The sequence below is a fragment of the Lepidochelys kempii genome, chromosome 22 (assembly GCF_965140265.1).
Source record: "Lepidochelys kempii isolate rLepKem1 chromosome 22, rLepKem1.hap2, whole genome shotgun sequence".
In the NCBI taxonomy this organism is placed as follows: Eukaryota; Metazoa; Chordata; order Testudines; family Cheloniidae; genus Lepidochelys; species Lepidochelys kempii.
Genome location: NC_133277.1, coordinates 10,738,884 through 11,235,435, shown reverse-complemented (window position 1 = coordinate 11,235,435; position 496,552 = coordinate 10,738,884). Strand labels below are relative to the sequence as shown.

At 44.2% G+C, this 496,552-nt stretch overlaps 4 protein-coding genes, 1 long non-coding RNA gene and 3 other non-coding genes across 24 annotated transcripts; 2 read left to right on the top strand and 6 right to left on the bottom strand.

Annotated features, from left to right (window-relative positions):
* Positions 1-41,307: 41,307 nt before the first annotated feature.
* HSPA8 (heat shock protein family A (Hsp70) member 8) lies at positions 41,308-48,311 on the bottom strand. Its single transcript, XM_073321033.1, has 9 exons — positions 48,208-48,311; positions 46,800-47,009; positions 45,804-46,009; positions 45,504-45,656; positions 44,839-45,394; positions 44,238-44,440; positions 43,533-43,731; positions 42,710-42,942; positions 41,308-41,745 (listed from the first exon to the last, which is right to left on the bottom strand). The coding sequence occupies exons 2-9, from the start codon at positions 47,002-47,004 to the stop codon at positions 41,560-41,562; spliced, it is 1,941 nt and encodes a 646-aa protein (XP_073177134.1). The 5' UTR covers positions 47,005-47,009; positions 48,208-48,311; the 3' UTR covers positions 41,308-41,559.
* On the bottom strand, positions 42,332-42,429 carry LOC140901782 (small nucleolar RNA SNORD14). The gene has a single exon (XR_012155973.1). It is a non-coding gene; the product is annotated as a small nucleolar RNA SNORD14 (small nucleolar RNA).
* Positions 43,874-43,970, bottom strand: LOC140901783 (small nucleolar RNA SNORD14). Its single transcript, XR_012155975.1, has one exon. It is a non-coding gene; the product is annotated as a small nucleolar RNA SNORD14 (small nucleolar RNA).
* LOC140901784 (small nucleolar RNA SNORD14) lies at positions 44,510-44,600 on the bottom strand. The gene has a single exon (XR_012155976.1). It is a non-coding gene; the product is annotated as a small nucleolar RNA SNORD14 (small nucleolar RNA).
* On the top strand, positions 47,977-87,975 carry LOC140901712 (uncharacterized). The gene is made up of 4 exons (XR_012155940.1): positions 47,977-48,617; positions 79,939-80,204; positions 80,581-80,655; positions 84,958-87,975. It is a non-coding gene; the product is annotated as an uncharacterized lncRNA (long non-coding RNA).
* On the bottom strand, positions 54,085-126,467 carry CLMP (CXADR like membrane protein). The gene is made up of 7 exons (XM_073321034.1): positions 126,344-126,467; positions 66,984-67,141; positions 64,598-64,799; positions 62,973-63,140; positions 62,075-62,197; positions 59,366-59,507; positions 54,085-57,853 (listed from the first exon to the last, which is right to left on the bottom strand). The coding sequence occupies exons 1-7, from the start codon at positions 126,369-126,371 to the stop codon at positions 57,559-57,561; spliced, it is 1,116 nt and encodes a 371-aa protein (XP_073177135.1). The 5' UTR covers positions 126,372-126,467; the 3' UTR covers positions 54,085-57,558.
* Positions 126,468-135,135: 8,668 nt separating this feature from the next.
* On the top strand, positions 135,136-468,142 carry GRAMD1B (GRAM domain containing 1B). 17 transcript variants are annotated; one of them, XR_012155938.1, is made up of 25 exons: positions 135,136-135,203; positions 213,164-213,605; positions 285,852-286,662; positions 304,921-304,998; positions 384,170-384,380; positions 393,579-393,599; positions 397,071-397,094; positions 407,623-407,707; positions 409,146-409,249; positions 409,421-409,516; positions 410,144-410,224; positions 412,900-413,015; positions 413,590-413,746; positions 416,564-416,750; positions 417,153-417,296; positions 418,257-418,375; positions 420,673-420,815; positions 421,645-421,748; positions 422,190-422,393; positions 422,638-422,728; positions 425,906-426,013; positions 427,672-427,789; positions 428,614-434,101; positions 445,500-445,716; positions 467,785-468,142. XR_012155938.1 is itself a non-coding variant. In XM_073321018.1 (23 exons), exons 3-23 carry the CDS (start codon positions 286,301-286,303, stop codon positions 428,701-428,703), a joined length of 2,643 nt encoding a protein of 880 aa, XP_073177119.1. In that variant the 5' UTR covers positions 135,136-135,203; positions 213,164-213,605; positions 285,852-286,300; the 3' UTR covers positions 428,704-436,697. The 17 variants fall into 17 exon arrangements, 14 of the variants coding, with proteins under 14 accessions (XP_073177119.1, XP_073177120.1, XP_073177121.1 ...); XR_012155937.1 differs by lacking the exon at positions 467,785-468,142 and having other exon boundaries at positions 445,500-446,184; XR_012155939.1 differs by lacking the exons at positions 445,500-445,716; positions 467,785-468,142 and adding an exon at positions 434,501-436,697.
* On the bottom strand, positions 436,710-451,681 carry SCN3B (sodium voltage-gated channel beta subunit 3). The gene is made up of 6 exons (XM_073321035.1): positions 451,318-451,681; positions 445,421-445,584; positions 442,872-443,097; positions 441,402-441,540; positions 440,514-440,609; positions 436,710-439,279 (listed from the first exon to the last, which is right to left on the bottom strand). The coding sequence occupies exons 1-5, from the start codon at positions 451,370-451,372 to the stop codon at positions 440,546-440,548; spliced, it is 648 nt and encodes a 215-aa protein (XP_073177136.1). The 5' UTR covers positions 451,373-451,681; the 3' UTR covers positions 436,710-439,279; positions 440,514-440,545.
* Positions 468,143-496,552: the final 28,410 nt, after the last annotated feature.

Here is a 496,552-nt window from a genome sequence, read left to right as displayed (position 1 = left end):
CCAAGGTACAAACTATTTTACCCTTTGCCCTTGGACTTCCACTGCCACCGCCAAACGTTTATCTGGGTTTATTTATTAGGAAAGCCTTCTTTGGAAACCTCTTTATACACACAAAGTAGTCTAACTAGATATGGAAGATATGTGCATAGAACATATACACACAAATATTATAAGAAGGTGTGCACATAACATGCGCCAACATCTCTATACTGTTTACACAATGTGTGTATGTACATACATACATTTATAGACAGAATAAAAAGCTGTCCAAGCAAGGGTTCTTGTATTTAAAAGCATAAATAAATAATAAACTCTGTCCGGGTATGTGCGTGTTTGCCTAGTTTGTGGCGATATTTGTTTAGCTGTTGGGATATACCTATCCCTGATTACAAAGAGGTCCGGGTTACTTTAGCGTACACTTTTTCTATTCCGGTCACCAGAAATTGACTCTGGTAAGTTTCTCTTAGCCCTTTCTGAGCAGGATTCTTCTCTTCCCCAGAAAGAATCTGCTCTGGGATCCTCCCATGAAAGGCCAATTTCTGCATCAACTCAGGATTTTGGACGGCGCTTTAAAAACACAACAAGCTAACAACTTTCTCTTAGGAGCAAATGGGAAAGCAAATGAATTAATAGTGATGAAACGGGTCTAATGCCCAACTTGTTAATGGAGGCAGCGCAGCCAGGGAGACGTAAGCTGCTTGACTAGCCATTTCATCAAATGAAATTACTTCTTGGGCAGTGCTTGCGCGCCTGCTTTAGCCATCAGCGATATTTCTTTTTAAAGAAGATTCAAAGATTAAAGAAATGTTACTTCTGCCAGCCGGGGCTGCAGCCCCAGGACTAAATCAACAGCTTAATAGTAATGTCAGATAGCTGGTTCCATTCAGAGCATGAAACATTCGCTCCCCCCTTATTTAAAAGACAAAATGGGGGTAGAGTCGTGGGGGGGGAGTAGTGATGCAATTTATTAATTTAGCCTCTGGAAGATTGCAAAGAAAAACTCTTATTACCCAGAGCAGCCAAGGAGCGGAATAAACTGCAGTAATTCAATGGCTATGCAAAGGTTGGAAAATAAAGTTAAGGGAAGGCGAAGACCCCCCCCCCGTAGCATTTTTCAAGAGCGTATAAGGAAGTTGCTTTCTTAAATTAAGCATTTTGCCTTGCTTTTTTTGGCGTCAAAAGTGGGGCACTGGACGCTTTCCCGCTACAAATTGAGATTTGGGGGCAGCTAGAAGTGTTTTCCATTTGAACCCAGCACTACTGTCCGGAGGGAAAGATGGGCTCTAAATGGGGTCTCTGCTTCTTGCTGTCCAAGATGCAGTGCATATGCTTCCGATTTGTTTTACCCTGTAGTCCACAGGTCTGGACTCCCCTCCACTCTAGAGGTTATTCCCTAGAATCTGACTGCCACCGCTGGGTGAAATTTTTTTTCCCCCATCTCTCTTCTCCCTCGGTCCTTTCCTCCGTTCGACCCATCTTTAAAGCTCATCTCTTTTCCCTTTCCTCTCTAAGCTCTGCACGGCGGAACGTTCCTCTATGTAGAAACTAACAAATTCTAAGCCACAAAATAATTATATGGTCCTGCAGGTTTTCTGACCCTGGAAAAGTACGTACAGGGGAGGCAGCTTGATTGCAAGTTAAACATCCACCGCTAAGAGTCAGACGGCACCTGAAGATGCGAATCAACACACATTCATAACTTCTGTCTGGTCCCTCTTTCCCTTATGTCCTAGCTTGTCCTAGAGCCAGAGGAACTAAGGACCTCTCACTGCCTGCTCTCGCTGTTCATCCAAGGAGCGCTGGGTGTGACCAGCGGTCTTCTTACACGCAAGAGGCAGTTTGGGTCTATAAAGAGATGTCTCCTGCCACCCACTGTGCCCAATCCCGCCTTGGGGTGAGGTTTCCCGCATCGCATTTCATGTGATGTTTTGCAACAAACTACGCAAAGCCTTGGGAGAGCCGAGGCTTTGCGTTACTGCTTGGTACCTATGTTTCACTGGAATGCGGCTATACAAAAAGAGAGGGAAGATGATGGCATATGACAGAGAACCAGCCCTTCCACCATGCTTCCAAAGGAAACCGATTTCCTCTGCAGTTTTGAAAAACATCTTCTTGAGGAGACCTCAGATGCGAACTGACAAATAAACCCGCCATGGCATCTAATAGGGCCTGCGGTTCATAACCCTTCCTGTTCTGTGCTCACGGTCTGTGAAGGACTTGAATTAAATCTGAATGAGGGAAAGGTATGCACGCTTGCCAGAAAAAGCAGATTAAAGATTGCTATGAGGACCGGATCTTTTCTGTAGGCAAAAAATATACTGCCGGATCAGGCCCATAAAAGCAGAGTTGTCTTATTTTATGCCTCCTCTGGGTTTGATTTTTTAGAGGCCCTGAAAGCCTGTTGGAGTTGTGACAGGGCTCAGCACTTCTGAGGACTCAGATTATATGGGGTGATCGATATTTTCTCTTGGAGCTACCCTGCCCCTCTCTTCCACATTGGAGAAGGCTGAAAATCCCTTTCCAAATGAACAGATCATCTCAGCCTGCCACTTTCAATGTCTGTATGTCTTCAAAATATGATTATCACAGGACTTGAGACACCTTTCAGACTACTGCAGAGCTGAGTTTTGGCCTTTTTCAGCCAATAAAATGAAGCAATTTCTGCAGCACTAAAGGGTTTAAACCCAGAGACTTTTGTTATAATTATATATGTTTATATATGGAGCCAATTGGAAGCTGCAGCCATTTCTCGCACAGATTTAATAGCAGAAAACATTCCCTCTGTCAGTGATTGGTGTAGGCCTTGCAATGAGAAGAAGTGTAATTCATATTTGGAAATGCAAGTGGTTCTGTGCACCACAAGGCAGCTGCATTTCTGCTCTTAAAGATAAGGGACTCTTCCTTTCCAGAGATTAGAAATATAATTGTGATTTAAAATATTGGGCCAGGTTCATCGCTGGTATAAGTACATTGATTGTACTGGGTTGATTTTAGTAGGATTACATCAGGGATGTATTTGGCTGATTTCTGTATAATTCCACATATAGACACTTATCTACCTCTGTATTGTGCAGGAAGGGGGAAGGTAGCCTCAGATGCAAGTCCCTCCTTGCCTTTAAGTAATTAATACACTCAAAAATGAAGGGTAAAATGAATAGCAAACTTCACTTTCCGAGGTGTACCTTAACTCAATATTACAAAGACCCAGACACAACCCTAATTGCAGAAGATGTCTAAAGGGCACCAACCCTCGTTCAGCTGAGGTAGCAACGTATGTAACAAGCAGAGACTTTTTACACAAATCATGGTTTAAATAGTGGATGTTCCTCTGTTGTGCTCCTATCAGAATAGTTTTGTTTTTTTTATTTCAGTCTCAGAAGACACAGGCAACAGCAGTGAGGAACCCCTTGCATTTCTTTCGAGCAGTTAAGAATTTGAAGTTTAATTTGTACCCTTTAACTTTGCGTTCAAACTTCCACTGGCTTTGAAGCCTTTTCCAGCTGTTAACACCCTCGATCCCCCCCTCCTAAGAAGCCTCATCCTGTGTTCCTTTCCCACCCCAAATCCCTATCCGCTTCAATGGGAGTTTGGGGTACACAAGGGAAGTAGGATTGGGTCCCGGAGCTGAGTCTGAAAGAAACATGGATGGGGTTTAGCTTCCCAGAGCTGATGGGGCTCTGCTCCCTGTTGGGTTCTTCAGCACTAAGATAGTCCAAATACTAATGACCCTAAGCTATGGAGAGGGTCAGTTCTCAGCTGGGGTACATCAGTGTTGTTCCAATCAAGCCACTCTACTTCAGGTCAATGGAGACTAATTAGCCCAATTATTTTTAGGACTATATTTGGGGGTTACAGTGAGGTTTTCATGCCCATGCTAGGACAAATTAAGCCAGTCTGGGGTCCTAGGTACACCTCGCATTGTCCCTCCAAATGCCACACATTGCAGGTTCAGGCATGCATCAACAACATGTTTTGGGGCTTTTTGCACCTGTGAGGGCTAGATATTTTTTTTAAATGAAGGCAGAGTTTCTGATTTCATCATGCATCTTCAGGAGCTGAGGTCTTAGGCATGTGTTTATATTATCTGTGCATTCATCCAACCCTGTGCCCATATTCAGACCTTTGCTTCTACACTGAAATTTTGCCCCATACTCCGGCTTTGGTTGAGTATCCTGGATGCTTCCTGTTTATGTGGTTTGGTTTGGTTTTGAAATGAAAATGTTAATAATCGGGGAAAGGGGGTGGGGGGTAAAGCTCAGCTCTTCCCAAGAAAATGCAAACCTTGGCAATTAGCTAAAATCCGGTCTCCAAGGTTTGGTTTTTCAGCTGGGTCCCTTGGCCACATTCCCCATTCCAGCACCCAACAGGATCATTTGATTTTTGAAAGTGTCTGAAATTGGGCAGCTTAGATGGTTCCTTGGAACCTGTTTTTCAATTAGTTTCCTTCTTCATCTGGTTACATACTAATTCTTCTTCTAAAGCATGGCCTGCACATGGGCATTACTCACACCCTTGAGACCTAGGTCACCATCTGTACTTTGGGCTCCTGGTTAATCCCTTACTCTTATATAAATGTATGCTCACTGCTGTGGTCATTGCTTTGCTGTTGTCTAAGCACCTTAACATTTATTCATTTTCTTTTATTCCAGTAGTGGAACAGTCATCTGTAACTCTCAACATTTTTATCCATTTTTTTTGGTTTATTAATCAGGCCTTCCCTCATTTCTCTACGTTGACAATGTATGCACCTTTTAGAGCCTTGCTTTTAGCCTTCATGGCTGGATAAACCTCCTTCTCCCTTTCTTTTTCATTCCACTTTTGTTTGACTTATATAGGATTCCAATGTTCTTTTGTGCTTTTTCTCTGCTTTGTCATATACCTTCTGCAGCTCCAGGGCCCTCCTGGAAACCTCCTGTGGCAATTTTGCTTAGCGAATGCTTTGAATACAAAGACCGTGCTCCTGATCTCACTTACCCCAGTGTAAATCAGCTAAAAATCATTGGGATGCATCAGGTTTTAAATGAGGGACACATTCTAATTCTCCTTAAAAAAATTTTCTGACTTTCTTTCTACTGCTTAAAATCTGTCATTATGAAAACTTTAAAAAAATAAAAACCACATCATTCATAAATGTGAAGATCACCGAGTCTGACTTCCTGAATAACCCAAGCCAGAGAATTCCACCTATTCCTGTACCAAATACATACACAAAGATTTTAAAAAATGAATACTCTGAGTTTACATATAACTTTTTATCTAAAGATATGAAACTGCTTTACCAATAAGAGTGAATATTATCATCCTCCATTTTATAGAGGAGAAAACTAAGCTACTGAAGGTTGAAATGAATTGCCTGAGTTACCTAGAAGTCATTGGAAGAGCTGGGAATAGAGCACCGGTTTTCCTGACTCCTAATTCTATGCTATAACCATTGGACAACACTGCGTTAATAATACGGAACAGTGGCTCTCAACCTTTCCAGACTACTGTACCCCTTTCAGGAGTCTGCTTTGTCTTGCATAACCTCTAGTTTCATCTCACTTAAAAACTACTTGCTTACAAAATCAGACATCAAAATACAAAAGCGTCACAGCATGCTGTTACTGAACATTTGCTTACTTTCTAATTTTTACTATATAGTTATCAAATAAATCAATGGGAATACAAATATTGGACTTACATTTCAGTGTATAGTATATAGAGCAGTATAAGCAAGTCATTTACTGTAGGAAATTTTAGTTTGTCCTGACTCTGCCAGTGCTTTTTCTGTAGCCTGTTGTAAAACTAGGTCAATATCTCGATGAGTTGATGTACCCCCTGGAAGACTTCTGAGTACCCCCAGGGGTAGGTGTACCCCTGGTTGAGAACCACTGATACAGAAAGCATGCATGTGTGTAGGGGTGGAAGATAAAGCAGCTTCCCTTTGGAGTATTTCCAGCATGCCACCACATTAAATATCCCCAAGGTTTCCAGCAAACACTATTGTACTGTGAGTAGTCCCATTGAAATGAATGTAACTATTTATGGCAGGAAGCGGACACAACCTAGCATGTGTTTGTAGGCTTGAACCCTAATTTAGTCTCACTGTTTCCTTGTACTCTGCTGTTGGTCGGTCTGCATCCATCTGTTGCCTCTTGTCTTTAACTGTGAGCTCTTTGTGGCGGGGAGAGTCTTTTGGTTCTGTGTTTGTACAGCATCTAGCACAGTAGGGTCCTGGTCCATGGCTAAGGCTCATAGGTGCAACAATAATACAAACAATAACAACCTTTAGTTAAACAGGCAGGGAGGCAACCAGTCTCAGTGTGCAAGCTCAGTTTTTCTGCTCTACAGTTTAAATGTACCATCTCTTATATCATCTTCATGATTATATCATTACCTTACACCTTAGTCCATCCCGTGCTTCGCTGCACATTGGGCTACCCACATTTGGCATTCTTGCCTGTCAACTGCCCTTCACTCCAATCTTCCCATTTCATGTGGAGGTGCTTGATGTCATTCTGAACTGCTTGCTTCCATGTTATTTGCAATCTTCCTCTCTGCTTGCATTTTTTGGTTTCCATTCAGGGACCGTATTTGGTTACATGTTCTTTTTCCATCCTCAGCACGTGTCCCAGCCACTTATGTCTTCTTTTATAGATTATTTGTGAGAGGGTACCTTGTTGAGTAATTTTTCTGACTTCTTCATTCGTCTTCCTATCTCTCTATGTTATTCCCTATATTCTTCTCAGACATTTGTGATGAAGAGCATCCAGCGTTTGCGTCTCTTTCTCAGTAAGTTGCCCTGTCTCGCTGCTATATGTTGCGATGGCGATAACAATTGCTTTGTACACGTTCAGTTTTGTCTTGAGGGAGATGTTTTTGAGTTGCCAGATGTTTTTAAGTCTTCCAAATGCAGCGATGGCCTTCCTGATTTTTCTTCTTATTTCCTCTGAACTCGTATCATATTGGCTGATGGTACTTCCAAGATACATAAAACTGTCCACCTTCTCCAGTTTCTCTTCTTCAATTTTGATTTCTGTCCCTATAGTCCCCATTAACATGACTTTACATTTCTTTGCATTGTATATAATACATACGTTCAAATACCACCTATTAGATACCATTCTGTAAATGTGTATGCTCATTGAGTGTAGGACTCAAACTGATACGGTCTTAGATATAAATTTGTATGGCAAATCATTTTTGGCAAATCATTAAACTTTTTTCTTTCATGTCTGCTTCAACCAGACTGTAAAACTAGTTGGACCTAGTTTACCAAAAAGATAACCTTTTTGATGATCAAAGGGAGAGCTTGGTTCCATTACTTGCATTAGTCCGAGTTGTCAGTACCATGGCCTTCAGAATAAAAGGGAGAAATGTATTTTAGCAAGATCTGAGCAACACACTTTACTCATAACTTTTTTGTATTATATTGCTTCTTGACTGTTTCAGCTTACTCTGTATCTGGGCACTTTATTTTAAGCACTCCAGAAGTGGACGACAAGCCGAGGGGAAATGTAGAATGTATCTGACATCAAGAAATGCCTCTTCAGATAAGGCTTTTCTACTGGAAATTATGTTTAGAAATGGCATTTTGAATATTGCCAAAGATGAGGTATTCAAATGGGGAAGTGATGTAAGATAATGTCCTCTAACATTAAAGAACAGTCTGTGATCTTGGCAGATATCCTTATATTAAAAACTATGACTATTTTAGTATTCTAGGAATTCTAAACAAATAATGATGTTATCATAAACCAATAGGGTAAAATTTACGTGATTTCCCCACACATTAAAAATCAAACAACCCCAAATTATTGATCATAGAAATATTGGTTCATTCTGGCTGTTTTTCATAGTGCCAATTCCCTTTTTAATTTACTGTGGGACACCCAAAAAGGACATAATTTGCCCTTATAATTTTAGGGCTTGATCCAAAGTGAATAGAAAGACTGCCACTCACTTTGGATTAAGCCCTATATATGAAGGAACGTGGTCTAAAGTTTGAAGCAAGGGATAGGAATCAAGTTCTTTGTTGATGTTGCATATGAGGGTCAGTATCTGTTAGCTAGAACAGCAGACGGAAAGAACTCCTTGGTTCTATTCCCAATTCTACCACTCACATGTTGTATGGTCTTGGGGGCAGCCATCCAGCGCAACACTTTTCGGAAGTGGCCTCTGATTTTGGGTTAAGATCTGTGCACTTTCTTCATGTAAAACTTCCTTTGACTTCAGTGAGTAAATTAGGGAGCAAGACTATTAAGGTTTAATCCACAAGAAGGTGGTGGTGGTTATATTTTCTCTCAGCAGTAAGTGAACCCTGAGCTAAACCCAATTGTCTTAAGAAGTGGATGCACCTCATAACATGGAAATGAATCTGGTGCTTCCATCCAGCCATATATCATATGTAGCAAGAACTGTAGAGCATGCAGCGGTGATGTCGTACCTTAAGCTGTGTAAATGGGAAGGTGTGGAAACAGCCAGAAAATGTTAATTACCCATTTACCTCTACCTTATTAAAATTTCCCCCCTTCCTCCCACAGCAGTGTTTGGCTACTATGTTGATCTATATACCAAAAAGAGAACAATAAAAAATCATTTTCAAAGATTTTTATAAAGGGACAACAATTTATTATTTAATTATGGTAGCATCCAGAGGTCCCAGATCAGAGCCCAAGTATGCTAGGCACTGTATATGCATATAATCAACAAGAGTAAAGCTTCGACACTAATTAAAGACACTTCAGATATCTATAGCATGCAACAGAAATGGCGATGGGGTAAGTGGGAAGTAAAGGTTACCAGAACTCCTTCTTATATCGACTTTTATTTTGTCCATTTGAGTTGAATACACATTTCTTTTCTCCAGCTCAAGACTTTGCTTGGAAAGTTCACCTATCCAGCTCACAAAGAACTTGTACATATGGAAGAAAATCATGATGCCTAATTATGGTGAAAGAGACCCTATAAACAAATTAGATACATGGCAAAGTCCTATAGAATTAATAAGAATGACAGAGTAGGGTTCTATAAAAATTAGTTTTATTTTATAAAAAAAAAATCACTCAAACACCTACAAAATGTAATGAAAGAATTATATATTTTCTGCAAGTTTTTTTTTTTAACTTCTAGGTAAATTTTACTATTTAGTACTTACCTCCCTGCTATAGAATTCTATACATTGGCTTAACAAATTCTATAAGAAGGAAATTCCTCTCTATAAAATTCTATAGGTTTTTCCCATTCAGGAGAACTCTTGTAAAAGACACGTGCATAATATACTGAACTAATAGGTTTTGGGGGGGTTTTTTAGAGAAAGGAAATACTACAGGAAACCTGCCTATAATAAAAGCATATAAGGGCTCCCAAAACATCAGACATCTGGATGAATTTGATTGTGGGTTTGTTTTTTTTTAAACTTTCTACTTACTTGGTATGTGTTAAGCATTAATTATATATTTTCCTATTCTATAAATAGATTATCCATGCAGTTTACAGTGTTAAATGTTATAATTATCCTACTGTTACAGTAGGATGCTAAATTACAATGCACACACCTATGATCTCCCAAATCCTGCTCCCATTTGCTCTTGACTTCATTGGGGACCAGGTTTGCCTCTGTATCCATCTTTGCAAATGAGTTTGCTCTGGTTTTTTACATGAAAATTACCTATAAAAATCACATAGGTCTGGAGCCATAAGTATCCATGCAGGAAAACCGCAGGAAAATAATAAGAAACATATCAGAACCAATGGCCTGAAAGAGCTTTAGATATTTTAGAATTTTCATAGCCATGTACATTTTGAACTGGGTCTTTATTTTAAAAAAGGATATTTTCTTTGTGTCCAATTGAGATCAGCCTGTGTTCCATAATAAATAAGCTGAGAATGGAGGATTTTCCCGTTTATGTCCGCTTGTAAATGTAATTTCCCTCCCCCCCACACACACATTTAATTCATTTAGCCTAGTGCATTTTTAATAGACATTATTCATCTATTACCTTAATGAGCTTGTGTTGAAAGCATATTGTCTACCAATTTTAACAAAAGCATCCTAATGTTGTTGTAGCTTTTTTTTCTTTCCCCTTCCAAGGCAACTGTCTGGACGAGGAAAGAAAAAACTATAGAGACAGATAAGGTTTTTATTCTGTGTCACAACACTACATTAAGAATAAAACCTTCCACTTAAACACTTAAATGAAAACATCGAGAAACTAATTTACCATTTGTAACTACATGATTTAAGTAGAAGCAGCTTTAATTTTCTTCCCATTTTCCACATATTCAATGTGAGCCCACATTAGATTTCACTGGCTCAAATCACAACACTTAAAGCCACTTTCATTTTCTTTTTGATTAAATAATTGAAATTCCTGTCACTCCCTGCACTTTACTAGCGCACAAATTTTATATATAAAGATAAATTCTCCTTCTTTCTACCCTCCCTGTCTGTGTCTGTTTTTGACTTAATCTTAAAAGCCAGCAAGGTTTAGTTTATTGATGGTTCCATAAAATGGATCAGTACTCCATTCACCTATTTCGTGGAATTATACTGCACCCATTAAGTGATTGTTTGGAGGAATTATGGAAACCCATCTTCTCTAATTTAGCTGTCATCATTCTAGGGTTATTGCTATCTAATAATACTAAAAGGACAGGAAGCCTTGTGAGCCATTTCCTCTCTCCCACATATACATCCATTAAGGCCCAAAACCTTGATTTTTATTTAAGTATTTGTTTCAATTAGGGTAACAAGTTTTATTAATGTTCCCTAATAAGTTACTCTGGCAAATTTCTAGACACTTTACATTAGAGTCAGTGAATGGCATGGTCAATAAGAAACATCAATTTGCACTTCCTGTAACGAACAGTTGAACTCTAATGCTACTTGTAGCTTAAAGGAGAAATACCTGAAAGAATCATCCATTATGTTTGTTTCTAAAACAGCTTGCAGGTAAGATGGTTGCAAAAACATTTCATTCTATTGTGCATATCACACTAAAGAGCAGGAAATTTAGGACGCTTTAAAATGTGCCCGAAAGCCCACTAGCTGATGAGCAGATTGAACAGGTTGCTTGTATTTCTCTGGCCTGCCGATTGTTTTCAAATCTCAACTAAAAGATTAATTTTTTTCCTCTCGTCTCAACCTCATTATGGAACCTGATGCTAGAGAGGAGCTGATTACTAACCAGATGGGAAGGATGGTCTTGTGGTTAAGATGCTCGACTAAGGCTCAGGAGCTCTGAGATCACTTCCCAGCTCTACCATTGACTCCTTTGAGGATCGGGGCCTAAATGATGTAGGAGCATCACAGGACTCATCCCTAAGAACTGAAGTGACTTGAAAAGATGCTACACCTAGTTCAGTGGCAGATGAGCAAAACGTAAGAGGCTCCTCCATAGGATCAACATGGTTCATTTCAGAAGCCAAAGGCTCACTTAGCGGGCGTAACTCCAGTGACCCCAACAGTGTCGTGTCCTCTGAACTGGCGGTGAATTTGCCCCAGTGCAAGCCTTCTGTCCCGCCAATGGCCATGATCAAGAGTTGGATCTTGGAAGCTGTTAGGATAAAGATATTCAGGCCTGTCTGCAAAGGCCTGTACTTTAAGAATTTAGGTGTATTCTTATCACTTGGCTAGTTCCAGAGGTATAAAAGAAAGAATCAAAATCACTGTCTGCTGGTGTAAGGGCCTTCTCTCACTGTGACAGTCTGAGGCCCTGTGCTTAGGCTAAGGCCTTTGGCTAAGCAGCAGAGGCAGCCATAAGCTGGGAAGCGACCGGTCACCTCCTCACATTCCAAACCAGTCACATTGAAATAAGGTGCTATTGGGCTGTTAGGCACTATCAGGACAGGATTGTATTCCTATCACCTCCAGAGAAAGGGAAGTACCTAGAAAATGTAAAAGGAAACTTAGTTTGATAGCATCCTGTCTGGCAAGAACTCACTTATCAATAGCTGGGATGTGAAATCCTCACTTCTGTATTGTTTTGTCATTATAGTTCCCACTTTGCTATTGTTTGTCTGTATAATTTCTGTCTGGTTCTGTGATTGTTCCTGTCTGCTGTATAATTAATTTTGCTGGGTGTAAACTAATTGAGGTGGTGGGATATAACTGGTTACATAATCATGTTACAATATGTTAGGATTGGTTAGTTAAATTTCAGGAAAATGATTGGTTAAGGTATAGCTAAGCGGAACTCAAGTTTTACTATATAATCTGTAGTCAATGAGGAAGTGAGTGGGTATGGGTGGGTGGGTGGGAGAGATGGGAACAGGGAATGGGGGTGCAGAAATTGGAATCATGTTTTGCTAAAGGGGGAAATGGGAACAGGGAATGGGAGTAAGGAAGTTGGAATCATGTTTGGTTAAGGGCAGGAATGGGAACAGGGACACAGGTGTAAGGCTCTGTGGTGTCAGAGCTGGGAAGGAGGATACTAAAGAAGGAAACTGGAATCATGCTTGCTGGAAGTTCACCCCAATAAACATCGAATTGTTTGCACCGTTGGACTTCGGGTATTGTTGCTCTCTGTTCATGCGAGAAGGACCAGGGAAGTAAGTGGGTGAAGGAATAAGCCCCCTAACAGAAGCCACCAGCATTGCATAAGAACAGCTTTATTGAACCTACACACATATGAAAACTATGACTACACATTCTTATGGTTATATTAACTATTTACATATACACATATGTACAGATCTCTTTTACACAACACTCTCATAACAGGCACAACCAACCAAGCTTTGCATGCACCAGAGTTTATTTCACAACAGGAGACATCATACTTCTATTAGTGATCACGGATACAACAAATTGTGTGGCATAGGCAGGGTTCCAACAAAATAACACCTTGCACATCTGTAAACACCTTCCCATTAAATAACATCACAAAGGTGAACAAGGCCTGTTTCACAACCATTCTGTGAGGTAGGTATTGGACACTTATAGATGGTGAACAGAGGCACAGAGAGGTTACATTACTTGCCCGAAGTCACACAGTCAGCCATAAAACCAGTGTCCAAATCCCCAGTTCATTGCTGTAACCACAAGCAAACATTCCCTACAGACTATGTTGGTCACCTCTGTTTCACCCATTTGAAGACCCACGGAAGTAATTATAGAGGAGATAGAAACTTGCAGGATCCAGAGTTTGGGCCCATGTATTTTCCCTAACCAACAAACAAGCATACACTGTGTTTGCCTTCCATAGCCACCTTGTCACAGGGCTGCTGCCAGCTCTCCCGGGCCATGGGAGTGCAGTGCACAAACCTTTAAGACATCATCCATGTCAACAGCTACCATGTGGGAGAGTATGATGAGCAAAAGTAGCTTTTCGTGTTCTGCAGCAATCCCCAAGCACATAGCAAGAACCAGAAGGGCAATCTGAGTTTTCCTTACAAAACCTTTTTATTGGTACTAAAAGAATATAAAGTTTAGACATTCCTGGTCTGAATTGGGATTAGGGCATGTGGGTGTCACTGCTGAGATGGTGTTGATTAAATTATGTGCTTGCAAAAAAAGAGACGAGTCACAAAGAATACCAACTCTAATTAGAAATGTAGAGTGTGATGCTAAATATGGCGAGATTATAAAATGGCTTAATACCTGGAGTGCAATGATTGGCCAATAGACATTCCAGCCATGCAAATATTTTGTAACTGCGTAGTTGAGAATTCATTTGTCTAATTGCAGGACTGATATTTCTCCCAGTTACATATATAAATGCTAAGTCACACTTGCTCTCACTTCTTAAATATCAGCATTTCTAATACTACTGGAAGACACAACTTATAAACAGGCTTGGAAGGTTTCAATTTTTATTGGTAAATGTCGTGAACACACAAACTGACAAAAAAATATTTCCATCAATAATAATTGAAATCTACGGATGAGCAAAGTAAGAAAAATGCTGCTTTAGAACTTCTTAGAGTTTGAGTTTAAAAGATATTTACTTTGTATATTTTGACATGTGGTGGACAATTAATGTTTTAATGGTTATAAAGCTTTAACTTTTTGAATCTCAGCATCGACTGTCATTAAATAATTATCCTGGGACATACACACACTAATTTCCCACAATGGTGAAAATGCAAATGGACACAAATCTTTAAAAATGCTTAAAATAAACATTTATATTATCCATCAAAAATTATTTAAAAAATAAAAATCAAATTCTGCCAAGTGTACTTATAAACAGAGCTTATTTGCCCTTTGGCATAAAAACTGGCAGGAGTTGTGAAGTTCATCTCCCTTAGGAAAAACAAAGGACAGACAGGTCCTAGCATAGTGGGGCTCTGGTCCATGAAGAAGACTCTAGATGCTATTGCAGTACAAATATATAATAAACAATGGATATTTAAATATGTTAAGATCATTAAGTCAATTATTCATCTTAACTGAGATTTAATTAAATAAGAAATCCCAAAGAAAGGGCTGGAAGGTCCTGGGGTGAAATCCTGGCCCTGTTGAACTCAATGTAATACCTCCCATTGACTTAAATGGGGCAAGGATTTCATCCATTTGTTGCTGTTTACAGAAGGACGGATGCAAGTGCAATATATATATATATATATATACATACACACACACACACCTCCACACTGTGAGATAGATCCTCAGCTGTTGTAGAGCAGCATAATTCTACCAAAGTTGATGGTGTTACACTGATTTGCACTAGTTGAGGAGCATTCAACTCACAATTGTTAGCTGAATTTGTGTGTGTGAAAACTTTTCTTTGAGAATGTCATTTTTTAATGAATGGGAAAATTATAAATAGAAATTTTTGCCTCCGTTTGAAAAATTGTTTCTTTTCACATTATCACCTGCCCTACAACTTATTCCCACATTTGTGTTAATTACTTATCTTTATCCCCCTCAACTTTTCTCCCATGGGAAAAAGTAAAAAAAAGTGAGAAAAAGTGGGTTTTTCTCTCATGTTCTCTCAGTTTTTTCCAGTGGGGAAAAAAAAGACAAAGCAAGAGGAGTGAGTGGGATTCCACCCCCTTCCAGCCATTTTAAACAAATAGAACATTTACAAATAATTTTGAGGTTTTTTCATTAAAATTTTCATGAAAAACAATAATTTTTATGTAAAGTTTCATTGTTATCAACCTGCCCCCCCAGTTTTTTGGGGGGGAATTTTTTTTTTAATGGAATGGAATGGAAATTTTTTTAAAACTAATTCACTGACCATATTTTTCTGCATTATCTTAGCCACAAGTCTTCACAAAATGTTTAGCATTAGTCTGCCAGTATTAAGAGCTGACATCCTCTACTTGGGTACAGAAGAGTCACATCTCCCATTTTACCACATCCTTTTGTGATCTTCAAAAATACCCTCTTCACATTACTTTTAACTAGAACTGGGCAAAACTCAGCATTTCCATTCCATGGGAAATTCTCACATTTTGAGGTCCACTTTCATCTCAGATCAGAATGAAAAGTTGAAATTTAAGTTTACTGCAAAATGAAAATTCTGAAGGATCAAAACAAAAAACTTACAGAAAGGAAATATTTAATTTGGACCTTATTTTTTAAACTTGTGTGGTATTATATTATAGGTAAATATATTATAATGTAACATAAGTCAACAAGTTAAAATGAAATGTTGAGACTTTATTGAAATGAAATAGTTTGATAGTTTCTCAACAAAAAAATTTGACACAGTGAATACATTTCCTTCAAACGTTCTGATTTTATCAAATTGGCATTTTCCAAGGGAAAACTATTTCCGTCGGGGGGAAAAAAATGACCACCTCCATTTTTAACCTTTCCAGAAGTCATGGCTGGTTTTCCCATGATCAAGTTAATACAATCTGCTAGCTGCAGCCTTTATTTCTGAAAGGGAGACCAAAAAACAAAAGAGAAACATCTTTGAGATTAGCCCTTTCTTCCCCCCTTAACTATTCACCCTAGAGGACATTGTTCATGTATAATAACTGCACATGTTGGAATCAATTAGGCAACTCATAATAAAGCAGATGCTGCTATTGTGAAAACGATGTTGTGAAAGTATGGACTTAGGAAGGCCCTCAGTTCAGACTGGGCTAAGCAGATATGATGCTAATTGAGTTCTTGGTGGTAATTTTTCACCCCTAAATGAACAAGAAAGAGGGGAATCTTAGAGTCTCATCTGTTTAGCTTGTGAACAGGCAAATGTTTTCAAGCTCAATAAATGAGCAATCTAATCCACAGGGATGTTAGCCAGGGACTTTTCTTTTTTTTAAAAAAAAAAGCATATTGTCAAAAATGTGAATGGTCCCCTGTTCACGCAGCAGGGGGGATAATCAGATGGGTTATTTTATCTATGCTCAGATCAAGCGAGCTGTGAAAATTCGGAGGTTTCTGAAGAGTGCAGTTTTCCCTCTTTGGAAATCAGAAAACTCACAGTGCAGTGATCCCAATGATATTGTTATCTTAGTACAAAGCAATTGAGCTGGAATTAAGGGGCTTGATTTGCCTCTTACCTACACTGATGTAGCCCCATTGATTTCAGTGGAGTTACTTCTGATTTACATCAAGGACCAGGGGCCGAGATCCTCAAAGAGAATTTAGGCACCTAATTCCCATTGGAATCAATAGGGGCTAGATGCCAAAATGCCTTTGAGGTGCTGGACCAAGGTGTTTCAAATGAGGATGGGAGAATGACTTTGTAGAACGGGCACTCACATATCAGGATCTGGGGGTTATTGTGGATCACAGGTTGAAAATGAGTCAACAATGTGAAGCAGTTGTGAAAAAGGCGAATACACTGGCATGTGTTAACTGGGGTGTCGTACGTAAGACATGGGAGGTAATTGTTAAGCTCTGCTCAGCACTGGTGAGATCTCAGCTGGAGAACTCTGTCCAGTTCTGGGCACCACACTTCAGGAAAGATGCGGACAAATTGGGGACAGTCCAGAGGAGGCTAATTAGGCTCTGGAATAGGCTTCCAAAGAAGGTTGTGGAATCCCCATCATTGGAGGTTTTTAAGAACAGGTTGCATAAACACCTGTCAGGGATGGTCGAGATTTACTTGGTCCAGCCTCAGCATAGGGGACTGGGCCTTAATGACTTCTCAAGGTCCCTTCTAGTCCTACATTTCTATGACTCTATAACTGTGATGAGGAATGTGGAATAAATGCCTATTTAGACACATAAGATAGCACCATTCATTATAACATAATAATGGTGCCACTACTGAACATGGCCATGGCCATTGGAAATCTTAGGTCACCATCAAAAATATCTCACCCAGTAGGTAAGTTTCAAACCTGCTTTATGTATTCCTTTTGATAATTTTCAACAAATACATGGAAGAGGTTCCATAAAGATTTTAGTGGCCCCAGAATTAGCCAGAGTAGGGGTCTGAACAACAGGCTTACAAGCACATCCCCTTGGTGCAAGAAATGAGCAAATGTTGAGCAATGAAGCAGCAGCAGCAAGGAAAGCATTAGTTGGCTGAAGGACAATCAGAGGGGAGTCTGGAACCGGTGCAGTACCTGGAAGACTAACGAGGTGCATGCAGAGAAAAGAGGCATTAGATGAAGGAATTCATGGGAAGAAAGTAGGGATATCCAGTCAATTGCAGAGCGGAGGGAATCAACCCACATGGTCTAATCTAGCCTGATTGTCTTTGATTCTATAACGATGAGAATGAAGAAAAGACCAGGGAGGAGTGGGTCTGGAGCAAAGTGAGCAGAATGAAGACCAGGAAGTGGAGGAGAAAGAAGAGAGGGGTTTAGATTGCAAGGCCATAGGTGCCTTAGATAGGCCAGAGTTTAAATAGGAAACTGAGAAAGGGGGCATCTGAGAACAAGACATGCCTTCAGGGACAAATTCAAGATGTCTCAGTTACGCAGGTGTAACTCCATAACTGAGTGGGATTACCAGATTACAGCATCATAACTGAGATCAGAATTAGGTTTGTAGACATTACAGTTAATCAATAAATGTTAATAAACCATTGAAATGTATCGACCATGCCAAAGCCATCTTCCTAAGAAGAAGTAAAATGCCAGCGCGTAAATGTTTATTTATTCTGGCCTAATAGAGATTATTTCCATCCTCCCTATTAGTCAGCTGCCTCTGGTCCCTTATCTGCCTCTGGTCCTCCTTATCTTCAACCCTGGATCAAGCCCCCTACTCAGCAAAATGGCCAGTCATTTGACATTGTGTTCACTGAAAGAATCTCCTTCCCTGACCTGTCAGTTTCCAATATCCCTTTCTCCAATCAATTCCTTCCAAAATTTCCCACCTGCCCCCTAAGAAAAGTGAGGAACTGAGACATTTGTAAGTAGAAAGTTTGCAGTGTGAAGGACCATATTCTTTTCTTGCATACGCAGCGTGCCATTCAGATCTCCAAAACCCAGATTCTCAAAGGTGCCTAAATCCCATTGAAATCAGTCAAAGTTAGGTGCCTGACTCCCTTTGTGGATTAGGTCCTGGGTGCCCTAGAGCCCCAGGGGCCCTAGATCTCAGCATCACAGAGTGGAATAAGGATAGAGAGTTCAGAGCATGAACTCGGTGCTGTTCATATCCCCATTTAAATCTGTAGGATAACTCATGTCCTTGGACAGCGTCCTTCCCTTTCATTGTTGCCCACACATCACAAATGATTTCTCCGCCTTGTATTTATCAATGAGCAATTAAGTCTCCTCAAGTAACCCTATGCCAAAGAGGCCTTTTAAAATTAAAATATTTTCCATTTTATTTTGCTAGCTGCTAAATAACCGTGGGGGAAAATTAGGCTAATTATGTCTATCCTAATTAGAGTCTTACAATAACCCATAATTACAGCCATATTTATTACCTTTGTGTTAGACACTTTAACCTGTTGTGGTTTGTAATTAGCATGTGTATATTTGGTGAGCCTATCCTAATGTCTCCTAGCTCTTGGTGCTACTAGTCTTTGATTGTAAGTATGGCAACAAACCCTCAGTACTTTGTGATAATTGGTGTAATTTATGAAACAGCCTAACGAATGGTAACAAAACTATTACAGAAGCTGGATTTCGTTTTAACCCACTTGTTGACTCTAGCTATATTTTCTTACAGATAAACAGCAGCAAACAGTTAAATGGCAGCATTTTAATAAGAATGGTCATTTTGGAGATTTAGGGCTTAACCTGGGGTCTGTTCCTGGCTCTGCTTCTGGCCTGCTGCGGGGACTTAGGGCAAGTCACTTCATGGCTCTGTGCCTCGGTTTCCCCATGTGTAAAATGGGACTAATGATACTGACCTCCTTTGTAAAGTGGCTTCATATCTATGCATGAAAAGTGCTAGAGAGGAGCTGTATATTTTTATTCATTCAAAGAAGTGGTGAACATGCACAACTCCCACCGAACCCAATGAGCCTGCTCCTGCTCCCATTGAAGTCAACAAAAACCACTGGCCCTTTTCCTCAGCTCAGGAATGTTCCACACAGCTCAGGAAGGGTGTGCACAAAGAGATGGACTTGTTACCATCCATTTGGACTTTCCCATTATAAATAGGCTCTAAGGCCTCTAAGTAAAGGAAACAAAATAAAATAATAGACCCAGAAAAAACTAGAGAGGTGCTTTAACTGAACCCCTGGATCCAAATACCCTGAAACTTGGGGAGGTTTATGAAATCCAAACCTAGATGTTTACAATGAATTGAACTAAACCTCAGCATCCTAACTCCCCAGACTTTAAGGACACTCAAATCCGGACCTTTAACCTCAGGTGGGCATGTGGGGTAGGAATACAGCGGACATATGAGACATGGGGATGATATTGCCAATGTAAAGTGAACTGCTTTTGACTGAAATGTCTATGGGGATATACAGACAACACAGATACATTAAAGGCAAAAAGTTTAGCATGGTCTCACAGCTACATTTAACTACAAGACTGAGGGCTGACAAAAAGACGCAGGTGTCTATGTGGGGCCCCCTGGTGGTTAGAGGGGGAAACCACGCAAAATTTGGTATTTTATGCTAAGTCTTGCTTTGAGATCTTGGACCTGGAATTTTAGAGTGTACCTCAGGGGCTGCAAACTGGAGACAGAGAAAGGTTATGGGAACCAGAATGGATGTGGGGCTTTGTTCATCTCTGTATAATTCATGCAGCAGATGCTGCACACACTTTGCCTGGACTTTAAACTTGGGAACACTTCTGACAAGGTCTTGTGGCATTTTTAAACCATTGCTTGATTTCAGTGGGGGTTGAGGGTATTTGGCACCTTCCAGAATTGAGCCCAGCATTTAGCAAATATAAAACATATGCTGGGTATGAGTAAGAGGAATATCGTATTCTCTGATGCTTTGTCAGACAATCATCTTGCCAAAGAAAAGTAACTGAAAACTAAACGTTGACTTTGAACAATCAAACCAAATTCTCATGAAGTGAAGCTCACACCTGTACAGAGACCTATGTACCACTTAAATGCATACTACTGGCAATACCTACTGGCCTCCTTGAAACAAGGCCCCAGTGATATATCACACCGGCCCTCTGCACAAGAGTGAATTTTACCTTTGGACTTCACCCGAGCAGGTAAAGAAGCTACCACTGAGTAGGAGTAAAGATTTTTTTGATTAATGCTCAAAGTCTGAAAGGATAAATTAAGTTTCTAACACACACGAGACAGCCCTAAACCAAAATCCCAGAACTGAACGCTGGATCCAGAACCATTTCCCCATCTCCCTCTCTCTCTCACACACAGGATGAATAAAATAAAATAACCATCAATCAACATCTTCATCCAAGCCCTGGGAAAGCTCAGATCCAAAGTGGAGCCTACAAACTTTGGGATATTCCGATCTGGAGTCTTCAGTTGGCCTAATTAGATCCAAAAGTTCTAATTCAGATTTTGAATCCAAGGTTCTGGTTGTGACACATCTCTGCACCTTATAGCAACTAAACAGAGAGGTGAGTCACAAAGTCTTTCATATTGGGCACTCAGAGTTTATTATGGTAGTAGTGCCTAGCTGCTATCCGGTTTCCATTGTGCTAGGTGCTGTACATACACCACATAGTCAGAGATAACCCTGCCCCTAAGAATTTACAAGACAGACATAGAGTGGGAGTGGGAAATGGAGGCACAGAGAAATGCAGTGACTTGCTCAGGGCACACAGCAGCTCAATGACAAAGCTGGGAATAGATTTCCTGACTCCCATCCCAGTACCCTACCCACTGAGAACTGATAGCTCCAGAGGTTGGTTTGGTACTGGGAGAGCGCCTTCCATCTCAAGGCCTCCTGGGGGAGAATAGTGACCTACATTGCTACCATCTGGCAGCTACTCAGCAAATCAGTGTTGCCAATCCCTAGCATTCAAAATCACGCATTTTTGAAAGTCAAATTCTTTGTATTTGCATTTTGGTTTCTAAGCCATCAGTGTTCATTGGGTCACATTTCTAGGCTTCTCTCCACAAACCTGAAGTCTAGAGACTTTTTTTTTAAAACAAACAAAAGCTGAGTTTCACACTCAATCACAAGACTCTAGGTGCTTAGGCTTTAAGAAAAACACCAAACACAGAGAGACACACAATAGTTGACAACAACAACTGCTGGCCAACGTGAAATGAATTTAGTGACCTCAGCCTAGCTCTCACAGGAGCCTCCACATCATCCCTCCACCACAGTAAGCGCCCTTGAGGTCTGTCTTGGTGAGGAAGCCAAGGACTCAGTGGGCCCTAGTGACTAAAATTCTCTTATGTCTAGGAGGCAGCCTCTCCAGCTCAAGAATGAGGCATATGGCATGGGGAAGGGCATGGAAACAAGCATTACTGTGGCCTGTACTGAACCAGTTCTGTGGCTAATGAGAGGGCTTCAGCCTCCACGGCTCTCAATGTACTTCAGTTCCCCATCCGTGAAACAGGTTCCTCCCTACCTCATGGGGCTGTAAGGATGAAAAAATATTAAAACATCCACTGACTCCTTGAAGTGATGAAGTGGATGAAGTGAGCTGTAGCTCATGAAAGCTTATGCTCAAATAAATTGGTTAGTCTCTAAGGTGCCACAAGTACTCCTTTTCTTTTTACTGTCTCCTTGGGCTCCCGAGGGCAGAGCGCGCTGCTGTCCCCCTCTGGATCCTTGCTTCGCCCCTTTGCCCCACACCTCCCATCCCTGTTTTTCATTCTCTCTCCCCCACAATCAGTTGGGTTCTGGTGCCCCTCCCTCAGGTAAGGGGGTGGCCCTTTTGTTCTTCTAGTGGGCTCTACGCACCATCCCAGTGTTTAAAGAGTCTGACACCTTACAAAAGCATCAAGTTCACTCACACTAAGACTTTGTCGTCACTGACACAAAGTGATTTTTGTTTAACACCAAGATAACGATCATGACACTGTAAGATCCTAAGTGGAGACATGGCATTTGTAGCGTACACCATGTGGTAGATAGGCGGGGTCAGCATTATACCCTCACTCATGGTTGCTCTTGCCTAGTTTACTCCACAGTAAAACTTCAATGCTTTGTCTCCACTATGTTTTTACAGTGGGATAGCTAATGCACATTAGTTATCCCATGGTAAAAAACACACCTCTTTTTTTTTGGTCAGTGAAGATATAGCCTATGAGTTAAAGAATAAGCCTTTTAATTTTAATCCTTTGAAGGCACAGTTCTAGAGGTGTCTAATCATCTCGGTCCACAGCCATTCAGTGGAAACAAATCAGTATGACATTGTTAGTTAGTTTTGGATGAGATTATTGTAGGAAAAATGCAAACAAGTTTGACCCCATCATTGAAACAAGGCTGCAAGGCTTCATGAAAACAGGTAGATGAAGGAGAAAGTAAGCAAAGAAAGTTGATAAATCGCATAATTTTAGTCCTATGAATTAAGGAGTACCCAACAGTCCACACGTGAGGCCATTCAAAGCCGATTTATCACTTGTGATCACAGAAACAAAATGAAGCCATTACAACCTTTTAAAAGCTTTCTTGAAACAAACTAAAAATATCCATGGCTGACAGATGCAAGCTATCAATAAGGAATTTAAGAACTCAGTATGAAGAGTGGAAAGAGTGCAAAGTCTTGATAAACATCTCAAATTGGGTCTTACTCAGCAGGCAACAACTAGTTTATAGTGGTAATTGTAAAGGGCATTTTACATTGAATCAATTAAATGAAAATCTTTTAAACCCTTTTTAAAAAGGGACCTTTTTAAGTTAACAGGTGATTTTAATTGGAACCAGGGGAGTTGCATCATGTGTTGATTTTTTCTTTTAAGCATTCAATATGGGTGGAAAAATCAATACATTTCCATCAGCATTTGAACTCCTGGAGTCTTGCAAGTTGAATGTTGAAACTAAACAAAAACTACAGTTTGTTCTAGTTTTGTGGTACCTTCACAAGTAATTATATATATTCCGTCATGACTGTTTGCCATCAAGAGAGACACATTCCCAACAGAAATATTTTTAAAAGATTCATATGGGGTAGAATTTATGAAGACAAAACCATATTTTTACCAATAAACTCCATAGAGGGTTTATGTTTTAGTCAGAACCAAGAACCTTGGCTGAAACCTACTAATATAAACAGGAATACTGTATGAGCGATAATTTACATTAGAGTAAGATACTAGAGAGTTCAAATTGATACTACCATCAACAAGTACACAAGAATAGCAGCTTTCATCTCTAAGCTACTGGCAGAAGAATAACACATGCAGTGCACCCTTCTCTGGGGGCAGAAGGACAACTGCATCCAGCTGGACAATTGGTCCATAGCACAACCAGCTAAGGACTCCATGGCATATCCCTATCTTAAAAACAAACAAAACAAAACTATCTGCAGGATCTTCAGCACCTGACTTTCAAGGGTTGCTAAACACCTGTACTTCCCACTGACTTCGGTTGGAATGGAGGGTGCTCAACACTTCTGAAAATCAGACCCTATCTCCATGCAAAGCAACAGGATACGGCATAGAGTCATCAGGTATCTAACGGGAAGTAAGCAAGACAGAGATAGAGACAGAGAATAGAAGTTCTATGAGACACTGGGTCCGGTCTCCTCCACCAAGTTGTCAGTGCAACAGTTAAATAAAAAAGTCCTCTACTGAAACCCGGGACTCTCTACTTTCTTGCAATACTACACGGAGCCTCTGTTTTTAAGTCTCACCACCCCAGGTCCCCAATGAAATGCATAAATTATCTACTTCAAAATAAGGCCAAGACAATGATTGCAAACCTGGTGCTTAGCCCTCCGAGCGATCCTTTCGCATTATTGGTGTGATGAGTACCGCAGAGAAGGTCCTAAATGTTACTGATGACCTCCCTTTGGATTTATCAAAATGGTTAAACTAAAAACCTCAGCTATTTGACCAAAAAACCCCTACAGCTGGAATAGTGCTCTGTTTTGCTTGTTCTGAACAACAACAACCACCCATGAATTTAAACATGTCCATTAGAGCAGCACACCCAGTGTCAGAGCCAGGCTACTGCTGCAGAGCAGACAGCGGATGTGCTACAGAGCCAGCAAGTTCCATCCATAGCTTGGGGAGGAGTGGGGAGTACAGGTCCACCTTGCTCCCCTGTAGCCAAAAGAAGGAGCATCACGGGCACCAGAGGATATCACATGCAGCTGCTGCTTATTGGAAAGGCACCCAATGAGCATGGGAGAAAAGGGTCAGAGGAAAACGACAAATGCTCAGGGGAACATAGGGGAGGGCGGAAAGACGTTCTGACTACAGTCCACCTCGGTCTTCGTGTAGATCCAATGAGCAGCATCTGCATTCTCCAGAAAAGCTTATAGTGATGGTAGGGATTGTAGTTCAGACTTGAAATCCTCTGTTGCTGTGTAAAGTGTATTGGCTTGTGAGTGGGCAAGCAGCACTGCCCTCTATTGGTGGAATCAGAACTGCGCCAAAGTTTGCAGTGACATCCGCCCATCAGTGGCTGGAGAATAAAGGCCCTAATACTGTGTGACTGCTATGGGGGATTCTCCTTCAGCTAGAGTGGTAGAGACCAGTGTTTTTGAAACCAAAAGCCCCAAGCAGAGCTGGCTGCATTATTCACTGCAATAATTTATTAGGCAAGTTTCAGAATATTTTTCTTCAAATAGTTCATTCATGCCTAATTTTTGCCTATTTTGACAGATAAACTCATAGGAGAGTGAATATTAGATGGTGTGGATAATTTATGTGGTGAGTTCTTTCTGTCAATCATCAGATCATAATATTTTTCCATTACTCAGACAGCTCTAGCTTTCAATTCCATCCCCTACATGTCGCAAATTTGCTGTTCATCTAGCAACTATGCTATCTGTGCACATGCAGCCAATGAATTATAGCCAAACCCGGATTATGGCACAAGTTACCACAGGATCAGTTAAAAGTCTGTGGGTCCCAGTGCAATCATAAGCATTCAGTAATTCCAGTGCTGTCAGCTGTGAACAGACCTCCATGCTGGTCTGCTCTATAAAACTCTGTGACTTGGCCAGTTCCTCCTTGATCAATAGTGACAGCACTTGCAGGTTTAGGGTTCTTACTAGTATTGTGTGTCCCATGACTCCAGTGCTTGCTTAAGGGAATCGATCCTGGGTATGTGTTTTGTTACTACACTAGTATTCAAGCACCACAATCAAAGGAAATAGTGAACAAATGTTCATATTGTATGAAAACAATTTGGAGCAATCGGGAAAGTAATCTGGCTGTTCAAAGACCTGCTTTGCACTATTGCATTGCCAGCTCTTGTGATGTTATTGAGTGTCTCACAAGAGATGGTGCTTTTTTAAAGCTTCAGCTCCTGGAGCCATGTATTTAGGTGAAAATCTCAACTTTCATAGGAGAGGAAGTTTCTACCCTCCTGGTTTGTGGATAAAAGCTTGAAAACATGACCTGAATGAACCTAAAGTCTCAAATAAAGGCAATGAAAAAAGAACCTAAAATGTATTGTTTTTTAAAATCTCATGATTTGGGGGGGCCTGATATGCTGTTGTCAATACCGGAACTATGAAAGGTATATCCCCAGGATATTGCAATGACGTTGTCTATCTTGCAGTTTTCCAGCCGTTCCACTTTTTCCTCCACCTTTTGAACTTTCATGTAAGCATCAGGGGTGGGGGAAAAGAAAAATAAATCTTGCCTTGAATTTATCTGATCCTTAATTTGCTCACTGCCCACTTTCTTGAAAGTGCTTTGCCACCAGCAAAAGTTAATGCTTCTGTGAATGTGAAATCAACTCATCTTTTCTGCCTTCTCGTCTCGATTAAGCAATGACATATTTTAAAATGCCTAGCAGCTGTTTTGTGAGTAGCACTTTGCATTTATCTAATATAGCCCTGATTAACTGAAAGCCAGCTCACAAAAGTTCAGTTCTGCCCTCTGGGAGCTGAGCCATGACTCCCCAGTCAGTGCCTCCTTGTTTTGCTCTACTCCAGATCCCTTGTATTCATTGTACAGCTGTTGCTGTACAATGGGGCTGACTGGGCCTTAAGAAACCAGCCAGAAGTCTCTACAATCAAGGTAACTTGCCTAACAGGTACTAAAGTCTCCACTCCGCTGCCATGCAACCCTGTTCACCCGTCTAAGGTGCTTACACAGCTCCCATTACCTTTGTAGCTGAGTATTTATCCTCACAACACCCCAGGTAGGTAGGTCAGTGCTATTTACAGATGGGGAACAGAGGCACAGAGACACTGAGTGAGATGTCCAATGCCACACTGGATATCTGTAGCAGAGCAATTAGCCCAGGTACCCTAACCACTGGATCATCCTTCCCTCCCTAAATCACAGATGGTTATTAATTTTTTCGGGTGTCCCCACTGTAGTTCCCTTCATCAAATGATCTCTAGGCATTTTACAAACTAATGGTTAATTATCCCTTCCCACAAAATAGGTAAATACATTTATCACATCCCCACTGTACAAACGGGGAAACGGAGGCACAGGCAGGCTCAGCATCTTGTCAAAGACAGAACTCCAGGAGTCCAGAGACTAGTCTCCCACGGCCCACCCTCCCTGCATAGAACTGATGTGCTTTTGTTGTGCACAAAGTGATTAGACTGGGGCTTTGCTGAGTGTGAAGTTATGGAGGGGGAGAGCCAATCAAAGTCAAAACTCCACTTCTGCTACAGCCCTATTTGAAGAATAAGTGTTCTGCATTTTTTTCCATGCCTGAGACAATCTAGACAAATAGGCTTTTAAATTAAGCAGTGATTTGGAATATAAGTGAGTGCATTTAAGCTGATAAGAGATGGAAAGATCCTAATGGCTGAAATATTTGTCATATCACAAATAAGCTAACTGTATCAGGAGCCACTAATATAACTAATTTTTACCAAGTCCTTTGCTGCTCTGTGATGGAAAATGAGGTCAGCGCAGGTTGAGGCAACACAAAATGAGCAGCTGTCTGAAGGCAGTAGAGAATACTGATAAAGGACTCTGCAGAACTCTATTACCTTCCCGCAGAAAACAGGAATCAGGTTGTTAAAATTAAGATATAGTCTGTTCAAAGCGTCCTGGATTTTTAATGTAAAAGCGCAAATGAATACTTTTGTTTTCAACAAAACTTGAATACAAATGCACTCTGAGATGGTTTATCCTGTCTGCCACCTGATATTACCGTGGACCAGATTTTGCTCTGTTCCTTCCATGTAAATCCACCAAGTGCAATGGAATTCCTTTGGAGTTACAGAGGTGGAACTGACTGCAGAATTTGCCCCTGAATGTAGCTTATCATAATACTTTTCAGAGTGGTAGCCGTGTTAGTCTGTATCAGCAAAAAAACCGAGGAGTCCTTGTCCACTGTTCCCTTCCCACGCACGCAGATCCTAAACCCCGCGCACACGGCAAAACACTGCACGCACAAAAATTTGCACAGAAGCACAACAATTTGCACAGAAGCAATTTTTTGCGCACACGGCTTGTCAAAAATTAGAGGGAACATTGCTTGTGGCACCTTAGAGACTAACAAATTTATTTGAGCATAAGCTTTCGTGGACTAAAACTCACTTCATCTAATGCATGTAGAGATGCATCTAATGCATCTAATGCATGTAGGAAGATATATATACACAGAGAACATGAAAAAATGGGCGTTGCCATACCAACTGTAACGAGACCAATCAATTAAAGTGGGCTATTATCAGCAGGAGAAAAAAAAACTTTTGTAGTGATAATCAGGATGGCCCATTTCAAACAGTTGACAAGAAGGTGTGAGTAACAGTAGGGGGAAAAATTAGCATGAGGAAATAGCTTTTCCTTGGTGTAATGACTCATCCACTCCCAGTCTTTATTCAAGCCTAATTTAATGGTGCAAATTAATTCCAGTTTCGCAGTTTCATGCTGGAGTCTGTTTTTGAAGGTTTTTGTTGGAGAATTGCGACTTTTAGGTCTGAAATTGAGTGACCAGGGAGGTTGAAGTGTTCTCCGACTGGTTTTTGAATGTCATAATTCTTCTTCTGATTTGTGTCCATTTATTCTTTTGCGTAGAGACTGTCTGGTTTGGCCAATGTACATGGCAGAGGGGCATTGCTGGCACATGATGGCAGATATAACATTAGTAGATGGGCAGGTGAACGAGCCTCTTATGATGTGGCTGATGTGATTAGGTCCTATGATGGTGTCCCTTGAATAGATATGTGAACAGAGTTGGCAACGGGCTTTGTTGCAAAGGTAGGTTCCAGGTTAGTGTTTTTATTGTGTGGTGTGTGGTTGCTGGGGAGTATTTGCTTCAGGTTGGGAGTCTGTCTGCAAGCGAGGACTGGCATGCCTCCCAAGGTCTGTGAGAGTGAGGGATCATCCTTCAGGATAGGTTGTAGATCCTTGATGATGCGTTGGAGAGGTTTTAATTGGGGGCTGAAGGTGATGGCTATGGCATTCTGTTACTTTCTTTGTTGGACCTGTCTAGGAGTAGGTGACTTCTGGGTATTCTTCCGGCTCTGTCAATCTGTTTCTTCACTTCAGCAGGTATTTTCCACTGCATGCATCCGATGAAGTGGGTTTTAGCCGATGAAAGCCTGTTCCCAAATAAATGTGTTAGTCTCTAAGATGCCACAAGGACTCCTTGTTTTTTATAGCACCTTCCATTTCTCTGGTTGCCTTCCATCTGGGGATCTCAAATGTTCAAGAATTAAGCCTCGGTCAGCAAAGGATCCTTATCCCCATTTTACAGATGGGGAAACCGAGGCACAGGAATTAGGGAGGGCCTAAGCCTAGTCAATGGGAAAAAAATGCCCAGAGTCACAGATGTCTTTCATGGCAAAGAACTCGGGTCTCATAACTCTGATGCCTTCACCAAGAGACCCTCTTTCCTCTGTTGTTCTCTGGCTTGATTCCCTGTTGTCCTGAACCATGTGCAGACATTTATACCTGTGCACAATGGTTGTACAATACTACCATTCTAATTCAGTAGCATTGACACCCACTTTGCCCTGGGGCAAAGGTAGATACAAAGTACAGGGCAGGAGAGAGTCAAGTCCTGTGTGTCTAAAGTACAGTAATATGCCACATATCTTATATCTCTGCAGTTATTTCAGGCATCTAGATCCCAGGATGGGTTATAAACGTTTATAAAATTAACCAGTCAGAGAGTGTTATATTGATAAAGGTAGGTTTATAATTATAAGCACTTTGCATCTGTAAATCTTTATGAACTTTACAAAGGTGAGCCAGGAACAGTATCTCCATTGCCCAGATAGGGAAACTGAGTCACAGAGAAGAGAAGTGAAGTATCTCACCCAAGGGCATGCAGAATCAGAATCAAGGCTGGGAATAGAACCGCGGCCTCCTGGCTTCCAGCCCAGGTCCATATCCACTGCGCAAAGCTGCCTCCCCTCTAGAAAGCCACAAGTTTAAATTAAATACTTAACAGGTGAGGGACTGGATGAATCCCTTTACCTATAGATGACCTCCAACCTAAGGCTCCCATCAGGCAATCCAATCCCTGGATCAAGAATCTTATGGAGTGAAGCCAGTGGGTCTCCACACAAACATAAGTGTCTGCCCAGATCAAACTGGAGGGTCTAGGTGGGAAGTGGTTGAGACATGGAACATTTAGAGGCTTTTTGGTAAGGGAGTTAGTGGTCTCTCCCAAGTTGTCTTGTCACAGGCTAGGTTTGCCCTGCAAACCTTTGCAAACATAGGTGCATCGATCAGGGGTGTGAACCTTGACTGGCATAGCTGGACCAGCAAGAGCCCCTAGGATAGACATAGTTATCCTGGCAAGGCTCTCTTTTTACTAGTATAGCTTATTTTGCTCAGGAGCTTGAGAAGGAGAGGGGCAGGAATAAGCTCTAATGGCAAAAGCTCAGTTTTGCTCATATAAACTGAGTCCCTGCTGGGAGCACTTTGCTGGTATAATACGCTAGGGTTTAGCTGTACTGGCCAAATGCTCCTAGCAAAGACCTGGCCATGGAGTACGATTCCTTCGTATGTGAGTAAGCGGGTAGACTCTAGTGTGCAGGCAAAGCAGAACTGTGAACTCTCTGGGGCAGGGACCATCTGTTTGTTCTGTTTTTGCACAGCACCTAGCACTGAGGGGCCTAGGCCTCACAGCAACACAAATAATCATCACAGTTGCATTTAAAGGGACCAATTCTGCTCTCATTCGGCCCTGCGAAAACAGAGAATAACTCCACTGAAAGCAACGATGGCCCAAGAGAGGTGCACTTTGTAATACTTCAGGGTAATTTCCTAGAGCAGGAGCTTGCCTTGCCACATGTCAGCATCAATTGAACCATGTTATCTATTGTTCCCATCCCATGCAATAATCAAATATCATTCTGTGCATTTCTCCCATAATAAACTGACCGAGAACCTTGGCAGGGGAAGGTCGATTGTTCAGAAGCATCAGACAATTTAAGAAAGCAAAATCGACATGGATTAATAATAAACCTCAAACTCACTACATTTCCTAACTGGAGCAATAGATGGGTTCATATTTGATAACCATTAAACGGTTTAATGAAATAATTATAACTCAACTCCGAGCTCCAGAACAATCAATAACTATAATTCTAAGCAACAGCATGTTCCGAGTTCTGCCATTTTCACAGTGTTCCCCAGCAGGCAGAGTGTGTGACTGTAAATGTGATTGACACTAAAATTGCATTAAAACATTCCCATCAAGGGCAATAATAGATTAAAGGCTACTGAGGCACTGCAGTTGGCCAGTCAATATTCTTTATTTTCTGCATCACCCCCAATTTTACCACCCTCCCGGACGCTATTAGCACGAGTCAATTTGCTGTCAATGACCAGCTCAGGCAAAGAAACATTAATGCATGCTCACAAAGGCGGTACGCGTGGCATTATCACTTCACTCGCTTTCAAATTACACCCTAATGCCGTCGCCAGGCAGCTTGTGACATGTTAACGCTATATGCGATTTGTTGGTATTGGGCTAAATATTTCATGTCTAAAGATTTCATCAGAGATTTGATGACAGAAATAAACTACCGCCCGGTGGGAAATCACTCCGAATAATAGAATTAGGCATTGTTGGGAAATCAATGAAGAAGGGATGGTGACGGGGGAGAAAGGAGAATAGGAAAAAGCTTGGAGGGAGGTTGCTGATTCCCCCCCTCCCCTTAGCAGTAAAGAGCTGCTGAGTACCCATTTGTCTGCCAATTAAATGCCTTATTAATAAATCACATTGAAGGAGCAGAAATTAGAATTCAGAGACTTGTTTGTTTATGCTCCAGGTGCAGGGGTTAGTTGCTCAGTGGTTGTTTCTAAGAACTGCCCCCCCCCCAGCCCCCCAGTGCCAACAGTCCACCATGCGGTGTGAAATGCAGTGGGTTAGTAAGGGTTTTATCCTTTGCTGAGTCTAAGAAAAATAGTCTTTAAAAATATAGATGCATTTTTTAAAAAAATCTGCAGCAATTCTGCTTTTCCTTTTAAAGGATTTTTGTGCTGGCAAAAGACCCTTGGAAACGGAACTCCCCTATTGACCCAAAAGAGGAGGACAATGCGAGCAACAGCAGCAAAAAACCACAGCCCCACCGCGTGCCTCAGTCCTGATCAGCAGGAACCGCTGCCAGGATGAGAGGGTAGTAAATCCACAAGCTGCAGACGAAAGCGCTGTGCAGACACTCCTATGCATTAAATGAATGTGCAGCAGATGACACAGTTACTGTCTAGGTTACACAGACATACCTGGAGAGGCAGGGCTAGTACAACTCTGGTCCTTCAGCTCCCAAAAAACAGGATGCTCCCATGGGAGCTAAAACAAAGCCCCACTGTGGTACAATCCCTAGAGGGCACTACTAGTCGTCCGGATACATCCAGGCCTTGAAACTGCAACTAGGATAGACACAGGTGGACCCGTGCCCTCATGCAGAGCTAAAATGATTTCAGTAGGGCTCCTGCTCCACATGGGAACAGGGGACTGTCAGGGCAGATCCAGCTGCTGAATCAAGACTAAAGCCGGTATATAGGAGAGAAATTCAGTCTCTTTGCTCTCTGCACAGAGACCCTCATAGTGACTGTTTTCATTTGCCAACTAGGAACTTAACAGAAACTGCGAACTCATTTTCACACAGGCCACCAAGAAGTCATTGACCTGGGCCAGGTATACAGGTATAGAAGGCAAAGGTTCTATCATTAATCCTAGCTTCCTGAACCATCCAATGCCTCCGCACTGCAGCCAGGTTGCAACACACACCATAAACAAACACTCCCAACTGATTTAGCTGGAGCAAAATGATCACCCAGGCAATTGTTCTATTGGAATAATACCTGCTCAGCCAGGGAGAGGTGGCAAACGCTCCCCTTCCTGTTGAGGCCTGGCAATAAACTGGTTGCTTGTGTCTCCTAATCTGGCTACATTTCTTCTGTTAAAACAACACAGAGTAACGTTGATTTCAACTCAGAGCTGTGGCTCAAGTCCTATAAACTATAGTCAGATTATGCCACCACTTACTTCATATGCCAAGCAGAAACCTCTTGCTCTTCCTTTCTTTTTTCATACTTTCCTTCTCCAGGATTTCTTCCTCTTCTTCAGTTTAAAATCTCCATAGAGACTTTTGCATGAACCTCACTTTCCTTACAGCAGAACCTGGGCAGTGGGTTGGAAAAGGTCAGCAGCTTTTTCTCCAATGCAGGGAATTCTGGGACAGCTGGGTCAACTAGTTATGGGCACAGGAGCACACAAGGTTGGGTTCTGTAAGGGGGTGGGTTAGTGTAAGACAAACCTCTAAGAATGGGTGGTTCAGTTCCATAGACAAACCCATGAGAGTGAAATCTGAAGCGTGCTTGGCACCCTGACCAAGGCTCTGTATGTGCACGTAATTTAAGCTGGTTCTACATAGAAAAGGGTTTGATTCAAAATATCAGATGCCAGAATCGTGGGGAAGGTCAAATCCAGAGCTGAACTTCACAGCTAACTCCTGCTGCTCTAATGACTTCCTCACAATCAAACATCAAGCTGAGGGCAGAGCACAGAATAGGACCCAGGTGCTCAGGTTCCCAATCCCATGCTCTAAACACTAAAGAACTCCCCCTCCTTCTGTCCCTTTGCCCTGCTTTCAGCAGAAAGACACCATCTCATCAAAATGCATGTCCCACTGCCATTCCTTTTCTTCTAGGGGCCACCAACCACTACGATGTGGAGTCCAATAGCACATACAAAGGTTTCTCTCTCTCTGTCTCTGGTATTGACTGGCAGGAGATGCTCAATGAGTTTGAGTGCAGTGTTCAAAGAGCTTAAAGCTATTAGAGAGCAAAGAGGGACTGTGGTGAAGGCAAGAGGCTCAGGAGTCAAAGTTCAATTCCTGGCTCTGTCAGACTCTCTGTGTAGCCCTGGGCAAGTCAGTTAGGCTGGAGTTTCCAAAGGTGCTAAGGGAGTTAGGTATCCAAATTGGGTGTCTAACTCCCTTAGGCTAATTTGAAAATCCCAGGCTTAATCTCTCTGTGCTTCCTTTCCCCATGCGTAAAGAGAGGACATAAATACTTCCTTTGGCTGTCTTATTTATTTAGATTGTAAGCTCCTTGGGACTAAGACTTACTATGTGTATTTACAGCCCCTAGCACAATGGGCCTCATCTCAGTGATACAGATAATAAATACATGCAAAGTACACACTATGTATGATACCACTCAAGAACTGTTATGGCAAATAGCTAGATACTATGAGGCAGTAATGTAAGTCCTCGCTGGTCTATAGGCAATGACACCCCATGCCCTACAAAACAGACCAGCACTTTTCCTCCATCAGTCTCAAAACACTTTGCAAAGGAAAGTAAGTTTCATTATCCCCTGATTCAGCAGCTGGATCTGCTTAGGCAAATCCATGTGCTCACAGAAGTAATGTGCCCAAGGCCTCATAGCAAATCCATGGGCTTGTACCTTAATCACCATGCTACCTTATAGTAAGTATATCCATGCAAGGGGGAAGAGAAGGTTTTTTCAGATAAGACCAGGATTTCAGATGGCCAAGCCAGCTTCTAACTATGGGGGGGTCGGGAGTAAACTTTCCCCACAGGCAGATTATCCCATAAATGTGCAGTTTCTTGCATCTTCCTCTGAAGCAGTTGGTACTGGCTACTTTCACAGACAGGCTACTGAACTGGATGACCCATGGCTCTGATCCAGTCTGGCAATTTCTAAGAGATTTGAGAATACATGGAAAGTCAATGAAATGAAGATATACCTAAGGGAAAGCTGGTCCAGTTGCCAAAAAGCAGCAGTAGGACATGACCCACACTTTCCTTTGCTAGACTGGTACTCTTGCTGGTTTTTGTCTTTCACGAGGCCGCGGTGCAAATCTACTAGACATAACTGTACATGAGAATTCTTCCCTCAGCAGTCAACCCACAAAGCCAAGATACTTTAGCAGTAGCCTTTTGCTCTGTGCTGAATGTTCCAGTAGGATGTTATCATACCTTTAATCTAAAATTAATGGCCATAATCCTTAAAACGCACACACATCAGCAGACGTGCATTGTGGGGGAAATCTAGCAGCTGCTCCAATGTGGTTGTAGCATCTAAGAGAGACAGAGTCACCATAGATTTGTACGTTGTTCAGAGTTTGATGACTATTATTATATAACTAATTGCAGCCTAATGACTTCAGGAGATACAAACCCTACAAGGCTTTTCAAAGAGATGAAATCCAGATAGCTTCTCCTAACTCTTAAATAAACAAGGAATTAACTTCCTGCCCTTTCTAAGCAGGCAGTAATTGAAGCCTGTGATTTATGTGGCATGCTCTTCTTGCAAGGCAGTGAGAGATGGGGGATAATTGGCCAGTTCTTGCAGGGAAAATAGTTATTTCACAAGTCCTAGAAGATGGACAGCCAGTGATCAAACAATTGTGATAACCACCTGGCCATAAATTTGTCAGTTAGGAGGGGAAAGCACTTGAGTGTGCTATTTATCTTGTGGGGCCTCTTGCCTTTTTCATCAATTGGTCTCACTCTCAAACAGAACAACAAAATAGTGCTGTTTTCTGCGCTCTTTTTATTTATTGGTTTTGTTTGTACCATCCCATCTCCCAACAAAAACAGGACCCTTCCAGATGCGCAGAGTTTTATCTCATCAGCTGCTCTCTGCATTTCCTCCCCAGCTGACTGCACCATTAGGCCATGAGAGATCTACCTGGCCAACAGCTCTGGTTTCCAATTGACAACATAGAAGTTGATATCAAGGAACAGACCAATGGCCCTTCAAGTCAGGTAGGCTGTCTGTGACAATGGTCTATGCCAGATACTTCAAAGAAGGGTATCACCCCACCGTACAGGTTGTATCTAACTGTGCAACACTCTATCATGGAAATAGAACAGTGATTCTTCCTAAGCATCTCCCGTTTCTCTGACTTCTCCTCTGCTGTCTTCTCTAGTCACCCACACATCCTCCTATAAATAGTCTATTCCATTTAGGACAAAGGCTCCAGGCCTGGTTGTAAGTATGTCCTTTTGTCCTTGCAAGAAAAACACAGGATTGAAATTCTTAAACTGTTCCTTTAGTCCTTGAGAGCTGTATAAACTCTAGTTTGAGTGCTCACGTGACCCCTAACCCAGCCAATAGCCCATCTCTCTTAAAATGCACCTCTCTCATTCCTATTGGTTTTATATTTATAGCCTGTAAACTCATTGGGCCCAGGACAGTATCATGGGGCAAGGACATTCTGTGTTTGTACAGTGCCTGGTGCAATGGAACCTTGATCCTGACTGGGATCTCAGGGAGCTACCTTCACAGAGATATTTAATAATGATCATAGTTAAATCACACGCTGTGATAGTATCCTGGCCTTGTTAATCTTCAGCTGTGCCCTGCTCTCTAAAACAGTGTTAGCCCTAACTGAGAATCTGAAAAACTGTCCCCCATTAAGAGAAGCACTGCTTCTCTTAATCTGCACCCAAGCAGTTAAATATCTGCTTTGCTGTGAGATGCACCCTGCACAGGATGACTAGACCGCAAGTGTGAAAAATTGAGATGGTAGTGAAGGGCAATAGGTGCCTATGTAAGACAAAGCCCCGAATATCAGGACTGTCCATATAAAATCAGGACATCTGGTTACCCTAACCCTGCAATGCCACAACCCTTGTGCTGAGATCTCTCTGAATAAAATATTTCCGCTGGACTTAATCTACACTCCTAAAAATGAGAAAACAGCCAGTGATTTTCTGAGTCAATTTAATAGATTAACAACTGCTGACACCTGGTGGACAACACAAGTACTGTGTCTGTCCTGAGCCAGAGACACATTTACTGCTCGCATCCCTATGGCTAACCGCTTCACTAATTCCTATCTAAATGCTAAAAGTTAATGTTATTTGCAGGGTTTACTGCTTAGCCTTATTTCATAGCCAAGCATAATTCATTTCACTTCTCTTTAGGCAGAAAATATATTATTTGTATTATGATAATGTTTAGGGTCTCCTTTGAGGTAGGCACTGTCCTAAAAGCCAGTCTTACCCCCAAGAACTTATATTTTTAAGCAGACAAAGGGTGGAAAAGGAAACCGAAGCACAGAGACACAAAGTGACTTGCTCAAGGTCATAGCCTGTCAATAATAGCAGCTCACCTAACTCTTACATAGCACTTTTCATCAGCTCTCCAAGTGCTTTACCAAAGAGGTCACTATCATTATCTCTGTTTTACAGATGGGGAAACTGAGGCATGAGGATGGGAAGTGATTTGCCTAAGGTCATCCAGCAGGCCAGTAGCAGAGCTAGGAATAGAGCCCAAGTCTTCTGACTCACCATCCAGCACCCTAGTCACTGAGCATGCTGTCTCCCCTCAGGTATAATAATTAGTACTTTGTGTTCAAAGCACAGAACAAACATTATGTAGTATTTTAACCCTCTCCAAAGGGTAGATGTTATTGCCCCATTTTATAGATGGAGAAATTTAGGAACAAAGAGGTAAAGTGATTTTTCCAAGTATTCAGTAGCAGAACTGGAATTAGCACTCAGGAAATCTGCCCACGTACTCAGGATACTACTCCACACTCTTTAATTTATACCATCCCTGGATCTACCTTTATGCCTAATACTAACGCTTGCCTAGCACCCAAAAAACTGACCCTTTACTAGTAAGTGACCCCAATGAAAAGTCAACTACACCTATGCAATAGAAACTCTTCAGTCATCAATATGACTGACATCCGCTATTAGGGATGGAAACTCAAACCAACCACTAATAATCCCAAAACCAACCCTGGCATGATTTAACTTTATTCCCAATCTGAGTTTAAGACGACAGAAGTCAAATAATCCAGTGTAGTTAAGAAAAGATTTTCAGGGCTAAAAGGTAAGGTGTTTTTTATTTCTGAGAATTGCCTTGTAGGAATGAGGCAAGCAAAGGTGAATTCTGATTAACTGCTGTGGCTAATACAAAGGGAGTGGCTGCACTCCCTCATATGTTCTTGGGTGAGGAGTGTATGTTGTGAGGACACAGATGACACATGCGTGCCCCCAAAAGACACTGCTAGACCAAAAGTTTCCAGACCTGTGCAGACGTGGCATACCTTGAATGTGGATTCACCCGAACAGTACCTGAAGAACCTGTATTTTCCACAAGTGAGCTGCCCGCACTAGCGGGCCACTGGACTCAATGACCCAGGAGAGTCCCTTGTCTAGGGTTGGAAACATTACTGAGCTACTGCCGTTCAAAGGCTAGAGTATAAAACAAAGCAACCTCAAAGAGGACCCGATCGTCATAGCCTCAAAGCCCACACTGTTGTCAATTTAAAATAAAAGCTGGAAAGCATAGGCCAGATGGAGACCAGACTTCAGCTAGGAAGTTACACTGTTGCAACAGGCCCAGGAAGCTATACATCTTCAAACTATGCCGTGGTTTACGGCAAAGATAAAGGGTCAATCCTTTTGAGAAACTCAGCCTTCTCTTCACCTCAAACCCCACAGAGAACTCATGGTTTCTCAGTTGCTTGAAATGCAGGGAGACTGTTCATCCTCAGTATGGATTACACCACCAGTAGTAGGTGCTTTCCCTGCTGCCCTGCCCACATCCCTCAACCTAAGCCAAAGGATCCATATCTGGCTCCGTGCTGACAAGACACCCAGATCCCCCATAAAAAGACTCATCTACTTTCCTTCTAGTATTACTCATACCAGCTCACTAGATGGTAATATGAATCCCTTTGACTAGATGACAAGCAAGCTTTTCCTCCTTCAACTAACAGCCTGTTCACAATGGCAGCAGGGTGGGGGACACCTGAAAGAGAAACTGAAATTGTAGAGGAAAGGTATAATTTTGATTTGATCCCTGGGGGTCTAGCAAAACTCAGAACAGGAAAAATTATAAATATGGCCAATTCAGAGGCTCCTAGGCATTTCTGGTTCATTCTTAGTAACCCTGTGCAAAACTTTTCATTTTCTAAACACTTCACAAACAAAAGCCCCACACCCTGGAGATGACAAGAGCTAACCCATTAGGTCTGAAGTGACTTGGCCAAGGCCCCAGAGGGTCAGTATCAAAACTGGGATTAGAATTTCAGAAGCTCCTAGCTCCAAATCTTTTGTTTAAGAGCACTGCATGCTCTCTGTAAGACTGTTAAGGAATCCTTACCTTGTTTAACTGACCTTCCAGAAAACTGATTCCTGCTCCCAAATCAGCAACTAAGTCGTAAAATCTACTCTACCCTGGGATGAGAATCTGCTCAATGATTCAGACTTCAAATGCCAGTTGGCACCATGTATTATTAAACTAGCCAGCCTACAAAGCCAACCTTCAGCCACTTATTTTTCTGTTCTGCTATATGGAACACTTCCCTCCTTGCTGTGCTCTCACTTACTCCTTTATGAAGGAGACAGCTGGGTTCTTTAGACAGTTATTTTAAATAAAATTTGTGCCTAATGGCCTAGCAACTCAATCCTTAGCAACAGAACATCTCCTGGGCAGAAGCAACAACAGAAAACCAGTAACAAACAAGGACTTGTAAATCCCAAGAGCACCCATGAAGCAGGACTTGCAGAGATTAAGTTAGAATGGGGAGAAAGAAGGTCCAGTCCCATTTGAACTTTAGCAAGATCTTTTGTTCAATTCCCCATCTGCTGACACTGAGAACGGACATTACTACCCCTTAGTACCATGTGCTGTTAACTGGTTGGAAGAACTACTGAGACCAGGTCTGCACTAAAAGATGTAAGTCAATCCAGCTGTACAACCCTGTGGGGGGGCAGGAGGGGAACCATACAGCTAAGCCAATCTCAATCTTGTCATAGACAATGACAGAGTAAAGGAAGAATTTTATCACCTTAAACTACTGACCTACGTCCCCAAGACATGGACAGTAACTACAGTGACACCTTCTGTAGCTGTAGTGTGGCTACAAGTAGAGATGGAGCCTTAGACTGATATCCTTCAGTGTGCTGTCTCCACCCCATTATTTCACCTGTAGGGGCTGCACCCCTGTAGCACAACTAAGCTAATTTGATTCTATAGTGGGGGAAGCTAGTCATATGCATTTACTCTAGCTGTGGAAGAAGTTTGACTGAAACCATGCATAGGTACTCTCATTCAGGCTACTTTGTAGCTGTTAAAATTTCAGCAAGCTCAGGCCACTTTGGTTCCATTAACACCTACACAGTGCTTTAATGCAATTATGCATGTTAACTTTAGACAAGCCCTGCTGGAGTGAAATTCCAGAGCCATATAAATGGATTTGCTCTTCCAGGTGCTCATCCATCTCAGCACCTACATAAAATGAGGGATGCTTTTACAAGTAAGGTAAGTGTAGCCTTACTTGGTGAGCACAACTGCAAATTCCCTTTTAGAGTTCATATGGGGCTTCTGCCACAGTGTAGGACATGTTCACTAAATGCTTTAGTTTCCTACTTATTGGGTAAATTAAGGGAAGTTCCTTTAATAGAAAATTAGGAATCCTTAATTTATAAAAAGGTAGTTTTTGCTTTGCCTTCGGCCTAGTAATGGCTTTAAGGGAAGCTATCAGCTTTAATAAATATGCAGTGTCACAAAGCTGATATTCTGTAATTGAAACAATTAGACACCTTTGGCTAAGTGTGTGTTTAATTGCTTAGCTTTCTGAAGAGGCTTCTTTAAAGCCAAGAGCTTGGTATGACTGCTTTATAGCCTCTGATGGAAAAGGCAACACTCCCAACCCAAGCAGTTTGGCAAATTACTAGTTTTACAGTAATACTAGACACTTCAAAGTGAGCAATCTTACCTGACACTTTCTGCCCACATTTGCATGCCTTTGAGGTGTGGTAAAAAGTCCAACGCCTTGTGTGTAATTTTGGTGCCTGTTAAGGAGATGTCTGACCTATAACTGCATTCAACTGCAAACAAGTTTTATATGTTGTCTAATGAAAATAGTGCTTGCTTTAGCTTTTTGGCAGAGGAAGAGTCTCTAGCCAGCTGCTATGCCTAGTCAGTTTGCTTTCCAGAACTTTGTTGTGTTGGAGTAAATATCAGCCTACATATCTGAAGTCATTCAGGTCTGCCAACCATAAGTGGCGTGAAGTCCCAGCCTCACTCCTTTCTTCCAAGGAAGAGAGCCCTAAGAGCTGAAACCCATGCTCAAAGCAGTCAGTCAAACAGACCAAAATGCTATGGGGCCAGAACACTGATAATTTAGGAGTACTTGTGGCACCTCAGACTAACCAATTTATTTGAGCATAAATCCGATGAAGTGAGCTAGAGCTAGAGCTCACTTTAACCAATTTGAGCATAAATCCGATGAAGTGAGCTCTAGCTCACTTCATCGGATTTATGCTCAAATAAATTGGTTAGTCTAAGGTGCCACAAGTACTTCTTCTCTTTTTGTGAATATAGATTAACACGGCTGTTACTCTGAAACTGATAATTTAATAACTTTAGGTCAAGCAGCAAAAATTCTTTTAATGCTTCTATCTGAGAACTAGACCTGAAGCAAAGCCAGTCTCACTAAAATACTCAATTCCTGATAAGCTACAAGTTACTTTTCTTTAACCAAGTAGGATGAATCAAGAACAAAAGCCTTTTGATGCCAATTAAATAAGTTTTATTCCTTAGGACATGAATTGCATTTGCACTTGTTTACAGTACTGATAAAGTGCAATGGTGTTCACCTTCCCTGTGCACATGTTCAAGTATTTAGAATGCCTAAAATGCCCGGACACAATTTATACAGCAGCTCAAATATGGAATTTTTTTTAGCCTGCCACTGCACCCAGCCTTGAGTCCTTCAATTCTAAGAAATAGCCAGCTGTGGAATGCTGCTTCCAGTGCATTTAATCCACCTCCTCAATGGTTGGTCCAGATGAGGCCCCTCCAGATGGGGCAGCTCCACCACCAGGGAATCCACCAGGCATGCCTCCAGGCATGCCTCCTGCACTCTGGTACAGCTTGGTGATGATGGGGTTGCAAACCTTCTCCAACTCCTTCTGTTGATGTTCAAACTCTTCTTTCTCAGCAGTCTGGAATATAGAGAGCAATTTGCACACTTGCTGCAAGTGTGCCCCTGGAAGGCCAGCTCAAGAGCCAGCCTACTGTTTATACCCCCCCCCCCCCCCATTTACCTTGGGTCAGGGTAAAGATGGCACCTTGAGAAAGTGTACTTAAAGCAAACCCCATGCAGGGGCAGGCTTGCACTACTCTAGTCAGTTTTCCTGGGTAAAAAGGATGGGTGTGGCAGAGTAGTATGCTAAGCTAGGTGTTTGACAAGCTACAAAGCAATTCAGACTCTATAACTAGATGTAAATAGAGACAAAAAAGTTAAGCAGAAGGAAAGCTATAGGTTAACAGAAACCACTGCTAAAGAGCTTGAGACTTCTGTAATCTGCATTAATATCCTACAGGAGAGTTAGAGACACTGTCAGAACAGTTATGGCAAGGAATTGCTGGTTATTCACTAGTGCAAGAAGTGCACTCAGGAAGCCCATTTCTTTTAGTGTAGTTGGTAACTAGAGTCTGATCTGACATGGTCTCTTTAAAAGGGAGGGAGACATCTTGTAGCGCCAGGAGAAACATTAAGGTAGTCTTTTAGAAAGGAAGATTTTATGGTCGCTCAGACATCCAAGGAAGGTACTTTAAGCCAACATAAGTCTTTCGACTTCTGGTGGAAACTACGAATGGCTTTGGAATCATTTTCATCATAGCGACCATTAGCTACCTCCTGCCACCCAAATCTAAACCAATAGCTACAGCCCCCCCCATAGAAACTACGAACCCACCTTGGATTTTGAAGCTGCCTTCTGTGTAGGCCATTACAATACAAAAAGATACTAGTTAAGATTACAATGGCAGAAAACTTGCCTGGTTGTTGCAGCACTGATTAAATGTGCTCATTTTCAGGTTAAAACAAGTCCTGGAGCTTTGTTGGAACTTTTAATTCTGATTTTTGGATTAAAATTATCTCCATGAGAGAAATTTTAAACATACCTGATTCTTGTCCAGCCAGTTGATAATTTCATTGCATTTGTCCAGGATTTTCTGTTTGTCCTCATCACTGATCTTGCCCTGGAGCTTCTCATCTTCAACAGTGGCCTTCATATTGAAGGCATAGGATTCTAGAGAATTCTTGGAAGACACCTTATCACGCTGTTTCTCATCTTCTGCTTTGTATTTCTCTGCTTCCTGGACCATGCGTTCAATGTCTTCCTTGCTTAAGCGACCTGGAAGATATGGTAAGTTAGTTGCACTAATGACAGGTTTCAGAGTAACAGCTGTGTTAATCTGTATTTGCAAAAAGAAAGAGTACTTGTGGCACCTTAGAGACTAACCAATTTATTTGAGCATGAGCTTTCGTGAGCTACAGCTCACTTCATCGGATGCCTCTAAGGTGCCACAAGTACTCCTTTTCCGGTTGCACTAAGTTTGTGGGCCACATTACTGTAAGAAATTGTTCTCATGGAGTGAGAGTTTTAGGCTTTAAACTATCAACCCATGGTTCCTTTTTGGAGTATGCAGAACAAGACAGTCCAGTGTTAAGAATTTACTGCCTGTGTAATTTGCAACATGGTTTAACATTCCCTATCAGCACAAATTGGTGACCAGGCAGCTGCTTTAGCTTGGGGCATACCCCAGCAAGCTGGAAGTTATGGGAAAGGAGCTGGAATTGGTGGTTCCAGTACCACTGCAGCAGTAAGATTGGCCTTTCATTCTATCACTGGATTATTTACACTCACCCACTTCAGGGGAACATGATGCAGTCTTACAACTACTGCAGCCACTTTACACCCCCAAAGGGCTATGCACTGCCTACCTTTGTCATTGGTAATTGTGATCTTGTTCTCCTTGCCAGTGCTCTTGTCCACAGCAGACACGTTAAGGATGCCATTGGCATCAATATCAAATGTTACTTCAATCTGAGGTACGCCCCTTGGAGCTGGAGGGATGCCAGTCAGCTCAAACTTGCCCAGCAAGTTGTTGTCTTTTGTCATGGCTCTCTCCCCTTCATAGACCTGAAGTGGGGGGAAAAAAAACCAGGACCAACAAGAGGAGCGTAAGCATTTTGCTATATGAAGTTTTATCTGTTACTTGCAACTAGTATTTTCACCTTTATTTTCATAAGGATCAGGAAGTCAAGTGAAGTATGTGTTATGGTCGCTCAGACATCCAAGGAAGGTACTTGGAGCCAACATGGGTCTTTCAACCTCTGGTGGAAACTACGAATGATTTTGGAACGTTCTCATCATAGCGGCCATAAGTTACTCCTTCACAAATCAACTCTCAAAACAAGAGTTCTTCAAACCCACCATGTCTTGATAGTCTACTCAAGAAGACTGAACTCATCTGCAGATAAAACTTAATTATAATTATAGTACTTCCTTACAAGTTAGAAGTTTAAACTGGGGGTTTTCAGTACCTAAAACTGCTTGAGGTTATGCTGCAGTACAGGGGCAGTGAATGTGATGAGTAGCAGTCCCTTAACCATTTGAAGAATAGTTACCCCAAACCAGATACATACCTGAATAAGTACACCAGGCTGGTTGTCAGAGTAAGTGGTGAATGTCTGAGTCTGCTTGGTGGGGATAGTAGTGTTTCGCTTGATCAGGACTGTCATGACACCTCCAGCTGTCTCAATACCAAGAGATAGAGGAGTGACATCCAACAGCAGCAGGTCTTGTACATTCTCAGACTTGTCCCCAGACAAGATGGCAGCCTGAACAGCTGAAAAGAAAGTAGTGTCAAGACACTGCAAAAAAATACTGTCACTGGGAAATGGAGGTTTCTTTTAACTCGCTCAGACATCCAAGGAAGGTTTTAGCCATCATCAGTCAACTTCTGGTGGAAACTACGAATGGCTTTGGAACCAAATTCATCAATGCAAGTAAACTGGAAAGATGCTATCCCATAGGATTTAAGCAATACACTTCGTTGAATACATGCGTAAGTGATTTGTCACGGATGCTATAGCAATCCATAGGTCACCAACATTTAATCACTTACTAGCCATAGCTGCCATGGCTTGAGTATTGCGTTAGTTTTTCCACACTTTACATATACCCATCCCTATGGTCAAAAGGCCCAGCATTAGACACCACAAAAGTTATGGGGGAATTAGTTACCTGCACCATAAGCCACAGCTTCATCAGGATTGATGCTCTTGTTCAGCTCTTTGCCATTGAAGAAATCCTGCAGCAGTTTCTGAATCTTGGGGATTCGGGTGGACCCGCCAACCAGTACAATATCATGGATCTGTGATTTGTCTAGTTTGGCATCCCGCAGGGCCTTCTCCACAGGATCCAGAGTGCCACGGAACAGATCAGCATTTAACTCTTCAAAACGAGCTCTGGTAATTGAGGTGTAAAAATCAATGCCCTCATAGAGAGAGTCAATCTCAATACTGGCCTGAGTGCTAGAGGAGAGTGTACGCTTTGCACGTTCACAAGCTGTACGGAGACGGCGAACTGCTCTCTTGTTCTCAGTAATATCCTTCTTGTGCTTCCGCTTGAATTCAGCGATGAAATGGTTGACCATACGGTTATCAAAGTCCTCCCCACCCAAGTGGGTATCACCTGCAGTTGACTTTACTTCAAAGATGCCATCCTCAATAGTGAGGATTGAAACATCAAAAGTGCCACCACCAAGGTCAAAGATAAGGACATTCCTTTCAGCTCCAACCTGGAAGAATAGAGTGTTTTCTGTTACGGATGTGTTAGAACTCACCACTATTGAGCTAACTAGGAACAATCTACTATGCTGTTTAGCTGTGCTATTACAACTTGCTCACCTTCTTGTCCAAACCATAAGCAATAGCAGCAGCTGTCGGTTCATTGATGATCCGGAGCACATTGAGACCTGCAATGGTTCCAGCATCTTTTGTGGCCTGGCGCTGGGAGTCATTGAAGTAGGCTGGTACTGTGACCACAGCATTAGTAACAGTCTATGGACAGAAAAAGAGTCACAATCAGCTGAGACCTTCGTCTACAGGGTATATGACTATATGAAACCAAGATCAAGCTACGTTTGAGACCATTAACCCCTTAAATTCTAGGAGAGTTACCGGAGGAGCTCAGCTCTTAAGTCTCACCTTCCCAAGGTATGCTTCCGCAATCTCCTTCATCTTGGTCAATACCATGGAAGATATTTCCTCTGGGTAGAAACTTTTGGTCTCCCCTTTGTACTCAACCTGGACTTTTGGCCTGCCAGCATCATTCACCACAGTGAAAGGCCAATGTTTCATATCGGACTGGACAACAGTATCATCAAATCTACGACCAATCAGCCGCTTTGCATCTAAAAAAGTTAACTATTGTCAGTAATAATTCCAATTCACCATTCTACAAAAGCATGCTGACAACACTTCAGTTATGTCCTCTGTTTTAAATTCAAATGAGGCAACTCCCAAAGTAACTCCCCTCCCCAAACACCTAGCCATCTTGTTCAGTGGCACTATGGAGACTGACTCCTGCCACAGTAGGAGCAGACTTAAACCATCCTATCTACTGGTATGAGGACAACGGCAAAAAAGTCCCCACTTTATACAGTAAATGGAGGTTGCATGATTTAGAACAGTAATTTTCAGCCTTGGGATGTGCAGACCCCTCTGCCCAATGTTTTGAGTCTGCAGATTACAGGTTGAAAACCCACTGATTTAGAGCCTTAATCTGTATACTTAAACTGAACTCAATGAAAGCTGAAAACACAATAAGCTTAAAGATGAACTGGGATCATTCAGGACTATGAATGGAACTGGAGTCTAAACTTATGCCTCATGCCAATTTGAGCACCAACCTGCACCACAGGATGTACTTTAAAACAGATGGCATTTGTTCCTTCATTCCCAGAATTTGTTCATTGAAAACAAAGGCATTGCTGCCTAAACTGATGCCAACATGGAAACAATGGAGATGCAAGGCCTCTAGTTCCTTCCATCTACATCCAACTTAGAGAGCCCAATTCTGCATGAGGATATACCACCTAACAAGCAGAAGAGCTATAGTTTATGCTAGCTAAGCAACAATACAGCAACTTTATTCAGTTTAATATTCTAGTCCCAATTTAAAAGGCTCATGTCTTTTCTTACCAAAGACTGTGTTAGTAGGATTCATTGCAACTTGGTTCTTTGCAGCATCACCAATCAGCCTCTCTGTATCCGTGAAGGCAACGTAACTTGGCGTGGTCCTGTTACCCTGATCATTGGCAATGATTTCCACCTTGCCATGTTGGAAGACACCAACACATGAATATGTGGTGCCAAGATCAATTCCAACCGCTGGTCCCTTAGACATTTTGCCTGTAAATGAGAAGCTTGTTTACCACATATGCAAACACTTCAGTTTGTTAGCCCATGTTTAATAAACTCCTAAATCAGATATAAGACAAAAGTTAACAAAATCAATGTTTTCCTTTTAAAACTCTGAAAGGATTAATAATGCAAAGTTTAAACTTCATGAGTTTAGTAGCAGATGTTTCTATTTGCTTCTGTGCAAAGTATCAATAATTAATGTGGCGCTGAGTCACCAATTAGCTACTAGAATAAAGGCACAGGATGCCATGTGGCCTCAAAGTGACGCAAAACAAAAAGAAACTTACCTAAAGAGACAGAGTCCCTTACAATTTAGTAGCTAAAGGAACCACATTTACAGCTAAGCCTTAAGGCCACACAGCCTTTTGGTCAGGCAGGCAAAGACTCAGCCCAGGCCAGGGGCACAGAACCTCCAGGCATGGGAGGGGGGGGGGGCCGCCGGCGGGGCGCGCCTCATTCCGGCCACGTGGGTGGGTGGGCGCCCGTTGCATGCTGGGAAGCGAAGTCCCCCCACGGCCCCACAGCCGCCTTCCTCGAGCCACGCGGCCAGGCCCCGTGGAAACGCAGCCGGGAAGCGAGACGGGCGGAGGAAGGTTGGCGGGGGGGGGCTGAAAGACCCCAGCACGCCTCCCCGCGCGCGGGCCGCACGCCCCGCCGCACCACGCGCTCTCGCGCCTGCGCTCTGGCCAGCCCCTGCGGAACCAGCCGCTGAGGCGGTGTCACGTGGACAGTTGTCCCCCTCTCCCCCCCCCGCCCGGAACCGGCGCGGCGCAGGGCAGGCGGGACGGGGGAAACAGCTTACGCCGGCCGGAAACCGCAAGCAGCATCTCCCCGCCTCCCCCACCCGCGAGCCAAGAAAGGGGGGGGCGCCTCCCTTCTTCGCGCCCCGCCGCAAGCCGGCCGCAGGGAGCCGGGGACCCCGCCCCGCGGCAATGCGGGCCACCCACCCCGGGGGAGTCCTGGGCAGCGAGCGCGGCAGCCGGCTGAGGGGAAGCTTCGGGGCCCAGGGCCCTTCCTCCAACCTTTGGGGGGCACCGAGCCAGGTGGAAACGAGGCCGCGATCCCCCTTCCCCAGAAAGCCCGGCCGCGCTGCGGGTCCCGCGCCAAGAGCGGCGAGCCCGGCCTGGCGCTCGTCCCCGCCCCATAGTCCGGGCTCGCCCCAGTCGAGACAAGGCCCCAGTCATACCTGTTGAGCGCGAGGTAGCTCAGGGCCGGGAGAAAACGATGATGCGGGAGCTGCAGTGCTGAATGAGACCGGCTGCTTGCCCCCCACACGCTTTATATACCCCCTCAGAACCTTCCAGAACTGACGCCCCCCTTCGCCTCCAGCCGGCCAATCCTGCCGTGCTTCCCCCCGGCAGGAGCCAATCGCGCTCAGCGGAGCACGCCCCCTCAGTGACGCACACAGGAAGGAGGCGGGCCTGCCGGCCGGCGTTCTCGAACCTTCACACCCGTGCCCGGCGAGGGAAGGGGCAAGTCGCCGGACGGGGTGGAGCGGAGGGAAGGACGGGATCCAATCAGAGCTCCAGGCTGCCGCTTTATTTGCATAAAGAGAACTTCACGTCGGCCAGTGGGGAGAAGGCGGAAGGAAGGCCGGTAATGTAACCAATCGTGTCACAGCGTGGCGGCATTTGCATATTTCGAAAGTGGGAAGGAAGCGAGAGACCAATCCGCTCGCGGAACTACCCGAGCTGGTTGCAGATGCGGGCGGGGAGGGAGAGCGGGGAAGGGAAACAAAATGGCGGCTTAGCTGTCGCGATGCGGGGAGGGGGCAGGGAGCCCAAAGGGGGCGCAATCAGGGGCGCGCCGCCCAGGCTGGGGGCCACAGGGGAAGCCTTGTACCCGCAGTCCCTCCCCCCCCCCCCCCACTCGCACAACAGCCATGCCCAGGAGCCCCGGGGGGGGGGGGGTGTGCCTCTCCCCGTCCCATGATGCACCTCTCCTTGCTCCCCCCTGTGTATGGCGGGAGATGCCAAGGGCCCCCCCCCTCCCCTTTCCCCGGCTCATGCCCTGCAACATGCCGCTGGCGGCCTGTGGTGTAGAGGCTGCAGCTGCCGGAGGGGTCCTTCAGTCGCTGTAGAAATCCGTCCCCACCCATAGGTGCTGGAACTGGGGGGGGGGGGTGGAGGTGTGTGTGAGGGGGGTGTGCTACTGCACCCCCTGATTTGAAGTGGTTCCCATTATACACAGGATTTACAGTTTGGTTCAATGGCTCTCAGCACCCCCACTATAAACATTGTTCCAGTACCCCTTGACCCTACCAGAGGCAGGCAGCTCGGAAGAATTCTTCTGTCACGGAGCCCTGTCTACACCAGGGCATAGGTTGGCATAGCCACGTCTTGAGGGAGAGGGGGGGCCAAGCGTTTCACATCCATGAGTGATGTAGCTCGGTTGGCCTGAGTTTTAGGCATCCCCCAGTACAATCCAAAGCAGCGCCACATACCGGGTGGGGTAATGTGGCCTAGTGAATAAGGCACTGGGCTGGAATTGGGGAGCCCTAGGTGCTAGTTCTGGTGTTGGCCAAATCACATCACCGCTCAGTGCTGCAGTTTCCCCATCCCTAAAATAGGGGTGATGTTGCTCCTTGGTAAAGCGTATTGAGCTCTGCTGACGAAAACTAGTATATAAGAGCTATGTATTATTAAAGGCAAAAAAAAAAAATAAACCCCTCTCCCACTGCCTGCTTATCCATACACTTCAAGGACAAGTGTTCCCTGTCAACCTTTGAAAACAAGTACAGGCTCAGGTTAGATATATTACCATTGGTTTGTTTTTGTTTTGTTTATTTTACTTTTCAATAGTAAATGTTTAGGGAATAGTCACAAAACAATTTCACGTTGAGAAATTGAGTAACACTGCTTCACAGAAAGTGTAATCACCATACCTCTCCATCACATACTTCACCCACCATGCCAGACTAGAAGTATTGACAGGGCAGATCAGCCATTGGCTCATCTAACCTAATATCCTGTCTTCACCAGTGGCCAGGACCCAGCTGTTTAATTCCTATGTATCCCACTCTGCAATATTATACCACAGGCTTCTCCATAAAGGGATAAATCAGTTGACTAAGTAGCATGGGTTCATTTCCAACAATGGCTAATGTATGATATTTGAATGGAGAGCATGCACTGTTTGCATCTCACCATATAATACCAGACCATATGGGACGCAGTGTTGTCCAGTGGTTAGAGCACTAGACTGGGACTCAGGAGACCTGGTTTCTCTTTCTGGCTCTGCCACGGGCCTACCAGGTGACCTCGGGCAAGTCACTGCATCTCATGCCTCAGTTTCCTTTTCTGTAAAAGAGGGGAAATGATACTGACCTCTTTTGTAAAACACTCTGCAATTTAATGAAAAGCAGTGTAGATAATCTAGCTATCATTATTACTGCTTCCATGTGTTGGAATAGGTGAATAGTCCATTTTGTCTGCTATGCTGTCTCCAATAGTGTCCAATGCTGAATGCTTCAGAGGGAGGCAAAACAAATGTGTCTAGTTATTCAATCTTCTATTATGGAACATTAGAGTATGCCACACCAGAACTTTTTGAGGTCCATTTTGTCTGATATTCGGCCTCAGACAGTGGCCAATTCTGGATGTTTTGTTGAAAGGTGGAATCCTGTTCCCCTACATAATGTACTTTGCTATCTAATATACAATAGGATTTTTCATAGGAAAATAGGTCAGTGGGCTTATCAGGTATTCTATCACCAACAGTGGCCAGTGCTACATGATTCAGAGGAAGGCATAAAAACCTCCACAACGTAGTGCAATACAGTACCACCGGGGAGAATGGTAGTTGTTTCCTAAACCAGCTGGTGATCATTTTATGTCCTGAAACAATTGACAGTACTTGTAATTTTTATCCTAGCAACTGCAAATGCTGTTGTTATTTATAATACATCGGCTAATGCCTTTTAAAAATGTACTTAGCTGTTTACTTCAAGGAATATCTCGCAATATAATAAAACTCTTCTAGCAACGAGGGTCAAACTGCAGCCTTCCTTTTTATCCTTTGGCAGGGGAGCAGGTGAAGATCCTCCAATTTCCCCCCACACCTTAATTCCCTGCATCAGATCAAATGAACTGTCAGAGGAAAACTGGCCCTATATTTGTCAGAAGGGGTTGCTTTAGGGTGATGCAGAGTTTTCTCCATGGAGGAAAATCTGGCCTCAATGGGATCTTTTCAATCCCACATTTTAATTCTTTGTAAGCTTCTCTTGCCCATAATCAGTGCTAATGTACTAAAATAAACCAAGGGATAACAATGCAACAATCTCCACATTATTTATCTGAGTAGAAATATATATAGTAATCCACAGCCACATGCCACTCATAGTTCATGCTGTCAAAATGCGTTGTTGCAGCAGAAGTGTCCCAGCAGAGAGGGTGCATTTAAAATAGCAGCTAGGAAGGACGTTTGTGGAGAACTGTATTTGTTCACCTATAATATGCTTCTTTAGGAACCTTTGATACAAAACAAGCATATGGCCCATCACAAACCCTAAACAGTCATACCCTCTGAGGCGAAACGATGGTCAGATATCTGATATTCGAATGCACCCCTATATTCACCCTTTACACACCATTGTAATAATCTTTGTACAAAATATGCCTTGTGAGGTATCATTTGAAAACTAGTGACTCACTGGTCAATAATATCATGATGGACTGTGTATAGCAACATTATATATGTGGAAGGTTATAAACATAAGCTGAAATTAGATCTGAAATATGTTTACCAGACAAGTGTGGGTAAACAAGTTCTCAAAGACAGAGGAGACAGGAACAAACCGATCTGCATCATAGCAAACAGCATGAAACCCCTTTCACCACAAGATTCCTTATCTCTGTCCTCACAGCGGGAATAAATGGGTAATCCTCTAGAAACTGCATTTCAAAGGGGACTGGACTATAAAAGTGAGGGGCAAAAATACGTCACAGTATCTTTCACTATTCAGCTCTCTCTTTCACCTAAGAAGACAAAAGAAACAGCCTTTGGACGCCGATCCTGGCCTGAGAATTTGGTCATATGGTGAGGGACTTCACCCTGGACCAAATTTACTTTGTTACGTTTTAGTACTAGGAAGCATTTTATCTTTATTTCTCCATGTCTGGCTTTAATGCTCATATGTGCATTCCCATAAAACCTATCTCTTTGTAGTTAATAAACTTGCTTCATTCTTTAATCAAAACTAATCCAGTGGTGTGGTTAAGCTGGGCTGTGGGGTAACTCTATTTAAAGTATCAGACTGTTGGATATTGATCCCTTTAGCAGGGGCAATGGACCTAAAATATCTGAACTGTCCAGGAGAGGGTCGGACAGTGCAGAGTATACATTTTGGGGGGGATATCTGATACTGGGAATTTGTTGGGGTCACCCTGCAAATAGTAACCAAGGCTGCTGGAAGCCAGAGTGTGGCTGGTGTTTGCTGACAGGCTTCTGGGGTCAGAGGTGCTGGACTAGGGTTGTGGCTATACACAGACACTCAGGGTGTGACCTGCATGCTGGCAGGCTGTTTGAGTTGCACAAGAGGGTGCTACAGCAGGAAAGCACTGTGAGACACCCCAGGTTGCAGGGCAAGGGTGACACAGCCCCTCTCTGGTCTGGATTGTACCCCAGAATGTCATAATATCATAAACAAGGTCAGGCCTGCTCAGTGTTACTGTGAATTGTTTAGATTCTTTAAATGAAGTAAAAATCTCCATAATAAAGTCAATGGGAGTCTGCCTGAGTAGGAACTAGAGAGCCAGATTCTCTCCAGTCCCTGCATTGATATGCAGTGGGAGAGGGTTCAAATTGCTTTCCCTCCCCTGTGCACAAGGACAGCTTCAGAGTTCTGTTTAATAACATTTTTTCTGCTCCACACTAGCTCCGCCACCCTCCCCTCACTCAGCTGTCTGAAAAGGTGAGGACAGGGAAAGTGAGCCTTCACCTCAACAGAGCTGGTTGGGTGTGGAGCAGAGAGCATACTGCACCCCCTCTGGGGTACACACTCTAGGAGCCTGGCATTCCTCCTGAGGCCTCCAGCCACATTGCAACCCCTGCAGGACACAGTGCAGAATTTTGCCTTGAATAAGGACCTCACGATTTGGTCAAATCTAATTATTTTGTTAGCGTCTAGGGTTTTGTGAGGCTTCACTGATGGCAATGGATTGTCGTTGTTGCATTTAATTTTATCATTTGCAGTTCTGTAGGATCTGAGGCCTGGTCCACATCTAAAAGTTAGATTATCCTAGCTACATCAATCAGGGTTGTGAAAATGTCACACCCTGTGCAATGTGGTTAAGAGAATGCCAACTGCATACCTTTGCATAAAACTTCCAAGCAAGCAGGAAAAACCAGAATCTTTGCAATGGAAATCAGTTAGTTTTTAAGGGTTTTATTGTCATCCTGCACACAGTTTAGTAGATCCCAGTGAAATGTGAAATGTTCGGGTGTAAGGGTGAATTTCTGTGGTTGTCTTTATTGTGAACAGTATTTGTCCCTACTCACAATATCTACCGTACCTTATTAGTTTGAAATTTGCACCCTCAACCTAAATACCATCAGTGAAATCCTACCTCCATTCAAATCAATGGCAAAATTCGTATTGATTTCAATGGGGCCAGGATTTCATTTCCTGTTTATATGTAATGGCAGGTTTCAGACTAGCAGCCGTGTTAGTCTGTATCCGCAAAAAGAAAAGGAGTACTTGTGGCACCTTAGAGACTAACAAATTTATTTGAGCATAAGCTTTCATGAGCTACAGCTCACTTAGCTCATGAAAGCTTATGCTCAAATAAATTTGTTAGTCTCTAAGGTGCCACAAGTACTCCTTTTCTGTTTATGTAATGTGTTTAGTTTAGACTGTAAGGTCAGGGGCAGGAACTGTGATTTCCTCAGGATTTCTAAAGCACCAAACGCTGTAAGTACAGAATAATTATTAGTTTCAAGACACTCTTTTACCAATGCAGGGCTTTTGCTTGATGTCTTGCTTGATTGTGTATAGTGTAATAAAGCTCAGAAAGTAGAGCATTTTTACTAGTTTAATTCAACTGCAGACTTTTTAAGTGCAGCATCTTTATTAAAACAAAAACAAAAAACCCCAAATAGTTTTATTAAATTGTTGATTCAAAGGAATCTATAATAAATATTTGTTTTCCTCTGTGTTGCTCAGACACAGGACAAGTACACCAATTATAACAGTTACTAGAAGAGAGAAGTAAACTCAGTTTAGCCACTGAGAAACCAAAGAAAACTACGTAAGAATGCAAGCAATCACATTATAGCAATAATTGGTATACATCATAACAGTAAATGCCTTAAATACAATATTTTACAAAAAGTTTGGTTTATGGTTAACTGAATTGTTTCCCTTTGAAAACTCCTGATTGTACCATGATGAACTCAGAAAATGTCCCTTTGAAAATGAAATGCTTATGATCCTTTTAAATAATCTTTTCCTCACATTCCCTTTGTTTAGTTAGCTTTTTTCTTTTTGGTTTCATATTTAGCAATGAAGTTCACTGTTGATTTCATTTTAACCTGTAAGATCATTGGTATCTGGTCTGAACAGCAGTATCATGGCTTGTACTTTGCTAGTTTCAATAAAAGAATGGCAAGTTTAGCTGGGAATCTAGAAGAACAAGTAAAGGCTCAAAAAGAATATACAGTATCTTGTATCTAGATTGGCTCAGCCAACTCGGCTTTTCGAATCCTTAACCTCCATTCTCTGGTAATAAGCCTTTGGGTGCTCAGTTATAGATGTCTGTAATGAGGAAGTTAGTACAATACTTACTTATATGAAATACATGTTCCCAGCAATGACTTAGAATTTAGTGAGGGTATGCTGGGTGAAATTGTAGCCTTTTGTCATCATTTAAACAACAACTGGTGAGATTCATCTCTGTGCAGAGGGCCAACACAAAAGCTATGCACTACTTAAAAAGTCCTGCTTATCCCACTACATACACAGGTTGCACTGGTCTAACTTAAATCTTTTTTTTTTAACCAACTTCGGCCTGGTCTACACGAGACAATTAGGTCGGCATAACTTTGTCGCTCAGGGGTGTGAAAAATCCACACCCCCTGAGCGGTGTAATTAAGCCAACCTAAATCTCCGTGTAGACTGCACTAGGTCGATGGAAGAATTTAAGTGTAGACAACCCATTAGCTAAACTGGTGCAGACCCGTGGATAAACACTCATTTTGGTTTAAGACTGGCGTATTTCAGTTTAGCTTCAACCTGCTCCTAATCAACTTGAGCTAAATCAATACAAACTAGGTATAATGTTGATTTAAGTCTTTTGCACTGGTTTAACTGCACTAATTTTAAAGCACAGGCTTAGTTAAATGGGTGCAACTGCACCTAACCACCTGCTTTATGAAGGGGTAGGTCAATGAGAAACATCTTTGCATTTTGGCTAGTAATGAAAAGATTGTAAGTGAAACAATATCGTGGCCAGCAACCTGCACTGCAGTATGAAAGCAGAAGATCTAACCAAAAGATAATATAATTTAGGCTTTTGCAATGGGCTTTCAAGATTAGATGTGTGACTCCAGACTGTTTCCCTTGCACAACGACGCTGATATGTTGCACCTCTGAGAGTGGTAATATTGTATTTTGAGTAAGGGAGGGAAGTGAATATTTTTGCATGTGAAGATTAAGGGGGTTGGTTACTGTTATTAGAAAGTGAAGTTCTCCAAGAATATAGGCCATCCAAAATTCCTCATGGATTCCCCCAAATGGCTATGGAACTCTATCCCCTGATAGAAGAAACATTCAGAAGTTTGTGTTTGATCAGGTTTTGGTGCCTCTGGGGACATCACAAGCAATTATTTTCTAAAGTCTTCATCAAAGAGTCTAAAATACTTGGCCTCTGTCAGAAAAGGAGGTTAACTTTTAACCCTCCAATGAAAGACTTACAGATTCATACTTGCTCAGTTCTCTGTACAGTACCAGTATGTTTCCAATGGACTTCTTCCATGGGATGGAGAAAACCCTCTCCCATTGGTAAGTGTAAAACTCAGTTACCATAATTATTAAGTCCTGAATTTAGGAACACAGGAACATATGATTTGCTGGATCAGACCAACGGTCCATCCGATCTAGTTTCCTGTGCCTGACAGTGGCCAGTACCAAGTGCTTCAGAAGAAGATGCAGTAAATACCATGCTGGGCAATTATGGAATAATCTGCCTGCAGGGGAAGTTTAGCCCTAAAATTTACAAGTCGAAGAATGAGGGTTTTTATCCCCTATTACTGTTTATCCTATCTAATATAATTTGTCTGTTTCTTGTAAATGTTGAATACTTTTTGGAGTCATGCTATTTTCTTACCTCAGTAATATCATGTGACATTGAGTTCCACAGGTGAATTAAGGATTGTATAACAAAAGTATTTGATTTCAAATTAGTTTTAAATTGGTTGTCTATTCCCTGTGTGCTTGCCTCACAGCATGCTCCACCAATGCACCTCAGCCCTTACTTGGAAGTATGCGAGACAATTCCACCGCATTGTTCATTCAGCTGTGGGACTGTTTACAAGGCTTCTGCAATACTGCTCACCCCAGACATGTGCATCATCATCTCTGGTACCAAGAAGGGCACTCTCCAAGTTCATCCTCCAAGGCTTTCTATGCTATTCAATCACTAGCCCTCACCTCACAAGAGACCGCCTTTATTTGGGATTCGGGGCCTGATTATGATCTCACATAGACTGATTTTACCTTTTTTAGTACCTTTTGGTGATTAATATTGGTGTTAATAAGAGCAGTATCGGGCTCCTTTACAGTGGGGCCATGTCGATATTCACTCAGTCTTCAGTTTCCTCTTGCAATTACTGTACCTGCATCCCCTAACAATGAAGGTCCTTTCTTCAGCACAAAGGTTATTTCTATCTGTTATATTACTGCTGCTTCTCAATACTGATTTGAGTTATTATTTGCTGTTTGGGTTGACTTTTTGCTCCTACAGTTATTTTGCTAAAAGGCGTAATGCAAAAATATGAAGCAGCTGACAATTCCCTTTGAAGGTGATCAGAGGACTATCCTCACCTAAGATACTGCCTCGGAGGACAAGAGAATGGCTCATTTACCAATTTCTCAAAAACCTGTACAAAAGATTTTTTTCAAAACCCCTCTGGAATATTTTATGTCTTGTGCCTCTCTTGATCCCTTTTTAAAAAAATCCTGAGATTTGTTTCCAGGCCCCAGAACATTACACTTAATTTTCACAGTGCTCAGCTGTCCAAATTTTCAGCTATATTTTCAGAGTACCCAACACTCCCTTTTTTAATATTAACTACAAAATAAAGCCCCCTTTTTTCTCCAACTTCAGGACTCTTTAAAAAAAATAAAAAGTCAATGTCTGAACCACACTATAGGAATATGCAGAAAGAGATGAAGTTGAGGGCTTCTTGTGGAGTGAATAATCAGAAGTGGTTAAAAAAAAAAAACTACCCAGGAAAATAAGCTAATCTAATAATTCTTATATGGCTGGTGGCGTGTACAGTAGTTCTGGATGGCTGGAGTCTCAGAATAGCAGGTGAGCAGTCAAACGGTCTGGAAGGCCCTGCTCTGAGCAGGCAGCATGACTGGGGTGGCTCCCATTTTCACCAGGGTGGCATGGTTAACTTTCTTTGGACCAATTTCCCTTCCCTCTGTCTCCACCCGGCTGTACTGAGGAGGAGTTATATGGGGGGTGGCTTCCGTGGACAAAGTCCGTTGGCTGCGAGAGGCACTGTTGGCTGTTGATCTGGTTGAGGAGGAGCCTGAACGTGAGCTTCTGGAGCCAGAGGAAGAGGAGCCAGGTTTGACTAGATGGGCTTTTGGAGCCTCTGCATCTTCTCTGCAACCAAACACGAGAGATGGCAGAATTAAAATACCATGAGAACAGGAATAGTCACACCCACAGATTATACCATGTTGAGTTGCCACTAAGATCAGGAGATACTTCTTAAGATTCTGTATCATTTGTAAAAGAGATAAATAGCCTAGTGGTTTGATCAGGGTGCAGGGACTCCTGAATTCTATTCCATTTGACATCTGACTTGCTGTGTGACACTGTGGCAGGTACCTTAAATTCTCCGTTTATCAGCTGACCTAGCTGTAAAATGCATTTAACAACTCATACCTCACAAGGTTTTATCACTTATTTGTATCTGTAAAGGGCTTTGAGATCTCTGGAATTAGTGCAGAGGTTATGTGCAAAGAGTTCAGGTACTGATGGCCTCATTCTGCAATCCCCACTCAGCATGAATAAGTACTTACTTATGTGAGCAGAAACCAATGGGGCCAGTCATGCAGTACTAATAAATGCTACTGGTGTAAAGAGGTCCACAGTCAGGCATGTAAAAAAGGAAGAAGATGAAGCAGAGTGGGGAGAGATGGGTAAAAAGATGATTTAGCAAGAGCCAGAAGCTGGGACTGAAACAAAAGGTGGAAGGCAAATGGAAAGCGAAGGGTTGAAGCAGAGAAAACAGGCCAGGAATCAGTCTGTAGGCTGGGGCTTAGTAAAGTAAGCAGCTTAATTCCATCATACAGGCATTTTAATAGCTGTCCTGACCTGTCAAAGGGCAGAGAGATCCACTGCTGAATGGATTATACAGACCCCTGCCTACCGTTAAATGGATGTCAAGTGAGGGCAAGGACTCCTTAATAATCAGAATTAAGGGTGAAAGAAAGTGAGGTGTTCTCCAAGGGCACATCTTGCTGAAATACATTTCCTTTTCCAGGAATTTCTCTACTGAGAACTTCGGGCAAGTTCTGGTAGGGACTAACTTCTGTTGGCCTCATTATGTACCCATTATGAGTACATCAACCCTGTATCAGCAGTGGTGTTACATCAGCACTGGATAGAACTTCAGTCTCCACTCTCATGCTGGGAGAATTCTTTCACTCAGTGCTAAAGCCAGAAGCAAGGAAGGGTGTTCATCACAGCCAGAGAGACTGCAGGAACATCCCTGTCCTACAGACAGGAATTGGAGTTGAAAATAAACCCTTCAAACAGTTAAGAAGTTAAAGGAAGTTCCATCTGAATTCAGTTTAGGAAAGAGATAAATAAAGGCTTAGGGAGGGGTGGAAACTGTGTGTGAGTGAATGAGTCAGAGAGTGAGTGGGTTGTATTTTATCTTAGATCTGCCCTTGGAACACAGCGTTTTATATCTCTGTATTTTATTTTCACTGCAAGATCTCCACAAAATGGTCTCGAAGCATCTTAATGACTGTTTACATGCTGGTGGGTGTAAAGTCAAGCTTCTTAACACAAGGTTCGTAGAGATTTTAGCTTGTTACTTGACAGACAACGGAAACTATCTGTTAACCGAGATCATGCTGGGTATGTGGGGGCCTAAAGACTTACCTGATTTCATTTGCAGCCTCTTCTTCTTCATACCTCTTCTTTTCTTTCCTCCTTTTTGTCAGCCACACACTCAAGAAGACCAGGGAGATTCCCACCACCACCCCACACACTGCTCCGGCGACCATGCCAACACTTCGGGCATCTGTTATCCCAGAAAACAAATGTGCGTGTTAGTAGATTCTCCACAGAGTCACAAAGCCAGACTCCGCCCCACGCCCCATTCTCCTGCATCACTCAGATTTCACGGAATCACAGAAATAGAAATGTAGGGCTGGAAAGGGTCTTGAGATGTCATCTAGTCCAGCCTCCCTGTGCTGAGACAGGACAAAGTAAACCTAGACCATCTCTGACAGGTGTTTGTCCAACCTGTTCTTAAAATCCTCCAGTGATGGGAGTTGCACAACCTCCTTGAAAGCCTGTTCCAGTACTTAACTATCCTAGTTAGAAAGTTTTTCCTAATATCTAATTACATTGAACAATCAATATGTAAGCATTATGGGGTGTGAGTCAGGACAGAATTTATTTAATTAATCCAATTATTTAGGCCTTGCCTACATGCCGGAGTTGCACCAAGTTAACTTACAGTGGTTTTTAAACCAATTGAGTTGAGTCAGTGCAAACCCCGGTGTGGTAATTCTTATTTAAGAGTGGCTTAGTTTAGTTTAGCTTAAACCTGTTCCTTTACTCTTGCCTACACACAGAGTTTGCTGGTTTAACTTAAAGTGAGATTTTAAACCGCTTTAGTTAAATTGATGTAAAAGGCTGTGTGGACACTCTTTTTTCAGTTAAACCAGGTTTATTTTTGGATTATTTTAAATGAATTAGGTATAGGTTTAAGCTAAACCGAAATATGCCATTCTTAAACTGCAGTGTGTCCACACGGGTTTTTACTGATATAACTAGATTGGTTTAAAAAGAAATCACACCTTCAGTTAAGCAATTGAAAATTTCTTGTATAGAAAAGGCGTTAGATTTATAGAAATGCTAAAAATGGCACCTATCCCCATGCCCTGGGCATCCTTGACTTGTCTTAAAAAACACCCTAGGTCAAGGGTGGGCAAACTTTTTGGCCCAAGGGCCACATCAGGGTTGTATAGAGGGCTGGGTAGGGAAGGCTGTGCCTCCCCAAACAGCCTGACCCCCACCCCCTATCTGCCTCCTTCCACTTCCTGACCCCCTCAGAACCCTCCACCCATCCAGCCCCCCCGCTTCTTGTCCCCGGACTGCCCCTTCCCGCCCCAACCGCCTCCCCGGGACCCCACCCCCTATGCAACCCCCCCTGCTCCCTGTCCCCTGACTGACCCACCCCCTATCCACACCACCGCCCGCTGACAGGCCCCCCAGGACTCCCACGCCTATCCAACTCCCTCTGTTCCCCACCACCCCCCAAGAACCTCCACCCCATCCAACTGCTCCCTGTCCCTGACTGCCTCCCCGGGACTCCCTGCCCCTTATCCAACTTCCCCACTCCCCGCCCCCTTACCATGCTGTTCAGAGCAGCAGGGCTGGCAGCCCAGCTGGAGCCAGCCGTGCTGCCCGCACGGCGGGGCGTGGCAGCGGGGGGCAGCAGGGGAGGGGCCAGGCGCAAGCCTTCCTGGCTGGGAGCTCAAGGGCCAGGCAGGATGGTCCCACGGGCCAGATGTGGCCCACAGGCCGTAGTTTACCCACCTCTGCCCTAGGTGCAGTGGTACAATTTATGATAACACCAGTAAGCCAGACAACTGGAAAACTCAAATCCCCCTCTCCTTTGAACAATCCATCACCTTACAAGTCGCCTCTCTTTCCCTTGGTGCCCCAACACCACCACCACCACATACACACAATTTTCAAATGTGTGGGGGAAAAGATGATCTTTGCATCATCATCAGATTTAGGCAATTTCTGACTGGGATGGGGATAAATTGCAAAATGCAGAGAACGCTCACACCAGGCCCCTTTTGTATATCCCAGTGGTGTTCCAGCTCCACCCTCGCTGTTGAGCTCACCTGTGAATTGGACACCCTGAGTTTTGAAAACCCAGGAAAAATGTGTTCTATGGATTGATTAATTTCTAAACGTAGATCTTGGGACACACAATGCAGTGTACTAGCCATAGCCTTGTATCCCGCCCCTTTTCCAGGCGTGCACACAACTCCAGCTGAGGTGGTTAACCAGGTGTGACATCCTAATCTCTGGTCTTTATGCAGAAGTTGTCAAACATGGATTAGAAATGAAATGCGGCAAATGTCATTTTTAATCAGCATGTTATTTCGTTTCACAGTAAGTCTTTTCAGGCTGTTTTTAAGAGAGCTTCCTCTCTTAATTGGGACAGATGCTTAATTCTGGATTGGGGTGTTATAGTTAATAGTCCTCTATTATACAGCCAGTAAATTTGTAAGTACATGTACCACCTGAATGCTCTGGAAGCTCAGCAATTCAGCATTATTCCCAGTGCTCTGCCAGTCTTTCCTTCTCAGAGGCAAAGGAAGCCAGGTTTCTGCACCTAAAGTATTTTTGTACAACCCTAGGTTATACCAGTAAATGTTATGTAAACCCATAAAGTCAATAATGAGTAAGGAAGAGCTACTTCAGATTATGCAAGTATTCAGGTTAAACCAAAGGTGTGGCATTACTCCTGCACAGAAACAGCTTTTATCAGCACAGGAGACTCTTTGGAGGTACTGTTAATTGTTAAAGCACGCTGGATACTCGCTACCCTCTGATACTCACACTGCACTGTCACCTGCACTACACAGTTCTCTTGTCCAGCCTCATTGTAGGCAGTGCATTGGTATAACCCTGTAACCATCTGTGTGAGATTCTTCATTAGAACTTGCCCAGGGTTAGAAATGTCTGAAATGGAAACAAAAAGAAGCAAAACAAATAAAGAAGTCATAAAAATTAGGGGAAATGTTGTCCAGTGGTTAGAGCACTGAACTTGGACAGAGAAGAACTGTATTGTATTTCCAGCCCTGCCACTGACTTTCTGGGTAACCTTGGGCAAGTTGCTTGACCTCTCTGTCTCTCTCTCTCTCTTTCCCCTCCAACATTTTTGTCTTACCTATTTAAGTTGCAGGCTCGTTGCAGCAGAGACTGTTTCTCACTATGTTTGTACAATGAGGCTCCAATCTTGGGGTGGGGTTTCTGTGTGTTATTTTAATACAAATAAATAATGCTAAGAATAAACAGTTTGCATTTCTATAGGACCTATCATACAAAGATGTCAACCCACATTAAAAGCAATTAATTAGGCCTCAGAACACCCTGAGAAGTACTATCATCATTGATCATATTGTTGACATTCAACAAATAAAGTTGAATACTTAGATTGTAAGCTCCTCGGGACAGGGACTGTCCTTTTTGTTATGGGGCCCTGGCACAATGGGGCCCTGACTTATGATTGGAGCTCTTTCTCCATACTGCACTACTTCTACTCAATAGCCTCTATTGTAATGACAGGGCAATAGGCTGAGAGCAATTCAGTATTTGCCCAGCGTTACAAGATCATCCAGTGACAGAGCTGGGAGTAGGGAGGAAGAGAGGGTAGGCCTCTTTCTTTTTCCTTAGGGGTGGCTCTTTTGTTTGTTGGAACACCATGAGAACTGGGACGGGGCCTGGGGTGACTTACTGACTCGTGCCGTGGGTGGCAAGTGTCCGACTTTTCCTTCCTTGTCACTTACGCGCTGCCACTGGTACAAGATGGGTGCTGTGCCGGAGGCAGAATTGCACTGTAAGGAGAGTTCCTTTCCTTCAAAAAGCTCGCCTTCCACCCAGCATTTGGGCTTGGAAGGTTTCTCTGGAAGAAACAGGTTGGGGGTTTGGATCATTAGTTAACTAAGAATCTGGTGTGAAATCCTGCCCTTTCTGAACTCAATGGGAGCTTTGCCACTGACTTCAGTGGGTCCAGGATTTCATCCCTGGAAGCAAGCTAGAAACCTCACCTCCAACAACAATAACAACAACTGAGTTTAATAAGAGCTGAGCATTCCCCAGGGAAATAGGGCAGAACCTGCCAGCTGGATATCAAGTGGCAATATTTTCTATGGCTGCTCATAGCCAGAGGGCAAGAGGACACTGTTTCTAGCAGCTTCTGAAAGCTGCCTTTCCAAATTAGCCATTCTGGGTGGGTGTCACACAATATCGCTGCTGCTTGTTTATTGGCGTTACTTCTGACCCCTTTACAGCAATGACTCTCACCACAGCCTGAGGACAGGGACTCAATAGGTCTCCTGTGGGCACAGAAGCAACATGACATGCCATCAGTGCCAGTTCCCTCCTTGGGATTTGCACTAGAGTAAAGGAGGCCAAAGCACCATCCTTGTCCCCTCTGGGAATTAGATACTGTCTACCACCCATATGAATGCCTAGCAGAGCCCAGAAAGTGAGGTGCCTTGGCTTAATCCCCATAATCTCATCATGGAGGAGCTCAGTACACTGCAAACCTCTGTATCACATTCTGCTTTAAGAAAAGGAGTATTGTGGCACCTTAGAGACTAACCAATTTATTTGAGCATAAGCTTTCGTGAGCTACAGCTCACTTCATCGGATGCATCCGATGAAGTGAGCTGTAGCTCACGAAAGCTTATGCTCAAATAAATTGGTTAGTCTCTAAGGTGCCACAATACTCCTTTTCTTTTTGCAAATACAGACTAACACGGCTGTTACTCTGGATTCTGCTTTAAGTGCTCTTCATTCCCTGAATGCCCTGTGATCCACCCTCTTCTCCTTCACTGCTTCCTTCCGTCTGTCTGTTCATCCTCCTTTTCCCCACTGTCTGTTGGGGGCCCTGCATCCTTATTATTTATTTGTTTTATTAACTGTATACTAAGTGAAAACCCAAACTGAAAGCCTTCAGTCAGGGAGGAAACAATGGCAGCTCCAGCATCTTGTTCCCATCAGACATGTGGCCAGTTCCTGGTACTGGGATCTGAACCCAGAGTTCTCTGCTCGAACGCTGTACGGGGTCATCGCCAACTCAGCCACAATGGCATGTTAGCTTTTGTGATCAAATCAGAAAGAATGTTTTATGCTATCCTTCAGTTGGCTGTGATGACTTCCAAACAGTATTTTCGGCCTCTTCTAGTCTCTGTCCTTCACTGGAGAATGCAAAGGCAAATGTGAAACTTGAATGTGAAACCTGATCGTGAGATACTGGGAGCAATTCAGGTGCGTAGGTACTGTGCTGAAGCAAAATCTGCTTCAAGGAATTGAGTCTAGTGTGTTTTCTTTTGAAAAACAACAAAATGACCTTACCTAGAACAATCAGGGTGATGCGATACCACTCGTACTGCCCGGCATTTTTAACTTTACACGTGTACTGCCCCGCATCACTTGGCTGCAGAGACACAATGTGTAAGGAGGCGTCTCCAGCTAGGAAATTGGAGGTGAAGGAAACACGACCTTTTTGCCCCTCATTCAGGTCATTATACACGTTGCCTCCAGAGTAGGTAATAACCTAAAAGGGGGAGTTAGCCACCAATCAGTCGGTCGAACCAGTCACTGTACTGTACAGCTCAACCAAACAAACGAATCACAAGAGACTCATATTTGAAACCAGGTCAGCTTGCAAAATAGGATTTCTATCTGGCAATTACTTTGGTTATTAGTAATTATGGAGATGTTGGTACTTATTCAGTTACGGTTGCACTGAGCTTTCTTCCTGTACCCAGAGTTTAATCCCTCTAAAAACTCTGTCATGGTTCAGTTTAGAAAACCCTTGTCTATGCTGGGATTTCAATCACCAGTCTAGCTGCACTGGTACAGACCCCTAGTGTAGACACAGTTTATACTGGTGTAGTGTGATTTACATTGGTGCTGCTTACCCTTTTCACTGGTAGAAACAGCACTACACTTCCATCCATTTACTGTAGGTACTTATACGCTCTCCGCCCCCATTACAGGAATATATGAGTGCATTACACTTTTAACGGATTTATCCTCTGTGAAATAGGGAAATTTTAACATCCCCATTTTAATTTATTTTTAAATTATTTTTTATTTGGGAAATTTTAATAAATTTACAAATACTTGCCATGTCAATATCAGAAACAAGACAACCATTATAGCTGTTAGCTTTTGTTTACAGAAACATTATACAGGAATGGAGTCGTTGTTGGATCATATTAAAGAAGTTCTATATTAAAATCACAAATGAGTTTGATTCCCCATAATTTAATTTCCAGGGTATTACTAATTAAGAGGTCTCTTGGTTTTTGGTACTGTTTCTCTCCCTCTTTGTGTGAAACTTGCAAGCTGCTAATTGTGTTAGTACATTCTAAGACAGAGTCTGTTCTCAAAGCAATTCTTTGTAACAACAACTACTCACACAGAGAGAGACTCAAAGCAATACTCTGTAACAACAGAAAAAGCACCCAGAGACTCCCCGCCCTTCTGTTGTATTCATCTCGCTTTGTTAACAATTGTGATTAAAATAGAGATAGAGGATGTATGTGGATGGCTGCTTGGTGTGGATAATAACTGAATGATCAGGGAGGTGCCAGCCTCAGAATCCAGTGTCCATCGGCTGAAGAAGGTGTCAAGTGGAAATAACCAGAGGACCCCTGGAGGGCAGACTGGAATCCACCCAACAGCCTCAAGAATGGGAGAACCAAAGAACAAGATAACATCTGGCAGCACGGAGCCGTCAGGAATGTGCTATCTGCTGATTGATTCAGCAACGGCATGATGAAGCAATTCCCACAGACTGGCATAGGAAGAAATTCCTATAAAAATGGACTCTAGAAAGTGAGAACTTTGGGGTCTGATTCTGCAAACCAACTTCCAGGAGCATCAGATGTGCATCTGACAAGGCCCTGCTCCCTCCTCATGTCCAGGCCACCTGGCCAGTGGCTTGGCATGAGCAACTCTAAGGCTGGTAACTATGATAACAACCTTGCAGAACGTGTGTGTGTGTGCGTGTGTGTGAATGAATGTGTGAATAAATATGAAATTGAATGGAATGTTATAGCTATAACTAACTGCTTACTATGATTCTTTCTGTATTCACAATAAATGTGGCATTTTGCCTTTTCCCCTTTAATAAGATCCTGCTGGTTTTTATTTTATTGGTATAACATCGTCAGATCTTTCATTTTAACATGATGTTACCCTATCCTAGAGTGAGCTTCATTACAACACCAATGTCATTTCTAGTGATTTTGTTAAGCTGAGTGAAATCTCAATATACACATATTTAACAGATCAGGCATGTCTATGTTAGTATTTAAAACAATTGGATAGGTGTGCTGGCTTTATCTGCAGGTGAATGTACTTTTTCTGAGAATTGAATAAAAGGTAACCACTTTTCTATGTTTCTATCTGTCCTTTGTCCATTTTGATGGATATGTAATTGGTGTGTTAATTTTTCCATAAGCAGAGCTTCCTATATGTTTTTGAACCATTGCTCTGTGTTGGACTGTTTTTTTCTTTTTCCAAAGAGAGGCTACGAGTAGCCGAGCAGCTACTGGCAGATGAGAGATTCATTCTCATTTCCTCCTGTGTGCCCGTTTCCACTAGGAGGATTGCCAGTTCATAGGCTAGTGTTGATACCAACCTACGTGAATAAGTTCTTCCCCTCAGTACAACAAGGAAACAGGGCTTCTTCTTGGTGGATGCTAATTGTGGCTGAACAGAGACCTACCGCTTTTTGGTCAGCTTTGGAATCATGCAGCAGCCACTCAATATCCAGGCTTCTTGGCTCCAGGAGGCCCAGACGGTGGTGACAGGGCAGAGTGACGTTTTCCTCAGCCACCCTCTTAAACTCCGTTTGAGCCCCAGACATCCAAACTAAACAGGAAGCTGAAAGACAGAAACCGGTGTTCAGTGACCAAGAGGAAGGAAACATCTATGAACTCACTGATTCAGCTGGGCCTGATTTTGGGGGACTCATTGCTTCATAGTAACAAAGAAAATGCAGTACTTTTGCTTACTGGACACTTTGTATCTGATTAAAAGTGGCACATGTTAATTGACATCAGGTTAGATTCGCCCCAGTGTTTGAGCTCAAAGAACAGGTTACTTTGGTCTCCACTGAGCTGTCAAGACTAAATTCACAAGAGGCTTTATTTCCAAAGTATACATAGTCTAAGCGCCATGAATGTTCCCCACATGTGCACACCACAGTCCTCTGTGCACCCCCTGGGGCTTGAGAGTGCTTCCTTCTTTACTTCCTTCTTCTTTTACACTTCCATGACCCAATAGCTTGCATTTCAGCCTGTAGCCTTCCAGCCTTTACATTAATGCCACTCCTGGCAGCCAGACTGGTCCCTGATGAGTGATGTAATGGGAGACTCTCCCGAACCCCAAAGGATGAGTTCAGTGTGATTGCAGTACTGAAAGTAAGAAGTCAAGCTCGGGAAATAAAAGCATGATATTCCGTAAAGCAGGCATGGCACAATTAGGTTAGTGAACTGGTTTTGAACCTTGATTGTCTTGAACCGTTTACCATTACAAAAAAAATCCTAACTTGGACCGCTAGAGGGAATCAAGATCCTTACGTGCATCTGACATCAAGAAAAAGGAAGACTGGGTAATGCCAGACAAAGCATTACATTTACATGCACTGTGTTAATATTAGGGCACTGTGAGTCATTATGAAACTCACCTGTTTTGGGGGTTCCTTACAAACTCAAAATTAAGCCCAGTTTCATGGAACTGTTATTAAATGAGGCTCTGTTCCAAATAGATCTTGGCTAAAGTATAGCTTTATAGCTTTTGCACTGTACCATGCCCATCTCACGGCTTTGATTAGAAATTAGCCCCAAGATGCTAATTTGGATCTTGATCCAAATGGCTCTGGGGTTCTGGGACACTGGGAAAGTTCTGAGCATTTGCCTCAGGGTCATCTCTGGTTCAGACATTAAATCAAGTGAAAAATGGCAGTTGTAACTGAGTTTTCACAGGGAGTTTTGGGATTTGTTTGAACATGTTTTTCAAAGTAAAATTCAGGTATGGCAAAAGATGTGCTGTTACATGTGGGATCACCACCTATCTGAAGGCAAACAGTCGAGCTTCATGGTGTCTTAGTCTTTCATCTTGTTCCAAGGGACAGACATCATTGCTGCTGTGAGGTAGCCACACGTTTAAAGGCATTTTAAGCAGACAGACGTTAACACAGTATTGCCAAACTCAACATTCAAAAATGATGGGTCAGGTTCCTAAAATAGGGTGACCAGTTTGCAAGTGTGAAAAATCAGGATGGGGGGGTAATAGGCACCTATATAAGACAAAGCCCCACAGTATCAGGACTGTCCCTGTAACATCGGGACATCTGGTCACCCTACCCTAAAATTGTGAGATTGCCTTAAAAATTATTAGATTTGTAACAAATAAAATAAATGTGGGCTTCTTTTTGGGTATGGAGACTTTAGAGCGCAATCAGATCATGTTTTCAAACTTACGTCTGCAAACATTAGGACTGGTATGTTTTTTATTATTCATTATTATTATTATTATTATTAAAGGAAAGTTCCTGTCATTTCTTGATTCCATGAACTGGGGCTTTAAGAAAAAAACAAGTGTTGTGAGACTGTGAAGAAAATCACAAGAGTTGGCAACACTGCGGGACCTAGGGTGACCAGATGTCCCGATTTTACAGGGACAGTCCCTATTTTTTTTTTTTTTCTTATATAGGCTCCTATTACCCCCCACCCCCGTCCCAATTTTTCATTCTTGCTGTCAGGTCACCCTAGTGGCACCACACTATGACTGTGCCTCAGAATTTACATTCAGAAAGGCTGAGAGGTTTTCTCCACCTCTAAGCTCTCCTTTACGTTTGTGTAAAGACAAGAGAGTCACAACAAGAATGATGCTTCCCTGGACTTCTCTTGCTTGCTCTCTCCCTCCCTTTATGACAAACTTTATCCTCAGAAGCTCGTATGCTGGAGCCAGGATTCCTGGGTCCTGTTCCCAGCTCTGCTCCTGAATTACTGTTTGACCTTCACTCCCTGTGCGTCAGTTTATCTATCTGTGTTGCTTAACTGATATTTGCCACATGCTTGGATAAAAGACACTGCTCAGGATATCTGTGCAATGTAATAGTGATACAATAATAACATGGGAAGAAAGGGGCTGAATGGTTGAATGTGTGTTCTGAATTAAACGCATGCATAGCCTATAAAATCTCTGCTCCCTGGGTAAGAATCACGATTTGTATGCCCAGTTGCATGCACACACCCCTTATATGCATTTTGCAGATTTCCCCCCTATCTTCCTTACAGATACATTTTTCTTACATGGCCAAAAGCATCTGTGACAAATTATCACATCAGCCAGACTGAAGGCGGTGCCCAGCCGGTGCCTACTCCGCCCTCCTTTATACCCTGGCACTCCTTCAACATTTACTGCCACGTAGTTTAAAATGGGTGGATTCCTGCTGCAAATTAATCTCCCCCACCCTGCTCTTTACAGGAATCAACAGGCCCGGAGGAGGCCCCACTCAGCCACGTTGGCTGGTTTCTCTAAAGGGAAAGCTAATTCAATTTATAGCTGGATTCACTGATGCCAAAACTTCTTGTGACCACAATTGGGATCAGTTTTTTCATATCCCAAGTGCAATTATTTATTCTTTCTAAAGATAAATGCTTGTTTTCTATTATGGCCTAAATTGCTGGATCCTCCGTCAATTAAGCCACTGACACTCACTTGGTCAGTGGTTCTAAACCAGGGGTACGTGTACTCTTGGGGGTACACAGCGTGTTTTCCAGGGGGTACATCAACTCATCTAGCTATTTGCCTTTTTACAACAGGCTACATAAAAAGCACTAGCGAAGTCATTATAAACTAAAATTTCATATGATGACTTGTTTATATTGCTCTATAAACTATGCACTAAAATGTAAGTACAATATTTATATTCCAGTTGATTTATTTTAAAATTATATAGTAAAAATGAGAAAGTCAGCAATTTTTCAGTAATAGTGTTCTCTGATATTTTTGTATTTTGTATTTATTTATTTATTTATTTATTTTTGTAAGCAAGTAGTTTTTAAGTGAAGTGAAACTTGGGGGTACACAAAAGAAATCAGATTCCTGAAAGGGGCACAGTAGTCTGGAAAGGTTGAGAGCCATTGCACTAGGTTAATCAATGAGCTTAATTGATCTGCCACTGCAGGGAGTGTTCACACACAACACTGACTAAACTCCCAAAGTCCTTTCTTTGCCATCAAACTGGGCTTCATGTATAACCTGGGTTGGATTTCCTAGGGAGGCAGCATCTTCTTTGGTTTCAGAGTAACAGCCGTGTTAGTCTGTATCCGCAAAAAAAATAGGAGTACTTGTGGCACCTTACAGACTAACAAATTTATTTGAGCATAAACTTTTGTGGGCTACAGCCCACTTCATCGGATGCATCCTCATCTTCTTTGGGTGTCTCAAAGTCCTGGCCAGAAATATCTAGGTGAGATCACTGGGATACCACATTGTCAAAAATGCAACAGCATTCCATCCTCTCTGGTTTGGGGCTGGGAGAGAGGGCATGGGAGAGAAAAAATATCAAGAAACACTCCAGAAAACTCAGATTTTACTCCTAATTTTATAAACAGAGGAATTAAAAAAAAAACAAAAAACAAACCCACTTAATGGGTATAAAAATCAGCTGGCTCTGCTTATGGGCGATTGCCTAAGGAAGCAAAACCATCCATAATTGTTTGTGTGGTTATCTGTGAGCTGATAGGGATAGACATTTGCTGGTTTGCAAAAGCAACAGATACAGTACCCTGGAGCTGGTTCTGTGCATCATAGAGCCATAATATTTGTGCACAATGGGTACAGCACCTTTCCAGCCATCTCTAGGAAACCTTCCAGCCACAAGAGGGCAGAATCCACCCAAATAAGACATTATGCACTCCACTAAAGGTATACAACAGATGATTTCCCCAAAGGTCAGTTCCTTAAATTTCATCTACTAATAACGGAGTGGCTACGTTAAGTCTGATCCTGGATTCCTCACCCCAGCAGCACACCCACTTACTCACAGTCCTCCATGGAACCTGAGCACCATGTGATATATTTCAAAATTATTATAGCGTTCAGATTTTTAAAGCCTTTACTCACTCCTTACTCAAGCAAACTCCCACGGACAACAATGGGTTCTTTATTCTGAGCAAGGCCCATGACTCTGATCCTGTACAGCAATTCCTAGGTTGCTTAAGCTTTGGCTCACATCTGGGCACGTAGTCCTTAAAAATGAGTGTCCTCTTTAGCCCTCAGGCTAGCTGACGTTTCTCTCAGCACATCATAAAACAGAACACGTTGGTGAAACAGTTTTAATATTTAAACATTTATCTTTGTGCTAAAAGACAATGGATTTGGTCAACCACACAGGCCTTGCAGACAAAAGAAAGAGGTTTTGCTCTTTCATCCCAGTCTAATATTTGTATTAAAATTACAGAAATGTTTTAAGCAACACAAAAGTTCACACACCTAAACGGTATATGGTGGACAGCGTAATAACAAAGTTTCAGTTCTTTTTAGCAACACGTTTTTTAAAATATATGGGGCCAGATTCTGCAACCCTTAGTCATACTCACTCCTGAAGTTTCCAAGAACTTCAAAATGACTTGTGATTTTGAGTGCCTCAATTTTTGGTACTCAACTTGAGACACTTTAAAGGGGGATGATTTTCACAAAGTCAGGTGTCTCCGAGTACCATTCCCTCCCCTCTGCAATGTTCACTGAAATCAGTGGGATTACTCAAGGAGTAAGATACTACTCAATATGAGAAAGCCCTTAACTCCTTCACCAAAAGATATATGTACACATACATACGTGGATGTACTTAAACACACATACCATGTACACGTGCCAGCATACACTTTCATGCATATATACAAGATACACGTGCAAAACCACATTTACTTACACATCTGAAACAGGTGCACACATATACAAATGCATGCACACATTCAACAAACATGCAGGAACACATCAGATAATCACGCATGAACACACTCACAGCACAAATGCACACATACACACAGAATGGGATTAGAAACTAACATATTTTGTCAACATTTCTATTTATAGGAAAATTCTAATACTGAAAGCTAAAGCACTTCTGGACCTAAATCTTTTATTAGCTTCAGAAGAGAGGTTGAACCAGGACTAATATTAAATATAAATTACACATTTTAAAAAATAAGTTTTGCTTCAATCATTTATGGACTACTGGAGAGAGAATGAATGACCCAGAGAAATTTTAGAGGCTTCTGGATATGGGGTACACTTAGTGACACAGTGAGAATCTGGTCCAAAATATCCCATCCATGATCATTTGAAAAATGAATTCTTAAAATTGGTTTTGAAAACTTTAAGTCATTTTGAGGCCTTGTTGTTTAATTTACAAGCAGGTTCTTCAGCTACACTTTTTATCATTTATTTTGCTTTATCTGGGGGGTACGTTGCTAAGTCTCTTCCAGAAGGTTGACATTGGTCTGCGAAGTAGACAAGTAACCTGCAATTTCCCTGTGACTGAAGCTAAACAAAGACAGCTTGTACTAGTATCAGGCATGTGGAGGGCTGTCTCAGCTTGGTTGGATGATTTGGGAGAGTAGCAAGGCACTTAAGCACATGCTTAAATCCATCTGTGATGCTGGCACAAGGTCCCCATTCCTCACTTGGAAAGTGACAAACACGTAGCTGGAATTAATCTGGCTCATGAGTGTGTTAGCAGGGCCGTCCCTAGCTGTTCTGGGGCACTACACAGCCCCCCCATGGGGGCGGGGAGGGGCAGGCCTCTGGGGGGGGAGAAACGGGGGGGGGAGCTGGCCCCAGGCCTCTGCGGGGGGGGGGGCTGGTTTGGGGGGCAAGGGGGAACCACCTTGCAGCACTCACCGGCAGTGCGGCTGGCGCCGGGTCACTGCACTCCTGCCACCCACAGGTGAGTGCAGCCCCAGCCCTGCTGCAGAGCTCAGGGAGTGGGGGCAGGGGCCTGGGGAAGAGCCAGAGCAGGGGCTGGAGCAGCACACAGCTGCCCAGGGCACCAGGAAATTTCGTGCCCCAAATTTCCTGGTGCCCTACGCAGCTGCGTACTTTGTGTATGGGTAAGGATGGCCCTGTGTGTTAGTGTTGTTAAAATATGTATTAGAATTATAAAAATGTGCTTAGTGTTTAGTCTTTATTGAATGTTTGTAAATTGCTGCGTGCATTAATCTCACATATAACATCTGTATCCCATGAAGGTAGTATTTAAGTGTTTGCTTTTTAAGACTCCGTAACTATGTAAATCATAGAATCAGAGGTTTCAGAGTAGCACCCATGTTAGTCTGTATTCGCAAAAAGAAAAGGAGGACGTGTGGCACCTTGGAGACTAACCAATTTATTTGAGCATGAGCTTTCGTGAGCTACAGCTACAATCATAGAATCTCAGGGTTGGAAGGGACCTCAAGGAGGTCATCTGGTCCAACCCCCTGCTCAAAGCAGGACCAATCCCCAACTAAATCACCAGACAGAGGGACATGAATTAGTGTGAGATACTGGCTTCCAACAAAAGGCATTAGGCTTTGCCCAGCAGAGAAGGCCCATCAACACCAGATGACAAAATACTTTGTTGATTGCTCACCCCCTCACTCCCTTTGAAGAGGAGGCGTGCAAGTGAATTCCTCCCATCAGCTAAGTTTGCAGCTGGAAGCAGAATTGGGGAAGGAATAAAAAAACCTTAACAAGGAGGAACTGCACCTCTATGCTGGACTCTCGAGGGCAAGGTTTTCTAAGCATAAGCAAGAGATTCCCCAGTGTTTAACCTGGGTTAGCCCCAAGGGACATATACAGCTTGCTTATTATAGAAGCTTTTATTGTCTTTTGAAACTTAAGGCTGTAACTCATTTGTGTAAAGAGAAAAGGAGTACTTGTGGCACCTTAGAGACTAACCAATTTATTAGAGCATAAGCTTTCGTGAGCTACAGCTCACTTCCTCAGATGCATATCGTGGAAACTGCAGCAGGCTTTATATATACACAGAGAATATGAAACAATACCTATTCCCACCCCACTGTCCTGCTGGTAATAGCTTATCTAAAGTGATCATCAGGTGGGCCATTTCCAGCACAAATCCAGGTTTTCTCACCCTCCACCCCCCACACAAATTCACTCTCCTGCTGGTGATAGCCCATCCAAAGTGACAACTCTTTACACAATGTGCATGACAATCAAGTTGGGCTATTTCCTGCACAAATCCAGGTTTTCTCACATCCCCCCCCACCCCCATACACACACAAACTCACTCTCCTGCTGGTAATAGCTCATCCAAACTGACCACTCTTCAAGTTAAAATCCAAGTTAAACCAGAACATCTGGGGGGGGAGGGGGGGAGGAAAAAACAAGAGGAAACAGGCTACCTTGCGTAATGACTTAGCCACTCCAAGTCTCTATTTAAGCCTAAATTAATAGTATCCAATTTGCAAATGAATTCCAATTCAGCAGTTTCTCGCTGGAGTCTGGATTTGAAGTTTTTTTGTTTTAAGATAGCGACCTTCATGTCTGTGATCGCGTGACCAGAGAGATTGAAGTGTTCTCCGACTGGTTTATGAATGTTATAATTCTTGACATCTGATTTGTGTCCATTTATTCTTTTACGTAGAGACTGTCCAGTTTGACCAATGTACATGGCAGAGGGGCATTGCTGGCACATGATGGCATATATCACATTGGTGGATGTGCAGGTGAACGAGCCTCTGATAGTGTGGCTGATGTTATTAGGCCCTGTGATGGTGTCCCCTGAATAGATATGTGGGCACAATTGGCAACGGGCTTTGTTGCAAGGATAAGTTCCTGGGTTAGTGGTTCTGTTGTGTGGTATGTGGTTGTTGGTGAGTATTTGCTTCAGGTTGCGGGGCTGTCTGTAGGCAAGGACTGGCCTGTCTCCCAAGATTTGTGAGAGTGTTGGGTCATCCTTTAGGATAGGTTGTAGATCCTTAATAATGCGTTGGAGGGGTTTTAGTTGGGGGCTGAAGGTGACGGCTAGTGGCGTTCTATTTTCTTTGTTAGGCCTGTCCTGTAGTAGGTAACTTCTGGGAACTCTTCTGGCTCTATCAATCTGTGTGTGTATGTTTATTTGCTTTAACCTTGTGAATAACTCTCTCATTTCCCTTTCGTAGTTAATACATGGTTAGATAGTTTATTAGAGGATTGGCTAAAATTGTTGTCTTTGGTGTAAGATCTAAGGCACAACAGACCCATTTGTAAGTGACTGGTCCTTTGGGACTGGGAGTACTGTTGATTTAGGTACAAGTGACTCTCTATTGCCAAATTTCAGAGTAGCAGCCGTGTTAGTCTGTATCCACAAAAAGAAAAGGAGTACTTGTGGCACTGATGAAGTGAGCTGTAGCTCACGAAAGCTTATGCACAAATAAATTTGTTAGTCTCTAAGGTGCCACAAGTACTCCTTTTCTATTGCCAAAGCAAGCTTACCTAGGTGACAAAATAGACTGGATTATCAAGGGAACTGTCTGTGACTTCATGGATGATACAATGAGGATGCAAAGGCCAAGGAGAACTGTTTTGTTATAGAGTTATGATCCAACTATTCCACCCACTGGGCATTGCAATTAATATCTATGCTGCAAGACCAGTCATTTCTTAGTACAAATACCGTGCAATTAAAAATAATAGGTTAGCACTTTACAAACGTACATTGTGTCAACACCCGTGTGGGAGAGAGAACATCATCCCAATTTTACATTTGGGTAAAATGAGCCACTGGGGGGTTAAATTGACTTGTTCCAGAGCAAGGAGTGGAAACCAGGACTCAAGATTCCCAGTCCTGTGTGCTAACCAAGGCTGCCCAGAGGAGCGGGGGAAAGAAAGAGGGAGGCCAAAGGGGCAGTTTGCCCTGGGCCCCCATTTGAGAGGGCTCCCAAACGGAGTAAAGTTGCAACCTGGTACACGGAGTTGCAGTGCCGCTCACTGAAATTTGACTCAGCAGCCTCTCCTTTAGGCTGAGTGGCACTACAATCCCATACCCAGGTTGCAGTGCCCAGAGTTGAGTGTGGTGGGGGCTTGCTCTCCAGCTCGCCCCCACCTTGAAATCCTCTCAGTGGCAATTTTTTGGAAGGGTGAGGGGCCCTCAGTTTCAGATTTTGCCCAGGGCCCCTAAAAACCTCTGCGCAGCCCTGACATTAACCATTAGACCCTATCCCCTCCTTTTGTGTTATGTTTCCCGTTGCCATTTATGATTCCAGTCTTAACACTTCGCTACCCTCCACAGCATTTGAAGTCCAAACAAATGTAAAATGGTGTCCTTTTACAAAGAGATGGCGATTTGACATTCTTTTCCGCAAGTGGAGGAGGAGCTGGGGGTGGATGGAAGTCTCCTAAGGGTAATTAGCTCAGCCAAGACTATGTTTTGGGACATCTGCTTTTTGTATTCCTTGGCCAGCTGAGGGATATGGGTCAGGGGTCACCTTCTCCCAAGAGCTTGAACGCGCCGAGTGAGCAAGATCCAGCCGCCAGTGCATGCCGCCTGCCGCCTGCCCCACTCGGCCTCTCTCTGATTTCAGGAATTTGGTTGTGAGGCGAAAGCGTCTCGAATGAAAAATGTGAGCTTGCAGTCAGCTCCCGCAGGGACGGCAGAGCTGTATCAAAACACAGAGGTCAGCAGATCCCACCCATACAAAACACAGCACTGCAAAGGTCCTCTCTCTGATTGAAATCACATGTGCTTGGGATGGAGGCTTGAGAACAGGATTCCTGCACAGCAATGAAATAAAACTGAAGGAACATGCGTGTTGCGGCGTTTCCAAGTGATGATCTGAGGCTTTTGGAAGCAGAGCTGCTGAGGAGTTAATCAGGCCCCAGCAAAACAGAAAAATACAGTTTAATGAAGGAAAACATTTGTTTTAAAAGCTAACAGGGACTGAGAGGGGGAGGGCAGGTGAGGCTAAAATCTGGCTGCTGCTATACAGACTCCTACCAAAAGAAACACCACTAGCTGTGGGAGTTGGTGGGGTGAGAGTTGGCCTCCCTTGTTTTGGCTCATCCAAATATGTTTCAGAGGAACCACTCCTCAGGCACTCTGTGACAAGAGCCCGAGAGGAGCATCATACGATGGGAGGGATGAAGATGTCAGGGGAGGGCCTGGTCCACATATGCATATGCATACCACAGCCTCTTTGCACTGCTCCTGCGCAGTTTCTCTTGCCTCTTGTAGGGCTAGATCGTGCAATTGTACAGGGTACTTGTCTAAGTCGGAATGCAGATGCATACTCGGGTCTTGATCTTGCAAAAGGTTCCCTCAGCATGGGCCACTTAACCCCTTGCTGAATTCAAATGGGATTGTGAACTCCAGGGCATTATCACTGCACCAATGGATATCTTTACCGGATCGTTCAGAAGCCATTTCAGAAATATACATAATACCATTAGGGGATAAGGAGGTGCTGGCATTTTGCTTTTCTCTATGTACCACTATCACTAAAACTATTATTTTTTTAGTTAAATATGTCTGTTCTGATTCTGGTTGTTATTACTACTTTTCAATGGGGCAGAGAACACATGGGTTTTGCATGAACCTCTCTACGCTGTTTTAGTCCTTCTAAGCACAGGACTCTGACTGGGTGAATTGGCTAGAAATGGATAGACAGCCCAGCCACGTGGAAGTCATGGAGGGTGACACATGAGAAAAAGGCAGGTATTCTGATATGAACAGTATAGCATCTGATGTTTCCTCTAAAGATAGGAGACATAGGAGCTTCCATAACCAGAACAGATCAACGGTCCATCTAATCCAGTAGCTTCTTCCTAACTATAAATTGTTTAAAAAAACAAACGACCAAAACCAAACACTTCATGGCACACACAGTTCTCCCTTGGGAGAGGATGAGGGAGAAAATGAAGCACACTTTACAGATATTAGTAACATTGTTTGATGTACAACTGGAAGGTGCTTAGATGCTATGGTGATGAGGGAAGTATAAGAACCTATTCGGAATAGAATAAAATAGAATCTCCTCCACATTTAAAATACATCAATCAATATGCAATGCTATGAATGCGGGTTAAGGATGACATTTCCTGATTAGTGATCTGATTATACCCTGCAAGCATAAGGGTTGATAGCTCTTTTAATATTTTCCTCGTTAAAATTACTGCAGACGCTATCTTTATTTCCACAAGGGTCTAATCCTTTTGTTATATTACTATTAGTAGTACTGATTTGTTTACTTCAGTGAGATCCTGCAGCAGCAAGTTCCATGGGTGAACAGTTCTACATTTACTTTTAATTCCATCAGGTGCCCTCTTGTTCCTATAATATGGGAGTGGGCAAACACTCTCCATACTATTTTTGACCAGATATACCACTATCAGATCCTCTGTTGCTCTTCTTTCCATACTAAATAGTTCTCATCATTTATTTCTTAAAAAAGTAATCCAAGGACTGATGCAATATTCTACAAAGGCTGCAGGGAACATATTATTATTATGGTGTTTTCTAGAACAGTAGTGCTCAGAAGCTGAACCAGAATTGGAACCCCATTGTGCTGGGAGTTCTACAATCATAACACGGAAGACAGCCCCTGTCCCAAAGATCTTACATTCATGTTGCTGAAAACAATGGGTGAAATCCTGGCCCTAATGAGGTCAATGGAAGCTTTGCCATTGACTTCAGTAGAGTCAGGATTTCATCCAGATTCTTGAGGAGGGATGGGGGAAAACAAGAAAGAAATTGGACTTTGATTTAGATAGGGGCTCTGTGGAGGCAAACAATGTCTAGGCACTGGGATAATTTTTTTTTTTGGTTTGGTTGGTTGTTTTTTGATTTTCAAATTAATGTTTAATGCTAGTAAAAGGTGTCAGGTTTACAGCCTTCGAGACCAAAGCAAACAGAAAACAAGATGCTAGAGCTTCATCTTCCAATTTTAGAATGTTTATACAATGAAAGGTATGAAGTACCTTAGCCTGCTAGCTAAAAGTCCAGGTGTTTTATTAATAAAAGAGTCAAGATGTCTGCTTCTTTACAGTAACATGGCTCAGCTAAGCCACTGAGTAATTCAGCTGTTCATTTCAGGCTGTGTTTTTCAGATCTTTGCAGAGAATCTGTCAGTACATCTCCCAGATACATTAGGGCGCTGAAACACCTAAGGCTGTCCCCCAAACATTCACACAGACAGTGGTGGAATCTATGCCACTCTGGGTGCCCTACAAAGCTGTGCCTTGAGGAAGAGAGAGAATGGGACAGAGCTCCATGAAAATATGAGACATTCTGCTGGCTTTTCTTCAACAAATACCCGCGATTTAAAGCAAGGTTGAGAATATGAGAGGAAAGATGAGGACGAGGAAGGAAATAAAATACTTTGTATTTCTATAGTCTCTTCCATTTGAGGAAGACAAAGAACTGTGTAAGCATGAATTTATTAAGCTATAGCATCGTGCCAGTGAGGCAGGTATTATTATACTTATTTAACAGATGGGAAAACAGAGTCACTGAGGGGTGAAGTGACTTGCCCAAGCCATGGAGTGAATCAGTGGCAGATGCAGGAATAGGAACCAAGTGGAGCCTGGATTTCATGCCAAGTGACCTGGCTCTCAGGAGCCTGTTCTAAGCATTAGAGAACACATTGCCTCTCATTATTTATTGTGATTACATATTGTTTGTATTACAGGAGCACCTGGAGGCTGCCATCTGACAGTAGCGTTCCATTGCGCTAAACACAGAGTGAAATCCTGGCCCTACTGAAGTCATTGGAAGCTTTTCCATTCAATGGAGTCAGCCTTTCACCCATAATCAGACAGTCGCTGCCTTAAAGAATGTACAGTCCAAACAGAGAAGAAAGACAAAGGCTGGGTCTCAAGGATCTTTAACATGAGTAAATCTATGTCAAGTCAATGGAACTATGTGGATTTACGCCAGCTGAGGATCTGGCTCAGGGTACATATCTTTCCTGTGCAAACCCTGGGTTCAGATTCTCCATTTGTTAACACAGATACAATTCTATTGACTTCAGTGGCGATGCAGCTGAGTAGCTGTGCAAACCTCAGACTGGAGTCTTTACAGGGAGCGTTATTTCAAAATGTACAGACCTACACTGCATGCCCACCCCACGCTCAAAGGGGAATGGAGTAGCCCAGTTCTCTACTTTCCTCGTCAACTGGAAGGCCCAAAGATGGAATGTGGGGGCTCCGCTGAGATGTTCAGTTCTGAAAATTCAGGGCAAAGAAAGACTGGAAAGTTACATTTGGGAGGGTAATAAAAGAGTTGCTTCTGAACAAACCACTATCAAAACAATTTTTTGTTGTTGTTTTAGGCTCCAAAGCAAGACAAAAGTTCTCCAAAAAGGGCTGGCCTATGGCTCCATTTCCTCTGGTGTTTTTCTTCACAGGTGGGTAAATTTAATTTTTTAAAGTCAAAGAAAAGCTATTCCAAAGTAAACTGAGTGCTTTATTGCATCTCTTTATTGCTGCAGCAATAATCCACAGTGAAGACAAATGCACTTCCAAGATACAAGCTTCATCCCTGTTAACCACTTTCATGTTACCTTTGTGAAATGCTCAGTCATATTCCCATAATTGTGTGTTAACAGGGTATGACATTTCACTTATCCAGTACAAGCATTGCTAATATGATGCAAAATGAATGCATAATATATTAGCACTCTGTCACTTTTCATATTCCCGCCCACTCTCAAACATGCAGCCACAGTTTACTCTAGGGCAGAAAACGAACAGCAGAACATCTCCGTTAGTCTTGTGAAAAAGATACATTAAATTCTGTGTGGCTCCAATGGATCATTTTTTTGAATGAGAGCTGTGGGCTTGTGGCCAAGCGCGGGACTGGGTACCAGGAACTACTAAAATCTAATCCGAGATTGGACTAGATTCCCTCTTTAGCCTTGCATCAATCACCTAACCTGCCTCAGTTTCCTCACCTTTAAAATGGACCTAATAATACTCTCCCACTACACAGGGAAAGTGTGAGAATTAATTAATTAGTTTATGCTTGCAAAGTTTTTGGAAGATGGAATGTAAATGCTAAGGGTCTGATTCTCTTCTTGTTGTACAGTAATGTCATTCCACTGTCTTCAGTGGAGTTTCTCCTGATTTACGTGGCTATAAGTAAGAGGAGGATCAAGCTGTGAGTAATCTTATTAGTATTATTTAATGCTATTCTCCACATCCCTCCCAGGGTTTGGCCTAGCACAATGCCAGCTGCAAGCAATCCCTTAGGACTTTGGGTTGGAAATGAGACTACTGTCTGCTCCCTTCATCCTTTCCCAGGTTTTTTCCACTACCATGAGGAATTAAACAATTCTGTACGCATAGTGCTGTCTCCCAAAAGACAAGAGGCAGAGTTCCATGCATCACACTCCAGGAGTCACATCACCAGCCCAAGCAAAGCAAGGAGTGTATTGGAATGTAAATCGGACTTTATATATTGAAAGATAAGCAGGCATGTGGATATTAGAAAGCGGGTATCTTTGTTGTCCCCCAAGCTCATCAGAGGTACTGAATGCTAGTTTGTGTTACACTGAAAAAACACTCAGCTCGCACTTCTGTAAAAGGCACTGTGTCCAGAAGGATCCCAAGGCTCTTTCCAATCAAATTTACAAACTGAAGGTCAAATCCTGCACAGTTTGCTCATGCTAGCAATCCCACTGATGTCAAAAGAGCTACTCATAGCTCACGAAAGCTCATGCTCAAATAAACTGGTTAGTCTCTAAAGTGCTACAAGTCCTCCTTTTCTTTACATAGGAGAAAGGCATACACTGTTTGGAAGGACTTTTCCCACCATGGAAGGGAAGCCACCTCTGAGGCAGAACACAGCAGTTGTTTTAACTGACACGTAGCAACATGGCACAATAGCTACTCCATTCCTCTTTGAGCATGAGGTGGGCATGACACAATAGCTACCAATACCAATGTGTACCGTGGCACAATAGCTACCAATGCTAAAGGGACTGAAAATTCAGGATCAGAGAATGCAAGAAGAATGTATTGCTAAGTGCTAAATAAATTAAAAATATAATAATGCCAGACTTGGCCAAATGTTTTTCACACTGGCTTGCTACTGATTAGATATATTCTTAGTTCGAAGTGACTGCCATGAAAGAACAGCTACAGTGCGTATTACAAACACACGCACAGCCTCCCCCACCACACACACAGACACAGCAATCGTCTGGAAAGGATTCCATCCCCAACAAGATTGAAATCTATAATCTGAAGGTCAAATCCTCAGCTGATACAAATCAATGTGGCTACCTTGGCTTCAGTGGAACTATGCCAGTTGATGCCAGCTGGGGATCTGACAGTTAGTGTGCCAGGAAATGTGATCACATTTGGGCCAAAGAAAGTTTTCTGCAATACGCGTTATCAACTACTGTTTTAGAACCTGAACAAGGTAATTCTAATCCCCATTTTTAAACATCCTAACCCTAATCTTCCTCCCTGTGCTAATGGATTAAAGGTATTGAAGAGACAGCTGCACCTGCACTGAATATAAACTACTAAATTGTTTCCTTGAATATGCAAGATGAATACTCTAACAAATCTATGACCACTTAGGACTTGTTGCCAGAGTGCTGCACACCACAGTTAGTTGGAACTAAATAATGTTAGCAATTTTTTGCACTAAACATTTTTTCATTGAAAAATGGCCTTTCTTCAAAAACAAAACTTTTCACAAAATATTGTTGATATCATTGAAATTTTCTGTTTTTGTGAAATATTCCATGACCTTTTTAAGTATGTTTATCAAATCATTTTTGAATTGCTTTTGTTATTTACCAAAAATATGTTTTTTTACGCAAAACTGGAGGTTTTGGTAAACAAAATGGTTTGAAAACAATTTCAATAAAAAATTAGTTAAAAATTTCTTGAAATTTTTTTAATAATGAAAATGGATCCATTTCAAACCCTGTGCAATGGAAACATCTTTGAAATTTTGAATTTTGAATTTTTCACCAAATCTTTTCACCAAATCTTTTCCCCCATTTTCAAAGCAGCTCTGAAAGGGGTGAAAGGGTTAAAACTCACTCCAAAAGCACCACTTGAGCAAAAGAGAAATCTGCATTATCTACTAGCAGTATGGGATCTATGTCATATAGTAAAGCAGTTCTGATTCTATCCAGCAGAGGACAATAGTGCCACAGATACAAACTATGGCATTCATTACCTTACCTTTTCCTCTATTTACTGGGGACAGTATTAACTAAATATTCTGTAACAAAAACTTCCCCCTTCCCATTGTGACAGGGAAGGAGGGTGAAGGTATCATTTCAAGCACATGGAGTAGCACTTGTTAACCCACCCACCCGTTCAATCAAAAAGGAAGGAGACTGGTTCTTGGATTGGGGTTTGTTTTCTTGGCGACTGAAACAGACTTTTTCTGTGAAGCCCACAAAGGTTAAACCACCTCAGCAAAAACAAAACGAAACACCCTCTGATTCATCTCCCACAATAAACATGTCCATCCAGTCACACACACAACTGATAAAACAACAACAATAAATAGAACCTTCCCCTATGGCTCTCATCTTGCTTTCTGCTGCTGCCTCTTTCCATTGTAAGCTCCTTGGGGCAGAAACTGCATCTTCTTCTCCATCCCTAGTAGCTCATTGTGGCCTTTTGTGAGGTCTAAATGCCCAGGTCCAAGACACAGTGATTCATTCACAGACCTTATGCCATCATTGTTGAAAGGAAGAACCCTGCAGTAATTGGCATGCTAACATGGGATTCAGGACCCCAGGGTTGCCCCAGGGTTGCCACAGTTGTGACCTTGGGCTCAGCTCTTCATCTATGTGGTGGGTGGTAACAGCACTTCTCTATCTAACAGCGGTGTTGTGAGGATAGAAACATTAATGACGGTGAGGGGAACCTAACAAAGACTGGATATTTGTATGGATACCAGGAATAGCCAGAATTATCAAAATAGCAGCACATTTTGGAAGGAATATTAAACCTTGTGATTCAGGGCTTAAGCCTCTTCTGACTCTTAGAGACCTATGTGGGGGACAGATTATGCCACATCTGCCTACGCTGCTGGGTTCTTAAGCCATCTTTTGAAGCATTTGTTTGTTTGGCATGTTCTTAAGTGCACAGGGCACTGTCCAATGGCAAAGGCTTCATGAGCCTAAGGCCATTGCTGAGGGAAGCCCCGGATGGGAACATACAAGTGCCATGTCTGCCAAATATGCCTGTGACCTTTGCGCAAAAGAGGAATGCAGTTCTGTTAGGGACATGTCCCAGTTTCACAGTCAGGGCTACTGTAGGTGTGGCTGAAGAGGCAGAGCCCTTTGCATCTGGGTATCAGTGTCCTGAGAGTAAGGAAGCTCTGACTGAGAGCTACGAATACACCACTGAGCTCTGGTGAGCAAGCAGTGTTTCCAACATGCGGAACAGAGGAGGAAAAAGACAAAGACGGCATTTGGGCAACAGTTGAGTGTATTCGCTAATTAGATCTGAAAAGGTCAGGCATGTTATCAAGGAACATACTGTAAAGGTCAGATGGAGTATATACAGCTAAGCCTAGGAGGAATGGGTAACCCCCGTTCATGTCCACCTAAACTCTGCCACAGAGACTCTGAATTCTCACCTTCCCCTCATTGTATTGAAGGGGGCTGACCACAACATAGGCTTCGACTTAAATAAAAGTGTCATTGAACTTTTCCCTTGTCCTCATCCAGATCCTGGGAAGCCCCTATAGCAACGTGACCGACCAACTCCCTCACATCAAGAGTTGTTTGCATCAAGAGTGGCTTCAGCTACTGGCACAAGTGGGAGGTATGAGAAAACGATGTGGCTGCGCAAGGGAGAACACTGGTCTTGTAGATGTAATGAAGTATGGGATTCTCACCATTCAAAAAAAGAGAGAAGAATGATGATCATTATTAATTAGGCTCTATGTGATGAATTATTGTACACATTTGTATTTGTCATCCAGTTTTTTGAATCTGCTGGATTTATAATGGAACATTGAACTCGTATTTAATCTGCACTTTCTTTGACATATCCTAAACCCACTAGTGGTTGCTCTAAGTGACTAAGTACCCTGGTCACTGGGTCCAGCTGAACTGTACTTGATGCAGGACCTAAGAAGTTGGAGAGAAGTCTCTTTATACTTTACCTTTACATTCCTCTGCTCTTGGGGACAGCTCAGTGGCACCAATTCTAGCTGCCTAGTAGCTCTCATTCACTGGAACTTCCAGGGAATGTCCTGAGCAAGGAGATAACAGAGCAAGTGCCTCCATGCAGATTCAGATCCCAGTGGATTCATGTGGTTTGGAGGCAGATCTGTAACCTATTCAGAGAGGGAGGGACCAACCCTGCACAATAATCAGAGAGAAACTTTACAAGGGGGAGCCTCAGAGCATTCTTCCGATTAGCCCCTGCTTGTAGGGACAGATCTAACCCTAAAGAAGAGCTTCATGGATCAGTGAAAAGAGGAATGGTTTGTAGCAGCAAATTCAACTCCTGTCTAATCTACTGTTGGAATAGTTTGCATTCTCTTAACTATAAGACTAGCATGTGTTATGTAGGAGGTCAAACAAGATGCTCACAGTAGTCCCTTCTGGCCTTCTAATCGATGAATGAAAAACTTCTGGACTTGGCCCAAAGGGTGGACTTTTGGCAAGTCTGTGCCACACTTTCCCCAGCTGTAAAGCAGATGATAATACTTACCTGTGTCTGAGGGTGTAAGACTTAAATAATTAATGGTTGGCAAGAGCTTGGAGACCTTTGGATGAAAAGTGTTATTAACCGCGCATTAAAAACATCTTTTCTTAAGCAACTTGCATCTGAGCCCTTTCCCTCAGTTCAGTAATGTAGGAGATAGACACCCATCTCTTCACAGAAGGAACTCTTTGCAATCCTGCACAGCTCCAAACCAAGAAGAGACCATTTTCCAGAGGATACAAGTTTTCAGATATTCCACTGAACAACACCCCTCAAAATGCAGACAACTACCAGACCTCCCCCACTCCGTCCCCAGGAATGAGTCTTTTCACAGGCTGTGAAACCCTGTCACTCAATATCTCCCTCATCTGTCACTGTGACACTGCCCTGGGCTGCACTGAGATTACAGAGCAATGAAAAGCTCTGTTTGAAAATGCATTCCTAAAATCCCCAAGGAACATGGTTTAAGCTCAGCTCTTATCACATGTGGAGGGAAACACGGGCCTGCAGGGAATGGCTGAAAGTCTCCTGCCAGGGTTTGACCTGGAGGGTAATTTAACACAAGGGCTATGTGTTCTGGCCCCGGGTATCCAAGTTGCTTTCATGTGCAGGACAACTCCAGGGCCTCAGTATTTGTCTATTTCTTGGCGTGGTTTTGCTTCAAGGAACCACGGCTCATAGGGGAGTTATTCTGGGCCAAGTTCACGTTCACATCTCCCTGCAAGATGCCAAGCACAAAGGAACTGAAATACCATGATTAGAGCAAGGGACAGATTCTGTGCTGCACCCTCTCAGAGACACAGCACAGGAGGTGTGACTGAACAGGAGGTGAGGCAGGGGGGCAAAGGTGGCTTTCCATCATCTTTCCATCATCCAGATTCTGGGCTGTTGTGGAGGTCAAAACAGGCTCTTGCATAAGTTACTGTAGCCACTGGGGACTGCTTTCACTTACAGCAGGCTCCCCAGGGCTGTGCTACAGCCCAGAATACCAGCAGCACTCAGCAGTACAAGCATGCTGTCTCCGATCTATGATTTGTTCCCTACCTGGGCATGTCCCCTACTCTGGGACTGCTTACATCAACCCTATGCTGCTTCTGAATTAAGAGAATTCTCCTCCAACCCACTGTGGCTCCTTGCCAACCCCAACAAAGCAGCATATAAGTGATGAGGTCCAGAACTGGTCCCGTAGTGTTATTTTGCCTCCATCAATGGCCCTTTCTCATTGCAAAACAATGCCTTGTGGTAGGTCATACAGTGAGTCAGGGACAGAGCTGAGACTAGAACGCCAACCTCTTGATTTCCGCTCCCTTTAACCCCCCAGCACGTCTCTCATCTTTCTTCACGGCAGTAACATCTGGCAAGAGGTTCTGAATCTCTCCTACCACGGAGACGTTTCCTCACCTGGTACAGTTACTTTCCTTGAGACAACCAGGGTCCCACAGCTTGATTCTCGAGGCTCAGCTGCAGTGACATGAAAAATGCACACACAGCTTCTACACAGGGAGACTTTTAAGTGATTGGGTCCATTGTAATGTCTGGCAGCCATCTGTCAGACACTAAAGTAAACCCCAGCTATCCCAGCATGTGTGGTCTAGTGTAGAGCTGAGCAAATGATTTATCTGATGAATTTAACCTCTTTTGCTGCTGACTGAATATCTGTGAGCAGGTCACCGTTTCCTCCAATTCATTCATTATTCTAGTATTGACTAAACAGCTTTTTTAATTTTTTACTCTGTGTCACTAAGAAAAATCCAAAAAAAGAGCTTAGTTTTGATTGGTCAGATGAATCATCTGGTGTTGTTTCCTGATTGGATGAGCTAGCAAGCAAATGTGCATGTGCATTTAAAATTAATTTCCCACCCATATTCACATAGGTGACATTGAAATTCACTTTCAAGGTGCCAGAAAAAAACCTTAGTGTCTGGAATGTTCATAGGAAGTGATGCAAACAGGGCAGTAGCCCGCTCACAGAAAATTTCATTTAAAATAAAACAAATATTGGCAGAACATTTTTGTCTTATTCAACATCTCTCTAGGAAGATCGAGCATGGGTTTAGGCTTTGGAACTTTTTGGTTCGATTTTTTTGCTCTGCCACATACACTATGTGATGTTGGCAGTCTTTTAGGCCCATATATTTAGAGAAGTAGCAACTAGAGTTGGTCAATTTTTTTTTAAAACAAAAACAAAGACATTTTTCATTATTGTTGAAATTTTCAGTGGAAAATGACGACTTCCTGTGGAAACCCAAAAATGTTTTGGTCCAAAGTTGCCAAAACCTAAAACATTTTTGGCTGAAAACCAAAAGAAACTTGGTTTTTCACGGTTTTGTTTTCCGATGAAAAACTGAGTATTTTCAGAGGAAGCAGACATTTTTCTGCAAAGGTTTTTGTTTAGTTGAAAAAATAATTTTCAGTCAAAACAAGGTTGGATAGAAATGTTTTCCAAACAGCCCTAGCACACACTAATTTTGACTGCCTAAATTAAGACACCTTGGGCTGTTTTTCACCGAGATCCTATGCACTCACATCTTCTCCACTGATTGCAGTCTGAGGGCTTGGCTACACTGGTACTTTACAGCGCTGCAACTGTCTCACTCGGGTGTGAAAAAACACCCCCCCGAGCGCAGCAAGTTTCAGCGCTGTAAAGCGCCAGTGTGGACAGTGCCCCAGCGCTGGGAGCCGCGCCTCTTGTGGAGGTGGGTTTTTTTAGAGCACTGGGAGAACTCTCTCCCAGAACTCTGCTGTGACTACACAAGCCACGTTAAAGTGTGGCCACGGCAGTGCTTTAGCGTTGTCAGTGTAGACCAGCCCTGAGTTGTGGGTGCTTAGCACCGCTGGGCACCAGGACCTAGGTGTTTCAAATTAGGGAGGCAAACTCTGGACTTTAACTGCTCCATGCCTCAGTTTACCCACCCACAAAATGTGGATAATCAGAAATTATCTACCCCAGGGGTGTTGGGAGGTGCTTTGAGATCTCTGAATAAGCAGCACCAGAGAAGTATAAACCAGGAGAAAAGTTTGTTTGTTTTGAGCTTCATTTTGAAAACTTTAAAATGTTAATAGGAAACATTCTTCTCGTCATTGGCCTAGCCTACGGATTTAAGGAAACAACATCTGTCCAGTGGCATCCAACCAACTGGAGTCTCATGTTGCATACGGAAAAGGAACAACTGCTCAACTGGCTTGCTCAGCTCAAGCTGTTTTAAAACTCCCCTCCCCCATACAGTGCCTCTGCTGTAGAACTTGTACATGTTGCACCATTCAAAAGAGAAAAACGTGGCACTTCCCTAGATCCTTCCATCCTGAGGTCTCAATGTGCTTTTTACAGCCATTAGTTAAATGAGCTTCACAATCTCCCAGTGAAGCTGGTTAAATATCATTATTTCTAGCTTGCAGAGGGTGGGGCCAAATTCACGCATAGTTTAACTCCCGTGTGCCCTTACAGTCAGGATGAACAAGGCCCAGAGACATGGTGGGACTTGCCCACAGTCACAATGAGTCAATATTAGAACTGGGAATAGAACACAAATGTCCTGCGGTCTAATTCTCTCTCTGCAAAATACATTGACTTCAATGGGAGTTTCTGGTCTCCTGCAAAAGCAGAAGAGAGTGGTCATCCCTGTGCTATAACCGCTAGACAAGGCTTCCTCTAACCAGCTGCAATAACCATGCAGGGTGGTCTCTGGGCTTGGCTGTGAAAATGCAGTTACATCATCATGGCTTCCAGAGAGGCAAATAATTGCCCAGTGCTGGGGAACAGGCCATTGTGAAAGTCCATGTGCCCATTGTACCAGCTCTGTCAGTAAACAAGAGATGCACCCCACACAGCCCATGCTGCCCACAGTAAGAGAAACAGCACAGCTCAGCACGGAGCTGCTCCTTGTGGTTTGCAAACAGGCCAGGAAGCGAAGCCAGCTAGAGCTGAGGCTGTGAGAAGGTGGCTGGCTTCTTGCCCAATACAGCGTTTCGTTTTTTTCTGAGGCCACACAGAACCTCATGTTGCCAAAAAAGGAAGTGGGAAAATATTACATGCAAAAACCAGAAAATGCTGCCTCTCCTCCTCCCCTTTCAGAGGCAGCATCTCCTCAGGGCTGGCTCCAGTCTAGGAGGAGCCAGCTGCCGTCATTACCACCTGGCTCTCGTTCCGCAAAGGAAACAGCGTGCATGGTGGCCTGCCAAAAGCCGCTCCTGACATTCCCTGTACTCCTAGCTGCTGTTAAATGACTTGGCTCTGAAGTGCAGGTGTCACTTTGTGCTCTGTCCCCTCCAGCTGTTAGAGAAGCTCCAGGCCCTTCAGTGGAAACGGTTCCAGTTTCTTTTGCACTCTGTGCTCGTGCAGTGTTAACAGCCCTGGAGACGGATGTGATGTCCCTGGCTCAACCTTGCACAATTGTTACGAAAGCTAAGCAGCCCGGATATACACTCTGCTTACGGCCGACCTTACCAGGATGATGAGGACAACAACACACTAATATTTTTCCTAGCCTGTCAAAATAGGGGAGAAAGCTACTTTCACAGAAAGAGAAGAATTTTGCACAGCTGCTTCTGCACAGGAAGTGACATGGCAAACTCGCCAATGTTGCCTCCCTTCAGCCCTGTCCTGGAAGAACCCTCTCTAGATGTCTCTATGATCCATTAAATCCATAATCTCCTTGCTGAGACTACGGCCCATGGGACCAATTAGTCCCACCTGCAATGATGGTTTTGCAATGCAGATGCCACTTCACCTGGAACTGGACTGAGATCAGCACGCCCATTTCAATAACGCCAAAGAGCTCTTAGATGGGAACCAGCATTCACCTTTAATGACCTGAGGCCAGGTTCTTAGTGGGGATAGATCAGTGTAGCTCCATTGACCAAGCTGTGTTGAGCGACGCTCACTGAACATCTCCCTCTTGGTCTGGAGCCAGAATGGCTACCTGAGGGTATGCCCCCTATACTAAAGCATCCACTTTCAACAGAACTTCTGAACACTTTCAGCGTTGCTCCCAATTTAGCTTCATGCGTCCCAGTAAAATCCGTGGAAGCGATTAGAGTTTATGGAGCCTTAATTAACATATCAGAGGCACAGCTTGGCAGTGTGTTTTGAAGAGTCAGGTCCTTCAGTAAGGGCGTTCCACTCACATAAAGTAGTGTGGGAGGTGCGTTTGTTATCCAAAACCCTGGCAAACCAGGCAGCAATAAAGAAGTTAACATTATTTGGCACCTGTGTTATACATAGTTCAGCTGAGGATTTCAAGGCTCTTGACAGGCACCAGTTAATTAAATCTCAGAACTGCAATGAGGATGATATTTTACAAGTACATTTAAAAAATACTTGTCCTCAGCCTCCGTGTGAGCTCATATTCTTATTTACAGGTAGGGAAACTTGAGAAGTTAAGTGACGTGCTCAAGGTTACATAGTCAATCAGCGACAGAGCCAGGAATAAAACTCAGGAATCCTGACTCCCATTTCCTTTGTCCGAACCGTCTGAAAGCAATCCACCATGTAAATCAATAGGAGGGGCTAAATCCTATGTAACTCTTTGAAAATGAAAAGGTAAGTACCTGGCAGCCCATGAGTAGGAGGGTAGAACAAACTGATTATTTTAACCCTTCTGACTTATGGGACACGTGTCTTGTACCCCTTTCTTCCTCCCAAAAGCAATGGGTTGTCCCAGTCAAAGGCATTATCAGAAAAGCCTATGACGTTTCCTTGAAGCAGTGAGCAGATTCCCCCAACACGTCTCAGGCTAAGGCTATGTCTATACTACGCAGCTTTTAGCGACACGGCGGTGCTGCTACAGACGTGCCGCTAAAAGGTGCGCCGTGTAGCCACTGTTAGTAGGCAGGAGAGAGTCTCCCGCCAACAAAAAAGTACCACTCCCAACGAGCAGCGTTCGCGTTGTCGGCAGGAGAGCGCACCCACCAGTGCTTGTCGTCGAGAAAACATTTGTCTTTCAGGGTGTGTTTTTTTAACACCTCTGAAGGACAAAAGTTTTGTATTTCACTTGCCAGTGTAGACAAAGCATAAATGCACTCAGCAGAGGTAACCCAGCAGTCTAGCCCTAGCCCTGGCTGCAATTCCAAGTGGAAAGGCATCCTACATCCTGAAATAGCACTCACCCTTCTCCAGCCCCTCCCTACAGATGGTCTTAGAGACCGGGGCGGGGGTGGGGGGAAGAAGTTACATAACAGAGGCAGAAGAGGGTAGGAATGAATGTTAGAACTTGCTAAAATGTGAACCCTGGAGCCTTGTGGATTCAGTCTCTAACATCCATCAAACATGATTAATTTTAATGTCACAACATTTTAATGTCAATTACTTTTAATGTCACTGCTTCTCATTCACTGATGCAGCCACGTTTCGTAGCTGGTAATAAATTCCCCCCACAGAACTTTTAGGTTAAAAGAAAAAAATAAAAGTAATACATAAACAATGGCCTGATGCCTCTCTGCTGTCCTAAGGCTCCTGACATGGTGAATTTGGCTGAGTTTCAAAGAGCATTGCTGTGGAGGATTAAAGCACTGTATCTGAGGATATTGCACTTAGGGTCAGATCACTCCTTAGTGAACTATGTTTCCATGTCTTGTTACTGACTTTGGGACTGATTTGTCTGCTGGAACATGCTTTATCTGCTAAATACAGAGCTGTGTCTCAATATTAGTAATTATTATATGTATTGCGGTATTGTCCAGGAGACCAAGCCATGGACCAGGACCCCATTGTGCTAGGTGCTGTACAAACAGAACAAAAAAGATTGTCCATGCCCCAAGGAGCTTACAATATAAGTCTAAGACAAGAGACAACAGATGGAGACAGACAGGAGAGCACAAGGAAGAGTTATGGCAAGATTTGTTTTTCTTCGTTTTCAACAACTGCTTCCAAATGGCACAATTAGGATCAGATCCTGCGCCACTGAAGTCAAGGGGAGTTTTGCCATGGTCTAAAATTAGAACAGGGTCAGAACTGTATAGCACTTGCAGCTGGACATGCTTAGGGTATATCTACACTGCAATAAATCCGTGGTGCCAAGTCTTAGAGCCCGGGTCAGTTGTATTGGGCTTGCGGGGCTAGGGCTGCAGGGCCAAAAATACTAGTTTAGACAGTCCAGGTCAGGCTGGAGCATGGGCTCAGAAACTCAGTGCCAGGGGAGGGTCTCAGAAACCGGGCTCCAGCCCAAGTGGGAAGTCTACATTGCTATTTTTAGCCCTGCCGTCTGAACCAAAGTCAATTGAGCCCGGTTCCGAGACTCGGTGCCCTGAGGTGTATTTTTTTTTGCAGTGGAGACGTACCCTTAGAGAATTCTATGTAACTATACCCACAGAGTGGGGAGTTAGACTTTTCAATGAATGCAGTTGTGCACAATATTTTGCATTCCCAATACTGGACACAAAATTGATGCATCGCTAAAAATCAGGTTCCTTAGGAGAGCATCAGAGCCCATGCCTAAATGTAAGCAAATGCTTAAGTCCCAATGGCTTCTTCATCACTTTTTTTATTAGAAATTTGAAATAAATGTGGCTAGACGACAAAGCAAAATAACTGTTGCTAAATACCGTTAAGAAAGTATGACCCCATTGGAAGCTTCAGTGCTGGTAGGTGGAGCAAAATCAGTGGGCTTTAGTACCTGGGCGAGCAACACTAACTAGCAGTAGTGAAAGTGGCACAGCTGCCCCTCTGATAGTAGTAGTGAGATGATTTTCAAATTGGGGGAATTATCAGGTACTGGGCTTGCGATTTAGTGTCCACTGGATATTGGAATATTAGGAGATAGATACAGTAGGAAAAATGGGTGGGGCACATGGTAGAGGGGTTCTGTGAAGGAGCTGACCAGTGAGAGGTTATTGCAAAAATATAAAGTAATCAGGAAGGTGCAAAGTCATTTCACATCATTTTGAATCCACGTGAATATTGTGGGTTTGCAAACTAGACTTGAACTCAAATGTTATTGGGTTTTCATCCCACTTGGCAGAGACTGGAAAGGAGCAGACTGAAAAAGCCAATACAATAAAAAGTGAGAAATGGAGCAAAGAATGGATAGACTGCAAAACAAATACATGGAGAGAGAGGGAAAGGAGCAGAGATGCAGAGAGAGGAAAAAAATCCAATGAAAATGTAAATGCAGTATTTTAATGGACTAATTAGTGTGTATGCGCATCACTTCCCTGTACAGAACAGAATATGCTCTCCTGCCTGTCGTAGGCCCTGTAGGGCTAATTGCTAATTGAGAGTGTCCTTTAGCTCAAGTAGAGTCCTGTGGCCTTTGGAGCAGGAGGACCTGTGTTTTAACTCTGCTATTGCAGTGAGGTTTCTAGTTGCACTGATGTGCAGCATAGCAACAATTGTGAAGTTTTAGGCAGCCACAGGTTTGTTAGAGCCTATTATATGCATGTGTGTATGGCACTTGCTTATGCCAGTCTAATTTGGGTGTGGGGGAAAACCGGGCTCTTCTATCCCTACACTCTACAGCCGGAAAATCATTTCTAGGCTGAGTCAAAAGCAATTGGCTCAGCCTAGAAAAATAAAAGTAACGGGTTTAAAGGATAGATAAAAGCGATTCAGGAACTCCAGCCTGTTTTGCACATTTTAAAAATAGCGTGAGAGGCTCACAAAACCTCAAATCTTACGAGATCCCTAAAAATAAAGAATAAAAAATAATCATCCAAATTTTCCAACCCTCAGAAAAGGTTTGATACGATTTTGGGGTGAGAGTTTGTGTCCTTTCTTATTTCCTCTGAACTGTGGGGCCCTGAACACTAACTCTGTTGCATTATCAACTAACATGTGGAATAGGCAGCAAGAAATAGACAGAAATATTGGACATAATGGATCAAAACAGGAGAACAACGAGACACTGAAAATTAAATGGCCCGTAAATTTAGAACAAACAACAGGAACTACTTTGCTTGAACAGTGTGGCTGTGGCCTGTGGAATAGACTGCCAGAGGGGGTCAGGGCCAGTGTACATGGGATTTTAAAAGGCCTGGATAATTTCATGAGCAACATTCATAATTATGCAGGCTAAGGCTTAAGCAGATCACTACAGGGATTAGGAAGAAACCATTTACTCCCTCTGCATCAATGTAGAACATTGCTTAGATGACTAGGTGCACTATGGTGGAAAGAAAGAAAGAACAAAGGAATAAAAATTTGAGAGAAAGAAAAAAAGGGAAAAAACCCAGACAGAAAATGAGAAAAAATAGAGAGATAGAAAGAAGAAGAGAGAGAGGGGCATCAGGAATTAACCACTGCTGGTTGCAGGGCACCAGACCTGATGAATCAACAGTCTGGAAGGGCAAGATTAGTCTAGTGGTGGAAAAAGTCACAAAGGATACATCACTATGTAAATAAACCGAGCAGTTTGCTGACTGCAAACTATGGAGAGACTGTAGCTTTTGTCGCGTTATGTTTTCTTTGCTGCTTGCTTTCCTTTGTTTGCTGGTGATGAGTGAAACAACGATTGTCCCATGTGAAATTCAGTTCTCTTCCTGGCAATGCTAATTCTGTATTCCTGCCCCTTTTACATTTCAAATGGACTCGTGCTGTTTTGTTATTGAATATTTATTCATTGGAGGAGCCATCATGAAGCACGGGCAGCTAAATTTAGACCAAATCCTTAGGAAGTGCAGAGCATCTGCAACTCTAGTGGAGGTCAGTGGGATTTAAGAGAGTTCAGCACCTCTTGGCATACGGTCCTGAGTAAGGACTTTGGATATGGCCCATAGAAAACAAGTATGCACACGGGAAAAGGGATATGAAATATTTGCAGATTTTACTTTACAAAAGCAAAGCTACACAGTAACAAAAATCAGACAGTTAAGATCAGACCCTTCTTAAGGGGAATGAGAAAAGGACGAAAAAGACTGTAATAGGGTGGCAGTTTTTTCCTAGAACACTCGTTAGCAGGTGCTGGTCCTGCTGGGAAAGGGTTAAGTAGGTTCTGCTGACCCATTGAGGCCTGTAGTACATTACCCCACCTGGATATAATGGAGATGGGAGTGGGTCTATAGAGAGAAGATCTAGGGTGTGGGCTGAGCGGTCTTGAAGGAGGAACTTAGTTTCTTTTCTGTTTTAAATATATCCAAACCCAGGGAAAGGGGTGAGTCTGGACTCCACACACAAACATCCACTCAGAGAAGCCATTAGAGATGAGTTGAGTTAAAACATTGAATACCAATCTATGTTTTTCTGTGTGAATTTATCTATCTTAGATTTGTAAAGAACATCTACCTCCATCTGAGCATTGATTAGTTACTGTAAAGCACTATGTACCTCCATAGAACTATGGCTCTGATTCAGTAATGCGCTTAAAACCAGTTAAGCCTGTGAATAGTACCAACATCAGTGAGTACTCACATGCTTAATATTACATATGTGCATAAGTGTCTTGCTGAATCTGGGCCCCAATCAATAAAATTATGACAACAAATGAAAGGTAGTAAAATTAATAGATTTTAAGGCCAGAATGGACCATTTTGATCATAGTCTGATACCCGCATTACACAGGCCATAGAATATCACCCAGTGATTCTGGCAGCAAGTCCAATAACTCGTGACTGAACGAAAGTGTCACTTTTAGTAATTCATCCATTTTTGATGTAGGGATTTCAAGTGATGGAGAATCCACCAGACCCCTGATGAAATGTTCCAATGGTTAATTAACCTCATTGTTAAATTTTAGAAACTTGATTTCCAGTTTGAATTTGTCAATGTTGAACTTCTAGCCATGGGGTGTTGTTGCGACTTTGTCTGCTAGATTAAAGGCTCTCTGACATCAGACATCTAATTACCCCAGATGTTTTAAAAATGTTTACTGTAGTATTTGAAGTTATTTTTCTCACAATGATACAGACCAAGGACAATTGGTTCACGTCTTTGCACATTATATCCTACTAAACTCCTGTTGCTTCCTCTGCTGGTGGCAGGGATTGTCATGAACTTGCACTCCTTTTGCAAGGGGAGAGCTTTATCATGGACTAGGCCTAGCTGTCAGTTGATATCAAGATCTGAGACTCATTCAGAACTGGGGGCAGTTTATATAACTGGGTGAGCTGTTTTTAATTCTCACCCTCCTTTTAATAAATCGAGTCGTTGCACAGCACCTTGCAATCTGGGGAAATCTCTGGCATGTCTTCCTTGCATCTATGCAGGCCTGGACACATCCGTGCTTATTAAAAAACATTTACTATAAATGGTAATCAGGTAAACTATAGAGATCTGCCAAGAGACGTGAGACAGCACATTCTGATGAAGCTTCTGTATACATCTGACAGCTAGCATAGCCCAGAGTCGCCCCCCAATCCCAAACAGTTTGCATTCCTTCCCCAAGCTAAACTCCACTCAGCTGCATTGTTTAAACAAGCCAAAAAGCAGCCTTTGCCAGTGGTTTAATGGAGGGACCTTTACTCTGACCCAAACTCTCTTCAGGCACAAGCTCCAAAACAAAACACCATTTACCACACTCAGCTTGTTTATGTGTGTTTTGCCATCACAACTCAGGCAGAAGAAGATGACCGCTGGGATTCAGGAGACCAAACCATCCCAGTGAAACCTGAGGCTACATGAAACTCAACACAGAGTCGAAACCCAGACTTAAGTTCCTCCACAGGTTCATCAGCCTTTCTGCCTAACTCCTGCATCCGTCTTCTCTAGCACATATATCCATCCATCCCAAAAGCCAGAAGGGTTGCCAAGGTTCAGCTGACTTACATACCCAGCCATCTAGCGCCACCTTTCTTGTGTGCCTATCACATAGTGTTCAGGTGCTGGTTACAAAACTTGTCGTTCATTGAAATCGTGTAAAATTGGCACTGTACATATTGTTATACAGACCATAAGTTGACCCTGCTTTGTGCCACATTTGTCCCTTCCATGATGAGTTTGAAATCACCTCTCTAGTGTACATTGGGGTATTGAGTCCCCCACTCTGTGGCATCTCTGTTTCTCCACACAGCATACCCAAAGTTCTTCCACTGTACACCTGAGAGAGATCCCTTAGATTATGGCTACACTGTGATAAAAGACCTGCAGCGCAGCTAGAGCTGGCCTAGGTCAACTGGCTCGGGCTCATGGGTATTGTAGTGCTGGCATTCAGCGTCAGGCTCAGCCTTGGCTCTGCGATCCTCCTGTCACACAGAGTCGCAGAGCCCAGGCTCCAGCCCAAGCCCGAAAGCCTACACTGAAATTTTACAGTTCCACAGCCCAAGCCTGGCAAGCCTGCATCAGCTGACCCAGGCTCCGAGACCCAATGCTGCGGGTTTGTTAATCGCAGTGTTGAGGTACCCTTAGAAATAGGTCCATAATTCTTTGAGCTGAGGAACTCCCAACAATTCCTTCTTACACGACTGATTCCTGACCAGATGCAGAGAGAGTTCCATGTCTGCAGTAGGCACTGTGTTACCAGCTCTTCACTCATGGAAAGAGGGTTGGTGATGGTGGGCAACTGGAATTTTAGCAGCATGGGCAAGACAAGACAAAAGACCCCCCATCAGCTCAGGAACATACAAAGGAAATGGACTGTTTGGCTCCAGGATGGCAGATCAAAGATTTTGAGCTTAGCAGGATTCAGATAGGGAGTACACATTTATAGAGATCAAAATCCAAAATTACACCAGATAGAATTTTTTTTTCTTTTTTTTTTTTTTTAAAGAAGGCACAAGCTTCCTGCTTCAGGTCATAACGCAACCAGTGACCCCCAGGGGCTGGGAGGAGATATTCCCGATGGGCAAGTCATGATGGCGTTCCCTGTTCTTTCCTCTGATGGGGTTTATCACCTCTTCATCTGGTGCTGGCTACGGTCAGGAGCAGAATAGTGGACTATCAATCTGATCTGGTCTGGCAATTCCTAACTTCCTATTCCTATGAAACAAACACTTGTTTTAGGACTGCAAGCAGACTGACTCACTGACTAAATTTATTCTAAGAGAGGGAGTGAAATGCTTGTTAATTATGGGCTACTCTTGGCGTTCCAAGCCAGTGGACAGACAGGGAATGAGGCAATTGTGACAGCACCTTGCAGAGCTGAGTCTAGAACATGGGTGAATGTGGGTGGTATTGACCCATGTGCCAGAAAGGCAGGACGGCTAGAAAAGCATATTTGTCATTTTCTGTTAACAAAGATACGATGGATCGTGAAACAGGGCACAACAATTGGGGGAAAGCACGTGTCTCTGCGTTTCTCACGGCAGTGTTTTTGCTCTTAGTCAGGCCTCATCCAAAGCCCACTGCAGTCAATGGAAAGTCTCCCCCAACTCCTGAGAGCTTTAGATCGGACATTAGGCCCTTTAACGGCACATGGCTAGAGCTTGCTGAGTAACTGTACACCAGCTCTGGCAGTGATGAGAATGAGCCAAACTGCACCCTCACTTAGATGGGTCAAATTCCACTGGAATCACCTGGGCTCTGTGCGGCTGCTAGTTACAGCACCGTGCAGGATATAAGTTGTTCTGTGTAGTCCAGTAGTGTCTAGAGGCCCCTTTGTGCTAAATGCTGTACACATAGGAAGAAACGTTTCTTGCCCAGAACAGCTTGCAGTTTAAGGCCCCAGTCCTGCATTGTGTAACACGTGAGCATAGGCCATGGACGACATTAGGGTTCTGGGCAGGCATAAAGCAATCCACCCATGTGCTGCTCAATCAGCATCAAGGCCTAAAGAGATAAGGCAGACAAAGGGTGGGAGAAAAGGAGTATGATTGTCCCTATGTTACAGGGATGGAACTAAGACCCAGACGTGACTTGCCCAAGGTCACCCAGGAAATCTATGGCAGAAGCAGCGACTGAACACAGATCTCCTGAGTCCCAGTCCAGTGCCTTAGACACAAGAGCATCCTTCCTCTTCAACTCGATTAGAGGTCCACTGCTTGTGTGTGTTACAGGGAGAGAGACGGGAAGAAGGCAATCAGCAGGGCAGTGTGTGTGTAGTTTTCAAACTGGCCCCATTCATGGTCTGTCTCTCTCTGTACAGGAAGAGATTCAGAAAGGTTTATGTATCCACTTAGGATCCGATCCTGCAACGAGATGTGCATAGGCAGATCCCAGCGGCTCATTGGAGTCAATGCAACTCTCTGGGTATCTCGATACAGACCCCGGTTTACAGTGCCGTGGGACCTGAGCTATGGACTCAGTGTTTCCAAGCCTGCACTTGAATGTCCACATTGTATTGTAAACCTGGGCTTACAGTTGCTGGACCCGGGTCTCACAGCCGTGGTAACGCCTCCATACGGTGCTACGCAGCCCTTCTGACTTGCATCTGCTGCTTGAGCTGCGTCCACACTGCCAAATGACAGGCCTTGGGCCTGAGTCGCAGTGGGACTCAGGCTCTGACCCACCCTCCAGCAGGGTCCTAGGACCTCAGTCCTGAGTCTTTGCTAACCCAAATTAGACTGATTTGTGTATGGATGGAACGGGGGGATCGAGGGGGAAGACAAAACTTTAGTCAGACCCCAGTCTTAATGTACAGTGTAGACATAACTTATGTGGATACAAGAGTCCCACTGTGAGGTTCTCTTTGGGAGGCTGGAGCCTTATTCTGTGGCCATAGTGCCTACTGGCAGGATATACTGATGACATGACTTATGCTCCTACTCTCCTTATTTTAAACTCCATATTTACTCCCCAGTTTATAACTTCCTTGTGTCTCCAGACCAGCAAGCTGAGCAGAAGAAGAATTACAATGGCTTCATCATGCTGCAAAAATTATATTCCCTTTGCCCATAAATTAAAACACTATCCAGAGAAAAGCACTCTGTAAAAGCCAGGTACTATTATTGTTATAAAGAAAATGATAGGATGGGGGAAGAAATCTCTATGAGGCAGAGACAGCAGTGTATCATTGGCGCTGGACCGCACTCATGTCCAAGTATGGCCCTCTTTAGCATCTAGAAACAATACAAAAGTGTGATTATCTGGGCCAGACAACTGGTGTCTCCATTTGCCACTTATATTAAATACAAGCAAACCCACTTTCAGGATTCTGATTGTTTCATAAGACTCACTTGGGACAATTATAGGAGTTGGCATGATTATAAATCTTGCCTGAGATGCCCTGTTTGGTTAGTGATGAAACCAATTCCTCTTCTCCCATCCATTCTCTTAACCTGACATGACATCAGGACACTTCTATTTTTCTCTAAGCTAGAAACTGCCAGATTTTATGTGGGTTGGTGGGTGGATTGTTGATGGGTTTTTTTCCAGGGTTGTTCTATTCAGGCTGTTACATTCAAAACAACATTTTCCTCCCAGATTAAAACATCTGGATTCTGTTTATTGTGCACCAAGAAGACAAGATTCTGGGATCTGGAGGGGTTTTTTTTCCTTTAGGAAGAACAGCTGAGTGTATGTTTCTTGCAAAATTCGCAGAAGAGCGAAGTAAACAGCTTTGCAACTCCTGGAGAATTCAATTTTTTTCCTATTAAATAACGAAGCAATACTCGAGCTCCATCAACGGAACACATTATGTGCCTAGTTACTAGGTTGATGGGTGTAGTATAAATTAGAATGATAGGCAAGAACTGCAATAATCTTTAACCTTTAATAATCAGTAATCTAAATAATCTTTGGAAAGGACATTAAACAGTAGCAACGAATACTTTGCATTTATACAGCACTTTTCATCTGAGGGCCTCAAAGTGTTTTACAAAGTTGAGTAAATTATTCCCATTTGACAGATGGAGAAATTGAGGCATAGAGAGAGCGAATGACTTGCCCAAGGTCACATAATCACAAAAGGAGCTAAGAGTAGACCCCTTGGTTCCTGACGCACACTCCACATCTTGTTCTAATAGCTAGACACTTCTGCCTTCTCTAATATATTATAATGATAATATCGAGCTGTTTACATCCATGAAGCTACCAGTGCTTTAGAAAGGAGGTCAGTATCATTCTCCCTGTTTTACAGCATGGGAAACTGAGGTAGAGAGAAAGTGACTTGCCCAGGGTCATCCAGCAAACCAGTGGCAAAGCCAGGACTCAAATACAAGTCTCTTAAATCCCAGGGCAGTGCCCTATCCTCTAAGCCACACTGCCTGCCCCCATGCAGCCTAGAGAGACAAGGTGGGTGAAGGGTAGCGTAATAACTTTTATTGGACAAACTTCTCTTGGTGGAAGAGACAAACTTTCGAGCTACACAGAGCTGCTCTTTGGAGCTGGAAAAGGTAGCCAGAGTGTCACTACCACAACTAAATAGAAGGTGGGACAGACTGTTAAGCATAAGGGATTAACATGTGTTGCAAGAAGCCACTTACAATGAAGTGGGCAGTTAACACCTCTGGACGTGTATTGTGACTGCAAACAGCATGGAGTTCTGAGACCTGCACTATTTCTCAAATGCATCAATTTCTAATGCATACCTATAAACTTTGCTTGCATAATATATTTTACTTGCTTTGTGGATTTATAATGCACACAGAGAGGAACATGAACCATGGCAGCTATTTATAATGAATGCAGAAGTAACATTTATCTGCTGCATGGATCCTTCCTGTGTCACAACATGAATTACCAATGGTGTGTGTTTACAAGGAATGTATAATAATTACTTGCTCAATTACAGTGGTTATAACGCATGGCTGGTCAGTAAGCATGGCCTGTTTCAGGACCACATGAGCCTCCTGCAGCAGAGGACTCATGAATGGGTTTGTTTTTAGTTTCTAATTATAATAGTGAAGGTAGTTTAGACAGGGGGAGAAATTAAGGCCCAATCCGGAGACGCGTTGTCTTCATTTGGAGCTGAGATCTCTTAGCTTTTACCCTCGGGATCAGGCCCTAATGTTAGGCATCTCAGCTCAGGGTATTTTCTCTTTTCCTTTATGTTATCAGTCTGCTTGCCACATCCTTGCTGAAAGGGATCCCTCACTTTAAGCCCCCTCTTGGACGGTTAGGATGGCCTCTTTTGGTTGAGGATTATAGGCACTGACAGTGCTGACACAGAAGAATAAAACCCAGAATGATTTAAAGCAATGGGGAGGGCTCGTCCTTCAAGATCAGGAATGTGCAGCTAATAGATTCCTTTCCTCTTATGGCACTGATCAGTTCTGGGCCTACCCTCGCAGGGGCTTCCAGCAAGTGGGAGTCATTCATGCTCCAATTGACTGTTTCATTTATTGAGTCTGCACTTTTAAATTATTTGTCTAAAAACTTGTTATAGCCATAAATAATAACAGTTGCAATTAGACCTTATGTAGCGTGTCTCCTCCCTGGAGCTCAAAATGCTTTGCAGAGGAGATTCAGGATCATCACGAACTTTTTACAAATGGGGCTGCGGCACGGGTGGTGAAGTGTCTTGACTAAGGTCAGCGAGAATACAGCTGGGAATGCAACCCAAGCCTCCTGCCCCCCAGTCCAGGGCACTACCCATTGGGCTATTCTGCCTTCCTGAGGGAGGGGCTATATTAAATGCAGTGTGGCCTAGAGGGTGAAGCAGCAGACAAGACTGCAGGAAACCTGGGCTCAATTCCTGCTACTGGCATGTGGGGTGACCTAGGGCAAATCACGTCTTGCCCCGTGCCTCAGTTTCCCCATTTGTAAAATAGACATAATGATAGTGACCTCCATCGTAAAGCACTTTGGGTATGTCTACACTGCAATAAAAACATCTGCAGCTGACCTGTGTCAGTTGGGCTACAGAGCTATAAAATTGCAGTGTTGATGTCTGGGCTTGGACTGGAGCCTGGGCTTTGGGCCCCTCCCTCCTCATAGGGTCCCCAAGCCTGGACGGTGACAGTGCAGTTCTCTAGCCCTGCTGCAGGTGTTTTATTGCAGCGTAGACATCCCCTTTCAGATCTAAAGCTTTCTATAAAAGCTAGGCATTATTTCTAATGCAATATAAATATTACATCATAATAATCAACATTTTCAGCTTTTCTCAGAAGCAAACTGGAGCCAGCGGAAAATGTGGAACATTCTTCTGAAGAGGTGAGTCACTGCATATTGTACTAGTTCGGCGCTTTTCAAGTAGAGCGCATTGTTGGGAGGTTGCAAAAGCACAGATCATTGCGAAGAAGTTCACATGAAAGGGGAACAAGCAGAGCCCCAGGGCCAGTGGCAGATGAAATAAGTCTGTGCGTGCCACCAAAATCTCCGAAGATCCAAGGGGCCCTGGTTTTCAGAAGTGCTCAGCACCAGCCACTCCAGTTGAAGTCAATGGGAGCTGCTGGCACTCAGCATCTCTGAAAAAGTCAGGCCCAAGAGTAATGGATCCAGCGTGACTGCAGAATGTAAACCATACGGGCAAAACACTCATGTACAGCTCCAAGAGAAGTTACAGTTGCAGGCCTGTACCATTCTTGGAGATGTTAACCCCAGTTGCTTAGTGTCACTTCCAGTTGAGGTCAGTTGTTCTCAGTGTTCCAGTGCTTTTGATTCATGTATGCGATTGTTTGGACTATAAATATCTGTCTAAGATTGTGAGCCCCATGTGGCACACAAGGACATGGTCTGTTATCTGTTCAGCTTGTGCTCAGCAAGCAATATATAAAATAAATCTGTACAATAAACCAATAGAATTAAGCAATATATAAAATAAATCTGTACAATAAACCAATAGAATTAACCACTTTCCACCTTATCCTGGCTGAGCCTAAGCAAGTTAGATTCCACGTCCCCATCTCTCTCAGATACTGGGGAAGAAACGATGCTTATGATTTAATTCATGTTTACATTACAGTAGCACCAAAGGGTGGCCAGAAGTGACCTGGAAGTCATGCCTTTCAGAGAACACAGACAGGAACATACCTGTGTCACATGCAATGATAATACAAACCCTCCATTCAGGGAACTGGACTGGAGTGGGGCATAATTTTCTGTCTACACCTCATGTCCAAACTCTCCACTCAGGAACTGATCTGAGGTGGGCTCAATTCCATATCTGTGGAGACCCTGAAAGGCCGTATTTGCCATTTTATAAAGATCCCTGACAGTGGTTCTTCCTCTCTGCCAGATCATCAATTAAACCAAAAGATGTCTGTACACCAGCAGCTAGCAAGGGAGACTGATGGCAAGCTCTTTTACAACAGCCAAACTCCACTCTCAGCAAAAGAAGTACATTAATTCCTTATGTTCCCAAAAGCTGGATGTTAATACTCCAGAGGCTCAACACACCAGGTGCTTTCGGTTGGGGAGAGATTTTCCATCCCACTGACATGATAGTGCTTGAGTCCAGAGAGGCAAGCATGTGCAGGGAATATTCTGGACTCAACCAGGGGGCCTAACACGGCCAAAACCACAAGAGGAGACATGCATGCTGAGTGAAAAGAGCCTCGGCATGCCCAAAGCATGTCTCATCACAATGAAGGAAGCCAGCAGCTATTGAATAGGCCTCTGCTGTCCATGTAAACCAAGTTTTACGGTACATATGGCTGGAGAATAGGAAGCAACTGAGAGGACTGATTGGGCTGGGTCGGGGAGGGAGTGGGCATGCAAAGGTTTTGTAAGGCATAAAGTGTTTGGCTGAAAAGATGATGGTGGTTATTATTATTATTATGATTATTATTTATTTGTCATGTGGCAGCACCCAGGAGCTCTAGTCAAGGACCAGGATCGCATTAGGTTCTGTACAGACACCAAACAAAAGAACGGTCCTTACCCCAAAGAGGCTACACTTGGCAAGTGGGGCCTCTTCATGGAAACAGGCTTTGAAGTAAGTGTAGCTTTTACAATCTTGTGTTGGGTGCAAAGCTTCATCTATCAGTGTTCAGAGGGGGACCCATATCACCCCCCACCCAATGGGCCAGCCCTAGGCATTAGACATGGGCTCCTAGGAAGAGAGGAGCAGACAGTGTTATGTTTTCTCCAGCGCTCAATGTGGGGAAACCCAATGGGAATCTCACACTAGCTGAATGAGTTTTCTGGTCTCAGCTCTCCAGTCTTCCATTGAAGTCTCAAGCAATGCACAATACACAAGCAAGAGCAGGGATTCGTCATAGGGCCTTAAGCACAAATGACTAGAAGCAAAGTAACAGGAGTTAAGCATCTAACCTGCTTAGGAGCTTTTGAAAACCCCGCTAGGCATCTCTCTGCTCCTGCAGGCACCTAAATACCTTGGAACATCTATTCCCAAGAACACAAGCCCCAACCTTTTTCTAAGCAGCGGCAGCAGGCTATCAGAGGGGGCACATCAGGCACCATGCCAGGAAGGCGATGAACCTCAACACTGTGCAGCCAAGGCAGGACTGGAGGCAGAAGCACCGTGATTCCCAGCCCTTTCGTAAGCACCCATTTTCATCTTCCACACAGGCAGCAGGTCACCTCTCTGTTCGGTCAGCAAAACCTGGTTAACTTCAGTGGAGTTGCAATAGTTCAACCGAAGGGAAAAAATAGCCCAATAGGAGCTTCTCTTTGTCAGGTCACTGCCATTGCACAGTGCTAAACAAGAGTGAATTCAAAGGATCCTCCTGGCTGGGAAACGCCGCGAGACTGTCTCTAAAAAATAAAAACCACCCCGCACTGGCATCCTCTGCTCCTAAGTGTCGATTTCAAAGCTTCCTCCTGGGTGTTCTGTACAACCCACTGTGATGACCCACTAGTTTCTGCTGCTCGCTTAAGATAGTCTTCACCGTATACCTTCCTAGGTCCTTTGTGATATGGTGTGTGTGTGGATTTTTATCATTGAACCAGTTTCCAGAGACAGAATCAGACCGCATGGGTAGGCAAACCTGAGCTGGCTTGGATCAAGCTAGCTTGCTAAAAATAGCAGTGTAGTAATAGTGGCATGGGGTAGCCACCCGGGTACATACCAGGGGTCCCAGGTGGGATGGTTCTGGGGTGGTAGCCTGTGCTGACATCCTGCCAATGCTGCTGTTGCTAGTCAGCTAGCTCGATCACAACTTAACTTGTGTATGCTTATACCTGCTGCAATGCATGTCCTGAGTCACTGCAGCACAGCCATACCCTTACAAAGGAAAAGGAGTACTTGTGGCACCTTAGAGACTAACCAATTTATTTGAGCATAAGCTTTCGTGAGCTTCAGCTCACTTCATCAGATGCATACTGTGGAAACTGCAGAAGACATTATATACACAGAGACCATGAATCAATACCTCTTCCCACTCCACTCTCCTGCTGGTAATAGCTTATCTAAAGTGATCACTCTCCTTACAATGTGTATGATAATCAAGTTGGGCCATTTCCAGCACAAATCCAGGTTTTCTCACCCTCTGCCCACCCCCCCCCCCCGCCCCACAAACTCACTCTCCTGCTGGTAATAGCCCATCCAAAGTGACCACTCTCTTTACAATGTGTATGATAATCAAGGTGGGCCATTTCCAGCACAAATCCAGGTTTTCTCACCCCCCCCCCTTTTTTTTTTTTCCAAAAACCACACACACAAACTCACTCTCCTGCTGGTAATAGCTTATCCAAAGTGACCACTCTCCTTACAATGTATATGAAAATCAAGGTGGGCCATTTCCAGCACAAATCCAGGTTTTCTCACCCCCCACCCCCATACACACACAAACTCACTCTCCTGCTGGTAATAGCTCATCCAAACTGACCACTCTCCTTACAATGTGTATGATAATCAAGGTGGGCCATTTCCAGCATAAATCCAAGTTTAACCAGAACGTCTGGGGGGTGGGGGGGTAGGAAAAAACAAGGGGAAATAGGCTACCTTGCATAATGACTTAGCCACTCCCAGTCTCTATTTAAGCCTAAATTAATAGTATCCAATTTGCAAATGAATTCCAATTCAGCAGTTTCTCGCTGGAGTCTGGATTTGAAGTTTTTTTGTTTTAAGATAGCGACCTTCATGTCTGTAATTGCGTGACCAGAGAGATTGAAGTGTTCTCCGACTGGTTTATGAATGTTATAATTCTTGACATCTGATTTGTATCCATTTATTCTTTTACGTAGAGACTGTCCAGTCTGATCAATGTACATGGCAGAGGGGCATTGCTGGCACATGATGGCATATATCACATTGGTGGATGTGCAGATGAACAAGCCTCTGATAGTGTGGCTGATGTTATTAGGCCCTGTGATGGTGTCCCCTGAATAGAAATGTGGGCACAGTTGGCAATGGGCTTTGTTGCAAGGATAGGTTCCTGGGTTAGTGGTTCTGTTGTGTGGTATGTGCTTTTTGGTGAGTATTTGCTTCAGGTTGGGGGGCTGTCTGTAGGCAAGGACTGGCCTGTCTCCCAAAATTTGTGAGAGTTTTGGGTCATCCTTCAGGATAGGTTGTAGATCCTTAATAATGCATTGGAGGGGTTTTAGTTGGGGGCTGAAGGTGACGGCTAGTGGCGTTCTGTTATTTTCTTTGTTAGGCCTGTCCTGTAGTAGGTGACTTCTGGGATCTCTTCTGGCTCTATCAATCTGTTTCTTCACTTCCGCAGGTGGGTACTGTAATTGTAAGAATGCTTGATAGAGATCTTGTAGGTGTTTGTCTCTGTCTGAGGGGTTGGAGCAAATGCGGTTGTATCGCAGAGCTTGGCTGTAGACGATGGATCGTGTGGTGTGGTCAGGGTGAAAGCTGGAGGCATGTAGGTAGGAATAGCGGTCAGTAGGTTTCCGGTATAGGGTGGTGTTTATGTGACCATTGTTTATTAGCACTGTAGTGTCCAGGAAGTGGATCTCTTGTGTGGACTGGACCAGGCTGAGGTTGATGGTGGGATGGAAATTGTTGAAATCATGGTGGAATTCCTCAAGGGCTTCTTTTCCATGGGTCCAGATGATGAAGATGTCATCAATATAGCGCAAGTAGAGTAGGGGCGTTGTTCTAAATCAGCCATAAAAATGTTGGCATACTGTGGGGCCATGCGGGTACCCATAGCAGTGCCGCTGATCTGAAGGTATACCCTTACAAAGGGTCCATCTTGGGGCAACTGTTCTGTGGTTGCTTCAGCTATGGAAAAGTCAAAAAGGGCTGGGAACAGTCCATTGCCTTTAGTTGCTCTAGGAAGGAGCTCTAATAGGGGAGACAGATGATATTGGCATCTTGAGTAATTTATTTAACAGGCCAGTTAAATGAATCCTTCCACATGCATGAATTATATCAGCTCCTCTCCCCAGTCATGTTTCCCTCCTAGTGGAGCCTTTAGAGAGAGAAGCTCTCCCCACTTGGATATACAAGAGAGAAGAATATGAATCCAGCTGAAATTTGCTTGAATTCAATTTAAAAAGCTGTACTGTTCTTGCTGATCTGTGGAGTTGTGGCGATCAAAGAGAGCATGCATTTGAAGGAGAACATTTTCAAAAACGTGACTAGCTTTTGGGGTCGGGGGAACTCAATTTTCAGGGCTGCAACTTAAGACATGTTAAAGGACCTGATTTTCCAAAAGCACTGAGCACCAGCCTTCTGGAAATCAACTTGTGTACCTGGAATCACTAGCTGCTTCTGAAAATCTTGGCCAAGTGTGAAGTTCACCTTACTATATGAGGTTTGGCAGCAGAAATTCAGCAGAGTGCCACGCTCCCGCAATCCCTCTGCTTTAGCAAAACCACCCCTGCAAACAAAGGCAGGAAGGGGAAAAGCTTAAACAGCTCAATCTGATTAGTTTATCATCAAAAAGAAGACTGAGAGGTAACTTGATTAGGGTGTATAAGTACCCTCACAGGAAGAAAATTCTCAAGGGCTCTTCAGCCTAGTAGAGAAAGTGAGAACAAGAACCATTTTTGTTTGTTTGTTTTTTTTAAACACAGTGAGAGTGATCAATCACTCCGACTAAACTACCAAATGGTGGATTTTCTGTGTCTTGATATCTTCAGATCAAGACTGGGTGTTAGTCTCTAAGGTGCCACAAGTACTCCTTTTCTTTCTGGAAGATATGCTTTAATCTGAAACCAGTTATGGGGCAGCTCAGCGAAATTCTATGGCCTCGGATATACAGGACATCAGATCCAGTGATCGCAGCCAGCCTGAAAATCCATCTCCCTGCCCCCTCAATGTCTTCGTGCTACTCTGTGGAGGCCCGCTGAACTCTGGCTGCAAGCCAGTTTCAGAACTCCTATGACTTTACCCACAAAGTGCCGGGGGCCTCCTCAGAGACAGACACACACTCAAAGTGGGTTACAATTAGATTTCTTGAGGTGGCTTTATCTGCTGAGAGCTAGTGGTGTAAAAGAGCCCTTGGTAGGGTCTGGAACTTGCCAGAAATTGGGAGCTTTGGCAAAAAAGTACACTTAAAAATTAGTTTAGCATTAGGGATATCTTTTTTGTTCCAGCCAGAACAAACCTCTTTCTTTGAAGTTAATGGGAGCTGAGTGTCCTTGGCACCTTCAAAAATCAGAACATTGCCCTATAGCCTTAAGGCTTTACAGGTTTTCCTATAAGGCCCTTACAGCCTTCTGTCTGTCTGTCCAGTCATTTACAACAGTGACTGTAGCAATATGGCCACTGACTGTCAGTCAAGCACTCCCTTGTGTCCAACAGTGCCTCAGCAGTACTTTGCCTCTGTTCCCTCCTCTCTTGAGGGCCCTTTTAAGAACTCACTCCATTCAACAAAAGTTCAAACAGTCCCCTCTTGGGTTCCAATTTACTGAGTGCTCCTGTGCATAGAGACCATCGAGGCCCCAAGCCCAGTTCAGTGACTCTGGTTTAATTAACCCAAAATAAATGTCACATATTCCTCATCGCAACAGGCCTTTACAGCCCCTCCCCTATTTGGGCAGGGATCTTTGCCAGGCCTTGCTGACTGGAGAGCTTTCTCCCACTCTCTTCTTCTTCAGCTTTCCCCATGTTGACCCTGCAGGAGCCTTCTTGCTCCCTGGAGCCTCTGCAAATATGCCTGCAGTCTCCTAGGCTTCCCCCATCCCTGCAGCTTCCTGCTCTTTTTATTTTGGGATCCTCCGATTCAATTCATGGCTCATCCTATAATCAGGTCTGGATTAACGCCAGGGTCTCCAGCCCCTGTGTAAGGCACCCTGTTACAATGACCATCAGCAGGGTATCTGAACATGTCCTTGTCCTGTTAAAACCATCATATGTGGGCTCCGTACATCTTAGTTCCCATTTTGTCTGTCAAGGTGATGAGAGATGAGTACTCACAAGGCTAGGCTTGAAGACCTTCTCCTGTTCCTAACTTATAAGCGCACAATGCATGCAGCCCCCATATCCTGTACTTGATATTAATGATTATTATTCCAGTATTGTTATTATTATTTGTGTTACTGTAGCACCGAGAAGCAGCGATGAGATGCGAGAAGCTGAAGAACCGGTTCCTTCAGTCGCTCCAGGTCTTCGGCGGCACGTCCTTCAGTCGCTCCGGGTCTTCGGCGGCACTAAAAGGCCTGCCACCAAAGTGCCGCCGAAGACCCGGAACCAGTGAGTGACATGCCGCCAAAGTGCCGCCGAAGACCCGGAGCAACTGAAGGACCCGCCGCCGAAGTGCCGCCGAAGGACCGCAGGGCCGCCGGGTGAGTAGAGCTCAGGCGGGACGGACAGGACGGCGGCCCAAGGGCTGGAGTTTGCCGAACCCATTTAACAACCGGTTCTAAACCAGCTGCAAAATTTAACAACCGGTTTGCATGAACCGGTGCGAACCGGCTCCAGCTCACCACTCCCTAGAAGCCCAGTCATGGAGCAGGATCCCATTGTTCTAGGCATTGTACAAACATAGAACAAAAAGACAGCCCCTATCTGAAAGAGCTTGCAGTCTAAATAATATTTCCATGTATTTCCATCTGGTGCCACAATCCACCAGTTTCTTCTGTTTAGATTTTGCTTGCTGCTCTTTCCCCCCTCTCCCTCCCGCCTTATCACTCAAAAAATGGGGAGGGGGGAAATCCAACAGTGATTCTGGGAAGAACTTGAAGTCACTACAGAAAAAAAGAGAAGCCTCCACTCCCTTTAGATGGCTTTGCTTACTAATGGGTGCGCATTCACAGCAATCCCGCAATGGAAGCAACATGCCCAGGGCATTACTAAATAGGAAAAAAATAAGTAATTAGAGGAAGTACTACTGTGCATTACAGGATCATTAGTTCCAAAGCAAGTGACCTCAGAGTCCTCAACCTTTCTCGCACGAGGTCATTGTGAATCTGAAATAACTAACAGCTGCACTATTATCACTTCTTCTATGGCTTTCCGTTCATTTACTTTGACACAATAATACCCTGCATTTTTGCAGCACCTTTTCTATGGTGATCTCAAAACATTTTTAAAACCATGATTTAAGCTGCACCAGATAAATGCATATTATTCTCATTTCACCGGTGGGAAGTTGAGGCATACAGAAGCTGAAGCCCACATTTGTAATAGTGTCCACTAGCTGAGACAGCTAGGGCCTGATCTAAAGCCCACTGAAGTCAGTGGAAGTCTCTCCATTGAGTTCAGTGGGCTTTGGATCAGCCTCTTGAGCTTCATTTTCAGAGGTGCTGGCCCTAGACGACTCATGATAGCCACCTGAAAATAGAGGCACTCAAAATTAGTGGGCACTTTTAAAAATTGAGGCCTAAATTACTTGTCACACAGTAAGTAGCAGAACAAGAAACAGAATCCAGACATCCCAACTCCCAGCCTACTGCTTTAACCATCAGAAAATCCACCCACTTCCCTAAAATTCCACTTTGGGAAAGAAATATGGAAAATAGCGGGCTGCACCGAATGCAGAATTATGTGAAATTGCTCACCACATTGTCTTGGAAAAATCCACATTGTGTTTCCAAACAAGAGTTTCGAACAACCAAAGTAGGGATGGGTTTTGCACCAAGGCTCAGTCCATACTGGAACAGGACTAGTCAGTTCCGTATAGATGTCCAGCCAGAATGTATGTGTTCAGTAAAGCTGTTAATTCTTCATATGAAATGCTGAAAGTCATAGGCTATTAATGCTGGGCTCTCAGGAGAGCAGCACCTCAAAACACCACCAGTGATGTGCACCTGTAATGAAAGCTAGGCTTGTTCCAGAAGGCACAGAAGCTGAGAAATCCAAGAAGAAAAAAAAAAGCAAAGACTTCAGTGCTGATGTCTGGCTAGATTTTGAAGGCCTTGGACCAATAATAATGCCAAAGCCACTGATCTGAAAGTGAATTTCTGAACTTTGATGACAAAAATATCTGCACTCCACTGCTTGTGCTTAATGTGCCAAATAATATCATCTTACATTTATATATAGCACCTTCCATTCCAGGGTGCTTTACAGAAGAATAGATTTGATCAGATAGACATAGATACTGAAATCACTTCACCTTCCTCTGGGGTGGAAAACAATGGCTGCTTCACAGCGCACAGCAGTCTAGGACCAAAACCAAAGTGAGGCATGCCACATTCATCTGTGGCAGGAATTTAGGTTAGTAGCAAGTAATAAGCAGAAGTGGAATTTGGCCAAGGCACTGGTGCTATTACTAACATTCTAAAACAAAAAGGAACTTTTTACCAGCTCTAGTGGCTGGTCTCATCTTGCCACAGAGCTGGTCCAAACTCCTAGGCAGTAGGAATACAGCCTGCTTCACTGTTGATCCCCAACCTCGGAGACGCAGTTCTGCTGGGAATTGGCCTGTGGTACTCTAAAGTCACAATTAATTAACGTGTCTGTCAAGTCAGGAAAGTGAAAACAGCTTTATGTTATGCAAAGATCTAATGCACCGAAGCTGAAGACAGGGTTTATAATTTGGACCTTGATTCTGCTCTCACTTGAACTGGTGTATATCAGGAATAGCGGTGGAATCACAGGAGGGAAATGGAGAATCTGGCCCTTTAAATCCAGAAATGCCTAAAGGCATGATTGGCCCAATGCTGCATTGTCATCATCTGACATTACAGGTCAGAAAATGATGAGACGGTTGCATTACCAGGCTGAAGTAAAACATCCTTCTCATTTTCCCCTGGGCAGGCCCCGATTAGTGGTGGCTCCTTCCACTCTGACCGCATGGTTCTTGGCCACTGAACCTGTTACTTGTGCTATCCACAATTTAATGAGTTGAACTGGGACACATTTGGGGTGCATCGTTGCCTGACACTGCCACTGGGGAGAGCAGCAGCTGCCTTCTGTTTCAAGGCTGCAAGGCGCAAGCCCTGAGGAATTATAATCACTAACACATGCATCAGTCATTCTTCTTTCTTTCTCTAGCTGTCCGTTATTGGGGAGGCTTATTAAATGATACAATGGCAAGTATCTCCTAAATTACAATTGGGCCAAATTCTCTGTTGGCATATCTCCATTAAGGTCAATGGCGTTTCCCCAGCAGAGACATTGGTCTCCTGTTCCCAGCATTCTCTTTCTAAACAATAATAGTTTTGCATTTCTGCAGCCCCTTTCATATAAGGTCTTTAAAGCACTTCAACATCCATTAAGCTTTGTGCAGCCTCTCTGAAGTGCATTCTATCCCACTTTTACATCTGGGGAAACAGGCACAGACAGGGAAAATGACTTGCCTCGTGTTACCAAACATATCAGTGCTAGAGTCAGGAACAGAACCCTTGATTCCTAGTGTTCTTCTGTTATTCAAAGATGCAATGGCTTTGACTCCAATTGCAATGGATTTACTCTGATGTAACTGAACTCAGAATCTGGCCTGGTACTTCCCTTTCTGCAGTGGTCTGATAAATGGTCCTTTGTTCAGAAAGCCTGATGTTGGAGAATCTGGCTCTGTTTCCCTCTTGTCCCTGGAATTGTGATTGGAAATAATTGGAAGTGTCACTGGAAGTAATCAGAAGTGACAGTCCCTGGGCTATGAGGCTTTTGCTTGAAGTCTAATGATTCCCCCGCCCTCAAAACAAAACCTAAATTTAAACAATGAAGTCACAAAGTGATTTGCCTTCAAGGTTGAAAACCCTGTGATTTTTTTTTCTGAAATGGAAAAAAAGAAGCCTGACTCTGTGTTTTAGTTTGATATGCCAAGCTCTGTCTGGTATATGGAAGATCCCTCCTGCCTTCCGTGGTTTCCTAGTGCTGTGCATTCCTGTGCTAACAGATAGAGTTCATTTCTATACTAAACATTTCCGTAGCTGCTGAAATTTTATGAAGGCTCATAGATATATCTATGAGCCTTGATAAAATTTTATACACACACACACACACACATATATATATATAGAGAGAGAGAGACTCTCTCTCTCTCTCTCTCTCTCTCTGTGTATCTCCTCGACAGGCTGAGCTGTGAGATCCAGCCAACACATATCTCATAAATATTCTGAATACAGGAAAACCACCTCCTGCTGATGCTTTTACTAAAGAGCAAATGGGGAAGGGAACCGAGTGGTTCTTATCATGATGATGATTTATATTATGTAGCGCCTGAAGGACCCAACCAAGATTGGGGCCCCATTGAACAGCATGTTGTACAGACACATTGTAAAAAAGAGAGTCCTGGCCCCAAAGAAGGTTCAGCCTTAATAGTCAAGAAAAGAGTACAGTGCACAAGCAGATGAGGAACTGAGACACTCTGTGAGTTGGCCAACGTCTGTAGGAGAGCTGGGAACTGAACCCGTATCTCCTGGTGTGCATTTTTTTTTTTTTAAATAAGGGCATCAGTCTTCCTCCCTTATTACAGATTGACCCAAAGAAGAAAGGTGTTACAGTGGGTAAAGCATCAGCTTCAAGTCCCCGTTTGACCACAGACTTCCAATAGTCCACTAGCGTGTCTATCAATCTATGCAGGGGAACACCCTCCCAGCTGCTACAGAAACAAACCCATATGTGTAATTCCCAGCTCCGGTGGACATACTTGTGCTAGCTGTCATCAAGCTAACATGCTAAGATAGTATTGTCGCTGTAATGGCACAGGCTAGCAGCTCCCAGTATATGCCCTCAGGGTTCAGGTGTGTTTGTAGTTGAGGTAGCAAGTACAATACTGCGGTTATACTCCTATTTTTAGCACACCAGTTCAGCAAGAGTATGTCCAGATATGGGAATCACAGCCCTGGCTCATAGTGTAGCCACAATCTCTCTGTGCCTCAGTTCCCCATCTATAAAATGAGAATAATAGCACTCCCCTACCTCCCAGGGGGGTTGTGAGGGTAAATACAGGCAGACTGTGAGGTGCTCAGAGATGACAGTAAAGGGAGCATTATAAGTACTCTACGTGCAATGTTTAGACAGTCCCTGCCCAAATGTGGAACAAAACAATAAAGGGAACAAAGATATGGAGCCGCAAATTAATTTTCTTGGGGGCATTCTCTTAATAAAACTATACTGTGTCATTCATGCAGTCAGAACAGTATCTATTGGCAGTGTGTCCATGTTATAAACCCCACCATCATTTTTTATACTAATTGTTGAGTAATTTTAGCAGGAAGCAAGGGCCAAATCAGACTTCTCCTGTTCCCCTTTGAAGTCATCCCTCCAGTAAGAGTTAATTCACATCAGTATGAAAAGCTTTTCTGCCTATTGTAATGATTCCCATGCATTTATTCGTTGGCCTTTACCAATTCAGCTATGTGCAGCTGGGTATGTTTCAGGAAGTATTAGAACAGGACACAGCAGTGGTTGAAGCAGAAGATTGGGAGTCAGGACTTTTGGGTTCTACATTCTCAGCTGTTCCACTCAGTCACTGTGTGGTCTTGGGCAATGGTTTGTGCCACACCTTAGTCCTCTCTAAAATAGGGCTAATAACACTTCTTCACCCCACAGAGAACTGTGAGGCAACACTAATTAGCTTGTAAAAGTCCTCTTAGTTCCTTATTATGAAAGATCTATAGGAGTGGAAAGTAGCAGTAGTTTGGCACTGCAGTTAGAATAAAACCCATCCTCTCCTCCTCATTATTCTCTTTTAACTGGGCCCACCTTTCAGTTTCAAGAGGGCAGCCTCCTTCTGCAGATGCAGCTTGCCTGCCCATAAAATTTGCAGTGACCTTTTTCCACAGACAAACTACAGGCTCAGATCTGAGTTCCTGCCTCTCTCCCTAGTCAATTGCGGGGACAAATCGGCTGCAACCACACACACTCTGATTTGTGCCCAAAATTCATTTTGTAGGCACAAAAAAAGGGGGATAATCTACATATGAGAAAAAGGAAGCCAGGCTGGAAATGCACCCATTAATGTGCAATGATCTTGGCAGGAGAAGGATTCTGGCATACACAAACGAAGCCCTTGCCCTTGCCCTTTAAGACAGGTGATGAGCTAGAAGAACATTTGCCTTCCAGAAACAACCCAGCCCTTTCCTGGAAGGTGCAGATGAGGCTTTCAGAAGAGAACTTGTTTGATACCCTATCCAGTCATCATATTTACCATCTGCAATATACTTTCTAAACATTAATCCATCTGTAAGGGAGAACCCCCCAACCTCATTTTACATATTGGAAAACTGAAGCTCAGTGAGGCTAAGTGCTTACAAAAACCTTGAGAAGGGTTTGGCTGCTAGCATTTTGAGACCACTTCCTGTCATGCTGACCAATACTGTCTCATTGTTTACTTGTCTTCCCCCCACCTGTCTGTCTCAATCCGTCCGTTATTTTTTGTTTTATACTTAAATTGTAAGCTGTTCCTGTTTGTAAGCAGGAAGCATTTTTTGTCCAGTGTTTGTACAGAACCTAGCACAATGGGATCCTGGTCCATGACTGAGGCTCTCAGGTGTTACAATAATACAAATAATAAGTGGCTTTCCCAGGAAGAGTCAGCATCCAAACCAGCATTAAAACTCCTGTCTTGGAGTCTTGTGCTCTTACCACTAGAGCGCCGCTCGGTCACAGCTACCATTCCAGCCAGTACTGTTAGGGAGGGTAGGTATAAAAGGGAGGAGATGATAGCCAGGGTAAATGAGAGAAATAATACACTGTGTTCTCCTTTTTTCTGCTAATTCCCATTCCCATTGCTGGCAAGAAGCCCTTAGGGGACACTTTTAATCTATACCTTTGCCATTATTCATGCTTCATGATGTTACCTTTCCTGATCCCCCTCCCTTTGAGTCTTCCAAGTATGTATTCATAACCGTGTGCGGGGAGGGTCCCAGAGCCCTAGCCCCATAAGCCCGACTGAGCCTGAACTACTAAACCACAGTTTTGCGGCCCAAGTCAGCTGGCACAGGCCAGCCACTGGTGTCTAATTGCCGTGCAGACATACCCCTAGTGACCTGACTTCACCCAAGCCTCTTTGCTGAGACACTTTTGGAAACTAACAATTTTCTAAAAACGGACGAAGAACCCGTCTGAAAAAGACCCATTCATCTTTGAGATAGGACGGGCGCCAAGTTTACACTGCAGCCGGAATGCCTCTGCTTTGTAACACACGTGCCAGCACACTCAAAACACACGGGGAGCCGCACACATAATACACACGCAGTCACATGTGCAGAAGTTCACACACGCGTCCATCAGTCATTCCTGCTTGCATGCAGAGGATATAGCAATGGCCACCATCTTGGCTGACACACTGTGGATTGAATCACAGACCTCCAGAACTGAGAGCATTAACGGCTGCAGCTTGAACTACAAGGCCTCTGCCAGTGCTGTAACAGATGCCTTTCCTCCAGGGATCAAGCACAGAGGCAGAACCTGAGCATGAGCGTGCACACACAAACACACACACACACACACACACACACTCTTGCAAGAAATACATTGGGGCCAATCCTGCAGTCCTTACTCATGCATAATTCCAGTTAACTTTAACATCCTGTCCCTCCCACACACACTGAAAGCTTTATCAGGGTGCTTGTTTACATTCTTTCCCCAGGCAATTCCTGAAGATTCAAACATCCCCAAATTCCCAGCCTATCTGTCCTCCTTGTAAAACCCCTGTATTTGCCAGGAGGGATGCAGAGGTATTTGTTGCAATCATGAGGATAAACAGAAAGAGCTCTCCTTCCTTAGGAGCCAGTTGTGCAAGGATGAACATTTCTGGGAAGTTGTGCTGCAATTTCACAAGGCTTCTTTCTAAACAGTGCCAACACCCCATAAACAGATGACAGATTACACAAAGGAGACATGAAAGCAAGGGCCTGTGTGGGGTGATGGAAAAATCCCAGTTGTTTTTCCATGGACAATTTAGAAAAGTTTTCTTTTCTTTTCCTGTGATTTTTTACCTCTAGTAAAAATCCTTTGGCATTCCAGTTTGTGCTCCTTTTCCAGTGGCAACATGGGGAGGGGGAAAAAAAAGGGGGTGAAAGACAATTTTTTAAAATATTTCTTTTTGTTGAAAATTTGAAAAATTTCATATGAAACAAAAAATTTCACTTAGAATACAAAGGCCATTTTCTGTAAAAATATATATAAACGGAGACTTTTGGACCAGTTCTACTCTATTTCAGACCAGTTATAAAAGGTCCTGTGGTGCCTTTCACAAGGAGTGTTAACACTGATGTCTAACCAGATTTCAACTCTCTTAATTACATCAGCCACTTTGAATTGCTCCCGCAGTTTCAAATGGATAGGTTGCTTTTCTTCACTTACTTTCCTGATCTTCACACGCACCACTGTGTACTGTTAAATAGCTTCCATGCCTCACCCTAGATGTAAACGCACATCATTGGTGGATGGAACAGTTGGTATATGTTTTCTTGTTTCCTTTAGGTTCTTTCCCATGACATAAATGTATATCTGTGGCTACTTCAGATTCATTCTTCTTCTTATTGTGCTAGTGCTTAGCAGCCCCTGTCATGGGCCAGCATCCTATTGCACTAGGCATTGAACAAACAGAATAAAAAGATAGCCCCTGCCTCAAAGAGCTTACCATCTAAGTAGAAAACAAGAGACAACAGGTTTCAGAGTAGCAGCCGTGTTAGTCTGTATCCGTAAAAAGAAAAGGAGTACTTGTGGCACCTTAGAGACTAGCAAATTTATGTGAGCATAAACTCAATTTGTGTAGCTCACGAAAGCTTATGCTCAAATAAATTTGTTAGTCTGTAAGGTGCCACAAGTCCTCCTTTTCTTTTTCTGAAGAGACAACAGGTAGATAAAGACAGACAGATGGGGATGCACGAGGAAAGTGTGTCAACAGTGCTAATGCTTACCAATTATAACTTTTCAAAGGAACTCAATAAATGGAATATTCATAGCACCATGATGTTATCCAAAGATTTTCGTCAGTTAACTAATGAACTGGCAGATTAATAGCAAAGCAAACAAAAAAAACCTTTTTAATGAGCGTCCAGCAGTCAGGTCTATTTAAGATCACATGATTTTACATTTCTATAGCACCTTTCATCCAGAAGGATCCCAAAGCATTTTACAATACGTATACGGATAGAAGATGCATAACTTCCCCATCACATAGTGCAGGAGTAGGCTGGGGTGAAACACATCAGCATAACAATCTGGGAGACAGAGAGAATATTTTATCCTGTTGAAACTTCTGGAGAAAATTGTTGGTAGGAAGACTGCAAGTACTCAGCTGGAATTTGATAGTAACAACACTATAGCCTTGTGAGAAGTTTTATGGAATCTTTAACAATAGATAATGACAACTCTAGTTTTATGTTCTCTCTGAAAGATGGTGTCCTCAGGAACACAGCATGCCAGACCACCCTGCTGGTTCAGTACTGTCTCTGACACCACTTTCTCTAGCGCTGGGCTTTCCTTCACAGATCTTTCTCTAGCGCTAGGCTTTCCTTCGCAGATCTCCCATCCAAATCCTGACCTAGCCTAGTTTATGAGATCTTCTCACTCACAGCCTGGTGTGGTGTAGCTTCAGGCCTGTGCTGTTGGATATTGAACAAATCCTAATTTATCAAACATGCAAATATCACAGACTTTGATTCTAAAGAAAGAAAGATATGTCAGCAAATAAGATAAACTGAAGAGTTTATTTTTTAAGAAGAACTGATGACCCTGCCATGTAGCGCACATATATTGCAATGATGGGAGCATTAGCAGTGTCTGAGATGAAGAGATTAAATAGATCTAAAGCACAGACCAAGACTATTCCCCATTCTGATTAGTTTGGAGGTAATAAGCCAGATCCAGAGCTGGTGTATGCTAGCATAGTTTCGCTTAAATCATAGGGGCTATGCTAATTTACACCATCTGAGCATTTGGCACAGTATGAGAAAAGGAGATGACAGAGTCAGCTCAGAGTTTGGGAGTTACCCTTCCCTCTCTGTTAATTCATGTACAACTCTTCCCTGTGCCCATTAACACCAATAACAACTTCCCCCACTAGGAGCAGGATGTATAGCCTTTATGACAGACCCCTGATCTGCTTTAGTGTGATCAGGCATGCAGTTCCTAAATGCATCAGAGAAGCCTCCATTTTATGCCAGAAGATGCATCCTGGAACTCTGGTGAGTATATAAGAAACTGCACATCCTCTGTCAGACCTGCCCACTCCATTCTGGGACAGCTGTGATCATGCCACCTGGCCCTAGAGGGATTTTCACCATAACCTTTTTCCATACAGCGAGACTACAGGAGTCTTGGAGTTTGATTCACTAACTGTGGACCCTTGGGACAACACTGAAATACTTCCTTGATATCAGAGAGTCAGTGGACAGAGCTCAACACAGTGCTATGAAATCAGACCAGACGCCAGAAAAACACCTCTTTATTACACATAGTCAGGTGGTGTCACATGTTGCCTCTAGAGACTGAAGTGCGATCTAATATGTCCCAGCCCTGTGCTCCTGCCAGGAGTTCCAGAGTGTTAACTAGATATTTTTCTTCCCAAAAACATTTCTAGGGGGGTTTGTCCATTTTTTTCAAGTTTTCATCAAAAACTCATTTTAAATAGAGATATTTGGGGGATTGTTTGCAGAAAACAGACCAAACACCCATGCACATTTTAGGAGTTTTCAACAAAAACACACACAAAAATTAAGATTTTTTTTCACAAAACTCTTTATTTTTCATAGGAGGCAGGCTGGGGAGGAATTCTTGACCCGCCTTAGTTTTAACTTTTCTTTGTCAAGGATTCTCTGCATTACCTTGGTTGAGTTACTTACCCACCGGGTGCTTCCCTATCTGTAAAATGGGGATAACAATACTTACTGAGAGTGTTGTGGGGATTAATTAGCACTTGTAAAGAGCTTTGAAGATGCTAAGTGATAGTGAGTATTTGGAAGTCAGAGTCAAGATTATGATAAAGATGAATCACATTTCATGCTTTAGAAGGTGTTTATGGAGAATGTATAATGTAGTGTAGTCACCCTGTAGTCCCTTCCATGTCTGCTTAATTCACGCCAGGTCTTGGGGAGAACCTGTGTGGCACCTTGAAGCAACACTAACTGTATCAGTTTATCAGGGAGCCAGAGAGACCCACAGGGTCTGTCCATGTCCAGCAGCCAAATAAAAAGTCCCCTTAAAATTCATTACAACCTAATCCTGTCTCTCTCACCTCCAACATCCCCCCAAAAGATAGTACATACAGCAGTTGCTCTCAGGCTGTGACCCAAGCAGAGAGCAGACTAGTCACATGGCGCTGGCTCTTCTTTGCCTCCAGCTGGTCAGTCACATTAAAAGAAGCTATGAATACTTCCCCCAGATTAATTTTCCATGTAATAAATTGCTAAAGTTCCGACAGGGAGGTTATCTCCACTGTGCAGATCTATGAGGCAGTTTATCTACTGATTTGTAAGTATTCTTGCCATACAACAATGCAGCAGCACTTAGGACATTAGGGTGGGTTTCACATCTCTCTGAAGCATCATGTCTCAGCCACTGTAAGAGGCAGGATGCTAGACTAGATGGATGAATGATCTGATCTGGTCGGGCAAATCTTATACTCTTTTGGGTCTAGAACCCACCTATCTCTGAAGCTAGACACAGCCAGTGTGGTTGCCAACATCTGTTATGTCTCTAGTATGGAGCACCTGGGAATATTTTCTAGCTTTGTGATTCACGAAACCTTTCCCAAGATAAAGGGGCCAAATTTAGCTCTAGTGTAAGTTAAGGTAGTTGCAGCCACTTACACCAGGCCTGAATTTGACCCAAAATGTCTAAAAATTGCATGTACTAATGCACATTTTTACAAGGAATTTCTTTTGAATGGGAATATTTTTCAATGGGATGACAGTTCTGGAACTGGTTGGAAAATGGAAGACAATTTTTGCAGAAAGACTTCCCCTTTACCCTCTTTTTCCACTGAAATTTCATTTTGGCTGAATTTTTCCATTCACCTCTAGTGAAATGTTGCCACCATGTTCCCTTCAGTTGGGTACATTGAAGGTCCTCATTCTGTTTTTATTCATACTATTGTAAATCCAAAGTAAGTCTTCTGCAGTCAACATAATTATACCAATGTGAAACTGATATGATTTTTTTTCATGTGAAAAATTAACAAAAAAACCATTTTCGTCTTCCTCAAATTTTCTACAATTGGGTGAGGGGGTAGGGGGCTTTTCACTGAAAAAACCCAAAAATCTCAAAACTGAATTTTTTCACTTTTGGCACCAAAAAATTCAGTCATTTAAGCAAAATGTTTTGGTTTTATTGAAAATATTTGCTTAACTGGATGATTGTTTTCAGCTTTTAGTTGCCAAAGAGGTGAAAAAAAATTACAGTGTTCAGGTTTTTGAGAAAAGTCATCAAAAATGGACATTTCCCACAGACATTTACATTTTGATCCAAAGGCCATTTTTGTTGACAACACAATTTGAAAGCAAACTTTCAACCAGCTCTCGTGTGATTAAGATTGGAATCCGATGCCTCCAGAGCTAGAAACACGTCACATTTTTGTCCCACTTCTCTTTTTGCTCTTCCCTCCACCCACTCTCTGATTCATGCCTTTCGCTCATGCTCTGCCCCATACTTGGAAAAGTCTCTTACTCTTCTCTTTTAAGAGCACAACCTCCCTTCTTTAAATCTCCCTTCTTCCAAGAGTCATTTGCTCCTGTTTCTCACCATTGACTCCCCTCCCATCTTTACCCGAACTGCTGGTTTATCTCCATTAGCCTGTTTTGGGGCAGGGACCATCCCTCATCCTGTCCGTAAAGCACAGCACATCTTGGCAGTGCTATAGACACTTTTAATAATAACGGAAAACCAAGCTGTGCTTCTCTTCCCCTCAACTATACTCCTCCCAGCCCTTGCTTGTGTCTTTCAAATGCTATCCCCAGCTATTCCCTTTGCTTTAACAGTGAGAAGAGAAGTGGGCTGTTGGAGCTTCAAAAACATAGTTACAAGTGGATTGCTTTCGGCTAGCGAATGAGGTTCTCCAGCCTCCCTGTATCTCACCCCGATGTCTGGATCACAAGAAGAGGAGCCAGGGTCCCTTCTTATTTTTCTCTGAAGCATATTATTAGTGAATAAGGGGCTGGACTTACAGTTCCTGAAGACTGAATTTCTCTATTTATCTACAGAGCAGGTACAGTGGGGGCAGAAGAGACAAAGGACAAAAGAGGTGCAGGGCAATTTTGTGGCTGAGATGAGAGGACTAGGAGAACTGGGTTCTATTCCCACCTCTGCTATGATCATGAGGAAGTCTCTTAACTTACCCCTCTTCCAGAATGGGGGTAACAATACTTCCAAGATTCACAAAGGGATGGTAAGACTTCATTCATTCATGATTATTTAAACTATAAGCTCTTTAGGGCAGGGACCATCTTTCACTATAGGTAGAGCCCTTCAAATCTGTGGATATCCACACACTGACCATGTTTGCGGATTGGATGCAGATGCAAATGTTGTATGTATCTATAGTTAGAGCCCTGCACGGATACAGCACCTAGCACAATGGGGCCTCTAGAAACTATTAGAATGCAAATAAGCATTAGTTATTTGGGACTCTTGGATAAGGGTTGCGACAGCAATGCGAAGTATAAATGTAGCTAAGGCTGAATTCTGTCTTCCTGTCCGTCCAACATGTGTAGCCACCTTAATAAGACTCAGTGATTAAAGTGGGGGGAAATTACTGCCCCCCTTCCGCCCACTGGCTGGGGCAAGCAGTGCTCTGCACAATTCCCCCTCCTCCTCAGCTAGTGCACTGTCTTCCTCTGCTACTTGAATTAACTTTAACCACTGATAAAACTAGGCTAGGTAGTGCAAATATGGTAGTGGTTCTATGGCAGACCCAGTACTGACCCTTTTCAGAGGAGCCTGGCTGTTAGCACATGGCCTTCCAAAGGCACTGGGGTAAAGACTATCAGAGTCTCTCGAACACCCTCAGCATGTGGAGACAGAAGGGCTGAGGCTAATGTGCAGAAGGGACAAGCTCCTACTCGCACTTCTGCTGCAGACTTCGCAGCGTCTCTGAGCTGCCTCCAGCAGTCTCTGGCACTCCAACCCACGTCCCCGCCGAGGAAACCTTACACTCGAGTGACGAAAACCTTTGTTCGCAATTAATGTATGTAACAACTGATGGAGCAGGGGAAAATGAATGGAACACATGAATTGGGATTATTACTCAGCCAGCTCTACTGATGGTCGCACGTCTCTTGGAGCCCTATCTAGAATGCTGACTAGTCTCTGTTTTTCAGACCTATGAGCCTCAGCAGACAAGACCTTCCATTCCAGCATCTTCATCTTCCCATCTCAAGCCATTGTGGTGGCTCTCTGACCTGCCCCTCAGAGTCTGTGGTACCCCCGTGCTCCCCAGAGAGGAGGAGACCTTGCCCTCACACCCAACCTCAGTCTGCTGGCGGGGATCCAGCCATCACAGCCCATGTGCGGCCCTGACACAAGATTTCTCGCTGAACTGTCTGCTTGTCAGTGCAATCTAGTGAGTGGAATGGAGGCAGAGGCTCACTCATTGCACTGTGGAGCCTCTGGAGACAGGGTCTGCTTCAGAGCCTGTCGCTCAGGCGAGGTCCCTCAAATACCACAGGGCTGCAAATCCCTTACTCCAGAGGTCGTCTTTTAATAAAACATCCCTCCTTCCAGTCTCTCTGCCTTTCTTACCCCTTTCTCCTCCATTCATTCTTTCACTCATCTTCCCTTCCTGTCCTCTGCCTCCCTCTTTCTTTTCACTCCTTCTCATACTTCCACTCCTCTCTCCCCCCAGTTTCTCTTTTACCCCTCATTCCTTTCCATCCTTCAGTCTCCCCCCTTCTCTTCTCCCTCTCTCCATCCCATATTGCTTTGTCTCACTTCCCCCTTCTCTTCGTCGCCTTTCTCTACCTTCCTCTCCTCCTCCCTTTCCCCATCTCTCTCCCCCACCTCCCTTCCACTTGCACTTTAACGCATCTGTTTCTAATCTGAGCTGTCTGCAGCATCTACTGGAAACAATAAGCTCTTTTTATTTTTTTAACCTGAAATTAAAATTCCTGGATGAAACAAAATAAAGTTAAACAAATTTGACACCATCCCTCGAACAAAGACACTTTCTTCACCTTTGTTTTGTCAAGAAGAGTCAAACCCCTAAATAGTTCATGGCTTAGAACTGCTGCACCTTTTAAAAACAAAAATAACTCCACTATAATGACTGGGTTTCATTGAAACATACAAAAGCAAAATCAGGTTTAAAAATTCTCCCATTCCCAAACCTGGTAATAATTAAAACAAGAACAAAAAAAAAAAAAAAACCTCCAACAACAAAATTAAGCCAGTCAGTCTCTAAACTCAGACTTTGCTACAAGTTTTTTTCTTTGCAAGAGCTTCTCCTTTGCTAGTCCCTGTGGCATTTTCTGTTGCCCAGAGAAAGCAAATGTAAGTTTCATTTCCATAAAAAAGCCCCACTCACCTAAAAAGAGGATGGAAAGTGCAGACATTCCGTCTCCAGGAGAGAGAGAGAGACTTTTCCTCCCTTTTTCTTCCTTTCTCCCAGGAATGGTAGGCAGACCTGCACAGAATTCAAAGGAACGCCTCTGGAATGCACTGAATGTAATTGCATCCATGTGCCAGAAAAATAGCCAACTTTGCTCTTTCTTGCCTTCTGTTATTCATCCCCTTTCCAGTTTCCATCCAGATTTAATAGCAGATTTTAGATCTCTCTGCCTGCTAATTCAGGGCCTTGAGTTTCTGGAAGAGAAAAGATAGAGGCAGTGCAGCAGGGAGACACATCTATGGCTGTATGGAACAATTTTGCATGTCTGAAAAGAAAAGGAGAGAAGAGGAGAAAAAAATACACTGTGCACAATGTTAACCACATGGCTGCCTCCCAGGACAGCCCCTCCCTACCATCAGCTGGGATTAGCATTGAAGGCCAGTCATGTGGGTGAGACGTACTGCTGGCAATAATGCAGCTCTACCTTCTGAGGGGAAACAATCAGACTTCTCTGGTGTCAAAATAGTTACGTTTGGAGACAGTCAACATTCAGCCTGGAAAAATTAGGTACTCGTTGCTCAAGGGCCAGAGACAAAGTCTCCCTTGGAAAAAATACATGCACTAGATAAATAGACAGACATTCACATACATACAAGTGTCATTGTCAGCAGAGAAGCTGCAGAATTCACATTTACATCCCCACTCAGGGGCATTCCCAGGGTGGTGGTGGTGTTGTTTTTTTCCCCCTTTGAAAGCACAGTATTAGTTTCCTAAGGAGAAAAAAAAACCAAGCAGAACAACTGAAGAAAAATTGATTGATTTTGTGAGTTCCCTCCTTGCTTGATTGCCACAGAGAGCAAACAGGAGAGGCTGTTAGGGCCTGATCCTGCAGATAGAGCTGCAGGGGCTTGCATGGAGCTCCACTGATTTAAACAGGGCTCCATATGGGGTGCAAGATGCTGCCCATGTGAACCTCTTTGCAGGAGCTGGCCATTAGCTGACAGGGAGAGGGACAAATAGAAGACAACCAGATATTGTAATGATGAAGGCCACAGAATGTATGTCCCTAGATCTTTATAAAGTCAGTCATCACTACGGCAATTGAGCATCTAGACAAACAGATGTTTTTTCCCCCTTGTTCTGATACCTAGATTTAAATTACTGTCTCGGTGGGGTCACAGCACTGCCAGTTGAAGCCCTGTTGATCCTACCACCAGTTTTTCCATTCCTGTAGTAAGATTGCACCTCAGCAGCAGCTGGAAACAGCCAGTGAAGGAGAATTTCATAGTAAATACCCCATCATTGTCCTCCACACCAGTATGCAGTCTCCACTGATCTGATCGAATGAGAACATATCCATAGGTTGAAATCAGTCAGTTAGTCCCTTCATACAATAATGCTTGGCTCTTGCATGCACATTACCTGTCCTACAGTGATCTCACTGCATGTCAGGTGTGCTCAGCCCTGCACAGGAAGCAACTAGCACATAACAGGATCGGGCTCAAATTACTCAAAGGTGACCTGCAAGGAAACAAAAAGTTGGACTTGTGCCTCTTCTCCTTTTCGATCATAAAAGACTGAAAGATTTTCACCAAAACAGGCTGTTTTTCAGCCTTTTCCATCCCATTATCTCTTGTTACAATGGAAACCATTTTTTGGTGACCTGTTTATGATCACCCTGATACCTGTTAGTGATGCACAAATGGGTGGGAACCCATGGATTCAAAAATGTGGGTAGTGGGTAAAGTTTTCAAAAGTGCCTGGATACTTAGGAGCCAAAGTCTCATTGAAAGGCAGTGGGACTTTGGCTCCGAAGTCACTTAGGCACTTTTGAAATTGTATCCCATGTCTACACTGGAAGCTCTCTCTTGCGGGAGCTAGATGAAGTTTTCTAGCGCTGTGGTAAGAGAAAGTGAGTGATAATCTCACTGCAGTGACCACAATGATAATGTTGTATGCGTTTGTGTATATTTCAGCAATTTTCATCCACAGCACGTTACGCACATCAAGAAGTCACTTCTAACACCACTGAGATGCAGCTACCTGGGGAATGGCCAGAAGAGTCAACACATTGCACCACAATGAGGAGAAAAAAAATCTTGGCCAACTGCATCAGGATAAACCTTCACTCTTATGAGCAGTGCTGTGAAAGTGGGTATCATGCTTTAGATGAGAGATGATGATGGTCCAGTGACTAATACACTAACCTGGAGCTTAAGAAATCTGGGTTCAATTTCCTGTTCTGTCGCAAACTTCCAGTATAACCTTGGACAAGTCGTTTAGTCTGTCTGTGCCCCAGTCCCCTATTAGTAAAGTGGGGTAATAGCACTTCCCAACCCCACATGGATGTTATGACTGTAAAGTCATTAATGATTATGAAGTGCTCAGATACTTCAGTAATGAGAGCCATGATTGTAAGGTCTTTGGGGTAGGGTAAGTCTCTTTCATCTGTGTTTGTGCAGCACCTTGCACACTGGGGTCCTGATCCATGATGGAGACTCTTAGTGCAATACACTAAGCAATACAAATAAAAAGTACTTCAGATTAATGCTATATTCTGCTATAATACCAGGATATCGTCTATCACTGTTTAACATTCTTGGGCATTCACACCTCCACAGCGAAAGAGAACAGGCAATGCAGAGCACTTCTTATCATTTAAAATTATTTTAAAGCTTCACCCACCTGGAGGAGTGGATTGTGCAGCCACTCTGCTCCCATCAGTCCTGGACTGGCTGCAAAGGTGGGCCCAGAAAGAATTAAAGGTCTCTTTTCTTGATGTGAAATGTACACTGTAAGCCATGAGGCTGTTGCCACGGGTTCTTCTCTTTCATTTTGAAGTTTCGGTTTGGGTCAGACTGTGTCTCAGGCCTTTGTGTTCAGGTTTGGAAATTCCATGCTTAACTGCCTACAGAAATGTCCCAAGATCAAAGATGCACAGTCCAATACAGATCAATGAGTATTTCCCATGCATTTCTTTCGTTCCTCTGCTAACTGCCCCTGTGGCTCAGGGAACTTTTTTTAGGTGATAGGGAGCCCTTTACCGCTACACCATCAATTCGGATCCAGCCCAGCTTAGTAGTAACTGAAGCTCTTTAGCATGTCAGAGCTGCTCAACGGCCCCTAAGAGAGGTCCCAACAGGACAGAGTTGAGGTACATCAACGAGGTAGAGAGGGTGTAGCTTGTCTTGCCGCTGGACATGTTCTTTGGAACAAAGGCATCTGTCTCCAGGTCTGTCAGGTCATCACTTTTCACCGTCACTAAAATGAAAACATCCAGCACTGGGGAGAAAATGTAGCCCTTACACATTTTCCTTCCTGTCCTTCAAGGACTTTTGTAATCTGGCTCTTCACTACGACAGGGGCTTTTTAAATATTTACTTCAGGACAGGAAATGAGTTTGACAGGAAAATGTAGCTACTCTGATCTCAGCAGGTGCTGACACACACATGGGTTCCATCAGAGAAAAGTGATGGTGATTGGTACCCAAGGTATAAAGAATCCTCCCTCTTCCCATTGCTTTGTTAACATAAACAGTCCAATTTGACTCTCAGTTACATTCACAGATGTAAACGAGAGCAGAATTTGGCTCGTTGTCTACTATACGGCTGTTCTCCCTGTAACAATGACAAAAAAGGAACTTTAAATGGCATATCCAACTAGTGGAGACAAATAGCAAAAGCCATCATTAGCGGGCAGATGGAACAGTCGCTAAAAGGGAGCGGTGTCTGTCTCATCTGTGCATTGAGTAGAAACTTGATTCTTTGAAGTGAGCTGTAGCTCACAAAAGCTTATGCTCAAATAAATTTGTTAGTCTCTAAGGTGCCACAAGTCCTCCTTTTCTTTTTGCGAATACAGACTAACACGGCTGCTACTCTGAAACCTGGATTCCTTCAGAACTTCTCCCATCACACTTGGCCCAACAGGCTGCTGGTTCTCAAACAGCAACGTAGATGGATCCGAGAGAACAGCATTGGTTTTCAGTGTAAGACATAAATCAATGGAGAAAAGTGCATTTAATCCTCTCCAGAATCCAAGGAGCACTGAGCTTGTCTCTCCCTATTACAGCTCTGACAGAAGATGGCCCGATCTGTGCCATGAGTACCCAGAATGCTTCCTCGCTTTAATAGAATCAATGCATCAGGAACTGAGAGAGAAAAGTGTTGTCACCCTGCACTTATTCCCCGCATCCATTGAAATCTGCAAAGCAGAGACTAGCATGAGAGGCTTTTGGGAAGGTGGGGGGGGGGCGGGAAAGCCATGCTTGCAGAAGCTCCGTCTATCATCTAAAAAGCCATTCTACATCCTCTTGTCAAGCTATATTTCCTCTCCTCTCCGTCCCCTCAGAAAACTTGTCTCGGGGTAAGTAATGCTTTGGGGCTCAGTGAGGATTCCCCCTTTTGTGTTAGTTTCTGCTATATGTAGACATCTCTGCTGCCTGCATTACAAAACAATTCCAAAATTGTAACAAATTTTAAGATTGGGTTGGGCCTACTCAGGCAGTCACAAGAGGACCTGCTGAATCCATCCCATACAAGCTGATTTTTTCAGGATGTTGGCTGGTCTATTTAAGGGTAAGCAGGTGGTTTCCGCAGCGTAATGTCTTCTATTTAAAAGGCCAGTTTTTTCAGGCAAGATTGTGAATGATTTTCCTTTGGTCACACTCTGAAGTTGTAGTAGCATGGGAAATGTGGATTGTAGGCTCATAAAAGTCCATGAGGAGAGAAAGAGAGCAGAGAGAAATCAGGAGGCCATTGCAGGTATCCAGAACAGTGGACTTTAATTAAAATCCCTGTAAAAATCAATAGATTTGGACTGCAAAATTCCAGTAACAAAATTCTGGTAATAGTTACCCCTTCTTAAAACACAGCTTTAAGTATAAGAAAGTGTTTCCTAAAAACCTCGGCTCGGGGGAAAATCTGATACTAAGCCCCCACACCCCTTTAAAAAATTACTATCCTGGGGAAGCCTGGGGGTTCGAGAGTGAGCCCATCCCACATTCACCCTGTAGGGGCAGCTCCTATCCTGCAGGGCTCAGGCTGGCTCCCTGCTCCAGGTATTGCAATCTGATGCACGGGGTGGCAGGAACACTACAGTCTGGCCTGGCTGCCCCTCTGTCATGACAGAGGGTAAACTGGGTTAAATCTGAGCGAGTGGCATTGCAACCTGGTGCACAGTGCTGCAGCGTCCCTCAGGTTTGCATTAGGTCTCATCGCCACTCAGTTGGGGGCCTCTCGCAACTAGGAGGCCCAGTGCAGACGGCCCCTTTTGCCCGCATCTCGGCGCAGCCTTGCCTAGGCCAAATTAAGATCTACGCTGCACTAACTCCTAGCTGCAGGTGAATTCTGAAGGGCTGGAGACCGACTTTAGAATCCCTTTTCTGCCCCCCTTTTAATTTCAGCCAGTCCACCCCTTCTACCTTTGTACCTATGACCCACACTAGGAGGATGCGTGCCCTTGTTTCTCCCTAAAAAGAAAAGGCGTACTTGTGGCACCTTAGAGACTAACCAATTTATTTGAGCATGAGCAAATAAATTGGTTAGTCTCTAAGGTGCCACAAGTACTCCTTTTCTTTTTGCGAATACAGACTAACACGGCTGTTACTCTGAAACCTGTTTCTCCCTAGGGGCTGGTCTGCAGAAGAGCCTGCTGCAGCTACTTGCTCGAAGAACCCTCCCTTCAGCTCAAAAAATAGCAGGAGGGGGATTTTTTAGCTCTGAAAATCTCCCCTTCAAGCCCTGACGATAGCTGTATATAGATATAGTGGTAACTTAAAGCAAATGCACATTTCCCCCTGCCTTGGAGGAAATAAAGGGCTGCCACCATGAACCATTCACCCTAAACAGCAACAAACTAGAATAAACAAAAACTCACCACACCCCAGAAAGGAGGCTGTGCCTCCTCTCCTCAGGGGGCAGCTGCAGTGCTGCATTTCTAGCACCAGGGGGAGCTGCTCACAGGTGTAAAACGCCAGGCTGATGAGCCCCTTTTATTGACTGAACCTGGAATGTAGGAGGGTGCAGAGCCAGTTCTGAGGTAAAAGCTGGCAGCAGGTCTCTAGGCTCTGTGCTAACAGGCAGAGAAGAAGAAAACCAGCACTGTAGTATCTTGGCCAGTGGTGCTTGGTACCTAGTGTCAAAGGCAGCTTTTAATTGACTAAAAATACTGTTCGCTAACCCCCTCCAGCTCCATCCTTGGGGTTTTCTAGCTTCCAGTGCAAGGTTTCTTCCCCTCCCACCTGTGTAAGCCACTCCCAGCCAAGCTAACTTCTCTCTTCTTTCCCTCATCCCTGTCTCGGTCTTGTCCTGTTGGAACGTGAGCTCTCTGGAGCAGTGACTGCTCCATACTATGTGTAAGTACCAGGCTGGGCACAACAGCGCTCTGGTCTCGAGTGGGGTCTCTAGGTGCAACCATAATACAAACAATAATAAATGTTACTTCCTCACTGTGTTACCACCGACCTGTTGCAGAGAGGAAGAGGCCCTAACAACTGGGCCATCCACCCTAGGAGTTGAGAGACTTGGGTTGAGGGCTCTGCTCTGGTATGGGCTTCTTGAGTGCCCTTGGTGGAGTCACTTAGCCTCTCTGCGGCTGTCAGTAGCACTTCCCTGTCCCCTGAGGGTGTTCAAACACTACTGTAAAGGAGGCTAGTACTTAAGACAAACATTTCAAGTAGGGGAATGTTGGTGCTTACATGAATGTCTGTCAGCTGGCAGGGGAGTAAAATACATTAAACCTAAATAAAGAGTTTGCCTTAAATTGCACTGTCACCAGGCAGGAGAAATAACTGGGTTGCCAGTCCGTTCCTTGCTGGGACTCCTGACTGTGAAGCTCTCACTCCGTAAGTGATTTCCTCAAGCAATACTAGGCATGGAGTCCAAAGCAAATGCTTAACTATCCCTCCCACATGTGAAGAGGAGGAGGGGGAGAAATCAGAGCAAAGCACTGTCTTGGGTATGGCAAGGAAGAAAACATTCAAGTGCTGTAAGAAAAGCTGAAGAGAAACAAAATTAGACAGAAGAACCAACTATGGGAGTGGGGAAGCTAAATACATGGAAAAAGACAGGTAAAGGAGACATTAAAGAGAGAAACATGGGGGTAGCATAGAGAATAGAAGAGGAAAAAGGGTCAGCTTAATGTACTGGTTTTAATATATTCTACAAAGTGTGACATAAACCTCAGCCTCATTTAAAAGAAATCTCAGAGTGAGTGCAATGTGTGTATCTCATACACAACAAACCTTGGGAGCTGCTTCTTCTCTGCTGCTGTTGAGCCACTTCAATTGCTATTAATTGGAGACTGACAAGAGCTTGAATCTAAACTCTTACAAAGCAATGCATATGATTTGTTATAAAATGAAGTAAACAGAGGCCAGTAAGAACGATCAAAATACAAACATGGGTAGGGGGGGAAAGAAGACCAAAAAGAAGACCAAGGGCAGCAGCCTAGCAGTTACTGAGTTTCCACCCCTAATTAATACAACCCCAGCTGCTGAAGGGACTTAATCTATAAGCAGACCTTCCTCCATTTTGGAACTCTTCTGAAACAAGCACGGCTCTTGCTGCAGAGAAACTTGCTCTGAAGCAGGTAGATTTCAACCCAAATGGACCTAAAAATAAAGGTACAGTAGTGCAGGAAAAAAATGTGACAAAACTTCAGACAGAGTGTGCACCTTTTGTTCAGTCTGACTGCTAAGGGAGTAGGAAGAAAGGAAAAGAATCTAAATCTTTATTCAGGGAAATTTGGGGATCTCAGGCATCTTTCTTGTGAGTGGTAACAATTTCTGGTTATTAGTATTACTGTGCCTCTAGGACCTGATCCTGCAAGGGGCTCTCGGTGGCTGCAATACCCATATGGTGTTTATGTAGGATTGGGGTTTGTATACTATTATCAGCTTCCCAACAGCTGATATTTTATATGAAACAGAGAGTGTTTAGCAATCTGAAATGTTCAGTTGGGTGCAGTCTCAAACTTTTGGTTTAGACTGAAAGCTAATGCAGTGCTACAAATGAGAAGAGAAATACAACGTTAAGTGTGCAGGACTTTATCAGTTCCCAGTTACTAGGGGAGAGGAATGTGCTGTTGTGATAAATTGCCAAAGGAAATTACAAATGTAAAACTGTAATAATCCTTATAACCTGCATAAGGGATAGTGTGAGGATTGAGTCATTGTGGGGGCAGTTTTATCTAGTGGATATGACATAGACAGGAACTCAAAGGTCTTGGGATGACTTCATCCCATTGACTTCATCCCTGGAATCTGTCCCCATTCTGCCACTGACCACCCATGCTACCTTGGGCAAGTTACTTCCCCTGGGTCCCATCTCTTGTTTTTGTACAGAGCTTAACAAAATGAGGCCCTAATTTCAGTTTGCTAATCTAGTCCAAATAAAAATTGTTTTTGCTGATACAGACTAACACAGCTACCCCGTGAAACTGTCCAAATAATAATTAGTTTGTTTGCAAAGTGCCTTGGAAATGTAAATTAATGCTAAGTCCCAGGCTTCTTTAGTGATGGGAAAGAGAGAGCCCCGAATCTGAAATTTACTGAAAAACTTGGGATCTAAAGACAACTGTAACAGTTTATTTATCACTTAATAGTAAGGTCAGAAACAATGCCAATAACAGGATGCAAATCAGGCTTTGCTTATTTTATCAGGTTTTAAAAACATTTGTGCAGTGTTTATAAATCAAACTTCCAAAGATCTGTGCTACTCATTTGTGCATTAAGAATTGTCTTTTGTTTTTGTTTTCTTGTTTTTGTTTAGTACAATGGAAATAAGACAGCTTAACTCAAGCTGTGTCTTGGTTATCTGGAGATCTTTCACTTGTCAAGGTAAGTAGATCTAAAGCTTGACTTGATTTTTAAATGTTGGTATGAAAATTCCATTATGATATTTTAAGGCACAAATCCGAAAGTCCTGTCTTCCTGAATTTTGGGGTTTGGACCTGTGTTTTTACTCCACATCAAGCAAATGTTTTAACATTCTTTAAACATATAAATAATATTAATACCATTCCTAAACAATCCTTTAATAGTAAACCTGTGTGTTCATCTCAACACAAATGAGCAACCCAATAGTAACATATCAGAGTTAACAGCATTTCTGAGTTATCATATACTTCTCTTTATACAGCCCAGTGCTCCTAAACAACCCTACAGTAATAAACCAGTAGACTTAAGCCAGCACTCACGAGCATCGCTGTAGTGACGAACCAGCTCGTACAATCTAGTACTCGCCAGTGCCGGTACAGAAATAAAGCCTGTGTGCACAGCTTAGCATGGATGACGCAATGTCAAAGTCTTTGTTAGCAAGCACGATTTCACTTTTAGGCTTACAAGGGATTATTTAAAAACACTGAGTTGGAAAGAAAAAGTTAAAAAAACGCCTTAAGAGTTGCCTTTTAAATACATTTCTGGACACTCGGCAGTGAACTGGAAATGTCTCCAGTGGAAGCAGGCAGGGCCATCCAGAAATACCCAGCCAGGGAGCCAGGCTCCAAGTCCCAAGCCATCGTTGGCTCTCTTGTACTTTTCATTTATTCAAGCTCAGCAGGGGGAAAAAAAAAGTCATTTCTAGGTGGAAACGGTCACTCTGTATTATTTCCACCTCCCTGCAGCTTCTTTTATTCTCTTAAGGAAGTCACCAGTTTGTTACAGTGGAGAGTGTTGCATGTAAGCATTTGGCACTAGGAGGGTATCTCCTGTGACCCTGAAGACAAGGAGAGATTCGTACTGAACAGGAAAGAGACAGGGACAAGAAAGGGATAAAATGGTTTGTCTCTTTATTTGTATCTCAAATCTAATGCATTCTTAACTATCAATCTTTTCATTACAGGGACTAGCATGCTTAAGGTTTTGTTAATGGAAGATGTAGGCTGCTGGTTTGCATCTAGCTCCATTCGATAGTGAGCAAAAGTTGTTAGCATGACACAGTTGCTCAGTGGACCATGTGAAATGAATTTGGTTGGTCTCAGCCAAATTCCTACTGGGCACCTGTCTGCACAACTCAAACTGCCATTGGAATTTACAGTCTCAGCAGAGAGGGTAAAGATTAAATGGTCAGTGGAGACTTGGAGGCTCCATCACCTAGACCTGGTTCTTCCAGGTTAGGGTTCAAGAATGTTGTCAAATTGAGGGTAGCACGGGGGCAGTGTGTTTGTGAATGGTTGCCCATTATGTGTATAGTCAGTGGCGAGGCAGCAGAGGGCTTCTATCTCTGGGGCTCTGCTTAGGATTCTTTGCTACAGGTATGTCTACACTGCAATAAAACACCCACAGCTGGCCTGTGTGAGCTGACTCCAGCGGGAGCCCAGAAAGCCACATTGTAATTTTATAGCCCTGCAGTCTGAGGCCTGAGTCAGCTGCTCTGGGCCAGATGCAGGTGGTTTACTGCGTTTACACATACCCTTGCACTGAATGTACTTAAAGATACAGTGGAACGATTCAGAAAAACTTGCACATTCTTTTAGGATAGTAAATAGAAAGAAATGAAATAGAATTATAGGGAGCAGTGCTATGTAATGGTTAGAATAAGGTACTGGGCCTCAGGATTCTTGGGTTCTTTTCTGTCTAGCCTTTTCTACTGACTCACAGTTTGACCTTGGGTAAGCCCTTTAATCTCTTTGTGCTTCAGTTTACCCATCTGTAAATAAGTGGGTATAATAATAGCACTTCCCTCACGGGGGAAAGGGAAGGTAGTTACATTTAAGACTTTAAAAAAAGTGCTTTGACACCTTCATATCAAGGATACCATGTGTGCACACTATTCTGTTACATATGATCTTTTCTTCTCCAGTTGTTGTGTTCAGACTTTTTTTTTTTTTTTTTTTTTTTTTGCTTCTCAGCAATCAGATTTGCTAACTTGAGTGTCTAGAATGACAAGATCACTTCATTAGGTATCCAGTGTTGTGCAGGAAACATGTACAAAGCCATTTTGACTGATTCCTTGTTTGCCAATGCCATGCTGAGCATAACATTGCTCACAGAGTTGAGTTTAGGAACTCTTCACAATAGCTTGGATGTGGATGCTGGATAAAAAGAAGGGGAAAAGATGAGCAAGTTAACAAGCCTTTGCAGTGATTACTCAGTATCTAAATTTACCATGTCCTTATGGTTGGCTTGACTTGTTACTGGATAACATTGGCATACTTCTTTCTATTGGTCAGAATTCCTTGAACCCCAGATTGTTGCAATATTATGTTCATGTTATTTCAGCTATTCTATTCTATCCCCGGAAGTACATAAAGTATACCAACAAAAGTGGTAGCATAGACAAGCCCACAATTGCAAGGAAAATTCTCTCCAAATGGAGAATAATTTTTTCCAGGAGAGCCATATCGCCGAAAATTTTCAGAAAAGAGCTGAGTTACCCACTCTGAAAATCTAGGGCCTTTTAAGGTGTCTCAGGTTGGGCATCCAAAAATCACGAGTCATTTCTGAAATCTTTCCCCTGTAGGGCACTGGATTCTGACCTAGTTCAGATTATTTAACTTTTAATAACACACATACTTGAATACTAGCACAGATTTATGAACCTGACTATGCACGGTCACACATTGAATAGACACTCACGCATACACAAGCAACATGATCAGTCCTCTTATCTGATGCGGTCTGCTTGAGGAGAATGCCTTGTGAGGTATGTTTGAATAATGCCATTTAAGATAATCGTTTAATACATTTTGCTAATTTAATCTGACCTGTAAGGAGTGAAGGTTACAAGACCTGTTCTTTCAGCTCCTATTAAAATGTCAGTGTGGTCACTGAAGTCATAACGCTGCCTCTTCATAGTTAAGAGAAACTCAAGAGTGGGTTACTCCTTAGTGGCTGGTTTCAGAGTAACAGCCGTGTTAGTCTGTATTCGCAAAAAGAAAAGGAGGACTTGTGGCACCTTAGAGACTAACCAATTTATTAGAGCATAAGCTTTCGTGAGCTACAGCTCACTTCCTCAGATGCATATCGTGGAAACTGCAGCAGGCTTTATATATACACAGAGAATATGAAACAATACCTATTCCCACCCCACTGTCCTGCTGGTAATAGCTTATCTAAAGTGATTTCCAGCACAAATCCAGGTTTTCTCACCCTCCACCCCCACACACAAATTCACTCTCCTGCTGGTGATAGCCCATCCAAAGTGACAACTATCACCAGCAGGAGAGTGAATTTGTGTGGGGGGGTGGAGGGTGAGAAAACCTGGATTTGTGCTGGAAATCACTTTAGATAAGCTATTACCAGCAGGACAGTGGGGTGGGAATAGGTATTGTTTCATATTCTCTGTGTATATATAAAGCCTGCTGCAGTTTCCACGATATGCATCTGAGGAAGTGAGCTGTAGCTCACGAAAGCTTATGCTCTAATAAATTGGTTAGTCTCTAAGGTGCCACAAGTCCTCCTTTTCTTTTTCCTTAGTGGCTAAACCTCTTCTGACAGTCCTGGTTGCACAAATCAAAACCATTTAAACCCAGGGGACACTTTTGAAGAGTGATAGGAATCCTCTGTCAGAAAAGCAGGACACTGGCCATGGGAGCATAGAATGCCAACAGTGGATGCCCAATTTAAAGTTCCCTTTATGTCCCGTCAGAGAAGGAAGAGCTGTGAGTCTGCATAAAATTTAACCCCTTCTCCAGAACAGCCTCATTTAAAAAAAAATGGCAGTGAAGATTGTGGGCTTATCACAAGTAATTCTCTAGCTGAAGCATTGTTCTTTCCTTGACCCCCTCTTAAACTCCTCTGTTCTTGCCTGATGAAGTCTGAGCCCTTTTCCACTAACAGTAAAGTTAAATATGCATGTATGAATGGGTAGCCTGGAAGAAACAGGCCCACAATTAATAGGCTTCATTTGAGAATTGCTCTGGCCAGGGTCCTGGGGAACAATTGCTTTCTGTAGGAGCTAGCTGTCTTTCAGGGGGAAATAGCTCAGTCAAACCAACCTCTTCTTCCCCCCTGTCTTTGCTGATTGAGGAGTAAGACTCTTGCCTCCTGCTTTTTAAATGAAATGATTTTTTTGTGCTGCCAGCCCTACCAGTTGAAGCTCAAATCTTGCAAGGGAAATGTAGATGCTACAGGAGGTGATGTTAGGAATTTAGTACTTATTCTTCTGAGTTAATCCTGAGGTAGCTCCTGGAGATTGATTTTTACATCTCCTTTGAAAGACCACTTGTGCTGACCACTTATGTTCATTAAAGATCCCATAACACATTTTGCAAATGAGGGTTGTTAACTTTAATGTTGTGACTGGGCTTCAGCCAAGGTGAATAAATTCTGAGGACCTAAATATTCCCCTGCTGTTTCAAATCAGTATGCTATTCTTCTTCCCTTCCTTCCTGAGCTGCTATTCATTGTTGTGCAGCTGTTCAGCAGCAGCTGCATTCCACTCCAGAGCTGGCTGCATTTTAGGAGTGGATGAAGGGACTGCCCAATATCTAATATAGCTTCAGATGTATTTCACTTTGTTTGCCAAGTGCTCTGGAATCCTTTAGGATGGAAGATGCTGTAGAAATAATGTAACATTATCCCTCGTGCTTGACACAGGAAGCTTCACAGGTTCCCTGATCTCAAACTCATCCTTACTGAGGGTTAGAACAATGAGAACTAAATGTTTCAGCTCCAGTGTATTAACATAACATGGCATAGATACGTCAATCTGAGCAATCTAGCTGTCCATCAGCCACCTCGTCTCCCTAGACTCGCTTCACACACAGCCAAGGTACGGCAGTTAGGGTTAGTCTGTGCTGATGCAGGAAGTCATGCAGCACCCCAGAGGAAATCAGTTCCTTGTCCGATAAAATTAAGATTGGAGGGCTAATTCTATCTCTCTGGAGAGTGATTGATGAAGTGAAGAGCTCTGGTGTTTTAAAAGGTTGCATTTGGCCTTCAGCTAATTGTAGCGATGAAAAGCACTAATGGCCCCCAGAAACCAGGGCGAGGAGAGGAAGGGAAAACCCTTTAAATATCTACAGCTATTAAGGCCTTTGGGGGTAGGAGAGAAACGTGTAGCAGCTTAGTAACAATTGAAGCATAGGCTGACCACGAAACGTGCTTGTAGGAAACGGTATGTGTGAGCTGAAGAGGGGAAGTTTGTGCTGTGGCTGGTTGAACAGCGCAAAGAGAATGACAGCCTTTTCTACCCCCAGCCAGAATCAGATGTTAATTGGTCCATGTACACCCCTGAAAGTGCCTCTCCTTTCCCTTACATGCGCACAGAACAATTTCCTTCTCTTAAATCTTGGACACTTGACTTACACACAATCTTCTTCCTTTCCTCAAGCAAGGTACTTGAGAAGGAGAGTGGGGAAAACTTGGAAAGGTTTCTGTATTACTGAGCTGCAGGTAATTTATTGTGATTAGGGCACTTCAGGCATTTCAGATAGCTAGAGACCAACAAGGAAACTATGTAGATATAAGGGTAACATGCCCCCTATCACCATAGTACCTGAACATCTCATAAACCTCTCAAAACTCTGGGCGATAGGGGAGTACTGTTATCCTATTTTACAGATGAGGAACTGAAGCATGGAGAGACTAAAGACTTGTCTACACTGGCACATTCAGGAAAGTTAATCTGAATTAACTAAAGATGTAAAAATCCCATTTATTTCAATAGAGACTGGATTTCACCCATGCTGAATAAGCAGTGTGCCCCTATTTGCATTTTCTCATAATAACAGAACAAGTGTGATACAATGAACTTAAAAGGCAAAGGATTAAAATCAATAAAGAAATAATTTTAAAAAACCACAACATGTTATTAACCTGTGGCACTCACTGCCACAAGATTTATTGAGGTCAAGAGCTTATCAGGATTTGAAACAATGAACTGCTCTTTTATTTGAGGGTGTGGCAGGGGGCTGCTAGGAAAGCCCCCAATCAGCTCCTGCCACCCCAGGCCCATCAGGGGGAATGGATTGGGGCTGGATAAATATCCAGTGCTTGTCTGGGAACTGCCTGCACCTCTCTGCCTCATTAGCAGGAGTTAAAAGGCTGGGAGGAAGTGGAAAGGGCCAGGGGGGAGGGTAGAGACCAGGATGGACAGGTCAGGTCAGGCCAGGCTCAGAGGGAGGAAAGAGTCTACTAGTTTGTTACTGGTCAGGTCTGTGTGAAGCCAAGCCGTGTATATAGCCTATAAATAGTGGGAAACTGTTGGTGAGAACAGACCCAAAATAAAGAGCACGGGTGTTGCGCCACCTTCGAGCCTCTCTGAGTCTTTAAGGAGCGAGCCAAGGGGCCAAATCCTATGGGGTGTGGCATGCACCCCGTTACAGAGTGAAAAATGTATATAAGGGTTACAAGTCTTCTGGTTTCAGGGAATAATCTGACTACTAGCTGCTTGAGGTTAGGAAAAACTTTCCCTCTGAGATGGTTATTTCATAATTGCCCATTATGGTGTGCAGCGGATTGGTTGGGGGCTTTTTGTTTGGTTTTTGTTTATTGTTTTTACTGTCCTACTTTAAAACTGGTCACTGTCAGAGAAAAGATACTGTGCTAGGCGGTCCCTTGGGCTGATCAAGTATAGCTGTTCCTAGGGATCTAGTTTTCATAGGTCTTTAAGGCCAGAGAGCACCATTCTGATCATCTGGTTTGGTTTTGTACCTAACACACACCAGAGAATTTCAACCAGTAGCAATTCCTGTGTCAAGTCCAATAATTCCTGGTCAAAGGACAGGATGGTATGCATGTGGATTGGATCTGGGGTGTAGCTCTATCATTCTCCTCCTTGCCAACTTCCCAATTCTAAACAAGTCACTGTGGAATAGTATGCGTGTTTGGTATTGTTTTCCCAATTTACTTAGGAAAGGCAGAATTGTCACCGTTCTGTCTCAGAAGAGCATTTACTGCAATTACCAGATGACAACCTGACATTTGTAAGCTAAAAATACATGGAGAAGTTTCACAAGTTGTAATTATATTAGTGAGACACAGACAGTTCTGGGTGGTACCAGGGGGCTTAAGGGATAAACACCACTATACTTGGGCTTGAAAGAGATGAATTTTGCAGTGTGAGAATCACCATTCAGATCCATGGACAGAAGTATCCTGAGGTGGGTTCAAGACTCTGGTTCCATTTGTTTGGAAGCATTTGGCAAGGAAGTACTGAGTTATGATGGATTGAAGTCTGTGACCTTGGCAAGTGTCTTTAGGGAAGATGTAAACTAAAAACGGTGGTGCGAACCAAGTCTTAATGAGTGCTGTAGATGGTGATAATCTAATTGGGCCAAACCCAATGGTAATTTGCTTGAGTAAAGACCTCAGAATTTGTTCCATAGTCCAGAATGCTCTGCTGGCAACTGCACCCGGATAAGAATTCTGCCTCGGTTGTCTTTTGTCATCTGCGCCGTATTAACTGGCAAGACAAGATCAGCAATGAGGATATTCATAGCTGACCCAAGCAACTATCTCCATCAGTGGGACTTTGGTTTCAACTGCTTTCGTGATATGGGCATATTATTAAGGTGGAAGACCAAGGAATTACTAAGCACAGTTAACAAGAAATGCCGCTACACAGCTGGCAGTCACATGACTGCCAAAAGTTTCAGTAGACTGAAAAGCTCACCAATGACAGACAGACTGAACATCCAGCCAGATCCTCTTAAGGACCTAACTACAGATCAATCCCGGTGGCATTTAATGTGCAAGGAGGCTATATACATCCCTTGGGAATTTGCCACGATGATGATGATACTTGCAATGATAACACTGAGAGGAAAATTGTACACTCATATTAACCACACTGTGATGCTAATTGTCAGTACCTTCAGAAAATCTTGTTGTGCTGAGATCTCTGTATGTGCTTATATGCCCCCCCCAGTGCCGTAGTAACTGAGGACCATATGATGGTAGAAATAAACTTACTGGGGGAGTCTCAGGAAATTGCATTTTCAGGAGAGCAGCTTGCACCATGGTTAGAATCTCAAACCTTCATGACAGCTGGCTTGTAGACAATCACACTGTGGAGACAGGATAACTACCTTGTGACGAGAACTCTACTAAGGTGAAAATCATTCTGTGAAGATATCTGCGGTATCAGTTAAAGGAAGGTAAAAGCTATGCAGTCTTGATGTTTCGAAGGATTATTTGTCAGAACCGCAGGTAATGTTTCAACGCTGCTCCTGTAGCAGATTCTGGAGACGAGAGGTAACTGTTATCCAAAACGAATGTATATAGTGTGTACCCAGGGTAGAGACTCACCTCACCAACTGCCCTTAGTGTGAGCAAGTCTTGTCTGTGCCTGCTGTGGGTCAGCTCCCTGAAACCAGGAGCCTCTGGCCATTCAAGGACTACCTTCCAGGCCTTTCTCTCTGTGCACAGGTTCGCGACAGACACGAAGCAACCCCCGAGTCCTCTGAGCATCCTCTCTAGCGTCCAGTCCCTTATCTACCAAACCTTCACAGAATTACCAGGCCTCTGTTCCCAAAGGAACAGCACACCTCAGTTTATTGGTTATAACTCAGGACGCAGTTCGGGTAAATGAACAGCACTTAGAAAGAAGAATACGTTTATTATGAAAGAACAGGTTCAAATGATTGTGAGTAAAAATATTGGAAACAAATGGTTACATATAAAACAATCATAACATGCTTTCTGGTGACTAAACTTTAACAAGTTGTCCTCCTGTCTAAAGAATCTTTGTTCACCCAAGTTCTCTCCAGTGGTTCCAGTCAAGCCTATTTGAGACCCCTCATTCATGAAGCAAATTTGCTATCTGTTTATTTCCAAAGTGAAGGATGGCAGGGTGTCATCTTTGTCCCCCCAAATATACCAGAACAATCCTTTGATATGCATCCCAAGATAAGGTTCCCCCCTCTTGCTGTTAACCTTTTCCTGTTAACATTTTTCTCTGAAGTTTTCACATACCTTCATTAATATTCGGTTCTGACTGGTGAGAGAAGACCCACTGTGAACCATACAATATTTAATTACAAATAGACAAGTATTTCTTGCCTGAAAGAAAACCTGTTTTTCACTTTTCCTGGTTGTCTGTCCCTAGACAGATATAGTAAAAACATAATTTTATATTTTTACACACACACACACTCTCTCTCTTCTCTCTCTCTCTCTCTCTCTCTCAACTCTTTACACAACAGATGTACATGTATTTCACAAGGATATTGATGACCAGCATGACACAGGCTTTTATTAAAACCTCTCATGACACCCTTTTGGTGAACTAAAAGGTAAATACCAGACCCAGGAGATCCCTGTAACAGTAAGCAACCCCTTTGTGCCCCTTGCCAGTTGGCCCTAAGAAGCTCTGAATGCAGCACATAAGTGAGGGCGGCAATTTGGGACCCACCCACAATAACTTTTCAACTCCTCCCAACCCCTACCCCCCGGCCCATGATTCCATTTTGGGTCGGGACCTCCATGGTTACAACACTGTGAAATTTTAGATATAAACATCTGTAATTGTGAAATTGACCAAATTTAAACTCCTCTGGCTGTGAAATTGACCAGAATGACCCTTGAATTTGGTAGGGCCCTACATATGCAATGTGGTGATATCTGTGATGACCTGTTTTGCACATTTACCCTCTGCTCAATCTTTCAGCATTTGCAGGACATTATTACTATTACGTTTCATTTTTATGGAAGTAGCACCTAGGAGCCCCAGTCATGGACCAGGACCCCACTGTGCTTGGTGCTGTACAAACACAGAACAAAAATATGGTCTTTTCCCCTAAACGGTTTATAATCTAGCCTTGCATTTGTTGTTATCCTCATCCTTCTTTCTTACTGGCAGTGTCTAACTCAGATTATGAGTTTTGGGGGTGAGGACTTCTCATTTCTGCAGACCACGCATGCTAGCTTTGAAGTTTTATGAACACAGAGACACTCTTATCTGTGTCTTCATCTCTTCTCTAAAACTTGCAGTTTACCTCCTTGGGTCGTGGGACTGTTGATAGCCATTTATGGCTCACGTTTTCCTGCATTGTATTTAAATGTCTTGGGCAGAATACCCCCTGTTATTGTCTCTGATATCTTTACACTAATAAATGGCTCTGAACTACTTTATCCCTCACCCTCTTGTTACAGTGGTGGCTCATGGTCAACGTTTATAGAGCCCTAGCTCTATTTAGCTGCACAGTGGCTCATTTAATGGTTCTTTTGAAGGTGCCTTTCTCTCCTCTTGCTTGGGTTACCAAGCCATTTATTCATTCATATATTCAGATACAAACAATAGCTAAAAAAGACCTAGCCAAGGCCTTAGGAGCGCTGACACACATTAACATACAATTTAAATCTCAGCAGCATTAAAATTATTCAGCAGGAGCTCAGCTAGCCAGCCACCTACAAAAGCTCCTGGGGGAAGGGACCGTCTTTTTGCTGTTTCTCTACATTGCTAGCAAAATGGGGTCTTGGCCCATGATTAGGGCTCCTAGGACCAACGGTAAAAAAAATAGTAAGTAATATATTTTTAAAAGTCCTTTCTGTCCCTTTATCATTGAGAAAGCATAGTCTACCCTCAGACTTCTCCAAAACGCCTATCAAACAGATGTATTGCAGTGTGCCTGCTAAATCACCAAGTTCAGACAGTTTTGGGTCAAGTTGGGTGGGCGTGTTCCAGAGTCTCAGAGCCTGCACAGATTATGCTCTGCCAGTTGTCCCTTATTTCATAATAAAGGGGATCTAGCTCGAGTGGCCCTATGGTCTGCATTTGTGGTGGTATGGCATAGGAAGAGAGGCAATCCTTCATGTGGTACCTCCTTCAATGTAGTAAAGGTGAAATCTCTAGAATCCTCCTCCTGGAATGTATACTGCATTGCATAGATCCTTTATCGAGAGCAGTTGAAGCGTTAAAATAAGTGGAGACTAGCCCAGAAGAAGTATATTTGCTTTGCTTTGCCTTTTTGTTTCTATTCTGAGTGGGTTGGGGCAGGACCTAATCACAGGATCCACCCAATGCTTCATTCAAACAAACAAACAAAAAATAATTTTAGCCAACAAAGAAGGAGTAATCAGTGAAAATACTGGCTTTAGAATATGGATTGGCTTCCAAATCAGTCCTCAAAAATTCATGCTAATGCTGCATGGGTTTCAAGAAAGATGTTTTTCCATGTGGGATCATTTTACAGCTGACACTATTTTACATTTTACAGCTGACAGTTGCACAAGTAAGCAATTCCATGTGTGTTTTTTTCCCTGGTTTTGAAGAATCCAGTGCAGGCCCCTTCTGGGGCCAGGATACAGAACTTGTTGGACCATGGGTCTTGAATCTCTCTGGCAAATCCCATAGTTCTCTTTTAACTCAGGTACAAATTAAAATTTGTCAGACTGTATACATATGAAAGAGTTAAACTAAAACAGAACTTTAGTCTACTGTCTTCACATCTCATTAGCAGGATAAAAATACCACTTCTCCATACATCTAATGAAAATATATATCACGTCACTAGGATTTATAGACAGATTTGGCAGTTTTTTCATATTTACTTGGACTCTGAGACCTAATATGAGTCTCCCTCTGCTATTAGTTGTTAGGCATGAATAATGTGTGCTTTTTATGATTTTCATTATTCTGTGTTGTGTTAAACTGGTTTGGGTCATTGTCCTTAATTGTCACTGGCACACGGAGTCCTTGCTGCCTTTTGCAAACATTTAATTAAATAGGAACCAGAAAAAACAAAACAAAAAACAAGACTGTCATATGATTTGCAAGACCTGAAGAAGAGCTCTGTATAAGCTTGAAAGCTTGTTTCTCTCACCAACAGAGGTTGGTCCAGTAAAAGATATCCCCTCACTCACCTTGTGTCTCTAATATCCTGGGACCTGCACGGCTACAACACTACGGCATACATATGGTTTGCAAGTCAGATATCTACCAGAAACATAGGAATTGGAGAACAAAGCATAGAAGGACTTTAAAAGACAACATCAATTTATACTTATGGCTGGGATTTAGGTGCCCAGCATCCGTTGAATTTCACTGAGAATTGGAAGCCTAAGTTTCTTAGGCTCCTGTGGAAGTCCTAGCCCATGTGTGCAAATCCAGGTGCAGGAATAGGGGGGATCTGTTTGAGAATGTAATTGCATTTCTAATCCAACAGATTCATACAGCACCCAGGCCTGACCCAACTGTACCTATAGCCACAGCATCTTGGGCTGTGTTCTTGTCGTGGTTCATAAGCCAAGCAGCATTCAGCATAGCCAGTACTTGGATGAGGTTCCTCCAAGGCCTATACAAACTACTCCATGAAGTGGGTTTGGGATTAAGGTGTATGTTTGCCTTTGAGTCAAAATTGAAGGAAGGCTCCAGCATGGCATTAGTAGTGCTGTGCTGTGTGGGGTTAGCATCTTTCAAGGGAGAGAGAAACCCAAAGCTGTGGCTCCTTGTGCCCATGGCAGACTTTTTCAAGTCTGAGGGTTAGCCCTAATGTCCCTTGCAAATTCCAAAATGGGTATTTAAATCCCTCTTACTTGAAATTGCCTTGACGCTTCAATATAAGGCCCTATTCTTCACTTCCTGCCTCTAAGAAACTGCTATGCACTGTTGGCAATGCAGTTATTATGGCTGCCATCATCACAGAAGTGATGCGGAGTGGTGAGTTGTATAGTTTGCATGTATGTTTGTAATTTCATTGAGAATGTTGATACTTGTCAAGAGACATATATAAATATTAATGAGGGAGCATGAATCCAAATTCTGTATCTGAATACGCACCTACAACAGACTGCCCTGCATAGCAAGTTCTATATAGGCTGGTGGTATGCCACTCAGCTAGGGTGGCATATTGTATCCTGAGCATAGACTGTGGTGAAAGGAGGGGTAGATATCCAACAGTGTGAATAATAGGATTGGATAATCTGTTATGTAACTCGTGCTAGAGAACTTGAAGATGCCGGATACTGAAATGAGAATATTTTATTGAGAACTAAGGAAGGGCCATAGTGCTGAGGTTTGCTCTGGGCAAAGGCACAATCCTTTATTCTATGTAAAGAAATAAATGCTGGTATGTAAAAGCAGTGCCTTCAAGTTGGCAGCTGAAGGCAAGAGATCTTGCTTAATGAGTAACTTTGTCATATGGTGCTGTGCCAGGGAGAGCATTGATACATGGCAGCATAAACCTGGATTGTGGGAAGACATTTCAGGAAATATTTACCTCAAAGTTTTACAGGCATGTGAGGCAAACTGGATGTGGTCAGTAAACTGTACTGAAGCTTCAGGTAGCATAGTAGTTATGACGTGTAGGAAGGAAGGTCTTGTGGTTAAGACACTGAACTTGGAGTTGTGAGATGTGGGTTCATTTCCCAGCTCTGTCATGGACTTCTGGTGTGGCCCCGTGCCTCAGTTTCCACCATCTGTAAAATAGGGATAATGCTGCTGCTTTCCCACACCCCTCTGATTGTTTGAATTGAAAGTTTTTTGAATCAGGGATTGTCTCTTACTACATGTGTGTGAAGCACCTAGCACAGTGGGGGCCTCTAGCAGCTATCATATTTAATAATAATAAGGTGAGGAAGCATTGTCCAGTGATGAGCAAAGGAAGTGTGTGTCAGAATAATACCTGCATTGTATGCTGATCTTGCTGATTTGGTGCACCACCTTTGTGTACTTTCTCTCTACATCTGAGCTGTAAAATGGGAATAGTGATGCTATATTAACCATGGCAAAGAGCTTTGAGATCCTTCGAAGTAAAGCAATGAATTAAATGCAGAATATTTTATTATGGATCCTGACTGGTCCATCTTTGGCTCTGAGCTATTGCATTGCTAGGCCCTTGTGCTGCCCTCTGCATGGTCCTCTATGCATTGTGCAGCCTCCCTGCGCTTATCTGCATGTTAGCTCCTACCTCCTCCATATTAAGCTCCTCGTAAAGATTGACTTCTGCTGTGCTTATGCTGAATTGAATCGACTTGTATATAAATTGCTTATCATTGTTCGCCTTCCCCTAACCAGTTACCTGTCTGTCTTTAGATTATGAGATTCCTGGAGCAAGGATGTTTGGAAAGGATCTAACCCATGGTGGGAGCAACTGTAAATAAACAAACAAAAATAACAATACACAGGTAGATGTGTAAAAGTGTACCCAAGATGTTCCTGGAGATTCCGAGATGGTGGATTTAGTGATTCTGAAAAATGGTATTTTACTATAAATACTAGATAGACAAACCAGGTTTTGTATTTGATGAATTTTAATGTCTCAGTCTATAAAGAAGCTGCTTTCTGTGGCCCCAATGGGAAGAGGATAGAGGCAGAAGGATCTTTTCCCCTGCATATAGAAATATTCATGAAGATGTTCAGATTGCCAGGCTGGAATGAGAGTACCCATCAATAAATAAAGAGCATCGGTATCTTATGACATTAGTGAGGAGAGACTGACATCTCTTTGCTTTTATTTCCTTCTATTTTAGAACATTATGGCTATAATATTCAGCTCTAGCTGATGTTTTCAGCAAGTTTCTGAAGGTTTTAGTAAAAACCCCACTCTGTGTTGCACTAAAGGAATCCATTAAGCTCAGTGGGGGACATTTGCAGTGTCAGCCCTCCCTTAGTTTCTTGATAGGGTAACTCAGTGCCGCAAAGAAAGTGGTCCTGCAGGTCTGTTTGGTTGTCCTAATTTCAGACTGGAGAGGGAATCCGTCACATGCCGAGAATGTATGTTCCTCAGCAAATGTGTGAAGAGAAATAAGCTGTGCAAGCTGGTGGGGCCAACTCACCGGTCACTGCATCAGAAGCTCCCATCTGCAGCAGAATTTCAGTCTCTTAATTGAGGGATGGGTTTATTTTTCAAAACTGAACAGTCCCACACAAAGCAGATAGGTTACATCGTGCTGCCTGGACCCTCCTAAATTCTCTTCCTCAGCAGGTGCCTCCAGCCAGGTCTTTGACATAGCTGGCATGGAGAGCCCCTTTCAGATCCTTTTCCCTGGTACTGGGTGTCCTACAGGAGTCTTCCTGCTCTTTGAAGGTCTCTCTCCCTAACTCAGCTGCTTACTTGCCTTTTATCTAAGGACTATTAGTCTGCAGGCTGTAAGCTGATTTCTGGCCTCAAACCCAACAGGTGGGAGGCAACAAATTAGTCACAGGTAGAGGTAAGGTGAAAGGAGATCCCATGCTGTGACATGTAGAAACCTCTTTTGTTCTATGCCTTTCTATGAATTTCAACTTCTGTGTCTTTCAAGGGGAATTTTAGGCCAGCATTTCCATCCGGTGCTTCCTGTATTGGGATAGAGATTTTGGCTTATTTGAGAAGGAAGAAGTGGAAGAATTTAAGCTACAAATGGGCTGGATTTTGCAGGATCTTCAACAAACTTCAAATTTCAACAGAGTTTGGGGGTGTTGAAACCTGGAGTTCTGTTTCAGACTTGTCTCTAATCCAGATGGATTAAATTTCAATCCACCAGACCCTTCCACCCAAATCTTGCATGGAGCCTGATTTCTGAGGCTTGAAAAAACTCCAATACATTTTACACCCTTGTTGTCCTTAATTTTTGTGGCAGCCTCTTCACCACCTGTTTCAGTTTAGGGCTGGAAGCTAAAATACCATGGGAGGCTGGTCTTGGTGTATATCCGGCCCAGGTTTGTCAATGTTGGGTCAGATTCTCCATTGGTATAAATTGGCATAGCCCCATTGACTTCTGTGAAGCCATGCCAATTTACACTAGTGGAGAATCTGGCCCTTGAAAGACTTGTATAAGCGTTGGATTTTTTGGGAGTGCCAAACCTCCAGACAGCTTGAGGTTCCCACAGGGCTAATTACTGTTAACTCCCCTAGCTCCTGAAAGGAGATAATTATCAGAATTAAAAAAATATAAAAGGGAGTATCTGCCCCTTTCCTACCCAAAAAGTCAGCTGAGCTGCTGTGTTGAGTGACATTGAAAATAGCAATCCCCAGTGCAAGTAAAAGTCTCTATTCTGGTGCATCAGCTCTGTAGAGAAGGAGGAGGGGCTCAGCAGACACGAGCGCCTGTTCTGAATGACTTTACCTGGAGGTGATCTCTTCCGCTAGGCTGACGTTGACATTAAAAATGGAAGAGGCCAGGGACGTTTTCTACCAAAAGCTCAATGGAAAGTGGCAGGTGTCAGATTTTTGCAAATTTCTAGCTGTAACTCATAGGCTTCTGCTGACACAGACTTGAAAGCTCCAACCTGGAAAAGCTCCAGCTTAAATTTCCACAACTAACTTAATTTTTTAAGGGTAGAGGGAGGAGGTTAAAGCTGGAATCTGAAATGAATGAGGCCAGAGACGCAGGAGGGGGAGGTCTCGCTTGTGTGCTGCTTTAATCACAGTGAGTCTTCACCTGATTTGAAGCTCATTTGAAGTTACAGGGAGCAGGGCTTTCCTTCACAGTCAAACAGGAATGCAGGAAATTTGTGACACCTTTCCGAAACACAGGCATGGTTGGGTCCCTTGGATAATTGCTCTTGAGTTACTTGCTTCATCCCATTCATAATAAATTCTAATTTACCTCAGTTAAGCTATATGTAATTTAATTCTTTGCACTCTACTATAGGAGGGTGTATCTAATGGGGTCCCACAGGTGTAAGTCCTGGGCCCATTACTCTTCAACATTTTTATTAATGACTTAGATAATGGAGTAGAGCATGCTTATAAAATTTGCAGATGACACCAAGCTGGGAGCGGTGGCAAGCTCTTTAGAGGACAGGATTAGGCTTCAAAATGACCTTGACAAATTGGAGGATTGGCCCGAATTCAACAAGATGAAATTCAATAAAGCCAGGTGCAAAGAATTTCACTTAGGAAGGAAAAATAAAATGCACAACTACAAAATGGGGAATAAGGGCTAGGACAGATGATAGTACTGCTGAAAACAATCTAGGGTTTATCGTGGATTGAATGAGAGTCAACAATCAGCTGTGAAAAAAGATAATATCACTCTGGGATGTATTAACAGGAGCGTCATATGTAAGACATGGGAGGTAATTGTCCCGCTCTACTCAGCAGTGGTGAGGCCTCAGCCGGAATACTATGTCCAGTTCCGACTGCCACTTTTTAAGAAAGATGTGGACAAATTGGAGAGCCCACAGGACAACATAAGAGCGGCCATACTGGGTCAGACGAAAGGCCTATCTAGGCCAGTATCCTGTCTTCCGACAGTGGCCAATGCCAGGTCATTCAGAGACCATGAATAGAACAGGTAATCATCAAGTCATCCATCGTATCGCCCGTTCCCAGCTTCTGGCAGACAGAGGCTAGGGACACCATCCCTGTCCATCCTGGCTAATAGCAACAAAAATGGTAAAAGGTTTAGAAAACCTGACCTATGAGGAAAGGTTAAAAAAACAAGACTTGTTTAGTCCTGAGAAAAGACAACCGAGGGGAGACGTGATAAGTCTTCAAATATATTATTGGCTGTTAAAGAGGACAGGGATAAATTGTTCTCTATGTCCACTGAAGGTAGGACAAGAAGTAATAGTCTGAATGTGTAACGAGGGAGATTTAGGTTAGATATTTGGAAAAATGTTATAACTGTAAGGATAATTAAACTCTGCAATAACTTCCAAGATAAGTTGTGGAATGCCCATTACTGGAAGTTTTTAAATCAGTTTGGACAAACACCTGTCCGAGATGGTTGAGGTTTACGTGGTCCTGCCATGGTGCGGGGGGCTGGACTTGATGATTTCTCGAGGTCCCTTCCAGCCATACATTTCTGTAATTCTATGTAGCACTCTGCCATCAGATCAGGAGCAGATGTGGCTGAAAAATTGAACCCAAATGTAGTATGTAGCCATAGCTGGGATGGTTCACTACCTGCCTCCAAGGAATACGTGAGGGATCTGTCTCCTTTTTACACTTGGCAACACTTGCATAAACTTGTCATGTCAATAAAATACATGAATTGAATCAAACCAAAGACTAGATCACAAGCAACATAGAATCTTAGCCAGTAGCAAGTGGACCTGAGTTTAGCATGCAGATGGCACAAGCTCTGAGTTCACTGCTCAAGTGGTGTGGTACTTGGAAGGTAACCTAAGAGATCTGTGTTTAATATCCATCTAGTTGAGACAGAATCCATCTGGGTATCTAGGTTCAATGCCCAGCTGATAGAGAATCTCTGCAGTAATCTGGTGTTCGCAGTGGTGTTGTAGCCGTGTTGGTCCTAGGATATGAGTGAGACAAGGAAAGTGAGGTAATACTCTTTACAGAAGTTGGTCCAATAAAATATAATACCTCATCCACCTTGTCTCTCTCAACTGTAAAAACAACGAGGAGCCTTTGTGGCACCTTAGAGACTAACAAATTTATTTGGGCATATACCTGCTCCTATATTTTCCACTCCATGTATCTGATGAAGTGGGTTCTAGCCCACAAAAGCTTATGCCCAAATAAATTTGTTAGTCTCTAAGGTGCCACAAGGACTCGTCATTGTTTTTTCTGAAACAGACTAACCCGGCTACCACTCTGAAACCTGTCTCTCAGCTTTCAGAGTAACAGCCCTGTTAGTCTGTATTCGCAAAAAGAAAAGGAGGACTTGTGGCACCTTAGAGACTAACCAATTTATTAGAGCATAAGCTTTCGTGAGCTACAGCTCACTTCCTCAGATGCATATCGTGGAAACTGCAGCAGGCTTTATATATACACAGAGAATATGAAACAATACCTATTCCCACCCCACTGTCCTGCTGGTAATAGCTTATCTAAAGTGATTTCCAGCACAAATTCAGGTTTTCTCACCCACCACCCCCCCACACAAATTCACTCTCCTGCTGGTGATAGCCCATCCAAAGTGACAACTCTTTACACAATGTGCATGACAATCAAGCTGGGCTATTTCCTGCATAAATCCAGGTTCTCACATCCCCCCCACCCCCATACACACACAAACTCACTCTCCTGCTGGTAATAGCTCATCCAAACTGACCACTCTTCAAGTTAAAATCCAAGTTAAACCAGAACATCTGGGGGGGGGGGTAGGAAAAAACAAGAGGAAACAGGCTACCTTGCATAATGACTTAGCCACTCCAAGTCTCTATTTAAGCCTAAATTAATAGTATCCAATTTGCAAATGAATTCCAATTCAGCAGTTTCTCGCTGGAGTCTGGATTTGAAGTTTTTTTGTTTTAAGATAGCGACCTTCATGTCTGTGATCGCGTGACCAGAGAGATTGAAGTGTTCTCCGACTGGTTTATGAATGTTATAATTCTTGACATCTGATTTGTGTCCATTTATTCTTTTACGTAGAGACTGTCCAGTTTGACCAATGTACATGGCAGAGGGGCATTGCTGGCACATGATGGCAGATATCACATTGGTGGATGTGCAGGTGAACGAGCCTCTGATAGTGTGGCTGATGTTATTAGGCCCTGTGATGGTGTCCCCTGAATAGATATGTAGGCACAGTTGGCAACGGGCTTTGTTGCAAGGATAAGTTCCTGGGTTAGTGGTTCTGTTGTGTGGTATGTGGTTGTTGGTGAGTATTTGCTTCAGGTTGCGGGGCTGTCTGTAGGCAAGGACTGGCCTGTCTCCCAAGATTTGTGAGAGTGTTGGGTCATCCTTTAGGATAGGTTGTAGATCCTTAATAATGCATTGGAGGGGTTTTAGTTGGGGGCTGAAGGTGACGGCTAGTGGCGTTCTGTTATTTTCTTTGTTAGGCCTGTCCTGTAGTAGGTAACTTCTGGGAACTCTTCTGGCTCTATCAATCTGTTTCTTTACTTCTGCAGGTGGGTATTGTAGTTGTAAGAAAGCTTACAGAAGTGTCTCACAGCAGGGAGGAGCATTTTCCTAGCCAGGTATTTACACAAAACCAGCTCCAAACAACAACCTTTTATCCAGCCAGGAAGACACCACGGTGGACCATTAGAGTTAATGGAAAGACATTGAGACATCCCCACTCTGAAACTGAGGGGACTTTCATATACTGAATAAACATGAGTTACCATGGACTGAGAGAGAAACTGAGGGAAAAGCCTTTTAAAAGCAGGCTTGTGTTTGAGCTTTTTTTATTCCAGAAAATGAGGGACAGTCACTTGGCTCGTGCTGTCTGAGAAATGCTGGACTGGATCTACCCTGTGCCTGTGGGTATGCAGAGAAACTTTTCAGAAGCTATAGGTAACTTGTATTGGAACAGGGATTTTATCTAAGATAGAAGTGTAAAGCGGAGGTTGCATCTTTGGTTATTTTCTGTGTAAATTGCATGTTTGCTTTTCCTCACTATTTCATCTTTGAATCTGTGGTTTTTCTACTAAATAAACATTTTATTTTTACCCTAGGCAGGTTTCTGTTGTGCAAACAGTGGTGTGTGTGTGCCAAAATAAGCTGGTGTCTAGGGAGCTGGCTTTATGCTTTTGGAGGTGGTGAACCAGATGGGAAAAGTCTGAATGTTTGATAGTTAAGAACTCAAGGAGGACGGATTTGGGGACACTGTAATCTGGAAGGGCAGTTGGTTTGATCCTGCTAGGAGTAACTAGGCTGGCAGAAGTCAGGGTGAGACCGTGTGCTTGTAGGCAGGCGACTGGTGTCAGGGCTCTGAACCAAAGATGTGTAGCATAAAGGCACAAGAGGTTACAGGGCAGGTGGTGACAGAACCCCTTAATCGTCTGGGTGATCCCCAAAATGTCACATGAACAATAACCAGCTGTATCTTCAGCTGCTGGAGAGTAAAGGTCTGTGTAATAACGTAGGGAGTGTTTGCTCAATCATTGTCTGCCCCTGGACAGGAACTGAATGGAACACCGTGTATTTTCTGGCTAAATGAAGACTTCCAGCTCTGGATTATTAAAACAGCAGAAAAATGTTGGAAGGAAACATTTTGGTTCAATTAGGCTTCCGGATAGAGAACTCCTGTTAATAAATATCAGACACTTTCTCTTCTGCAGATGCTTACTCTTGTCACAGGCATCTAAACTTTCCCCTCTGCTCTTAAAAAAAAAAAAAGAGCTTACTATGAAGAATGTTAAGAGTGAGAGAGTCGTTATAAACAAAAACGCTACCTTTTGCGCTCAGGTTATTAGTCTGCAGTTTTTTTGGGTCAGAAGTGTAGAATGCTGCAGTATATTTAATAAAGATTTGGTGTGCATCCTTTTCTTTCCTCTACGTACATAGATTATTTTTTCCCTTTCCACTTCTTTATCTCACTCTTCTTTTCCTTACTTTCTCTTATTTCCCCTTCCTTCTCACTTCATCTGCAGATCCTGTATGATATCAGGGTTTGCCTGCTAGCTTGGCTCACCCGGTGATTATAAATACCTGTCTAACATCTCTGGACTAGAGCTGCTCAGAAACTAGAATTTCCATTTCATGGGAAATTCCAACATTTCAAAATTCGTTCTTTCTAATTGGAACAAAAACCTGATACTTCAAAATTTCCCATAAAACACAAATTCAGATGTTTCAATTCTCAACCATCAAATTGTTCTGATAACGGCAAACATAATATAAAATATATAATATTAAATATATATTGTCTGATAAAATTAATATTTTATCACTTCTGCCTGCAGCTCTGGTACTAGCCACTGTGGAGACGGGATACTGGGCTAGGTGAACCATTGGTCTGATGCAGCATGGCTGTTCTTATGTTAGTCACAATGAATTGAAACAATAGTCAAAATGAAACTTCTACATTATCATAACAAGAAACTCAAAATGATTCGTTTACACTTTTTGTTATTTTTTTAACTTTTTACCGATGACAATTTTGTCAAAATAGGTTTCCATGAGACCTTTGTTTGGAAATACAGCATATCCTTCCAAATTTACACTTACTCTATGAATGCAGAACAAATCTTCTGAGAATTTATAAGTAAATCCATTAATTTGATTATGAATTTAAAAATAAATGCACAGTTAAGGCACCCAAACAACCTTAATTCTGTCCTGTAGTGGTGAAAATATGAAAAAAAAAATCTAGTGTGTCTTAAAAATGTAGTTGAATCTAATCTGGGATGTCAAACACGAAGATACCTCAGTCATAATAGTATGGTCATTCCATGGCATCGCTACAGGATAGAGCTAAGGTTGTTTATGTGCTTAACTGGACGTTTCTTACTTAAGACTTTGAAACCTGATTTGGGTTTCTTTTAAATGTAACCTTAACTCTGAATTTCCTGAGTTTATGATGCTTGGTTTGTGGGATAATTATAACACTGTATATTCAGTTTTAGCATTAACTGATATGTATCCTTAACCTTAAGTCCTTAACATATTTTTGACTGGTTATTCTATAGGGTGTCTAATAGCTGGGTCCTGAGCGCAGAACACCTGTAATTTTTTTGGTTTTTTTTTTGGTTGGATGCATGCCTGCTAGCTGGGTATTGAACACAGAACACCTGTTGTTTTTTTTTTCTTTCTATAGGGTGTCGGTCTATTAGCTGTGTACTGAATGCTGAGCACCTGTTTTTTCTATAGGTTACCTTGTCTAGTCGTTGGGTACTGAATGCAGACCACCTGGCTATTCTGTAGGGTGCCCATTACTAGCTGGGTACTGAATCTAGTGTTCCGAAAATGCAAAGCATTATGTAAGGGCTAAATCTTACTTCATTGCCTTCCAGACCAGTTGTCATCCTCCACTATTCCCAGTCCCTCGCTCTTATTCCAGTCTTCTCCAGGTCTTCTCTTTCTCTTGTGAAGCTCAGCTATCTCATGATAAGGAGAAGGTGCTCTGTCAGAAGTCAGGTCCTTTCTTTGGGTTCTGTTTTTTTTTTTTTAAATAAATGTTTGTGGTCTATAAACAAGTTGTCACAATGTACTATGAGTATTAACAAGTATCTCCATAAACCGATTGTAAAGCGATAGCCATGTGAGTCCTGTTGTTACTTTGACAACAGCTCAATATAATAGGTTTTTAATTACACACTCCTGCAGTCTTGGATGAAGGGGACAACAGCCAACAGAGTGTTCACAAGGTGTCCTGGACAATCCAGGTAAAAGAGGGGTGTGTGTGTCTGGTGAAGTGAAAGTGTACGCTACAGACAAATTGCTATTATTGTATTACAGTATCACAGAATACAATTACCTGATTGCACTAGGTGCTGTATAAACACACAACAAAAAGACTGTCCCTGCCTTGAAAAGCTTGACATGTGAGTAAGATAAATCTAAAGACAACCTAAGCTCGATAAATCTCTCACATTCCCGTGTAACTGAGGAGACAGGAGTAGAACCTGGGCACTTCAGCTCCAAAAATATAGGTTTCTACTTGAGCTGAAGGAGAGCTCTTCTTGCTGGAGGTATTATCAAATAGTAGGCCTCATAACCTTTCCATGAAACAGACAGCAACATTGCTCACTCAGATATTAAAAGCCAGTGCATCATAGGTGAGCAGTTCAGGTGCGAAAGGTGCTTTTAGTGCATGTGAAACAGGTACACGGACACCCCTGGGCCTATGCTGCATGTGAACGTGAGCTGAAATTTAAGGTATAGCGTCTGATATTGTCTCCATTTAACTGGCTGCCAGGATATTCATATTCCAAGAAAGTGACTTACTAGACAGAACCAGACTGGAGATGGATGCTACAGGGATTTGTAAAAAGAAAAGGAATACTTGTGGCACCTTAGAGACTAACCAATTTATTAGAGCATAAGCTTTCGTGAGCTACAGCTCACTTCCTCAGATGCATATCGTGGAAACTGCAGCAGGGATTTGTATGTTTTAAGAACAAAAGGGATGATTGAGATCATTTGGTCTTACCTCCTGCATAATGCAGGCCTGAAATGTTCAGAAATTGAAAAGTACTGTAGTTTCACATATACTTTGTGTCTGTTCACCAATGTTTTCAACCATTTCTGCTGCACTGAATTCCCATAATCCAGTCTTCCTATACAGGCAATTATCTAACCTGAAAATATAGATGGATTTAATGCAATGGAGCCACAGTAATCTGAGATGGAAAAGACTTGCTGGTTATGTAGCCCAGTCTGCACTGCAGATACAGGGCTGTTCCTTACAGTTTGTTTTATTCAACATCCAATGCAGCTGCTACAACTCCCCAGGGAGACTATTCCACAGTATAAAAGATCTCAGGCTAGCACATTATTCATGATATTCATATTTTTGCATGCATGATTATGTGGCTTTAGATGGGATTGTATACCTGCATCAGTTTGTGTGTAATATATGTCTTAGTGTATTGTGGCTTCCTGACATAAGCACTGTAAATGTTTGTGTGTATTTTTTACTCATTTTCCGTGTGTGTGTGTGTATGATAGCACATTTTGATTGTTTTTTTTATTGTTTCAATATATTGTGTGATTCTCTATTCATTAATGTGTATGGCTGTGTCCATAAACTTTTGCATATGTATAAGTCTGTCTCTTTACATGTCTGAGTTTTCCTTCAGTGGGTATTTATTCTACCTCTAAATTATTCACAACTGACCTTTAAAAAAGAATTGCTAGTTAACTGAAATCTTTTGAAAAGATGCAGGTAAGTTTCAACAGTACATTGTGTGTCTGCATTTGGGATTAAAGACAAAATAACATTTCTGGAAGATGAGAGAGCAAAAGCTCCTCAGCGCATAAATTCTAGCAAACCAAGCCCCTCAATCTCTGCACAGGGGGAATGCTGGGTGGTCTGACTATCTGTCCTCAGGAAGCCAGTTTGGCGTTTGCGAACAGACAGACCTATTTTACTTTTTTTATTGCACTGTATCAGTCTCCATACGCATAGAAAAGCAATGGGGTAGTTTACTAGCAAGTCTGAGATGGCGGGGGGGGGGGGGAGGGAGGGGGGAAGAGAGCTCTTTACACTGCTGATGTGATAGCTGTGTAAGGAAGACTATTTATGGCATTGTTTACTGGTTGAACAGGCTACGTCCTGACCTGTAATCTGATTCTGGCTTACGCTAGCATTAAATTTAATAACCAGCAAATTCATGTCCTTTCATCTGGAGGGATTTTCCATTTATTTGGGCCCACAGTTTTCTGTGGCATGTAGTTAGCTTTTTGGCACGCGGTTTTCTGCCCCCTTGGTTGGACGAGGGGCATTGTGATCACTTGAATTCTCGTTTCTCTGCCCATTTCATTTTGCTGATAGGCAATGCAATATTTAACCTGGCAGAATCCTGCTCAGTTTTGTCTGAGATGCATTGGGGAGGAATGCAGAGGTGATGGCTGTTTGGTAGGTTCCAGAGTTATTGTGCTGGCCAGGATTGGATTGGCAGGGAAACCTGCAGCAGGCATACTTTTCTGCCGCTACAGCTGCTTCTGACTAGCACACATTGGATGCTGCAGCATACATTAGGAGCTTGACCATATTCTCTTGTTGGAAGACCTTGCTCTCTTGAAGTCATGATATAGTGGTGGGTGCATTAGCAGGGCCCCTGTTTAGTACTCCAGGAGAACATCTCACCCAACTGCTGCATGGGTGAAATGGAATGTGAAGGTAGAGTGTACTCTTTGCATTGTTTTATGCCTCACTTCTCACACTATGCATGGCAGTATCTAGCCAAGGGTTGTCAGTGCCAGAGCTGAGACTAGAACCCAGGAATCTGCACACCTTTCTCTCTCCACCATTTTAACTTCAAGAGCACATTTCCCCTCATCATACTAACAAGTGTCAGCAATGCCTGACGTTTACTTTGCACTTTTCATATCAAAAGATTCTGAAGTGCTCTCATATAAGGATCACTTCATCCACCACTGGAAAAAGATATATATAAATCCACTATCTCTCCATCTGCCCTTTTTTCCCCCAACCGCACTCTTTGGAGGCTGGCTCACAGAGCTGGAATTTTAGGAGAGTATTTTTGTTTCCTCTCCCAGCCTGCTGTTGAAGTGATTACTGAATCTTTCACAGAGAGGCTTTTCCCCCCAACAGTTATAGCATGAGTTGTATTTTTTTAATTTGTTTTTGTTGATTCATTATTTAACTCAAAAAGCTATAAACAGTTTGACTAAAAGCCCCTTTTTTTCACTGGTCAGGTGTCACTTTGTGGCTATGTGTGAAGTCCTAATTTTACAATTTCTCCAGTTGTCCATAAAGTTTTCCAGGAAAAATTAGTCAGTCAAGATCTGAATTTCTTAAAAACAAAAAACAATCCCCCCACACCACCAGCACCCACTTAAAACAACAACAAAACCCCATTTCAGGCTACCTTTATACACGACCAAAAGCAAGAAAAGGTGCAAACTTAATTCTTCTTCTTCCCTTGAGAGTCAGTTTTAAGCTATACTTGTCGTCTGTTTTCCACTTAACATATGGAGGCTCCATCAATGTGAGGGAGTTTGCATCAGATTTGATCTCTCCCTGCCCCATCTCCACAGCAGCTGTAGTGATTTCAAGAAGCAATGCAGAGTAATTAGAGTTTCGGTTCAACAGTAGCCTCAATGGTCTTTGAATCTTTGCTGTTTCCCACAGTGTGTGTGGGACTGGCTCAACATCAAGGAGGAAATTTGAATATGTTTTCTTTCATCCTTTGGTAAGGAACTCCTTGGGTTATTTCGCAAATTCCATTTCTTGTTGCAATCTGATGAAGGATTGTTTTCTGCTCCCCAGGAAATGAGAGAGGAGAGGAAAAAAATTGCTTGGAAAGTCAAAAACTGTTCCTGTTCTTCTAGAATAGAAAGACACTGGTGAAAAGATACACAGCTCTTCATCTCAGTACTGCAAGCTGTGAAGTGGTTTATAAGAATGGCCATACTGGGTCAGATAAATAGTCCATCTAGCCCAATGTGCTTTCTTCCAACCGTGGCCAATGCCAGATGCATCAGAGGGAGTGAACAGAACAGGGCCGTTATCAAATGATCCACCCCCCTTTTGTCCACTCCTAGCTTCTGGCAGTTAGAAACTCATCCAGAGCATGGGGTTGCATCCCCGGTCAATAGCTTACAGTGTGTATGGTAACACTCATTTTTTCATGTTCGGTGTGTATATAAATCTCCTCACTGTATTTTCCACTGAATGCATCCAATGAAGTGAGCTGTAGCTCACGAAAGCTTATGATCAAATAAATTGGTTAGTCTCTAAGGTGCCACTAGTTCTCCTTTTCTTTTTGCGAATACAGACTAACACGGCTGCTACTCTGAAACCTATTCTCCATGAAGTTATCGAATTCTCTCTTGAACCCAGTTATACTTTTGGCCTTCACAACATCCCCTGGCAACAATTTCCACAGGCTGTTTGTGCATATTGTGAAGTAGTCCTTCTTTTTGTTTGCTTTAAACCTGCTGCTTGTTGATTTCATTGGATGACCCCTTTTTCCTTGTGTTTTGTGAAGGGGTAAATAACACTTTCACTTTCTGCACACCATTCATGGTTTTACGGACCTCTATCATATCCCTCTCTTAGTCATATCTTTTCCAAACTGAACAGTGCCAGTCTTTTTAATCTCTCATATGGAAGCTGTTCCATACTCCTAATCACTTTTGGTCGTCCTTCTTCACACCCTTTCCAATTCTAATATATTTTTTGAGATGGGGCCACCCGAACTGCACACAGTTAATCACTTACACGGTAGAGTCATGCTCTACTTTTCTTTCAAAAGAATGTTATTGCACATGTAAGGTGCTGGACTAACAGCTGATCTGGAACTGCCAAATTTATCCATTGAACAGGCACAGCATTGGCAGTAACGATACAAGGATCACCACATCGCCCCACCAGTCTGACTGAATTCAGATTGAGTATCCCGTCTTTGGCAGGGAAGAGGAGAATTCAGCTCTTGTCTTCTCAGCTGACATGGCTCTTCAGAGCTGTAGGTGGTAATGTTCTTTTATGCTGTGAACACTTGTGCGCTAGGAACTAGACTGAGACCCAACAAAATCATGTAAGAGTCTTCTAAGATCACTTTTATTCCACAGAGAGGTAAAAGGTGCTCTGTCCAACTCTCATTCCCCCTAGAGCAGGGGTGGGCAAACTTTTTGGCCCGAGTGCCACATCAGGGAATAGAAATTGTATGGCGGGCCATGAGTGCTCACAAAATTTGGGTGGGGGTGAGGAGTTTGGGGTGTAGGAGGGTACTATGGGTTGGTTACTCCCCACGGGCCATAGTTTGCCCACCCCTGCCCTAGAGAGTAGTTTCTCTTGCAACTATTTAAACAGAAGGCTGTTGACCTTGCCATTGAGATCAGTGCCTCTTGTAAGCTGCATAGGCTTTTTGTGGCGAAGTTGGTATATGGACCTTTTGGGAGCCATCAGTTGACATCGCAGCAAATCTAGTAGCTGGGCCTATCCTGTTGGGACATCTTTAGAAAGCCTATAAATGAAAAATATGAAGGTTTTCAGACAGACTTTCAAGTTGTTGCAGATAATGAGACAGATGTTTGCAGCATATTGTGGTTTTCAGAGCCTAACCACAAAAGAAAAGAAAAAAAATTCTCCTTTATGAATAATTCACAGGCCATGTTCTGTTAGGATTAGCGCCTCTAACCGGGTGTATGTGTTGACTAGTGCTTTTAGTTTCCTGTAAATTCTGTATGTGTAGATCTCTGTGTGGAATGTGTGAGTCACACGTAGTGAGTATCAGATGCTAATTTCTCATTAACAGCACAAACCTCTTCTCTCACTTTGGGCTCAGAATCAGATGCACCTTTAGGGAGAGGGAAGAATTCACAGCCAAATTTTGGACATTTTGTGGGAGCTAATGGGACCTGATAGCTGTAGGAAGCAAGGTGGAACTGACGAGTCTCTCTTATTTTGGGGAACTGCACTGTAGCTAAGAGTCAAAAGATCTGGGGCCGCATCCTCTGATGGGATAAATTCTCTGCTGATTTACACCAGCTGAGAATCTGGGCTCTAGTCCTGGTTTGCACACTGATTTGCAGTGTGACCTGGGGATATATTCTGGTCTCCTAGCCCTACATTCAGTCTATCAAGACAACAGTTTTCAGAGTAACAGCCGTGTTAGTCTGTATTCGCAAAAAGAAAAGGAGGACTTGTGGCACCTTAGAGACTAACCAATTTATTTGAGCATGAGCTTTCGTGAGCTACAGCTCACTTCATGGGATGCAACAGTGTAAGACAACAGTGTAAATTTTCACTTCATGTTGAAAATGTGCAAGTGCAGCCTCTAATCTTGCAGAAGTGGCTTTTTGACTTCAGTCATCAAGATAGCAGTGGCTAGTATTGTATGTGAAAACTGGGCTAGGAATTACACAGAAATTTCATTGTGGTTGAAAATGCTTTTTACGATGAGATTCTAGATTGGAGTAGTAATAATATCTTGCTCTTATCTAGCAATTTTCATCAGTCGATCTCAAAGCTCTTTACATTGGAGGGATAAGCATCCTTATCTCCATTTTAAAGATGGGGAGACAGAGGTACGGGGAAGTGAACTCACTTGCCCAAAGTCACCCAGCAGCCAAACCAGGAATAGTCCCAGTCTAGTGTTCTATCCACCAAGCGACACTGTCTAAGGAAGGACAATTGGATCTGTGGGTTTAAAATGGTTTTGTTTAGCATCTTATGTGTATTTCCAAATGCTTCAGTGTTAAATAGTTGAGAGTTGCAGGAAAAAAGGTTTTAGAGAAATCCTTGTCCATTACCTTCTCATGTGATGGAAAGCAAGGAAATGTCTCTACCGGCAGGCAAAGAGAAAAGCAGACCCTGATTAAAAATGGAAATATCAAGGGAAATGGAGGTTAAAACTACTAGGTGAGGTCCATCTTTATGCAACTTTTGTGGCCTGCAGCCCCTCTGGTTCTAGTTGTGAACTCAGATTTCATTAGCTAAGTAGGCTACTTAACAGGCTGAGTTGGCACTTGGATGGGAGAGCGCCAAGGGCAAGCCAGTATTCTATAGAGAAAGGAAGGTTGGTTTTAAGGTTAAGGCACTGGATTAGGACTCAGGAGATCTGGGTTCACTTTCTGCCTCTGCTACAGAATCTGCGTGTGACCTTGAGTAAATCACTTAAACTCTTTGTTCCTTTGTGTGTAAAAGGAGGATAATAAATTACTTCCCTTTTGTCTGCTTAGGCTAAGCACTTCAGAGCAGGGACTGCCTCTTACTATGGGTCTGGTTTACCTAGCACACTGGGGCCTCTTGGCACAACATAAAATCCATATGAAATAATAAAATAATGCCATAGGAAATGGTGATGATTCAGGAGTCTTAAAGAATTGCATGTAGTTTCACTCATGCTGTAGATTCTAGGAGACAGTAGATTGTTGTAGAATGCTGGATAAAAGGTGCTCTACAAATAGAATGTATTAATGGTGTTAGTATGAAGGCTGGTAGGAGACTTGCTCATTTAAATGTGAATTCAGCAGGTGGCCTCATTGCGCATAATCTTTTCCCATATTCATAAGCCACACTGTGAAACGAGAGCTCGATCACACTGGATTTTGGTCTGACTCCACATCATAAAGATATTGAAAACTGCTTACTTAGGCATGGGTTGGAGTGCCCCGAGAGGATGTTCAGTGCAAGATTATTTCCATAAAATGTGAGTGAAAAAACAAAGCAGTTAACCATTGTTTTAGGGCACACAATGAGCTCAGATTGTTGTTTCCAAAAGCCTTGTTTAGGAATGAGAGACTCCAATTTTTGCAGAGCCAATCCTGCTTTTTATTACAACAGAAGAGAAGAGGTTCTTCCTATTTTTGTTTTTGTTCATTCCATTTGGCATGAGAACAGAATCAGGCAAAACAGTAGTTAATCAGCTGTCTATCCCTTGGGGATCTGTGCCAGGGAGGGGCACTGACAAGACTGAGGATAAGATTTCGTTTGGCTATCAAGTGAAGAACTGGCATGTGAAACTTGTGCTAAGGTGACCTTCTATGACCAAGTTTCTTGGGGTATTTAATGTCTCAGAAGTTACCACTTTGTAAATGTAACGCCTGACCTGGAATTCGAGACAAATGGATTTTAGCTCAACCTTAGAGAGAGAGAGAGAGGGTTAAGCAAACCTATTCAGCAGACCAGAACAAGCAGATCCACATGTCCCCCATGACACTTCCATTATTCACTTAAATGATTCCCTTTAATGCTTTCCTTTAAGTCAGCACATTATGGTAAGAATGGGAATGAAAATTGAGTGATGGTTTAATGCTATTTAATCCAAAGCACACAACAAACATTACAAACTAGGGGCTAGATTCTATTCTTGCCCATATCCACAAAGCCCCTTGTGTACTTTGGACTGACCCTCTATGATGTTGTTGTTGTTATTTTTTTAACATAGTAGGGGGCAGCCTGTGTGGACCAGGTAGTCAAGAGAACCAGTTTTCTATTCCTGGCTCTGGCTGTAACTTGCTCTGTGACCGTGGGCAAGTCACTTCCCTTCTCTAGGCTGCTGTTTCCCCATCTGTAAAATGGGGATGATACTGTGACCCTACTTTGTAAATCACTTCTAAGTTTTATGGATAAGAACTAGGCGCTGGTAGTGTTGATATTTCAAAAGTTTAACACAGCACCCTTATCTGATGCTGTCCAAGTGCTTCATTAATATAAATTACACCTCACAACAACCTTGTGAGCAACTAACATATCAATCCATTTTACAGGTGGGGAAACTGAGTCATAAGGAAGTGAAATGACTTGTTTGAGGCCATATATTGAGTTGGTGGTAGAGGTGGGAGTAGAACCTTGTCTATGGCCAGACAACAGCTGCTCTAAAAGACCCCTCCATTTGACAAAGGTAAATTGGATTAGAATTGCTACCAGTTTCTTCATTTTCTGTTTTGCTGTTACATAGTCTCTTCATTTCCTTGTCTGTGTAGGTGACAAGTAGTAACTTTCAGAATGGTGACTAAAAGGAAAAGGTGTTGAGCACTTGAGTGGAAGGTCCAATCTATTCAGAGTTTATATCTGTTTGCAGGGGGAGGATAAACCATGGTAATAGAGTAAAGGGATTTGTAGAATGTGTCCATCTTGCATTACTACATGGTTCAGATTTGGTGGCTAGGCTGTCACACATTCTGAGCCTGTTGCTTGTCTTTCCCCAAAAATTATTCCATGTTTTTCTTTTGACTCTTTTTTCACCCTCAATGAGTGAGACACTTGCTATTAGTCTGGGGAAAACATCCTTCTCATACTTCCTATTTTGCACAGTGAAGTAAAATGTCTCTTGGTTTTGGATTCTCCTCTGTCACGTTGATTACACCCTTCTGCGAGAAGGATGTGGTGATCTTTAGCAGCAGAAAGCTGTGATTTTTGCATCTTTCATGTTCTGAAGGAAACATTAGGTGTTTGTCATGCAAACTGCTTTCAAACGGAGTTAGGCCCAGCGCAGAATTTTGGTTCTGGATCCAAAGCTCCTCAAAGTTTAGGGATGTTTGGATCCATTCTTGAGGACATAGGAACTGCATCACTCTAAATTAGACCAGTGAAACATCTAGTTCAATCTCAATTTCTGTTCTCATCAGATCAGGTCAGTAATCCGTATAACTCACCAGCTCAGGTCCACCGAGTCCAGCATTCTGTTTCTGACAATGGCCAGTACCAGCTGTTTCAGAGGAAGGCAGAAGAATACCAATGTGTGTATGGCAAAAGTTTCTTCCTAACTTCAGACAGACACAGGCATACCAGTGCTTCCTACTTAGGGACCATCTATAATTTCTAAGCATGTAGGTTCCTAGTTTGCTATATCTCTCTCCCTGTACCTCTATCTTAGTTACTTCCTAAGTGGTTCTATTTCTGACTCTCTCTTTTTTGCTGGTATATGTGATGTGTTGTGCGGTAGGCCTGCCTCATGTAAAAAGTGCTCTTAGGCATCATTTATATATCGTGCTCAGGCAAGTTAGCTCCGTTTAATGACTATATTTTAAAGTCTTTTAAGTTAAACCTCTAATTTAGGTGCATGCCTTCCCAGGGCTTTGGAGAAAGTTTCAGATGGATTTGATGTATCTCTGATATGGTACAAGATGAGTTGAATTCTGGAGTTGCCATGGCAATGTCAGGGGGTCATGTTTCTATCAATTTTACCTAAGCCTCCCAGACCCCTTGGGCTAACATGCCGAAGCCCAGTTTTCTCATTAGTTACATGGGCGCATCCATATTTGAAGATAGATTTAGACAGTACAGGTGTAGTTAAACTGGACATATTAGCACACAGAAATAGCTGTTAGAATATCAGTGGAAGTGTAAAAGGAAGGGTCTTTCATCAAGTGTGAGCAAACGACAATGATACTCACTTTAGGGCTCCTTTATGCTGCCAGAATGGTGAAAAGAAGCCTTACTATAAATGAGAATCTGGCACAATGGATGTAAATTAAATGGAAGCAGCCAAGATTCCGGCCACTGATGCTCAATTCTACTTGGATGTTGCTCTGCTTTATTGCTGGGAGAGAGGATACTCCAAAGAATAAGAGACCTGTCTCCCATGTACAAAGCAATCGAGAACAATCCTTTCTGGATGTGGTACATGGGATGTTGGTCTAAGGGTTAAAGAGCTTGCTTGAGATGCAAGAGACCAGTGTTTAATTGCCTAGTTCCACCACAGACTGCCTGTGTGACCTTGAGCAAGTCACTCAGTCTGTCTGCCTCAGTTTGCCAGCTATAAAAGGCGAGTATTTTCCTACCTTATGAGGAAGTTGTGAGGACAACTTCATTAAAGATGTGGAACTATTGCACCATGGAAAATGTGAAGATTTGACATAGCTTCTAGCTATTTTATTTATTTATTTATAGTGGACTCAACTAATTTAAAGAGTGTCCCAACATCAGGATGTGTCTTGTGTTTGCTATTCTTGATTAAAACGTAAATATTAGTAATTTTACAATAGAAATATTTACAGTCACAAAAGTTGAATCCAGATTGAAATTTCCCCAACATGCAGATCTGTTTAGATCCTGGGTTTTGGTTTCCTCCATCATAGCTTTGGGAACTGGCTGCAAAGATAAGACCTAGCTATGGGACCTCAGTCTTCCCCTAGAGATCAGGGATGTTCTGATTTGAATTTGGCTTCAGCCCAGCTTTCATTAAGTACCATGCATACTCTGTGTCACTACATAAAAATGCTAATATTTCTCAGCAATCATAATCAACTTCCAACATTTTCAAAGAAATACGGCGCACAATTGTGGTTCTGAGGTGTCTTAAGGAAAATTTGAGACAGTCTTTAAATGAAAATGTAATAGAGGATGTGAAGAGGCTGAAAATGAGGTGGACTACTGAAAGCATTGAATACTGAGGCATAAGTCAAAACCAATGAAATTGAGGAGGAGACTGTTCTGTTGATGCTGCTGTCATGGAAATCAGAACGGGAGAGAAGATGTACAACAGAGTGAATGCTTTGGGGCGAGCAAGATTGACTCAGGATTATTAAAACCAAGGTCTGGCCAGCGGTGGATGTTTAATTTAGGGATGATCCCAAACCAAGCCTCTAGAACTGCACACCTTCAACCTCACATCAAGATCAAGCTTTGTGGCTAATTAACATTATTATTATTATTATTTATTTGTATTGCAAAAACACCTATGAGCCACAGTCGTGGACCAGAGCCCATTGTCTAGGTGCTGTACAAACAGAATAAAAAGATGGTCCCTACCTTAGAGCTTACTTATCCCCTTACACTGTGTTGAGACAAAACCCTGAATCCAAACACCACCTGAGAAGTTGGGAGGAATCAAATCAGGATTCAAGCTTTGCATCTTTAATTTCTGTAACCCCCTTATAATAAGTGGTAAAGAGACTTGGTTTCTGTTTTGTGAAATGATGCCCTGTATTCATTGAGTTCTGTTCTTTTAGTAATCATGCCACCTACTGGGTTTGCTCTTCAGTGCTGATAGAAGTAGAGTGTTCAGAAGAGAGATGCACTGGTTCTGATAACAGAAATTCAGTTTGGGACTCATGAGCATGGCTGTTATAGGGCCCCGGCTTCTTGTGGGGGCTTGTATCCTTTCTTTTTTTAACCAACCCTCAAATGTCCCCTTTATTCAGCAATAGTCAGTCCTCCATTCCAGCTCCACCTTATTCTCCAATATTCATCAGTTCTTGATCATTTTGATTCCATTGTAGAGTTCTAGCTTGTCTGGAAGCCTGTTGTGTGGATCCCAGGCTGCTCTGTAATTTTCTTGTTGCACTCTCTGTGGTATATAGCTCAAGAAGGGGACCTGGAAGACCAGTGGAGAGTCATAGAGCTCAGGACAAGTAGTGATGGACAGTTGGATAGATGGAAGGGAATAAGGAAGTTGGGGTTTACTGGGAGAATTTGTTCTTTCAGCTATCAGTCCTATAGTACCATTTCATCAACAACCACATACCACACAACAGAACCACTAACCCAGGAACCTATCCTTGCAACAAAGCCTGTTGCCAACTGTGCCCACATATCTATTCAGAGGACATAATCACAGGGCCTAATAACATCAGCCACACTATCAGAGGCTCGTTCACCTGCACATCCACCAATGTGATATATGCCATCATGTGCCAGCAATGCCCCTCTGCCATGTACATTGGTCAAACTGGACAGTCTCTACGTAAAAGAATAAATGGACACAAATCAGATGTCAAGAATTATAATATTCATAAACCAGTCGGAGAACACTTCAGTCTCTCTGGTCATGCAATTACAGACATGAAGGTCGCTATCTTACAACAAAAAAACTTCAAATCCAGACTCCAGCGAGAAACTGCTGAATTGGAATTCATTTGCAAATTGGATACTATTAATTTAGGCTTAAATAGAGACTGGGAGTGGCTAAGTCATTATGCAAGGTAGCCTATTTCCCCTTGGTTTTTCCTACCACCCCCCCCCCCCAAGACGTTCTGGTTAAACTTGGATTTATGCTGGAAATGGCCCACCTTGATTATCGTACACATTGTAAGGAGAGTGGTCAGTTTGGATGAGCTATCACCAGCAGGAGAGTGAGTTTGTGAGTGTGGGGGGGTGGGGTGAGAAAACCTGGATTTGTGCTGGAAGTGGCCCACCTTGATAATCATGCACATTGTAGGGAGAGTGGTCACTTTGGATGAGCTATTACCAGCAGGAGAGTGAGTTTGTGTGTGTGTGGTTTTTGGTTTTTTTTTGTGGGGGGGGGGGGTGAGAGAACCTGGATTTGTGCTGGAAATGGCCCACCTTGATTATCATACACATTGTAAAGAGAGTGGTCACTTTGGATGGGCTATTACCAGCAGGAGAGTGAGTGGGGGGAGGGGGGGGCGGAGGGCGAGAAAACCTGGATTTGTGCTGGAAATGGCCCAACTTGATTATCATACACATTGTAAGGAGAGTGATCACTTTAGATAAGCTATTACCAGCAGGAGAGTGGGATGGGAGGAGGTATTGTTTCATGGTCTCTGTGTATATAATGTCTTCTGCAGTTTCCACAGTATGCATCCGATGAAGTGAGCTGTAGCTCATGAAAGCTCATGCTCAAATAAATTGGTTAGTCTCTAAGGTGCCACAAGTACTCCTTTTCATTTCATCAAAGTAATTGATGCAATAACGCATCATAAGGGTTTGGCTATCTCATGCTAATCACGCAGGACTATGACTTCTCCCCAGAGATGTGATGTGTTGCAATACAATTTGCAGTGTATATTGAATTATGTCAGTTCCATTTGTTCTTGTGTACAGCAATCATTTTTATTATTTATTTTGAAGCAGGCTGAACTTTTAGTTTGTGTGTGACCATTTTCTATCTCATAAATTTAAGAACAAGGGAATAAAAAGAGAGCGAGAGAGGAGAAAGGAGGGACTGATAAAGAGAAAGCAAAATAATCTTTTCAAACAGGTGAAATGTCCTGATCTGAGACAGAACTGTATCTGCATCAGTCAGATGCAGTCTTTTCTCACCAGGAAGAGCAACAGTGAAGTGGTTGTGAGGGGGTAGATTTACAGAGCGATAAATGCTAAATCCCTTCAATTCCTCCTACAGAAGGGAGACCTTGCCTGAGTGGCAGGAATCTCAAGTGAGCTGTAGCTCATGAAAGCTCATGCTCAAATAAACTGGTTAGTCTCTAAGGTGCCACAAGTACGCCTTTTCTTTTTGCGAATACAGACTAACACGGCTGCTACTCTGAAATTAGTTCAGTGGAGTTAACATTCACTTTGAATAGGAGAAAGCTTTATTGGTAGACTCAAAATTAAAGAGTGTAGTTTTAATATCAGAAGTCAGTACTTTTGAATTGTTGGACATTTCTGTCAAATACATGTCAGGGAACCAGACTGCTCATGATTGCTCCTTTTTCTGAAATTATTTAATAATAATTTTCACTTACTGAATACCCAGCTTCTGTCCTTTGAAGATTTCAGAGGGTGTGACTACATCAATCAAGCCTGTCAGTGAAGTCTCACAGGCCTTTTACAGGTGGGTAAGCTGAAGCACACAAAAAGTGGCTTCTTCAGAGTCCTAGCACCAGGGGCCATTCTCTTACCATTGTGCTCACTGACACTTTGGTGTTGGTGAGGGGCCATTTGAAGAATCAACCCGCTTATTTTCTGCACTGTGCTCTAAAAAGGACGAATGAATTGTGAAAAGCTCATCCAATAATAGATGGGTTTGGTACAATGTCCTCTCTCCGTGAAGAGGCTTGGAGCATTTTTGCAAGTGAAGGGGGTGGGGAGGAAGCTGAGGTTAAGGCTTGCAGCATGAACAAAAAGAGCCTCTGTAATTATTTTATATTGTAATACCTTGTGACAGTGATGGGCAGAAGAAAACAATTGCATTAATTGATTTTTTGTGTGTGTTTTTGTTTCTTAAGCAATTGGAACAAGAATTTTTATAAGAGTGCAAATCCTAACTTGTTCTCATTCTTAATTATTTCTACTATGAAATAATGATTTTGTGATCCTGCCTATTTCATTTCCAACTTTACAATAGGTAGATTTTTATAAAGGGAGGCAGTGTGGCCTTGTAATAGAATACTGGACTGGGAGTCAGGATACCTGGCTTCTCTTTCTGGCTCTGCCACTGGCCTACTGGATGACCCTGAGGAAGTCATGTCCCTTCCCTCTTCCTCGGTTTCTCCATCTATAAAATAGGGATAATGACACTGATTTCCCTTTGCAAAGCGCTTTGTGATCTTTATGTAATGATCTTTCATTCCATTGGGTTCATTTAAAAAAAGGGGATGGAGGCTGAGTAAGAAATGCAAGAGCCTTCGGCAAAGGAGAAACAGAAACTTCAATCTGAGATTTCAAATGAGAGGTACCCTTGCTAAAGCAAGGATATTGAAAGGGCATTCTGGATACCAAAAACTGCAGAGAAGAAGGTGTGACATTGCACTTTATTGATTTATGAAAGTATGCTGATGAGTGTGAATATAATGTAACTAAAATATGCTTCATGCAAAAGGTCTCTTGTAAGGTATCATTACAAAGTTTATAATCTACTGAGTGTGGTCATCCTACTTGTATAAATGTATCACTCTTCTATCTGAAACTAGAAATATGAAATATAACTCTGAGGGCCTATTGTAATTATGCAAAGTGTGGGCCATTAATGGTGGTTTGGAATCTTGATGGCTCCATCAACCAGGACAATTGACTGTGGATGGCTCTGTTTGCAAGCAGGCCTTCCTGTGAGTCAGGCTGGGAGGAATGAAGGCTTGGGGTCTTCACTCTGCCCAGGGGTGGGGACCCAAGAGCTTCCAGGGACAGTGCCATCATGTTGGTGTCTCCAAAATGAAAAGTCTTGGAATTTCTGGTTCACAGGCTGTTTGGAAATGTCAGAATTTCCCTCAAAGCAGAAACCCTGAATTTCCGCCAGCTCTAGTGCGCATACATAACAAAAGGAAAGGCTCCTGCCCCAAAGAGCTTACAATCAGAGTCTAAGATGAGAGACAGGAGGAAGCGGCTTCCACAAACAGACTTGGGGAAGCACATAGTAACAGTGCAACATTTATGATTGGTATAGTAAGTAGCAGTTGCAGTGCGCTAAGGGTACCATTTTCAAAAGTACCTAAATGTAGGCTCCTAAGCCCCATTTTCGTAAGTGCCTAGGGGCCAGAGTTGCCAAGGCATTTAGGCAATTGAAGCTGCAGGTCAGTTTCTATGAGATTTTAAAAAGCATCTAAGCAGGTCAGGCATCTGAAATCAATGAAGCTTAGGCGCTTAACTCACTTGGGTGCATTTGTAAACCCCACTTTTTGACTATTTCCCTCTTTAAGTGCCTAAATACCTTTGTAAATCTGGCTAGTTGGCACGTAGAAAGCGAAGCCCCATTGACTTTCAGTGACACTGAGGTTCCTAAGTGTCAAGGGACATAGGGTATGTCTCCTCTGCAATTGGAGATGTGATTGCAGCGTATGTAGATGCACCCGAGCTAACCTGAATCTAGGTAGCGCTGTTACCAACAGTAGAGAAGCTGCAGGAGCCTGGGCTTCAGTGCACGCTATATATGCCTGCCAGGGACCCTGGGTAATTCTTTAGGTGGATAGCCCACATTGAAATCCGTGCAGCTGTTGCATCACTGATATTGATACACAAGCTAGCTCCGGTATGTTGATGCGTGTTGCAATCAGCTCTCCGTCCGCAATTGTGGTGGAGACTACTCTGTCACTTAGGTGCTTTTAATTGCATTTAAGCACCAGGAACATGCTCTGTTGTACAAGAGACACAATGAAGACAGTCTTTGCTCTGAAGAGCTGACAGTCCAAAAAATCTCACAATGTTAATATTTTCTGTGGAATGATGCATTTTGTGCATTCACTCAATTTCATAACAGTTAAACTTTGTGGTAAACAAAGTGCATTTCAGCTGTAACTGTGTTTGTTTAATTTTCTAACTGTTTCCATAGAATCAATAGGATCTTGTCCATGTTTCAGAGGACATCACAGTGATTCCCTTCAGAAGGCAGGAAATAAATAGAGGCCTACTTATTAAAGTTGCCACTAGAAAGCAATTTTGAATGGCTTAAACCTTCACAGCCTCATCTGCTACAAAGGACAAAGAGTTTTTGAAATAATCTTGTGCTCTGATAACATCATAACCCCCAGCTTCCCCCTTCACTTCATAATAGACATTTCTGAGGGACTGATGGCAGTTTTTTCATACAGTACCCATTATTGCCTCAGAACTAACTGCAGCACTGATGGATTGGGACTTGGTCCCCAGATGATATGCCACAAAATAAATTCAGTGTAGAATATGCAAAATGGAGGGAGAAGGTAGGCAGGCGGTGTGGAGAAGGGTACAAGGGATCAGCTGGCAGAGAGTCTGGATGGCTCGGGATTGTCAGTAGGTTAGTCCTGAACCTGTAGGTCACCAATCCAACTCTGGTCAGCAGTGATCAGCTGCTCTTGACTGAGATCCCACTGTCCCAGCTGGGACTAAACGGGTACCTAGCATCCGAGGAAGCCAAAATCACTTGAGTCTACAATGCCAGATGCTAAATTAGTTTCAGTAGAGGCCAAGGTCTGAAGGGTTGTCAGTTTTCAACTGAACACCTGGTTGACAAGGAAGAGTGAGTGACGGAGGGAAGAGGGACGGAGTGAGTGGGGTAGGGCCTTGGAGAAGGGGCAGGGCAAGGGTGTTCGGTTTTGTTTGGTCAGAAAGAGTCTGCTCCCCTTTCCCTCTCGAGGGGGATCCCATCAGGTTGGAGAACCCATGAGGAAAACTTGCGTGGCCACTTCTTTTGCTGTACTAGCTTTGTGGATAGGCCTGTCAGTCTGCTAACTTTTACAGGCACCAAACCCCTCCTTAGTTCTTAAAACTCTGTGCCCGGTGGCTGATCCCTCAGGTAGAGCTGAAGATCTGCTATGTGCCAGAAGATGGCGCTGTTGCTGAGCATTCTCGGGTAATGCCAGGATAAAAAACACTTGCTTTCCCCATTATTGTGGAACCTGCTGAATGCACCCTGGTAATAAAGAGTCTGGATGCAGTTATAAGGGCGAAAGGGTGAGTGGGCAGGACCAGCTGCTCTTTGTCCTCATGTCCTTCACCAGAATTAGTCAATTTAATGGCTAAAGTAACACTAAGTGGGGTCTCCAGTTGCCATCGCAGTAAAAAGGACTTTATTTCCAGGAAGAACGAGGAGTACTTGTGGCACCCTGGAGACTAACAAATTTATTTATTTATAAGCTTTCATGGGCTAAAGCCCACTTCATCAGATGCATGCAGTGGAAAATACAGCGGGAAGATAGATAGATATACAGGCTAACCAAACTGACGCTGATGCCCTAGTCTTGATGGGAGCTCACATCTCCCCTGATTGGGAAGAGGCCAGTGTGATTCACCTGTCCGATGACTATTGTATGATGTTGGGGCAGCAGAAGGGGGGACGCACCTGGTTTGGTTATGATCTGACAACAATTTATCAAATCTGTCAGTTCAAGTCCAAGTGGATTATAATTTAAAAAGTGCCTCCCCCCAAATCTTACTTCCACCCACAATTCCTTGATCTTTCTTGACCAGCCACTTCAAATGGACTCCTTCTTCCTAGCACAGACTCCACCTAGGATTATGATTTTAATCAGCTCTCACAAGCTAAAGAGGGTCATTTCAGGTGAATACTTCTACAGAGAACTCCGGGCAAAACCCAAGGTACTGCAGAAGTAATGACTCCCTCCCTCCAAGTCAGAACCGAATCTTTGGCTCAGCATGGGGATAGGGAGTATCGGACTGGATGAGATATAAATGTTCAGGCCCTGACCACTCATGGCTATTAGTATTAAACACTTCAGGATGCTCTACAGAAAAGGCATTGATTTTAAAGTCCATGTGCAAGCTGGATGATTATCTGCTCCTTAATTCTTGTGTAATGTTGCAATGCACTGATAAACAGCTGCCATGTGCTGCTGCAGAGGTGGTTGCACGTCACTGGTGTGTAATATGATTCTTGTGGTGTATACAGGATCTTTCTTGGGTGAAAAATGCTCTGGAAACCCACGGTATTGGTATGGCCTTATGTAACAGGACCTATGTCCTATAGCACTCCCTGGTGGTCTGCCATAGAACTGCGGTTGCCCCAGCCTCAGTTTCCCTTCCTTAGTTCAGGAATGGAACCTTTATCTGTCAATCTTTGTAACACCTGTCCTCTGGCTGAGTTACTTGTGTCCCTCCCCTTTCAGGACTGAGAGGAGTTTAGCCCCACCCAAAGTTTTTACCAGCCCCTTTAGTTTGGACCTTCACTCAGTAATCTCAGGAGCCTGGGCCTTCATCTCAGGGCCTCTCCTAATCCTGTTTCCGGTGCTGCCCCCTTTGCATGTTTCTTCCTGTCTGACTTCAACAGCAGAAGTAAAGTAAGTTAAAGTGGGAACAGAAGGGAGAAGTCCAATATTCCTGTTGTTGTTGACACCCCTGGTCAGGCTTCTCAGTGGTCTCTACCCCCATCCGTGTGGGTGTGATAGGGGCACCCAGGCCCGCCCTCATCTCTGGGTCCCAGCCCAGGGACTCTGGGTGGTACAGTCAGGGAGTTGTTTGTTTAAATCTCCTACTGTTTCCCAGGGCTGACTCCTACCTTGGACCCTGGCAGATACCACCTGCCTCATCTTTGCTAATCCTTCTGGCAGAGAACTGGTTTATCTGGGCAACTTCCTCTGGTCTTGACCCTCTGGAGCCCCTTCACTGTGGCTATGTCCCTCCGGCTGCAGCCTTCTATCGCTGCTATTGTTAGCTTGCCCATAGGCTGCATCTGGGGAGGCGATTGCTCCCTTTTTTAAGCCCTTCAGTGTCCGTCCATTGTATACACCCCATCATGCCTTACAGGGAGCGAACCATTTGGCAGGTACACTGGAAAAACTTGGATGTATATTTGTAGTAGGTGTGTCTATTTATTTATTGAAAATCACTTCTCAGCAGTCAGTGAACATTTGTTATAGAAACATAAGAATATGTTCTTTATAGAAGGGCTGTTTATGTAAATAGAGAAGACGAATGCTTGAACTTTCAAAAGAAAGTGCTAGCTCTGTCCTTTGTTAGTACCTTTCCCTATTATTTTTTTTCCCTCCATGACAGAAAGATATTGGATGCCAGCAGAATCCATAAAAGGCTCCAGAAGTGGTGCAATTAGCAGGATTTCATGCTATCATTTTCCTTAGCTCTTTGTATAAAATTTATGCTGGGTAGGCTGGTATTTAACATATGAGGAAAGAAATGCCAAGCTGGAAGGTGCTTATTAAATTATGCTAATTAAGATCTCATCTCCATGTGTTGTCTGTGCTCTTCTTTGGGACAAGGCCCTCCTTGTAGTGAAAATGAGTGCATGCAAATGAATGAATGGATGTATGCAGATAACTCCTTGTCATTGCTTTATGCAGGAAGGTTTTACAGGCATGTTTGTTTTAGGCCTTCAAAGCACAGTGCAAGAAGGTGTGTGCAAGGGATGTGGATACTGGTATGTGTGCAAGAAGCACAATTATGGATTTGCATGAGAAGGGGGAGTAACTGCAAATCAACGTATCTGGCAATGTGTGTGAGGTGTGGCATAGATTGTGGGAAAGGCACCACTGAAGTTGTGTGGAAGGGGAATGTGGGTGGGTTTGAAATGCGAGGAATGTGGATTTTTGTGCTAGAGAAGCATTGGTGTGGATGTGCGCACAGGGGGCACAGGCAAGGACTTGTGGGGGGGGTGCGGCGGGGAGGGAGGTGCATCACTGCACAAACAAGATGTTGGTGTGAGAAGTTTCAGAGGAACAGCCGTGTTAGTCTGTATTCGCAAAAAGAAAAGGAGTACTTGTGGCACCTTAGAGACTAACCAATTTATTTGAGCATGAGCTTTCGTGAGCTACAGCTCACTTCATCAGATGTTTACCGTGGAAACTGCAGCAGACTTTATATACACACAGAAATCATGAAACAATACCTCCTCCCACCCCACTGTCCTGCTGGTAATAGCTTATCTAAAGTGATCAACAGGTGGGCCATTTCCAGCACAAATCCAGGTTTTCTCACCCTCCACCCCCCCACACAAATTCACTCTCCTGCTGGTGCTAGCCCATCCAAAGTGACAACTCTTTACATAATCAAGTCGGGCTATTTCCTGCATAGATCAAGGTTTTCTCACATCCCCCCCACCCCCATACACACACAAACTCACTCTCCTGCTGGTAATAGCTCATCTAAACTGACCATTCTCCAGGTTTAAATCCAAGTTAAACCAGAACATCTGGGGGGGGGGGTAGGAAAAAACAAGAGGAAACAGGCTACCTTGCATAATGATTTAGCCACTCCCAGTCTCTATTTAAGCCTAAATTAATAGTATCCAATTTGCAAATGAATTCCAATTCAGCAGTTGTGAAGTGTTGTTCGCTTTGTGTGTGTGTCTACATGTGTGTGTCTGATTGTTTAATCGGAAATACCTTTGTAGCTCTGAATGTGGTGGTCTCTATACAGCTAGTCAGTTTCCCAACCAGCTCTCCCTTCTCACCCGTGACTGCCAGGATTTCAGCTTTTCAGAAGTAAGGAGTGAATGTACGGTTTAATGTCTGAAGCGGAGGAATGGGAGCCCAGTTGGTTGAGCTCTGCTCCTCACTCTGCCACTGGGACTCACTGTGTGAACTTAAGGAAGAAGTCAGAGCTAAAGTTTCAAAAATGGCCTCTGATTTTGGGTCTCATTGTTTGGGGGTTGCTTGGGTAGGAATATTTTAATAAAGCAGCTGCAAGAATAAATTATTTATTTGTATGGCAGTAGCACCTAAGAGCCCTATTCATGGACCAGGATCTCATTGTGCTAGGTGCTGTACAAATAAAGAACAAAAGGTGGGGTTCCCCCACCCAAAGCATTTAAAATCTACACAGTAACAATAACTTTACAATAAGCATACAGTAAGACAGCCAACTGCTGGAGTGTTGTCAAGATCTCGGACCCTGCCACATCCTGCTCATCAGAGCTATGTGGTTGATCTTTGGGTGGAGTTGCCAGATTTAGAGAGAAGGGTTAAGATGTAGTGCTCTTGTTCCACCAAGTTCTGAGTAAAACACTTTTTTCTCCAGAAAAGGAAAGTGTGATGGGTTCGGTCACAGAGACCCCCTTGGGTCTGTCACCTGACATGCTGGAATTACCTCTGAGCCTATTTTCCCTGCCAGCTTGGGACCCCAGAACCCTGCCTTGTTGAGCCAGACACACTAGCCTGCTGCAACACAGACCCAGGTCTGGTCCACGCCCCCAAAACTGCAGACTTTAACTAAAAACTGCTCAGCGAGTTACTTGTCTCCAGCACCCAGATACCCAGCTTCAAATGGGATCCAAACCCCAAATAAATCCATTTTACTCTGTATAAAGCGTATATAGGGTAAATTCATAAATTGTCCACCCTCTGTAACACTGATAGAGATATGCACAGCTGTTTGTTCCCTGAGGTACTAATCACTTACTCTGGGTTTATTAATAAACAAAAGTTATTTTATTAAGTATAAAAAGTAAGATTTAAGTGGTTTCAAGTAATAACAGACAGAACAAAGTAAGTCACCAAGCAAAATAAAGCAAAAACATGCAAGTCTAAGCCTAATACATTGAGAAATTGATTACAGGTAATATCTCGTCCTCAGAGATGTTCCAGTTAGCTTCTTTCACAGCCTAGACTCCTTCCTACTCTGGGCCCAGTCTTTTCCCTTGGTACAGTCTTTGTTAGATCCAGTAGACATCTCAGATGTAAGCAGGGGTTTTCTCATGACTGGCAGCCCCTTTTGTCCTGCTCCACTCCTTTTTATATCTTTGGCATAAGGCAGGAATCTTTTGTCTGTGCTTGTCCCCACCCCGCCTCATCAGTGGAAAAGTACAAGGATTAAGATGGATTCCAGTATCCTGTGACGTGGTCACATGTCACTGTGAGATCCCTAGTCTCCATTGTTCGTGGGTTGGCCCACACATACACAGGAAGGCCTTCAAGTAACTAAGGCCATTTACAACTAAATGATTGGTTTCAGAGTTGCAGCCGTGTTAGTCTGTATTCGCAAAAAGAAAAGGCGTACTTGTGGCACCTTAGAGACTAACCAATTTATTTGAGCATAAGCTTTCGTGAGCTACAGCTCACTTCATCGGATGCATAAAAATGGAAAATGCAGTGAGGATGTTTTTATACACACAGATCATGAAAAAATGGGTGTTTATCACTTCAAAAGGTTTTCTCTCCCCCCACCCCACTCTCCTGCTGGTAATAGCTTATCTTATGCTCAAATAAATTGGTTAGTCTCTAAGGTGCCACAAGTACTCCTTTTCTTTTTGCAAATACAGACTAACACGGCTGTTACTCTGAAGCTTATCTAAAGTGATCACTCTCCTTACAATGTGTATGATAATCAAGGTGGGCCATTTCCAGCACAAATCCAGGTTTTCTCTCCCCCCCGCCCCACTCTCCTGCTGGTAATAGCTTATCTAAAGTGATCACTCTCCTTACAACTAACTGATTGTTTCTGGAGCACCATTAATGGCTTCCACTTAATATGTTTACATCAGTGATACAAGTTTATATCTTATTCTCCTAACTCCAGATCTAGAAATAATACACGCAAACAAATAGGATGAACACACTTAGTAGATTAAAAGCTTTCTAGTGACCCTATACAAGGGGTATTTAGCGTAAATCATATTCCAGTTATGTCATATTCATAAGCATATTTCCATAAAGCATATGGAGTGCAATGTTACAAAAAGTTCCTTCGTATTTACAGTGAAGGGCTATTATATTGTCCATTGTGGCTTCTGAATGCTACCTGAGCACCCCGACTCTAGAGGAAGTCAGTGGGGGAGCTTTAGGTGCTCAGCACGTCTGAAAATCAGAGTCTCAATTTGGGCTCTCAAAATTAAGAGGCCCTGATAGAAATGTCGGCCACCTTTGTGACTCAGTTTCTCTACCTAAGTCAAAGGGATGGAGTTAGGCTATAACTGAAGATTGCAATGTACTCTGACCATTTCAGTTGAAAGATGCCGTGGAAGTGCAAGTTGGTCATCTTTATTTATAAAGATATTTATTTATGAAGACACAGACCATAGGCAAGGTGTGAAAGACTTTGCCCAGAAATGCATGCCTGTATAGTACTCAGAGATGTTATTTATAGTGCCATGCTCGCATATTTCATGCGAGTTAGTGTGTGTCTTGTTTGATTTATAATCTCTTCCCCTGTGTTCTACCAGCTTCATGCTGGTGCTTAGTTCTGAGTTCTGACTTCCCAGCCCTGTTTTTTCTCTGCTCGGCTGGCATCCCTGGAGACTAGAGGATTTGTAGTAATCTTTGCTCTGCTTTTCCTAAGCTTTTCAAGTACTTAGCAATTTAAACCAAATTTCCAAAATGTTTTGATTGAACACTTGTGTGCACATTGTGCTCTTGATAGAGATGAAACCACAATTAATGAGTGCTCCTATAGAGGTACACCACATACATTTTTCAAGAGAACCGAGAGCTGAATTGCCTCTGTGGAAAGAGGGGCTAAAGGCCTGACCTAATGCCCATTGAAGTCAATGGGAGTCTTTTTTGCTTTATGAAGTGCAGGAAGGGAGTGGTCAGTGCAAAAAGGGAGAAAAATAATGATTACCTTCCATTTACACTGTGTCTTGCGTTCAGCAGCAAGCCCATAGCATTCAACAGGCTGAGTTACAAAGTACAGGAGTGTACGAATTGCTTTGCCCACAACGGAATTGCAGCTGTCTTTGGGGTGGGATGTGGGCATAGCTGCCCACAGGTACACCACACAACAGTTCAGAACAGGAAATGTTTTAGGTTTGCCTCCCAGAGGCGTTACTAGCACCCACATCCCTCGTGTTAAACTTGGCGGGGGACTTCCACTCAAGCCTTGATGGGTTAAATATTCGTAAAAAGAGCCTGATGCATATTTGCGACAGCAGATAGTGCACTTCTCGCTGTCTCTGTGGATCAAGAGACCTTACCTTTCTCCGTCCTTGCCTCCCAGTCCTGGGCACTCGGGTATCTTGGCTTCATTAGAAGGGGTTTCCTTTCTGCACAGGTATATATTAACAAGTCTGGGATTTGTTGCACCAGAAGTGTATTGAATCCAGAAGCATAATGCCCCAACAATGCAAGATTATTGTTGCAAAGACAAGACACAGCTGAGAGTCTGCATAACAAAGAAAGTTCATCCCGGTGTAACTGATACAAGCTCTTTCTCTTCCCGAAAGACTGAAACCCCCACCCATTGCTGCAAGAGGGGATGGCTTGATCCAAGATTCTTGTGCTGCGAACCATGGTTTTATTCTACCATCTCCAGCAGCCAATATCCATAACCCTTCAATAGCCAAAATAAGCGTCATCCTGTTAGATCCTGCTACAGCATACTCTTAAGCTGGAAGCTCAGGGTCTCCTACAACAGTGTTTCTCAACCTTTTTGATATCTGGTACCAGCTTGCTGCCTTCCTAAATGGTGTCAGGGAAATCTCCAGGATCGGCAAGGAGGCTGCCACAGACCGGCGCCAATCCATGGACCGGTCATTGAGAAACACTGTTCTACAAGATTTATTTTGGCTACTGGAGTTTAGTTGAGTGACTATTACCTCTTATTTACTTTTATCCCTAGGGATTGGTTCTGCGGACACCAACAGGCTGGCTGCATCCAGACAGCACTCTCAGCACAGCTAGGACAAAAGTGAGTCACAGCAAGGAGCGCCACAGCAGGGTAGATTTCTGTCCCAGTAGTTGGGAATGTCTCTGCAGGGTACACACAGCATGGAATTCTACAGCCTAACGGCACTTAACCTGAGGAAATGACCTTGTTAAAGACACCTTCTGGCTCAATGTGCCTCATTGCTCCGTTTATGGAATCTGAAAGTATGATTGAAATGATGGGTTAATAAAAACGAACACAAAATCCTGGCACGTCTTGTTTGGCTCTGATGGCTCCCATGCATTGGAGTAGCAGCAAGAACCACCCACCCTGCCTTTTGATTCTGGGCCTCTTGCTGAGACACCTTGTGGGGAATGATTGCAGTGAAATTTTTTTTCCTTTTCTCAGCAGTCCAGGATGATGGGGTACTGCATGAAACCACTGCACATTATACCCCACTGACTGTCTGGAACCAGAGGTTTTAATCCTGGAAGATTCAATTCCTCCAAAGGTGGATTCACTGATTTCCATACAGTTTCCTTTTAACCAAGACCCTGATATTCAAAGTTCTGTCTGGGCTGCATGGAAAATCCAACGTTCATAAGCTTCAGGTTTTTGCCTGGTATCTTTGGTTGCACTCTTTCTCTCCTGTTCTGCAGTATGCTGTTTCTCTTTGCTTGCCACATCACTCTGGAGATGGCAGTATTTCCCCGCTGAAGTGCATGTGTGAAAGGATTTTGGGGGATCTTCTAGGATGAAAGGCACACTGAAGAAAATGTAAGATTAATGGCTAGAAAGGGGAACTCCCAAGAATGCTGCCACTGCACTCAAACGTTACATGGAGGACGTGTGTCATCCTCGGGGACGGGAATACCGAAGTTGCTCCAAAACTCTCACCTGTTTCTTTTTATAGTGCAAAATGTATCATTGCATATCATTTTGAGCTTTGAAGGTTTAATATCACACACACATTCTGTGAGGCACTGAGAGAGGGAATCCAGTCTCCATGTTCAATTAGCTGTGGGCTTCCCAGCACAGCTCCGCTACTACAGGAAGGGTTACCTTTCTCCAAGAATGAAAAGGGGGTTAATTTTGTATGTTTATTCCTGGACTTCTCAAAATTCTGTCAATTGACCTTCAGTTAAGGGCAGATAAAACTGGAAATGAGACCCAGCTTGAGCCTTCATCCAGAACTGGAACCCAAGCCTTTCCTGAATAACATTTCCTTCACTATTTTTCATTAATGCAGCGGCTGTCCCTGTCAGTTACATCTGAACCAGAAGTACCAAAATACTGAGACAGAAAGTCTCTCTCCTGGTCATTCTTGCCTGAATGGTAGCAGGAAAGAACAGAGCTTTCATAAAGAAATCTGTTCTTGTGAAAGCTCCAGCCTATTCTTGATGTTTATCTGAACCAAACCTTTTGACTAGAGATGGACTTGAATCCCAAATTCTGGATCTCATCATTCTCTCACCTTTGGGGAAGGGGAAATGATTCAAGAGCTGGACCATAGTTTTGTAAATTTACCCTGTATTTATAAAAGACCAATTCAGAACCCCGGATCCAAGCAATCTTTAAGCTTTAGGGTGTTTGAAATTTCATATCCAGGTGTCACAGCTTGGAGTCCATTTCTACCTTTAATCACCCTCCTACATCCTCCCCAGGCTCTTCCTGGGTGGGAGGGAGGGAGAAGTGGGTGTGTCTGCCGGAATACTCCAGGTCTTGCAGTCTCAGCACTTCCAGGAAGGGCAGGACATTTTTCTCTAAATGCCAATCAATTTTTCTTGCAAATAAAAATCTGCCTCCTGTCACTGATTAGCAAGAAGCTAATTTATGTATTTCAGGCTTTCAATGATTGTTATTGAATGAACTCTCCTAATCCAGGTTTCAGAGTAGCAGCCGTGTTAGTCTGTATTCACAGAAAGAAAAGGAGTACTTGTGGCACCTTAGAGACTAACCAATTTATTTGAGCATAAGCTTTCGTGAGCTACAGCTCACTTCATCGGATGCATTCAGTGGAAAATACAGTGAGGAGATTTATATACACACAGAACATGAAAAAATGGGTGTTTATCATGCACACTGTAAGGAAAGTGATCACTTAAGATGAGCTATTACCAGCAGAAGAGTGGTGGGGGTGGGGGAAGAAAACCTTTTGTAGTGATAATCAAGGTGGGCCATTTCCAGCAGTTAACAAGAACGTCTGAGGAACAGTGGGGGGTGGGGTGGGGGAAAGAAATAAACAAGGGGAAATAGTTTTACTTTGTGTAATGACTCAACCACTCCCAGTCTCTATTCAAGCCAAAGTTAATTGTATCCAATTTGCAAATTAATTCCAATTCAGCAGTCTCTCGTTGGAGATTTTTATGGCTGACTTAGAACAACGCTTCCTCAGCTCTCGTCCCCTAATGCCCCTGCTCTACTTGCGCTATATTGATGACATCTTCATCATCTGGACCCATGGAAAAGAAGCCCTTGAGGAATTCCACCATGAGTTCAACAATTTCCATCCCACCCATCAACCTCACCCTGGACCAGTCCACACAAGAGATCCACTTCCTGGGCACTACAGTGCTAATAAGCGATGGTCACATAAACACCACCCTATACCGGAAACTTACTGACCGCTATTCCTATCTACATGCCTCCAGCTTTCACCCAGACCACACCACACAATCCATTGTCTACAGCCAAGCTCTACGATAAAACCGCATTTGCTCCAACCCCTCAGACAGAGACAAATGCCTACAAGATCTCTATCAAGCATTCTTACAACTACAATATCCACCTGCTGAAGTGAAGAAACAGATTGACAGAGCCAGAAGAGTACCCAGAAGTCACCTACTACAGGACAGGCCCAACAAAGAAAATAACAGAACACCACTAGCCATCACCTTCAGCCCCCAACTAAAACCTCTCCAACGCATCAGCAAGGATCTACAACCTATCCTGAAGGATGACCCATTGTGCTCACGAATCTTGGGAGACAGGCCAGTCCTTGCCTACAGACAGCCCCCCAACCTGAAGCAGATACTCACCAGCAACCACACACTACACAACAGAACCACTAACCTGGGAACCTATCCTTGCAACAAAGCCCGTTGCCAACTGTGCCCACATATCTATTCAGGGGACACCATCATAGGGCCTAATCACATCAGCCACACCATCAGAGGCTCGTTCACCTGCACATCTACCAATGTGATATATGCCATCATGTGCCAGCAATGCCCTCTGCCATGTACATTGGTCAAACTGGACAGTCTCTACGTAAAAGAATAAATGGACACAAATCAGATGTCAAGAATTTTAACATTCATCAACCAGTCGGAGAACACTTCAGTCTCTCTGGTCACTCTATTTCTGACCTAAAAGTGGCTATTTTTCAACAAAAAAACGTCAAAAACAGACTCCAACGAGAGACTGCTGAATTGGAATTAATTTGCAAATTGGATACAATTAACTTCTTTTTTCTCCTAATCCATTCCCCTTCCCTCTCCTACTCCAAGAGATAAACTTACCACTACCTTGTGGGCTATTTGTATAAGCTTACTTATAATGTGACTTGATCCTTAGAGCTCCCATCTTCTGTTTCTTGAGATAATAAAACTGAATAAACAGAAATTCAATAAAAGTGAGGGCCTCTCCCCAGCGGGTTGCAAAGGGGTATTTAATAAGAGTGTGCAGGAACAAAAATAGACTCCAAGTCACTTGATAAGAAAAGCATTTCCTGCCAAGAGAGCTCTTGTGTAGAAGAATCAACATGGAGTGGAAATGAGAAGCAAGGGTATTGTGGAACAGTCCTCGTTCATTGGATCAGCCTGTGTATTAGAGAGAGGTCTGCAATTATCTGCCAGTCATTTCCCATGAGACTTAAAAATGAGGCCCTGATGAACTGTTGAAATTAAAAATCCCATGTCTGATTTTCAATATAACTCCCACTTTAAGCTCCTTACACTGCCAGAACATTGTAAAAGGGGCAAAGTTGAGTAAATTGATTATATTTTATTTTTTAGTTGGGTGGCAAAACCAAAAAAAATGTTTTGTTTTTTGTTTTTTTTCTTGCTTTGGGTCGACTCAACCCAGCACTTTGTTTGGTTTCCTTTGCTGCTAAAACAAACCACAACAAAAATTATTTCAGGTCCAAATAAACGTTTTCTGTGGCTAGAATTGAATTGTTATCTCATTTTATTTAATTTGAGGATATTTTTACCTTTTGTTTGTTAAATAAATCCAGTTAAATTCCTAAATGAAAAGTCAAACTGTTTCATTTTGAAAATATTGACCAAAACAATTCCACTTTAAAAAAAAAAAAAAAAAAAAGTATTTTTCTTTTTTTAAACCAAAACTATTTGCCACATTTGAACCAAATTCACAATTCATTCTGGCTGACCTGAACCTGCATTTTTTAGCAAATAAACAGTTACTGTGGAAAAATTTTGCCCAACTTTAAAAAGGGGCATTAGTAGAAATGGGAATTGGTTCTTCCCATGTTGCTTCTTATACCAGTTAGCTTGGGAATCCTGGATAACTTGCATGGCAGTTGCTGCATTTTGTCTTCTGCCTATTGCTTCAGTTTGTTGTTTATGAGTATTGTGGTCCCTGTTCAGGGATTAGTGCCCCATTGTGCTAGACTTTGTACAAACACAGAGTAAAAGGCAGTTTCTGTCTCAAGGAGAATTTACAGTCCAGTTACAACTGGTGTGTGTGTGTGTGTGTGTATATATATATATATATATATATATATATATATATATGTTTGCATAAAAATATTCTCAGGTAGATAGACAACAGATGCTCAGTTTCTCCCCAGAGGTGGCTTCTTTATAATGTTCGGTCATGTGATCTAGCATGTTATTTTTGTAAAATGCTTACCTAAACCCTCCCTAAATGACAGGTTTCAGAGTAACAGCTGTGTTAGTCTGTATTCGCAAAAAGAAAAGGAGTACTTGTGGCACCTTAGAGACTAACCAATTTATTAGAGCATAAGCTTTCGTGAGCTACAGCTCACTGAAGTGAGCTGTAGCTCACGAAAGCTTATGCTCTAATAAATTGGTTAGTCTCTAAGGTGCCACAAGTACTCCTTTCCTCCCTAAATGCTCACTTTTGGTATGTACATGCCAAGCTGCAGTTATCTGATTCTTTAAAAGAAGAAAAAAATGCTTTCTGCCATCTGCTGCTTGCCCTTTACATGTTGGAGGCCGAGCATGGAGTCCATTTTGTTTTTTTTCTAAGGGACTTCCAGGCTCATTAGAATGCTGTCAGTTTTTCCAGTGGAACGGAAATGAGTTTTGAAATGATCCACCACTAACTCAGGAGGGTCCTTCATCAGAGAAGAAGGGAGAAGCCAACTAGCCAGACAGAAAGGAACCGTCAGTCCTCTGGGCTCTCTGCATAGTGGGCTGATTGGGCTCTGTCATGACATTTTTCTCTTCTCTCCCCCTCCCCCGCCACTTCTTGCATTAAAGTAAATCCAGTCCCCAAAGCATGATGGCTTCAGCCTGCAAGTGTAATTGAGAAGGAGATGAGATGGAAGGGAGCAAATCAGTTCAAAAAATAACCTTGGTCCTGAAATTGGAAGTGCAGCTCTGGTCAGAGGTTTTCAAGAGCCAGGTTAACTAGCCCTGTTACAGTTATTTTCCAATTCTGCTGCAGCTTCCTGGCTGCCCAGTTCCGTCTGTGAATGGGATGGTCAGAGTACCACAATGGAAGCCGCTCTTGCAGGACTTTCTGCCCAAACAGAAATGGGAAATGCCAGGAATCCCATGAGCGAATCTGTCTCCCGATTCCCCCACAATTTGCTCCTTTACTCTCTGCATGCTGTTTTCCAAGGCCACATGTTTCTAGGACTGCCTTGGAGAGAGGATGGAGGTGTCCACGCTGGAGGTGTACACACTGTTGCTCAAGTCAGCGGTAGGCAGAGATACACACCTCTGAGACAAATACCCAGATCCAAACACCTCAAACTTTGCCAAGAGTGTCCAGCTTTTGTAGCTTGAGCCTCTCGCTCTAGTGGTAGGTGAGTCACTAAAGTAAAGTAAGTAAAGAGTCTATTGTAGCATCCTCATCTCTCCGAGTCCCTGTCAAAATGAGAGGAGGGTGGGCGTTAACCTAGACCAGGTGACTGCAGGCTGCCAGAATGGCTCAGAGCAGAATGGTTCTTCACTATAAATGTTTACCAATGGGAGGTAGTGTATCCAAGGCTTCCATTTCACTAGCTTGCCCTCCTTCCAAACCCTGCCTGAATGCGTGTGTGCTGCTACGAAGCCTGCAGTGTGAGCTGTGTCCCTGAGGTACACTAATCTCCTGCTCCTCTGCTGTCCATGCCTCGTGAGGGCAGGTTGCTCCCAAATCAACAACGGTTCCTTGTGTGGCAAAAGCATGTTGCACACACTTCGCATGGGTGGAAAATGGGGCAGTGCAGTGTTGCTCTGAGGCCGCGATTCTCCACCATGTCCAACCATAGCTTGGATGTAAGTGGAAAGCGGCAGCTACAGGGAACCAGTCCCTGGTCTTAAGTGGCCTGGCCCTGGTGGAAGTTAGAATAGCAAGGAACTACACTAACGTATGCCACTGGTGCGTAAGGTCTGTAACAGAGCCTCAGCATGCCTCTGGCTCCCCCCCCCACCACCCTCAGACAGCCCGACACTCCCCTTCCCTCCCCTTAAGCAGGGGGTGAGGGGTGGCTGCCACAGGAGGCGACAGAGGAGTTTTCCCCAGTGCAAGGGGGAGTCTCCACTGGTTCTCTTCCAGCCGTTTTAAGGCCATTTTGCACTGCTTACACACAGTACATATTGGGCATAGTAGTATCTGGCCCAGAGTATAGCTGGTGGGAGGGAAATTCCCAGCTTGAAGCTGCCCTGTGGTTCCTTTGATTGACCCTACTGAGAAACCCAGCATCATTTGATTATTGCAGCACATAGTGCTGCCTTACATCTGCTTCTAGCTGTGAGAGGGACAGTTTATTCTGCCCTTGGAAAAGGGGCTGAATTTTGATATTAATTTGGGGGGGGAGGGGGTAGAGTGGAGTCATTTGAAGGAGCAGACTCTGGCATGGGTACAGTGAGAAGATTTTATTGGGGACAGCCTCTCTCCGGGTTGTGTTAGGATACAATAATACACCCACTCTAGAGCCTGTATTATATTCTTAATGAGCTTATTTGCATCACAAATATGTGCAGACCATTCATCATTTGACAGAAGGCATTTGAAACCCCTGATATCTTTCTGCAGCTTGTTGGTGAGCTTGGGTTCCAAGGAGGGAAAAAACCCAAACCCCACAGTCCATTCAGACTGCTGTTCCTTGCTTTATTTTATTAGTAAAGTCAATGAGAAGAAATGTGATTATTTCTCAAGCAGTAACCTCTCCTCTACCTTTTGACAAGGGAAAATGTAATAGCTACATCATTCGCTCTATTCTCGTCCCTACTCATTTATATTAGCAACTGGTGATAAGACAAATTTCAAAAGGTTCAGAACTGGTCAGTAGTGGTTAAAGCAAAATACTTAGAGCCAAAAGAAAAGGAGGACTAGTGGCACCTTGGAGACTAACCAATTTATTTGAGCATAAGCTTTCGTGAGCTACAGCTCACTTCATCGGATACATCCAGACATGTACAAGGTGCCACTTGTACTCCTTTTCTTTTTGCGAATACAGACTAACACGGCTGCTACTCTGAAACCTACTTAGAGCCAGGACTCCGAAGTACTATTCTCAGCTCTGCCACTGAGTCCTTGGTGGCCTTGGGCAAGCAACTTATTCTTTCTGGGCTAGTTGACACTAGCCTTTTTTCCTTTAAATACCCACAGTTGCATCTCCACCAGTGTAGATGGGAGACTGGGATTTTAAATGCTGGCAGAGCACATGTAGATGAGTAGGGTGGCTAAAACACTGATGGCCTCCCTACATTAGCACTTCCACTGGTAGCGCTGCTGTAACAGGAGAAGTACAGAATAAAGGCTCGGTGTGAACAAGGCCCGTGTGCCTCAGTTCCCCCATGGATAAAACGGGGAGCATACTTTCCCACCTTTATAAAACCTCTCTGATATCTATGGATCATCTTCGTTTGTTCTGTGTTTGTACAGCACCTAGGACAGTGGGGTTCTGGTTCATGAGTGGGGCACCTAGGTTCTACTGCAATACGAAAAGGCTACATGTTATACATTATTTTTAGAGTGCGATCCTGCTTTCAGAGCCATCCTGGAAAGGGATCCCAGGGCAGTGACTATAGAAAATCGGATGAGAGGGTTTTGTTGATGGTATTTTGGGGTGATGTTGAATCCCTTTGGGCAGTGGATGGTGTTGCTGTCAACAGGGATCTGACAAGCTGTTTGAACTGCAAATCCTGTTAGACAACAAAGAGCTGTAACAAATGAAATGGAAGAAACCACCCTCCCTCCATGATCTAATAGGGATGCCTCGCTGCTCGAGACCATGAGACTTAACTCTCGGCTCTGCTCTTCTCTCTCTCCCTGTCCTTCTGCCTGCACGTTTCATTAAAAGGAAATTAATTTATCTCTGAACTGAAGACAAAAGCAAACAAATACTGACTAAAGCTACACATTATTTTTGCTTGTGAATTTTCTCTCCAGATACTGGTGTATTAAAAATTAATTGTTTGGAATTCTGGGTATTGATGGATGGCAAGTTTTCCCATTGGATGAAAAGAGGAGAGGGAAGGTTTTTTGGCTCCTTGTGCCAGTTCTGGGCTACTATGCCTTTATTTCTCCTCAAGGATCCAGGAAGGACACCTACTGTCAGGTTTCCAGCTCCCCAACTGTTGCCTGTCTTGGGTAGATACCTGCATTCCTCTCCCTTCGGACTGGGTATTTCCAGACTGCGCTGTTCGCTGTATTCACTGTGTCTTTCCCAGCAGAGACAGGTTGCCCAAAGACACCTGCTTCCTTTCTCTTCAGAGAGGGATAACAGATGTAATTACTGCTGTTATAAGGTATCACACAGCACTTAATATGCAAACCTACTTGATTTTTAAGGTGAAAAGCATTGCAGAGAAAATATACCTGTATTCAAAACAATAAAAGAACCTACATGCATACTAACAAGCTTAGCAGGGTTAACCCCAACGCTAACATAGATTTTGGCAGGGACAGTCCTTTAAAGCTGCACCCAAGGGGGATTCTTTGTGGTCACAGGTTCATCACAGCCTCAGCTCAGAACAAGCACCTAGTTTTATGGGGCCTCAATAGGCCCATTCCTTCCAACCCCACCCTAAAGGATTGGGGGCCTCTGTGGACCCCAAAAGTATAAACTCTAATTCAATGAGGTTTAACTTAATTCAGTAAAGTAAGGGTATGTCTACACTGGAAAGCACTGCCGCGGGAGCATACTTGCTGTGCAAGTGTGGTCGCGTGCGAGTGCTGCTCTCCCAGCGCTCTTGGTAATCCACCTCCACGAGGAGATTAGCTCCGAGCACTGGGAGCACGGCTCCTAACGCTCAGAGCCTCTCAATGCTAGCAGTTTAAAGCACTCAAACCTGCTGTGCTCTGTGGGGTGATTTTTCACACCCCTGAGCCAGCAAGTTAGAGAGCTATAAAATGTAAGTGTAGACCACCCTAAATCTTAATTCCATGAGGTTTGTTCAGGATATTGTCAGTCTGCCATCAGCCCATTACTCCCATGCTAGTATGGAAAGGGTCTGATGCAACAGGCAGCTCTAAAAATCTACCTGAAACTGGAAAAACACCTTCAGGGCTTTCTTTGGGCAAAGGTGTTTAGCAACGAAGGTCGATGCACATTAATGAAACCCGACACAAAAACATCCACTATACACACAGAGAGCCTTTAAAACCAGGGTTTTCCTTAAATTAACAAAAAAAGATTGGAAATATCCACACACAGCAAGAATACTGAGCTATTGATGAGAGAGTCAAACAGGGACCTACAGACTCTTCCAGCAGTGCCTTTGTCTAGTTTGAATGGGCAACCAGCACTTTCCTTTATGCTCCAAGAGGGTTGGGGATTCTCCATTATGCTCTGTGGAATCTGCTAGATGCTAAGTTCTTTGGAGAATCTAGCTCCAATTGTGGGGGTCGAGCCCTTTGGAAATATCTGGCCTTCGCTAATCAAAAAAAAAAAAAAAAATCCTTGGGCTCCAGGCTTGGAACTAGCTTCCCCAGGCAGTTCCCCCTTTGGCTAGCTCACATATCTCTAAGGCAGCTGGAATCCACAGCTGCAGCCAGGACTTCAATCTTGTCCCATAGTTAGACTTAATGGGAGTCACCTGTAGCAACACCAGCCTAAAGGAACCCAGTGAGCATTCCACAGTACTCGCAGAGCATGAACTGGAATGCTGTAGTAGCCCTCCTTCCAGTACTTCACCTCAGGCTATCAGGTGAATAAATCTATTCTTTCAGCCCCCTGTTTATTCTGTCTTTCCTCTATTCAACAATGCTGTGCAATCCCGAGTAGCTTAAACAACCCATCCCCCCTCAGACTGCTGTGTTTAATGCTCTAGAAGTCTCTGACTGCAGGAAAGATTATTCAGCATAACCCAGGAGTTGTGTAGTTTATTTTAAAAGGAGCCCCTCCCTCTCCCTGCTGGGAAGCCAGGGGATCTTTGTACCCTAGTTAAATGAGTGTTGTCAGGCCAAATCTTGCAGCGGGGGAGTCTATTTATGTGACCTCCCTTCAGGTGTTGGGCCTGATTTTGAGTTCTGGAGCCCCAGAGCTCTACAACTCCATTTTAGATTATTGTTATGGTGGCACTTAGAGGCCCCCAACTGAGATTAGGGCCTCATCATGTTAGGCACTTGTACCTAGTGAAAGAGGAAGGGTGATTAAGTTACTGACCTGAGTTCAATTCCTTGCTCTATCACAACTTCCTATGTGCCCTGGAGCAAATTATCCACGCCACATATTGTTCTCATGACCTCTGTATCAGAGTCCTTTCTGTTGGTGCACTGAGAGTCATCACTAACATCTATTGTGTGAGGTTCATTCTTTCTCGCTGCCTCTCTGTGCCTCAGTTTACCATCTATAAAATGGTGGTGTTAGAACTTCCCAATCTCAAAGGGTTGCAGTGAGGGTAAATGTATTAACAATTGTGAGGTGCTCAGCTACTGCAGTAATGGAGGCCAGATAAGCATCTTAGCTAGACAGACAGTCCCTGCCTCAAAGAGCTTGTAATCTAAATAGACAAGACAGACAAAGGGGGAGAGCAAGGCAATATTATTGTTCTCATTGTACTGATGGAGAAGCTCAGAAAAATAAGAGACTTGCTTTAGGTCAAACAGAGGGTCTCTGGCAGAGCCAGGACTAGAACCCCAGATCTGTTGAGTCCCAATCCACCGCCTTCACGGCAAGACTTTTATTTAGCAAGCAGAGAATGCAAATCTGATTTTAAAATGCACCCTTGTTATTAAGGTACCTTGGAGAGATGTAATGTGTCCTCATGCAGAGACGCTTCTCATCCCTTGTTCCCATTCCCAGGAGATAGTACAGGATGCTGCTCTCTGAACAATAATCAGTCTATTTCAATAGCTGTCTCAGTGTTTGGTGTTGTGGGTGTTACCATTCGTATGCTAAGCAGAGGTATTACATTCTCTGCTTCAGGGATGTTATATAGATACTTGGTAATAACTGCACTGAATTTGAATAAAGTCAGAATCCATCAATCTGCCAAGGAGATGCCTCTCTCTGAAGCTTGCAGCCTTTTTAATAATCTTTTTTCGTTCAGTAAATATATTTAAATGCCAAGTGGTAACATTCATGTGAACAGATGTGCAATGTACTTTCAATACAGGATAATAAGCAGCCATAACAACTGCTCAGAGACCAAGAGAAACTGGGTCCTAGCTCCCAAAATGACACTACTACCCACAGGCAATGGGCTGTGATTTCAATTGGTCATATTCACAGGCCCCAATGCAACAATGAGCTGTATGCGAGCAGACCCCTTCTCGAGTGGTCTTTCTGCCAACTCCACCCAAAGGCTATGTCTACAGAGCTTAATTTGTGCCAGGGCTTGGAAGTTCAGAGCCCCGGCTCCTCTGGGCTTGCTGCATCAGTTATGAATGTAAAAAAAAATTGCTTGAGCCCTGGCACCTCTTTCATTACAAATTAAGCACTGTATTGTCTATACACAAAAGCTGTACTGCTTTACCTATACCAGTATGGATGCAGTTATACTGGTATAAAGATGTTTTATAGTGGTATAGTTTATTCACCTAAGGGAAGGGGGAATACTGCTGTACTGACAGAATCACCTTTTTACTGGTATAATTGTATCCATACTAAAGATTATGCTAGTATAACTATATTGGTTTAAAAAAAAAAAGACACTGTACCCTGATGTCCTATCTAGAGTGTATAAACTAACCTTATGTACACGCAAAGATACTAATAACTGAGCTAGCTGAAATTTTTCATATGAAAAATGGCCTTTTTTAAAAGAATACAAAATGTTTAAGATTTTTTTCTGTTTTTCAACAAAACAACTCCCAAATCTGATAAATTTAGAAAAAAATGGTTTGTTTTTTTTGGAAGATAATTACCATTTTCTGCCTACTTCTGTAATTCACATTTCATTGTAAGACAGTTGCACCTTCTCTTTCTCTCCTTTGGTTATGTCGCCATCCCTCATGAGTTGCTGAGATCTTTCTGACTTATGAATATAGAAAACTAGGAATATATAGTTTCAACTAATTTTCAATTAGCAATTTCTCCTTTTCTTCATAAATACCTTTTAAGAAGCTATTGAATCATGCCCTTAATGCTCTATGTCTCTGTGTTCGCTGCTATATAAAATGGTGTATTTTTTCCCCAGAGTTAGCTATTTCAGTGGCACAGGTAGTCTTTACCTTGCTATAGCTAGGTCAATGCTGTACTCCCCATCTAACATTTCCCTGGACTAGCTACATCAATGTAAAGGCTATCTGTGCTTCATCTATACTCGGACTTTACACTGAGAAATGCTATTTTTTTTCTTCCAGCCTTTAAAACCAGTCTCATTACCAACACCAAACTTCTAGAGCCAATGCTGACTCCCTAAATTTGCTTCAGTTAAAAGTACTGTAGATGCGATCGGTATGAGCCACATCCTTCATCAGTGGTATTCAGAGCTCAGGGAGCATGCCCTTGCTATTTTATGTTCAAGCTGTTCTTTTATGCTCACGGTGAGCAATGAGCCTAACGGGGGTAATTGGACATGTCTTGTACACCCATACTGTGTGGAGCTGATGTCTGCATTAGCTCTGTAGGGTGACTCTAAGGCAGATAAATGTAGTTCTAATTATATGAAACCCAAAAGGGGCAGATTTTCACAAAGGATCAGCTATCCAGTTCATAAAGAATCATTCTTCCCATCTGTTTGTTCTCTGCACGCGCGTGCACACACACCTTCATCTACTTTTTAAAAGTTTTCTTTAAATTGTGCATAGAAAAGAACAAAAAATAAAATAATGCAATGAATGAGACAATTAATAAAATGATTGTTGTTATTAATATTGGGGCCAAACAACATAGGCTTAAACTCTCAACTGCCACAAATTTTGATGCAATTTGGGCATCTGGTCATTTGGTGGCTTTGAAAATCTCAGCTGTAATATTTGTTTTGTGCTGTTAGGTTCCAGTTTTATCTTTTATTGTTAGAACCAAGGCCAGTCAACTAGCCTTCTGCCTGTCCTCTGCCTCCCCTTTTTTTCAGGTGACATGTTTGGCTAGGTTCCCTCACTACCAACCACCCCATTCTGATCTCTAGCCAATATCAGAACTAGAAGTGCCAGAATTAGAAATGTATCCAGCTCTGAACACCGGTTAACTTTGATGAAGTTCATTTTAGTTCCAGACTTAACAGCTCAAATCCATCATTGTGCTGAAATACCTCAAGAGCCTCTGTTGTTAGCTTATTTCCAGAACTTGGAAGCACCAGAAATCTTGCAAGATTTGCAGCCCAATTTTCAAAGACTTACAAGCTCCAGAGAATTTGTGTAAACTTCAGAGACACCTTGTTAGTATTTATTTTATAATGTTTATTCAATGCCTAGAAGTAAATGCACTACCGCTCCCTGCCCCAAGGAGTTTATGATCTAAGTGGATAATACAAAGGCGAAAGAGAAAAAGATGGAAGACTTTTCTTAATAATAAGCTTTGTACAACAATCTATATTTTATCCTCCCAAAGGTCTTATCCCCTATTACATTTTAACTCTGAGATATATATATAAAAATTCTGTTACTAAGTTTGTCTGCTTTTCCTTTGTATCTTTTCCACTCCTCTACTTTCTGCCCATTTCACCCTCTCCTACAGTACGGTAAGACTATGACTAGTGGTTAATCCTCTGTTTATTCTCTTATTAGTGAAATCGACTCCTTCCATTACTTTATTCTTTGTCACCTCACTTGACAGTCCGGTGATTCCCCACACCTGCCACCAGATAAATATCCCTCCCCAGCCTGCAACAGATGAAACGGTCAGGAATGTTGACGGTACCGAATACTTAATCTCCTCCAAACTTGAACTCTGACTTTTACCCCATCACTAATGTTCACACTTTCCTCCAGTTCTTAAACTGGTTTTCTTCTGTTACGTATGTGAACATTTTTTTTTTTCTTACCTGGCAGAGCTCCCAGAACCAACCTTGAAGCCCTTGTGTTCTGGCAGCTAAATCAGAGGCAGGGATCTCACTTTCCATTCTGTGTCACATCTGTCTCTTATTAGAGGTTTCAGTGCAGCAGTTGGCACTAATGCTTATTCATGTGAGTCAGCAGCATCAGGGGAAGGGCTGTATGCAGTAACCTAGTCTATGGTCTGCTGTGAGAGCATGCCCAGCTCAAACGTCTAAGAACAGAGCTGAGTGAGATTCCTGAGCTGCAGCTGTATTGGTCTCTAGGCTCAATTTGCTTTCAGAATACCTGAGCTGCGGGCACTCTTGGGAAAGGGAAGTGGTGTTCAGTGATACACCTGTGCTCAAAGATCCTGAGAACAGGGCACATGAAAGGAAACCACTTTATAATCAACTTCCCACTGACTCCTTCAAGCAAGCAGAAGTAGACTTTCTTGTTATGCGTCCAATGGCCATTTCCTTCCCTTTATTCTATACACTTCTGAAGTCAAACTTGATTTACTTGTGTGTCAGTGGAAAGGTGAACTTTTGCACTGACCAAACTTGCATATAGGTCTAAATCCACTGAGTCTAATTTTCAGAGAAGGCTATTTGGGTGCAAAACTCTGTACTGGATAGGATCTCCAATTCCATCCAAAAACAGGCCATGAATTTTCAGTAAATAACCGCTGCTTAAGTATAATGAAAAAAATTGTCTGAGTGAGACATCTCATAAGCCACCAGTTGGGTGGCTCCAGCTCAAGCAAATTTTTAGTAGAGCTGGTTAAAAATTTTCTGATGGAACTTTCAAAACATTTTGCAAGAATGTATCAATTTTGGCTAAATTTTCAACAGGAGATTATCAAAATATTTTTTTGTTTGGCTTTATAGTTTCAATTTTATTGCATTTAAGTCAAAATGATAAAGATGAAGCAAAATGTTTGGCGCTTGTCAAAACGAAATATTTCAGAATATTGTATTTTACAAATAGTTCCAAGATTTTGACTACTTCTTGATTCAGGATGAAACAAAATTTGAAACTCTCAGAATTTGCCATGGAACAGAATTTTTTTTTTTTTTTTTTTTGGATGAGCTCTAGTTTTTAGCTTCCATTTTGTCAGCCATCCATGTTTTTAGGAATCTCTGCATTTCCAACCAATGCCCTCATTAGAAATCTGTTCATGAGTATTGCTGAGCACCCACCTCTCTTGCTGAAGTCATTGAGAGTGGAGGGTGCTCTGCAGCTCGTGGGTCCAGGGCCCTACCATACTTACTGCCCTTATTCACGTCTCAGAACAGTGTTGTAAGCTTCAGAGTAACAGCCGTGTTAGTCTGTATTCACAAAAAGAAAAGGAGTACTTGTGGCACCTTAGAGACTAACCAATTTATTTGAGCATAAGCTTTTGTGAGCTACAGCTCACTCCGATGAAGTGAGCTGTAGCTCACGAAAGCTTATGCTCAAATAAATTGGTTCGTCTCTAAGGTGCCACAAGTACTCCTTTTCTTGTTGTAAGCTTGCTACACAAAGGTAGAGGCTGTTTTGTGTTCATTTAGCACTTAGAAAAGAGCAGTACTGGCCTTCTCCCCTCTCTAGTGGAGACCTTAATCACTTTGTTATTCTCTTAGTCTATAGTAAAGTCATTCTGACTGAGAATATGTGTTTGTTTTTTGTGCATGAAAACGCATAGCACTAGGAAGCCAGGAACACTGTGAACATGAACTCAGACAAGCTGTCTGGTCTTGGAAGAGACTCTTTGGCCTGTACCAGACTGCAGCAACATGTTTAAATGATTGCAATATAACAAGCTCAAGGCCCCCCCCCCCTTTTTTTCTCTTCCCCCCTTAGAGCTGTAATGTAAATGGCTGCCTCTGTGGTTATGACATCAGCCAGAGATCTATATTACTCTTGCATTTATTATTAAACACCCTATCTTTGAGAGAAGCCCCAAGGCCAACATTTTCCTCCGTAGTTTTTATTTCTGGTATTTATTATTGTCTTCTGCTGTACATCTGTCTCTAACATCATCATCTATCAACTTTAAGTTCCTTTTTGCCTTGGCTGCAACGATTGCATACATGGGAAGAGGGGGAATGAACACCAAAAATGCCACAAAGCTCAGAGACTGCCCCCCGCACCCCCCAATCACTTTCGTTCTCAATGCAAATCTCCCAACGGGCTGCTTCATCTTTTTGGCTGGTGGCCTGAATTCTAACCCAGCTGGGCACAGCTCTTAACTACATCCTGACATTAACATCACTACTTATACAGTGCCCTCAATGCACATAACATTCTGTAAATGAATATTAATTGTATTATTTAGAGATGAGTATGAGCTACAAAGTTGGTATCTGAATCAGAATTTACACACAGCATGGGTGTGTTTTAGTCCTCCACAGTTTTGGTTCAAGCTGTTATTTAGGTAGGAGTTGGCTGAAAAATTAGATGCAGATCTGAGTTTCCCAGTGTTCAAAGAGGAATTGGAATTGGGCCTGTCTCTAATAATTATTATTATTACTAGATGATATTCTAAACTATTCTGTCAGTTGAAGATCCTGGCCTTAACTTGGAAAGAAATCCTATTTTCCTTGTATGTGTTCTTTTTAACTCTTTATTGTTGTTTGCATTATAATAGTGCCCACGAACCACGGTCAGAATCAGGACCCAGTTTTCTTAGACATGTACAAACATGCAGGTAGACACTGTTGGCAAAATATATCAGATATTATGGTGAGGGGGACCATATATGCCAGACCATGGGTGGCCAACCTGTAGCTCCAGAGCTGCATGCGGCTCTTCAGAAGTTAATATGCAGCTCCTTGCACAGGCACCGACTCCGGGGCTGGAGCTACAAGCACCAACTTGCCAATGTTCCGGGGGGTGCTCACTGCTCAACCCCCGACTCTGCCACAGGCCCTGCCCCCTGCCCTGAGCCTGTCGTGCCCTCGCTCCTACCCCCAGAGCCTCCTCCATGCCGCAGGAGGCATGGGGAAGGAGGGGGAGGCGCTGATCAGCAGGGCTGCTGGCAGGCAGGGCGGGAGCTGATGGGGGGCTGCTGAGGTATTACTGTGGCTCTTTGGCAATGTACATAGGTAAATTCTGGCTCCTTCTCAGGTGCAGGTTGGCTAGGGCAGTGCTAGACAGATCTAATTTGAAAGAACATGTAACAGCAGAGTGGGAGGGAGGATAAACGTAATGAATTACACAGGTAATTATAGGCATAATTTTATGTGAGTTTGCATGGTACAGTGCATTTGGCCCTGCACTGGGAGCCAGGAGATCTGAGTTCAGTTCCTGGCTCTCCCACCGACCAGCTGTATGACCTTTGTCTGTTTTTTTCCTCAGTTTCCACTCCCATCATTAACCTGTCTAATTCATATTGGAAGTTCCTCAGGGTAGGGACTGTCGGTTAGTGTCTTTGTACAGTACCTGGCACCGTGGGGCCCCGATCTTGATTAAGGACCCTAACGCTAACATACTAGAAACAATAAAATAACCAATAAAAGTTGATGATGGTTCCAACTCATTCACCATTTAAAAAAATGAATGAAACCAGAACACCTTTGTTGCTGAACCACCTACCCATCATGACGGTCTAGATAATACTTAGTCCTGCCATGAGTGCAGGGGATTAGTCTAGATGACCTTTCAAGATCCCTTCCAGTCCTATGATTCTATGATTTGGCTGCTTTCTTGGGGATTTGGAGAGGTGGGAGGTATTTGAAGTTAATTTGATATATTCAGCTTGAGTCCAAGATGACCTCTTTAACCCTCATGGATCAATAGAAGATGGAATGGTCCATATTTGACTCCAGGGTTTGATGGCAGATGAAAATCCACAACTACATTGGGCTTCATTAAGACTGAGATTTTGAAAGCTTTCTAAAAGATGTGGATGCTAAATCCCCTTTGAAACAGTTTGCATTTAAAATTATTTTGAAAGGGAAAGGTCTGGAACTAATGAGCACATGAAAGTATCAGTAATCAAAAAGGGCCAGACTAGCCCAAGGGGTGCCCTGGAGGTTGTGCACATCCAAGCTTGTTTGGTAGATAGGCCTGTGTTTTTGTTCAGCTGTAACAATGTTTTAAAATTAAACCTTTGGCCAGGGCTGAGAGCTGCAGGTCCAGTGGTAGCTGCTTCAGATTTCTCTAAATGCCAATATGAGAAGAAAACAAATAAAGGGAAACTATCAAATCGGAGATGGACCCTGAGATGGAAACATGTTGCGCCCGTTTCTTAAAAAGGCAACAGCTAATGCAGTTTGTTGGTAGGTTAAATTATTTCCCTCACTCCTTAGTCCTAATTCTCTGCTAATGATTGAGGTTGTCTGTAAACTGCAGGAGGGAAAAGAGCAGCTGATTCAATTCGGGTGAAAGTGACAATCCATCAAGAGAGTCAAATAGGATTAAAGCGTGGATTCCCTTTGAAGTCTGAGCAGTAGTATCAATTTAAGAAAAAAATTTAAAGTCAATTCAGTGCTCATGGGAGGTACTACACTGGCAACCCCAGGGAGTTGAGGTCCTTTTTATCCACAGCACAGCTACAGCCTGGAGAGTGGCAGTGGAATCTTTCCTTATATACACTGTGCCTTACAGATATGCGTCAAGCCTGATCTTCAGGTTCTATCCCCAGGGATGAGAGAGTACTTCAGTCTCTCTGGATTATTCAGTCATTGGCTTCACTTTACTGAAATTGTCAGAGGCCAAATGAGGTTCTGTGGGGAGACTTGTCAACTGTGAATGGGCCACGAGCTCCTTTCTGCAAGGTCCATGAACAGCCCTCGTATGGTAAGGACTTTAGATTCCTAACAAGCGAAGTCAGATTGTAAAGGGGGATGGGGGACATGACCTGTAGCTGAAAAACGTTGGTGTCTACTCCCAATCCCCCAGTCATGCCAGGCCTGTGCACAGTGATACTTGTAGCCTAGTTTTATTGTATCAAAGATTTAGGCCACAAACCTCTTTTCTGATATAAGCAGCTCAGTAGGGTTAAGGAGCTGAAGCATGCTGCTTGTGAAAAGTGAAGTGAAGCAATTAAACAGGGGAAAACCCAGAGAGTGATTTTTTTTTTCATGTCTTCTTTGCATAAAGAAAATTTTCACAGATGAATTACTCTCTCTCTGCAGCTGAGTTCCAGGTTTTCTCCTGTTTGCTTCTTGGGCTATAGATTATTGAAGCTGACATGTGTTTCTGGTATTCTGGTTATTCATTATCTGTTTGACTCATTCCCTTTATAAGCTGACACTAAAGAAAGTAGGGTGTCGACAGTGGGATGCTGTAGCTCACTGAAAGCAAATTTTGAAGTTGTAATTGTGAGTAATTCACACCAGAAACAGCCAATCAGGGAACAGAAACTATGTCATGCATTCTATGTAGCCAATTAAAACTAACTACCACAGCTCTAATTTTGAATTTCAAGTATGGAATCCTTCCGGTGAACTGCTTGCAAATGAATTTTAGTCCATGAATTATTCATGAAAAATGTTTGATGAGTAGTTATGAATATTGAAGGAATTCATAAAAGCTGTTTTCAGACAATTTGCAATTAGAAGAGAGGCAAAATTAATCAGATACATCCTTCTGCTGCGAACTATCTGCCTACTTTCAGTTTCATAGAGGAAAGAATGAAGATGAAAAAGGAACAGTTAGATTGATCAAAGCAGGGAGTGTAAAGGTGGAAGGGAAAGGCCACTCTTGAACCTTCATAAACAAATCATCAGAGTAGGAATGTGAGGGGCGGGTATGAAGGGAAGTTTGCCATTATAACCAAAGAAGGGGAAAGATGTAAGCTAGAAATGTGTGGAATCTCAGAGCTGCATTGGAAGGGTACGGGTCATTTCATGATGACCGATGGATACACAGCATATATCCAGGATCCAAGAAAAGGAGAGAAAGGGGGGTTGCAATCAAACGTAATAAGAAATCATGATGGCAGAGTCCTCACTGAATATGATGATATTACTGTGCCAGCCTATACGCCTCACCAGAGCGACTCATACTCATGGATGCGTGAAGGACTGTGAAAGTGAGAGGACCAAGTCCCCCACCAGCCCAACCTGCCTGGAGCCCTCAAGGGAGCCTTCCCTCACCACCAGCACAACCCTCCCAGAGCCCCTGCCCTCCCCCCGACCCCACTCCTGATCTTTGGATCAGGGTTCCGTCCCTGCTTCCCAGATGCAGCTGGCCCTGGTGCTGAGAGGAGCCACTACCTTGGTTTCAGTAGCTGGCAGGCAAGGGCCCATCTGACAGCACACCTCATGACACAGAGTTGGACCCAAATGCCAGCTTGTCCAGGCAGGCTGCTGAGCACTTCTTTCCAGCTAGGTTTTAGAAAGTAGGGAAGCAGTGTCCCTGCCCTCTCCAGAGCTTATGCTCATAATATAGGGTGACAGAAAAGAGAGTATGGAGCTGGATCCATCAATCCTGCAAGAGGAAGTGGTGTGTGCTATTAAGAAAATGAAGCTTGGGAAAGCAGCAGAGGTAGAGAATATGCCTGCAGAATTGTTCAAAGCAATTGATGGACTCGGTATTGGTCTTATGTGAAAAATTTCTAATGATATACAGATGACTAGAAATTGGCGGGAGGACTGGATGAAGGGAATTTACTACATTCTGTTATAAAATACCGTCTCCCTGATATTGCACGGTAGCAAAGTTCTGCTCTGATTGGATGAAATAAAGGATAGACACTGAACTACCACCACAACAAGCTGGTTTCAGAGAGGGCTGAGGTACACAGGACCAAAAAGTGAATATCTGTCACACAGCTGAAAAATGCAGAGTACAATCACCCATCAATTATGTGCTTCAGTGATGACTCACAAGCGTTTGATATCATCTGACATAAACATCTTTGGAAGATATTGGCAGAACACTTGGCAACAACCACTGATCTAATGCAAAAAAAGATGGTCTGTAAAAACTGTTAGTGAAGAGTATGGACTATTCCTGAATGCGATGATTAACGGACAAGTGGCAGAGGCAGTAGATAGATTAAATTATCTGGGATCATATATATCCAACCAAAGAGGCTGTTTCAAAGAAATCAGAAAAAGACTCGGGATGGCTTGCCCAGCTATGGCTTCCCTTAAAAAGGCTGGGGAAAAGTGGCATCTTGAAATGTACAAGGTGTGACTGGTGAAATACCAAATTTTTTTCTACGGTGATATATGGATGTGAATTGTGGGAAGTTATTGCTGAAAAGAAAATTGAAGCTTCTGAAATGTGGTGCTGGCGAAGACTCTTGCATATCCTCTCCTGGATGGGGGAAAAAAGGACAAATGCCTATGTTAGGAATATTATTGGAGAGAAGCAGACTCTGATGTCGGAGATCAGTAGACACAAACTTGTGTACTTTGGTCCCACTAGGCATAGAGATGGAAATAACCTTGAGAAAGTTATTATGGAAGGAGTGGTGTGGAGAGTCATTGTAGTAGGGGACAACCAGCAAGGAGGTGGATGGGTAGTGCGTGGCAGATCAGTGGAAGGTCAGCTTTTGAGTGCTCAAAGTTAGCGATGGATTGTGAAGGCTTCTGAAAATTCTGCTATGATGTCACCAATATTCAGATGTAAATAAATGCATTTACTTATCTACTTAGGGAACGAAAGGTGCGGACTAGATGACTTGAAGTGACTAGATGGCTATGTGTGATTTACTGTGTCGTCCTGTATTCCAGCTGCCTCATTCAACACCAGAAGTTGCTAGATTTCTATATGGGTTTGTTGCTGGCTATAAAATAACCCATTTTTTTTCTGTTTCCCTGTTGGTATTCCTTATTGGTAGGATTCCCTCCAAATTACTTGGGGACGGGGTACGCCCTGCTGCATTTCCTGTTGGGATGAACAAGCCAAACTGCATCTGCCTTCAGGATTTTCTGGCCACCTTGTTGACTGATAAATGAATAAGGACCCCCTCCTTTCCATCCCTCCCGTTTAATTTCAGCACTTGGAATTATAAAACATGAGCCATAGAGGGATTTCTGCCTGGAAAAAAGCAGGTTACAGTTGTGAATGATTTAGATGTCATTGTACATTGCATAGCTCCCACGGCTTTCCCTTCTCAGATTGGGACAGAAATGAACAAGCGATCTTAACTGATTGTGTGTGAATAAGCAAAAACACAGGGTGATTGCAGAAGGCTACACATCCAGCATAAAATGGACAAAGGACTAGAAGCCAGGAACCCTTGAGTTCTAATTCCAGCTGTGCCATTGACTGAGTGTAGGGCCTTGGGAAAGCCACTAATCTCTCTGTGCCTTGATTTGCCCCATCTATAAAACTGGGATGATATTTATCTGCCTCAGTGGTTTTGTGAGAACTGTCTCAGTGCTTTGCAAATGTAGAGCTCTGTAGAACTGCTAAATATAACTATTAGAATTTACTTGCCTGGGGATAGCTGGCTTTTTGCCTGCCTGGGAAATAGTGTTATGTTACCCATTTGAACCTCTCCAGAAACTGTTCTTGAGTCAGAAATAGAACATCTGCTGACAAAAATGAGTTGCAGATTCCTAGTGGACAACTTTTTTTTGGAGGCAATGATTAGACAACTATCTTTCACAAACTGCATTACCTTCCTCTCTAGCTGAGCTCCATCAACCCTTTCTCTCCCTTGATAACGGTACCTCTACTGCAACCCCCTCGGTGTCCTCATGGGGCTTGAGATCAAATTCCCATTCCGCACAAAGAATGGATTAACCTTGTGCTAATTTTCTTCTGTGGGAAGTAAAATTGTACTGCTGGCTATATCTGTCAAGCTCCTCTGTTCCTGGCAATGTCAGTATGAGAATTAGAAGAGAAAATGAGCAAAAAATGGTCTCCAGTTGCATGGCAAGTATTATCATTAGGGTGTCCGCACTCTGTGCCTATTGAACTTCCTTCTGTTAAGTCTTTCTCGTGCTCTCTCTCCATTCTAGGAAAGTTACCGTCTCATTCCTACCAGGCACAGAGAACACCGTTTAGTTTTGTTGGCTCAGATATTTGTATCCATGCTGTTTCAATCCTATGGTTTCAAAATCAGGAGTGTTGCTCTGGGATCCTCAGATAATACCTGATGAACTCGATTTCTAAATAGGGCAGTTTTTGTTTCTCCACGGATTCACTCCCTGGTTTTGACTGTCTAAGATATGGGTAACATATTAGCATCATCTACAGAAGTGTACTTAACATACCCATCTCCTGACAGCTTTAGCTGTATGTATAACTCCAGTCATTGGTATGACTCAAATGGAATCATGACCTGTACGATGTATCTAGGTATTTATAATGCACCCATCATGTGTTATCTGTGTGTAGTGATATGGGCAGTACTCTGCACTGAAAGATTATGTGAATGTGAAGGGAGATGGAAAGGGAAGAACATTTTGTGGCATTGGGGGATCCTCTCGAAGGAACAGACCCCTGTTTCTATAATTTTTTCACTGTTGATCTCTGAAAATCTCTGATCCCTGTTTTCTCCTCTGCCCGCTTCTCACCCTTCTGGGCTGGTGCTGCAGCCACCAGACAGTGCTAACTCCCTTCTGCACCCGGTAATGGCACACTCTGATTGATCAGGTGGGCCATAGATGAAGAACAGGTGACCCTCCTGTCCTTTCAGAGTTGAAATGTACCCGGTTCCCTTTTCTAGAAGGGTACAGAACTTACCACCCCCAGATCATTAGACTTTGCCAATGGGGAGTCTCAGGGTATGGCTGGATGTGGGGAGGTTTGTTTCAAGGACACACAGTACAGAGGAGGTAGGAGGGCTGCTAAAAAAGTGCAATAGATTTATTTATATTTTACCTCATATTAGCCACATCTGAAGTAACGTTCCTGTGACCATAGTCAATTTGTGGTGCACTCACTTTGGTTCTGAAAGTAAATGTTACTGAGGTAACGTGTGGAGCTTTTTATTTCAGAGATGACATTAAATCATCAGACCTTATTGCCAAAATACCAGGGCATGGCTTTATGTAAACTGTGTCCCTGTAAATGCAGAGGAAAGAAGAGTCTAATGTTTAAAGCTTGCCTCTTCCCATGCCAGCAGCCCTGTGGGCAGACAGGAGCTGCTGGTGAGCGCACTGATTGCTGGGGCCTTTCCTGTTGGGGAAGAAGTAGTGAATTCAGTCTTGGCTAGGTTTTATTTTTACCCCATGTGGTGAGCTAGTGCTTTCCTGGCAGACACAGAATAATCAGGTACTGATTTCTGGGGAACTTTGGGATCTCTGAAGGTGTTTACTCCCCTTATAGCTCATTCAGGTAGGGGAAACTGATACGGGAAAATCCAGAGAATATCAGTGTGTGGCAGCAAAGTGTTGGTCATCCTTTCTCCAAAGGAAAGGGGGCTGAAGGAAAGCAATAATGGCGCAGTGATTTCACTGTTGTGTCATGTGCAGGCAAAGTACTACTGCTAGTCAACACAATGGATAATGCTACAGATGCTTCGTCCTCTCCATGGCTGTCTTTCAGACAATGATCTCAATGAGCTTTACAAATATTCATTAATGAAGGAAACTTAGCAGTACCTCTTTGAGTTAAGTAAGTAGTAGCCTACACATGTCACAGAGAGAGGTTGACTCTTGTCTAAGGCTTGATTTCACAGTGACAGATTTGGGAAGAGAACCTAGGAATCCTGGCTCCACACCTCCCTGCTCTAATCCTGTGAAGGATGAGATGACATTAGCTTTCATCTAATACTCTCATGAGTAGATCTGATAGGAAGGGTGTGACAGTTTGGGGAATCTATGTACAATATATGAATTCTGATTGATGTTATATGTATAGCTGTAACACACAATGTATATTAAATCACTCAGTCATTTACTAATAGGGGCAATGTCATGTATATCACACCCCAGATGTAGGATATAGGAAAAGTAAAAAGTCTATTTCCTGCCATACATGACACTTTATTATGATGATGATGATGAATTGGAGAGAAAATAAGGAATCACTGATGTTTAATGAACAATCTAAAGAGGATTCTGGAAGTTAGAGAAAACACGTGTAGGTTGACTTCAGTAATGGCGGAGATGCTAGAAACACTAATTAGAGATAGAAGAATTGGATATTTTAGACTGTTATCTGTTGTTCCTAGTTGCTTAAGAACTGTTAGAGCTCCACTTAAAAACTGTATGGGAATTGTCAGGGTACATTGCTTGTCCTATGATGTGTTTCACGGTGTTGTTTGAAGACCATCTTATGGGAAGGCCAGCACTAACATAATGGAAAGAGATCTGCTGGCACAAGCAGGGATATATTTTCCTGCAAGTAGGCCTTATCTAGATAGCTGTCCTTAGACTCATAGAATATCAGGGTTGGCAGGGACCTCAGGAGGTCATCTAGTCCAATCCCCTGCTCAAAGCAGGACCAATCCCCAACTAAACCATCCCAGCCAGGGCTTTGTCAAGCCTGACCTTAAAAACTTCTGAGGAAGGAGATTCTACCACCTCCCTAGGTAACGCATTCCAGTGTTTCACCACCCTCCTAGTGAAAAAGTTTTTCCAAATATCCAACCTAAACCTCCCCCACTGCAACTTGAGACCATTACTCCTTGTCCTGTCCTCTTCTACCACTGAGAATAGTCTAGAACCATCCTCTCTGGAACCACCTCTCAGGTAGTTGAAAGCAGCTATCAAATCCCCCCCTCATTCTTCTCTTCTGCAGACTAAACAATCCCAGTTCCCTCAGCCTCTCCTCGTAAGTCATGTGTTCCAGACCCCTAATCATTTTTGTTGCCCTTCGCTGGACTCTCTCCAATTTCTCCACATCCTTCTTGTAGTGTGGGGCCCAAAACTGGACACAGTACTCCAGATGAGGCCTCACCAATGCCGAATAGAGGGGGACGATCACGTCCCTCGATCTGCTCGCTATGCCCCTACTTATACATCCCAAAATGCCATTGGCCTTCTTGGCAACAAGGGCACACTGCTGACTCATATCCAGCTTCTCGTCCACTGTCACCCCTAGGTCCTTTTCCGCAGAGCTGCTGCCTAGCCATTCGGTCCCTAGTCTGTAGCTGTGCATTGGGTTCTTCCGTCCTAAGTGCAGGACCCTGCACTTATCCTTATTGAACCTCATCAGATTTCTTTTGGCCCAATCCTCCAATTTGTCTAGGTCCGTCTGTATCCTATCCCTGCCCTCCAGCGTATCTACCACTCCTCCCAGTTTAGTATCATCCGCAAATTTGCTGAGAGTGCAATCCACACCATCCTCCAGATCATTTATGAAGATATTGAACAAAACCGGCCCCAGGACCGACCCCTGGGGCACTCCACTTGACACCGGCTGCCAACTAGACATGGAGCCATTGATCACTACCCGTTGGGCCCAACAATCTAGCCAACTTTCTACCCACCTTATAGTGCATTCATCCAGCCCATACTTCTTTAACTTGCTGACAAGAATACTGTGGGAGACCATGTCAAAACCTTTGCTAAAGTCAAGAAACAATACATCCACTGCTTTCCCTTCATCCACAGAACCAGTAATCTCATCATAGAAGGCGATTAGATTAGTCAGGCATGACCTTCCCTTGGTGAATCCATGCTGACTGTTCCTGATCACTTTCCTCTCATGTAAGTGCTTCAGGACCTGTTCCATGATTTTTCCGGGGACTGAGGTAAGGCTGACTGGCCTGTAGTTCCCAGGATCCTCCTTCTTCCCTTTTTTAAAGATTGGCACTACATTAGCCTTTTTCCAGTCATCCGGGACTTCCCCGGTTCGCCGCGAGTTTTCAAAGATAATGGCCAATGGCTCTGCAATCACAGCCGCCAATTCCTTTAGCGCTCTCGGATGCAACTCGTCCGGCCCCATGGACTTGTGCACGTCCAGCTTTTCTAAATGGTCCCTAACCACCTCTTTCTCCACAGAGGGCTGGCCGTCTATTCCCCATGTTGTGATGCCCAGCGCAGCAGTCTGGGAGCTGACCTTGTTCGTGAAGACAGAGGCAAAAAAAGCATTGAGTACATTAGCTTTTTCCACATCCTCTGTCACTAGGTTGCCTCCCTCATTCATTAAGGGGCCCACACTTTCCTTAGCTTTCTTCTTGTTGCCAACATACCTGAAGAAACCCTTCTTGTTACTCTTGACATCTCTCGCTAGCTGCAGCTCCAGGTGCGATTTGGCCCTCCTGATTTCATTCCTACATGCCCGAGCAATATTTTTATACTCTTCCCTGGTCATATGTCCAACTTTCCACTTCTTGTAAGCTTCTTTTTTATGTTTAAGATCCGCTAGGATTTCACCGTTAAGCCAAGCTGGTCGCCTGCCATATTTACTATTCTTTTGACACATCGGGATGGTTTGTCCCTGTAACCTCAACAGGGATTCCTTGAAATACAGCCAGCTCTCCTGGGTACCATCCTAGGTACTTCTTTGGCTCCCATTACTGGAGAATCTGAACACCTTACAATCTGTTATAGCTTTATCTTCACAACATACTTGTGAAGTAGAAATAAGGAAGCACTATTATCCTTAGTTAATATATAGCCCATCTGTGCCTCAGTTTTCTAAGCGACTTGCCCAAAGTCACACAAGGAGTCTGTGGCAGAGCAGGGACTTGAACCCCGGGTTTCCCAAGCTCTAGGTTAGTGCACTGATCACTGGACTGTCCTCCTCCCTAGGCCTTTGTGCTCTGACCCAGTCTTATTCTTAGGAAGTTAAATACTTTGAATTTTATAGCGGGCAAACCTCATAGCAAAATTTCATTCACATATCAATCTAGGATACTGATTCCCTCTCGGGTGGGGAAATATTAAATATTTCAATTCCTGAGTGTGACAGGGTTGTGCTGAGAAATGTGAAAAATGTGAGAAGATGGTCAAAAATAATAGGCTTCAAATGGGAAGTGTGCAAAGATCTTCACCTGTGGGAGACAGAAATGGGAAACAGTCTGTTCCTGTTTCTCAGCATCAGAGCAGAGAGAGTGTGCAGTTGTAGATATGGATCTTATGCATCTCTTTCATGATGGGTTTATTATAACCACACTGAAGCCAGATGTCAGCCTTTTCTTGTTAGGAAGTGGGCATCAGTGAGATTTCTGGGAGCTGTGGATGAGGATGTGAAACTCTCAGCATTGGGCTCAGCAGTTCTGATGTGAAGGGGATGAGGAGCAGAGTAAGAGGAAGGTTATCAATGAACATCTGTCGTTATAAATCTATCTGGAACAAATAGCAGCATCAAGCCTCTAAAAAACCCATGATCTTTGGCAAACACCCACCAAACCAATAATTAGTGTTGCAGTGGCGCTTAATGACCCTAACCAGACTGGAGCCCTCTTGAGTCAGGTGCTCTATAGACATATGATAAAGGACAGATCCAGACTGTTGAGAGTTTCAAAATTGGCTGGAGTATTATGCAGCCAATTTAAAATTAACGTGAATTTGATGTCCCAATCCCCCAGGAAGCTTTTGCAAATCACAGCCCACAATCTATAACTTAAGGCAAGGTGCAACAGGAGGGTAAACAAACAGATGGAGTGATTGGGGATGGAGGACAGGATAGCAGGAATATGAGGGTTTTTTGGGGTTTTTTTGAGACAGTAAGTGTGTACAATTTGTAGGTAAGGAGATGGCTTTATGCTGAAAAAAAGAGAACTGCAGTTAACCTGCTTTATCTCTGTACCTGCCTATCCCCTGTATTTCGCCCATCACCTTACTATCTAGGCACTCTTCTCATGTGCCCATCATCTATCACCAGCCTTTCATTACTTGCAAGCAATAAACACTTAACCCCCCAAATCAGTACATGCTGGCAGCAAATAAGAAAAACCCGACCCTTCCCGAACCAATCTGTTAAATGAAGCAAATGTTGTAAACACCTGAACGACTCCATCACTGGCTTCAACCACCTCCTCCTTCTTAGCCGTATCCCAGAGTGCTAGATATAAATGATTCAGCTTTGTTAAACAGCACCGTTCAAATAATAGCATCTCATTTGGATGCCATCAGCTTTTGCTATAAGTTTGCACAGCAGAGATGTTTTAAAAAACCCCACCAGTCTTTGCCTGATTCCTTTGAAATCTCTTTTTATTTTGTTAGGTTACATTACAAAACCCACATCATCTGGGAGAGGAGATTTGCAGCGAGCTGCGCTGAGAGGATGCACTGGAGAATGAAGACCTCCTTAAGAGAGAGGAGCTCCTGCCCAACAGCCAGCCAAGGGTTAACGAAATGAACAGCTCTTGTGCAGGCAGAGTATGTTCTTGGCAGTGAGTGGTGATCTGTGTTACAGTATGTGAGAGCAGGAGTGTGGAGCAGCTGGCAGGTTGAGCTTAAATCTCAGGATCCAGTGTCTGGCTTCAGCGAAGGGGCCCCCTCCTCGCCACTCCAGACCTCATCTCTTCCTCTGGATGGGGGTCCTTTCCTCTTCGCAGAGCAGGATTTGACTTGGGGATGCTGCCGTGAGGAGTTCACATCTGCAGCTTTGACAGGACTTCCCCCGACTGTCTGAATGAATGAGTGCCTTTCAGAGCAGAACCAGGTAAAACACTCAGCATTACTTTCAAATCCTTCCAGTCAGCCTCCTCTAAACAGGATGGGCCAAATACAGCTCTGGTGTAACTCTGCTGCAGTCAGTGGGTTTGACACCAGGGATTGGATTTGCTCCATTGTCGTGACACCAGGCAGATAACTTGCCAGTTTGATCTCTTAACATGAGAAAAGTATAGATCGTTTTGATGGTGATCTGTAACATCGTTTGCTCTGAAGTGTCCTGGAGTTTTATTGCCTTATACATTGTGCATACGGGTCATCAAAGTTACAGCAAGTGACTAGTAAAGCTATTAACATGGACTGAGAAAAGGTTGTGATGGGAAAGGTCTGCTTGTATTTTTGGAGGGGGTTGGTGGTTCTTCTCATATGCTCTGATGTACAGTGGTAGGAGTCCTTGTGATAGGCCCCTTGTTAACATGCTACACAACATAATGATAGAACATGTATGTGAGTGTACATGGAATATGCTACATTTTAATATAGCAGCGTATCTGCGAACACAGCATATTTTGCAGAGCTCTTGGACGCTGCTAAACACTTTCTCCATCTCTTTGCTTGAATTTAAACATCAAGCTTTTCTCCCTGGTGCCTGTGTCCCTTTTTGTGTGTTTCTCGTTTTTTGCAGTTTTTCTCACAGAACACAAATATTCAGCTTGGAGATTCAAGTATATGCCTTGGAAGTGGTATGCTTAGTATGGGATGGGACACCACTTGATGCAGCAGGGTGATCAGTTAGCCAATCCCTCTCACTGGAGCCTGAGCTCAGAAGCAATGAACAAGACCTAAAACAATCTGGCCACCCCTGTCATAGCTAGTTCTGTGCATATGCAATGCCATTGCTTTGCATTTTGGCCTGTGATGAGATCAAGAAATTAAACTAGTAAATAACAATGGTCTTCGTGTATTTCATGACAAGGTATACTATTTAACACAGCAGGTGAACAGGGTTCTCCAACCTCATGCCAGTACCCTGACACAGAGGCAGTTAAATGAGCAAGGATGTGAGCAGACATTCATTATTCTGTGTGAATGGGACAAAAGGAGACTAAACTTAAATACTGAACCCAATTGATAAAATTTACATCAGTCTAATTTTACTAGGAATGCCGCCTTCGGTAAAGGCCCATATGGCCCAGAAAAAACTGGTTAATATTTTCTAAAATCCCTAAGCCTGCTTGTTGTTAGAGCTGGTTGAAATTTTCTAAATGTCAGTGTTTTGACAAAAATTGAATCAAAATTTCAAATTGTGATTGGAAAACAGGAAGAAATTTAGATTCTTTCCATAAAATTTTTCCTGTTTTTAACCAATTTATAAGGCGAGCAAGAAAAATTTCAAATTTTGAAGTTTTAATGAAAATTTTTAATGACATTTCAAATTCTGAAAGAAAAAAGCTGAAAAAATTTTGACTAATTTTTTTAATGAAATTTTCTGCTTTTTTCTCTTCTCCCTGAACAGCCTCCACTCCCTCAGAAATTCTATGGATGCTTCAAACCCTGCTCCTGATAATAAGAATTGCAGTCACCCAATCAGAGCAGGGAAAATATCCGTGTGACTTTTGTGACTAATCATGGCTAACCTATTCATCTTATATTTGATATATCAAGTACTAAATATTCTCACCAAACAATTTTCAAATAACCCATACATTAAAAAACAAACAAAACACTTCCCAAAATAAATACAAATAAAAATCATAGAGTTAATAAGAGGAAATCATGATTGTAATGTTAACCTCCTGTGATTATTAACATTTCCGAAACAGAAAGAGGCTAAATTCATCAGGTAAATGATTGTTGTGAAATTATTTGCTCCACTCTCTAATATTTTATATACTATATATAACCAGAATGGCTGTTCAGATATGGGTCTCATTTTAACTGAAACAAAACAAAGTTTTGAAGAGTCTAGATATATGGTTCCTCATCCTTTTTTTGCTCATATTTCTTACAGATACAGATGGATAAAACGGGCTTGTGGACTTGGTCTTGCAAACCCAGGAGTGATTTAGATCTGGGGTCCCATTAAATCTATTTATTCCTTCCCTGCACTGCAAAATTCAGGACAAGGAATGCAGTGGTTGAGTGGTTTCATTTTTGGCCCAGCCATAGAAAGAACATGCTGCTTTCTCTTCAATATTGATTTCTTCTGTAAATATATAAATTTCTCCACCATTAGAATTTGTTGGTAATTTCAGTCCACTCCCAGGAGCTGAGAGGTCAGGTAGGATCAAGGGATCTTAATTGGCTTATAAGCGCCAGAAGGAAGTACAATTAATAATAATACCTAGCTCTTATGTAGTGGTTTTCATCAGTTGATCTCAAAGCCCTTCTCAATCTTTAATGCAGAGCACCACAGAATGGATGGTCCCTAAAATAACATGCAGGTGCCAGGGAGACACCCTGTTGAGATTCATTTCAGTCCTGTGTGAAATCCTCATGCCTCAGATTCTACTGCTTGTCTGATCAAAAAATCCCTTACTGCTGCAGTTCCCTGGCTGTGTCATCTGTGGTCCATGGGAAGCTGGCTGGTCACATAGGTTTGGATCTTTTCCTTGTGCCCAGCTGCTGACTTTCACTAAAAGGCAGCTGAAAATGCATTTCCCAATACATTTCCATGTAAGCATTCGCAGTAGCTGCCTCTGGTTCGTGCTGTGATCATGAAGGGAGAGGAGATATTCTGCATAATCGTGACTTGGAGGGGAGGTGTCCACAGGACAATCTTGCTATTAAGAGGTGGTCCTCGCTATGGAAAACTTTGAGAACCCCTGCCTTAGCTCAGAGCATCAGTGCCAGGAGCAACACGTGCTGCTATCACCACTCATGGTGGCTAGATGGTGTCCCGGCTGCTGGACGGAGAGACGATGTTAGCACAGTTCTCAGGGTGAAGGGAGTTACTGTGGGTCAGTGAGCTAAGAGGAGACAGGAGAAGTACGTACAGTAGCAGTGAGATAAGCATTTTCTAAGAATATTGGTTCAAATTGTAAACAAATTCATTTAGACTGTCTGTTCCTGCGAGCGAGTTAACTGTTGGGAACATTTGTGGGAATGGAGAAATTTAAGCAAATGCTGGGGATAATTCTTAAAAAAATACATTTAAAAAGAATTACTGTTCATTAGGCTGCACAAAGGAAAAGGGAAGCTGATTTTGTACACCCAGTTGAGGAACAGAACCATACTGTGACTTGGATGACCAATCAAAAAGCTCAAATATCCACAGTGAGCTGCTCATTAATGAGCTACAGAGCTAAAAATTATTTAAGAACATAAGAACAGCCATACTGGGTCAGACCAAAGGTCCATCTAGCCCAGTATCCTGTCTTCCGACAGTGGCCAATGCTAGGTGCCCCAGAGGGAATGAACAGAACAGGTAATCATCAAGTGATCCATCCCCTGTCACCCTCTGGCAAACAGAGGCTAGGGCAGGGGTGGGCAAACTATGGCCCACGGGCTGTGTCCAGCCTGTCAGACATTTTAATTTGGCCCTCTAGCTCCTGCCGGGGAGCGGGGTTGGCCCTCTAGCTCCTGCCCCGCTCTGCATGTGCCATGGCTCCGGGGGGCAGTGACATGTCCTCTCTCTGGTTCCTACGCATAGGGGCAGCCAGGGGGCTCTGAATGCTGCCCCCGTCCCATGTGCCGCCCCCACAGCTCCCTTTGGCCGGGAACTGCGGCCAATAAGAGCTGCAGGGGTGGCGCCTGAGGATGGGGCAGTGCGCAGAGCTGCCTGGCCATGCATCTGCGTAAGAGCCAGAGGGGAGACATGCTGCTCCTTCCGGGAGCTGCTTGAGGTCAGTGCTGCCCAGAGCCTGCACCCCGGCCATCTCCCCAGCTGGAGCCCTCACACACCACCGCACCTCAACCCCCTACCCCAGGCCGGATCCCCCTCTCGCCCTCTGAACTCCTTGGTCCCAGCCCGGAGCACCCTCCTCACCCCAAACCCTCATCCCCAGCCCCACCCCAGAGTCCGCACCTCCAGCCAGAGCCCTCATCCCACCACACACCCCCCAACCCCCTGCCCCAGCCCTGATCCCCCTCCCACGCTCTGAACCCCTCGGTCCCAGCCCAGAGCACCCTCCTGCACCCCAAACCCCTCCTCCCTAGCCACAGTCCAGAGCCTGCAACCCAGCCGGAGGGCCCCCCCCCCCGCAATTTTGTGAGCATTCATGGCCCGCCATACAATTTCCATACCCAGATGTGGCCCTCAGGCCAAAAAGGTTGCCCACTCCTGGGCTAGGGACACCATCCCTGTCCATCTTGGCTAATAGCCATTGATGGACCTATCCTCCATGAACTTCTCTAGTTCTTTTTGTGTAGAAAGTAGTCTGTGCAAACTGCCATAAGGCAGATGATGCATTAATCAAACAGAAAAAAGAGGCAGAACATATCAAATTATTTGTTACAACCCCATCAGAGGCTGATATCTATAATAAATGCCACCATTGCGAGCAGGAAATACATAGTCTTGAGCGCACTTGGAAGTATGCAAAACCTGATTAATTTGCAGGGAATGTTTTCTCATGTATATTTGGTCGCACTTTATGCACAGGTTACATTTATAAAATATAAAGGGTTAATAATTGACTATGGACCAGTAGTTATAAGTAAGTTAGAGACATGTTACAGTTGGTTATAAGCATGTCAGTGGAAGATATTATAGAGGGCTTTAAGCCATGACTATAAGGAACCTATTGAGCTGTTGGACTCGAACATCTATAATAAATTAATAAATGACTAATAGATGTTTTAATAAATCCTTTATGAACCATTTGTAAATGTGCCCTTAACATAAATTCTGGCCATATACTCCATCCCGCTCCTGTTGCAGATGATGGCTCTTAGCCAAGCTTATGTATTGTCTCTGTTCTTCAATTGAATCCTGATTACCTTGATCATGGGAACCAATGTGTGGTGCAGAGTGTGCTGGAATCTTTGGGTTTTAGTTTAAAAGAGTCTAGTGTGAACAGTAGGATAAAACTGCCATGGAGAAAGGCAGTCTAAAAAGACAGATAATTCTGTGCTCAGTCGTGCACTGCCTGAAGGGCATTGTTATAGCTACACATGCACACGGTGTGTTTGAGTTCTTTAGATGGAAAGATGTATAAATGGAAAGTATTACTGGATTCTATCACCACCGCTTACGTGCACTGACACCCTGCAGGAGTTGCACTTGAATGCATGTGCTCATGCATTACCCTTATATGCATCCTTCCATCTGCACAGTCTTGGGCCTGTTGTTCTTTCATGTCCGTTACAGACGGAGTACACATTTCCCTCCCCCCATGCACTGTTACATCACGCTTGTTCATGTCATGTATGTGTGCACTCATATGCTCGCTGTGTGTATCGCACCTTCCCATAGTCAAGACATACAGCAGTGCCTGTCACATTGCCTTGTTTAAGGTCTTGTCTGCTTTTCTGGTCCAAACACCTGCTGTCATAGGATTAAGCTGTACACCAGTTTGTTATTAAACATTTTCTTCCCCTTGGATACTGGTAAAGGGCTCTTACTGAGAGCATTGTTTGTTTATTTTTACAGTCAGTTTAAAAGCTCGTTGAATGCAAATAAGGGAAGGCAGTTCTTCACCAGTTCTTCACATCACCTCCTGCATAGCTATAACCCAAATTGGCTTTATTTATTTATTTATTTCATTTTAGAGTTGTCACTTTGGATGGGCTATCACCAGCAGGAGAGTGAATTTGTGTGGGGGGGTGGAGGGTGAGAAAACCTGGATTTGTGCTGGAAATGGCCCAACCTGATGATCACTTTAGATAAGCTATTACCAGCAGGACAGTGGGGTGGGAGGAGGTATTGTTTCATATTCTCTGTGTGTATATAAAGTCTGCTGCAGTTTCCACGGTATGCATCCGATGAAGTGAGCTGTAGCTCACGAAAGCTCATGCTCAAATACATTGTTAGTCTCTAAGGTGCCACAAGTACTCCTTTTCTTTTTGCGAATACAGACTAACACGGCTGTTACTCTGAAATTTGTCAATCCTGTAGTCTCTGAGACCAGCTTCTTTTCTCCTGGTATGTAAACAACATCAGACACTAGGCACGCCAAATTGGCAAAGAATCAAGCAGGAAATTGACTTTAGGCGCATGACCAGTAACTTATTTGTTATGCACATCTGCTGAACTTCATCACACTCAGTATCTTGAATTAACATGAAACTAAGTTTATCCTTGATCTTACATCCACTGATGTGAACTGGAGCCTGGGCATTCTCTTCACTGGAAGCAGGATTAGGCCCTATAGTTTTACATGTCAGAACATGATCATTAGGCTCTATACTTTAAAGTATTTAAAGGTATTTAATGAGGAAGGATGGGGTCTTGTGGTTAGAGCACTAGTCTAGGACTTAGGAGACCTGGATTCAAGTCACTGCTCTGCCATAAACTTCCTGTGTGACATTGGGCAAATCACTTAGTCTCTCTGAGCCTCAGATTCCCATCTGTCAAATAGGGATTAAAGCACGGCCCTGCTTCACAGGGGCACTGTGAGGATAAATGCATTAAAGATTGTGAGTTGCTCAAACACTGTGGTAATGGGCACCATAGAAATACCTTAGGTAACTGGTAGACTGGGGGTGGTTATTGCATCAGATTAGCACTACAATCTCCCCCTTTCCTCTCTTGGGCATCTCACCCTTCCTTTAAAGTTGATACTTATAGTGATATGATGTCTCTTCTCTTCCTCATGGAAACCTGATAGATTCTTCCCACTTAAGATCACCAGTAGCTGACACAAATGTTTGGTCTTGATACACAGTTTTTTGGGGGTTTTTTTTGGTCTGGCTGCTGTGTCCTTCAGTTATCACTTCGCTGTGCTTTGGCTCGAAGGTGCTGTATGACAAAGAATGCAGTGCAAAATCATTTCATGCACACCGAATGTTACAGCGTGGTGTATTGCTGTGCAACTTGCACACAATACATCACCGTCATTGTTTCTGCTGTGGAGTTGTCACCCTTTTACCTCAGTACCATAGTCTATAAATATTGGCCCACGTTACTGTGCATCACATTTACACAGGTGTGCAATAACTAATAATGTTATGCTTCCACACTGCAGCTGACCATCACATAATCCTTGTGCAGAGTTTCACCGTTATTGTACTGCCATGCCGTAGATGACCACCAGTATGTACTCATGTTGGTGTCTCCCCATTATGCACTCACAGCACGGGTATTATTATTACACTCTCCCTCTGTACTGTTGAACAGCACGGTGGCATATCTGATTCCTGCTGATCACTGGCGTATTCTCTGTTGTCGACCAGTAGCGTTTCTCTTCTGTTTCCTGGGTGTACTGTACAGGCCCGTGTGTATCCCAGTCTTCCTGACCCCTTCTCTCTCATAGCCCTTGGAGTTTACCAGGATTCCAAACAAGGAATCAGGCATTTATACAGATAATAAAAATATGCAGAGCTCTAATATGAAAGATTAAAAAATAACAAGAGTTTTAGAAAGGAGAAGGGATATAAACATTCATGCTCTAGGGCATAAGCCAACCTCTACTCGTGGAGGTCAGGAGGAAACTTTGCCTGTGCACAGGTTATTCCATAACTGCGTAATTCAGGGCTTCTTGCACCATTCTTTGACGTAGCTGGTGCTGGCCATGATGGAGACAGTTCTGGACAAGACGTACAATTGGTCTGATGCAGTCTGGCAATTCTTACTGTTCCTATTCTGTCTATGCATCTCAGATGGCTAGACTTCAATATAATACATGCACCTGGCTCCTGGGCAATCCTCCCCCATTATTGTTCTTTTTTTTCTTCCCTTGCAGAGGGATGGGTCACTTAGTGCCACTTGTTTCCTACACGCACTGTATCAGAGGGACGGGGGAATGGAAATGCCATTGTGAGATGCATATCTGATATGACTCCAACCGTCTTCCACCCCCGATACCTCCTGAGGGAGAAGCTAATAAAAAAGAACAAGCTGTTTTTTTCCCTTTTGGTGTGACACTTGTTATTGTGACATATGACACAGTAGAAAGGCCAGAGACTCGCTAGCTGTGAGAACCTTACTGCCCTATTCTCCCCTTAAGCAATGCAGGAGCACGTTCCCAAAAGAATTTATCAACCGGATCTGACAGGCTTGGTTTCCAAGCTAATTGTATACAAAGTAGGACAGAACATGCATGAGAAGGGGCGGTACGACTTCTTTAATACCGTAAGCCTGTCTTCTACAATTGAACTGTTCAGGTGGCTCAGAACCTGAAGTAGCAGATGCCCATCAGAGGGATATTTACCATGGGTGACAGTGAACACAGCTGGATGGTGAAGTGAAACCAAAAGTTCTGTGTGCAAGTTCAGGCTGCAATGCTGATTAAATTTGAGATAGATGTAGAGCCCTCCATTCCTCCCCCCTCAGCTACCTCTAGATTTCCATTTCTAAGGAGGTCATTTGTAGAAACCATGCCTATTTTGCAGAACCAGGTGATTGCAGTTTAACCACATGCTTTTTCCATTCCAGTTCCCCTTTCAGGAATCAGTGGCATTTTTTTAAAAGCAGTTTTTATCTGAAAGGCTGCAGCAGGGCTCATGTTATGAAAGGAACTGGTGTCACTGCAAACCTGGAATACAGACTTTTATTTGATGACAGCATGGAAAGATTTGCCTCTGGAACTGTCAGTTAAATTTCCTTGATTAGTATTATTGTGGGGAGACAGGAAATGAAAAGTAGCGTCAAACATTTAGAGACAACCTGCTTTAGAATTAAAAATTCATCGGTGAACAGCCGTGGAGTGTTGCAATGATTTAAGAGTAAAAAGCACAAAGTTCAGCTAATGATCTGTAGCTCAGCTGGGGCAGTCGGCAGATGCTAAGAGATGAACTTTCCTTCAGGGATTCATACAACCTTTCACCTAAATGATGCTTGACCTTTCCTCTTGCATGTCCTGAGTAAATTTCGGGGCGTGGTGAAGCAGCAAAGATCAAGGACTGAACTGAAAGGTGAAGGGGAGAGACAGATAAAGGAAAAGACAAGAACTGAGGGAGACTGAGGGAAAGTAATAACTTAGATTGGAAGCTCTTTGGGGCGGGGGACCATCTCTTTGTTCTGTGTTTGTACAGAGCCTAGCGCAGTGGGGTAACTCGAGTTCCTAGGTGCTACCCCTGTACAAATGATAATTGCACCCAAAAGGTGGAAAGTGTTACAGAAGAACAGGCAAGAGGAAAACAGAGAAAGGCGGGAGAAAAGCAGGCAGAGATGGAGGAGACAGAAACCGGAGTTGGGAAGGAAAACAGAGCATGAGGACACAGAGTAAGGAGTATGATAGGGGGAAGAGGATGACCTTGACTTTGGATTCTTTGGAGTGTTTTTCTTCTTTGCATCTTGTGCCTTAAGTGGTAATAGCAGAGATTAAGTGAGCTGGTGCCATAACAGACACAGCACTGCCTTATCTCTAGACTGTCTTGTTTAAATGACTGAGCATATTCATTAGTTAGCTGGATCTATTTTTACATATTTACAAAACTTAATTTAAATAAATGACCTTGCATAAAGACTTTTTTCATCAGGATTGCACACGCAGCCACCCACACATCCAACCCTGGGAGGGTGGAGTGCTAAGAGAACAGATTTCAGTGAAATGTAAAGAGTATCCCAAGATTTCTGTTACCAGTGAGCATTCATGTGGAACAAGATTTTTAAACGGGGATCTTTATTGCATCCTGAAAAAGGCTTTCATTGTATGGCAGAGAAGTCTGCTGAATTCCATTTCCTTTGAGGTATAGTGAGATTGCTTAAAATGTTCTGCTTCTCTGTAGGTTAGTACAAACTGGCTTTGCCTAAGTGTCCACACGTGGAGTTATTTAGGAATAGCTACTGCACTTGAAATTCACACCCTATCTTAACCCAAATTAACTTTCAAGAGTAAATGAGCCCTAGGTGGCTGGCCGGCTGTGTCTAAGACATGCCTACGTTGCAGCCATGCATGTGTGTGCTGAGCAACAGAGTGAAGACCGTTCCTTTTTTAGGAGAGGCCTGTAGGTTTCAGGATATATATGTTATCCACGTTGATGGCTGTGTGCCCTGCTCCTGCTGGCCACCACCCCCTGCTGAGTTGTTGTGCGGTGAGAGGCGTTGCATCTCTTCGGCACAAACGCGCTCCACAGTGCACACGGCACAGCAAGGTGGCAGTGGCCAGCAGCAATGGGGCACGCAGCCACCGTCATGCCAGCTCTGCAAAGTCTGAGGAGGGAGACAGCTGACCAGTTGTTTTCCAATCTGACAGTTGTAGCCAGGTCCTGTTGGTTTCGGGTCTGGTTACAGGGCTCTAGGCCACCATCAGGCTCCTATGATAGTGTAGGTGGGCTTCCCCTCTTCCTAACTCCACTCAGCTGGTGAGTGCAGTCTGCTTTGTATTGGTTGCATTTGCTGTATGGGATTGTCAAGCTATTTGTGCATCTTGTTTGTAGGAGAGTGCTGTGTGCAATATGTTTGCATGCCATTTTGTGTAGCATGTGTCTGGGACAATGGCGTACAGCTAATATTTTATCATGTAGCGTGTCTCCCCTTCACTATGCAGGATCAAGCAGGACTGCCGGGATAAGGGGGCAAAGGGGTGGTTTGTCCCAGGCCCCAGCTTGAGTGGGTCCCTGAACTGAGTAGAGTTGCGATGTGGCTCATGGGGTCACAGCACCACTCAGGTTTAGCCCAGCTGCCCTTCTGTCACAATGGACGGTCAGCCAGGCCAACCGTGAATGACACTGAGACCCCAGGTGCCAGGTCGCAATGCCACTCACTGAATTTTGGTCTAGTGACCCCTCTGCTGCAACCTGGTTGCCATGACAACCAGCCTCGTGGGACAGGAGCCAAGCCACCATTGCAAAGTGAGTTCAGTATGGGCTGGTTCTTCAACTTCGTGCCCCGGGTCTCCCCTCAGTGGTAATTTTTTTTGGAAGAGTGTGTGTGTGTGTGGGGGGTGGGGGTTCAATTTCAGATTTTGCTCTAGGCCCCCACCAGAATCTCTGTACGACCTTGGAATCAAGCCCAATATGTACTGCAGGTAGAGTAGCTTGGGACATTGCAGAGCTTTTAACTGTTTTGGTACTGCATGGGGTGTTTGACATCATAGTGTGTGGCATATTGATGGGGAATAACTATGTGTTTTGTGTAACGGTGCTGATGCATGGCAGGGCTGCATATACTGCAGGCTGATGAACAGCTAAGTTGGGAATGGGGCCAGGGATTTGGGGAAGGGGTTGGGAATGGGTGGAGTTGGGGTGGGGGGGCATGAAAAAAAAGTGGGGGCAAAAATCCTAGAGCCGGCCCTGGTTGGGCATGAAGAGCAGCGTGGGTATATCATTAGCTTCACCTTCTAGGACCAGATACTGTGAAGAGGGATATCAGCAATGCTAAAAATAGGAGCTGTGTGCCCAGTGAACAGATTCCACAAGAAGCTAAACAACCAAGCTTTTACTCGGGTCAGAATATTTTTCTCCTAATGCTTCCGCAAGGGAATCTAAAACACTGACATACACAGAGAGAAATTCTTCCAAGTGATGGAAGCTACATGCAGACTCATTCCCTGTATGCTCAGAGATTTCAGTAAATAGAGGATTTATAGGCAAACAGAAAGAGAAGGCAGCCAAATCTATTTTTAACACCTGGCCTGTGTGTGTCTGCTGCCTGCTCCCTTCCTCCACAGGATTTCAGATTCAGTCCAATCAGCTGCCCTGGCTTTGAAGTCAGAGCACCTTTCATTGTGCTCTGATAAAGCTCTACATTTCTGCTATGTTTGCATGCTAGGTTCAAAGCCATTTAGAGTTTAAGGTGCAAATTCTGATTGCAGAGAAAGAAACCGGAGACCCTGCTAGGGGTAGTCTTGATAAAGCAGTTGCCATTCAATAATAATACTTGGCCCTTGCAACATTTTTCATCTGATGATCTCAAAGCACTTTAGAAAAGTAGATATGTATTATTCCCATTTACAAAAGGGAAATTGATGCACAGAGAGAGAAGTGTTTTGTCCAGTGTCACACAGATGGTAAATGGCAGAGCTGGGAATAGACCCCAGGAATCCTCATGCCCACTCCACTGCTCTAATCATCAGACGAAGGGGTCGTGTCAGAGGTGTTCATGAAGTGACCCCTGTTAATGTTCCACTGCAATTAACCACGGGAGAGACCAAATCTGGCAATACTAGCAAGACTGCAAAAGAAGACATTGACGCAGATGTCTCAGGGTCTCAGCCAAAGATGGCACTCAATTGTCAGTTTCAGTGTGGAGGGATTCTCTGGAGAGGAGGCTGACATTAGGTCTGGCATGACTGCAGACATCAAGTGCTTTCGAGAGAGTGCAGCACCCATCATCCCTGGCAGTCCTATTGCTGTGAACATTGAAAGCAGCATCTACAACAGCACAGAAGACTGGTGAAAAACACTGCTGTGAAACACCATGGTATAATGAAACTCATGGTTTAACTGAAATAAAAGTAGATTCTGTTTACAAACCGCCAAGTGAACAGTTTGTATGGCCATCTGACTTCCCCTGCCAGAAGAATCATGCTTTGTTACAGGCGACTTCAACAGTCGCAACGCTATATGGTGATTCCCCGAGAAAGACAACAGTTGGGAAGAAGTTGAGAAGTGGAATGCAACAAAAACTTGACCTTGCTCTACAACTCCAAAGGCAAACATACCCTCCAAAGTGCATGATGAAACGAGGCACAATCTTAACCTAGCCTCTGTTACCTCTTGGGGGAAAAACACCTGTTTGACTTGGATCCCTTCAATGAAGAAACCATTGGGCTTGCTGAAATGCTTATGAGAGAGACTGGAAAGGAGCTGCAAGACTGTTCTTCGTAGTGTATGCACAATGTGCCTCAGGTGGCATGTGACCAGGATTCATCACCAAATTTGGTCAACCGGTTGGATCATTAGCTTCCCCAGCCTTGGCCGGGTACTGACGGGGAGTGCGACATGAATGCTGATCCATGTCCCCTGCACGACGGTTGAAGGGAGTTGATTGAAAAAAACAATTTGTGCCTTAATAGCAAAAAAGCATGGGTCACCACCTGAATGGACCACAACCAAAGTGCATCACAGCAGTCTCTCCCAACCCAGTCCTAAATGGTAAACCAGCCCACATAGCAAAACACAGAATGAAACAAATCCAGCAGGAACTTGGCTCGTTCCTCAGACAGCAAAGTGCACAATGAGCAGGTCAGCACTGAGGAGCTGTCAGTAGCCATGAAAATCCTGAAATGTGGAAAGGCAGGTGGACTCGATGGTATACTTAATTAACTATTACTACACTTTGGGATGAGAGCACAGAAGTGGCTGCTTGACTTCTTTAACTCTTGCATGGAGACAATGCAGAAACTGAGGTGGTAGAGGCAAGCCAAAGCGGTTGAAAAGTAAAACACATAAAGACCCTAACTGCAAAAATCTTACTGTCCCAATGTCCTTACTCTACTCAGCCTACAAGCTATATGAGCTGATGATAATGTGTAGGAAAGCTCCATTTGTGGAAAGGCAGCTGACTGATGACAAGTTGCTTCCACCCGGGACATTCATGCTGTGGCTAGTTGCACACTTAACTCAGTATATCAATGATGGCTTTGAAACCTTCAAAATTACCGGGGCTGTGTTTGTTGATTTATTGGCTACTTATTACACTGAACTACCATGCGCTTTTGCTGAAATTGGCCAGAATTCTGAGAAATAGCAAGGTCATCTCCTCCCTGCTAGAGAACCGATGTTTCTTTTTGAAGACAGATAGTCAGAAAAGTCAACCGCATGTTCAATGGAATGGACTACCTGAAGGTTCAGTGCTATCACCCTTGCTGTTTGTTTTCTCCACAAATGACCAGTTTCCCAACACACAAAGATTCATTTACGCAGATGATCTTTGCATTGTCACCCAACTGGAAAGATTTGAGGACACAGAGTACGTTCTAACTGGCTCCCTGAGTGTACTTGGATAATTGTATCACACGTGGTTCCTGAATGCCAACCCTTACAAGACCCAAGTGTGCGCCTTTCACCTGAAACACCATCAGGCCAAGTGAAAACTCCAGATATCACGAGATGGTACAATCTTTGAGCACTATGAACATTTGGTGTACCTCAGGGTCACATTAGAACAAACACTGACTTTCAAAGAGCACATCATGAAGCTGAAAAAGAAGGTAAACTCTAGGTATTCTGTATTCCAGAATGGAGAGCTTGACCCCAAATGCCCCTAGCAACCAGTTTCTCCCTTTGTTACTCAGTTGCGGAGTGCTGGGCCCCAGTACAGTCACACTCGAGCCATGCATGCAGAATAGATATTGAACTCAATCAATCCTGCAGAATCACCATGAACCACACTGTTGCTATTCTGCCTCAAGGGGACTGCACCACCCTGAGTGAGGTGGTGCAGTAAAAAGGAGAGAAAAAAACAGGTGCATGATCCAAGACACCCTCTGCATGGACACAGTCCACCACCCAAGAGGCTGAATTCCAGAAAGAGCTTTACCTCAAACTATCGCTGTGGAAGGTTTCGGAGTAACAAAATGATGATAAATAGCAATGATCTTGGAGAAACTGGTTCCTTCAAAACAACTCCCTCCAGTCACTTGACCTTGAACAAAAATACCGGTGTACCCTAAATCAAGCAAGAGCTGAAGTGGCAAAGGCTGGTGACAATCTGATCCAGTAGAAACTGAGGAATGCCCCCAAATGTGAACATGGAGAGGCTAGGAAAACACATGAACATTACCTGATGCAGTGCACCCCGTCAACATCCTGTCCTCATGAGGGACTGTTTGAGATAAGTGACAATACCAGGACTTGAATTCAGTTTTGGAGCAGCAAGCTATGATGATCACCATTAGACCATCTCAGTGATGGGGTGCATTTGCTATTACAGATCCCAACAGCTTCCCATCAAAATGCCCACTTTCTCATTCTTGGGAGATGGTTCTTTTGTTTTCGTAGAATTGAAAGGTTTGGACCATTGGAAACGAACCTCTAACGTTTTTGAGGCGCTTCCATCAATTGCTAACTGCACCGCCACCACCTCCACTCCTTCAAAGCAAAATAGCCTAGTGGGAACAGAGTTATGTTCCCAGTTTGCAGTGTGTGCGCACTTTTATTTACATGCCCGTTCAGGTCATGTCTACTATTGAGTCCTCAAAGAAGCAGGGAGCCTTGTGTTTCAGTGCATTGCTTTGATTGACAAATTAGAACAAGAACATACTTGACAAAGCTGAACTTAGTTTCTCACTTGCAGTCGCTAAACTCTGTCTCCTTGTCTGTCTCTAGCCTGGTTCCTCTTTCCTCTGCATTTATTAGATGCATGCAGTGTCCACAAGATGACACTGTGCCACATCTGTACTAGAGAATTGAATTGCTGGGAACCGAACAGATGGCATTACATGTGCGGGGCATCTGTATTATCTAGGCTGTTTTTGAGTGGATTTTACCCATATTCTACCCCATGGACTCTAGTCTACTGTTAGGAATTGCACTGCTTTCTTAGTTCCCTTTTCCAGTGATGCCAGCAGAGCATCCTGTGTCAGTGGCTTAAGAGGGATTTCCAAAGGCCTTCTGCAAACCCAAGGGGGTTGTGGGACAAGGAGCCAAATTCCCATAGATGGTCAGCCATTTTGATGGCATTGTTATGTTGTGGGGATTGGGCAAAACCTCATTGAAGCTGGAAGGCATAATTGCCACCCTTTATTCAAGATGAATGTAAGAAATGATTAAGCTCCTTTACAGAAGCAGATAACAGAAACCATCACGCAAAACATGGGCACATGGCAAGCTTTGAGCAGAAGCTTAACTGTGTGGCCCAAGGGGTTTTCCTTTGTCTGATGTAGCAAGCACAGGAGCTGGGGCATTGATTGGTGGAGCTGTAGAAGCAGGAGAAAAGAAGCAGGAGAAACACCGAGAAGGACACAGAGAAGGAACAAAGAAGCCACAGACACAACCAGAGAAACCTCGGTAGCATGACAAGAGGAAAAAATGTGAATAGAGCTTTTGTGTAAAGTGCAGCCAGAAAGAGACTTGGAATGGTCAGCAAAGAAGCTATCTCCTGTTGTTTGAGTCCTTCTGCGTTCAGGAAAACGGAACTTGGCATACTCTTTGTAAATAAACAGGATTACACCAATCAGTTTATCCTCTTATAAGAAACAACCCACTAGACCCCCCTACACCCCCCCGAAATTGGCTAACTGCTTGGGTTAAAAGGGGTAATTGTATTTTCTTAAACTGGAGGTGCAGGTGTGCGATCAGAGCTGCTACCTTGCTCAGTCAGACAAATTTCTTTCAAAAATCTTGAAAATGAATCCCTAAACATCTCAGATACCTTAAGGGAAATAATGGAGAATGCATGGCAGTGTGTGTGGAGCGGCAGAGACTAACGGCTGGAGTGAATGGCTCTATCTGCTACGTCAAGATGCGTCTCAGTAGGTGGATCGTTGCGGCTGGATCAGGACCACAACCACAGACAGGTGAAGCTGAGGAGCTCAGAGGAGCCTGAATGCAGCAATAGTGGCTGCGGAACCTCAGAATGAGTGAGGAGACATATTCAGTAGCTCAGTGGAGGCTGGCCCTGACATTTTGCAGGTCTTATACTTCCATACAACTTTGCTCATACATCTTGCCAGAAAGCTAGTGTTTTTTTTCCAAGTACGTTTAGTCTAATATGACTTGATAACCTCATTGCCTGATAATATACCACTGATAACTACAGCATATGATCTTGAACTCATCTTGGGACAATATTCATGGAGCTTAGAATAAAGGACAGCCCTGAATACAGACAAAAAACAAAGTGGGGAAGGAGTTGTCAGGGAGAGGTGGTGGGATGGACAGCTCATATGAACTAGCAGTTTTTGGATTCGCAGCAACATACCTCAAAGGCCCCAGGAATATTCTGAAGGCTTTTACTAGCAATGAGTAGATTAATGTGCCAGAAATAAGATCTAAGCCAAACCCTCTTCCAAACTTAAATTGATTCAAACTTTTTTGAATCTCTCACCAAAAAAGTTTGGATAACATTTCCCTCCCTTCTGTCCTAAATTTAATTTTCATAGAGGCCTCTGGACAGCCTAGTTCCAGCCAGGAATGGAAACAGGATACTGAAATGCTGTAAGAAAAGCTGATGCCATTGCATTCCTGACCTGATCAAATGCAGGAAGGACAGGAAATCTCTCATGACACAGCCTGTTTGCATCAGTTTTCCAGCCCATCATAAAGAAGTTCAGACGCTTAGGAAAAAAATGTCCAAAGTTTTTGGTACACTAATGCACCAAGCCATACATATTCAAGTTAATTCATTGCTAAATTGTACCCAACATAATATGAACTGCACCATGTTTTTTTAATCAGAAGGCTCATCTTAACCTCCCCCAAAATTGTATGTGCAGGGGACTGATAGGGAGGTAGCTCTGCCTATTGTTGAAACCACAGGACGGGGAGGGATGATATTTGAGATCTCAGTTATATCACTACCTTTCCCACTATGTGATCTTGGGCAAGGCCCTTCACCTCTGCTCTGACTCCCTGAGCTGTAAAATGGGAACAACTCTTACCTAAATCACAGGCATGTTAGAGTTTCTCATTTATGGTTCTAACCCAAGATATTGGATGGAAAAAGTAACAGGAGTCTTTAGTATTAGCATATGGGAACTTTTTGTTTTTTAGCGCTCCCTCCCCCCCAAAGGCCAATGGATTCTTTTTTGTTTTATTTTCACCTTTCCTCTTCATGATAGAAAAAATCAATAGAGAACATTAATCTCTAATCTGCTCTGCACATCTGTGCATCCTGGCCTTTGCCGGAGTAAGTGCAGAGACCCAGGCTTGTAAATTATCAAAATCTAAATCAAGTTTTTTGATGTATGTGAAACAATTTTTAAATTTTTCTTTTGGTTTGTGAATATTTTCAAAACTTTGACTTTCCATCCCAATTTGAGATGGGGTAAAAAAAAGATCAAACTCTCTCTCAAATATTCATGGGTCAGAAAACCATTTCCTATTCAGCTCTGGTACAAATCTTTTCTGGGGATGTCTAGAATATGGATCATGTCCCTTTAAAACTTGGGTTTGTTCAGCAAACTTGCTGAGTTTTGTGCACTTTCCACTGCCAAATCATAAGCTCAGGCTTGGTGAAAGGGTACCCCAGGTTCAGGAATCACAGGTTTAGAGGTGGTTATGAGAACAGCTGAGTTTTCCAGTGCATTTAAATGTTTAAATTACCTGTTTAGCTGACTGATCTATGACTCACAGGCAGTCCATGTTTAACACTTAAATAAAGGGAAGAGTGGGGAAATACAAGAAAACAAGCAAGTTTTCAATCAGTGACTATATAGGTCCATTAAGGGACCCCGTGGAGCTGTGAATGGGTTCACAACTTTGATTTTATGAGACAGCTAATCTAATCGATATTTTAAGGGAGTTACAGCTATTCTATTCTCTCTTAACCAGGTAATGACAGAGTTTTAAATCATATTAACAGCCATAGCTGGTCGGATCACTCTGTTGCTCCTGATGCATGTCTTTTGCATCTTCTATCTGACTACCTCAATAATTAACAAAGGGCATGCCCAGACTGCAGTCATAGAGTGTGACTGCAGCTCTAGCTGACATACCCAAACTAGCTTCAATATAGCTAATTCGGGACTCAGAACAGTGAAGCCGTGGCTCTGCAGGCTCGCTCCATGAGCTTTCTGGGTGGGTTTGTACAGCTCATACTGAAGCTCATACTGCCGTAGCTTCACTGCTCTGAGACCCGAGCTAGCTTGGGGAAATCTCAGCTGCAGCTGGAATCAGACCTTGTTCACACCATGCTCATATTACAGGTGGGTAAACAGTGGCATAGAGAGGTTGAGATTTTTAAGCAGCCCCCCAGGGAGTCACTAGTGGATTCTATTCTAATCTCTGTGAGTTCTCTTGACTCCCAGTCCCCAGCTCTAACTACTAGGTGATGATCCTTCCATATATCTGTAAAATAATTTAAAAGAAGCGGAGCCAACATTGAGTTCTTCCAGGAGATGAAGCTGAACAACAAAGAGCACGAGAAGTTGATTCTCTCTTTTATAGGCCAGGGCTGTTACTCTTCCATCAAATCTAATAGTGCCAGGTTAGCTGAATTAATACAAAGCCAGACAGCCCATCTTCTTGCACACATAAACCAAGACAAAGCAGGCAGATTTATTTCCAATAAACATTTTAAAGCATGCTCATAACCCTTATTCATCTGAACATTCTGAACTGATGACAGATTCATTCTTTGCCTAACGTCATGGTGGAAGACAACACTGAAACAGGAATATTAGAGATGGATAAAGTCTTGTTCATGTCACAGAGAGTGAAGTGTTGTTCCCTACGTTCTGTTCTCCAATGCTTTGACTAATCTGTTCTTAAATCGTGATTCAAGTAATACAGTTTCCACAGCTTTCTTTAAGAATCAATTCCAGTACCTCTGTTAGGAAATCTTTAAAGATTGGTCTGAATCATCCTCCTGTATCTGATTACACATGAAGCTTAAAATTGCAGCTTGGATCTGGATTCAAATTTGATGAATGACTCTGATCTTTATGATGGCTGAACCAAATCCCAAGGTCAGACTGTTGTGGCTCAGAACCATCTCCACAAAACTTTCTCTGCTCAGTTCCATCCCACTCCTCCCTGCTTTGCCCCTGGGGAACTCCTTAAACAATTCCTCACCCTGCTTGCAGTTTACACCTTCTGAGTCATCACATTCTCCTTTTAGTTGTCATCTAGTCAAGATGTACATCTGTAAATCTTTTACTCATTGGTCAGTCTCTCCAGACCCTTAATTATCTTTTTCTTGCTCTTTTCAGAATTCTTCCCAGTCTTCTGACATCCTTCTAGCTCTGCAGTGCACCCAGTAATTTCCCTCTCATGATTAGAAAAGGAGTACTTGTGGCACCTTAGAGACTAACCAATTTATTTGAGCATAAGCTTTCGTGAGCTACAGCTCACTTCATCGGATGCATGATTATAAGCATCTGGGTTTATAGAGGGATGCAGAAGTAGCAGTCTGCTGCATCAATTCAAGGGGATTTTTATAACTAGTTTACTTGTGACAGTTTCCATTTGGGCTCAAAGGTGGTCAGTTTTGGCGATTTGCTTGAGTAAACAGTTCTTTGAGCATCCCCCCTTTGCTTTGCTTTCAACTTCTAGACTTCCTCTACAATCAATAGAGAACATTAGTCTCTACTCTGATCTGCTGCTCTGCACATCTGTGCTTCCTGGCCTTTGCCAAAAAAAGTGGAAAAATCCAGGCTAGTAAGTTAAATACATAAATCTTCAGGTTACATTATTTAGCAAACTGCCTAATGATTCCCTCCACCCCCCCATCACAGAGGGAAGGTTAGAGTGAAATGTAGCTCATGTGTATAGAGATTTTGTGCTACCTTGGCATTTTTATATAGTGGAGAAGCTGCTGGTATGATTAGGGTAGAGAAACAGCTGTGCACTGTCGTCTGTCAGACCTCCCCCATCATATAGCTGTCTGGGTCTGAAAGTTAACACATTTTGTGTTTTCTAAAGCACCTTCCATGTAAAGATCTCAAAACACTTAACTTGGAAGCTTTTTGCGAGGCAGCAGGGTCCAGTGGCTAGTACAGTGGACTGGGATGTGTGAAACATGGATTTAATTCCCAGCTCAGACACTGACCTGCTGTCTGATCTTAAGCAAGTCACTTCATTTCTCTGTGCCTTTCTTTCCCCACCCAACTGTTGTTGTCTTCATCTCTTAGGTCATGTCAGCACTAGCAAGCTTACAGCGGCACAGCCTTATCGACACAGCTACACTGCTGTAAGATCACTTGTGTAGCCGCTCTATGGTGATGGAAGAGAGCTCGCCCATTGACATAATAAAACCACCTCCATGAGCAGTGGTATGTATGTTGGCAGGAGAAGCTCTCACACCAACATAGAGCTGTGAACACAAGCGCCTATGCCGGCAAAATTTATGTCAATTGGGGTGTGTGGGTTTGTTTTTTTCCCACGCTCCTGAGCAACATAAATTTTGCTGACATAAGTGGTAGCATAGACATGGCCTTTGAGTATAAATGCTGTGGGGCAGGACTAACGTCTCTCATCATGTGTATGTGCCATGCACGGCATGATGGGGCCCTGACCTCTGTTGGAGCTTCTAGGCATCCTCCAAAACAGATTAGTATCATTACTCCCATTATACAAAATGAGGAAACTAAGGCACAGGGGAGGCTTAATGACAGGCCCAAATTCAAACTGAAATCCTCTGACTCTGCCCTGTGTTTGTCTGTAAGTCCATCCTTTCTCCCTCTGAGCTATGCTCAGTGACACTATGAAGAATATGGGCTGCAGCTGGGGATGTAGGTCTGAGTTCTCTGCTGTTGGAAAACAGATGCAGCTCTGTTGAAATCACTGGAGCACTCCATCTGAGAATTAGGCCCTTTCCTTTTTAATCTCATCCTATGTGGCTGTAAATGACACTGTCCAACTCTCTGGCTTTTTGTAGTTCTAACCCTTCCTCCATTGGCTCTTTTCTTTGGTATTTCTGGAGATCAGGAACTGAATGGGATATAGCCAACCTGTGTGAATGGTGGTGTGAACTTTCACTGGGGTGAAGAGAGAGAGAGAGAAAAGAAGGGGTGGGAGATAGGTAAGGGAAAGCCTTGTGGAGAAGGAAATATAGATGTTGGCAGGAATAAGCAACTTCCTCTGGCTTGGGGCTACCTGCATAGGAAAGGCAGTTGCTTGATCCTCTGCTAGTGTGTGTCACCATTGCTCCATTGACTTCATTGGAGTGATGGTGATTTACACCAGCTGAGGTTGATTTTCTCCTTTTAATTTTTAAAGAAGATACAAGACTCTCCCCTTGCTAGAACCCCTTTTCCACTTCAATCAGAGGTGTGATTGCAGCCTGTGTAGATGTACGCAAGCCACCAGTGAGCTAGTTCTGACGACGGTAGTGAAGCTGTGTCAGCACAGGTTAACTTCTCGACTATGTACCCAGCTTCCCAGTTGGGATTGTACAGTCCATTCTGCCACGTGGGCTGCTGTGGCTTTGCTGCTATTGTTATTTGAGCTAGCGAGGTCAACGTTATGTTACAATATAGACTTCCCCTTTATGTTGGTGCCATGGGCTAGAATTTTCAGAAGGGCTCAGCAGCCCTGCTGGGAACAATTGAGAATCCCAGTCCCGCGTGGAGAGCAAAGTATCCTGGCTACTAGGATCTGTCACAGGACTGGCCAGCAATATTATGTGCCCAAATGGGAGCTGAACACTCTGGAAAACCTAGCCCCAGCTGTGGGGTTTTGAAAATCTGGCTTTGCAGTTTGCCTAAGGCTCCATTCTGTCTCCCTCTGTGTGCTTCTTCCAGAATGGGGTTCTGTGCTACACATGTATCTTTGCTGCAGGTTTCAGTAGCTGCTTTGTGTCCCGCTCTAAGAGCCAATTGAGTTAACTAAAGGAGAGATTTAGAAAACAGGAGATTTATATTGTGAGTTAGTTCCTCCTGCCAATCCTCTCCTCATCTTTATAAGGAGCAGAATTATAAGGGGTTTAAGATTGCCTCTCATGTCAGCTTGTCATTTCTCCCAGCAGCATTTCCTTGATCTTTTCTGACTGTTATTACAATAAATGACATTATCTTAGGTTATAATTTAAATGCCAAATGTAATTATCGCTCAAATGATCTGCTTACCAGTGCCCTTCCAGTATCTGGAGATGTTGTCTCATCCTCCAGGGATGAACAGAAATCGAGACGAGGTCACCTGGGGCCAAGACTTGTAAGCCCTACTGATGACAGGAGGATATTTTCTCCCCTTTGGGAATAACCCTTATTTAAACTTTGATCATTTAACCTAAGATTAGAGAGGCCATGAAGAGACCAGGCATGAACCAATTGAATTTCTGGGGCAACTGCAAAGAGAAATTAATTTAGCTCTGTGTTTTCAGCTAGAATCTGGGGGTCAGAAATAGCCTGGCTCATGTCGATTCCATTCTAGGTGTGTGCCTGCCCATGGGCAGAGTCGTTGGAGATTTTTGTGTTCACGGTATCTGAAGGGTCGGCTGTGGCACCCTCATGAGTACCATGCTCATGCTTTGGTATATTAGGCGCCACCGGCCCTACGCTCTCTCAGTTCCTTCTTACCACCTGTGGGGGGTTGGTCGGAGCACCTCGTCTTGCATTGCAAGAGCATTAGCGGTTTTTTTACAACCCACTGTCCACCTTCTTTGTATAGAGTTTCTAGGTACTTTGCCATTAAGTTAAGTGTTAGGTTAGTTTGATAGTTAGAGTCCCAGTTGGGACTTCACCCCAGACGGGGCATGCCCCGTTCCCCTGGCTTCACACCATGCCGGTCATGCAGCAGGCCGATACCTATTAGGGACCCCCACAACAGCTGTTTGAAGTGCTTGGGCATGTGCCATAGAAAGGACAAGTGCAGAATCTGTAAAAACTTTTGCCCAAGAACCCAAAAGGAGCTGGATATCCACGTGAGGGCCCTCCTCGTGGAGGCTGCGCTTTGTCCTGTGTTGAAGCCCTCCCACTTGGACCCCACACCAAGCACCTCGGCATTGTTGCGGAGCGCACCGCTGGCACCGGGCTCTGCCCAGCACCGTTCCCCCCCTCGCTGTTGCCTAAGAAGAGGCAAAATAAGAAGAGCCCCCCCCCCCGGCACCACAGAGGAAAGGAGGGAGGGATAGCTCAGTGGTTTGAGCATTGGCCTGCTAAACCCAGGGTTGTGAGCTCAATCTTTGAGGGGGTCATTTAGGGATCTGGGGCAAAAATTGGGGATTGGTCCTGCTTTGAGCAGGGGGTTGGACTAGATGACCTCCTGAGGTCCCTTCCAACCCTGATATTCTATGATTCTATTCTGTGATTCTATGAAAGGGGCTTTGAGCAAAGGACCTACATCAGGCCATGTGCCCACCCTGGAGCTTCACGGGGGTACCTCTGTGGTCGGACCCTCCTAGCCCAGCCAGGGATCCGCCTCCACCTCCTGGGAACGTCAGGGGACCCTGGCTTCTCCTAGGGCCCCCATAGCTCCGATGGCTAAAGAACAAGCAGACTGGCCGGCACCGCAGATGCTGCACCAGGCGCCGGACTTGGCTGAGTCCCCAACACGTAAGGGGAAGCCAGTCATGGGACTACCCCATAGGCCCATGGAGCAGCCTAGGTCTCTGGACCGCAGGCATAGATCCCCATCTCTATGGCCTAGGACCCTAGCCCTCAGTCTCTGGTCTGAAGGCCCAGGTTCCTGACACCAAGTTGGACTGGGAGTTCAGCCCCTTGCCGAGGAGGGGTGATTCGCCGCCGACCTGTGAGACCGGTACAGCATCTGCAGTGGTGGCGTGGCAGCAGGGACACCCTGCAATTTCGGGTGTCTAACCACCAGGCCCTGTTGGGCAGGTACAATTTTAATCTGTGGGGATTCGCTTAGCAAATTCAAGGAGGCCCTCTCACAGGACTGAGCCCAGGAGTTCGCCGCTTTAGTGGAAGAAGGCACAGCGGTGGTGAGGGGGGCCCTGCAGATGGCCTGGGAAGCTACGGACTCAGTGGCCAGAGTGGTCGCCTCTGTGGCGGTCATGAGGTACAGCTCCTGGTTGCAGTCCTCCAGGTTATCTCAGGAGATGCAGGCCACCATTTAGGACCTCCCGTTTGAGGGGGCAGGGCTCTTCTCTGAGCTCACAGACGCAAGGCTCCATGGGCTTAAAGACTCCTGTGACACCTTCTGCTCCTTGGGCCTTCATACCCCCTCAGCAGGCCAGGAAGCCATCTCATCCGCCGCCTCCCCAGGCTAGGTCCTGGGGGAATCCCCATCTAGCACCTACAGGAGAAAGGTTAGAGACTAGGGGTTGAAACTGCAACACCAGTGGTCTTCCCATTCGTCTGCTCAGCCTGGCCCTTCCAGGAACCAAGAAGGCTGGAAGCAGGCATTTTGAGGGTTTGCTTGAGGACGGCGTCCCAGTCACATCCCAGGATCCATCCTCCCACTCCTTTCCTTAATTGCTTGCATCCCTTCCGGTTGGCGTGGTCACAGCTGACCTCAGACCATTGCGTGCTTGATGTAATATCTTCGGGTTACAGCCTGCAGTTTGTCTTTTACAAAGACAAGGTCCAGCTGCAGCCAAACCTGGCTTTCCTGCCCAAGGTGATCTCACAGTTTCATACAGGCCATGACATTTACTTACCTGTCTTTTTTCCAAAGCCGCATAAGTCAGAGGAGTGTAGGTTGCGTTCCCTAGACATCAGGAGGGCGCTAGCCTTCTACATTGAAAGGACCAAGCCATTCTGCAAGTCGATGCAATTGTTCGTTGCAGAGGCTGACAGGATGAAGGGTCGTCCAGTATGTGATCAAAGAATTTCTTCTTGGATCACTGCCTGCATTCGCTGCATCTACGATCAGGCAAAGGTGCCCCTCCGGTGGTCGTAACCGCCCATTCAGCCAGGATACAAGTCTCTTCGGCAAGTGCCTATCCAGGACATCTGTAGGGCAGCCACCTGATCGTCCATCCACACATTCACGTCCCATTATGCACTTACCCAGCATGCCTGGGATGGTGCTGGCTTAGGTAGAGCAGTGCTGCAGGCCACAAGACCATGAACTCCAAGCCCACCTCTGAGGATATTGCTTGAGAGTCACCTAGAATGGAATCGACATGAGCAAGCACTCAAAGAATAAAAAACGGTTACCTATCTTTTCATAACTGTTGTTCTTCGAGACGTGTTGCTCATGTCCATTCCATTACCCGACCTCCTGCCCCTCTGTCGGGATTGCCGGCAAGAAGGAACTGAGAGGACATAGGGCCGGCAGCACCTAATATATCAGCGCATGGGCGCGGCACTCAAGGAGGCGCCAGAGCCGACCCTACGGATACCGCGCAGGGAAAAATCTCTGACGACCGTGCATGTGGGTGCGCACACACTTAGAATGGAATGGACATGAGCAACACATCTCAAAGAACAACAGTTATGAAAAGGTAGGAGATAGTGATTGGCTATGTGATCTTATGCAAGTCACCTGAGCACCCTTTCCTTTAGTTTAGCGAGGAGGAATGCTATTGCAGATAGTGCACCGAACTGCAACTCAGGTAATCTAGTTCTATTACTGGCTCTGCCAAAGGCTTCTTGTGTGACCTTAGGCAAGTCACTTAAGGTGAAATTTTTAAAAGGTCCTAAGTCACTTAGGAGTCTGAGTCCTATCACCTTTCAATGAGCCTAAACTACTAAATGTATAAGTCACTTCTGAAAATGGGACTTGGACTCCAAAATCACTTACACACTTTGGATAATTTTACCCTAATGTTTTGTCTGCCTTGGTTACATCTGTAAAATGGAAATAATGTGTCCTTTCTCCTGCCTTATCTATTCAGACTGTAAGCTCTATTGTGTCTCACTAAGTGTCTTTGTGGCACGAATTGTCTCTCACTGTTGTATAGCGCCTAACATAATAGGGCCCTGATCTTGGTTGAGGCTTCTAGGCATTACTACTGTTAGTAATAATAATTTTGTTTAACCAGATATAAAATGGATATAATATTGACCCATAGTAGTGGCCTTAAAACAAAATTCCCACATCCAAACAGACTTAAGCTATAATTAGAATGTTAAGATCTAGATCCAAATTTTATTACTCAGGACTCCTCTCTAATAAATTGTTTTGCAGGTGGTGGTCTGGGAATTAATTCATCAGTGCTTGTAATTTACTTTGAGTATAGAATGCCAATGGGAGCCATATTCCTAAATTGCTCCCAATTTTTTTGGGTGTGGGGGGAAGCATTTTTTCCTAAGCTTAGAGATAAAAATCTATCCCTTAGTATAATAATGCTTCTGTCCTCTGCTTCTTGCGAGCTGTAAGGTGGCTTCAGAACTGGGAGTCATATCTGTCATTCACAAAACATAAAGAGGAGTATTTTGTAGAATGGAAGGCTTTGAAACCTTTATTGGGGCACATGGATTTTAGAGCCTAGGCAATATAAATTTCCCTTGTTCCATAAGTATGTTACAGTACCTCATGTTGTAGTTTAAATATATTGCATGCTCTTTTATCCATCCACATATGTACAGCTGGGGATGATTCTAGTAAGAGGTTCAGTCTGAGATTTGCAAAGCTGCCTTAAGGGGTTGTCCTTAAAATCTCCTTAAAAATGTAATGGGAACTGGGCATCCCAGTCTCCTAAGAATGGCCACATGGGGTCAGATCAATGGTCTACTTAGCTCAGTGTCCTGTCTTCCAGTATTGGCCTGTGCCAGCTGCTTCAGAGGGAGCAAACAGAGGAGGGCAACTTATCAAGTGACCCATCCCCTGTCGTCCACTCCCAGCTGCTAGCAGTCAGAGATTTGGGGACACCCACAACCTGGGGGCTGCTTTGAGGCTTTCAACAAAAAATCTCAGACTCCAAGCTCTTCAGAGCTTGTGAGGAAGTGTAGTTGGTTTGTTTCCTTTGCAGCAGTGTGAAGAGCTGGTCTGGATCATGTCACCAAAGACTCTAGAGGTCACCTTACTCCATCTTCATGAGCTGCTTATCCTGGAACATAAAAGGCTTTCCAAGAGGCCTATTCCTTCAGTTCCATTTTCCCATCCCATATGTTACTTGTTCTCTATTTAGCTCCTCCCTGGGCATCTAGGTCCAAGCAGCAGTGGAGAAGATATCTAATCACAGCAACCTAGCAAATCCATGTTAATAGTTTTACTATGAGCATGCTCAAAGATAAATGCTGCAGGTGTTTAAAAGTGAAAAGATATGTGGTATAAGTTTCTGTGGTAAGTGTAATAGTGCTCTGAGTAAAGCCTGGTCTACTCAAACCCAAATGTGCTGCTTCCAAAATGCCATTAAATATGTTGATGTAGTCTTGACTGTTCGTCTGCCGTCTGTGTGTTTTCTAGTACAGATCTTCTATAACTTGCTAATCATGATTGTGTTTTGCCAGTTTCCTCAGCACACTCTGACCTTTTGCAGAATTCCCTAAAATACCCTTTTCTCTTAGGGCTTGTCTACGCTGGCAAGTTTCTGCGCGGTAAAGCAGCTTTTTGCGCTCAAACTGCAGATGTGTACATGCTGCCAAGCCACTTTGTGCACAGAAACTCCTCAGTTGCAGCGCTGCCAAAAAAAAAAAAAAAACAAACCCACCTCGACGAGAGTCGTAAGGCTATTTGCGCAGAGGATCCAGCGCTCTATTGCCAGTGTAGACACTTGATTGCTTTCTGCGCTGTAATTGGCCTCCGGAGTTGTCCCATAATGCTTCAAGTGACCGCTCTGCTCGTTGTTTTGAACTCAGCTGCCCTGGAGACATGCTCCCCTCCCTTTTCAGAGCACTGTTTCTGACAGCCCTTGGGTACTGTGGTGATCTGCTCCAGGACACAAAGCAAACCATTAATGTGGAATGTTCATGCTGTTGAACACGGAGGGATGCGCGCGCGCGCGCGTGTGTGTGTTTGAGAGAGTGGTTTTAATAAAAGTGGTATAACTTGCAGAAACTTGCCAGTGTAGACCTACCCTAAGGGATTTCATTCAGCAAGAGTATTCCTGCTTCCCTGGGGCATTCCCATACAGTAATGATGCTTAACACACACGCCTGAGACAGCCTTTTTGGTTAAGGAAAGATCTCATTATAAAAAGGAGAGAGGGGCTATATCGAGGCCCATTAAAAACAATAGCTGCAAATTAATAGCTCAGCCACAGGTAGAAATTAATGCACTTGAAGTGACTTGGTAAACACATAATGCAGGCAATTTAAATATAGTTGTTTACAAAAACTAACAAACTGGCACAATAATTCTCTTCAGCCATAACAATTAATCTCTCTGCAATGCAATTCTAGGTGAGCTTTTTTACATCAACCATTTTCTCCTGTTAGCATATATTGATCTTCCATTTGGTTAAATTACTGCAAATCAGCAGACCGTGTCTCACTGTTTGTATTTCTAAATTGCCTCTTCATGGAGCTAATGCTTCTGCATTCCATATTCAGGATATGACATCAAGATGTTAAAGTGAACCCCTCCCTAGCTATTTATAATGTCGTATTCCACCAAGTGATTCAGGTAAATAATTATAAAACACAAGGGTGGTCATCTTGGCATATACGCAACTTCGCTCAGGTGGCACATGGCCAGGATTCGTCTCTGAATTTGGTCTCCTGGTTGGATTGTTAGCTTCCTTGAGCCAAGTACTGATGAGGAGTTTTCCAAGGCCCCCCAACCCCCCAACACAAGGCTGAAGTACATGGGGAGACTGCCATAATCAAGAACTTGGTGCTGTGTTGGCTGTACCAGCACTGGGAGATGCAATCAGGGATAACTATACCACAGACCCCACCCTTGTTGTCAGGAGAATAATAATTAGTGTATTCAGACCAGTCACTACAGGGCTAAAAGCAAATGCTGGGAAGTTGGGAATGTCATGTCTGCAGTGGTACAAAGTTTCAATTTTTAGCCCCCCAGTACCACAAGATATCAGACTTTAAATCTGCAACATGACTGGATGGAAAGTAGGTTACTAAAGCAGGATTTAATAATCTCCATCCTGGGACGTCGGCAGGTGTAAATCTTTGGAGAAACAAAGGAAGGAAAATTCTACACTGAGTGGTGGAGGCAAAGGAAGGAACTTTTCTCTAGCTGTTTGATTTAAAAATTCTTGGCTATTTAAAACTGCTCAGATATTTGGATGTTGGAATAAGTCCTGGGGAAGATGGATTAGAAGGTAATGGGCAGGTAAGCGGAGTGCATGTATCAGATGACTTCAGTGTATCCCATAGATATATTACATCCTTGTGGGTTTGGATATACGACCATATATGTTTTTATATGGATCTATACAATGTGTGTTTGGTAGCTGCATATGCTACATATTCAGAGTCTTATGTATATTTCTCAAGGGTCAGCAAAATTTAAATCACCAATCCTATTAATAGACTGGGTAGAGGTTTGGAGTCCGCAGCACAAACTAAAGCTTAAAGATTACAAATGGCAAAACTCCACAGCGATCTCACCAGTGTTTTCTGCCCTTTGTACCCTTTCCCAGTCTGTTCTGGTCGATGGCTGTTATGGTGGTGATATGTGTCTGCTTTGAAGCAGCATCAGAATGTAAATTTCAGATAATCCACCGCAATAAGTGCCAATTTATTTCGATATCTGGGATGCATTGGCTTTGGTGCAAATGTGTTCATGTTTTGTTCACGTCTGGTATGTTTCTCTCAGTTCCCCCGCGTTTTACCCCCAAATGCTTCTTAATTGCTCTTCATTTAGGGACTCAGAACTTTTCAGGTAGTAGAGCTCTAAGGGCTTGATTTTCAAAGATGCTGTGCATCCACAACCCCACTGACTTCAGCTGCAGTGGTAGGCACTTAGCACTTCTCAGGATCAGGCCCCAGGTCCCTCACTTCAGACACACAAGTGCCCTGAAATTAAATAGACTTACAAATTAAACAGACTCTGCAGTGGTTGCCATTAAAGTCTTCATATTTTTGCCTTTGCAGGTGGATCCAGGATTCTCTATATGTGGGGAGTGCTGTGCATACAGTGGTGACATTAGTAACTTGAAAGGCATTGGTAAAGGTTTGAATGTGACCACTATACAGAAATGTAGTGTGTATCCACATAGCATATACATATAGACACTTAACGAAACACACACTGAAAAATCTCTTCATGCATTCAAGCAGATACACTGTACAAATGCTTATAGTCACCCACATGCATATGGAATAGACTGTATATACACATGAATATTTATAGAAGATACAAATACATTATATATATCTTACAAACATGCATATACTTGCACATACAAGTATATCCATTCACACACAGAATTACATGTTTATGGCGGGGCCGGGGACATGCATTAATCATGTGTTTAATGCAAGATATTAGAAGATATTTGCTCAAATGTCTGAATTTTCCCTAAAATGATTAACAAACTCATATAAAGTTATATTTACACCATTAATGGTTTAGTTTTAACAGGCAATAATATCACTCACCAGTAATATGCATGATGCAAACATTTACACTGCATATTTACTTACATGTACATTTAAATGTACCTGTGTGCCCTTATGGTACACATTCACCCATTCTGTGCATAGAGAATGCACATATATCTTAGCTATGCATATATGCTCCCTTCCTCTATACAGATAGAGATGTGTATGTGAACATGCATACCCACTATTCAAATGGTAACCTCACCCAGCTTTAATTTTTCTGTCACGAAGGGTATGTCTACACTGCAATAAAAGACACGCAGCAAAGCCATGGTTGGCCTGCGTCACCTGACTCACGCTTCTGGGGCTCAGGCTGTAGGCTATAAACTTGGACTGCAGGAATTCAGACTGTACCCTGGGCTCTGAGACCCCTGTGAGGCAGGAGGGTCTCAGCTGATCCGAGCTCTCCAACCCAGTGCTGCGTGTTTTTTATCATGGTGTAAACATATTTATAGGGGCAGCTCTTTCTGTGAAAAATAGGCTTATTTTCCCTGGTAATGGCCTTCAGGGAGTCCTGAATGTGTTTAAAGTTATCAGCAATGTTTCTGTTTCTGTTGTCATTACACGAAGCATTGCTCAGCAGGTTCCATATAAACAGTTACTCACTAATTAAAATGGGACTAGAGGCAGGGATGTAGCCTGAAATTTGAAAGTGATGCACACACCTTCTTATCCATAACCACCACCCCCTGGCTGTATTACAGTCACTCTTTGCAGAGGCAGACACTACATATACTATGACTGCTGGCACAGGGGGAACAGTTGCCTAGATCTAGCATGCTTATAAAAGACTTTATGAACAACAAAAGATAAGTGCCACTAACAAGCAGACATGTTGTCCCCCTGGAAATTAAAAAACACAGGCTGTGGCCTCACACATCATATCTACCCACCCACACCTGTCCTCTGTAGTGGAAACTGTCTGATGATGCCTTCTGCTGAATTGGCTTTTAAGCAAAGTTTTTCACAAAGGCTAGGTGAGAAAATTCCTATGTGATCCACGGTTTGCTGTTAATAAATGTAATAATTATCCCCCAACATATTTGTGGCCAAACTGCTGGCTCACCTTAGAACTGAAATGATGTCCTGTTTGATCACCAGTCTTTTTCCTTCAGTTGTGTCTCCTACTGTGACAGAAGGGGAATAAACAGGAGAAAGACCCCATCCCCCGCCCCCAAAGATGCTCAACCTAATTGACCCAAACATCTGTGTGGATGAAATGGTTGGCACTAATAAGATCATGCCAAAATAGTTGTGTTAGGGCTTGTCAGCTTGACCTTACTCCTCATGACCTGTGTGCAATTAGTCCAGGTTTCAAATGATGATTACTTTCCTCTGTCTTTAAGATACTGCCAATTATAGAGAAAGAGAGACACAACACCCACCGCAGGGTTAACAGATCACATTTCCATTTTTCCTGTTTCTCTAGCTTTAGACTTCAGCTTAAACAAATTGCCCAGAAATTATGCTTACATTTGAAAGAAAAACACAGCTCTGTCAGGAAATGGATATAAAAGACACTCGCAACTAATGAGAGGTGTGAAAAATGTTCCTTTAACTTCTCCATAAATAACAGCCAACCGAGAAGCACAACAGCCAGAGAGCACTGAGGTTTGCATCCCAGTTTCTGCCTGTAAACCATTAGTATCTCTCTCCTGTCCATATGTATACTTGAGTGTCAGTCTAAGGCAATGCAGAATTTTGTCTTCTGTTGTTGGAGGGGGGTTATTACAGGAGGAGAGGGGACTATTAAAGTTGAGCACAACTTGGCAGTTTCATTTATAGTGTCATGTGGCAATGCTTGTATATCTCTTTGGTTCATATGTTTTTGATAACCCCTCCTCACTCCCTAATTTGGTTGTTTGAATGAAAATGAAGGCTGGTTTCTACCCAAAATCTATCCCTAGCATTTGCCCAAAACTCTAGTCTGATTTCTGTCTCCCTCCTGCCCCCACAAATAGTTTGTTTAAAAAAGTCCAGCCAAACTAGGCCAAATTTGGGTTTATAGCAAAACCCCAAAGCAGATAAAATTCCAGAACTTTGGGGAATTCTAGTTCTAATGTAATGGTTCAGTTCCAGTGAACTAAAAATCCACTGCTGAATTTGTGTGGCTCTTGTCCTCTGTCTGCTCCTGAGTTTGATTTGAAGTCCTGGGAATTCAAAGCATACATTTTATTAGAAAGCAGCTCCTCCTCTGCTCTGTGAATAGAGTGAAGGGGTTCGTGGTGTTAGACTTCTGCTTTCAGTTAGAACAAAGGGGCATGCACATGTCTAAAGATTTCGAAGCGAGGGAAATTACTGTGGGAGATGGGGATGGGATAAATAGGGAATTGCAGAAACAAGCCCATTGTGGAAGAAGGGGTTGTAAGAAAAGAGCCACCGGCACATGTAGAGCTAATTAAGGAAGGGGAGGCAGAGGTAACAGGAGCACCAAGTAATGGAGGAAGTGGGGGAAAAGGGGCCTCCTCTGAAAGATGAGTCACAGGCTGTGGGTGCAGGAGAGGCGAGTAGAAAGAGGAGGATGGTTTAGAAAACAGGAGAGTTGCTCAAGGAAGGGTGAACTGCGGGGATAGGACTGAACCAAGAAGCAAGGAGTTTTGCAGTGATGTGGGAAGGGTTGATGTGGGAGATTTGTTGCGCTGGTGTGGTGTGTGACAGGATGGCTGCAGGAGGATGACGTGGCAGAGTTTACGGGGATTGGATGGCAGGAAGGGGAGGTGTAGTGAGAATAACTTCCCTCAGGAGAAAACAACTCACCTCTAAGAGGGACCACATAAAATTTAGAGGCAGATGGATGGAATTCCCATGTGCACTCTGTGTGGCCTTGAGCTGCACTAGTGCGTTGATTGGCAATGGATATTTCCCAGGCTCAGGAGTTAGGCTGGCTGAATGGATCTGTCCAAAACCACAGATGAACCCAAACCTCTCTCCAATTGAGAAGTGGGGAAGCACATAGACTGTGAGAGCAACTGAGAGAGCCCCTGAACCAGAACTGTATGTGTGCTTTCTTGACCCTGGGAGAATAGGCACCTTTTCAAGTTGGTGACAAAGAAGCAAAACGAAGAAGATGGTTGTTTTTCCATAGTGATATTGAGTAGAAATGATTACTGTTCATAGTAATATTCTGCACCTCCAAATGACTGACTCAGCATCCCTTACAAACATTAATGAATTGTCCCGGGGAGAGATAACATTCCTATTTTACAGATGGGGAAGCTCTGTTTAAGTCAGTGCTCCAGCTAATGATGTGATCAAAAGAGATTGAGTGACTTGACCAAGATAAAAAAAAATCCCCACTCCTAAAGTTTCACCTGGGTCTCAAACTATTAACCTGACTTCAGAAAAGTTTCTTTAACATTTCCCCCCACCTTTATTTTTAATGTTTGCATCATGGTCTGCACTTCTAGCCTGCGCTTCCAGAAGAGGAAGTGCTAATATATTATCAGAAAGGCTGTTCTCACCGAATTTCTAACCCAGCACCAATAGTCTACCAGAAAAGTCTCCAGAGAGCTTGTTCCAAGGGGATTTTCCAGCCCAGGTTTGCGGAACTAAGGTTCATAGCCTGCAGATACACACCTGAATTTTTGGGTATGTTTCCGAACATTTGTGGCTTTGCCCATGACTAATTTTGACACCAGGTTGCATTGAACTGGTGCCTCGATTCTATGGCAGCATGTTACATAAGAAATACACATATAGGCAGATGCCTGAATATTACCAGTGTGCCTGTGGGAGTTTGAATCATTAGCAACAATTTAACTCCAGCAGTGGGAACACTTGTGCCACTGGGTCTCACAACGCCCTTGGTGAAATAATGGCTGATGGTTTGATTGACAACCAGCTTGGTTTGCATGACACTAATTTCATATATCGAGATAATTATCTCAGTTACTTCCCACACAAATCCCTTCCCTCCACCTCTTCTGACACTCAAGGCTTGTTTCCATGGAGCTGTTTCATCCATACCTTAGGAAGCCTTTCCCCCTCTTCCCCCCCCCCCGTCCCTTATAGACATAACTTATGAGGTTTCCATGGAAACCTCTGAGAAGGGAGGGACTGAGACTCTTAAGCTTGTGAGAGTGGAGTCTTAGCAAGCCCCATTTATACATGCGTTCACATCACACACATGGTTTTATGTTTACAACGCTTAATAGTTTGTTCTAGGGTGTGTCAACTGTGATGAAAGAGGAAGCCGTGACAGCAGAAGTCCCTGTTCCCCTGAATAAATTGAAGATGAAATACTAAAAGTTTCAGTTTAAGGAAACATTGAGAATTTAAGATGCTCATCGCAGCATCTTGGGGATGCGAAACTGGGTTGGAAAATTTATGGGAATAGGGTGTTCTTTTTAATCCTCTGTTTGTGGTCTCCTCACACTCATCCATCCTGACAGGCAGCAACCTTCCAAAGCTGGGCCCACTCATATCTCTGCTAACGTAACTCAGACCTGATCTGCAGCACTCCCTACTGTTCCATCTCTGGGGCCTTTTCTTGGGAAGATATTGTAAGTGTGTGCCAAAAATTGTGCCATTATTCTGCAATATGCCCATAATTGGAACTAGGCTGGGATTTACCATGCTATTTTCAGTTCTGATCCAAGATGAAATCTGAATGTGGATTTCTAGAACTGAAAGGCAGATTCCCTACTAACCTGAAGTGAGCACATTCACAGCTGACTGAGTAAGGGTCTTTCAGATGATAATTTAGTACACAGGTCCTTTTTGCTCTGTGTAGACATTAAAAGATATCTCATAAGATGCTTTCCAGGAGAGTTAGGGTTTACCCCAGTGTATCAGGCCTGGTCTACACCTAATGCTTAGGTTGGCTTACCTGTGTCACTCAGCTATGTTGTTTGCACCCCAGAGAGATGTAGTTAAGCCAACCTAAGCCCCAGTATAGACATGGCTAGGTCAATGGAAGAAATTTTCCATCAACCTACTTACTGCCTCTTGATTTACTACAGTGACAGAAACACCCCCTTCTGTCGCTGTAGCAAGTGTTTACATTACAGCAGTGTATCTGCAGCACGGCTGTAATGCTTGCAATGTAGACATACCCATAGTCAAAATGTCCCCCTCAGCCCACAGTTCTACCTCATGATGTTATAGTATGGTTGTAAAGAGCTTTGGGGTCCAACATTGTCACTGTGTGACTCCCTCTCCATTCAGTGTCAATGAGCCATTTAAAGAGATGCTGCCAAGTCATTTACCACCATCATTAAGCTTTTCCTATGACAAATATTTTACAATAGGTTTGTAAACGAAATATAAAGAGAAATATTGCCATTTAAAACGTAAAAAAATTACTTTTAGGGGAGAAGAAAATTAAACCCACCCTCTGAATTACTAGAAAGCCAAACACAGCAGTGATGTGCAATTGCATGAGAACCGGAAGCAGAGACCATTTCTGTGTCATAAGCTGAGTGAAGGTCAGAAAATGAACAAGCTGTGTAAATAGTAGAACCCAGATATGAGGATGATGGGCATGACATAAGAACCTAAACAGACAGGCAGGTAGACAGAGCTGGTCAAAAAGTAGCACAAACTTTGTGGAAAAACCTGTGTTAATTTTCACTCAAATTTCAACCAACTCTGCTGAATAGTGCAAAAAACAATTTAGATTTTTTAAATTGACGAATACCGTAAGTGTAACAATAATCACTGAACTCCTTTTTGAGTCTTGTTTATGACAACAGGTCAGGAGTAAATTCTATTTTTAAAATGCATGGACCAAATCCTGGAGGTCTGTACTCAAGTTTTTTAATTTTTATTCTTACTCTGCCATGCAAGTTGATTGAAGTTTTACCTAGGTGTAAGGATTTCTGGATCCGGCCCTCTGACTTTCATCTTAAGCAAAATCCTTACAGAGGCCCTGGCAAAGAAATGCTGTTGAGAAAACTTCTGAAGAACTGTCAGAAGGTTTTACTCCAGGTATATATATTATTTCAGCAAAAAGAATCTGTTCCTCTGAGGTTGAGGAAGGAGGAGAACTGGGACAACTTCACCAGTGACTCATAAACGGTGGCTGGGAAAGTTTTATGAGGCTGGCTGAAATGCAGTTAGTGCATGGGGGAGGATTGTCAAATGTTGCACTAATGGGGGTTGTGAGGCACAAATCTGAGGATGCTGGGAAATGAGGGCCTGGAGTTGATCTGTCTTATGAAAGTACCTCTCTGCTTTCTGGTTGTTCATCTTACCTTGAAGAACTCTTGAGTTGAAAATGACTTATAGTGGAGTATTTCCCAGGGAGTGGTCCAGTATAATTCATAGTGACAGGTTTCAGAGTAGTAGCCATGTTAGTCTGTATCTGCAAAAAGAACAGGAGTACTTGTGGCATCTGTCATAAATATAAAGGGAAGGGTAAACCCCTTTGAAATCCCTCCTGGCCAGGGGAAAGCTCCTCTCACCTGTAAAGGGTTAAGAAGCTAAAGGTAACCTCGCTGGCACCTGACCAAAATGACCAATGAGGAGACAAGATACTTTCAAAAGCTGGGAGGAGGGAGAGAAACAAAGGGTCTGTGTCTGTCTGTAGTCGTCTTGGCCAGGGACAGAACAGGAATGGAGTCTTAGAACTTTTAGTAAGTAATCTAGCTAGGTATGTGTTAGATTATGATTTCTTTAAATGGCTGAGAAAAGAATTGTGCTGAATAGAATAACTATTTCTGTCTGTGTATCTTTTTTGTAACTTAAGGTTTTGCCTAGAGGGTTCTCTATGTTTTTGAATCTAATTACCCTGTAAGATATCTACCATCCTGATTTTACAGGGGGGATTTCTTTCTTTCTATTTACTTCTATTTTTTATTAAAAGTCTTCTTGTAAAACACTGAATGCTTTTTCATTGTTCTCAGATCCAAGGGTTTGGGTCTGTGGTCACCTATGCAAATTGGTGAGGCTTTTTATCCAACATTTCCCAGGAAAGGGGGGGTGCAAGTGTTGGGAGGATTGTTCATTGTTCTTAAGATCCAAGGGTCTGGGTCTGTAGTCACCTAGGCAAATTGGTGAGGCTTTTTACCAAACCTTGTCCAGGAAGTGGGGTGCAAGGTTTTGGGAAGTATTTTGGGGGGAAGGACGCGTCCAAACAGCTCTTCCCCAGTAACCAGTATTAGTTTGGTGGTGGTAGCGGCCAGTCCAAGGTGTAATATTTTGTACCTTGGGGAAGTTTTGACCTAAGCTGGTAAAGATAAGCTTAGGAGGTTTTTCATGCAGGTCCCCACATCTGTACCCTAGAGTTCAGAGTGGGGGAGGAACCGTGACATGGTGGCACAGTGGTGGGATTAACCTGAAATCATTTTGAGATCCAGTTGAGATTTTTTGAACTAGAAATACAGATTTTAAAAAAGAATTTTTTTTTCCTTTGGAAAGGAAGCAGTTGAAACTGAAAGCAGATTGTTTTTTCTCTGCTTTGTGGCCAAGCAGAGACAAAAGGGGATTATCTTGTGAATTGCAGGTCTTCTTTGCCTGGAGGCAGGGTACTTAACTCCTGCAGGGAAATTCACAGTCTTCCAACCCAGAGGTTTTTTTTTTCTTTTCTTCCTAAAAGTAAATAGGGGGTGTGTGCTCTACCCATTTGCCTGGAGACAAAAGTGGCAGGGTTTTTTTTAGGATTTTGATTTTTTTTTTGTTTTACAAGGAGCACAGGTTTGAAAAGAAATTTTTTTTTCTTTGGGCTGGGTAAGCAGGTTTCCAAGTAGTTGGAGGTTTTTTGCTTTAATTTGGGCCCAGAGCAGAGACAAGGGAATTGTCTTTTTCTGTAGGCTGACAATCACTATCAGAGAATAGGTATTCTATTCCAGCACAGCAAAATTTTACAGCCAAGTTTTGTTTGTTTATTTCTAAACCTCGGGTGTAAAGTTAGTTAAAAACAGAGAGGTTAGAATGGCCAAATCCTCGCCTCGACTACAGCTGGAATTAGCCAAATTTCAGGCTGAGGAAAAACAAAGGGAACATGAAAGACAGATAGAACTCATGCGGCTGGAGAAGGAGGTACAGGAGGCTGCCCACAAGAGGGAAATGGAGGCAAGGAAGCATGTGGAGGAGATGGAGAGGATAAAGGCCCAGCAGAATATACCAACAAACCCTAGCAATCCTTCTCCAGGTACCACTTCCCATCCCAGAAAGTTCCCCACCTACAAGGCAGGTGATGATACTGAGGCCTTCTTAGAAAACTTCGAAAGGGCCTGCCTTGGGTACAACATCTCTACTGACCAATACATGGTAGAGCTGAGGCCGCAGCTCAGTGGACCCTTAGCTGAGGTGGCAGCTGAAATGCCTAAAGAACATATGAACAAGTATGAACTGTTTAAATCCAAGGCGAGAGTCAGAATGGGGATCACACCCGAGCAGTCTCGTCGGAGGTTCCGAGCCCTAAGGTGGAAACCAGACATGTCATTTACCCGACATGCCTACCACATTGTGAAACATTGGGATGCCTGGATATCAGGAGCAAGTGTTGAATCTCCAGAAAATTTGCCCTTCCTAATGCAAATGGAACAATTCTTAGAGGGTGTTCCTGAGGAAATAGAAAGATACATCCTAGATGGGAAACCCAAAACTGTAATCGAGGCAGGAGAGATTGGAGCCAGATGGGTGGAGGTGGCAGAGAAGAAGAAAACTGGTCGCAGTTGGAGCGGAGACCAGAAGGGACCACCCCAGACCACACCCTATTACCGGGGGCCGCCCAAAGCCCCACCTACCTCCCAAAGAACCCTCCAGACCCCTTATCGTCCCACCACCCCGTTCTCCAGCAACCCACCTCGCCCCGGTGACCCGTCAGCTGGACGATGTTTTAAATGTAACGAGCTGGGGCATGTAAAGGCCAACTGCCCCAAGAACCCCAACAGATTACAGTTCATTGCACCGGAATCACACCAGAGGTCCACAGGCCCAGATACCTCCCAGATACCCTTGGAGCGGAGGGAAACTGTGAGTGTGGGCGGGAAGAAGGTCACCGCGTGGAGGGACACCGGAGCACAAGTGTCAGCTATCCATGCTTCCTTAGTGGATCCCAATTTAATCAACCCAGAGATCCAAGTGACGATTCAACCCTTCAAGTCCAACTCTTTCAATTTGCCTACAGCCAAGTTGCCTGTCCAGGACAAGGGCTGGTCAGGAATGTGGACTTTTGCAGTCTATGATGATTATCCCATCCCCATGCTGTTGGGGGAAGACTTGGCCAATCATGTGAAGCAGGCCAAGAGGGTGGGAATGGTCACCCGCAGCCAGGCTAAACAAGCCGTGAGGCCTAGCTCGGTTCCGGAAACTTCTATCAGGGCCCGGTCAGAGGTGATGGACCCGGACCCCAGGCCAATGTCTGCAACAGCAGTAGTGGATCCAGTCCCAGAGACCCAGACGGAACCAGTCCCAGAACCGGAACCAGCCAAACAACCAACACCAGACCCCGTGCCAGCACTGAATCCAGTACTTGCAACCTCAACACCAGAGGGCCCCACCGAACCTGAACTGGCAGCAGCCGATAACCCTACACAAGAGGCTCAGCCGGAGCCTGAATCCCAACATAGTGCACCAGCGGAGAGCGGTTCACAGTCAACAGAAACAGCTCCATCCCCTATATCGCTTCCAGAGGGACCAAGCCTATGTCCCCAATCCAATGAGGAACTGATGTCTCCAGCGTCAAGGGAACAGTTCCAGACCGAACAGGAAGCAGATGAAAGCCTCCAGAGAGCGTGGACGGCGGCACGGAGCAACCCACCGCCTCTCAGCTCTTCTAATCGATCCAGGTTTGTTGTAGAAAGAGGACTTTTATACAAGGAAACTCTTTCTGGGGGACACCAGGAAGACTGGCATCCTCAGAGACAGTTGGTAGTTCCAACTAAATACCGGGCCAAGCTCTTGAGCTTAGCCCATGATCACCCTAGTGGCCATGCTGGGGTGAACAGGACCAAAGACCGTTTGGGGGGGTCATTCCACTGGGAGGGAATGGGCAAGGATGTTTCTACCTATGTCCAGTCTTGTGAGGTGTGCCAAAGAGTGGGAAAAACCCCAAGACCAGGTCAAAGCTCCTCTCCAGCCACTCCCCATCATTGAAGTTCCATTTCAGCGAGTAGCTGTGGATATTCTGGGTCCTTTTCCGAAAAAGACACCCAGAGGAAAGCAGTACATACTGACTTTCATGGATTTTGCCACCCGATGGCCGGAAGCAGTAGCTCTAAGCAACACCAGGGCTAAAAGTGTGTGCCAGGCACTAGCAGACATTTTTGCCAGGGTAGGTTGGCCCTCCGACATCCTCACAGATGCAGGGACTAATTTCCTGGCAGGAACTATGAAAAACCTTTGGGAAGCTCATGGGGTAAATCACTTGGTTGCCACTCCTTACCATCATCAAACAAATGGCATGGTGGAGAAGTTTAATGGAACTTTGGGGGCCATGATACGTAAATTCGTAAATGAGCACTCCAATGATTGGGACCTAGTATTGCAGCAGTTGCTCTTTGCCTACAGAGCTGTACCACATCCCAGTTTAGGGTTTTCCCCATTTGAACTTGTATATGGCCGTGAGGTTAAGGGGCCATTGCAGTTGGTGAAGCAGCAATGGGAGGGATTTACACCTTCTCCAGGAACTAACATTCTGGACTTTGTAACCAACCTACAAAACACCCTCCGAACCTCTTTAGCCCTTGCTAGAGAAAACTTACAGGATGCTCAAAAAGAGCAAAAAGCCTGGTATGATAAACATGCCAGAGAGCGTTCCTTCAAAGTAGGAGACCAGGTCATGGTCTTAAAGGCGCTCCAGGCCCATAAAATGGAAGCATCGTGGGAAGGGCCATTCGTGGTCCAGGAGCGCCTGGGAGCTGTTAATTATCTCATAGCATTCCCCACCTCCAACCGAAAGCCTAAGGTGTATCATATTAATTCTCTAAAGCCCTTTTATTCCAGAGAATTAAAGGTTTGTCAGTTTACAGCCCAGGGAGGAGACGACGCTGAGTGGCCTGAAGGTGTCTATTACGAAGGGAAATGTGCTGGTGGTGTGGAAGAGGTGAACCTCTCCATGACCCTTGGGCGTATGCAGCGACAGCAGATCCAGGAGCTGTGCACTAGCTACGCGCCAACGTTCTCAGCCACCCCAGGACTGACTGAACGGGCATACCACTCCATTGACACAGGTGATGCTCACCCAATTAGGGTCCAACCTTACCGGGTGTCTCCTCAAGCTAAAACTGCTATAGAACGGGAGATCCAGGATATGTTACAGATGGGTGTAATCCGCCCCTCTGAAAGTGCATGGGCATCTCCAGTGGTTCTAGTTCCCAAACCAGATGGGGAAATACGTTTTTGCGTGGACTACCGTAAGCTAAATGCTGTAACTCGCCCAGACAACTATCCAATGCCACGCACTGATGAACTATTAGAGAAACTGGGACGGGCCCAGTTCATCTCTACCTTGGACTTAACCAAGGGGTACTGGCAGGTACCGCTAGATGAACCTGCCAAGGAAAGGTCAGCCTTCATCACACATCTCGGGCTGTATGAATTTAATGTACTTCCTTTCGGGCTGCGAAATGCACCCGCCACTTTCCAAAGACTTGTAGATGGTCTCCTAGCGGGATTAGGAGAATATGCAGTCACCTACCTTGACGATGTGGCCATATTTTCGGATTCCTGGGCAGACCACCTGGAACATCTACAAAAAGTCCTTGAGCGCATAAGGGAGGCAGGACTAACTGTTAAGGCTAAGAAGTGTCAAATAGGCCTAAACAGAGTGACTTACCTTGGACACCAGGTGGGTCAAGGAACTATCAGCCCCCTACAGGCCAAAGTGGATGCTATCCAAAAGTGGCCTGTCCCAAAGTCAAAGAAACAGGTTCAATCCTTCTTAGGCTTGGCCGGTTATTACAGACGATTTGTACCGCACTACAGCCAAATCGCTGCCCCACTGACAGACCTAACCAAAAAGAAACAGCCAAATGCTGTTCAGTGGACCGGAAAGTGTCAGAAGGCCTTTAACAAGCTTAAAGCGACACTCATGTCTGACCCTGTACTAAGGGCCCCAGACTTTGACAAACCGTTCCTAGTAACCACAGATGCATCCGAGCGTGGTGTGGGAGCAGTTTTAATGCAGAAAGGACCTGATCAAGAATTCCACCCTGTAGTGTTTCTCAGCAAAAAACTGTCTGAGAGGGAAAGCAACTGGTCAGTCACTGAAAAAGAATGTTATGCCATTGTCTACGCTCTGGAAAAGCTACGCCCATATGTTTGGGGACGGCGTTTCCACCTGCAAACCGACCATGCTGCACTAAAGTGGCTTCACACCGTCAAAGAAACTAACAAAAAACTTCTTCGGTGGAGTCTGTATAGGTAAGCTGGAGGCATGTAGGTAAGAATAGCGGTCAGTAGGTTTCTGGTATAGGGTGGTGTTTATGTGAGCGGACAGTCTCTATGCAAAAGAATAAATGGACACAAATCTGACATCAGGAATCATAACATTCAACAAGCAGTAGGAAAACACTTCAACCTCTCTGGTCACTTAGTAAAAGACTTAAAGGTGGCAATTTTGCAACAGAAAAGCTTCAAAAACAGACTCCAACGAGAAACTGCTGAACTGGAATTAATTTGCAAACTAGATACCATTAACTTGTGCTTGAATAGAGACTGGGAGTGGCTGGGTCATTACACAAATTGAATCTATTTCCCCATGTTAACTATCCTCTCACCTTCTTGTCAACTGTCTGAAATGGGCCATCTTGATTATCGCTACAAAAGTTTTTTTTCTCCTGCTGATAATAGTTCATCTTAATTAATTAGCCTCTTAGAGTTGGTATGGCAACTTCCACCTTTTCATGTTCTCTGTATGTATTGTGACAGGGTTGGGCCAGATGGCAAAAGGAGAGTAATAGAAGGCAGATATATAAGCCCCAGGCTACGTAGGTCCCTTTTTCCCTGGGTAAGGTAACAGGGAAAGGTTCCAGAACAATCAGGAACCTTCTGGAGACAATTAAGACAGGCTGATTAGAACACCTGAAGCCAATCAAGAAGCTGCTAGAATTAATTAAGGCAGGCTAATCAGGGCACCTGGGTTTTAAAAAGGAGCTCACTTCAGTTTGTGGTGTGTGTGTGTGTGAGGAGCTGGGAGCAAGAGGCACTAGGAGCTGAGAGTGAGAACGCGGACTGTTGGAGGACTGAGGTGTACAAGAATTATCAGACACCAGGAGGAAGGTCCTGTGGTGAGGATAAAGAAGGTGTTGGGAGGAGGCCATGGGGAAGTAGCCCAGGGAGTTGTAGCTGTCACACAGCTGTTCCAGGAGGCACTGAAGACAGCTGCATTCCACAGGGCCCTGGGCTGGAACCCGGAGTAGAGGGCAGGCCCAGGTTCCCCCCAAATCCTCCCAACTCCTGGTCAGTCACAGGAGGAGTCGACCTGGACTGTGAATTCAGAAAAACGGCCAAGCTGAGGGCTGCCGTGAAGCTCCAAGGCATCAAATCCGCCAATAAGCACAAGACCCACCAAGGTAGAGCAGGAACTTTGTCACAGTATATATATCTTCTTCTTATATGTTCCATTCTATGCATCTGATGAAGTGGGCTGTAGCCCACGAAAGCTTATGCTCAAATAAATTTGTTAGTCTCTAAGGTGCCACAAGTACTCCTGTTCTTTTTGGGTATTATTCATGTGCATCTCTGCTGTTGAATCATAGAATATCAGGGTTGGAAGGGACCTCAGGAGATCATCTAGTCCAACCCCCTGCTCAAAGCAGGACCAAACCCAACTAATCAGTGAGATCAGTGACAGTTGCTGCATTTCACAGTGTGAACTTCAGTTCACGTCTGCAACCAAATTTTGTCATTACAGACACCAAAAATTATTGCATTTCCCAAGGGCCTCTTATTGTGCACTACCAGGTTTGTCATAATGCAGTAGTTCTTCTGAACATCTCAGGTTCTCAGCTCAGGTCCATCAATATTTCTCATTGTCCTTGGATTGGCACTTACTTAGATTCAGGGCTTTGCATTGAATCTCTTAGCGTAGCCATGTACACATGTAGCGCTGACCTAAAGACAAGTGGCCTGGTTTTCAAAGCTTCTGATTATATCTAGTTAGGTATAGATAGCTACACCAGTTTGTGTTTGTAGGTTTGTTCCTTGGTAGTTCCTGTAGCCTTGGGTCCAGGAACTATAATTCCCAGGATTCACCATGAAAACAGGGCATGTAAGGAGGTGAGATGAAGGAAAAGGAGGAATAGGAATGTGAACTTTGTTGAAGGAGCATATCTTTGTTGTTATCTAGCCTCCCAAATCTTCCTGACAGGGGTTCAGGTACTGATTGCAGTTCCCTTTCATTCATTATTAATTGTGTTTATTATGGTAGTGCCTAGAGGCTCACTTAGAATAGGGGCCCATTGTGCTAGGCCCTGTACAAACATAGAATAAGAGACAATCCCTGCCCTGAATATCTTACAGTGTAAAGAGAAAGGGGTGGAAGATACAGGAAGTCTGAACAATACAAGGGCTGCAAATGTTTTTAGTTTGGGGATTTTTGTTTTGTTTGTTTTTTTCCCGTTTAAATAATTTCAGTAAGTTTGTTAGGAAGGGATTAACTAGATGTAAAGCCAATAGAAGGCAGGGGATGGGAAGGGGTTGGAACAAACAGGCAGTCAGCACCAGGGAGAGAACGTGCGGAGTAAAAACTGCAAAGTGGTAGCAATTTTGGCAGCCCTGGCAGTTTCATCATGAGTTTTGCCCTTTTGGGTGTTTACTCAAAGCCCTTAACTGTTGGAATTGTGTTGTACCAGAGAATCTTGCGGGAAAAGCCTGAAATCTGCGAAGACTCCAACAGCAGAAGACGAAAAGAGCCCTTCATGATTTTTAAGCCAGTCTTATGATTTATGAAAGGTTGGGATTGGCACTGCGGGACTCCGATGACATAATCAGTATCCCTGATCTGTCCCTGCTTGAACTGTGTCTGTGCCGCTGTGCTGGTTTCAATCTCTGGAGAACTCCTCCCCGCAGTTCCATTTCCAAAGGCCGTGTGTTTGGGGGTAGGAGGGACACTACATGTCTTCTAGTGTGCCTGCCAAAAGCTGGTGGGAGGGCATTCTGTTTGCATACACACACGCCTGCACAGACACGCATTAGTGTTGGTGTTTGTTCGTACAGATGGATAGGAGGGGTTTATCTGCAGAGACTCATAGAAACAATGAGCGACGGCTAGAAATAATTCCATGCTGTGCAGAAATATTTGCAGATAGTTGTGTGCATATAGTATGTGTATGTAGGTGCATACGTGACAATGCATTCGTGGAGGCATCTCTGCGTAAGTGTGATGGGAGATCTGATTTTCTGCGTGGCTGGATAGTGCTTAAAGTTACAAGGTGTGGTGTGGACTCATGCCCATAAAAGCCAATGGGAGTTGCGGCACTCAATGTCATGCAGGCATAAGCACCTGAACTGCATGTGCAAATCCTGCATTTGCTGCGTAGATCTGTGTTTGTGGGCAGTGGTGCTGGTCACTTGTGCGACTGCAGGATTTGAATGGGTCATTTAAGAAGTCCTTTTGAAACTGAACTCTAAGGGTGGGGACTGTGTGCGCTTGTCTTTGTATAATATATTACTAGACTAGGGGTTGGGTGATACTTCTTTGAAACTGGTGAGTGGAGCAGACCCCCTACATTCAGATGAATATAAGAAGCAGTTAAGCTCCTTTTGAATAAAAGCAGCTGAGAGGTGTAATTCCCAGGTTGAATTGACGTAAATGTGCTAACTCTTCTCAAGTTAGCATGCGAAAGCTAGCAGTGAGGCCACAGCAGCCCTGGCTAGAAGCCTGAGTATGTATCCAGAGGTCGGTCAGGACTGTACTTGGGTGGCTAACTTGAGCTGCTGTCCATGCTACAGTGATGAGCTAGAGCATGTACATCTGCTCGAGCTGGGAATTGCACCTTGCAGCTGCTGTGTTAGAGGTAAGCTAAGTTGGCTGAAACAATAGGAGCCATCGCCTAAAACACAGGCCACAAGCAAGGCAGGTCAGGAGCTGAGCTACATGGGCAGAAGGGTTTTTGCCTGGGGCTGAGTGCAAACATGGAAAGCTGGGTATTGTTTTATTGCATCTGTCTGTGTCTGAGCAAACACAGACTACAATAGCTGGAGAAGGCAGTGAAAAAACACCACAGACAGCAATGGAAACACTTGTAACATTACCCTGAGAGAGAGCTTTTTGGGTGGAGTACTGGCTGGAAAAAGGGACTTGGATAATTGAGCAAAGAAACTGTCTCCTGCTTTGATTCCTGTTGTGTTCAGAGAAATAGGATTTGGCACATTCCTTATAAATAAGCAGGATTGCATGAAAGAAACACCTGACTCTATCCGTTTCACTTCCTAACAACCCACAAGATCCTGAATATCGGTTATCTGCTCAGGTCAAAAGGTAACAATTAGGTACTGCGTGAGTGCATAAAAATGATTAAATAAATCTAAGGGCCCAGATTCTGCCTTCACATACACATTGCGAATCTGGAGTAACTCCATTGAATAAATGAGCACAATTTGTCTCCAAGTTTGTACTAGTCTCTGAGCATGCATGAGCGGTTCCATATACGCCATGAGGTGTACACATATACATACACATGTATATCTGAGCACAAATTCTGCCCTGGAAGAGTGTTCTTAGGGCAAAAGAGCTCATGGAGCCAATGAGATGTCCCTGGCCAGGAGCTTCCACTCCTCTCATGCAGAGAGGACTTGAATTACTAGAGATTTTGAGTGCCCTGATATTTGCATGCCCAGTATGAGATGAGACACCTTACCGAATCTATTTTTCAGAGACTGCTGAGCACCTGCTCTCTAGAAATCAGAATCCTTTCAAAGTATCTCAGGTTGGGTACCCCAAAATCACTAGTCATTTTTGAAAATTTAGACCCAGGAGATTTATTTATATAATCTTTTCCCTCCCCCATCCTCAGTTTGTCTTCTGCAGGCCTGAGGATCTACCTTACAGCCTCTGAATTTCCTTCCAGTCCCTGTGGCTGCTGTGACTGCTGCAGCAGCTGCTGCTGGGAATCTCTTCTGTGCCTGCGGACACACCGCAGCGTTGTGAATTACTGCAGTTTCAGACGGATTAGGGGGCAGTGTTATGAATATAGACTGTCCGTTAGACTGCAGACGTATAGCCTGTCCTCCTATTTTGATATTGGTGTTTGGTGGGGAGGGGAGCCACAGAAGATCCTGCCTGTTTCCTCACACTTTATATAGCAGGATTTTCCATGATCTCGTAATCCTCCCACTCTGTTTCCATTTCCCATATACACACGTACATAGTGTGTCTCCCCTCCATCCTCACTGCTGCTCCCACCGGGGATGGGATGAATCCAATGCTGTGCTTTAGAGGTTTCCCTGATGAAGATAGCCACAGAGGACTGCCTATGCTTTCTGCTGTTCATTTAACCCCGTAAGTGCTGTGCTACCATGTGCTTTTCATATTAGCTGTTTGTAACTGGTGCTCAAGTGAGCATTGAAGACTTAAGCTTATGCCATCTTAGTTCAAGACTATGTGGTTTTTTTTTTTTTAATGATTTTGGCTGTCATGGGAGATGTACGCAACTGCAGGGATATGAGGGTGGGTATAAACTAGTTTAATGCAGTTGGGGTGTGTGTGAATATGTATATAACAAAAGCGGTTTCCTTGACCTGTTTCTCTATGGCTTAGAGTTATATTAACAATATGCGTAGAGGATTGTTCATTGGGATAATTGGAATGTCAAGTTGCTGTATAGAATAATGAGCAGGTTATTATATATGTGAACTTGGTTATATGGTTATCCTTTACAGAAGTGGTGTTCTGACAAATTAATGCAGTTAATATATTGTATACAAGAAATAGGAAATATCTGTAATGGAATGATATTATGCAAGGACATTAATATAAGCGCTCTAATTCTTAAAAATAGGAGAAAATTATGATACCCTCAGGGATAAATGGGATGGTTTAGGGGAATATAAGCTTATCTGTAGTTCATATCCAACCTACATCAATGTTGATTTAAAAGTTAATAGCTCATGGCTATTCAGTGTCCTGTTTGAAATGAATTATCCAGTGCTTAAGATACCTAGCTCTTTATATAGCACTTTTCATCTTTTGATCCCAAAAATGCCTTACAAATGAGATAAGTATCACTTCTCACATTTTACAGGAAACTGAGGCAAAGGGACTTGACCAAGGTTATACCACAGGCCAATGGCAGAGCCAAGAATATAGAACCCATTTCTCTAGAGTTCCGGTGCCCTGTCCACTGGATCACCCTGCCTCTAATACAGATAGCCCATGTTATCAAGGAGCATAAGTGACATTAGTGACTAGCATAATACGAACATTGAGATTTGGGAAATTCTGGTACAGACTCAAATGCAGTGGCGGATTAGCCACTGGGCCAATGGGGCCCGTGCCCTGGGGCCCTGTCCAAGTTGAGGGACCCCAGAAAAATGGGTGCCCTGACCCACTCCACCCGCCCGATGCTCCTGCCAGGGAGCACGGTCAGGGCACGGGGGCTTGCCCTGCTCCGCCCGCCCAGTGCTCCTGCTGGGGAGTGCCAGGCGGGCGGAGCGGGGCAAGCTCCCACACTCCAACCCTGCTCCCCGAGCGGGCCCCCGCGTCCCGACCCCATTTCCCTGGCAGGAGCTCCTAGCAGGGGGACCTGCACGCAGAAGGGGTAAGGAGGGGCCTCCACTTGCTCTGGCCCAGGGCCCCACAAACTCCTAATCTGCCTCTGCTAGAATTTCATCTCTGGCGTACCTATCAGCCTGTGTAGGAAGTCTCCTGTACATAGCATCGTCCAATGACAAACAAGGCGTTGAGTCTGAACTTCACTCTTAGGGCATGGCTACACTGGAAACTTTTCAAAGCGCCGCCCAGCGCTTTGAAGTACGAGTGTGGTCATGCACAAGCGCAGGGAGAGAGGTCTCCCAGTAATCTGCTCGGAGCCTGTCCACACTAACCCTTTAAAGCGCTCAGACTTGCTGCATTCAGGGGGATGATTTTTCACACTTGCTGAGCCAGCAAGTTAGAGCACTGTAAATGTAAGTATAGACAAACCCTTAGAAGAAAAGCCTTCAAACCAAACTCCAGCTGTGTTGTTAGGAAGAATTGGGGGAATAGTCATAATGAATGATTGCATTAATTTTGCCTCTTTCTCTGTTTGCAGATTTTCCTCTAACATATTATGCCTAATCCTATTTCCTGATCCGTATATTGTTGACGAACTGTTTGTTAGAGTATCATATTCACAATATGAATTGTTTTGATTGGACCCAGAGGTCACACGACACATTTCTCTTCCCGTCATTGAATGAGTGTAATTCTCACTCCCAGCAGGATTGTAAGAATGCTCACAATTTACTAATTAGAAATTGACTTTTTGCAAATATTCCGTAATGTTTGCTTACAACTTGCTGTTTTCAACATGCCTGGCAGGAAGCTCATGTGCTCGGATATTTGTGGAAAGTGAGTGCAAAAGAGGTGCAAAACAGCTAAATTAAATGGAATCAATTTCATCAAAACATTTGAAAGAAAGTTCCTGGAAATGTTTTTTGTTTGTTGGTTTCCTCTATATTTGCCACCACTGTATTGGCAGAGGCCACACTGGGAGAAACTAGCCACGTGGATAAATAGAAAATATAAGTTTTTAAGGCTGTGAATCTAACTTTCAACAGCATGAAACTGACTAAGATAAATTTTAATGGAAGGAAAGTAAAAAACGAAACGATGGTCAACCTGCAGTCAGGTTTACACCCTGGCTTGCTGCACAGTGTAAGTCTTCATGTAGACGTGCGTGCCCTGATCTTGCACTCGCAATATCCTAATGTTTTCAGCCACCTGTCCTTGAGCGGACTATAATAGAAACATACATACCTTCCCACACACTGCCCTTCAGCATAGGGGCTGCTCTTGTGGTATAGAGCCATAAAGGAGCTGCAACTATCCCCCAGAGAAGTCTTCTGGAGCAGCAGCTTGACATAAACAAACTTACACCAACCCTTGCCCAGGAGGCTTGAGCACGGAGTGGAATGTGTCTCACCATACTGATAACTTAATCCAAACTCCTATAGTGGCTGGGGGTGTCTGGATGCAAGGTTTTGGTTCAGCCTGTTACAAAAGATCCAGAAGTAAACTTCCCTAAAGTTTCGTCCGAGCAGCAGAATCTGAGCTCCCTCCACAGAAGGATTAATAGATGAATTAATCCCAGATGTAACTCCATTGAAGTCAGATGGGTTACACTAGGGATTAATTTGGCCCATAGAGCTAAACCATTAGTTCCTCAGTTTCCATTGAACTTTTCTTAGGGAAAAAAATGTGTGTGGTACTTTCCATGCGTATCTGGCTTTTTTACTTTGTCTCTAGTTGCTAGTAATTAGATGATTATGTATGAGGCTCCCTGTCATTATCATAACAACATGGCTGCAAAGTAATTGGCTGGGGATAAAAAGCCAAACAGTCTTGTTGTGTGACTATATTTCTCTAGTACTTTTCATCCAGAAATAACTCTGGGAGAATAGAGGTGATGGGGAAATTAAAGAAAGAATAAAAGAGTTCTGAATATCCTCTTGAATGTTAAAATTATGTCACTTTGGCTGTATTAGAACCCTTTTTATTTTCATTTCCTGTGATTATTCTGGAAGTGGATCTCATGGCAGGGATGTTAAGTGAAATTTAAGCAAATATAGATGATAGTGAGTTTTGCATTCATATTCATAGGATTTATATCTGGACACCTGATTTTAAGCATTCTGCTCACTCAGTCAAGGAATAGATACAATATCATGTGTCCTATGTCTCAGATCAGCACAGTTCATACATCGAATGCTCTCCTCAAATTGCCCTGGTTCCACCTAAAAACCAAGAATTATTTGCAGAAGTTATTTTGCAGGGAGTTTTGAATAGCAAATGAATCTGAGAGCATCAGAATCTGTTAACAGGCAATTTGTAAACAGAAAAAATAAGCAAAATATATTGAACAGGATCACAAAGCGCTTTGCAAACTCTTCAGACAGGATCATTTCACCTACCACTGTAGTGTAACCAACTCTGGTGTGAAACACAGCAGCCTTAATTTTACAACTCCACTTAAGGTCCCAATTGAACAAAGTGCCCCTGTTCAGCAAAACACATCAGCATGTGCTTTCTATCCCGTTGAAGCCAATGTTAAGCGACTTAAGACCCTGCTTCACAGAGGTGGATTTAAGTATGTCATGAAGTGCTTTGCAGGCTAAGAGCACCTCCAGGAGCACAGAGCCATAACACCACACTGGAAGGCTGGTGCAGTGATGACTCCGATGGAAGTGTGCTACCTACTGAATCACCAAGCCGTGTTTTGCAGAAAGCTGGGGTTTTCCTACTCTCTTTTTCTCCAAGTACTAGTCAGGCTGACCCCTCTCAGCTCTTAATAGCTGATGGGATAACCACTGAGGAGGTGTGGATGTAGGAACAGAGTTATTTACAAAAGCACCCTACAGTAAATTTAAGGGACTGTATGGGTGTGCAGTTAGTAACTATGAGAAAGATGCTTTGGCAGCATTAGTGCAAAGGCACAGTAAACTATCTGTAAAGGAAAACTTTGCTATGTGGTCTAATCACAACACCTACAGTTCAGTAAGTGTTTTCACCGTAATATGCTCTTGTGCCTCACATGGAGAGGGAACTGATGTTCTGTTACAATAGCACAGTAGATGCATGCTTTGCATTTATAAATAATGCATTTATAATTCATTGTAAGATATATAAATAACACAGAATGCGTAATGCATACTGAGACTTCTGCAGACTCATTTTCTATAGACTTCATCTGAAATGCTAATTTATTTCCCTCCATTCTTGGATTCTAAACTGTATTTCACTTGCCTTGTTCCTATAGGGCTGCACTGCCGTAAATTGCACATTTGGTTTTAATAATGGTTGATTGTTGCAGTTCTATCGGTACTTGTCTCCAAAGCCGTCTTACTGGATACCGTACAATAGCAGGAGCTAGTGAACAACTAGCAACAGACATTCAGACTCCAGCAAATGTATCTCTTCAAGCTCTCTGGTAAAAGTTGCTAGCTCTGTATGGCTGGCATTAGGTTCATGCCAGAGGAAATGAAAGTTACTTCGTACCCAGGAGAAGTTTATGTAGGTGACAAAATCACTGGAAATGTATGTTACCAGTGACGTAGCTGTGTCTGTCGTGATTTCGTGCTGAATGCTAATCTGTAGCATGTGTATATATTGAGGAATATATTGCCAAATGAAGCTGTTGCAAATTCCTGTGACAGCAAGGAGTTTGTGTTCGCAGACGGAGAGATCAGTGGAGTGTGTCTAGTGATGCTGGTGGAATGTATTATTAAATGAAAAAATAAGTGACGGAGACAGGTCCACATTAGACTTCCAATAGTTACCAGGCTGTGCAGAACCCTCTCCGCTGGAATAGTGAGTGGGACCCGGGGAGGCTATGGTTGCAATGGGATAAAGCTCAAGTCTTCTCAGGGACACAATGACAGGTTCATCTGCCACTTGTCACATCCTTTATTGAGAGTTCTCTGTGCGGATCCTTCTGGGAGCCACAGTTCTTCAGAATGGAGTCCCTCCCTGGAAGGACACCTGCCTCTGCTTTTTCTATTGGCAACCAAGTTAACTTGACACTTTAGTCTCAAGATTTCAAACATGGAAGTCTTAGATGTGCCCACAAAGTTTGCACACTTGGCTCTGCATGGCAAATGAACCATGGGATCAGATGGTCAAATTCACCGCTGGCATAACCAGGGGCAACTCCATTTGAAGCAATGCCTGTGGAGAATTTGGTTCATTGATTGATTGAGTTAATTGTGATAGTGGGAAGTGAGCTGAGGATCACTGACTCATTTCTCATAGGCCTCCAAACAGCCATAATGTGCTCTGCCATTATTGATTTTCAGCCAGATTTGAGCCTCTTGACTTAGAGAGATTCAATCCAGGCCTCTGTTACATTATAGCATTTTGATTCCAAGTCCTCATCTCAGTCTCCCTTTCCTCCTACTCCTCCTCGTGCTCTCTGATGGTATAAGAGAAGCTCTCTGAAATGAGTCATGTTTCTGCTTTTCCCTTATTCTGGGGGCTGAATGAAGTTCCTTAAATTTTTTTGCACATGTTCCGTTCAGGAAGGTGTTACAATAGCATCTGCTGAGGACCAGTACATGTCCCTGCAGTACCTGCTTCCCTGTACTTTGCTGCTTCCCTAATTACTGCAATTTCCCAAGAGCTCACTTCATGCGGGAACTGCCAGCTAGCAATTACATCAGGTGCGGATTCCCCAATCCCAGGGGAGATGCTGGTAGCCACTTGTTCATTAAGACTACTGATTTGATCCTCCTGTAGCTGGAGGGATGCCTTGCCTCTGAGAGTGGGGCTTTAATTTCCCAGCTTCCATCTGAGTTTAAGTGGTTTCCTTGGGGGAGATGCTGACAGGTTTTATTTAATTATTATTATTTTATTGCCATGACAGAAACCTTCTGGTTTTATCAAGCAGATTCTGCTGAGTTTTTGCTTCCTTGAGGGAAAGGGAACAAGGCTGCTGAGCCATCTGTCCAGCCCTCTGCCACGCTATTAAGTGCCCTGTATTTAATACTATGGGAGTGGATCCTTGTGATTTCTCTCTCAGCTGTTTGGAGAAGCGCATGCATACCTCAGGGTGACTTGACTGATTAGACAGCTACGCTGTGTACGCAGGCATGACTTGTTTGTGTATGTAAGTGTGAATAATTGGAATAACAGCAACAACTCTCGACTCTTCCATCACATCCTTCATACACAGATCTCAAAGTGCCTTACAAAGGTGCATAGGAATTGTCCCCATGTTGCAGATGGGGAAGCTGTGGCACAGAGTTAAGGGTGTGATTGTCAAAAACTTCTAAGTGACCCAGGAGCACAAATCCCATTGAAAGTCCATGAAAATTACCTTCTGAAGTCACTTAGGAGCTTTTGAAAATCCCACCTGATCAAAGTTACCCCACAAGGCCTGGTCTACACTTAAAAACGTAGGTCAGCACAGCTGTGGGATTCACGTCCATACCTCAAGTGAGGTAGCTATGTCAACTGACTCCTGGTGTACCCACAGCTCGGTCAATGGAAGAATGCTGCCATCAACCTAGCTACCCTTGCTCAGGGAGGTGGCATCTTACAGCGATGGAAACCCCCCTCCCTCTTATGTCAGTTTAGTGCATCTGCAGTGCAGGGTTATGCCAGCACAGCTACAGCACCACAGCTATGCTGCTGCAGTCCCTACAGTGTCGATGTGAAGTTAGAAGCAGAGCTAGGGGAACAAGGGGAGACCTGCAAAGGTTCCTAACTCCCAGCGCAAGTTAGTGCCTAACTGCCATTTGTGCGTTTGCAGGTCTCCCTCGTAGTCCACCTATCTTCGGTCCGATTCCCCTGCTCTCGCCCCTAGGCTGAAGTTTTAACTCGGTGTGTAGTTTTCTGAACCTAGTGCTGCTTTCTTAGAGGGACGTAATTTGAGATGGCAGCAGTCCCCTAGCCTGGAGTCAACGGCTGTGCGTACTCTATCGCCAGGGGTGGCTTCCCCTGCTTGTGTGTACATACTTGTGGAAGCTCAGTGAGAGCTAGCAGGAGTATTAGTAGTAGGGTAGCTATAGCAGCACGGGTAGCTGAGCCGTGCCAAGAATAAAACCTGGCACTGGTTGGTACGTCTTTGGCGTGACTCAACGGTGCCTCAGTTGCCGCTGCCCATGCTATTGTGACTACACTACTATTTACACTTGTGCCAGCTCCCGTGAGCATGTGTCCACAAACAGGACAATCACCCGCATAGCGAAAGTGAGACGTACTGTTAGAGCTGGGGTCTTGGAGTCATGGCTTTTGTGTTCAGTTCCCACCAGTGACGTATGCGACCATGAACAAGTCACTTATCTTATCTGGGGTGCCTTAGTTTTATTATCTCTAAGCCAGGGGTTGAAATACATCACATGGGAGGCTGTACAGCTTAATTCATTACTTTTAAATCTTGTTGAGATACTAAGGTGAAATTTGTTTTGTAAAGTGCAAATCGTTTTAAAGAACATCCTCATCATACCGTCTTTTCAAAAAACATATCAAGTCCAGTCTTGAAACAAGATAGGTTTTTTGCCCCCCTACTCCTATTGGAAGGCTGTTCCTGAACTTCACTCCTCTGATTATTAGTTAGAAACCTCTATCTAATTTCAAGCTTAAATTTGGTGCCATTTGTTCTTGTGCCAGCATTGGCCCTTCACTTAAATCACTCCTCTCCTCCCTAGTGCTTATTCCTTTGATGTGTTTATAAACAGCGATCATATCTCCTCTCCTCTTTCTTTTTGTTAGACTGAACAAGCCAAGCTCCTTAAATCTCCTCTCACAAGGTAGGTTCTCCATTCCTTTGATCATCCTCCTAGCCCTTCTCTGCACCTGTTCCAGTTTGAATTCATTTTTGTTAAACATGGGAGACCACAATTATGCAAACTATTCCAGATGAGGTCTTACCAGTGCCTTGTATAATGGTAATTACACTTCTCTATCTCTACTGGAAATAGGTCATCATAGGATTGAATTAGCTTCTGACTTAAGCATTGCAGCACTTAATATCATCATTATTATTTATTATTACTGCTGCCCTGTTAGCAATGGGTGTGATCTTGTAGTGTATATTAATTGGGCAGTATCCTTTGAAATAGTTTGGGAGTCTTCTGGTTGGTCTCCCTGCCTTTTATCGCAGAGACCACCAGATGCTAACAGAACAGCAATATATGTATGTAGTTAGGTCTTGTGTGTTGGTATATAGTTACTAAACACCTGTCTGTGTGCAGTTTCCTCATATTCTCAATATTGTGTAGAGATCAAAGATGCAACGGATCCCAACTCCTACTGGGGGGAAGTGTGCGTGGGGGTTTGAACCTATAACCACTTATTCTAATCCGGAGGCAGACAGAGCTGTGTCTTTTATAGAATCAGAGAAGAGGAGAAAGACCTTTTGGGTTACTCAGCGTGCAACCGCAGGATGATTGCCTTCAAGACACTTTCTTGACACAAATATAAATGTTCAATATTGAAATAAAACATTTGCACACGAGGTCTTGTGGTAGTCTTAGGTACCGGTATATACTGTAGAGACTTGCATTGGGGCCCCATAGTGCAGCCATCAGCACCTTTTTAATTTGTGCCTATGCCTAATTATAAAACCCTTTCGTTATTTTAGACCCAAATCTACCTCTAATCCCAATACATACAGACTCGCCATCAGATTTAATTGCTAGACATTATTCACATTGGAGACATTGATTCCTGCAAAGTAGGTAATAACCAGCGTTATTTGTATTAAAGAAATTAATCTCATGCCATGCTAAGCTTCCATCTCCTCTACCTTGTCATGGCTTTTTTTTGCCTGATTTGAGATCTTTGTTACCCGTTTAAGAAGGTGTCGTTGTACAGTTTGGTTCTAGGAAGTTGATAGGCTCTGAATGTTGATAAGAGGGGACAGAAATGCCAGCTTTTATTTACAACTTTCTTTTAGCATCACTGTTTTTGTTCACATCAAACACTGGCTCAGTGGGGAGCCAGGGGAGCTTGACTCCATGCATTGCAGAATGAATGGCAGGTATATTTAGAATACATCAAAGGAGTTGAGACAGCTGTGGAATTGACTCCTGCAGGGGTTATTGACTCAGATGCTGATCCTGGACTGGATAATTTTTGATCAACAGTTAGAAATGTACTGAACTCTTGTAACCAAACCCCATAACTGGTGTGTGCACGTGTTTTCCCCCCTCTTTGTCTTGTTTGGGGGCTTATTGCAAATGTATAGACTTCATTGAATTTATTATTTTTATTAATTTTTAGTATTACAGTCGGACCTAGAAGCTCCAGCAGAGTTGGGGCCCATTTATAGGAGGCATTGTGCAAATGTATAGCAAGAGAGAGTTCCTGCCTCAAAGAATTTATAATCTGAATAGACAAAAGACAAAGAGTGGGGAGAGGTAGAGTTAAAGCTGCAACGCAGACAACAGGATTTGTTCTGCTATTTATACGTATATGTGCATACCAGCATGGGAATCTAAGCAAGCTCTGTCTGGTGAACTGTAGCTCTTCTCTCACACAGCAATGAGGATAAATCACCCACTATGTGCAATAAAGCTATGAATATGCATATCAAAGCATTCTGAAGACATCAGGGTGGCTATGAACATCCATTGAAGTAATTTCTGATGTTAACAGAATGCTGAGAGAGAGAGTGCTGCTGTATTTTAAATTTATCAGCATTGCCTTTTAGATATTCCTAAAAGTTACCATGTGATCTTAACGGATATTTTTTAATTAAAAGATCAACTAATACGAATTAGAGTTGAGTGTGAAGCAAGCCATTTCACCCCTACATCTCCAAAGCCAGGGGTGGTTGTGGCTTGTTCTCACCTCTAGCAACACTTGAGATAGAACCCTTTATTTGAGGATCTCAATTTAACATGTAAAATTGGAGTTCCAGATGTTTTAAGAAGGGTCCAGCTCATACAAAGAGAGGTTAAGTGACTTGCCCCAGGTCACACAGCAGGACAGTAGCAGAGTTGGAATTAAAATGCAGTGGGCCTGTGCTCAGACTAGTCCTTCCAATATACTACAAAATACTTATCCATCTGGCTGCTCCTGTCTGTTTAGCATAGCTAAGAGGGAAATAATTTTTCTAAAGAATTATTTGGACTTTCATTGAAAACTGTATTTTTGTTTTGTTTTTTGTTTTAGAATGAATTGCTTTTTGTGGTTTAAAAACAGTGAAAATTTTTCCACAGAAAATTTTCATCACCCCCAAAAAAACATTGATGGAAAATTGTGACCAATTGTTTAGTCTTTATAGGATTAAGATTCCCTGAGAAACAAAAGGAGAAACAATTTTAGCTCTTTAAAAAGGGGGAAGATATTCAGGGTTTAATTCTTCCCTGTTGTAACTACACTAATTCATTGGATTTGCACCAGGGATTAATTTGTGCCTCATGAGATTTTATTATATATCAGGCCTTGCAGATTTGCATGGCAAAAACCCTATTGTACAAACCACATCCTGTGCCCTAGAACATCTGATCGTGATGAGAACATTTCAAGAAAATCTATCATGATGAAAAAGAAAGAGAAACCCGCACAAGACCAAAGAGAAAACAAAGGTCCCAGCTAAAACCACAAAATACGCAGCTGATTCTATCTCCTTTTCCTGTATCAGCTCAACCGCTGATCTACTAACATCTACTCGTAACCTTCCCTCTTCTGCAAGTGCATCTGATATCACTTCAGAACATCCTGTACCCTGAAGCAAGAAACATAAATAATCCCACCTGCTGGAATCAAAATATCGAGTGGAAAAACTGTAATAAGCAAGGGGGACTTTAGTTCCTGGATAAGTAGTGACATTGTTGATATTGAAGAACCCAAAGTCAAGAGTTGGAACATGTTAAAGAAACCAGCTTCACAGGGCAAGAAGATCTTTAAGATCATGGGAAGTACACCAAGATGCTTGGCTGACAAAAGATGATGGGATCGCAGATAGCTCTGCACTATTGCTCTGTGAGATAGACTTCTGAGAACTGTTGGATGGAAGAGGGTCATGGCATGTTTGTGAACAGACTTCAATATGTAGGCTACTCACAAAGGAGGGTGATATTCGGTGAGGTGCTGAGTGCCCTCAGTTCCTGCCGACTTTGATGGGAGCTGAGGATGTTCAGCACCTGGCAAGAGGAGGATTATACTATTTCCTATAAAATGTCATCCTCTGCTCTCAGAGATCTATAACACTGTTGGTGAGGAGGAGCCATAGTTATTTGTTTATTTTTTGAATCGCCTTCAAATGCATCAAAACTCATTTATTTTAAACACATTTACGCCTGCAGCTATTTAACCACTAGAGAGCAGCAGGATCTCACTGGAGGAAGGATCCCTTTGCTGTGCCCCACTCCTACCATAGCTGGTCATAGGGAATCTCTCAGAGAGTGATGGGGGAAGTTCAGAAGGCAAGAGTGGATTGGAAAAGGGAACCCGGATCCAATGTGAAGAGCTTACTTAAATTCCAGAAACTCTTGATCCCACTGTCTCATGGCAAATGTTAAGTGCTCAGTCGCAGAGGCTGCACTTATGTCACAGCCCTTATGGCCAGGGGAACAGTGTTGTAAAATGCATTTGAGATTCTGTCCTGCAGGCAACTTCAGATACCAACTTAGCCTTGGCATGGAAGAGGGGGACTGGAACCGTCCAGGTCTGAGCTTTTCCAAAGGTCAGGGATGCTGGGATCAAGGATTTTGCCTTCAGTCCTTCTTTATCATTATCTGTATTGCAGTAGCTCCTAAGAGCCCCCCGTCACGGACTAGGACAAAAAGATGGGCCCTGCCCTAAAGTGTTTACCCCTTTACTTGTCGCTCGGATATGGAGAGCAAATAATGATACCTAGCCCTTATGTAGCGCTTTCCATCAGTAGATCTCAAAGCACTTTACCAAGGAGGTCAATATCCCCATTTTACAGATCAGGAAACTGAAACCCAGAGAGGCGAAATGACCAGCTCATGGTCACCCAGCAGCAGAGCCAGGACTAGAGTCCTGGACCAGTGGTCTCTCCAGTAGCCTACCTGTTGTTTCTCCCCTATCCATGGTAGACACTGTTACATGCTGTAACAAGTAATAAGTAATCATACTGACAGCGAGATCTTGTGTGCTTAATAAAACACCTTTTGAGGAGCATGAAAGTCCTGCCAGTTGCTGTTTAAAAATAACAAAAAAGTCCCTGCAGGTTACAATTTGCTTTCCATAGCACTGTGCTGGGCCTGCCTGCATTCATCATCATGGCACATGGATTAGATGAGGGTTTGAATGTTAGATACAAGCCTTTCAACTTTAGAGTTAAAGGAGTTCATCCATTTCCTCACTTATGAAGGTTAGGCTTAGTATATGGTGATGCTGAGAGAGAGGTTTACCCAGGAGTATCCCCCCACCCCAAGCTTCTTTATTAAAGCAACTAGAATAAGCTACAATTGAAACAGATTTTCCTTTGACACAGGGCCCGCAAGTTTAAGTTCAAATGCCTGAGAGAGAGGAAATTAGCCTAGTACACAATATATAATGCTGTTATTGGACATGCTAGCTGAAAGTTAAGTGCTGGGCAAATAATGCAAAACAAGCCCCTTTAAAAATTATTAGGATTTTTAGATGAATTAGCTTTGACCAGGCTCCATGTGCTACCTGTCAGTTTTCTGTGAAGATTCAAGTGATCGCATTTTACTGACCCGAATACTCATGAAATGCTAATTTCCAAGCACCGTGTGCAACTGTTTGCAGAATGGGTTTTTAAATTTGTTTTTACTTATATTAATTTACATGCTCCCCATCCATTCAGGGAACACTGGCAATACCCACGTGACTTATCTGATGTATCCCAGCTGAGCAACATGGTTTGATTTCCATTGCAGTTGCCCCTTCTGGTTCATGCAATTTTTATGCCTGCTGGCTCAGAGGGATGTGTCAAGCCCTTGGACTGTGTATTTTGCCTTTCATCTAAGGATCTCAACGTGATGTACAAACATTTCATAATTAAGCTTTTATGCCCCCTGTAAAGTAGGCAAGTATCATTATCCCCTTCTTACAGACTGAGAAACAGAAGCGCAGAGTTGTGAAATGACTTTTTTTCAAGAATCCGTGGGAGAACTGGGATCGGAACCAAGGAGCCCTGATACCAAGCCCTCTGCTACAGCCACATTTTGTCTCCCTAGCAATCACGCAGTGTTAAGCCTTCTCAGAGTGTTCTGCCTGCTTAAGACTTTTTGTGTTGCTTGCCGTCCTAAGGGAATTGTTGAGAAACCATTTACATGGTATAAAAAATGATGTATGAGGAAAATTCTCCTCTTGTGCTCGTGCATAAAACCCATTAGCATTAGGAAAATCCAATACACTCCTTGAGTAAAATCTCAATATAGCAAAGTGTGAAGTAGTATTGTCTGACACCACTTAGGCATCAAAAAGGGCTGAAGAAATGTCACCAATCTGCATGTGCTTTCTACTGAAAGGCACGCACAAGAAAAAAAGAGTAAGTGAATATTGGTAATTGGTTGTGGTAGGTGCTGGCGTGCTAGCCCCAGGGACAGATGAAACGGATAAAGCACATCACTGCCATTGCTAGTGCAAGAGTCCCCACCACGTGCCTCAGCCCTGATCTTGGCAGGGCGCTCTTTAAAACTGTTGACCGTGCTTTGCAGAATCTCTCAGTGGGAGTATTGGCTAGTGAGAATTATGGAGGTGGCTTTAGGGGATGTGGACTCTGAGCCATTGGGAATTGGATTGAGACCGCCAATTGATTGCATGTGACACACCCATTGGGGACAGGTTTCAGAGTAACAGCCGTGTTAGTCTGGATTCGCAAAAAGAAAAGGAGTACTTGTGGCACCTTAGAGACTAACCAATTTATTTGAGCATGAGCTTCCTCCGATGAAGTGAGCTGTAGCTCACGAAAGCTTATGCTCTAATAAATTGGTTAGTCTCTAAGGTGCCACAAGTCCTCCTTTTCCATTGGGGACAGGTGGTAAGGATTTTTGGTCACTATCATTATGGAGCTAGATTACAACCAGTGAGCTAGTGTCTGTGGGACTTCCCTGCGAAGAGACTCATCCTATAGCCCTCACTCACGTGAGTGATCCCAGAAAAGCTATGCAAGCCGCAAGAGAGGGGGTGGTATCAGTGACTGTCCTGATGTGTATATTTCTCTTTCCTCTCTCCTTACCCAAACCTAGTTGAAAGGCAAACTAAATCCCGTATTACGTTTAGCAATGCAGTTCACTGAGTATATATTATATCGCAGGGATCATTAATTTCAACAGAGGAGTTTTAAATGAACATGTCTTGGGAAAATACAAATATGCAGTAGGAAAGTGACATTTTTACTCTGTACAGACGATGCCTGTAACGGATGTGACATACTGTCTGCTATATCTCTACTATACCCAACATAAATGCAATATGTGCTTTGTCTAACGTGGCAAATATATTGCACATGCATGTACTGTTTATTTCATACATGCAGCATGAGCACTTCATGTATGCATACTAATGACAAATATACAGTATCCATGTGGCAACTGCATTGCGCATACAGCTACTTTGTGGCATATGTGTAAAACCCATGCATGCCAGTGCATTGTATACATTCCGTATATGTTGTATGCTGCATGCATCACAAACGTTGCACTTTGATCTTTGCTGCGTACATGAAGCGTATAGGTATATGAGTTGTTTGCTATAGGCATATCCATGCACAGTACACACAGAGTTATTGTATGCTATATGCACGCATTGTGCACATTTCCGAGTTGCATTATGTGCTGCACACATGTGGCACATGACTGCACAAAGATACACTACTTGTTGTAGATATTTATTTCTGTAAGAAGTAGCATAGGGCATGAACGTGGATGACACAGCCAACTAGCATGGAGGTTTTCACTTGTCCCTGAAGGATTTCCCAAATAGCCCCATTCAGGGGAAGATCATCAAGAGAAATGACACTTTTACTCAGGCGTTTATCTAATTTAGGAAATAGGCTCTAATGACCTAGCTGCTGAGGTTGTGGATTATAGAGAGATGATGGACAGGAGTGGTATTTATGAAGCAGTTTCAAGAACACTTATTATAAAATGAGTTTACCCATTGTAGGCAGGAACCTTCTGTGTGCTTCCATAGTTCTGTAGCTCCTGGGAGTTGAGAGGAAGTTATAAAGGTTTCCATTTTGCCTTGTGCAGCATGAAACAGTGAGTGATGGTTCTCTTACAAGCACTTTTTCTTTTGTCAGGGTTTTGTGCAGTACTCGGCAGTGCTCTGCTTACCTCTCCTCTGTGAGGGAAAAGGGAGTGAGTACAGCAATTGGTACTTGGACTAATGCCACAGAGAGGGAGAGGACATTTCAGGGAGATAGCCACCCCTTAACCAATGAGTGTGAAGGAGAAACTTTCCCAGGGGGCATGAAACTAGAACTGCCATTTCTCGGTTTCTTGTGCCTTCCTGAAGCATTTGGTTCTGGCCACTCCGAGACAACATACTGGATTAGTTGGACAATTGGTCTGATCCAGTCAGACAATCCCTATGTTTCTCTCTCCTTTGGTCCCATGAAGCCCTGTATTTTGTTGGCTTGGCCTGAAACTGTGTTGCTTGCTTCTGTTAAGGGGACAATTGTGAACAGAAGTCCTTTCAAGCTACTGTTGAAGCATTGGATTTTCTACAAACCTCTCCCCTGGCCGCTGTTCCTTAGGGTTTGGGAGGTGAAGGGGAAGAGCTTTATAAGGTGTTGGGTAAGTTTCGGTCCCATACTGAACTTTAAGATGTAACGTCTAAATTCTAAGATTCTGGTATCTGAAAACTCGGGAGCAGGCAGGGCTGATTTAAGGCACATACGTAACCTCAGAAAGCCAAAAGAGAGAAGAGGGAACAAGAATTTACTTCAAACTCAAACACTCCAGTAAAAAAATTATAATTTGTTCAGAGGATAAAGCAGATATTTACAGGTCAACATCTAGGTTCATTTCTGTGTGTGTTAGCCTGGAAGAACATTTATCCTTTGGTGAGCCTAGGCCACTGGTTTAATGTATATCTGTGCACTGCTGCACTTGATTGATGGAATGTAACTACAGCTGCTTGTGCATATGTGACTATGTTGGGTGGTAGCCTATGAAGGTTGTGAGCCCTAATACTGGTACCCCAAAGAGTCTTTAGCTCAAGTGGTAGAGGCTTGTGTTTGTGGACCCAGAGTCCTGATGCTGCATGTGTATAGTTCAGCATGTGGTATGTGTTGGTAACAGTGGATTTTGTTACACCTGAATGTAACACCAGGTGTTTTCCTGGGTGGAATAAAGGCAAGGTATGCTCAAACTGCTAAGGACAGCCAGGAGAGCTGGGTACACCTTTGAAGTGGGTTGTGCTGACAGTTGGCACAGCAATACCTGATGGCATTTTCAGGCACTCTGCAATATGCCTTGGGTCTCTCCTAGAGCTGGTGTCTGTATTGCTTTATGTATCGGGCTGGCTTAAATACAACAATCTACTGACCTGAGCTAGTGAAGCAGATATTCTAGCTGAACAGCACATTCTTTCCTATTCAAAGACCTTTGTACTCACGCGCTGGTTCTTCTGTGATTTAATTGTGTGTGCTGTTAGCTGTGACCATTATGAAAGTGCTATACAGGTACTAGAAATTCAGAGAGAGTTGGAGTGAGTCACTCCTTGACTCCTGCAAACTGTGTATGGGTTCTGAAAACTGACGCAAGTTTCTAGGGATATTCACCATAGAAGGTAGCCTAGCTGGGTGTCAGAATTAAGCAATGGCTGACCTTAGGGCAAGGTGTGTGTTTATGTTCTTGCTGCAGGGTCTCTGAATGACTGGCGTTTGCATTCTGCCGATGGGCATGTTTCTGGTTTCAGTTGCACCAGTGTAATCCAGAGGATATCATGCAATTAATCAATTTGCTCTGGATTCACTCTAGTGTAACTGTAACAGAACTAGGCACCATGCACTTGAGATGTATTAAGCAGCATGGGTATGCACAGTGCTGTACAAGCACCAAGCAAGATGCAGTCCAAGCTACAAGGCACTTGCAATCTAAATAGGACACAGAGAAAACCGCTCAAGTGAGGGCCCAAGCTCTTGGAGACTAAGGTTTTTGTTTTGCTGCCATCTATTTGATGGATTGGTATCGGACGGCTTTGAGATTAATAATCATGTGAATAAGAAGAGGTGGTCTCATTTTTGTGGCTGATGACCTTTGAAACACTCAACTATCCTCTTTCATTTGGACAAAGATCCTGTTCCAAAGAGCTCACCTTAAAAGGAAAGAACTAAGTATGTCGCTGCAGTAACAAAACACAAAAGAGCCACACAGAAGAATTTGTTTTAATTGAGCAGGGAATGACAACAATGAAGAGATTTTTGGGTGGCAACTGAAGGCCTTGGGTTTTTCTTACAGTGCATGAGGCCAAAGGTTAAATGCTTTTAACTACACAAGATATGCAAAATCCATTAGGAATAGATTTTAAAATGTTATTAAAATGATGTTTGGTTTTTTTTTAAAAAGTGAACGGTACAGAGTTAAAGCGTAGAAGTTTCTGCTTATCAGGGAATAATGTGCAGATTATCAAGGGGTGCGAAGTTTGGTTTAAGATCAGATGGCATAAGGAATACATAATCTGCAAATTGGGGATAAAAGGTTAGCGGGTCAAAGTACAGACATTGAGATATGAGGATATGTTGTTCAAATGATGGCTATGTTCAGGTGTGGAGTATAATGAGTGGATATGATGATGAGGATGGATTGACCCTCATTTGGTGAGATTTAACATTCAGTGAGTTTATGGTTCCAGTTCATGTGGTCCAACAGACAAAGTCTCTCAGTCCCTTTCTCGTAGTCGATGCATGATGTCGCTCCAGCTCACGCCTCCTGGTACTGTCAGTGGCCGGTGATGTGTTCGATGTAGATGTCCCTGGACCATCGGATGGTGTCTGAGACCATGAGGTGCCCCACGAGCCGTGCATAGTGTCGACCAATCCCACAGGTCTGCAGCACACGCTTGTTGCAGGGGTCCCAGGTGCCCAGGGCTCCGACAATCAGGGCATTCATCTGCACCTTGTAGCCCTTCGCTCTCACGGTGTCAGCCAGGGGAGCGTACTTTTCCAATTTATGAGCTAGGGCTTCGCGAAAGGCTGGGGTCCTGTTCTCCAAGGAGACCGTGACATTGACCAGGATGATCTTTTTCTGGTCCTTGTCGGTGACGACGACTTCAGGTTGCAGCTGGCTGTCGGTACCAGGGATGGTGCAGTTCACGGCAACCTCCCCCAGGCGATAAATGCATAGCCGTAAGCCTTTCATATTTGTTGATGACACAGGAAATATTAATTTTTAAAAAGAACGATCCACTCGGGCATAGGTGCCTGTTCAGTATTGTTGACTGGAGTGTGACATTACTCACATCCAACCTCTTTAAACCACTTCATGAATTACTAAATGTTCAGAAACTTATGGGTAAAACAATACTAAATGTGTTCAATACACTTTGTTTCAAGTTTGAAAGCATCAGATAGACTATGTTTAAGCCCATTTCTGGCTTTGTTGTAGGGCCTATGGGGTTTGAGTTCTGGTGCGAGAGGTGGGATATAGTGAACATGTATTTGAGTTTTTTTACTCTGTGTGTGTGTGTGTGTTTGAATATGTATTTGAGTTCTAGGGTCAGACTGTGTGTTTAGGGCCAGCACCCATGGTTTTAGGATTAGGATCAGGTGGCCTTATGCAGTATATACATTGCACCTATATTCTGCACAGACCACTTCCAGGGGCTGTGTATATCCACCCATTCCGGTTTTAACGTCTGTGCCTATTTGATCTTGTATAGCACATACGGTTGTACTTTTGTTTCAGGCTAGACATGTTGAGCAATGTGTCTCTAAGATCCGGTGTCACTGTAACAAAGCATTGTGACAGGATAAAGGCTAATTAAATTCCAAGCCATTTGTGGGAAATAATGCAGGAGACATTGATCCTATGATGATGCTCCACTGTAATCACTATTTCAGAGTAGCAGCCGTGTTAGTCTGTATTCGCAAAAAGAAAAGGAGGACTTGTGGCCCCTTAGAGACTAACCAATTTATTTGAGCATAAGCTTTCGTGAGCCGATGAAGTGAGCTGAAGCTCATGAAAGCTTATGCTCAAATAAATTGGTTAGTCTCTAAGGTGCCACAAGTCCTCCTTTTCTTTTTGTAATCACTATGTTTGTAGCATCCCAAATAAGATTGTCACTGTATCTAACAAGGCCCTGGTGCAAGAGAGTAGCATTTGTCTACTATACCATTATTGACCTGCTTGATTCTTATTGACTTAGAGGACAGACTCATTGAAATCTTCAGCCAAGCAAATGCCAGCTTATTTGTAAAGGTCAAGTTGTACATTTAATTATGAAGGCTAGTTTCTGACTGGCTGGGGATGTAACTGAATGTATTTTTATTAGCTTTGACTAGTGAATAATGAGATCCCTCCTCCTGAATGAACAGGCAGCGTAGATTGCATTTGGTGTAAAATGCATTCCTTCCTCACTTCACAATGTTGGTTGGGGGGACAAAGGATTAGACTTCGTGTTGGCCAGTCCTGATAGGTGCTGGGCATCTGAGACTCTGAATTGCAGACGCTGGGTACCTCTCATTATATATTATTTGTGAGGAAAGAGCCTGGTTCTTCCCATAAGGAATTGAATAAATGCAGCAGGGCGTGTGCTGCAGAAGAGCCTCTGCGAATTCTCAGTGTGTCACAAAACTAAGACAGTTTGTGGCTAGTATTTTTCACACCATGGGCTGAAGTTTGTGGTTTTTGTCTGACAACGGAGCCTCTGCGTATCAAAGAACAACACATGAGGGCAGGTGACTGGTGTCCTGTGTCCAAAATAAAATTGATGCAGTATCCTCAAATGTGAACAACTGTTGCTTGGTAATAGTGACTTAAAGGGGAAGATCCTGTATTTTTTTAATGGGAGTAAAGGCAAATCAGAATAGGTAGATCATAACAAGCAACTTATTAGTATTTATTCATTGGCGTTACTGTGGCGTTCATCATGATAGTATCTGAGTGCTTCCCATATGCTAAGAAATGTATCTTCACATCATCTTCATGAGGCAGGGAAGTCCTAGTGTCTCATTTTATAAATGGGGAATGGCTGGGGCACAGAAATTAAGTGACTTGCCCAAGGTGACACTGGATGACTGTTGCAGAGCTAGGTACAGAACCCAATCTCCTGAATCACCATCCATCCTTGTATCCACAAGAGCATCACGTTCCAAATCCTAATGGAAGGTGTGAGGGTATGTGTGCACTGGACCCAAGGGTTTTTAGGGATTCCATTTTGAAGGGAGTGTTCTGGTGCTAGCCCTTCAGACAGAAGTAGAGAACTTTTATTGGGATGCCAAAGAGAATGTAGCGCTTTCCACAATATTTATAACAACCCCACACCCCATGAAAATGGAGGTCTTTGCTTTTTTCTGTCATAGAGAAAAACTTCAGTAGTTTTGGAATTTTTAATTAAAAAAATTGTCACTGCAGGATCAGTATTTTGCCTGAAGCATGGCAGATTTAGTAAAAACTGCCATTTTTGAGGTGTGTGTGGAGGAAATGTTCAGCAAATTAAACTTTTTGAGCTGCAAAGGTGATTTGGTGAAAATTTCCAAGCATTATATTTGCAGTAATCTCCCTGCTCCAACTGAAAGATTTCTCAAAGCATAGGGAGGGCATATCTCACACATTTGAAGGATTTGTTAATCTCCTGAAGTCGTTTTCAGGGTTTTTCTGCATTTGCAAACTACTTTGAATTCACAACTATTTTTTCCTGTATTTTATCTGGGTCTTTTCCCCTCTTTCCTTATCAAGAATGATTTAGTTTAGAAGAAAGTTAAGTAATGGGAAATCTAACCTGTGTAGTAGGGATAGACGGACCCCATAGAATCTGGATTAGTACAAGTAGATGATCTATATCCTGTATATAGAGTCTATTTAGTTTTTCTCTGTTCCTTTTTTCACAGTCTCTCCTAAGCAGGTTGCAAACTCCAGAATGTTTGAGCTGGAGTCAAACTTCCAAACAGGTTCAAAATTAGGAAAAATGAATCCACCTATCCACCAATTCTGATGCTGATCTGAATAATAATTCCTTTGCCGTGTCCTGGCAAGGAGCTAAGGGTCCCACAGCCATGCTAGATGGTGCTGGCAGTATTCTTAAAAAATGTGAACCCTCTCCAAGGTGGTACAACTCTACCAACATGGCTGGTAACCGAGATCAAAAGGGGCAGAAACCCAGGAGTGCAAAGAGAGCCTCTCAGAGGCACAGCAACATCTCTCAGGTTTGTGTGCTGCACAGTGAGAATTCCTGTTCGTGGATGGTATTTTTCAAACTGTAGGTAAGGAAGTTTGAACTCTTTCTCTCATTATGTAGCTTCTGGTTTTCAGAGCACATCAGAGAGGTGTCCGCTGTCCAAAATAAAAATGACCCAGAATGTTCAAGCATAAATAAGTATTGTTTAGTAATCAGAGAAATTCTTAGAGTTAAAGGGGCAGACCCTATGCTCGTCCAACTCGTCGTGTCTCACTGGGGAAGGTTCTCATGACATGAAATAGGGAGAATTCTGCACTCAGGGATTCTTTGTCATATGGGGAAGAATCATGGGATGCTGACGAAATCAGATTTTTTAGAGATCAGAGATAGACTTTGGGGAAAGAACCTTCTGCTGGGGCAAATCCTGGTGGTGTCTTGAAGATGGAGGAAATGGAGTTGGATCTTCATGAAGGTGTAACATGCTCTATGTGTTTTATTCTTAAAGTGGGAGTGTGTGTGGGGTTGAGGAGGGGGAATTAATTAAACTTTCTTGAGCTGGTTTACCTGTCCCTAATACAACATCCAAATAAACCTCACACATTTCACAAAGGTTTCCAGAGGAAATCAGACCCACTAATGCCTGTGGTAATGGTGGCCAACAAATAGACTGCCCATTTACATGCTGCAATACACTAGAAATGGGCAGAGGGTTCAAAAACTTTGCTGATGGTGAAACTTTGATGAAAAACTGAAACAACATTTTCATCTCCCCCAATTCCTTTTCCTCTCATCGGAATAAAGCAGTGCAAAACAATACAATAACCCAGCCTAGACTAAACCATAGCTATAATACTTCCTTGTATGCTGCACCATAGGGACTGTATTATAGGATTTTGGTTTCCAGACATGCTAGTAGGATGCTCACAATACATTTTCAGTGAGTAGTAACAACATCAGACTTGTGGCGGCTGAATACAAGGTGACTTACTATGGAGGCTGTTACGGCATTGGCTGTTACAACAGGCGACTGCAGTTCTCAGGTAGTTGTGAGTTCAGGTTTCACCGTGTTACAGAAAAATATTAAAATAAAGGTATCAATCCTTGTAATGAGAAAATAATACGACTGTGTTTGTGCTGGACATGAAACAACAAACCTTTTGCTCTTTTGTCTCCTTTAGTGTCTGTGTTTTCTTAGAATTAATGGTGTTTTGTGCTTTTTGAGATATGTGGCCGTTCACGGAGGGGGGGAGGGTGTCATTTTGATTGTGTGTTTATGGAAGTCATCTCCCTGATCTTGCTTCCCACCCACCCAAATCTTCCTTCTCTCAATCCTCACATCTGCTTGTAATCCGTCTGGTTTTGCTTGGTGCATTCCAACCACTGGAAGCAGAGGTGAGGACCAAGCTTCAAAATTCAGCTCTGGATTTTGAAGTCCTTCCCCCTCCGAGCCCCAGCTCTGGGGATCTTCAGTTCTGGGGTTTGGGATCAGCCCATTTCAGAAATGAAGACAAGCAATGAAATTCATCTCTGTATTTGGCTGTGGAGTCTAAATTCCCAGGTACATCCATGACAGAATCTGCTTAGATTTGCATGATTTTTGGATGAAACCATAACTCAGCCTAGCCTTGCTTGAAACCCTTCAGCAAAACTTTGGTGAACCTGATGGGGGAGTCGTATTGATCCCTTGGACACAGCACATTCTGCCAGGCTTGGGGTTACATTCCCAAAGTTTTGCAAAGCTCTTCCATCGAGCTATCCAGGGGTAACCCTTGATAGAAACCCTCATTTCCTCTTGGTCTAGTCAGTACCTGGGAATCTTCCACCCGGGGGAGTGTGTATTTGTTTTTTTCTCAGGCCTGTCCTGCATGTCGTCTTGTCTTTGTGTGTGGTGTTTGTCTTCTCAGTGTCGGTTCCTAAACTCAGGACCATCTATCACTAAGTGTGTCATTTTGGAAGCAGCCTCCATGAACCCTCGGCAAAACAAAGTCAGCCAGGATCCCAACCCCCGTGCCGCTGCTGCCTTTTAGCTGCTCCTCAAACTCTCTCCCCTCTTGTCCCCTCTGTCTGTATATTCAAATGAGGTGAAAAATTATATATGTAGTCACAAGATGGTGGAACTTGGGGTCCACTCCTTCCCCTCCCTCTGCAGGGAGGGACAAGCAAATAGGAAGGTGGGACAAAAGGGAAGTCTACCACTCAGCTTGAATGGGAAGTTATTTTCCCCCTTTATCCTCTTTCATTAGACTGATGGCAGTAGAGGCATGTTCAGTAATATAGAACCCACCCCTCGGGATTAGGAGTGCAGTTACACTTGCAGCAGCTGCCTGTGCATGTCTTATCTGCTACAGAAAAAGAACTTCCATTACCCGCCCCCTTCTCCGATTTTATCTAGTATCATTGCTTCCCTTCCTCCCTTCCTCCCTCCCTCCCGCTCCCTCTCTCTCTCTCTCTCTCTCTCTCTCTCACCTCTTCACAGCTCCACATTGCTCTCGGTCTCCCAAGACTGTTTTCCAGCACAGCTCTGGAGGCGTGTTCACTGAGCCAGGACTGGGCAATGAGCAGAGAAAACAGCAGAACGAAAAAAGCCAAGAGAGTTCAGCGGGTTGTCAGCAGTCCTCGTACCAGAGGCTAAACTCGCTGCCCTGAAAGAGACCAGGCAGGAGAGGAAGTTGCTCCTCAGTGAGAAAGGAAGAGAAAACAAAAGAGAAACTTTGAAACTGGCTCCACTTGTGGTCTGAGCGTCCTCCCCATCACCCCCGTTAAATGAAAGCACCGAGGAACACGAGATTTCTTTCTCGGGGGGCGGGGGGTAGGAACATGCTGAGCTGCGGAGGAGTGGAGAAGGGCAGCTTTTAGTGGTGTGTGGTTTGTACTGAGATCAGAGAGAGAGAGCAGAGGTGGGAGGGGAAGGTGAAAGGGGATCTGATGCCTGCTGCCAATATGACAGAGACCCTCCAGCTCCCGGCATTGCAGGTCCCAGAGCAACAGGTGCCAGAGTGCAGCCAGACCTGGTCCAGTTCGTCCACCCCCACCCTGCGCAGGAGGCGCTTCAAGATGAAACGGATGAAGAACGTGCAAGAGCAGAGCCTGGAGGCCGGCGGGTACCAGGACTCTCCCTCACCCAACAAAGAGTTCCTGCAACTCCCATCCATAGAAATCACCCCATCCAGTGACGAGGACACCCCATGGTCGAACTGCTCTACGCCCAGCGCCTCCCCGCGGCGCAAGCGATTCCTGCTGCGGAAGTGGCTGCGCGTGAGAGAGAAGAAGGAATACAGTGAAAGCAGGTATGTCATTGGCCAAACCTCCCATTCCCTGCAGCTGAGAAGGCTCCCACTAGGACAAGGCAATAGCTCCTACTGTTACCTGTAGAGGGCTCAGCCCGCTACCCACAGTGTCTTTGTCCCCCTCTAGTGGCTGAGCTATTTTAAGTGGCATATTAGATTGTTGCTGACTCCAGGCTTTTGGCCGTAGAGATTCATGCTTTTAGAGCCGGATTCAATCCCTGATTGCCATACCTTTAAAGTGAGTTTAGTGCTGGTGAAAAGTGTCAGACTGATGGCTATGGAGACAGAAGGCCCTAAGAGATGGGCAGTGGCAGGGCAGTCTTCCTGTATGCTACGCCGTCCATGTATCCGACCCCTGGCCTGCAGAGTCCCCCTGTAGAGAAGGAGGGGGGAGTTCAATCTTCATGGCCCATTCAGTCCTTGGCATCTCTGCTGAGACCGCCAAGGCAGGGACCAGTTAATGCCAAACTTGCTAGTGGTTTTTATGATGCACTCCCCTCTCCCTTAGGAATTGGACTGAAGTTCCCTAACTAATGTCATACAGACTGCTGCACATTTGTCAAATGGCAACGAGAGGACAGTGAGGGGCAAGCTGGGCTTGTGACTAAAGCATAGACCTGCACATCCAGGAAGGGGGTCTGAGCTCTGTCCCCGACTCTGCCACAGACTTAGATGTTCTGTGCTTCAGTTTATTCATTTGCAGAAAAGAGACTAATTAATGCTCATCTGCGTCACAAGGGCATTGCACGGCTTAATTCATGAAGAACTCTACTCCACGCAGCTTTTAGCAACAAGGCTGTGTCAACACAGCCTTGTCACTAAAAGTCAGCATGTGTAAATGCTCTTTTTTGGTACTTTGTCGACAGTTTTGCCGACAAAATACTTCTAGCCCCACGAGCGGCGTTAGCTTTGTTGGCAGGAGAGCGCTTCTGCCGACAAAATTGCGTTCATACTTTTGTCTTTTGCACTAGCGGGGGAAGGCTTTTTTAAGTACCCGTGAAAGACAAAAGTTTTGTCAACAGCTTTGCATTGTAGACAAGCCCTGAGTCTGAGATAGAAAGTTTTATTGGTATCCAATGTACTATTATAAGAATTGGTGCAGATCTCTACTGACCTGGGTGTAATTCAAACCATTGACCAAGAGATGACAGTCACGCTTTTCCCTTTCCCAACGCTATCCAGTCCTCTGGGAACTACAGTCCGAAAATTGGCTTGCTGAGGATGTTCTGACATTTGTCCCTCTGCCTCTAGTGTTAGAGTTGGAGTTGCTATTGTTATAAGTTTTGGTGGCACTGAGAGATGTGCGTGCATTAGCTGGGTTGCAACTCAGAGACAGAGTTCAGTTTTTTGCTTTTCACCAAAACTTGAAAAATTTCAAAGAAAATCTATTATTTTTTGTTGTTGTTTTCATCCATTCTTTTGCAGGAAAAACAATAATTTTCTTATTAGCTCAGTTTGTGGGCTTCAAGCCTGCATATGCATATTACATTTAAAAAAAAGTAAATTTAAGGAACCATATGATGTCCTTTTCTGTTTCTACCCTGTCTAGCAGGTTGTTCCATTAACTGCTATGTTGTCCCAGTGGTCTGGTGGAGGAGTTAAACCCATCAACACATCTCTCTGGGGCTCCAAGTCCACTCCCAGTCTCGCAAAAGCACTTCCACTAGGTCCAATTCCATTTGCAAACCTAAGGTGCTGCTTTAGCAACACCAAGTCTCAAGGATGTTCTGCTGATGAATGCATTTCTGTACCAGCAGGTGAGGAATGACTGTACAATGGCCTCTCTTGTAGAAAGTGATCATTTTGGAAAAAAAGTTCCCTGACATTGTGAACATTCAGTGTCATTCAAATGATGGTTTAGGATACAGATAGGGATGGTCTTGAAAACATAGGAGAGATTGTGTGGTTGGTATGTGTGTGTGTTAGAGAGAAGTGTCTGAATTACAGAGTTCAGATTTGAACTTCACCAGGGTTGATGGCATTTTAGATGCAGCATTTTTATTTGGGTCTATCTCTGGGGAGAGAGAGAGAGAGAGATGTCCAAGGACATGCAGTTAGTGTTCTGGTTATTAACCCTCCTTAGCAAATTTCTGCACTCTCCCTGATTACATTTTTGAAATGGTGACTGGAAAAAAGCTAAGGCAGTTTTTGGATTAGGTGGCATTAGCATACCAAGGCCAGCATGGCACCTTCTCTTTTCATGTATTACAGGCTCCAAATCCATTCCTCAGCAATGGAAAATAGATCAGGTTTTCAAATGGAATTCCTCCCTTCCCAGCCCAGAGGAAAACAACATCTAATTCTTCTCCTGCCCTTTTCTGCTGAGCTTGCGAGCTTGGAGAACATAGAGGATCAATGCACATCTAGAGCACGGCAGGAGAGGGAAAAAAACAGGGGTTGCTGGGTCAGAGCAGGGAGTTTGTCCAAGCAGGCTATGGTGAACCAGGAGAATTTTGCAGGGGTGAATGATAGTGTTCGGTTAACGCTGCTCCCAAGGTTGGGTGCACTGCAGTATAAACCTCCTCATGTCATGAGGCACCTCTGGCCTAATGTGCTCTGGAGAGCAGCAGGAGAAAGCTGGCCATATGAGAAACAGATTAATCGTTCTCCATCCATCTTCCCGTACTCTAGGCTTGGTTTCCACGAATGTTGGCTCTTCTGGGGCAATATCATGTCGCTATTACATGGACATCAGCATCATAAATATGAGACCGGTGCTAGTCAAATCACTTAATACACTATTCATAGGTTCATGGACTTTAAGGCCAGGAGGGACCATTATGATCTAGTCTGACCACTTGAATAACACAGGTCATAGAATTTTACCCAGTAATCTGAGCTAGAGAAATTTTTTTAGAAAGACACCCAATCTTGATTTAAAGACTTCAAGTGATAGCAAATCCACCACATTCTTGGTTTGTTTTTCCAGTGTGTAATTTTTGTAAAATATGTGTACCTTATTTCTAGCTTCTGCCTTACTGGAAGGCAATCCTAACCCAGTGATGGGCATGGTAGAAGAACCTGATAGAACAGAGTGTCTGCTCTACTAAGACCCTTGATGGTTGATTTAATTTTCTACATTTGAATAGCCCTGGCTTCATTTTTTCCTCTCCCAGAAGTGTTGACCCAGCCGCACACCCAAAATCACTAGTTACTGTTGGAAACTTGGGCCCAAGTCTTTCTGATGACACATTACCTTCTGGTTCCCTTAAAACTCTTCCTTAGTTTAGTAATGGCACAATTGCAAGGAAGAAGAGGTGACTTGTCATCAGCCAAAAAGAGGACAAGCGAGATTCTTGTTCACATACATAAGATGCCAGGGTTTTCTCAAGTTCATTATAGGTTAGGCATCAAAAGAGAGCCCATAATGATTGTAAGTTGTTTGGGGAAAGGACTACCTTTTTGTTCTGTGTTTATACAGCACGTACCACAACGGCGTCCCGGTCCATGGCTAAGGTTCCTCGGCACTGTCACAAATAAGTAAAAAATAATAACACATTTCATGAGGCTGTGCAAACTATATCCAGTTTAATCCCATCCTTCACGTCCCTGAACTTCAGTTGCTGCCCCATCTGCAAACTGGTGGTGATGGTGCTTACCAACTTTTGTAAGGCATTCGGTGGCCCTTAGATTTAAGGCACTATGTAAATGCAAAATATTATTATTTTTATTATTTATTATTAAGGCAGAATGGTAACAGCCATTATGATACACCTCACAGGCAGGCCAAAGCAATCTGTTAGCGTTTTGCTATGCCTGCAATGAACATGCATTATTTATGAAGTGAATGTGATAGTGTATCCGCTTTAATTAATTAGTTCATTTGTTTAACAAAACCCATGCATCCTAATCTCTGGGACCATGTATGGTTCCTTAGAGACCGTGCAAGGGCCAATGTCCCCCCAAAATAAATGGAGTTGACCATGGAATTGAGATGCCCTGCCCACACAACCAGACTTTGGCAAAAGCCAGGAATAAATAGATAGGCATTGCTGTATGGCTTGAAGGTCAAGAGACCCCAACTCTGATGTGTGCACTCCATGTCTCTATATAGGTAAATAGTTAATAGATGGGGTTTGAAAGTACATAACATGTGTCCTGGATTCCATAGTACTGATACAGCTTGTTGCAGGGCACTGCAAATGGCTTCCATTATGCAAACCTTTACATCAGCTCTTAAGTCAGTGGACCAGCTGAGTTTCCAGAGAGGAGGGTCCTCCCCTAAAAACTCTTTGACCTCAGACCTTTAAATCTGCAGACTGTAAGCAAGAGCTCTTATTCTGTTAACTTCTCACCTCCCTTCTGCACCATGGAAAAGTCCTGGGGTTCATACTCTGGAAAAATACTCATTGTGGGTATTTTGCTTAACTATAAGGACTGAGTGCAAAACCCAATAGAGTAAAAACTTCAGAAACTCCCATACCAGAAAGCTGCTGCAAAGAACAAACAATATAGACCTCAGTGAAACCTCTGGCTTTAGCCTGTCTTTATGGTAGAATATAGGGGTCAGGAAAGAGCAGCTAATGTTGTGAGAAATGCAGGTGGTTTAAAAAAAATTGTGGAACAAAACCCTGCCCCATGATGGGTTTCATTTCATGCCCTCAGTTTCTGAGAAGTGGCAAGCTGAGTCATTCTGTGAGTTTAGCAGCTTCCAGGTGTCTCTGGCTTTCAGAAGTTTCCCCATTTTATTTTCAAGTCAAAAGGGGGGAAAAAATCTTCCCCATTAGAAATGTTGCATGTGACTAAATCTGGGAACTAGCAGGAGTGTGAGAGTCAGCAGTAAGAATGCAGCTCTTCTCCCAAGTACCTGGATAGAAATAAGCACTTGTGGGTCTAAGGAATTAAGGACCTTATAGCTTGATTAATTGGAGAGGGTTCAGATAAGAGCCATAGTAATGATTAAAGGATTGGAAAACATGCCTGCTAGTGATTGACTCAGGGAGCTCAAACTATTTAGCTTGACAAAGAGAAAGTAAGGGGTGACTTGATGGCTATTATTTACATGGCATACACACAGAGAAGTTACATAAAATACTCTTGCTGAAAGGTTACAAAGTAACACTACTTTATTTCTTAAAATTCAGAATAATACACACTAACCTAAAAACAGAGAGAGAAAACAGGTTGCTCCCTAAAACTGAGAGGCACAAGTCACCCTGCCTTACTATAGGCTCTCTGTCTGCAAACTGACTGCTGCTAGATCCAACTCATATGCTTTCCCACAGAGCTCCTTAGCCTGCAAGCAGAACTAGGAAACCCCCCTAAAATTTAGAGTGACATCTTACAGTTTTAACGCAGCTCTCACTACACCACAATCACAGTTTATAAGCACCTATATAGGAAACAGAAATCTGATCGTAGAGGGCTTCTTCCATCTAGCAGACAAAGGTATAACCAGATCCAGTGTCTGGAAATTGAAGCTGGACAAATCAAACTGGAAATGAGGTGCAGGTTTTTGACAGGGACGGTAATTATCCAGTTGGAACGGTTTACGAAGGGTTGTGGTAGATTCTCCATCATTGGCAATTTTTAAATCAAGATAGGCGGTTTTTCTAAAACATATGCTTTAACTCAAACAGACATGAGTGGATGGTAGGTGTTTATGCAGGAGGTCATGCTAGATCAGGGGTGGGCAAACTTTTTTGGCCTGAGGGCCACATCGGGGTTCCGAAACTGTATGGAGGGCCACGTAGAGAAGGCTGTGCCTCCCCAAACAGCCAGGCCCCTGCCCCCTCTCCGCCCCCTCCCACTTCCTACCCCCTGACTGCTGCCCTCAGAATCCCCGACCCATCCAACATTCCCCTGCTCCTTGTCCCCTGACCTCCCCCTCTCGGGACCCCCCACCCCTAACCACCCCTTGGGACCCCACCCCCATCCAACCCCCCCTGCTCCCTGTCCCCTGACTGCCCCGACCCTTATCCACACCCCCGCCCCCGCCAGGCTCCCCCAGGACTCCCATGCCTAACCAACCCCCCCGTTCCCTGTCCCCTGACCGCACCCCCCACCCCCGAACCTCCGCCCCATCTAACCATTCCCTGTCCCCTGACTGCCCTCCGGGACCCTCTGCCCATTATCCAACCCCCCCACTCCCCGCCGCTCAGAGCAGCAGGACTGGCAGCCCCGCCGCCCAGAACGCTGGCGGCACGGCAAGCTGAGGCTGTGTGGTTGGGAGGACAGCAGGGGAGGGGCTGGGGACTAGCCTCCCCGGCCGGGAGCTCAAGGGCCGGGCAGGATGGTCCTGTGGGCCGGATGTGGCCTGTGGGCTGTAGTTTGCTCACATCTGTGCTAGATGATCACAGTGGAGCTTCTGGCCTTTTAATCTATGCATGTATGTCTTCCGTGATGGAACAGAGAAATGGGCCCAACTTCTTCAGTATCCTGCTTGTAGTAGTGGCCTGTTATAGATGCTTCAAAGGAAGGCAAATTTCTTCAAGCATGAGAAAGGCCTTGTGGTTTTTAACCTAGGTAGTGCCTCTGTAGAGGCTGCTCTTATTCATGTGAATGTCTTTTCATTTTGTTAAATCTTGCTGAGCAGACTCCTCCTGATAAGCCACTTAGCATATTTTAAAAAGCCCTTTGCTGCATAAAATATGAGTGATGAGTGAAGAATGTCACAGGATTTGGGCTTGGTTTGAATAAGCATTCAGAAATGTAGCTGTTACCCAGGCTGTCCTGTAGCTACAAAATGGGACTGGGAATCTCATTGGTAACAGACTTGCTTGCAAGACATCCTGTACTTTCTGCCTTTGGTTGGTCTGGAAATAACTATGAGAACAAGCCTTCCATTGATGGAGTGGAATTTGTTTCTGACCTAGCTGTTTAACATGGAAATGCATAAGTTGCTGTGAAAAGGAAAGATAATGTAGGGGGAGCTGGGTGCTTAATATGGCCGTTTTTTAACCATAAAAAAGTTCAGTTTAGGTTTTGTTTGAGCTTCCCATGGAGCTGGTTGAATACTAAAAAAACCCTGATACAATATTTTTTTTAAAGCCATGAAATAAGATTCACTATGATTCCTGTAGTCGTATAATTTGTGACTATTCCAAAAAAAGCCAAGTATCTGTGAATCCCAACAGCTTTGTGAAGTTCTGTGATGAGTCTTACTGTGTTTGTACCATTATTCATTATTTGTCATTTCTTTGTTTAAATGTTTGTCACCAAATCAAAGAGCAGAAACAATAGCTATGTGACTTAGGGTGACTTAGTCACAACACATTGAATAGCGAAAGTTCACAAATAGCCCACATGCTGAATATTGTTCATCCTGTATATTCAGCAAATGTTTACCAAGGGGACACTCTACGTTCCAGATCTTGCACAGACCTGAGTTTATTGTTGGCATATAACAACTCATCCTCATCATCATGTTCGTTGCCATGATCGCCCTCACGCTGGTTACATTTTGAAGACTCTGGTGGTGGTTGAATGGCTTGCTAATGAAAGGAGCTGGACTGACAGCAGCTCTGCAGACTGATGTTCTCTGTTCATTTGCAAAACTGATAAAGTGAGGGGAACAGCTGTGTCCATCCAGCGCCACTGATATACCTTTACCTTCATCTGGTGGACCCCACCCCTCTAGGGATGAGAAGGAGACTGTCTCCACTGCTGATTCAAATAACAGCAAAGGTTACTAATTAGCACTAATTGGGGTGGTAGTGTATATGATGTGAGCAACTAGTCAGTAGGGAGTGAACTGGAGCAGATAGATATCACAGAGCGTTTTGATCACTAATATGTTTTGAATTTAAACATTCCTATTTTTCTTTATAGCAGGCTAGGGTTAATCATAGAATCACAGAGCTGGAAGGGACCTCAAGAGGTCATCTAGTCCAGTCCCCTGCACTCAAGGCAGGACTAGTATTATCTAGACCATCCCTGACAGGTGTTTGTCTAACCTGCTCTTAAAAATCCCCAATGATGGCGATTCCACAACCTCCCTAGGCAATTTATTCCAGTGCTTAACCGCTCTGACAGTAAGGGTATGTCTTCACTACCCACTGGATCGGCGGGCAGCGATCGATCCAGTGGGGGTCGATTTATCACGTCTAGTCTAGACATGATAAATTGACCCCAGAGCTCTTTCCCGTAGACTCCTGTACTCCAGCGCCACGAGAGGCGCAGGCAGAGTCGACGGAGGAGTGGCAGCAGTCGACTCACTGTGGTGAAGGACACCATGGTTAGTTGATCTAAGTACGTCGACTTCAGCTACGTTATTCACGTAGCTGAAGTTGCGTAACTTAGATTGAGCCCCTCACACCCACCCCCCAGTGTAGACCAGGGCTTAGGAGTTTTTTCTTAATGTCCAACCTAAACCGCCCTTGCTGCAATTTAAGCCCATTGCTTCCTGTCCTATCCTCAGAGGTTAAGGAGAATAATTTTTCTCCCTCCTCCTTGTAACAACCTTTTATGTACTTGAAAACTGTTAGCATGTCCCCTCTCAGTCTTCTCTTCTCCAGACTAAACAAACCCAATTTTTTCAGTCTTCCATCAGAGGTCATGTTTTCGAGACTCATGTGTTCGAGAATCATGTTTGCTGCTTTTCTCTGGACTTTCTCCAATTTGTTCACATCCTCCTTGAAATGTGGCGCCCAGAACTGGACACAGTACTCCAGTTGAGGCCTAATCAGTGTGGAGTAGAGTGGAAGAATTACTTCTCATGTCTTTCTTACAATACCCCTGCTGATACATCCCAGAATGATGTTTGCTTTTTTTGCAACAGTGTTACACTGTTGACTCATATTTACCTTGTGATCCACTCTGACCCCCAGATCCCTTTCCGCAGTACTCCTTCCTAGGCAGTCATTTCCCATTTTGTGTGTGTGTGCAACTGATTGTTCCTTCCTAAGTGGAGTACTTTGCATTTGTCCTTATTGAATTTCATCCTACTGATTTCAGACCATTTCTCCAGTTTGTCCAGATCATTTTGAATTTTAATCCTATCCTCCAAAGCACTTGCAACCCCTCCCAGCTTGGTATCGTCCGCAGACTTTATAAGTGTACTCAAGCAAATGAGATCATGGACAGGAAGTGCCTCTTTTGGTCTTGAAAATAAAGTTTGTTACACAGGCTGTAGCTAGTGCAGGGTCTGAGCTTGAGCATGTCTTTCAAACTCGCTCCGTTCTGCTACTCCGACACCTTGTAGAGAATCTGTGCGTAAGGCAGGAGGCAGAATCTAGTGGTTAGAGACGGGGACCAGGAATCGGGAGACCACCGTTCCAGTCCTGATTCTATCACTGACTTGTGTGATTTTGGACAAGTCCCTTCACTTTACCTGTACCTTGGTTTCAATATCTGTAAAAATAGGGATAAAAGAAAATTTTACCCAACTTTGCGATGGGGTTTAAGATCTTTGGATGGAAAGAAGATCTATAAATGCCAAAGGGTGTTGTAATCTTTACAGACACCGTGTTACTGTCTGCTGGCTGCCTCCAGAATCGCACCGTCTCAGTGCAGCAACAGGCTTCACGGAACACTAATCCCCTGTATCTTCTTTTTAATAAAGCCTGGTGTTAACTTGCTGCCTTTGGCTAGAAGCACGCATCTTTCTACCTGACAGCTTTACGTTCATATGTTGAGGGTGAGTGGCGGGAACTGACAGGAGCTAAAGGAAATCCAGGGCTGCAGGTGCTTCCCCATCCATTACACTGTCCAATTGCTTCAGGGTTATCATGGGGGAACTCTTATTGATGGGTGGGGATGGGGGGATGTTGTCACAGTGCGTTCTGGGGTCTCATTATCCCTTAGAATTTAGGCCAATAAGTTCTTATTTCCCACACTATGACAGGCCTCTGACAATTCTTAATGGTGCCTTTATTTTAGAAGCCACCGCTACCATGGCAACACAATACTTTTGATGGCAGGAATTTCATTTGCCTGGGCCGATGATTTACTCTCAGGGAGTTGGGACTGGGTTTTTTATTGCTGCAGCCTTATGAAGGATTTGAGGGGGCAAAGTTCTGGGAAGGATCAGCAAAGCGGCTGAGTGAAGCGAAAGACAAATATGCAGATTGATTTTAGACCATAAGTTACATCTGTTTCTCTTGTTGAAGGGAAAGAGTCTGAAGGATGCAGCTCCTCTCTGGAGACCTCCATGGCTTGGAGTTTAGTCCTGTATTGTTTGTGAGCTTACCACTTTGTTTGGTGCCTTACAAATAATTAGAGTTGGAAAAAAATGTTCTTTCACGCTTTTTTGTTTTTGCAGCTGAACAGCAGCTTTTTGGCAAAATGGAAATTTGGGTAAAAAAATGTCCATATTTTTAAAAAGAATGCATTTGGGTTTTCACCAATGAAAGCCAAAATGTTTTGGTTTAAAACCAAAATGTAGAAGAAAAATGTTGAAAATTAAAAAATGTATTCTCATTTAATTTTTTCCTGGGGAAAAATATTTCCTGGTCAATTATACAAATAATTAATATTAAGAGATTTTTCTCATCATTTGTGTGTAGCAATTCTCATGATGTGTTAAGCACTTTCCATGGATTGTAAGAAGGGATTGTCACTGTCTTGTGAAGTTCACAGTCCTAAAGAGGAAGGAAAAATCCTTGACCTTGTCCACTAATTTAAAAATAAAAAGCTTTGAAAATCTTTGCAAATCTGAATAGATGCACTGATTTCCATTCACTGGTTCATGGGATTGTATTATTCATTACCCATCTTTCTTTTTAACAAGAAGCAAGTACTGGTGAAAAATATCACAAATGTTCACATCAATGTGTATTCCTCCAGATGTATAGCATGCATTTGTAGCAGAGGCGCATAATTGATTGCTGATTGTCTGTTGTTCTTCAGTTTTAAATTTTTTTAAATCTGATTAGGATGTTTAAACAAAACCATGTAACTGAAGTGATCCATGAAACGATATGAATAATAAATATTCATATGGACTCAGAGGGTGAAAACTATTTGTTGAAGTTATTTGGCAAATAGTTATAGATAACAGCATTTGCCATCATCCCCACTGTTTCGTGAATGAGTCCTTACCCTTCTCATTAATAGATTATATCTCCCTCAATATTTCTCTCTCCTTTCACCCCATATCCACCCACCCATCCACCACTGGGGAACATCCTCTGAATATAAATCTACAAGCTTATACCCGCAGTCTGCAATGCACAGAAAGCTTTACATACATTCTATCGCTTTGTCATACTCACCATGCAGAAAATCAGATCCTTAGTTGAAAAGAAAGTGGTGATGTCGCTGGATCATTTATCAGATACTGCTATTCACAGATTTGCAGGCTAGAAAACCTCATGGAAGTTATGAGATCAGTTTCTCATCTTCTGTGAATAATACTTGTGCCTCTGTAATTGAATTACCCTAAGAAATTGCACTTTCTGTAGTTTACGGACAAGTAAACTATATCCATCTTGCATGCCGGCTGAATAATAGGCAGACGTCAGGAAATAATGTATATGTCTCTGTGATTATATGCTTCCATTCGGTGAAAATGGCTTGCTCGAGTAATTATTTCTTGAGGCAGGAGCACAACTAATTTAAAAACAGAATTGTTAAAGTAATCTAGATCTCTTCAAGTTTGCTCCTTCACAAACAGTTGGATATGGAATGGGGAGATAAAATGCCACATATTCTTGCCTTTATGTCCATTGGGTTCCATGGGCCAGATTTTCAAAAGTGCTTGGCACCCACAATCGAGGCCAGATTTCTTTTTTAGAAAAAGTCTCAGCATATTGAGTGTTGAACACACAAGAAAATCTGGCAACAAATATTACAATGGGAGCAGCTGTGTGCTAAGCGCTTTTCAAAATCTGCCCCAAAGTGCTTGAGCTGGAGAACTGCTTAGGTTTAAAAAACAAAGTCAACCTTGAAACCATGTGTAGGACCATGGCTCTCTATTATCATTCAGAGACTCAAGTCTCAGAATAGAAAGACACATACAAAGAAGATAAAAATGGTTCAAACACATTGCCCATAACTTTCCACATTCTGACACCCAGATATGACAAAGAAGCCTTTAACATATTCAGCAAAGGCTAGAAAACTAGAATGCTGCGGGGGGGACAAGTGTCCTTTGACCATTTGTTTGAATAAAACTTGCATATTTATTTCAGTGTCTGTATCCGTTACGTGTTTATTCATTTCTGTAAATATTGGTATCAGTTATTTTTGTGTGTTTGCGCACAAGATCATGTGTGGAAGGTCAATATCATGAGTACTTGTGTAAATATGCATTCATGAAACACTTCATGCTGCAAGCATTTTGTATGTCCAACTTGAAGCTGACTTCAATGCAACACTGTATATATTCAGTAGTCACAATGACTTAAGCTCTCTTCCAGTTTACAAAAGCTCGCCATTAAACCAGAGAGCAGCAACAATCCCATGTGATGTAGTTTACCATTCACTACAGCAGAAACGGTGGATACTCAAAGCAGCAGTGCCAGTGAATACTTTGCAAGCAGTCCGTTGGTTGGACTATGTTGCCATAAAACATTGGTTAAATAATTTCAGGGACTGAAAAAAATTGATAATTGAGCTGAAAAAAATGCTAGTGAAGATGATGATGATGATTTGTCACTATGGGTCTGAGGCCCATATAAACACCTAGATAGAGAAGGGCATGGTAGAAGTGGTGAAGACAAGAATAGAAGTGAGATTTCATTGGCACAACAAGCTGTACTAGTGTTGGCAGAGACAATAATGATGAAGATTAGGCTTGTGGTGGTGACAATGGAGATGGACATTTTCCTCCAGGTAGCAGAGCTGAGGGCGAACACAGTGGTAATAAAGATGAAGCTAAGCCTCGTGGTGGTGGTGATGAAGATAAGAATAGTGGTGATTACAGTGAAGGTCACCAAGTCAGTGCAGTCAGGAAGGAGGGTGAGGGGGCAGAAGAAATGTGGAATTGAGTGCATATTTTTGTTGTAAGAATCTGTTTTCTTTTATGCTTTTGTTGACTTCTAAGGAACTGCTGTTGGAGTTTTATAGGGAGAACCGCTCCCCTGCAAACCTGCCTCTTGCTCATCTTAAGTCTAAGAAAATCTTGAACTGATGGGAAATTTGCATTATTTGCAGCTAACAACTAAGAGAAATCTTTTCTCTAGGGCTTCAGAAAATAGGATCTTTCAGTCAGAGAAAAACACATGACCTGGAGTTCAGAGTACATGGGCTACGAATGCAAAACCTTGCACCCAGCCTGCTGAGTTAGTATCTGTCATGGTCTCTGGGCAGGCTACCCCTGCTGAGGCCCTTTTCCAGTCCCAAGTGTACCCCTTTCAAGTGACAGATCTGTGACTCTGCTTCTCTTTGGGGTGGAAGCTCTTCCTCCAACTGGTCTCTGACTGGTAGAGCCCTGCACAGATACAAAATTTGTATCTACATCCTATCCGCAAATATGGTCCGTGGATATCTGCAGATTTGCAGGACTCTACTGAATTGCTCTCCAAATTGCACCTTCCTGGCTTCCAACCATGTTATGTAGCAGGCCCAATGGGCTTGGCACCTGCAGAGTTTTCCTTTGGGTCCCTATTGACAGTATCAGTTTGAAGTGAGACAGAAGCAGCTTCTGCAAAACAAAGCATGATTTATCTTTTCTAAAGGTATACAGCACTGTGGGAAATGGATTTAAAATAAGAGAATGGTGTGCATATAATCTTATCTAGGATTGGCATTCCCCTCAAGCCCTCTAGATAGACATGACAGCCTGGGAGTTCTCCATTCCCTTGGGGACCAAGTTATAGCTGGTTTGCTGCAGACCCTTGACTCTCAGTCAGGCCTGGTTTACAACTAAAACTGGGCTAGGACCTGGCTAAGTCGCTCAGAATGGTGAATTTTTCACACTCTCCACACCCCGTGAGATCTAGTTAAGCCCTCCGAGGCCCCTATGTGGACACTGGTAAACTGAAGGAAGAATTCTTCCATTGACCTAGCTACTGCCTCTTGAGGGGGTGGATTGACTACAGCAACGGAAAAATCCCCTCCTGTTGCTGTGGCAAGTGTCCATGCTACCGCACTACAGTGGTGTCGCGGCAGCCATGCACCTGCAGCACCTAGAGCGTAGATTTAGCCTCAGTCTCTGTGTCATCTTGCAGCAGCTGACACCACTCAGCAAGGGGCAGTCTTTTACCATTTGATCTCCCACTTCTCAGCTTTGACAAAACTGCCCTGGTTGGGGCTGATGAGCCCCTCTTCATGGCTATAAACTTGGTTATTCTGCTTGAGGGGATGCTTCTTATCTGGGCCTTGTTTTCCCTTCACTGACTGATTTCTTTAATAGTCCTTTCGACCTAACTCTGTGCATTCAGGCAGGGTAATATCACACTGAGGGGCACATGATATTTATAAAAAATAATACAAATATTTCCTCCCACTCCACAACTTCATGGGATAAAGCCACTTGGCTGGTATCATTTCAGGGGACAGTCTAGAGAGGGTTAGGAAAGATACATCAATAGTTTAATGGTTAAATGGCTCAGTTAATTTGTATTTAAGTGCTTCAGCAGTTTGTGAGGTTTAAAATAATGATCAGAACATGAGCCTAAGTGAGAACTGACTTTGACCACATTGCCCCCTCTGAGGAGGTGCTGTTACACTTCAGCAATACACATCTTAGAAGCACCAGAGAACTCCAGACACATTTGTCAAACTTCAACCTCCACTTTACTTGCATACCCCAAAAGTTTAGAGACGAGTCTGAGTTTCTGTTGTGCACTATAAAGCTTTGGAATGAGGTAAGGACCTTGCAGTTTTGTAGAATTTACTGATTTCCTAAGTTTCAAAGTTTTCTGACCAACTTCAGGCCATTTTAGTATCTAGACAAGAATCATGGGAGTCACTAGACGGGGCACTGTCAGCTTCAAATCTCGTCGATTTAAAATGAATAAATGGTGTAATCTGGTATTACATCTGCCCTCGAGTCAGCCTGTCAATTTTGGGGGAGGCTTAACCATGTTTTCTCCTATGCAAAGTGTTTTGTCTCTTTTCTCTGTTGTTGTGTGTAAGGCTAACACAAAGAGAGGGAACATACTGTAGTAGAACTGTCTATGTCAAGAGCTGTGTCAAGTGCACAAAGCAAACAGACTGAAAAATAGAGATGATTTTCCTTCTGATCTCTTTCAGCTCTAATAATTGTAGGTGTCATTTGCAATAAGAGTTGGTAAAATATTTTCAGGGTGGTTTTTAAGATGGCTGTGTCTCTTTAAATATTTAAACTGCTTGAAGGGGAGGACTTTATCCAATAGCCTAGTAGTGGTAGCCTACTAGAAGTAATTAATTACAATAATATAATTTTTAGAATTTGACATAAAAATATACAATATACTTTGAGTAGGAGGAAGAGAGATACGTTGATGGCTTTTCAGATAAATGAAAGTTTGAGTGTACGCGTGTGTGTGGTTGGCTGGCTGTGTTGGAGACAGTCAAGGTGGCAATTCTGGATGGCAGGAGAAGAGAAGGTTGTTGCGCTAAGAGGTGAGATGAAGGGATGGAAAGGAGGTGAGAGAGGAGAAGGAGTAAAGAGAAACCATGTCCACAAGGATAGCTGCAGCATCTCCATAGAGAGTTTTAAGTATCAATACAACAATTTTGAACTGGATCCTGAAGCAAATGAAAGCCGTTGGACATCTTTGGGCAGCATGTGGCATGATATGTTCTCACCTGTTGATTTCCCTTTACTTATTGCTGACAAGGAATTCTCCATAAATGTGAAGCTTTGTAACTTGGAAGAAGGGCACTGGTGCTGCTGGCCAGACCAGGCACAATCCAGGATTGTAGGTCGCAGCTGTTTGGGGGGATAATACAAACCTCATGTGGTGCTTGGCACAATATTTTGGCAGTTTGGAAGCAAACAGTGACATCTTGTGGATTCAGTTTGTAACTCTCCCTATGAAATTCAGTTCCACTGGCCACTTCCCTCCCTGACCATTTTCAGTACCGCTGGGGTACTGGCAGGGGGAGGGGGAATCACTGTATTAACTAGACATAATGGCAGTAGATTAGGGAACACAGCAGTTCAAGGCACACTGAGCTGGAATGAATGCATCCCCTTAAACATTGGAGAAAGACGCGCTAAGTATGCAGAGAGAGGAGAGCCTTATATGAGCTACAGCAGTGGTTCCCAAACTGGGGTTCGTGAAATGTTACAAGGAGTTCTCAAGGAAAAAATTCCCTAATGGCGGAGAAAGCTGTCCCTAGGGACCCCGGGCAGCACGGTGCCAGCAGCCCGGAGCCCCTGGACTTCCAAGAACTAAGCAAATCAAAGCAAGCATATCTATCACACTGAAGAGATTTAAACTTCAAGACTCCTTTTCAGAAATGGCAAGGAAGGTAGATATTTTTTGCTGTTTTTAAAATTAAATAGGCAGCTAGTATTGTTTTAAAAATTATTATGAAGAACAAGTTTGATTTGTTGTAACATGCGTTTTTTGCCCGGACTGCTCAAGACTTGAATGCTTGTGTTTGAGTTGGCTTCTTAAATACCTTCATGCTGTTTCACATCTGATACTCCTTGATGAAACACAGGAGCCTTGCCTTATAACAGGCTTATTCAAAGTGATACAAGCTACGAAAGTGAGATCTTGGAAGAGTGTTGCCGTTTTCATAATGTAATAAAAATACATAAAAATGATTAATAATAATTAATAAATAGTGTGTAATAAGCATGTGTTTTATATTTCCAAGATCACTGCTTTTATAATTTATACTCAGGTAAAGGAGAAAATTCCTGGAAATAATCATTTTAAGGAGGGGGTTCGCGAGACTTGACATTTTAGTGAAAGGGGTTCACAGGTTGTTAAAGTTTGGGAACCACTGAGCTACAGTGAGAACTAGCACGGCTCTCAGGCTCAGAGATGGCTCTGACCTTAGGTTTGGAATGAATAATTCCTTTAGAATTGGAGCAAGTCCCCATCTGGTATCTAGAATTTGTTGTGATAATGCCTTCCCCTTACATTGACCAGTGTGCTGTACACCTGTACCGTTAGGCCCCAATGACATTTCTTGGGAGTGTTTTTAATTTGCAAAAAATAATGCACAGTGCTTGTTAGAGGATTTTTAATGAGGAATCCAAGTCAAGATTTGAATGCTAAGCCCTACAAAACCAGTCAGACATAGCCCAATGGCTTCCCCTTCAAAGATCATCTGCAAGGCTGCTATTGAATGTTTTTAAATCCCTAGGAAAAGGTTACTATGTGAGACTCTTAGGTTTCAGTCCATTAGGGACACTTTTGCATTTCAAGTATGTTACACATCCCTGGTTCCCTTTAGGTTTTGGTGTTTGACCCCAAGAAAGTGAAGCCACACCCCTGGATTTTTGTGGTTGTTGAAAATACACAGTTTCACACAGACTCCACCAACACTGTACATCAGCCTGTATTTCCTACAGACTTAATCTCAGTATTACTTGAGTCTAAGCTCTGGAGCTTTTGCTTGTGACTTGGCCCTGAGTTTGCAAACATTCCAGCAAGTCTCAGGTTAGTAAGAAACCAGGATCGCTATTGAGTATTGAATTTTGTTCCACTGTCTATTTTCTCATGTTTTACTGAGCACAGCCCCACAACTGGAGTGGAACATTTTGCACTGTGCTGGTTTCACAGGGCTAGATCATGTTTGCACACAGCCCATCGTAAATGGTGATGCGTAGGTGTTCCACCCTATGAGAAACACAAGAGGAGCACATAACTGTTGGTGGAGTTCCCTATTTGCTCTGCAACAGGAAGTAATTTGCAGTACTCTTTTGCGGCTTACCTTTTGAGCGGAGGGATGCATGGCTTTGCTCTTCCCACCCATTTGGGGGAGGGGAGCATCCGCTAGGGAAACGTCATGGTTGGGAGGAATGATCCAGGTGGCTGTAATGCAGGTTGCACAAAGAGGGGGAGTCCTAGTACACCTCCCTCACCCCCCACCCCCATCCCGTGGTCACATAAGGCCAAGGCACGATTTAGCAACTTAAGGCAAGATATGATGCACGAAGCAAGATATGATGCTGGTCTCTTACTTGCAAACCTAAGGCCTGGTCTATACACATGTGCACCTGTAGACGTTATTTGGATCAGTATAATTAGACTGCGGCAACTCTGTGTGGACACTGTTATATTGATAAGAGTGAGTGTCCGCACAATGAGACCTGCAGTCGTTTAACTAAAATACTTTTCAAACTAATCCAGTGAAATCAGTGCACGCACTGTGTAGACAAGTACTAACTCTGTGTAGTTTAATTCTTTACCTTTTTTCTTTAGGTGAGTGAAGCAGCTGGACCATCCAGATCTCTAACTGCTTATGTCTTTCTGTCTTTTTCTGCAGCAGCCAGCAGAGTAGCCAACAAAGCAGCCATGATGACGATTCATCCCGATTCCTGAGTCCCCGAATGCGTGACGAAAGGTAGGCCTGTCCAGCAGTGGGGAATTGGGGAGATGACGGTAATCTTGATCAGCCTGAACGTGGGTATTGGTTTGTGCTGTTTGTTTATTATCAGGCAAATTATGGCTCATATTTTAGGTATAAAACTGTTTTCATGAATGATGTTAACAAGTAACACCCCCAACCCCTATCCCCTAAAGCCCTGCAGTCCTAGTGAGAAACTTGCACCAAGAATGCATCATTTGTATTCTCTGCAAACACTTCTCACCATTGCAAATAAAGTGAATGTTGGGTATTAGTGTATACTTTGCTTTGGGATGTTGTCAGTTTAAACCTAAAACTGGAAAACCTAATTATAGTGGAAACACAGAAGGAGGAACCTGCAATCAGAGGTAATAAGATGAAATCAAGTAACACATCAAATGTAGATAATGTTTGTAAACACAAGTGACACCATTAGTACAGGATGCACACTAGGTGAAGGTAGCCTTGCAAACACAGGTAATAGTACGTATAACAAGGCACATGCAGCAAGCAACACTTATATAAATGCAGGTTATGTTACAGTCACAGAAAATATTGAACAGATCCTCTTACCGTAGCAAATGTTGATAATATTGATATCTGATCAGTTACTGATAATACATGAATGTGACTGAGTACTGCTGCATAGCAGGGAATCTGGAGATATCTGGAACATTGCACAGCATATAAGAAGATAAAGAAAGCAAAACTCTAAATGGGTAGAAGAGTTTGGATAGTTCATGGATGGGACGTGCCATTATGGGTAGTATATGTGTTTGACAGTGAACAGTTGTTTATGTGGCTCCTGGAGTCTGAACACCAAGATGTTTGATGGGTCAAGAGTGAGATAATGGAAAAAAGAATAATGTGTTGGAAAATCAGATGTTAAGTAGGAGGAATGTCTGTGAAAGGAGGAAGGAGATACCTGTCAGTGTAAGGAAGAGAACAGTCCGTCATGGTCTAGTTTCTCTGTGTGGCTTGACAAGGATTGTCATCGTGGATTGAGTATTGTGGTTGCTATATGTTGTTTTACATGGGTTGCTTTTCTGTCTAAAATGCAAATTGCTCTCACATAGCTTTAAAGAGGTTGTGAGAAGTGTGTAGTTGAGTGCCTAAACCTAATGGGTATATCTACGCAGCAATTAAACACCCCTGGCCATGGTCAACTGACTCGGGCTTGTAGGGCTTGGACCGCTGGGCTGTTCAGGCTCTGGACCCTAAGATCTGGGATTTTGTGGTGGGAGGGTCCCAGAGCCTGGGCTCCAGCCTGAGTCCAAACGTCTGCATGGCAATTTTTAGCCCTGCAGCCCGAGACCCAGGAGCCTGAGTCAGCTCAGCCAGGCCGTGCTGCAGGTCTTTTATTCCAGTGTAGTCATACCCTAAGAGGCATAGGGGCTCGTAGGACAGGGCATGGAGCTAGGAGTGAGGAGACCTGCATTCTGTTCCCAGCTGCGACCTTGGGCAAGTCATTATTTGTGCCTTAGTTTCCCCATGTGAAACATTGGGATGATGATATTTATCATCCTCTGTAAAGCACTATGAGATTCTTGGGTGAGGAGGACCACAAAAGTGTAAAGTAATGCCTTTAAGTGGGTTTCCTTGGGTAAATTATCCAATAGGGTATCACTGGAGGTGTGGCAAGAGCTGGACAGTAGAGATTGATGGGCTGTTTTTACCTGGAGGCTCATCTTTATCTGCTATATCCAGCAAAACTGAGCACAAGAAGAGGTAAGAGGCATCCTGAGCCATTTGCCAGTCTCCTTGATTCCATGTTGCTGTTCAAAACCTTTCTGTCCCATTCTAGTGAGGTGAATGAATTGGCTCAAAAAATACAGCACTGCACCTCAAGAGTCCAAAGTGCTGTAAAAATATTGGCTAATTAATCTTTCTAATACCCTGCAGTAGGTAATTGCCATTTCCTAATTTTATGTTTTGGGAAACTGAGGCACGGGAGTGTAAATGACTTGCACAGGGCCACGCAATGTGGCAGTGGAAGGATTAGAACTCCTGAGGTCCTCACTCCCAGTTACTTATGTGCCTGATGTTCATTTATACTCAAGCCCCCTTACCTGACAAATCATAAATGATGTGTCATTACCAGACTGTTACTGGTCCAGTGTAAACTCAGGGTGTACACACTGAGGTTCAGCTTCACCTAGTCTTTGGGTTTATCTACTTTTGGATGTGCATAGTTCTAGTCAATATGTAAGGTGCTTTTCCCCTTGCCTAGCAGCACTGGTGTTGTGAGCACTGGGAAGAAACCCACGGGCACAGGTGTTGCTTTTGGAAACGGAACTGTTTTTCCCATGTGCTTTGCAAGTCAAAACTATGAAGTTACCTTCCCCACATTTATCTTCCAAACCTTTACCCAAACAAAACACCGTTGCCGATTGATCATTAGCTTCTTCTTCTGCTTAATAAACACCCAACTGAATTTGTACCAGATTCCTCTGCAAGGCTAGTGTTGAGACTAGGGCCATGTGTACACTACAGGACTACAGTGGCACAGTTATGCCACTGTAATACCCTAATATAGACACTCCTACAGCAACAGAAGGGGATTTTCCATCACACCAGATAATCCACCTCCCCAAGCGGCAGTAGCTAGCTCGATGGAAAAATTCTTCTGCCAACCTAGTCATATCTATACTGGGTTAGGTCGGCATAACGATGGCTCTCAGAGGTGTGAATTTTTCACACTCGAGTGCCATATGTATATCAACCTAATTTTAAGTGTAGACCAGGCCTAGTTTGTGATTGAGCTGTTCCTCTCTGTCTCTTGTGTTGGGGACAGTTGTCAGGTATGCAAGGCAGATATCCAGCAGCTGGGTAAATATTTCTTTGCAATTCAAGCAGCCCAAAATTAATAAATTTCAGACTCTTGGGGTGGATTTATTTTTGCTTCATACTGCAGCATTGGCACAAAAGAGGCTGAAAAATGAATACCTATAAAATCTTTGCATATTATTTTTTATTATTATTATTGTTACTATTTTATTAGTTATTATTTCAGCCAAACAAGAAGAGTTAGTATTACTGCATCTCCTAGTCCATATTGGATCAGAACCCAGTCCATTTTCTTCTGTGACACAGCAGCTACAGGCTCTGTGTTACTGCAACCTCTTTTACTATTCTGGTCTAGAAAGCTGGTTTTATTACAGCCTCTAGTCCCGTACTACACCTGAACTTTGACTTCTTAAATTGACTAGGTCCTGTTACCACACTGTTCAGCTTTGGGATCAGGCAATGTGGCTTTCGTTCCTCCCGGGAATAGCACAGTATCACAATCTAAGGCTTTTAACATCCTTCTTGGTGTCTGGTAGCATAAAGAAACGAGCCCCTAGGAAGGGACACTTACGATAAAGGCTCTTAGTGAAGTCTCACTCTCCAATGTGAGCTGCATTGATGTCTGCTAAACCCCTGACAATCATCTTCACTCATGACATAAGTTCTGGACCTGGGGGTGCTGCCACACCGCTTGGCTTGAAGTGGTTTCCATTATGGGTTTACGGTTTGGTTCAATGGCTCTCACGCACCTGCACTATTAAAAAAAAAAAAAAAAATTCTAGCACCCCTGACTCGCAGAAAAGCCTTTAATTTAACTTTTTTTCCTTTCAAAATTAGCAGTATATTTGCAGCATGTGGTAGTAGTTTTCATGAAGTTCTAAAGCTGAGTGACTAGCATGGGCTTCCAGTTTTATTCTCCCTTGATGGCATCTAGGTCAGATTTGCTTGCTTTATAAGTCAAAAGCTGATTTTAGTTTCTGCCAGTGTTCCAGACTCACCCTGGCTCTGGCGGCAAATGGGGAGGCAGGCGACCCCTACTGCCCCCTCTGCTTCTCCCCTTTGCACAGATGGGGACACAGAGAGGTAAAGTGACTTGCCCAAGGCCAAACAGCCTGTCAACGAGTGAGGTGGGAACAGAACCAAGAATCCTTGGCTTTGTCCCACTCAACAATGGAGTTCACCCCCCTCCTAGTGCCTTCTCCCCACCACAATGCCTCTCAGACACATAGGCTACTCTGAATCAAAAACACAGAGAGCAGGTTTATAAAGTCAGATGCCATTATACTTGGTTAATTTTCTGACTGTGAGCTGCAGTGATAAAGGGAGAATGAATATACTCCTAGTTAGGAGCTGGTTGCTGATTATGTGTTTGTGATGTTGCATTCAAGTTTAGATGGTTAAATACTTTGCAAGGGGTGGCTGTATTCTGTGTTTACTAGTCTCAGCTGCTCTTATCCTTGCAGAAGAGAGTGCATCGCCCCTTAAGCCACAGCTGGCATGAAAAACATGAGGAAGGAAATGCTTCTTTCCAGGATGACCTGAGGCACTTCTTCCAACTTGTCTCCTCTCACAGGATCAGAGATCCTTCTTACTAAGTGTCTGCTAAGCCAAACTCTTGTTGAAGTCAAATTCTTCGTAATTAATTCAATGGCAGATGAGCTGTGTAAGGACTGAATCAAAGCTTAGTAAGGACCTGAAGATTTGACTCACTCAGGAGAGAGCAAGCCAGCCATAAAGAGCTAATTAATAATCCAACAGAGTGTTTGGCTCAGAACTAGTGCCTGCTAGTTGTAGCTAACCCTTTCCTTAATATGTTTCACTCCAATTACTAGTCTCTCTGGTGCTGTTGATCCTGGCATAATTTGCTAGCTGAGAACACTATACTACTAGATCACAGGGAAATTGACAGCAAAGCAGACAGGTGCTTAGATATTATCTGAGTTTTGTCTGATGCTGGGAAACGTGAAGTCAGATCACCTTGGTCTGGGATTTTATAGGCTAAGCAGGGTCAGGGCAGGGCGGTCTCCAGGTACGGAAAGAAGCAGTGTCCTGGTGATTCAGTAGACAGTGCTGTCCCCTTTTGAGCCTGGACTGAACCAAAGTTTTGGTGTGGTGCTGGACTGGGCTGCTGGAGGTGCCGCCTTTCAGATGGGGTGCGAAGTGGAGGTGCTGACCAGGTATAGTCATTATTAAAGATCTCCATATCCCCCGTATAAAGTAGTGGTGGCAGTATCCCCAGTGACCTGTGTCTCATAAGGTGACCTCAGGATTGCTGCTGTTTATGTTTAATTCCAAGTAATTTTTATGTATTGTTTAACTGACTAGACTAATCTTAAATTGACCTAAATCCAGGGCTGGTAAATTGCCTTTACCTCTGTTGTTTGCCGTTGTAATCACGTCAAGCTCCAGGGCAGAGGCGTAGTGGTGTAATCTCTTCTTGGGGTGGGGAACAGTGGTTCACGCTCATTGGACTGACAAAAAGTCTCATTCATTTTTTTAGTTTTGTATAATGCATTATGCTGGTTATGCATTACAGGGGAAATCTCTAGAGGTTTGGAGTCTGGGCTGGATCCAGATAAGCACCCAGAGACTCAGCTTCTGGGGCAGGCTCTATGAACAGCTTGAATTTGCCAGCCTGGACTGCACATTGGGTGAGGCAGATCTTTCTCATGGATCTTATTTATTTTCTTTCAAGAGCAATAAAGAGCCCCCATTTGCAGGCTCTGAGTATCCTGCTCATTATTTACAATGACAAAACCAAATGTGCTGTTCACTTATCTACCAAGCAGCAGCTCTGAATACAAATACCACCACCCACTGCACCAACCAGTGCTTCAATATCCCCTAACTCTCAGGAAAGTCCAGAAGAAACAAACAGCCGATGCCAGCTCTTTCAGACCAGGGTCAGAGGGCATTCCAGAGCCCAGGGGCACTTACAGAGAACAACCTGCCAGTCACCCCTGCCTCTGTTATACTCAGGTGAATGTAGCATCAGCACCGCTTCTGCCAGGCCATGCCTCTTGAGTGTGTCAGCACCTCTTTATTGCATCTGGAGGGTGACGAGTTTGTGTGAAATTAAAGGTGGTGATGGTGGTGGGGAAGATTGTGATGTTTTTCAAACTGCATTAAAAGTTTGGTGTGACTTTTTGGGGGAAATCTTAATACAAGCAGCCCAGGTCCCCCCTCCTCACTGCACATGCCAAAAGAACAGGCCTTTAAAAGCATCTCCCAGCTGCTGTGTACCTGCTTGCACCTGTGTGGCGGAGGCAGCGTTCGCGCATGCTTCCAGTATGGCCTTAATTTTTCTGAGCCTGCCAGAGCACGTGTCTTAAGGGATCCTGCACTCAGCACTCTTGCTAACTATAGTAAAAAGCAAGTTCGTACCCCCTCTGGAATCAACTTCCCTGTGCAGCCTGCCAGGATCTGAGGATCAAGCACCTTTGTCCCTCCTCCCTAGCATACCACCTCTGACATCACACGCAGGTAGAGCTCTGCACACAGCACCATCTCATTCCTGCAGAACTAGGACAGAGAGAGAGAGGACCTGCACCCACCCTGATACACATGGGAAGCCGTTGGGAAGTGAGGATATCCCAGGCACCAGCAGAGGGACGCTGGACTACCGGGCAACTGTGGAAAGATACCAGAAAGGAATATGTGACTGGGTAGGGCTCATCTCTTGGCTCTGTCCAGCCATATCTTAATTACCAGCCTTCACTTAGCAACAAAGATGGTACCAAGGATATCACCAGTTGAGTTAACTTGTAAGTGATCTGACTCGACAGGACGAACAAACTCGGAGCTGTGATTCACACAGGGCTGAAGTCCTTGGATTCCTTCAGACAGGACGCTGACTTTGCCCTGGTGTTGGACTGCTGTGGCTGCTGCTGTTGGTATGCCACTCCGTGGGATGTAGGCACCAGACTTGGCTGGTGTACCACAAGGCCAAACCATGGTTCAGAACCCGTGCCCTGAGAAGGTCTCCTGCAGCACAGCAGTGAAGCATGTCTGTCACTTGCATGTGTCTTCCCTGAGGAAAAAACTCGCCTTCCGCAGAGCCATGTAAGTTGACAGGTGTGGGTGAGGCTGAGCGTGGGTCCTGTGCTGGGGTGCAGTCTGTGGGTATTATGTTTGTGCATCCAGGTGTCTGGGAATGAGAGATGTGGCTGAATACACTGTGCAGGTGCATTCAGAGTTCTAGAAGGTGAAAGCTAGCAAAGCAAACTAGGAAGGAGTTTAATTTTGAGGTGCTGGACTGGGACCTAGGAGACCTGGCTTCAGTTCTCACCTCTGCCAAGATTTCCTGTTTAGGTCTCTTCATCTCTGTGTGCCTCTGTTTCCCATCTATCAAATGGGGAGGAGAATCCCTTCCCTACCTCACAGGCGTGTTGTAAGGATGGGTTCACCGATGTCTGCGAGTTACTCAGATAGCCACATGAGCACCTAGGAGCTGATTTGTGATGCCCAGATGATGTTAGCCCATAGATGCTGCTCCTTTTTAAAGGAGTGGCCCGAAGATTGACTAGGGCTGAGCAGGAGAAGCCCTGGAGGCCTGGGTGAGATGAGTACACAGTACTGTTGAGGTTTTTAAGCAAGTGCATCAAGATGGGGTTATGCACAAACCACACCAAACTGTTCACCCCTGTTGAACTGCAAGTTCAGGCTTACTCATGCACTCGCTTCTGTTTGAACTGCAGGCTTGTTCTTTATTGTGACCCTGAGGCGCCCCTGGGACTTACAGAAGAGAGCAGGCTTAAATGAAGTGTAAATGCCATGCCGCTGAACCAGCAGGAAATACAATCCTTAAGCTCATACACACAAGAACCATCGGTGCTGCTCCCCAAGCATCCAAAAGTCCATGGAGGGGGATGTGAGGAGAGAAACAGACGAGGGGAATGGAGAGGAATGGACAGAGGGGGTGGGGAAGAGAGATGAGAGAAATAGACAACAGCTAGAGGGTGATGGATAAGTGATTGAACCAAAATGGGGGGGCAGGGAAGGACAGTTCATCTCAGGACAGCTCAAGAAGTAAAACATTCTGTTCACAAATCGTATCGTGACTGCAGATTAATCACCTGCCCAGGCCGATGCAGTACCCATGTGCCACCAAACCTGGTGTAGCAGCCTCTGAGCCTCCTCTCTCTCACACCAGTGTAACTCCATTAAGGTCCAAGGAGCTGCTCTTGGTTTACACTGGTGGGAGCAAGTGGAAGGTCAGGCCTATTTCCTCCATCTGAGGCTCCCAATGGATCTTACACCAACCTTTGCCTGCTCCTACTTCCCCTTGCCCCCGAGAGGCATGGTGGTGGTAACACCCTGTGTCCCTGTCGCCGTTCTGCTGTGCATGGAGGTACAGACGGGACTGTCTCACACTGCCAGTCCCACAGCTTCAGGGAGTCTATTTCCCATTGCCCAGGCAGCCCGAGCGATTGTGGAATGCTGCCATCTGCACGCAGTGACCGGGGTGGATGTCTTGCTGCTGTGTTACTCTGACTGAGGCAGCCTGGTGCACTGGGGTCTCCTGCGTTAATAAGGAGAAGGATATTCAAGAGTAAGAGAAAAGGAATGGAGGTGGTTTTGGCGGAGTGGGATAAATAAGAGGCAGCTGCTGCTGCCCAATGCCAGTGTAAAATTCGGGGCGAATCGGCTCCTAGCTCAGTGTGCTGGCAAGAGATGGGTCTGAGTTGAAATGGTCCCAGTAAAGCCCCAAGCTGGGTGCAGCTTCTATCAGTCGAGGTTTGTTGCAAACCTCAGAGTGACTTTGTCAGAAGTACTGCTAAGGTTCCTGGGCTTATTGAGCCTGCCCAGGGGTGTGTTTTAAGGGATCTGGGGCAAGAGAGGTGTGGGCATCTTGAGGAAGCCCCTGAGGGAGTGCCTAGATGGGGGCCACACATCTCCAACCCACTCAACTCAGGCATGCGGGACTTTGTGAGCCCACCTGGACCGACACTGAAGGAATCGTCTGTTTGCAGCGCTGCAACTTGCTGAGCTCTTGTCTTAGCATTCTGGATGGACAGCATGCAGAAGCCTGGTAACACACATGCACTCATCCTCTGTGGAGGAAAGGAGCACCCCAAATCCGTCTCTGGTGATTGACCCTTGGCAGACTGAGAACTGGCATTGCTGGGCTCTGGAGAGACCCTTTCTCCAGCTGGGTTGTGGGAGGTTATGGTTTTATCCTCTTGTGGGGCCTTTGAAGGTGAAAAGGAAATGAAGAGGTGGAAGTAGGGACGTCCCCAGGAATAATGGGTGAGCTTCAAACCTTTCGGAGGTTTGGATAAGCACCCCAAGCCTGGCCATTTCACTGACTATCCACCCCTCTTGGTTGGGAGTTTCACAGGAGCAGGCTTTTCGGTGAGAGTACTGCTTCCACGCAGGAGACAAAGACTTTGAGAACCAGCCTCTTCGTTGCTCCCTGCCCAGTCCTGGCCTGAGCCAGCAAGTGCAGAAGCTGCCACACACATGCAAAATCATGAGAGGGGAAAAAAATAACCCAAACTTTTCAAACCTGGAAAAAATTGTGGGATGGCTTTTGGGTGAAGGTGCAGGGCAGCAATTCAGGTTTGAGATGCATTTGGGGAAAGGTGTTGGGGTTGGGTTCTGGATGGTAGTTTGGGCTTCAGATGAACCTGGCAAAGGTTATGAGTGGCCATTCGGTTTGGTTAATATTTTATGTGAACTGGTTCATCCCTCATTAACCAATGTCCAGTTCCCACCCCTCGCTGACCATGAGTTTATCTGTGTAGCTTCCTTTAATTTTCCTTTACATACCCTGCATGGCTCAGGATTTATTAGACTTGTATGTATGAGTTGTCTGTGCTGGGGTTGGGATGGTTGGTTGTGTGTGTGCTGGAGGTGGTGGGGTTTGGGGGTTAATGAGAGATGGGGCCAGACCTCTGGCTCTGAGCCCCACTCCTGCTCTGAACTTTGGAAAAATTTGGATTCGGATCCAGATCCAAAACCTGCTGACCCTTATGGCTACAGTGCCAAATAGCTGAGCTTTGGAGAAGTCCAAATGTGAAGGATGCAACTCCCCTCTGTTAGCAATGAAGGAGTATAGTCTTCAGTTGGTACCAGTGCCAGTTGCCCCCCTCATTGCACAGACAGCCCGTGGTATGACTTTTTGCTGGGACTTACAGGAACGGGCTACAGCGATTTGATGAGAGCTACACTGCTTCGCTAGGACCGGCACATCTGCTGCTGTTGGCAGACCTGTCAGGGCGCAAAGATCACCTGCTTCCAATTCCTCCTACGCCAGCATTGTTCTCCCTCCAATGTCTCAGAGGTGGGCTGTTAATTATAGCGCATGCCACTGCCTGCTTGTGGACGGCATTGTTGGGTAAAGTAGGTTTGACAAGCGGCTGGGATAAGATAAATTCCTCCTTTCTCTGCCAAGCTTGGAACCTTTTGCACCTGGTGTCCCAGCTCCGGGAGCCCCCAGCTGCCCTTTGGAGATGTATCCAGTACAGGAGGAGAAAGATCTGTCCTCTCCATTACATGAGCTCCTAGAACACTCTGTTCTCAGCTGAATAGGGTCTGTTTTTTCATAGCCCTTTCATTAGATCAGCACAGATTCTGGAATTTGATGGCCCCCAGCAAGGTTATGCCATCCCCCCATCTCTGTCATCCTTCCTCTTCCCCTCCATGATATGCTGACCCATGATCTGAGAAAGGGGGTAGGGGAGGGGTGGGCAAACTTTTTGGCCCAAGGGCGACATCGGGGTTGCAAAACTATATGGAGGGCCAGCTAGGGAAGTCTGTGCCCCCTATCTGCCCCCTCCCACTTCCTGCCCCCTGACTGCCCCCCTCACAATCCCTGACCCATCCAACCCCCCGCTACTTGTCCCCTGACTGCCCCCTCCTGGGACTGCTGCCCCTAACTGCCCCCCCGGGACCCCACCCCCTATATACCCCCCCCTGCTCCCTGTCCCCTGACTGCCCCGACCCTTATCCACACCCCCGACCCCTGACAGGCCCCCCAGGACTCCCACACCTATCCAAGGCCCTCTGTTTCCCGTCCCCTGACCGCCCCCACCCAAACCTCTGCCCCATCCAACCACCCCTGCCCCTGTCCTGACTGCCCCCCTCAGAACCTCCAACCCATCCAACCCTCCCCTGCTCCCTAACTGCCCCCGACCCATCCAACCGCCTCCTGTCCCCTGACTGCCCCCCAGCACTCCCCGCCCCCTTACCATGCCGGAGCCAGTCGCGCTGCCCACCTCTGGGGTAGGGTGTTTTCTCTCCAGCAAGGTTGGGAAGTATTTGGGGGACTGGATAAGCCTTCCCTTTCCCTCTTGTTGCCCTGTGGGGGTAAGATGCAGGTAGGAGACATGGCAGGATAGGTCTCTTTTGTAGAGCCTTTTCTTGTGCTCTGATATCCCCCAGTCTTGAGGAATTCCACAGTTGCCACTTATATGGGTGGATGGACCTGAATTTTAGAAAAGTCCCATGCTGTCCATGAAATTAAGAGGGACGGATAATTTTATGTCTGAGATCTGTAGTTGTGCAGAAAGAGTTCATGCTTCAGGATATCCAGCTGACTGCTCTGTTCAAAAATTCATTCTCGAGTCCTGTGGCAATCAGCAGAATGCATTATGGGTGCTTTTTCCTCTAACGCATCTGGCATGGGCCAGACGTTGGACTTCATAGGCTACTGTTCCAAGCTTGTGTTGTAAAATGAAGCATGCCTATTGTTAAATCCCTTGGGAACATAACAGTAATAATTAGTAACAACAATATTTAGCTCTTATTCAGAGCTTTTCATCTGAGAATCTCAAAAGGCAAGGGTAAGTCAGTATCATTATCCCTGTTTCATAGGTGGGGAAACCAAGGCACAGAAAAGGGGAAGTGCCTTGTCCAAGGTTAAACAGCAGGTCATTGGCAAAGCTGGGACAAGAACCCAGGTCTCCCAACTCCCAGCCTAGTTCCCTTTCCACTGGACCAGTGTCTCCCTGTGTGGTTAGATAAGCCTCCAGCTGTTCCTTGCATATCTCACTGCACAGGGAGAAAGTTTGACAGAAGTCATGTTGAGCTGCGTCACAGCCCCTGATAGACAGCAGTGTGTATGTGGGGGAAACGACAAGATGCTTTTAATGCTTCTTGTTTCCAGGTAGGAGAAGCTGGCTCTGATGGTCTCAGTCCTGTGTCTGCCTGTTTGCATGTGCAGAAGGGCAGTTGTGTAATTGAATTCCACCTGCTGACCATATTTAGAGACAGGTCTTTTTGATAATTATAGCTAGAAAAGTGACACTATCAAAATGATATTGTGGGGTTCTACATTCAGGGTCACATTTCCAGCCCAGCCTTAAGCAAGACACTCTTTTTTTTTCTCTCTTTTGTGGGGACAAATTGCCGGCATAAATAATTGCAGCTCGTTGGGTCACTTGATATCTAAGTTTCTGGTTGCACCTGTAATCAGGGGCAGTCCTAAGCTGCAGGCACAAATAGTTGCATTTTCAAACTTGGGCCCTTCATTTTTTTGCAGTTGCCAAAATATAGGGCCCATTATTATTATTGATGTGTATGTGTTAGTACCTAGGAGTCCTAGTCAAGGACCAGGACTGCATTGTGTTAGGCGCTGTACAAACCTTACCTTACCTTATACCTTAGTTCCTTCTGTGCCACTGACGCATCAGGCAGTCCACTTCGTTCACTGATTATGGTCACTCGTTAGTTGTGGTACTACTTCCCAGGTGATGCCAACACATTCAATAACGTTTGTCACTGTCTTCTGCCAGTTCTTCCTGGGTGTTCCTTGCTTTCTGTCTCCTCCTTCCTCCTAAAAGGTACCCAATTCAATGCTTGCGTAGCATGTCTCCCATCTTCCATACATTGTACATATCCCAACCACCTCAGCCGTTTTCCTTTGATATTTTCTAACATGTCCTGCCCACTCAGCTCCCTTCCTCTCGCATTTGCAGTTTTATCTTTCCATGAAATGTGTCATGTCTTCTTCAACCATCTGTGGTGGGCAGCCTCCAATCTCTCTTTGTTAGCTGTTGTCATTGGGCAAGTCCCTGCTGCATGCGGCAGCGTGCTCAGTACAGTTGCATGGTATAATCTGATCTTGAGTTTGGTGTGGAGGCCTCTGGTTGTCCAGAGGTGGTTCATCCTTCCAAAAGTGGTGTTTGTTTTCCTAATCTCATATGAATATCTTTATCACAGCCACCATCAAGTGTCATCACGCTGCTCAAGTAGCATAACTTTTCTGCCTGTTCGATTTCTTTTCCATCCATGTGCACCTTTGCATCTGTTGTCCAGTTTTCCACCTTTGTAATCTTGGTTTTCTCTGCATTTACTTTCAGTCCAGGTTTTGCTGCTTCCTGTTCTGCCTCTGACGGAAGGGCATAATAAGGCAATGTCATTGGCAAAGTCAAGGCTGTGGAACTCGTCTGCGCTAGCCCATTTTATGCTATCCACAATGTCTTTTGTTGCCTGCTTCCTCACCCAGCCTATTGCTAACACAAAGAGGATTAATAACAACGCTCACCCTGGTCTAATTGTAAAAACACGAAACACAAAGATGGTCCCATCCAAGAACCTGGCCCTTAACCTCTTTGTGAGTTCTGAAGCAAACACCCCCAGTTTTAAAAAGTCAAAAAATTCCCACTCTAAGCTGCCAATGCTGCAAACTCCTCCTGGGAGGTGAAAATGAAGCTGGGCCATTTCTGCCTAGTCACCAGCAATAAAACTTCTGCAATCAGAACTTAGCCGACAAGGCTGGAGATGAGGCAGAGTAAAATTGCATAGCTATATTGATTCTCCGATGCTTCTGGGATAGCTAGGTAGGTACAAGCTCTGAAGGGCTAAAAGGATTAAAATGATCCGTGATGTCAGTTAAATCAGCAGATAGGACTGGCAGATGGCAGGAAGCAGATACTAAAGTCCCACTTGTGCATAGTCACTTTCTGGTTCTGTCCCCACCTCAAATTACAGCAACATTTGGACCCCAGTACAGAATTGGTTGATCAGAGCCTGCTTTGCTGTTCAAAGCCCTGGCTGATAGCTGAGTGCCTGCGAAGCTCATTCCCTGAGTGGGCTCTGCATGGCTCATCAGAATGTGTTCCCTCTGCCTGAGCCGAGGGTCACAGCTAGTGCTGCTGACAATATTGCTGCTCCAGCTTCCCCTGGGACTTCAGCACGTGGTGGGGCAGGAGGGAATAGGGAGGAGCTTCTGGGCATAGCTTTCTCCATCTGGCTGGAAGGTGCTGTTGTCCTTATGGATCCCTTCAGAGCCCCTTGCTTACAGCACACTCATCTCCCTTAGGGGTGAATCCAAGCTGACCTGTCCCAAGCAGGCTACCTGCCTTGGGATCCATAGGTGAGGTATTTGGGAGGCACATGGAACTATGTTAAGGGGATATGGGCCATTAAGGAGAATAGAAGTAGAGCAGGTAGCTCGGGAAGTGTAAAGTCCCCTCCACCCCACCCAAACCTGAGAGCAAACCCAAATTGCACTTTTTTGAGATAAAAGGAAGTTTGGCAAAATGCTGTATTTTCTCCCCCCAGCACCTGTACATGCATGCCCTGTGTGTTCATGGCAATCAGAACATGGCTCAAATGTGTGAGACCCTCATAAACAAAGGATCATTCTCCCTGTGTTTCCATTCTACTTGTGTAGAGGAAGAAGAGGAGAACACAAAGTTTTGGGGTGCTTTTCCAAACAAAACCTCCCGACATTTCAAATTCACCCGCCGCTAGTAGAAACCTCAGCGTTTTCAGACCACTGGCAGCTCTGTGCACAGCTTGTCCCCTTCTTATGTGTGCAGTGCCCCTGCAAAATCAGTGTTTCCCAATTTTATGGGCAACATACAAATGCTTGCCAGTGCCTCTTACATGCTCTGTGTGCTGTGTGTTACCAAAGCGTATAAATGTTTGCAAAGCTGGGCTTAGGCAAAGATACACCACATACAAGAGATAAAGATGCAGAGCACTGGGGAAATCTGTGTATCTATATCCTTTGTAATTGGTGTCCCTACCAGGGAATAACTAGGTATTCAGGATAAGTCTCTCACACAATATTGAAGGCGAAAGGGCAGTGACAAGTATTTATTTGTAGCTCAAAAGGAAAAGACCTTAGTCTTTGCAGAGCTCCAACACATTTGGAGCTGGGATTTTGTGCAGAAGAGCAGTGCAAAAATTTGGATGCTGATCCAAACTTCTGGGGGTGGAAATCTTGTAAGAGCAACCTTTCCTCATGAGACTGCTGCTACTTCCTGCATTCAGTCATGATGGAAGTTCCAGAGGAGAGGTATGACAGAGTGGGATATGTCTGTATCAAATTATGACCTCAATTTTGTATTGTAATCTTCATTTTGTATTATGTGCTGAACACATAGCTAACTTTACTGAATTGCATTCTAGATATCTCCCTTGCTCAGGAAAGGTGCTTGACACCTTGTTGAAGGATCATCACAGAGCAATCTGGAACTATCAGTTTTGATGGTCTCTTAGCTGCTGGCCCAACCCCATGGAACAATGGATTTCCTACACAGGGACATTGGCATGGCTGGTGGAGTGGCAACTTTGCACCCTGGACACATAGCAAAAGGAAAGAGACTGTAGTTAAGAGGGGCTGCTGCTCTGAAAAGGAGAGGGGTTGATCATTGCCACATATAAGCAGATCATGGAGGAGAGAGGGAGGGCAGGAGGGACTCTGGCCAGCCTGAATACTGACAGACCTTTTACTCTTAGATGGGGGAGATCAGGTATGGGGAGGGGCGTGTTATGACTTCTGTTTTTCTCCAGAGATCTGTAACTTTCCAGGATTTTTTAAGAGTAAGGGGTCTGTGGTTAAGAAACATGTTCCTTCCTTTCCTGCCACGTTTTCCCAACAGGGATTAAGCCAGAGTGCCCAGCTAGGAGGAGCTCTGAGGGAAAGTGTGTTAGCAACTAGGGGTCTTGAGAGGTCTGAGGCACTGGTTTTGGGGACTATGGCAGTTGGACTGCGGAGCTCTATGTTCCAAGGAAGGGCTTAGATGAAAGGTCTGAGCCAGGAAGTGTGTTTTTTTTGAGTCCCAGAGCTAGACACAGTGACTCGACTCTACCCAGACCCAGCAATAGGGTCCACTTCTAACAAGCTGATGTCTGTACAGTGCAGTACTGGGCCAGGTTGTGACAAGAGCCTGGAGGCACTTCATCTTCCAGGCCCAGCAGGAAGAGCAAAAAGAGGTTCAGAAACAAATGGAAAATAATAACTGAAAAATATTGTATGAACTTCCTCCAACCTGGAAAAAAATACACATCACCAAACAGGGCACAGAAGTATTCTCCCCCCCCTTGGAGAACCCATGCCAGCTGTATTCTATTTCTTAAGCCAGCAGTTCTCAACTGCAGATCCACAGCCCCCTGCTATGGCTGAAGCCCAGAGCCCTAAGCCACCCCCACTGGGCCCTGGAGCTATTATAGCATACTGGGGGCGCAGGGGAGCTCAGGAAGGAAAAGGTTGAGCCTTAAGCCACTGAACCCTCCTCCCTATCTGGTTCTAAACTGCAGAAGACATGGGGAAAAATGAAGGTGATGGGCTTTGATACTACTTAGTGTCCCTGCCAAACCTGTCTTTGAGGGGGCCTCTTAGGACCCCGACTGGTAGAAGTATCCCATTGCAGGGTGTTTCAAGTTTCCAGTGAGATTTCATGTTTCTTTTTTAAGCCAAATTTGTTCACTGCTGTACCTTTAAATATAAAGCCTCCTCTTGCTAGCTGCTCTCCTGAAGCGTCTACTCGTCCATTGTCAAAATCCGTGAAGAGCATGTTCTTTAACATCAATGACATTAACCCTTTCCCAGTGCCCGTGAGGGCAGCAAGGAGATCATAGTACAGAGGGACATTCCAAGAGCTTTTGACTTTTCCTAGGGAAAAATCCTGGCATCAGATTTCCTCTTTCCTTGGCACTGCTTCTTGTCACGTGAGGTCCTAACCTTCTAGTCTCGCTTTGGGGGTTACTGGAAGTGATTAGGCCAGCCCATGTGTCCATAGGGATGAGAGCCAGACATGTTCTGATTGGCTGCGTGGAGGGAAGGGGAGAGCAGTTCTTGTGAATGAGTCAGCAAGCAGAAGGCAAAGAGAAAGTGTGCAGGATGCACCTCGCTGACTCGAGTTTGCACTGAGCTGCCTCTCTTACTTGGGGGATTAGAATCCCAGGCAGGAGGAGGAAGGAGAAGAAAGAATCCCCTCTGATGCATCAGCAGTACTGGGTCAGTTTTCCCTCTGGCTCTCCCTCTACAAACCTAACTGGGGCTTTCCTCTGAGTGTCCTAGCATCCTTGCTTTCGGCCATGAAAAAGCCCATTGCTATCAGCACTGCCAAGGTTCAAGTTGGCCCTTCATTGCAGGCTCTGGACACAAGTGGAAAAAGCAGTTTAGATTCGACAGCTTCACTCTGGGGAAGAGGTTAGCTTGAAAGAAATACTAATGTTGGTTAATCTCAGTTATGAGAATTTGATTCTGATTATTATTAACCTCAGATCCTTTTGGTTCTGGTCCAAAATTCTTCTCTAATCTCTCCAGGTTTTGCATCTTATCTTGTGGTGGCAGCAGCAGCAAGTTCGGCAGAGACCCGAAGGCAGCTGTGCCTTGAAAATTGGTTCTCCCTCGAGAAGAAATCTGAGAACAGAGAAGAGAGATCAGTGGCTCTTTGCATATAGCACAAACCCTTTGTAAATTTCCCCATCATCGTCCTTTCATCTGCCTAATCATGTCTCTTTCCCTCTGGGGCCAAAACACCCATGCCTAAACAACAAAACAACCCAGAACCATCATAGTTGTGGAATTGCATCTGTCCATGGCGGGATCTGAGGCCACATCTCTGTGCTGCTTCCACCCCAAAAGTGCTGCGTTTGTGTAACCGCGCCAGGATTTCCATCTCCTTGTGGATTTGGCAGCATCTCTCCCTGATTGCTGGGAGACAGTTGCTGTGATTCTGTGAAGGTTTCTGGGGAGCATATTGGAGCACGGACAGACCTCCCTATCCCTGCAGGTGACTGTGCTTGTGTAAGTGCTCATTGTGAGCTGTGTATTCTTCCTCCTCCACCTCCTTCCTTTGCACTTGTTTCCTGGCCTGTTGCAGAGTATTTGTGAGTGTTCCAGTGATAAGATGGCAGCATGTGTCACACCATGCTCCATAACAAGGTCAGCCATTGTAATCAATACTAACCAATCTCCTTCCCTTTCTACCTGGCTGGCTCTTGCTAGACTCTTCTCCTGCTGCCTTTTGCACGTTGGCCCTAACCCCTCCCTGGACCTTGCTGCACTGTTCACACTCTCCCCCGCAACCCATAGTAGTTCGCATTGCAGCAGGCTCGTTACCCTCCTTCCTTTTCTTTTATTTACAATGTTGAAATGTGCTCCCCATGGGATGGATTGAGGGATTCGGCAGGGGGCTTGGATCCTCCAAAGTTTCAGGCATCCTCTCTCTGTCCTGGAGTGAACCTTCCTTCCAGGCCCCCTCCTCCTTCCTCATGGGCTTTATTCAAGGGCCCTTGAGTTCTTCGACTTCTGTCAAGGGAGGTAGGCGCGCCACCTCAACAGACAGTCATCAGCCATGTGCTGCATTGCCACCTGCTGCTTGTTGCTTCATGTGGGTGCCCTCAGAATCGGAGGCATTTATCCCAAAGGTCCTGCCTACCTGCACCCTTGGCTGGTGAACAGGACAGTGAAGTTCCTGAGAAGTGAAAATACTTTGAATGTTACATTCCCTGTTTGCTGCCTGCTATAACACATGGAGGATGCAGGGGGCAGCGTGTCTCTTACCTCATTGTTCCATCACTGTCCTCCTTATCCGGCTGGAAGATCTGTCCCGTGTTAGCCTGGGTATTCAGCATTGAGATGACCCAGGCTGGAGCTGCTGAGAAAAGTTTTTGTGATAATGAGCTAATGGACTTGTGCACCCATGGACAGCAGTCCCCCCCTCCCAAAACTGGGAAACTGGGTTCAGGACCAATCCAACCTGTGTCTTGAGATTTAACCCATCCATCCCCTGCTCTTCTCTCCCTTCAGGCTTTGAAGTGATGGGTCAGTGGGCTTTCTTTTGTTCCTTTGTTTTAATTCCTTTCCAGTCATTCACCTTGTGACTCTCCTTCAAACACATCCCTCCTGCCTCCAAATTATCCTGTCCCAAACCATACTCATTCTGCACCTCTTAACCTCTTCTCACCTCAAACTGTCTCTGCAGTGCCCATTATAGTCTCCCCATTTCCACTACCCTCAGACTCTTGCCTCTTTTTATACCTATAAAAATCACCACTCCTTTTTTCTTTACCCTCCCATTTTGATTCTAATTGTTTCTATGTCTCTGTAAAAATCAGCCATCCTTCTCAGTTTCAACTAAATATCCACCATGGTTCCCAGAATTGAACTAGCGCTCCAGAGAATATCTTTTGGCATTCCTTTAAAAAAGGCTTAGCTAGCAAATATCCCAAAAGTCTCCCTTAACTTGAGAGAGACAAGGTAGGTGAGGTAGTATCTTTTATTGAACCAACTTATGTTGATGGAAGTGACAAGCTTCAGAGTTTTTCCTCAGGTCTGGAGAAAGTAACCAGATATTACTTCATCTTCCTTGTCTCTCTCATATCCTTGCACCGACACGGCTACAACAACTCCCCTAATTTAAGTCTTTGTACATGTTCCAGGACTTTCTTTCCTGTAGCCCTTTCCGTTTATTTCTGTCTCTTTGTATTAACTCCTCTTACTCTCATAGGACACCTACTTCTGCAGCCCTAAAAAGACTTAAATTGATCTCTAATGCTTAGGGATAGGGATGAGAGCTAATCCCGAGGGAAGATTACCTCATATCTGCATACTGCAGGGTTTTTCTCTAGGGAATATCTGGTATTGACCTCTGTCAGGGGCAGGAGAATAGGCTAGGTGAACCTTGTATCTGATCCAGTCTGGCAATTCCTATGAAAGCTGCTTTGGTGCAATTTCCCTTAGTGCAGTATCAGAAACCTTTTCAAGCCCATAGATGGAATGCAGGCTCTGTATAAAGACTGGTTTAATCACTTTACTGTCTGTTTTATGCACTAAGGTGAAAGCTTTGAAAGGGGCTAGTGATTCTCAGGGTTTCAACGCTTGAGTGTCCAACCTGGCACACTTTAAAGGATTATCTGAGGCTGGGCACTGACCACTACCTGAAAATCACGCCCCTTTATAGCGTGTCAAGTTTGGGCATTCAAAATCACTAGACACTGGAAAATTCTGGCCTACCATAAAGTAGAGCTGATCTATTACATTAGTGACTGCTTTGTCTAGTCCCCAAGAGGAAATAAATCCTGAAACATCACATTCTTTACACCTAAAGGTGTGCAAAATATTTACAGTGAAAATTTAAATTGAGTGGCGGGGCTGGGGGCTCCATTTATTTACAAACTAAAAAAATTGACTTATTTCACTGAAAAATCCACTATGTTTCAAGAAGATTTCTCTTGAACCCGGGCTCCTTTTGCAATGTGAATGAACTCATTTCTGAAAGAAAACGCGCCCCTCCAGAGCAAAAGGTAGCTTCAAAATTCAAACCTTCCCAAATTTCTGATTAAAAACCAACAAAAAATTGAAAATTCTGTGAAACTGTGTGTGAAAATAGTCATCAGTCTGTTTCAAATCTGAGTGGTATAAATTTAAAAAAAAATAAAAAGTCTCCAATTCCACCCTTTCTGCTTTCTCCAATAAGAGCTTTTTCCTTCTTTCAGAAAGGACCCCTTGCTCTCCCCAGCATCCGTAGGAAAATATCCTGCCGCCTTCCTGTTGCAGGACATGCTTTATCCTCTGCGAGGACCCTCCATCACCCCAACTTTTAAGAGAGAAAGTCTTGTTTCCCACCCCTTCTCTCGAGACCCTCAGATGTAACACATGCCTTTTCAAGCACCACACTCATTTAGTGCAGAAATGAATGGCTTGACATCCACCCAGCATGCCGTACAGAACAACTACAGCTCCCATGATGCAGTAGGCATGTGATGCATCCTCACTCTCTACGCAAATACAGCCTCACATGATTTTCTGGCTGCCGAAGCCCAGAGTCAGCCCCTCATGAAATTTCCCTGAGGAAATAGAGGTGGATCCTACTTTGGGGATGCTGGGCTTGCAGATAACCTCCTCTGACAGCAGAGACTCCAGGACTGCGGAACACTGACTGGAGAGTTTAGAGAGATTCAGCAGTTTAGGCATCTTTTCCCAGTACTCCTTGCAGTCCCTATCCCTTATGTTATGTCTGTTCCCTGTATTCCTTTACCCACACTGCACTCTCCCTAGGCATAATTTCCCCTCTTTCTCTCTCCTTGAAATCTTTTGATTGTTTGTAGCTTTCCCTCTGACCAATTCTCTTGCTACTAGATTTTGTTTTGTGCCGCCTGCTACTTCACTGTCCTTTTTGCTCCACCCAGGGTTGTGCAGACTCCCCTGTAGCTGTGACTGACTGGATAAGCAGTGCTATACTTAAAGTGGCAGGGCCAATGTACAGCATTATGGTCTAAGTGCACACATGCGCATAGAGATCCTAGGAGACTGATATGGCCGGCCTCTCTAAGCCTTTTGGCTTTGCTTCTGTGGATGCTCTAACAATTAGCCCTTTATTATTAGCATTGGACTCCTACTGATTGCTAAGAGTGGAACTGGGACAGGAATAATTCATTTGCAGCAGCTGGATTACAGTCATGTATCCCTGAGAGAGCAGGCCATAAAGGCTGTGTGTGTATCTAAGAATGGACATGTTTGTCTGTACAGCCAACTGTGCTTGCATGGAATGCATAGAGCATATGACATTTGAGACTGGCGAAGGAGCTGGGGAGGGACAGGGGATGGGGCATTTTGGGTGTTGTTTGTAACTCCTGTTAAAGTCAGCATGGGCTAAATGACTAAAATTGAGCTGAATACTTTGAAAATTTACCCTACTCCTCTCTTAGCGATGAATGACCCTTAGAGCATTTGGAGGTTCAATTTAGTTAAGCAACCGGATGACGGGGAGCCTGATTCTGATATCTTGGTGGGGTAAATCAGGAGTATCTCCATTGACATCACTGGGGTGAGGTCAGAAGGAAGCTCTGGATCCTTCCCATAAGTTTCTCTGATCCTCTTATATCTGCAAAACTGAGCTTCTGATTTCATGAGGCCCAGTCTACACCTAAAACTTAGATCAACCTACCTACGTCACTCAGAACTATGAAAAACGTCGCACTCTGAACACTGTAATTAGGTCGACCTAACCCCCGGTGTAGATGCGGCTAGGTCAATTGAAGGATTGTTCTGTTGAACTAGTTACCACTCTCAGAGAAGTGCATTATCTACCGTGACAGGAGTGCCTCTTCCGTCAGGATAAGACGTATCTATGCCTGTACCTGTGCCTCTGTAGTGTAGAATACCCTAAGAGTGGGCTTCGTTGGGGGATGTTCACCACTTGCTGTTTCCAGTTGCCTCTATTGTGTGGTCTTAACTCATCTGCCACCACTCCCAGTTGCTTCAAAAATGAACCCAAAATGTTAACACAACTCCTTTTGGAAATTCAAAAGCCAGGCTGGGTTGGAATTCTGGATCACAGTTTGCTGGGGCTCCCCTGTTTTCGTTCAGGGCGTGTGTACCTGCTGCTTGTGTGTTTGAGTGTACCGTGGTTGCTCTGTGTTGTTTTCATTATCTATACTAAGCCGCAGTCAAGGCTGAGGACCATAGTTGCCAACTTTCATGTGGTAAATAAGCACCCCGACTTTCACAATAAGCCAAAAATCAAGCTAATCCCATTTCAAAACAAGGCCAAAACAAGCCAATCCCTAAGAACCCCCACACTCTGTGTGACTAGATCCCCCAGTGTGAGACTGGGACTGTGGTGGGGCCGCTGTGCACCCCTGACTCTCTCCCCTGCTTGCCCCTTGTCCCTGCCTGCTGGGAGCCAATAAAAAAAAAAAAAAGAAGCAACAAGCTACAAACCAAACAAGTAGCAAACTACAATCCAAAAACTAGTCAACAAGCAACTCACAAGCCAATTAAGCCAAAAACAAGCCCAATTTCTGTGTTTTTTCCACGGGTTTGGCATGTCTGGTCAGGACTCCATTATGCTAGGCATTGTAAAGACAGGTGACAGAAAGGACAGTCCTATCCCCAAAGAGCTTTTGCAGCTAAACATTTTTAAAAGTTTTTTGGGGAGGCGGTGGAAGGGAGAGGAGATGAGAAAGCATGACGATGCATTAGACCTGCAGCCGTGCTGAGGAGGCATCAACATGCCAGTAACAAAAAGTGGTGTTGTTGGGACCACTTGTTCCCTTTGGAGCTTGTGATTGAGGATGACTGTGTGTGTGTGTGTGTGTTTTATTATGTATCCAGATACAGCCACTGAGAATATGCTGTAGAGAATAGTTCTGAATTACCAGGAGAATGGACAACATGACCTGTGTACACATGTGCATCCATGTTTAGCAGGGTACGTGCACTGTGAGATATGCACAGCCACATGCTGTAGAGGAAAAAAAAACCCCACTCCTTGAGGTGCATGAGCACAGTACTATACACAGATGCGTGTACTTTCTTGTGCACCAGACAGGGGTGCAATGACGTTTCTGAATGTTGCGTGTGTGTATCCTGCCCATTGATGGCATTATGTGGTTATGGGTTGGTATCTAAATATCAGTATCTGTCTGCAGGCCCCCAGGCACTGACAACTGTGTATATGGTGTGTGGGTGGATTCATGCTGCATATTGGTGAACCCAGCATGTGGGTGTACTCAGACTCTCTGATATATTTTAGTGCCTGGTTGTGTGTGTATATACTGCATGATGGTATGTGTGTTCTGTAGATTGTATATCAGTGTCCTATAGTCTGTGTGTACTGTGCAGTGGTGTTTGTGTGAGGGCATTGTAGGTTTACCAGTGTCCCGTAGTCTGGATGTACTATACAGTGGTGCTCTGTGTATGTGTGTACATTGTGTGCTGTATTATCTATGTGTGTGTGAGAGAGCGCGAGAGAGTGAGAACACCTTCAGACAGTGATGTTTCTAGCCCTTGGCAACTTAAATTGGCCTGATTCTGCAGCACTTTTCCCTAACCCCCTGCTAGGATTGCTAGTGTTTGCCTGGTTTACCAGGGTTAGTGCATTCATAGATTCATAGATATTAAGATCAGAAGGGACCATTATGATCATCTAGTCTGACCTCCTGCACGATGCAGGCCACAGAATCCAGCCAGTTGAATGCATCCCTTCCTGGGCTGGTCAGCTAATACAATCCAGATTGATTTACTGTAGTAAAGTAGGCCAAAAAGGAAAACTGCAGTAACTGTGAACGGAGAAGCTGTCCCTGCTGGGCAGGAAACCTCGAATGATGAATGGGGCTGTATGAAGTCATCCTGCTCCTCCAATCAGATGGCCTGTCTCAGAAAGGCAGGGGCCTCTGCAGATACAGCTGCCTTTCAACACTCGAGCTGTTGTGCCAAATTTACCTTACAGAATGATTTTTCAGTGTCAGAGCCATGTATATGAACCAAAGAGTTCCCAGTTTAGGCCCCAAAATTTTCTGAGTATCATTGTGAGGTGAGTGTTTTCAGTGGAGTGTGGATGATCACACTTTCTTCCTACACCCGATCTCTCTTTAAGAACATCTCAGGTTTATTCCTACACCTACGTCTATCTCCGCTGCACCTGTCTTGCTTTCCCCCCTGCCTTCTTACCATTAAAGCTGCCTCCTTCCTCCCTGCATTCCTCTTAGTTAGCACCCATTAGATCCCACTCCTGTACCCGTGTACTGTCCAGCATCCTTCTGCTTTTCTCCTCCCTCCACATTTCTCTGGTACCCAATGGGACATTCCTGATGTTGCTTTCCCTTCCCATAGAATGAGAGAGGGGAAGCAGCATGTTGTCTTGTCCAGGAGGAAGGCAATTTGCTTATGTGCTCCCTGAAGAAGCTCAGAATGCAGAGGAAGATGGGAGGCTGCTCTCTTCCTCAGCAGCATGCTTGACCTTTGGATGGCATGGGGGTAGCGGGCAAATGAATCACATCTCCTGCTGAAACAGCTTGCCCGACTCCAGCCAAGAGTCTAAATCAGAATCTTGTCAGGGGAGCTTACAGGAGCAGAGGAGTTAGCCTCTGGGGTGGCTTTCTCCTTATCCTCTTGTCTGGGGGCAGCTGGGTAGGCCTGGGGCTTGTTCTTGACTAACTTTCTTTTTATTCTCATCTGCCTGTCAAATTGTTCATCTCTTCCTCCTCATCTTTGACTTTCCCTTTCTCCCCCCTCCCCCCTTCCCTGGATGGTCTTGTTTACTGATAGGCCAAGCAGAAAACATGGAGGCGTCTGATATGGTGACAGGAAAGGTAGGATGGAAATGCTGCCGGCCTCCTTGTGTGTAAGTGGCATCGCTTGGCAACTTCTTCCTTTTTTCACTCATCCTTTTACTTTCTCCCTTCCCCACCCTGATGCTCTGGGGGCTGCCTTAGCGCCAGGGGACGTTAGGGACAGGAGCCAAGTCTCACAAATAAGTTCCTTTCCAAGCTTTACACCTTTAACCTTTATGTGCTACTTTCCTTTGAGGTCTGATGTAACGTCTTCCTGCTTTAAAGAGTTTATGCTGTCGTCCATTATGGGGATTTTTGAGGGGGAGGGAAGAGCTAAGCAATTCTTGGTCTCTTGCCCTTTGTTGCCTTTGCCCCTCACAGAAAGGGCAGAGATTAGCTGGGACAGCTTGGAGGCTGGATAAGGCAGCTTGGCGGTAGTATATCAAGAGAGATGCTAGCAGGGGTTCTCACAACAATGTTTTTGGTGGCCTCAGAGAGCAGCCACTAACTGGTCGCCGCTCTGACAATTTTTCCTAAAATAGTTAATTAACTTTAGGAAAAAGAAATAAATATGCACATATCCATGTCCAAATCACAGGAATTTATTTACGTAGGGTTTTTGGTTTTGGGTTGTTTTTTTTTTTTTTGCAGACTCAATAATAATAATAATAACAACAACAACAACAACAACGTACAGTTGTCTCCTCTTCTTTATTGGACCTAAACAGAATAGAAACACACATAAGATGCTGTGCATGTTCTTGTCTTTTCGTTGTTGTTTCTTTTGCTTTTTCGGTTGTGGGGTTTTTTTTAGATTTGCTAGCAAGTAAGTTTGCTTCTGTGAAAAGTGATATTTGTATGATTCTTAATATCAGTTTTCACAGTAGCAGACTCACTAGCTAGCGGGGAAGCAGTGAAAAGCAATCTTAACAAACACACAAATACAACTTTTCACAGCAGACTTACTCAGCCCGGGCAAGCCAAGACACAAATTAAGCCTTGGATGTGGAGGTAGATAGGGAGGCAATGGAGGCCAGAAGTGATGGAGTGGATGGGTGAGGGGCTGGGGGCAGTAGTGGGGACCAGGAGCAATAAGGGTGTGTGTGAGCCCCAAGCCCAGTGGCCAGAGCCCGAAAGCCAAAGCCCCGAGCTCAAAGCCCCATGGTCAGAGCTCAGGGCCAGAGCCTGCCACCCCAGGCCAGAAGCCTGAGCCCCAGCGCCCCTGGAAAGGTGGGAAACTCACACTGGTTGTCTGCTCCTCCGGCGTTTGTGGCTCAGGAAAGTGCAGGGCCCAACCTCTCCTTGCAGCCCCAGGGGAGGGGCTGCTGCTTTGTCCCCATCCCCCCAACCACCACCCGGAAAAAGAAACGCCCCTGGTGGCTGCAAGCAGCCACGGTGGCTGCATTTGAGAAATGCTGCTCCGGAGTGTGCCTTAGAGGTTGAATTCCTAGGCTCGGGAAACTGAATTGCAGATCAGAAATGGCTCTCAGCAATTTATTGTTACAAGGAGATGGGGAAGGGAAGTGAGCGGAGGTTTTAGATGCACTTGCTCATTTGTACAAGGTTCCTGCATCCCCCCCCCCCTCCCCCGGGAACACTGCTTGCAGTCTTTGCTCATGCCAGTCTGTAAGTTCAGCTTTCCCAAGGGTTGGAAAGATTGGACAGTGGCGTCAGACTATAGGAATGCAGCCGAATAGACCAGGGCGGATTTGTGGGGGGAGAAATGGGCCCGGAAGTGTGTGCCATGAACTGTGTCAGCAATGTTCAGAGAGGGGGATTTGCATACACATCTGGGCATGGCACTGTTAGTATCTCAGTGCCAATGCCCACAGCAGCAGCTGTGTTAAGGCATGGGTCTGCCACTGTTGTGACTTGATTAGACAGTAGAGTAGGAATGAAATATGGTGACCATATCTGTATAATATCTGCAGCCCTATCGCTTTGTGCTTAGGGTTGCCAGGCACCTGGTTTTCGAGTGGAATGCCCTGTCAAAAAGGGACCCTGGCTCTCTGCAGCTCCCGGAAGCAGCTGCCAGGTCACTGTGGCCCTGAGGTGCATGGACGTCCAGGGAGGCTCCGTGCACTGCCCTCACCCTCCCCACAGTCTCCTCCTGCACCCCAGAGCTCTCACTCCCCTCCCGAGCCCTCACCCCTTGCCCCAGCCCAGTGAAAATGAGTGAGGGTGTGGGAGAGCGAGCAACTGAGGGAGGGGGGATGGAGCGAGCGGCAGGTGGGGCCTTGGAGAAGGGGCAGGGCAGGGGTGTTGGTTTTGTGGAATTAGAAAGTTGGCAACCCTATATTGTGATGTGATCTCAGCAGCTCCTGGAAGCTAAGCATGATTGGGATGTGTCATAGTTTAGATGGGAAAGACCAGGTGCTGCAGGAAGTGATATTGGTGATTATGAAGCTGAACGTCTTCCCTTTGAAGTAGTATTGAACCAGATACCCAAGCACTGTGCTAGGGTGTGCTGTGTTGCTGGAAATATTATGCTTAATGAGATGTATATCTGAGGCCCTGAGCATTGATAGTTGTTGAGGAACCCATGATGCGTTTCCTAAGAGGAAGGGTGTAACTCCTTTGCCTTTACCAAATTTCCAACTGAATAAATATTTCCCTTGACTAAGTTCCCTCTTTCAGATGAATTTTAGTATTCTTCACTACCTTTCTTTAAATGGCTGTGAAGTGTTGTTTTGTGCTGTTGAACAGCTACAGTGTTTTATCCCAGAGGTGGCTGCATTTCACTGCAGTTCCTGTGTTTGTAGAATGTTCGTAAATTCTGTGATGTTCTTCTGGACGGAAGATGCTATATACGTGTAAGATTGCCCGTATTACTGTATTTCCTTCACGGTTGTCTGTCATCCCTCACTCTCATTTACCTCCAGCTTACACAGAAGTAATATTGTCTATCTCTATTATCTGAAAAATAATTGCCATCAACAATGCTGGAGGCTAGGGACTGTGGGCCAATCCCTGAATTGAGTGACACTGGTGTAAATGTGGAGTAGCCCTACTGACCACAACTGCAGCTGGTCAGAAATTTTTGAATGAAAACTTGCTTAATTGAAAAAATGGCCTTTTTTCAAAAACAACTGTAAGAATTGTGGAAAAAAAGTTGTGTGTGTGACATTTTTATCAAAAACATTATTGAAACCACTATTGTAATGCTTATTGGGGTTGTTTTTTATTTACTGAAAACCTGGTAACATTTTTGTGAACGTTTATAAAAAGTGAAAAACAGCTCGGTTTCAAACCCTGCAGAACAGAAACAACTTATGCATGGTGGTGGGGTTTTGTTTAACCAGTACAAACTTGGGTGCAGATACTCTGGACTTACATTGGTGTAATTAACATCAGAGCTTGTTCCAATGCTGTTTATATTAAAGTACTAAAGCTCAGGTAATGTTAAGCTTTGTGATCTAGTATATGTCCTTGTATCCCCTGGTTTAGCTCTCTGTCCCATATTATGCCTTGTTTGAAGCCTTCAGAGTGCTGATACTTACATTCTCTCAGCCCCTATGGCTACATTTACACTGTGTTTTACAACCTGCGGCAGCAAGTCTCAGACCCTGAGTCTACAGACTTGGGTTCATGCTCCGGTGCTAAAACCAGCAATGTAGACATTGTGGCTCAGGATGGAGGTTGGACTTTGAAGCCCAGGCTTGGGGGCATCTATATTGCTGTTTATAGTACTGTAGCATGAGCCCATGTCATAGACCTGGGCTCTGAGTGCTGTGGGTTTTAAAATGCAGTGTAGCTGTACCTTTGAATTCCTCTAGAGTAGAGTCCGTCTGCTTAGATCTGGGAGAACAGAGAATTGCTGGGAAAAAGGCTAGGTTATTGTCCTTTCCTAAACACTGAGATCGCCAATGGGATGTAACAACAAGATATTAATGTCTACCACTGTTACTTTCCATTGTATTTGTGCTTTTGTCTCCTCTTTGCTGCTTTTGGTGTCTCAAGAATTGATATTCCCCTGATGTACCACAAAGCAACCCTAAATTCACTGGTTCATATCCTCATAGATTTGGAGCCTCCGTGTTTTGGCCAGTGCTCCTGGGCCAAGGTTAATGCCATGCATCCCGATTTTGAAGCTTGTGGGATTCTCACTGGAGTCTCCTGAGAATTGTTTTGGGCTGGAGCACACATTAGCACCCGGTGATTGTTTCACCGTGTGATGCTATTGCCTTGTGACATGATTGGAGGTTTTTTGAAGACGAGGTTTGACAAATACCTGTCAGGGATGCTTTAGGAGACTCTAGGTCTCTTTGGTCCTACCTCAATGCAGGCGGCTGGACTAGATGACCCCTGGAGATCCCTTCTAGCCCTATCTTTCTATGATTCTATGATGGTGGCTTATGGTGACCTCACGACGTTTGTAGAATCATAGAAACGTAGGGCTAAACCTTGAGAGATCATCTAGTCCAGCCCCCTGCGCTGAGGCAGGACCAAGTCAACCTCGACGATCCCTGACAGGTGTTTGTTCAACCAATTCTTAAAAACCTTCACTGATGGGGATTCCATAACCTCCCTTGGTAGCCTATTCCAGAGCTGAACTACCCTTACAGTTCGTTAGAAACATTTTCCTAATATCTAACCTAAATCTCCATTGCTGCAGTAATTGCCCATTACTACTTGTCCTACCTTAAGTGGACCTGGAGAACAGTTGATCACTGTCCTGTTTATAGCAGCTCTTAACATATCTGAAAACTTTTATCAGCCCCCCTCCCTCCGCCAGTCTTTCTTTCTCAGGATTAAACATGCCCAATTTTTTGAACCTTTCCTCACAGGTCAGGTTTTCTAAACCTTTTATCATTTTTGTTGCTCTCTTCTGGACTCCCTCCAGTTTATCCACATCTTTCTTAAACAGTGGTGCCCAGAATTGGACACAGTACTCCAGCAAAGGCCTCATCAGTGTGACAGTTACCTACCATGCCTTACATATGACACTCCTGCTAATAAACACTAGAATTATATTAACTTTTTTTGCAACTGCATCACATTATTGACTCATATTCAATTTGTGATTCACTATAACCTCCCGATCATTTTCAGCAGTACTAACACCAAGCCAGTTATTCTCCGTTTTGAAGTTGTGCATTTGATTTTTCCTTCCTAAGTGAAGTACTTTGCAATGCTCTTTATTGCACTTCATCTTGTTGATTTCAGACCATTTCTCCAATTTGTCAAGGTCGTTTTGAATTCTAAGCCTGTCCTCCAAGTGCTTGCAACCCCTCACAGCTTGCTGTCATCTGCTGATTTTGTAAGCGTACTCTCCACTCCTTTATCCAATCATTAAAGAAAATATTGAACCGTTCCAGACCCAGGACTGACCCCTATGGGACCCCACTAGATACGCCCTCCAAGTTTGACTGTGAACCATTGATAGCTACTCTTTGAATACAGTCTTTCAACCAGTTGTGCACTTAGAGTAATTTCATCTAGACCACATTCCCCTCATTTGCTTATGAGAATGTCATGTGGGACTGTGTCAAAAGCCTAATTAAAATCAAGATATATAATGTCTTCCCCCATATTCACTAGGCCAGTAACCCTCTCAAAGAAGGACTTCTTAGCATTTTGTTCAGTACAACGGGTTTTGTCATGCTGTAAGTGGCATCCGTTCTTAATCTGTCCCTGCTTCTGAATGAGAGCAAGGGGGAAAAATAGTTTATCCAGCAGAGAGCAAAGAAAACCAGCCCCACTGTAAGATGAGGATGCCCAGCCAGGACACAGTGGGTGGGGATGGAATCAAATCCCAGCTAAAAGAGACCAGTGATAACAGAGAGCCCAAGCCTGAGAGCTGCCTTTTTGTCCCTGAAACTGCAGAGTTCTCATGCTCTGTGCTGCAAATATTCAGTGGGAATATCCTGGAAGAAGCTCGGGGAGGAGGAGTTAATTAAACACCTGATACACTTGTTCCATCTGGCAGGAGATGTGTTTTCCTCTGTTATGCACTGTAATTAGAATGATGAATGACGCCAGAAAAGATGCCCATTTACTGTATCTCAGTGCGGTGGATTAGAGATTGTTTATTTCCTTGCCTTTTATTAGCCAGCAGCTGCTCAGACTGGGATTGTAGGGGGCTGACTAATACAGTGTGTGTCAAGGATTTGAATTGAACCTAAACTTTGAATTGAACCAAGGAGTGGAAAAAATGCAGTTAAAATATATTTGTTAAAAATTTATTATTTTATCGAAGCAGATCCAACCGTAATAGAAAGTAAAGTTATTTTCAAAGGGATTTTAATTTCCGTGGTGACTTCTGCACTGATGACTTCCATCCAGGATTGGAAGGGTAAGTGCTGAGAAGCTGCAAGGAGAGGTTTATGTCTTGGAACCTAACCATAAGTGCAATGTTGAAGAGATGCTGGGCCTATTTCATCTTTGCCTCTCACTTTGTTACAGACATTTACACCTGTGCAAAATGAATGTAAATCACTATCCAATCTGAAAGGTCGCATTTTGCAATTGCTTCGCAAGAATGAATTAGGTCCTCTGTACTTGCAAGCACTCCAGCCTCGTTTTGCAGACTGAGGAGGACTTGGTTGTTTGTACATGAGGGTTCGGAAAAGCATCCAGATTTCTCTGAGTGGCTTCTACCAGTCAGAACTTGCAAGCCTTTCTAAGGTTTGGAAAAGTTATGCAGGGTTTTTGCTGCCTTTTTTTTTTTTTTTTAACATTCGTGTGTGGCTTCAGTTCCCGATTTTGGTTGGGAGGAAAAGCACCAAAATTCCATGGGAGAGATTGCATTCATGGGATTTCCATTGGACCAGAAGCTCTCATCAGTGAATTTATCCTCACAGTACCGAGTGAGGGAGGGGGAAGTACGGATCTCTGTGTTGCAGATGGGGAACTGAGGCACATAGAGATTAAGTGATTTGCACAGTGTCACACAGGAAGTCTGTGGCAGAGCCAGGAACTGAATCCAGATATCCTGGGTTCCAGTCCTGCATCTAAATCACAAAACTATCCTTCATTCCCATTTGCTCGTTTCATGGGGCAGATGTTCAGGGTACAGTAGGTGGATAATCTCATTGGACTCCACCTTGCATTAAATGTACTGAGTATTTGGAGTCTCCTGGTTCCTATCTCCATGGAGGCCGTTGCAATTGCTGTCCCTAGTCCACACTTTTATGTTGCCAGGTTCAATATTTAATACCACTTCCTTTCGTCTGGTGTGTGCCTGGGCACAGGGGGAGCAGAGAGGAGAGGACTCACCCTTTCTGCATTAGCTGACATGGATGGGCAAGGCGGTGGAAGCTGAGACTGTAACTAACAGTGACAGCAGGGATCACCTGATCATGATCCACCGCAGCTGATTGGCCATCTGCAGCCCCCTCACCCAGGCTCCCTTCAAGGATGCTAGAATGCAAATCCCAGCTGAATTCTCACTGAGGGGCAGTCAGTTCTGCCAGAGTTTGGTGCTTATACTTCCCCCTCAGCCTTTCTCGCTCCTGATAATTTCCTGACCTCCAACGTGTTCTTATAAAAGAGCACATGGCTGCTTGCTCAATCTCCCCCTGCCTGAGCTATGATTTCCAAACTTGAGACTCTGCAGCAGTGGTCTGGCCCAGATTCATCAGACTTGCAGGTCTCCTGACCCATTTTACACCACTGCAGTTTGCCTCTCTCCATAACTACTTGCAGGCCACAGGTTCAAAGCATCCCAGGGAGAGTGAAGCAGTTTAGAAACTGAGATGCGCTCAAGCTGTGAGCCTAATGAGCAGGGGGAGAGGGGTTGTTGGATCTGAGGTTGTGCAGGGTGGGAATGATAATTTCCTCACTCTTTACTGGTTTCAGAGTAGCAGCTGTGTTAGTCTGTATTCACAAAAAGAAAAGGAGTACTTGTGGCACCTTAGAGACTAACCAATTTATTTGAGCATAAGCTTTCGTGAGCTACAGCTCACTTCATCTTTATGCATCCGATGATACTCTTCCTTTTCACTCTTTATTGTTTGCAGTGATATGAGGAAGTACGCTTTGAAAAACCATAATACTCAATTAATGAAGCTGTTTGCTATCCATGAGATTCATTCCAGAACCAAACTCCTTCAAAGTTTGGGGATATTTGAATTAAAGGGATTACAGGTCCATCCTTGCTCAGAATTGGATCTGACCCTACAGGGTGTTGTGTCCCCATAGCTCCCACTAAAGTCAATGGGAGGTTAGGCTGCTCAGCATTGTACAGTATCAGGCCCTGTATTAGTTGCTTTAATCAAAAGCAGGTACCAAAATGTTTCGGCATTGGTTGATATGACAGATGATTCAGAGAGAGCGAATCTTCTGTCACAGATATCCGCAAAGTTAGTACTGAACTGACCTTTCCCCTCTGCTTCAAGCAACCTTTTTTTGTGGTTTGAAATTGTTTCCTGGCAATCGTTATTCATTTCCTCCTACCTATGGCTTCTGTCTGGGCATGAAATGACCAAAACCATGCAAGAGAGACTCTAAGCCTGATTTGAAATGAGGAACTTCTTGTTCTCATGATTTTGTTAGACCCAAAAGGACAGTTGAGAAAAGGTTTGGGTAAGATGCCCAATTTCTTCGTGCTCAGCTGAACAGATATGAAATTCTGAGGTTTAGTCTTCCCTTAATTTAAAGGAGATTAAGGCTTCCAATTCTAGCCACTTCCCCATAAAGGATATCAAATTAGTTCAATCATTGTTCTCTTCCAGTAACATTTCGCTAATGTTCTCTAAGGTAGTTAGGGACACTTCTTCCATGGAGGGCTTTGAACATCAGCACTGAGACCTTGAACCGGCCTTTTTCAGTGGGGAGCAAGAGGAATACTACCGTGAGGTTTCCACAGGTAAAACTTGTGTTGCTAAGTAGTTGGGTGCTTGTGTTTTCCACAAGTTTTCAGGATGTGTGGCTTCCTTCCTAGATATGAGTTGCAAGCACAGAAGTCACAAATATGCGGGCTACCATGGCTAGGCTAGTGTCTCCATGGATCTGTTTATGCTGCGGCTGGGAGAGAATCTCCCAATCAGGATGGACAGCCTCTCTGAAAGGTGGTAGCTAGATTGACAAATTTCAGAAGAATTCTTCCATGGACTTCGCTGCAACTATGGTTTGAGTTAGGTTGACCTAACCACATGGCACAGGGTGTGAAATTTTTCACAGCCCTAAGCAATGGAGCTAGGGTTGGGCAGTCTAACTTTTAGGTGTAGACCTGGCTTCAGGGTATCGCAGGAACTGCTGATGGTGATTCAGTAGTTAGCAATCTTTCCTTTGAGTCAAGGGCATAAGCCTGGACACAAGCCTGGTGGTAGGGAGAGCAGTGTGGCAGGAAGTGCTGACCTATTGGTGGGATGTAGAGCCCAAGTCCTGGCTGATGGAGGTCAGAGTAGGATGAGTGGAAGGGAAGAAGGAACCCGGCATTCTTTTTTCAGAGTAACAGCCGTGTTAGTCTGTATTCACAAAAAAGAAAAGGAGTACTTGTGGCACCTTAGAGACTAACCAATTTATTAGAGCATAAGCTTTCCTGAGCTACAGCTCACTTCATCAGATGCAATTCTTTTTGTTAGTGTTAAGGATCTTGCCTTTCATAACATTGTGGTGCTAACTCCAGTCCTGTCTCCGGTCATGACTTCCTGCCTGCCTGAAAATTTCCCCTTCGGTTTCAGTGAGGCACACGCTCTCCTTTCACTCGCTGTTGTTGTAGTGTTGCGTCTGTGCTTTAAAACAGTTGCCAGCCCCGCTCCCCGAGGCGGCTCCATTGCAGTGGCGGGCCAGCTGACTCCTGGGGGGAGAATTGTGGAGGGTAAAGTGCTCGGTGGAGATGGCGCTGAACCAACCCCCCCCCTCAGGTCGCAGCACTCCGAGGTGGCGTGGAGACTCCCTGAATCCGAATTTCCCTGACTGGCTTTTCCCTGCATCGTGGGCTAAATCAAAATCCTGGAGCTGAACATCCTTGAACTTTTGCTGAAAGGCGCTTCTGTGTGTGGGGGGCGGGGGAGGAGTTGTCTGCGGCTCGGGCCCCACCATCTCCAGCGCTAGGGGGGTGCATGAAGGAGAACGGGGCCATAGGGCTGCCTTAGTGGCTTTCCCACCCCCCAGGGCTGGGCTTCTCCCCGGCGGGGCTGCGCGGAGCCGCTGGAACCCGGGCGGCCCCGGCTCGGCTGGGCGCCCCCGCCCCGCTCCGCGGACAAGCAGCCGGCTGGGGCTTTTCGGGGGCGGCGGGGCACGGTGCTTGGGCCCGGCTGCCGCGGGCATTAGGTGCCCAGACGGGGCCGCCTCCCCCCGCCCTCCGGGGGCTGCCGGGCAGGCGGCGGTGCCAGGGCACGTTTTCCAGCCCGCTGCCCTGCCGGCGCCGCACATGCTCAGCAGAGACCCTCGGCCGCCGGCGCCGGGAGCCTGGCTCAGCGGGGCGCGCAGCCGGGGCTCGGCGGGGCTGGGCGGGACGCGGCCGCTGCCCTGCCGCAGGGGCGCCGTGCATGGGGCGCTGCGCTGGCCGGGGGGCCGCCTGCTGCCCCGGCTGCTCCAATATGTCCTGGGACCTCTGGCGCCGGCCGCGGGCGGACCGGGAGACGGGCACCGGGTTGTCGTGACTGTGCTAATGAAAGGGTTCAAGCTCGCCTGGTAAGCAGCGGGAAGGGGTGTGTGTGTGGTGTTGGGGGGGGCACCCTAGCAAAGGCACCCTCCTTTCGTCCCCTCCAGCGCCCTGCGCAGCGCATCCCTGGGGCCAGGGAGCCGCCGGGGGGGCGGAAAGATGCACTCCCAATAAGTTGGTGCCTGCCTCCAGTGCGAGGCTTTCTATCGCTGCGGCGTTCGCCAGGGGCATCTGCTCGGGGGAAGGCGCTGCAGGGTGCCGAGCTAAGACTGCAGCTGTAATGGAGCCACCAGGGGCGGGGGCGGGCGAATGCAAAGGTTTCTCTCCCCAGCCCGGCCACCTCTGCATCAGGGCTGCGATGCAGTGGTCCTGTCCTGGCTCGAGGTAGGTAGAGAACGAGACCTGAATCCTGGTTCAATACGACGGTTCCTGCTGAAGTTGTTCTTTAAAGAGCTGCTCCCTGGGGATGGGCTTTGCTGGCGTGTTGTGCCCCCGATGGTGTTTTGGAGTCGGGGGCCCCGAGGGACAAGCAGCTCCATGGCAGGTACGGAGGCCCTTACTATTGCTGCTGTTTTGTCAACGGTCCCCCCCAGCAGCCTTAGAGGAAATTCTTCATTTTCAGGGTTTCATAGCTCTGCTGTAAAAGACAATGCTCTGTCGGTGGAAATTTGGCCAGGAAAGGGTCTGTGTGTCCAAGTTGAATATATATAATTTAAATTCAAAGCCACTCTCCTGCTGTAAAATATACAGTAGATTGTAGATGATGGAGATGCAAAACCAAAAAAGAAAAAGTAATCAGAACTTTGTCCAATGGGGAAGGTTCCACCCTTTTTACTGCAACATGACTTTGTAATTTAAACTTAAATTGTACATGACGTTAGTTCACAGTGTGCTGGAGGAACTTATTTTTAAAAATCCTTTTCCTCCTTGTGTAAAATAAGAATAAAATTACCCCCCCCCCCCACCACCACCACCATTACGGCTTGCTTCATTAATGTGTGGAAAGTGTTTTAAGATCCTTACATGGAAGGTGCATGAGAAGGGCAAAGTTATTTTTATTTAATTTGTTTCTATTGTTGTTGTTTGTCATTTGTTATATGGAGAAAAGCATTGGAACATGTAGCATCAGAAAAACATTTTGCTATGGGACCCAGGGATGGACTAATGCCAGAGATGACTTAATATAGGTCTTTTCCATCTCTAATTTCTGTAATCCTGTGTTTATGTGCAAACACAGATATAGCTTGTGTAATATATATGTGCATATGCATATATATGATATAGAACATATAACCGGCAAATTTATTAATATCTGAGAATCCTACATGATTTTCTCTGCTTTTTGAAAAAAACTTTCACTGATGCACTATGTTATGTGTCATTGGGCTGGGCTGGTGAGTTGCATAATAGTTTAGCAGTACCACCAAACAAGCAAGACATGTATTATACATTCTGTGTATCTCGTAATACAGAACCCCATCATGCTAACCTGAACAATACTGCACATTGGTTTTCTATGAATAGTGTAACTACACTTGACACACACTCAATAGATCATAATATGCATAAAGACTGAAATACCAGCCAGCACATTGGGCTGTAATCTTGTCAGATTTCAAAAGCTCAGTAGAGTTGGGTAGGGTCAGCTCTGGATGTGGGACTTCAAGAGATTACCTAGGGCCCTAGGTATTGAAAGAAGTGATGTTGGTGTTTCAGTAGGTGTCACTCTCCCTCTGAGTTAGCACTGAATCAATGTCCCAGCATGAGGGGGCACCATGCTATTGTAGGTGATGGCTTTCTTGTGAAAGGCCTAACTCAGGACCCGAGTGCTTGTGTTCTTTACAGATTCTCTGTCACGTTCAGAGGAATAGTGTAACAGCCCTAAGTATGCTGGTCAAATTCTAGGTTGTTCTGTATCACCACATTTCCCCCTTTATAGTTCCAATAGGACAAGTTATTCTGTACTTCTCCTTATTACATATGTATAAAATATCACTTTCTTCCCCAGATTGCATTTTAGTGGTGGGCAAGAGATCCCTTATAGTGTGTACAGTTTTGTAAAAATGTTTGGGATTTTCTAGGTTGTCACTCTTTCCTCACTTATCCAACTGTAAATGTGAAATTCCTGGGCACAGAGGTATGTTAAGGATGATGTTTCAGGGCCTGCAAAAAGAAAAGGAGTACTTGTGGCACCTTAGAGACTAACCAATTTATTTGAGCATAAGCTCATGCTCAAATAAATTGGTTAGTCTCTAAGGTGCCACAAGTACTCCTTTTCTTTTTGCGAATACAGACTAACACGGCTGTTACTCTGAAACCTTTCAGGGCCTGTTTTCTCCTAAGCATATGTGGTGGTAGTTAATGGAATTATGTGCATGCCTCAAGAGGAGACTAAATCCAAGGCTGAAACACAGATTTCCCTTGTCCTTGGGTGTTTGTCAGGCCCCCGTAGGTTATATTAATATGTACGTTTGTGTGCAACTTCCATAACAAAAGCCGTTATAGGAATGGTGTTTGCACTTGCTTGTGGAAGAACTGCCGCTTTGGATTGGCAGCGTTTGAAGCTATACCATCAAGCAAGTGGCAAGCTAGTGCAACTTTCAGCCCTATTTGCCTAAAAGTCACTGTTTTCAGTTACAGATGAGATCAGTAAGGTTACTGCAGATTTTCTCATGGAGCAATTTTTTGAAAGACACTTGATTTCTTTCTGCAGTAGAAAGAGTAGAAAGGGACAGACTGCTGTCAGCAGCCTTTTTTGACGGGTAGGAAGTGGACTCACTGTCACCCACTTGTAGGACAAACCCGCTGCTTCACAGGATCATGCTATTTTATTTCAACGTCACGTTCTGAGGTCATGTTATGATGTCACATTGTACCAACAAGACAGTGTGATGTCAGGTCACCGTATTGTGGGCTCTACACCCTAATGTGATGAAATGCCATCATGTCTCAACACAACATTGTCACAATGTGATACAATATAGCAGTGCCATAAATATGGCAATGCAACTTCATAAATTTGTATAAAGAGATCATATTACAATGTAGTATCACATCATCATGCACAACACCATATCTTGGTGTCATTGTGCAAGGTTGTCATATCACATCACAACCCAACAACATCTTGATGCTATCATGTCAGAAAACAGTGTAATGACATCACAGCACAGCTTTATAACATTATGGTGCAAGGTCATCATGTAACAATGCAAAATCATACTGTTGAGATGCAACAATATAAAGTGGTATGTTCATGTTGTAATGCAGTATCACAATGCCATGTTGCATTATTATCATGTCACAGTGAAAGCTCATCAAGTCAATATCTAACATCACAATTTCATAGGCTATTATATTATCACATAACATCCTCATATTATAATTCATGTCGCCATGCCAAACAATATCATGATGTCATGACACACTGAATTTATTTGCATTCTGTAGAAGTGCAACATCATAAAGTGTCATTATGGCATCATGTCATAGATCCTTAATAACACTAAGCTTGCAGCAGCCTGGTTTTACATTCCATGGAAAAGTCAGCAACTTCAGCAGCACAGTGCTCCCCTGACACCAAAGAGTTGTTGATTCAAAATGCACTGAGAGGGAGAAGCATCACCTACTGACTCTCTTTGCAGCATCCTGGGTTGGTTGCTTTTTTTAAAAAAAGCTCTCACATGCAAAAATAGAGACAGGTGGCAACTATGCTAGTCTTCTTCCAATGGCATACAGGGATCAGCTGTTGGGTTTAGATCGTCCCTCCCTTTTTCCCTTTCTCATAAATGGGATGCTAGAGACAGGTGTTGGGTTTGTTTTCCTTCTTTCCCCACTCCCTTTGATTCCCTGGTTACTAGATTATTGATTAGAATGTTTCTGGAACCTGAGGTGAAAATGAGGGCCAAAGAGTTGACCTAAAAATATAAATCTGTAATTCTCTTTACCTCATCTGTGTTTGAGAGCAAGAAACAAACGATGTTCCAGCCCCCTACCAGTCTGCAGAAAAAGGTTTATTTTGCAGTTGTGGGGGTGGGGAAGAGCTAGAGAACTAGGTGGAATTTTAGAATATCAAAACTAAAATTAGCTGTAGCTGTTTGATCTCAGGGAGCAGGGGGATTAACTTTAGGCAGTTTCAGTTGTGTTCACTATAAGGACACTTACTTCAGAATCTCTTTGTATTCATGCCATGCTTATGATAGCTGCCTTGTCCCTTGATTTTCATTTTGTCTCATGCACAGCCATCATTGTGTAAGATGGGGAATGGTACTTAAGCAGCCCATCAGCCATATGTGACTGAAAGATCTATTCATACAACCTCTTTGAAGTTAGATATAATTGAGCAACAAGAGAGAGTCAGGGGAGACAAATTCTGCAAATCTGGATGTACCCTACTATCACTGAGAGTTGAATTTATCTGTATATGTATCTGGGATTCTCCTCATTTACATTCCAATTACATTGGGTAGTGATGCAATGCTTAATCATTTCCAATTCTATATAGATATTCTAGAGATTTAAGGCTATACTATACAGTGGAAATAAAATTTATTCTATTGCATATGGGAATAAAAGGTGAATTAATCAAATGATTTTTTTGCCCCCCCCTTTTTTTTTTTGGTTAAGAAGCAGCCTAGCTAAGTAGTTCAAGTGAAGTTACATAATGCACTGTAGTGTTTGACCTTCACATTAAAAGTTAGCACATTATGCTTTCTGTGTTCTTCTTTGCTGTATATCCAGTAACTCCCCTTTGTCTGCATCTCCCCCTTTTCTATGCTTTATCTGAAAGAAAAAAAATATGATGCTAACCCTCCCTTGAAGACTGGTCAAATAAGTTCTGTGTACATGCAATTTACAAACATGACTCTGCTAAACTTTAGAAATGTGGGTTTTTAAATTCAGTGCTTTTAAATTCTGTGATTTAACCTTCGGAATCAACACTTTTGAAACTTGGCCTTGAGGATGATTTAGGAAGAGAGGGTGTAAGGTATCTTGGAGCAGGTCAGATGTCTCTCCTTGTGACCAGAACATGCACAAAATACCTTTGACTCCAGCTGATTGAATCTATGTCTTTAAAGGGCAATGCTGCCCATTTCCTTCGATTAGGAACGTACTTGATAAAATGTTTCCAAAAATCTTCTGATATATTTCTGACCTGTTTCTTGTAAATGTAGTATGTACCCATGACAATAAGGTCAGATTTAACCACAAGTTTAGTGCTAGTTTCTCAGTACTTTGTGGCAGTGGGAAATAATAGTGATAATGCTTAGCACTTGTATAGCCCATTTTCATCTCTTCACCTCAACACCCTTTACGATGGTGGGTAAGCATCATTACAGAAGGGGAAACAGATGTACAGAGCGGCTAACGGCCAGATTCAAAACCCACTGAAGTCCATGGAAAGACTTGCATTAGAGCTGGGCCAGGCATTGGATCATACCCTTAAGGGTATGTCTACACTGCATTGTAAACCCTGGTCTGTGGGACCCGGGCTTGTGGACTTGGTGTTTCCAAGTCTGTGGTTGAGTGTCCACACTGCATTGTGAGCCTGGCTCTCACAGCCATGCTAATGCATCCATACTGCTAAATACACTTATGACTTGGGTCTGTTGCTTAAGCTGTGTCCACACTGCAAAATGATAGGGCTTGGACCCGAATCACAGTGGCTCAGGCTCTGACCCACCCCGGTAGCAGGGTCATAGGACCTGAGCGCTTGCTGATCCAAGTCAGACTGATGTGTGTGGTTGTGTGTGGGGGGGGGGGTTCTTTTTTGGTTGGCTCGATTTTTCACCTAAAATCAGTTTAAAAAATTCAGTATTTTCCTTCCTTTGATTTTTTGAGGGTGGTGCTCGTTGAAATCTAACACACACAGAGAATGTAGATAGAGCTGGGTGACATTTTTTTTGGCTGAAATGTAGTTTTTGGGGGGTGGGGTGGAAGGAGCAAAAATGCAGGTTTGGTGACATCAAAATGCCCTGTGAATTCATGTCATATCCATACAATCCATGAATTTGCAAAATTGTTTGCTTAAAAACAAATTATAAAAATGTCAAACAAATTGTTTTGATTTTTGGTTCAAAATTTCTTCATTTCAGAAATGTCCTTCAATTTGATTATATATAACTTTTCAATTTGCTACGGATTTTGAAGGGTTCTACCCAAAACAATGGGTTTTTTGTTTTTTCGGCATTGCCAGCAAACCAAAAAATCCACTATTCAGCTGGCTATAGATATGGATCTCAGACGCCTGCAAATCAATGGTACTGAGCTTTGAAAAGCTCTGCTTGCAACACTCCTTTATCTCTCCCTTCAGATCTGTGCTTGGACTGAAGATTACTTGGGCTAAGTGAATCCTGATCACTGATTGCCTTGTGTGCCTTCATTAAATGGCAAAGCAACTTCCCTATGTACAATCCTTTGATCTGCTCAGAAATGTCAAGTGAAGGAGGCTTCTTAGAACAGGGGTTGGAATTTTATGGGCATCTATTCCACCAGACCTTAAGTAAGATGGCACTGGATGGCTGGAGAGACCTTGCTCCTCCTTCACCCTGCAGAGCAACGAAGTGCAGGGAAAGGTGACGGCGGTCAGGTGAGCTACAGGTCACATTCAGTAGGTGGCAGTTTTCCCTCTTAGGGCTGAACCGGTGCTCAGGTGCTGTGCTGCTGGATTAGGTAGCACCTTTCAGATGAGACGTGGAAGCAAGATTCTGGCTACTTGTGGAAGTATGGTCCAACAGACTGAGTACAGGGCAGGAAGTTAGGAGACATGGATTTTATTCCTGGCTGCGTCACTGAGCTTCTGTGTGATCAGTTTGACTCTGCCTCAGTTTCTTCATCTGTAAAATGGGGTTTATCATACTTGCTCCTCCTTGAAAAAACACTTTGAGATCTACAGATGAAATGTGCCACAGGCGCTTGGTTCTGTAGTGCATTGAGGACTTTTGTCTCCAATCCAGAAAACTCTTAAGCAAGTGATTCCATCTGAGCATGTGCAGAATGCCATGGAAATCAGTAGAACTGCTCACATGTGTCACATTCCAGGGTGCAATCCAGACCATTGTGGGATTGCATCACCACCTGCCCTGCAACCTGGGGTGTGTCCCAATGCTTTGCTGTTGTAGCTCCCAACCTGGGCCCCTCACAAACAGCCAAACAGCATGTAGATCACACCCTGAGTGTCTGTGTATAGCCACAACCCTAGTCCAGCACCTCTGACCCAAACAGCCAGTCAGCAACACACCAGTCGCATTGTGGCTTCCAGCTACATTGGTACTACTTGCAGGAGGACCCCAACACGCTCCCAGTTTTGAATTTTCCCCAAAATTTGTGTTCTTCACTGTCTAGCCCCCTCCTGGACAGTTCAGATATTACAGGTTTATTGCCTCTCTAATTGATCACTATACAACAGTTTGCGTTTTAACTGGAGTTACCCAAACAGTTCAGTTTAAACACAACACTGGATTAGTTTTGATTAAACAATAAAACAAGTTTACTTAACCACAAAGAGACTGATTTGAAGTGAGTACAAGTGCAAGATATTAAAGTCAGAAATGACTACCAGAGAAATAAAAATAAAGTGCTTCCTAGTAGCTAAGACTTAACAAACTAAGTTTGATTCAATGTCCGATCCTTACGACATGTTCCCAGCAACATAGCTGACCAAGTTCTCAAGTCAGGATCTGTCCCCAAAGTCCAAATGGCTGGTTTCTTTGTCTTTTTAGGTGAAAGTGTGATTTAAGGGAGAGAGATTGGTAGACTGGGGTATTTTTTGCCCCTCACTTTTATAGTCCAGCCCCCTGTGAAGTGTATTTTTCTGAGGATCACCCCTCAAGATAAATTTTATTTAAGCAATAAAGAAGGTGACCTAGAGTCTGGGAGTGCTCTTTCTTCTCCCCTGTGTATGCTGAAATGCAGATTTGTATTGTCTGCCTCTTGTCTCAAGGACCCTATTTACCACTTACATGTAAACTGAGGAAAACACAAGTCCCTTTGTTTAATATGGACCTGCTTAACCAGTCCTGCCAAATCAAGGTTACATTGGTTTGAATATGTGCTACCAACATCTTAAAGGGCTATTCATAACTATACACATAATGTTGCTACATACATTTCACCGTGATGATATTGATCCGCAAGTTATTGGTTTTCAAATGATACTTCAAAAGGCCTATTTTGCACAATTATTACAATAGAGTGTAGGTAAAGGCATTCATTCGGTCACAGTGTGCTAATATTTTGCTAGATTGGGGCTAGAATGCTCAGTAACCTGCAGGATCAAGCCAGATATTATCATACTGGTAATTGAAGAGCTTTTGGCACTTTCTGCAAGAATCACTGTGTCCTAGTCAAAATCCAGTGTGGGTAATCACATTCTGACAACCTAAAAGTTTTAGGATTCTTTGCTTCTTCACTTCCTGTTCTAAACTGTTGTGTGGTGTAGCAATGGGCTATTAAACAGCTGCTGTGTTTAGGCTAGAGCCTTTCAGTTGTAGGCAAAGTGATTCCTCTACTGCATGCCTGTGCTTTCCTGTCCTTAAGTGGAAAATGCTGTGTAATGGTAAAGTGTCATGATTATTACAATTGTTACTTATTTTATTAGATGCATCAGCTGTTAATAATCTTCACACTTGGAAGTTTGCAAAAGTCATGATCTAAATCAGGTTTCAGAGTAACAGCCGTGTTGGTCTGTATTCACAAAAAGAAAAGGAGTACTTGTGGCACCTTAGAGACTAACCAATTTATTTGTAAATCAGTAAATCATAGTAACAATATTATCCAATGAAAAAGCAACCATAATCTCAGTAGGGTGAGCTTTCAGAGAAGGAGGTGGGGAGAGAGACAGGTGTGTGTAAACTGCACCCTGCTTTTGGCAGTGTGTAGCGTACATACCCGTGTAGGTCCCCTAGCACGGGTATTGATACGGATAGACGGTGAGGTTCAGGTTAGCTTAGGCAAGTAAAGACACACCTGATGGGTGTGGGTATGTACCTGAGTACATACCCTACATGGTTCTCTACTCAGAAAGCTGTGCTTCCCTGTCAACATTACTGTTTTTAGCAGCATAATGTCCCGCGGCCTCTCCACTGCTGTAGCCCTTTGCTGTCGAAGGGAAAGACTCCAGCAACAGTGAAAGGCTCCTGCAGCGAGAACAGTCTTTCCCCGCTGCCTCCCTCTGCCAGAGCCTTTCACTGACACACATAGCTATGCACCGAAGTGTGGATGCAATGTTCTTTTCATTTTGCAGTGTGTAGCTACATGTATGCTATACACAGCCGCCAGGGGTGTGTAGTGTAAGGCGTAGCCTGAGAGAAATGCCATCCATACATGAATAGCTTTTCTTTTGCTCCTAAAACATTATGCTCTTGTGCTCTAAGCTTCTGTTTTACCAGTGGCTTCCTTTTGGACAGATCTAGAGGTATGCTATCGTCCATGCTCAGCTTTTTCAACTCTCTGAGGTTTACTCTTCCTAGACAGTGTTGCAAGTGCCTAGGCAAATTCGTTGGGGCTGTAAGACCTTTCAGCTTCTGCAGGGCACTTTCAGTTCACTGCTACTGTGATTTGGTGGTAACACACTACACCCGCTCTGCCTATGTGTCAAGGGAAGCACAGAATGGGGCCTGTTTTTCCTAATTTCAGTTTGGAAAATTCAGCTTGAAGGCTACTATCTTCTCATTCTGTTTAAGAGAAAGAGTGGAAGAAAAGAAGCAGAAAGGGGGAAAAGGTCCTGGTGGAAATATAGAGGAGAGAATTGGTTGAGTGAAAAACAAATAAGGGGGGAGAGGGCGGCTTCGGGAAAGAAAAATGCCAATGAAAAAATAAAATATACTCAATATAGGGCATCTAATTATGCCAGTCTAGCTTTTTGGATGGCTTATCTATCCCTAATACAGAGCATAGACAGCCCCTTAACTAGATTTGTTCTTTTAATTGAAACACCTTTGGGGGAGCACATAAACAAACATACATCCGTTTAAATGACAAGAAGACAGTTTGCAAATCCTAAAAACACAGGAAAAATAGTTCACAAGGTTTCATCCATCCCTGGTGTAGGTGGTGGTGGTGACTCATCAAGCGCTGTGAATAAAGACTTGCGCTGAAGGCTGAGACATTGTAGGAGGTCTGTGGAAGACTGGAGCTGCCATGCTGATGCTTTTCAGCCCCTTTAAAATTCAAATCAAGCACAAAGAGATTTGCAGGAAGTACGCTCTGCTTGAGATGAGGTCACTGAGGCCGCGTATTCCATCCAAACTGTGATGATTCTCCTTACAGCTACCAGCCATTAGGAAATGAGGAGTCACTCAGTGGCCTTTGATCAGACATGCATTGTGGGAGTAAAGTTGTGGGAGGCTAGATGTTGCTGAGTTGTGGCTGTTATGAGAGGATGTGTGTCCTGTCGACTGAGTAGGGAAACGGCCCAATGCTTTTGAAGCAAACATGTTTGTAAGGTTCTAAAATGTTCATTGTTGTTATTTATATCATAGTAGCACCTAAGGACCCCCGCTGAGATCAGGGCCCCATTGGCTCGGTGCTTTATACACACAGTAAGAGACAGTCCCTGCCTTGAAGAGTTTGCAGCCTAAATTGGCAAGACATACAAAGGGTGGAGGAAAGGAAGTATTATCCATGTTTTGCAGATGCAGGGCAGACAGATTAAGTGATTTGCCCAAGGTCACTGAGTGAGTCTGTGGCAGAGCCAGAAAATTGTACCCGGGTCTCCTGAGTTCTGGGTCAGCGCATTTTCCACCAGGCCATCCTTCCTCTCAATATTATTTGGATAATAGTTTTTGCTCCAGAGACGGAAAACAAAAGTGCCCAAATGCTGTACATGTTTTGCTCATAATTGGAATCTGAAGCACCAGAAATCTAGCATTTGTTCTTGCAAGGGTTCCAGCCCAGCGTTGCCATCTTGAGAACTTTAGGTTATTTGCATCGAGCCGTGCAAGACGTTCCTTTTAAAACTCAAAAATCACACAGGGATTTAGCTGAGTTTCACTGGTGAATTTTGGGGTCATACATAGTTCAGTGAAGCAAACCAGTGTGACTGTGTTGAGTGATGATGGGCAAGCAGCTCTAATAGTTATCCAAACCTGACACAAACTCTTAACCATTAAAGATTCTTCCATTACTAGGTGACAGTAGTGACTGACAGGCTGTTGAAACTGGAGTGCTAGGTGTTACAGAACATTCATAGACATTCTTAATATCGAGGTGGAAGAGACCTATGGCATTGGGTGATTAGTCCATTTTCCTTTGAATGCAGGATTTGTCCCCTGTTGTGCATTTACTAGTGATTTTTTTCGAGTCAAGTTATAAATATGCCAAGTGATGAGGCTTCCACAACTTCCCTACTTTTCACTGTTGGAAAGTTGTTTTTTTTTCTGATGTTCAGCTTAATTTTTTCCTTCCTTCCTTTCTCAATTACACTGATTTATACCTTCTTTTAGTACGCTATATTCTTTCTCTCTTCTTGCTGTTTACACTGTTCAGATATTTTTTAGTTACTATCATATCACTGTATGTAATTACAAAAACAACGAGGAGTCCGGTGGCACCTTAGGGACTAACAGATTTATTTGGGCATAAGCTTTCGTGGGTAAAAACCACACTACTTCAGATGCATGTAGTGAAAATTGCAGATACAGGCATGAATATATATTGGCACATGAAGAGAAGGGAGTTACCTTGCAAGTGGAGAACCCAGTGTTGAAGACCAATTCTTAAAACTACAATACCCACCTGGGGAAGTGAGGAAACAGATTGACAGAGCAAGACAGGTACCCAGAAGTCACCTACTACAGGACAGGCCCAACAAGGAAAATAACAGAACACCACTGACCATCACGTACAGCCCCCAGCTAAAACCTCTCCAGCGCATCATCAATGATCTACAACCTATCCTGAAAAACGATCCCTCACTCTCACAGACCTTGGGAGGCAGGCCAGTCCTCGCTTACGGACAGCCCCCCAACCTGAAGCAAATACTCACCAACAACTACTCATCACACCACAGAAACACTAACCCAGGAACCAATCCCTGTAACAAACCCCGTTGCCATCTCTGTCCCCATATCTACTCTAGTGACAACATCATAGAACCCAGCCGCATCATCAGGGGCTCATTCACCTGCACATCTACTAACGTGATACATGCCATCATGTGCCAGCAATGTCCCTCTGCCAGGTACATTGGCCAAACCGGACAGTCTCTACATAAAAGGATAAATGGACACAAATCAGGCATCAGGAATGGTAACATACAAAAGCCGGTAGGCGAACACTTCAATCTTCCTGGACATTCAGTAACAGTTTTAAAAGTAGCCATCCTTCAACAAAAAAACTTCAAAAACAGACTTCAAAGAGAAACTGCAGAGTTACGATTCATTTGTAAACGTAACACCATTATTTGGCCTTGAATAGGGACTGGGAGTGGCTGGCTCACTACAAAAGCAATTTCCCCTCTCTTGGTATTGACAGCTCCTCATCAGTTATTGGGAGTGGACCACATCCATCCTGACTGAATTGGCCTTGTCAACACTGGTTCTCCGCTTGAATGGTAACTCCCTTCTCTCATGTGCCAATTAATATATATTTATGTCTGTATCTGTAATTTTCACTCCATGCATCTGAAGAAGTGAGTTTTTTACCCACAAATGTTTATGCCCCAAAAAATCCCTTAGTCTTTAAGGTGCCACTGGACTCCTCGTTGTTTTTGTGGATACAGACTAACATGACTACCCCTCTGATGTATGTATTTAGTTCTTTTAATCTTTTCTCATTAATCAACTCTTCCAGACATTTAGTCATTTTTGGGTTTTTTTTTCTTTGAACTCCTTCCCACTTGCCAATATATTTCTGGTAATATGGCACCTGTAATGCTATTCCAGGTACAGATACACTCATTCTGTGTGACCAGTTTGTCAGCTCCCTGCTACGTGACATGGTTGCTCAGTGTATGCAGCCTTAAATTGCACTAGGCTTTCATGCTACCATATTGAATTGCAAATTCATGTCTGATTTGCTGTGGCTACCAGCTCTAAGGCTGGCTTGGCATTACTGCTTTCTCACTCTCTGTGAGCAGCTGAGCCTGACACATTGGGTCTTCATTCACACCAGTGCAAGGCAGGTGCAAAATGTTATCCAGTCAGAGTGGTAGCATTTCATACCCACGTTGCCAGGTGTGAAAGATGTCATGTTACAAGACCATAGTGAATCAAGCCCCTTCTATGTTTTGGATTATTTCCCCCCCAATGTACTGTATTAGCTTTCCTCTTTTCCACGCTGACTCATTTTGTTACCTTCTACGTCTTGTGATTTCTCTAGGTTGTTTGCACACATGTTGGGATGAGGGTAGCATTTGAAGGGATGGTCTGTTCTACCTTGAAGACTGGTGGCTGCTGTGCTGGGATGAAAGTTATGTGCTCTTCACCTCAGGTCATGTGCTGTGGAAGCAGATGGCTTGTATTTGGGTGCAAAGGTTTTGGCATGTGTTGAGGGTCTTCCTATGTGAATATGAGATGTTTCCTCTTTGTGGAGAACCATTGTGATGGCTTTAGAAGCAAGTACCTGGACTGTATGGGGAAAACTTTCAGAGAATGGTGGCATATAGGAGATGTGATGTTGCAGTTAGAGGAAAGGGAGATGCTTTAGGCAGCTGCTGGTCTCCTTTTCCCCCTTTCACTTAAGAGGCTAAGGGAACAGCTCCGCTTATACTTCATACAGATCCTCCGTGGAATCACAGGAAAAGCATTCGAATCCACACTGTTCATAATAGCCCAGAAAAGTTTCTCCAGCACAGTAGGGAAGGAGGTTGGGAGAAGACTGATTAAAAGATTGAGGACCTTTTGAAGGTTAATAATGGGCATCAGTGGAGAAGGGTACAGGCAGGGTTAACACAAGCCCCCGGCTGATGTGGAATAGAGGACATTCTTAAAGGGACAGTAAATGCTTTTCTTCTCTGATGGACAGCAGCCAGTTCAGATGCCAGAGCCAGGCAGCATGGTGCAAAGAGGCCATTGTCTCAGCTGTGTGAGGCTGTTAGCAGACTGGGGAATCTTTCTGGCCACTACTTTTGAGAACATAAAATGCATCAGAGCAGTAAGATTCGTGAATGGTTTAATGATCTCTCCTCCAGCAGGTTTCAGAGTAACAGCCGTGTTAGTCTGTATTCGCAAAAAGAAAAGGAGTACTTGTGGCACCTTAGAGACTAACCAGTTTATTTGAGCATGAGCTTTCGTGAGCTACAGCTCACTTCATCGGATGCATACCGTGGAAACTGCAGCAGACATTATATACACACAGAGATCATGAAACAATACCTCCTCCCACCCCACTGTCCTGCTGGTAATAGCTTATCTAAAGTGATCATCAAGTTGGGTTTTCTCACCCTCCACCCCCCCACATACAAACTCACTCTCCTGCTGGTAATAGCCCATCCAAAGTGACAACTCTCTTCACAATGTGTATGATAATCAAGGTGGGCCATTTCCTGCACAAATCCAGGTTCTTTCACCCCCTCACCCCCCTCCAAAAACCACACACACAAACTCACTCTCCTGCTGGTAATAGCTCCTCCAAAGTGACCACTCTCCCTACAATGTGCATGGTAATCAAGGTGGGCCATTTCCAGCACAAATCCAGGCTTTCTCACCCCCCCCCCCCTTTTTTCCCGGACACACACACACACACAAACTCACTCTTCTGCTGGCAATAGCTCATCCAAACTGACCACTCTCCAAGTTTAAATCCAAGTGTAACCAGAACGTCTTGGGGGGGGGGGGTAGGAAAAAACAAGGGGAAATAGGCTACCTTGCATAATGACTTAGCCACTCCCAGTCTCTATTTAAGCCTAAATTAATAGTATCCAATTTGCAAATGAATTCCAATTCAGCAGTTTCTCGCTGGAGTCTGGATTTGAAGTTTTTTTGTTTTAAGATAGCGACCTTCATGTCTGTGATTGCGTGACCAGAGAGATTGAAGTGTTCTCCGACTGGTTTATGAATGTTATAATTCTTGACATCTGATTTGTGTCCATTTATTCTTTTACGTAGAGACTGTCCAGTTTGACCAATGTAAATGGCAGAGGGGCATTGCTGGCACATGATGGCATATATCACATTGGTGGATGTGCAGGTGAACGAGCATCTGATAGTGTGGCTGATGTTATTAGGCCCTGTGATGGTGTCCCCTGAATAGAAATGTGGGCACAGTTGGCAACGGGCTTTGTTGCAAGGATAAGTTCCTGGGTTAGTGGTTCTGTTGTGTGGTATGTGGTTGTTGGTGAGTATTTGCTTCAGGTTGCGGGACTGTCTGTAGGCAAGGACTGGCCTGTCTCCCAAGATTTGTGAGAGTGTTGGGTCATCCTTCAGGATAGGTTGTAGATCCTTGATAATGCGTTGGAGGGGTTTTAGTTGGGGGCTGAAGGTGACGGCTAGTGGCGTTCTGTTATTTTCTTTGTTAGGCCTGTCCTGTAGTAGGTGACTTCTGGGAACTCTTGTGGCTGTATCAATCTGTTTCTTCACTTCCGCAGGTGGGTATTGTAGTTGTAAGAGAGCTTGACAGAGATCTTGTAGGTGTTTGTCTCTGTCTGAGGGGTTGGAGCAAATGCGGTTGTATCGCAGAGCTTGGTTGTAGATGATGGATCGTGTGGTGTGGTCAGGGTGAAAGCTGGAGGCATGTAGGTAGGAATAGCGGTCAGTAGGTTTCCGGTATAGGGTGGTGTTTATGTGACCATTGTTTATTAGCACTGTAGTGTCCAGGAAGTGGATCTCTTGTGTGGACTGGACCAGGCTGAGGTTGATGGTGGGATGGAAGTTGTTGAAATCATGGTGGAATTCCTCAAGGGCTTCTTTTCCATGGGTCCAGATGATGAAGATGTCATCAATATAGCGCAAGTAGAGTAGGGGCTTTAGGGGACAGGACAGTGGGGTGGGAGGAGGTATTGTTTCATGATCTCTGTGTGTATATAATGTCTGCTGCAGTTTCCACGGTATGCATCCGATGAAGTGAGCTGTAGCTCACGAAAGCTCATGCTCAAATAAATTGGTTAGTCTCTAAGGTGCCACAAGTACTCCTTTTCTTTTTTCTCCTCCAGCAGAATCACTTTTGTCTTTTGTTTAGACCTCGGTGTCGGCATCGGAGGGGTGAGGAGCAGGGGTGACGCACAGCTGTTATGCCCTAGGGAATGGCATTCACCTAACAAGTAACACTGATATTACTTCTCTCATTATTTTGCATCTAAAAATCAGACAGCCGGGCTACAGAACGGGACCCAACTTCCAAGAATGGTCACGTGTCAGTGCTGTATGTGCTGGAGCATGCGTACCCTTTGTAGCCAGGATCATGCAGTCACTTAGGGAAAGGGATGACCTGATTCAGTGCAGGGGCGGGTATCTAAGGGGAAGGCATAGAGTGGGGAGCCTCTCATGGGCAGGTATGGCTTCAGTGATAGAAGGCGGGGGAGAATCAGTGAAGCTCCTGTGGAGCAGATAGTGGGAATGATGGGGGCTGAGGGGGAACGACAACTGGGGAGCCATTTAGTGGTTTGGGTGACTTCAGCAGGAGCTTAAAGGAATCAAGGGCTTTCTTAGGGGAATGGGGTCAGGTGAGGATAAGGGGGTCTCATGATTCAACCAGTGAGAGTGGGGAGAAATGTGTTAAGAGAAGGGATTGAGGATGGTTCAGGGAGTGTTCTGGGGGAAGGATGGAGAAGTCACCTAGGGGCCCCGGTTGATCTCAGCTGGGTAGGGAGGAGCAGGGTGCAGAGAAGGGTGGGAAGCAGAGAAGACTGCGGGATTTGCAGGAGGGGTAAACATCAGAGAGCGGTACAGCCAGTGCTACAGAACAGCTGATGTGCAGTTTGCTTGGTAACTACTGAAGCTTTAGACAGGTGTCAGGCAGGAGACAGGTGTCTCCTCTTTTGTGTGTAGTCTGTTTAGGAATGAAGCACGTGAGGGTTGCTTTCCCTTTACTGGAAGTGGGAATTTGGGGGTGGGGGTCGTCTCCCTGTACGGAGTGTAGGATTTGTATGCACTGGGAAATGGGATGTAGTTTTACAGATTCTCATCCCCCCAGTGGCTATGCAAAACTATCTGCATATCGGTGCTCCCCGAATAGAAGAGCATCAAATTTAAATCTATCCTACAGTGTAATAAGCTGAGAGAAGACAGCATTTATAATGTGTTTCCACAAGGACCTGTAATTAAATGGGATCTCTTCTTCATCACTGTTCTCCTTTTTAATCAGCATTGTTGCTTTTTATGTATGCTCTACTTCCCTCATCCCCACCCTGTTATTTTGTTCCTTCCTTATTCCGGCTGTTGTCTTAAATTGTGCACTGACCTTGTAATGAAAGGCACTCAGACAAACCCCTGTGCCATGGGGTTTGGAATGGGTGCAGGGTTCTGCCTACACACTTCTCATTGTGCCGTCTGGCATTTGGATCATAAGCCCTTCAAGGCAGGGGCCGTGTTTTCTTATCAGTACTGCAAGGTGCCTAGCACCCTGTTGGGCTCTGTAAAACAATAAGCAATCATAAAAAGTATTCCTTTAGCTCCATGAATAAAATCCATTGACGCCAGTGTTCTAAATATAACATAAGAACGGCCAGACTGGGTCAGACCAAAAGTCCATCTAGCTCTGTATCCTGTCTTCCGACAGTGGCCAATGCCTGGTGATTAAGAGGGAATGAACAGAACAGGTCATCATCAAGTGATCCATTCCCTGTTGCCCATTCACAGCTTCTGGCAAACAGAGGCTAGGGCAGGGGTGGGCAAACTTTTTGGCCCGAGGGCCACATTGCAAAATAGAAATCGTATGGCGGGCCATGAATGCTCACAGAATTGGGGTTGGGATGCGGGAGGGGGTGCAGGCTCTGGGGTGGGGCTGGGGATGAGGAGTTTGGGATGTAGGCGGGTGCTCTGGGCTGGGACCGAGGGGTTCAGAGCGTGTGAGGGGGATCAGGGCTGGGGCAGAGATGCGGGAAGGGGTGCAGGTTCCGGCTGGGAGTGCGGGCTCTGCAGTGGGGCTGGGGATGAGAGGTTTGCGGTACAGGAGGGTGCTCCGGGCTGGGATCGAGGGATTTGGAGAGCGGAAGGGGGATCAGGGCTCGGGCAGGGGGTTGGGGGTGCAGGCTCCAAGCGGCTCCCAGAAGCAGTGGCATGTCCCTTCTCCAGCTCTTATGCGGAGGCGCGGCCAGGCAGCTCTGCACCCTGCCCCATCTGCAGGCAGCGCCCCTGCAGCTCACATTGGAGCGCGTAGGAGCTGGAGCGGGGCCATGCCATGGCTTCCGGGACCTGTGTGGTGTGCCCCCAACCCTGCACCCTGGTTGGAGCACCAGAGCGGGGCCGAGCCATGTGGTGCAGTCCTGACCCAGCATCCCAGCCGGAGCACCGGAGCGGGGCTGACCCTCATGGTGCGGCTCGTGGGCTGGCTTAAAACGGCTCGCGGTCCGGATCCGGCCCACGGGCTGTAGTTTGCCCACCCCTGGGCTAGGGACACCATCCCTATCCATCCTGGCTAACAGTCATTGATGGACCTATCCTCTATGAACGTATCCAGTTCTTTTTTGAACCCTGTTACAGTCTTGGCCTTCACAACATAGTCTGGCAAAGAGTTCCACAGGTTGACTGTGCGTTGTGTGAAGAAATACTTCTTTTTGGTTGTTTTAAACCTGCTGCCTATTAATTTCATTTGAATCAAGCCTCCCATTGCATGGTAAAGCAGGGTTATACAGTATCATCTTCATGGTACCCAGCAGCGAAATGCAACCATTTCTGGGGTGAGATATGCAGCAGCTGTTTAGCAGTGCACTGGAACAGGACACAACAGTTTAGGATAAGAAGTGAGGAAGATTTTTACATCCAGTTGAAGCTGACAGTGGAATGTAGGCAAGAGGAATGTTTGAATTTAGTAGAGCTTGTAAAAACAAACAAAATACTAATAAAAATGTAGGACTTTTTAAAAATGTAGGATTTTGTTTGTTTTATTACTTTTAAAAATGCCAATATTTTGATTAAATTTTTCCATTTTCAAGTTTCAAGTTTTCAACCAGATCTAAAAATGCCTGAAATGCCATTTCAATGAAAATTTCCATCAAAATATTTTTTGGGGGATGGGATATTTTATCAAAAACTCAAAATATGGAAAATTTTGACCAGCTGGGGATTTTAGCCAGGTCGCTAGGGTTAACTCCTCAACTTTTTAAAATAACATCATGTGGCTTCCTTAATGACCATATATAATCAAAATATTGGTATTCTGTTTCTCTTGAAAAAGACACCCCTAGCAACAGAATGCTTCCCAACACCACGCTGTGGGTAAGATCCTTCACTCTGGCCTCTTTCCAATCGGTAAAAGGGCTGGAGTGGCGGAAGGAGGCTCTAAATGCTCTGCATCTGAGGATTGCTCTAGTAGAAGACCTGCAGAACACAGCTGTATTGTCTCTGGTGTAGGGGGCATGCTGGGGCTCATAGTGGGAGGGGCATTGGGGCAGGACCACATCATGCAGCACTGCAGAGATTCTATCATAGGGCAGCTCGGGGGGTCGTCATAATTTTGACAGGCCCCCAAGGCTCTCTAAATTACACTGGGAGCTTCTGCACCCTCTGGAGCAGCTCTAGATTCAGAGGGTACGGAAGTGATTTAAAACCACCTTAATCCCACTTCCTCTTGGACTGTGAGGTCTGAGCTGTACCTCTTAAAGGTACAGCACAGATTACCCCCCTGAGGGGTTTGCTTTCTATTGACTCCTAGAAAAAGCAACATCTACCATTCAGGGTCACTGGGTTCCATTTGGTGGCCTGTGATGATACACAGGAGGTCAGAGTAGATGATGTAATGGTCTCTTCTGTGAAGAGTAAAGTGTCGGAAAGTGGTGTCTGCAGGGAATGCAGTGTTGGTATCTCCTGCTCCCCTATCACTAATAAGTATATATAAATATTTTTTGGAGTTTGGAAGGTGAAGTGGTTTGGAGAGGAAGGGGTTGCTCTCCTGTACTGGAAGACAGTGTTGTTGTTGTTTTTCCCCATTAATCTAGAATAAGCCTAGAGTTTTTGGGTGACCTATAATGTTAGGGTCACATCTCTTAAATGAATGCAGAGTGCGATGTGGCTTAATCAGAATGTGGAAATGGATGAGGCTGTCCCTGTTCATAGGTGCCTCATTCTCTGTCTCTAGCAGCATAGAATCGGAATGGGGCCAGCATGTCTCCTTTTTAGACACTTGAATTTGATGGGGTCTCTTGCTTATATGCATTTGGTGGGAGCTGATGTTCATAGGCTTGTGAAATGTGATGGATGTTTGACTGGAGGATGATACGTAGTGGGTTGTCTCTGTTGATAAGGTTCTCTGTTTATTGAGCTATTGGATGTGACGGCAGGGTCTCTATGGTATGAAATGTGAGGGAGGGTCTTTGTTGATATGGGTGTGAAATGGGGATTGTGGGGAAGAGGCCTCTCTAGGGAAATGGAGCTAGAATATAATTAGAGGAGTCTGTTTATAGCAGAAGCCCCAGTTCTGGGGCATGACAAAAGTCACACAACTCAGGGCTGGCTGCAGACACAGATTTCACCAGTTTCCCTGTTTATCTCCTTGTCTTTCCTCTGCTCTGTGCCGCTTGCCTCAAACATACCCCTGGAAATCTTGCCTGGAAATCCCACAAGATTGGGCTGTTCTCATGAAATATGTGGCATTTAGGCTTCTTCTGTGGCTGGAAAGATCCTTGTGCTGCTGGTTGCATTTCAGCATTTGCCACTCCTGGTCCTGAAAATGATAGATAATTCTCTTGAACCTGAAACAAAGTCCAGTTTGAGATTCTGGCCGTCCTTATCTAAAACTCGTTACTCAGCCACGTATCTAAAGAGTCCATCCAGTTCTCATAAATGCAGTTTGGTTTTTGAATGTCTCAAGAGAAAAGGCTCTCTGCCATTCCCTTGGGAGTCCCATGGATGTTCATCGCATAAACAGCTGTCTTCCTGGAATATCATAGAAATTCGAGATGGAGAAGACATAGTTCACTTAGGCCACTCCTTACTGTTCATTTCCTAGTGCTTAGTCCTGTCTACATTGTTAATATTCCAAGCACTTGGTTTCCAGCCTGGGGCCTGCAGTCTACCAATAATCTATGAAACACTGGTTTGTGATCTGCAGAGATGTCGGGTCATCTGGTGCTGTGCCTCCTTGTTCCCAGCTGTTACATTACATTAAAGAATGCTTAACAGCACCTTAAATAACCTCACTGATATTACTTGCCCATAAAGGCAGTTGCTGTAGTCTCCCCAGGAATGTTATGCAATCCCAAATGGGAGGAGAGCTGGTCCATGGGGAAACTTATTTAGGAAGATGAGTGTCCTATGCAACGGAGGTTCTAGCTCTTCCACTGGGAGGTTTTGTTCCAGTCTTATACATCTTGTTGTGTTGATACTTAGCCTAAATCTCCCCCGCCCCCTTTTCTTAGTGTGAACCTATCCTTCCTAATTCTGGGAAGGGGTTCTTCACATGCAAATTCCCAGGGTGTCACGTTGGGGACTATGGGTGGAGCTCTGTGTTACTTTGCTGAGGTGTAGGATATGCTGCCCTGAGTACCTTCAGCTCCCTTTGTGCCATTAGGGAGAGCTAATTAGTTCCTTTTTGTGCAGTCTCCTGGCAGAGGTAGCTGACCTCTTGTTAATCCTGGATTAAGTTCTTACTAAGAACTGGCTCTTTGTGTGTTCCAGTTAAGATGGTTACACTTTGTTCCTGAAGAACAATCTCTCTCTCTCTCTCTCCCACTCCACCCAGTGCCTTTGAGCAAATGATTGCCTGCCCGTTCTTCCCCCCGCTACTGTGGGAACCCACAAGCATTTGGCAGCTGCAGTGTCTCATGCCATGAAAAATGCCATTGTCAGTTCAAAGCACCCAGAAGGGGGTGCTTGATCGGACACCTGTCTGAGTTCCTGCTCTCTGCAGTGTCTGTTCTCTGCACCTGCAGTGGTGAGAGGGCTGAGCCTTGGCAAAGCCTCTCTTTGCCCACAAGATTCTGAGAGCCTGCCCTGTGCATCAGGGTGGGAGCGGACGCAGAGCCTCCGAAAAAGTATAAGGTTCCAAGGCCGAGAGCCTGTTTATGTATGAGAGAGGGGTCAGAGCACATTCCATGCACTGAACAGGAACTAGTAAGCAGAATCCTGTGCCCTGATGAGAGAGTGGAGCCTGTACAATGTTCGCTGTTATGGAGGGAACAGAATCCATGATCTGGTGGGCAGATGGATTCCATAACATGCAGCAGGAAAGGAGCAGATTCTGTGCCCTGGTGAGTGGGCTGTATTATGAACTCGGGAGAAAGCTGAGCCTGTTCTGTGCCCTGGGACTAAGGCACATATTATACACAGGAAGAAAGCTGGGCCCATTCCATGCATCTGATGTGGAACAGACACCATTTCATATTCCTAGAGGGAAAGGGAGAGCCTGTACTATGGTCTTCAGACTGGGCAAAGCCTGCCCTGGATACTAGAAAGGGTGTTGAGCCTGTTCCGTCAATTGGGAAAAGGCTAGAACATGTGTAATATTCTGAGTTGGGACAGAGGCATTTTTATGCGCTGGGGCAGAGGTGGGAAAACTACGGCCTGCGGGACCCTCCTGCCCGGCCCCTGAGCTCCTGGCCCGGGAGGCTAGCCTCCTACCCCTCCCCCGCAGCCTCAGCTCACTGTGCCACCGGTGCAATGCTCTGGGCAGCGTGGCGACAAACTCTTGCCGGGCAGCACGGCTGCCGGGCCGCGGCCTGACCCGGTGCTCTGTGCTGCGCGGTGGCGTGGCTGGCTCCAGCAGGGCAGCACAGCTGCCGGGCCGCGGCCTGACCCGGTGCTCTGTGCTGCGCGGTGGCGTGGCTGGCTCCAGCAGGGCAGCACGGCTGCCGGGCCGCGGCCTGACCCGGTGCTCTGTGCTGCGCGGTGGCGTGGCTGGCTCCAGCAGGGCAGCACGGCTGCCGAGCCGCGGCCTGACCCGGTGCTCTGTGCTGCGCAGTGGCGTGGCTGGCTCCAGCAGGGCAGCACGGCTGCCGAGCCGCGGCCTGACCCGGTGCTCTGTGCTGCGCAGTGGCGTGGCTGGCTCCAGCAGGGCAGCACGGCTGCCTGTCCTGGTGCTCTGGGCGGTGTGGCCGTAGCACTTCCAGGCAGCGCGGTAAGGGGGCAGGGAGCCGGGAGGTTGGATAGAGGGCAGGGGAGTTCGGGGTGGTGGTCAGAGGGCGGGGGTGTGGATAAGGGTCGGGGCAGTCAGCAGGTGAGGAACAGGGGGGTTGAATGGGGGCAGGGGTTCCAGTGGCTGTGAGGAAGAAGGGGTGGTTGGATGAGGCAGGGGTCCCGGGGCGAGGGGGGCAGTCAGGAATGAGAGGATGGGGTGGCAGGGGGAGAGGGGTCTGGCGGCTGTCAGGGGACAGGGAGCGGGGGGTGGTGGTGGATGGGGCAGGAGTCCTGGAGGGGCAGTTGGGGGCAAGAAGCAGGGGGAGGGGTCAGTCGGAGACTGGGCCAAACCTGGCTGTTTGGGGAGGCACAGCCTCCCCTAACTTAGCCCTCCATACAATTTCGGAAACCCGATGTGGCCCTCAGGCCAAAAAGTTTGCCCACCCCTGTGCTGGGGAGTGGGACAGAATCTTCCTGGACTCTCTTAACTCTTTTGGTTTTAAAATTGCTTGTTTCATGGATTGGGGAACAGGTTGATCCAGCTCTGTACACCAGGGAGCAGGTAGTCTGGATAGCAGGAGTTGTGTGTGTCAGGGTTAGGGTCAGCTACTTTTGGGTTTCTGCCTCTTAAAGGCATACTTGCTGGGGTTTCCCTCCCACTCTTGGGTGGTGCCTGGCATGAAGAAGCCTTGGATTCTTCCTTCCGTATTCCACAAATGCATCATTTGACAACTTTCTTTGAATTCTCTCTTCTTTGCCCACGTCACATTCACAAGCTGTTACTAAATGTGCTGTGCATGCCTGATCATTTACTTCTACATATTGTAGAAGGAGGCAGATAGTGTGGGTGGCTCTGGAGACAAGTTTACTTTATAGAGACTAGTAAAAGTTTAACCTCACAGGGCTGAGAGTTTGGATTTAATAGCAGGGTCTAGTGGATAGAGTTGGGATGCTATGATTCTCTTTCAGCCTCTGCCACTGAGATGTTTTGTGATTTGGTCCAGACTATCCCTCCAGCCATGCTTCAATTTCCCCATTTGAAGTGGGAATTATGATACCTACCTATTGTAAAGCCATTTGGACACGCTCACATGAAAAAAAATGCTATCTATGTGCAAAGTGTTAATCCTATCCAGATGATCTGCAACTCCTGAGAATGCAAAACTGGGCTAGAGATCCCTTGAAGATGCGCCCTCTCATGAGATTTCTGACATGTCTCCTTTGGGTGAAGGCCAGAAACAGAAGTGGGGGGGGGGGATCCAAAGACATTAAACATTTAAAATAGGTCCTGTTCAGAAATTGGACAAAGAGACAGAGGTCAAAAGGAGGGGGGTTCTTTGTTTCCAATTCAGATCATTCATTTCTCATGGAGATTTTATAGGCAAGCTTTTTAAATCCCAATGTCCATTTTTATGCTTCAAATATACCCTGTGTGAAGAGGGTAGAAATGTCCCTGTTAAATACAAAGTTTGTCTTCAGCACCAGCCGTATCTTTATAGACCCAAATGTACCGTTACTGGACTGCCTCCCGCATATCCATCATCAGCCTTGGCCTTTAATTACCTGGACCGTGCGTCATTTCCCATCACCTGAGATGTGCAATATTAATGAGTAAGCTTATATTACAGCTGGGTCTGAGACAGCAGAACAGAAGCCAGCCCCGGCAGCCTGAATGCCTGACTTCAGCAGGCAGCAGTGGTACAGTCATGCATCAGGGTAAGCACTAAGCAGCGTGCCAGAGAAGTGCCCACCCTGTATAAAACATCCTCAAAGCAGGTCTGCATTACCCGAGTACCCCTGCTGTGAGTGTTTTTCTCCTTTCCAGAGGATTAATTAATTATGTGGTACTGTCACTCCCCCAGTTAGTGCTAGGGTTTGGGGACACTTCATACGATGTTTACGCTCAGCATTCAAGACCCTATCCCTACAGCATTAAATATCTAGTCCTAACGCTAGTTCTCAACCCTGAACCGTAGCTCTAGTCCTACAACCTGCACCGTAACACTAATCTGCTCACATTGTCTGGTCACTATGAAATCCCTGAAACAAAGCCTTGACTATGCTACAACCTATGACATAATCCAGTCCTGCCCTGTTCCAAAACCTTGTGTCCTGTAGTCTAACTCTTATCTTCAGGTTGCATTGTGGCCATCACCTTAGACACTGTCCGTGGGTCATGCTAAACGCTGAACCTGGCCCAACATCTCTACCCTCGCCCTAACCTTAGGACTTACATTATTAAATTCTTAAGTGATACAGCTAAATAGAACCCTAAATCTAGCTAATTTTGTCCTTGCTAAAGATGGGTATGACTTGAGCCACAAAATTTGTATCCAGGTTTGGGTTTCAAACCCCCCAGAATCAGAACTATGTGGAGCTAGAGTTTTTCTTTGATCCATTATAGAAAGCTATATTCCAAACCTTCCTAGAGTTTTGGGCTTTTCAGATCCAAGGTTAGGATTTGGGCCTGTCTCCACTCTTTATTCTTTGATTTCAAGTGCTGCATCTTGATCCTTCTAGGATTGAGGTCTTGAGCCTCAAAAAGGCGAGGTCCTAACTGAGAAAGCATTGATCATTGAAGGTGGAAGTTTCCAGAATCATAAAATGCAAGGGTAGGCACAAACCAATTCAGATAAAATAAGAATTCCCCAGCACTTAAACCAAGCTTGAACTGATACTTTTAGTTTTAGGTTGCAAAAAGTTTTTGAATAATTCCCCCACTCCCCACGATTACTTTTCATTCTGCAGGTTTCAGAGTAGCAGCCGTGTTAGTCTGTATTCGCAAAAAGAAAAGGAGTACTTGTGGCACCTTAGAGACTAACCAATTTATTAGAGCATAAGCTTTCGTGAGCTACAGCTCACTTCCTCAGATGCATCCACGATATGCATCTGAGGAAGTGAGCTGTAGCTCACGAAAGCTTATGCTCTAATAAATTGGTTAGTCTCTAAGGTGCCACAAGTACTCCTTTTCTTTCATTCTGCAGAGTCCCCTGCACTTCCTGGTTCCAGACTAGTACCACCAAAATACCATGGGAGGTGCTGTCTTCACAATATTTCTAACCTGAACGCTAGCAGGAAGAGACTGAAATGTAATGAGACAGCTTGTTGTTGTGAGAGTACCAGCCAAATTTTGCAGGTCTCATAAGGGTTGTGAAAGCATCTGAGATTCTGGGTTCTTTGAACTATCAAATATTTTGATCTTTACACATCACTAGAAATAAGTCTGAGTTGAATGAACTTTTTTTTATTTAAAATCACTTTTTATTTTCATGGCTCCCATCTAGGGCTGGAAATACAAGTGCCCAATTTTATTAGACACAAGTAGTTTGGTAGCTGAACTTTTCTCTGTACCCTGAAAGGTTTGTCGTTCACCCATCACTCTCCCTACCTTGTGTATTATCCTAAACAGAACTAAATTAATGACAGTTAAGATTGCATCAGGATGGGCACAAATCCTTGAAAGCATGAAAGTAACAAGTTAAGGGGAAAGTCTTACTGCTTGCCATCTTCACGTTGCCTAGAGTGCTCTTGATAACACACTCCAAAAGGCATTCACTTCATCTCCAGTACACAGTAGAAGACCATATGTACCTTGATTTCATCTAACTCACTCTATCATGAAAAACCTTGATGGTGACCTCACATTCCCTTGTATCAGCAGATTGACACATTTAATTGTCACACAGTCCGTTCATTGAGAAAATAATTCTGCTATAGTACACTGAGGCCACCATTAAAGTTTTACATGATGAGCCCTAATTTGACCGGAGGAGGGAGGTACATGAATGTGGGACTTTTATGGGGGAGACTATGGCTCTGGCCAGACAGGGCCAGCAGTGAGTGAGTGAGGAGATGAGCTAATGCATGTCCAAAGTATTGTCAAGCTGTAATATCTTGACCCCATTTTGTATGCCACCACTGCAAGATACCGTGGCTAATCCAGAATGCTCTGAATCACTTCTGCTGAAAATATTGTATATCCCTTGCTCACGGAGCATGGTTCTTCATTGCTCAGTAGTGGCAACACCACATGTTGAGGTTTATGAGTCTGCTCCTGGCTTTGTCCTAATGGTCCTAGTCCTTTTGCCAAAGCAGTAGCAGCTCATGCTTCTGAATCAGTGGTTTTCAACCTGTGGTCCGTGGACCCTTGGGGTTCCACAGACTATGCCTAAGAGTTCCAAAGGGGTCTGTACCTCCATTCAAAAATTTTTAGGGGTCTGCAAATGAAAAAAGGTTGAAAATCACTGCTCTAAATGCAAACGTCCAGGGCTCATTTCCCTGTGATTGACTCAAGTAACGGCATCATCACATATCATTTAGCCACTAGAGGGGGACAAAACCACATATACTTTGTTAGCATGGATTACACACTCCTCTGGGCAGAAAAGCTCATTCCAACTGTCAGGGGTTTGTAGATATTCAAATCCCCAAATGTGTCTGCAGGGGTTCAATCTGAGAACTCGAATAGCTCGAACAGCATGAACCTCTAGTACAGCCTAAATTAACAGGTTCATTAGCTCAAAGGTAAGAGCAGACTCTTTAAATCAAATCTGTGGTCTGGCCCCTAAGTAGGGGGAGGAGGGAGGGAATGAGATTCAGTGTGTTAGGGTAGATTACAGTTGCGTCCTCTAGGGTGCAGTAATAGTAAGCAGTATGTCTGCAACACTGCATCCTCCTAAACACACTATTATTGTGTTGCTATAACTCCTATGCTGTCGTCATATCTTATGTCATGATACCTCTTACGTGGACATTCAAAAACAGTCACTTTAAAAACCTAATTATTCATACAAAATGTGTTGCAACTTTTCACACACATCCTTTCCAACGAGGCATGGCAGTGACTCTCACACATTTTATTTCACACTTCAGACTGCTCTACTACGTATTCAAAAGGGGTTATACAAAAGCATTGGACACCAAAAAGATGTTGGCCGTTTGGTGCTTTTTGAAATAATTGTAAACAGGTTTTGTTTTGTTTTGTTTGTTTTGTTTTGGAGGGGAGAGGATGTTGGTCTTATAGAACGCTTTCACCCCATTAAAATGAAAATCTACATGCAACCTTAACTAGGGTGGCACTATGGTTCCACCCTGTTTTTGTACCTGGAGAGAGAGAGATACTGCAGTATTACTGTTTAGTATTGTTATTTGTATTGTGGAAGTACTTAAGCACCACCATGAAGAACCCCATTGTGCTTTTTATTATTGATTTATACAGTTGCCAGAAGTGTACCACGCACTTCACAGAAGGGAAAAAACATTAAGATATGGTCCAATAAATTAAAGTCTTAGGGCTCTGCTTCTGCATTGCATTATGCTCTGTGGAGTCCCTTTGATTTAAATGGGGCTGCATGTTGGTGCAAGGTCAGCCCATGCACAAAGAATTGCAGGACTGGGACCTAAAGCCTCATTCTGTGGATGGATCCTTAGGCTTGTACCCTGTCCTGGGGAACGTCAGTGCAATTCCACATGGGGGGAAAGTTCTGTCCTTTATGGATCCTTTGCACAGATGGTGGCTAAATTCAGATATTACCGGATAAGGTGAAGTGACTCACAATGTTGCCAACTCTTACAATTGTTATCGTGTCTTATGTTATTTGGTGCTTCTCTCAAAGTCCGAGCACTTGTAGTCCTGTAATCACATGAGAATCTGTTTCCCTTTTTGTCTTCGTGAAAGTTTCTGGCCCTCACATGGTTGCATAGACAAGCTTGAAAACATGATCTGGGTGGACCCTGAAGTTCAAATACCAGAAGACAAATAAAAAGAAATCCCAGTTTATTGGTTTTTTTTTAAATAAAATCTTCCGATTTTTAAGCCAGTCTCATGAGATTTGGGGCTCTGACTCATGATGTTTGAATTCTTGGGATTGGCAGTACTGTACCACAAACAATAGGGAGCGTAAGGTGTAATTCATGAGCTAAATCGCAGCAATAACATAGCAAAGCTACTCAGCGTAGCAATGTGAACATTGTGATAGTATGAGACAAGCGTGTGCATGTGTGTATGTATATGGGCAAGACTATTATTTGTCAGCTCTTGGAGGCAAGGATTGTGCCTGCTTTTCTGTTTAGGAAAGTGCTTCGCATATTGAAGATGCTACTGACAACCAATAAATAGTGTGTATTGTTAACGTACAATGTTTAACAATAAACTGCTGGAAAATAATTGAAGATGGCTGAGGGGTAAGATTCATTTTAGTGTTTACTCCTGTGGTGGGCCTCAGGGCTTCTCTGCAATGATGTCGCTATTCAGGAATAACTGTCTTGGAATTACTATTCCTGAATAATTTGTGTGTGGGCACTCTTATTCTGAGTTCCTTTTTGCTGAATTAGTTAAATCCCGTTTGGAAGTGAATTAAAATAAGCCAGAAAAAGGTGTATGGATATTCCATGTATAATGGAAATGTTTGCCTAAAGTTAAAAGAAGACAATGCTACTAATCTGCATTTTCAAGTTAAAATTCCCTACAGTATTTGCAGCCCAGACATTAGTGGATTGTGGGGTGGCCCAATCCTGCCAGGTACTGAGCACTTTTGCTGGGTTTTGAGCATCTTCCACTCCCAGTAATTTTGACTAGAGTTGATGGTGTTTAGCACCTTGAGGGATCAGCCCCTTCCTGCATTTGGAAGTGAAAGGTGTAAATGATTATAAACAAAAGAGAAACTGACCCACCCCAGTCATGATGGGGAGTGAGTAAAATGCAACAAAAGGAAGCTAAGAGGCCAAAGTCATACCTGTATAAGCTAAGATGTGAATTTAAACTGCCGTCGTTATACGGACACAACCTCTTTCTTGGACACTCTGAAAGGACTTGTCTACACTTGCGAGTTATTTCAGATTAAGGTTGGGATTGGCTTGAAAGCGTAATAACTATTGTAATTAATTTTGCTGTGTAGACAAGCCCTTTTTCATATAAGAGGGCCTTTTTTGGGGTTTAGTTAATGTTGCTTTGAAAGGGGTGGGGTTAAGATAAACTGAAAAAACCTCCCATGAGATTTGATGCTGGGGGATAGGCTGGTATAACTGTTGTTTAACTATACCGGTATAATAGCTAAAACTTCCCTGTTAGATAGACAAGCCCTGGGTGGTGTAAAAGTCAGATAGGTTTTGAACTTTCTCCCATTAGTTTTAATAGTCTGAAGTAGTGGTGATGAGAGGAGCAGGTAGGGATATACAGATGCTCCCCGACTTAAGCAATCATTCCATTCCAGGAAGCCTTGCGTAACTCGAATTTTGTGTGAGTCGGAAATGTATACCCGAACGTTACGCCAAAAAAACCCCCCAACCCTCCTATTTCTAGCTCACAAAACTTTTCCCATAAGCACGAATTTGCGTAAGTAGTGTCTTGCGTAACCCGGGGAGTGTCTGTATGGCTATAATATATTATCTAGGAGAGAGACAAGATGGGTGAGGTAATACCTTTTATTGGACCAACTTCTGTTGGTGAAAGACAAGGTTTGGAGCTTCCACAGAGTATATTTAGTGTGTGTGCATGCATAGGGTTTTTAACGGGGAGGTGTCCCTGCAAACCTCCCCTGTAAGCTTCATCTTGGCTGGACGGCACTCTCTGAGGTTCAGAGGAGCGTTGTATAAAACCAGAGCCCTGGCAGCGCACCATTCAGGACAGACGTGAATAATTGAGGAGGCTGACTGCACCAAAGGGGTTGCATTATGTAAACCGACCAGCAGCCAGCCAGCAGACTCTGTGCGTGTGTGTGGATGTGTGCGTGCGTGTGAGAGCGAGCAAGCAGCTGTGTGTGAGACACCCTGACAGGGAGAGAGGCAGAGCGCCCTCCATACATACAGCCCAACAATAGATAGATATATAAAATAACCAAAAAGCCCACATCGCTGGGGTGGTGGGGGAGGGGGAGAAACAGAGCTATGCCAGGGACCCCAGAGCTCTGCAGCGCTGCAGACAGAGGGGGCTCGCTCAGCCACTGAGCCCCCACCCACCTCTTTCTTTAGAGAAGGGCTTTGAAATGGTCCAGGAGGTGAGTACCCTCCCCCCACACACCACTGCATGAATGAATGAATTCCTAGCGGCTCTGCGCTGTGCTACGGTCCCCAATGGCTACCAGGTTAGTGCTCCTCTCCTCTTCGTTCTGCTGATGCTTGTGCGTCTCTCTCTGCCTCTCTGTGTGTGGTGCGCTCTGTTTGCAGCGTATGTGGATGGGGGAGAGACCTTCTGGGCGCTGTGGGCTTGCACGGGATTGCTGGGGGTGGAGGAAGAAATCTCCTGCCTGAACATACGCTTTCCAGGCAGATTAAATCTGGAGTCCATGTTGGTTGCTGCTGCTCGTCTCTCTTCGGTGGGAGATTAGCAGCGAGTGTGACATCATGTTGCAGAGATGCTTTGTTTTTCCCTCTTGTTGGGGTAATCCCCCCACCCCCTGCAATGGAATTGCTGAAGCAGTGATTTCAGTTGCTGAAAATGACACGATCAGTCGGATCCTGCCAGCCCTCCCTTTCCTTTCTCCCAGCCCCCTGCTCCAGCTCTGAGAAAGGAGGCTGCTGCTGGTCTAAACATCTGGGAGGATTGAGAGAGGTGGAAGGGGACCCAAGACAGAGAGATGGTTGAATTAGCAATGCGTCATGGAGCAGCAGCCAGAGCTGCTGCAGGGATGTGTGTGTACCCATGTGCTCCCTGGCTACAACACACGCACACTCTCTGTCTCCTCTTTGCATTCCATCCTCCCCTGTTTATATATTTGCAATGATGGGGGAAGGCAGTGTGTGTATAGTATTACTTTACAGGCCAGGGTCCGCACAGGTGGCTTGTGTCTGATAGGGGGATGATAGGGAAGCAGGACTGAATGTACTGTCAGTGTTTAGCAATAGTGGGACACTTACAAATCCTCTGCCCTGAGAAAAATTATTTGCTTTTCTGTAATCAGCTGGTTGATAATATAGCCCTTTCTGTCGCAGAAATTGCTCTGTTCTTTAACAGAGACAGACATACACAGTGTGAGCCAAATGCATCTCTGGGGTAAGTCCTTTTAACTGAGTGAGTTACAGTGGAGCTGCGACTTTGGTCCAGCAATATGAAATTAAGCAAAGGAAACTTAATGCTGAATTTTAGGAATAATTTTGTGCCAGGCTGGGAAATGTTCTGTCAAGGGAAGCGCCCCCCCCAGCTGCCCGACTCGTTTAAAACTAAAGCTGAACAAAGCAAGAGAGAATATGCTGTGTCAAAAACAATCCTGCACCAGTCCCCAATGGGGGGTGGCCTGTGCATGACCTAATAGGTGTTTTCACCTCTGCCGGATTCCATGTGTCTGCACTGCTGGCTTCTGACACTGGGCAGCCCCTTAACCTGGCTTATTGTTAACATTTACCTTGGGAGTGTTGCTTTGCCAGGCAGGGTGTGTGTGGGGGACGGGGGACTGGAATATTGATATTTCCAGGACAGTAAATTGGAGCAGCATCAGGTGACCAGCAGAGGAAATTGATTTGATCCCCATTAACCAGTTCTGAAGATCACAGCAGCTTCCATTAGCCTATGAAAGACGATCCATATGAGCAGCAGGTACTGAGTGGGAGGATGTCAGCCTCTTGCTTCATCTTCCTGTCCTGTGAAAGACAATCTCCCTATCCACCCCCGCGTTGTCAGTAGCATGATGTGGCATGAGGCGCCTTTAGGCATTCATCAATCTGTTACAAATCCCTCCCCCCGCCAGAAGAATGCAATGTGTCCAGGAAGACTCTAGCATTGCTAGGTTCACCCCCCTCCCCCGATTACGGTTTTCTCCTTGTTGGGGGAACGTTGCGGGAGGGGGAGTGGGATGGGAAGCAAGGGTACCTGGTCATTCATCTTATGTGGTCATACTGTTACCACTGTGAGGTGTACGTACAGGTCTCCGTCCAAAGAACAACATTGTTATTTAGCATTGAATTGGATTTTTGTGGCAACTCCTCCACATACCTACCCGTGAATATTGCTATAGGGACAGTATCGCCTGTTCCAAGCATTGAAAAATCAAGTCAGCCTTTTGTGCCCCCCACAGTGCCCCGCTTCCCCAATCATGAGATGAAAAATAAAATTTGGGTTTCTGTTTATTTGTCTTTTGCTTTTATAACCTTTAGGTTGCATTCTGGTTGCAATTTTTCTCCACAACCCGGATAGCTAGAAATATATATATTTTTTCTTTTTAATGAAAGCTGCAATTCTCCTGTAAGCACAGGGACCCCAGGTTCTGGGCCTTTCAGAAAAGTACCAAATATTCCGAGACTCACGATAAAACCACAAGAGCTGTCAACTCTATAGTGGGGACACAGGGAGCACAAGTTCAGTCCAAATTCATATCCCATATTTGAGCTCATGCTCAAATAAATTGGTTAGTCTCTAAGGTGCCACAAGTACTCCTTTTCTTTTTGCGAATACAGACTAACACGGCTGTTCCTCTGAAACCTGTCATATCCCAGTTAGTTTCACTTCATCCTTATTAAGTAATAGACATTGAGTTCAGTGCCCCTGCCTGTGTGGGGACTGTTCAGTGGAGAACTTAGAAACCAATAACCTGTCTGCTAAGCACATCTCTGAAGAAGTTTGACAGACAAATTTCCCTCCACTGTTGATGCATCACATTATGTGCGGGTGGGTGGTTTGCCTCACTCTACCACAGACATGGCTGTATTTCAGTAGTGGGGATGGGATTTTCAGTAAATAATGTGTGAAGTGCTTTGTGCTCCTTCAGGGTGAACAGTGCTTGATAAAAATATGATTTTTGTGTTGACAATATCATTAATGGAGGTTGGGTGTACAAGTCACCATCCTACGTTACACTGCTACCAGATAGTTGCTGGTGCTTTGAAAGCATCTCCCATCTCTTCTCTGCGATCTCCAGAAGTATTGCTAGCCACTGTGGGCTGGGAACAGGGGAGCAAGTAGTGCTCTGTTTCAAACACAGCAAGATGGGAATTTCCTTGAGAGATCCGACTTTTCATCCACCAGGTCTGATGTTTTGCCTCTAGCAGTGACCAATATCAGAGCATTCACAGAAAAGCAATGGCATTATTAAGAATACATTTGACTGACTATGCAATGCTGTGAGTGGGTGGAGGGCAAATTCCTTCTTGACACCTGCAGAGAAACCTTGAAGCATGAAATTTGATTAATCTTATCTTGTGCCTATGTAAATATGTTGTAGAATTTCATACAGAATGAAAACCTTTCCAATAGAAATGTTAAACCAACTTCTAGCATTCTATGGCCAGGATCTAATTCTCTGTTTAAGTCTATAGGGTTGTTTAAAAATTCTGTCAAAAGGATCCCACACTCTGATAGGTTTATAGAGAGATGCTCATAGAATGCTGTGTAATTTATGTACAACCCTATGGGTTTCACCCTGTTAAATTTATATGATTTCCCCCAAAGGGTAGTCTGTATAACAGCAATATATCGCTACTAGACACGGGTGACTGGGAAGCTCGGGCGATAGGTTGAAGGTATATATAGAGATTTTCATTCTTAGGTTTCCACTCTGAAGCCAAACCAGATTGGGAGTGACCAAAAGTTACCATCATCTGATGGCTGTTTGGTAGCCTGCATGAAATGAATTAGTGAGTCTCAACCCTGTTTCCACTGGACACGAGTCCATATCACAGAAAAGCCACCTTCAGGGATGGCACTATTATCTGCCTTGTTGACAGTTTCTGCAGGGAAGCTGCAGAGAGTAACTCTGATCTTACCACTGGAGGCGGTACCTTCAAGTCAGGGTTGAGGCACATTGGTGATGGTGTAGTTTATGCTGCTGCTCCCGGTACACTCTCTGCTTTGTGTGCAGATAGATGACTTCAATTTGAGGGTTGCCAATCTGTTAACTTTCAGCTGTACTGAAATTCTTTGCCCGTGTATACATAAAGCATTGATCCTTGCCCCTTTTAAGTGTTAGACACAAGCCTGGGCTCAGTCACTGCTAAGCTGGTTATATAATAAATATTCTTTCATCCATAGACCCCGCCCGTCCAAAGCACTTTCCAAATATGTGCAAGTATATCTTCCATTCTATAGACATAGATACCAAGGCACAGAGAGGTAACTGAGGGTGACACACAGAATGAGTGCCAGAGTTGGGAATACAACTCAAGTTTCATGACTCCTTGTCCAAGGCCCTTCCCATTGGGCCATGCTGTCTCACGTATATACTGTGTGGAGCACCAGATTCCTTCACTAGCCTCTAATCACTGAGCAATATCCTTAATTTCAGTTCTGCCAAGTGAGTTCAGCTCATGGAGACTGGGGGTCAGGAAATCTCCTGCGTAAACTGTGAGTAGCAAAAATAGGTGAACTTCAAAAAGTTCAAGGGATTGGCAAAGTACATGCAGCTTGGTTTCAGATCTGAATTACCCCAAATCTCTTTGGTGTGTAAAGCTGGGCAGGAAATCTTGTGAAATCTCAAGAGATCTCTGCTCCCTCTTGGGTCAGAAATGCTGAGAGCAACCTCACTCAGAAGAATCACAGAAGTGTAGGGCTGGAAGGGACCTCGAGTTCCTCTCGTCCATCTCCCTGAGCTAAGGCTGAGCTAAGTATACTTGACAAATGTTTGTCTAACCTGTATGTGGCACTTCTCAGTTGGGTAGAATCCAGGAGGGCAGAGATGGAGTAAAAATGAAGGGCCAGGAGGGGGGGAAAGGCCAGGGAATGGAAGGGGAAGTAACGAAGTATTTTGGAGTCTCTCACAAGTTTCCGTTTGAATTTAGTTTGAATTTGAGCAGTGCTTTTCATTGCTTCATATTTCATTCCGACTGGCTCACTTATCTATGAGTAGATGACAGAAACCTAGATAGGTGGCATGTTCTACTCATATCAAAGTAGAAAGTGGAGGAGACAATTTATAACAAGGGTCCGCGTCTAACTTTTGAACATGGAACTAACTTTTTATTTATTCATTGACCAGATGCTTCTCTCTTTACACATTCCTAGTCCATAAAGAGGTATTGCTTTGACATTAGCCTTTCTGAATGGCCCCAACATACTATGATTTCTTGTTTTCTTTATTATTATATTTTTATTTTTTGTAGCACCAATTGTAGGCTTGATCTAATGCTTAATTTCAGGTGTGTCAATGGAACTACACAAGCACTTGAAACTCACTACCTTGCAGGATCAAGCCCAGTGTGCTCAGCACTGTACAATATTCCCAAATAACCACTGTTCCCTGCCATGAAGAGCTTACAGTCTAGCAGACAGGACAAACTGGGGGAGCCAGAGGTAGGGATAGTAGCTGCAGTGTGTTTGTTTTGTAAAATTTAAACTAAGTTTTATATTTCTTGTGCGATGTGCGGATGAAGTCGATATTAAAATATTCTCTTATTTGTGAGGATAGGATACTGTTAGTTCTCCCAAGATGAGCGGGTTGGGCTGGGTCAAGGCTTAGCTGGGAGACCTCTTAGGAACACCAGGGGTGCTACAGGAAGTGGTGTTGGTTATTCAGCAGGCGGCGGTCTTCCTTTTCAGTAATGACGAGTGACCCCAATGTTGCTCGAGAGCATTGTGTGGCTGAAGTTGCCATTTTTGCAAATGAGACGTCTTGGACATTAAAAAATAATTCCTTGGCACTGTTTGCAATGTAATGATCACCATCATGGATAAATTCTAGTTCACGTTCTTCATCTGGCAGGTTCAAATCGATTTAATATTCTTCACTTCCTCTCTTAAACAATTGGGTATTGTAACTTAAAATAATACTATGATATTTTACAGTAATAGCTCAAAATGCTGCAATATCACAGTCACAAGACGTATTGTTTTGGGCCATTGCTGCAGAATACTGTTTTAAGGGTAGTGTTGGTATGGGCTGTTAAATGGTTTCTTTTTAACCCAGAGGCGGCTTCATTTTAGTGACATGTGGTGTGATTTCAGTATATTTTAGGATAGCCAAACTCATTTTGCCTATTTCCAAGACCACTTGAACATCCTGGGTTCAAAATTAGTCAGAAAACTCAATCAAAACCAGAGGTTCTGCTTGAGTTACCCCCGGAGGACAAGAGCGGTGGTACTGAGGGTCTCTCTATTGCTCAAAGGGATGCAAGCATACCTCTAGAACATGGATGTCACTTGTAAACATTCACAAACACTGCTGTTCAGTATATTCTCCACTTGTCCATGGATACAAACCTTTCCAGACAATCTTCCAGTAGAAGGTGTTTTTTGGTCTCATCATCTGTGCATTCTTAGTGTCATTTCATTTAATGGGCTTCAGTGGAGTTACACAAGGGTTGAATGTGACCAGTTAACTTCTCTATATGCTATGTAATGAGGATAGACTGTTTTCTTTTCCTGCCACTTGGATGCAGGGCCTAATTCTGTGCTATGTTAAACCAGGTTACAGGCAGTCACTCCATTGACTTGAGTGCAGGTGGGAGCAGAAATTCTCCCTATCTCTCTAGCCATCCCCTCGTTATTAGTTTATTATTTGTTTTGTAGTAGTGCCTTGAAGCCCCGGCTATGGACCGGGGCCCAATTGTGTTAGGCACTGTACAGACACAGAATGTAAAGATGTTCCCTGACCCATGTATCCCATAAAGGGACTTTGCTTGTTCTCTGGCTGGATCACTTTTGTTCTGTCACCTAATGTGATATACAGTAACTTCTCAAGACCACCTTGTTGAGGCATCTGTGGGTCTGAACGGACTCTGGTCAGCGAGATCTGTAAAGCATGATTTATTATTATATTTTTCAAAGTGGGTCAATCCATTTTGGCATTTGAAGCATGGACTCCCGGTTCTATTGCAGGCCTTGGTCACTATGGAAACAACAAAAAGCGTTCGTCATGGCTGTTCCTTGGGTCAGATTCAAAACTCTGGGAGTGAACAGGAGCAGCGGAGAGTTTTTCAGGGGCTGAGGTGGGGGGGAGGTGAGTGAGGACAGGGCTTCGCACTTGTGTAATGTGTGTGTTGTTCTTGTCCTCTTTGTGCTTGAATAGAAAGGCTGAATAAACAGACTCTTCGCACACATTATGTGCACTCCAGCAGAGCTCTCCATGTCAGGAATGGGATAGTCACTGTTGTCCAATGATCAGGTGATAACACTAGCAGCCAGAATCTCCTGAGTCCTACTCCCCACTCTGCCACTGACTCAGTGTAGGGCCTTGGAGAAGTCCATCTCTCTCTCTCATTTTCCCTGTCTGTGCAGTGGTGATAATCCTAACAGAGATGCTGTGCAAACTGATTGGATTTATGTTTTGTAAAGCGCTTTGAAGATGGTAAATGTTCTGGACTAGTTTCTGCTCTCAAAAGCACCATTTGAAAACTAGGCAGACACTGTATGTGTCTGTATTTTCGTACATATGTTTGTATCTATAAGTTGGAGTTCGGGCAAAACCTTCATTACAACCTTTAAATGAGGCTGCCTCAGTCTGGGTTTAATTACAAAACTGAAATTCTGGACAGTTCGGGCAAAAGGGTCTCCAACTTTGTGGCAAACCTGAGCTGAATTCCACATATACATGGAGGTCTTGTTTTGAGCTAATCAGGGCTGTTTTATGCTTTCCAGTGGAAACCAGGCAAGGTTAAATGTTCTTTCATAGTTTTAAGCTAAAACCAAGCAAAACTTTGATTGGATTTCTCTCTGTGTTTTGGAGTTTTGTTTGAAGCTGGAACTCAAAGTGAAACTTGTGAAGTTTGAACTCACTCAAACTGAAACTGGTGAGAAAAGTTTGCACAAACCTTACAAAGAAAGTCAATGAGTTTCATGCAGCTGTAATAGGGATGAGTGAACCAGATCAGACAGATTTAGTATCATATCTTGGGGACATGCATTTCAAGTTCCTGACCTGAGTTCTGGAGCAAACTAAACAAGAGACTTCCCTCAGAGAATCCATCCTAGATTTTATGTTGCGCCCAGTGCATGCCAGAGACGGGACTTGAGAAGTTGATGCAGTGCTATGGAACACTTATGCAGTGCGGATGCTATCAGTAGAGCTCAACGTTTGAGGTACCTCATTGTCAAGTTTCAGTACCTTGATTTAAGGAGTTCCTAGTAACCCCAGAACACAACATTTAGAACCATCCTGAACTTTCATCCAAACTTTAAGTGGACATAAACATTTCTGATAAACTGCTGCATGTTTGTACAGTGCCTAGCACAGTGAGGTGGCCTGGTTCATGACTGGGGATCTTAGGCACACTGCAGTGCTTCTACTAATTTAAAACAGTGCACCATGGCACATCCTTTGTTCAGCCTGGAGAGGTAGCATTCATGCCAAAAATACTGTGAAAAAGTCAATTCTAACTGAACCAGCTGGGATCTTGCAAAGAGCCTGTTGTTTTCATGGGCCTTCTAGGTTAAAGAAGTCCAGACAATATCTCATAAGCCAGATAAATAATTAAGCCTTTGCAGGTGAGGGTGGGTGTGGGTGTTACACACATCTCCTTTTGCTCAATCCTTTGTTTTAATGACCCTATTTCTAGTATAGTCCTGATGGATTAAACCTTTGGAAGTTTCTCTATGTTGCAAGCGTATTTAGGTTTCTGAATACCTGAGCAGTGGCCGGATAGAACAGGAAGTGGTAGAGAACAGAGCATTCAGAACCATGTGGCAACCCTGGACTGCAGTCATGCTCCAGAGAGGTTTCCTGAACATTGTCCATTATTAATTGTTTAGGACAGCAGTACTGCATAAAATTCCAGCAACCTATGTGTGTTTTTTGGCTGGAGGTTAGAGCAGGGTGTCAGGATTCCTGTGTTTTCTTCATGTCTGTCCAACTAGCTTGTTGTGTGATGTTGGGCATGTTCTTTAATCTGTCTCTTCCTCAGTTTTTCCTTTTGTAAAATGAAGATGCTTCAGAAAAGCATTTGGGATTTCACAGATCTGAGTGAATAATTTACAGTGAATAATTTACATAACTTCTCTTCCTTCTCACAGAATATCTGTGAACACATCTTAGTTTCCTCCAATTTATTTGTGATTTGCATGAATTTTTCACACTTTATACTCTGAATTGACTCATAGACTTTAAGGTCAGAAGGGACCATCGTGATTGTCTAGTTTGACTTCCTGCACATTGCAGGCCACAGAATCTTGCCCACCCACTCCTGCATCAGTCCAGGTCCGTCGTAAATTGCAACATGCAGAGTTGAGCTGGTGTTGCGCAAAGGCTATTCACCCAGGCTCTGCACAGAAGCTAGGCCTCATGTTCATCAGTAAGGTAGAAGTTGACAGTCTAGAATACCCGTCTCAAAAGTCTGAAAGTAGCAGTGTTGATGCTTGTAATACTGACAGGGCCTTTGGGCTGTTAGTGAAATGGACATAACCTCTAGTGTTGGTCTCACAAAAGGCAGAGTGAATACCTGGTGTGGCATCTGAGGAGTCCAGCAGGAGAGCAGGTGTTAGGTGATGGTGTTAGGACGGGTGAGAAACAATTCCTCCCGCTCCAGGTTAGGTCTTGGAGTTTTGGTTTCTTGAGCAATGATTTAGAATTGATGGTTTCCAAATATTAGGTCAACATGTCTAATGGGAAACTGACTGGGGAAAAATGGAACCTCCTACTCTTAAGTACATGATGAGTGTTCAGAAACATAAATACAGGTAGATAGATTATAGAATGGGGATGTGGTACAGCTTTACTGTGTCAGTACACCACTGCAATGGGGAAGGGGGTGAAAGAAGAAAGAAATTCCAAGATCATATGGTGAGTGGGTCTTTGCTGTAGTGACATAAATAACCAGATGCTTTGTGGGGGCACTCCATTGTATAGACCTGGCTTGAGAAGGTCTCCAACAATACTTCGGACCAGATCAATTTTAGAACCAGAGCCGAGATTTTAAAAAGTGACGAGTGATTTTGGTCACCCAACTCCTTAAGGGGGGCCTGATTTGGAGAAATTGCTAAGCACCTGCCCCCTGAAAATTTAACCCCTTTGATGTGTCTCATGTTGAATACTCGCAGACTGAAGCCACCAACCTCTCTAGTCATTTCTGAAAATTTAGGTCCAGACTCTTCGTGGCTATAGTTATGTTTTTTTCCTCCATCATTGTTCTTTTCCACTGGTGGAAGCATGGCCCTCTGTTAACATTATTCAAAAAGCTTAGGAAGCAGATTGGGCTGGGGACGATTTACACATTACACTGACATTGGGTTGGGGTCACATGTGAATGGAGCAAAGTTATAATCACCCTGATTCATAGGCAGGGGAGGCTGGGGCGGGGAGAGTCATGCATGACCACAGAGACAGTGAGCTATGGGAGCAGATGAGGACTTCCAGCCTCATTTCTTTTTTTCTCTGTGGTACATCCCACGGCAGCCACCTATACGTGTGGTTTGAAGCAAGGAATCCTGGCTGCATGGGGCCATTCTACAGTCTAGGATACTGTCACCCTCCAGGAGTTGAGATAGTCTTCAGTGCAGTTCTTCTTAGCTGAATCAGATTTTGTGGATTGCCTTTGGGGAGGATGGGTTTCTCAATAATAAAAACAAACAAAGAGGGAGAGTAAGAAAGAAAAGCAAATGGGGAAATCAGCAGCTGGTCGAGTGTTTGTCACATATCTCCCTGATTCTTAAGCACAAACTTGAGTCTCTCCACATTGGATAGAACAAAGGATGAGTCCATTCTTTAATGGGTTTTTTCTTTTCCACACTCCTGTTTCTTTCTCTGTTTCTCTCTTGCTCCATTAATGTGTCTGTCTGTGTTCTTCTGTCCTCCGACATGCTCTCTGGCCAGTCATATCCCTTAAGGGGCTTTACAGAGGAGCTGATTGACATTGCAGACAGTTCAAGTGGGAAAGCTGAAGTTTTAGTTTGCCCTTATGTATGTGAAAATGAAACCGTTTCACAGAGTTCCAAGGTGAAAGCCCAGAGATTTACTGTTTGCTCAGTCTTGTGCTTCTGCTAGTGAACAATAGGTATAGAGTGCTGCCATGGCAATACACATTTCCAGATCTCCAGTGATGGTAGGATAACCTTTCCCTGTATTTATCATCTCATTATTTTTAAGATAATCCATGATTTTTGAACAACTGGGGTTGGCAATACTGTTTTACTCCCATCTGTATAATTGTGGGTCATAGTGAGGGGAATAATCTCTGTATAATGTAGCTGTCTGAATTACTCATCGGAAATACATTATCCAACAAATTTAGCCCTTTATTTCTGTCCATAAACCAACCCTGATTTCTGCAATTGTATTTATAGGTAATTTCACGTATAATTTACGTGCACAAAGTTCAGCCTATGGGTTGTTAATGAACCGTTCGCTGTTCTTTACTTATGGTATACTGTTCGTCATGTAAGTCATATAGCACTGTTTCAGCTTCCTGACTGGATAACTTGAGCTTTTTAAAAAGAGGAATAATTACCAGTAAAGAATGAATAATGAACAGCAAATGTCCTTGTTGTTAAACAAATACCCCTGTTTGCCTGTGCATACTGATATTCATAGAAAGAAAAGACATCCCCCAGATGTCTGTATGAAGAAAATCACACTATGCTGGATAATTTTTATTGGGCAAAAAATTCCAAATGTTTGTGAAATGGAAATAATAAGAGGCATGAATGGGATCAAACTCAGAATTCAAATGGATATTTGTGTATGGTGGTTTTGCAGTGTTCGACCAGATCTGTTGTGTAAGAATGGTCAGAATATACCCAAAGTTAGGTCTGGTCTCCACTTAAAGCTTTTGCCGGCTTAGCTATTTCAGTGAAGGGGTGTGATTTATTTATTTATTTTTACTGATGTTGCTGTGCTGGCAAAAGTCCCAGTGTAGATGCAGTTATGCCAGCAAAAAAGTCCTTTTGCTAGTTTGCTTGGGGAACTGGTATAAGCGTGTCTAAACTAGGGAGGTTTGTTAGGAGAGTTAAATCAGCAAGCCCTTTCTAGTGTAGGCAATAATTTAGGGACCTGATGCCATATTTAGGCACCTAAATAGCTGGTCTGTTTTGAAGAGAAGCTGTGTACCTGCCACTTCTAGTAACCTCACTGAGAACTGTGAGTGCTCAGCATCTTTTGAAAATCAGACCATTTGCTTAGGAGCCTAAGTGCTTGTCTATAAGGAAAGTTTTGTGTTATATCAGTATAGGTGCACAGCTGTAGTTATACTGGTATGAACCCTCAGGGTAGATACTTTCATTCTGGAATTAGGGTGGCTTTTTCAGTTTAGCTTAAACCCCTTCCCGAATGACATAAGCTAAACCAAACAAAAAAGGCCCTCTTATACTAGAATAAGTGTGTCCACACAGGACGTTACAGCTATAACTGTATTAGTTTATAGTCACACTTTAGCTTATAATGGTATGTTTCCTATGTAGACAAGTCCTAAAGTTGGCTTTAGGTGTCTAGATTCAGGAAGCCAAGTGTGGAAAGTTTGGCCAGAGCGCATACAGAGGAGCCACATGGCACTACCTCCCCTTGTCCCAACCTAAACGTGCTGTGGATAAAATAGCTGTTCTTTGCTTCAGCTCCTCTTGGCATATGGTTATTGACTGTGTTCTTTCTCCACCCAGCACTGCCAGTAACTCGAACCGCAGCACGCCTGCCTGCTCCCCCATCCTGCGCAAACGTTCCCGGTCCCCGACCCCACAGGACTCCCAAGGAGACGCCATGGTGGAGAAAGGCTCAGACCACTCGTCAGACAAATCCCCTTCCACTCCGGAGCAGTGTGTGCAGCGCAGCTATTCCGCTCAGTCAGGCCGCAGTGGGGCCAAGAACTCCAAGGTGAGGAGTGCGACCCGAGGATCACCCCTCCCACCCCCCATATACACTCGAGTGTTGTACTTACTCTTTGTTCTGTGCCTTTCTTCTCTGCATATCTCTCCTTCCCTCATTGTTACCCGAGAACCTTCGCTGAGGTGCCCATTGGCTATAGGGGCACTTGACTGGTTGGGACAGAGCTGAGCATGTGCTAAATACACCCTTGTCTCCCCTCCACTAAGCTCAGACCACGAGATACCAGTTGCTCTAGCAAGTGTGCCCACACTGCAGCTCTGTAATGGCTTCTGTGGGCTGAAGCTTTGGAACCCGTGTCCCCTTTCCCTGGAACCTGCACGGTTCTTGGCGGGACCTCGAAAGCCAGCTGTAATGAACCTCCCTTTTCAGCTGTTCACCACGAGTTTCTGTGGCACAAACTGAGGAGGAGGGCTCCAGAAGGGGCTCTGAAAAGCTTCTGGTTTGCTGAGGGTGAAGTACAGGCTGCACAGAGAGCTGGCACAGGTCCTAGGCACCACTTCAGTCCCATTTAAGACCATAAATGGATTCAGGGGCTCTCGTCCACCCAGAACCCCAGGCTTTCTTGGCTGCAGGATTACCCACAACCAGTGTATCCCATCCAAACTGGGAGCAGGGTGGATTTTGCTTATTGTTACCAGGGCCCCCCAGCGACCGCTTTGCATCTTCTTGATGGCTGTATTGCACTGACTGGCTCCTTTTCCTAAGGAAAAGGACATGGCAGGAAGGAAGGAAAGAAGAAGCTGACATAGATGGCCTCTCCATAGCTACCCCCCCGCCCACGGTGTGTCCTGACACCGTCAAGCCGAAGGAGCTGTGTAAAAAGCCCTTTGCTTCCCCTCATAGTGCAGGTACCCGCAGTCCAGAAGGTGGCTGGCTTTATCATTTTCACGACCTTACTGGAGCCAACTGCAGTGTGAGCCTCACTGTATGGACAGAGTGACAGGGAAAATTGCTCGGCGGGGGCATGCAAGGAGATTTGGGATGGGCCTGTCCAACCTGCTGATTTTGTTAAAGGTGGTCAGTGTTGCCTTATGACATACAGATTCCCAGGCATGTGTGAACAGAACAGGAGCTTTGATGCCAGCCCTAGGGTTTGTCAAAAGAAAGCTCACTGCTCAGAAGTGTATGTGGCTTTTCAAAATTCATGAGGTGAAACATTTTGCCTTGAATGCCATCAGAACATCACCAGCGACTGCACATCTGTACCGTTCCGGCTTGTATGAAATGAGCTGGTGGATTCTCAGCCCGGTTCATCATTGGTTAATTGTCTGTGTCACACAGAATACCCCCCTCTCCCTGCAAACCGTTATCCTTGCCACTTTCATTGTCAGTCCCAGCAGAGAAGCCCCAAATTCACTAGTCCGTGAAGACTGAACTCCTTTTTTGCCCAAGAGGAGGTCCCATCAGATGAAGTGTGTCCCATTTGTAAGGGGCAGTGAAGGGGAAGCTTGCATCACCACTGCGTGTGCTGTGCTAGAGGACTTTGGTCTTCTGATCTGCCAGCCCACTTGCTACGACAGCATTATATTTATTTAAGGCCCATTTGAACCAGGAAAAGGAAGGAGATAATGTTTCCTGTTGTGTTTCTGGGTTTTCCTCCTATTGTTTTGTGAATCGTGTTTTGTTTGTTTTAATTTCTCTCTCTTCCCTCCTGCATGCTCTCTTTCTGATTTAGTCACACAAGCGCCTCTCTAAAGTAAGCTTTCTCTCTTCTCCCCCATTCTCCACCATAGAATTGTCTTAACACTCAGAAATCCTCCCCGAGGAACTGGGAAACGCTCCCCGGAATGGGACATTCTCCCAGTGCTTCTGCGGGAGTGTTAGCGGCCACTCACCCCAACACCTGTAGCTGTGAGGCTGGGTTCGCTTGAAGTCACTGGGATTTCATTAATATTCATTCACGTGGCATGAGAACTGGCCCATTCATTACACTCCTTTATTTTACTTATGTTTGATCCTGTAGTTTATTTATTTTGCTATTTGCTTTTCTTTAACCTTATATTGACTCGTTTTCAGTTTGCAGAGTGAGACGTCCAGGCTGTGATGCTTAATATAGCTCCATAGCACCATCTTTCTCCTCTTCCCACTTCATAACTTTTTAGAAGTTTGAGACCTGCTGGTTGGTCTCTGTTATTTCTCCACTACTTTTATGACTGGGCACTTGCAATTTCTGAGGTGGGGGATTCATGACAATTGATCACAGTCAGGCTGGACTCAGAGTGTTTTTCTGTGTGAAATGAATATTAAAGATCAGTGACCTCGAAAGAATACAGCTGTACCCCTTAGAATAGACCTGCTTCCTAAGGAACCCTGAGAATTCATGGGCTCACTCTGAAAGGTATGAATGGAAAATGTCTCTCATCAGGGTAAGAAACCAACTCCCAGAGGGGAAGGATATTTGGGTTTGAATTTTTGCAAATCTGAGCAACAACTAAATTGCCTGGAGATCATAAAAAAATAAAACAGGTGATGGGATGATTAGGGGATAAAGCCCGAAAGTGAAACAGATTGAATGTCTTTCTGTCCCAAAATTCTGGTCTTTCCCCAGGGGAGACCTTGGCTTCAAATGCTGGGCTAGTTCCCAGTGGACATTGAAACCGATGGTCCTATCTTAGTCCCCCATTGGTTCACATCAGAAAATTTGGCTCAGCCTTGCATTATTGTTGGTCTAGGCTCAGGAGATGTTGCCTGTGTAACATGTTGCTGCAAATCAGGATTGAGGTGGATTGAAAAGAATCCTGTGGGGAACCCCAGACAGAATAGCAGAGAGCTCTGCTGGGTCTGCAAAGGGAGGAGCGTTAGCAGAACTGTCTGAGTGGGATAGGTGGTGCTGGGATATGTCTGAAAGGGGAGCATTGGCCACCACTGGAATGGCAGGTCAGGGTGGAGGTGCATTGGGAGAGTACTGTGTAAGTTCTCCACTGGAATGGCAGGTCAGGGTGGAGGTGCATTGGGAGAGTACTGTGTAAGTTCTCCACTGGAATGGCAGGTCAGGGTGGAGGTGCATTGGCATAGATGTATGTGCAAAACACTCACCAAGGTGTCCGCTTAATCCACTTCCTGTCTGACTCTGGCTTTCATGAGAACAAAATATTCTAAACGATATTAGAGAGAACAACAGTGCAATAAACCTGAGATGAGTTCTGAAATGTGGATGGTGAATAGGTGGTACAAAGGAGTTCTGAGCACATTCCCCAGTGGACAGACAGGCATGTCCCAGTACCTCATGCAGTTTGTGTCCATCTCTGCCTTTACAAGCTAGCTGTGCTGAGGTGGAGTCGGTGGAGTTGATTACGAAGCGTGAAACCCCTTCTGACCTCAGGAGAGTTTGGTTGTGGATCAGGGTTAATGGGGAGGGGAAGCCCAGGGCTAATGAAAGTAGTGGACTGAATTCCTCTCTCAGCTCAGATGAGGATGTGTCTGTCCAGGGCTGGGATCGTGAAAGACAGCAATGTATGGGAACACAGAGACATGCAGGATGAAGAAATTCATATTTCATCTCTCAACCTCTTATTGTTTTATTTCAGCTTTTTCTTTTGCAAGCAGAAAAATATGCCACTTTCCTATGCAAAGCAGATCAGATTGGTAAGGGTGGGGAACCGGCTTGAGCCCATGAATTTGACTCTGTGTTTATACAGTTGCTAACTGTTGTACAGTACTGGAGAAATGTTTCCGTTTCCTGTTAGTTGTCATGACACAGTTCCGCCATCAGAGGGAGCCACTTCACTTGTCATTTTGAAACATTTGAATAAGCCTTTAATAATGCTTTTCAGGAAGTTTCTTTTCTTCCCCATCCACTGCTAACAGGTGAAACTCAGACAGTCCACCAGTACAGCAAGCAAACACTTTGCTCCACCTCAGCCTTAGATTGCCAGCCAGCCGGTATATTCACTACGCATGGGATAGAAGCTATTGCTTTGCTGTTAAAGCATAAACAGGTTTTTTAAAAAAATTTTTTCCTCTTCCCTATAAAAAGGGGTGACCCCACTCAGAGTCCGTTAATCCCACTCACCCCCTAGTGCTGAGTCTGAATGGTAAGGGTAAAATAGATCTATATTGTCAATATAGTTTGTACAGTGCCTTGCACCATGGGGTCCTGGTCCATGACGACAGCTCCTAGGTGTTACAGTAATACCAAAAAATATTATTTATTTATTTATTAGGTTTTATAGGAAGGAAGAGCTTTACAATGTGTCCTGAAGGTCATTAGGTTCGAGCTATCGTGGACCTGGGTGGCATGTTGGAGCCGATTCCATAACTTTCCATGTACGACATAGCCTTTTGAGCCCTCTGGAGAACCACTGGTTAAAACAAACAGGTGCTTGAGATACAGCGTATGTCTGCACTGGGAGATGGGGGTGTGACCCCCTGCTTATGGAGACGCTCACGCTAGCTCTCATCGAGCTAGTGCATTCAAAACAGAGTATAGCTGTGGGACAGCAAAAGCTGAGGGGTGGGCTAGCTGACCTGAGGATGTGTCTAGGGTTTTTGGCAGGCACGTAGTTGGGGCAGCTAGCCCCCTCTCCCCACATGAACCATACTGCTCATGCTGTTGTAGCTACATTCTGTGTTTAGTGTCTGTCTCCAATGAGTATGTCTTCTGAGCTGGGAATCTCACATACCCTTAGTCTCTGAAGCTTCAGCCTGGTAATGGAAATTCAGTAGTTGGTAACTGGGTAGTGTTAAAAGGGAAAGGTACCTAGTGGTTAGACTGGGAGTCAAATCTTCAGGGTTTTAGTCCCAGCTCTGCCACTAACTCATTTTGTAACCTTAGGCAGGTCATTTCACCTCTCCGTGCCTCAGTTTCTCCAGTTGTAAAATGTGGATCATGGTGCTTCCATGCCTCCTGGAAGGTGTTGTGGAGCTGAATTATTTACAATATATGAAGTGCTTTGGAGTCCTCTGGCAGCAGCACTATAGAAGAGCAAAGTATGATCCTGCTCCCATTAAAATCAATGGCAAGACCTCCATTGACTCCATGGGGAGTAGGACCACCCCTGTTGTACTTGCCAACAATCTGAAATTCATGCAGAAAATGAATGATCTGTTGCCTCCTACCCAGAGTATTCCCTTTAATCTCCCTAAGCAGAGCTGCCATTACACACGGTATGGTTGCTAATCCGAGCAAGCACTTGGAGAGATGTAGCAGGATATAAAGAAAAGACTTGTTAAAGAGCCCCGTCCCCTCCCTCATCAAGGTGCCATGAGAAGTGTTATCTGGCTGCCGAAGATGAGTAACTGTGTGCTGTGATACCCCGGCATCTGCCCCTCTGTGCCTATGTAGCACTGTGTCGTGTGGGTCAGTGGAAGCTCTCCTCAGTCGTGTGTGTGATTATTTCCACCGTTTATGATAGATATTATTTATTTCCTTTTCTCCTTTCAGTTCTAATTGTGACAATTTCTTTTTCCAGTATGACAGACTTAACCTGATCAAAGTAAGAACTTGTTTCTTTCTTTTTTAAACCACCTGCTGATTCTTCTGGACTCTTTCCTTGATCCCGACTCCTTCCCACCTTGTAAAGAAATCAGTGCACAACCCGCTTTGGAGATGAAGCCAGGAGCCAGTTTTAAGCTTAGGCTCCTAAGGCTGTGAGCAGGAATCTTCATCTTATATAAATGTCCTGGGTTATTTCAAATTGTGAGAATGCATCCACTGAATGCATCCGATGAAGTGAGCTGTAGCTCACGAAAGCTTATGCTCAAATAAATGTGTTAGTCTCTAAGGTGCCACAAGTCCTCCTTTTCTTTTTGTGGATACAGACTAACATTGCTGCTACTCTGAAACCTGTCAAATTGTGAGGTTTCTCTGACGCTTGTTATTCTGGTGCACAGGAGGAGAAGTCTGTCGACGTTCCCGAAGCCACAATAGTCTTCCTCCTTCAGCTTCCTGTAACATGTGCTTCCACCATACATACCTCCTATTCTCTCTCTCTCTCCTGGGCTCCTACACCCCATAATCCATTTCCCTTCAGTTTGTGCTCTCTCTAATCTCTCTCCCCTCTTGGAGTTCTTCCATAGGAGCTCTGAGAGCAGACTAATGGCAGGATACTGGAGGCTCAGGAAGAAGTTTAGGGAAACCTGATGTAGGTTCAGGTCATTTCTGCAAGATCTTATTGCTGCTTCTAAAGTTCCCGCTTACCCTAAAAATATTCCCATGCATCAAACCAAACCTTGGCAGAAGTAAAACAGAGTCCCTAGAAAATGAACCCCTAATATAGGAATAAACATAATAGGATGAATTTACAATCTGAAAAAGGTTAAAGGAAATATAATAGGCAGTGGATCTGTTGAATAAATGCAGAAACAAGAGCATGTGCCCAGCTACTGAGTTTCCTGTAGAAACTATAACATGGGTTATAATTATGCAGGAGAAAGCCAGAGAGGATTCAGGTCTGGAGGGAAATTCACCTAGAGAAAAAATGACACCACCTTAATCCAGAGTTCTCTATGCAACTAAGTCTGCTACAATTGCTGCAGCAGAGGGGAGTGAAATCTCTGTTACAGTGCTCTTAGTCTACGGCACATGCAAGCTCATTTCAGTAGCCTCAGTGGAAGCAAAGTCCACATTTTCCTGTTACTTTTGGTTTGATTGTGTGTGTGTGGGGGGTTACTTTTCAGGCACTCCTGTCCTTTGCGGTACCCAGAGGGTTGTAAGGTAGGGTAAAGAAATCTGCATGAGAACCTCTCCATCTCAGGTACCCAGATGCCATGATGATGAGTTATGGATGGATGGGTGGATAGACAAACTCTATCATTAGCGAGAATTGAGCCACACGATGCCCTGGTCTCTGTGCCTTTTGTGGACAAGAGTGGTTTCTTCTTGTTTCTCCTTGCTCCTTTGGATGAGGACTCCCTTCGGGAGAAAAAGCAGCGGGTAAGACCAGCCTTGGAAAGGGGATGGGTCAGAAGGATGTAGCCAGTAAGAATTATCCCCCTCCACAAGCTGTTGGTTGTTTCTGTGTCTTGAAGACCTGTCCACACTGTGATTCACTTTTCCTTGCCCAGATTTGTGGGACAGCCCAGAAATGGACGCTTTATGTTTTTCAGTAACTCTGCTCCATGAGGGTGAGGGCCACAGATTGCATATTCTTATGGTGTTTTTGCTGTGGATCAAAAATATCCAAGGATGCACGTGGCCTTTGAGTAGGGTTGGCTCCATGAATGAAGTCTGAGTGCTTGTGAAGTTCTGCACCTGTGCAGCAAGGTGGAGGGATGGGGGAAGGAGTGGGAGTTGAGCAGTTTTCTGGGGTGGGTTGTGAGTCTTCTGCTATCCCTGTCTCTGGTTTTCCACTGGAACAACCTGGGTCTCCCTGGACGCCTTTTTCAACTCACTCAGGAGCTGATGCAAAGGATTCTGGGAAGCCTTACTCAAAAGCTGATCTTCTGATTTCAAAATTTAGGAGTATTCAGGCCTGATCATTTCATTCAGGTCTCATTGCCAGTTCCAGGTTAAGAGTTATGTACACAACACCCTGCCTATAAAATGAGCGTATATTGTAGAATGTGAAATTAATACGATGTTCATTTGATGCATGCCTGTTCTTGCCTGGCCTGGGGCAGATATGGACAGATGACATTTAGTGCTACTTGGTCTGAGCAATGTGAACTCAAAATGGCCCTGAAATCCATATGGTGTGGATAGCATAGCAGCATTTCTAAGCTAAGTGGAGGTAGCAAAATCCTGTTCCCAATACCTAGACATAGACCAAGTATTTGTTGCAAAAAGATTTTTAAAAATAGCTTGTCATCACATGAGTAGAAATGTAGCATTTTTGCAAACAACGTGAAGTGATCAGGGTGTGTGGAGGTGTAGAGAGGCAGCGTGGTCTAGTCAATAGTGCCCAGTGCTGGAAGCCAGCACACACCACCACCCCCCACCAAGTTCTGTGGTACTGTCTGGCCTTAGTAATACTTTACATTTACAAACAGGCTCAACCCTGTAAATCGTTAGCCCCAGCACAGTCAGCAGGACTGCTCATTTGAGTAAGATCTACTTGCATGAAGGAGAGTTTGCGGATTGAGTCCACGGTAGCATTATGCTTCCCAGTGTCCTGGAGGTAGATAATAAATATAATTGCCTGCTGTTACAGGTGGGAACACTGGAGCCTGGAGAAGTGAAGTGACTTGCCCACGGTCAGGGAGCAAGTCTGGCTCAAAGAGAGGATTACAATAGAGTCCAGGGCTCTGAATCCAAGCTCCTTTCGTAGTCCCCGAGACCAGACTGCCCCCTATGTCTCATTTCCACATCTATAAAATGGGGATAATCATACTTCCAGGCATGTCTCAAGAGTAGGGCAAGTGCCACCTAAGCAATAGCAGTATTACTAGGGGCACCATGCCGGAATGCAGAGCATATTTCTCTCCCTCCCCTTGCAATCCAACAGCTCTCACCTCCCCCTGAAAAATGGCGAGCGTGACTTTTCCAGCTGAACTGGCTTTTCCACGCGTTCAAATGTGACAAACGGCCCAGCCTCCCAAAACAGTGCAAAATGTCTCAATGACAGGGTGCAAAATCACAGGCAAAGGGGCAGAGAAACTCTTCATACTCAGTTGCATGGAAAAAAGTGCCATCAGTTTTCCCCAGCACTACTGAGCACTTCTATTACTGTAGTGTTCTCTCTCTCACTCTCTTTGTTTCTCTCTCACTCTCTTTGTTTCACATGCTGCTTTCCGCATCCAAATCTTTTGAAGGGTCTGTCTGATGCCTTCTGCGACTGACTGAAGTGAAATCAAGTTCCTAGCTCACCCTGGTAGTTCTTCAAGTGTTTATTTGGAAGGGGTCTCAGAACATGCTGGCATTTTTATCAGCTAGCCAGCAGGCCTGTGGGAAAATGGAGCTTGTAATAAAAATGATTGGTGATCATTAGCTCTAATGTTGCTAATGGGTGCTGCTGTTCTGCAGAAATGATTACAAAGTGTGCGTGAGAGAGTGAGTGAGGGAGAGAGAGCATGAATTGCCTCCTGCTGTAATCTCATACTTCTGGGTTTGTTCTTTAAGTCAGATAACTGGGAATAAACATGTTAGACTCTGCTCTGAAACCCACCAAAGTCTTTTGTCTTTATTCCCACTTTCTGTTGAATAGTTATACTGTACATACCAGATGGGTTCTAGTCTCTCTGTCTCTCTCTCTCTCATACTAAGATCTTTGCAATAACTAATACTTCTCTTTTATTTTGTCCTTACAGAAAAGCCAGAGTTGGTATAATGTAAGTACTCCAGTTTCTCTTGTCCCTTGGTACATGTGGGGGTGGTGGGGAAGGCGGGCTGGGTTAAAAGGGGCTTTGCAATGGCACTGGGGCATGTTGATCATTTCAGAAAAGGCGGGGTGGGGAATGGTTCAGAGCTGGCAAGAGGGGATTGGCTTCTTAAGGGAGGGATATCAGAGAGAGGAGCCTCCAAGAATGGGAGCAGATGATGTGGTCTCTCAGTCACTGGCTTCCTGCTGCACGTACAGAGTCAGGATCTCCGGATCCTGTCTCTCATTGGATCTCCTTGGAATAGAATAGAGTTTGGCTTTATATAGCACCAAACAGAGCTACAAATATATGAAAATGTTCACGCCTTTTGGAGTGGGTGTGAGGGCGGGAGGGGAATCACCTGCCCACAGAGCTTGCAGGAACATAAACCGTCTTTCATTTCTGCCTTGATCTGATTTTTTTTTTTTCCCCCTTTGAGATCATGAGTGGCAGCGTTCGGACGCACAACGCTGTCAGTTTTCAGGTTTTCCACAAGCAAATAGCGGCAGCTTGGTTTTCACAGATGAACGCCATCCTCCCCCATGGTCTGATAGTAGATACCAGCCGCACAGTGGCTATGCAGATGAGGTGTTAAATTAGCATCTTTCATTTAAAACCACATCGGAAGAACAGTGGCTGTCCAGCAATTACTACACATACGACTTTTCCTGAAATTGGGCCTAGGTGGAAAGTGAGAGCATTTTTTTGTGACTATTGGGAGGGAAAAGTGCACGGTTTTAGAAGGGCCTGGCATATTCCAGGGACTGATCATGGGGAATGGAGCCTTTCCCTTCTAGGTCACTATCCCAGGTCAGTACCACTGAAAGCTGTGACTTATGTGGCAGATGCTCAGCTGCCCTAGTTTGGTGAGTCTCCTGGAACAGGTGGCTGCCCCATCAGAAAGAAGTCCTCAGTAATTGTCACTAAAGTGGGGCTCTGTTGGAAGCTCAGCAGAGAGGCCAAGGACTGAATAAAACATGGAGATTGAACTCCCCTCAGACCCCAAGGTGGTCTCTGCACATCATGGGGAAAGCACATGGCTGGGATGCTTTGTTTACTATAACTTTTCTTTAGATAAAGAGACTTCAGAGCCAGATTTTCAAAGGAGCTCAGCTCCCCTTTAGACACCTAAGTGGAGTGCTCAGCAACCAGCTACTCCCATAACAGACAGCAGCAGCTATTGGGAGCTGAGCACTTTTAAAAATCTGGCCCAGGAACTCTAGAGTTGGGTCTATGGCCCTTTTTACGGGCAGCACATTTGCTAAAAGTACATAGTTTCAGGAGTGTTCAAAGCAGTTTTTGGCAGGAGTGAATCACTGGGCAGGAGATCCCAGTGATATGTCTTAGAGCGTTACTAACAGAAGTCAGTGTAACACTCAATATCTTATATCTCAGTCTATCTAACTGAGTTTGCTGTGTCCTTGGTCTTAGCTAGGAAGACAGTGGCAGTGCAGAACCACCGTTGCATCATCAGCTTTTCTGGGGAAGGGCAGTTTCTACTGGTTCTCCACAGTCCAGACTCTCAAAAGTTGTGGCTCTTCATTGAGACTGACCTTGGGTTTTTCTAGGGTATGGGGTATGGCCTAGATTTTTAAAAGCATTTAGGCAACTGAAATCAATGGGAGTTAGTACCTAAATACCTCTAAATATCTGGACATATGCCCTCTATTCAGCAGTCAATACCTGTTCAGTAAAGCACTTAAAACATGTGCTTAACTTGGGACACATGCTTAAAGTTAAGCACATGCTTAAGTGGTTTTTTGAAGAAGGATGGATTTAACATGTGGAGTCTATGCTTTGTTGAACTGGACCCATAAGCTCCTTCATTAAGAGTTCCCCAGTCATAACTGATGTAGACTACATGCTAACCTAGCAGTGATTAGTCCAGGCTTATTTGGCTTCATGCTTCCCAAGGTTCAGGCTCTCCTGGCTACAGAATTCCCAACAGGTATCAGAGAACTATGACCAACTTCTGTATAGGCTCTTGGCAAGGCAGAGTAAAGTTTAAAAAACAAACAAACAAACAAAAAACAAACCTGTGAGTAAAGCCAAAAATATCTAGAGGTGAGCGAGCATACTAGGATTTCTCGTTTCTCCTTCCCTCTCCCCTCCCAGGGTATCTCAAAAGTCATCTTATCCTCTGGCCTAATTCTGGACCTACCTCTGCTGGGTGCTAGGAGAATTGTGGGATCCCTCCAGCCAATCTGTGAGGCTCTGATACAGACCTCTAACGTCCATGATCACCTACTCTAGAGTAAGATGAATTTGGAGCCAGCACACATGGGAACCTGACTGCTGGAGAAAGCAAAGCATTAAATCCCTCTTAACCTGGGAGCCTAGACCCCAGAGAGGTTGTAGCAAGGAGATACCCTAGATATGGATCCCATGTCTGACCGATACCACTATCTGTTGAGCTGTGTACACATCACAATCGGAGAGCACTTGCATTTTTTGTGAGCGCTGAATCATGGAAATCACAGAGAGACGTTTTATCATGTTGCACCAAAGTATCCTTCATCCACAGCTCCCACCCTCCAGTACGTGCTGCCTGTCTGCTCTGGGAGTCTAAGTGGCTGAGGCAGGAATTTGCTCTTCTCTCATAGCACAGCTAGAAAGACACCACATTTTTCCAGACACTGTCCTTCCTTCACTCACTCACTCACTTTGCACATCTGCCTGGCCACCACTTCCAGTAGTCACCATTATTTATTTATTTTTAAATCTTCCATATCTCTAAAATCAAATCTCTTTGCTGACTAGTTCAGTTCTGAAATGAGTTTTGGTTTGAAACAGGAATTTTCCTCATGAGAGGTAGAGTGTAGACAAAGTCAGACCTCGTTAGGAGGGGAAAGTGTTTAATAAGGATAGACGGGGTGAAGATGGCAGCATGGGCAGAAAACAATAGACCTCTTTCTATTGAAGTCAATGACCAAAGTCTCTTTGACTCCAGTGGGAGCTAGTGTGGATCCAGTATGCACAGACAGGCAAGGAGAGGGACAGAAGCAAGGACAGGAGAACATCTGGCTTTGGAGGCAAATGGAAGCAGTGTAGACAGATGGTGTTAGCAAGTGGTCAGAAATGTAGAGAAAGACAAACTGGGTTGGAGGAAACGTGGATTGCAGACAGGAGGAAACGGCAGAGAGGTGATCAGAAGTATGGAGAGCAGACTGACATGCACAGAAAGGTGGGGGTACTCAGAAACACAGAGCACAGACAGAAGGAGCATGGAGAAGTGGCATAAAGAAGCATGTAAAGAAGTCAGTAACCATAGCTGAAGATGGCATTGTGTTTTATACAAGAGCTGCTTGATTTTGTGACTGCTGGGAGCCATTCCCTGCTGCATGATGCTTTGGTGTGATCTGCTTCTATGGTTCTCTTGTGGTTTTGTGTCCGCTCTATCTTATCTTTCTGTTCTCTTGTTTTTCCTCCATGTATTTTCAGCATGAGAGACAGCACATCCGGAGAGTAAGCACTGGCTGCGTTCTGCGTGGTTTTTTCTTTTTTTGTTTTAGTCCACAAAGCCGTTGTGGCCAGATGAAAGCAGCAATGTGGAAACGGGGATGGGCCACCTGAGCTCCAGGAAAGGAATCAATGCTAGTGATAGCGTAGCAGTTGTCAGTAATTTGCTACTGCTTTGCATTGTGTTGGGCCAGTCCCTCCCACATGTCTTGCCAGGATCACCAGCACTGGGATAACCAGACGCTTTCCCTTCCCCCACCTCCGGGGACAGATCCATAAATTAGAGTCCGTCTCCAGGGGGCGCCTAGAGAGCTCGCCTTTGGTGTAGTCTTGCAGTTTAGTCAGCTCTAGGGCGTGTCTTTAAACCTGTACATGTGAAACACAGGTACACCTACACTGCACGCAGACTCACTCTCACCCTCACTTATGGAGCCTCATGCACCCTAGGAGTGTAGCTCTTCCCTGAAGCGCTCCTGCCCATCAGCTTTGTATTAATACACTGGCTTTGGCTGTGGAGGCACCAGCCCTATTCCTGCTGCTTTTAACTGGTTTTCTTGTTTCTGTGTGGCCTGCTATGTTATCTCCCCTCCCCTTAACACCACTTTGACCTGTCCCTGCTTCTCCGATAGAAGTTGCTCCCTCCCACGTTCCATTTTGTCTTTTCTTCTTCCAAGACTACAGCAACTTCCAGCTGTGAATATTTGCTTTAGAACTCACCCTTCCTCTGCCTCCTAGTGTGTTCTCTGGTGCCACCCATGCTTTCCAAGAGATGCATGTGAGATTTGCATCAGGACCATATCAACTGGGGCGGGGGGAGAATTTATAGTTTGTGAAGTTCGAAGTACAGAACCAATAGAAGAGTAGGCCCTTCTTCCCCAATAGTGAAAGACCTTCCATCTGTCCTAGCCCTTTTCCTTCTATGTCCTGTAAATCAGGGGTGGAGGCTGACTGGCAGGTGCCCAGTCTGAGAGTTAAAATACAGTACCAATTCAGGTCCCTTTCCTCAGGGCCAGCTAAGTACTTGAAGGAGATTTCCACAGGGAACTCTCAATAGCCAACAGAGGCCCTTCCAGCTTTCAGCAAGCAGGGCGGGGGAGAGGACATGCCGTTCTCCTTCGGTGACCTTTCTTAGATATCTCCTATGCCTCCAGCCTGGTACCCATGGTGAGAGTTCTCTCATCTCCCCAGGGCTGAGCCACCAGCAATCCTCTATATAATATCCAGTAGCCAGTCTTGTGACACTTAGTCAACTGCTTTCTCTGGAGACTACAGCTTCCAGCAACCCTGGTCATAAAGGGGCTAACAGATCTCCTGACCGAGTCTGAACTCACGAGCCAGTGCTCTGTTCCAAAGAGCTTCCCGGCTTTAGAAAGCCGCATCGCACACCTGCAGTGAGAATGTGGGCTGCAGCTGAATCATATAGACCCATTTCTGATCCAGAGTGAACACATGCAGCCCTGCACCTGTGCTCATATCTCCTAGGTTGAGGAGCATGGATTTATTGGCTGGCTGGTTGAGTTCAACAGCCGTGAAAAGGGAAAGCTGCCCAAGGCATTTCCAGAGCCATTGGTGAGGAGCAGCAGACTTGGGTCCTGGCTTGTCAGGATTATTAGCCTGATTGATTAGAAGTCCATTACTAAGCACATGCAGACCTCTGCAGTCAACATTTAGCCCTCAGGCTGCACTCTGAGTGTCCCTCTTCTGGGCTTAAGTGCTCTGTGTCTGCTCATCTGTTTTGAGACAGTGAGGTGCGGGCATGCAGTGACTGAGATCAGCAGTGAGTCGCCACCTAGCTCTGTTTACTAAGAGAGTTGTCTGTCTGCATTAGCACAGGTCTCTTGTTGTTGTTGAGAGAAGGGGTCTGGTATGTCATCTCCTCCTGTCCAGTGACTCTTAAGGTGACGGAGTTTTCTCAGGCCCGCTTCACCCTAGAAAAGGTTTGCCAGTATAGCTCTAGCTACAAACCCTCCCAGTGTAAATGCAATTTAGACTGGCAAAAAAGTGTTTTTGCTAGTATAGCTTGTATCGGATTCCTGAGCGATAAGCTATACTGGCAAAAACACTCTGCCAGTGTAGAAATATCACTAGTAAAATCCCCCCCTTAAACAGTATTGCTATATGTTGGCAGCTTAGAAGGAACCTCATGTCCAGGCAAATGGATACAATTCTGTCCCTCACTTCTCCTCCTCATAACAAACCCACACATCCCTGATATTTGGTTATGGGTTGAAATCACTCCCTTGTGTGAGTTTACCGGCAGTGGGACCCAATAGCTTATCAACTCATGCTGCTATTACGTACGGGGAAGAGGGCTGTGTTATGGGCATTGTGGTAGATGTACGAAATTGCTTCACTGCTTTTTCTAAAATAGGGTGTGTTTGGCCGTTCTGCTGTGTGGAATAATTCTTCCAATCCCCTTCTCCTGGAGAATGCAGCTAGCTGTTCATGGGGTGTCAAGACACCATCCCTCCCGTGGAACAGCTATTTCTTAGCAGTAGGAAGAAACCAGGCCCAGGGCAATATGGCCCAATCCCAAGTGTTCAGAAACCATGAGTCAGGCTCCCAAAATCATGAGATTGGCTAAGAGATCATGGGATTTGAACTATAATAAATGTTGGGTTCTTTTTCTTTGCCTCCTGGTTTTTGAGACATCAGGGATTTTGTTTTCAAGCTTTTCCCCACAGCCTCGAGGGCTAGAATCTTATTTTATTTTAAAATGAGAGCTGGGATTGTCATGTAGTAACATGACTTCAGGAGTTGGATCTGTAAGAGAAATACCAAATATTTTGAGACTTGCAATAAAATGGTGAGAGTGAGCAACGCTGGGAGAGGGTTTCTGAGGCTCAGTAAAGGAGCTGAGATTAGGGAAGTATGGGCTAGTGTGAGGCCCAGTGCAGGGAAATCATGGAGCTGAAAGGGAAAGCCAAGGTGCTAACACCTACAAGAGTAAAAATGGGCATGAACAACAAATTTCAAATCCAGAGTCAAGCTTTTCCAGGATTTGGAGTGTTTGGATGTGGTGTTCTGGTCCAGCCCGTTCTAGAGAGAGGGCCTAAGCCATGAAATCAGGTTGCAGAACCAATCCAATCTTCCCCAAAGTTTGTGAGTTTTCATATCCACAGTTTGGGCTTGGGCCTGTCTCTGGCACAGAGCTAGCTGTGTGGGAAGCTGGAACGCTCTTAGCCACTAGCAGGAATCCCCCAACCAGTAAATGTTTTGAAAAGTCTATATGTGTATTCTGGAAACATTTCACTTCTTTCCATAAACAATCACTTCTTTCCTTTCTTTCTTTCTTTCCCCACTTGGGACGACAGGCCCTGTTCCCTGTCAGAGCATGGAGGATTCAGTTTATATTCCTCAGGTTCCACATCCAAGGTCAGAGCCAAGGAGGACTCTATGGAGACATGTAGACAGCCCAGCCTTCCATTCTTGTCTTCTGCCTGCTCCGCTATAAATCACTCTGGTGACCCTCCTCTCTTGACTGTCCCTAAATAGGGGTATGACCTCAGGGTTCTTGGCTCTCTGGTGCCAGAGTGTCGGGCTTCTCCAGCATTTCCAGCTGCTGTATGTAGCAAGTGCAGCTTCTGTAAATCACCTCCTGCGATCTCTGTGCAGATGGAGGCCAAACCGCCGGGAGTGGATGCAGTACTGCCAAATATTCCTTCCCAGTCACTGGTGAGAGAGAATTAGCAAGAGTAAAGAGATGTCCTTGACAAGATAGAGCAAACAGAGCTGGCTCCAGGGACCTGCAAGACCCAGGTGCATCCAAGGGGCTTTCTATCGACTAATCAGCTCCCTGGGCCAGCCCTACCCCCACTCTCATATCTCCCTGTAGAGTTCACCCCCTGCAGCTTGCTTTCTCTCTCTCCTGGTGTGTGTTTGCATTGAATATTCTCCTTCTCTGTTTCTCTGCCTCAGTTCCTCCACCTCTTCTTTTCCTTATAGCTCACTCTAAACCCGCTATGCACATTGGCTTCATGATAAGGGCATCAGGGAGTTCCACCCTGGTTACAAAAATCATTCACAAGAATTCACTGCTTTCTGCCTACATCATTGAAATGCCTCTAGAATTATTTAAACTTCCTGTAAGAAACGTGCTGAAAGGCTCTGACAGCACAGCAGCATGATTCAATCCATTTCTCTTTGAGAGCAAAGTCTGGGGCGCAGCTCTAACCACAGACTATAATGAGTGGGATGAAGCGCCACCAGAAACTCTGCATTGTTTACAGTTGTCCACACAAACGCTGCACGCACACACAAATGAACTTTCCCAACAGTGGCTCCAGAGGAGAGTTCGGGCTATTACCTCTGTTGATCCACACACACAATTGAACATTCAGCTTCTAGTACCATCTCACTCAAAGCAGCGTGTGCTACCCTGTCATCACAAAACACCGGAAGACCAGAGATGGGATTGTGATAAGCACGTACTTTTCTCTCGCTCTCTACAAAATCATCATCCAGACCCTGTTCAAATTACAAATACATTCAAGATGGAAGACCAAACTCTCTAACAAAGGCAGTATACTGCTTGCTGGGAAGGACTGATTAAAATACAGCATTCAGTCAAGTGCTGTAGTTTCATCTACAGTAGCTTTGGTGTGACATATGCCTCGCGGCAGTACTGTGTGCAATAATACAAGCAAACTCGTGTCAGCTGCAGCAACAGGGCCTGATTTGTCAATACAATGTATTGCTGTTTGCACCTAAGCAAAATAGGTGGACCCCCCCCCCCACGCAAACAGAATGGTCGTTTTTTACACTCCCTTTGCACAGGGGTGAATGATGGCACAAGATGCAAGATAGTGGAGAATCAGAGCCATGGTGTACTCAAACTGAGAGTAAAAAGTAGGAGAGGCATAAGGTCCACTGGAAAGATGAAAAAGAAAGGTAGTGAAAGAAGTTAAATGGAGGAGAGATTGAAACAGAGAGACACCCTCCCCCCCCCCCTTTTTTTACTATACGAGAGAGAGATTCAAGCTCTCAGAGTAAAAGATCTTCACACACACACCCCAAAACACCAACCAAAAAGAAAACTGAAGGAGATAAGCTGTGTATACCTTTGGGAGAAAGGGAAGTGATGTCTGAAACTGCTTCACCATTGCGTGTCAGCCTGAGCTACTGACTCAGAATCAGACAATGACACAGTATGGAGGGACGCACTGCACAAGGCCCCAGTAGTACAGATGAGTAAGCAGTTTGTTTGATAAACACCAGTTCTCTTTTGCTTGTGAATTGTCTGCAGCCAACTTGAGATTTTTCTCAAATGTTGCCATTGTTTTAAACAAAGAACAGGAGTACTTGTGGCACCTTAGAGACTAACAAATTTATTTGAGCATAAGCTTTCGAGAGCTACAGCTCACTTCATCGGATGCATGCAGTGGAAAATACAGTGGGGAGATTTTATATACACAGAGAACATGAAACAATGGGTGTTACCACACACACTGTAACGAGAGTGATCAGGTAAGGTGACCTATTACCAGCTCACCTGTAATAGTTCACCTTACCTGATCACTCTCGTTACAGTGTGTGTGGTAACATCCATTGTTTCATGTTCTCTGTGTATATAAAGTCTCCCCACTGTATTTTCCACTGCATGCATCCGATGAAGTGAGCTGTAGCTCTCGAAAGCTTATGCTCAAATAAATTTGTTAGTCTGTAAGGTGCCACAAGTACTCCTGTTCTTTTTGCAGATACAGACTAACACGGCTGCTACTCTGAAACCCATTGTTTTAAATGATTCACTGGGTAATTTCTGCAAATAATTCTTGGTCTCTATCTAGTTCATCAGCAATTCGTTACAAGTTTTCAATATTCAAACTTTGAGCTGCATCAGTTAGTTTTGATTGGGCATGTATGTCCTTGTGATATGTTCTGTTCTCTGATTGGAGGATCTTAGCACAAAGGCCAGGTTTACTCTACAAGTGTTTGCTGGCACACCTATGTTATTTGGGTGTGAAGAAGTGTGATCTCTGACCAGTGTAGCTGTGCAGGCCAAAGCCCCTAATGTAGACACAATTATACCAGCAAAACTATGCTTTTGCTGATAGTTTGTTTTGCTCGGGAGGGGGAGGGAGGGTAGAAATAAACTGTACTGGCAAAAGCTGTAATGCCCATATAAACTGTGTCCACACTAGGATCGCTTTGCTGGTGTAATATACTGGTATTGCCACACCAGCAAAGCACTCCTTTTGTTAATCTGGCCTAGAAATCAGGCATTTCCTAATCTAGTGATTGGGAATTCAAAATTTACTTGACACCAAAATTCCCCAATAATTACTTGAAAATTGCTCAGCATTCCTGCCATTCTCTTTAAAAACGGCTGTACACTCCTGGCAGGAGACTCCTTCGGTTAGAATATATGGGGAAAGCCGAAAAGAGGCTGCAAACACTGGCAAATCAAAGACATTGGAACAAATTTTGCAGAGTATTTGGCCAAGTTCCTTGCTAGTATTAATGGGGGCAACAACAGTTTTGCCCTCTTGTGCCAGCAAAGAATTTGGCCTGCTTTTGTCATAGGTATCCATTTCAATCCCAAAACCTGTGTACATCCTTCGTGAAACATCGAGGACCAAGTCCATCCTTGGTGCAGCTCTGAGCAGAGGATTCTTCTCCGCTCCCTCTCAATGTCTCTCCCGCTCTCCTTTAGTTTTCTATGTTGTACAGTCCCAGACCATCCTTTGCCAAGCCTCCCTGTCCTCTCCCTCCCACATCAATTGCTTTGGGTTTCCTGCCAGAGGATTTGTGTCTGTGTTTGAACAGCCAAAGCCAAGGATGTTTCTCCATGTGAAATCCACCCTTTACCCTAACATCTTATCTGTCCTTGCCCCCACCTCCACCCCCCCCCCCCATGGTGTCATTCTGTCCCAGCTCCCTGTGTTTGTGGTAGAGTTAATGTTTACCATCATCAACTCTGCCTGGCTCTTGCTATCAGTATGTGCTTCTTTGCAGAGGAGGTAGGTGGATGTGCAAAGAGAAGAGAAACATCAGTTGCCCCTGCAGGTGATTTTGGAAGTAGTTTCTCAACCAGCTCCATTCATGACCGTGACCAAAGCCCTTACATTGCAGTTGTCTGCAGCACTAGACCCCCATCACAGAGCAAGCTGTCACTGTTGAATATAGTAGTGTTGGTTTGTAGAAGTCACCCTCCACTGTTGTTGTTGGCAGATGGGGCATATTGCTTCGCTCCTGGCGTTGCTGAGAGACACACATCTGTGTCCAGTCTAACTTCAGCCATTCCACTTTTGAGTGTCTGGGGTGAGAGAGATTACTGAACCAAATGCAAGCTGCTTGCCTGCTTCCCCAGGAATCTCTCTTTCGCATCAGTGAGTCACAGTCCCTGTGCCTGGGATTAAGCCCTATTCTGGTTCCTCTGGCTTAGCCAGAGCTGAGGTTTTGTAGATGTACTTGTGCACAGTTCTTTGAGTCTTTTACTGGATACACTCTGGCCCAGCTCCCACAGAATCATCATCATCATCAGTGACCCTGCATTCTGAACAGGAGCTGTGCCATATTACCAAAGTCTTCCTGTGCATGTCCTCCTTTGAGCATTTCTGCACTTTAAGGGGGATGGGGTAGTGAGGGGGGCAGCCACTGTGGATTGCAGAAGTTTAAACCAATCTCCCCTGAAACTCTCAGCGAGTCCAGCTGCCGGAGCTTGAAGGCAATCCTCACCCTACCTTGCAAACGTGGACCTGGTTACTGAATAAAAGGAAAGGAGTACTTGTGGCACCTTAGAGACTAGCAAATTTATTTGAGCATAAGCTTTCGTGAGCTGCAGCTCACTTCATGAGTCTCTAAGGTGCCACAAGTACTCCTTTTCTTTTTGCGAATACAGACTAACACGGCTGCTACTCTGAAACCTGAATAAAAGGAGGAACTCAAGTTTTTCAAAGGCATCTTGGGGTTATAGAGCTCCAGACCAGTCCAGTCTCCCCTCATGTTGCTGATTTCATCATAGCTGTGCTCTCCTCCTCCCTTCCCCTCCCCCTCAACGCAAGCTCTGTCCAACAACTTTCCATTACAGGAAACATCTGTTGGAGGCAGGGCTGAGCCTGGGTTACTGCAGGGCATTGGCCGACAGAGTTATCCAGATCCAGTAACTTAAAGCATGTGCAAATCATTTCAGTATCTCCCCACCCGCGCTGTCCATGAGAAAAATTAACAAAGACCAAAGCTGCCTTTCAGAGCAGAAAGGAGATGGGAGAGGAGAGCCTGAGGCAGGCGCTGAAGAAATAAGTTACTGCTTCTCTGATCAGCAGGCTGTGTTGGTGAGCTGCATACTGGTGTCCTGAGCAGCCTCGGAATTTGAGGCTAGATCTGTGATTTACTGCTAACACTGTGGGGTCCTGGAGAGCTGGACTATGTAAGTGTCTGCTTGTCCTGAGCAGCCGTGTCTGTAAGGCACTGCTGCCCCCTTGCAGCCCCGCTTGGACTCTTCCAGCTGAAGGCACTTTTGTAGTGCTCCTTTAAAGGATACTCCCGAGTGGTGACCAGTGAGAGAGAAGCCACAAGAGCGCGAATAGTGCTGACCAATGAGTTCCCCTTATGAGCCACTTTTTCAAAGTCTCTTGGAGAGTGATTCTTCTCTGGAGCTGCAGAGACTGCTAGGGCAGAAGATCTGAATGTGAGGAGGAGAGAAGCAGGCTGCTGCTGTGTCTTCATTCATTGACTTTGAATCTGAACCAGTGCAAGTGGCAGTGTGAGCCGGAGAAGGGGAGGGTGGCGGAGAGGTCGAAGGTATCGAGGGGGTGTCATGGATTGCTTGCTGGAGTGTGGTGCGCTCTGGGGCCCCATGCTGGGTCAAGAGAACGAGGAGTTGCTGTGGTACCTGGGGGGGCTGAACAGTTCACCCCAAGAATATGACAGCCCAGGATCAGAAGAAATTCCAGCCGTGAGTGTCTTCATTTATCAGTGTCACAGAAGTTCTGGTGCCTCCTCTCTTTGCCACTTAGATCCCACTGCCAAACAGAAGACTCTGGAGAGTCCAGTTTTTAAATATGGAAGCCCTCATGGAGAATCCCAAGCCCAAACTGGGGATCGGAATGTCCCCAACTGCAGGGGAAGGTTCTGATCCAGATCCAAAGTTTACTGCTCAACTCAATCTCTCTAATGGGCTGAACCAAAACCTCAGTTCTGATTGCACCCCTTCTCCTAGCTCACCCCACCATGAGCTTTGGAGAAATTTGGCTCCAGGCTGGAACTCCTCCTCTGGGCCCACCTCTAGCCCTGAGCCCACATTTGGATGCTCAGATTGGCATATTGGTGAGTAAATTCCCAATTCACACACCTGCAAATTTCTGTGTCCAGTGCAAGACTGTGACATGGTAATGAAGTACCTATCTTTGGGTCCACAGACTGTCTCTGAAGGACCTAGATGACGCAAAGAGCTATTAATGGCTTATTAATCAAACTCGAAGGGGGGTGCAAAGGAGAAGCAGCTAAATTCTTAGTGAGACAGTTCTCAGGGGAATGAGAGGGGCTGATTTTTGCATGATTTTTTTTTCTTCACTTCTTCCTGTGCTAATACTTTTGTATTACACATGGCAAGTAATCTCCCTGGTGTCCTCTCCCTCCCCTTCCTCTAGTAGAAGGCGACTTCTGAATTCCCTGCGTTCTACCCTCATTCACCTGTCTTTCTGACTCAGGGAACGTGTTGCCCTGCAAGAATAGGGGTGGGAAGGGATTAGACAGACGGGGCTGTACTTCAGGAGAAGGGAGCATTCTGGATTAGAGGAGAGATGTGCTACATTGGCATTTCTGCCTGCTTCCATTCATAGCTCTCAGAAGGCTCTGCCGGCGGGGAAGGTTCAGCCATTCTCAGAAGTCAGCATTGGCCAAGGAGGCTGCATTTGGCCAAGATTACCGCTCCCGAGATGGATTCATACTAAAATTTAGTAAACACAGGAGAGGAGCCAGCTCATGGTCTTGCTGCAGCCAGTGGCAAAACTTCCATTGATTGTCTTCATTTGGGCCAGCGTAAAGTCCCCACATGCAGCCTCTCCTGTCTCCCACGGGAGTGCTGGCACCACACCAGTCGGCAGGGAGAGCTCCAGACTTCAGCATCCATGAGCTCCCAGTGCCAGTGTTTCTACCTCATTCTCTGCAGCACCTGACACTCGGGTTCCTATACCACTCCCTGCATTGCTGTCTTCTGGAATAGCTGGTGGGATGCACCACCTCCAGAGCTCCTCTAGCACCTGGTGCTGGGAAAGTCTGCAGTCCATGAGAGCTTCCCTGCAGCTGTCACTGCTGTGCTGTTCCACGCTGCCGTCGAGCAGACCATGGCATAGCCCTTCTGCTTGCTGCTCCCACTTCTCTGACAAGTCAGGGTCTCTTCCTCCTTTATTCCTGCCTTCTGCACACTTACTAAACTAAGCCCCCAATCTTCCCCTCGATGTGTCACTGGGATAAAATCTCCTGCTTTTATAAACTCATTGAATCTCCTCCTTGCACCCCATGCCCTGATGTCCTTGTCTTTCTCTCCCCGCCACTCCCAGTCCCTCTCTAATGGTCACTCTGTTATTTGCAGGTGTTGAGTCCGACGTATAAACAGCGTAATGAAGACTTTAGGAAACTCTTCAAACAGCTTCCTGACACTGAGCGCCTCATAGTAGGTAAGGCTGGCTGGGCTCCTCCCTGCCCTTCTGCACTGTGCCCTGCTAGGCTGTGGGCGGACGTTTCGGGAGGAAGCTCAGGGACAGGTGCATGAGTCTCTTTCCTCTAGAAAGAGGTCACCCTGAAGCCTTGTCTACACTTGCGGTTGTGTGTAGGGTGTGGTTAGCTCCACGCTGCAGTGAAAGGCTGGCTGCATCCACGCTGCCGTGCGTAGCTCCATGCCGCAGTGAAAGGCCGGCTGCGTCCACGCTGCCGTGTGGAGCTCCACGCCACAGTGAGTGAAAGGGCAGCTGCGTCCACGCTGCCGTGCAGAGCTCCACGCCGCAGTGAGTGAAAGGGCAGCTGCGTCCCGCGCTGCCGTGCGGAGCTCCACCCAGCAGTGAAAGGCTCTGGCACAGGTGAGGCTGATTCCCCTGTACTCCACCCACCTAAACAGTGCCTCACCCTCCACACAGCTGTTCACACCTACACTAGTGGAATGTGCAGTGTCCGTACTCTGCATGCAGCCATAAGTATAGTGAACAAGCCCGTTGCCTGCCTCCCGTATATGTAGGGCCCGATCCTCAGCTGGTGCAAACGGCCCTTTTGCTGCTGGCTTCACTAAAGCAACACTGATTGGCTCTGCCTGAGGATCTGGCTCCTAATGGCTTCGAGAGCCTGGAGAAAAGTCCCCTTCCCACTTGGTGAGTCAGGTGAGGGGTTAGCCTGAGAGCTGGTTTGCAGCTGCTAACTCATGTTACCTACCACAACGATCCTTGTCTGATGGAGGGGAGAGTATCTGAGGGAAGGGGAGAAGAAAGGGCTGAGTATAAGCAGGCAAGGAGTAGTGTGTGGAGGGGTGGGGGAAAGGAGGGTTAAAGCAAAGGCCTCAGCACAGATGGGTAAAGTTTAAGCCACCGAAGAGGTCCAGCTGTGCCAAGTTCCCATCCAGCTCCACGTTCCCCATATGTGTGTCAGGAGGAAGGTCCAGAGTTGTCACGTGGGCCTTTTTCTTGTTTATTTTGGGTTACCCACCTTAGCAGTTGCACTGCTCCACCTTCTCCCTGTAACCCCTCCTTCACACCTGCTCTGTGCTGCCCCTTCACACGGTGTTGCCCGTTTCTCCCACTCCCAGTTAAGCCACCGTGCTGCAGCGATTTGACTACTGCCCGTCGCACTGCATCCGTTCACTCGTACTGTGCGTGCGTGATGATCTGGGAACCACCCGTTACTGTCTGGAAGGTGCAAATGCTGAGGAGGGAGAAGAGCTGTTGGGGATGGTTCAGGCGGGCAGAGCTATGTCTAATGGCACCGAACAGTGGAAAGGAAAATACAGGCATTTTTCCTGGCTCAGCTCTTTGACTTGTTTTGGCATAGTTGTGGTTCTGTCTGGCCTGCCAGCTCAAGCAATATGCCAGTGCTCCTGCTTCCTGCTTATCTTCTGGTGCCTATCCACAGATTACTCATGTGCGCTTCAAAGAGACATTCTCCTGCAGGGTCGACTCTACCTCTCCGAAAACTGGATCTGCTTCTACAGCAACATCTTCCGCTGGGAAACACTGGTAAAGACCCTCTTACTTCTCCATCAGGGTTGTGATTTTCAGGGCTGTCAGGATTTTCTTGCCCATCTCAAAAGCATTCTGGGCATGCTGTGACTTCTTCGTTAACTCACCTCTTTATCCCCTTTCTCTTTCTCGCGTCCCTTTTCTCTTGTGCTATGGCCCTGACCATAGCTGACAGTCCGTTTGAAGGATATCTGCTCCATGACCAAGGAAAAAACTGCACGGCTCATTCCTAACGCCATCCAAGTTTGCACTGACACTGAAAAGGTATGTCCCAGAACCCTCCACTTCTGGCCAATCTGCACAAGGTGCGTGCTAAGCTAGTCTGGTGCCGGGGTGGTATAAATACCTAACGTGGGGTCAGCGCTGATGTTGGCCTTGGGTAGACGCAGAGATGCAATATACACACTGCATACTGCTAAGTGTAGCTTTGGGGACATGAGGGTAATGTAGGGACAGCATCCAGACCCTGAGATAAGGCTGGCTGATCTAGGGACAGCGAATGGATTGTTGTGTGGGGAAAGGGTTATGCAAGGATGGCATTAGGGAAAGGGACTGGGAAATCACTAATCCCTGCCAGTTGGGCAAATCATTTCCCCTCTCTGAGCCTCAGACTTCCCATCTCTAAAATGGGGATAATGCTATTTACCTTACAAACCCCTCGCACATGAATTTTTGACTCACAGTGTAGGTTATTGAGTTAATGGCTACTTATGTCCTCAAACATGCTCCCTTGGGTAAGTGACGCTCAGATCCCCCCTTTGCTCAGTAGTTGAACAGTTCTGCTTTCAATAAGCTCATTAATTCTCCATGTGTTCTGCTCACGAAGGCTGAAATCGGGTTCCTCTGTTTTTTGCTGGCATTCACTTTTTCTCTCTGTCTCTGCCCTTTCAGCACTTTTTCACTTCTTTCGGTGCCCGAGATAGGACGTACATGATGATGTTCAGACTCTGGCAGAATGCTCTCCTCGAAAAGGTACGGAGACTTTCCTGTGTGCGTGTAGCAGAGCTCCCTGCTGCCTGGCTGGGGCAGTCTGCTTGCTTAATGTGCTGCCCCAGCTCAGACCCATGCAGGAATCCACAGTGCTTGTGACTAATCCATATACATGAACCTGTACGTATAGTAAATGCACATCTATGCAAGCAAATCAGGTAATTGTGCAAGTGCAATTACCCCTGTTACTCACAGAATTACTTTTATGCATAGGCATATCGGCACACAAATTAAAGCTCCTCTGTTGAAAATGTGTCCCACCTCTTTTACCACTGCTGGTGTATGAATACGTGTGTGGCCCAGCAATAGTTTTCGTAAGGCCCTCATTTAAAATTAACTGGCCCAGAGAAAAGTAGTTCCTGCATGTAGCAGAAATCTCTGACCACACAGGCAAAGGGCATAGCAGGCACACAGTGCAGGAGGGAGAGTCAAGGATGGGACAGAGACAGAGCATGAGTCTATGACATCCCAGAGTGTGTGGGAGCAGTAGAAAAGATGCAAGACGCATAGGGTAACACTGGAAGAGTATGGTTCCAAAAAGTGCCAGTATATCCCACCTATTCTGCAGCAGCTGGAGTCCCGAATGTATCTGGTTTGACTTGCAGATTCCATCCTGTACCAGTATGTCCAGCCTCATTGCAGGAGTGAGAGTCCAGGATGGAACAGATAGGACTATCAGCACGTGGAGGTGTGCTCAGCAATGCCATAGGAGTGTGAGCTCACAACACGCTAGAAATGTTAACTAAAGCAGGCCTTGATTTCAGGACAAGGCAGTGTTAGCATGTAGCAGGATAAACTTCTCTCTGCGATACCTTAATGTATCACCAGTGTAACATAGTGATTGAAACAGCCTTATTTAAATTCATATTGAAAGTCTGTGTCCTTAGTTCAAGGCTTGAAACAAACAGGAACTGAGATTTGGAGCGGTGAAGACAGGAAATACTTTAAGCTCTTTCCCCAAATTCAGGGCCCAAGGCTGGTAGCAGGGAGGGAGAAAAAAGAAAGAAACCCAGCCAGGTGCCCTTGATAAAGCATATGAATTGAATAGACTGCAGATGGGCAGAGGATGAAATGGAACTAGATTGCCTCCTGGTAAATCTGTTTCCCATTTGAGCCTTGCCATCATTTTGACGATTACTGTGACATGGTTAAATCATTGAACCTTGATTAAGATTTCCTTCCTTGTCACAGACAGCAACAACTGGGAAAAATTCAAACCAACCAACTGCAGAAAAGTTCACGGGATTTTTATTTTTTTTAATTAGTGAGAAATCCTTCTTGCCTGTCATTTTATTTCCTGTTGGAAACAAACCATCCCTTTATTGTCCCCCAGAACCTCTACATCACAAGTTCTGCTGCCTCTTCTCTGCATAGTTGGAAGATGTAGTCACGTTCTGATCAGCTGATCTTGATCCCCAAAGGGCTAGGTTTTGACGATTGACCTTCCCTGTAATTTTGTTTCTCTTTCTAACTAGTAGCGTGTATGATCTTTTCACAGTAATGCCACGAGTCCATCTCTTCACAGTAACGCTAGTCTTCTCAATTTAAAGCCCCAGGGGAAAATATCTTTGTCTCCTCAAAGCCACTTGAGGTTTTTTTGTTTTGTTTTGTTTAATGGCTTTCTCTGTAGCAGCAAAATGTGGGCAGCCTCCATTAAAAAAAAGAAAAGAAAAAGAAACAAACTTGTCAAAAAACCCAGAGGTCCTTTGTATCGTGTCAGTGGGAGGGTAAAAACACACATAAAGGAGAGAAGAGCTTCCTAAAGGAGCAGAACTACCATGGTTGATGATATTTATACAGCACTATGGGGATATGCAGGGAGATTTGTCGGCAGGTCTCCCTCTCCAAGCTGCTCCAGGGCTATCCTCGTCCTGGTGCTTCCTCTCCTCTTTCCCAGGCATCTGACGAGCCATGAGGTTGTTGTATAGGAAATCAAGGAGGTGACCAAAAGCTATCTAGGCCAGAACTTGAGCTGACAGCAAAAGCTTGCATGGTAATGGTGTGACTACTATATCAGGGTGGTCTCTAATCTGGGGCAGTTTCTGTATGTGGCAATATGTATGTTCACAGCATCACTGGGGTTCATTGCCAGGAAGAGACTGTCACGAGCTTGTGGCCCTGGGAGAGAAGATGCTATGCCACGGCGAGCTACATTACTGAGCTCTCACTTCAGCTCCCCAGGCAGGAAATTAGCCCTTCTGTGAAAATGAAAGAAATGGCTTTAAATTGGTAAAGAAAGAGAAAGAAAGTGAGGTGAGCAGCATTGCAGGAAACTAGAACACCCAGCAACAGTTCCCTGCCTTAGGTCATGGACAGAAACTTCCACTAGTTCCCCTCGGGCTGAGACCCCCATAGGCCTGACCTGTATGCCAGCATGTTTATGCCAGGCTTTTCCTGGGCTCTGGCATTCACTGGGCCGGAGTGTTATCTCATGGTTGGAGAAGAGGAATAACTATCAGGTGTCCTTGGTTCTATTCACAGCTGGGACACCTTGGGTGAGTCAAGCGTGGGTGTTACGAGGATGAGTCAGTCATTGTTAGGGTGGCACACTGAAGGTGTGAAGTGCTATGTAAGTGCTAAGCGACATGAATTAGTTAGTGTCTGGGATTCTTAGATGGAAGGTGTATGGTGTTATCCTTTCCGCCCTCCCCCCGTAGCCCCTGTGTCCAAAGGAGCTCTGGCACTTCGTCCACCAATGTTACGGGAACGAACTGGGGCTGACCAGCGATGATGAAGACTACGTGCCTCCTGATGATGATTTCAACACGATGGGGTGAGTAAGTGAAACTAGCTCATGATGAAGGATTGTGAATGCTGGTGATGCCTTCAGGAAATTAGGACCCCCATCCCTTGCAGGCCTCCAACTACCATTGAACTCAGTGTGCAAGGAGTTGTGGGATCAGGCTGGAGATCTGCACTAAGCACCTAATGCTGCAGATGCTTATCATGGACCATATCCTTTTACCTGTCAATGGACCTTCAGCACTGAAAGAACAGTGCCCTGCTATTTGAGTTAAAGGAGTAGTAGCTCTGTTAGCAAGGAGCAGGCTGTTACACTGACTGGAGCCAGCCACTGCAGCAAGCACATAGTGTTTCACACAAGCCAATGCATTATCCTGACAGAAGATACCAAAACCTCTTGATAATTTGTATAAGCACCTGAAATGTTGGGGGCTGGAACCATGTTGGGAAAAGGCTGTTCCCACAAGATTCCCAGTCATTTCTGCTTCCGCTCAGGCTGGAAATACCATGAGAACATCCTTATTCCAATGTTTCCCATCTCCAGTCCCGGCCAGAGGTAGGAAAATACAGAGTTAAAGACTGGTGTGTTCTGTCTGGATTTACAGCTACTGCGAGGAGATCCCTGTAGAAGAAAATGAAGTGAATGACAGCTCCTCCAAGAGCAGCATAGAGGCCAAACCTGAAGCTAGTCCTCTGCTGCCCAAGAAATCCATCACCGCCAGCACGTTGACATCCACGGGGAGCAGTGAAGCGCCAACTTCGGTATGTGTCTCCTTCCCCTACCCCGTCCCAAATCTGATTGCAGACCAGAGGCCAGGAGCATACAAATAGGCTGATGGAAAGACAGGCTATGACTTAGAGGAGAGATTCAGGTCGATAATTTAGCAATCTGCAGAAGTTATGTGTAATCTCTTGGGGATACTGTTGTCTCATTTATTTATTTATTTATTTATTTATTTATTTAGACCTATACACATACCCTTTAAGCAGGGAGTTCCTGATCCTCCTCCTTTTGACAGTTCTTAAATAAACCGTGCTGTAACAGGCTGCTCCTATAGTTTCTCTTCCAATGCAACCAAAAATAACCCACCCCCAAAAGCATTGCTATGATCTGCCGTCGCGACCCTCCACAAGGGAAAAAAAAAAAAGAAGGGGGACCTGCAGCCTGCCATGAAAGTCATTAACCATGCCTATTATATGGTGGCAATGAAAGCATTTTGGCATCTGTGGGCCCAGATTAAAGGAAACTGATTTTTCAAGATAGATTCAGGTTGTTTGTTTTTTCCCCTCTAAAATCTTTTTTCACTCGTGGCATCACTCCAAGGCAGAGTTAAGGTGATTGAGGTGGCCTGGCTGCACGTTTCCACACCTTGACAAGTTCGGATTGTGTTGGGGGTTTAAGCTGAACTCTGAATTTCCTGGGTTTATAGTGCTTGTTTGGGGGATAATTGCAACTTGGATATGATTTTTTTTATTATATATCCTTATGTTTATGCTCAACCTTAACTGAAATATAAAAAGGTCTGTGGGAATACATGATATAACAGCACACACATGCAGACAAAGTATTAGCTTGATTTCCAGAGGTGTTGAGCAGCCCCAGCTTCTGTTGAAGTCAAAGGGGACTGCAAGTGTTCAGACCTTGAAAAATTGGTCCCTGTGTGTATTAAAAATAAATATATCAATTAGGGCTGTTGATTAATTGCAGTTAACTCGTGATTAATTCAAAAAAATAATTGCAATTAAAAAAATTAATTGTGATTAATCACAGTTTTAATTGCACTGTTAAACAATAGAATACAAATTGAAATTTATTAAATATTTTGGATGTTTTTCTATATTTTCATATATATTGTATTCTGTGTTATAATTGAAATCAAAATGCATATTGTTTTTTATTACAAATATTTGCATGGTAAAAATGATAAAAGAAATAGTGTTTTCAGTTCACCTCATACAAGTACTATAGTGCAGTCTTTGTTGTGAAAGTGCAATTTACAAATGTAGATTTTTATTTGTTTGTTTACATTTGCAGGATATAATGCTGCCCTCTTCTTTTTTACACTGTCACCAGAAAGTGAAAATAGGCATTTGCATGGTGCTTTTGTAGCCAATATTGCAAGGTATTTACGTGCCAGATATGCCAAACATTTGTATGCCCCTTCATGCTTCAGCCACCATTCCAGAGGATGCTTCCATGCTGATGACACTCGTTAAAAAAATGATGTGTTAATTAAATTTGTGACTGAACTCCTTGGGGGAGAATTGCATGTCCCCTGCTCTGTTTTACCCACATTTTGTCATACATTTAATGTTACAGCAGTCTCCGATGATGACCCAGCACATGTTCATTTTAAGAACATTTTCACTGCAGATTTCACACAACACAAAGAAGGTACCAATGTGAGATTTCTAAGGATAGATATAGCACTCAACTCAAGGTTTAAGTATTTGAAGTGCCTTCCAAAATCTGAGAGGGACGAGGTGTGGAGCATGCTTTCAGAAGTCTTAAAAGAGCAACACTCTGATGCGGAAACTACAGAACCCAAACCACCAAAAAGGAAAATCAACTTTCTTCTGATGGCATCTGACTCTCATAATGAAAATGAACATGCCTCGGTCACTGGTTTGGATCGTTATCAAACAGAACCGGTCATCATCATGGACTTACGTCCCCTGGAATGGTTATTGAAGCATGAAGGGACATATGAATCTTTAGAGCATCTGGCACATAAATATCTTGTGACGCCGGCTACAACAGTGCCATGAGAACGCCTGTTCTCACTTTCAGATGATATTGTAAAGAAGAAGTGGGCAGCATTATCTCCTGCAAATGTAAACAAACTTGTTTGTCCGAGTGATTGGCTGAGCAAGAAGTAGGACTGAGTGGACTTGCAGGCTCTAAAATTTTACATTATTTTATTTTTGAATGCAGGTTTTTTTTATATAATTCTACATTTGTAAGTTCAACTTTCATGATAAAGAGATTGCACTACAGTACTTGTATTAGGTGAATTGAAAAATACTGTTTCTTTTGTTTTTTTACAGTGCAAATACTTGTAATCAAAAATAAATACAAAGTGAGCACAGTGCACTTTTTATTCTGTGTTGTAATTGAAATCAATATATTTGAAAATGTAGAACACATCCAAAAGCTATTTAAATAAATGGTATTCTGTTATTGTTTAACAGCGCGATTAATCGTGATACATTTTTTTAATTGCTTGAGAGCCCTAATATGAACCCTTCCCACACCATCAGATGTCACTTTGGGCAGGAGCATGGCTCCCCATCCTTGTATATCATGCGGTTTGCAGGAATGGCTACCTTGTTGTGCTTCTATAATTTAACTTTTTTTATGAGGATAGGTGGTTTGCCCATTGCTCAGCCCCAACCTGGAAGACTGCTTGTCCTCTGGGCTCCTCTAGTCTTTGACCTGTAGGGTGTCTGTGTCTCAGAGAGAGAGCTATGCCAGTGGGAATTTTAACTGATAGGGGGCATATGTGTGTCAAAATTGCATTGCGTAGTTCTCTGTGGTGGCATCCTGATTGGCTTTCTTGCACTCTGTCCCCCTCCCAGTTTGACGGGATGCTTCCGGAGGAGGAGGAGTTGGTGGAGAGTCCCCTTGAGAAGGAACTCACCCTTGAAAACATCATTGGAGACAAGATAGAGATCATCACCCCGGTGAACTCCCCTTCCCTGGACTTCAACGACAATGAGGACATTCCAACGGAGCTCAGCGACTCGTCAGAGACCCATGACGAAGGTGGGCAGTGATGGCAGGTATTGCTGTCCTGTGGTGTCCCATGATGCACTGGTGCTATCTTTCCCAATTGGAGGTGTTGGTGGGGATACTGTGCTACCCTCCTTTACTGGATCCATGAGGTCTTTCGTGTTCTTTCGCACCAGGAAGACACCAGCAACTCAGCATCGTGGGCCAGATGAAAGGAAATAACTCCATGGGGTGAATTACACTACTAATGTTACGGTCATTGCCCTGGGGGCATTAAAAGAAAGGGAACCAGCTGTGTCTCCTTTGGGCTCGTCTCCTTTCCCAGACTGTCAGTGGTACTGTCCTGGCACTGCAAAAGGGGAGCCTTTGAGCCTGGTGCAGCGTTCTTTGGCCTGAAGGCCAGCAGCGCGCTCACCCATCTCTGTCTCCCTGCAGGAGAAGTTCAGGCCTTTTACGAGGATCTGAATGGCCGGCAGTACATGAATGAGGTGTTCAGTTTCAGCGTGGACAAACTGTATGACCTGCTCTTCACTGACTCCCAGTTCCAGAGGGATTTCATGGAACAGCGTCGGTTCTCCGGTGAGCCATGCACCATCCTAGCACAGGCCCCACGCCCAGCAGCTGATTCAGGCAGCGTCCTCTGAGCGCTAGGAGCTAAGGGCAATGCAGAAGGGGGCCTCTGCATGTTGGTCTGGAGCGCGCAGCTTAGAGGCACAACTTAGCGTAATGCTGTTGCTGCCACAAGTGTACCTGGAGGGTGAGGCTGGCTGGGCTGGCGGTACCAATGGGAGTCCTGAAGTCTTTGGCAGTTCCAGGCTCCATTTAAGGTCAGCCCACCCTTGATCACACACCCAGCTCCAGGCACCAGGTTACCAGTAGAAAGCATCTCTGCCTCCTCATGCAAAGCCTAGCACATCACAGAGTAGCACAGTCTGGAGCCCAGGCAGGGAGTGATCCTTGGTGTAGTGCAGTCCATGTTTTTACTGTAGCTCTAACATCGTCATGTGGGAAGACAGAGAGACCCCCTGACCCTATCCCTGATGCTGGACAAGGGGAGAGAAACCAGACCTTGGAATTCCTCAGGCATTTCTAAAGCTAAAGCAATGCTACAGTGAGCCTCTTTCTACATGTTTTCTGCCTGTACCCCAACTGGCAGCCTCACAGGACTGGAAAAGTATGGTGGTTGGAAAGGTCAACACAAAACTCTTTTATTAAAAAAAAAAATAGATAAATGAAGTGAATGTGAGCACTGTCAGAGGGTGCAGGATTGACAGCCCTGGAGAACGATGTTCTGGTGTATCTGTGGGACAGTCAGCAGCTTCCCCAGCCCGTCCACATTAGTGTGTCTCTGTCCTTGGAGAGGCCATGGCTAGGGGAGGGAGAGGTCTTCAGTCTCCATGGTCCATTTCAGTCCTCTGAGTCTCAAGCCAGCCAAAGAGGGGAGCAATGAGGGCCAATCCTGTTGGGTCTGGGTGTATGGATAGCTTCCCACACCTCTGTCAATTCAAGATTCTAACTCGGTGGCCTTTCCTTTCCAAGATATTATCTTTCATCCTTGGAAGAAGGAAGAAAACGGCAATCAGAGCAGAGCAATCCTGTACACGATCACCCTCACCAACCCTCTCGCCCCGAAAACTGCTACTGTCACCGAGACTCAGGTACGTGGAAGCAGAATAGGAAGGTGACAGAGACTGATCAGAGACTTATTTTAATACCCCGGGCTCTGGGATGTGCATGTGCTCTCTCACTCTCGCTCTCTCCCCTGCATGGCTTCCTCTGTTATTAATTTGCCACTCATTATCATTGCAAATTCTAATAGCTAATTTGTGCTACAGGGAAGTGACTGGGAATTTCCAGGTGAAGGGAAAACTGTTCCCAGAACAAACAGCCTAATTAAACAGCAAAGCCACTGTCTGCACCAGTGGTTCCCAAAGTACAGCCTGTGGGGCGACTTGCTAGTGGTCATTAGGGAGCAGGTGGGTCACATGGAGGTAGCTCCTCCTCTTTCCAGCTGCCTGTGTAGGAGTCTAGGCTCTTTATTGCATAGAAATGCTCAGAGCCAGAGGCCTGTAAAAGCAGATGGAATCACAGAAGAGGAGCCAGTCTGGCTGTCTTCACTTAGTAGCTGCAGCTACATAGGAGGAAGCTGTAGCTCTGCCTTGGGACCAGAGCCTGCAGTGGCACTGGAGTTGCCAGCCACAGCCCAAGAGAAGAGTATCCAGGCAAGCAAGAGAGAAAGTAATGAGGCAGCCAGGAAGAATGCCCTGGGGAGCAGCGGGAGAAGACGACAGTGTGGCTGAACAACTTGCCTGGGAGGGCAGAAGAGATGGGAACCCAAGCAGCAAGGAAGCATTTGTAGGTGAAGAAGAGGACTATGCAACAGGGAAGCATATGCAGGATGGAAGGAGAAGAGGGCCAGCCAGGTGTGGGAAGGCAGAGTAGGGGGAGAGAGGCACAGAGCAGAGTGGGGAAAGGGGGAGATGAAATGAAGAGCAGAAGGAGCCAGTGCAAATAATTTTATTCCCAAGGGGACAAAGCACTTGTCACTCTACAAAAGCGGCAAAGAGTCCTGTGGCACCTTATAGACTAACAGACGTATTGGAGCATAAGCTTTTGTGGGTGAATACCCACCTCTTCAGATGCAAGTAGTGGAAATTTCCAGAGGCAGGTATAAATATGCAAGCAAGAATCCCTATCACCCACAAAAGCTTATGCTCCAATGTGTCTGTTAGTCTATAAGGTGCCACAGGACTCTTCGCCGCTTTCACAGATCCAGACTAACACGGCTACCCCTCTGATACTTGACACTCTACAGAGAATCTGACACGGTTTGATCCTTCCTTCATGTTGTTTTCCTGCCTAAGCAAATGCTTAAGCTCCTACAGAGGTGTTATCTTGGTGGATGAGGACGTGGCCTGCATTATCATGATGGGAGGGGAGGTGTCCATGTCTTCCCAGCAGAGTTAACTCCTCTTGAGTTAGCCTAGCTCGAGAGAGCGTGGCCCCACTGTAAAATGACACCTGAGTTGCACAGAGTAATGCGTTGGCAGCTAATGTGTTGTGCTCACTTATCTGTAACCTGTATCTCCTCTCCTCCGATGGGACAACTTGAGTTAAAAACATCTCCAAACTTGAGTTAAGGGTTTCTGTTGTGTGGATGGGACTCAAGTTAGGGGCAACACTCAAATTACAGTGTAACTTGAGTTACCTTTGCAGTGAAGACAAGCCCTATGAAATCTCTGGAGAATCCCTGGTCTTTACAGTCACCTCTGTTAAAGTAATGAGGTTACCTTGTAAAGTAAATGGACTAGACTGTCTGTTGTCCTGCACCTTGTGTAGCCATTTCCACCAGTGCAAAGCTGTTCTGAAGTGCTACCAAACCCAGAGAGGTAATGATTTACACTCATTTTGCACTGGTGTAAATGATTTTGCAGTGCACAGTGCAATAGAGAATTGGGCCCACTGACTGCAGTAATTGATTATTCTATCCAGTAGGGCAATGCTACTTAGCCTTCATGCCAAGAAACAGATATTTATGTTGTTTACAAATATTTGCAAAATTCTTCCCTCTGTACAATATAAAGAGCCAGAGACCAGTTTATTGGGGAACGTTAGCATTGGTCAGTTACATAAGTCAGCTGGGATATTGTTTCTGATGGGATTAGGTGTGTAACTAACCAAAATTGCTTGAGTTTGGAATATTATTATCAAATTTCCAATTTCAGATTTGCCATAGGGAAATACTTGAGCTTAAATTTTGTGGGCTTTTTTTATGAATATTCACACCAGGAAAACTCAGCTGCTAACGGAAAACTTAACACAAAAGGGTCACAGAGGTGGCTCTTACCTCTGCATGAGATGTTTTGCATGATTGCAGTGAGGAGCCATGCTCTGCCCTGGCCTCGCTCTGACCAGACTAACCACTTCCCTGTGCTCTCCTCTCCGCTTTGCGCAGACAATGTACAAAGCCAGCCAAGAAAGCGAGTGCTACGTGATAGACGCAGAGGTGCTAACTCACGACGTCCCCTACCATGATTATTTCTACACCATTAATCGCTACACGTTGACGCGTGTCGCCAGAAACAAAAGCCGACTCAGGTACAGTACTCGGAGGGACTGTGGATTTGTTGATGAAGAAAAATACTCATCCACTGGCCCCTCTAGAGCAACTTTCCTCCAGGATCTCAAAGCACTTTACAAATAGGAAAACTTGAACTCCTGCCCTTTGCTTTACAAGGGAAGGGTGGAGAGACTGCAAGAAGCCTGTCTGTGCCCCCTATACCTTAACCCTTGCAAGCAGAACCTCCCCATAGCTCTTGAGAGTGGTAGGAGAGGTGGCTACCCAATCCACTGGCCTTTGATCAGGCAGTGTAGTTGCTGCAAAGAAAGTGTGGGTTAGTGTTGGGAGGTGGCCGAGAGCCAGAGAACCTCTCTTGGAATAAATGGTTCATAGGGACAGCTGCTGTGTACTATCAATTGAATCTTGTGGGCAATGGGAGGCACCGACAGAGAGCACAGGGCTGTGAGAGATTCATAGGGTAAGTGGGGAAGCAGAGCTACCAGCAGGTTAGTACTGGGTACAATTCTGCAGCCTTGGAGGTTTGGGCTGGGCTTGGATCAGTGCCCTAGTGTTTGGCTGTGTGTTCCAGTACACGTGCAAACTTGCAGGGGAGGGGAGTTTTGAAAAGGGGCTGACAGGAACTGCCACAGGGAGAGGCTTTCAGGAATGGGCCACAGGCAGCAGTTTGGCATTTCAGGACCCAGCCAGAGCCACCATCAAAATCATAAGAGGGAGAAATAACACGTACTCAGTTGCTTTAGCAAATGTTTGTAGGCTGTGGGTTCACCCGTTCCCACTGCATCCAGGGGGCAAAGATTAGGAGGTGACCGCTCAGGAAGAACTGGGTTTGTTCTTTTCTTCCCTCAGGGTTTCTACAGAGCTACGCTACAGGAAGCAGCCGTGGGGACTTGTGAAATCCTTCATCGAGAAAAACTTCTGGAGTGGCCTAGAAGATTATTTCCGTCATTTAGGTGAGAGCTGCAGTCACTCACACTGCAGCCATTACCAAGGGGCCGTGGTGTGTTGATATCAGGGGGTGTGCACATGCGTCCCTGCAGGCAGGCAGTCTGGTGGTGTGGGATCCAGTAGCGGACTAGCAAGGGTCGGCTACCGTGGCTGGGTTTTAGACAGAGCTGGATGATGTCATTACTTCACATTTAGCGCTGCCCATTAAAATGTGCAGGTAGTGAGAGCTCAGTGCTTTAGCATGAACCTGACATTCGGCCAAGTGAATTATGGGCATGCGTGCTTTCATCTTCTGGAGCTGCCAGCACTGGGCCCTGCTTTGGCAGTGGGCGCCCTAGGTGGAAACTGTGTTGTTATGGTCCCAAGCGTCTGTGAAAGTGACCTTGTACAGAGAGACCCTCAGGTATTTTCCCTTGATATTAAACACGTTGCCTGACTCACTGCAGAGAGCGAACTGACCAAAACCGAGAGCATGTACCTAGCGGAGATCCACAGACAATCCCCCAAAGAGAAGATGAGCAAACAATCCACATTGCGCCGAAGGAAACGGCCCCACGCCCACCTGCGGGTGCCACACTTGGAGGAGGTGCTGAGTCCCGTCACCACCCCCACAGATGAGGAGGTTGTGCATCGAATCAAGCACGTGGCAGGTATGGAATTGCCAGCAGGCAGCTGGGCTCTTCAGGGATTGTGATGGGATGGGGCCGGGCCAATCTGGGGGCCAGGGGTGGAGTGGGGCTGGGGGTAGGGGACCCCCCCCTCTTGGAGGTAGGGGTCCAATGGATCACAGCCTGGGGTGCGATTGTTGGAGAGGGATTTGGGAATGTGGAGAGGATAGGAATTGAGCTCTTCCTAGGTCATAACTTAAATGCATGACAAAATGCTTCCCCTCAGGTTCCACGCAGACGCGGCATGTCCCTGAGGACAATTCTGGTGGCTTCCATCTGCAAAGCGTCTCCAAGCTGCTGGTCGTCATCAGCTGTGTGTGAGTGACTCCTTACGCCCTCCTGGCTTGCTCAGTCTCTCTCCTTGGGTTCTCCTGTCTCTGGGGGGAAGGGAGTGGGTTGGATAAAGAAAGAACCGGATAGGAGTCTGAGTCATGATGTTGAGATGTGGATCATTTCCAGCAGAAGCTGCCCAAAAAGCAAAAAGCAAATAAATTAACCTTTTAAAAAACACCTCATAAACGTTCCATGTGGTGTAGTTGAATTCTAGCTCTGATCAAAGGTTTGGGTCAGCTCCTGCTGGAGATGATCCACATCGCAACATTGTGACTCAGACTGCTGTCCGGTTCTTTCTTTATTCAACCCACTCCCTTCCCCTCAGGCCTGACCTTGCCCTCAGCCAGGCAGAACCCTGCATTCCTACACATTCCTAGAAGTCCCGGGAGGTAACTCAGCTACAGAGTACGCTTTAAGAAAAGGAGTACTTGTGGCACCTTAGAGACTAACCAATTTACTTGAGCATAAGCTTTCGTGAGCTACAGCTCACTTCATCGGATGCATCCACTGAATGCATCCGATGAAGCGGGCTGTAGCTCACGAAAGCTTATGCTCAAATAAATTGGTTAGTCTCTAAGGTGCCACAAGTACTCCTTTTCTTTTTTGTGAATACAGACTAACACGGCTGCTACTCTGAAACCTGAGAGTACGCTTTGTTCACCAGAGTGCTGGGGAAACGGCAGGCTGTGTCGGGAAGGGGAAATCTATAGTCGATGGAGGAAAAGCAGATGAGGGGCCAGAGAAATTAATATGAACATGAGACCCCATAAATAATGACTGAAGAGAAGGGATTGTAAATAACAGAAACATTTTTGGAAAGCGAGGAATAAAACAGCTTCTTTTTATTGCATCCAGGGTCTTGGTTTAGACATTTTGCAAATTAAGGATTTTGCACGAGTTATGCAGAGACTGTAATTTTTTTATTTACCTACTTGGTACCACATACAAACAACCTAGCAGTTCCCAGGACAGTGAAAATGTGGTGCATTTGTCATGCAAACTGTTATACTGGTAAAGGTAATGGTAAAGGTGCTACACTACGACAACAATGTGTTCAGTACATTGGTTTTTATTATATGTGACCAGTTGGTTTGCTACCTGTTTTTCTCTCATTACATTCCGAAGTGAAACCTTCTTGGCTACTTGCAAATATGTATGTTCTGGGTTCTGGGTTTGGGAGAAATTCCATCTTGGAAGGAAACCAGCCCATTAGGAAGAGATTTCTTAGAAGATAAAAAGTTGGGGGAGGGATGGGTGAGAACTGGGTGTGCTGGTACAATGGTTATAGCAGGCTATTAAGAATCAGTACTGCTGGGTTTTAGTCCTGTCTCTGCCACTTACTTCACAATGGCTACTACAGTGGTGGGTTCGTTACAAATGCACAGATGATCCAGATACGCTTGGTCTAGCTACAAGACTTCTTTTGGTCTCCATTTTACCCACCTGTAAAATGGGAGTCCTAATGTCTACCTGCCACCGAGGCTGTGGGGGAGGCTAATGCACTCATGTGTAAATGACTTTTTGGAGGAAAGGCACTGTACAGGTACCCAACAAAGTATTAATGATTTATTGTGACCTGCAGAGAGGAAAATCTTCCTCGGGACTTACCCTCACTGCAGCATGATCCTAATAACAGAGGATCCGCTGAACCAGCTTGAATAAAGCAAAAACAACCCCAATCTTTTGCCCCAAACTCAACCAGCCTTTTCAGAGGTTGGGAAAATTTGAATTTACCATTTTAATTTTACTTTTTAAATTGCTGTGCCTCTTTTTCTGCACTTCCCGATCCTGACTGAGATAAGGCTGGAGAAGCTTTCTCACAGAGCTTGTACATCTAGCAGCAAGCCAGATACTTCCTGCTGCATGTGCTCAGTAACTCTGGCACCATGGTAGGCATCTTCTGCTAGATGCACATTTGGCGGTGCTGCAGATATCTGCTGTTAGACTGACCTAGTGTATCTGGCAGCATGGCAGATGTTTGCTGCTGGACATTCCAGTACCTTCTCTACCAAAACACTTTCTGACGGATGGACCTGGCACATCCAATCGTTTTGATAAGAAAGCACAAAAAAATCAATTTAGAATAATCCCTGTTCATAGGCTACCGGACAGCTGTCTGATTGGAAGGACTTAGAAGCTACCAATGCATCTGCTTCCAAACTGGTGCACTGGAGATCAAAGTGTTTGTAATATTTTCAGAATGCTGTATCTTGCCAATGGCCATTAGCCAGAACCCTGTCCCAGAGAAATGGGGTTGGCCCACTGGTTCTGAGGCTGTGGAGATGTTCACAGACAGCCCCAAACACGGTAATTAAAAGCCTCCCATCTTGGCTGGCATCTTTTATCTGAGCCGCTGATGCACCTAATAGATATAACGACCGCAAATGCCAGGTTGCAGCAACCTTGTATAAAGTCAGAGCAGTGGCTGGCATGCTGTGCTGTCAGGCTCCTCTCACACAGCTTGGTGCAAATAGAGAAAGAGGGGTTTGCAGCTTGAAATGTGAATTTATAATCCGAACAATACCGTGTTCAGGTGCTCCATGTGTGCTGCTCTGCAGGTACCACCCAACCTCTGCTGTGTAGCGTGGGAAGGAAGAGCATTGTCCTTAGAGAAACACCCATGCAGCTCCCGTTTTCTTCCCTTCTCTCTCCTCCCTTTCCTTCCCTTCTGTGTACTATATGTATCCACCAGACATTCCTCCTATCCCTGTGCTGCTCTGTTTCTAACCTCTAGCTCCTCCATCTTTTCTCTTCCCTGCTCCCATTAGGATTTGTTTCAGGTACTGTCTCTTTTTTACCTCTTTACTCTTGTGTTTTTCACCTGCTTTTCTCAGTGTCCGATAGAACTCGTCACCCGCTGAGCTGGAATCCTAATGCACCAACCTTGGTCTGTATGTTGTCTGTTCTGATCTGTCAGTCTCCCCAATGCTCTGCCCTCAGTTGTGTTTAGTTCATGAAGTTCTGTCTTCGTCTCTTTCTCTCTCTCTCAATTAAAGTTTCTGGCCCTGGTCACCCAGTTCTTATTCAGGCAAAACTGCCACTGCCATCAGCTGACTAAGGCATCCAGGCCCCTGGGACCTTCGTGGCATTTTCTATGGTGGGATTTGAATGGTGTATATAGTCAGGGATGTTTCCACCAGTGTCTTTTTTCTCCTTCCCAGTCTGGTGCTGTTGGTAATTCTCAATATGATGCTGTTCTACAAACTTTGGATGTTGGAATACACCACCCAGACCCTCACCGCATGGCAGGGCCTGCGGCTACCGGAAAGGTAACTTTGCATTCATTTATCTTTGTCCCTCACTAACTATTACTTTGTGTGGACTTGGGTGGCTTTTCCAAAACTCCACAGTCCAGAGCTGCCCAGTTGCCTCTTTCCCAGCATTACACACTGAAGGAAAGATAAATTATTTGGGTTGGAACAAGCAACAAACAAGTGATGATTACACTGGGAGAGCAGGGTGAGAATCAGGCCTTTCCTGCCACAGACTGTGCTAGATGAGTAGCACTCTCCAATGGCTACGGCACAGGGCAGAGAGCCAAGGGTCACCTGGTGCTTGTTTTTGGCTCTGAAAAGGGCGTGTGGTGTAATATGTAGAGGGAGTCAGGACTCCTGTGTTCCATTCCTGGCTTTGCTATTGACTCTCTTGTGTGACCTCAAGCAAGTATTGTTACCTCTCCCCTCTGTGGCTCAGTTTCCCTGTCTATAAAACGCAGTTAACAGTACCTACCTTACCTGGATGCAGGTTGGGCGCTGCAGTGTATAATTAATTGAATGCAGAGCATTTTGAGATCTTTGGACCAAGATACCCTGTTTGGGCATATCGTTAGTAAAGTATGCGGGGAGGAAGAGGGGAATATGAGGAACTATCCACTAGTTTCACTGTGTTCCCCAAAAGTGCCAGAACTGAAGCAACTTAAAATGATCATTGATAAATTTTTCAAGAGACTTAGGAACATTGATTTGAATGAGACTTCATCTCCTAGGTGCCTTGGACATTTTTGAAAATGGGACAATCTCTTGAGACACTTGGATGCTTCTAAAAATATAACCCCTTAAAAGGAGAAGGTGGGGGCAGTAATATTTTTCAGCTTCTGTTGGTGAGAGAGACATGCTTTTGAGCTATAAAGAGCTCTTCAGGTCTGGGAAAGGTACTCAGAGTGTCACAGCTAAATATAAAATTGAACAAATAGTTTACCGTTAAGCAGTTAGCACCCTAAGGGCCCATTCTAAGGGCCCATTCCTGATCACCTGACCTATTAACATCCCTGTAGTCATAGGACATAAAGGGGAGTGAAGGGGTTACAGATTGTTGTAATAAGCCATAAATCCAGTGTCTTTATTAAGACCATGATTTTTAGTGTCTAGCGAAGTTACGAATTTAAGTTTTGAGGTTCGTCTTTTGAAAGTGTTGTGTACTTTTTTTGAGGATGAGGACTGATAGATCATATATAGCGTGATCACTTGGAGAAAAATATTCACCCATATTTGTCTTTTATCATTTTCCTGTTTGAGTTCATTCGAGAGCGTAGTGATTGTCTGGTTTCACGCACGTAGTTGTTTGTGGATATTATGCATAGCTTGTCTCTCTCACAAACAGAAATTGGGCCAATAAAAGAATTACCTCACCCACCCTGTCTCTAATATCCTGGGACAGACACAGCTACAACACTGGATACATCTGGAAATGTTCATTTCAAAGCATCTTCACTGAGGATGAGGTTGGGCAGAGGTTTCCAAGGAAGACAATTTGTGGTGGGTGGAAGTTTTATGAATGAAGGAGTACGGGAGGGTGGGGGGCACGCTCTGGCTTTGAGGTGAATCGTCAATGACATCCTTTTACTCAGCAGCCAGGAACTCCCCTACATCACTCTTAACCCCTTGCTCCTCCAAAGCCAAACCATTTGTATTTTATGTGCACCTGGCAGGTTACCCCAGTCTCAGTCGGAATGGGCTCAGTTACTAGAGTCTCAGCAGAAGTATCATGACACAGAGCTGCAGAAATGGCGTGAGATCATCAAATCCTCCGTGATGCTTCTAGACCAGGTAAGAACGGCATCCGCCAGCCACTTACCCCAGGAATTCCTATTACATGAAACTGGGTGGAACATTTCTACAGCCACCCTGCTGCCTGTCTAGATCCTTACCTACCCAGACTGTCTCTAGCTGTCCCCACATGCACATCATGACCCTTCAGACCCATCTTCAAACAGGACTAGCACAAGCAGGTAAGCTTTAAAACCTTCAAAGCAATCCTGAATTCCAGAGCTTCTCCTTGACCAAGTATCCTAGGCCAGACGGTGGATGTAGCATCAGGTCTGGAAGGCTTGGTGTTCACATCCCAGTTTGATCCACTCAGCTCTCCACAGTCCCATGGTAGAATAGACAAATTGACTCCCATGCAGCTTACTGAGTGCAGGTCTTCCACGTGAGACCTTAAAGATGGAGGGGATCTGCTCTGTGTGAGTATCAGAGATCCTTTAGGGTACTTTAGAGCAGGGGGATGATGTTTTTGAACACTTCCGCCCTGCCCCTACCTGTTTGCTGGTCGGTATCCACCCTCCCCCACAGAGAGGGGGCTGTATGTACAGACTTTGCAGTTCATAACATCTTTTGCTTCCAATATTGTTTTAATAACGTGCCTCTGTCAGAAACCTATGTCCTAGCTGTCACTCTGTGTCACTCCATCTGCCTGGCTGGCAGTGCACCTCTCACTCCCTGCCGCTTCCAGCCCCGGCACTCTGGTACCAAGCCAAGGAGTGCAACAGGAACGCCTTCTGCTAGCCTGTGGCAGGGAGCCTAGGTTCAAAACGCCAGCGCCTCCAAGACTTTACAGCAGCCAAACGCTCAGGGTGGTTTTTGTCTTGCAGATGAAGGATTCACTAGTAAACCTTCAGAATGGCATCGGGTCGCGCGACTATGGGTCGGAACCAGAGGAGAAACGGAAGCGTTTCCACTAACAGGGGCGAACACAGGAGGCCAGAGGATTGTGTGCAATATGTGTATATAGACCATATAAATATATATATACAGAATATAAATATATATATATATTATATACAGATTTTAAAAGAGGAAAAAAGCCTATGTACTGAGGAGGAGAAGCGTGGGTGCAGACCTCCAACACTGGCTGAACTGGAGCGTCTCTGGGGTAGGACTGGATGCGATGGTGGGGCTGTGCTTTCCCAGCACTGAGGCACTGTCCGGGAGAGTGCAGCTCTTGCTTACCTCTTCCCATGCACCTCTCTTCTGTGTATTCCTGGCTGTTTGTCTGTCTGTCTGTTTTAAAGGGAAGAATTGGTGCAAATGCCCCTCCCCCTCCCTGTCTGAGGGTACCTGAATGTTGAACAGGTATTTGAAGGGGACACTGTCAACTTCACCTTGCTCCATTGAGGACAAGAAGGATTTTGCTAGAAGACATGAGTCCCTTGTGAGAGTAGCCTACTGAATTGAGCAGGCTTTGACCCATGAGAATTCTCCAGGAAACTGTTCTCATTCAGTAGCAAATGGGGTTTGTTCTGAGCCCTCTGCGAGAATGCCATAGCAGGGGTGCAACTCGCCATTAAACTGGCCAGCCTAATTTTGCTGAGTGAAGCACAGAAACTGAACCAGGTTTTCCCAATGTAACATTTCACTTTTTATTACTAGAAGCTACATTAATGGCAAAGTAGAGGGGCGCTGACGTGGGTTGTTACTCAGTATTCCTGGATAAATCCAGACCCTGGCGTATCTCATTTAAGTCAGTGAATTTGGCCCTTTGGTTCTTTACCACTTGACAATGTCCCCTTTACATACTCTGTTTTCCTCGACCCTCCATGTGTTTGCGTCCCTGTCAATAAGCCACTCCTGTGCTAAGGAGCTGCGGCTGTGCTGAAAGGGCCATCTGTGCTCACCTCCCAGTCAGAGGCATGTAAAGCTTAATGGCTCTGACTTGATACAACACCCTGTTGTTTTTTTTCTTGTTGCTCACTATTTTTAACCCTCCTTCTGCCAAAAAAGATTATGATAATAATAATAGTGGGCTAGGTGAGGGCATTTGGCATGTACCAGTATCGACTTAAATACATCTCACCTCTGGTGGAAACTCACAAGGAGAGGGAGCAGCTTCCTTTTAGGAAAAAAAAGAAACCACAATTGCAATTAAACGGATTGAACAGATCTGTATCAGGAAGCCACGCACCCTCCCATTGCATCGCTGATCCCTGGAGATGTTAGAAGTGGGGTGGAAGAAAGGACGAGCCACACAGGTAATTGTCATTCATAGAAAGAAGGCTGTAAATGGGGCAAGTTTTGGTGCGTTTCCTGCTGCATTGCAGTGAACCTTTTTAGAATAAGAGTGGACCAGGGTTATCAGAAGTGGCAGCTACAGGGGCATTCATGCAGCAGGCAGCTCAGGCTGCAGAGGTTTGGTGCCGGGTAAATGTTGCATTTGTATTTATTTTTAAAAGTAATTTAAAATTATTAATTTTTAATGGTCGGGAATTTTAGCCTGGCAGAGGTCAAGAGAGGAAGCCTCAGGGTATGTAACGTACTGGGCTCGGCATGTTAGCTGGGCAGCTGGTGAGATGTCCGTCTGGGTTTGAATCCCACAGCAGGTGGGCCATGTTTTCTTTTGTCTTGGAGGAGCAGGAGAGGGACACAGTGAAGTTGCTGTGGCCTTGAAAATGCCATACCTGAGCCCATTGCTCTTGAGCAAGCTCCGGTGACTGGAGGAGACTAGAAGCAAGGGCAAAGGTGTAGACAGTATTATTGGACACACTAAACAAATGGGAACCCAATGCGGGTAGAGCCTGATCCTGAGGTACTGAGCGCACACAAGTCACACTGACATCAGAAGGACACTATGCCTTTATGTTGTGCTTTGCAAAACTGGATGAGTATCATTGTACTTGCTTACAGATGGGAAAACTGAATGACAGAGTGGTCACATGAGGTGTTTCAGTAGTCGAGTCAGGAGTACAACCCCATGTCATCAGTCCGATGCACTAACCCACGCTGCAGGCGATCAGCAGCTCTCAGGATCAAGCTCTAACAGTGGCACATCCCTTTGCATGGTGAAAGGATAGAGGGAATTTGCGGTGGTGACTAACATGCTTCCCCATCTTGCCTTACCAGGTGGATTAGTTGGTCTGTGGACCCTCTATCTCCACCGTCTCTGACTCTGGATTTTTTGAAGCAGGCGAGATCACCTGACACAGCCCTGTTTAGGGGTAGTATTGAGTACTGGATGATCTAGCAGGTCTGTTTCATCTCTAGCTTCTGCGTGCGCTGAAAAAGCAAGGTGAGCAACTGGCCCTTCCTACACCATATGGCACTGGCCTACGCAGCTCTAGAAGGAGTTTGACTAAGCCATTTATCCACACACTCCTCCTGAAAATGTGCTAGCTGCCTAGTTTGTCTGGAGAAGTACTGAAGCTCTTTGTGGGGCTTGTTGGTGTCTTGCATGACTGGGACTCTTAAATTCAAACCATAACTATCTTAGCAGACTGCCCAAGAAGGGGGAGAAAGACAAGGCAAAGGACTGTAGACAAAAACATGCCCAGAAACCTAGGGAATGTTCTGCTTTATATAATTTATTGTATTTATGCTTATTTATTTAACTTAATGCTGCTTAAAACTGTACGTCTCCCTGGCATTTCCTGCCGGAGCTAGAAGCTGTTGCTGAAATGGGCAATGTAGAGTGAGCCTGAGCCCCGAGCACTGAGGAAAGAAGAGACCAAGGCTGGAAGTTGAGGTGGGGCAGTGCCCCCCTGCTGTGATGAGGCTGGGTTTGTGTCCTGCTGCTGTTCTAAGGACAGACGAGCCCAAACTCACTGGTGGGATCCAGGACCCTGGCTAAGGAAGGTTTTCATTTCTCTGTTACTATGGGTCTAGTTTTGATCAAGAGCCACAGCTTCCCTGGAAGAGTCTATTCCATCCAGCAGATCACAGGCCTACCCAACCTTGTGCTGCTATAGTTAAGCTACTGCAGAGTACTGTGTATTAATTCATAACCAATTTCAAACTGGTACAAAATGGTGTATCTTGAGCCTGCAAATTTGCAAGCTAGCCGTTAAGAGTGTCCACCCATGCAGAGACACCAGTTTAACATCCTATTGTTAGTGAAATCAATGCAACTGTACATATAGAGAAGCCCTTAGTCTCAGGAAGCTTTTCCTGGTCCACTGGCAACAATTCCTCTCTGGCTTTCAGCTACGTGTACCCTTTGTTGTCTCTTAGCTCTGCTTATCTAGCCTTTTTAAACTCAGACCCTCATCCTTTGCTTCTCTGCCCCAACTGCTGTGAAGAAAAAAACCCATTTCTTTGCCTCCCACATTCGGGGTTGAAGTAGATTATTTAATGTCGATAAGGAGCCAGAACTGACCCACACAAATAGCCTGGGATTAAAGAAGACTGAGAGTTAGATACCCAAATCCTATTGCAGTTCAATGGGAGTTGGGTGCCTAACTATTTTAGGGTCTTTTGAAAATTCCAGCCTGAGGTGTGCTTATGGTTAAGTTTTTTGATAATCTAGTGGAGGTTTCTAGTGGTAAAATGGAGACAGAGATAAATGGAAGGGAGGATACTGTAAGTACAGCTGAGGTGAAGGTTAGTTTTCACCCTGGGCTTTTCTCTCTGAGGCTCACCCTTTTTGACCAACCCTGAACACACGGGCAGACACATTTATTGCGGTGCTGACCTGTGTAGGGGAGGATCGTTTGGCACTCTGCCCCGACAGGCCCTCGTCCTTCCACTGTGAGTAACCAATCAGGTTCACAGGCAGAACAGTTTGGTTCGATTTTCAGTGTCTGACCAATTGTGAAATAGATTTTAAAAGGGTTTATCCTTCCACTCCACTCCCCTTTGTGCTGCAGCTAAAGCACCTGCCAGATACAACGTAAATAGCGAATGGCCTAAATAGTGCTGTGTGAGATGCTGCAGTGTTGGAGGGAGGGATAGAAGGGCAGATTGTCTGGGACACTGATTCTCAGCTCTAATCTTTCCGTATGTGGAGAAAGGAGGAGTTTCCTTGCTAAGCTCAGTTTTCAAACTTGGCTGCCTAAATTAGGTACCTACATTCTGCCCATTGGTGCTTACCTGAAAAGGGGTATTTTGGGCTGTAGTGTCCATACAGTGCCTGTGTTTGAAAACTAGGATCTAGTTACATAAACTCAAGACTTACTCCTTTGTAAAACAGACATCATCCTAAGGTAAGTGTGCAGTTCAGGTGTGGGCAAACGGGGCGGGGGAGGAAGAGGTGGAGGCAAACAAATACTCTGACTCATTTCAAAACTTTGGCATTAGTGGGAATGCTGTGTTCCTGTTAGAGTGGGGTGGAGAAAGAATGGAAACCATTTCAGCCTGTGTACTTGACTGTAAACCAACCATGCTTTTGGAAGGGTTCTAGACTTAATGTATAGTACAAGCCACCCCTTAGCTGGGAAGAATCATGATTAAAAAATGGGTTTAAAATACAGACAAGCAAAAATAAAAAGAATCAAGGTCACAAAACCTGAACCACAATTTTGAAATCAGCGTACATAGTAAGTAAATATTTTAATCTTGGTCTGTAGTTGTGAATGTCAATATCTAACCCTGACAGGAATGCTCCAGCTTTGACTACTTCGCTCTCTGGTAAAGCTGATTGCATGGTTAAATCGCACATGCCAATTTGAAAGCAGTTTCCGATCTAAGATCTCTCTCACTCAGTCTGTCTACACCAGAGCTGTAATTTGTAGCTCAAGTAGATATGCCCGTGTTACCTTGATCAGAGGTAGTGCAGGTATGTCTACCCGAGCTGGAAATTACATCTCCACTTCAGACAAAATCTGTGGGCAGAAGGGGTGCATCTCTACTAGAGTATAACCTTATACCCAAATTTAATTTTTAATGCAGAGTTTAAAAGGAAGAGATGGTTTTTGCTGCAGGCATAATGCATTGGCTTTACTGAGCCCTAACCTGAAAGCTACTTGGTGGAAATAATGCTTGTGTAACCAGCAGCAGCCTTTAAATGGACCCATTTTCCCATCCTAAATATAAACAAATAGTCAGGTAGAGTAAGCCAAATGCTTCTCTCATTTGGAGCCAGGCAATTATATGGATTCAAAGATTTACTTAGGTGTAAAGGGGACAGTTCAGCCTAATATTTCCTCTTAATGTATATGCTTAGTGGTTCAACAGCTAATTTTCCTAACCTATGTTTTTAGGAGTGGGGGGGTTGTTACAAATGGACAGCTGCAGTCAAGACCATAACCCCAGTTGGCTGATGTGCACTGCAGGACATTTTGTGAGGGGTCTGCAGTGATTCCCACGCAAGTAAAAAGGCAGGTCCAGCTCCTCATTGGAATGAAAGCAGTGATAGAACTGGATGTGGGTCAGGTAAGCATCTAAGAGATTGACTGCCTATCTTGGCAGCCCTCCAAACTGCTGGAGTGTGTTGAGTTGGCACAAATTCTCACAAAAATAGCCTCTCCCAGGGTGTGGCTCCTTTGCATCCAGTGTTGGCTAGAAACCTGAAGCACAACACCATGAACACTTACAGCATTGCCTTCAACTCATTCCCACTCTAGCTTCTCAGAACAGATGTGTGCTGCGATGCTGAGGCAGAGTGGGGGTGAACACTGGATACAATGGCAACCCTCAGTCTAAATTTCTGTGCATTAGAATGCTAATTACACAGGAGAGGATTCCTTTCCTACCAGTACCTAGGAGCAGGGCACTCTCCCCTCTCCTACAGGCTCAGAGTCCATTCCTCTTCATGGTAGATTTGTGTTCCAGGGCTTGGACACTCATCACCTGCCATGCAGCTAGCAGTACCAGAATGGAGAAGAGTTGGAGCAGGGCAGACTTTGGCTTTTCCATCAATCAGCACTGGAGTGTGGAATTAGAGGAAATCTCTTCTCTCCAAATCCAGCCCAAAGCTAAAAAGGCTAGTGTTTCTCTTACCAAACAAGCTGTTCAGTAGAGGTTAGTGTTGAGCATTTCAGAGGGTCAGTGTCTTTCACCTTCGCTCCAGGCCCAGCCGTCTCCAAGTGCTGCTGGAAAAAGTAGGGATACCTGAGGGGTGATCAGCTCTGTCCTCTTTGCCTTTTTGCGGACCCATCCAGAAGAGATGGGCTTTTCCCCCTGCTCGTCACAGGCTGAGGGTGGGGTTGTCTACCTATGAGATTCTAGTCATCTTGAGTGTGTGTCTTTCCAGTTGAGTTGTAGGCAGGTTATGAACATCCCGTGATAATTTGTACCAGCTTTGAGGGCAAGGTCTTAACTGATGATTGACAGGAAAAAAGCACAGGCACTGCATGCTCCATAGCTCACGCCCCTTCCACATGCATCCAGAACCAGCCTTCTCCAGAGAATACTTCAGTACCCTCGACTTACTGTAGAATTCTGCTGTATATTTTTGTCAGCGAAGCTGCTCTTCCTTCCCCCCCCTGCATGCATCCTCTGTGGGTTTCATGTATTTCAGGCAGCTTGCAAGCCATTAAGTGCTGATTTGCTACCACAGATGGCTTCTTGGTGTGGTAGAATGTGAGGTCTTGAGAAGCGGGAGGGCCCTGGGTGTGAAATTACTGCCATGTTCTTCTTTAAACGAGACTGTAGGTGGAAACCCCTAGACCAAAGTGTCTGGAATAACTAGTCTGCGAAATGACTACTGTGATGTAGTGTTTGCAGGAGAGAACTGTACTGAACATTCCTGCCCTGTCTCAGTCTGCTTGCAGTTTCTAAAGCATAGGTGAATCTTTTGTGCCATAACATGCTTTTTTCTAGATGTGCAAACCAGCCAAAATGGGGATACTCTCCCCCTCCACTTGCTCAGCCCTAGCTGAACATTCCCTTAACTACACAAGGAGAGCTAGCCCCCAAAACACATCTTGTAGCTACAGTGCTTGTAGGGCTCCATTTTCTCCCCTCCCTCACCTCTCTGCTGCAGGACAATCACCTCTTTTCTATCCTAATCTCCCTCTGTCTGAGATGGACTGCCCTGCTGGCCATTCCTTGCAGGAGTTTGTGTTATGCTATGAAAGGAATGTGTTTTATTTTGGTGGGGAAGGACTTTCCTTCTGGTGAAGGAATTGTATTTGCACACGGCTCAGGGAGGCTCCTCCTCCTCTGACAATTGTTACCTCACTCATTTTGGTCAGTTTCATTGCTAACATTAAAGGGCCAGCTTCTTGAATCTGATCTTTTGAGTTACAAAAAAGCAGCATCCAGAGCGGTGTAGGCATGTTCTTTTTCCAAGCGCCATCTAATTTGCCCTAGCAGCACTCGAATGTGGGAGACGGGTGGCTGCTGCTGCTAAGAAACAGCACCTTTATTCAGCAAAAGGATGGAGCTTGTGCCACATCTGTATCATTCCTGCCTGGGAGCCCCCATGTCTCCCTCCAACACTTAACAGAACAAACATGGAAGCACGAACCTGCACTCTTGCTACCGTACATTAATGGCACTTTTGCAATGTGTTATTTTTTCCACGGCTCACACTTCAAATGCTCCATGGCCAAGTAGTGCTGCTACATTCCTGGACTACCTTTCCCCACACAAGGGCCTGGATCCTGCAACCCTGACTCAGGTGAGTAATCCTTACTCTTTCAAATAATCCCCTTTGAGTAAGGATTGACTCACATCAACGAGAGTGGGTTGTACGATCATCCCCAAGGTGGGCATTTTCCCTCTGAGTAGTAACTCTAAACTGGGAGGGAGAGATACAGGCCAAGACTCACCTCTTTCTTGTTGAATGGTCCGTGGTAGTAACACAAACTCTGGGGCTGGGCCAAATACAAAAAGGAACAGCAGTTGTGTTTTGAGACGTTGTCTGGTTAACTGTAATAAACTTTGCGCTGTGCGCAAGGTGTGATAAAAAGATACTTACCTGCAAGGAAACTAGGAATTATAAAGGCTACATAGCCAAATCTCAATGTAAAGTAGCTAGAACAATGGAAGATACACTATGAATAAAAAAAGTATTGAACAAACAGAGCGACTTGAGTGTATTGTTTTTTTTTTATTGTCCTACCTAATTGTAAGTCTCCTATTTCCATATACACAGAGAGGGGTCTTTCCTGATGCAGGGGGGGGAGGAGAGAAGAGAATCATCCTCCCAGAAAACACATTATCTTTGATTGTGCCTTGAGGCAATACCATCTTATTCCTGCCTCCCCCACCCCTTTTCAATCAGAAGATAGGGAGTCCTAATACAGCTTCCCCAAAAAATAGCTTCCCTATCAAAAAATACTTAAGGTAGCAGTGTCTGTCTATAGGAGCACTTCACAAATTACAGGGTAAAGACACACACAAGAGCATCTGGTTAGTTTAGAAAGTCAGAAGGGCGTGGGGAATAAAACGTGGCCCTTCATTTACTCTAAGGGGGCTGCCACAGAGCTTTAACAAATGGAGGTTAAGTGACTTGCCTCACGTCCCACTACACAGGGAGTGGGAGAGTCAAGCATGGAATCCTGGAGTCATGACACGCTTCCTCTGCTCTAGCTTCTACTGTTATGGTTTGAGGGTTAGTATTCCTCCCATAGTATTTTAGGCTGAATAAGATGGCCTAGGGAAAGGGAAAAAAACCCACACACTTCCAACAACCTAAATAAGGGATGTTCTTCCTCCATTTTAAACACTGGCTTCTAAGAAACCAGTGCCCAGTCTAAGGCATTGCTGATGGAGCATACTTAATCTATAGATGGGCTCAAGCTGTAAGCCTGGGATCTGGTGTCAGACACCCTGTGGGTCAGGTCTGTTTGGAACTGGGTTTTAGATTTACAAAAATCAGCGTATTCTGCAGCTCCTGATCCTAGTTGGGTCTAGGAATAACTACCACCTACAACTCTGGTTTGGACCTGTCTAACTTTAAAAATCACAACACAATTTATGCGTAACAAAGCAGAGGAATTCCATATGCAGAAAGCATGTCTAACTCAGTGAGTGCTTTATCTGTTTAGGAGCAAAGAGTGTAGCAGATTCATCTTAACTCTTGCAAGCTGTAAAAAGAGTCATTGCAGCAGGGGATATATCTGCTAAAAGCAAGAACTCCAAGTCATTCAGCAGCATCTCACCCTCATGTGCCACTTCTACATATAGACAAATGCTTTCCCCAATAATCTCAGATTCTAAGACTACTGCTTCTCTGAATGGGAAACTTCAATCACCATGCTTAAATGTTTTACATTTAATAAAGCCAAAACCCCCACCTTGCTATTGTATCTGCAATTGTTTATATACTGTGTTTATAAATGAAGCTTAAGAGAATTGCTCTGCAATAATAGATATCAGACTAACTCTGAGTATTCAGCATGGTGAATAATTACCACAAGAAATAATGCATTATTAAGGGCTATAGGAGAAAACCACCACTGTTTGCTTCTTGGTGGTGCAACTATCCAACCATGACTTTCAATTAGTTATAAAAAGTTCCACAAAATTCCAAAGCGGTCTCATTTTCCCATTTGGGAATAAACAGTCAGTTTCATTTGCTTGCTTACCTAACCCAGACTCACTCTCTCCTCCCTTCAGGGGCTCCAGCCTTTAACTTTCTTCCTGAAATTGGCAAAGTGTCCTCAAATGGGAGTATCGTCTCCCAGGGCTGCTCTCCTCTGGTTGTTGCAAGACACAGTTTGCTTATCATGGAAATAACCAGTCTCAACAAGTTAACAGAGCAAGGTTAAGAGAGACAGAACTGACAAACAGTTGCCAAATTAAACAAACATCACTTCTTGGAATTGTTGCAGTTTATAGCAGGGAATCCTAAATTAGCAGTGGTACAGCCTGAGGGCATGGCTATTCAGGCTTGGCATGCAGCAAGCTGGACCTTAAATCTACATCACCATTAGCTTGCCTCGTGCTAACTGGCTGCGTAAATCCTGCTACCATGAGCTAAATGTTCTGGAGGTCAAAGCACACTATGGAATTTGTATTATGCAGGAGCAAGGTGTGCACAGCAAGCTTGTGTATGTCGATTGCTGCCCACTAATTCCCTGCATGCGGAGTGCTGTTGTACATTTTTCACAGCTCTAAGTTGCTATGAGCCTTCTGCTTCTCCATATCCTTGTCCTAGGTTTGCAACAGCAGCCTACACTCCAGGGCAGCCTTGAGAGCAAGCATTTGAATATGAGAGAGCAAGCATTGGGGTGGAGCGGGATTCTATTCTTTAATAATTAAAGTGTTCAGGCTTTATCAAAAGGTTGATCACAATGCTAAAATGACCTTGCTGATGGCCAGGTGTGTCAGGGTAATATGACAGACCCACGTGCTACATGCCAAATTAGCTTATTTTGCAAAGGAATATGGTGAGGGTAATACATTGTAGAATTTACAAGGCCATTCGCTGAGTGGGGGCAAAACTTAGGAAGGAGCAGTGCCACCTGAACCCCAACCCCCTTTGCTCAGCATGCTTCAAAGGAGAATCCTTTAGCAAATGGAGTCATGGAGCCAAAGTCAAGGCTGTGCAATGTCCAAGGCAAATGGAAGAAAGTTCACACTTTCCCTTATTTCCTTCTGGTGCTGTAGAGTTCTCCCAAACCTGGCTGGAGTGACTTGGTCCTTCCAACTTCAGAGTTCCTGCAAGGAACAGAATCCCCCCCCCCTCTTGTGATTAAGGCTTCCTTATAAGAGGCATGGTCTTGTGTACCATGATAAGAGGTTACTTCTGCTCACAGCACCTGAGAATCTGCACAGACAGCTGCATTGTTAAAAATGCAATAGTGCGTGCAATCAAACACAGAGATGGGGCTTAGAGTTCTAAACTTTTCCTCTGAGTCTTAATCTGAAAATAGAAATACTGCAGCATCTTTTGGAAATAGCAAAGGGGAGCAATGTTTACAAAACACTTCTGAAATAGCAACGGTTTTGTTTTTATTTTTTAATTGGGGAGAGATGGTCAGGGTAGCATAAACCACACCCAATGAGCAACCAGAGCCAGACCTCAGTTCCCTGGGGACCTAGGATGCATTAGAAAAATGCCTACAAAGTGAGAAGGGCTGGACTATGGACAGCAGTAAAGGAAGAATGGTTCAGCACTAGTGTGGGATTCTGGATTAACTGGCTGAAATGTGGAGATGGTTATTGACAGATTGGCATTCTTGACAATTTTTGCATTTCCTTTCAGGAACGCTGTATTTTGGTGTTTCTGAAACAAAATTTTCAGGGAACTCCAATTTGCTGGGAAATGTTGGTAAATCTCTTTGGCTCTCTTTCTGACTGAGAATCCAATTTCACTTAGCAGAGATCCCAAGGCTCCTACAGAGCAGGGAGCTTGCCACCCCTGAGAGGCCCAGCTTTAGCTGTGTTTCACTGGAAAACTGCTAAGCAGCTCTACAGTGGAGACGGGGTCCAATTCCCTGCCTTACTATAGGCTTGAGCGAGTCTCTGCCTCAGTTTCCCTATCTGTAACATGGAGCCCTGCCCTGCTTCACAGGGTGTGTGAGGAGAAATATATTAGTGCCCAGCTACTGCGGGGCACACTGTCTATGATACTGACATTCCTGGCAGAACAAGGCTAAGGCAAATCTGTGTCTTTTGCCATTAAGATTTTAAAAATAATCTTAATGCACCCATAAGCTATACATGGGTAACTGCTTCAAGGGCCATGGTGGAAGTGTCGGACACAAAGCAAGCCTGGGATGCATAGCTTCCTACCCCTCATTTCTCCAGGACTTTTGTCAGGATGACATAACCATCCCGTTTTATTGCACCTCTCCCTGGTGGTTTTAGGGTGTCCCATAAGTCAGGGAGCAGAATCAGCCATGTGCACAATGCACTGGCCACACCCTTGTTTTGAATCAAGTTTGTGTACCTTATTGCAGGTCATGGCCCATCTACCCTTGGCTACTCCTCCACAGGCACAGAGCAGTTTTCCTTGTTTTCCGACGGAATGGCGAGGTAGTCAGTCCTACAGATCGAAAGAGAATGCTCACCACAGGTAGAGAGCCCTGGGTGGGTGCTAGCTGCAAGCACAAGCTGCATTGCTTCAGTGGTAGCACCTGTTGAGAGTTGGCATCCTTTGAACATCCTGATTTTGAGGCACTGAGCACCTATAACATGTTAGCCCTTAACTGCCCTTGGCTGAGTAAAGCGCAGCGTGACGCTCACTGCAGAGAATGCCCCTTCCAAAAGGGTTTTTGGTGTGCTCCTTCCTCAAGGGCAGGTATGGCGTTTGACCCAAGATAGAGTTGTAGGAATATCCTCTCCCCACTCCCACTGCACACAAAGGGCCTGGTTATCCGACAGACATATGGAGGAGGGAAACGTACAGTGTAGAAAGTGGAACCACCCCCACGTGTGTCATACTGGAACTGTTTTTGCCTCAGTCTTTAAAGACTGTGAGTGAGGCTTATGGTCATGAGTTAGGCATAGTGCAGGTAGGTCCTGAGAAAGTCTCCCCTACCCCTTCTGACAAGGTGCCTTACAACACCCCAGCTATGCACAGCTTGGCCAACATGCCTTCACTCTGAGTTGTAACGCTGTTCCTTGCTAACCTAGTCTAACCTCTCTCAGGAGAGGCTCAATCCTGCTACCTTTCTTTCACAAGGACTCCAAGATGCGGCAACAGAAATGAATACAAGATCGAAATGTTTTCAATGGTGGCCAATCCCCTGGTGAACCCTCTGACCCACACCTCAGGGTTTTCTGCTGCAGGTGAAACGCTTGCTCAGGTGTGGAGGTCTGTAGGATTTTTACTTACGCATTTTCCTGGACAGTTTCCTCTGCTTTGGAAACCTTCCTGTAGCAATAGACCATTTCTATCAGCAGCCACAAGGTGAGGAAAACCAGGAGAATATACATCATAATTTCAGATATGACAGATGTGAAATCTTCTCCAGCTGTTGGGGAAACAATTAAAATAAGTCACTGATCTCTTTGAAATTCAATTTTGTATTGCACCATCCTCTAAGAACCAGCCCTCTCCTCTTTTCACCTAGATAGAGTTCCCGGCAAGAATGAGCAACAGAAGATACAGGGACTGTCAGCTTAAGCACCTCTCTTATTGGAACTAAGGCCAGCAGGCTCTGCGTCTGCTGCAGAAAATGGGGGCAGGGTCTCCACTGCCATTTGAATGAGTAGCTCGGAAGCAGCTTAGGAAGCAGCTTAGGAAGCTGTAGCTAAATGAAGACAGAGCCTGCCAATACAGTTGCATGTCACCTTGAACTGCAGCACCTGCGCAGAGGTCTTCTGCGCCTATCCCCAAACCAGCTGCCAGAAGTGGAGGAAGAATCTCAACCTGGTCTGAGAGGGGCAGGGTTTGGATATAGGGAGACTTCCATCAGCTGTTTCACCCTGCATGCTTGTGAAAATATTCATGTGCTCAAGCTTGCCACTAATTCCAATCATGTTCTCCTCAGAGCACACACATGGATGCATGTGCACCCCAATTTTAGCCCATCTTATCCTGGATGCTTATTTGTTTCCATGGTGCTCTATTTTTCCAATCCCTGATGCATTGCTAGATGTCCTGCACAGTAATGAGGCGACCACTAGAAATTACAGAATCAAGAGGCTTTTAATGGTGGCCAAGAACTAGCAGGACGTGGAGGGGAGAAGACAGATAGAGGGTGGAAATCCTGGCCCACTGAAGTCAGTGACACCACTCCTACTGCGGTAGAGCGTGGCCAGCATTTTAGTGATTGAGGGGGAAAAGGCACGTGAAGAAAAGAAGAGGAATGCACAGTTGGAAGCAGGAAAGAAACAGACAGAGATTGAGAGCAATCACACGGGGGGAGGGAAGCCATCACCAGTTCGTCAACTGCACTGCTGCTTCTCCCTGCTAGAACTGAGAGCCACTAGGGAGTGGTGTGTGCACTGAGCTGGACCACAGGAAGCCCACTGCACTCCCTGCTTTGGTTTCCCTGCCCAGGAGCTGCTGGGGGAGCCCAGCTTGTTTTTACACCTTTCAGGACACATTTGAGCTCCACAACAAGGAATACAGCCAGCACAACAGGTGCACGGTTTCATATGTGAGCCTGGGTCAGTCCTGTTGTAGGAAAGCGTGGCTGGGGAAACAGAAGTATCTGCAAATGACCTATTAGTTGGCAGCTTCCCCACCCCTCACCAGGGATACCACTGAAAAGAGCACTGTCTGGTTTGCTCTAGACTTGGTCCTTGGCAAGGCAGGTCACACCCAACAGTTCAAGGCATTTCCACCAGTCTTCCATACCCTCCTCTACCACAGTGAGATGGATCAATCTGGAGCTTGTGAAGAGCGGGTGATGAATCTCAAAGTCAAACTCCCGGGTGACATTACAGGTGTAGATCCCTGAATCATTCAAAGTCACATTTAATACAGTGATGGACACGTCCTGCATATCTTTGCTCCCGTTCCACTGTAGCCGGCCACTGAAGCGGCTTGGAAATTCATGGTGTACTTTTCTGTATTCATAGATCTGTAGAGAAATGGGGGCCAGGGGGGAGATCAACATTAGTCACCCAGCCATTTGTTGGGTGCATCCTACTCCCCACCCTGGGATTCCCCTCTAGCTAGTGACAGATCCTAACTATGAGATGGTTTAGAGTTTCTCTTCCTGAAGCATTAGGTGTTAATACTTCTATAGTGCTCTTCATCTGAAGATCTCAAAACACTATACAAAGAGGGCATATGGAATTATGTCCATTATACAGGTGAGGGAAAGGAGGCACCAATAGGCAAAGTGACTTGTCCAAGATCAAAGCAGGTCAGAGGCAGGAATGGAACCCTTATCTCCCAGGCTAGTGCTTAATCCATTGAATCATGCTACCATGTTACATACAAACAAGTGTTTATAAGCACTGGAAATTGTAGTCCAAACAGAGGTGTTGCAAGAGAAAACAAAAAGTGTGGTATGATAAATGTAATGACTTATTTACACAGCCATGGGCATTGGAGGCCTTATCTTCACCCTGCTCTGAACTGGGCCTCCCTTTCTACACTCTCAGCTTTATGAGCTTAAGTTGTTCTGCACTTGAGGTCATTTTGAGGACTTTGTGTATCCATAGAGCAGGTACTTGGGTGTCTAATTGTCCTGACTTGTGCCCACAAATAATTGTGGATGCAAAACTGCACCTGCTACTATTTGCACCCACAAGAAAGGAGGCAAGTGTTTACAAATCAGATTCACCCCCTCTACGGACAGGCATATGGACTGCCTATTAGAAGCATGTGAGAAGCTCTGTGCAGTGGTTTAGGAGGTTGGTGACCCTCTGAGTCCCTAGTGGACAGCAGTCTATGCCATTAAAACACCCTGAATCACACTCATTTGTGTACTCAGGAGGTAGGCCAATCCTGAATTCCCCTCATCTTTCAAAGAGGTCCCTCCAGATCAGAGCTCAAAACAGTGGGGACATATTTGGAACTTGCTATGCCACTAGCTTGGTTTTCTGGATGACACAGACTTTAATTCTTCATATGCACATATGAAAATATGAAAGAGCTGCATATTTTCAGCCCTCCAAGTGCTCAGGACTAAGAAATAGGTGGCTTCTTTTCCAGGATATCCACATGCATCTATTTTAACTTATTTAGAAGGAGAGTTTCAACATCCTCCCAGACAGAATTCAAAGGAGCACACAGATATTCAAGAAGCACAGTTAGACTCAAATGATGGAGTAACTTTCATAAGGATGTCACTGTGCCATCATCATTAAAAGGGCAGGTGACAGAGCTATGTAGCGCTAAAGCCTGATCTCTATGAATAAAATGGCTATAATTCCATGGACTTCAATGGGACAAGGTTTGCTTATAGAGAAGCATCGTTTGGCATGAAGGCGAGATCTCTGGGTTAAATTCTGAGATCAGGAATTAGGACTCAGGTTCTATTCCTGGTTCTGACATGGCTTTCATAAGTCTCAAAATTTATATTGAGACGGTTCAGCCAGCTAACTGGCACATCGTAGAACAACAAGTTGTGGCAGTCCAGCCTCCTATCCAACCATGCATGCCCCGCCCCTGTTTGGCGGTGTGCAGCACTACCCTGAAGTCAAATGGTGACGTTTGAGCAAAGACAAGTTACTGTATTGTGGCTGCTGCTCTGGCAGTCTCAGTCAGCAGCCTGTCTAGGCTTTCCTAGTGTAGGATCTGGGTCCTGGGCGAAACATGGCTGCTGCCTTCTCCTGTAATTAGGGTAAAGCAAAACAAAATTAGGCAAAATGCACAATGTGGCACTCTGCCACTGACCAACTCTATAACTTTGGGCAAGTCAGTTCACATTTTGGTGCCTGTTTTCCCCTCACCCTTCAGCTGCCTTTTCTATTTAGGCTGTAAATTCTTTGGGAAAGGGCCTGTGTCTTACTAGGTGCATGTACAGCACCTTGCACAACATGGTCTTGAACACAGCTGGGCCTTCTGAGTGCTGCTGCAGGACAAATAATCACCACTGATCCATACATTGAGTTGTTAGGGGGAGATAGTTACAAGAATGTGTGTCAAGTGTCATATAAATGAAACCACTGTAGGGCAAGGATGAAGTTAAATAACTTAAGGGGCATTGTCATCTTTATTGTGTGAGTGGCCTCTGGACATTTCAGTCTTCCTCAAATGTGACACATAGATATAACCCAAATTACACTTGCTTTTCTTAGTTTCCTTGTGTGACCTTCACTAAAAACATACTACAGAAACAAAGTTCATGTTCTCCCAGGGTTTTTTACCTCCCTCCCCCCATACCGTCCCTGGGGTTTTTCCCCCACACTAGGGGCTATGGTAGCATGAGTTAGGTTAGCAAATATACATACCAGCTCATCTTTCCCCCCTTCAGTCTTGTAGAACCATTCCACCACAGTGCTTGCAGAAACTTCTTCTCTTTTCATGCAGGAGATACAGAGCAGCTTCATGTGAGTTCCTTGGACAGCCTCTGTCTCTGATGGGACTTCCACACAGACTGGAGAACAGACACCAACTGAGACCATGGGGACAGAATAGCAGCAGGTGGAGAGAAACATCCAGAGAGACACAGAGAAAAAAAAACAAATGATCAGTTATTCAGGTCTCTTATTATAGACACTGTGCCAAGACAAACAATGTTCATAAGGTGGGTCTTGCACTTTTCTTGTGGGGCAGGGGGGTGGACTAAGATACCATCCCTTGTCCCTGCTCTTGGGTGCCAAGAGCCCTACTAGTGGCCTGGAAAGGTGATAGAGAAGAAAAGCAGGGGAGGAGTCTGCTCCTCACCCCAGGAGGTTTCTTACCCTCATCCCCTTTAAATGGGGATACCCTCACTCCTTAGACCAGGGGGGGGGGGGGAGACCCTCCCTTACTTCAGTACTCTGGTCTTCACACCACAGCTCTAATCCTCCTCCTCCTCGCAGGGGGTTTTATTAGGTTCTTGACAGGGCCTTAATTGACAACAGGTGCTCCAATTAACCTGTAGCAACCCTCCCTAGTCTATACAGAAACACGCCTTAATTAGCCTAGGGCTTATATATTTCCCCTCAAACACTCTACCACTGCTTCCTGGCCCTCCTGTATCACACATATAATAAACCTCAGTGGAAAATCCTCTGATTTATTACTACTGCTCATTGACAATGGATAAAAGTCTAAACTGGCAAGTTGTACAAACCTTCCTTCTCCAAGCTGAACTATATAAGTATATAATAATTAACATGTGATTTCTGCAGGCAAATTCTTCTCAGCAGCAGCTGCTTTGCCACATTTTAAGTCCTTTTTTAGACTAATTAATGCTCCTTTAGAGAGGAAACAACCTAATACATTCTCCCCTGCCCACTAACACTTGAGCATGTAGAAAATGCTCTTACAGCATTTACTGAATTCTGTATTAGGACAACCTCTGAATCCAGCCTCTAGGAGCAATTGTGGTTGTCATTTTTATTTCAGCATAAGAGGCTTGGAGTCAGGCAGAATTGGCATCTGGGTAAACTATAGATTCTGTGTGTATGCTAGCCAAAAAGGCGTTCAATTAGGTCAACACAAAAATTGGCAGGTGTAAAATATTTCCCTCTGTACCAAGACAGAATTCTCTTCTGTGTAGCTAGGCACTACAGACGCCTACTCATCAAATGCTGCTATGACATAATGTAAACCCATGCTGCCCTGGCACGGGCAATATCATCTGTAGTGTCTGCTTTGTATATGACCATATATGTCTTCATTCTATCAAGACACTGACTGACTAACACCTTCATCCTCTTTCCTATTCATGGGGTCTGGGCTTGCCTTTTGCAGCTGATCCACCTTAATTAAATATTATTTGGGCTGACAAAAACCTGCACCTCCCCCCGTAGTCCTGTGGTTAGGCTAGATTATGAGAGCCAGGGGTTTAAATTCCCCACTGTGATGGAGGACTGCAAAGAGCCTTGTCTCCAACAACCCAGGTGCATGCCCTAGTTTCTGGTGTAGAGTGATGGGGTGCGTCCTTGCTTTTGCTTGTAGCTTGAAGTTGTTCCGCATTAATTAAATATTGCTTGGGCAAAAGCAAAGACACCACTCCCTCCAGAGTGCAGGGATTTGGTTATGTCCTTGGGCTGTGGAAGAGGCAGGTTCACATCTGCTGTCTATCTGCCTTAAGAAGGGCTGTGGATTGATGTTGAATGCAGCCCTGGTGGGTGTGTCCGGGTCTTTGGGGAATAGCGGGGTGGGATGGGGGGGTCCATAACTCTTGACTGTGGAAGCTGTCCCACATACATTAAATATTATTTGGGCCAGCAGCTTGATAAGGCTTCCACTGTAGTCCAGTGATTAGGTAATGAGCCTAGGGTGCCAGAGATGTGAGTTTGAATCTTGCCTGGTGTGTGTGTATCCCTGGACCTGTCTGTAATAGCGAAGCTGTTCCACTTTAGTTAAATATGCTTTGGGCCAGTCTCACAACTACCCTCACTCTCTAGTCCAGTGGTTAGGATACTCGCCTGGGTTGTGGGAGATCCTGGTTCAAATCCCCCAGCTGCCTATTCAGCAGGGATTTGCACAGGGATTTCCTGCCTCCTAGGCGACCGTCCTTTGGGTGGGCCATCCTTGTCCGAAGCCCCTCTCTTTCTCAAGAGGCCGTTGTCTTCTTGGGACGGAGAGGGGATTCGGACAGGGATCGCTCACCAGCGACTCTCCCCAGGAGGTGGCGGCCCCCAGTTCACACCCCTCAAAAGAGCAGGGGAGTGCCCTGGGGTCTGCCACAACCTGGGCGTGTATCCTGATCAGGGTGGACAAGAGTGAGAGGGGGGTTTTACTGTAGCGCAGCATTGCCTCTTTAATTAAAAAAGTAAGAGGCCCTGTGCCAGGCCTCTTGCTCAGCTAGGAGGGGCCTCCTCTCACCCACCAGGGGCCCTCCTGAGCGGGGATTTGAACCAGGGTCACCCACAATCCAAGCGAATGCCCTAACCCCCGTACCATAGAGGGACTTGAGAGCTTACCTCGCTCCGGTTAATATATAGTAAAAGTGTAAGGCTGGAGCAGTAAGAGATTAAGTCACTCACCCCTTCTCAACCAACACAGCAGGGATTTGAACCAGGGTCACCCACAATCCAAGTGAGCACCCTAACCCCCGTACCATAGAGGGACTTGAGAGCTTACCTCGCTCCGGTTAATATATAGTAAAAGTGTAAGGCTGGAGCAGTAAGAGATTAAGTCACTCACCCCTTCTCAACCAACACAGCAGGGATTTGAACCAGGGTCACCCACAATCCAAGTGAGCACCCTAACCCCCGTACCATAGAGGGACTTGAGAGCTTACCTCGCTCCAGTTAATATATAGTTAAAGTGTAAGGCTGGAGCAGTAAGAGATTGAAACACCCACCCCTTCTCAACCAACACAGTGGGGATTTGAACCAGTGTCACCCACAACCTAAGCGAGCCCACTTTCCCCCATACCATAGATGGACGTGAGAGCTGCCTTTGCCCTAGTTAATATACAGTTAAAGTGGAACACTTGCGAGGCAAGAGATCAAGGTCCCAACCCTTCTCAACAAACAGAAAGGGGGTTTGAACCAGCAGCTCACTGGCTTGGGGGCAAGCAACCAACCCACAGGACCACCAAGGGAGTCATAGACAGGCACAGCCCCGATTCTCATGTAATAGTTACTGAAAGGGGCCCACCTGCAACAGAAAAGACAGAGGGAGAGCCCACATCCCACGACCTCCTAGCCAGGCACTTAGGTTGAAAGATAAGTAAGTGCTCAACTGACTTCTCTTCAAGAAGAAATGAGATAGGAACCACCAACCTCCCACATGCTGGGCATACCCTCCAACCACTGGACTACCCAGACCTACTTGCTCTGCATTTGCCCCAGTGAATATGTAACCGAACGTGACCCTCCTTCAACAGAAAAGACTGAGAGAGCCCCCACCTGGGAAAACCTCCTAGCCCAGCACTTAGGCCATTCACCTGAGAGGCAGGAGATCAAGGTTCACATCCCTTCTCAGCAAGAAAAAAGGAGCTTTGAACCCCCATGCTGAGCACACACCCCAACCACTAGATTACACAGGGCAGCTTGGTGGATTTGTGGCCCCATAAACATCGAATGTAAGTGGAACAGCTTCAGTAGAAAAAAAGTGAGGCAACCCAGAGAACACCTATGAATCCAGCAGCTGGATATTCATGTTCAACGTGCTGTTTAAGTCCCTCCTCAGCAAGCTGGGGGAGGAGTTGAACTAGCATCACCCACACACTGGGTAAGTACCCAAACCACTGGACTGCAGAGGGATTCACAGCACAAGGCTGGCCAGTTACTACTTCATGAAAGTGGCGCAGCTCCGACAAGCTATAAAGAGCAAGCCTCCTCAGGCCGTCCTTTACTTCAGTATTGGAGCTCATGCTTGAGCGAATGCAGAGCTCTATTCAAATCCCTGCTCAGCAGGTGGGGAGATGGAAATTGACCCAGAGTCTTCCCCTCCAAGGTACTGATCTCTGCTTGCCAACCATGGCCAGGAACCCCTCAGGTGACTTAGGTGCCTAACCCATTTAATGTGAGATGATTAGGGACCTGCCAAATGCCCCACAAAACCACCCAGGGGGAAGGCGGCAGAGGTCTCCTGTGTAACTTTTAATCTTGTAGTCAGGGGCTTCACCTGTGATGTGGAGGGAGAGGGGCCCTGCTTCAGGTTCAGCTTGGAAAAGAGACAGTTAAGTTTGGCTATGATAGAGGTCTGTACAATCACGAATGCAGTGGAGAAAGTGAATAAGGATGTGTTATTTGCCCCTTCAAACCATGCAAGGACCAGGCATCACCCACTGAAATTTTTAGTAGGCAACAGGTTTAAAACAAACCAAACACAATACTTCTTCATGCAATGCACAGTCAGCCTGTGGAAGTGGTTGCCAGTTGATGTGGGGTAGGCCAAAACTATAAGTGGGTTCAAAAAATGAATTAGAAAGTTCGTGGTGAATGGGCCCATCAATGGCTATTAGCCAACATGGTCAGAGATGCAGCCCTGTGCTCTGGACATCCTTAAGCTCTTGCCAGATGCTGGGAGTGACCAACAGAGGACGGATCGTTTGATAATTGCCCTCTTGTATTCATTGCCTTGGAATCATCTGGCATTGGCCAAATGTCAGAAGACAGGATACTGGGCTAGATGCATCATCGGTCTGATCCAGTATGGCCGTTCTTATGTTCTTAATTTCCCCCTCTGACCGATGGGGAGAAGGGATTTGTAAAGGGCTCACCTACCACCTGGGTGAGTGCCCTAATCATGGGGTCCTAGGCTACAGTGATGGGGGCACCCTCTGGGTTGCCTCTTGAAGCCATACCACTTTAATTAAATATTATTTCAGCCAGATAATGGGTGAGACTCCCTCTCTAGGCTAGCTTCTTAGGTGGGCTGTGAAGAGCTATTGGTTCAAATCCCCTTTCATTCAATCTTAGGGTTAGAAATGACTGCAAGGGTCAAACCTTTCTGCCTGCTAAAAGCGGGGGGTTGAAGAGTGATCTGTTGCAGCCATATGTGTGCCCCGATTATATAGATATAGCTTCATTAAGCCAGGATTTCAGTACTGTGTTGCTCTGGGGTAAATATTGGGACTAGCATGACTAGGTCCCTCTGGTAGTTTCCCATTCAGATTGTTGACAGCACCATTGGCATAAGCACTCATGGGAAAATCCAAAGAACATGTTGGATGTTTCTTGGCACCAATGAGACATTTCCAAAAAATATAGAAAAAAACGTATGTCCACATTGGTAAAAGCAGCAACAAACAACCCGCTAGCTTTCATAAATAAATTGAAATAACTGCAATAAAAATTCTCTGATTTCATAAGTAAATTGAAATAATTGCAACAAAAATTCTCTTTGATTTACATGAACCACACATCAATCCATATGGGCTGCATGCTTTCCGTTTACATGCTTTCAGCCCTCAGGAACAATTGAATGTTACATCGACATATATAGTATATTAAAACAAGAGTAAAGAAGAATAAGTAAAGCGCACACAATCACGATAGAAAAACACGGTTTCTGTATAAGGCCACTTAATAATACCCTAATTGATGCAATTAACTTAATATCAATGCCATTTCCTTCTCTCTGTCAACCAAACTTAAAGCCGCTATTAAGGCTGGATTTTATTTGAGCCCGCATTCGAGGAGGCTCTCTGGGAGAAGCATGTCTTTAGAGAAACAGCCAAGCTCAGCGTTGCTTGGAGGAACCCGATCCAACCCCACAAAAGAACGGAGGCACCTACCCCATAGAACCAACAGGACCGAAGAGACACAGAAACCCGTTGCGAGAGCAGCCATGATTCCCAGCGGGGAATGGTTCTCAGGCTGGATAAAGGCTCTTTCCAGAAAGGATCCTCCGCCTGTGCCCAGTGCGCCAGGAGATCAGGCTGCCGGCTGATCCGTGCTTGTCTGCTGTGATCGGTCAGCCGGGACCAAGCTAGGGACACGGGGAGGCGGGTGTGCGAGCAGGGAGCTCAGTGTCATTTTAAGATGCCGTTTTCGTGTGGCAAGAAATCCATGCAAGAAGCTGGCTTGAGCCCCAAAGGGGCTGGCGTCAGCACCACGGACAGGTCCCCGGGAGCCGGATCACTCCCCCCCCCCCCCCCCCCCCCAGCCCCCCGCACCGAGCGAAATCCTGGACAGCTCCACTCAGGAGGCGCGGGGCAGCCTTGCTCCCTGCCGGGGTCGGGTGCAACCCTTCCTCCCCCCGCTGCTCCCGGCCGGCGGTGGTCGCTAAGAGCAGCGCTCCCTGGAGCGGGAGGCTGGGCGCACGGCACCCGCGGCTGAGTGCCGGAGGGACCGGCTAGGCGCTCGCCTTGCAACAGCCAGGGCCGGGGGGGAGGGGGGTGGAGGCAGCTGGGCCCCCCCCCCCCGCTCCTCCCACATCAGATCCGCCCCAGAGCCCGGATCCGGCAGGGTCCGGCGCAGCGGCGGCCGGGCTGGGCGCGCCCCGAGGCTGGGACCAGCCGGCTGGAGGCGCGATGTTCCCCGCCCCCCGCGGCGGGCCAGGCGCGGGCCCCTCCCTTCCTCGCCCCGCCAGAGAGACAGGCGGCAAGCGGCGGCCTCCCGCCAGACTCATGATAACGCCAAAGCTTCCGAGCTCACGGCGGGGGCTCCCCCCCGCGCCGCCCCGGCAGAGCAGTCAGGCCTCCCCCGCCGCCGCGAGACCCTTTGCCGGGGACAAGCCACGCGCTCCGCGGTCAGCAGAAGCACGGAGAGTAACCCGGGCAGGGGAGGAGGGGGGGGGGGTGCTGCGCCGCAGCCCGCGCTCCGGGCTCATCTCTGGCCATCGCCAGCAGCGCTGCAAGGACTTGGCGCTTGCACGTCACGCCGCGTGCCGTTAGTTTCATCGGCTGGGACGTTTCCCCAGCCTGGGGCTTTTCACCGGGGGCTCCAGGGTCAGCCGAAAGATCACTAGCTTTGCATTTGTTCTTCCCCAGCTGCCCTTACATGGCAGCTCCGCAAGGAGAGCCGGAGATGGGAGCGTCACCCGTCCCAGCCCCAAAATAAAGCTGGGGGGAGGAGACATGAGATATTTATCCACTGGCAGGACACAGGACGTCCTCTGCCTGTGAGGAGCTTAATACTAGCATTTGGAAGGCTTTGAAGGTCATTAATGTAACAGTAGGAAATACTGGGAAATCCTCTCTTCTCATGTGTCAGCCTGTTCCCCAGCAGTTAATGCCAACAGCAGGCTGGGCTCTCTGCTCTTGGAGGGGAGCCACAACACCCACAACGTATTCCTCCAACTCTGAAGGGCACCCAGGGTCACAGCTGAGCAGATCTGGGAAAAGCGGATGCTCATTAAATGCTCCCTCTCCCTCTTTCTTTTTTAGTTTCCCTGTTTTTTTCTTCTTGGAAGAGGCAGGATAGGGAGCAGCTGCTCCTCTGGCAGCAGGATGAGAAGCATGGTCCTTTTAATGAATCCTACTGCACCCAGAATAATAGGCGTAGTTTGACTTCTGTGTGGGGAGGCAGCTCCAGTCAGGCCAACAAGGCCACATGTGTGTGCGGGGGGAAATTCCACACCTGCCCAAAGTTCCACCCTGCCTCCCTCTGCCCATGCCCAGAATAGAAGGGCAGAAGGGTAAGTTCCAGTCACTGAAATCTAATATGACAGGTATTGGGGCATATCAGTTTAAATCAGGTTGGACATATCTTATAATCAACCAGAAGGATTCCCCCCAAAACACTATAAACATTGGCCCTGATTTAAGAAGCTATAGTTTGGAGTTCATCTCCACTCTCTCAAATGCAGCTGCCACAGAGATGGAACAGAGCATAACCAAACCCACTACACAACAAGCGTAGCACTGGAATTGTAAAAATTCATAAAAGGGCAATACAAATTATTAGGGGCTGCCATATGAGGAGAGATTAATAAGACTGGGACTTTTCAGCTTGAAAATTAATAGGCAGTAGGTTTAAAACAAACAAAAAGAAGTATTTTTTCCACACAATTCACAGTCAACCTGTGGAACTCCTTGCCAGAGCATGTTGTGAAGGCCAAGACTATAACAGGGTTAAAAAAAGAACTAGATACATTCATGGAGGATAGGTCCATCAGTGGCTCTTGGCCAGAATGGGCAAGGATGGGTGTCCGTAGCCTCTGCTTGCCAGAAGCTGGGAATGGGCAACAGGGGATGGATCACTTGATGATGACCTGTTCTGTTCATTGCCTCTAGGGCACCTGGCATGGGCCACTGTCGGAAGACAGGATGCTGGGCTAGATGGACCTTTGGTCTGACCCAGTATGGCTGTTCTTATGTACAGAGTATGAAGACTGCCTGACTCAAATGCACCTGCAGGGAGAAATTTAGGTTGGCAAAATGCACTTAGCGTGTAAGTGTTGGTTTTTTCACCCCTCTCTCATCTTACATTGTGGTTGGGGGCTCGGCAGGAAGTGTGTGGAGGTGGGTGTCTTCTTTATAGGTTTGCTTTTGCTAAACATGAACGAGGAAAAGGGAGTTCTTCCATTTTTCTACATATGGTCTGATCAAGTTTCACTCTGTAGGAGATTCTTCATTACCCACCTACAATCACACCACTGTTGAGAGAGAAGATACCCCTAACTCATGCAATTTTTCTCAGATCCTAGTTCTCCAATGATCTCTAGGCATGCTGCATTTCTACAGAATAATAATACATAGTAGCCATTGTCCATGAACAACAACAATAATAATTTCTATCAAAGTAGCATACCGGAGTCCTCAATTAGGATCATACCCCTGTTGTGCTAGAAAGAGCTTGTAATCTAACCATGTATGGTGAGTCACATGATGCCCTGTGCTCAAGTAGTGAGGGATAAGAAGTCGTTGTGTTGTTCCCAGATAAGAGGTGTCTTCTAACCCATTCCCTCACCCCAAGGATGCCCTTCTCCAGTTTAATGACACTTGCAGACTGAACAAGGCTCAGTGGGAGGACAATTCCTAGCCAGTAAGACCTGGGGGCCCCGGGGCACAAGGTAAGACACAGTCCATCACACTGAGCATTAAACCACCAGCTCAGCTCCCTCAGTGCCCGCGGGCACACTGCAGACACAATAACTAAGGGCATCTCTACATCGGAAATTTCCTGGAATAGCTATTCCAGTTTAACTCTTCATGTGAACGCTCTTCTTCTGGAATAATTCAGGGTAACCTAACCCAGAAAAAAGACAGAATAAAAGCATTTACATGGAGAGTTAATCTGGAGTTAATCAACTCTACTTTAAATCAAGAATCATTTCCCCATGTAGATGAGCCCAAAATAAAGGACACGGGATAAGAAGCCAGACATTGCCGTTCTCCTAGAGATATACAGGATTTGTCCCCAGTTCACCCGCCACAGTCGAAATTATGCCTAGTGGATGGATGCTGCTTTGTAGGGCTTTTTATAGACATTCAGAAGCTATTGAATAATGTTCCTGGCTGTCTTGTCTGACAGCCACGTGTTTGAAGAAGTGCAGCGGAATTAACATCTGTTCTCAGCAAGCCAGGTGCACGGCTGGAAAAAAACAAGTCCCGACAAAACACAGGCCACTTGGAATAGCCAAGCAGTATTTCACGTGCGATAGCTGCTCTAATAGCATCTGCCTTACAGAAGCCTGACAGTGAAAGAAAGGAAGCCTGACTGAGAACGTGTGATTAAAAAAGAAGCAGAGGATCAAAAGTGCTGATTCAGTTAGCAGCCACTAATTGGCTGTGCACTTTCCTATTCCTTAGTATGGTCCCTCCATCAGGCACCTGACCTAGATACATCTTCCTGGGAGGAGGTTTCTTCTGAATGAAGCCCTCTTTCAACCCTAACCCTGGATTCGCCAGCCTGGGAGAGTGAGGGTGCAGAAAGCAGAAACACACGTCTCGCTGGACTTTCTGGTATATGGTCAGCAACAAAGACACATTAAATAGTAATCATGTGCGGTACTCCAACCACTGCCATTTTCAGGCTTAAAGCACTTTGTAGTTATTAACTAATTAAGCCTTTGAAGATCCTTCTGAGGTTGGTGTTCTTACCCCAGATCTACAGATGAGGAAACTGAAGTGCAGAGAGGCAAAGTGGCTTCCCTTAAGGAAATAGGTGGCAGAGCTGGGAACAGAACCTAACATGAAAATCCCTGGGCCAAATGGGCAAATGGAGACTGAATTCCCCTGCCCAGCTTTGAGGGTAGTGGTTCATCTAGACTTTCAGTAGGTAAGATCCCTTCCTCCTTGCTCGGCCCATGATACGGACTCATCTTCTTGGGCCTACTGGGGACTTTTTCTTAAGCCCTCACTTGTGTTTAACCTCATGGGACATAGAGAATAAACACCTCCCTTACGCCAACTAGAACAGCTCTGCCACAACTGGAGGGTGATACCATTTTTGCTACACCTAGATTTCGTCTGCTTGTTCAGGTTTGCCGGGAAAGAGCCAGAGAATACACACACCTGAACACAAGCATGCCCCTCCTCACCTGCACACGCACACAGAGTAAATGAAGGACGCTGGGGCAGGTGTGGGTGTACCCCATAGGGGTGCTCTGCAACGGGCAAACCCTCCGCCCTTTCAGACCTCTGGTGGGGACTCACGCACTGACGGGATATAAATGTTGAATGCTACCAAAAGCAGCACCACGTACCGTGTCGGGGTTGCTATGGCAACCCACCCAGATACTGCAGCACAGGAAAAAAGATGGATGCTTCTGTGTCAGCATATTAAGGTCAGGAGATAAAAATAAATTCAGCTTAGCTGCCCCCCCAGCAAACTCCCTTCTTCATAATGCCCCTTGGGCCAGGATATGAAAGGAGCAGTGCAAAGCCTGCATGGCTTGCTACTGTGTAATGTCTGTCCAAGCAATGCTCCCTCACCCTCACAGCAATCACATTAATTTGCTTAGACTGAACTGTTATCCTCATTCGGCTGACAAACATCAGAAGGCTCCTTCCCTGAACAGCTACTCCTGGCTGCCAGGAGACAACACAGACCCAAACCCGTCACCAACTGCTCACAGTCAATCATTCCAACATCAAGGCCACTGGAACAGCGCAATGGTCAAATAGCAAGAGGCGATGGCAGTGCTATCTACTGACGTGTAATTAATGCTGGGGAGAATGAACTGGAAGGAAGAGGATCAGATCCCCTAGGTACACATATACACCACTGCTCTTAGAGAGGAGTCTATAATTGGGCTGGAAGCAGGAAGGCTCTATAGAAATGGAATAGGGCCGGTGAGCGTTATTTTCAAAAGCTAAAGGATTTAATAGGGAATGGCATCCTTTCTAGGGTCTTTTAAAAAGCATAGTATAGGATTCTATAGCAGGGATTTAATTCTCCAATAGTTTCTGTCGGACGATTTGAAGTTTAAATTAAATCTATAGGTTTTTTTCATTCACAAGGTTTTAGATGCCTTCTCCACACCCAGCCAAAGCTATATCCTCACCACACACCCTCCTACATACAGAGCTCCAGCTGTATTCTTCAGGCATGTACATATTACTAAGCCTACATCTCCATCACGAATAAGTGCCACTGCACAGTGCTATTCCTTCATTCTCCACGCACACACAGCTATAGCGCCATCTCTATCAAATCCATGTACCCCACCCTGTACTGGCTTTCTCTGTGCTCTCCATATAGGTGCATATACCCTGGTTTGTCTCTCCCGCACATTTGCTCATCTCTGCACGAGATGTATCTGCGTATTCTGTACATCTATCCACCCAGGGCTCTCTCTCCATCACATACAGCTACAAACTATACAGGGCTTCACCAGCATTCTCCACAACGCATTTATATATGTTGGACTCCATCTCCATACTCAACACTAAGCTAACTGCATTTTCCAGACATAAACACACCCAGAACTACCCTCCATCACACACAGATTCTGCATCTCTCTGTTCTCGATACACTCCCTGAGCAGCACCCTGATTGTAGATTATGCTGCCTTACTTTGCAGAACAGCCAGCTCTACAGGGGCATCCAACTAGTGTAATCCCTTTAAAGCCAGCTGGTCCTTTTTAAAATGCAGAATACCTGCTTTCTGGATCCCTTAGGATGCATAAGGAAAAGCGCCTGTGCCATCCTTGCCTGCCAGAGGAAACACAGCCCCAGGGCTGCATCCATTCACAGCTGGCACTGTTTTGCTTTCAGGACTGAATCCCCTTAGGGCTGGATATTGTACAATCCTCCCCTATGTGAGCAACAGGAAACTTTTCTGGCAAACAACAGTCCATCCGTTCTGTGTGTCTTTAACAATGTTCATAATGGCACGCCCCTTGTGATACAGGGATCCCCGAACTTAGAAAAGAATCGCACACAGCTAAGGATGATCATGGTTCAGCTTTTCAAATCAGTCTGGTGGATTTAGACACATTAAAATGGGAAATGAATTTATATCCCTAAGGACTGCTTTGAAAATCTTCACCCAGTCATCTGGAACAGAAGCTTTCTCAATGGCATTCAGGAAATCATCTCATCCCAGCACCTCTGATAGCATCCAGTGGCTTTCACCTGAATTGCCGCTTTACACTTTTACCCAGGCCAGCGTCTTTTACCATCTGTGGCACCTCACTTGCAAGTGCATTATGTTTCATGTTGCTCCATGTAAGAAGGTGCCACCCTGAAAAATAGCAAGACCTGGTATTGCCCTAGAAAGGTTGTAGGCATCATTCTCCAGGACACAAAAGCTGCCAAGAGCAAAGGTGCACTCATGCATGTCAGTGAGACCTCAGAGGCCCTAAATACAATCAGCAGTCTAATAAGCTGGTGCCTTCCATAGGAACATGCAAAGGGCAGGTCAGTTATGATCATGTAAGGTTAACATCTTTCAGGCCTCTCATCCCTTCATTTACCCTTTGATAGTGGGTGACAAGCTATTAGCATGTCCGAGCTCTATGCACATTCATTCATACTTGCTCATTTGATTTTTGTGCTGTTACTATTGGAGAAAAACACCAATGAATCAACAGCTTCAAAAATTATTTTCGCAGCACAGGGTCTGTATTTCCATATAAAAAAGCTTGGCCAGCAATAGTTGAATATTCCTTACCTTGCACTGGATGGGGCGTATGGGATGTTGCATACTTTCTTTAGTTGTGTACAATGACAGAATTTTCTTGCAGATCCCAAAGAATTGATGCATACCTCACGAAACTCATTCACAAGAGTCTGAAAGTGTCACTGGTCAATCACATATAGGATTGGTTCATCCTGAGTAAGTCTGGTTGCAATTCTATCTACTGTCTCACGGGCCACTCCCTGGAAGGAGGAATTTATCTTCCATCTGAAAGGATAAATATATAAAACATCAGTCAGGATGCAAGAGCTTGTTTGGAGCAAGCAAATGTTTCCTTCTGCAAACCAGGAAAACCTCTGGGACAAATTCACAGATCATAAATAAGGTGGTGTAAATTACACATCATTCATGAGTTTAAGGGAGTCTAAATTGTGTAGTTTACAGAACAAAAGGCATGGAATAGAAAGAGGCACAGGAGAGATAAGTTAAACTACCCCCTCCCTACACTTTACCCTACATGTTCTTGTGGCCCACTGACATGTAATTATGCCATCTTAGACCCCTTTATGTTGTCTTTTGCTCACTTAGGGCTTGATCTTGCTCTCACTGTAGCTGACAGGAGCTTTGCAGGAACACAGGATGGGATTTTAAAAAAAAGTGAGTTATATGTGCCAAACACTCACTGATTTTCGATGGGAGCTGGATACCTAACTCTCTTAGGCTCCTGTAATGGAGTGCACTTGCCCTGCATTGGACAGGAAAGGGTTAACCCTACATTGTGGGCTGAGGAAGCCACGCCCCCTCAACTCTACTGGGCATGCACCAGTATAAAAGGGAGCAGCTCAGCTCAGTTAGAACTGATTGCTGGAGAGAAAGGATGCATACTGCTGCTGCTAGTTCTAGGTAAGGATAAGTCAAAGTTCTGGCAGAGGTCAGGGTACCCATGGAGGCCTTGCAGAGTTTGGAGTTGCTGGGTACAGTGCAGACTGGGGAACCTGGAGGCAGCAGAGATGCCCAGACTGTGGCAATGGGAACAATGGTAGGAAGCAGCCCAGAGGAATTAGATCATGAATTGGAATTTTGAGCCAGTGTGCTTTGGCTGCCCCCTTGATGATTCAGTGGCATGTGGAAAGGGAGGGCCTGGGCTGCTGCCACCACTGCCTGTTTTGTGTGTGTGGTGGCCCCCTTCCCTGACTGAGGCCATTTGGCCACTAGGCCCTATAACCCTGCTGATGGGGCAGATCTGTTGACTGACCACTAGGTCCTACTGTCTTGCTAATAGGGGCAAGTATATTGACTTTCTCTAGAGACATAAACATAGGCTACTTATGCCCTGTTCCTACACCCTAAGGGGGATGGGGTCCACCAATCTTGTCACAGCTTCTCTGAAAATACCAGATAGAGCAGTGGCTCTTAAACTTTTGTACTGGTGACCCCTTTTACACTGCAAGACTTTGAGTATGACCCCTTATAAATTTATAAACCCTGGTTAATATATTTAACACAATTATAAATGCTGGAGGCAAAATGGGATTTGGGGTAGAAGCTGACTGTTTGACTCCCTGGGGGTCCTGACCCCCTGAGAGCCTTTTACTCTTTATGTCTACTTAATGACTTGTAACTTCCTCTTCCATATGCGCTGTCTCTGAATGGAGTCCCCTTGCTGACCCCAGACCCACCAATCAATACTAGTTTAAAAAAATCCCTCCAGTCTCAGCAGGGCTGCTGGGGATTCGGCAAGTGGTACTCTTCCCTGTCTGTCAAAGCGGAATACTGATGCAATAGTCTAGGATGGCGTTTGCATACATAATAGGCTGCTGGAGGTGCAGTCTTTTGCATGAGGTAAATTCAGGGTCCTCCTAACCACCTCCTCTCCATTAGAGATCCCATGGCTAGAGGAACGGTCTGTTTCCTTGTATTCCCCGTGTCTGTCTCCTCCTGTTGTCTCTTCTCTGATACTTAGAGCATACAATTTTGGGGACAGGGAATCTTTATTTATTTTTCTGTTCAGTGCCTAGCACAGTAAGGTCCTGGGCTCAAGACTGCAGCATTTAGGAGCTGCAAATTCAAATTATAAATAAAACAATGAAAAAAACTAGACTGGAACTTAGGAGACCTGGGTTCAATTCCCAGTTCTGCCACTAGTTTGCAGGATGACCTTAGACAAGTCAGTTCCTTGCCCTGTCAGTCTTCCATCTGTAATATACACTGAATGATAGAGAGCTCCTTTGTAAAGCTCTTTGAGATCTATGGATGATAGAATCTAAGTATTCTTATTACTACATTCCAGGTTGATTCATTTCACTCTGCCTAATTAAATTCTCCCAGCAGGTGGAAATGGATACAGTATTCCCCACATACTAGTGAACCATTGTGTAGCATTCTTTAGCATTTTAAGCAGCTGTCAGAATCCATCCCCTGATATGACTATCACTGTGGTATTGAAGGGGTGATAGGTAATCCCTATCTGTCTAGTTTAGTACAGTGCTTTGGGGTGAAAGATGCTTTATAAATTTAAGATCTTGATATTACTTGAGCTAGCCTCATTGCAACTTCACTTAAAAGAAAACACAAACAAATGTAGCATAAAAGCAAAACACAACCCAAAAACCACCAAACGTTGCATTGACATTCACCACAAATGCTGATGCAATGACTGACTCTTTGGCTTATGCCAGATGAGGGAGGGACAGGATCAGAGCTTTATGTAAGTCTGTTTTCCCCAGTTAGTCTTTTTGGTGTCTGTGCAGTAATGCTATCCCAAATACCCTGCACCCTTTATTGCCTTCACCAACCTCATCCCTCTAGGTCTCTGAGGGTATGTCTACACTGCAATTAATCATGCCATGACTGGCTTGTGAGAGGTGAATTGGGCTCACAGAGCTTGGGGTTTAATTGCAGTGTAGATTTTAATGCTTCAGGATGAAGCTTAAGCTCTGGGATCCCATGATGGGAGAGGATCCCAGAGCTCAGGTGAACCTGAGTCAGCTGATACAGGCCAGCAGTTGGTGTTTAACTGCACTGAGACTTGCCCTTCATGTCACAAACTCCCTAAACGAGCCATCCTCTGCTTGCTAGATAGAGCAGTGGCTCTTAAACTTTTGTACTGGTGACCCCTTTTACACTGCAAGACTTTGAGTGTGACCCCTTATAAATTTATAAACCCTGGTTAATATATTTCACAATTATAGAAATAGAAAGCCTAGAAATAAAAGGTGAGTGGCAGATGGCTAGTTCAGAGAATTTGCAAAGTGAGAAGGGAAAGGAGTCGGAGAAGACAAGACAGTAGGGAGGAGTGACATTGGCCTGGAGAAAAGCAGGGAAAGAAGATTACAAGTAACGAGTGAGGAGGAGAAGGGGAAGAGTGGGAGGTGGGAAGAGACAGAGCAGGATAAGCACCAGAGATCATGGTTTTCACTTTTGGGGGGAGCCACTGCTGGAGGTGCTCATTGGGAGCTGGACCCAAGCCCAGAGGAGAATCCCAAACCAGTGTAATCCTCCTCCCCCTCCACCTCAAAGGAGTCCTTCAGAACTGAATGAAGCCTGGCCTATCTCCACTGGGGAGCAGCAGAGAACAGTGCAAAAGCTTTAGCATAACTACAGACCAGGGTGTGTACTGGGATTGCTTTCAATCCAAGTATACACAGAGCAGCAGGGATACAGGTTGGTGTTAGAGGGGGACCTGTCTCTGGTCTCAAGGATGCTTGAGAATCTAGCAGTTCCAATAAGTCTTCAGAAAGGGTTAAACTGCTGAAGTGTGTATTCCCTGGTAGTATAACTGGTCAGAGAACTAGAACTTTTCCTGGGGAATTTTTTCCCTTCAACTTCAAATCTTTCTATTTAATGCTCCCAAAATTGTAGATTTTAATTCCTCCCATTTTCTTCCCCCTCCACTGGATAAAGAAGGAATAAGGTAAATGGTGGTGGGAGGAATCAACCATTTTTTTCACTCCTCACCTTGCTTAATGAAAACTAAATGTCCCCCTGCCTTCCAGTTTGTCATTGCAAAGTGGTGAAAATTGGAAGGAAATAAAAAATTTCAATATTGACTTTTTTGCAAAATTTTTCCTAATGTTTTCCTTTTTGTTAAGTGTGCATTGCAATGGGTTTTTTGAGCAGGCCTACCCATTATTAAATGGGAGGGGGGGCATCTCGTGAATCTAGCAGCATGGCAAGGGAATAGATGGGAGGAAGTGGCACTCTGGAATTCTAGGCTAGAGGAAGGACAGTCCAGTCATTAGGGTGTTACCTATGACTTGGGAAACCTGTGTTCAAGTCTCTGTTCCCACAGATGGCCATCAGGCAAGTCACTGAGTGTATGTCTACACCACAAGTAAGCTTGGGGTTCAAAGCTAATGGGAGTTTTGAGTATGGACTGGTTGCAGCACTGGGCATCAGTTAGTGCCCAACACCAAAAGGTGCTGCATGCCCTCAACTCCCATTGACTTCACTGGGAGTGCAAGGTGCACAGCCCTTTCAGGATAAGAGCCCCTAGACAGCAGGGGTAAGAGGAAAAATATTAATAAACAGGGAGTAAGAACAGAGGGATGCAGAAGGGTCAGGTGGTGCTAGACTTGTCTGGAAGGGAATGCTTGAGAAATTAATGCTGGTCTCCTTTTGCATGGTATTATGTAATAAGCCTTGGAGGACAAGAGGGGTGTTAAAATACCTATGTCCCCTCTTAACAAGGTAACTATGCCCTTGGCACCAGGCAGGACTCCTCCTTCACCACTTGGAAAGGAAGTGTTTGGCCACATAAAAGCACATTATAATCACCATCCGCATACTGATCTCTGGCCTGGTTCTTCCTTATGAGAGACTGTTTGGTTCATATGAATTATGTAAGAGTGGTTATGACATCAGGAACCACCATAGCATCCTGGGTCCTGGATCCATGGAGCTGGTCTCCCCATGCCGAGAATTTCCACTCTTGGACAGCCGAGGAAGAAACCCAGGCATGCAAACCCCAGCCATGCACCCTGCTTCTCTCTAATTGGGGCTCTTTTATTTGCACTGCACCATTTCTTGTGAGCACTCCCTGTCCTCTTTTAAAACTTTATTTACACAGCATGGCACAGTTTAAAACCTTCCTGGTTTTGGCCCATAGCTGACACTGGCCTCTGCCCACTCCTCCCCCACTCCTGTCCCTTCTATCTGCACTCCTCCTTCCTCTCCCCAGAGCCTTCCTCTTTGAATCCCCCACCTCATCTTCCCTTCCCATCACTGTCACTCCCCACTCATTGTATTACTCCACCCAACACCTGCCTTCTGCCCCCTCACTGTAACTAGCCTGCACAGAGCCATTTGCACCTTTACTGCTTTTAAACATTATTCATCTTGCCCTTTCAATTGCCCCTTTTCTTACTGTGCCCCATTGCTGCCTCTGACAAGCACTTGGATGTTTGTCTCCAGCATAGTATATGCACAAAGCATGTTACACTGTGAGCAGAGGATGCTACATAAATAGATTCCTTGCATACAGTCACAAAAGACAGTGAGTCATTACTTTAAAAGAAGTAGCAGACTATATAAAACATGAGGCTTGCCAAAGAGTGGTTGATTAATGGCTAATATCAACTGCAGGGCTCTGTACCTGCTTGAAGTCATTCAGTTAAAACAAATTTAAAAGGTCTATGGGGCTGGACAAGGTAGGAAGCAGGGGAAACAGTCTCATGGCAGGTTAGTGGAACATCAGCCAAAAGAAAACAGGAGGGAGTATGAGGTGGCTCAGGGAACTGGTAATAGGTTGTAGTCACCTGTGTGAAGGTGAACAGTATCTAGGTCACCAGTTTGGGGCAGGGATTAACTAAATTACCATCTGGGGGCCTGTGTGAAGGAAACTGGAGGGGAGCTGGGTATCTCACATCAGTATCACATACTGATCATCAACTTTATCACTAATAGACTTTTTTGGCAGTGTCAGCAGAGATGCTATGGACTGAGTAGGGATGCAAAGGGGATCTCTGCCCCCCTCAGTCCCAGAAGTAGACCCTCCAAGATGAAGGTTAAGGTACACTGGTGGGACAATTAAGGGAAATCTTTCCCCTGCTAAACACATGTTGTGCAGAAACAGAACTTCAAGCCTATATTTCCAGCAGATCATTCTCACTGGTGGTTCTTATTTAGGGTGTGTATGTTGCAATCAGTGTGATTTGCAGCTCATGTAGACATACCTGTGCCAGCTGTAATCTAGGCAGCTTGCTAAAAATAGCATTGAAGATGCATTGTCTTGTACTTCAGTGCAGACTAGCAAAGTGAATATGTACCTGGGGGACCAGGTGGGCTCATACAGGCCATACAGAGGCCCACACTGCTGCATCTTCACTGATATTTTTAGCAGTCTAGTGAAATTAAAGCTAATGAGGGTATGCCTACCAAAGCTCCCATCACACCCCCAACTGCAGTGTAGACATAGCCTTAGAGTGAGTATATTCAGTCTCAATCAGATTTGGGGGGGAAGTGGCAGAAGTTTGATCGGCAGGCAGTTTCATTACATTTGTTTGTAATTTGTGGGCTGAATTTGGTGGTTCTTTTATGTTTTTGTATTAAAACAACTATTTAGACTGATTACTTAAGGGCCCTGACTATCTTATTATTCTGTGTACAGCACCTAGCACAATGGGGTCCTGGTCCATAAGAGCTCTTAGATGCTATGGTAATACAAGTAGTAAATGTACTGAATTTTGGGAATTGAGTTGTACTATTAGTTATATCCTGGTAAAGCGATACCATTCTATTAGACGTGCTGCATGTGTATTTGCTACAGACCTAGATCTCTCTGTACAAATATGTACACAGTTAAATACCCACATGATCATGAATACCTAGTAAAAATGAGGTGAGAGGTCAAATCTGTGACCTTATTAAACCTGAAGAGAAAATTACCATTCCAGTGGCACAAGGTGTGACTGTCAACTCCCACCAGTTTAAAGGAGTTAATATCCAATCATTCATGCAGTCAGAATGCTCAGGTTATATGCATGCACTTGCTACTTCCTCATATAGCAAGAGGAAAATAAGCAATCGTTGACTAAAATTACTTTTGACAGTATTTAAAGAACAAGCATGATGAAGACTTGAAAACCTAAGAGACCTGAAGCACAGCTGCCAAATTACTCCTGCTAGTACCAAGAATGAGGCTGGGGAAGGGAGCACTTAAGTAGAGCTAGTTGGATTTTTTCCAATTTAATTTCCCTGTGGAAAATTTCAATGAAAACACAAATTTTCCATTTCAACATTTAAAAAAAAAAAAAAAAAAATCCCACACTAAATCAAAGTGAATTTTTTTACAAGACAAATTTTTCTGCGGAAACTTTTGTTTAGTCAATCCTATTTTTCCATCAAACAGTTGACAGAAATTTTCAACCAGCCCTATTACATGTGCTCCATTTGAAAATCAGGGTTATACCCATGTCTCCTTGTACATGACTATTCTCAGTCCACACCCTGTCCCTTTCACACCAGGCTGTTAAGAGCAAGGGGAGGGGTGTTCTGTGGGAATTTTGATGACCCGGTATTCAGGACAACACCCACGGCTCTTACCATACTCTTACCACCTCCTACATCTGTTCTGATATACACCCCAAAAGGATTTACAGCACTAAGATATAATCAGGTTTCCTGGGTGTATTTTAAGAGCAGTGTCTTCTATTAATAGCCTTCTCCCTGCATGCCATAGACAGCAATCGCCCTGCTCCAGTCTGAGAATGGGGACTGATACATAAGAATGGCCATACTGGGTCAGACCAAAGGTCCATCCAGCCCAGTATCCTGTTGGCTAACAGTGACCAATGCCAGGTGCCCCAGAGGGAGTGAACCTAACAGGTAAAGATCTAGTGATCTGTCTCCTGCCATCCATCTCCACCCTCTGCCAAACAGAGGCTAGGGACACCATTCCTTACCCATCCTGGCTAATAGCCATTAATGGACTTAACCTCCATGAATTTATCCTGTTCTTTTAACCCCATTATACTGATACCAAAAGAGAAGCATCTTTCACAGAACTGAACATCTCTCCAACATAAGTAAGGTGGAATTCACAAACTCCTAACAGCATGTTTTGAGGCAAAAATCAGTGGGATTTCACACATCCCCAGTAAAAATGTGAAATTTAATTCAACTTACTTGGAGATTCACCATTTCTGGCAATAAAAATAGCTTTCCCTGTCCCTTCAAAATGAGACCCTTCTGGCAGCAGAAACAGGCTTGCATTTTTACCTGTGGAATCAGTTCATTAGTTTTACTTGCATTTGGAATTTTATTTTCTTACAAATTCCTAATAAAATAGCACACATTATTAAAGATCCAAACCACAACAGCATGCAACAGGAGTACTGTGGTTTTGGACCATTACTGTAGTTTAATGTGCTTTGAATATATAGACACTATAAAAAGTAGTATTGATAAACTGTCACCTTTTATTTATAAAGTCAGTAATTTGCATCTGAGGAACTCAGTGCCTTACAACCATTTAGGGTCACATTTTTGCACTCATATGTCCATGCAACTCCCCATAGCTTCAATGGGAAATGAATACACTTATCTGAGGGTAGAATTTGGCCTTAATTATGCCTTGTAACACCTTCTCCCCCACCTCCAACAGGATTTTATAGAGGGAAAACTGAAGTATGGAGAAACAGCAATTTGCACAGGGTAACTGTGGCTAAAATGGGAGCTCCACCTCCCAAACCTGTTTCCTGTTCTGTTTGGTTATGCCACCTCCACCTTGCCAATGAACCCCATGAAGTCACTGTCTAATGACAGCATGCTGGTTTCTCTAGCAATGTCATTCACTGTCATCCTCCTTCCACACAACCTATCTCAGAGCAAAACCTTCTAATCTCATTCAACTGAAAAGCATACTGGTCCCTTTTTCTCCATCTTACCAAGCTTTTGGAACATTTGTGAATTCCTTTCATATGGCTTAATAGCCATAGTTGTGATAATTGGGCCTCACAAATTTACCCTAATTGTGAGCTTAGCTGTAAAAAGCAAGTAAGTTCCTAGGATGTCACAATAACCTACAACAAATGTTGATGGGAAAAGGTATGAAAAGGGAGACGGAATTAGTCCAGACAGAAAGGCCTCTTGATATAACTTAAGGCCTACACTAAGGTCATGCTTGGTAAGGAAAAGTGGAACCAGAAATCAGTGAACCCAACTGGTGTCAAACTAGGCCTAATTGGTAGACAAAACCAGAGGATGATCTGTTTCACCTATCACACTCTTTTAGGGTCCTTGAAGAAAGTTTAGGGAGGAAAAATGGGCTACTGGAGCAAGCTTCACCATCATGGCTGTCACCCCCACCATCTCCTGGGACCCCAAGCCTGTGTCATGCTCATCCTGAGAGAAATCCTGATCGGACTGGAGAGTGACCCAGATGACATTGCTGCCTCTACTGACTTCAGCTGAATCTCAACCACAACCCATGATGAAACAGGACTGGACTTCAAGAGCAGCAGCTCCGGGTCATCTCAGCAACTTTTCCCCAGGAGGACAGTTTTTACCATCTTAGATATCATCTACCAGACTGTCAAACAAGGCTTTTTCTTCTAAAATCTCTCTCCAGCTAAAGGGAACAAGGGATGTTTAAAATGCAAGCTTTATTTAATACTTGACATTTCAAATGTTTTAACTGTTTCCCTTTTCTTTATCTTTATTAAAAAGTTAAAGATTTTTTTATGGTGTTTGCTGTGATACTAAGCAGGCTGATGTCTCTGTATACAAAACCCCAGACCTCCTTTAACACTGTTTAATGTTGGACAGTGACTGGATTGTGCCATCATCTTTTAGCCCATATATTTCATCTAAACTAATACAACAGATATCCAGGTTTAGGTTAGGGATCCAGCTGATTGTTTCAGGTGACAATGAGTGGATGGCAGATATATCCTGGTGTGATATTTTAGGACACTGGTTGAAAATCTGACCAACTCAGGTAAAGAGCATCTCACTTCTGCACACAAGCAAGAAGCACTTCAGTGCATTAAAATACCATGTGCCTTTGTCTTAGTCTGTGATAATAGCAGCATCCTCTAAGCTAAATAAATTCCTAAACAATTGCAGGGTGCATACATGACAGCAACAGTGTGAATTCTGCTTGCCTTCCAATTATACTAAAGAGGAGAAGGAAACAAAATACATATCTTCATCTGCATCTATCCTGTCTTACAACACTCCTTGACAGCGGTCCACCCCTGGCTCGCAATGTTGGTGCACTCATTCACCTAGAGTAAGCCTCCTGGTCAAAGTTTGGTAAGTAGAACTGGTGACCTCACAACTTTAGTTTACCCATCTCAGATCTTTCTTTCCTACTATAACCTTTATAGGTATTTATTTTAAAATTGTTTATTTGATGCCCTTTTAGTGACCTATATTACATAGTTTTTCTGTAGCTCTTTCCTGCTTTGTTCTTTGTATTGCAGTAGCACTTAAGAGCCCCAGTCACAGACCAGGATCCCATCATGCTAGGCCCTGTACAAACAGAACAAAAAGAGGGACCCTTCCCAAAAAGCTTGCAACTCATAATATAAGGCAAGAGTGAATCAAATGTCAAGGTTCTAGCTGGAAAAGGACCCTTGAGTGGTTGAAGTCCACTAATGGTTGGATGTCATTTTAGTGGCCTATTGTGAAAGTCCAATGGCATTTACCCTCTATTCAGCAGCACATGAAGAATGTTTACAAGGACCATATTTAAAAAATCTAGCTTTATAGGAATGTAAATTCATGTGATCGATCACCATTTTAAATAACATCTGTACTAGAGTAGTTATCCTTAATGATCCTTCAGGTTTTTTTCAAATTGCAGTGACAACTCCAACCTCTTGACAGACTTTAATTTCCCCCACCCCATTTTTGGAGCCTTTATTGAACTGATCAAAACATCCAAACTAAATATCCTTCCTGCCCCATTTCTTGATAGTGTACTGCTCCTGAACTCAATGCTCTAACCACCAAATTCTGCCTTCAAGTACCAATGTTAGCTACATACATGCACATCAGTACACACCCCAACCTGCCATCAGCATTCCAAGGGCAGAAACAGGCTCTTAAGGAAGGTCTAATATAGACAAACACTTCCATCTGCACATGGATTTTTGCATGTGTGGTTCTAGTTTCAGGGCTGAATGAATGGTTTTGGAGATTGGAGTCTGCTGATTACATCCACCTAATGGGTGTAACATGGGCAGCTGCAGAGCAAGCTTACTCTTGTTACACTGCCCATGCACCTCAAAGCCTGCTCGGGAGCTAAGTTCAGTCTCTGGTCTTGGTGTTGACATTGTCAATAAAGGATTCACTCAGTGCAAATGGTAGAAATGTCTTCTAATGGCATGGATAGTTTGCCACTTTACGAAATGTACAAAGACCCACCATCTCCTCTCACATAGCCCACCAAACAGCCATCAGATAGGAACAGACAGGTCTATAATTTGTTAAATAGAGTAGGTGGAAAAGTTATGTTGAAAAAATGTTTCAATTTTTTCACTGCTTTTTCATTTTTTTTAAAATATAATTCTTTTGGAACAAAAAAGGTTAAAGAACAACCTAAATTTCAAATATATTGACCAGCTCTATCCCGTACCAAGACTCTAAGCTGTCCCTCTGCAGCCACGAGAATGTTTCCTCTTAAACGAGAATGGAACACTCTCCTTCCTTTCATCCTCACTTTTTGAAAATTTGTCATCTGTGTATGCAAAGCATCTTTCACATGTATCTCTGTTCTGCACCAAAGCTGGAAGTAGAGGGCAGAATTCCAATGTATCAATAAAGCAGGTACTGGGGAAAAAACATAATTGCTGCATAGTGAAAGATGGATAGATGCATTAAATAGCAGATCCTGATACTCACTTCAATAACAGAAAAGAGATATTGGGAGCAGAGCTGTTTTTCCTGCCATAACCTGCTGTAATGAGGTCAACCCATCTTGGTTTCGACTGGGATTTATTATTGCAACAAGTGCAAAGCTTCCCAGCCCAAGCCTGGAGCAGTCTAGTTTGGTGCTCACGTGCAACATGACCTCTTTTCTTTTTGGTGAAGCTGGGAAAGGGGAGGAAATAGCAATCAATCACACAATCCATACTCCAGCTGATAGTTGAGCAGTTTATCACATCCCTTTCATGGCAAGGGCTGCAAATGTAGTTAGCAAAGACAAACCAGCAAACAGGACTGAAGTGGGGCTCCCTACCATGTTAGACATAGAGAAACCTGGAGGAAAAAAATCACTGAGTTTAGACTTAAACTAAATGTACTTTGGTTCAACACAAATATTTAACCCTTAATTTCCCTGAAGAAGTGAAGGTCAATAAACTAATCATGCTTCTTTCCCCTCAATGGCAGTCATTGTTACTTATCTTTCTCTTCAGAGGATGTGCACAGGGAGCAAATGTCTGGGAAGTGGGCACAGTTTCCTGCAGTAGGTGAAGTGAATCTCATATCCAAGAATCAGGGAGGGTTTCAGGGACTGGGGAGACAATGGGGTTTGGGATTTGCTCGAAGCAAGGGTCTTGGCCAGCCTTGCCTAACAGGAAACCTTCTGGGAAATACTCCCCAAACCCAATCTAGATTAAACCTAGCTCAGGTATGTCTACATGAGCTGCAATCTCACTCCACAATTGTAGTACTGGCATACCCTCTGACTCTACCCAGTAATCTAAAGACTAATCCAGGACACTCAAACTGACAGCCAGTCAATAACACAGCACTGAACAATGACAAGACATTGACCACAATAGTACCTCCAAAGTGATGGGGTTGGAATCATATTTAGCAGTGCTGAAACCTTCATATGGGACCCTCAGGAAAGGAACTGAGCCATTTATTCCTTTGAGATAAACACAGATTTGTGGAGGCTGGGTGTGCTATTTACAAACTCATGTATGGGAGCAGAAAGTAGGTCAGCAACCAACATATCTGACAGATGAAGAAACCTGCATTTCGGTTCCCCCATTTTAGGCAGGGTCTTAATCACAGCGACAAGGCAAAGGGTTCTCCAGCTACATCAGAAAATTCTCTCAGTTAGTGCTACCAGGCACAGCAAAGGCTTTGTTACAACATCAGATTCATCATGGACAAAGGAGCTTTCAACTATTTCCCAAGTGACCTATATAACGAACCAGGGCCAGCTCTAGGTTTTTTGCCTCCCCAAGCTCCGAGAGCGCAACTGCCCAAGCAAAAAAGAAAGGGTGGCCGGAGTGCCGCCCCAAACACGTGCTTGCTTTGCTGGTGCCTAGAGCCAGTCCTGTAACAAACCCAAACAAATTAAGGGCTGAATAATAGCCTCACTGAAGGCAGAAAGTGTCATGGCTTGTTTTGGCTCAAGAAAGGATTTCAGTCCCCTTCATGATTCTGGAATCTAAACCAGATCAGGTTTAGACTAGGACAGAGACCAAGCTGTATCTCTGAGACACGCACTTTCGAGATTGGATTGGGATGCAAATTATTTGTTGTAATTTTTAATGAGTTAATTCTCCTGCCCCCAATAAAAAAAATAAAAAAATCATTCTGATTTTATCAGCATCTACACTTCGTCTCACACCACACCTTTCCAGGTTCTGTTGAGCTGGGCCGTCCCCATCCAACCTGCCTAGGAAAGAGAAGGACAGGGCTACAGAGAACAGAGAGACAGGTTTGCTCAACAGCTCTCCTAGAAAGTGATCCAGCAGAGAGAAAGAGAGAGAGAGCGCACCAGCATGTGTATTTAGGGCCAGTAAGTGGCTCATTTCCAGTAGGCCGATCATTTCCAGTCAAGTAACACCCTGCATGCTCACCAAAATCAAAGCAGTTAATCATGCACAGTGATTTGACATTCATAAGGGAAAGTTTGCCTTCCCTTTGTAATACAAACGAATATTAAAGGCCTGATTCTTTACAGGCAGAAGCACAGAGCAGGCTGCAAAAATGAGCATGTCTGTGCAACAGTTTCCACTCCATTTACCATGGCTGTGCATACGGAGTACTTGCACCCCCGAACCCCAGCAGGAATGGTTACTTTGTGCAGCCATAGTTACTGTATGCAGAAGTTAGACATGCAATTGCACTTGCATTTTTGCATGTGGCCTGCACTGCTGGTGTTCTGAAAATTGAGCCTTAAGAAAAGAGATGGGGGAAATCTCAAAAAGGTTCAGCGTTTAGACTCAGATCATAAGTTACTATTGCTAGGCCTTTACATTGTATATTATGTGTATTGGGCCCTTTACAAAGCCGAGCCACCTCTACCCCCAGCACCATCTAATCTAGTTTAGACAAGATAAAATAAGACAAGACAAAAACACAGGAAATGATTCAAGTCAGGGAAGGTGAAGAATGGTGAGGAGACCAACATAGGAGTGGTTCATGGCATGGAAGGACTGGGCTTTAAGGATGCATATGAAGGAGAAAAGAGAGAATGCTCTGCAGACAAGAACTGAGGACAGTTCAGACACATTTAAGGGCTCCAGCTGCAGGAGTAGAAGCAGGTTATGAATACCCCATAGATCAGGAATGCTAAGACCTGGGGTTTTCATTCAGCTCATTATAGAGATAAGGGCCATTTGTAAAATTTCAGAACTGGGCTTACATATTTGAATCTCTTTTTGCCTTCTGTCCCAAATGACTGGAAGCCAAGAGCGCTCAGCTACTGACAGCAGGTGCTCAGCTCCCTACAGGACTGGACCCTTTCTCGGCTCTAGCTCATTTCTATATGGAATGTGAGTGCATGAAACTCATTGACATAGTGAAGAGTATTTGAATAAGAAACAGTAATAATTAATAATAGCCCTTTATATCGGTGCCAATGTCTGATAAAATCTGGGTGACTTCATCCTTTTTTGTTAACTAGTGATCGAGAGTTCTTGGATTTAACTGATCACTAGCTACAGGTCCATCCTTTGCTGGGACATAATCATTAAATCAATTGCCAGTTGTGACTACATCTGCTGCCGAGTCATATTTCTGCCCTTCAGTTTCCTGTGTGTTTGTATTTGCATGCTTTGCCACCTCCTCTGTACTCATATACCAGTTGTTCTGCCAGGCTTATGGGATTTGTTTACATAGAATCCAACAGTTGAGTCAAGAATGGTTTAACTGCAACAATATCTTTGCAACTCATGCTCAGGTAAGTTGGGTGAATCAAACAAACCGTGTTTGCAACAAGAAATTCACACTGGGCATTCCAGATTTAAAAAATAAAGGCTGCTTTTGATACCTATAGGTGAGGCATGGGATATTCAAAAGCACCTAAGAAGGTTATAAGGACAGCTGGGCAGGACATTTTTTTTTCTGCCCAGCGAATATTTTTGAGAATTCAAATTTTTTCTCCATCTCAAACCAGGGCAATAAATCAAATTCTCTAAAATATTCACAAACTGAAAAAAAAATTAATTTCAGGCCAATCAAAATGTTTTGTTTTGATAATTTCAAAACAACATTTCAATTTGATCCTGACATTTTGTTCTTTTTTAAACTTTTTTTTTTTAGTTTAGTTAACTTAAATTTCAAAGCAAAAAGTCATTTTGAACTGGAAAAACAATTTTTCGTTCATAAATGTCAAAACAAAATTTTTCAAGTTGGGAAATTCATCCAAACCAACCCTGTCCCGTGAACAGTTTAAATATAGATGACTCCCCATTTTTCCATAAAAAATGACTCTCCGAAACATTCCTGACTAGCTCTACACTTAAGAGTATAGGCCACACTAAAAGTCGATGGGACTTGTGCCAAGTCATCTAGGAATTCCTGAAAATCTCATCCAGTGGTGTCTGGTTTTCTTCTCACTTACTCTGACAACTGCAGCAGAATGCCTCCTGATTTACACCAGTTCAAGTTAAAGGAGAATGAGGCCCCATCAATTTTCAACTGGCCAATGGCAAGCCTACATTGGTTCAGGACAACCACCAGACTGGTCATACCAGATTAGAGTTTTGGTATAAGGGACCTGATCTGACCTAGGAGTCAGGATGCTCTGCAACTCACAGGAGACAAGGTAACTTGCAGGATTGAGTCCAAGGATAATCCATAATATCCGCACCAGAGGGAGAAGTGTAAAACTGGTATTAACCACAGGGACCTGGAAATAAAGCACAGATGCACTTCTTGGTGACTGGGTATTCCTGAAGCATACCCTTTAACAGGCACGCCTTGAGAATTTTATGTACTATAGTACGAAAGGCTTGGCATAGGTTGTTAGCACTTTTTGTGTCCTGCCATGAGGGCTATGAGAAGCATTCACAAAATTCAACAACTCCAATGCGTAAAGGTGTTGCATTCTCTTGCAAATTTATGAAAGTATCCTGATCCTGTGAGAACCATTAAAATATAATTACAGATGGACAAAATATCCTGGTCATTCCTGATAGTCTCCTCTGCTCTACCAACACTAGCCTTAACACTTCTTTCACCATTTCTTTCTCTTCCTCCTTCCTCTGCTTTCCTCTGTGCTGCCTCCTTCCCTTGGGGTGCCCACACCAGCCCTGTTTGTCAAGCCACCCTCTTAAAAAAAAATCCTTCCTACGTTCTCATGTCTGCTGAACCACCCGCCAGAAATGAGTTAATACGGAACAAACAAACAATATGTGGCAAACTATCAAGATGGGCACTGGCTAATGGGTTTGATATATGGGCCCCGATTCAGCAAGGCACTCTGTGGATGGTCAGCTGTTTGTATCATTAGTTACTGACAAATATACTGTTTGATAAGTAACAGTGGGATCCATGGTTTTATGACTGAAAATGTTATCCTGTCCTCAGCCCACCCCATTTTGTTACTTTTACTTGCTATGGCATGTCTGACACTCAGACTGGAAATGCTTATGGCAAAGTATTTCAATCAGATTTTCAAAGTCTGTTTAAGTACCTAAAGATGAAGATAAATAACGAGTGAAATTTATAAAAACACCTAAGCAGGTTAGGTGCCTAACTCCCATTGAAAGTCAACAGGACTTGGGTGTTTAACTCAGGCATTTTGGCAAATCCCATAACTCCTGTCTGTATCTTTAGGTACCAAAATACCTTTGCAAGCCTGATCTCTTCTCTCATTCATATATATATATATGTGTGTGTATATACACACACACACAAATAAGGCAAGGGGCCAGATTTAGTGTTGTAGAAGTACTAAATAATAAATTCTAGATATAACTGCCCAATTATCCAACAATGCATGAAGGAGCTGAACAAATAGTGTACATATGAGGATTCCACTGATTCATCCTTATATCTGTGTTTCACAGTGCTGGAAAACTTTTTAAATTGGGGATATGGTTCTGTGACTCATTTGTTGGATCAAAATTAAGCTGCTGTAAACTATTGGTCTAGTCTCGCTGGCAAATATTTAGGTTTCTTTTCCTCCTGTGAGATCCTAATTTTACAGACATTAGTTGGATAAATGTTATTTTTGATCATCCTTTATAGTTCTTTTATCTCCTTAGTGCTTATGTTTTGTTTAAACATGCTAAATTAAGCACAGTCAGCTAGTCACTTAACCACTCCAACCAGGAGAAAATTGTGTAATTATTCTTTATAATACAATATAATTCATGTAGGGCCAACAATTTTAGGAATCTGAGATTGTTTATGATAATATTTCCCTCAATGAACTGCCAATGGCCCTTGAAGAAACTGCTTAGAGGTTACACTAGCCTTTTGTTCCTCCTAAGAACGTTATTTAATTCTTAGGTCTGAAAATTAGGTATCATATGCTTTTATCTTCATTACTCGAATAATTAGTGAAATTCATTTTAGCATGATACTCTAAGCCATGAATACTTGAATGTAATGCAGATATATTTTATGTTATAAAATAATAAACACAAATGTTATTTTAAGAATCTCCTATTTTGAATGAAAATCCAGAAACTTCTGAAATTTTGAATTACAAAATTCAAGTTATGTTCAAGCAAAAATTAAACTTTCACATCAAAACACTCAATACACCAAATTTCCACATGTCCACATTTTGCACCTCCTTTCCACTCCTCCCAAAAAGGGAATGTTTAGAGTTATGAAATAGCCCAGAATTGAATTATTAATTTTGTGCGTGGGAAATGTCTATAGAGAGGTTTACATTTACAAGTGTGCAAATATTAACCAATTTATTTTAATTAAATGAGGGATTTATTTAATTTCTGTGACTCAGATGAGACAAACTTCTTCTGATCACATCCACTGCATTGTCTGTCTATACTATGCTGTCTGTCTAAATTACACTACAATTTAATGCAATTATTCTAAATTCCTTGAGGCAAAGACTGGAATGTCCTCTTAGTGGTGGAGAATATATGGATGGTGCTTAATAAGGCTTCAGTTCAGCAAAGCATGCCTATTCACATGCCTATCTTTAAACATGCAAAGAATCGTCCTGATGCCAAGAAGGATGAAAACATCTCAAGAAAGGCTAGTTTCATGGTACTTCCATTCAGGAACCAAAATCCTATTCTCAGGGGATTTCAGCTCTAATATCAAACTACAAGGAGTCTGCATAGTTTCCTGGACTCCTGGGGAGCAGATGGAACTAAAGATCCCAAATATCTGAGAGTGGTTCTTTGTTAACAGTTCCATCACCTCTTCCAAGAACTACTTTAAATGCTGTTTCCTACCCAGCCCTCTAAGAGTTCAAAAGGGAAGGAGCCAGTCTCTCCATGAAAAAAGTGTAAAAGGGACTAAAGTTTTAAATTGCAATTAAATCAACTGGTTAGCTTGATAACCAAGTACTATAGTGTGTGACGCTGGCAGTTTGGGAATCCATTTGTCATCATTCACATTTAAATAGCACTTCTGTAATGGTAAAGGGCTGTGCAAATGTTAATTATCCTCATGGTGAAGGAAGGTCAGTATTATTAACCCCATTTCACAGATGGGGAACTGAGGCATGGGGACATGAAGTGACTTGCAAGTTTCCTTCCTGCTGATGTAAGACTGAGTTAACAATCCTATAAAGAATCAGAATATCCTATAAACACTCAAGTTATTTTTACAATCATTAAGCCAATGTTACAAGCCATTGCCTCCAATTTCAGACTGACAAACTAGCATCTGAACTGACAGTATCACAGGTAATTGGGTAATAAGATCCCAAATTTAAGAGTGCTTCAGACCCTAGGATTTGATTGGGCTCATTATAGAAACAGGAATTGTAATGTAGCCAGCCTTCTGTACTATAACTTCTGAGTCTGAATCATAACTTAGTGAAACCCTGTGTGATGATTCAAGAAAAGAAATTAATCAAAAACTCAAAGTTCTGAAAATTTCAACCAAGTCTAGTGTTAGTGTAAGAGCTAAAGAGCCAGGGAGAACCACTGGGTCTGTCTGAGTCCATAAACCTCAGTAAAGAATCCCCTTTATGTTAATTAAAAACTAATCCTGTCTCTTCTATCATGACGGACACTACAGGGCTGATTTGGGCCCCCACAGTAGTATAAATGTATATTATAAGAAATTTGTCTTATTTCTTCTACTTCCTGCTACTTGACCAAATCAGAAAAGAGGAAGGGAGGGAGTAAAAGAGAGAAAGAAAGATGAAAGGGATAGACAGAGAGAGGAATGGAGAAAAATCAGCTTTTTAAATTTATGTTACTACTGGATTAAAAAGGGTTATTAGAGCCAACTATACTTCCTATGACCAGAGACAAGCTGAAGACACCACTAGTGACCATCTCATCCTCATTAAGCTACAATCCACCAGAGCTCTTCATGGAAGATATTTAACCAGGATCCTCCCCGCACAGGGTTATCTTCCTCCCACTTCAAAAATTGGTGTTTTGCCAAATGTGCTTCTGGGTATTATGCAGGAAGTCAACTAGTTGATTTTAATGGTTCCTTCTGGCCTTACAATGCAGGAATCTAAATTCTACAAATCTAAAACTTTTCACCTACTTCCTTCAATAACTGAAAGCACCATGTATATTTGATTATGCAGTGTCAGCCTCACTCCTTCGGATGGAAAATCTCCAGCCATTCTCACCTTTAGCCTGAATATAAAACGCATGCACAAAAGAAACGTGCTACATCCCAATGGACAGAATCTCAGGCATGGGGCAAAGACAAGCATAATCATCTGCGAAGACTTCCCTTTATATTTCCAGGCATGTCCCAACTCTCAAAGGATGTGAAAAATGGGGTCCAGATTTCCTCTTAAGGATGGTCAAGTCTCAGAAGGTTTGAAAATTCTGTTGGGTTTGGATGGATGTTATTCTGTAATATAAAAGAACCCATGGAAGCTCCTGCTAGCCCAGTGGTTCTCAAACTGTGGGTTGGGACCCCAAAGTGGGTCATGACCCCGTTTTAATGGGGTCACCAGGGCTGGCATTAGACTTGCTGGGGCCCCAGGCTGAAGCCGAAGCCAGAAGGTGGCTGGGTTCAGGTTACAGGCCCCCTGCCTGGAGCTGAAGCCCTTGGGCTTTGGCTTTGCCCCCTGCACCCAGGGCAGTGTGGCTTGGGCTTTGGCCCTCTCACCCTGGGTGGCGGGGCTCAGGCTTTGGTCCCCTCTCCTGGGATCGTGTAATAATTTTCATTGTCAGAAGGGGGTCGCGGTGCAATGAAGTTTGAGAACCCCTGTCTCTTCTAGGGTCCTAGGTACAAACAAGTTTTGGAGCAGGATTCATTAATATATGTTTGGGTCGAGGTGCCTACACTGTCCATTCCTATCTTGTCTAGGGAGCTATGGAACGGGATGCAGAACCGTAGACTGCATTGTAAACCAGAGCTAATGAGACCTTACAGCAGAGGCACCCGGCAGCAGGTCATGCTACGCTATATAAAAGATAGGAGGGGGAGAGCTGACATTCAAAGTGGGAGGTGGAATTCCCAGGCAGACAGGCATGTTACAGGCCTCACACCAGCGCACTGGTGAGGGGTTGGAACTGGATAGAGGGGATAGTGAGGATGACTCGAGTATGTTTTCAGGGTGGAGGGACTCTGCTTGGGGTTACTGAACTGATTCCCAACCTCACAAAAGGATCCACTTTGGACTGATTCAAAGAAAGTCCTGAACTGATTTTAGTCCTAAGTATTTCCAACCTCTCACTTCCACATACAAGACACCACATTTTTCATTAATATGACGGTCCACATACCATCCAAATTTTGCTCCCCAACCTCTCCAGACATGTTGCAGCTACACATCTTGCTGCCACTAAACAAGGCTTACCCTCTTGGCGCACATTCTCTTCATTGCGAGATCCAGCACAGAGGCTAATGGATTCCATGGAAGATCCAAATGTATTTACAGGGCACCTGGAGAGGAGGTCGCATTCAGAGTTATTGGATTTGGGTGCATTCCCACTGAAAGCCATGCCCTCTGTAATTACTTTGATTTTAAACACAAACGCTCATTGACTTAATTCACCAACCTCAAAGGGCTTTACAATAATGGGCAAGAATTGTTATCCTTTTTGACTGGAGCTGGCTGAAAATAAACAGACTCCCCTCCCCCCCCGGACATTTTCTGAGCAGCTCTGTTTTTTAGAGATGAGGTAACTGATGACTTGTTCAAAGGTTAGACAGCAGGCCATGGGCAGAAGCAGGTACAGAACCCAGATCTCCTGACTCCTATTCCAGTGTTTTATCCACTGGTCTATACTGCCTCTCAATTTTCAGGGATAAGTAAAGTTTCTTGGACTTTCAAGTAAACTGATTTGTGGGTGAAACTGTGGTACTTAGAAGACCAAATGGCATTACCTGCACATGCAATTATTTACACAGAATGGAGGACATCCTTTAATAACTTGGCCCTAACTACTCATCCAGCTATCGCATTTAATATGTCCTTTGGTACAGGCATGGTTTTATCAATGGGGTATCAGTGAGGAAGATCTGATAAAGCACAGCTCAGATGTTTTAGTTATCCTTTGCCTTATCCATCTTATCAGAATCCTGAGAGGATGTTGTACTTATCAGCCCTTGCCCTATTTAGAATCAAGTTGTTAATGAGTCCAGGCTATCTCCTATGGATCTCAATCCACTTCTGTTTCACCTCCTCTAGTGCTGGAGGAAAGATATAGATGAAGTGAGCTGTAGCTCACGAAAGCTCATGCTCAAATAAATTGGTTAGTCTCTAAGGTGCCACAAGTCCTCCTTTTCTTTTAGCAGACAAATTATTTCTTTCTGGTTGAGAGCCAGTTTCAACAATACTGCAATCTCCTTTCCTACCCAGGCCCCAATCTTTCTTCCTCCCTGACGTTTGCATGGCCTGTTCTGCTAAATTCCTTGCCTGTGCCAATGTTCCATTTGCTTGCATGTGACTCAGTGCATGAAGTTTCATTCACCATCTAGATTCCTGTTATTAAACTTCACATATTTAAATGGGATTGGGTGACAGGTGAATCCTTGATTCATAGGCAGTTTGTTCACAAAGCACTTTGATTAATCTAATCTGGATCCAGCACTTAACTGGAAAAAATATCTTTTCTAAAAATCAGCATTAAAATCAAATCTTTTTTTTTTAGTATATCAGTGTAACAGAGTGAAATTAAACCCAAGGAATATATACATACACAAATCAGTAACAGAGACAGTCCCATACCTAAAAGCTAGATCTAAACACCCTCTGAACTCTGGGAAAGTCTAGATCCAAATGTAACCAGTGCCACCTGATCTCATCTATATACAGTTCTCTAAAGTGACAAGGTTCAGTGACAGTCCCGCCCACACTTATCAGCCTGCCAAGGTGTGAATATGGGATACAATATGTGGCAAAGACCCATGATGAAGGGGACACACAAATGATCAATGCAGGAAGCTGGAAATCATTCCTTTAGTGTCAAAACATTGTGAAATCCATGAGGGATTTCACTATTGCTGTTGATTTTATGTGGAAAGTGTTCAGAAACTAAAGTGATGATCAGTAGTACAAAACCTTAAAACAGATACTTCTGAGGGCATTCTGTGCCAAAAAATAAAAAATTCTGCACCAATAAATTAAAAATTCTGTGCACAATATTTTAAAATTTTGCAAGTTTTATTTATCAATAAATAAATGCAGAGGCTCCAGCATGGCAGGGGGGAACACAGGCCACAGGCTGCACGAAGGTGGGAGATCATCCACCCCAGACATGGACTCAGCAGTGAGGCTGCATCTGACCCTGACACAGCACAAGGTCTGGGCCTCCCCAGAAACACTCTGGGGCTTTGCTCTTCTGCACCAGGGGTACCAGGTGGGGGGCCGGCAGGCTCATCCAGGCAGGATCCAAGTGAGAAGGGGCTCAGTGTGGGGTGAGAGGGTTCTGTGTGGGACAATCTGGGTGCAGGCAGCTCTGTGAGGGGTCTGGATGCAGAGAGGCTCGTTGGTGAGGGTTTCCAGGTGCAGGGGCAATGGGATTCTCCAGGTGGGGCTTCCAGGTGAAGGTGGTTGGGGCTCAGTGGAGAGGTCTGGGTGTGCTGCTTTCAGTGGGGGGGGCGGGTCTGGCTACTGAGGGACTGGGGCTTGGTGGCGTGAGGATCTGGGTGCAGCTAGTTGGGGGTCAGTGGTGTGGATGTCTGGATGTGGGGGCTCAAGGTGGTGTGGAGGGATGGGGCTTGTTATGGTGGGGGTTTAAGTGCTGGGAGCTCAGTGGGGGGTGGTCTGGGGTGCAGGGGAGGGGGTCCAGAGGCATGGGGGATCCAGATGCAGGGGTTGAGGTTCAGTGGGGTAGGGTTTGGGTATGGAAGGCTAGGGGGGTTCTGGATGTACCAGGTAAGGCTTGGCAGGGGTGTCTGAGTATGGTAGGTCCAGATGCATGGGGGTTGGGAGGATGGGGGAGCAGTTCCCTAAACAGTGACCTCTTTCCCCCGCCGCTGAGGAGTGATGGGGGCAGGAAGCAGGGGAGGATGATGAGCTTCCTGCAGCTGGGGAAGGTTTCTGGGGGTGGGTCTGACACAGCCCCAGTCACTCTTGCAGGGGAAGAGCATGTCCCATCCTCTCCTGCCTCCAGCCCAGCTGGGAGTAGCAGCTGATCCCAGCTCAGGGTAGGAGGCAGTGGTTGGGGTGTCTCCAGCCCCGTGGTGATTTACCTCTTCACCGGCTGCTCCGGGTGCCGGAAACGTTGTACCTGCACTTCTAGGGAGTGGTGTGTGACTTCTCTTGCAGCTTCCCTTTGCTTTCCTGTCAGAAAGTCATTTTTCTTCAGAGAAGCCAAAGAAATCTGCAGGGACATGAATTCTGCGCATGCGCAGTGGAGCAGAATTCCCCCATGAGTAGTTAAACAGATTAGATACAGATCCCAATATCTAGCATCTCGCATTCATGATTTCTGATGTACGTAAGTGTCCATAATAAAAGTGAAGGGACACCAAACTGGTGTGCAACTTCAGTCACTTTAGAGCTAATGTCCCTTGAAATGAGCAACACTTGAAAGGTACAATCATAGTGTGCCAGACAGCAAAATCTGACCATCTGTATATTGTAGATGCCATAGTATACAGGTGCAAAGCTCACTTTTTCCTTGGGTGTTTGGGGTGGGGAAGGATATTTAGTGTTGTTGATGGTGATTTTATGGTTGTTATAACTTGAGGAGGTAGTGTGGCCTACTAGATCTGGCACTGGCATGGGACTCAGGAGACCTGCATTCAATTCCTTGCCCTGCCACTGCTTTGCTTGGTGACCTTGGGCAAATCACTTCCCTCTTTGTGCCTAAGTTTCCCCAGCTGTATTGTGGGGATAATGATACTGAGCTCCTTTGGTAAGCACTTTGAGATGAAAAGTGCTATATAAGAGCTAGGTATTATTAGTATGAATTATTATTTGGGGGAGTTGTTTGTTAGTTATTTATGAATATGAATGTCTATAAGTATTTATAAACCTTTAAAGATGATTTTAAAGGTCATCAGAACATAATGGCCATACTGGGTCAGACCAAAAGGTCCATCTAGTCCAGTATCCTGTTTTCTGACAGTGGCCAATGCCAGGTGCTTCAGAGGGAATGAATAGAACAGGTAATCATCAAGTGATCCATTCCCGGTTGCCCATTCCCAGCTTCTGGCAAACAGAGGTGAGGAACACCATCCCTGTCCAATTTTGCAAGCTTTACTCAAGCTCAATATGCAAAGAATCAGGCTCTACACGTTTATACATGCATTTGTATTTTGCAAAGCGTAAAGCACTTAAGCCCTAGAAAATAATCTAAATAAATAAATATATACACTATCAACAGAACATTCTCTAATTGCTATGGCTACAAATGAATAACCGAACAAGAGGAACGTGAAATAAAAACTAAAATGAATGTTCATTAAATTAAGGTACTAAAATATATATTAAAAAATAAAACAGATTTTTATACACAAATGCATGTGCGATATCATTCAGTTATACTCTCCTTGATGAGACATTTCCAAAATCTAATAGAGTACAACAGATAGTATTTGGTACATAGTGAATTAAATGTCAAATGTCAGTATCCCTTCAGGATCTCCATTCCATCAGGCCTAGAATCCTGTCTCTAACTGCAGGAATTGCCAGAACTTGATGTTTTAGGGAAAAAAAAGTGTGCGTGTGTGTCTGTGTTGCCGGGGCGGGGGGGGGGGGGGGGGGGTTGTTGTCACAATGCTCCTGGCTAGCTGTGTGATGCTACATAACAGAAAACAATTCCTTCCAGTTCCTGTCTGTGATCAAATGAAGTAGGGACTGAGGCTATAGCCTTGTGACTGCGATAGCACAATGCCGACCTCACTCTGCCAGGAATTGGAGTCTGATGGTGGGAGTCCCAATTCAAGACAGCACTTAAACAGCACGCTCGGCTTTACTTATATTTAGATGCAGTCTTGAATCCGTGCCTGAGTCACTTCTTATAGAACTCAATTAACTATCAAAAGATAACAGCTTTTATTCACTGTCATCCTTAGCAAAAGTCAAAGTGGGAATTTAGAAACAAAAAGGTCTTGTATACTCCTTGATCCACCAAACTCCTGCTAAATGTACTTTAAACCACCTGGAAGTGGACAGAGCACAGCTAGCTGACTTAGAATCTTGGCACCGTCAGAGTTTTTCATTTAATTGCAACTTTGTCTCTGTTTGCATTTAACAGGTGGGTAGACTGGTTCTGAGCAACTGCTCAACGATACTGAGCATAAATCAAATTAAAAGGTGTTTGCCTCCATTAGAAAAGTAGGTGAAAGGTCCTATGTAGCATGTCAGGTAGGATGGATTTTCCCACCACAGCTACACGAAGCTGTAAAGAGCAAGGTAAAATACCTCTCACATACAGGGGCACGTACAGCCTTGGTGCAAGTGTATATAACTGTTCTGAAGTCAAACAGGCTCAGCTCCATTAGATCATAGCTGGAGTTTCCCCAGACAGTCCTGCATTTAGACGCATGCTTTGGGGATGGTGCTCGATGGATTGCAAGAATTTCTCCCCAGCTCTGTCTCACTTTCTTTTCCCTCTTTATACCCCTCCTCTCCTTGTCTCCACCATTACACACAGACCTGTCTGTATCCAGAGGCTATAAATCACTGTACCCTCCCCTTTCCCTGGAAGGAGGTTTCTTTATTGTAGAGTTTATTCTTTACTGTGACGTTTTTCCAGTCTTAGTGTATGTCCAAATCCTGAGGTCCTTACTATACTTTTACTCAGTCCTTTACTCAAGGACACTCTTACTGAAGTCAATGGGAATCACCCTGCTAGCATAGGTGCAGGGTGTTTAAAATCTGTAGTGGACAATCAAAGAGCCTACATTTACAAAAGCTGTGAGAAGGCGCATTGTGAACATAACACACTGACGATCCCCAGCCAATTGCCCCATTCCATGAAAAGCTGCTACGTAAAAGGGTTTAGTAGCCATGTGCTTTATCATTTAAAATTGTTTGTCACCCACCAGGGAATCACTAACCATATTTCTGCCTGCAGAAACCTTAAGTGGGGCTCAGGGATAGGAATAAGAATGTTTCACCCTTCTATAGCCTCCAGGCCTTGGAATTCAAAGCCCTGTACAAATTTTGGTCAACTAAACCTTACAACCCACCTGCGAATCCTGCAAATATTATTACAGATGGGAACACTGACGTTCAGAGAGGTCCTTCTGTGCCAGAGTCCTGGTTTTTGGCTGGAAGCTTTTGCCAACTGTGAACCAGTACTTTGGCATTCACCCTTCAGCTCTTGCCTGCGGTGACGAAGCACTCTGGCACGCACCCACAAGCTGTGAGCCAGCATTCTGGAATTCTAATCTGGACGCACTCACAATTTCTCTGCTAGTGAACTGGCATTTTCATCCAGCAGAAACTTGCAGGTGAGATTGCAACAGCTGACGGCGATGGAAACAATTACCCATCTCTGTGAACAACCTACATGGGACTAACTGACTCATTCTTAACCACCTTCCAGTACAGGTCATGCAGATTGTAAACATCTGGCCACACATACCTTACAGCTCTCCAGTAAAGGTCATGCAGCCAGTCCAACAACTGGTCAATTATTGGTTCATTGGCTGCTTATCGTCTCAGGACCATGATGAAAACTCCGGTACAGTAGCCCTATAGACAAAAGAAGCATTTTTGCCAAAGTAACCATTTTGATTATTGCGCTTTCAATATCAACTCAGGAAATAAGTATTGTCCAGCAAAGGATTGACTTTTGATGGGTCCTAGAGATACTTTTGGTGACTGTGGTCACTACTATATTCAGAGACCCAACTATAGATACAGAGGGAAAATCTGCATTTGGAAACCATTTCTTCAAATAGATTGCCATTCATAATCAATTATGGATGGGATTTTCAAAAGCATTTAAGAGTTTCTTAAGTGACTTAGGAGCACATATCCCGCTGACTTTCAACAGGATTTGTGTTCTAAAGTCATCAAGCTTTTTGAAAATCCCGCCTTGTGCTGTTTGTTAAGAATATTGCTGACATGTTATGACTGATATGGATTAATGGGTCTCCTTCCTTAACTCTGTGGACTCGTGTTCACCACAGAATTAACTGCTGCCCCAAATTCAAATCCCATCCAAACACAAATGCCCATAACTCGAGTGTTGTGATGCCGTTAACTCGAGCTGGCTGGCCTGACAGGAGGTATAAAGCTTGAGTGACCGCAACTCATCAGCCGCTAACACAACCACACTGTGCAGCTTGAGTGATATTTCACAGTGTGGCCACTCTACTCGAGTGTAAGATAATTCTGCAGTCTCTACATCTTTGACCTTTCATTTTGGGGGGAAGAAAGGGGGACAATGCTGCTTATTCTATCTTGGTATTTCTACGAACGTGGCCATTATCATCATGGCATGTGTGAACCGTACTTACATTTTGCTTCATTAGCAGTATATTTTATCATTTACATTTGATACAGATTGTTCACCATTAAGAAGTCTATATTTACCAGTTGCTCCCATAGCATTACATGTCAGGTATTACTCTCTACATAAGAGTAGAAGAAATCTGCAATATTGCAAACATCACTGTGTGGGAACCTTGATTAAAGTTGACTTTGTAATGGCTCCTATTTTAGGAAAGGTGCAGAATGATACATTATTGTTAGCAGCAAGACTTTGAATTTCACATTATCGGAAAGATGTGACTTCTCCTCCTAAGGAATTGTGGTATAGTAAAATATGGTCTATCCTTGTAATGGAAAAGCTTCCACACCAAGTATGTACTCAAGAGAAGCACCAAAAAGTAGATGAATATTTAGAAATTTCATCACCCTTGTAAGAGTACTTGGAGGAGAAAGGCTGCTCTTTAGCCAAGTTCTTCGAATATTAATCTGATTTTGAATAAGTTATAAGTAATGTACAGTGTGTTATGTTAACATTTTATTGTAGCTTTGCCTTAATAAAAAGTTTTAAATAATAAAAATAATGTTTGTTGGCACTCAAAGTACAATTAAATGTCTTACTATCATTAGCATGTATCCTAATATTCCTAAGCAGAAAGTCCTTCGTCCTTAAGAAATAAATTAGAGCGCAGGGTGAAATTTTTCACATTTGTAAACAAAAAAAAAAATTCCAGTTTTTTTATTTGGAGAGGAGGAAACAATTCTCTCAAAATTTTCGTCGAAGTTTTTAACTTGTAAAAGAGCTGGTTACAATTTTTCTAATTTAGGTGGGTAAAAAATGAAGAAGAAACAAAAACTCCTGAACATCTCTAGTAGACTCAATGGGCCAAGTTCTCCCTTTAATAGGGTGACAGATGTCCCAATTTTATAGGGACAGTCCCGATTTTTGGGTCTTTTTCTTATATAGGGTCCTATTATCCCCCACTCCCGTCCCAGTTTTTCACACTTGCTGTCTGGTCACCCTACCTTTTAGCTACATACATGAAGCTTCACTGATGTCAGTGTGACACCCATAGTACACCTGCTGAAGGAATCAAAACATCCCAAAGAAACAAGGGACTTCCACAGTCCTGGGGGATAAAACTACCCTTTTAACACCACAATAATTTTCAGTGCACAAGATTCTTCTTCTCCAACTCTCTCAAAAACAAATGTATTACATTAAGTGCATATATGCATTACATGTAATTTAAAGCTTTTAAAGAGCCACTGTCAAGGTATTATTCATATTTACACATTCTTTCGCCCATCTCCCTTACTGTTATTTATAGACCTGGTTGAATTTGTTCCACCTTCAACATTTTAATGAAATTTAGGGGAACAAAATAAGGACAAACTTTGATTCAGTTTTTCTGAAATCCCTCATCAACATTTTTTAACTAACTTAGAGCTGGTTGAATTTTTTGGTTCTCAAAATTTTAATGAAATTTCAAACCAAAATAAAAAAAAAGGGCAGGGGCAAGAAAGAGAGACATGTGGCAATTTTGCTTCCTTTTATTGACTAACTCTATTATTTATTAGAACCCCCAGGAAACTTGAAACTAAAATATTTTTTCCTTACTTCTTGTCATCTGACACCTGTTCAATACCCTTTTTGAAATGAGTTGATAGTATCAAGCCAGTTCCCTGTAGACAGGTACGCATCGCAGAAAAAAGTCACAACTGTAACTCAACTGACCACCTCAGCACAGATCCCCGTGGTTGACTAGGCCACTGTTGCCAATTTAATGCAGCAGCCTAATGTGTCGCACCAGAGCTCCTCATGATCCCTACCCCACACCCGTTTCCTCATCTCACCTATTCCCTTCCTCTGCTCCACCACTCCCATTCCAGTGACCCAAATTCTCCTTCCCCTCTCACCTTATGTCCTCAGCCATACTCGACTGCCTCCCTTTTTCTACCTCATCTCCTCCTTATCTAGTGCCTGTGGCAGTAACTATCCACCCTAATTGTTGATTGTACATAATCATTTTAAAACAGCAAAGATGAATGTACTTAAAAGTAATTTCAAAAAGAAAAAAAAAACAACCAGAGGAGTATATGTCCAATAAAGGGAGTAAGACAATCGTGAACCGAGCCCTTAGACTGCAAGCTCCTTGGGCAAGTACAACGTCTTATTGGTCTATGCAGTGCCTTGCACTCTTCACGCTTAGGCTATGTTTAACTGCAATCAGAGATGGGACTGCAGCAGGTGTAGACATAGCTGGATCCAAGCTAGCTGGGGTAATGCCAATAAACTAGAGGTAAAGCTGCAGCAGCACAATCTAGCTACTGAAGTACAGACACCGGGTCCAGGGTGCACCTGCACTCTCATGGCTTCACTTGTATTGAGCTACCTACATCACAGCTAGCTCCGGCATGTCTACAGCTTGGACTGCAGTAAAGACGTCCCCTTAGAAAACAACAATGGATACCAAATTATGCTGTCCCCACTAGAGGAGGGAGATTCCACGGTGGGGCTGGGGTACGTTGGCAGGGATGGGGTGGGGGGAGCTTTCTCTAGGGCTGCTCATGCTGACTCTGGATAAACAGTGGACTTCATTCTCCAGAGTTACCAGTTCATCACATTTTCCCAGCACTAAATTCTATTATAAACACAAAAATTGGATCATTTCCCTTTGAGAGGAGAATCACACAAGCATCAAGAAAGAAAGTGACTAGTCAATAAAAGAAAGAATCTGAAAAACCCAGTCAGCTTCATTTGGTTGTAGGAAAAACAAATATTGTTTAAAAAAATCACTGTGTTTAGGGAAGACATTTCTATGGTTTGCACCTTGTTATGATACACATTGACCGTACTTTCTTTGGCTGCTAAATGCACCACAGGCAGCTATGGAGGAAGTGGTGAAGAGACACATTGCCATCAATTTTCTTCATTCTTCTTGCATTTTGTGCAATACGAGCAAGGTAACTATTCAAACAAATAGCTCCAGAAAGGAGAAAGCGGAAATTGAAAGAATCAAGAAAAGTTCCCTTGTTACTGCCTTACCTTGTGCCTAGCTGTTTTCCCCGCAAAATAACCTCCCAGGACAGCAACCCCCCAGTGAAGGTTCTTTCCAAAATATAAGTGCCTTTGCAAGACATTTTCATGCTTCATTTCCTTTTTCTTTTCTTTTCTCTTTCTAATTTATATTTTTGACCCCCGCCCAAATAAAGGAACCTCCCCATAAATAACAAATCAATGGAAAGAGAGGGAAAGGAAAGGGGACAGGGAGGGGAAAGGAAAATCATACCTAGGTTTCCTTACACTAGGAATTAAATTGAAGATTTCTAAAAAGTCAGACCAAATCTTTTCAAATTTGTCTGAGGTCCCACTTCTCCAAAGCATTATGCACTCCTTAGCTGCCAGGTTAGTCAGGTCGCTGTGTCAAGCTTCAATCCCTGGAGGCAATCGGCTCCTCCATCTAAGCAATACGAGTCGGTTGGCTACAAGCACTCACCTAGAGAACCAAGCTTTCTTTGGGTTAGAGAATTTCCAAGATGATGGGAAATATTCCAAAAGACAGTACTGGGAAGTAATTTTGCCTGTTATGACTTCCTGGCCAAAAGACCCTCCCTTATTTAGATTGCATGTGCCAGGCCTACAACAAGGACGTGCGTATAACCATCAATCCTAGCCAATGTGAAAGTTCCTTGGAAAACGTTAAAAACTCCACTATTGATCTATGATTAAGGTTGATTCATGTTTCATTTCTTTTCTTGCTAGGTTTCCCTTGCATGTCCTTTATGAACAGGGCTACCAAATTATTAGGTACAGAATGACTGGCTCAGGAGTTGGTAATAGGCCTTGGAGACTTTCCCCTCCAGTTCACTAGTTGAATTAACCCAACACTAGGTTTTGAAAAGCGTTGTCATCCGGTGACTGCTTGGTGGCCTGTGTGAAATGAGTCGGTGAATCTCAGCCCATCCGGCAGTGAACAAATGTCCGCATCACAAAGATCACCACTACAGTTGACACAAACTAACAGCTTGCTGCTGCAGTAATCTAAGCAGAGGCACCAAGGACTGAAGGAGGCAGAGAGAGCAGACTCCTCCCTCACACTCAGCTGAAGCCGCTCCAGCTCAAGACTAAAGAACACTAATGGACAGGCAGCTGTATCTTTTGTCCATGCTGTTATTTGTTATATGGATGCACAAAAGCACCTAGTCACACCTGCAATAAATTTGTTCCAGAATCCAGAAGGGCTGGGTCAAACCCTTTTGTAAAATTACAATGTATCCCGCACTGGGACACACTGAAACCCCTCATTGATATCAAAGGGAGTTGTTTGCCTGGAACAGGAACAGAATATGGCCCACCACTTGCCGCTGGGAAGTAAGATCTCTTTGCCTAATGATTCCCCACCCACATTTAACTAACACTGATGATCTTTCTTGTGTGTCTAGTGCAGCCTCATATTAACCTTGCTCTTTCTATGTTAGGCTAGGCTATGTATGACCTTTGTACTGGTGAGGGGGTCAGAGGGTGCAAGAAGCCTGCTTGTTGTGCTCCACCCAGGAGTCCTTGTGCTCTCCTGAGCACAGGGTCGGCTTTCTGCTAGACCCCTTTTGATTACAAGCCACTCTAAACAGGGCGAAATGGGTGGAAGCAGGACCAAGGGTTAAGGTAAAAGGGAGCAAGGGAGGGACAAGGCAACATCTCCCCATACTTTGTTAAAAGGGTGATTTTTGCCACCCCTAGTTTAAGGGAGCAGTGCCTCCAAGCAGCTCCCCCTCCTCCTTGACTGGTACAATGAGAGCTCCCTCTTCTGTTTCAATCTGTCTCCACCACTGACACACCAGCCAGTCGAGCTGGCTGGCTGCAGTGTGGGGACACTGCCTTGCTCCAAGGGATGGTGCTTAGATAAGCTGCTCTTGCTCTGTGCTGCAATACATCTCCCTGGGCACACAATACATCCTGGTTCTCCCCATGGAGTGCTGTCACTTGACACAACCCTCCAGGATGGGCTTCACAACACCAAACTGGTCTTTTCTTTTTAGTTTTGGTTCCAGACAGAATCCTCCATGCAGTCTGCCTTTAAGGAAAAACGTCTCTTAATAATCAGGAGTGAGCCTGCAGCAACACGCCAGAGCCAGGCACCCATCCCAGATCAGGTGTCTGAAATCAGAGCTTTGTGGCTCAGACCCACTGCTACTGTTAAGGCAATGAATGAATGAAAACTGGGGTTGTTGTTTAACTCCTGCCCCCCCTGCTGACTCCCTTAGAGAGGGAAGCAGGGCACCTCTAAACAGCAGCTTGCGAAACCACATAAAAACACAAATCCATTCACAAGGCCACACAGATGTCTGCTGATCTCTGTATGATACAACAACACTATTGTTAGGGATGCAGGTCCCGATTCAGCAAGATACTTAAGCACATAAGTATCCCACTGAAACCTAAAGGACTACTCATATGTTTAAAGTAAAGCACATGCCTTGCTGAGACTCCAGTTCAGCAAAGCATCTAAGCAGATAGAATCGAAGAATTGTGGGGCTGGAAGGGACCTTGAGGAGTCATCTAGTCCACCCCCTTGCACTGAGGTAGGACCAAGTAAACCTAGATCATCCCTGACAGGTGTTTGTTCAACCTGGTCTTAGAAACCTCCAGTGATGGGGATTCCCAACCTCCCTTGGAAGCTTGTTCCAGAGCTTAACTACCCTTACAGTGAGAAAGTTTTTCCTGATATCTAACCTAAATCTCTCTTGCTGCAGATTAAGTCCATTACTTCCTGCCCTAACTTCAGTGGACATGGAGAACAATTGACCAAAGTCCTCCTTATAACAGCCCTTAACATATTTGAAGACTTATCAGGTCCTACCTCAGCCTGCTTTTCTCAAGACTAAACATGCCCAATTCTTTTAAAGTTTTTCTAAACCTTTTACAATTTTTGTTGCTTTCCTCTAGACTCTCTGCAATTTGTCCACATATTTCCAAAAGTGTGGTGCCCAGAACTGGACACATTACTCCAGATGAGGCTTCACCAGTGCCAAGTAGAGCAGGACAATTACTTCCCATGTCTTACGTACAGACACTTCTGTTAATACACCCCAGATAGTAGCCTTTTTTTCAACTGCATCACATTGTTGACTCATATTCCATTTGTGATCCACAATAACCCCCAGAACCTTTTCAGCAGTACTACCGCCGAGCCAGTTATTCCCCATTTTGTAACTGTGCATTTGATTTTTTCCTTCCTAAGTGAAGTACTTTGCACTTGGCTCTATTGAATTTCATTTTGTTGAATTCAGACCAATTCTCCAATTTGTCAAGGTCATTTGAATTCTAATCCTATCTTCCAAAGTGCTTGCAACCCCTTTCAGCTTGATGTGATCTGCAAATTTTATAAACATACTCTCCACTGCATTATCCAACTCACTAATGAAAATGTTGAATAGCACCAGACCCAGGACTGACCCCATTACATATGCCCTTCCAGTCTGACAGCGAACCTTTGATAACTACTCTTTGAGTACAGTCTTTTAACCAGTTGTGCACGCGCCTTACAGTAACTTCTCCTAGACAGCATTTTCCTAGTTTACTTTTAAGAACTCCATGTGGGACTATGTGAAAAGCCCTACTAAAATCAAGATATATCACATCTACTACTTCTCCCTTATCCACTAGGCCAGTAACCATGGCAAAGGAAGAAGTAGGTTTTTTTGACACGATTTGTTCTTGACAAATCAGTGCTGGCTATTCCTTATAACCCTATTATTCTCTAGGTGCTTACACATTGATTGTTTAACATGCTTAAGGCCATCCCTATTCAGCACAACACTTAAGCATATGTTGAAAGTTAAGCATCTGCTTAGGTCCCATTTAAATCCATGGAACATACACTGATGCCTAAAGCTAAGCACATGGTTAAATGCTTTGCAGATTAGGGACAGAGTGCAGAGCTGGGCTGGCATTGCAGACAACCATCAAATCCATTAGATCCTAGGTTTGAACCGCAAACACTTTCACCAATGTCTCCCATCTCTCCTCCACCTCCAAGACAACTGAATGTCCCTTCTATCACTGCTAACCTACACTTCCTGGATCCCAGTAGGATCACTGCTAACCTAATGTGTCATTATCCACCTGTTGAACTGTGTCATAATGCTAGATCGTGAGCTCTCTGGGGCAGGAATTGTCTTTGCTTTACTCCTATGTACAGCTCCATGCACAATGGGTCTTCTAGGTGTTACCACGATATAAATACATAACAACAAAACAAGGGTGTCAACTGGTTTTAATAGGAATTGCACAAGGGCATAGATGAGGTAAGAATTTGGCCCACACATTTCAATACAGGAGAAAAACAAAACAAAATGTAATAATTAGAAAGGCTGGATTATTATTTTCCTAGACAGATGTTTAGAATTTAGAGGAAACATCTATTAATTTCCTTTTTTACATTCTACGGTGATGGGAGCTACATAGATGGATTAGATTAATTCCCCTCCAGAAGGCAACGATATTAAGTTTGCTTAAATAATCAGCCTACATTTACTGACAGCATTCCTCTAATTTTGTGTACACATTTAAAAAAAAATAAACTCAAACATTTTGGAGTTTGAGTCTCTATCATTTGGGGCTGCTGATGGGGAAGGAAGAGTTGTATCAGTGATTATCTGTTAGTTCTTGAGTAACCATGGGGTATTTGTGAAAAGGTTCAAGAATTCCAAAAGATTCACTGATTTTAAAACCTGAAGGGCTTATTCATACTCAGATTCATGCCAGGAAATGAATAATTCACTATTGCTACACACCATCCTACCATTAAATAGCTATCTAGGGACTGGAAACAATACTATATGCTTTAAGAAACCAATCACTCAGCACAAATAATGAACATTTTGCAAGCAACCCAAAGGCTGAAGGCTACTCCAAATATTTCATGAATGACAAATATCTTAGTGGCCATTGGGGTTAGTTTGTGAGCTTGAAAACAGTTAAAATTTGGAATAAACATGATTCATAATCAATATATGGACTTATTATCTATTTGTATTGCCATAGCACAACAAGGCCACAATCAGGGATTAAACCCCCATTGTGCTAGGTGTGGGATACACATGTAATGAAAAGACAGAATCCCTATAACTAGTCTCGGACATAATTTTATTGAAAATCACCACTACTATTTCTACAAGATAGATATTGCCCAAACAGCACAGAGATCACTCAAATACCACTCCATGTAACAGGAGGATGAACGTTTGGTTGGCACCTCTAAAGCAACATCCTCAACCCTAACCTCTTTCTATGTTTTCTCATCTCAGCCTCATGGTGGCCTGGGGAACTAAATATGGATTCTTATAAGTTCTATAAAAGTAGCGTTGTTTCCTTTGTGATTCTAAGGATTATGTGGATTCCTTTTCTTGAACTGGAATAAAATTCTAATAGTAGTTGGCAGTGCAGATGGTCTGGCAGAATATGTTTCCTGCTTCACTAAAAGCTGGTCTATACACAGTTTTTGCACTGCTTTAACGATATCGGTTGGAAATCTCAGTAGTTACAAGGTTACAAACCCATCATGCAGCTATGCCAATAGGGTTTATTCCTATAAATTTAAGGGAACAAAATATATGGGTCTAAGTCACCTTTAAGCCGCTATAGTTGCAACTACACTAGGGGGTGTCCAAGTGTAACTATTTCAATAATAAAACCACAGCTCCAAATGAAAGAGTTAAGATAGTACAAAAACCGCGGGTAAACTCAGTTTAAATGTTTTGGATGCTCTTTTGCTGTATGTCATGGCTAATCTGCAATTTTAACACCGATCCTCAGGCAGAAGGGTCACAATTTATAGACTACATTTCTTCCATCTCCTATTCTTTGCCTGCAGAACCTGCTAGGGTGGCACAGATAACATTCCAAACCATGAATAACCACTAAAAATCTTAGTCTGACCTTTATCTTTGCAAATCTGTGGATGTCACAATGCGCAATGCCACCAAATCCTGATTTCCATCTACTAGGTCTTACTTGTTTCTGGACTACAACTCCGCGTCCCCTGCTCATTGTTCTTCCTGGTTCACAATTTCTATTTTGCAGGCCCATCCGCACAGTTTTCATCCTATCATTTCCAAATTAGATATATTTGCCCTTGCATCCCCTAGTTCCCAACTCAATCAGATCCCTGGCTTCCATTTCCCAATTTGCAAGTACATTTTCCCCTCACTATTTCCAGTCCCAATTCTCTGTTTTTATGTCTATTTTGTTGTGTTTGTGTCTCCCAGGCTTCTAGTTCTCTAGTCCCTAGTGTGTATTTTAGCAATGTATAGGTTTATTTCATTGCAGTGTACTAAATTACAGGTCTGGACTCACTGGAGATGTTGAACAGAGTATTACTTTTGTGAATGACATGTATTTTGAAATCCCAGTTACTTATTTACATATGAAAGAGTTTATATTGTAGCTGTTCCCATTAAGGGCCCAATCCTGTCTCACTTAAATCAACAGCAGAACTGGGCCCTAAATAAAATTAGAATAAAAGCCTTTCCATTTATCCATTTGTATATTTATCTTGTGCCTCTGACCACATGATCCAAGGGCCAGTTGAATCATGCTGAGGACAGGGAATTAGGAAACATGAACCAGGAATCAGGAAGCTGGAAAAGGAATCTGCTTCAGTTTCAGAATATTAGTCATCATATTAAAGAGACTCGACCCCCATTTTATTTGGAATTTGCTCCTGGTTATTACAGCAAGGATTTGACCCTGCTTCTATAGAAATCAAGAAAAGTGATTCACTGTTGATTTCAATAGGACTACAGCCTATATATTTTTAAAGGGTCAGTGTTAGTGATTTAG

Excerpts from the sequence above, each read along its gene's own strand:
- HSPA8 (XM_073321033.1), bottom strand. The coding sequence starts at position 47,004 with ATGTCTAAGGGACCAGCGGTTGGAATTGATCTTGGCACCACATATTCA. Across the intron at positions 42,943-43,532 it reads CACAATTACCAATGACAAAG|GTCGCTTAAGCAAGGAAGAC; the intron begins GTAGGCAGTGCA and ends CATATCTTCCAG. Across the intron at positions 41,746-42,709 it reads ACTGGCTGGACAAGAATCAG|ACTGCTGAGAAAGAAGAGTT; the intron begins GTATGTTTAAAA and ends TCTATATTCCAG.
- CLMP (XM_073321034.1), bottom strand. The coding sequence starts at position 126,371 with ATGTCTGCACTTTCCATCCTCTTTTTAG. Across the intron at positions 67,142-126,343 it reads ACTTTCCATCCTCTTTTTAG|CTTCCTGTTTAGTTTGGATG; the intron begins GTGAGTGGGGCT and ends TCTGTCTTTCAG. Across the intron at positions 62,198-62,972 it reads GCCACCCACGGCACGAGTCA|ACATTTCTAACCCTGGGCAA; the intron begins GTAAGTCACCCC and ends TTTCCATTTCAG.
- GRAMD1B (XM_073321018.1), top strand. The coding sequence starts at position 286,301 with ATGCCTGCTGCCAATATGACAGAGACCCTCCAGCTCCCGGCATTGCAG. Across the intron at positions 416,751-417,152 it reads GTCAGAGACCCATGACGAAG|GAGAAGTTCAGGCCTTTTAC; the intron begins GTGGGCAGTGAT and ends GTCTCCCTGCAG. Across the intron at positions 417,297-418,256 it reads GGAACAGCGTCGGTTCTCCG|ATATTATCTTTCATCCTTGG; the intron begins GTGAGCCATGCA and ends TTCCTTTCCAAG.
- SCN3B (XM_073321035.1), bottom strand. The coding sequence starts at position 451,372 with ATGGCTGCTCTCGCAACGGGTTTCTGTGTCTCTTCGGTCCTGTTGGTT. Across the intron at positions 445,585-451,317 it reads GGTCCTGTTGGTTCTATGGG|TTGGTGTCTGTTCTCCAGTC; the intron begins GTAGGTGCCTCC and ends CCATGGTCTCAG. Across the intron at positions 441,541-442,871 it reads TCTCACTGTGGTAGAGGAGG|CTGGAGAAGATTTCACATCT; the intron begins GTATGGAAGACT and ends TTTCCCCAACAG.